General features: G+C 25.7%; 15 protein-coding genes and 1 non-coding gene across 39 annotated transcripts; 7 read left to right on the forward strand and 9 right to left on the reverse strand.

Moving 5' to 3' along the window:
• Positions 1-7,967: 7,967 nt before the first annotated feature.
• Positions 7,968-237,909, reverse strand: LOC132918000 (hemicentin-1-like). Its single transcript, XM_060979039.1, has 9 exons — positions 237,194-237,909; positions 192,166-192,268; positions 98,953-99,087; positions 78,504-78,715; positions 70,665-70,826; positions 67,729-67,863; positions 49,828-50,065; positions 21,777-21,929; positions 7,968-8,973 (listed from the first exon to the last, which is right to left on the reverse strand). Exons 2-8 carry the CDS (start codon positions 192,263-192,265, stop codon positions 21,808-21,810), a joined length of 1,104 nt encoding a protein of 367 aa, XP_060835022.1. The 5' UTR covers positions 192,266-192,268; positions 237,194-237,909; the 3' UTR covers positions 7,968-8,973; positions 21,777-21,807.
• Trnal-cag (transfer RNA leucine (anticodon CAG)) lies at positions 118,496-118,578 on the forward strand. Its single transcript has one exon. It is a non-coding gene; the product is annotated as a tRNA-Leu (tRNA).
• Positions 237,910-310,601: 72,692 nt separating the features above from the next.
• Positions 310,602-323,506, reverse strand: LOC132926331 (cAMP-dependent protein kinase type II regulatory subunit). Of its 3 annotated transcripts, none has more exons than XM_060990682.1 (9): positions 322,891-323,506; positions 322,284-322,515; positions 320,906-320,997; positions 320,764-320,847; positions 319,256-319,362; positions 318,911-319,169; positions 318,681-318,839; positions 318,331-318,433; positions 310,602-312,680 (listed from the first exon to the last, which is right to left on the reverse strand). In XM_060990682.1, the coding sequence occupies exons 2-9, from the start codon at positions 322,501-322,503 to the stop codon at positions 312,550-312,552; spliced, it is 1,155 nt and encodes a 384-aa protein (XP_060846665.1). In that variant the 5' UTR covers positions 322,504-322,515; positions 322,891-323,506; the 3' UTR covers positions 310,602-312,549. The 3 variants fall into 3 exon arrangements, with proteins under 3 accessions (XP_060846665.1, XP_060846673.1, XP_060846680.1); XM_060990690.1 differs by lacking the exon at positions 322,891-323,506 and adding an exon at positions 322,801-322,825; XM_060990697.1 differs by lacking the exon at positions 322,891-323,506 and adding an exon at positions 322,693-322,814.
• Positions 323,507-340,206: 16,700 nt separating this feature from the next.
• On the forward strand, positions 340,207-365,955 carry LOC132923734 (guanine nucleotide-binding protein G(o) subunit alpha). 2 transcript variants are annotated; one of them, XM_060987694.1, is made up of 9 exons: positions 340,207-341,051; positions 343,309-343,351; positions 347,247-347,397; positions 355,707-355,867; positions 358,277-358,405; positions 358,479-358,608; positions 363,570-363,723; positions 364,615-364,844; positions 365,650-365,955. In XM_060987694.1, exons 1-8 carry the CDS (start codon positions 340,934-340,936, stop codon positions 364,800-364,802), a joined length of 1,074 nt encoding a protein of 357 aa, XP_060843677.1. In that variant the 5' UTR covers positions 340,207-340,933; the 3' UTR covers positions 364,803-364,844; positions 365,650-365,955. The 2 variants fall into 2 exon arrangements, with proteins under 2 accessions (XP_060843677.1, XP_060843684.1); XM_060987701.1 differs by having other exon boundaries at positions 340,215-341,051; positions 347,247-347,388.
• Positions 365,956-370,890: 4,935 nt separating this feature from the next.
• On the forward strand, positions 370,891-439,323 carry LOC132931620 (pikachurin). Its single transcript, XM_060997504.1, has 14 exons — positions 370,891-371,492; positions 387,044-387,160; positions 392,346-392,597; positions 403,208-403,409; positions 403,480-403,624; positions 407,661-407,850; positions 410,651-410,787; positions 425,614-425,837; positions 428,229-428,328; positions 428,789-428,917; positions 433,113-433,348; positions 434,619-434,849; positions 435,264-435,367; positions 437,599-439,323. Exons 1-14 carry the CDS (start codon positions 371,345-371,347, stop codon positions 437,739-437,741), a joined length of 2,358 nt encoding a protein of 785 aa, XP_060853487.1. The 5' UTR covers positions 370,891-371,344; the 3' UTR covers positions 437,742-439,323.
• Positions 439,324-443,451: 4,128 nt separating this feature from the next.
• On the reverse strand, positions 443,452-450,107 carry LOC132928620 (GPI ethanolamine phosphate transferase 2). The gene is made up of 14 exons (XM_060993429.1): positions 449,864-450,107; positions 449,504-449,793; positions 448,663-448,861; positions 448,385-448,594; positions 448,132-448,314; positions 447,353-447,504; positions 447,075-447,271; positions 446,196-446,392; positions 445,863-446,093; positions 445,473-445,794; positions 445,215-445,389; positions 444,819-445,110; positions 443,970-444,118; positions 443,452-443,896 (listed from the first exon to the last, which is right to left on the reverse strand). The coding sequence occupies exons 2-14, from the start codon at positions 449,677-449,679 to the stop codon at positions 443,674-443,676; spliced, it is 2,706 nt and encodes a 901-aa protein (XP_060849412.1). The 5' UTR covers positions 449,680-449,793; positions 449,864-450,107; the 3' UTR covers positions 443,452-443,673.
• Positions 450,108-451,374: 1,267 nt separating this feature from the next.
• On the forward strand, positions 451,375-453,045 carry LOC132928629 (ubiquitin-conjugating enzyme E2 N). Its single transcript, XM_060993439.1, has 2 exons — positions 451,375-451,978; positions 452,163-453,045. Exons 1-2 carry the CDS (start codon positions 451,881-451,883, stop codon positions 452,518-452,520), a joined length of 456 nt encoding a protein of 151 aa, XP_060849422.1. The 5' UTR covers positions 451,375-451,880; the 3' UTR covers positions 452,521-453,045.
• A 2,016-nt stretch (positions 453,046-455,061) lies between these two features.
• LOC132924676 (uncharacterized) lies at positions 455,062-471,144 on the reverse strand. 14 transcript variants are annotated; one of them, XM_060989115.1, is made up of 25 exons: positions 471,038-471,144; positions 470,840-470,976; positions 467,562-467,758; positions 467,063-467,371; positions 466,842-466,979; positions 466,625-466,725; positions 466,416-466,564; positions 466,126-466,338; positions 465,907-466,056; positions 465,037-465,201; positions 464,760-464,972; positions 464,550-464,700; positions 463,741-463,978; positions 463,574-463,611; positions 463,422-463,504; positions 463,031-463,180; positions 461,772-461,811; positions 459,274-459,294; positions 458,062-458,204; positions 457,580-457,882; positions 456,937-457,119; positions 456,663-456,875; positions 456,466-456,585; positions 456,244-456,384; positions 455,062-456,061 (listed from the first exon to the last, which is right to left on the reverse strand). In XM_060989115.1, exons 3-25 carry the CDS (start codon positions 467,720-467,722, stop codon positions 455,990-455,992), a joined length of 3,495 nt encoding a protein of 1,164 aa, XP_060845098.1. In that variant the 5' UTR covers positions 467,723-467,758; positions 470,840-470,976; positions 471,038-471,144; the 3' UTR covers positions 455,062-455,989. The 14 variants fall into 14 exon arrangements, with proteins under 14 accessions (XP_060845098.1, XP_060845122.1, XP_060845115.1 ...); XM_060989139.1 differs by having other exon boundaries at positions 466,416-466,558; positions 470,840-471,134; XM_060989132.1 differs by having other exon boundaries at positions 463,422-463,501; positions 470,840-471,134.
• Positions 471,145-475,508: 4,364 nt separating this feature from the next.
• Positions 475,509-476,357, forward strand: LOC132924782 (NADH dehydrogenase [ubiquinone] 1 alpha subcomplex subunit 5). Its single transcript, XM_060989230.1, has 3 exons — positions 475,509-475,666; positions 475,858-476,019; positions 476,079-476,357. The coding sequence occupies exons 1-3, from the start codon at positions 475,643-475,645 to the stop codon at positions 476,250-476,252; spliced, it is 360 nt and encodes a 119-aa protein (XP_060845213.1). The 5' UTR covers positions 475,509-475,642; the 3' UTR covers positions 476,253-476,357.
• A 76-nt stretch (positions 476,358-476,433) lies between these two features.
• Positions 476,434-481,637, reverse strand: LOC132924750 (mitogen-activated protein kinase p38b-like). 5 transcript variants are annotated; one of them, XM_060989217.1, is made up of 13 exons: positions 481,577-481,624; positions 481,403-481,513; positions 481,164-481,276; positions 480,522-480,658; positions 480,315-480,444; positions 479,151-479,209; positions 478,950-479,091; positions 478,717-478,879; positions 478,040-478,111; positions 477,868-477,947; positions 477,557-477,635; positions 477,325-477,498; positions 476,434-476,810 (listed from the first exon to the last, which is right to left on the reverse strand). In XM_060989217.1, the coding sequence occupies exons 3-13, from the start codon at positions 481,164-481,166 to the stop codon at positions 476,752-476,754; spliced, it is 1,098 nt and encodes a 365-aa protein (XP_060845200.1). In that variant the 5' UTR covers positions 481,167-481,276; positions 481,403-481,513; positions 481,577-481,624; the 3' UTR covers positions 476,434-476,751. The 5 variants fall into 5 exon arrangements, with proteins under 5 accessions (XP_060845200.1, XP_060845189.1, XP_060845183.1 ...); XM_060989206.1 differs by lacking the exon at positions 477,868-477,947 and adding an exon at positions 477,728-477,807 and having other exon boundaries at positions 481,403-481,637; XM_060989200.1 differs by having other exon boundaries at positions 481,403-481,637.
• Positions 481,638-485,186: 3,549 nt separating this feature from the next.
• Positions 485,187-493,448, forward strand: LOC132924670 (trafficking protein particle complex subunit 8). Its single transcript, XM_060989101.1, has 17 exons — positions 485,187-485,700; positions 485,770-485,931; positions 485,994-486,107; positions 486,184-486,349; positions 486,875-487,274; positions 487,335-487,435; positions 487,501-487,755; positions 487,824-488,103; positions 488,782-488,967; positions 489,025-489,289; positions 489,387-489,541; positions 489,608-489,790; positions 491,189-491,620; positions 491,688-492,020; positions 492,082-492,380; positions 492,487-492,579; positions 493,076-493,448. The coding sequence occupies exons 1-17, from the start codon at positions 485,553-485,555 to the stop codon at positions 493,326-493,328; spliced, it is 3,825 nt and encodes a 1,274-aa protein (XP_060845084.1). The 5' UTR covers positions 485,187-485,552; the 3' UTR covers positions 493,329-493,448.
• LOC132924741 (tyrosine-protein kinase receptor torso-like) lies at positions 493,344-505,358 on the reverse strand. The gene is made up of 8 exons (XM_060989192.1): positions 505,221-505,358; positions 501,141-501,177; positions 500,373-500,521; positions 500,086-500,314; positions 498,604-498,864; positions 496,102-496,985; positions 494,933-495,154; positions 493,344-493,925 (listed from the first exon to the last, which is right to left on the reverse strand). The coding sequence occupies exons 1-8, from the start codon at positions 505,356-505,358 to the stop codon at positions 493,464-493,466; spliced, it is 2,382 nt and encodes a 793-aa protein (XP_060845175.1). The 3' UTR covers positions 493,344-493,463.
• A 5,154-nt stretch (positions 505,359-510,512) lies between these two features.
• LOC132932086 (histone-lysine N-methyltransferase, H3 lysine-79 specific) lies at positions 510,513-530,956 on the reverse strand. 4 transcript variants are annotated; one of them, XM_060998295.1, is made up of 17 exons: positions 530,411-530,954; positions 529,498-529,538; positions 520,509-520,583; positions 520,345-520,408; positions 518,906-519,040; positions 518,645-518,830; positions 518,301-518,568; positions 518,131-518,237; positions 517,140-517,187; positions 516,731-516,950; positions 516,148-516,662; positions 515,865-516,074; positions 515,149-515,778; positions 514,729-515,072; positions 514,453-514,655; positions 511,710-512,102; positions 510,513-511,449 (listed from the first exon to the last, which is right to left on the reverse strand). In XM_060998295.1, the coding sequence occupies exons 1-16, from the start codon at positions 530,486-530,488 to the stop codon at positions 511,711-511,713; spliced, it is 3,516 nt and encodes a 1,171-aa protein (XP_060854278.1). In that variant the 5' UTR covers positions 530,489-530,954; the 3' UTR covers positions 510,513-511,449; position 511,710. The 4 variants fall into 4 exon arrangements, 3 of the variants coding, with proteins under 3 accessions (XP_060854278.1, XP_060854277.1, XP_060854280.1); XR_009662810.1 differs by lacking the exon at positions 510,513-511,449 and adding an exon at positions 513,449-513,555 and having other exon boundaries at positions 511,965-512,102; positions 530,411-530,956; XM_060998294.1 differs by lacking the exon at positions 510,513-511,449 and having other exon boundaries at positions 511,703-512,102.
• Positions 530,957-531,196: 240 nt separating this feature from the next.
• On the forward strand, positions 531,197-533,572 carry LOC132932088 (protein mago nashi homolog). Its single transcript, XM_060998299.1, has 2 exons — positions 531,197-531,454; positions 532,343-533,572. Exons 1-2 carry the CDS (start codon positions 531,412-531,414, stop codon positions 532,741-532,743), a joined length of 444 nt encoding a protein of 147 aa, XP_060854282.1. The 5' UTR covers positions 531,197-531,411; the 3' UTR covers positions 532,744-533,572.
• A 4,082-nt stretch (positions 533,573-537,654) lies between these two features.
• Positions 537,655-549,687, reverse strand: LOC132932087 (heme transporter FLVCR2-like). The gene is made up of 9 exons (XM_060998298.1): positions 549,407-549,687; positions 549,185-549,313; positions 540,118-540,455; positions 539,527-539,751; positions 539,224-539,365; positions 538,560-538,771; positions 538,327-538,430; positions 538,135-538,245; positions 537,655-538,041 (listed from the first exon to the last, which is right to left on the reverse strand). Exons 3-9 carry the CDS (start codon positions 540,394-540,396, stop codon positions 537,762-537,764), a joined length of 1,353 nt encoding a protein of 450 aa, XP_060854281.1. The 5' UTR covers positions 540,397-540,455; positions 549,185-549,313; positions 549,407-549,687; the 3' UTR covers positions 537,655-537,761.
• A 7,722-nt stretch (positions 549,688-557,409) lies between these two features.
• LOC132917435 (heme transporter FLVCR2-like) lies at positions 557,410-569,765 on the reverse strand. Its single transcript, XM_060978173.1, has 7 exons — positions 569,356-569,765; positions 566,382-566,606; positions 562,500-562,641; positions 562,144-562,364; positions 561,983-562,086; positions 560,032-560,145; positions 557,410-558,049 (listed from the first exon to the last, which is right to left on the reverse strand). Exons 1-7 carry the CDS (start codon positions 569,641-569,643, stop codon positions 557,752-557,754), a joined length of 1,392 nt encoding a protein of 463 aa, XP_060834156.1. The 5' UTR covers positions 569,644-569,765; the 3' UTR covers positions 557,410-557,751.
• Between the last annotated feature and the right edge of the window lie 6,951 nt (positions 569,766-576,716).

Below are 576,716 nucleotides of genomic sequence, written 5' to 3' on the forward strand. Positions count from 1 at the left end.
TTTTTCATTTAATTGATGAAGGTTTTTTGTTTAAACGTTGAACTTTAAATTTATTTAAATATTATTTTTGCGATAGCTAATAAGTCAAACGATCGTTAGCTTAAAATCTCGTACACGAGCATTTACACAATGATTTAAATCGTTTGACTTTTGTTTTCATTTTTAAAAATGTCGAGACATTACATGTTTTAATTATTTTGTAATTTATGGATAATAGATACTTAATGATGGTAGTCAAAATTTGGTATGTAGTAGCTTGAACGACACGGTCCATTTCATAAAAATACAACAATAACACTAACGATTAGAGTAATCGTATTCGGAGACTCTTTATTAAAAAAATTGAGCTACGGCCATTAAAAAGCATTTAAAATTTAAATGTTGTGCAATTAAAAATAATGTCCTTGAATGAAGCACACGCGTGTCTCTCGGCTGCAGCATAAAAGCAAACGCATTATTAATAACATTAGCTATTCAAACATGAATTTACATTACTTTTATTTTGCGGCGAGTGTTTGATTTAGATTTATACTCGGTATTTTTAGTTTTAATCCAATAATATTAAACGAAATAATTTTAAATTTTCTGTATATTTAGGGTCATTTCGAGAAAAAAAAATCGATAACGATAAGAAGTGTTTTAAATATATCGTTTGAAACGGAATACAAGGACTTTCTCTGAACACAAAACTTTTTTCACGTAAACATTTGTATTATATTTTTACTTAAACGATTATTATAGTTCTCCGAAAACACGTAAGACAATTAAAACTGATACTTGAACTCATTCGCGTGTTTTCAGGATTGCGACTGTTTAATGCATAATATTATACGTATCAAACTATAATAATTGAGAAGTTAGTCAAAGTATAATAATCGTGGGTTATCTAATAATATTTCGTATCACAAGTTTGATCTATGCTATTAAAGTTGAATTAAGTATATTTTAACTAACAACTATTATACAATCCCTGATCTTGTTGTAATAAAATTAAAATTACAAAATATTTTATGCAATACCTATTGTGTTATTTATAATTGTGTAATGTTTTAAACACGATAATGAAATATCAATTATTGAAGTTCGTGTAATATTTTCGTGGATTAAAAAATTTCGATTACATTTTTGAATAAAATCTATGGTTTTATATTTGTTCAAAATTAAGAAAGTAAAATATTATTCTTACCAAAAGAATAAAAAATGCGTCGAGAAAAATGCAATGCCCTCGGTGTTATTAATAACAACTACTGATGAATGTGTAATAAATGCACATAAATCCTTATTAGTTGTTGGAGAAATATGCATTTCCCGGTTTTGATTCATATAATATTTTATGAACATTTTTTTTTAAAAAGATCTTATTAAAATTAAGTTTAAAAAAAATAATAAATTATTCCGATAGAATAAAGTAATGAACTATATGACGTGTCAGGTCGACGGTCTATATTAACATTTCTCAAAAAATAAACGTCCGGCGTATCGTAATATCGTATTACGTTTTTACCTACGATATCGTCACTATGAATTTTTTGAAAACAATAATATGATTTTAATTGCTCTCGTTTTTTTTTTTTTTTTTTTTTTTGTCACTACCGCGTCAATTACTATTCACGACGATGGCCGTATAAAGTGTTGAACGCCATCATCCCGATCAGACGACGGTTGACGTTACACCATTATTTCCGTCATTTCCGCGCAGACATTTGAACTGTACACTATCCTGCGAAATCGTATTATGACGTGTTCAATTCAGCCCGATGTTCAACCGACTATTAGTTGCGCCGCCACCGAGTGTATGAGAGTCGTGTAATATTTTTTGATGGCTTGATGTAATAACCGTAAGGTATTTTATCTTATTCCGCATGACATTTAGCCTCTAACCGTCGTATAAGTCGTGCTAAAATGCCGTTTCCCGTTAGTGTTTCAGTATAAAACGGTTAATTATCCGACGTTATGTTATAAATATAATATTATATATATATCGATTTCTCGTTTTTGGTTCGTGTAACTGAATCCTTAAGAAAACACGCTTCCTTATTATTATTGTTTGTATCAATTTAATGTTTTCTTATTCTTTGAAAACGCAGATATATCTACTGTGTCTGTATGACAAGTTATTTCGTGTGCGTTTAACTCATCGATAAATCATCTACTTATTTATCTTCGATTCGATTACTCCTCATAAGTGGATCATTATTATTTATGAATGTGCGATATGATATTAATTCCTTACAGTATATTGTTTTGATGTCTTTCCACTGAAGCTGATGTCTTTAAAAAGTTTCAATAAAACGTTCCTCCCCCCTCCCAAAAAAAGTAAAACTAATTAATACATGATTTTTTTAACGAAGTTTTCTAGCTAACGAAGATTTTAAACATAATTATAAAACAATGCGTGCAACTATACCTACAAGTTTAAGGCCGCTTTGTACGTTTAAACAGATATAATCAAACGATTTTATCGTAACATTGTAAATAGTTGTTTGAGTAATTGGTATTTTTTTTATACATATTTTACTCTTCTCACGTTTAACTTTATTTCCATACATGGATAGGTTCTAGCCAGGTAATCAATCAGGAAATATTCAAGCGTACATATTATTATCTCTTATATACGTTCTTATTTAATTTATAATACCTTTATCATAACCCGAGAGTAGTTTATAGAACAGCATTGTTCAAATAACTTATCACTACATCCTATGAAATTAAATTGGAAAATAACCTCGGAAATTTTAGGAATGACTGCTGTATTCAAATATTTCATTAATTCTGTTTACACTAAGTGTGAAACATTGTTAAAAGGAAAATAGACATCTTTGAAATTAATTTATTGGATCTTTGAATAAGTCTGTTTAATTTAATTGAATATAAAAGTAGATAAGACGTCTTTATATTAAATTGCTTTAAATAGAATACAACTCGAGCACACTTTTCCAACATATAAAATGGTTTATGTTTTCTAATGTCATAGTGAATTTTCTATAACTAACCGTATTCAGCTATAAATATAATTGCAACACAACCCAATTAATACACTATTACCTAAGAACTTATATAATATTTATTTTCAAATAATAGTTATTGATATGTAGTATACCATTATGGCCAATTGCATTAAAAATTTTTTACTAAACGCATAACTCTTTATGATGTAAATTAACTTGATTACAGAAAAATGATAAGAAAAGACAAAAGGTAAGTTATAAGAGACATATTCTCAATTTGTTGTTAATAGTTTGGGCTTTTGGTCCAGTTGATGTCATATATAAATTCGGTAGATTTGAAAAAAGCTATTTATTTCGTTAATCATTTGTCGTTGATCCATAAGCCCAAGATTTATAGCTCTCGTAATCCTTTATTGTCGTGGCTGAGGTCTTATTTGTTAAGTCGCTCTCAACAATGTACTTGTAAAAAATGTTTTTTTTTTTTTTTTTTTGATGATCGAATAGAAATGGCATCCTGAATACCTATAGTAAAACAGACACTTATCTCTGTCACTCACTTTTTTAGATTGAACACGTTACACTCACAAAAGACGTACGGTTTCTTTATGACGTTTAGACAAATTTGATTATGTCTAAAGGAGTTAATATTCTATTCGAATTTAACTTGATTATCTAAAACTTTTAGATAACATAAATTGGCTAAGTCTCTGGTAAGTGGTAGCCGATTAAATGGCACTCTAATAAATGTTTTTATTTGTTATTTTCTGGGTTTAAACCAATTTGCATATTATTTATAATTGTATAATGTTCAATATTGTTTAAGTTAAAAATACAAATATATTTTATTTTATTCTTAGTTTTTCCTTTTGGAATACTATTGTATAATAGTCACATTAATTACAGGATTTAATTTTTAAAATAAATAATAATTAAAATTTACCAAATTTAATTTGTTTAAAACTTTTCGTAGAGGTTGCAAACGATTAGTGGATAATTAAATTGTGAAAAAACCTGATTGAACGAGTTGGACATCAGTACTCGAGACACGCATTAGTTTTAAAAGGGAAAATTATATATTCTATGTTGTATAAATTAAAAGTATGGTAACTATCGTAAACATCCTTTTTACCGGTGTACTACTGCATACATTTGAAAAATTAAAAAAAAACCAACCGGTTTCAGTTAAGTTTTAAATTTTCATTAAGATTACTTCACTATTTCCTTCAATCCTTAACAACCAATAATTAATCGTTTTTAGATTAAAGCAGAGCAAAGTAATGTTACTATTTCTTACTACAAGAGAAAAAAAGTAAACATTAAATATATACGTACTGAAACCTTTTATTAAAATTAAACAATCACATAATTAAAGTACACTTATTCGTGTCAGATCATCGGTTACCCACGTACGTCTGACAACTGACCCATTTTAGAATGTACGCATCCTTTCAACGTGTCATTAGCGCTTTATTACAATAATCGTTTTGTGGTATCGGCATAATATTTGCTATATTAGGCTGGCTTAACTAATAACCTTTTATTTTTACTGAAATATGATTTTTCTATACTGTCTATGTTTTTTAAAATATTTTTAAAGTACTGTCTACAGAATGTAGTCATTCACTGTTTACATCACCAAATATTTCATAATTTGAATATTTATTCATTAGAATCTTTAATATTAAATTCATAATATAATATATATTATGTGATTATAAATATATACAACAGTCATATAGATTAATACAGTTTTTGTCCTTGTTAATAGCATAATACTTTACTAACTGTTTATTGTTTAAATTTATTAAACCTACAATGTAATTTATAATAGGTATATATATACGTATATGTATACATTTTATATTTACAATTGTTAAATTATTATAACAATAATATTTAATGTTACTAAATAAGTCTGCAAAGTGTATAAAGGAAATATAATAACAACTAAAAATTAAACAAAACTGTTAGTTTATATGACATTAAAATTGTTATTTCCAAAATAAAATTGTACCCTATAAATCATACTTTTATTTTTAATCTCTGTATTTTTTATATTATTATGTATAGTATTCCGTAAAATTGTTTTATCAAGAACCATGTATTCATTTTTTAAGCTTTACCTTTTAAAATTAAAAGTTTCAACTGCAAAATATTATTTGTGATTTTTTTTATGTTTTTAACAACTGTTTTTAATTTTTTAACTTTAAGAGCTTATAACAAAAATGTGATTGTTTTTTCGATATTGATATAAAAGCAATTTGTATTAAATTTTCAATATTATTTTGCTTATAAACAAAGGTTTTTAAAAAAGGCTATAAATGTTATTTTTTATAAAAAATTATAATACAATTATTTTGTAACATCTATATTCTATAACATCTATTGATATTAGTAAATAGGTAGAAAAAATTTCCCCGTGCGTATTTGTTAAACCTATTCATTGATCTATCCGCTTAGAATTTAATAATTAACAAATCTAGTAATATTATGTATATGATAAACTTAGTTTGAATAGTAAAAAATGTATTTAATACGACTCTTAAGTAATAATAAGCTGTGCCTGGTTAAATAAATTAAAATTTGTAATCTAATTAGTAAGCATATTATTCAAAACTATAGCTTTCTTATACAATAATTAATTAGTCATTACCATGTCTCTTGAAAATAATACTAAACTTGTGTTTCTACACTCGAGCGTAGTAATTTTGCCTACATGATGCGCCGTCTTATGTGTGAGAAAACAACATTTTAATACTGTATTTTTTTTATTATTATTATTATTATTAATAAAATATTAGCAAAAACCATAAAAATTACTATAAATTAATAACATTGTACAATATAACGTGTCATATTTCATTAATTTCACAAAAAATATTGGTTATAACTCCATATAATATTATATTATATCCATATTTTTTCCATATAAAACTGTAAAAATATTGATTTGTGCTCAGAATTTTCTTTAACACGTATTTAATCATTATGCATGTATATTATTAGAATTTAAATAAAATCACCTTTATAAGACAGGATAAAAAGCTTCCAGTTCGAAGTTGAGTTTGTTGGGCTAACAAGTCATGGTGATCTAAAACATAAAGATACTTATACGTATATATTTTAGATTTAGAAATCTTTACGGAGAATGCAATGAAAAATGTAATTAATTAGTTTAACATTATTAGAAAAACAAGTAACATATTGTATGTTACTTGAAAGGAGGCCATGTGTTGTCTCTGTCTTACTAACGTAAAACATAACAAATCTTTGTTTAGCAGAACAAATGTTTTGATCTTAGCTTTAATTAATAAAATAAGAGTAAATTTACCTATCATCAAATTTAAAAGTAAGAATTTTATCTAGAAAATGACATAATATGCATCATTGATATTATAATACATTTTAAAGTGAGTACCTATGTATACCTATGTAAAATATTAAAACATTAAAATGCCCATAATTCACTTTAAAATGATAATATGAATAAAACCATATGTCATTTTTTTAGATAATATTTTTACCTTTAAACTTGATAATAGCTAAATTTACTCTAGTATTAAAGCTAACATTATAAAATATGTTATGCTAAACGCTAATTCGTTATGATTTACGTTAGTTTGACAGAGACAGTACATGTGTGTATGGCGTCCTTTTAAGAATAATAATATTATATTTATAATAAATAATTAAAAATGTCTTAAATCATTTTTTCTTATAACCAATTTAATGCCACTTTTTTACCCTTCCCTCAAACAAAATTCGATTTAAATAAATTTATAATTTGTTTTTACATACCTAGTTTTATATAAATGTGTATAATATATTACAGAATAATTTAATATTTTTAATCATCGATATATTTATATTATAATATTATAATAATGGTAATAAAATACACTGTATAAATTAAAAACCATGCACCTATTTTATTAGTCTAAAGTGAAATCTTTAAATACTCATGTTTATATTATCTAATATTTATCATAATTTTGAAGTGATTGTATCACTAACAATACGATATTATTTGCTTTGAATTAATTTTAATTATTAACTGTTGAAATTTAAGGCTCCTATTAATCTAGTCTAATCTAAGTATATTATTACTTGTTGTAATTATATATTTTACAAAAAAAAAAAACTTATCTCAAACCACTGATTTTAATTTTAAGTATTCTGTTTTTTTTTTTAAGTTTCGTAATCGAATCATGTCTGTACTTCTTACATTGATTGGCACATTTATAATATATTAATATAATATTGGAACCATTTAATAATTAAAAAAATTGAAGACAATAAAATATTTAATCGACATGGTAGTTGCTCGGACACAATTATTACTTCATAGCTCCAGAGATTACCGATAAAAATCATTTTTAGGAAAACAAACAAATAGGTTACTTTTGGATTTTGCATGCAAAAATTAAATAAAAAACGGACTCATGATAATTTCTGTTATTAGTGGCACGTTTGTCATATACTTCGAATGCCTCAATAATTAGATACAGACAACTCTCAGAGTATATCGTGTCCATTGATACTTGTCGACGATTCATTATCGGTTTATGAAACTATGTAGAGTTGGCCTGATCAAACGAATGAGTACTGTAGGTACCTAATATGGTTCAATCTGGCTACACATCACTAATTTCCTTCATTAGTTCCGTGTAACATTAATTTATCCAGTTATACCTTTTGGACGAATGATTTTTCATTCACGATATTTGCATTTGGGTCGTTGATAAGATTACTAGAAAATTATGTGTTATTATATTTTATAAAGTATGATAACTTACCTTCGTCGTCCCGAGGTCATAAATTTGTTTTATTTTTTAATTAAACCGATTATTGAAGCACTAAATACGTAGAATATACATTAACTATAATAACTTATAAGTAATAAAATAATTACTTTTTTTTCAAGAGATGTGCATACTGCAAAACTAATGCAAATTTATACACGTTGGAACGTTTTAAAACCTGAAATTTAACGAAATAATATAATTATATACACAATGGTTATTCATCTGTTCAACGTTATATTATTAAATTCAAAACAACATTCAAGTTTTGAAAACTAATTATTTACAACACTAGACATTAATCGAGTGGCCGGCTTCATGCCATAGAAGTCACACTGATTTTTAACATTTTTAACATTTTCATTGATAAATAAAACAAATTAATTATATTATATTATTATATACATTAAATTATAAGAAAGATACACGGGTAAATAAAGTATAACATTTTTTTCTGGGAAAATATACTATGACAATATTCATAGATACATTTGGACGTAAAACCATACACATTTTTTTGTTTACCTATTTTCTGTGTATTATTATATAGCGTAAGAAAGTAATGGTGATATTTTTTCATAACAGCATAGTCAGCTTATAACATGGTTCAAACAATAACAATAACGGATTTTAATTATACATTTTTAGTTAACTAAGCTATAGTAAACTATTTAAAACAATTGTATTGTAATAATGATAACAAAAACTTAGTACAATTTTTAAAAATACTTAATATAAACATAAATTATATAATCAATAATATAATATATATAAAAAAAACCATTTATGTTAGGAATCACAATATTTAGCTTTGTCTAATTAAAACATAATATAAATTTTATATGGTGAATTGGATAACAAAATTCTTAACTTTATAGAAAGATAATTTATATTGAAGATATTCTCATTTCATTTGGAACCATGTTTATCCTTTTCTTTTACATTCTCATTTCTCCGGTATACTACAATATAGAATTTAGTAAATATTTCATTTTAAACCGATAAATTATTATAATTTACATTAATATATTTATATATTTTTATAAAAAAAAAAAAACTTAAATACTGAAATTTATAGCATGAATATTTAATTAACACTTATGTTTATAAATATATTCACGATAACTCAAAAACTGTAATTCAGCAAAAGAGTAATGTTAAACAATTCATCATTATTGTACGACTTCGCAGCTATTTTATAAATGATGTTTGTTCCATATCAGCTGAAAATAAAAAGCATAATAACATGTTAGATTATACTCTACTTAATAAAATAATATAAATGTAATTAGCGTTCTTTTAGCATATTATTCAGTATAATTTATAACAATGTTACTCTAAATTTATAAGTCTACTAATTAAAGTTCATAAATATATTTGAAAACGCAGTTTGATATTTTTAAGAACTTAAAGAAATTCTTATAGTCTTATAAGATATACTATTTGTTTAAAGTTGTTATTATTAACATAGCATTAATTGTATAATTTATAATATTTATTTTTACTCAACCATATTTTATATCTATATAAAATGTATGTATGTTAAGTTTTAATTAGTTGTAAAATAGTTAAATCAAAAAAATAGTTGTTTTTATTTGACCGAATAAGGTCGTAAAACTATAATTTGCGTGTAATAAAAATATTATAATTTTCGCTCTACTGGCTTGCACACTTGCAACATAATATCTCTGCAGGTTGCATCAATATCATTATTTTTTTATCGTGAATTATTTTTAAATTTAATTTTATGTGTGAAAACTATTATACTTTTAATCGTATTGTCTCGATAACCAACCCGTTCTTTATGTTTGTGTTGCCATGATTATCTAGACAGTATATTTATAATGGATTCTTTATGTTTTTTAAATATATCAACGTATAATTACGTTAAGCTGTAATTAATTAAAAAAAAAAAATGTACCATTTTAATTAAGTGTTAATTAAATAAAGTGTTAATTTTTTACAATTGCTTGTATTTAATAACACGTCTTAAATATTTACAAATTTAGTCATTGACCACCGTAGAAAGTATATAATTATTAAGTTAATAGGCGTTTTTAAAATATATCATTAAACATTTTTAAAGATAGTACGTTAATACTGGATAATATTATATTTGAATTTAACTACCAATCTTGACACGCCTTTTCGATAATACAGACAATGAATGTTAATTAAACATGTCGGTATACGAGATTTTTAGACAAAAGGCACTGACTTAATGATAACACCTATAATAATATACTAAATAATAATTGTTACTATAATATCGTATGTCGCCCCTTTACAATAATTTTATTTTGTTGAGCTAAATCAAGTGAAAATAAACAATATTATTTTCTATAAAATATACAATGTCTATAAAATATTTTAAAAAAAAAAGAATTAAAATTGTAAACTTTAAATACATACACATTTATCATGTATTTTTAAAAATAATTTAAAAAATTTTCTAATATAGCATGTCAGTATAGACTTTGATTGCATTTAGTTCATGAAATTCGTAGTAAAACGTGTTCTCGAAATATTATTCATCGGTTGTTGTTTTATTAGTACAGTCGTAAATAAGTAATATATTTTTATTGGTTAGAAAGAAAATAATTTTATTTATTTGGTGTTCTATTTTGTGTTTCACAACTCATATTATTTATGTTTAAAATTATCACGTTTTCAGTTGAAAATAAAATAATACACATACATATACACAAGTATGATAAAAAAAAATATATAAAAACATAAAGAAATTTCACATTATTCTTCCGAAAATAAAACGACGTGTACCTTTTACCAACGTCTTAAGACCATTGTACCTACCTTAAAAGTTACAATCGACGCAATTAGGAATAATGTTTTTACAGATTTATTTAGTTACTTTTCTAGTGCATAATTTTATTAAAGTATAGATTATACAATTTGATTGAAATTTAACGTTTTTTTTCTTTTTCGTGCATATCACTACGTGGCGTGACTTTAAAATAAATACATGTTTGTATGATATAAAATTCAATAGTAAGTTTTTTTGCAGAACTGAACTTATAATAACTATAATAACTTTTTTTTAGGAATTTTACATTTTAATTTAATTTTAAAAAGTTTGTAAAACATATGGTTCATTTCGAAGTATAATAATAAGCATTGCCACGAAATATGTGTTAAAAATCGTACTGGTACGTATATTAATATATTACACACACAAATATTTTATTTCCACGACGTTCGCCTACAGATGTCACGTGCAGAATAATTTTAGAATCATTTCAAATTACGCAAAAGCTTTCACCAACAAAGACATTGCTGTAATATTGGACCTGGATATACCTATCTGATGTCGGGGTTATGTACATTTCCACAAGTAATAATACATCATAATCAGAGTACCCATATATGCAATATCAATAGGACAGTATGTTGATGAAGATCTTGAGATGCCCTCAAGGTATTCTGAATACATCGTGGAGTCGTATACACGTATAATATTACATTATATACGACTATTAGAAGCGTACATAGAATGTACTCATACAACTAATGAATTAAAAAAAAATGTTGTGTACCGTTATGCAAATCCAATGTTGAGCTGTAAATATTATACTGCAGATGAAATTATTAATGATTATAACGTAAAAAACTATATGCACCGTAATCCATTTTAAATAGATTATTCTCAAACTATCAACACATATTTTTATACTGTAAAAAGTAATAATAATCAGTCAATTGACAACACATAATATGTGATAGATTATTTGGAAAAACGTGAGAACCGTTCGATTTGGCACTGCTACAAACAATAGGTATAAAAAATAAAAATAAAAAAAATCGAAAAAAAGTAACCGAATAAAAATAAAAATGTGCTTATATAATTCATAAATATATATAATTGAAAATAAAACCTATAACAGAATCTCTAAAAAATTAGTTGACTGAATTATTTTTTTTGCATGGTACCTATCTCATAATAATTCTTTCGATATCATATCAGGAGAATATTATAATATAAGATTTTATGAAGAGCGTGGTATAATAAATAACATATTTGAATTTTGAATAATAGTATCAATAATAAAGTGGGGATGAAAAAAAATACGAAATCAATAAATCATCATTATGAAGATTTTCAACGAGATAGATGACATTGCATTTGCCCGATTACGTGATAGACATAATATAATTTTCACGTTTCGTACTTTTTTTTTCGACATAAAATATCCTCAGTAACGAAGCTTAAATAGCATTCACGTTTGAATTCAACGTTGATTTTCAAAACGAAACCAAATTTCATATTCCCAAACATTATTTCTGTGTCAGAACATTACTCTTGTAGTCTTGGTAAAGAAATAAGGTCAAAGTTAAATATTTAGCCGTAGAGTATATTTCAATAAATTAAAATGCATTACACCGGAGAGATGAACATTTCCGTATAATAATACCAACTTACCGGAGATCTCTTAGGCATTTGAAACTCACTACGATTGGTTTTTGTTATTAATTTATACGCATGTTCTCTATTCATTCGTGTTTATTTAATATTATCATGATCATAATACGTCATAATAAATTCTGTTTTTATATTTTGTGGTAAAAATATTTCATTGTAACACGATCATTTTATGAATTATTGTAGCATAAGATTCGAGTATTATAATATTAATATTAATCTTTTTCTCTCGTCCGTTTATTACAATATTATGTAAGGGAGAATTGTAAAATCCATTATACCCAATTACTTTGTGTATTTGTAGTAATGCAAATATATAGACATAGAATACAACGGCATGCAATAAAAAAAAGTATTAAATGATTATAAAAGAAATTTAAAATAAAGTATTTTATAACAATAATATTTATATATATATAATATATACAAAGTTATTCACCAAGAATGATCACATTTTTTTTAAGTTATACATTTATTCAATTTTTTTTCTGATTTTAAGAATTTTTTATACACTTGTATAAAGTCTATATTTTTTCTATAACATCATACTGGATTATTTTTATGATTTAAATTTTATATAATTTATAAAGTTCCTTATAAGGTATATAATTCCTTTTTTTAATGTAAATTCGAAAAAAAAATATATTTTTTTGAAAATTGTAAACTTTAGCAAATTTGAAATATTTATGTTAATATTATATTTTAATCAATTATTCAAAAAAATGGCCAGCAAAACTAGATTAAAGAATCATTAAAATTAAAAAAAAAATCATGGGAGCCGATTTGAAGGTTATACTGGAGATAATTTGAATGTATCTCATTTAAAACTATATTATATCTATTTACTGGTTGAAATATTCTTCAATTAGGTACTAAGCAAGTGACGCAGCATTATATTTTTGTCGTAATTCAACATTTACGAAATGCTATAAATTTGAATTATGATGATAACTATTTTATATAAGTTTAAAATAAAGATATATCGATGAAAAATAGATGTTTGGTTAATGGTAAATAACTATGATTTATTTGAAATAAACATAGTAAATATCAATAGTTAAAATAGTACCGTATTAAAAAAATGTGGGTCAATTTAAAATTCTGTTGATTGTAAATTGTTATTTATAATCTTTTTTTTTATTATTTACAATAAAATTACATTTCATAGTTATAATAAAAAACAAAAAAAATATTGAATATTATTATATAATTTATTTTTATAAAATTTAATGACTTCTAATCAAATATGAATATGTTTTTAATTGGATGGCTAGATATATTTTTGATTTGAAAATAAAATAAATTAAGTACATACGTTCTACGTTAAATGTATTTGAGTAACAAAATATGCATATTTAGTATTTACTAACACGCTTACATTGGAAATATTGCTTGGAAACTCATCTTTATTTTATTTTATTTTTGGTATTTCATAATATTTTAATAAATAAATTATAAATTTTCTGTGAATTGAATACAGATAAACACATATGTTAAACAGTTACGTATAATTTTCGTAAGACTGTTTTTTTTTTCGATCGTTAAAATAACAAATTACAACACTTGGCAAATATTTAATCATTTGCACGTCATAAATAAATACTATTTATAAATTCAAATTATTTCAATTTTTTTTTTTATTACGTCTGATTTGAACAATTCAAATGGAGTGTATTTTTAAATCTCCATGAGCAAAAAAAAAATAATTCTAATGACGCATTAGTGACGGGACATATTGATCCGGTGAAATTTTGATCCAGGGATTAAAATCTCACCTCACTGGTGCAGGTAAAATCCATGTTTTTTTGACTATTGCTCTTTGTTGCTCTTAGACATATAGTTAGTTGAATGAAAATTACACACACTTAATTTACACTTTATTTCACGTCGAGATTTTATGAATGATCAAACACTAAACTTTTCATATTAAAACCTAAACATGACATACATAAAATACTACGATAGATCGCAATATTTTTTTCAGTTTAAATAAAATTCATAATTATAACTAACAAAAAAAAAATCCGAAATTTTATTTAACTAACGTCTTAACATGATTATAACTTTTAAAAATATAATATAATTAGTTCAACAAAATACGAAGAAATTATAGATCTTATGGTATGTAATAATCTGTAAGGTGTGTAGTGCAACATGACTTACGTTATTCAAAAATTAATAACTTAAACTGATGTTTATTTAAATAATACTGAAAGTCATTACATTTTTTGGAACTTATAAAATGTAATGAACACAAAGAAATTAAAAATTTCTTAATAAAATGTCGACTGTAATATTTTGTATTTAACACATTTAACATAAATTACTAGTAATTTATTTTCCTACAACTAGTAATATAACAGATTGAACTTTTTTTTTCAAAAAAAAAAAATATTAAAAACGATATTCTATCATATATTCTTTATATTAACTTATTAGTAAAACAGAGAATTTATAGTATTTGCATACTTGGTTTGCACAATTATATAAAGAATATTTTTTTTTATTTTATGAGAATATCTTTCTTTTTTATTACAGTAGCTGCATGTCGATTGAATATTAAAGTATAAACTCTTATACTGACTTAGGTATTGTCCATATCTTATTTAAAATTTGTCTTATCTAATATTTCATTATTTTCAATATTTATTTATTAAGTCACAAAGAAAACTTTCAGTGAAAATTTTGAGTGTGCATAATTTAAGGTTTTTTAGTAAAGAAGTGTTTGCATATTTTATATTTTTTTAGGGTTATGTGGGTATATATTAGTATACTAGGGTGTTCTTTGCCCAAGTTATAAGTCAATACCAATGTACCGTATAATGACGTTAATAAGTTCATGATATAAATAAATTAAAATAATATTTTGAATAGTTAAAAATTTCTACGATAAATAGTTTTTTAATTAAAACTTAGGCACTGAAATAAATAATATTAATTATCAAAATAAAAATCGTTATTTTTAAGTTAAATATTCAGTTTTATCAATAATTAAAACTTAAATGTTTTCGAAAAAGCACACATATACATTTTTTTTCTATTTCAAAATTCTTACTTTAAGAATAATTTATAAGAAACAGTGAATTACATTTTTAAACTTTTTAACTTAAAAAATAATTTTATTAATGTACTTTCTATTTTTTTTATAATAAATGTCTAAAATTATATCATGCTTATAAAACATTTATAAAAATATTTTATGAAACTATTAAGCACCTGCGGTTATTTAATTTTTAATTACAACAAAAATACGAATATAAAATCGATTTAGTCAAAAAACAATATTGCGTAAATATTTTTATTTTTTTGTTTTTCTTTGTTATTTTGAAAAGTAATGCTTAAAAGTAATACTTATAATATGATCTTTTAAAATATCAATTTTCTCAATTATTTAGGTACACACATTTGAAATTGAAACCTCATTTAATATTTAATACTCACATTATGTTCCATGTAAGTTGAACAGACAAATATTATTGTCGTCAACACTGCAAATGATTTTATTTAAACTATTTTGTGAGCATCTGTTTTATATTGTTATTTAAATTAACTGAAAAATTACATATTTCATACCATTAAATCATATTATTATGAATATATAAATAATCATGAGCCTTAATTATATTCTACTTATGGGAATTTGTGACTAGGAGAACTTAACTTCATAAAATATTGCCTATAGCTTTGAAGTTTACTTTGAATTTTAGTATTCGTACTTTAGAGTTCGTATTCGTTAGGTCAAAAGTCGTCCTAATTCAAATATCAGTATAATATTCTTCCGTGAAACAAATCATTTTATGTTCATATTTAAATATTAAAGTAAACTCAAAGTATATAAATCCCGTATTATCAATAAGTTACGGTGTCCTTGACCTTGTTGTACGAGGTAAAGTGCGACAACGCGCTGTGTCTGGTTACCACATCATACACTTAAGTTATTGTGTACATTTCATAAATCCCTCTCATAATCAATTTACCCGTCGACTTAAGTTCTGACCAACTTACCGTTTATAAAACAAATAATATAGCATTATATAATCTAAGTAGTATTATCGTTCATCGAATCCAATGCCACAATATAGACAGATATTTCTCAAATTACAAATAACTATTTACAGTGAAGAAGGAAAAAATATAAGCATTCTATTCATCAAAACGTATATATATATATATATATATATGTACGAAACACGATTTACCTACGATACTTGGTACTATATACTCGTATTATTTTGTACGGTTATATTTTATATTATATTTAATATGTATTTATTGCAGTAGAAGCAGCTTATTAAGAACACTTTTGGACCAAAATGAAATGTGTTAATTAACCGATTGTTTTTATAATAAGCGATTGGTTTATTTAGGTACTTATGAAAAAAATGTAATCTATCTAATTTAATAAAATATATCTACTACGAACAAAAAAAAAATTATGTATCTTTTATGCAAAATATGTATCGATATCTGTTTTTTTTAGTCTAGTAACTTGATGACCATGCTTTCATACGAATAATTTTTCTGAAGCCAAAACACTAATTGTATCGTACGCACGCCGAAACTGAACTTAAACGATAACAGTAAATAGTATAGTAGATACTGTACTTACGACACAGAATACAAAGAACAGTAAAAAATAAACGAAATTAATTAGACAAGTGGAATTCAGTATTGACACGTATCAACATTAACGATACAATTATGTAGTACCTTAGTAGTATTATAATATTTATATACCTTGTCTCTAATTGTTAAATATGTTTTAGTATACCTACGGCCGGACTATCACTAAGCATTTTGTTTCAATAACACCATTGTATCAATTATCCGTGTTTTTAATAAAAGGCTTCTTCTGTATTTATGTTTAATCTTAAAAAAAACTATATTAAAAATAGTACCTATACTCAGTGGCAGTGCGAACAATTCTAATTCGTGGGACACGTCGGTGTTTTAATACTAATGTGAAATAATACTACTAAATCTATTAACATATTATATAATTAATAATATAAATATATATAAATCAGGTATAATTAATCCAGTTCCATTGAAAAAATGAAACCTGCCATTTTGACATTTTCCAACTACCCACCTACCCACCAAATTTTTGTCTGGGACACTTGTCCCAATAAAACACAGTCGCGCCGCCATTATACTTACTGTGATCTATTAAAATAATTATAGTTACTGCGGTTTTGCCTAACTTATATTTAACACAAGTATTAATATTAATATTAATATTTGTGTTTTTACCTATAGTTCTACTTTCGAATTTTACACGTAATAGTTATTATACGCTTAGTGTATAATGTAGACGCGCACTCGCGTAATATAATTCGGTACATATCATTCGTATATTAACAATAAATCACTTCACGTTATACAAGTATAGAAGAATAAAATAATATAAATCAAATAACCTGTACTAGCCAAGAAGTCATCGTTTAATCAGATTTCCATCTTTCCATAACGTAATAACCATAAAAAAAAAAAAAAACAATAAAAAAAAGTCAAACACTTTCAGTGAAAATATAATAAAATAACTACGTACCTATTACATCTCAGTTAAAACCCTCATATTTTACCTAAATAAATTATTTTAACCTACCGCATATACTTTGTGTTACTACCTTACTATAATACCCGTGGATAAAAACTATAAAATAATGTAATATATTTTCCAAGTTTAAGTTTAATCCTCAATATCCATGACTGTATGTTGTGTAAGTTCGACAATCTTTTGTTTTATTTTCTTACGTACGAAAAATCGTTTTTTAGATAGATAGCTATTATAAAAATGTAATGATATTTACTTTTTAAATATAATATAATTACATGAACTCTTAAAATACGACCAAACATTAATTTGTAATAAATACATCATTTTATAAACCACATAAATCCATGAGGATGTATTGTACATTGATTCTGTGCACAAATACTAGACATATAAAATCTAATATAAAGCTTGTTAGTAAAGTTATTGCTAATTTATGAAGTTTCTTAAATAAAAGTATCAACCGGTTGTTTATTTATCGTTAAAATAATACACTTTCATTGTTTTTTGTTTTTGTTTTTTATAACTCTACGTTTTGAACATCGCATTTACACAACACACAAGTATAATACTATAAAGTATAAAGTAAAATAAAAAATATTATTTAAATGAAAAACTGACCCGATGTAGTTATATTTAGTAATAATCATTAAACTGTTACCATGATTCCCAAGCAATATTAAAAATCCAAACAACAATAATCTTGAATTGTTATGAAAAATAATAAATTAGTTTCAAAATTTAATATCGTCTGCCCCACATGGTGCCGGCCTCCAATCGATTAGTTTTCGTCGTGTAGTTTGGACCGAAAAACATATACATATATAATATAGCCATATAATAATATACAGATATTTAACACGGGATAAAATTATTTGGCATGTTTCCATGCACGAGGCTTTCTAACGAATTCGGTAAAAGGATAACTTTTTTTTATCACGATTTTCCTACCCACTTAACTGAAAAATTAAAAAAAAAAATTCACAGAAAACTATCGATATTCGACTTCAGGATACAAACCGCCCGACATTGTGCTGAAAAACGTAATGCTGAAATCGTGGAATAATGGATACAAAACATATTTTTAACGATTTTATGCAATATTATTTGAATACAATTATTGGCATGTGAACTACAGTTCAGTCATAAGTACGCCATTATGACGGCAAGTTGATATAATTTTGTTGGCGACATTTGTTGCAATAATAAATGATAACTTATTGAAATATACGTCATTATACATTTCATCTCTCGCCTATTTAAAGTTGAACAACGACACAATTGCGAACATCGATAATGAGTGTTATTAATGCACAACGGAGACTAACTAGATTTAGTCCTAAAACGTATTTTGTTCAGAACGAGAACAATTCTGACAAAGTTCGAAACGAAAACGAAAACGATGGTTTATCGTAATAATTTTACCAAAATAATATATATAAATATATTATATGTTTACATGCTGAATCGCTTTATTTAAATATTCTCTGCCCGCGAGGACAACTCTATCATTGTGCTGCGTGAGGCGTTTAGACGATTCAGAATTTTAATATTATATACTCGACTCAAAATGGTAACAAATATTTGTTACTAAAAATGAATTGACTTCATAGACATAAATTCAATAATCTGATATATACTGTTTCAGTGTTTCGTCAGAGTATTGTAAATTCTAAAACTATTTCTATTTTATTTCGTTTTAATAAATTACACATATGCCCAGTGAAAATTCGTAAACATTAAAAACATAATTTAAAAAAAAGTATACATTACAATAATACATGGATATTTTGCAATTATAGGTTTTATAGAGATTTTAATTTAATTTCAGACATAAATTACCTTACTATTGGTTTACTATAATATATTCTTGTATAATGAAAACTACATAAGTTACGTTTATAAATTAAAAGTGTACAATATAATATATTATATTAATATTATATATTATATGAAACATAATATGTATAAATCGATATATTAATATTAGAGTAACTTTTTTATGGTATAATTTTAAGATTAAAATGATAATATTTGACTGAAATTGTTGATATTTATAAATTATTATTTTTAATAATCAAAACAATTCAAAGTTTAGATTAGAGAAAGTACAAAGTATAATCAAACAGCATAGTTTTAATAAATCTTTAATAATAAAGATAATACAGAATGATATATCTAGCATCGTCACCCCTTTTTATTCTTTAACAATGTCATTAATAAAAATAGAATTTTTGGAAATTTTAAGTATAATTAAAGAGCCCATTATCAAATTCAAATGCTTGATATTTGTGCACTACTTAAGAAATATCTGCGGAAATATAAATTTATATTTTCAAATAAGAACCACCATATTCTACTAACAATCATTATGCCGTTATTTTTTTTGAAATTTCTATCGTATCAAAATCAAAATTTTAACGACTCGTTTTTAAGTTATTTTATTTTTTTAAACAGAGATAAAAAAAAAATAAAACATTGTTTAAAGATTTATTTTATAAAGACCAATAATCATTTTGATGAAAAATATTTTAAGTTCACTTCTACTAATACATTTTAAAATTGAAATCATGTCACTAAAGATATAAAATAATAATTTTTTTAATGTAATAAAAAAATCAGGTAACGTGATATCCATTATCCATATTATTGAAAGGTATAATATTCGTGCGTGTAAATGATCCACAGTTAAGTCCATTGCACTTATACTTTTAAAATTTGGTACATATGTAACCTTATATTCGATAATGTGCACCTTAAAACCAATTTATGAATTTTGCATTTTAAAGAGGATCTCGCATGGGAATTTATTGGTCTCACGAAAAACTTACATTATTTTATTTATATTAGACTGCCATTGTTTATACAAAATAATTAAATTATTATAATATAATATATTTTATTGTACACCTATATTTTATATTTTCCGAAAACCACACTAATGACCATGCTAAGAATTTATATAGTTAACATTTAACGTCAGGATAAATCTTTTGGCATTATTTAATTGTTCACGACAACGATGTTCAGATTCAGTTAGTAATAAACTATGATAAAAACATTTATTCTTAAGCTTCAAGATTAATTGAAAGTTAATTTAAATACGGTAATAACTAATAATACATTATTAAATCTCTTTTTTTAGATATTTTACCTACATATATTTTTTCATTAAATAAACATTTTTTTAAATATAAGTTATTTATTTATGTTTATATATATTTTTTTAATTAATAATTATCATGAAATAATTGTGAGTAGTTAAATTTAAGTTTGGAAATAAAAATTAAATGTTTAAACTTTAAAAGTAAATATTTAAATAACCATTGATGAGATAAAGCTATCCTAATACGGATATATCTCACCGGTAACCTGGTCCCTTACAAGATTTAATCTGTGAAACAAATGCTGTTTACCTGCAACGGTTTGAAAATAATACTATGTACTTTAAATACAATATTTTATAAAATATTTTTATAAACTTAATATATTTTATGAAAATGAATTTATATAAAACAATCTAAATCGATAAGTTGTTAATATTGGATAATGTCAAGATATCATGAGTAGTTAAAAAATTCGAATCGTTTATTATAGTTAAAAATTACATTAAAATATAATATATTTTTGCACCAAAATTATAAGAATTATAATTAATACAAATTATTGCAATGCATTTCGTATTTATTTTTTAATGATCTTAATTATTTTATCTTAGTATATTTTATTAATTTTACATTTTCTAGTAGTTTTATAATAATGCTTGAGATTCGGCTATTGATTATTATGTGTGGTATATAGTAAGTTATGTCAACATGTTGTTAGTATCATAACACTATACATTTCTTTAAGAAATGGAAATTTGCTATACTTATTTATAGCAGATTTAAAAAGACCAGAGGAACTAATTTAGGAGCTGAATTTATTTGTATTAGATTTATTTATTATAACTCAAACTATTGTCAGACTCTCCTTAGTTTCCTTTGCATATTTATAAGAAAAATATTAATTTAATATATTTATATACTTACATTAATATGATTATGTACATAATTATTCATTTCAAATGAATTTTACAATCCTCTGTAATACAACTATCATCGGGAATACAATGTGTATTATAAAAACACAAGAGGCACTCGATGAAGTTCCGTGTCTTTGAATTGCAGCGATATTGTCTCCTTCTAAAACAACAAAATTAATAAAAACATTAGTATATTGTCTAAATTAGATTCAAGTTATTATTTTTAAAATAAAAGAATTACTAATCATAAAAATGTTTAACATATTAATATAAAAAAGGATTTCATTATATATTTTTTTAAGAATATACGTCATTTCAACGCGGTGATTTCGGCACATATCAAATGAACATATATGGTCATTTAGACCAATAACAATTATTGAGCGTAAACGACGTTTCAAATTATTACATTTTGACGTCACTAAATTTAGGGACGTGATAATTTCGATGAAAAAAATAAAAATAATATATTATATACGTTTTTTTCATGGATATATTACAATTATATATAAAAATAACGTTTGAATATGTCTGATAATAATTGTGATACATTCTGTATATAAAGTCAATATTGGTCATATGTCATTACTTTTGACGAAAAAAAAAATAGAGTATCTATATAATATTATAGTTATACATAACTTCAAAACCCACGAAGTACTTCATGGCATGTTTTTAAATTTTAAAAATAGTATGATAGTACACTTATATAAAACAAATTGTGTTTTATATTATAAATTTCACTGTATTTACCTATTTTTTCATTTATTTATTAATAATTATACATCTTTAATGTTGGGTTCAGAAAGCAGTTTTTTTACAATCATAGAAAATAAAATAAAAATACATGATAACATAATATGCTTGTCTTAACATTAAGTCAGTGTTTTTAATCTTGTTAAGTTACCGTGGAAAAAATTAAAAGTATTTATTGAGTTGCCTGAAATTAACATACTTTTGATCAGTGCGAATAAATAAAAAATGTTACGGTAAGTTTATGTATTAAACTATATTACACACTAGTACTGGGTTAAGGGTGTTTAGCTAAGGAATTCAAGAAATATAATTAAAGATTTTATATTATTTTGCGTCGAAATTGACTTGTCTAAATTTAGTGGCGTCAACATTACACGAGTTAAAATATCACTCAATTGTCGTTTGTTAAAATTACTGCGTCCATTTTAAATTGGAAATTACTCTGCCGAAATGACGAAATTCCCTTTTTACTTATGATCATTTAATTTCATTAACTTGTCAAAAATATCAAATGGTTACAAGAGTATAGTTTAAAAACTATTTATTTTCAAAATATGTTTCGAATGTCATTTCTGCTGGTTTCTATTAAAAGTTGAGATCTGAAGAAACGCTTACGGATCACTTGTTTTGAGGTGTTGGAATAAACGAAAAAAACATAACACACGTCTAGAATTTTATGGATACAATCAAACTATCCTCTGAACCGTATAAGGCAGATTTATTTTCGCAGTAAATGTTCTGAAAATTCATAGCTTAACACTCAGGTCTGCTAGCGATGTGGAATATTTATATTAGATTTAGAGGTATTGCGGTTCAGAAAAGGATTTCAAAGGGAATATGTTTGCACATCATGATTGTGTTAAAAGTCATAAACACGATTTACAGTTTTCTGATAAATTTGATTTTAAACTGTAACTGAGTTTCATAATATATCAATTTTCACGTGATATATATGTTTTTGTTTTTAATTTACTAATAATTATTCTAAATATTGATGAAACTCGCTTCAATAATAAAATATGATTGTTAATATTAAATTATTTATCGTGGAAACATGAATATTCATGATAATAATTTATAAATGTTTTATTGAATAAAACAAAATGTTGTGTTTGTGTAAACCAAATTATACGGTTGTGTATTATTTTTATAAATTGGAACGTTGCCAGTTAGGAACGGAAAAGACGTAAGATAAAATGATATCAATACTGAAAGGAAACCGATCTAGCTACTTCTCGATTCATTCGCCTTGTGGTTGTATAAAGCTCTGTATAAGAGCTTTCTATTTTTGACCGATAAACAGATTCATTTAACTTGTTTTGAAACTCCTCAGGAAATAAGTATCTATTGAAATTTAAGCATATTATACAATACTAAAAGAAAAGGTATCAATGATGTTATTCATATATCTAAGTTGTCAAAAAAAATTATAGCTAATACAACTATCAAAAGATTGAATTACAGTTAATATAAAATAAAAAATAAAAATTACTAAGAATTTATAAAAAAAAAAAATAGAATTTCAACTTAAGTTAATATGAACTTTTTAATAGTTATTAGTGTTTTAATTTATTTTGACTTCGTGTACATTTAATTAAAATAATATAACAAACTAATTTTAAATCAGAAATAATATATTTTTATGTTCATAATTTTATTTATTGTATCTATATTCGAAATAAAATATATAATATTGTTTATTTTAGACTTTTTTAATTTATAAATATGTTTTTTTCATTAATTGTTAAATTATCACTAAGATAATAAAAATAAAATAATTAGAATACGAACAGATTATTTCTAAATAAATGTTAAGCAATTTTTTTTTTTTTGTATAGCTATAATTTTTTTCAAGTTAGAAAAGTGTATTAATAATGTAACAATGTTTTAAAACTTTGATAGATTTAATGTTCTAGTTGGATTACCGCAAGTAAAGCCAAGTAAATCACTAAAGAAAAACGTGGAAAATGTTAAAATAAATTTGTTTTAAACTATGAATTCAACTATTTAAAATGTCTGGCATGTCATACCTTATGCCTATACTTATTTAAAATAATTAAACATAATAACATTAAAAAAAAAAAAAAAAACAATCATTTACCTACCAACAGTTATACAGATAGTTAATATATTTAATTAGTGTGTAATTTAAATACATTTTTCACAATATTATGTTGTAAATCTTATAACTTTAAATATAAAATTTTAAAATAAGTTATATTATAACTTATAAGTAATAATGTTATTATTATTTAATATATTTTTTAATACTGTGATTAATAGGAATTCTTAAAAAAATATATTTTTTTTTTGGATCCATGTTAAAGATAATATAAAATGGTATAAATAATGGATGGTTTTATCTTCTTTGACATGAAAAAAAATAATAAATAAATTACTAAAAGAAAAAAAATATACTCCAGCTATATTATACTGCAAACTAAACTTAGTAACTTATATGATATAGTAGAAATTTAAACGAAATCATTCATTAATAAAATAATTGTTACGATGTAATATATTGCATACTTTAATAAATGGTAATATTTTCTTAAACATATTATGAATATCAAACATTCAAGTTATTTAATACGTCATTTTATTAATAGATTTTTTTTTTTTTTTTAATATACTAATGCCGAGTAACATTAAAAAGTGTATTCGTTTAATGGTTCACCAAAATTCAATGAACTAATAATGGGCTACTAAATCATGTTTAGGGACCATTAACTCACTATTGATTCATTAAATGTTTAGTGATTGTTTATGCAACCACGCAATAATAAATCTATATATATATATATATATACATATTATACATAATATGTAAAAATATATTTAAGGAATTATGTATACTCAATATATTTCAATATTATAAACATATCACATAGGCTAAATTGATCAGTTTTCATTCCATCGAACCAATTAATCTAATGATTCGATTTTAATATTAAAAACGGGTTGGGCATCTTAATATTAGTTTATTTTTGCTTGTTAGATATTACAAACAAAATTATTCACTATAACGATAGAAACTTAAAAAACGTAATTTAGTGTTGATTAATTTGTAAATTTTTAATGTTAAAAGTAAAATTTGATAAGGTTATTAAGCCAATATTTTTTAAAAATTGTTTATTGGATCTAAAGTACATAAAAAAGAAATACTTTATAACGTAATAAAAAAAAAAAAAATAGGTCTTATAAAAAAACTATTTATTTTGAATCCCTGTAAGTCGTGTATGGTAAATAATGTTTAGATACATACAAAAATACAAAATACATAAATCATATAGATATCATCAAATTAAAAAATATTTTCTATTGACAAAAAAAAAAAAAAAATAAAAACCTAAAAGAAAATAATGAATTATTCTATAATAACGTATCGACATCAAATTGAATTTAAATAGTATTAGTTTATTATTTATTATTATTATAAAATGCAGTTAAGATTAAAAATAAATACGTCATTTACCAATCTCTGGTAGGTATATTATATATTCATTGATTTGCTAACTAAATTTAAAAAAATATATATATTTTGAATTTCTAAAATATAAAATGAATAAGGAAGCAAAACAAGCAATAATAAATAATCATATTAAATTGTAAAATAATCATACATGTAATGGATTATTTAATTATATAATGGTGCTCTTGATTTATCAAAATATGTATTTAACTGGAAATGTTTATATCTATAATACATTTTAATCATATAATTTATATTCAATTACAAAAAAAAAATAGAAATATGTAAGATTGTATCTTATAATTTTGATGGAATAGATAAAGATGACTATATAAATAATAAATTAATATAACTACATTTTTAGATTACCATTTTTTATTTCTGAAATAAAATGTAATAGTAAGCCATCAGTCTGCTATTACTTTGCGCTATATATGAAAATAGTCAGAACTCAGAATCATATTTTCTAATACAACTTTTAATGGAAATACAATTTTAGTACAAAATATTCAAATTCATACAGCGCAATTTTATATAAGTATATAGGGTATCCTTTCTTAAATAATGAAACAATATTTATACAAATATTTTAATTATGAAAATATTAAAATCATATATTTTAAGATATTTTATTAAAAGACAGATTCTAGTATTATTTAAAATAAAAAAATCACACTCTGGATAACGGTACATGTTATTACGATATCATTTTTTATGACATTATATTATGATTACATTTTTCTACAGTTTATAATAAATAAATCTTTTTAATATGCAATGTTGTCTATAGCGTATCCTAATACAAAATTAAAATTAATGTCAAGCAAGAATGTTCATTATTTTCATAACTATATCGTGCTCATGGGTTTTATTTTTAATATCTATTCAAAATATATCGATTTTATTGAATTCTGTGTTATATAATTTCTTTAAAAAATGTATTTTATTTTGAAGAGCTTAACCTTTACAACCTAAACACTAAAAAAACAAAACATTGGATCTTGTTTGTATGAAAGGATAGTTTTTTTAAAAAATAACAATTTTATTATTTATAGTCAGTGCTGTGATTTAGATTTTAGAGAACTGAAATATGAATTAAGGCTAAGTTTATATCTAATTTAATCAGTTATAAAACATAATACACCTTGTAAATTAAAACAGAAAATTATGTGTGTACATATCCTGTCATAATAATAATATTTATAACTTCCATATGAGCTTTAAATGTACCAGAAGGGTTCTTATACTATATCTATATACATTTAGAATGTTCTACGTCACCGTGTGAACTTTTTACATTATAGGTTAACTTCATTTTCATAGTATCTAGTATCTACCGTTTTATAACTAGCTCTAACATATTTTACTATTCGTTTGCTTTAGTGGTCCATTTTTAATTATTGATTAATATTTATTCACTTGAACATAAGTATAAAAATTCAAACATATTTTATGTGGTAGCATTTATTTGTTTTTAACTTCAATTACGTTTTTAGTGGATAATCACATTTTAACTTTGGAAATAAAACATAAAAAAATTATCACACACAAATTATAAAATATAGTATTAAGTAGATCATCGTAAATACAATGGTCAATGGAATACATAATGCTAAATTGAGTATTGTTTTGAAATATTATTAGGCTTTGTCGTTTATAAATCATATATGCTATTGAATTATTATTAATTATTTTAAGACTATACAAAGATCATAATTAAAATGACTAAAAAAGACGATTAAAAAATAGATATAACATTAAACAATGCACAATAGATTTATTTTATATCAATATATAGCAAAGTTTCCACGTTTTTAAAGATAATAAAACTTTAATAAACCGATTTAAAAGTAAACAGTGATAAAAACAAGAACAATTTATAGACAACCACATTCGATTGAAAAAAATCAGAATAAACTGTGCCCATTTCTTAATGTTTATACCTTTGATTCTCGAAATATAAAATCACAAACATATAAAAACAAATGTAGAAATAGTAGGTTTAAATCAACTGTAACATTTATAACTTTCCGTTATACGAGGGAGTAGTTTCGAAGAATTCAAAATACATAAAATATTAGTGGTAATAATAATGTTCACAATAATAACAATAACAATAGTTATATAAATGTAATAATACTAAGCACAGAGGTCAGAAAACTAAACTTGAAATAATAAATTATTATTAATTGTTGTTATTAGTATTATTTAATAAATTGAAAGTACTATTTATTTTATCCGTATAATTTGTAAATAATATTTTATATTATTTTATTTATAACATTTATCCCCGTAATTATAAATTTAATAAAATAAAGAATTATGCACGAATAATAATACTATTATAACTGTGTGTTATGATATATAATTGAATACAAACATTTTTGTTACGTTAAGGTACCTATGATTATTAAAGTTACATTTAAATGGGATAATTTTTGTAAGTAACTTGTACTTTGCAAAAAAATCACATAAATTATACTAAAACATGCTAAAGATGTAACCACAAGTGAAAATCACAATATTAATGATTGGATAAAGATTTAATCGCCGGAATTTAAGTAATAATAGTATACAGTTTTCGATAATTGTTTGTCATTGTGTGGCTTTCTAACAAAGTAGGTACAGTCTCAAGAGAGAATTGCATGAGTGCTCGAAGATATGGCGATTTAAATAGGTAGCTTAATATTAGTGAGATTACAGTATAGAATTCGTTAAATGGTCCATCAGTGGCGATAACAACCAACAGGCTCAGAATGTATTTAGTATATCTTATATATAGATATAGTTATAGTCCATTAAATAGTTATTTCGATTTATTTGAAGTTTTTAACAAAAATAATATTATGCTTAAAAACATTACATTTACAGATTTATATTTTTCTATATGAATATGTACCTTTAAAATATTTAAAAAAATATTTTAGTTGGAAATATAAAACGAAATATAGATATTACAATTTGAAATTATTTTAAATTAATACTTATAATGATGATGAGTGATAAATTATAATTCAACAATTATCAATAAAAATGAATACAATCAATAGCTGCAGTGACATAAAATAAATAAATATTATTATTGGTAGGTCATGCACGACGTGTCTTATTTTCACAATTTTGTACCTAAAAGGATTCAAATTTTAATATTTATATTCCATTTACAAAAATAATTTTTAATATTTTTAAAGTACCAGAAAAAAAAATTATTTTATTAATCAATTGTATATTATACTCGTACGTATTAAACTTTTAAATACTTTAATTACAACATTTTTATAATGATGCTAACATATCGTGCATGACCTACCAATAATAATATAGGTACTTTTATTTTATGTCATTACTATTGATAATCGTATTAATTTTAATTTTTTCAAACTGAGCTTATCACCATTAAGTTGAAACTCTAAATAAGAGAATTGTATTCATATTTATGTGGTTAGTTATAATAAAAATGCTCAACATGGTTTCATAAGAATATATTTAATATAAAAATCAATAAATATAGAGTAAAATTAGTAAGATTATAGATACTTTTTAAACACAATTATAATATGACAAGACAGTATATTTAATAAAACTTCGTCAATAACTATATTTTAAATATTTCTAATAACTAATATTAAATTAAACATTAAATCCCAATAAAAACTGTTTAAACATAAAATAATAAAATTTCAGTCAAAGGAAAAACATAGGTATGCGTTCCTTTAATCGTATTTATTATTACAAAGGAACTACTCAGTAATTTGTTCTAAACTTCTAAAGCAACAATATTTCTGACTAAAATTACAAACAATACCACAGTTTGATCTATGGATCTAAATTTTAATAATACACATCTAAGTTATACGTTATCGACGTTATCGTATATGTAAGATAGCACTATTAACATTTCTCATAAGATTACCTTTTAATAAATACTCACTCAATTCTTTAAACATAAATAATTCATTTTAAGTATCTTAAAACCCAAATAGTAATTATTTGTTTGGAGAAAAATATATACACCTACGCCAAAATTAAATAGATAATATGTATTTATGCATATTACTTTCATCGGTAATGAATATTATACAGGATAATTTTCTCAATTTAACTAAAAATATCTGCCTTCTGACTTTTTAACAGTTGTTTGGAAAAATTAATTTAAACTGATCGTGCACTGTTTATGAAAGTGAGAATATTTTAATATTAATAAGTAATAATTTAATTATATGAATAATATTCGCAGTGTCTGGTATTTATCAAATATAATCAAGTTATTTAATATACAGGTATAAAAAGTGTATTAAATTATTTTATTCTATAAAATTGCATTGATGCCAGTTAAAATGTTAAATATTATTTGATAATACTATATATAAATATAATATTAAATATTTTCGAGAAAACTGTGAAATCCATTCAATCATTAGAATACTTTAAAACACATCAAAATGAGATGGCATAAAAACAAAATGAGATACCAAGATACAGCAAAAAATACATTTTCAAACTACTCTACATTAACTTCCTGTACACGTTCAATAAAACAAAGTTTCTTAGGAACTCCATTTCCATCACATATCTCTTTCTTCGAAACTCCGTGTAGTATATATATATATATATATTATGCAGAGATAACACAATCCCAAATAGCAATTAAATATACATTAAAAACCAAATATACACTTCGGGGTGTATTTTGTCTATTTTTATATTTTATGGACGTAAGTCGTAGAAAACATAAACTTTATCACTAAGTACCTATATTCAGATTGTTTTAGGTACTAAAAAAAAATGCATATCGAAAACATATAATACAAACCATAAAATAATAAAATAAACAATATTTTGAATTTACGATCATAAATACAGTCGGAAGTATTGTCATTAACAGAGTAAATGTACTATGCAGATAAATTACATTAAGAAATCGTATATTTTCAACAAAACTTTTGATATTGTGATTAATGACATACATATTTCCAGATCAAAAAATAAAAACTCCTTTTCAACGTATAAATCTATGAAGGTAGTAAACTTACGTAGCTGTTTACGTCATCTTTTTACATGCATTAAGAAAAAATTATAAAATTTAAATTATGGACTGTGCATAAAAAAATCAAAATTGAACCTCGTATAAATTAATATATGAAGTGCAATAATACGTTAGGTATATTTATACGTAGTGGTCACTTTATTATGTATCATATAATATACATTTAAACATTACATATTATCTAAGGTGAAAAATGAACATGCATGAAAACATATAAAAATAAATGTATTTATTAAACATATAAAATGGATAATTAAAATACAATTTCTTATACGTATGAGGCTATTTATATTTATTATAATATAAAACCTACAACATAGAACTTGCTTGGAAAATATATCCAGTTTCAGAGTACCTAAATGTCGTTTTTAATTAGGTAATTATAAATTATTACTCACAATGGTGTAATAAATTCAAATTCTTTTAAATATCATTTTTCTTAAATATCAGCTGTACTTTAACTGCTAATGTCCTTTCTTGGAAAAAACTGACAGTTACGATGGTAAAGTAACCATACTAGCATGACCTCGGATATGTTGGGCATAGGAATAGTATATTTTGAGAGAAGGTTTTATTCTGAACTAATAATAGTCCCGTCGACAATGGGCTATCAGTACGTGAAGTAATACTAATTTTATAGTCTGCTTTTTGTATTCGCAATAGGATTGAACCTTCTTTAAATTAAGATTCTGATACAGTTCTCATGAATACTATTACTATTCAGTGTCAATAAAATAAATATCGAGTAGACAAAATAGTAGTAATAGTAATCTAATAACATCCCGCACCGATCCGGAAGTATACTGATTATATTGAACTCATGAGTGGTGATTTCATTAAAAAAAAAGCAGATGAGATTATAGTGAATGTGGTATGTTGACTATTGCATGGACTCAAAACTAAGAACATAGTAAATATTACAAGTTAAAAATGATCATTTTAGTTTAAAAATTAAAATATCTATAAAAGAAAAGTCAACGGTTAAGTATTATTACTTAACTTTATTAGGTACATATTATGATGTTCTTACCGTTAACTTTAATAATAATTCAATTTACTCTAATATTAAAACTAACAACACACAATTAGTTCCTACTTTACGCGCTTTTCCTGTGTTGTATGTTTGTAAGACGAAGACAAGACATGTAAGTGTAGCGTCCTCTTAACCCGAATAGAGTAGCTATAGATGTATAACCCGTCTTTACCCGGGTAAAAATAAACAAATATAAAATACGGTGCTATTAGGTGTAATCTTAGTTCACTGGTAAATTGACGTCAGTGTGCCCGTGCTTTGTGAACTATTCTGACTGAGATGGGTAATCCGCCTGTGGTGGGTTAGTCATGTCACTAAGTATCTTTTTGAACTTAGTTCAAATTACTCGATAAATTTAATGTTCCTGATGTTTCTAAAAACAATCACTGGAACCTTTGTCAAAATTGGTGGATTAGTTCTTAGTAATATTTATATTATATAAAAGTCTCTTTTATTTCTATAACCCTAAATATAAACAAAAAGTGCGCCAATTTACAACCATTTAAATATTATGTAGATATATAGATAAATTATATGAATCAAAACAAAAAAGTGTCATGAAGATTCAAAACTGGTTTCAAGTTTCAATTGAGAAACTAATATTTCAAACTTAACATAATATTTATGAAGTGATAAAAAAATGAATCAAAATATTATATTCTAGTATTAAACAAAATAGGCAAATTTTCGAAATTAATTATTAAGTTATGATAATAATATACATATTATACCCATTCTTAACTTGTATATTAATATTATTTGTTTTTAAGCCACTATAATGAAAAAAATATTTTTTTTTTACAAGCAGCTTGCTATTTATATTATATTAAACCTATAAATTTATGATAATAATATGATACGATGTCATTCTGTCACCAATTTATGTACATAACAATTGTTAACCATTGTTGTTTTTTATTGGTAATTCATATTATTCACTTTACCTAGGTTTTCCGTGTTAGTTATTCACATTCATCTTTTTCTGAGATCTCAAAATCTAAGTTTAGATTTACGTTTATTCATATAATATTTATATATCACGATTTTCTATATATTTTTTTGATTGTAATAATGTGTTATTTGATTCCCAATATTTCAATAATAATGTTTGTGAGATATGTTGTAATTGCATTTATAATGCCTATTTGATCGTATAGGTCCAACTATAGGGTTAATGAAATAACAAAAAAATAAAACAATACTAACTTTCCAATTCATTTAAATAAGTCAAATTTATTGTACTCCTTTGTTTATTTCCATCCAAACTCTTCTTAAGGACCTACGAGTATATACTGAGATTTTTGATTACTTAACAAAATCTCTCTTAAATCCACTAGCATCACATCATACTCCATCACAATTCGTGAAAATGTTGCTTCGTTTATCTTAAAGTATGCTGGTCCTAATATTTGTCTTAATCTTGCACCAATTTAAAAAATATAAACACTGATTAAGTTGATATTAATGTGAAAAACCTTCTTTATTATTGTTATCCTGCGTCAACAGGGGCCAATAATAATTCAATATGTTATCAGTTATTTTTTTTATTACCTACTATTTATGTAAAGATTGTAGGTAAATATTATTTTATAATTTACAAAAAAAATTTAAAAAATATGTACCTATAATTGTTGTGATCAGTAATAAAAGTCAGTTTGATAGTTTATCTAAAAAGGTTTAATAATAAAAATTAAAAATTAAAAATAATAATAATTTCCTTGTCAACTTATGAAATCAATTTTCTGCAGTTATAGAGTTGTATAAACGGTAAACATGTTGTAGCACAACTGTCTATATTAATTTAATAATAATTATTATTATTATATTATTAATTCGTGTGTATAGTTTGATTAAACCAAGTTGTACTAATGAATTCAACGAAATTATCGAATCAATTATATTTATTAATAATCAAAATATTTCATCACACATTATTAATACCATAATATCGTCATCATAAATTCATAAACAATTGTCTGTAACCAAACGTTAGTGGTTAATGGTCAAAAGTCTAAGGTTAAACACCACCCATTTTAAGAACGCATGAATTGATTTAGTCAAAGAAAACAAAAAGGGACACGGGGGGGGGATTAGGTGTACAATATACATCATTATACGTAAAACAACACGAAACAGGTAAACACCTACACGCGAACGCAGTATAATAATATGACGTGATGTGTAAAATATAATATAGACTTCATCAGCGAGTACTTTATACGTGCGAGTTAATAATATTATCGGGTTCGCTTCATAATATCGTTGCTACTCGGCCAAACGTTATACTATGCAATCATACGAGAAGCTTGAGTTAATTTTACAGAGCATATTATTATTATTATTATTATTATGCGTTCGTTGAACGGATGCGGTAATTTTTTTTTTTTATATCATACATAACCCACGATAAGGCGTCGGCGGCGGAGGCTGCAGGGGTGGTAGATGGTAATAACAATATGATGTGTAGGTATTTATGCACGTCCTATATCACACGGTGCGATGCAATAAGGCGAGCCCGAACAAGAGGAAATCACGGGGGCGGGCGTGTATTAATGAAAGCGTTTCATTATTTACCGGTACGAGCGATTCGATCGAGGCGCGCGGCTAATGCGCCGTAATAAATTTAATAATGAATTCAAAAGAGATGGTGACGGCCCAAAAATGGCCTCGCGGAATCCACTTTGATGTGGATTTTAGACGGTCGATTTAACTTAGTGTGGGATTCCAGTGCGGTACTTGTGCCCAAAATTCCTTTGTGCGTCATTAACAAACGGTTTAATAATAATAATAATAATAATAATAATTATTATTATTATTATTATAATTATAATATTATGTGAAATGCACATATCATATTCACATTTTCTCATATTATTCCGTCTCCAACCGTCGCCGTAATAACGATTAGGTTTTCGTTATTCGTATTTCGTGTGTTTAGCGCACACAACGCGCCGCCGTTTCGTTTGGCGATACGATTTCACGACGATAATAATGAGCGGACTCGAGCAGTCGATGCGGAAACTCGAAAGTTGGAAGCCGCATAGGTAGGCACCTCTATTACGCGATTTAGATATATAACGCCCGTAGAGGCGGGCGATAAATAAACTCGGCCTATAAAAGAAATATCGCGTCCAATTATTACGGGGATGTGACATATTTTCGGACAGAATCGATAATAATATATCACTTTGAGTTATTGATTTTACTACAACGGCGGTAAGTATAATAAGTGATAACGTTAATAAACACCGCGAATTTCCCTACGTCGTGGCCACGTAAATTGCCTCCAAGACAACTCTTTGGGTCCGGCATTATGGCGACAGCGATTAATGGATCAATCAGAAAATATATTTTAATTGACTGTTATTAAACTGCGTCCGATCAGATTTACTCATTTAGGATTTTTAGTGCGAATCATGTATAATAGAACCTCATCGTTATTTATAGATTTTTATAGGACATAATTATTATTATTATTATATATCATAAAACACGATTCATTGTATTACATCAAAGGAAAATGCAGGTGATACCAATCCCGTAACAACTTTGGTACATTTAACAAAACATAAATAAAAATAAAATATTTAAACCAACTATGAAAAATAAAAATAAATAATTACATTTAAGACATCTAACCTACATTAGGTACACCTAAATATTTTGTTTAAAAACAATAATTAGTATACATTTACATATCGTGTTTATGTTATGCAGTATATAAGTATAATATTAAAATTAAATCATGAATAAATAAATAAATACAAAAAACTTATCATTAAAAAATGTATTATACTTAATTATATTTAATACGGAACGACGCGTCTTAGGGAAACAAACTATTTAATATATTTGTTTGCATTCGGAAAATGTATAGTGTATATTCTGTACTTCACAACAAATTTATAGCTCACATTACTTGTGTTATCAACTAGTAAATTATAACTAAATATTTACAGTTGCAATATTATATAAGCAAAAACATTTTGTTTGAAAAAGGTACCTATTTATATAATTATCTAATGGGTACATAGATTATTTAAATTTATAGGTACCTGTTTAATCACTAGGTATAAATATTATAATGAGATATTTTAAAAATGTTAAAAAAATAATACTGAAAAAATTAAAACTTATTTCCTCATTTACATTTGGTTTGAAGAATTTGTTATAGTCTTAAAACTATCAAAGTTTAAACTTTAAATTATTTTAATTACTATTTTTAATTAAGCACAAATAGTTTACTTATTATTGATACTTTCCCTTTATATAAATATACTTCAAAAAATCTTAAAGAGATTAAACTAAGTTCACATTAAATAACATTAACACGTATTTTATAGTTGACCTATTATAATCCTTCCTCTTTTAATTGTTTTTAAATCTTAAATTTCATCGTCCGCTTATTGCCAGTTATTATTTTCCAATAGCAATAATGTTTTGGTTTTTATATTTTGTATAATAATACTATGTATTTCAATATTTGAATCATATAATGATATGATACCATTTTTTTTCTTCAAACAATTGAAAAAGGTACATTCAGATATTTTAAGTTTTGAATTTAATTTTAAAATTGCATATATTTTTTTAAATTATTTTAAAATTGCAGTTCATACTTTGATATTATTCTCTATATCTTATAATAATATATTATTAATAATAAGGGTCTGGAACTTGATGACCTAAAAATTACTTATAAACATCACAAAATAACCACAAATGACTTCATAATAACTTAAAATTTTTAAAAAATTATGTCTTACAAAATATACGTTTTGAACAATTAATTTATCATAAATCGTAATTATTATTAATTCAGTTTTAATAAACGTTTGCATCAGGCTTAAAAATATTATTTGCCTATAGTTTATTAAATAATTCTAGATCACGACAAGCTAATGAAAACTGAATGTGTTACAAAATAAAATGTAAAATTCAACAAAAAAATACAAATATATGTAAAAAAAAAAAGGAATAAAATGCACCAAATATACAAAAAATGACCGTAAAGCATAAAATTCCCTATAAATGCAAAATAAAAATTGTACCATTAAATTCTACACTTCACAAATCAAATTTCTCTAAAATCGAGCCTCGAATGTGAACATTAGAAAATAAGATGCAAATGCATTAAATTCCAGGCTCTAATTATTATCTACGTATAATGAGATAATATAATATAATTACGTATACAAATGTGTATACTAAGTTCATAGACAAGTTTAACATTTATGTTAAAAAATATATGCCTAATAAGTATGTATAATTTAAATTATATCAAGTTTATTAAACAAAATATAATTTTTCCGAAATTGTGTGCTTAATTTGTTCTGAATTGGACTTGAAAATAATATTGTGCCGATGTAATTAATCAAGAATTTTTAAACCACACTTTAAATTTAATAACAAATGATACTCCAACGGTTACTGTTTTGGAAAGTGTTACTCAAAAGTGTAACACTTTACCCAGATTTGCATTCAAAAGCATGTGAATTAACCCCATAAAATATTATCCCAAAAACACTTCAGAGAGAGTATAATGTATGTTATTTTTTTACTGTTATGTGCTTGAATGGATGTACGACTGATAATAAATGTGATTATAATAAAGTTTGCTTTTAATTGTTCAATAAAATAATAATATACATACCTACTCATTGTTTTGTTATATACTAAATAGTAAATAATTTAACTAACAACTAATTATTATTATTTTTTAAATTGAACAAACTGTTTTTTAAACATAAAAAAATGCATTACGAAATAAAGAGACAAACAAATTAGAAATAAAAAAACAATTTATACTTTATATCATTCGATAGGAATCAGTGGTACAACGTAAATTTGTTGTGTAAGGATCCCGGTCTAATTAAAAAATATAACGTAATTTTATTTTATATTTTTTTTTTATTATTAAAATGCATTTAAAATATCATAATATAAATATTATATATATACGAATACATATTAATCATAATATATAACCTAAATTGGTAAAATGAAAAATTTTATTTATATTATTTTATTAACAATTCACTAGGCTGTGACAATTATGGCCGGGGTGTTAGGAACCAGAGTCCATCCCCTTAGATTCACCATTGATAAGAACTATTATACAACAGGAATATTCATAGAGCTTAAAACTATACTACTCCTTATTTAGCTTTTATCTGAAAAAATCTTTAATTAATGTTTAGTATTTGAAATTCAGAATAAAACGAAAAAGCTGATAGTTTTCTGTATATATAAATATTTGTTAAAAAAAAAAGAAAAAGTATTTAATCATTTGTCTGAAAACGTTTTCAAAGTAATAGCTTATAAATATATTATGTCAACCCTATCTTCTAGCCCAATAAAATAAAACAAAATTGGATTTCTTAGTAGGTGCCTTAGAATTTAGAGTAACTTGATTAATGAAACAAAATCTTCATTCATTTTTCTAACAAAAACAATTATCTTTGATGAATAAATTTGAAAAAAACAATAGTTTAAAATGTACACTTTTAATTATGGTTTAAAATAATCTTATGCTTGTATTGAATGTAATTTATTGATTATTATAATGTGTATTCCATGTATTCATGTATAATATTATACGAATATATCATATTTCCAATAAATATATATTTTTTTCAGAATGTTCATATAAAATAACATTTACGTATAAATATGTTATGCATTATTTATTTTATTATATTTATTTATATTAACTATAGATTGTTTTGATAAATATTTTCTTAGGTAAAGAAATAACTCGGTAATTATCTAATTGCGGCTTAACAATATTTTTGTAAACATCATTGAATAAAAAAAAATATCAAATTTTAAAACATAATAGGTGCATAAGGGATTATAATTTACATCTTATTAATTTAAGAAGGGTATTGTATAGAATTATGACATGAAAAAAAAAATATTTTTTTTTCACAAAATTTTAAAGCGTTTTAGTATAGAATTTATGTACATATATTAAACAGAGTACAAATAATAATTACTAATTATTTATTTACAATTGCTCGATTAAACCTATTTTAAGTTAAATTAGTCCAGTAAGTTAACATTCAATATAATTAAATTAAATCAAATTAAATATTAAATACATATATTTTATTATAATAAGATGCAAAATTGTTTTTGTTATATTGTGCAAGCGGTTTATATGTGTATACCAAATCAAGTTTAAATTAAATAATACAGTATCTATATAGTTTATATGTTTATAGTAACGTCAGTTCTTCTAAAAACACAGCAGTATGCATATTTTTAAATCTAGTGTACTTAAAAAAGATAAACTTAAATATACCTAAAATTTTAATCATAATTTATTAATTTGAAATTATAAAGACAATTTAAAAAGTTGTGTACATATTGTTATTATTTAAAGTTACTAATATACTTTTTATATAAAGTATTAATATTTAGAATTATATAATACATAAGTAGACTTTCAAACAACTATAATACAAAAAGAAAACAGAAAATATTTGATATAATTTATTATTTCAAAATACTTAATATTTAGTTAGTAAGAAAAAAATATAATAACAGTTAGTACTTTAAAAATAGTCATACATTTAAATTACATAATATATTTTATGAATGGAATTTTAAAGGGAAAATATGTTATAAGTGTCAACTGAACTAGAATGTTATGTTAAATTTGTTTGTTAATATAATATTATAATACAAGTATGGATACATTTTATATATTATTTCGTTTATAAATTTATAATTGAAACAAATAAGAGTAAACATTATTCAGAGTAAATTATAAAATTATTATGTATTTACTCGTACATATATTATATGTTTTAGACATATATATGAATATATCTGAAATAGGGTTTAAAAAATGACTATACCTAGTAAGTTGATTACAATTTAGAATTGATGATTCGTTGTCTTTATCCATCATATATTCATACGTTCACATCATTAAACATTAAATATAAGTTCATAATAAATGGAGTTAGATGGTGAATACAGGTTTGAACATTTTACATTGATACATTTAAATGTTCTAAAAATCCTTATCACATCACAATAAACCTAGTTTGGTATAATATAAAATGAAACCAGCGGAAATATTAACTTGACTTTTTTTATTCTATTTGAACTAATCTACTTATATGCACATACATATATATTATTATTAACATATTATATTAATATTATTATTTGAATATTTTATCTTAATATACAACTAATTTTCTTTTCACGAATAACGTTACTATTGTATTTTAAGAAATGCACAGCAATAAAGTAATACCAGCAGAATAACTAAAGATTCAATTAATTAAAATCTATGTAAGCAACTTTTTAATTGGATAAAATTAAGTTACACGTAAGTTAATAATTACTGGAGTTTACATAATTTCACACAGAATTATATCACTATTTAATAATTTTATTAATAAAATAATATTTAGATGGTTTTAAAATTGTGATAATTTATTATACATATGATACCAAAGTGTGGAAAATGTACCTATTTGAAACTATAATTTTAATTCAAGCTTTTTTACTAAAATAAGCAAGTAATATTTATTACTTATATGACTTGATTTAGATTATACAAATAAAAGTTTATAAAAATATTATATAATAAATTGAATAAGAGTGTATTTATAATATTAATCTCAAAATAAACCTTATAAATGAATATATATAGATGTATAATGTGTATAATAATGTTTATGTCTATTACTGTAAGTTATAATTAACTAATATATGACAAAATTAAGTATGTAAGTAACGTCGCATTGATAAAAATTCTAATAAATAAAATATAGAATGAATACTTTTCATTTCACACTAATAATTTATAAGAAATAAATAGTTATAGATAAAAAGTATCTGATTATAATTTTTTTTAAATCAAAAATCTAACGTATATTAAAACATTTCTTTTCCAAATGATCTATAGTATATATTATATAATAATAGTATATAATAGTAATATTATTGATACTATATCAATATTATATAATATTATATATTAATTGATCTACATTAAATATCGGTATCTGGATTATCTTCTAGGAAATGTATATAAGAACTAGTAAAAAGTATAATATAGATATACGTAAAACAGTTATGTACGAGTATATACCAACTATGTTGATCACTACATGATATTATATATGATATAGATTATAGGTGATTAAAAATTATGATACCTTCTTAAAAAAAATTGTCAAATCTAACAATGCATATATAAGTATATTACAGAAACCATTAATAACTTTGTGCGAAGCAATGTTCATAAAACAAATACCGATAAACTTTAATCTTGAATCATGAACAATTCATTATAAGTACGCATACATGGAATATAAGCAAAAATATTATAAATAAAATAAAAATAAGCCAATTAAAGCTATTTCATATCAATTATTATTTTACCAGTCTACAAATAAACTTAAACAGACAACAAAAAATGTGTTTAAAATTACAGTAAATATTACATTTTATATTAACGTTAATTAAATCAATATTTTAAAATTTCATTATAACGAGAAACAATATTTTACCTCTACATATTACAAACATAAACATGAAAGTTGAACTTTAAATTTATATGGTATAATTAAATTATATAACAAAACTTATACTTATTGTTAGATATCAAGTTTTATCACTTAATTTAAACTTGACTCCATGAGGATACTATCTATACTAATTTTAAATTATACATTGTTTTTTAAATTAACTAAATAAATGTTTACATTTTTAATATAAATATATATAATTGTACGAGTATAATTTACAAAATGTTTAATAGTTTGGCATTTGAGTAAGTAGTTGTCCTCTATGACTCTACTATAGTTACTCCTCATATTCAAACATAAATAAGTTTTATTAATAAACTTTAACATTGTATTATAATTTATCATACTACAAATATATAATTTATTTCATGAATAACTCTTAAGTATGTTTTGAAATTCTATGTACCAAACACTTTTTCATTCATTGTAAAAATAATCTAATTACGATTAAGTAAAGCATCATTTTTTTGTTTTGACTTTTTTAAACTGTATGACTTTAACTTAAATCGTTAGACATAATTTAGATTAAAATGTAAAATTTGTATAATTTATATTTAAAGTAAGATATTTTCATTAAAAATTAATTTCTTTGATTAAATTTGTTGCAAGATACACTCAAAGGATCACAGTCTGTTGAAATATAATGTTAGTTATTTCCAAGAAAATTATCCTCTACCCTTTAAAAGGTTAAATTAGTATATCATTAAATAATAACTACAATTTCCTTTTACTTATTTGGTTCATCTATGAACAATCAGATAATTATTGAAAAAGGACTCAAGATTTATACGCAGGTATTCGTATTACATTTCAATTAAAATGTATAATAATTATGATCATCGTTACATTGAAATGAATTCTGCTAAATCAATAATAACGCTAATAAATTAGTTATACAGTGTATTGATATTATGAAAATCGATGTTGAAGTTTGAATTAAGTACAACAGAATACATATTGTAATACACTTTTTGTTAGCTGAATTCATCTCGATAGAAATATATGGGTAATACTATATCATTAATTAAAATTAATGATAAATTTAGTATTTTTATAATATATTCCTGAACAAATTTCTGATTACTTGTATGCATTATTATTTTATTCATAAATATTAAAAATTTATTTAATGAAGGCATTAATATAAAAACTTGATAGCAATATTTTAGACTAGCCATTCACATTATCTTCGGATTATCATAGATATATAACTATGTATATACCCTAAAATTAAATTATGCTATCCTTGGTGAAGTCAAAATGTCTTAATATATTTACCAAATAAAATTATTTATAAATATCTAAGGTAGAAATTACTACATTAGAATTATAAATTATATTTATTTTGTTTTGTATTTTATGCATACATATATGATATATATATAATAAAAAATACAATAAATATGATTAAAACATTATATCATAGACTTGTACATATTTTTATGATTGTTACAATGATATATTTTTACACTAAAAGTTAGAATTTGTTTTGAATGTTGAAATATTTTTTAGAGTTTTTGATAAATGTAAAGTATTGTAATATATTTTTATATGGTTTTATGTTTATTATTAATAATAAAAGTTGAATAACAATGTCAGTTTTTTCGTTTCCAAAAGTTTGTGGTGGATTGGAATGTTGACTCATCATCGTTACAACAAGTTTATTTAAATTTTTAGTCGTACAATTATTTTCGTATGCGAATTTTTACGAGTGAAAAATCAGACAGTTATTTTAAGTTTGAATACATCTGAAATGTGTATACAGGCCATAATAGACTAGTATATATTTATTTAACTGAAAAAAAAAACGTAATATATTAAATTTTTAAATGAGAACGGATGAAATTATAATAAATAAATTTATAAAGTATAAAGTAAGTTCATAATAACTGAAAACTTCAGAAAAAAAATTGTTCGAAACCTAACTATATAGCTATAAACATATTATAAATATAGTTGCACAATGTACGTAAATCAACGTTTTAAATTTTAAACATGTGTGATTGTAGACAATAATTTTATACGTTTAATCTAAATATAGAAAATATTTATAGTACTTATAATCAAAAAAGTATAATTTAATATTCCGAGTATTTATAAATATGATGTCATATTATATACTCAATAAAGTATTTAGATTAAATTAATTTGGTAAAATAAATTAAATTGTTTATTCACAATGTATTAATGTTACCTAATATATGCTATAATGTATTGTCTTCTATATAAAAAATAAAAAAAATAATTATTTTAATAATGTATAATAAGTTTGCTCATTTCGCACGTATAATGTATGTACGAAGTATTTGAATAAACATGAATATGCATATATAATTTTAATACCTTTAAAAATACCTAACGTGTGTAATATAACATTTAATGCGTGTTTGTAAAATGAATAAAATGAATAAAATATTATGATATTTTATCATATGTTCTATTAAACTTCAAAAAAGTAATTATTTTTCATTATTTCATTGTTTTTCAATAAAATGAATTATTTATGATACAAATAGTTTTAACAAGCTATATAAAGAAAGAATTTATTAATTGTATAATGTCATTCTATAAAATAAAAAAATGTGTTAAAGGTATTTCAATTTATAAAGTAAGTAAATAGTTCCATGCAAATGCATTTCAATAATATAATTTTGAAATAATTCTTACACAATATATAATATTGAATTGTAAATTGTATAAATTCAATATATTATAATATAAAAAAGACACTAAATCTGCAATTTTGTGTGAAAAAACACAAAATATATTGGATACTGTAAAACTGTAATGATTTATGCATCTATTAATATATGTATATATTTAAATTAAACATTCTATGTAATAATAGCACTATATTAACATGAGTGCTAATTGAATAATAAATGGCATGGACATTTGTAGAAGAAACTATTCAGTGATAGAACTTCGGCAGATTTGTATATTTTATGAATATATATTAGGTACCGCCAAGGATGTAATACAAGTAATAATGTTAAATACCTATTCAGTAGCATTAATATGTAAACATTTAAAAAAAGGCATCATAGAATATATTATACAATTTAAATATTTTGTTAATACATTTACAATTCCATTTATATCTCTTACTGGAAGACAATTTTGATAATTTTGTTTAAAAAAATAATTAAATTTAGTTAGGAATTTAAAATAACGATGTGCATCACAAATATTATAGAAAATAAGTTGCCAATTATTGCGATTTAAATTGTATATCTACTATAATATAATATGTATGATATACGACTATTTTTTTACTTAATACTGTACGATCGTTGATATATAATTGAGCCCGAAAATGTGTTATTTTTAATAGTGATTAGATAAATCGATTTTGTAGCGTAAGTCCATTTCTAATTGAATAAACATGTTTATCAATTGTTGCTGAAAAAGGACTGCGTTATCGTTGTTCTAGGGAATTTCGATATATTATTAATTTATACATCATTGCCTGAAAATTATGAACGTTAGGTACATTAATGATAATATTTAGTAGTTAATATCGTATGCAGTCTTATTTGATTGGAAACATTATTATTTACGTTAATAAAATTATAGAAAAACCAGAATTGCAGGTAATTGTTTTATATATTTTTTTACACGAAGCAAAATATAAACCTCTTAATAGGTACCACGAGGATAATTTTATTTATCACTTGAGGCGTAAACAAGTTCTTCACTCTAAGTCATAACTTGAGAACTTTCGAAGCATTTAATATTTACTCAGTTTTTACAGTTAATGTTTGTTTGCGTTATTTTCCCTTAACTAAGATATTTTTTGGGTCAATACGGATGTGGTTTATAAATAATTTTTTTCCCTGTATATTTTTATCCTAATATTTAATATAAATTCTATAATTACTTATAGACCTAAACCATGTTCGAGTTAAAATTGAATGTAAACAATATTTTAATATTTATAGTAAGAAGAAGAAGTTGTATTAGTTAAATATATATATATATTTAATTAGTAAATTGTATTTTTAGTATTATTCATTTGAGATATATTAACAATTAACTTTGGAATCTATAAATATTCTAAATCGTGAAACAGTTATAATTATTTATTCAACTATTGGTGTATTACAGCAGGAGACACCTAAATAATTTATAATTTGAACTAAATTTATAGTGGTCTCTGGTCTTTCGAAAAAGCATAAAATACATAAATTATATTTTTAATGTTTAAAATTTAAATTATTTAAACTGAATTTGTGGCTATATACAATTATTTAAATAAATATACGAATAGTTAAATCAAAAATAGCAGTTATATAATTGCAATATATTCCCATTTTTAAAAGGTTTCAAATTAAATATTTGCTATTGTCATGTTAGATTCTGAGTGAAGCGATTATACAAGGACATTTTTGTATGTACGTACACAATTTATAGTAGAAAAAATGATTTAATCATCAACAGTATTGGTGGTTTTTGGTAGTAAATTGGATCTAATTTATATTTTTGAGAGGTAAAAATGTAAAATGAATTATATTAAATGAAAAGTATTTTTTAATTTAATCGGGGGAAAAAAAATAAGAAAAAACTGAAAATTTTACGCAAAACCAGTCTTTGACAAAATCGATTTTCTTTTTTTAGAATAATACAAAGACAATAACTTAAATGTCACCAAATATTTATGTTTACAAACATACATTTTTTAAGCACAATAAAATTATATTATAAATATTACAAAATATTTTGACAGTAAAGATTTATTTTCAAAAAAATTAATTTTACTATAAACATTTTTTTTAAGTAAATTATGTACAAAACATATAATTTGTACACTTTGATGAGCTAATGATTCCAGTAATCCTATACTAATTTAAACTATAAATCATGGGTACTTTTATGGAAGATTTTAACATATGTTATCATACATTTGTATTCACACAATGACATTTTAAAATATTACAATATTTTTGGTAAAAATTAATTTAACTTAATGGTATTATTAATTGTATAATAAAATGCTATAATAGGAATATTAGTGTATATCATAAAATATACTTAATACTATAGGCTTACAGACCATCTCTACCTATGCTGAATTGTTGTACGTATAAAATGATTTATTAATTCAAATTAAATACACCCGAATTCGAGGAGTGATCTATTCATTATCTCAATGAAAAAGTACTGTGGTTACTGTAGAACTATAATAGCTAGGTTTTTCCACTTTTTCATACTGTTTAAAGAACTTTACATTCCAAATTTATATTTTTAAAATTACATTTCTCACATGTAGAGTTGTAGAATATATACGTTATATATTTTTTTTCATTTATAACATAATAAATTGTTATTTGGAATTACTATTTTACTAATTCGATGTTAGAAACAGATCTACATTCTATAATATGCAAATATTTAATTTTAGATTTTTGTGAAGTCATTTTTTTTTAAACAATCAGTATATTTTATATTAAAGGGTATTGATAAATTAAAGTATAATCATTTAATCTATAAGATATTTAAATTTGGTGTAACGTCCTTTAATTTATCTTCTGCTTTATATGAAATACTTAACCAATCGGATTATGTGGACATGGTGATGTAGTGATTCCCTTGATTAAATGACGTTTGATTACTTTCCAAGTGAAGGTATTCCATAATTAATTAATTAATTTTGGGTATAGGTCTTGAGTAACTGATGAGTTATGGTGAAATTTAAATAAAAATAACATTTGGTTTATTAAAAAAAAAAAAAAATACCTAATTAATATTTTGAAGATAAATAAATAAAATTCTACAATTAAATTGAATTATACATTTCTAAGAAAATAATTATAAAAATTTAAGTTTAAAAGTTGTTTGTACATATTATATATATGTATAAATGTATAATATAGGTATAAAATATATACTAGTCATCATCGTCATATTTTACGTAGTTATATTGATATAAAATAAATGATTATAAAAATGTTTATTTATTATATTGTAGCAGGTATTCAAATATAAAATTATGAAACAAATATATAGATTTACGTAAATAAAATAAACTATTGGTACTCGTTAACTATAAAATAATATAACAGTGTATTTGTATTATAACATGACTATAAATTGTCATTAATTATTACAATTATAAATCTTACTCACGAGTATGGTGTAGGTATGCATGTATAATGATTATAAATTATTATATTGTATTTCAATGTTTGTTCAACAATACTACTCCAAAAAATGGCATGTAAATAATGAGCTACCTATAATATATTATATATTTATTAAATAACTATGTTATCTTAAATAATAAACTATTAATGGATGAATACGTATAACAGAATCAGAAAATTATCTTTTAATTTTTAATATTTAAAATGTAAGAGGACAGTGTTAATATAAGTTCTAATTAAAATTACAACAATCAACAATTTTATAATTTCAAATATTTTGTAAATATGGAATATACTTACAACTTATTTTAGAGAAATACTAATTATGAATGTACTTTTAATCGAAACATTCACTAATTAATAAATATTAATTAAAAAGCTATATCTTTCAGTTTGAATAATTAACCTACAAATTAAAATGTGAATACAACATAAACAATATTAATTTAAAAGTATAAACTAGTTCATACGTATAGTATCTATTTTTAAGCCTTTTAATTAAAGTACGTAAAAAAGTTATATTTGAATGCATCAAGGATTATTTTAATGATGGGTTCTGTGTTATACGTATATTTATGTCTAGTAATATAATATGCTGATTGCATTAATCATTGATATATTTATTGATTAAAAATAGATTATTTTGTTTATTTTGTCTGAAATTATATTACATTTTACCGAACGAAGCAAAAATATTGGTGTTAATGTAGTGTTCTCTTTTTAAAATCATATATTTTTCTATAAATACTTTTTCAGGCAAAATTTATTCAGAACAAATTATTTGTATACTTTGTAATTCGTAGTTAATAGTCAAAAATTCATAAAAACTATTGAGGTAGTACTTTTGACGATATTTTACATTAATTTTTTAATCAAACCTAACCACGAAGAAAATCTACATTAAAATTGTTTTGAACAAATTTAATCTATATCACAAGAGCGGTTTAAGCCAACCCAACTTGAAACCGTTTTTCGATAATTTAAAGATTGCATTTAATTTTTAGTGACGTATCCTATAAATTAATATTGGATATTATTATTAGAATAATAATATTTTGTTTTCAATGAAATACTTATTATATCATGGTTATTGTATGTATAGATTGTAAAAATATTGAATTAAAATAAAAAATACTCAAAAGCAATAAAATTAAATAAATAATAATATTTTAATATAATATCTACAATCTACTAGGTTTTTCTCCAAATGGACTATCAAAAAAGATGTATAAAATAACTCAATATATAAACAACTTAAGTTATTAAAAAAAGTATAATATTATACGAATATCTATGAAATAACTATAATTTTATTTATGAAGTTATTTTGAATCCTTGAAGGTTTTAAATTTGTATTTATAGTATAGCTTTTTGACAAACAGGCAACAGCAAACACATAAAAGGAAAGTACTATATCAGTAAAATCGAATAAATATGTAAAAGTTAAAATGGAAAAATACAAAATATAGTAATATTAATAGATAATAATATGGTATTGTGTATGTACAGTATATATATAAATATTAAAAAAATGTTCACTACACGTTTTAGAAAAATATAGATTGTATTCAAAACCGTTTTTAAATTACAATTGATTCTTTTCAAAATATTATCTATTAACTCGAAATATTTATAAATGTATGCAATTACATTTCGAAATATGCAGATTAATTTTAGGATATTACTTATTTATATCAAGAATCTATTTACATTATTTCACAGTAAGCTGATTTTAAAACAAAAGTTAATAACAATAATATTATATGGTATAAATATTATATATAATATATTTTATTTTAATAATATAATAGAAAATTGAATCAACCTAATAGTAAAATAAATATTACTTTGATGACAATATAAAAAGCACATCATGAAATGTACTTAGTGATATAGGCTGACAGATCGTTTTCCCTCAGAATCGTTTTTCGTATATTATGAATATATCATTGAATTTAAATTTAACATATCCATTACAATGACCCACTCTACACCTACTATACAGCGGAGCGATACTCGCTTGCCCAAATTTTTTTTTTTTTAAATATCTTACCTTCGCTCACGTAAACATTGACCGTGTCAGGTTCGGTGTATGGCGCTGTGCATGTGTAATTTCCCAAAGCTGACGGAGATGCCCCTCGAATAAATAACCTACTCTGAATGGTATTGTCAGGTTGTATGACTTCAGTAGTTACCAAAATTGGACTAGGATCATCTTTCTTGTTATTTTTAATATTATATATAGGAATTCCATTATGAACCCAAACGACATTTCTTGTTGACGAGGATCCCTGAAAAAAAAATCAATAATATTAATAATCAGTGAGATAATTTATTATTGTAAACAATATTTTCAAGATTTTGTTTAGCAATATTCCTACTTTGTATAATTTAAGTGGTGAAATAATATATGTTTTTATTTTCAATCATTTAAAACAAATTTATTTTTATGAATTTATATACTTAATTTGATTTATAATGATAGCACTTATTTTTTCAAAGAAACAACTTGAAAATTATAATACACGATTCGTCATATTATACGAGTACTACAAGTAATTCAAATATATCAAAAGTACTAAATTACTTTTTTTTGTGAGTTTTGAAGTTAAATGTTTGAAAAAAAACTATCCTAATCGTGAAAAATACAAATTATTTTGCATACACATTTTAATTTTAATAACTCTTACTTAATAGTTTGAACATAAGTTATTTTTAACAAAATTTATAAAAAAGTTTAGCATTTATATTTAATGTTTATTTTTTTAATAACTCGACGACAACTAAAAAATTTGGAATTCTAAATAAGCCAATATTTGTTAGTATGTTACTAATCTATGTTTTGGAGTTTTCCCTGAATGTCAAAGTGCCAAAGTTTAATGACCGTATAACACATAGGAAAATAAATTCCTAATTTTTCTAAATATCAGTTATACGATTTTCTTAGAAATATATTCGAAACCTTCTAGATAACAGAATGTGTTTCTTGGTTTTTGTATAAATATAATCCTTAGAATCTGGGTCATCGACAAACAAATGTTTACTAATTACTCTTATATTAACATTTTTTCATACTTATTATAGTTAAAAATATAAATGTACTTATTTTTGTTATTTAAATTCTTTATAATATACATATTTTAAATGCTAAAAATACATAATATGGTGTTTCAAATTATTTTACATCATTAAATTGTTTCATAAAATAAAATTTATTTGTTTGATTATCAACATACGTTCACATGTTTCACGTTGTGAGAGTAATTCATGGTAGTTATTAGTAACGGTTCACTGGATAATCTTTGTTAAAGAGAATGTGTTAGACAAGAATTTGGTAAAAGTTTACTGGAAGTCTTAGAAAGGATTTTGTGTTAAGAATGCATCGTGTGTATCATATTGATGTAACTTTGATACTCAATACTATAATGTTCAGTTATATTTGCAATTTGATATTTATACATCTTTTTTTTTTTTTTTGTTACTTATTATTAGACTATTGGTAGAGAACGAATGCATATTTGTATTTTATTAGACGTAATATTAGAAACCGTTTTTAAATACATATTTATTTAATTTTAATCTTCAAAAAGATACTAACATGTTCATTTTCAGGCCTAAAAGTTCACATTTTAAATTATAAATTTAAAAAAAAAATAACATAATTAATTAAAAAAAAAATTATAATAATTTTTTTTGTACAAATAACAAAAAAATTATTATAATTAAATACCTATATATTTTTTATTATTCATATAATATAATTTAACATTAATACGCACGCGATTGTACAGAAATAAATGATACAATATAAAACTATACAACTGTCAATATTTACTAAAACAATCACCTGTTATAATAATTCAATACTTCTGTAAACCTCTCAAATAACTATATTTTATTCTTGCAAAAGCCGGTTTAATTTATTTTCAAGAATTTTAAATGAATATCTATATTTAATTTCGTATTTTAGTTACTTTAAATAATAAATTGTTGGACTAAATATATAAATACGTCGACTGTGTTTATATTTTATGCATGGTTAGTATTTTTATGAAGTAGGAAAAAGGATACTAAAAATAATTATATATTTTGATTTTTGACATTTAAAAAAACCAAGATAATATTAAAAGATTCTACAATATCATATTCAAAATATTTTTACTGTGAATAAAAACAATACATTTATATGATAAAAAATGTTACACTATATTATATGTTTATAAATATTTTTACAATTCTACTGGTCTTGAGAAAGAAAAACATTTTAAATCGAATCAAACAATCGTTTAAGGACAATACAAACACTCAACAATATAATGCGATTGTAGTGCAAAGAAAGATAAAAAACCAAATGTTTTTATTTTTTACAACATTTGAACGTTTTAATATAGTATGTGTTATTTGTAAACTTTTACAATTCGACAATTCAATACTTTAAATTTATTACAGCAATATTGTAAAATATTTCCGTGGCCTATTTTTTTGTTAAGCGTATCAACTAGTGATTTAAAGATCAGACAGTGGCCGATAAGACAGTAACCTAACCTATTAACTCCGGAAGCTATTGATCTCATCAAACCTTAAATCTAATATTATTATAATGCATAATTAATTAAAATTATAAGCAATTTAAGTGTTAAAAATTAGTTTATTGTATAATGCTTTAAATCGAGTCTGCACTATGTGACAGACATTTTTTATCAAACATTTTTGTACAAAATATTGCGTTTCTTAACCATGCGTAACACGTAAAATTTTCGCTCAAATGCGACAATTGAACAAAAATAATTGAGTGAGTAAGCAACAAATTCAGTGTGAACATGTTTGTCAACAAATTAATCATAAATATTACAATACTCATGTTAATCAGTAACCATAATGAGTGAAATGTAGTGATAACTACAATATACAGATGAGTGCACCAAAGACCAGTATAGTCCTGCCAAATGTGCTCTCTGCACCAAAGACTAGGGATATCTGAAAGGGGCACCCAGCATTCCAGTCAGCTCATAGTCAGAACAAAACCCACTCAAAAGTTACTATTAGATAGCCTAAATTTCATACCTACTTAATCTAAAACTAAATCATAGGTACTCAGTATAGTCCCGTGTATTTCATTATAACCAATCATTTTTATATTCTATTTTAAATATATTATTTGGGATGTAACTAAGATTTTTTTAGTTTTTGTATTTCGTTATTACTATCATTTTGTATTCTACATGGAAATTAATTACAAAACGTGTTTAAAATCTAAACATTTCTATAAATGATTACAGAGAATCAGATATGGTTTTAAGGGTAGGTGGAGTTTGGGTTGTATATCCATCCTCAGGCACTGAGTTCAATATTCGATATTTATAAAGGTTCATCTCTAGTTTTAAAGTATTTATGCATCTATATTAATATGAAAATTAACGTGTGCGCGTGAAAAACTTACTATGGTGTTTTTAAAATATAAATTAGTGGATTAATGATTATAGTAGATTATCGATTAATCAATAAAATATTTAATATTCATCTGTAACCCTTAGAATTTAAACGTGTAATTTTCTAGAATGATTTGTTAAGATTTAGTTGATGGCACGATTTCATACTTGATTATTGCTTGATTTATTGAAAAATATTTTGTTTATTAGAAGAAATAACTTTTTTAACAAATTAATAAAACAATAATTATTATTGATTAATAATTTATTATATTTGACTAAAATTTAAAACAAAACCAGTATCCAGTAGTATTTTGAATTGTTGTAACTTAATAAATTAATATAAATATTTTATTATTATTTATTGTTATGTTTTTTATTTTGAAATCAGTATGTACAATTTTAAAAATATATTTTTAAATTTTTGTGTAAAGTTATTGGTGTATTTTTACATGGTAGTAATGGTAATTCCAGATTGCCAATAATTGGTCAGTTTACAGGTACGTTGTTTTAAGTGTCGTATCAAAAAGTTAAGTTTGACTCATCTAGTGGTGGATCATGGTTCGTGAATGACACCATGATCATTGATCACAATGATCAATGAAAATACGATACAAGGAATACAATAGATGGCAAAAGCTGTTAATCCGATTTAACACATTTTTTTTAAAAAAAAAACCTAGTATTTTATCTGTTTCCATCTTACTGATAATCAAAATTTTTTTTTAAGTGATTATTATTGCTTAACCGGTAATATGAAATCTTGAATAACGTTGATAGCAGTAACTAATAATTTTAATAACGTATTCAAATATATATATATTAATATTAGTAAATATCAGATAATACTGTAGAAATACATTGTTAATAAGTTAATAATTTATTAATTATTATTACTACCAATTTACAACCGAATAATTAAAAATAAATAAATTATAATAATTAAGCAAAATAATTTAGACTTTTCCCAATACGTTAAAAAAAGAACTATCATATACATAGACATATAGTCAAAGTGATGGATACAAGAAATAAAATAATGATTATTATTTAAATTATATAAAATACTCTCATTATATGTGTATGTTGTATACCACATGGTTTTAAACAAAATTAAAAATGTATGTGTTAAAAAGTAAAAAGTAACCTATGACACTACAGTTATTGATGAACACATTGACAAAAATAAGAGCCATCTGTTTAGTGATTATATATAGTAGATATATTTATGAATTATAGCAGATCTTGCACGGCGTTTAGGTAAGAAATTAATATTATGACAATCTTACATAATCTGTAATACACTATATATTTTAAGTTTCGAATAAAAATAAAATTCATCGAATTACATAATTAATGATACATCATATCGCCAGTCTTCAGATAATTTAAGAGGTACAATTGAAGAAAACAATAACAAACTAAAATCATTGATATAAGTATAATACTACTTCTTGGAAAATAAAGGTATATAATTATGTATACCTCATAATTATAGAGGAAAAACAGAATAAGCTATTTTTTATGTAATATGTATACAATTTTCACTTAATAAAAAATCTGAATAACGCTATTTATAAACTACATACTTAATGTTTAACGCATAGTTGATTTAATACACACATTGTTTGGAAAAAAAAACTTTTAAAAATTATTGGTCTAACAAACTATATTGGATATCATTTTTTTGTTTAATATTATATTTCTTTTATTTTGCGCAATATTCAATATTGAATGAAATGCTACCTATCATGATATTGTAAACAAATAGTGAACATTTTGCGTATCATCGATTTTAATCATCGCCTTTGAAACGTCTTTACCACTAGCTTTACCCAAAACAGTTTCAATATTCCGTTTGAATTTGCATAGCTTATGTTCTGTCGAACTACATTTATAACAGACCTCAGATTTACGACGCCTGGATCGGAACAATTAATTGCAAATAGCATCCACCAAAAAGCTACATCAATTAAAGCAATGTTTAACACGTTATTATGCATATATACGACGCACGTTTTGCAAATTTTTGTTTTTAACAGATTCGAATCGAGTTGAAAAAATATTACAGTATTATATAAGTTAGAGTAATTGTTGAATTGAAAACGCCATTTTCAGGTGAATTATATATAATAATATAATGTTCGAGATATAATCCTGAACTTCGTCAACATTCGTATCCAAATTATTTTTGGAAATATATGTGTTCATGCAATAGTATCTCCTTATTACATTAAACAGGTAACATACATTAAAACAAAGACGCGTATATTTCCGTGTAGTTGAATAAAAGTAATTTTATAGAAGATTTCTATGAAACTAAAGTTTCTAAATTTCTATTGACAATGCAGCATAGTATAGAAATGACTAATTGATGATTCTATAAACTGTTTTTGAAATTTGACCATTGGACGTAAATTGTCTATTTTTGAATTATTGATTGGATTGCTCACAAGCATCAACCCACGCTAAGTATATTCTTAAAATAATCAGACCAATTTGTTGGTCCATGCTATTCTAACAAAAGTTTTAACCAATCTCAAACTCTAAGTATACTAAAAGGATAAATAAAATAGTGATTTTATACCTGTTGTTAGTACCATATAATTTATAAGATTGGACATTATTGACTATTTTTTATCGAAAATGTTTCAAAATATAATTATTTGATTTTATATAACATATAATAATTTTTATTTATGTATACATTTTGCTACATACATTATTATTTTATTTTCAACAGTGTATAAAAATTAAAAATAATACCACCTAATAATAATATATATATATGTGATTTTTAAAATTTCAACAGTATACTTATATTAGAATACAATTATATACATAATTAAGTGAATATCGATTTATCATATTGAATTCAAGATTAATTATAATAAAAATAATATTATCGTGACAAAATATATCCAAATATTTAAGTATCATGTGTACTAATCACAAAAAAGTAAAATTTATTTTGATTAGTTTTATAGACATGATTTAGTAGATGATAATAATTATAATCAGAGACAAAAAACAATAAAAAAAGACTGTAAAAAAATTAATAAAAACACAAACAATATTTTAAATTGAAATGATTCTTGAATAATAATAAAAATACAAAAGTTTGTAACATAATATATATATTTGTTATCAAATGTACATTCTTATCTTATTTTGTCATTTAAGTTGTAATATATCGAATTTAATTGAAAAAAAAAATATTACTTTTAATTAATATTAATAATATAAGGTTTTTATAAATTATAGATTAGTATTGAAAATAATTTTAAAATTGTAAACATAATATTATGTCATGTCTGATGTCAAAACTATGAAATTTGTTTTTAACAATTTAACCATTTATTTGTAAACAATTTGGTTTATCTTCCTTCTATAAACGATGCATGTGTTAAAGGTAGACAATTATTTTCTAATGATATATAAATTAAATAAATTTACAAAAATATAAATAAAGACCAAAAACAAAATAATTTCATAATTTTTATTCAGGTAAACAAAATTTGATTAACTATAATAATCAATAATAACTCAAGTTTTAGCATGGGAAATTAATTTATTTTTTATTTACTTTTGATAATAAATAAAATGATTGTTAAAAAATTTAATCACTATAGGTAAATTTGTTAAGCCAACAATGTATACTTTAAGAAAATGTTCATCATAATATTATAATTTAATAATTGTTATACAATATGCAATTGTATAATAATTTCACCTTAACCTTTTTTAGAATAAAATATTTAAATATGTTTAAAATACCTAAAATACAATCACCATTATTTTTTTTTTTAAATTCATTATACATCGGTATGTTGATAAAACGTAACATACGATAATGCATAAACCTACATCTCGGGTGGACATCGATCGGGTTTATACTCAATGGTGTAAGTGGAGTTTAAACTCAAATACAATTTAACTGATAAGAAGTTTCACAATTTCACTTTAACTTGAATTTAAATTTCATTAAAGCAGAAAAAGTATTTTATTTATAAAAAAAAAAAAAACAACTATTTAATATTGATGTCCTGTGTGACCACCAATAAACCATATTATGTTTTATGCCTTATGAATTATGGGCAACTTGTTATAACTTATAACACAGAAAATTCTATCAGTATTTAGGTCACCAATTTGTTTAACATAAAAACTATTTAAGAATCTCGCGATAAATTATGTTTTATGTTTAAGAAAAGAAATACAGTTATTATAAATATATTACCCATGACCAATGTAGTATTATGACTATTATTTATTAAAGAAAATTCGTATGCTATGCGCATAAAATTGGGTTCAGTATGGAAAAAAATAAATTTAATATTCAATTAATTAAAACCTCCAATATTTTTTTAAATTATATTTTCATAATTTGAAAATACGTATATTGTCGGTATTCGTTACCTATTAAATCATAACATATAATATACACGGTCACGGTGCACACACTGTTGATGGTGTAACGGGTAATGGGTCACAAACCCCGCCTGACATGTCTTTCTTCGTGAAAATGTATTTCTACAGAATAATCTTCGCCCCTAATATCAGCAGCATATAATTCGGAGAAAATTACTATTAGCACAATCCCCTACTGTATTCCTGTGTGCGCGGCTAAAATACTGACATAGAATAGATAGTACCCATATCACACAGTTGTAGGCGTATTTATACAATTGCATTAAACGTGTGAATACAATAGAAACAATATATAGCTAATTGGTAAACGCCGATGTTCCATTATTATTTATTTATCAGAGGAATTTTTCGAAAGAATTATTATTGGACTTATTGCTGAATATATTATTCATACTGTTGACATGTGCACGCATAATGAGGTGTACCTCATGTGCACGCATAATGAGGTGTAGCCTCATGTGCGTAATACTATTTAATATCACGGCAATTTCTAGAATCCAAGACATGTAATACGTCCACATAACAATATAACGTTGTATTATTGGTTCATAGTACGTTCAACGACAACTGTCAATATTATCGTATTCAATTAAGACGCTCACACTATTAATAATTAATATATTGTTCGTAATATAATAAAATTCATTCAGTCGTAGTGCTGGGGATAGGCAAATAATTTGGAAATCTTAGTGCATCACCACATTCATGGCTTAAAACCATAGACAAAATATTAATGTAATATGATAAACTTATTGTCTCTTGCAGGTGATGTTCGGACAGTTTTTCATAAGCGTCAATCACCAAAAATATATTTCGTAAAAATGTTTATGTATATAGGTCAAATTTCATCATTATGCAGTTCGTCAAAAAACACTTGTTTTTAGTTTATTTTGAAATCCTAACATTTTTGAAAATAGACTGTCTGTGCATATAATATAGCATAAAGTGTATGCTATATTTTTCTTATAAAATTTATTTTTTATTTTTAAATTTCTCTCTCTTTTGCCTTCTCCCTCAAATCAAAATTATTTAATAATCAGTTGAGAGATGATTTACTGATGTGAATTGGCACAGCGACGGATTTGGTGAAAGTGAAAATAACAACTATTAGGTATAATACAAATAATATATAAAACAATGATGTACGTATTATAAAAGTAATAAGTAGTAAAATATAAACTCGAGCTAAGTTAACAAGAAAAAATATAGATTAATTAATTACTAAATTTATAATTCTTTCTTTGAATAAATAGTAAAATTTAATTTTAAATATTTCATAAAAAGTTTCACTAAAATATTTCATTTTTCTATATATTGACATTTTAACTCTAAATGAGGTATATTTGATGCAAATAATTTTGAGATTATTTGCATTTTCCGACACACATTGCTTAACATTGTGCTTTTTACTTATTTAAATTTCTGAATTGAGTCAAAAATAGTGCATGTAAACGGAATAATATTTTTTCTCATATATTCACCATTAAACGGCCTTAAAAAAGAGAGAAAATCCATTATAAATTTTGCTGACGGTGTTTAGCTGTCATTTTGATTTTCATAGTATAAAGTGTTAAAATGACATTATAGTTTATAATATTTGACACGTTTAACATTTCATTTGACGTATTCTTAATAAATTCAAATCATACTAACATTTGTTCTTTTATACTTTAAATTTCATTTATTTATTTACTCATTTCCTAATCTATTTCATGATAATGATGTTTAAATATTCTGATTATATTTCGGACAAAACTTTTGCCAAGATTTTGTATTTTTTTTTCATTATTTCAGCGATAATCCAAAAAAAATAGTTTTATCGAATCGTCGGATTTTATGAATCATGAAAAGACGAGAGAACTTGTAAGAAAACCGCCGCCCAAGGGATTTCATAACGTTATTTAGTTTACTGTAAACCAATCACAGGCATTTTCGATGCGAAATTAATTGTCTGGAAATAAGGCGTTATTTCGTGCATACTGGAAATCTGTATCTGTGTTCGATGTGTTTTATGACCGAACTTCTCTAATATTAATTATCGAAACCATTTTTTCTCGTTTTGTTATGATTAGATTATTTTTTAATAATATCACTTAAAATTATTTTATAAAATGTTACTCTTTGTGAGTATTTTTGTGATTCCAATAAAATTTGTTTATGTATAGTCAATGATATTTAATATAATTTGACCACTTTGGAAATCTGATTTAATTTTATATACAACTTTGGAACTGCATAAGTTGTAACCTGTTGTGTATGAGTTATATACTTATATTAGTTTTACATATTAAATCTACTTCCAAAACATTTATTTCCAACATGTTGAGAATAATTTACAATAGTTGAGCAATTGTAATATTTCTAACAGCTTAGTTTAATTTACTACACAAAAACTTAGATCCTAAATAACAAAGTTAAATTAATTATTCCTAGTATGAATTATGTACGAACAGAATTATAAACATTTAATAATTAAGTAAAAAAATAAAATATATTTTTAAAATTAATTTTAGGATTGACAGAGTAAAGATAAAGTTTAATCAAATTTCTACAAAATTTTAATTTGAAAGTAAATATCGTATAAATGATTTGCTTTGTAATAATGTATACCTATATAATGTATATCTATTAGACAATAGTAAAGTGTTAAAATAATTTATGATTATAACGATAATGATTATAAAGTTGGTATATTATGTAGTATTTTATACTCATCTACTATATAGTTTTTTTTTTTTAAATTGTACTGCTCTTGTGATAAATAAAATCAATAGAGTGTTGTTGTTAACTTAAGCAACGTCCAGAGCAGTATACATTTGTCACTAACATTCAATTACGTTACCACTTAGAAAGGTACATCAGAAATATTGTCGGAAACATATAATCTTATTTCTGACAAATGTGGTCTTTATCTGGAATTGGTTTAACGCTGAATATCTTTTTTTTTTTAATAAAAACTATTTAGATTTAGTTTTAATATAATCTCAATTAAATGCCCATATTCCGACTAATAATAACTTTAAACTTGATTCGTAATCGTTAAAAAAATATGATTCATATTAATTATACAAATATAGATTCTATCTATACCTATTTTCTATAAAACTTAAACATATCATAGTTTTAAATTTAGTATTTATTATGTAAATTATAAATTACGGTTTAAATAATATATTTTAATTAGAAGTATGCAAAATATGCATGTATAGTCTGATGCATTATATTATATTTTTTTAAGTATTACGAATTTTGTGTAGATACTCAAAAAAAAAAATACCTAAACAGACTGTTGAATTTTTTTAGAATGAATGACGTTTACACAAATATGCTTTGATAGCTTCGAATAGTTTTAAAATGAAATAATATGTAGTTACCTATTCTGAAAACAGACGTTTGAATTTTATTGAAAGTTGTTTTATCATAAAATTAAATAGGTAACTAAAGTTAAAAATATTTTCATTTCATCTATCACCATTTTACCTATTTATTTTTTTCAGTTTTTAAGTGTATGCATAAATATAACAAAAGACTCTTGATGTTATCGGGTTTAAAAGTACTTTAAAAATATTAAAATATGTATCTAATCCATCCGTATTTAAAAATAACTTTGTATAGTTCCGTGTTATACAGTTTTTTATACAATTTATATCAAATAGAGCATAGAAAATTATGAGTCAGTAAAAATAAGATAATAGCAAGATTATAAAAATAATAATAATGCAATCATGAAATAAAGAATAATGTTAAATTAATTATGAGTTTTTAAAATGTTTTCCCTTAATGGCTAATACAAATATTATGTTATAAAGCTATATCTGCAGTATATTTATATACCTATGGACTAATTTTAATTTTATTAGAATTTCTTGAAGTAATACCAATTGAATATGAATTACTTGTAAATAAATAATTTAAAGTATAGAATAAAATATTACCGTTTGGACATATTTCTAGTAAAAAAAAAATAAGAAAATAATAATAATAGAAATATACCTATTAATACTTTAAATATATGAATGATGCAAGTATTGGCCGACATTGGGTAGGTAATATTAATATAAATAATATATATATAATTTTAAATCTCTACGCTTTACTATTTGTCTTCAGTTGCTTATCAAATGATGTTTGTTAAACAATTAGAAAATACCAGGGAACTGTTATTGTTTATTATTGTAAACAAAAGTAACTTAGTTACTTTTCTGATTGAAAATTAAAGTACCTACCTAATTTGGAAGTTTCCCGAGTGCATTCCGAAATAAGATATCATCTGATTTTGTCCTAAGAAAAAAAATCATATTTTTGATATAGCCCTAGTGCGTCCCAGTTAATTTAGAAGTACTTAATTATTATTGAAGTTAAAATAAAATGCAATTTCCCCATAATTTCAAGTGCTTCAAATCATAACTGTAAAAATTAAGCACCTGTAAATCATTATAGTTGTAGATTTGAATAGATATTGACCAATTGCTTCTAAAACAAAGTTTCATCTTAAACAACTTAAACACTAAAATGCTTTAAAATTAAAAACATATTTATCAATCAATTGGTTAATCGTTAAAGTAACTGGTTAAATATATTTTATAACAATATTGGGAATTTTATGAAACGTTATTATTATTACGCAAGTAAAGTTACTTATTGAATTTGAAGAAAAATAATATTTATATATTATATTTAATATAATTTTTCAATAAGACCGCGGATACACTCGGTCTATGAAAAAGGTAAAAATTAAAAACGAGTCGCACTTGGAATATCCCTCCAAATTTAATTATAAATTTATTTAAATAAAAAGTAAAGTAACCTAATTACTTTTAACCTAAAACTATTAGGCTAGGTTAGGTATTGTAAATAGCTGATATATATTAATATTTTTAACATTAGGCAGGTATATCATATAATTTTATTATTATATAGAATACCGATGAAACCATTTTGATTGTATAAAATTAATTAATTAATATATATGAAAAAAATCGATTATTTATTTTAGAATAAATAAATAAAATTAGTATATAAAAAGAATAAAAAGGATATTATGCATGTTTATTGTCTGAAATTTGTTATTATTTTTTTTTTTGTTAAATAAGTAAAATATATTATTACTTATTTTATACAATGTAACTCTTCAACGTGTTAGTATTATATTACTAGAAATGAGATGTATTCGCAATTTATGCATAAAGAGAAAATTATTTATGTGTAATATGAAATTACTGATATGCATTTACTATTAGATACATTTTAGCTTACATCACGATATTATAAATATGAGTGTTTCAACAAAAGTAAATATTATTTGAATAATTGTTCACTTTACCAAAAAATAGTATAAAGATTTTTTTTATCAAAATATGAATATTTAAATTTGAAAAAAAATTGTGTTTGTATACATACACAATTTGTAAAATATATACGTTTGAATATATTTGAATTAAATAAACATCATCCCAACAACTAAATATGGTTTTATACCAGTTCAAAAAAATTAAAATTTATATTAATGTTTTAAAATATTTAAAAAAAAAATTATATTCCTGTTTTCTAATGATGTATATACTAGATCTAGGTGTTAGAATTGAATTATTAATATAAAAATAATGAATATTATTACTATAATAAAATACACCTAACATTATTTTTATTAAAAAAAAAAATAAACATTTCAAGGGTATTAAATGATAAATTGATTGTTATTTTCTAGAATAAAATTATTAATAATAATAATTATATTGTAAATAAATTTATAATTGTCTTTAATTTTTTCGCGATGTATAATTAGAATGTACAATTGATATATTAAATTATACTTCAATATTTGCTTGTATACTATATAATTATTAGTGCATAAAAAACTGATCTTTAGGTATGATTATACTTATTTATACCATATTAGTATCATCGTTTAAACGTACAGCTAGTTGAAAACTAAAATGTAAAATTAATTTCATTAATTATTAAGTGAATATGTCTATGCTATTTGTGTATAAAATATAGGTTATTTATTAGAAGTTTTTATAACGATTTAAATTATAGAATTCTTTTAACCATATAAATAAATTTTCCGAATAAAATTTACTTAAAATTAATAATATTGATAATATTAACAACAATAACATAATAACGTTGTACAGCTAAAACAAATGTTGCTTTATATACTCCTATTTTAATATAAGAATTTTATTTAAAATATAAGTTGTGTGGTTCTTATTAACGTAGACAATGAAGTTTTTTTTTAAGGGGAATAATAATATCATTGCTTATACGTGTATGGTGTATAAGCTTATAGGATACTTAAGGTTTAAGGTTTTCTGAAAAAAAAAATGTGAAATGTAAAATATTATTTCAAGATAAAATTCACCAGTTATCCTATGTATTATACTAAGAAAATAATACAAAATATCTAGCAAGCATAAAATAAATAGAACGATTCACTATAGAAAGCTCACCCCCATTTTTTCATTTAACAATGAATTTATTTAAATTAAAATAGTTTGAAGTTCTTAATATACTTAAAACCCATACACTAAAATGATTGAGACTTTTTTACTAGATATTTAATGATTGTTTTGTGATAATACATATTTTTTTTATTAAATTATGAATGTATTGACTATAGATAACAAGTCCATATGTATACTTAAGCAAATCGTAAATGGTGTAAAATTTATTTTCCATAATATACTACATTTATGTAAATATAATAAATAACTCTTATCTACTCGTAGATGTACTTTTATTTTAATATTGATATTTCAAATGTTGAATACTCTGAACAAAATCAAATATAATCTTTAAAAACAGTTGCGTCGTAAATGATTAATTAGTGTCAGCATTAATCAGATATACAAGAACCTAATCTAACTTAATAGTATATAAACAGTGCCATTTACCATTACTAGTAATAATTTTACTATTTGAATAAGTATTTACGATTTATTAAAATATAATCTTAAGAAAATGAACTTATTTAAGGTGTTAATTCGTGTATAGTACTTGATGTTACCTAAAACTTTTACTAACACAAAATTATGGGATGTGTTAAAATAAACTGTTTGTTTTCTACTTATACATTTAGAATACGTGTAGCTTTTCAACTAAAGTTCTAAACCAGAATATAAAGTGACAACTAACAATTAGTATTAAAGTACTGTAAAACATAATCTTTGTTTATAATTCATGGTAAATAGGTATTTTAAAATCAGCTTAAAAATTATTTAATTTTTTTTAATCAATAATTTTGTTCAAATTCAACTTGTAACTAGTATAAATAAATTTAACTACCTAACTAATAAATACATGTATACAAAAATAATGGGTGGGGGTCAACTGTCCGAAAATCATATTTTCGAAAGTCATGTGTTCGAAAATGTGTGTTCGAAAGTTCATGTCATCGAAAAATTGTATCTTAGAAAAACCATGTGTTCAATAAGTCATGTGCTTGAAAGGTAATTTGTTCGAATAGTTATGTTACAATTGTCAGACTAACCTAAAATTACATTAATATGTATTTTATAAAATATAATAAAACAAAGAAAAAATACAATTTTTGTCAATATAATGTTCATTGTTTTCACAAAAGGTCCGAATTTTCGCACCACATTGTTTTACACAAGTCCAATAAAAAATATGTTTATCGTCTATTTTTCTTATGTAGTCTTTATTTTTTATGTATAAATAATTATTAATACTTAAAACTACACCACCATGAATACTATTTAAAATTTCTATGTTCATTTTTAAAAGCACGTTATTTTCAGCAACAAAAACCAATTGCGTATATCCGATGTCGTACTGTACTGGCTATGTTCCTGTCAACTATAACGTATTCTAGATAAAATTTGTTGCATAACGCATATTGTTACCTGTACTTATCGATTACTTATCGATTACTCACGCAATACGAAAAACCTTTTTTCTGTGTGAGGTATATCGGATCACGTTTTAAAACCAATTAGTTTAGCAGTTTTTTTTTTAAATTTTAACAAATAATCTTTCAAACAAATGATTTTTCGAACACATGGCTTTTCTAAGATACAATTTTTCGATGACATGAACTTTCGAACACACATTTTCGAACGCATGGCTTTCGAACACATGACCGTCGAACAGGTAACCGGCACCCAAAAATAATATGACTACTAAAAAGTTACATTATAATATTTATATTTAAATAAATTTATATAAATGTATTAATAATATGTTTAACGTTGAATAATATTTTTAATGATTTTATTGTGATATTTCATATTTTTTTTTTTTTTTTTTTGTAACAGTATTTACTTATATCTCCTAAATTACCTATTTATACTAATAACTGATCTTGAATTTGCTATATTTAACATGAATAACAAATTAAAGAAAAAAATATGATTAAAACTTATTATTTTTAATTTACTAAAAATTTTATTAAAAAGGCTCCTCTCCATCGCCACCAATGCTAATATCATCCCACACACACAATTTGGGTTCAGAGCCCATCATTCAACCATTCACCAACTACACCGCACTGTCGATCACATCTCCAGCGCTCTGGAAAAAAAAGAATTCTGCCCCACCGTTTTTCTCGACGTCTCTCAGGCCTTTGACCGGGTCTGGCACGACGGACTCCTCTACAAATTAAAAAAGTTCCTTCCAGCCCCGTATTTTCTACTATTAAAATCCTACCTATCAGACCGCTTCTTCACTGTTCGTCTTAAAAACAGCTACTCAATATGCCACCCTATTAAAGCAGGTGTCCCACAAGGAAGCGACATCGCCCCTTTCCTATACTCTGTTTTCACCCATGATATCCCAAAGACTCATTACACATTCATTGGCACATACGCTGATGATACTCTAATTTCGGCGTCACATTGCGATCCAGAAATTGCTAGCTCAAGGATTCAAAATCACCTCAATATGATCAACTTATGGGCAAACCGTTGGAAAATAAAAATAAACGAAACCAAATCAACTCACGTAACATTCACTTTACGAAACTCTGACTGCCCCCCAGTTATGCTCAACAACAAAGTCCTTCCAACAGCAAATGAAGTTAAGTACTTAGGGCTCACATTTGACAAACGTCTTACGTGGGGCCCTCACCTGAAACTAAAGCGTAAACAAGTCAACTCCAGGCTGCACCTCCTTAGACCTCTTTTAAAATCCAAACTATCCCTAACAAACAAGGTGACAATATATAAAGTGATAATCCGTCCGGTCTGGCTCTATGGCATCCAGTTATGGGGGTCTTCAAAGCCTTCAAACACTAGAACACTACAAGCACTTCAATCAATATGCTTACGCCTAATCACCTCCTCCCCCTGGTACGTAACAAATAAAAATCTCCACAAAGATTTAAAACTACCCACTCTTAACGAATTGGCCAAGTCCCATTATACCAAATTCTTTTCTAAGCTACACTCTCATTATAATCCTTTAATCCAAAAATTATCCTCTGCAACACACGTCCCTAAAAGACTAAAAAGGCTGTGGCCCCGAGACTTGCTCAAAGCATAAAATTATAATGATACGAGTCATAACTTATGACCTAACTAAACAATAACTTAATGTAATCTCTGGTCAGGTGACACTACTGAGGGTTTTCCTATTCGAATATTTTATAATGTTATATAAACTTTGTCATCATACTTACTGATTATTGTAAAATAGATTGTAAATATATTTTTCTTAATAAAAAAAAAAAAAAAAAAAAAAAAAATTTACTAAATATCAAAATATTAGTCAAACGTATACTTGTAACTTGTAAGTTAAATAAAGTATCTATAGATTCTTTATTAATCTCTATTAAGAACTAATATTTATATTAACCTATAATATTATACACTATTTCTATTATAGTATTTTAATTATTTTTTTAGTATTGTTTAATGTAAACATAATACTTTATATTATTCCTAGAAATGTTTTAAAATATTTTTAATCTTAAATATGAGTTTAATAATTATATTCAACAATGCATTTATATTTATTATTTATTATTTAATTAATCAGATTAATTTTAGATCATTCTATTAATTATGAATTGAAGTTCTTAAAAAAATCGATACTTGAAATTATTTAAATACAATATAATAAACAAAACTTACATTTTCTATGACACATATGAGATTAATTGTGCTTCCTTTTCCAATATGATACTCTTCTCTTCCTAGAATTCGAGCCGTTGGTACAATCACTTCCAAGTTATAGTAATGCGAAGCAATACCCGTTCCCATTGCCACCTCGAAAATAAATTCATCATAATATATTATTAATTAATATTTATCAAAATATACTTGGTTATAATTTAAAAAACAACGTCTGTATGAAAATATAATAATTATATGCATTTATAAATATAATTATCATTATATCAAATATGAAATAATCGTTAAGAATGTACTTATATAAATATAACTAATTCAGCTGTTAAATTGATTTATGCATATTTAATAAGCTGACTATTAAATTATTGTGAGTATATTATGCAAGCAAGAATATTTGGATGACGAGTAACCTCATTAAAACTCTTTATATTGCGTCTCTCTAACAGGGTTCAAGTTGTTAGACAAAATTATTTCTTTGGTAAAATAAATTCTGTGATTTGTGATTCTTTCTGAGGCATATTATTTAATTATATACATTATACATAAAATACACTTATCAAGCTAAAATTATAATAAATTATAACTTAAATACCTAATTTTATTTCAATGTCATATTGAAATAAAATAAAATAACGGATCTTGTCTTTAACTTATTAAATAATAAATATTATTAATCAAATATAATAAATCTTCTAAGATATTGCTAAAATTTTTAACGTGAGGGATATTTAATTATATTTTATATATCATACTATCAGCTAATATGCTAATATATTCTAAATATTTTATTGTATTATATTTTAAGCTCTTAGTGTCAAATCAGCGTCAGAATCATTTGATTCGTACGAATCTAATTTAAACTATCATTCTTTCAACATCTCAATGTACCTACATATCTATCAGTTTTTTTCGTTTTAATGACTAAAAATAAGTCTGAAATATTTATCCTATATATATGTTACCTAAAAAATTTATCTTAAATATTCAACCTGAGAAATCCTTGAAATCCAAAGAACAATTATAATTATTTCGTCAATGATAATAAATTATAAAAAAATATTTATTTGATTAAAAACTCATTGACTATTATAATATCTTTCGATATGTATTATACAAATATTGTGCATTTAAGTAACTCGTATAAATGTATTATATATACATATTGTTTAAATCTTCCACACTTCAGCTTACTATACTAACTTTGAACATTGTTGCAAACTAATAATATCAGACAATCACTGTTTGTTAATACAATAAGTAGTATTCGTCGAAATCTTGCTTGTTTACAGTGATTTACTAATCTTATATAGACACTCATGGGAAATTTAAATTAGTCTGCTATACAAATCAGTTCACAACATTGGGATAGTAAAATACTGACATTTATATCAAAGAATCCTTCTTTCTGGTGAGTAAAAATGAAAGCACCATCAACATTATTTTAGTGTTGTGTATATTATGTACGTGCGTGCTGCATAAGTATGACTAAAGTACTAGACCATCATAAGGACATAATTTAATTTATAAATATAATATATATTCTTATAGTCTTCAAAGTCCAGACTATGGTTATAATAAGTTTCATTTTTTTCATTTTTCAAAAAATCGTGACCCGAGTACTAATATTCTAAATTTAAGGTAAAACAATGTTGCCATATTAGCATATAGATCTATTATGAAAAATTGACTGAAATTTTATAGTTTTATATCAAATACGATGGATTGTTATAGATTGTTAAAAAATGTGTTATTACCAATAACCGATAATCAATAACATATGACATTAAATTCTGGGTGGAGTATTTTGAATTTATAATTATTTTTTTTTTCATTTCTAGCTGAAAAAAGCTACAATCTAACTTATAAGGGTAGTTTTAAGTAAATAATTAGATAAAGTTGATATTTAGCAGGTTGAAATTCTCAGTATTTATATAAATAAAAAAAACTAAATCTATTTACAAATATTTAAAAAGTAATATATTTTTAAGTATTTTTGATTCAGGTACAGCGAAGTGATCAAATGTTGGTTTCTAAATCAAAATGCCTGAAAAATTGACCCTTCGAGGTCACTGTTTTTATAAAAATTTTTTATATTTGTTTTTTTTTTTATAAATGTCGATAAAAATAAATATTTTAAATAAAAATGACTTGAAACTTTGATACAAAATCAGACAAAAGTGTGATTACTATAATAAAAAAAAAATAATAATTATAATTATAATTCCACAAGTATTTATTTATGAGTGTCCAAAGTTCAAATTTTGACAACATTTTGTAAAAATCACGAATATTTGAAAATAAATATTGAATATAATGTCATAAAATATAATATTTAGTAATATAATATAAGCTGAAAAGTCGCCTTGGTTCAGCATATTTTTTATAATATACTTAATGATTTATCATTTAATTCAAAATTAAACATAACAGTGACTTACTGAATGTATAGCTTATGTATAGCAGATAGGTTAACTACTTTTCTACTTTTTAATTATATATTTTGAAGCAGAATACTTTTCTTACCATTTTTATATACACATAAAAGACATTAAAACAAACATAAGATGTGTTATTGATGAGAATAATGATGATGGAACAATTATTATTTTGATATGTACAAGTTTCAATGCCACTTTTATTTGAATATTTGTCTAATATTCTATATTTAAATAAAAAGTTGTGAAAATAAATAAGTTTAAAATTCAAAACTTTAAATCTTTTTTAAAAAATATATATTTAAATGAATTATTTAATCTTTTAAAATCAATTAAAATCCTTTGAAATCTTTTAAAAGCTTTAATTTGTTAATGGTATATAATATTTATTTATTTTTAAGATAGTAAAACATTACTAATATTTTTTATATATTCTCTAATCTTAATATTTTAATTTATAGTTTACTTAATATTTTTTTATATTTATGAAAACTATTATACTTGGCATTCATATGAACCAGCATCTCTCTTTTGTACATATTTGATCTGTAAATCCCAATTATCTGCGTTGTCTGCATGCATCACATGAAATCTGTCATCATTTGTGTACATAAAAACACCGGAGCTTAGTATATGCCAATCTCGACGACGAACCCATGATACCTGAAAAAAAAATATTGTTGTTGCTATAAATTTAAATACTAGTAGAACTGGGATTGTAGTTCACTAGTGTCCCGTAAAATCTTTAAAAATATGCAATTCAAAATATAATATACCAATCATTTCAATAATTTATTATAATTTTTTATTCTATAAAAATATTGTTATTTTGTGAAAACATTAAACTTAAATTATTTCAAATTTTAACATTAAATACTGTAAAATTCTAAAATATTGCAAAAATTATAACTATTAGGAACATTAAAATTAGAGGTTATCGAAAAAATGCAAAATCATTTTTTATTTTCATTCAGAAATGTATAATGTATAAAATGCTTTTGTAATAAAACCAACATTGCATAGATAGTTTTAAAGTTTACATTAATAGCCTTTATTTGGTTTCTGTATTTGACAATTGACATTATTGTATCGTCTATTATTATTACCTTTTCAAAAATTATTTATATATTATTATCTTTAGATAGATGATTTTCCCGATTTACTACATAAACTAATTAATAGAACAGTTACTTGGTCACCATACTATAATATGTTATTATATAAAATATTTCTATAACGATTGTGATAACTATAGGATATATTATGATATTCAAAATTAATCAATATGACTATTATAACTTATGAACATAGTAACTTTAGATTCGATCAAGTATAGTCAATATTAGTCGATAATAGATGGCTCATGAATATTTTCCAACAGTCAATTGTTTAATAGTAACAATATACCAGTTTATCGTACAAGAAATTTTTAATTTAAATTTTATTCTATTGCGTGTCTAAGAGAATTGTAAACAATTTCATACCACAGAATATCACTTATTCAAAACTGGACAAAGATTTTAATCTATAAGCAAGAAACTTGAGATAATTGTATAGATTCATATAATGTCTGTCTGTACAAAACCTCTTAAAATAATAGAGACTGAGGATTATATTGTGTTACTAAATGTATTAATTTTAAGTTTAATTAATATTATTGTAGAATACAAGTACCCGTAAACAATACCAAATAAATTTACCAAATGATATTGATCCCTACTCTAGACACTAATAAATATAAATAAAACAAACATAATTTAATAAAAATGTTCACTAGATTGTAGACCAAAGACATTTATGAATAATTAACTTAAATAAACATATCATTAAGTAATTCTATCTATAATAATATATTGAGATCGTTATTGTAAATAATATGAAATAATATGTTGGAAAGTGCACTGGTTTAGGTTTTCGTTTTTAAATAAATTAAAGCTCAATAATATGGATATTAAACAATAACATAACTTACTCCTATATATATATATATATATAAAAAAAAATACAAAATAAGTATTCAAGTCATACAATGTTTATATGGCAAGTTGTAACCATAATCCATAATAATATAGACTATACTCCCAAACTTAACTATACTTCCTATACACAAGATTAATACTTGATAATTACATTAACGTCACATAGACATAATGACATAGACGTATAGCATTATGTCAAAACTATTATACATCAAACTCACGTAGGCACGTCGATTATATTATATACTTAAGAAAAAAACTTTCGAGGGATTATTTATTTAATTATTACGTCCCGGCAGTAATCGCGTCCAACGGCTTCAAGTGTGTTTCACACTGTGCGCGATAACTTATTACTTCGGTTAACACGAACCGAATGAACTTAAGTCGTAAAGTTATTGTTAGTACGATTACTTTAAAGCAAAACATTTAGTGCACGACGAGCTGCAGCGAAGTTTTAGTCCACCAATAATACCTGCGCTTAGTACGCAATACAGCTAGCATTATTGAAATGACACGAACAATATTCCCACTCGAACACGTCGCCATCCAAAATTATATCGAATCAGCGCGGCAGTGATGCAGCGCACATTAAAATATTATGATCAAGACGATGGCGTCCTAAACAGTTTACCGAAAATAATAATTGTCTCTTCTCGAACTGCCACACCGTGACATTATGAAGTGATCGCACGCGATGCCGATGAAGACACGGTTTGTCCGACGTCAAACCGCGTTCAGTCCGCTCAAGTGCGTTAGTTCGCAAAATAATAATTGATGTAATTACGACGGTTCAGCAAGTTGTAGCTTGTAGGACACGTCTTGGATGATTTATATTTTATCAAAAGACGACTTATTGTTATTTAAGTCTGGATTTGTATAAGTTATGTGTTTTTTACAATATAATTTTTACGGAGTGTAAGAGAACGCGGGGCTGAACGGGTGAGCTCAAGTATCAGAAGCTAAAATTTAATCGAAAATTGTGACTAGGAATTTTAAACTTGAACCGATTGTCGATCTTATTCGAGAAATGGTTATTAATAGTATGTTAAATATCAGCATATACCTGAAGAAAAATATTGTCGATAATAACCGTTAGATCTTATGTCGTATTGCATAGTGATGTAATAATTATTAAGAACCCGCACGACCAACCGTCACTCTTTTCTTCACAAGTAACAACCAACTAGGTATTCACATTAAAAAAAAAAATTGTTACTACGAATTTTAATATTTTAAAACTAATTTAATAACGACTTATGATGCAAATTCTTGTATTTAATTGACAAGCTTTATTATGTTTTAAAAATTTAAATTAGTTTTTAATCTCCATTATTTTTACGACCTAACTTGACTTTAAATAAATAAAAATATATCGTGTAACTAAATTTTTGTAAGAACAACTTGTAAAAAAATTCTTTTAAAATAAGAAACTTTTTGACAAAAACAATCATTTCATCAACACAAATTAAATTTAAAAGAAAAAAAACAAAAAAAATGTATAACTTTCAAATATATTTAATACTTATTAACTATAATGTTATTTGATTGTATAATTGTGAGGAAGATCGACAATGGAAACAATTTTTTCAGGGTAGTTTTTATAAATTTATATTTTTGAGATAAGGGTATCTTCTAACGATTATTTAAGTATTAGAATATATTTTTAATAAACATGAGTTAAGAAAATTGTATTTTATTCTTATATTTATCAATTACATATTTCTTATTTTAGAATAAAAATACAAAAATATGTGGAATGTATAAACAATTTGCCTGTTTGTTATGTTTTGAGAAAAAATCATTAAATTTCAACTATTATTTTTGCATTTAATTTAATTCATAAAATTATTATAAAACATAACGGGTAAATCAATTTAACCAAAAATAGTTTGAAATTAATTATATTTTAACTTCTAATCTAATGAATGAAAAATATTAATCTATTTAAACAACCGGATTAAAACAATACATTCTATATATTTATTATTTACGAAAATAACTGTCTATGAGATTTATTTATTTTTAGTTTTTAAGATAATTTTTTAAGGTTTTTTTGTAAATAATATTTTAATTATTTTAGCATTTTTAAAATAAAAATAAAAAAAGAACTTTTAAATCACGTACTGTCGTTCTTAAATAAAAAGGATTGTTTACTTATAAATTAACGTTGCTTAAAAATAATTTTAATAATTTTAAAATTTTAAAATATATAAGATATATATTATATTATAAACGTTCTTTATTAACTTATATGAGTTCTATAAGATAATATAAGATTGTAAATATCTTTTTATTTTTTTAATACATTTAATATAATAATGTACTTACATATTTATGAATAGCTGTAGGTTTTGATTTGTTTTGAAAGTAGGTTAAATTCAACATTTTATAGTAAATAATATATTCTTTTAAATCCATGTATAATTTACTAACATATTTGCAATAGTAGAGCAATTGTATTTTATTTGAAATACAATGAATGTGTTAGACATTTTAAGTTTTTATATTTCTAATATTCTAGTAGGTGCTTATAGAGGAAAATATAGGAAGTCAATTAATACTCCTGTATACCACATGAGAATTATTCATCAAAATGTCTAATGTACTATAAATAAAAAATAATAATTTGTTTATTGGTTTCATATTTTTACGAGTTTCTTTTTTAAACATTAAAATATCTTAGAGGTTTATGGATGTCAAAAAAAAAAAAAGTACAATGTTCGGATTCGGTGCTACAGTAAGAAGTTATTTATTATAAATTTAAATATAATTGTATAGTTGCGAGTACTTGGATATTATTTTTATGCAATTTACTTAAGACAAACAATTGGAAAATAATTTTTGTGTGAATAGATAGAGATGCTATAAAATGTTGTTTTTGTAATTATGGATGTTTTACAGAAGAGTAATAATAATCCTGTATAGTTATCTAGAGAATACAATTTTAGGAATGGTATTGAAATGGTAGGATATAATATAATATTTTATGATGGTAGGTAATAATACATAAGATTGTATGTCATGATCAGGTTTCACACACGAGAAACAATCAGAAATCTATATTTTTACATCGTATTTTTTTTTAGATTTTCAAATTGTTTAGGAAAGTTGTGAAATTGTGCGTCAGTTAAATCAAATGGTATACATACTAAGACAAATCTTGAATTTGAAGAATTTCTATTTTATGCAAACTGATCTTTGAATATATCACACTTGTTTTAGAACAGAGAATTTTTTTTTAGGTAGTAGTAGGTTTAAACACAAATAATTATCTTATTATGAAAACTAAATAAGCATTTTAGCAACATTAACTACTAAACACTACTTGCATGTACAAATCCTAGTCTGATTAACAGCCAGATAAATCAATTGAAATTAATGACGCTAGTAACAGTGCAGTTTTTAGGGGTCCACACAACACCATATAAAATATGCCTGAGACAAAAAAATCATGACACAACTGTTTAACAACAAACAATTTTAAAACCACTTCCTTTCATTTCTATACAAATTAACACTGTGCAGTTTTAGAATCACAACTTTCCGTGCACTATTAGGGAAGCTACTTAAATAGACAACAATTGAGTTTATGCCAATATCATATTTGAGTAACCATCTAAATTGTCGAATTATTGGATATTAAAACCAAATTTTTGAAAAATTTAAAATCATTGTCAATAAAATATATAGTTAATGAATCACATTATTGTAAATAATTATAATAATATAATATCCGCGTCAAATAAACGTTTAAATTCAACTACTTCAGATAATATATCTTATTTTATATATATGAAAAAAATTAATTAATAAGAATGATTAGCGTGTATCTACCTTTATTATAACTAAATATTAAGCATTATAATTCATTGTGAAATTATTCATTCTTTTTGTCTTTAATTGAGTTTATTGTTATTTAGTACCCATATTAATCAAAACAATAATATTTATTATCATTTAAAATATCAAATCTTGTATCACGTTTTACTCATAATACTTTTGCTTGACTTGAGGAAAAAATACACATTACATGTTAGTAAAGAATTAAATATGGGCATTTATTTAAGTGGTAATTTGTAGTAATTAACAACAATCCATGTGCATTTGTTTATGTAGAGTGAACGAAATTGATTACAAAAATGTATAATGTATGGACATGATTTTGACATTTTGTCTACAGAGAACGGAAAAAATAATGAAAAAAAAATCATTGTCACCATAATGTATAACGTTTAAATTAAAATATAATTGTTTTCACTAGCTAAACTTTTCAGTACACGCCACGCCATATAACCAGTTTTATCTTGTACGAGGTACGACATACTGTACTACATAAGTACATTGGTTTAACTATTTTTCGTCATTTAAAAAAAATATTAGAGAAAATATACAAGGTTGACACGAATATTATTATTAACAAACAGCGACTCAATCATAAATTAACAAACAAAAGTAAATAAAACCTCACAATATTGGACATTTTAAGTTATAATAAATTTCTTTTTCAATTTCCGCCCATACACAGATTCTCATGATAACCTTTTATAATTATCTTTAATTATTTACAAAACTCTGAATATTTTGGCGAAAAGTAGCTGATTATAATTAAATAATAAAATCCATTATATTAAACACTAAATGCTTTTGTAGGTATAACTGCCGTGATATACATTAGAAAAAAATTTAAATTGAAGTATTGTTTATTATATTATGTTTTATATAATTCAAAATATGATATTCATATTTTTTAATATTTTTTTCGTATTTATTACCTAAATTAGTAAGAATTGAGTAATATTTGTACACACATATTATGCTTTAAACTGTTTAAAGAAGAAACAGTAACTTTAGATTTATGAATGTATAATCAATTATTATTAATATTAAGGTAACTATTTATACAATTAATTAGTCTTAGTTTATATTTGGTAAAAAAAAAAAATGAAATAAGAAAAAATAATAAGAACATTTAGTTATATTTAATTATTTATTTAGTATCCAACTGAACAACTTTTTGAGACGACATTATTATGTATATTCGTTATTATTACTAATACCTGCATTATTGTAATATTTTATAAAATTATGTTCACTTGTTGTAATTGAATTATTCGCATAGTATTAATTATAAATGTTTAATATAATGTTTCAGTTTATTTATTTGTATTAACCCTTCAAACTAAATACTTAGTTTTTATTACTTATGTATTAAAATATAATAGGTATAATGGTATATATGATATATAAAACTATAATTTATTATGTGGGTAATTGAGATTTATTCCTGGAGTTTATAGAATATTATAAATAATGGCTTTGGTTGATGATATAAAATATAAAGGTTCAAAATCATAATATATATATATATATATATATATATATATATATCGTATGTATAGTGTATACATAAATAAGTTATATTTAGAGTCTTAGATTTTCTTTAAATAAAATACATCAATAAATGTACATACATTTTATAGTTTTCATATAAGCATAATTTAAGTATACATTTAATACCGATATATAATTTTGAATATGATTATTGTTATTATTATTATTGCTCTACGATTTTATTAGTAAATTTATTTTTGATTATAGGTACATATACATTCCAATTATGTATAATATTGTATTTATTTATTTTTTAATTGAACCATCAATAATCAATTATATATAACGTATTATAATTTATATTACATATAATATATGGTAATTTAATAAAAAGTTTGTATTAAAAAGTATAAAACGTAAGAAAAATATTGTTAATAAAAAAATACATAATGATGTTTAGGACTTTTGGCAAGTAGTTAAATAAAGTAAACGATATTGATAATAGACAGATCGATATTAATCTGATAAGAAAAATAATAAAATTTGATTTATTGGAAAGTTAAACGAATGGTTATTATGAAAAGTGGAAACGAATAATTGAATCTGGTTTAGTGGCCTGAATTCTGAATATCAGGGAGGATAATAACTCATTAGGACAGTTTACTTAGCCTGACGAAATTGTGTATAGAAATTAAAAAGTAAAAATCAAGTAATTGTTGTTTTTTTTTTTTAATTTAATGTTTTAGTACGTTGGTTAATAACTTATATTACCAATATTGATATATTTTTTAAAATTCCGAGCCAAAGAACACGAGTATTTCCTATTAACATAAATAACAAATAATATACGATAGTTAAAAAATTATTGTTATAATCTTATAATCTTATAATAATAATTAATAAAAGCCATTTTGTATGCATTTTATTAATATTGTATTATTTGATTGATAAACATTAATTTTCTTTCAATATAATCATAACGTCTTATAAATATAATTTAAACAAAATAGACAATAAGCGATTCACATACCGGTCTCTGTTTCAGGTTTTGGACTGTGCAGTACAGAAACGTGCTTTCGCCCAATCTAGCTGTCACATTAGATATTGCTGGACCCTCAAATACTGGAGGCGATATTGGTTGTTGAGTTTTAGTGGAGTTTCTCCGTCTTGTATGTGGAGATGTTTTTATTTTTGGCACAGTAGATGTTGTTGGTTGGACTAATTCAGGATCCAACACAGTCTCTATAACACACAAAAAAAATATATGTAAAATAAAATTCTAAAATATTAATGAACATTTTACAAGTGTGAGTAATGAGTATTCATATTACAACATAAGTTTTTAGAGTACCTATTAAACTTATATTAAACGATTGAGATACCTGTAATTTATTAGAATAGAAGGCAAGACACTCAATTTTGTAGAAATCTAAATTATTACATTTTCGGTTTAAATTATCATTTTATATTATTAAATAACCTAAAATATTAACGCATTTGTATTTTTATACTAAAATAGTGTTATACTTATTTGTTTTCATAAGTGTTATTAAATATAGCTACCTAATTATTTAAGATTACTACTAAATGATAAATTAATAATTTCTAATAGAACAATATATTATACGATCCAAGGCATCACTTTAGAAGTGCAAAAAAGGCATGCATTTGAATCCCATTTAAGATGTTATTTATATTTAACAGATTATTTTTTTTTTTAATCTAAATTAAAAGACTTTTTGACACAAAAATATCTCATGCAATATTCTGAAAGAAATCCACTAAGATATTATTGTACAGCCACACAGGTATTATAATATGAATAGTTATAGAGCGGTATTCAGGTGTTCTGATGCTGATTGGGCATCTTTTGTCAATTACATTAAATTATATACATACGAGATATCAAAAGACCGTCAAAAGTTTGAAAGAGAAACTTTTAAAAGAACAACTTCTTTGAGTAAAACTACATGATGTTTATATTTGCTTGAAATGTAAAATATGAACCAATAAAATCAAAATGTAAAAAGTTAGGTAGGTACTGAATTATTGAATTTATAAATACGATTATATGGTATTTTTTATTCATTATATTCATTTATGTATTACCTATAATGAATATTTACACAGACTTGAATATTTCACAATATATGAAATGAAAAAATGTTTAAAAATGATGTTCCTATAAAATTAAGAAAAAAAATAATGATTATAAAACGTCAAATTTTAGATATCCTATAATATAATTTCTATCTTAAATAATATACTATATTTATTTAAAAATAATTGAATACTAATATTGTTGTCTATAATAGATTTAATATTTCGATTAAGTTAGATAATTAAATTGTGTTTGTTTCATTGTTTGGATTTGGACCTAGACCTGTTTCAATCAGGTGGCTTATATTGAGTTCCTCTCTTTTAATAAGATAATATTATTGAGACTAAATTTGTATATTTTTTGGTGTAGATTTATTAATTAATTAATTTACAAATGCCATCGTGAAAAAATATTATATTAATGTAATTGTGCATACAAATGATAAAAAAAGGTATAAATTACCTACCTGTCATCAACATAAGATAAATTTTAAATCATACAATATCAATGTAATACCTAAGAGAAATTAAAACAGAAATAAATTGGAGATGTTATAAGTTTTCAAATAAAAACTAGTTTTCCAGTGCCATATAAAATATCCAAAAACTGATGAAGTGATAATTTTAATTTATTAACTATGACTACACAAATACACAATACACATTGTCCATGTTCGTGTTATTTTGTATTCTACATTATATCATATTGCATTACATAATACTGCTTAATGTTTACAGTATCTATCTTTTTATATTTAAAGGCGTTTATATTTGCTTACCTACTCTACAACTTTATGTATAAGATTATATAAATGTATAAAAAACTATTTTTTAAACTCAGGTTAAAATCATATTATCATAGAACATTAGAACAATACATACATGGTATCTATTATTATAACAACAAACTTTTGTACTGAGCTGAAGAATTCTCGTCAAACTTGATAACAAACTTTGTGTAGGTATTCAGAAACCTTTGAGAAATTGTAACAATATAGATAAACGAAAACAGAAAATAAATGTCTTATAGTCTTATACTATAAAACATATAAAAACTAAAAACTAAAAATATATAATACTATCATACTCATACATATTATATGCGAGTGTAGTAGATTATTATAAAATTTATATTATAAGTATTTTTTAAATGCAATGGCATAAATAGGTAACTATTTGTCTATTGATCAATTTAAATTAATTTGTATTACGTGCAAGACTTGTTGAATATCAAAACAATGGTGGATTTAAAATAGTTAAATTATACATAGATAAAATTCTTATTCTAATTTCTAATAATTAACACCCAATGTGTTCCAATCACTAGTAACAATTACGTTCATTATTTTTAAACCTTTATCATATCTTTGATTATTTATTAAATAGTAATATTATACTATTATATTTGTTTTATTATTATCAATCAAATAATTAAAAATATTATATAATTTCGTTAAATTAGTGAAGTAAATACTATTATTTATTCAATAATTTTTAAAATTATTTTATTTCGATTCGAGCTCATTGTAAATTTTCCTATTAAAATATACATATATATATATATATATACAGGATGATTCTTTTATCATAAAACACTTATTATTTCAAAAAGTATTCATGTTTTTGAAAATATTTTTTTAAATATTTTTTATCCTTATATTTTTTTTAAGTTTTTTTTTTTTTTGAATGACAACATAGTGTTTTAATTTCTTATTCCAAAGCGGAATAATTTTCTGAGTATTTTGATACATAAAATTTGAATTTAGGGTGAGTAGTTTATGAGTTATACTTATTTTAAGTTTATTTGCGCGGAGGAGTGGTACGGGGTTACCCCGCAAAATGTTTGTCCACTACTCCTATTGTCAAAACTTAAAATAAGTATAACTCATGAACTACTCACCCTAAATTCAAATTTTATGTATCAAAATACTCAGAAAATTATTCTGCTTTGGAATATGAAATTAAAACACTATGTTGTCATTCAAAAAAATAAAAAACTTAAAAAAATATAAGGATAAAAAATATTTAAAAATATAATTTTTTAATAAAAACGTTGGTTTTTTAACAATTTGAAACTATGTAAAAAAATATTTTCAAAAATATTAATACTTTTTGAAATAATGAGTGTTGTTTGATAAAAAAAATCATCCTGTATATACATAGTCAATATTAAAAGATATTTTTATTGTTATAACATGAATATTTAGTATTTTTTTATTACACTTTTACACTCGTATTACGGTTAATTATTATGTAAAACAAATTAAAAATAAAGTGGAATAAAAATACAATAAAAATATAGTGAAAAGGAGCAATGAGAAGTTGTGTGTCGTTTGTAATAGAACAGAAACACAAATAATTTAAAAAAGAAAGCTTACATTATTAGTATGGGCATATATTATGTGTAAGATTATTTTATTACTATATTATGTTTTATGCTTATCATGTATATTTTAAAGTTATGTAAATATGTTTTAATTCTATTACCTTACTCATAGTCTATATATTTCAATGTTTGTGATTGATGTGTAGTAAAAAATGTCTTAGAGTTGTGGTGTTCGATGCTCGCATCACTACGTTGTGTTTTTACGAGATTGTATAAACAAAAATAATAAGTTTGTTGTTAGAGTTTTAGAGTTATAAGTTATAAGTACTGTATGTTATACTGTATAGATTTGATGCGTCAAATATCATTTAAATGTGTATTCAATATAGTTAAATGGATAAGGAAAAATAATGCGATTTATTTTTGCTGCGACAAATGACAATGAAAATGGCAATGTAATTTAATATTGGAGTCCTAATGAAGTTGGCTGAGAAAGACCTCAAAGATATTGTTTTCGATTAGGTATTCCAACTATGTTTTAGAAATCAAATATTATAAGTACACAATGTTGGAAAGGAAATTTTGAACTAATGAAATTTAATGTCGGAGTCTTTAAGAAGCTAGCTAAGAGAGCTCAGAGATGATTCTGATCAACTATTTCAACTATGTTTTGGAAATCCAACATTGCAAATACACAAATGTTGGAAAAGAGCTTTTGAGCAAATGCAATTGAATTTTAGAATCCTTCAGAAGCAAGCTAAGAGAGCTCCTTGCTCAGAGATATGGTCTCTGATTAGGTAATTCAACTATACACCATTACAAATGCACAAGTTTTAGATAATTTATTGTGGAATATTTCTTAGATCTAGCATTCGGACGTATAATAGATATATAAATAAAATTGGTTCAGAATTATTCAGGCAATTTAATAAATAAGATAAAGTTTTTAGTTCACGTGTACCTATCTCATAACTCATACATTCACGTGGATTTGCTTAGTGACTCGTCATAAAGCGTATTGTGAATTTTTTCGTTTATTTCACATACTTTGTATGAAAAGAAGTATTTTTTATAATGATGTTTTACGCTTCCCTGTGGTGTTATTGTTGTTGCCTTTGTATAATAGTTTGGCAACTTAATTTCCATTGGTTTGTATATGTTATTGAAATGTTGAACATAATATATAAGTTATGTTTTATATGCGTTTTAATTGTGTGTATTGGTTATGTAAGGTGTTTACAACATACACGTCTTGTATGTTGAATATATAATGTTATTAAGTCTGTATGTTTATGTATAGTTTATAAAATATATTTCGTATATACAGGCTCAGGCTGTTGTATATTTCACATATGGTACATGAAACAGATTTTTGGTATTTAAATGACGGATGAATGATTTTTTCAAAATAATTTGTTTATTTTTTATTCTACATTAACTAATTATCGTAAGTACACATCCATATATATATATATATATATATATATGTATATTAAAATTGTTAATACAATTTAAATCATAAGCTATAACTAAATGCATTGGATTAGATTTTTTTATGTTATTAGGTAATAGATATCGAATTTAAAATTGAAAACATTTACAGATTATACATTAATCAATTTTAATTGAAATAAACTCGTGATTAAATATCAATCAAGTATGAAGTTTATATTTACAACAATAATAATCACTTTTAAATACAACATAATAACCACCAAATATCCGTGTTATCTATTCAATAGAGAACTTATTATACTATGAGTTCTAAATATATAATTATATCATAAGAGCATCATAAACAAGCTATAAATAAAAAATCACTTCGAAAGTTTAATTTAAATTATTTAATATCAACTAAAAAATAATCGTAATTAGTAATCCATAAACTATTTTTAAACTTTCTCCATAATTTTTAAAAGTTTGAATCATAATACTTTATAAATATAAAACCATTATGATGAACTGAATTTGTTTTTATAAATATATTAAATAAAATAATATTTTATTTATATATAAAATATAGATTATCATAGTGATAATCAAAATATGTTTTGGATAAAAATATTTTAAAATAATATCGCCACATTATAGGATAAAATGAAAACGCAGACCAAGAAACACTTAAAGCAATATCAGAATAGATATATTTATAATTTATATGTAAAAAACGAAATAAATTCATATTCAATTACCAAATAGAATTACTTCTGGCACTATTTTAATACTAAAATTAAAACGATAAAAAAAAAAATATAATACTTAAATGTGATTAACCAACTTCGAATAAGTCATACTCGCCTAATACACTGTTATTTCATGACCAAAGAAGAGTTTTAACATATGACACATATGGTGTCCTGATGTTGATAAACCACATATTCATACAATTTCAACAATTCGAAATTTACCACAAACTCCACATTTCTAAGCAAATTAATGAAATTTCAAGATCTAACCATCAAAATATTACAAGTTTAATTTAATTTATCAAAAAATTTGGACTGTATAATTTAATTTAAAAACATGTTATATATTCTATAAATTGACTTTCTAATACTGTTCAAGTTTTCTAAATATTTAAAATCGATAAAAAGAAAAATATATAGTATTATACAACGCAAAATTACCTATACAGTACAATATTTTAATTATTAATATTACGTACCAAATAATATGTATATTATATTAAATCGTATGCGTTTTAGCTATTAATAAATAAATATATTATACGTATACCTCTCTTTATTCATTAAATAATAAAATATAACATAATACATTACAGTTTGTATTCAATTTTAATTGTTCATAGCATTTGTAGCATCTGTTTAATTTAAATTTTATAATATCTTAAAAATATATAATATTAACTACAATTAGTCCTAATAATAATAATAAATATAAAGAAGCACAACTTTTTATTAGTATTAACATTTTATACAACAGAATAATAAGTTAATTTTCATTTATGTTATTTTTGGCAAAACTTAACACCAAAATATTTGTGATTATAAAATATATACTTGAATTAAACTGTAAATAGATTCATAAAGTGAGAATTATATTTTAAAAGCATATATATATATATATTGTAATATTATAACCAAAAAATATTTATATTAATCAAAAGTTATTTGATGCTCGTATTGCTTTGATTGTACACTGATCATACGATCATAGATCATGCTTAAAAAAAATTGTTAAGTATTGTAAAAAAGTGATAATAATCCAAAACATTGACCATCTTACAAAAATGTATATTGTTGAAACCTAAATGCGACACATAATGAAACATTTTGAATTGACTGCATTGCGGGTAATCCTAATAACATTATTTTATAGATCCAATTTATTTTGCCGCAATTGAAATTTGTTTTTACTTTACGGCAAAACTGCATTGGCTGTAATTCCGGGAAAGAAAAATTTGTTTAAATCAAGTTTCATTACAAGACACTTCTATTATTATGAACACTAACACACTGTATAACTTCTTGTCCCTCAGAAATATTACCATTCACATATCATAGTGGAATCTCAGTAACATGCTCACACTCTACTCTTTCAAAAATACACGTTGTACCTACCCTTTTGAGAACGGTGAACGTTCTCGAATATGTTTTCTCGTATTTCAATTACCACAAGGATTTTACGCGTTTTTCCCCTTTATTTCTTGTGAGCACAACTGTTATACGCCATCAACTAATTCATTTTTCTATGCATTCAGAAGAGATCTTACACCGAAATCCAATCCTCCAGAGAGGCAACAAGTGCTTGTAAGTAATCCAAAAGCAAAACATTATATATATAAAAAAACTAAGTGGTTTTCAGATTTTTCCGTTTTCAAATGATAGAAATGCTCGACGTCCGTGTCGATATAATATCAGATTCCATTAGAGAACAACCTTTCAATTGCTGGTACTGCTTCTAATCTTATTCCTATAACCGGTCACGTAGCCGACGCATTGCTTTTCGATAAATCCTATATCAATACATACTATACCGTCAAAATAATCCAATTTCAGCAACGATTTCCGGGACACGCAATGGTCTTGAATACGTTAATTATTCATCAGTAAATGCGTTTCACATTAAATAATATTAAAAATAACGAAAGTTTTAACATTATTTAAAAATACTTACTCACTTAAATAGATTGATCAGAAGCTTAAACGTGCACATCGTTTTTAAATTAAATAGGTAGGCAGGTGGGTATCACTCTGCTGTACAATAGACATCGAGTAGTCACTATTATAATTGTATTAAATTTGAATTTTATGATATATCATAGTTGTATACAAAAAGCAATTCTAAGTTAAAACGATATATCAGTCTAAGTCACAAAGTGGTATATTATTTTGATATAACTATTAGTAATTTATTTTACTTTTAGTATTACGGTATAAGTTGATTTCATTTTTACTAAAAGTATTGCGTTTATAATTTTATCAGTATTTAATTTATTATTTTAATAATATATTATATTTATATCATATTTTATCAACTTATTTTATAACTTAAAATATAATAACATATTTTTGTAAATACCTCAACATAGTAAAAGCTCTATCCGTAGTATAAATAGATAATACTCGTATCTTAAAATAAACAAAAAAATGCATTGCCTATAGTAAAATTCAGAATAATATTATGTATAATGTAAATAATAAATTATAAAAAAATTATATTACTAAATTAAACCAAAATAATAACCATTGTTATTTATCGTTTAAATGAATAATTTTGACCAAATTTAAACTTAAAATATTTATTAAGTATAATAATTGTCTTTATATATTTTTTATTTTTTTTTAGTTTCAATATCAACCACTTATTTCTAAATAATGTAATACATTCTGTATTACATTTTCAAAACTTAGAAATAAAAAGAAAAGTTCTTATGAATTTTTAACTATGAAATAGTTTTATTATTTTTTTTTTTTTTTTGATGAAATTTTAACTTAATATGCATATAAAAAAATTGTGCTTGTTTTTTAATATTTTTACACAGATACAAAAATAATTTTTTAGAATTTAGTATTAAATTTTGAAAAATTTAAAAAACTTTGTAAATATTTTTTCATCGACGTCAACTAAAAACAATTTTAAATGGCTCAAACTTATAAATAACTTTAACAGAATTAAAAAATGTTGAAAATTTCATCGTAAATATAAAATGATAATTTTACCATTTAATCATTTCAAGTATTTACGGTTGTTCATTTTTGAATTATATAAAAAAACAAAACAGCTAAATTTTGTAATTAAAGTTCTGTAAAAATTTCTAATTTTTTGAATTTTTATCCTGATCATAAAAAGTACTTTATATTATACTTTTTTATTTTGACCCCTCAAAGAACCTACTAAATTTAAATTTCTAACAGAAACTATCCCCATTTTTATTTTTCTCAAAATGTTTTAATCGTCAGAAAAAAACACATCATTGTAAATACAATACATTCATCGCTCCGTTCGGAATTTAAAATATAAAAATGAGGTTTTTAATGTTTTTATGAATAATTAACTGATAACTATATTTTGAAATAATATAAAAAGTTTTTCTAATTTATTACAAATCACAAACCGCAAATAGATCTTTTTCATGAAAAATTATAATGTGACAATTTATAAAAAAATTTAAAATAGTTTTATACTAAAATAAACAACGAAGAAATTTTAAATATTGATTATTTTTAAGATGATTACAAAAATCTGCAAACCTAATTGTATTTTTATTAAGTTCAAAAGCTTCAGAATGGATCAAGTGAATCTAATTTTTAAGCATAATATTAATATATATATATATATAATAAATTTTAAAATAATGTAAAAGATATTAAATATTAAAATACACAAATTACATAACCAATTTCTTCAGTTTATCATACAATTTGAAGTGTATAACTTTATAATAATATACAAATTTATATTTTTAATAGTTATTATAAAATATTCAATGTTATTTTATAAATTTAGTATTTGATAATTTGTGAAATTTTCAGTGTGCAACGTTAACTTTATTAAATTATATCAAAATGTATGTCTTGCACTGAATATTAAATTAAAATCACAAAGGAAAATTAGTAAGAATAATTAATAAACAATGAACTATAGTAATATATTATTGGAAACGATGAGCTTTTGAAATAAATTATATTTTTAGAGTCAATAAAAATTATACTGTGTTCTTATAAAAATAAAAACATAAAATATGAATCACCCCATGATTGTGCGATAATAAAAATTTAAAAAAGTACTGGCTGTGAATACTTTAATTAAAATGGTGATTCTATTACTATTATCAATTCAATTTGAAATCAATAAATCATTTCATTCAAAAATAATTTAAAGCAAAGCTTAAATTATTATAGAGTTGGGAGTTGTATTTTAAATTTAGCGCGTAACGATGATTTATTGATTTTACAGTGATGCATGTTTTATTTTTTATTTATGCGTCAGTTATCACCTTTTTAAACAGCGAAATTGCTTTGTTTTTCAATTTTGGTAGTGGTTTCTAGTTAAAAATATAATGTAGTTAATACTTTTGAAGGTAAAAAACAAAAACTGTCCATTTTTTAAATACCAGTTATATTATTTTAAAAATTTTAAAAAAAAATTAAAGAAAAATATAAATTGTTAATAAATAAACAAAATTTTAAACATGATTGATTTTGATTTTTAGAGTGACTTAATGACAAATAATTATACATATTTTAAAGTTATCTAAAATTTAATTGTATAAAAATTTCTATATAGTATAATTTTAAAATGATGACTCTTTTACAAGTGATGAAACTAATAATATGTGTAAAATTGTTATTAATAAAAACAACTTATCGTAATAATCTGTTATAATAATTATAATAATTATGCATTCTAGGAAACTTAAGCTAAATTTATATTGTAAATTATCAATAAAAATTAAAAAAAAAAAAAATTAATGGTGGAAATCAACTCTGCTAGTGCTATTATTTGTGATTTATGCAAAATTAATGAAAACATTATTAAATTGAGACAACAAGGATTAAAAGGCTTATAAAAAGCTGCAAAAAAATATTTTAAAGTTAAAAAATATGTGTTAAATACTTTACTTAAAATTATTATAAAATAGTATGAGTTTCATCATTTACAGATAAATAACCTTAAGGTTACTCAATTTAAAATCGAAGATTGTGTTGTAAACTTGTAGCTCCAGTTCCTAAGGTGAAAAGAGGTTCAACAGACCCGGAGAATATAATTGACATAGTTACAGAAAAAAAAATATGATTTAAATTGTCTTGGAACCAAACACGAATTAATTAAGGGATGGTTCAATTCTTTAACTCTTTAACCATACCTACATCTAATTTTGTTAACATATCAGAGGTCAATAAAATAAAAGAGTTAAGTCTAAGAGAAATAGTGGCATTAATAACAGGAGGGCAAGGTTTTTATAATTGTAATTGTAGGGAAAAATGTGAAACTATAAATGCACCTGCTTTAAATCAAATCCAAAATGTAATAGCCGTTACCATAATACTACCCTATGTTTAAACAATTATAATTTTTTTTGATTATTTACAATATAGATTTACCTAAAGTTTCCTATAACGCATAATTATTATAATAATTATAACAGGTTATTATGATAAGTTGTTTTTATTAATAAAAATTATACACGTATTATTAGTTTTATCGTGTGTATGTACAGACTACGGAACAAGTTCCGTACTGCTAAAAACCCGTATCCCTTTCGTGAAAAGTTATCCATGTAGTATAATTATACGCGGTGTGTTAAAAAAGAAGTTCCGTTTCGTGAACTGGATGAAATTTCTATCCAATTCACAAAACGGGTCAGAACACAAAATGGATGTGACTATATATATATATATATATATACGTGCAGTATTTATGAACAATGATTAAAATAGAAATATTATTTATGCAGATTTAAAACTTTTTTTTAAATAATTATATTTTATATAAAGAATGACACTTTAAAATACAATTTTTTGGCAAAATTGAACTCAACTTATCGTTTTACTAATAGTAAAATAAATTAGTTGAATAGCAATATATATATATGTGTATATATATATCATAATATATTCATAATAATGTAAGCTGACAGGTTGCCTTCGTTCAGAATCGGTTTTGCACGCAATGATTTATTATTAAATTCAAATTTAACAGATATATTACAGTGACTTTCTCAATGACGAAGTACGCTCAAAATCAACTGTATACTAAAGTGGTTAGCTACTTTACCACCTTTTCAACTTGGAGTACTAAAAATAAATTATGGAGAAGTATATTTTAAATAATACCTCATATGTATGAATATAACACGAAATCGTGTGCTTAAATTGAGAACCAATAAAATATATCAAACTATAAATTGTGATTAAATTAAACTTAAAAAATGTGTTATCAATGAAAGAAAAAATAATCTTGAAATTAATACCGACACGAAATTGATAAATTGTAAGTATATTTACAAACTACGTTTAGAATTTAATAAGATTTGTTTTGTTTAATGAAAGTATTATAAATGTATTTCCATATAATATTTTGTAATTTGTATTACATAATATTAATATATTAATTTAAAAGTTACAGATTATTTTTAAATTATTAAAATAAATACAAAATATTATTTTTATTATTGGTAGATATATTCCATTTTATAAAAGGTAGTATATACACACAAATTAAGCGTTTATAATAAATACAATCAATTCAATGTCAATTGTTTTCGATGAAAAATGAATATTTAAAAAAATTTTAAATTTTATTTAGTACCTATATAACCAAGTCATTACTATTGACTGAATATAGAAAAACATAATATACTTGTAGTAAAATATTAATATGTGTTAGTAAAATGGTAAGTCTTCAAAATTAAATTAAAAATAATGAACTAACACAGTTAGTGAAAAATAGTAGTACAGTGTATAATCAGTATATTTTGTACTAGGTTATCAACTTTACAATAACAAGGCATAAAAACATACTCTACTTCATTGAAAATATTTGTTTTTAAATTCATAGTATACTTTAATAAAATAAATAATCGTTTCGCAAACTAAACTCTTAAAATAAATTAATGAGATATTAATTAAGTTTAGAAAATAATGCAATAAATATTTATAAATTATAGGAAAATATTTAACGTATGGAAACAATTGTTAAAAGAATTTTTTTAGTAAAACAACTATTATAAGCTCTTTGTTATATTCGTTTATATATAATATATATATATATAATTAATCATAAAGATCGATATATACTATTTTTCTACAACTAATTGATACAAATGCATGTATACAAGCAAATAAACATTTTAACAATCCAACCTCTATTAATATGAAGTCGTATTGCCGTCAAAAACACTCTAATTTTGTAGAAAATTCTTTTTTTTTCCAAGTAATGTGATAAAAAGTAATTCTCATACATAAATGTATTTTGAATCATTCTGATTACATCAAGGTAAACTTATTAATTTTTTACTTTTTCCCTCATCATCTGATCTTTACAAACTTCCAAGATTTTCACAAAAATGTCTCTTATTTCTATAATTGTATTATATTCAACAATAATATTACTGTAAGAAATAACTTAAAAGTGAAATTGTTTAAATAAAATAGATAAAAAGATGGTTTAGACTTTAGAGTGTATTAAATATATAAGTACAAGTGTATTACGGTATTATAGTTCCCAATTGGTTGAGTATAAAATGCAAATAATACAGCAACATTTATGCTATATATAATTTGTTTATTATCTTACTACCTATATGATTTTTAATTTTTTAATTTTTTTTATTGATTCCTTATTTTCATCTTCTTGCACATTTTTTCTCTCATAAATTTAATAGATGGTTTTTATTTTTTGCCAATTATAAATACATTTTTAACAACTTATTTTGCTACACAATCCTAATTTAACTTATTAGTCATTATACTTAAAACGACGTCACGATCTGTGACCTAGATTTTTCAAATTAATTACAGTGTTTTATTATTATGTATAATAATGAAAATATCCATTGTAATATTTGTAATCGAAAACATTAATAGACTCTATATAAGTTAAATCGCAGTGTATATTACTGTACAATCGTATAAATTCTACATATTATTATATCCTGAAAGGAAACGAAAAGACAAAAAGAGGACGGTACCAAATTGTTTTACTATGTGATATATATTTTTTTATTTTATTATAAGAACTTTTTTGAGTAATAAAAATTTTTAGAGCTTGGTTTATAGTTCAGAAATCGTATTTATATGGTACCCATTTTTTAACAATTAAAATAATACCTAAATGACAACAATTATAAGAAAAAAATATTGATACGTAGAGTTGTAACTGATTTTTACTCAAATTGTTTTTCTAACTTAATAATTTATAATGAATATTACTTTTAAGTAAATAATGCAATTACCAAACTATCTTATAACGAAGTAAGTACAATTATATAAATGTTGTCATATCGTACAAATTTCAAACACCGCTCTAAAATATATCAACGAAAGATTGTTCCAATAATTTACTTAAGCTCATTTAATGGTTAATACAACTTTTTTAAAAGGTTTCTAAAATAAAGGAATAACATGAAATTTATTATAATGAAATAAAAACTGCATTCGACAGGTTATAATAACAATGTATTTAAAATTTAAAAATAAATACATTTTAAAATTTAGTTACAATAGTTTGAAAAGGCATAATCTATACAACTTTAGAAACCATATACCTTACGTAAGGCACTTATAATTTAAATAAAATAATAAAACATAATAACAACAAATTAAAATGTTATTATTATTAAAATAGGTGTCAACTTTTGCTCATCATTAAAAAATTAAAATTCAATAATTACATAACAAACGAAAAACTTTTTTGATCAGATTCTTTGAATAGCAGATATATAAGGTGCAATGTAACAAGACTATTTAACAAACTTCCATTACAAATGTTACTATATTTATTAAATAGTTCTGGTACACTCTGTGTTATTAAATATTTATATCTTACCAAATAATTAAATTGTCTAATAGGTAAACGGAAGCCAGTAGATAGAATTAATTTTTGCTAAAGACATCGGATTTATGGTATTATTAATAACTTCTATAATATTATACTATATTAAAACAAGATGATATTAGTGTTATTACTGTTATTATAATATATTAATTTTTAAATCAATACCAACGCACCATAAAATGGAGTGAATACGTAGAATGGTATAAATACCATAAATTAATCAAAATATTTTGAACATTTAATGCATAGCAATTAAAACTATACGTAGTAGAAAAACATTTTATATTTTACTAATAATAGGTATTTATGAAATAACAACAAAATTAACATAGTATATTATATTGTTTAAATATCCAATTTTATTGAACATACAACTTAGAATATCTAAAAGAAAAATTATCAATATAAATTTTTGTAAATTTTAAGTTACGGTATAAAATACTTTTGAATAAATTTACAATATTTAGCTATTAAAATATAAATTGTATACATTTTTAGTTATGCAATTATTTAGGCATTTTTATCATTTTAACAATTTTGTCAAAACAACAAATATTTTTATATCTTCAAACTTATATGAGAATAACTTACGAGGAAACGTGTATTATTTTATCAACACAAAAAAAAATTGTATATATTTTTGATTTTGTTTAATATGCTGTAAGAAAACTTATGAAAAATGAATTAATACATTTTCAAGTTTTTATACTTGCTATCAATAATCAATGTTATCATATATAAATCAAAAATATTTAATATTAAGAACAAACTATTTTGTCCATATCTAAATAATGTGAAAATAATTAATATTTGATGACAAATTCAAGTCTCTATATTAATTAATTAAATTACAATTGAAAATGAATCTATTTTTCCCCTCAATTATTTTGAAAATTGATGATCGTGGTCTTACTTTAAACTCTTTAAAACGAAAATTATATTATTTCTATTAATTCAAAGGTGATGATAAACACAAAAATAAAATTAAAAACATACTCGTATTATTGTAATACCAATACTATCGCTCCACTTAGAATCTAAAAATATTAAGTTGATACAATATATTTAAAATATTTGTATTCAAATTAATTAGATGTATATGTTAATACTTAAAAGCTGTTTTATATTATTATACATTATAATACGCATATTCTAAATAGACAGAATTTTAACACAATAAAAATATTCTACATAAAAAAACTGATTGTTTAGTATCTGATTGTTATAAGATAAATTAAAAATTTGGATTTTATTATTGAACTCGTATTAAATATTTAAAGTGACTTTTTTTTTTACTTTCATTACATCCTAATTAAAATAATGAGCAAACAAAAAAATACTGAAAAATTATTAATATACATAACACCCTTAGATGTTTTATTATTGAATAATATTACGTATTATTTTATTATTATTTGATTAAATAAGTGTTCATTTAATTGTGATTTAGCTAGAAGATTTTAAATTTAATTGTAGCTATTTTCCTTCGTAAAATAAAACGAGATATTTAATTATTTATAAATTATAAAATCGGATAATGTTTGATATGGGATTGAAATATCAAACGTTTTTTTGCTTAGATATAATAATAAAAAGGTAAGTAAGTGGGTACTGCTCTATTGTAAATTAGGCGTCGAGTGGGTCACTATTATGGATGTGTAAATCTGAATTCAATGATATATCATTGTACAAGAAAAATGATTTTGAGTAGAGATATGGTATATCAACCTAAATCACAGTGGAATGTTTATTTGATATAGCTATAAGTCTTTTATTTTACTCTCAGTACTATAGTAAGTTGATTTAATTTTTACTAAATGTACTGCGTTTAATATATTATTAGTATTTAATTATTATATCAATGTATATAACTCAAAATATAATAACATCTTTCTGTAAATATCGTAAAATAGTAAAAGTAGGTTAATAGTGAAGTAAATAAATCAAAAATAGCATTGAGTGATTTGAAAAAAAAGTTATGAAGAATTATTATGTGTTGGGTTTTTTGACCTTAGTATAAATCACAAAAATATTATGAATTTTCAACTTCAAACTCCTTGCAAATTTTCGCGATTTTGACATATTCCGTTAACATTTGAACTTTAAATGCTTATAAATAATAATTTTGACTTACAATTTATGTATTTTTTTTTTTTTTTACTACAATAAGTACAGTTTATAAAACACCTTGTATTAAATTTTAAAGGTTTTTTTGGAGAGCAAATATTTTTTATAGGCATTTCAAAAAAAAACTTAGAATAATCAAAAATTTAAATTGTCTTTATAGCTTAAAAAAAGTCAAAATATTTTCAAAATTTAATCATGAATAGATAACGCCAATATAAATATTTTGTGAAAATTTAAAGTATTTACAATCACTCGTTTTTGAGTTATAACAAAATAAAAAAAATCAATTTTGTCAAAAACTGGTTATGCGTAAATATTCCCGTTTTCCGTTACCTTTTTAGTGTTTTTCCTGACGCTTTTGAAAACTACTAAAATTTTTACTTTTACCGTCTAATGTACCAACTAGATTCATTTTCCTTTTCAAAGAGGGACTGAGTCAAAAATAAAAGCACTATTACTTCTCCAAAACGTGATGGCAGACAGATTAAAAAAAATTTAAAAGAATCACATATCGACATATCATTGTAAAATCAACACATTCATCACTCCGTTCAGAATCTAATACTTATATGAAACCTTAACTATAAAAATTATAGATTTTATAAATACTTTACTAAAAACTATTGTTATAGTTTGTAATTGTCATGATTACGACAAATTATTACAAAATTTAAACCTAAAATGCATATAAAAAATAATTGGGCCTATTTATTTTTAATAATTTCATACAGATATAAGAAAAACATATGTGGGGTCTTATAAAAAATGTTAAAGCATTTTTACCCATTTTGAAAATTATATTTTGTATGTAAAATGATTATATAACTTACTATTTTATGATAATTTCAAGTTTCTACGATTATTCATTTTTGAGATAAACCTAAAAACAAAATCAATTCATCGAATACCGGATTTATATAAAGATTCTAGTTTTTCCTTAAACTTTTGTTTGTTTTTCTAGATTATTTTTAAAATATTTTAAAAATTATTTTTTAATTTGTATTTCTTAAATATAAACTATATTAAATTGTTTATCCAAAACCATCCTCAAATTAAATGTTGACAAAAAAAACCACATATCATTGTAAAATTGAATATATTCATCGCTCCACTCGTAGTTAAAATAAAGATACAAATGATGTAAAAATTTTTAATGTGATACGAAGTATAAAAATTGAGTTAACTATTCTAAATAAAACAAAAAATAGTTTTAAAGAAGTCCATCCAATTCTCATTATATTTGATTCAATATGAAGTAAAAAAGTTACGGGTTTAACGATGATGTGTTATTTCTTTTAAACTTCAAACCCAATAAAGCAGTAAATTTACTTTAAATCATTAAAAATATAGGTAGCGCATTCAGTACATCATATACTTAATGTACTAACTATAATAAACTAACTTTAAGGATACAAAATACTAATAAATTCAGTATTTTTCTATAAATATATATATATGTATATATATGTATATAAATTATACGTAAAATTAAATATATATATTATATTATATCGATTCCATAAAATTAACTTGCATTTATAATTATTTATTTTATTTTATTATTATTGTATATATGAATAAACAGGTTATTATAAGAACCAAGATAACAAAATAATGTGAGTGCATGTTTCATCTTAACTTAATTTAGAACAATTATTTTTTTATCCGTATGTTATTTTATTCAAACATAATTAATCACTTGAATAACAACTGATCTTAGATCACACAAGTCATAGCTTAAGTGTTAAGTAATATCGCAATATACATTTTCTAACTCCATCCAATTTATCGTCTTCGCGACAATTAGGGCTTGAAGTCAGACTGCAATAAAATACGAGGACTTAAAAAACGTGATAGATAATCTAGTGTAACGGTTTTTAATATATTAACTGTAATGAGTTCCGAGTAGGGTAGATAGTTTCAATAATTTGAATTATATCCTTTTGGATACTCCAGTAGTCATAACATACATTTTCCAAATCAGTGCATTTTTGTGCATTTTCGTAGAAATCTTTTTAATATATTAAAAGATAAGTAGATCCTAGGGTTATTTTTAAACAGGTTTGTTAGTTGACTCTAAATATGGGTTAATTTTTATTAAAAGCCATAATTAAATAGCTAGTGTTTGTTTAAATTTTATATTTCTTGTTAAAATTTGTATTTGATTATTTTTTTTTTTATATATATATATATTTTAATAATATTATGAAGTGAAATCTTGTTGATAGCTGTATTCAATTTTTATAATAGAGATATAGAAGTATATAGTAACCAGGGTATTCGGCTAGAACTGATGGTGACACTTTCTTATTATTTTTATCTGCTAACTGGTTAATTGATGTAATTTTTTTTTACGCATTAAATTTAGAATCTCTAATCAGCAAAGTTTATCCGAAGTAATTTTATTTATATTATAAGATTATTTTATTGAGTCTATTTTTTCAATTTTCTTTTAAAATTATATGTATTGTTCATTTTTACATAAATAACATGTTAAATATTATTAAATAAATCGTTTTCATCGAATTTAATTAATACTGAACCAGGCATTTTATCGTTATCATCAGGTTGTATAAGTCAGCGTTGTCTGTGATGAAGGCATATAAGGTGTATTGGTATTTTATTACTTATCAGGCCCATATAGGCCATAATACAAAATCATATCCGTCGACAAGATTGTGTGTCGTTATACTGCTGACGGAAGCTATTTAAATGCGATAAGTAATGAATACGAAAGCTAAAAACTTTTTAATACTTTAATATCGTATATTAATATTTCTAAAAACTCAGGCCTAACCAATAAACTTGCTATTTCTTTTTTGGAAGCAAATTGTTTGTTATTGTCCATATTCATGAAATTATGTATACAATTATTAAAATTAAATACTACGTCACGTCTCACAATATCTATATAAACTATGAAAAATGTTAATAAATACTAATTACTTCTTGGTATTGTTTCGAGTCATTCGAATTTTGCCCTAACTACCAAAAAGTATTATACCTATGAAATATAAATAGAGTTTGAGAACACACAGAAAAGTTGTATTCATACAGTACTTGTAACTACATGATTATGTTCGGACTTTAATACATTTATAATTTTATGATGTATAATGTGTATAATTTATGACGTGACATATTATCATCAATGCAATTATAATTACAACGGAAATCACACAACTGTCACATTTGAATGTATTATATTTTACATACAAAATTCAGTTGTTATGGTAGTTTCACCATTCACGTCCTTGTTTTACTTTTACGGCGTAATCAAATGATCCACTGATAATTTATAAAACCATTAGATAAAAAATTTGATATATTCATAGATTATATACGTAAAAAACGTATATCTTACCGGAACCTAGTTTTCTTCCTTCATTGTGGGCAGAATTTTCTGCTACCATTATACAAAATAATAAAAGTCATGAATTCTATAAGGCTGTAAGGCTGTATAAAAACGGGAAGGAAAACATTTTTTATTTAAATATATATGAATAGGTGTTTTACTTAATATATTATATAATTTAATTAGAATATAATGTTTACGCATTAAAAAAAAAAAAATCCATGACGCAACTCATATGTAAAAAACCCCGGTATGCAATTCGCACTGAAGGATTTTTTTCTAGTGAAACACTACCATTGTCCAATCAACATAACAATAAAAAAAAATTAACAAATAAAATCATTATCATTATTCCTGATTGTAAATATTTATTACTTTTATTGTAGTTCGATTTTAACTTTAAAAATAAATAATTTAATAATAAACTATAATAATTAATATTGGTACATTTTGCGTATAATTGTCGAATCCACCATAAGTAAAAGAAAACTTTTTAAAATTAAAATAAAATCATCGACATAAGTAAATTAGGTGAAAAAATAATCTTACCAATAAAACGTTGATGATCAAACTGTTCATATTTTGTCAAGTCAACGGTGTCATTAAACGACCAAAATGGACTGATTTTTTCCGTCTCTTCTTCTGCATCTGTAATCGTGTTACCGTTATAACTTGTAGTATTTTCTGAAAAAAAAAAGGAATTTGTTTTATTAAAAAATAATTATAAATTTTTTTATGGATTATTTTTTTAACATGAATGACCATTAGAATCAATTATGTAGTATCGAAATCGGATGTAACAGAATTTAATACACTTATAAGGAATATTTTACTAGTTTTTAGAGTTGGTTATTCTTATACTCTATAAAATAATGTCTTTTTTAAGACATTAATTTTTTTCCAAAATTGGATAATAATAATATACACAATATACTCATTTTAATTAAAGTACAAATTAGACTTGGATTTCTTTACCTATTTCATATATTTATTTAAAATTGTAACTAAAAATAGATATTAAATAATTATTTTACAAATTGTTCTTGAAAAATTGTTGTTATTATATATAATTTAATAAAATTAATTTTAAGAATAACTATAAAATTAAATTATTTTTATTATACGTATATACGTTAAATAATTTTTCTAAAAAGCATTATTTTTTTTTTGATCATCCAAAGCATTAGATTTTTCAATTTATGATTTAAACATTTCAATATATATGATTCAACTTCAACAATACAATTTATAACAACGAAAAGACACAATACACAAAGTTATTATTGAATAAAACATATCGACAGATAAAAAAGGCAAAACAAAGTTAAAAAACAAACAAATGAATCATATTCTTACAAAAGCCACATATTCTTATCAGTTAACCACCTCGATAAATTCTATCGTCAATAATTTCATAATGTAGATACATATTTTATTATTTTATTTAAATAAACCATGTTTTAATATATTTAAATTTTACATTTAATCTTAGATCACGGTATCACGGTGCATATAGTTTTATTTTATTCACTTAACAATACATATAGTTTATAATACATATTTTTTCAATGAAATTTTATTTTTCATCCGATACTTACCCTGCCACTCTGAAACATATTTATTATTTTTTTTAGCTATTGTTGTCCTAAAATTTAAATTACAAAATAATAAAACTTGTTTCTCATGTTTTGTTGCTATATGATTAGCTACATAACTGAATATACGAGCAACTATAAAACACTCGAAGATACATTCGATACTTCATACCACTGTGAAAGTTTTTATTCAAAAAACGATCTATATAAGATCTATATATTATATATGTATATATAAGTGTTCCAGGAATTTCTACCTAGAACTTGAACATTATTATACCAATCATATTATATTTTAATAATTGCAACGTACATTTTTACAGCAGTTTTTTTTCAAGCACCAAAAGTGGAATAACATCGACAAAAATGTTTCAAATTTTTTTCTTGTTAAAGCGCAGACTTGCATGTATAGTATTCTATGTTAATATTACAATAAATACCTAAAAACTACAAAGAAATTTGGGCATACAATTTATCGACTTATAATATATCTACTATAGATTATGGATAAGATTACAAATAACGATTCAAAGTCATTCTTTCGTGTTCATAAAATCGGCGCATTTACTGTACAGATAATATAGGTATATTTACACACGTGTTATATTAGCTGTAACAGACAACGGTATTATATTATATATTCATATTTTACAATATTATGATATCACATAGCGCCGTTATCCGATTTCTTTATCCTTCGTCGCCATTCTACCCAGTATATGTCATAACATCAACTATATATGCACCCATTAAATTCCCGAACGACCAACACAGTGGCGGTGGTGAAAAATTGAACTTTTATTGGACGCTCGTTGAAAAAGTACCTATACGGAATTCGTCTTATTAACTGGCGCGCAGAGAGCTATCGGGCGAAATACGAGCTATATAATAGAGAGGACGGTGGTGACGAATAGCGTTGACATATTTTCCTACCAAAGTCACATTTCTCTTTTTTTCGGATTTAAGAAAAAAGTTTCAAAGATACAACGACACTTTATATTGTGATTCCGTGCTGTTTCTTTTTTTACGTCTCGTCCCTCATGACGGTCTTTTGACAAAACACATGCGCGCACATTCTCTCGGCCGATCCCTCAGATACCCCCGGACACGACCTCTCGCATCCCTTGTTATCTTTATATGTATGTTTATTTATGATCTTTTTATTCCTTTTCGGGGCTGTTTTAGATTGTGCCTGCATTAGCCTATCAAGAAGTTCTCAATGCAGAGCGCTTTACTAAAATAGATTTTCTTCCCCCCTCTCACTCAACCACCAAACAAATCGGAATGTTTGATACAATAAAATAGTAAATGTCTTTTGTTTACATAAAGACACAATTCAATACACATTAAAAAAAAAACACACTAACAAGAACTCACCCCATTATTGATGTATACATAATAATCATAAATAAATGCAGATAGTATTAAGATGTATTAACAATATCTATCAATACTTGCCATAAATATCATGATAAAATTGAATAATATCTTATTACTTATTAGTAATATATATTATACTTAAAATTCTAATATAATAATAATATACTTTATACTAAGTAATATAAATAATGTATATTTTATTCAATTATTGTCTAGTTATAATCAATAGATTAACTTTTTTTTTTTTACATATTTACATATGTCAAGCATTGGCGCATATTTATAATTAACCAATAAAGTGTATTAAGATTTTTATAAGTAAGTAAATATAATTACCCAAGATAACTTCAAAGTATTGTTAATACATAAATATTGATGGAGTATTCGAAAATAGTGCTATTATTTACTCTTATTCTGATCAAATTTCGCATACATATTGTTTAGCTTAAACGCTTTAAATAATAATAATATAATATGTATAATAAAGATTAACTTAATTCCTCTAAAAGTAGAAGTAAAAAGATTAAGTATAAATTTAAGTATAAGTTTAATTTATTATTTGCATGTATGCATATAAAAAATAAATGAAAATATAATTTAATTTAAATACTTACCAAGAAAAACCTGTTATAAAAGTCAGTCTGGTAAAAAACTATTGTTATTATCAGTAGTACATTTTAAATTTGTTATTATTAGGGATGCGAAGAAATTGCATTATAATATGAAGAATTATTTTCATGTTATTTGGAGTGACGTTTAAAGGACCACCTTTGAAGTATTTTATAAGGAAATTATTTTAATACTTACAAAACACTGATTGATAATAACTAAAAATACGTAAGATACTTAAAATAGGGGAAAACTCGATTTCTGTATTTACACATTTTCTAACCTGTACATGACATGCGAATCCAGTTGGATAAGATGCTAACGATTTCCACTATCTCTCATTCACCCACTCTCACTCTTGTATTTTATCAATCTATCTACACTCACTTCCGTTCACTATAAACTCTGTTCTACGTTCGTTGTCCATGTGTCATTAACATTTTATAAAAGCTTGGAGTTAGTTCAAAAGTTTTTAGTACACTCTGTGCCTAGTTGGTAGTTATTTTGACATACTGCAGAATCACAGTACAAAGAAAAAAGTGATAATACCTACCAAATATCGATACCACCTACATTTTTATAACATGTTAATGATACGGATACCAGACATAATCTATTATAATATAATTCATTTATAATATTTTACTAAACATATTAAAGCATTCATGTAAGTAATGAAATAAATTTTAAAACTATAATAAGTAATATAAGGCTTGGTATTTGTATCATTTTATAAAACAACTTTTTTTATACCCGAATAATTATTTTTAAAATAATATTCTTATCATTAAAATAAATACAATATATATTTCATCAATTTTTTTGTATATCATCGTGAAAAGTTTTTCTTTTGATAAAAAAAATATAGATAAAACCGACAGTCTACCTCTTAATAGTATCACCAATTACCAATGTTCAATATATTTTAATTTATTAAGTATCTATATAGAATATGAAAGTTTCAAAAAAATAAATTTTCACATTACTCAAAAAGTCAAAACTTAGACATTTTCAGATTTCTACATTTTAACAAAAATTAAAAGCTTATTGAGATCTAATTTCATCTCATTACATATATTGGTACATATTATAAGCGATTTAAAGTGGAGTGATATACAATAAATTCAATCAATTATCACATATTTAAAATAGGGTTAAATTCACACTTGGTATCATATCTTCGTTTTTAAAATACTTCTTGGTAATTTTTCTTTACACTTTGAACTAACCTAACTAATTGAGAAAATATTAAATAATTAACTTAATAAAGAAGGAATTTTGAAACGTAATTTCCGCTATCTATATTTGAGTTAACAAAAAATTGTACGTATCATGAGTTCTTCGAATTTTTAATTAAAAAATAAACGATAGATTAAATCAACAAAAAACAAATTTATATTATTCTAAAAGAAATAAAGTGATTATTAATTTCAATCAGTTTTTAATAAATATTTTTTAAATATTATGATACATTTTATATATTGGACTATCATTTTATTTCAATGTTTCTTATACGTAAACAATAACTTTGTTACATAATAATTTATAATTTTCTTCACATAAATTTATTTTATATAGTAAGTTTATCTCTTTTCAAAAAAAAAAAAAAACAGTAAGCTGTTAATACCTTTTGGCAATCCCAATAAAATATTGTATTCCTTAACAAATAATTTGTATTAAAAATGTTTCATCTTTTATATAAATAAAACCAAATTTTTAAGATCATAAAATACTTTACCTATAATATTGTTTTTTAGCGTAAATTTAAATTTAATAGCAGTAATCACATGTGAATTAATTTGTATTAAATATTAGCCATAATTATGTATGAAAAATCAATTTGAAAAAAATGTTTGTCTTATTAATTTTATATTAGTTTTATAGAAAATACATAAAAATAATTTTCTTGTTTTAAACATTAGTTTTCTAATTAAAAATACTAGGTATAGATATTATTGTTAAAATTGATTTTTTTTCAATTTCATGACTTAAATAACTAAATGATTTCAGCTACATAATTACATAGGTACCTACTAGGTATGCTTAATAATAATTTTACAAATAAGAGTACTTTGAATGGTTAAAACTTTTAATTGTACATTAATTAATGTATTTTTTTTTTTTACACAACTTGTAATAATTACAACTTTCCATTATAGTTTTGTAAATATTTGGAGAATGTAAATTAAATTTAAATTTCAAATAACTATTAGAACATTTTTAAGTAAATATGAATAAATATATAAAATTGATTTTTATCTTATTTGTGTTTTTTTATGCTAAATAAAATCAATTTTTCTTTTTATAACGACAATTTTAGATTCGGTATTTTTAGATTCTGAACGAAAAAATGAATGTATTGATTTTCGTGTGTGTGTGATTTTTTCATGTGTCAGTCTTTTCTTTTTGAGGCAATAAAAATACCAGAATTTTAAACTTTGTGGTTGATATTTGGTAGTAAATAGGATCTAGCTGCTATTTTGTGGAACTAATAATAAAATTATCTAGTACTTATTTTAAATAATTAAGAAAAAAAAACTGCAATTATTACCCTAAATAAGTTTTTCACAAAATTGAATTCTTTATTTTGTTATAATTAAAAACAACTAACCATAACAACTTGAAACTTTCACAGTGTTTAAATTATAATTTTCAAAATATTTTGACTCCTTTTGAGCTGTATATATATATATATGTATAATGTATATATATTTATGTTACGGTCCAAGTGGATAAATGGTCATTGTATGTACAATGCCCGGTTATTGTATACAATGTCTAAGATGTTTGGGCAAAGTAAATAATACGTATGTAAGTCCCATATGGCCATATAGACTATAGTCATTGTACACGATAGCCAATACTAAAAGTATCAAGTGAACAAAATATATATATTATTGACGTATATCACTTTATTTTATTTGATTAGTAGAAGAAGAATATTTTATTTATATTAATTTTTATTGAATATTGAAACTACTTATTTTTACAAGTATTACAATTGTGATATTTAGAGTTGCATAAAATTCTTATTGTTTTACATTTCTGGTTACAAGTTCAGCGGTCATACTCAGTAGCGGCGCCAGGATTTTTTCTGGGTAGGGCCAATGGGAGGCGAACAATTATAAGGTAGTGCCTCAAAAAATTAAAAATGAGTTTTTCACATTGCTCAGACCAGTATTAGCATTGTTTACTACGAGATTGTATACAGTGACTACAGTCTATATTGGAATTACATACCTATGAATTATTTACTTTTTCCAAACATCTTAGACATTGTATACAATGTCTGAGCATTGTAGTACATTACTGATTTATCCACTTGAACTGTTTAAATTTCAATAAAAAAAACTATTCATTATATCAGAATTTCTGACGTTTAAAACAAAATGTCACATAATTTATTCTTAAATCTGTATAAAAAAACTTAAAAATATATTTACACGTTTATTTTTGATGGAAATTTGAAGTTCAGACTTGGAAAAAATCACATATTTAAACAAAGAATAATGATGTTTATTTTTTTGTTATTTAAAAACATTATCTGTAAACTTAATACGTTTACATATATTATACATTTTACTATATGCAACGAAATGTTTAAAACATGTAGATTCATTTTAATATATTTGTTATACCTAGTTATACCATGATCCTATTCATTTAGTTATAAGGTGAGGGATATTATTGAATCAAAAGTTTTTATTACTAATGTAATTCATTAATTTGATATAAATTATATTTATTATTATTATACAATAAATTCAATGTTTTCAGAAAAATTAAATCTACATACCGTAACACTATAATATAAATTACTTTAATATCAATATCAAAAAATATAATATCATTAAATGTACTTAGTGATTAGGCTGACAGACTGTCTCCGCTCAAAATCGTTTTTCATAAACAATGATATATCATTGAATTCAAATTTGACACATTCATTACAGTAAACCACTCCACGCCTACTGTACAGCAGATCGGTTATGTACCCACTTTCCAGTTTCCACCTTTGTAATCGATGAACTTAATTATTTTCATTGTACGTTGCATTAAAATAAAATTATTAAATAACGTTTGAAATAAATTTGTATACACGGCCAATGAGTTTATATTTTATTTACAATCTCGTAAGCAAATAGAAAATATAATTACTTACTATTTTTTATTAATAATATTCTTGTTGAACTATCAACAAATTTAAACTGTAATATAATCGTTTCATTTATTTCTTCATATATAATTTCTTCAAAAACTATTTGGAACTATATAGATTATTTAAAAAAATTAACCTCTTGTATAATCGATTTTGAACACTTGAAATATGTTATACTCGGGCTAAAACATGTTTCGTAAGTATTCATATTATTTATTACAATTAACGGACGCAGTTTCGAACTTGTTCAATGTGTATCTGATCATATTGTATAAAATGATGCCAAGTAATTACTAAATTCTCAGTTATCAAACGAATCAAACAGAAAAAAGAAATGCGGATACAGTTGGTAGAAGTAAATATATTAGAGATATATTACGTGATTTTAAAGCCTATCCCTAAATACAGAAGGAAGGAGTTAAATAAAAACTTAGATTTTTAATAAAAGACGGAGAGGGGTTGTCAAGGGAATTTGAATTTCCTTAGATAACGTATAACGTTTTTTGGAGATTGTCAGTTTAGTAACTTTGTTTAGATTGAGATAAAGATGAACGTGCTGAGTCCAAGTAAAGAGGGTACAAAGTGCTGCATATATTAATAAAAAATCAACGTGTGAATCTATTTTACTAAATATTTTAATGTCATCCGTAAATAAAATGTAAAAGAAAATTTTGAATAAATATTCATATACGGTATAATAAATTATATTATTATACATAATGAATATTATGCTCTATTAATACAACAGAGTTATGAAAAACATTATCATTCTAAGGAGTGATAACAAAATATATTTACAAATAAACAAAATTTCTAAATCAAATAAAATAACTACGCCATAGACGTAATTAGTCCTTTAAGTTAAGGAGATAATAATCCATAATAATTCTTTGTTTTACTTGAATTTCATAAAAATTCAAAATGTATATTATACCAAATATAATAATTAATAATATTATGCAACATCAAAAACCGTAGGTATTTGCAGTACATGGTAGGTATACTTCTTTAATTTGACATTTTTAAACATAAATCGTAACTTTTAATTTTCATAAAGAAAAGTATAGAGCTTTAAGAAATTCTAGGAGGGACTGAAATCATAAACGATCATACATCACAATGACATTTTACAATTTTTCTCTATATAAACATTATAAACGATATTAAATAGCAAAAGGGCATATTTTAATATAGGTTTTTTGTTTATATCATTTACACATATAGATATTTTCATTTACTAATTAAGGTCTTATAGGAAATAAATAATTCAAATATTATATTGTAAATATTTTTGCAACACAACCCAAAAATGTCCATTTAAACTTTAAAGTATGTATTTTTTTTTATATAAAAAGGGTAATTTAAACACTTAGTGAAAATGTCAAGTTTCCATAATTATTCGATTTTTATAGTTATAACAAAATAAAGATATCAATTTTGACGAAAACCGATTTAGCGTAAAAATGTCTGTTTTTCTTAAGTTTGTTTTGTTTTTTCTGATTATTAATATAAGTACCAGAGAATTTGGCTCATCAAAATGGCAACATAATCCAATCTGCTACCAAAAATTACCACTAAAGTTTGAAATTGAAGCATTTTTACTATGCTAAAAGTCTTTAGTAAAAGATGATAACAGATACACCATTGTAAAATCAATAGATTCATCTTCCGCCTAAAATATAAAATTAATTAGATATTTCATGAATTTCTGAATTTATATTACTTGAAATCTATTGTATTATTTCCTTGAAAGAACACCAACTGGATAAATTTTGATAAGAAAATTCATTCGATTGACATACGACTATACGAGTACTTATTACTTAATATATCATATTGAATTATATTACTTAATTTGGAATGGTTAGAATTTCCAGGACGATATTTTCTATATCACAAGACATATTTACCATTATTGAATTATTATAATTAATGTCAATTTATTACAGAACACCCTGAAAGTTTATATTATATTAAATGTTTTCTATTAATTACAAAATGAAATAAAATAAATAATTTTTAATTTTATCCTTGCGAATTATTAATAAAATAACCTTGCTGAAAAACCAAGTTATTATATATACATTAAGAAATCTTAGAATTATTATCCAATATTCCAATGCCTATTAGCTTATTAGTTATAAGTTAAGGAGTTTTTTAAAAAATACATTTTTTTTGACTAGTTTATGTCAAACTCTAATTATTAAAGTATTCAATTAAGGTAATAACCTTGACATTATTATACTATTACGTACCCACCGAGATCTTAGTGGTAGTAGATTCAAGAATAGATCAGACAAGCACTTTCCCTATTTTAGTCTACTACCAATAGTTTAACAAGGCAAATATATGTTCTCAAAAAAGAAAAAGCAGGTAAAAGTTACTGATAAGTTCCTATATGAAAAAACCATCCATTGGTATGTATACTTAATTACCCTACACGAATAATAAAAACTTAAAATATGTTGTTTCTAACATCCAATAAATATATCTCCCTTTAGGAAAATGACAACATTTCAATACCATCTATAGTAGTTGAAATTTCTTGAATACGAGTACAGTGCGGTTAAATAATTTTTATTTTTAATTATATTTATTGCATAAAAAACTTTTTTAACCCAATTTCTAATAATCAATGAGTACTGATTTCAACAAAATTAATTTAGCTTCAATACAATTTTGTATCATTGCTAATAAATATACGCCCAGACGATAGTAGATACCTATCCGTTAAGATTATATTATAATGTTATTTTTTATTATATTATAATTATTATATTTATACAGTAAAAAAGTAATAATGCATTGAATTATATCTCCATGTATTATAAATGTATATATGTATTTGTGTATTTTTGTTCGTGTAGTTCGAGTATTTGTTTCTGTATAGACACTTGCATAATATTATACATATATAACTGTTTACTACTGTATTCCGTGTAGGAATTTATCAAAACTTGATAATAAACTAAATAATTGTTAAATAGTTATGAGTGTTATAACTTATAACATACAGCTTCCGAGTATATTGGACTTTGATAGTGATTACACCTTTTTTGAGAACAAAGATGGAAGAAAATCGATTTACTGATCGCATTTTATTAAAATGTCATTGTAAAATTAACGTAAATTCAGAACGGCTACCTAATAGATTAATTAATTCCTAAATAATATTGTAATATATTACATGGAATTAAAATAGTTGGTAATATTATTATAATACCCTTCACACACACGTCACACACACAAAAAGGAATAGGCTATTAATCATTTTTTTATACAACTTCATCGACCGACTGATATCAAAATATTGTTAAGTGTGGAAGTGTAATATTATCTCTATAATCGTAGTCATATCATAATATCATTGTAATATCACCGTAATACAACCCTTGTTCAAAATTAATTTTCATATTCGATGATTAAAACATGTTACTATAGGCTATAGTCTATTCCGATTATTCGTTATAACGATATCTATTCTACACTTGTGTTGGCAATGGACCGGAATTTTACCTGCATACTAAGTAGCTCGTTTAATCAATATTTACATGGTAATTGGTAATAGTTCCTGTGTTTTATGGTATACAATATGTCAATATGTTTTTAATGTATATTATATTACTAATTAAAATGATTAGTGAGTGTATTATGATAATTTCTTGGTTAAACGTATCGTTTTAGTTGAGAGATTCTATCAACAGATACCCTCTGTAATAATGCCATTCCGTTTTTATTATTATATATTTATGGTTAATAATATTATTTACTTTCCGTATTTCTAAATATAGACTATAAGATTTCATAATAATAGTATAGGTAGTTATTGTTTAAAACTTAAATAAATTATTATTTTATACTTTTATAGTTCTAATGGACATTTATCGATCATTGTTAGTCATATAACTATCTTTTTCCGCCAGTTAAATATACTTGTAAAATGCAATTAAAATATATAATATTATTGTATACTCAAACTAATTATTGCAACACTTGGTAACCAGTAACCACTAACCAGTTATAGTTTCATACTATAGACCATTGGTTGTGCAAGGAACGGCATATTATGTGTATTTGTGTATTAAATGTCCAATAGAGTAGCCGCAGTTTAACTACTATGGTCCAAGGTGAGCAAAACATCATGAAAATGCACTTTCAACCTTTAATTTCATTTTCATGTAGACAATCGTTACTAATAATTATATTAACTAAATGAAAATGCTATACATAATATATAGTGAAAGCAATAGTATCTAACGTCTTATCTATGTTTCTATTGTAAAATATATTATTGCCCGATGTTTATTTTGATTAAAATAAAAATATATGTTTATTTTTTATTGTTTTCTTGATTTATTATAATTAAAATATTCAATAAAAAAAGGTTGAATAGGGTTTTTAATAAAACACTTCTCAAATGTTTAATTTTGTTTCAAGAGCGACAGAAGTCTGTGATCGTAGTTGGACGATATTATTCTATGAAAGAAATGTTCAACACTTATTCAGCTGCTCAACGACAAGAAATCCGTCCGTGTCGTTTGAAAAACTATATATTTTATCATCTCAAAGCGAGACTTTAAATGTACTTCAATGACAAATATTAAAGTAAGAAACTAATATAATCATGACGGTCACTATTTTATTTTTTAGGTTCTATAAGAATTAACGATATATCACGGTTACTACAAAAAGATAAATATTAAATTTATAATAAAATAACAAGTATCTAATTTTATTAAACTATTGAGTGACTGGTTTTTATAGAATAAAACACTTTATCTTTACGGTAAATTAGTATCTGAACAATTTTTTTTTTCTATACTTTTCTAAATCTACGTGAAAAATTATAGAGAATGGTATTTTTTTTTTTTTTTTTATTTTGGATTTTTATGGATATACTGGCTTTCGAAATGTCGCGGGCGGCTGTAGTATGGAATAAGTAGGCGTGTCTATTCCGTGACGTCACTCCGCATGACGACTGCCGCGGCACCGCGGCGAGGCGTTGTTTACTCGACAATCCGGCAAAGCAATTTGCTTGTTTAAGCAACCTAAGCCCAGTTAGGTGCTAGGATGTCACTTTTATACGATTATTATATTATTCTACTGCATATAAATTCAGTGGCGAATCCAGGAATATTTTTTGATGGGGCTGATTAGTTACATAATATAACATAACAAAAAAAACCCTTAATAATAACAAAATTAGTGTTTATGGACTGCATTATTATATAAGATGTAGATGTGTTTAACTATTTATTCATAACTTAAAGTAGGTATTTTAAATATACACCTATATATTATAATAATATAATATTAGGTATAAAACAAATAATATTAAATTTATTAGGAGTAGTGTCGCAATGACCATGGCAAATAGAAATACAAATAGTAATAGTAATAATAATACAATAGACGAGTAAGTATTCAGGGCCGGTGCTAGCTTTTGCGAGTCCTTGAGCAAAATATACTACGAGGCCCTTTTATATTAAAAAAAGTACATGGTTTGAGCTGCGAGGCCACGGGCAAAGGCCCTGCTAGCCTCACCACTCACCACCACGTCAACACTATTAGTATTACAATGATTTTAAAAATAGATTCCTACTTGAAATTCCGTATGATGATTAAACGTTTAAAATAATTATTGATGTTTTGTTTTAATGTGTGGCAGTGATAAAATATTGTTTTTCTATATAACATTAAATCTTTATTTTTTTTTGAACAATTCATTATGGTATAAAAGAGTTATTTTCTATCTTAAAAATTATAATGTCAACTAAACTGTTTGATAAAGCTTGTGCTAGTAATATACCCAAAATAAATATATACATGGTTAATGATTATATAAAAAACAGTGATTGTTTTAATGATCCTGAGCTTAGAGGATCAAAAGCCCAAAGGTAAGTTTGCTATACACTTATAACATTTTCAATAGGTAATACCTTCCTTACTACTTGTGGCTATATTTCAATATTGTACAAAACTCAAATTAAGTACCTACTTAATTGTATATAGATCAACACGAGAAAGCTATGGTGATTCAGCTATTGGATATGTCAAACTATTGCGCCAAGGAAATATTTGTTTAGTTAAAGGACAAATATGTCCAGAACATAGAGTAAGATAGAAAAACTATAAAGTAGCTTTAACTGAGGATGAAGAGGAAGAGAAAATTGTGGATGTTAATTGTGATGACTGTGCAGCTTCATTAGGTAAAAAACATATTTTATATTAATAAATACTAATTATACCTAATTATTTAAAAGTATACATTTTAAGTATTATGGTTAAAGTACATATTTATGTAAAATTATACCTAGTTTTTAAAATTATTCTTTCTTATTAAACTTTTAGGTGGATGTAAACATAGCTTAGCATTTCTTATGTATTTACATAGAAAAAGTGAAGAGTCATCAGTAACGTCAGTTGATTGTTATTGGAAAAAACCAAAGCTATCTGGTATAGTACTTACACTTGTGTTTTTACAAAGTGGAACAAAGCAGTATTTATAAACGCTATTTTTAAGTTTGTTTGTTTCCATTGTGTAGAATTATTAAAATAAATATCAAATGACAAAAATTAAATTGTTAAAAAATAAAGTGTTTAAATTAAAGCACATTCAAAGTCGGAGATGTTGATGAATCATGAAAACAACAGTCTACAAATAACAATATTGAGCGCGAATGCATGACCGCACGGCGCACGGGTGATATAGAACATGCGGAGTGACGTCACAATTAAATGGCGGGAAACCCGCCGCTTTTAAAAATACATGATATCGACCCTATTCCACAATACTCCTAATAGTGGTCAAAATGATTTTTTTTTTTTTGCATCTTCAAAATCTTATTTTGAATATTAAACCAAGCAGTTTACATACTATTTTACTAAATATTTAAGTACTAGTTCAGATGCTAATTCCTAAATTGGCCCTAGCCCCTGATAATTAGCACTGAATATTAAATAATTAAATAATACTATTATAGTACCTATTATCTTAATTAGTTCTTAGTAGTTTATTAACCGATTTTTCGTGGAACACAAATATCCGTATGTGTGCCATACTGTAGTGTTCGTGGTACATGCGAAGGTATAGTATTATCAGTATTAGTTAAAAGTAGATAGGTATATTAATTGTAAATGTGTATAAAATTAGTCTAGAATAAATTTAATTGGGTATAGACAATTTTAATTTATTTAAATAATAATTAAATGTTAGCTTATAATGCATATTTTTTTAATTTTATAAATAATATACACTTATAATTTGTTAAAATTGTAATAAAATAAACATTCAACAAAGTTTTAAAAAAAAGAATAAATTTTATAAATCTTAGTAGGGTGAATCAACGATTATTTTTAGTTAAGTGAAATAACCTATTTATTATTGTAGGTATATCGTATATCATATTATAATATTATCTAATTAACATTATTTGTTGAATGTGCACATGTACATGTACTAGTCGGTTTAATATTATTCTAGCAGTGAGATTTAGACTACTTGTGATAAATATTAATATGACATATTTAAACTATGAACAAAAAAAAAACGTATTGAAGTTAATAAAAATAGAATATATACGATTATAAATTAATATAGTTTATACAGTAGGTATATCACATTTTACAGAAACCCAATTTTCTAAAAAAAAAAGATATATACCTAACTATCTACATCTACAAAAATAATGGTTCCATTAAGATTGTACTCGTAATAATCAAATTTTATTTTATATGTAAATGCAACCGCTTCAGTGTCCAATTCATCGTATAAATAGTACCTACCAACCCTTTACGTGCAAAGAATACCATTTTTAAATTGATACTTGATTAAAATAATAAAACTACATGAGCGACGCGCGACGGGCGTAATATGCATGGGGAATATTATGTGAGCTACAGCTCCCACAGAAACTTTTGTAGCCCCCTCATGGTGTTTACTTTCAATTAAAACATTTTATCCGAAATTAGTTAAAAATTGTTTTATAATTTACCCTGAAATTCATCAAGGCTTCAAATATTAACAGTGTAATATATTTTTATTGAAAATATTATTGTACTTACATAGGTACATATACATTACACATATTTAATTATATCATAAACATGTCTATTTATAGATCAACGTCGTATTAATAATCTTTGAATTTACCCTATGCTGTCGTCGGGTCGTGCATTTTCGGCTTTCGCGTCGTCCATTGATAATATTATGACGTCGTCATAATGACGATACCGGACAATAACAATTGTATAGAACTGAGAACATATACGTAATAGTTATTTATTTATTTCAGCATTTCTCTCGAAACTGAGCTCTGTTAATCTGTTGTTTGCTCGTGTACTGCGAATCACACACGTCTGTCTTTTTTCTTCTTAAAATCATATTTCATACATTTTTAATTAATTTTACTTTCTTTGTTTCTTGTTTTTCTTGTTTTTTCTTTTAAAAATGTTCATTATATTGAATAGTAGGAAAAATTCTAACAAGAAAATATTAAAACCAACTAAAGACAACGGAGATTTTGCAGTGAATGATCCAAATACAATAAATAGTAAATTTAAAATTAATAATTCGTCAATACACTCAATACCAGATGATATTAACAATATTCAACCCGAGCATTCTGAAATTGCATTAATTGACTTTTATGTATTGTAAAATAAATTGTTAGGTTAAGAAGAAGTCAGACATAAGTTGTTTTTTCTGAAAACTGTACTCTTTACTTTTAATTGAAGTTTTGTAAGTGTTAGGGAGTTTTTGGAATATTTTTTTTCTATATTATAGCCCCCAAAAGATAATTATACCTAACTACGCCCATGTAAAACTAACTTTGTTAATATTATGTCCAATAAAACCATTTAAAATGCATAATACATTTTTTTTTATTATTCAAACATTAAATGTACCTATTGATTTTATATTTATTTAATTTTCTTTATGTACTATATGCGAACAATAAGTAATATTATTTGATATAGTTTACAGTACATAAAAAATCATGTAAAATAAAGTGAAATAAAATTTCACTATGATATACATAATATAAATATTGTTATTATTATTTTTTTTTTTTTTTTTTTTTTTAGTACGTAGTGTTCTAAAAAGTTCTTACTCGCCATTTTTAATTGATGCTAAATTACTAAAAAATAATAAATTAATTGTTTTTTTTAACGCATAGCAGTTTTAAAATAACTGAACAAAAACTATATAAACTTTTCTGTCTCAAATATAATTAATACAATATAATTTTAAATGTATAATATATTATATTATTTGCATGATATTGTTAATACATTTTAAATGATAAAACATGATTGTTTTTTGTTTTTATTGTTTTATAATACATTTTATTTGAAGATTCTCATGTTTATCTTCAAAAATGATACCTATAGGTAATACACTCGTACGTGGTAATTATGGTATTAATAATGCTAATATGATATATTATATTAAAAAGAGAAATGATCAAAGAACATAGACTAAAAAGAAAATAAATACCTTTAATAATCAAAAGGATCTACCAGGATTACAAAGAAACGTATCTACAAAAAGGTTGCAGTACGTTCAAACGAGCTGGTTAATGGTGGGTCAAATAAGGAAGAAAATAAAATCTAAGAAAATACACGGCGGATAAGGCAGGTATACAACAGGAAACGGCTATAAGTGTAAGTATTCTTAAGAAGTATCGACGTACAGTAGTACAGATTGTTCGCCAATTTCGATTCAACTTTGAGTATTTTCATGTACAATAACAATTCTACATTTTACTCAAAAGAAAATTAAATGAAAGAATACAAAAGTGTAGATACATGCTTTACTTTACGACTTTAAAATATTCATTGTGGGTAGGAAAGTATAATGAACTGGAATGCTGGATTATTTAGCCTTGACATTATTAATAAATTAATATCAATCATTCTACTAACAATAATTATTTTTGTTTAATGTTAACTAAACAGTATAAAACATATTGCATTATGTAGTTATATAATATTATGTAGATATGTACTCAAAACAAAAAGTAATAATAAAATACAAATATTTAAAACTTCAAGAAAAAAACATAGCACATAAACAAGTCAAATATTGGGTTTGAATAAAAAAAAAATGTATACATAATAATACATTACTTATAAATATTTTAATCTATATCGTACATCATATACTATGGATATGTCTATAGTGATTTTTAATACTACATAATATATTATATTATATGCTACTATGCTGATTAATAATTAATTGTATGCATAGGTTATACTTATACATTTATTCAAGTTCTGATTTTTATCATTTTTAAGTAGGTATCTGGTATACACGAGATCAAAATATTTTTCTACATTTTAAGGGCTGGAGGATAATGGGACCAGTTTATTCTTTATAAACCTTTTAATTGGATTTTATACATATATGTACCTATAGGTATCTACATACTATATTCAGTGAAACTACAATAAGTAAAATCTTATGTTCATAGAGGTGTTCTAGTACGAGATATTTTTGAATAATATATAGTTATAAACATATTATATGTCTTGGTGACTAATGTGAGTCTTACCTTGACGCATCACTCGGCGCATAATCCTTAGAAAACAGGCGACGCGTTTGTCGGACCAAAAGTAAAAGGGCTCGCATATAATATAGGCATGCTCTACAAGACTGATATCATCATCGTATACTACACGTCTGTAGGTACATTACTATATTATTATTATTGAGTGGTATTTAAGTTCACTGTAATATTTCACGATATATTATTGAGTTTTAGAATTATGTATTCGTGGACGACGACAAAAATGGTTTGATCCAGAACCGAACAGCGGAGGAAAATTTCGGTGAAAATATTGCGGTTACATATAATTATTTAGTCATACGTACAACTCAACTTGTTTGTAATGTGTTACCAACATTTTGTTACCCACACCTGTTAAATATGCGGAACGCAACACAACTCGGTGTAATGGAAATTCGGCTTTAAACATATTTATTGACGGCGGTTATCTCTACCGTAGACCGTGGTTCAAAATGTATAGGTACCGTGGTTTAAAATAGATAGTTACCGTGGTAGCGTGGTTTACCTATACTTGACATCACTTGCTAGCGAGTCACCGTGTTATTTTTCATCGTCGTAACTTACATACACGTCTTCGTGTCTCTATTTATAAATATATTCCATTATTACAACTACCTATTATTTGACCAATTTATCTTTGTAAGTTGTAACAATAATGTCTCATTCGAAGTACACAATAATATAATACTTCCTAGAAATATGATAAAAATAGACAGGCTTTTTTTCACAAATAATGGTACAACAGGTAAACAGCAACAACAGGACACCGGCCTATCAAGATAATTTTAAAATCAGACGGGGGACAAATGACCACCTTGCCGCCCCACCAGACCTAATGACGACACTGTAGAATGTGCGTATTAATAGAAACAATAGTGGACAGTGGTCTGAACTCTGAAGACGTATAGTGCCACAACATTATGTTTGTCATGTTAAGTTTACGATGAAATGTAGTCTTGTAAATTAGTAAATTTACGAGCTTCATCCGACGAAACGTGTTGTCCGTTTCCTGCGAATTACGATCTAAATTCTGAGCCGAAGACCGAAGTTATAAGCCTTCAGGTACAGGTTCCTTATTGAGATATGCACATTGGCACATTGCGCAATTGTCAGATATTCACACGCTTCAATAAGGTCGTATGCGCATACCGCGCGCACTCGAATAAAAATTAATAAATACCTAGGTGTACACAATTCAAAATATAAAGCACTTTATTGAAACAGTGTTTTACTGGTGTTCTATGCGGTGACCGTATAGAATGATGGCTGCTAAAAAACTGTTTTTCGTCTTGTCTTCTTAAATTATATAGGTACCTCTGTAATCATATGCGTAACTAGTCCTTTAAGTTAAAGGAGGCTAAATCCCTAAAAATGTTTATGTCAAATATTTTTTTGATTTGATTATTATTTATTGTTTCTATTGGTGTTTACATACAACTGATTTGCTGAAGCCCACCCCCCTTAGTTACGCCAATGTCTGTAATCATACCTTAGTTTTTTACGTACCTACATAATGCATTATATTATTACCTAATACCTACCTACAACAATTGATGATATTTATTGTATTTATTCATATTATCATATTATTGTTGTATTTAAATATTCAAATGTGTGTTTTAAATGTTTTAATACTTAGATAAATGTATAAAGATCATGTTAAACCTTGGTGTAATAGACCCGTCATTTATTTATTATTAGACAACTAATTTTATGTTGAAATTAATTATAAGTGATATAGTTAAATGACGACAATAAATAAAGACTACAACATCGTCAGGATGGCCGAGTGGTCTAAGGCGCTGCGTTCAGGTCGCAGTCCACTCTGTGGGCGTGGGTTCGAATCCCACTTCTGACATCTAAATTTTTGCATTTTTTTCACATTCATAAATATTATTCACAATATTGTTTTAAAATATAACAACTCCATAATATCATATAAAAATTATTACAATTATTATTGTTTTCAATCCTAACAATTTGAAAACAATTCGATAAAAATAACATTTTATCAGATTCTCGTTAACAATTTCCTAAACATAACGACTTATACCTAAATGTTAACAATTTTATTCATAAGGTAGTATTGTACCTTAGGTCAATTTTAAGAATTTTTTAGTAATAACAAACATTTTATCATTGATATATTTACAAATAGCTTACATAGATTGAAAAACTCAATAAAATTCAAATATCTTTAAATGGCGCATTAAGAGCCACAATATTTTGAAAGTTATAATAGCTAATAAGATTTTTTTTTTTTAAATAAATAAATAAATAACCATTTATTACAATTTATAATCAAACAAACATACAATTCCTATGGTTTATCTACCTTCTTAGAGCAAAGCTTGTGTTGGAGGTAGAGAGTTATTAAATTAGATAATAAAAAGATAATATTTAACTACAGTTAATATGAATATTTAGTAAATATTTGAAATTTCTACAATATACAAACAATTACTACTAGAACGCATTTTACATAATTATTATATAATTTTTATTAATTGATTATAATATTTTAATAAACAATATTTAATCATTTTTATAACCAAAACATAGTTTTTATAAGTTATAATTAAATGATTTCAACAATCAGCATCCACAAATTGCATCTCTAGTTGCATTAACAATAGGTTTAAAAACTGTATGTTTTTTTTTAGGGGTCTTCGGCAGAGAAATACAAATGACAATAAGAAAGAGAGAACGAAAAAAAAGGTTACCTTTAATGTAGTTGTGCGAGGACTAGCTAATATTGGGGTTGAGAATAACGATAAATTATAATTATTTTATTATAATATACTCAGATCTCGATGCACATTGTGTTATGTCGGGTTTTCCATATAATTGAAAAAAAAAATAATAAACAATAGTGATAATAGTAATAATAAAAAATGAACATTCGCAAACAAGACAACCATCGTTTTTTTTTGTTCTTTTAGATTAGGTTTGTTTTTTCTCATTTTTTTCATCGAGCCTTCTGATGAGGTTAACTCAGAGCTCGTTACAAAATCCTGCGATGTTTAATAGTCTTGGCAGCGGATCAACTATACGACTTAGCCAAAATAACGTTAACGCATTGTAGTATTTTTACCAACCCTCCTATATTCTTGTTATACCCGCATCTGCAATGTTTAATACGTTCATGTACACATACACGCACACATATACTCGCATATTAGATACATTATTATGAATCTAAAGAAATGGCAGGATGAACCTACAAAGAGTTAACGAGACGACAAACCTTTAGACTATATGATAGTACATTTAATTAGTTTTTCCATCAACGAAATTTTAGGTAGTAAATAAAATAGAAAAAAGAGAAAATTACACTCTTATAATCTAGTATACTTAGTATACCTATATATATTGTTGGTATAACCTCTAATTCAAGCCGAGTGATTACCGTTCTATAGCTATGTATAGATGGTTCGTTTCATTAAAGACTATATAAAAAAAATACCATTTTCTAACAGAATATAATTTATAGGTACTTTTATTTTCACATTAGTATTGAAATGGATGTGGAAAATTGTTGACTCTTTAGTAATTAGTTTGTGACAGATTTTAAATGTGTCCAAAATTAATTACAATAAATGGTAATAAATTATTCACTAGTTGGATACAAACACAATAGACACATAAACTCTACTGTTTTTAAATACATTTTTTTATTTTATATTCAGGCATACCCACAAATATTTAATTTTATCAGATACTTAAACGATGTTAATTTATCATGCTAAATACTAAATAGTATATTTATACATTTATAAATGCCTAAATTCATTGATTATATAGGTGGTATTGACAAAAACGACGAATTATAAATCCTTAAAAAGTTAAAAATATTAAACTAATGTGTACAGAAAAAAATATGATAAATCATAAATTTCAAACTTTCTACAAACTACTTGATTTTAACAACGGTTTTAGTAAAATAAAAGAAATAGTAAAAATAAATTTAAAAACAATTACTGATTTCAGATAAATTTTTCTAACTTTAATATTATATATATCACAAGAGATTTATTTCATGTCATAATTCAAAAATATTTTGTTTCATCTTGTTTACTTTTTCCAAAGTGTTTTGAATTATTTACATATTTTTCGACTTTCTGTAAGAGAGTAGAATACAGAGTAGGCTTCTTGAATAAGAAAACAAGGTCAGTCGTTGTTGGATACATTTTGAAAATTTCCACTTTTCAATGGATCCCAAAAGAATAATTTGGTAAGATATATTTTCAAAAGTTTAACTTAAAACTAAATTGTATTATATACTTATAATTTTATAGATACCTAATAACTAATAATATTAATATAATGCAACACCTTCCTACTCTACTCAAGCATTATAAAGGTTTTATAAAATTTTACATTTGAACATATCATAACTCGCACTACAATAGTTGATTAGGATATACGTGTAAATCTATTGGAATTTAAATAAAAAATAACGATTTTCCCTCCAACAATTTTAGTTATATTGATACAATTCAAAAATATAAATAGTAAAGACTAAATTTTTAAATACGAACTTTTTAAAATACATAGACTAATTTTATTTTAAACTAATTCTACCACAAACCTATTCACAGTATTTCACACCATTACGCGGAATGTCACTATTGAATTATAACTAAGTAAATAACATTTATATATTACAGTCAACTCGCGATATAACGAATTTCAAGGGACCGAGGGAAAAGTCGGTAAATCGAAAGCTTTTTACATCGAAATCTATTATATGAAGAGCATAAACCAACAAAATTCGTTTTAACGAAATTTAAAAGAAAATTCAAAATATAAATCAACACACTACAAATACATATTCATTTTCATTTAATAACATATGTTCTTTTAGTATTATAATTATTCTTTTCCTGACAGAAATTGACAAACACTCGTTTTAAACTCATATGCTTATAAAACGTGACGTGCGAAATTTCGAGCGTGCGATCGGTTTTGACATAACAACGAAATTAAGCTAAAACGATAACGTAGAGGTTTCAATAACGTTATAGAGTCATTATTTATCGACATGAATTTTATCTTATCGTATAATAATCGCTGAACCAAATGCCGCAATAGCAAGCTATTTTTATTTTCGTAGTCATTATATACCAGCAGATGTAAATCTCATATTAATAAAAATTAAAAATTCGTAACATCATGTTCCATAATTGTAAACATTTTTTACATCAAGGGGTTAAAAGTACATTTAATTTTTTATTATATTGCAAGTTGACTATAATATTATAATAATAAAATATATGCGATGTGTTTGTTAAAAAATAATTTAACCTACCGTACTTATTACTAATAGAAAATTAAATAACTAATAGTAATATTACTGATAAATTTATGTAATTATTTACATATATTAAATAATGATAATATAAGTAAATGATAAAATATTGTAAAAAAAAACAGAGGCTGCCCAATTGCACACCGTATATGCTCTGAATACCTAAATTTTTTATGCTATGGTAATTGATTATCATTGAATTGAAGTTTAACTTATCTATACTTACAATAAACAACTAGATGACGAGATGATAAGCTTCAAATCTACCATACGACAGAGCAACTTCCCTATTCTTTTATTTTACAACTATTATTATTAGTTTAAATTTGCAGATACGCTTATAAAATTATACAACTTATAAGTCTAATAGTATCATTGTCCAATAAGAACAATTTGTTATTACATATGTTCAAATTGTTCGTGTTACTTCTTTTAGTTAATATAATCAAGCTATTTAAGTATAATAATGTGAATGGCTGGAGGGAAAATACAATATTTACACACCAAATAACCTACCCTATATGGAGTTATATACAGTATAAAAAAGGTCTAAATAAACATACACCACACGTTTCCACTGAACTACTGAAGTATGTAATAATTCCCATCCTTGTGACAGAGAAAAGATTTAAAAATTTAAAACGGGTATTATCTGTATTTCATATTTTTTATAATATTACATTAGATTTTACATTTTGGAATAATATGCGTATCTTTACCATATGCATATTTTGGTTTTAGTTGTATTACAATACAAAGTATACGCAAAGAATCATTTGTTTTTTTCTAACTTTATGTTAATAATATAGTATCTACATAAATTATAAAATGTAATTTATCCATAAATCTTAAGGTTTTTTTTTTGAATTTTTTTTCACATAGGTACCTATTTATAATTTAGACGATCGTGATATTCTAATAGCCATTTATTTTTATAAAAATGTACATTTAAAAATAGTATTAGTCATTATTATAGTTGTTGTTATACTTAGGACTTAGGTATTAGTATGTATAGCATGGTTTTAGAATAATTTGAATTTATTATACATTTGAAAATGAGATCAAAAAAATATAAAAAATTATTTACAGTACAATATATATATATATATACTTTTTAATTTATCTAATTTTTATATTGCTTTTATAAATAATTGATAAAAATGTAAAGTTTCTACCATTGATACTTTTTGAATTATATCAATAAAACTAAAATTTGTTTTAATTAAAAATGAGTATTTCAAAAATTGGATAATTTTTCAACAGTTTTTTTTTTGTTGTGAAAAGTGAGAAAATAAAATAATGACCCATTAAAAGTTATTTGATCAATATAAAATTTTCTACCATAAAATATATGATAACTAATAAGAATAATGTGGAAATAGAATAATTTAAGAATAAATCTAATACAATTTTTCGAAAGAAACAACTAAAAATTCTTGTTATTCTTTATGGACATATTACTAAGAAGTTTTAATTGTAAATTACGCATCAATTATTAGTTGTATACTACTGCAATATTTTTGATGAAAAAAAAATCAAAAATTGTTCATGCTGAGTTTTATGATCCTGACATTAGTCCCTAGAAACCAATGTCTACTTAACTTGAAGTCAACTTACTATAGGGTACACACCAAGTTTATAACAAGTAACCTGATCTAACTATTAACCAATACACAATTTAAATGTATTTATCTTAAACAAATAAGTATTATTGTAATGATCTAATCAATATTACACATATCATATTAAATAGTAAAATAAAAATAAAAAATGATTACAGCAAGTGTTAAATACATATTATTGATGTATATTATGCAATATATTATAACATACATTTTGTATTTATAACATAATTTATTCTCGTAATACTTCATATTTGAAAATGTTATCTATAAAATTAGTTTTTACTATAACATAAAGTTATTGTTTGGATAATATATATAAATATTGCATATTGAACATAAATGCAGATTATAATATGTGATTTATAAAAAGTTATAGTTGTTATCATAATAATATTTTATAATTTAAGAAGTAGAAATACACCAAAACATTTTTAATTAAAATAATTTTGTTTTATTATTATTATTAATTTGTTGATATTTTATTGTTATGCGTTATAAATAATAAGCATCTCGACTGTGATTAGAAAATGTATCTGGACAAAAAGTAGTGTTAGTGTATCGTATGACATAAGACATTGAAGTGGAAGCATATTATACAGTTTTGCATTGTAGGACGCACATCTAGCGATTGGAGGTGCATCACAGGATTTACACCGTCAATAATTAGTCTTGTTTCAGTCTTGTCCTGATCTCCTGTACGTGATAAGTTGTCCAGCCATGTTTCAACGTTATAATATATTATAAGTCATAATATTATAAATTCAAAACCTTGCTTTGTCACGTTAAATATACAAAAAGTATGACAATTTTGTTAAAGGTAATAATAATTTATTTATTACATTATGATATTTTTTTACATACCTAGCCCTGAATCACATATTCTCATGCATGATTTATTTTTAAATTTCTGTCAGATTTTGAGTAAAGTGAGGAATTTTTTACAATGGTGCAGTTAAATTTTATAGTATATAATTTTGTAGTGTAGTTTTCTTTAAACAAAAAAAGTATTCTGAAAGTTTCGAACAGCCATAATGAATATCATTAATTAATTAATATTTAATAGTACACTAGACTACATAGTTAAAAATAACTATTTTCATTTTTTTATGATAATTAAAATTTTATTTATATTATCAAACAACTAATATACAATTTTAAATACAAACAATTTTGATTATATTTTTTATAAGCAACAATAACTTAAAAAAATTAAATTTTAATATGAAAACTAGTAACCATTTTCTAATTGAATTATATTATGCACAGTGAATTATATTTGAATAAGAACTATAAATTGTTTAATTAAGGCGTCAAGGTATTATGTTAATTAATTTTGATCGAAAAAAGGAAATATGGAACTATAAATAATACACACTGGGAATAAATTGAAAATAAGTATAAAAACGAGTTTTCATAGAATACAAATTTCAAATGTGAAGTAATCATATTTTAACCATTTCGGAGTTACAATAATTGAATAATACAAACCATGCTATTGTATAATAACGTAGTGACAAGGTTCTTTTCTTTATAAATATATACTTTAAGTCTGTAAAGTCTGTAGCTAACAGGTCTTCTGATTGTACTAAGTTATAACGAAATTTATTTAACCGTGAAAAATAAATTAAAATAAGCAAACGGCGTGTTTTGTGTAGGGGGTAAGGGGACTGAGATGGGGTGTAATTAAATTTGTCTGTAAAGTAATCTGAGAAATGTTACCTAATGTCAGGGATGTCGTATTACGTTTAAACTGGGACTTAATAGGAAAGTCGTCAATGAATAAAGTTTAAAAAAAAAACCATCAACTCGTGTGACACACGCCTGAGCAGATTAATTATTAATTAATTGTATTGAGACTTCCACTGAAACAATATCCATATACTGTTTGGATATTTGTATACATGTAATATGTAAAGCGTAATAAATGTGCGGTTTATATATTATGGGGGCAATAACGAGTTGGAATTTTTGGCTATGTCGGCATTGCCAGAGATAAATCAATTTCGGCGGAGAGGGCTTCGCGCAACCGGCGATATACCCTGATAGGGGTCTCATAAATTGTCCGGAAGGGTCGTTTTTGGTGTCAACTTCATGTTCAATTGCACACCCCCCCCTTTACTTCGTGCGTTCAGCATGCACTGATTTTTCGGGTTTCATGCGTACTATATTAAATTAATGTCGATTGAACGAATGTCAAACGTCGGCACTGACCGTCGCGATTGTATATAATATTATAGCATATATCAGCAAGAATTATTAAACCATAAAAGACCACTAATAGTATTGTATAAAATACGTTATAGTTAAGTTACGGAGTATTAGTTAGCACTATCATATCAATACCAAAGAAAGACAAGCATAATACCATAGTGACCGAGTGTTAGACATTTATCTCGTTTTAGTTACTTTGACGAATGCTGGTGATTTCAGGCGTGTTATGATATAAATATTAAACCAAAAATAAATCAACATATTAAATTACAGTTCTAATTAGCACTTAATAAAAATAGTATTCCTTTAAATATATTGAACGGTTATCTATTAGAAATACCTGCAATAATACTAAAATTCTGATCCTTAAATATGTGCCATTTTTAAGACCTTATTTTATCCAAAATAATGTTTTACGAAAAAAAAAAATATTGAAAAACTCAAAAATAAATAAGTTCTTTGCTTTCCAAAGAATCTATGAGGAAATTAGGGACATACTAAAGCATACCAAATAATATAATGAAATCTTTGATCCCCGGGAAGAAGGGCTAGAGTTAATTTTGTATAGTTTTCAATACAAACAGATCAAATTTTACAAATTTCTATAAATGAAACTTAAATATTTATATTAACATCTTAAATATTTCAATATTAAATTCGTATTATTAGTTTTCATGTAAAATAATTGTGTGGTAATAAAATTATGTAAATATTAAGTAGTTACAAGATAATAATTGCACTTACAACATTTATATTTTATACATTTTGACTTATTTCTTTATGAATATAAGTTATGCCTTTAAGATTCTATATTTCGACTTAATTTCAATTCATTTATGAACTTGTCATGGCAAAATATAAAAATAAGTATAATTTTTTTATTTATTTTTGTATAGATAGAATTATTAACATTAGATAAAACAATTAATTAATATAGCCATAAAATACAACATTATTTAAAATATTTTAGTCCTTACTCATACTATATAGAAATATTTATAAAATAATTTGTATAGTTTAAACTTGCTTAAATTAGAATTAATAAACAAAATAATAATAATCTATATATTAGTATCACGTCGTTAATAATTTTGTTTTACTTAGTATTTATTCATTCATTCAACTGAATTTAATCTTATTTTATACAAATAAACCATGTTTAAATATAATAAACAATAAAAAAAATATAAAATTATTAGCTAATCAAAATTTTTATTAGTTTCATTGAAATCTGTTTAATATGTCATATAAGTTCGGTTCTTAGTGTTATCGTAGACCAAATTCTTGTAAAAAACATAGTAAATATTTGGTATTAATTTTAGCAGTTATTATGAGTCATTTTTTGCTTTATATTTATAAAGCAATGGAGTACCTATCATCAATTGTTTACAATGTGTAATAATTATCAATATGACACCTTATTTTCAGATTTAGTTCTTTAAACATTTAGTTTTTGGATTAACTTAATTTGTAATATAAAAAGTCAATATTACTACTTGTTAATTACAATCAGACAACGTTATTTTAAATTAATTAATTTCCATAATCATTTTTTTAGGGTATTAGCAAAAATTCTTTCAAAAATGGTTCAAATATATATATAAAAAAAAACTAATTCATCTTGTACACATATAAAGGTAATTTTTTTTATTTATACAGCTATTTGGGTTATCAGTTATTTTGGAATGTAAAATTAATAGTATAACGTTATTTTCGGTTTTTCTATAAGCAAGTTGAGATACATATATGAGTTTGACTAGGAATACCTATTAGCTACTATATTATTATATTATGACGTTGTATAATACAAATACCTTTTCAATAAAGTAGAAATAATATCTCATAACAAGCAAAAATACAATATTTGGTAGATATATTTAAAAGACTTAAGCCGACATAAGCCAAAATACATCAATATTTGGGAAAATAAAATATTGGTTATAAAAGGATTAAGTAATATTACAAACTTTACTTTTTTTGCGAAACGAAAATAGCGGATATACATATTTTAATTTTCAGTTTAAAATTCGTAGAATACACATACATTTATGCCATTTACACCAAAAAAAAGCAATAAAAATTACGTAAGACAAAATTATATATATATATACCTACATATAAAATGCTAAAAACTGACTTAGTTCTTTAAATAATTAATTTCCTTTCTTTCCAAGAAGCAAGGAAATATTTTGTATTCATATAATTATATTATATATATTTTCTTATATAGAATTTAGACATATAAATTATTATGACTATATAAATGAATTATATTAATGTTTTTTTAATCTCTTAATATTTTCATATTTAAGGTGGTACGAAATTCACTATTATCATTTAAGTATTTCAAATGAAATACAATTCTGTTTCAGTATTAATGCGTACATCAATACCAGTAGGTATAGGTATGGAATTATGATAATGGTCTTAACATTTTAATTGGCGAAATTGAGTATATATTATTAAAGCACTAATGCATTTAAACGATATGCAAGGAATTATTATTCAACGATAGTTGTTGTATTGTAATTTATGATAAGTCCATATTTGTTGATGAACGAATATTTACAATTATATCGCTATATCAATGTCAAACCTAAGTCTTTTAAGGTTCTTCAGTTGTTAAAAGAAATTAAAATTGACAAAATAATTATCATCTCAAATTTTTATAATTCAATTATTTTTTAAATAATAATCCTTCGCACCGACAGTAGCGTACGCAGGATTTTAGTTCAGTTAGGGTTTTCACTATGAAATGATCAGAGGCCCATGGGGTCTACGCCTCACACTCTCTCTACTCTATAAATAAATTAGTAAATATCAACAACATTTTATAACACTAAATAATTCTTTCAAATTTCTATTTTTGTATATTAATTTTCTTCTCTTATTCTCTTAATGAAATATTTTATAATAACATATTATTTAATTTAATTAGTATGTATATTATAAACAAAATAATAAAATAACTAAACAATGTTCATTTTTTTTCAAAAAAATACTAAATATTGAGACATATTTTCTTTTAGCACTCGCATTATTTGTAAATGGTAGCTGAATGCCAAACTATAACTATATAACTTGGTAGTTTAAACTTTATAGTCATAAGTTGTAACTTGTAAATGTTAAGTCAACATTCAAGTACTTTGATAAAAATTAAGTTCATTCAAAGTTACTATAATTTGTAAAAATCATTTTGTAAATAACTCCAACATTTTATAACTCAAAATAGTTATAATCTCGGTGACAACCACAAACAAAAAAAAAAAAATGTAATAGGTCTATCGTCTATGCCTCTATGGTGTAAACCCCGGTTGTAGGCATAGACTTTCATTTAAAACCGTGGTGTAAACATTGCCAGTGGCACAAATGGTGGCCGTACTTCAGATTTCAGTGATAATGTCGAGTCAGCAGGTTCAGCGATGCTCACTAATCACTATCTTAATAATTTCATGGTTTAGCTAGTTTTTTATTCAAAAGACCATAATCTATAAACAATATACATATTATTTAACATATTAAAAACATCTTGAGAGGAGGAAGAAATTTCAGGGAGGGTTAAACCATAGAACCCTACCCCTGCGTACGCCACTGCATACCGACAATGATAATGGATTTCAGAGGATCTAAAAAAATATCAGTTAAGAGAACGTCATATCCACATACTATATAATATTATGTTGTATCCGTCTAACTGATACATAACATACGAATATTTAGGTTCAGCAGTTCCAATGCTTTATTATTACCTCAGAATATATTAGACCAAACCGACTGATTATCAAACTTAAAGTTTTAGAACATTATATGTTCTTTTGTTGGTTTCTCATAATAATTAAACTTTTAAGCAAATTATGAGTATAAAATATTAAAATGGGGCAATGTTCATAACACGCTAAAAAAATAAAATATAGTAAAATCCAACGAGAGAACATATTATAATAATGTTCTTACCTTTAAGAGACTTATTTGGCGTTAATATTTATGGTAACAATACAAAATTGGAACTGCTGAACCAAAAATATATTTGTATAGGTAATCGGTAAAAAAGACCAAGGAACAAAAGAACAATTTTTAAAAATTTTAAATATATTAATTGATTACGAAAATTAAAAAAATGATTACTTACACACATTTACATGACTCGCATGTACACACATAGAAATTATACAAAAATAATTATCCACAAAAAATTGTTTGTAAATATCAAATTATTATTTTTAATTATTTACTTATCAATTAATTATAATATCATATTATCACAAGCGTAATAAATATATAATAGAAAAACATTTAGCATTTTGCTGGAACATTTGTTTAATTGGTTATAAAAAAATTAAAATAATTATAATGTACATTGTTGTAATAAAAATGTGTTTATAGTATATAATCTATATTATACTAAATTAATATATAAATATATTCTAGGTTAGTACCTATATAAAGATGAAGAATGAAAGATACATTATTTTTTAACATAATTTTATGTTATAAGAAAACAACATTAAAAATAAATATATTTTTTATATTTCAATATTTAAAAAACAAAATATAAAATATTATTCATTTTTCTTGAGAAGATTAGATACCAACCGTTTTTAAGGAGTTCAATGTAGACGGGCCATGTAAATGTGTGCGTAGTAAGTGATATTTTTTTAATTTTCATATTCAATTAATATATTTAATATTTTAAATAATTGTTCTTTTTTCCTGAATTCATTGATATAATTTTATGTATTAGTAATAAGACAGAGATGATCCATACGGGTGCGTAAAATGTTTAGTAAATGTTGTCATCATTTAAATTATTTAATTAATTTAATTTACTTTAAATATTTATTTATATATTCAAATGGCAATAATATTTTATGCTGCATGAGTCAAATTTAAATATCTTCAAAGTAATAAGTTTATTAATTTTACGTAACGATGAAAAAAAAAATCGGACAGGATATTAGTTTAACTTGCTCAGTTTCACCTCGGTGCACGATAGTAGAATGCTTTGATAACCTTTGATAACAAATGAAAAAAAATAATAAATTTACTCCATAAAGTGCTTACAGAAAAAGATAAAAATAATAAATAAAATAAAACATTGTAAAACCAAAAAATTATTTGTTTTACTCGGAATCTAAAATGCAAAGATTTTTTTCAGAGTGAAAAGTGTAGGTACTGTGATTAATGATTATATAATAATATAAAAATATGTATTATAATGCGAATACGATATATACGATTATTTATGCCGTTTCAGTGAACGTTTATTTTTATCTGACTTACATCAGTATATATACATAAATATAAAATAATGATTTAAGAATATTTTAATAAAATCAATTATTTACATTTAATTTTTTTAAAAGTTATGCAGTTAATTTATAAGTAAATATCATACATTTTGTTATCAAGATTTTTAATGTTACTTTGCTTTTGCGTTAAGAATGATATAATATTGTAAGTTTATAACGTTATTGTATTATTCTATTTTTCGTTTTATATCGTATACATTTTTTTTTGCCACACCATTTTTACTTTTAAATTTATTCATAGTATTAGTTCACTGATTAGAAATTGAAAATCACTTTTTTTTCTACATTATCGAAAAATATGGTCTAGATGACTATAATTTAATAAGTGCTTAATATTTATTATTTATAAACAATTAAATTATAGAATGAAATATGGCAGTAAGAGATGAATGTAAAACACATATATAATTTCAATTGTATCAACATTATTTTGACCTGGCATCTACAATTCATAAATAATAAAATCAATCGGTTTATGAATAAATATAATAGTCTTACTTTAATTTAAGAAAAATACATTCAAAACTCGTTAATGTTGCTAATAATACATATAATGTATTACACAAACACTACAAATTTCATTTTAAAATTTGTCAGAAATATCGCTGTATAATAGTTTATATAAAAAAAAATATTAGAAATATAAAATACAGTTGTGTATGATAGGATGCTAGACAAAAAGTTACTATATACTCATTTGATTAATTACTAATGAACACGGTTTTGGACTCGATGAGTCTTCGGACGAAGAGAAATTGAGAAAGCCGGTATACACGGTCGATTTGTTTCTATTATCGGTGTGTTTATAAAGAGCCAACGATGTTGCAGAGACGGATCCTTCGTAATGTGTACTATTACGTATATTTATTTACACGCCCAGCGTTTCGTGCCACACGAAATACGCTATTATATAGTTAAAAATATAATAAACTAGATTGTTATCGTCCAATGTTCACAGATGAATCCGCATCTGCGGCCACCATGTTGTTTCGGACTACGATCTCTTGACGAATCACAGTACACGAAATTACTGATAAATGATAATATCATATATATATATATATTTGTTGCGCAATTTACACATACAATGGCCGAATTTTAACTTCACATCTTATTAGAAGTTCAAAATCTAGTTTATTTTATACTATAATTTACTTGTGTACGCCGCATTGACTTAAAATTATTGTAGACAATATGTTCGTAGATAATATAAACAGGTAATCTATTCATTTATAAAGGATTTAATTCAAAAATATATAAGGTTAGATCATATAGAAATTAATAGAGTTATAGTAAACTTGAGTCATTATTAAAATAAAAAGACTAAAAATAAGTCCCCTTTAATTTAATAAAACTAATTTGGCGTCGTCTGGGCAATGACTATGCAGGGGGAAGGGTGCTGATACTTAAGCGCACCTAAGTATAAGATAATCACCTCTTCAAAAAATCCACACCTCAATCAAATATTTATTTAATTTTTAAATTTAAAATATTATTCTTCTGTCGGTTATTGTATTAATAAATTGTCCACGTGAATAATACAGCGATAACATTCTTGCTCAAAATGTTTCATTTCGGTTTACACTTTTCTATCTTATTATCTATGATTGAATTTTATTATGCTTATATTGTATTTGATAATAAAATGTAAAAATATAATACGTTTAAAAAAATAATCGTTACTGTGAGAAAATAATTTTAAATTTATAGGTACTCACGCATGCATTGTCCACAGTGTACCTAATCGTAATTATATTGTTGAAATTTATTTGAAAAGTAACACATCAATAAGATGTATTTACCTGGAAAATGGATCAATAATGAATTCAATGTAAGTATAAAGAAAAGAAAACTCGTGTTGAAACGTTAATTGAAAATTATATAGTATTTATTCACTATATGATAATATAATATTAGATGAAAATAGATTTGAAAAATTAGCTTAAGTTAAAGTTAAGTTAAATTTAAAAAGATGCAATCCAATTTAAATGAATTTTGGTAAGTGTGCAAATCTGTTTAGCTGTTAAACAGTTTATACATATGATATTATATTCTAATGTTTACGTTTTTCGTGATTATTAATAAACGTCAAAATACAATGTCGTGAGAGCAAATTTCCGCGTTTCTTATTATATTTGTAAAGGTCCAGAAATCAATACTAATATTATAATAATATTGCAGGTAAAAAAAATAATAGATACCTATTATACTTTTATATTCAGTCTAGGTAGGTAGTGTATTGTGTGTGTACAATTATTTCAATTTTACAATGGAGAACTATTGGCCAGTATACGCTCCACTGCAATCATTGTTAAGCTGTTGATACTTATCTGTAATTTTACCTTTCTTTCTGCGTTGTTGGAAGTTATTTGATTTATTATTATCTCACTGTCATAACCAGAAATACATAGCTATAATTTGTAATCATTATTTTTTTTTATCTGTTGAGTCAAAAGTTCTGGTATATATATATACAATTAAAACTATATTATATTTTGTATTTTTCTTAATTAAGTAAAATCTTCTTTCCAATTCCTGAATACCATTTTATTTCATAGTTATGTTGTTATACACTTACACACACACACACACACACACACACAGTGTACACTCCATCTTGTCTGTCATCAATAGAACTCTTTTGTTGTCGGCGATCGTATTCACTTCTATTCAGTCACTATACATCATACATGCATTATGCATTTACAAAACGAACACACACTTGCATATACGTAATATACGAAGTATTAATACAGGACAAATCAGTGGTAATGCACGTGAAGTATTAATAATAGGTATAAAGGCGCGAGAAATACGGCTATTTTGTTCGTGGGCAGTATACTGCGTTAATTCAAAAACCACATGCATTGAATTCGTGCAAGAAAAAAAAAAAAATAAGGAAATTGCCTCTGCGACAATAATAGTTTATTCTCATCGATACAACTACGCAACTTGACATCTCGCGCACATATTATTCATACATGTAGTTACCTGTTAGTACTTTTGAATAATATCGTTAATCTGTTTATTACAATCGTCTGAGTCAAACTTTTATGAAACCCGTTCATTCGTGCAGTCATACAGCTTTGTATAATACACGTTATAAAATATAATAATAAGTATAAGGTATAACTATATAATAAACGAAGTTACGGTAATTCACATTGAAATACTTCAAATTTAAATGGTGTTCTAAAAGTCATCATCTACCACGTTATGTGAATATTTAGCAAGTTCTGACATGGTTGTACAAAACGTATCTACTGCAAGTCATAACATACCTACAACGTAACTGTATTAAAAAACAATATTATGTTCTAATAACGCAAATAATGGTAGTTCATATTAGGGTTAAGAAGTGTATTAATTAGTATACGTCTATCTCTGTACGAGGAACTTGTGAATAATATAGGTGACATGATGATGTATTGATGTAGGTATAGGTACCTATTACGTCTATCCTTGATCGAGAACCAAAGAGCATGGCGGATGCGGTGAAAAATTCCGGAAACAACCGCACCGCGTTTTCCTCGAACCGAATAGCCGTCGACCGACAACGTAAATCATCGCGGTTAATATGCACTTATATGTGCAATGTGGACTGTGGTCACTTAATATATAGGTCGGGGCATCTGATCCTATAAGGTTTACGTGGTTCACATTCGTAATTGTATTTCGTATAGTATACGTAGTATAACGTCAAGGTATCAAAATTTTGCTGGTAACACGTTACTTATATAAGCTGAATAGTTAATTAAAATACGAGATCACAGCTAAGTATGTCGTCTGGCGTGTCACGTGTACTCTGATTGGCTGATGTAATCACGAAATCATCTCCTAAACATAATCTGCTGAAAAATTTCTCGAATGGTCTCGAACTAAACTTTTAGACACAACACAACAGACGTTGTAATCCCGCCAGAAATTAATTCTGTACATGATATGGTGTAGTGTGAAGTCGGTTTCACGGTATTATTATTTAGCAGCCCGAATAGGTAATATTGATGCACACCTGTTCGATATTCGATCAAACCGTTTTCGCGTTGTCGTCTGTGAGTTTATAAATTAGTGTTGTATAGTGCCACGATACGCGATGCAAAGATTGTGATATACCGTATACGCATATTTTCCAGTATGGAATATAATAATATGTCCATATGTTTTCCCAGTACGCCAAGTATAAGATGTCCATCAGTCTCCTATATGTATCTATTGTACGAGTTCAATTATGTATGTTATTCGCAGACTCCGCGTTGCCACATACGTATTTACGACTGTTGTTCAAATTGGTCGTGGTTGTAAAATTCATACTGATAATCAGAGTTGATTAAGCGTTTGCGCGGGATCAAAACAAATATATTATGCGGTATGGAAACTGGTACCATATACGAGTGTAACAAAAGAACGAGTACTATTATTCGCGGCGGTCTGCCGTAAGTTATGATCATATTAAGTGTACGTTGCAGTGACGTCATTTCAGTTTTCAATAGAGAGGGGAAAAAGTTTTAACCTATTCAAATAGTTGAATTAAAAAAAAAAAAAAACAATAAGCATCATATTAATATGATAAAAACCCTAACAGCCGTCTGCGCTAGGCTTATAACCACGAACTAAGAATTATCTTATGATGAAAAGTTAGTCTGAAAACTAATTTAATAACTTATTATACATACGCATACATATCATAATATAGTAACCTCTATTATCTTTTTTCAATATTTTATTGAGATTATATACGCTTAAAATAATGATATTCCAAAAATAAAAATTTTAACGTTATAATAACGGTATAACAATAATTTAGACTTAGTACATTTTAATACGAATGATACATAAATTATACTAAAAGTAATTTAAATAATAATACTAATATCATTAATAAGTTTAAATTGTCTATAAACTATATATTATTATGTATATATCTATATGCATTAACAGTTTGATGTTAAAAATAAAATAAAATATAATATATCAATGTATTTTACCGCAACTATATAAATATTGTTTGGTATTATATTATATTGTACACATAAAAATAAAATATATTTAACTATGCCTAAAGGTCTCTTTAAAAGTACATTTTGACTGACATAAAAGAAGAGAATCGCTGACAAATAACAACACAGAAAATAACGATTAACAAACGTTTACAAACGTTTAATATTTTTTCAACAATTTGTAAAAAAAAAATTTAAAATAGATAAGAATGCCTTAGTTTAAAATAAGCACGGACCTTACATACAACGCTATAGAAATGGTATAAATATATGTAAAAATAAAAATGTTTTTACTAAATTAACGATATCAGAACTAAATATAACAAATTCATCTAACAGGTACAATGTACATTCGATATATTTAAGTAAGTAATATTATTCAACAAAAATTGTTTAAGAAAAAAAAAACTATATTATCATTTTTCTAACTCAACAATAAAATTATATCAGGATGAAATATTTTTGGATTCTCGTACACCATTTTTTCAAAAACAGATTAATGTTGATTACAATTTATCCAATGTATTCATTGTTAAGTGACAGAAATATTAACTAATGTGTACTTCCATTTTCCATCTACTGTAATACCCCGAACTCACTGTTATAGTTACATTTAGTACGTGCGGATAATGCAGACTATAATACGATATCCACGGAAGCAGCTAGTTAGCTTACCTATTAAAGATACCAGATATTATTGAGTACATAGTAGTTTTACGAGGTCATGTAGAAGTACCTATCTTACAGTATACTGCAATGTAAGTTGCAATCATATATCCGTGAAATCGAATACCTACTGGAAGTCTTATAGAAGAAACAAAAAAATAATTTTGCTAACAAGTTTTAAACGTCCGTATTAGAACTTTTTAAAAACTTACAATAAAAAAAAAAAATATATATAACGTTTAGATGATATTGCCGATTGATGCTTTAGAAGCATCACTGAGTCATAAAGATATAGTAATATATAGGTATCGACTATATTAATTGCACGTAATCTCGTTTAATATTCTATTATTTATTTTTTTTTTTTTTTTTACTTATACTCGGAGTCAGCGCTTCTACGTCTAATGACAAATCCTATTATATCGATATGTAGCAATGAGAGATGTTTAATTCCAAATGAACTCATTCAGTTATTTTTTTTTTAAGTCTTTTTTTTTTTAATCTTCATGAGAAATGTATTTGCTATTTATTTAATGATCATCATTGAACAGACAGACAAAAGAAAATTTCTAAATATCGAAGTTAGGTTAGGGTACCTAACATAAGGTATCTTATATTAATTGTTTACGCCTATGTTACAAAAAAATAAAAATAAACATTTTATACATTATTAATTACAAAATTATTTGTAAATATTCGTGATAATTGTGAATTTTATTAAAAATTTAACTTAAAATACTTATAATAAAAAATCATGTATATATATATATATATATATATATATATCTTTGATATTTTTAAAAATCTTTATCATCAACTTTATGAGCAACATTTTATTAAATTTATAAACTTTTTGATGATGGAAATTTTTATATCGACAAATATTGAAAAAAAAAACTTAAAATACTAAGAACTTGAGAAATCTACAGTCTACAAATAGTTCAAAAGACTCATAATATTTTTTTAAATTATTCATGTATAAAAATTCCGTATATAATTATATTTTCTAATTATTCAGTGAAATTGTTAATCTACGCTTAATTGTTTTTTAATCAGAAACAAATAAGAAAGATAGATTTTGTCGAGTATTGATTTTGCGTATACAAATTTCCGTTTTTCACTAATTTAATTTTTATTTTTCCCAATTATTAAAATTACCGAATAGTGAACAGTACTTGGATTTTTTTACTTTGTATACTAGTTAAGATACTGAAATTGAAAATCTAAGCATGTTTACTGCTCTAAAACGTGACAACAAACACAAAAAATAAAAACACACATCATTGTTAAATAAATAATGACAATAATAAATTCATTATTTTGTTTAGAATCTAAAATAACTTATTATTACAACAACTTTATTTTATAGAAATAAAATATTGATAAAAAAACCGTTATAGAACTTAATTTAGTAGTCTAAAATTTATATAAAATAAGGTTGAGATTAATAGGTTACTATTTATTCTTTTATATTTTAACACAGCAGATCAATGGATAATTGAATAAATTCTAAGTGATTTATCTATTTATCAACTTTACTGTAAATAGACAATTGATAAATTATTATTTTATTAATATTTTTATACATTTTTATATATGTACAATATTTTCGAAACTAAGATACTTGAGTAAATAAACTTTTTAAATTTAAATCCATGTACTCAAGTTCACATAAACACAATATATACATTATTTTTGAATTTTTTTATTGCCCCGAAAATTGTTTTTGGAGATAACCCATAAAGGAATCATCGTTTATCCAATTGCTTCCTATATTCATTAAAAATCAAAACCAATATATAATTTAATGGCCACTGATATTTGTTTTAACCGAAAAACACATTTCACCAAATATAATATAGAAAATGTATAGTTACATTTTTTGTATATTAAATTAATCTGTTTACCAGTTTCTTGTACTAATAACAATTTATTATTTTTAATATCAGCGATAGTACACTTTTTCATAGGAATATAGACAAAATTTAGTAACAAAATTTTCAAAAAAATTATGAATTCAGAATGTAATTTCGTCGGTAACTTCAATATATTATATATTATACCTATAGATGTAATATCTTAGTTCATGCGGAAATTTGATGTAATAACATTATAATTTCAATATTATATTATGTGCGTTGATAAATAAATTATTAATTATGTCCAGAATTAAAGTTTAAAACAAAATCTTTTAACGTCACTAAAAATTAAAATGTGTCCATACTGTTATATTTAACGGTATATTTTTTTTATGTATTTTTTCATTAAAACATTCTTACATTTTAAGCATTAATTATACCATTATATTTTTTCGTCTATTATTGTTTTCTTAAACAATATTCCAAGCTTCTTTTAAATTGTTTTTCGTTTTAATTACGTTTCAAATTTCAATCATTGTTTTCAAAATATAATCTTAATACCCACTGTAACATCTTTGAGCCCTACTATGGTTTAAAATACCTATCCATTATATTATGTAAAATTATGATGAACACATTACGTTTATAAATTATAAGTTATAATAATGTAAAAAAAATAATGAACTACAGTAATGCCTCAATACAATTAAACTGTATAAAGGTTAAAATATACAGGATACATAAATGAGGAAATTAGTAGCTCTCGTTCTCATCATTTTCAAGTTTAATGATGTATTATTATTATACATTTGAAATAAATTAATAATATATAACACAGAAGATAATTACTTTTGAGTTAAAATCGACTAAAGAACAATTATTGATTTAATTTCATCCAAGTTTATTGCAGTTTATAGTTTGTTCTTAAAGCTTTGTAAAACAACAACAACAATAATAATACAAATAAAAATAAATATTGAGTCTAAAATAACAAAAATAAATATTGATGAAAATATTAGATTATATGCACATGTATTTTCGTTAGATTCTTTACTTTGTTATGTATATACAATTATACACGAGATAATTCACCAAGCATGCTAACTTTTAAAATCTGATTTTTAAAATTTCTAAATATTCTTGAACATCACAGTTTAAAATTATTGAGTTTTTTAAGGAGTGTCCCGTGGAGATACTAACTTCTGTTTTTCTAATTATAACTTCTCTTTTCTTTTGATTTGTAGTAATTATTTATATTAAGCATATCATTTTTATGAAATGATGATATTGTATAAAAATCAAAAACAAAACAAGCATTGTTTGAGTTATTTGACATTGAATACTTAGGATAAAAGATTCATGATAATGAGTCAATAATAATATGAAGGCTATGATGATATTTGAAAATTTTAGATATCAACATTAATATTAATCTATCTAAACAAATAATAATTGGTAAACCTTGTCCAAAATACTTTAGATTTTATATTACATCTATTTTACATTTTTGTAAAACCATTTTTATTGCTCTTACTGAAAATATTTTATTTTCTGATTAGATGCATCACAGTATTTAATTAATACTCTACAATAAAAAAAGGTTATCATTTGAAATTTTGAAAAACACAAGATTTTGTCACCGTTGGACAATATTTAACACTTAAATTTCACAAAAAAAAATAAATATATTTGAAAATAGTAGTGTCTTTGATATCATATATTATGTAATATATAATATTTATACTTTATGCTTTAATAAATAATTGAATAAATATTTCCAATACAACCATTATATTTAGCTGTTGAAAAACAACGAAATTAAGAAAAAACGTTAAGATATGCAACTGACATTCTTTCCCTTGTACATCATCATCACTCATCATGTAATAAACTATAACACATACAAAAAACTGTTTCATGTATCACATGTGAAATATATACAACAGCCTGGATATTATACGAAATATATTTCATATGCCATAACATAATATATAAACATATACAGACTTAATAACATTATATATTCAACGTACAATACGCATATTATGCACAACCTTACATAACCAATACACACAATTAAAACGCATATAAAATATAACTTATATATTATTATGCTCAACACTTCAATACCATACACATAATCAATGGAAATGAAATTACCAAACTATTATACGAATGCAACAACAATTACACCATAGTGAAGCGTAATCTTATAAAAAAATCATACAAAAAAAACACTTTTTTTCGTGCAAATTATGCGAAATAAACTACGGCATTTGTGATACACGAGTTATGAGACAAACTCTCTCGTAATATCACTCTTATTCGGACAGCCAGCTCATTCTTAATCAGACTCACTTATTCTCAATCAGACGTCTCACTCAATCGGATGCCGGACTCGGACACGGATCCAACACGGCATCATTGACGGCAACCCCTTCCACTCTTTTTTTTCCAACGAAGCGTATTCTACTCCATTTATACAAACACCGGACGTGATTTTATATTGGTATATTTATCCTATTTTAAAAACTACAAACTTTATTTTATTTAATAAACTACCTAAATAATCATGAACCAATTTTATTCATTTACATACCTGTGTGATAGATCTAAGAAATATTCTACAATAAATTATCTACGACTTGTGCATTTGTAATACTGGACTTCCAAAACACGGTTGAATTACTTAATCAGAGACAATATGTCTGAGCAAGGAGTTCTCAGCTAGCTTCTTAAGGATTCCGAAATTCAATTGCATTAGCTCAAAAGCTCCTTTCCAACACCTATGTATTCGTAATATTGGACTTCCGAAGTTTGGTTGGATTACCTAGTCAGGGATAACATCTCTAGACAGGAGACACTCTTAGCGGGCTTCTGAAGGATTCCGAAATTAAGTTAAATCAGTTTAAAGTTACCTGTTGCATCAAAACAAAGAGAGCACTGTCTTTCCTTACTCGTTCAATCATATTGAATTGGCACCAATATAAACATTACTCGACACATCAAAACTATAATTAACATAACACAACATACATTATTTACATCTAATTACACACTTGTTGTATTACTCGTATACCTTATACTTGTATACCTCACCACACAACGTCACAGCTTAGTGACATGAGCATTGAACACCATAACTCAAAGATATTTTTAGGTTCACACCAACCACATAAATTTAACAATACCAATTATCAACATGGTAAACGAATCAAAATATATTTACATAACTTAAACATACATTGTTTAACCTCAAAATATAATATAGTAGAATTATTTTACATACATCAACATACTAAGAATGTAACCACACTTTTATTTTTTTAATATTATTTATATCTCTGTTCTACTACAGGTCATAACCAGGTAGCTATACCCAATGTCCCCCTTTTTTTATTATTTTTATAATAATTATATTTGTATTCTACAACATTAAAAATATATTTAAAATTTTCAAAAAGGTAGGTAAGACAATACCGCTCTGCTGTATATTGAGTTTCAAGTGGGTCATTAATAATTGGTATGTTATATTTGAGTTTAATGTTGTATGTGAAAAATGATTTCGGAAACAGTCTGTCAGCTTATATCCACAATTTATATGTTTATTTGATAAAGCTATTAAAGTAATTTATTTTATTTTTAATATTTTAGTAGATTGATATAATTTTATCCGAAGGTATTGCATTTATTATATTATTAGTATTTTATTATTTTAATAATTTACATAATAAACATATATATATAATATTTTATATTAAATTAAATAACTCAAAATTTTGTGACATCTTTCTATAAATACCATAAGACATTAAACCAGATTCATATAACTATATCTAACTAGATACGATATTAAAATAAATCAAAAATATTATCACGTGAAGTAAAATTAATAATAATATAAAAATTTAAGTTGCCGTGAATAACATTTTTAAATTATAATAAAATAATTATCATATTGTGATTTATTGCTTAAATAAGTAATTTCGTCAAAATCTAATACTAAAATGTCTACAAAAAATAATTTTCTTTTTATATTTTTTATATTTTATTGTTTAGTATAAACTATACTTATGAAAATTCTGGTATACAATATTAAAAATTTAGAAATAAAAAAAAAGTTTTAATGACTTTTCAACTACAAAATGCTTTGCAATTTTTTGCAATTTGACGAAATTTGTCAAAATTCTAACTTCAAATTCACACAAAAAAAGTTGTGAAAATGTATTTTTAATCTTTTTATATCTTTTTTGGTGTTTTGCATTAAATTTTCAACAATTTTTACCTAGTGAAAAACTTTTTATCAAAATTTATAGGAAAAAAAACTGAAATTAGAAATCATGATTATGAAAAGTACCTATATAAAATGACAACGTATCTCTAATGTTTTTAGTACATACTAAAAACGATACATGCATTAAATTAATTACAAATATCGATGCTGTCTCATAAATTACTATATTATTTACGGTGATGTAAGTTGAATGTAAATATATAATTTTATTGAAGTTATTTTACTTTGAAACCTAATAACATAACCTCTTAACTTTAAAGCCAATCGATTGTCAATGAACCGTGTATTATAACACTCATGAAGCGTAAATGTAAACTATGGATAACTACTTATTACCAACACAACTATTGTGAAAGTGCATAACCTATATGTATTTATTTATAGTAATTATATGGGCACATTATAAGTATTCTTTAGTTTTATTTATGATCTTTATAACACTCATTTCAAGTATGTGATAAATATAACACGATGCTTGATGTATAGTATTGGGTTGTTAGTATTTAAATTTCTTTTAAATGTGTGCACATAATATTAAGATGTATACATTGAACAACATTGTTCAAATTCAAAAGCATCTGAAGTTTTGCATTGAAAATAAATCTACAATATATGAATGCATTTTCTATATCCTCGGAAGAATTAAAGAATTAATAGGTATATGCGCATGAAAAATAAAATATAAATCATCAAACAAATTCCGTATACTGTTTAATGATTTATAGTATCGGACAAATGTGTATAGTATGATATGGTCTTTGTAAATAATATGGTAATAAATAATGAAGTTACTGAAGTATTTATGTGTATATAATATATATATATATATTTAAACTAAGGTGTTATGAATTATTATTGAATCAAATTAGTGGGATATGGTAAAGACGGCTTAACGAGGAGATACTAAAACCTGGTATTATTACGATTGTCAAAAACAGAACATAGTGGGTTGAACATGCGTGCAGAAAGGATGTATATGTGAAAACAATTTTGAAAGGAGTACCTAAAGCGTAAAAGAAGGTAGTTTGCTGACTCTGGTAAGATAATACCCAAGCTCAAAAAAAAAATTAATTTAAAACAAACGATTTATTAATGAATGGTTAATTATAAAAAAAGAAATACAATTTTTTAAACTTATGTCAAAATAGTTTTACTTTAGTATAAATTTAAAAATATTTATTTAACATTATTTATTATTATTACAGTGAAAAACACAAATTGCATTTAACATTATTTCAAGAGGTGTGTTTTAATAAATATTTAAAAAAAATATAACTTTTATTATTTTGAATTAACTCTTACCTATATTATACCTAGTCATAATCATAATATTATAATATATTGGAAAATGTTGTCAGCATATTATGAAAAATTATATTACATTTTCGGTGCTACACTATATTTATTATTACCTACTTTTTTTTAGATGCAAAAACAACTTTTCTTTCCTATAATTTGTAACTGAAAAAAATTGAACATAATTAAACATTATTGAATAATTATTTATTTATTGGAAAAGGGCCGAGTTTTGTGGTATAAAGTTGTAAAACTATCTGTGCCTAATGTATGCATATATTAAAGTATTAATAAAAGTTTTATATTAAAATATCATTATATTTATTAGTCGTTTGTGAATATTTGAAAAGTTGGGTATTTAATATAGCTATTTTAATAAAATTAAAATGTTATTAAAAAATTAAGATTTAAACTAAAGTACATAATATTAAAAAAAATATAAAAAAATATATATTCATTCACAGCATTTTATATTTGTTGATATTTTTATATAATTATATATTATATTATGTTTGATTGCATTCATTTATCATACACATTTCATGTTTTGTTATTTTGAATACAGAAAAATGTGTTTATTAATCAAAAATGATACATAAATGTATACTATTATACAATAAGTACTTATAAATATGTTATCATATTCTTTTATTTTTTTATTTGAACAAAATATTTTTTATTAGTATATTCTGCGGATGTTTTGATTAACTGAATGTATATTTTTAATTAATTGGTCTAAGAGAAAACTTCTGGCAAGACTGAAATCCTATAAAAAAATTAATTTTTCCCCTCCCACGAGAAAAGGTATTTTTTTTCTTTCATTATGATAAAACAGTGCAAGTTTTTTTCATTTTCGTGTCGGTGACGTAAAAGAACAAAGAAAATTAGATTAAACTCTCCATTGTAATCAACGGTTTTGGCGAATATTTAATTTTTCGCTCAGACAGTATACAACCCCTATTATTTACTTATATAGTAATGCGATGAAATTTTAAGTAAATCACACACACGTCACATACAATCATTTTGATTTCTAAGCACCATACTCATACGTTTTTTACGAAAAAAAAAGAAAACTTAAGTAAAAAAAAAATGCTATAGCATTTTAATAACAATAGAAAGACAGTAAAAAAAATCACACTGATGGATAATAGAAATAAAAAAAAAAATAAAAAAAACAAGATACTAATAATTTAATAAAAATAATTCAATAAAATTATGGTTTATCCTAAACCCATTTAATCCTTTCAATGTATTTAAAATGAACACAGACCAAAACAATTAGACTCTCTTTATCCATTATTTGCACTTAAGCAATAAATAACTAATAAAATCTAACCAAAATATTATTCAATATAAAATATTTATTTCAATGCAATAAGCTTCTGATATTGAATGCATTATGTTGTAACATAATCGTATTTTATTTATTTTTTTTGTTAATACCTATCTTTAATTTAAAATTATAACATAACTGATCATATATTTTGTATGTACATTTTAGTATTTACAGTATAGGTACTCTATATTCTCTACGTCAAAGTTTTCAAAATACAGTTCTGTAACGGTTGTTTTTTTAACTCAGTTATTCTTCCCTTATAATCCAATTCCTCATATTTTATTTATTTTTTAGTTAGCTTGGATTTTGTGAAAGTAGTATTTAAGATGGTGTATCTTAAGGTATTTAGATAATACATAAACATCCGTCACTAAGACGATTTATAGAATTATTGATAAAAATAACAATAGTATAATACCCAATCACCAACAACATGGATTTATATAAAATCGAGTATCTATTGCACACCAAAATTGTTGTCGAAAAGCCCCATCCACGTAAAGGCCCACCTCAATGCCATCGTTGTCTGTCTTACGGGCACACTCAGGGTTACTGCAACCACATTCCACGATGCATCAGATGTGGCGAAGAACACAGATCTGACGTATGCACTATGTCACCAGAATCTCCGGCCAGGTGTGCTTTATGCCAAGGTAGCCACTCTGCCAATTACAAAGGCTGTCCCGTTTATGAAAAACTTAATTACAGACCACCTCGTCGTAAACATTTCATATCTACTCCCAAATCTCATACAAACTTCCTTAAATCCACCTTAAATTCCAATACCGATAAACCATCATATGCCGAAGCCACTTCCTCCAATCATAACCATTCCCACCTATCTCCTAATATAGAAACTTTATTTACATCTTTTATTACCGAATTCAGTGCAATCATAAAACCCCTCCTGTCTCTCCTAACGGCTTTATTAAATAAAGGTAATTTGTAATTCCATATACCGTTATACGTCCACCATAATATATTGTATCATTTCATTTTATATTGTTATCTAATCACCAAATTATCTAAATTATGCTATAATTAAGATTCTATTTATTGTAAATCTTTTATACATATATTATATATTGTAATAACTGTCGAACTATAATAGTTATATACTGAAAGTTCTAAATAAAAAAAAAAATAAAAAAAAAAAAAAAAAAAAAAAAAATACCCAATACTATAACTATCCTATACTTAAATTTAATTTTTATAGATTTATGATTTAACCTTGCACCTATAGTCTTGAAGAACATTATAAGTAATATTAAGTTTCAATTTTTTTAAATAGGTAAAATAGTCAAATTTTAGTCCTAAATTTATTGTTGTTGTTTTCAGTTTTAAAGAGTGAAATTATTTTAAATAATATATACAATTAGGTATAAATACAGTGTATATAATTACTAAAATATACAGAATAAAATAAGCACATTTAGGAGTTTTAGACTAATTCAATATTGGACAAAATTCGTCATTTTGAATGATCCTAGTAATGTTAGACACAATATTATTCTTTTTTTAAAGAAAATAATTGTACATTCGTGTATCATGAAAATTATGATTTAATTTATTTATTTAATTAATTTTTCATATCAAGGAAACTTATACAGATTGTAATCATTTTTGAAATTAAATTATGTTCGTAAATTTATTTAGTTATTAAAAAAATATTAAATAGTATTATCTAAAAGTGCAAAACATTAGTGAAAAGTATTTAAAAGTAATACAATTAGTAGAAGACTTAAGAAGTATATAGAGACTAGATAGTATACTAAAGTTTTATGCAGAGCAAAGTCAACTTGTATAATATATTATATATTTTATTTAAGATTTTGCATTCCAATATCAAATTGAAAAATATATACAATATAATAATTATGTAAGAAAGCAATACATGTAAAAAATTAAAACACAACACAATCATATAGATTTTAGTACAATTTGTACTACATATTTATATCATAAATTTAGTTTTATATTATTAGTATGATGATCTTAAATTTATTTCGTATTCAATGAAAATATAATATCGATTGAAAATAAAAATACAATTTTAGAATAATTTGTGTATTCACTTATGTAAGGTTAAAAATGAGAAAGTCAATCAATGTTTATGATAGACTGCAGGGATTGGTGTATTATAGAAATGTGTTGAAATATTACAACTGACGGTGATTAATCATCAGCGCTGTAAAAACAATTTTAAACGTTGCTAATTAAACTAATAAATAAATCATATAAATGTGTACAACATTAAATATAAAAAATAAATAATAATAATTCTGCATATCAATTTTAACCAAATTTAAAATATAACTCGTGTATTATTCTAATAGGTAAATAATTTAATTTTTAGTTCCTATTTGTTCGTATATAAAAAAAAAACAATCACAAACTTATGAAATATTAAACAAGTAAAACGATAATTTATTTCCTTTTATGAAACTTTTAATAATAATATGTCAATTCATGATTTCATATTTCTAAATCTTATACGTAGAGTTTTTGAAGACAACAACATAGACGTTAAAAATTACAATAATAATGAAAATTATTTAAATTTCATAATAAAAAAATATTAATAAATAAAGAAAAAATTAGGTTTTAAATGTTGGTCACCTTCTTTAAGATATTTATGGGTAAACAAAATACTGTTATACATTACTTCGTACATCATTTTTACTATTAGTTTAATTAACTTATACTTAAACTCTAACATCCAATCTGTTTCAAATTAAATTAGCATATTATTAAATTTATACTCTATTGAAAACAATACATAAGTATGTTTTATACATTATACAGCCGTAATAAATAAATGGTAATGCCTTACCGTGAGTGATTTTATTGAATTTGATAGTCATTATATTTACCTGAAAAAAAAATAATAGAAAATTAGTTATAAGGGACATTTTTCTGTATTATATATTACTGATATGTATCCTTAATAATTATCATAGTATATTTATGATGTGTAGATAATTTTTCAAACATTAACTTTACCATAAAATGTGGCACTCATCGTGTTCAATCTTTAACTTTTATATTTTACGTTAAATTCATTTGGATTAGTAAATAGTTTATTGTAAATATTTTAATTGTTGCTTCTAAATTAAAATATAATTGACGTAATATACCTACCTAAAATTTGTATTTTAAATATTAGAGATACAGATAAATCATAATTTATACATATATGTGTAAGTCATACAACATAAGAGTTGATTTAAAATTAAAACGGTATAATTAATTGTTCTCGAGTTACAAAATCCTGTGAAACATAAGCCCCAAGTTATGTTTATTATTTTATGAGTACAAGAGTTACACGTTTTTATAGTCTTAAAGTGTTTTGCACTAAAAGTCAACAATTAATTACTACAACAGTTTTTTTTTCACTCCCTAGGTGTAAAATTTGTTATAAAACCAACTTATGAATAATTGTTCCATAAATTATAATAGTTTTATCGTGTATATAGTGGTAAAATTACAAGAGAACGGTAATATAACATTTCTGCCTATAGTTTCAAATATTAATATATAAAATATCTATATATATATATTGTATAGAACGAAGAACATAATTGTATATTATGTAAATACGTTTAAAGTGTAAAATATAATGTGGTAAAATGTTTTAATTGATACATTTAAATAACAAATAATTATAATGTAATAATTAATAATATATTAAAAGTTTGTGTAAAAGTAGAAAAAGACTAGACGGGGAAATTAATAATTATAAGTTTGAATAAAGTCAATATGAGGTACGTTATTTTATTAAATATATATATATATATATACCTTATAGCATAATACCCCCTTGATCACTAATTACGCATTTACGCCACAGTAAATTTAAAATATTACTATTTAAACATGAATTATTTTAATTACTTTTCATCTTTATTTTCCAAATAAATAATTTTTTTTGTTAAACGAAAACTGTTATTTTAATATAATTCTATCGTTGTGATAAAAAATTTAAATACATATATTATTAAAATTACTCAATCCCAAACGTATAAACATACAATATACAAATAAAGTAGTACTTACTAAGTTAAATATTCATAAACTCTATTCGTTTCAATGTTATAAGTTATTATTATTATTATATCATTGTTAAAAGTTGAATTGCACGTGTTGTTCTCAAGTTCTCTGCCAGTGTATAAATAAATTTGCTGGTTAAAATGACATGAATTGTAGGACATTTATGACATTTATGACAGGCATGTTAAGTCTGAGGCGGAAATTGGAAACCACGAAAAAAAAATCCCATCATCAAAAATCAAATCAAATATTGCTCAGGTCATAGAGCATAATATTGAATATCGATCAACTTGGCCAAGTATTACTTTAACGATAAATAATATCCTTATATAACTATAACATATTATATTTCCTGCCAAAGTTCGTTGAAAATTTTTTTTTTAATTTTACTCGGATTATTGAAACCATTATTACCTTAGTATGTTCTTTACCGTAAATAAATGGTCGATTATACTTTCCTAACGTATCAATGAAGTACAACTAAATTGGCCTTATAACTTATAAATATTTATGTAGATGGTCACTAATAAGTAATAAGAATAACTATTGCCCATGCATGTACAACTAGTGCAACAATCGGTATAGCAAGCATTATTATTATTGTATCATACTATTATAAGGTAAATTATAAAAATATAATTAAATAATGATAAATAAATAAACATGCTTAAATGTATAAAGTTGTAATATTTGGGTAAAAATATTACTCTTAATAAGGGTAATAACACTTTCTAGTCACTAAATGTTTAACGTATGAAATGTGTTTTAATAAATAATCATTAAAAATATTATCAATTTGTTGTTAATATATTGTAATTTGAATCAAATCATTAATATTATATTGAGTTTTTTAAATATCATTAAAAAGTTTAAAAATATAAAATAATGGTATGGTTAAAAAATAAAATAAAAGATAATTAAGTTTAAAAATAAAAATGAAAAATGACTGGTTTGCTTGAATACAAACACAGTGTATGTATATTATGATGTAAGTCACGTCGCCTTTAAAAATGTGGTAAGTTTATTATTTAAATATTCTATATTATATATTTTTTTAAATACCCTTCATAATTTATATTTTAATATGTACCATCAAGAGTAAAATATCAATTTTTTTATAATTATAATCTAATGATTATCTTAAATTTAGATTTTATTTAGAGCGATGATGATGTTTGTGTGTGTGTATATGTTTGTTTTGTGTCTGCGGAACAGTAAAAAACTTAGATAATATTCAACTTCAATATATTTTCGGATAGGCAAGTTAATCTAGTTAGAACTTTGGATAGTAAAAAATGTTCAGTATTTTTCTTTATAATTAGGGAAAAAAAATTAAAAATAGTTATTTTTACTAAAAACCAATTTAAAAAAAAAAAATACAGGAGAATAACTTATTAACTATATTAGAATTTGTTTTAACTCTTTTTTTTTATAAACGTTACAAGTTTAAATTTAACAAAAAAAAAATACGAACATTTAATACTTCTCACTAAATACCAAAAATCTAATAAATTAGTAAATTTTTTTTTTTACATACATTTGATTTTTCAATAGTTTTTTTTAATTGGACATTTTTAAACAAAGATAATGAATTCAGTTATTATTTTAGAATAAAATTATCAAATACTTATTTTCATATATATTATATTTTACTCAAAAGTTAGTAATATTATATAAATATTCAACATATAGTAGGTATAACAATAATTAAATATAATAAACGGAATGTTTTCAGCAAATATTAATTCAACCTATTTATTCAAACCTTTTAGTAACGTATTACTAAAAGTAAAATAAATTACTTGAATAACAATAAAAATATAGGATAGTTTATACTTTTCTTATCATTTAGTAATATAGTCTGGCAGATCTTCTTTGCTTAGAATAGTTTTTCATATGCAATGGTTTATCATTGAATTCAAATTTGACATACCATTGAAGTAACCTCTTTTCCCTTTTTTAATACTTAAAATTACAGTTTTAAAAGTAAAATGTCTTTTGAAAATAATAAATTATTTTGATATAATATGTTATGGAATCACAATTAAATAAAAAGGACAGGAGACAATATTTAAATGTTTAAATGTGTCAAAATTTGAGTGAGAATCGATGATTACTGATCGCAAGAAAACAATAGCTGTACTAACTAAACGAATTTTAAAAAATGTGTTTTTAAAAAATATTTGATTTTAATTGTACATATATATCAGCGTCTATTTTTATTTTTTATACTCTATTAATATGAAACAAAAATATTTAGGTTATCGTATTTAATCATCTTATTTTGTTGTAGAATTCAATAAAAGTGATCACGATTGACCTTTGGAGTATATACGGATATTTATACAGATGTGACAGAAACAATAGATGGGCTGGATAGAAATGTATTTAATGCAATACAATTAAATGTAGCAGTTGTATAAATTTAAATGACTTAATGTTGTAAGGTTGTAAGGAAAATTACAAAATCGTATAGATATGATATTTTTTTAAACAAAACAAAGAAGGTAATACAAGATATGAATGATATTGCAAAAAAACAGAACTATTAGAACACCAACTTGTATGCATTTTTACAACTTACAAGTGAGTATATTTTTTTATTTAATTAAGTAGTTCAATAAAATTAAAATAATATAAAATTGTATTCTATACCAGGGACGGGAAACTCAATGCTGCTACTAGAGGGTCAATGTTTTGAAATTGAAAATCTAGCGGGCCAGAGAACAGAAAGCAAAAACAAAAAATAGGTCAATACAATTTACCGTTTATATTTTTAGTTCAATACTAGATCAATACGTTTTACTATAAAAATTATGTCCTTTTTATAAATATAATAAAATAAAATACAAAAATATCCTAACATTTTATATTTTTATAAATTAGGTGATTTGAAATGTAGCATGAGCCACCGGGCCAGATAAATTGCCCATTCCGGTTCTATACTATTTTTTCTATTGTAATACAATTATTATATCAAAGTGCATTAACACTACTTACATATGATGACGATTCACCTCGGCTAATAGGGTTATTACGTTGTGTGTTTATCGCAACTCATTATTTCCGTTTATTTAAAACATTTTTATAATTAAATGTTCCGATAGATTCTGGTTTAAAAAATAGTTGATTTTAAACACACTGCAATAAATGCTGTGAAAATAACATTCATGCAAAATGCATTAAAATGTTAATTTTTTATTTTTATCAATCTACGTTTAACATGCACAAGACACCACACTTTCTGTCAAGTACCAAGAAAATTCCGAATTCACGTTAAATATTTAAATTTAAAATTCTAAATACAGTTTCCCGAGTTCGTTATCGTCGTATTCGAAAAATTCTTAGAAACTGAATTATATGACGTAAAAAACGAAGTGACCTATTCTTGATTACTTTAAAGCATGGATACTTGTGGATGAAGTTGGTTGTATTCTTGTACCTAATACAAAATTTAAAAACTGAACATTTCTTATATAGTTATGGAAAAATTATTTACTGTTACGATTTGAATAAAAATAATTTACTAAGGACGAACAACTACTCAGAAGGTTGGAATTACTCATTGAAATAATTTTAAAATGGTATTCGTTTTATTTGGTAATTAATTGAAATTTTAAGAAAAAGGGAAGACAAATTAAACCGAATAAAAAAATCATATATGTATTGTATGGAACGAGTTACAGTATTAATGATAAACAATAATAGTTATAACCAATTTTAATGTAACAATAAATAAGTGTATTTTTCTTTGTTTTTAAATTATTGCCCAAAATATTTAATTAGTAATATGTGATTTATCATTTAGGTAGTACCTGTAAAATCGTTATGTAATCTTATGACCTATTATGGTGTAATTATTTGTGTTAGTGAGCGAAGCGACCAAGGGACAGAACCACTTAATTATTTAATATTGTTAATTAGTTTATTTAAAACTAACACTGTACGTTGTATTCTATAACAATAATTATTATTATGGAGCTAAAAATTTAAGAGCTTAATTTTCCTCGGGTTCAATAGTTTAAACTCAATTGTTCCACGTTTATTAATTGTTTGTACTTAATTGTTGTAGATTCACTCTTGATATACAAATTATCATTGACGGACAAAGAATAAAAGTACATTTTGCATAAAAAAGCATTTAAAAGCCAATATTTCCACAGGCTTTTTTTTTTTATATAAACTACTCGACATCGTCACATACATCTGTTGTATAAAATACTATCGATACCATAAAAATGTGTTCGTTATTCTGTGAAAAAAAAAATCATTAATGGTGTAAAGTCATAATGCTTATAATAATATAATTATACAACGATTTGCATTGTATAGTTAAAAACCAGAAAATGTAATAAAATACAAAAAAAAAAAAATACCAGTAGCTGATAATAATAGTCAACTATTATTCGATGGTTAAATGTAATGGAGATTGCGGTGTTCCGAAGAAGATACCGATAACTAAATAAGATAACTTATAATGTTGCAACACATAATTGAAGTGAGATAATGATCAAACACGGTTCGTAAACACTATAGGCCTAACAATAATAGAATAATAATACGGGAAGGAGTCACAGTTCATAATATACTCATCCTTATATTATTATCATAAACCACACGATATATTGTTATTATAATTTCTGTTCGATAACAATAAGTCGTAAGTCTACAATAATAATTTACCATTTAAGATCAACCGTGATAACATTTTCGAGGAAACGCCGACAATGGTTGCGGTTTTATCAGCTTACCCGTGAGCACTGGGCATAGGAAATTCGACATCCGTGCGGTATAGAGGAGTGTGCGTGAACCTTGGTAACACGACGGCGGACATAGTTTTACAAAAAGGGATTTGACCAAATAGTGAGGAAAGGATACTCGATATAGGCTTTATTCCAGAGCTACAGCGAGCACCTTCGCGCCAGTCCGTACCAATGGTTGTAATATTGTTGGACTTAGAATTTTAAATTTTCATTAAATTTAACAAAACACTTAGATATATTTTAAATTATTTCAATCTAAAAGTTACGTGTCACCAGTACGTGAGCCGCTACAACATCGTATAATAGTACACGTTGTACGTAGTTATACGTCGCAATTATAAGTTTCGACCCTTCAATTATATACTTGACAAGTTAATGTTTGAATTAATTTGTTTACATTATTACGATAGTAAATATAATATACAATAAAATTCCATTTTTATTTGATATATTTCTACATTCCTGGACTCGTGTCCTGTATTTACACACGGGCTATTATCATAAATTCGGCAGCATTTCCTATAAGCAGTTTTGTAAGTTCCATACTATACTCGCGTTATTCTCCTCCTATTCTACAGAACTGCTACAGTATAGTATATTATTGTTCATCTTTTAATTATAATTTATTCCTTTGCTCTTCAAATATTCCCAACCGTCACGATCGTCAATTCTTGTTAAAACTATTCGATCGCTCCAAATCCTTTTAAGTCATACCTACATTTATTTTTTTTTTTCCCATTATTATCCGTTATCTGATTGTAAGGTAAACTTTTTGTCACTGTCCCGTACAATTATTGTGTCTCTTGAGTCATATGTGATCATCGAATAAAATGAAAAAGAGAATTCCACTGCTAAAGCTTGAATGCACGTACAATTGAGAACTACAGCTAATAAAATTCCTTTTTTGACTTAATATCGTAATTCTAAAGGACCACACACGGGTGGCATCACGGACACAGTGAACGGTTTATTTTTCTCCAGATAAATGTTACAAATCCGTCTATCTTATCATTCGTCGCGTTTCTTGGTTCCTAGATAATTCCAGTGTATACCAGTGGATTCTATTAAAGAATTCTATCGAAGAAAAATCATAGTACATCTACCCTGAAGTGAACAAATAATTCCATATTTTTACCTCACAATACTTAACAATATTTATTTGTACTGGTTTGGGGAGGGGGTAAATATATTTTGGTAAGACTTATGTTTTTACGAATCTGTATTTCTACAGTGGCTTGATATTATGTTCAAATTATTATTGCGGTGTCTCAACACGTTTAAAATATAAGCTTGTTGTTTCTTACAAAATACCGAGTAGTTTATTAAATTATAATAATAAAAAAAAAAATAAACAAATATAATAGGTATGTAGTATTATACATTATACGATTGTACTTAAAACAAAAAGACTGAAAGATAATTTATCTGTTATTTCCAGAATGAAACTTATGCATAGAGAGAGCAATGTTGAGTGGCTTTCAGTTAATAAAAAAAAATACGAAAACTCACGGTGGAATTACATATAAATTAGAATTGAATCCAGAACCTATACATATTGGTGTGATACGACGCTGTTAACGGTATTTATCTGGAAGTCGAGTATATCGGTAAATACGGTCGCCGGATAAAACAGAGGAAATAGGGTTTCGAGTGGTCAGATATTGTGAAGTTAAATGTTACTATCGGAATTAGAACTGATGAGAATGGTTGTTGTGCGTATTTTACTAGCGGCTACTTTATATATACCTGTTTTAATTTACGTCGAATTTTAAGAGAAACGTAGGTAGGTTTTAAGTTAATTTATTAATGATTTTATTTAGATAATTGGGGTACAGTTATTTAATCAAATGTTTAATAAATTATTTTCGGGAGTCTATTGAGGAAATTGGAATTAATTAGTAAGCGACGTCATACATATAACGTGACCTGGTTGCTTTCTATTGAGACGGTGCAGGTTATTCTTAATGATAACTCGTATTTGTATTTTGTAGGTATTATGTTATTCCATTGTATTATTTAATTAATCTTAAATTCTTAGTTATATATAATGTTTAATACAAACGCTTTGATAAAAACAAAAAAAAAATCATTAATTTAAAAAAAAAAAAAATAGTAATACGTATTTGGTATACACAATTTTATCAATTAATCATTATTAAATATACAGATTAAAATACATTTTCGCTATAAAAATATCGTTATTGAAAAAGAAAAAGAAAAATATTATAGTCAAAATTATGTTTTTCATATTAACAACGTATGTTGTATTATGTTACATACAATGTAGACAACTATGTGGGTTTTATAATCAGTTAGTACTTATGTAGGATAAATAATTTCCAAAAGCATTTTAAGTTTTGAATAAGAACAATTAAAAACTGTACAATGTCAACAAAATATTTATCAGATTATACATTATTATATATTATACAACGTAGTATATTATATTATATTATATTTTAACCGTAGTCTATCACTATGTAGACGATTACGAGTAAATCAAACAGCTTTGGAAAAATATAATAAGCATAATATAAACAACGTATATTTAATTATACTCATGTATCTAGTTAAGTAATCACTTTTAATGTACCTGTAAGTTAAAAATAAATAAATTAAATGGTTCATTTTACCAAAAGTGTAAGATGTAAATTGCATTCGTAAGGCAGATGGTCAATTGGTACATACAAATATAATATATTTTAATATATTATGACAATATAATCTGTTTTTCACCAACAATAATATGGGTTATATAAAATCATTTTTATTTTTAAATTATCTTTGTTGAAAAACATACTCAGTTAAATAATACAAATCTAGATGGTTTTATTAGAATAATAATAATATTATACCATATTAACAATATACTGAATAATTAATCTGACAATTTTTTGGATGCCGAACGTTTTTAAGGAGTTATCAATATTGGCACACTTCCAAATGCGTTCGTGCTTGGCTTGCTAGTTAGTGGTTAGTATAAATTATCATTAGTGTAAATTACACTTATCACTACAACTTTAAACGCATACACGTACAATTCACCAACGCACGTTTTCTAACACTGACAAGTATATTATGTTTCACTTTAATCACATGATTTTTTGTAAATTGTACTATTATACTAATACTATTGACATTGCAAAATCATAAACTAAACAACTTAATTTCGCAAACATTTAAAAATCGAGTATCAGAAGTCATATTGCGTTAAAAATTGGGTATATTTTATTTTTTAAATACGTTCGTAATCCAGTCTTCTTAATATTCCAATAGGACCTAATAAAAGCAATTTCAAGTCAGCAGACTAATTAAAATAACAAGAAAAGTGAAACAACTGCAGCTTACATTAGACACCTTCCGTAACTATTGGATAGAATAAATATTATATTTGCAATTTCGGATGTTTTTTATGCTGAATATTGTTATTAAACGCATCATAACGATTAAATATCATATATTAAGAACGCGTATAATATACTCGTAATTTATTTCCGAGTAGGTTATGATTAAAAATAACTTGTTTTGTCGAGTATGTAAGTTCTTGACTTCATAACAAACGAAATAAAAGTGTTAATACTATCACAGTACTATTACATACACGTTTAATATATATTATACCACCCGTTTAAGCAATTAGACCAAGAAAGAAATAAAAACTCGACGTAAAATAATATTGTACAACGTTTTGAATGCACATAATTTTTTTTCAGGTTTCAAGTCTACAATTGGGGGGATTTTAAAACGTATATTGTTTAACGTTATGTAGGTACGATTTAATTTCAAGTTTTTATTTTACGATATTTCAAACTCCAATAACAGTATAATAGTGTATACATTGCATACATTGCAAGTAAAAATATTAAATTGACATAATAAGAGTATTATGAAATATTTTGGAAAATAAATATATAACAAATTCTTTCAGTTTTACCCAATATATTTTGTATGCGAGACAGCAATGTTGGTTTTGTCCTAAGTAATGTACTAGTGAATTGCGCTTCAACCCATACTCTTCAATTTACACAAGAATAGAAGATTATCTTGAACTACAACAAAACGGAAGGCAAACCTGCAAGTATTAAAAGCATCCGGGATTATATTCAGCCCATTTCCAGTTGGAGGTATACCTCATACACACGACCACTTGAAAATCATTTCCTTTTCCAGTCGTCACAGTTACAATAGCTATTCAGAGTGCAAAACATATAATTTTCTTTAAACAATAATAAAAAATAAAAATTCATTAAAACTTTTCTGTTTCAGTTTTTTAGCCTACGGAAAAAGTAGAAACTAATGATTCTACATTTTGTTTTTGAATTCTTTTTTTATGAAAATTATATATATTTTATATAGAATGCTTAAATTTAGCGTAAAAACAACTTTAAATATAAACGATAGTTGACTTTTGAATGTTATATTCATATTATATGGTACCTAACAAAAAACCTGTGAAGTGCTATAAAAATATATAAATCATTTTTAGATTGCATGTAAATGTATGTCCGACATAAATTGGTAAATGTAAATTCAAACAAAGCGAACATTATTATTATTATTTTAATTCTACAGATCTATATATTACATGTATTTATTTTAATTAATATTTTCATAATCATTCAAATATGTAACTAAAATATTTGTTTTAATAATGTATTTATTTTAAACTATCGTGAACATTATTTTTTAAATTTTAAATAAGTACTTATATTATGATTGTAACTTTTGAAATTCAGTAGGTAAACAAAATGATATGATAAATATGTACAGAAAAACTTATCGGTAATATTTTCTCTATAAAATAGTCATTAATTGTTTAATATCATTATAAAAATGACTAAAATTAACTAAAATTAACTAAAAATAATAATACTACTAAATAATAATAATAAGAAAAAAATTATAAAAAGCTACTAAATAATAGATTACTAAGATTTGACTAATGAAAACAGAGTAGGTAATTTTATTTTTATTCATTTTAGTGTACAAATTTGATGTAGCGGAATATAATAACAAGCAATTAAAAATACATGAAATTCTTCGCATATTAGGTTAATTACCTATGACAGTTAGGTGTCCAATTTGGACAAGACCCTTCAACGTGTTTTGTTTCTCAATATTTCTAAATAATTACCATCGTGTCGTTATAGGTAAAAATGATTTAAAAATTTAAATAAAAACGCGGAAATATATTTAAAATTTAGTAGCCAGTAAGTAGATAACTTAATAGACATCATATCAATACATTGTAAGATTAGTATTTTAGACAGTTATAAAGTGCATTAGTACAAATGCAGTATAGAATACAGAGATCGACTGTTAAGTAATGAGCACTTAATTCTGTTCGCTCGTCTTCTCACACTATAGTGTATTGTATTATAATATTAAACAAACATAATACGTATAATATAAATGATAAATCTTCGTAACGAACAAAATGGTTTTAAGAAAACCTTAATTATTTAAAGTAAGACGACCACGTATATTGGTATTTTTTCTAGAATATTTTAAAGTTATCAGTGTTATTTTCAATAAATACTTAAAAACCTAAAAATTACATCCTTAAAATACTGACCATCCTTGATTTATGAACTTACGAATGTTGTAAGTTCGACCATTTTCAGAAGAAATATCATAAAAGAAAAACAATTATTAATATTCTTCGTGCTGTTCAAAATAATATAAAAGCAAATCGTAAATATAACTATGATTTTTTTTAACAACTGAACCATCTGGAAAAATAATGTTCTAGAAATTACTACAAATTACAAAGTATATATAATAAATGGATTTTTAATTCAGATTGTATAATGCAACTCAATGACACACTTAAGTATGAATAATAGAGGAGACATATTAAATTCTTGTATGATGTATTTAATTGAATTATGATTGAATACAACTACTACTATTATTTCATAAACAAGTATGGAAAATAACTAGTAAGTGGTTACCGAACCAGTATTTTTGTGTACGAATTTTTTTACGTACCTAGCTAGGGACAGTAACGTCGATATTTCTATTGCAGTTTATAATAAGCATATTGTATAATAACTAGGAATAAATTAAATAAAACTTATAAATATTTATCAAAATCTCATTTTAATTGTATGATAGTTTTATGAGAAATTTTTCGAAGAATCTATATATCATGTATATCCATTTTAATTAGCGCATGTTGAATCTCATAGAAATTATTAGAAACATTAAATATTTGCAAGAACATATAATTACTTTTAAGGTAGACGCGTTAAAATGTAGTATTATAGATGCGTTATATTAAATTTTTAAACGATACTGTTGTTTTAACTTAAATGTGAATTTCAAATCCAGGTATTAATAAATAAATGTATAAATAATTATTATAACGTACTAAAAACATGAGTAATCAAAGCGCATAGATTTAAGAATTAATGCCTGCATTTTACATGAATTAATAATATGATATGCTAATTTGTTCTTTTGGAAAATTCTATTAAACATTACTAGTAACTATAATAGCTATTCTAAAAAATGTATTTTACTTCAAATTAATTAAAAACTTTATTTTTTAAATGAAATCAATATAAACTATAAACAAGATATATAAATCCTTAGAAAACCATACAGGAAGGCGTATAGAATTTACTTAACGGGTAGAACATTATGGCTGTAATCAAACTTTTTGTAAGCAAATACTGGATAAATTGTGTCAAGTATTTACGAGGTAAATTATTTGAAATATAATATTCCTTAACTATTTTTATAATAATATGTAATATTTAATTAAATACTCACAGAATGGTACTTATAGTTGATAAACGTGACTTAATTCGTTAGCTATGTTAATATGTTGATTAATATACATCAACTACCAAGGCACTTACTATTATACCATTCACAGTAAAAACTAAGACATTTATTATGTCATAATATTAAAATACATTATTTAAAGTAAAAATTAACCTCGTCATATGTTCCACTGCGGCTACAATTATCAGTTACAGTCAAGCAAATGCCTTTAATCATTTCACGTGGGTCGAATAATATAATGATATTATTACACATTGTAATGCTGATTACAAAGTCAACAAAAACATTCCTTTGAGAATTAATTATATATATATTTTATTGTTAACATGCTTAGATGCGACAACATAGCGCATTCATTCGTAAAATCTTTTCACCATCCTGTCATCTACAATCCCCCCCCGTCCCTCCCGACTATTGCCAAACCGTTGTACTTAATGTTTTACACTCCAGTCATCCTGGTTGTTCCTACAAAAAAAAAAGAAAAGAAAAATGTTTTCGTATTCTTTTAATATACTTTTTTCTTCGTTCTTTTTGCAATGTTACGTTTGAAAAAAAGAAATTATTACGTTTGCAACGTTATATTTTACGTCCAATACCGTTTCAGTAAAGGCAATTACCGCAACGTAAATACTTTGCATTTAATTTCAAATATTTCTCGAGGGGGAAATTAAGCACAAGGGCAAGATTGGGCCAACGAATTCTACACTTTTATCCTTTAAAAATTTTAGATTAATTACAACACTTTTTAGGAACATTCCCTTATATATATATATAACATTGCATTATCCATTATAACTTATGAATCATTAATATTCATTAAATAAACATTTATATTCGCACAATATTATCAAAATAAAAATTGTAAAATTATAACGATATGGCTAAATGAATGGTTTTTATTTTTTATTTTTTCTGCAAAACAGTAATAATGACATTAAAAAAAACATATTTATAACTAAATAAATGTCATGGTTACAAAAAAGTATTGGTAATTTTATAAAATCTAATAAAATTATAGCATTTATATATAATATACTTTAAAAATAATTTTGAAACTAAATAATACAATTATTGGTATCTGTTAAAAAAGTAAAATAATTATTATATTGAGTTAATGTTATTAGAATAGTTAGTAAACAGTGATATTTTATGTTATATATATTACCGATAATATTATAACAATTAAAAAAACGTACATCATTAATGTATCCTCACGTAGTATAAAATATAAATTGCAGGTTACATAATAAAAAAAACTGTCGGTATATATATACATATGTGGAAAAAACAGTAACATGTTATATTATAGAGAACATTAATTGTGATAAAAAAAAATGTACTCTATTTTGAGTCAATTTTATATTGTTTTTAGCTGGATAGTAATTGTTTAAGGAATATATTATGACCAATATACACTGTAGCTCATAATTAAACAAACATACATACAAATCAATATTAATATTTTATAAAATAAATCATTTTTATATTTGCTTTTACTCGTTTATTAGAATCATATTTTTTTATACCTTAAAAACGTTGATATATTGTAATATTATGTAGTATAATATACATTTTTATGATACGAGTTAAATGTTGATGTATATGATCCAAATTCCTATAGAAACCTGTAAATCTATTACTTTCATAAAGTACGCATTTCTATACATGGTTATATATTAAAATAATAATAAATAGCAATAAATAGTCAATAAATATTTTTCCGAAATCAATTTATATTCTTATTTTCAATAAAAAAATTTTTTCATAACTTTTGTAATATTATTAAATTATTAAAGTCAAGTTTAAAGAGTATAAATCAAACCAACAATATTATTGGCAATAAAAATTCATAAATTGTTATTTTGTATACCTTTATTTGTTTATATTATAGATAACGTTTATGAAAAATAAAAAACATGTTTTAAAATGCTATAAAAATAAATATAATTTTTGGGTTAATTTATATTTAAATACCTAAATACCTATGTGACTTACACGATGGAAAATAAATATTGTTTTTATTATCACATAAAATGCGAGTAACTGGTAATAACTTTATACATATCTGTCCGTCTCACAGTTTTAATAATTATTTAAATGTGTACAATTGTTCAGAGCAAATGGTGTTATTGTTGATCTCTTTTTCAAACCATTAATATCGCTAATAATACAAATAAATAAATAATAATACATACAATAATAATATTGTGCTTATGTGTTCCTGTTGATATCTGCGTTAAATAGAAAAAAAAATATCTATTTATATTGGTTACAACGGTTTAGTTATATGTATTATCATTAATTCATTAACTTGCACCGGTCAATATTGACATTTGTTACCGTAGACACATTTTTATTGCTAGCTGATTACCGTCGATTGGGTACTTAGGTAGGTAATTAACTGAAGTTACCCAATCGCTTACTCAACGGTATAGACCTGCTGTAACATTATAGAGTCGGTGCCCCGTAAATTGGTACTGTCAAATTGATCGCGAAAAATAGAAACGTCTCAGTCAAATGGCCTCAAATAAAAAATGGTCATGTGGGTTATTTCAATGCAAACCATTTATTTATTTTTATTTCAGTTATATTTTTCTAGATATAATTATTGTTATTCAAAATACTATAGAAATTAAAATAAATAATAATATGATGCGAAATTATTAATTATCTACAGAAGCGACTAAAACATGCATATTTTAAATTAACGGTTATTTTTTGTGGTTACCATAAAAAGAAACAAGATCAATCGATAACCAATAATGAGGCATTTTATGGTCTGAATTAAATATTGACATATCCGTAAAATGTATAAATGCATATCAATGCGATGAGAAAAAATACTATTAAATCGATCTAAAGCGTAACAAGTTAAAGCTTATTATTCACCACAAAAAAAAAGAAAGAAAGAAAACTCGTTGGAAGATTCAAACTATTCGATTACAGAAGTAGAATTTAATACATTTTGATACATTTGATCGTCAAGAGTGTAGTTTATACGGAATTACTACTCGGGAATCAGTTTCGCAATTTCATTGCAATTGGTATAATGTTGCGTTTGATAGTAATTTACTTTTTGCAAATTTAATTTAGGCAAGACGACCTAAATATCGATGTACATGATATTATATTATATATTTTTTTGACCACGACCGTCTTTTATTCGCCACGACTGCGTATAATGCCGTGACCAATTTACACGGGTCTATAATATGGGGACAATACACTTTAATACTATAGGTGTGTACGAGATCATGTTAGATACACACCTCCTCTCGCTGTACGAGCTAATCACCCGCATTCTTCGTATAGTAAGTTAATCTAAGCAAAATAACCCTTGTAGAATTATTTGGCTTATAGAGCGGCGAACACCGAACACTGTTTTATCGGCAACGTCAAAATGTACAATAGCGTTCACGTAAAAACGTTTATTGGTCTTTCGTTCGCATAGTATAATAACAAAAAAAAAAAAATCACGATTTTGGCGCACTGCTATGCATTTATAATCGTCGTCAAATATTTGTTCACGTTGGTATTGCAATCGATGTGCATTTATTACCAATTATAATATACTTATACCGTGTGTTCTAAGTTTCTTAAACTTTTGAAATGTATTCCGGTACAAAGCCATAGAGCAATTAGTATAAAATTAATGAATTAATTTTTTTAATTACATTTTGTATCATAATTAATAATTAATACCTTAACCATATTCATAAATTGTATTAAAAGTGCATATTACTAAAATAGTTTTTCACTCAATGTATTTTATATAACTGTTATAATACTTGTTTAAGTATAAATTATGTTATACATAAAAATAAAGTTATATAATATTCTATTAAATAACAATAGTTACCTAACAGACCAATAATTATCGTAATTTATTATTTTTGGAATTTGATTATTGTTAATTTCTATATACGTCGAAACAATTTTTTTTTATCTTAATAGTGTTAGTATTATTACATATTGGCTTAGAATTTGTCAATTCAGTAATTAGTGAGCTGTATTCTATGTGTCCAGAACATAGAAAACCACAACATTGCCAATTTCAAGGATCTGCAGAAATGGCCTATGAAATGGCTAACTTAGACGATGAAGATATGCTCGCAAAGGAGATAACACAAAATAAATGGAAATATTGGCCTTTGTGGTTAAAATGTATACTGTTTTACTATTAATGAGCACAGTGTATTGTAATAAGGTATTACTATTATTGTTTAATAATTGTTCTTTTATTACAAATGATTAAACAATATTAAATGTATTTGAAGATTTTCTTATGGGGCAATGTTTAGGCCCAAAGCAAGAGTTGAGTTAGCATTAATTGGCATTTCAGTTAATGACATTTTTAATTCAAGTAGGTGCGGAAGAAGATATTTGAAAAATAATGTAATGGTCTGAGAACAATGAAATATGTGAAGATAGTTTGATCACATCACATGAACACGGTCAGAATGAGAAATCTTTTGGTTTGTTGATTGTATACGTTACTTTTATTAATTTAGATTTTTCGCTCTCGTCTATTTATAGATTTATTTTTCATAAAACTTCGATATATTTTCTGTGCACAACTGTCAACGACTTTAGAATATTATGATTTTAGTTTATTTTGTTGTAATTTGAAAAATAATATTTGTATTTCAACCACAATACAATTTTTTTAAGCGTAAAATTTTATTTTAGTTAATGAAAAACGTCAGGAAAATATCATAATATATGCAAAAATGAAAGAAATAATTTTATCTAATGTTACATCGAGAGAACGATGACACAATCAAATACAAAATATCGAGAGTCGGAAGTCAGAACAACTGTTTGTGTTTCTATACCTGATGTTGACAGAGCCTGCAGATCTCTACACAATTTATTAGTAGGTTTTTGCTTTTATAAATTATGTAGGCAAAATAAAATACAAAATTTAAATGTATATTGTATTGATATATTTATATTTAAATTAGGTACCGAATCTCAACTTGTACAATACAAAAATGTTTTGTTCAAGTTTGTATGAGTAAAATTAATCTTAAATCATCTAGAGAAAGAGATAAAACTTCGAAAAACAGCAGATTGTAATAGTTTTATGGGTATACAAGGTCATTAGTGTAAGATGATGAATAAATTTATCTATTGAGTAGTTGGGAAATCATGCAATTTTAAATGATTCAGTTCTTTGTAATTTGAAAATAAATAATATTATAATACAATGATTATCATACTTAACTAATATTGTTTGGAATTAACCTAAATCTTTAGTATAAATAACGTTAAACCTTCCAAATCATTCATTATTATAATAATTTATTAATGATCATTATTGGATAATAACGTTAAAAGTATACATTTAACGTCTTTTACTGTAACATTACTATTACCAGCAGTTACTGAGAATCCATTTTAAGTTGTCAAAGTTAAAAGCGTTAAAAATAATTTAGCAAACTGTCCACATAAATTATAAAAGCAATAACTGCTAAAACTTTTACCATTTATAATTTGATTTATTAATAATTATACTATCCAAAAATTATCTGCAGGATAAAAAAAAAATATATTAAAATATTGTGTTTATTTTTAAAATCAAAACCAGGGTTAATTGAATGCCAAATTAAAATATTATTTCCTTAAGTATTCACTTAAGCATTTGTTTGTAGTATTTCCAGAAAAAATATTGATGAAGTATAAAATTAAAATATTAAATGGGTATTCATCAAATATAACAACCAATGTATTTTATATGAACACAAAGTACAGTATTACAAGACTATAGTGTTCACTTATATCGCACGGTAAAAATAATAATTTATATATTTTTGAACACATTTATTTGTATCATAATTCGAATGATAATAATTATTTTCAGTCCTTAGGAATCTGTACCTAAACGATCATACTTCTGAACATAACGTCACTATTTCTATTGCAACAATAGTTGTCACATAGATACAAAATAACAATGGAATAACAATGACAGTTCTTGGATAGGTAACAATTTAATAGTCACTAGTTATATTAATTCAAAGCATTGTGGCTACGGCTGCCAAACACATAAGTATTTTCTTAACTATATTGAATAAATCTTAATTTTATTATAAACGTTTGGATGGTTAAAATGCCAAAATATTAACTCACTGTACCCACAATAACCATAACATCGTATTCTCTGGTCAACTGTATTTTTCATTTCTAATTCGTAAATCGCTTAAACATTTCTCTATTAATAAACACAATCACATAAATCACATTATTATGCAAAAGTACTTCAATCTAAAAATAATTTATTAATCCCCAGTAAACGATATACATAGGTATACTTCCAAGAAGAAGATCGATATAATCCTGTTCTTCTTCTCTGAATCAGCATTTACTACTATTTATCTTAATCTCCATTCTCATATGTGCATGCATGAAACTGAAAAACATTTTGTACTTCTGCAAGGGATTAATGGCAAAACACTCATCAGGAAACGTCAGAATAACACTACATCAACCGCACTTAAAGTGATTCCTGACAAAATGTAGTAGCGAATAATGCACAATTTATATAACTCACTTTTCATTCGAGATAGCTAAATATGGAAAGCCACAAAAATAGAACTAAGTACAAATCCTAATGTTTACACCGACTGTTGTGTAAAAGAAAATCAAAGAATTCGGGGAATCATATTTTACTTAAATCTATACACTATTGCACGGTTTTACTAATTATTAAATTTAAAATTTAACTAAAATGTTTTAATTCATATTATTTTAGCTGAAAAGATTTATGTAAGTATTAATTTAGGATTTTACCTCTTGAATTTAAATTTAAACATTGTAGATAATGTGAAATTTTATAATATTAAACAATTTTGTGTTTTAATAATTTTAAATGCACTCCATTAAATTTAATAATTATGTAGTCTGTTTATACATAATATTATATTATTAATTCATTGTTTGGTTAAAGATAAATGCTGAAATGGAAAGAGGTGGTATTATCGCTGCATGTGCATGGACAAATACTTAAAATGAATATATTATTTTACTTTTTAAATTTCGAGTAACCTATGAAACATTATTAACAGTGAAATAATTTATTGGAAACAATAGAATAATGCATTATACAACTAAAGGTAATCAAAGGTTTTTTTACACCATAGATAATTAAATGATTTTATTGTTTTTTCACTGTTTAAAAATGTTCATGTTCAAATTATAATATACGATATAGCACAATTCTTGTATAATATTATTTATGAACTATAATAAAAAATGAAAAAAAAATTAATTTTTATTAGCGATACACATTTCAATAATATATTAATGTAAACATTTATTTTTAAAATAATATTGCAAATGAATCCACTCTTGAATGTCGAAAGTCGTGAAAAGAAAAAGAAACTCCGAAAATTGTATTGATTATGGTCGCAGATACTCGGTTAAATTCCCTCCTGCAATAATAATGCAAGATAACTTTTAATGTTGAACTTTCGACCAACATATTTTTCCATCCCAGAGCCCACGTCGTCGCACGTTCACTATAAGAACCAGTAATAGAAATAAGTTTTGTGTATAAGTCTACCCATATAGTATAATGAATTTGACCACAACGTTGTGCCTCTTACTTCGAAAAGTGTAATATTCGTACAGAAAACTATATATTGTGTATCGGTGAACGATATAATTCATAACGCATAGGCAAAATTACAATTTATTATATCACGGCAGTTGTAGAGAGTCGTTTGCACTATATATAAAGTCTTTCGAACGCCTAAATTATAATAGACATATTGCGCGTATTGCATATATCTGCAAATTTATCGAAAATACTAATTATATAATAGTGTATCATTGGTAACTATATATTAAACTAAGTACTTAACTATATAACAATTAGTATATATTCATTAATTGAAGCTTACAAATTATTTTCACAATGATTGTCATCTTTTACAAATGGTGATGTATTTAAAATTACTTAATTTATTTTTAACTTAACGCGAGGCATTTATAATTGAATAATTTAAATAAAACGCTGATTTTCAGGTTGACAATTAAATTTCTACTCGTCCTTTTTTGTGTCTTAATCGTTTAATATTAAAATAAATGACACTAAGTTATTATTTATAGCATTATTGGTTATTACTCATTCATCATTAAACATTGTAAATTTAGAGAAATAAAAATACATTCTTACATATCACAACTAACATTTTTATCTTGGTTGTGCCACTATAAATACTCAAAACGTTTTTTTTTTTTTTTTAAAAAATAGCTATAGGTACTGTTTTTAAACTGAATACAAAAGAGAATGATCACTATGATCATCGTTTCATGCAATTTTATTTTAAAAATCTTTTTATCGTAATATATTTGATTTTAGTTTATAAACATTTATTTGACATGTATAATATATAATAACTATTAATTTTCTTAAAACCTTTCTTTGTAAACAACCGTAACTATATAACAATAGTAAATATTGGTATTTGGTATTATTTATTTTTCTTCTACTACAATAGACACATATGATAAATTTCTGTAAAAGTAAAATGATAATATTTTAATTTATAAAAATAATACTAATAAAAATCGAAAATTGCATTATTAATATTAACATACAGAAATAGGTACTTAATATTTAATAAACAATAAATAACAATAATCAATAAGAGTGAAGTTTTTAAATAAACCTAAATATTGTGTAATGGTAATTGTATATTATATTATGTTAAACATTGGTTATATACTTATATATGTTAAAGGAGGATGTGATAGACATGCACTTTAAAAGGTTAACGTTGAGTAAGAAATAATTTAATTTGGAAGTTTTATACTATTTAGAAGAAGCCCGAAGAACATTACACCTGTTCTCTGTTTTTGAAAATAAATTATAAGAGATAAACAGTACTTAAGTTCCTGTAAAGTTTATTTTATAATGTCATTGTGCACACACATCGAATGTTGAAGTGGACCATATTTGGTATTTTGATCATGATTCACGTAACTTTAATATAATGAATTCATCTGATAATTATTTATTTGATAGTTTGAACATTTAAATAATGTGAAAATAATAATAGGATATTGAAAGGTCAAAAAATAGTAAAATTAATTTTGAATAATGTTCACGTATGAGAACTTTTAAGTTTTGATTTTATCCAATTACATTCTAATAATAGTATCTTTATATTTTGAAAATAATTTGTAACAGTTCACAAAAATGTTGGCAGTGGTTTGGTCTCTATCGTTCAAAATGTTCGAACAGCGACATTAACTTGGCAACCCAAAACTATGTTTGTTTCTTGCAACTTGGCCACTTTTTAATTTTGTTGCAATTTTTTTTTTTTACCAGTATTACAAATTGTTGCAAATTATTCACAAAATAATGGCAAAAATATTGTGCTTTTTAATGAACAGATTTATTTGATATGAACTGGACCAAGTCTGTGTGCCAAGTTTACGAATTTATAATTTGATTCATTTGATAAAATTCGATAATTTTAGGTAACCACTGTTAACGGATGTAGATAATATGAAAATTGTCTTTTGTTTTTAATCGTCGTAGACTGAAGAAAAAGTGATCGATGATACGATTAGCTTAATAGTAGAAACACAATCAGTCGTTTATTATACTGGATAGTTTTGATTAAATAGTATGCGTATCGGTGGAACTTTGTCCGACATTATCGCAGAAATGTGGATCACAAACAAAGATAATAAGAAAATGAGATTTGTGATTGCGATTATGATACGCGTTAGATGTCCATTATAGGGCTAGTCCACATCGAAACTGTTTTATAAAATGCATAATAATATAATAGCAATTAAGTTATTGATTGATATAAAACAATTTTTCCATAAAACGAAACATTGTTTTTTATTTTTTTAGTTTAACACACAATTATTATTAAATGTTTCCGGAAAAAATATGAAATTTTAATGGTATTTTTTCATTCAAACTCAACAGTAACGTATAAAAAAAAAATAAATCTCGCTGGTAACCTGAAGAATGCCTTTGACATATGAACACACATTAAAATATTATTTTCTTTTTCATCCTCAAACACATCACTACTGCCTAGAACACTGAAAGTGTCAGTGAGATAAAATTACATTTTTACCATTAATTTATAAGATGTCAATATTATATGCATAATATTTAGCGTGTATAAAAATCTGCCGCATTATTAAAATCCAACACATGAGGTATAACTCGTTTATAATTTAATTTGAATATTATACACGATCAATACGTTCGAACATGGCACAATGATTTATTAAAACAATAGTATGCTAAATTTTGCTTAAATAAAATAAATATGAAATAGTTATACCAGTTGTACCAGTAATTAAATGAAAATATTATAATGTAATGCATTCTATTGTCTTAATAATATTATAATCATTGATGTATATCTTTTCTTTTATATTTTTATTACTAAAAATCTTTTATAAAAACAACAGTGACATGAGTTTGTATTATTTAACAAAGATTTTTTTCCCTTGTGTTTTCTGCTCTGTGCTTATATTGTTCAGTATATTTTATTAATTTTATTGTTTCATAGCAACTAATAAATATTTGAAGAATAAAGAAAATAATGAAAAGAAATAAATAACGAAGATTCTATTATTTAATGAACAAACGAAAGTTTGGTGTAACAATTCCATGTGATATTTCTCTATATCTATAAAGTTGAGATTAAATGTTTTATTACACGACCTTAATAAATTATCAATGCTTACATTTATTATTGGTATTTTCAAACATGCGTGTTACATTTTAATATAATGTTTTGCTGTACAAAATTATTATAAGTTAAGAATTAGTATTACTAAACTTTACACTAGTCTTTTCACGATTTGCACACAATTTTAATTTTATTAGAAGAGCTAAATTGATATTATAATGATAAGTTTTCTTTTTTTTAGGAAATCTAATTTTAAAGTTGAGTTTTTATGGCATGTATAGAATAATATTTAGTTGATTATAAATGAATAAAATACACCAAAGATATATTTAATTTACATAAATGAAAATACTAAACATTTGCAAGAAATTGTGCAGTATGAAAAACTTAATTAAATCAGAAGTTTTTGCCATAATCCACTAAATCATACTAAAATATTTTTATTTGTACTTAATTTTCTTGATTATACACGATTTACCGATAATCTATAAATTAATAAAAATATGACGAGATTAGATTTGTATTATTTTTTGTTTATTTTCGATTATTTTTACGGCCATTATAGATGAATTATAAATGGGTTATACGTTAATTAGAAATGCACAATAATTCAAATGTGTATTGTACTATGCAATTTTTCTCAACTAGAATTTTTTATTTTATTATTATTAAGTTAAAGCAGAACGTACAATACAACATGCATATCTCAAGATAACGAAAATGGTATAACTATTATAAAAATACCCAATTTTACTGATGGTGAAAAATTTAAAAAATAACACTATAAAAAAAAGTTCAGATTAAGCTTTGAAATGTTCTAACTATAAAAGAGCAACAGTAATAGGTATGGTTTATTAAAATATTCGAGTTAATAACGTGTATAAAGTCGATACTATTTCTTTGTACTACAGACTTTGAACTTAAGCAAATGTTTTGTTAAAATTTTATAAACTTATTTTCAAAACATTTACTTGAGTTTTAAGTGTATAATATAAACTGGTAGTCCCAACTTTACGCACGCGATTTGGTGTGGTATAAGGATGTACCTAGTTCCGGTGCATTTGACTGAAGCTTGAACTAAGAAACAACTTTTCTGTGGTCAACTAGTGTAAATAATGCAGGGATTTTGTTGTCGATTGTTTTCCTCAACGCAATAGATTCGATGGCAATTTATGGTTGTACCGTAGAAACGGACTAATCACTTTTGCGGAGAAGATAAATCGTGTAACAAACATAGTTCGTGATCAAAGAGCTCAAAATGAAGCTAAAACCCCTGAGAATTGAAAACCAATGAAAAAAAAATCAAATGACGTATGTCGCTTAGTTACAGATTCCGTGGTTATGTTAGGTTCTAAGAAAAAATAAAATTGTAGTGGGTTTGCAGAGTTGAACTTTTTTCCGATATTATAATATTCAAATTATATATAATTTTTGTGTAGCAAAATATCGCTTTGAAAATGTCGTGTGGCCTTTTTAATATATCAATAAGAAATTTAAGTTATTTATATTTCGGTCAGAACATATTTATTTTATTTCGATTTCTGTATTAGTTTTTCTAGACTCGAGTATAAAAACCATCCGAAGAAAATGTATAAATTTAAGGCGATCTAGAAATTAATGTAATACGCGTTTTTAGTATCTCAAGTATTTTATCGTAAATTGTTCAAATCCCGGAATTTAATTATAATTGATAATATTATCACTTGATTAATTAGATTAATTATTTACTAATCATGTCCGTCATGTATTATTTTATATGCATTTTCGAAAACTTAAATACGCGTATTTCACGAGTTTCTATACGCCATGTTTATTTCAAATGTATTGTGTATTTTAATGTATAAATCTAAAACAACTGCATTCAAATGTACAATAATAAAATATACCGATAACAAAATAAATGCACGGTGTGTGTATTGAGCATTTGAGCAACGGTCGTCATGTCGAGCGAGACAAAACGAACGCTCAACGCACAAATGTTTTTGTATCCTGTCGGTAGTCCATCTTCTCCTTTTTTTTTTTTCGTTTTGTTTATGTTGGCGCCACGATGTATTTTTCGAATGGCGGTTTTTATTGTCAAATTGTACGTGATGGAAAAACCTTTTTACCAATTATATACATTCGAGTGGGAAACACTGTTCACGGCGGTCACCGGCAGTGGGGAGCGTATAATTATATTATTGTGTGTCACGCTAATTGAACGGCGCTAGTTTTCTCATAACACTGTGAACCGTTTAGCGGACATGATTTCGACTAACTCCGCAGCACGCGCCGCGACTAGAGTGTGTTCAACGTGTTTATGTTTGACGTATATACAGTTAAAAGAGATATGGTTTAGAACTAAATCGACCGTCCCTGTTACTCGATTTCAGACGGTCGGCAGAACGTTTCACGACGACATTTCAGGCTTTAGATACAGCGTGTAATATTGTTATTATGACCGGTTTTTTTTTTATGATATTATTAAAAAAAAAATAGACGTTCCATTTACATATATCAGATTTGAGTCGAAAATAAATACACAATACATAACATTCAGCTTACACAAACAAAAAGCAACGATGATTTATTAAAATGTATATTTTTTTTGTATTAGATGAGATGAAAAACCGTTGATACGGACTAAGTGCATATTTGGTTAATTCATTTTGAAATGTCCTCATTTATATTTGTTTTTATTGTACACTATATAGTCTGAAGTAAATTTAGAGTAGAAAAAAATACTAGACAATTTAAATCAGGTAATCATGCAATCAAAACTATGCGGATAATAATAAAACAAATACATAAATATAATATACGTATATGAAATCTGTATAAGACTTATTTAAATTTTAGTTTTTAAAGATTTAAATCAGTTTATGTAACTGTATTGTACACGAATTCATATTATTTACTATGTGATCAACTATTGCAATCAATTTTATTTTTATTGCTTATAATCATAGAATTAAGCCGCAAACAATTATTAATAACGCACGCGATTCGGCTCGTTTAGTCTAAATCCATTCATTGTCAAAACGGTTGGAGGGTTCTAATCATTATATTGCATAAATGGTATTGTAAATCAGTGGATAATTGTATAGGTCCATTGTAGTATTGTTATTGGTCGATTCGTATTTATTGTGTTTCGAATGTTATCAATTTACATTTTAGGCAATCAGCTGTTGTGTTTTAATTTTGTTTCAATACACAACTTATTTATTTTAGCCACTATTTGCGTGCTAATATCGTAGTATTATAAAAACAGGAATTTTATTATTTTAGCTCAAAAACTTTCTTTGGAAAAAAATGGCATCGACAGCCAAGTGGATGATAGTCGACTGAATACTATGTACTGCGTACAGTTAAATAGTGTATGCACCCGCCGTTTATTAAAATATTTTAAGCTTGGGTTTGTCAACATTGAACTGTTGTATGTATTTTTTTGCCTTTGATCCGAGTTTATAATTATAATATATGTATATATATATATATTTACGCGTAGTTTCTGCGACAATACCAATGCTTATTTTTGAATCAGCGTTTGAGTAATGAAATACATTATTATAATTATTTTTTTGTACATTTGTTTATGAATTTATGATGTATACAGTGACGGGATCAGAAGCATTAGAATTTACTTTTTTATTAGTATTATATTTTTTGAATTGTAAAAATATATATTCTAATTGGTACTATAGATTTGGTGGGTACCTAAACCAGAATAACATATCATTTCAATTAGCATATATAATAATCATCATAGTCGACAATTATAAACGATCGAATTTCAATTATAGTTTTAACACACACACACACATATACATACTGTCAAACCTTTTAGTTGTTGATTATATACATCAATAATGGTTTCAAAATAATAATGCGATTAGTAGTGACTGCAATATTGCAGCATACCGAATTAAAGCTCAAAAAGTATACTTGATATATATTATAAAAATGTCTGCTCTCAGTTCAGTTCAAATAAATATGTTTTTGTTTAATATTTACGTAATATATCAAACTGTTTAACTTCAGTTATGTTTAAGATGTCCTTCTCTAAACGGTAATGCATTCCTCAACTTGTTTTGTTTTGGTTAATTATGCGTGTATTTAAATAAACTCACTATAATGGTTTAATACGATGTTAAAACGGAGTTTTCGAAACACAACATTAAAATTATGGCTTTCACAGCGAATTATTTACTCTTACAAATACATCCAGTAAAATATTACGAAATACTAAAATGTGATTAAACGTTATGAAAAATAAAAAAAAACTTAAAATCATACGTTACACAATCATACTAAATACTAATACTATGGTTATATTAATATATTTCAGTATGTAAATTACTAACTATGTTTATATTTGATAGTTCAATACCATGAATCACTTTTATAATACATAAAAAAAAATGCTTTAATTACCTTTATTTATACATATGTCGTTATTTATGTGATAGTGAAGTAAACTGAAGTCAAATACCGTTATTGTTCAAATTATTGTTAATATATTGTAAAAGTAATAGTATAAATTATAACGTGGGCAAATTTTGGAGAAATTATAATCCTTCTACTTACCACAATACTTAATAAAAGTTAACATTGAAACACCTCGCACGTGTGTTATTCTATAAATAAGTCATTTCATTTAGTTGTTGAAAAAATTATATCATATATGATAATGTACTCGTTTTGTTTCTTTTGACTGATATTACCCGTACATAACTAAATTATTTGTACAAATTATCCAAATAGGTATTGTGTATAGGTATCTTCGTGCTTTCAAAATAAATTATGTATTCGTTTAATGGAAGAATTAGTTATTGTAATTTTATTGAATAATAAAACAGATATTTTCCTGAAAATTCCGATCATATTGTTGTAATAACATGGTTTGAGGATCTCAATCATTGAAAAATAATTCCACGTAAACGAAATTGACCGTCGATATATTTATGAAATGATAACCTTTATTCTTAGGACTTATAATAATTTATATTTTCCCACAAATCGATACAAATTATTTTTATATTTTTCTATCCTATCTCGTATTGTTTACTAAAATATAAATATGTTTTATTATTTTCACGTTGTTTTGACTACAACAGTACAACAAAGATATATTTATAAGACTTAAGTACTTAAATATCAAATGTCAGAACATTATTGTTATTATGCTTATACTGTTGTCTCATACCTACTTGTTTATATATTATATAAAAATGATATATCCACCATAAATGTATTGTAATATAATGAACTTCTATTATAGTGGTCTATTACTTATAGATTGAAAATATTATTTTACTACCATCATACTAAGATGGACGAGTATCTAAAAATAAATATTATAGCAATTAATCAATTATATTTTAGAAACATAACTTAACTGGATAAATAAATAAACCATTGTTTTAAATACACCTTTAAGTGAACTTTACATTTTATTTTAATAGGATTACAAAAATACATTACACAATATTACTGAATGTTTGTACTCATGTTCAGCTTCAGGCTAAAAGAAGCTAAGTGTATAACTATAAACTTTTCTCTATAGTCAACTTGATCTGTTCTTTATATATTTTTTTTTTTTTTTGTTCAGACGTTTGTTGTAAATACTGTGTAATTTTTTTACAGACCGTTAAATACAAAAAGTCTCTGCTTTTTAATATTGCACGTAGTAATTCCTCCCTCCATTTCCCTGGTATTCATTTTATTTATCCGATATACCTCGACTGGCTAGTGTCTAATATCGTAACGTTTGGTTCATTTGCTCTTGCTATAAGCTGCATCCCACACAAAGCCAACCACAACAATGTAACCGGAAACGGATTCAATGGCAGCATTGATTTATTTTTGAGACCTAACATTGTTTTTAACCTTGATTTTTTTTTTTTTTTTAGATTTTAATTCGAGTTATGTTGTAAACCTTAAATACAAAGATTGATGATTAATAATAAAAAATTCACTGATTTTAATATAAGACACTCTAACAATAGCAAAAAACGGTATGAAAAAATGTATGTTCCATATATATATGACGTATTATACATCGATTAGTATTTTTATTATTGTTCTAGTTGTTGGACTAGTGGTATTTTCAATGATTTAAAACGAAATATAAATGTTGATGATACTGAAACATATTTTTATACTATGAAAAACAAACATTTTTAAAAATCAAAAGTTGTTTTAGTTATTTGAATTCATTTTTCTAGGTCCCTTTTATTGGATAAAATACATTATAATTCAATCTAGAGAACGTTCTTTAATTAAAATATACTATTTACCCACATATTAATACTTATAGTAAAAATATTTTATTAAATAATGAAAAAAAAACTGTTTAATTTTATAATGTTATTATGTCTCATACCTACGCAATAACGAACATAAAATAGAACATTAAAAGGCACCTACGTATGTGTAGAATATTATTATTATAAACTTCGAAAGTAAATGAAAATATTATAAGAAAAAAAAAATTACTTAAAATTTGAATTTTAATTAATTTTGTGCGTGAATTAGAAGAGAGAAGTTTTATATTTATTCCATTACATTTTCAATACTTATCGACAATAAAATAAGTTTTATTTTTTATATCTATATGAAACAAAAATACATTTTAAAGTTCTCATTTATAAACTAGTAAGTTTGTGATCTAATTAATAACCTTTATGGTAGTCACTTCGTATTATAATAGGTACACAATAGTGATAGTGTCAGTCAATCAGGAGATAATAAATTCAATACTAATATAACAATAATGTAAGTTCATAATCATACTTATTACTTCCAATTAATAAAGTATTTGTAAAAGTATTTATTCATAGTTGATTTTTTTCTTGAAAATTTAATAGTGTATACTAATAAATAATAAATAATTAAAAGATAAATTAAATCAGCTATTTTCAACACTCTTAATAGAGTTAAATTTTGTATATACATTTTTTAATCGTTATTTAAAATATAGTGGAACCTCAATAAGTTGAATTTAAAGGAAATATAGGTTTTTTCGACTTATCGAGGTTTTCGATTTATTAATGTTTTCTAATTTTCTAGATTTAAGAGTTTTTAAAATGTAAGTACATTAATAATATAGTTTTTAATTAATATATAGTTATAGTATATACATAATATGATTGCAGTGTGTATTGTTATAATTTTAAAATTATTACTAAAACATTATGATTAAAGATGTGATTAAAATGATTAAATAATTAATATTTTTTACATTCGATACCACTGTACATGAGTAACCAATCGATCGTGTTTAACAATACCGAATGTAGTGAAAATAAACCGAATGAAAAATACAATAATAAACATAACAAACGCGAGGTTAGGTTAAATTATTGGAACGCACATGAGACAACTTATAATAAGGATGTTCGTTTATTATGTGTCTATATTCGGAACTTAGAATGTTCGAGTTATCTATAGTTTTTTTTTTTCGAGTAATCGAGGTTTTTGCAAGGAAATGACATTTATTTTGACTTATCAAGGCTTTCGACTTATCGATGTTTCACTGTATTTAATACATAACTGTTTTGCACCATGGTAAATTAAATTCAAATGAATTCCTTTATTAATATAATCTATATTGCCTGTTCATACACCTCAGTTCCAAGAAAAGTAATCAAAGTTTAATTTTTATATTACAATAATAAACTCTAAATTTTATAAATTATATGAATAATAATAACGGAACAACCGTTAAAAAAATCTATACCACAGTATTCGGGTAAATTGAGCTTTGTTAAGTATAATTTTTCAAGCGTAATGATTTATCATAACGACATAGCATTAAAATTTAAAGATTCGCAGTACAATTATCACATTTAACTATTGTATCTTATTTTTTTAAATATTTTTTTTTCAGTAACTTTGTATTTATAACGTTTCTTACAGTTCCTGTTATGAATGAAAAATAGTTCAAATTGGGTGTATTTTGAGAGCTTACTAAATACTTATGATAAAATCTCAAGTTATAACTGTATTAATGGGTCACATGGGGTTCAAATACAAGACGAGAAAGTTATACAATGAAAATATTATAAAATATACAATGTTAAATTTATCATGATTGTGTTTTCTATGAGCATAGAATTCTACAATTGCAATGCACTAACATCTCAACGCAAAACTGGTATTTACCAGTTATCACCATTTGGTGATTCCAACACCGCTTATGACGATGACGTCTTCGTGAATCAATTGTTTAACAACTCTATTACAATGTATACTATCAAACAAATTATGTAGTTACTACTATCACTATTTTATCACACATAGTAGAACTAAACCATTTAATAATATTTTATCATCCCTAGATCTACAAATATGGCAAGTTGAGAACGAATTATTATTGTATAAAAATGATTTAAATTTTTCATATTATCCAATTCGCCATGAGTTTTGATACTTTAATATAAATAAAATAGTTTTTGAGTATAAAAGTTTTTAAATATTATGAATAAATCAAGTGATAGTTTTTGATAACATTTATTTTTATTTTTAATTTCAGTTTTATAAATTATTATTTAAAAAATACAATATCGGTTTAAAATAAATATAGCAAATATATTTTTATAAATTTTGTTATACATAATTAATAAAATGTCTTTTCAATTACCTATCTATATATTTTGTTTGCGACTAAATTCAAACGAAACTATTTTTCTACACCTTTTTTCTTCATTTGACCCAGTTTCCCAATTTTAGGGTTTTGTGCTGTCTCTACTATTCAGTGAATTAAGCTGTCACTGTAGATTTTAGGTTTTTTTTTTTTTGTCAACTCAATTTCTTCCATACGTCCAACGTTTTTATTTTTTATTCGAAATTGTTCATTTTCAGTATGGTTTAATTCACCTATCACTCATACTTCTAGGTATATTTGTTTTTCTTACCACTAGCGTAAAAAACTACCAGTAATTTATTATGAACTAATAATTATTGTATAACTTTAAACAAAAATAATGAAATGTTCATAACATTAAATAATACATACTTTTTTAATATATTGATATTATCTTATTTATGGGTTTAAATCTTAGTATAACAAAACAATAATTTATCTCTTCAAGCATTTGTTAAATATAGTTGAACCGTAGATAAAATTAACCATGACTTTCATATAATGATTAATATTAAATTAATAGCTCATAGCTATATATTATAGGTACATATTAAACTATAGTATAGTTTTAAAATTAATAATTGGTTTATAAATAATAAAATATAGTCAAACTTCGAATGAACAAAATTTTCCGTATAACGAAATGTTTTCAAGAAGTAAACCAAATTAGAACCTTTTTTTTATTCTATTTAATCGAGTTTCTTTATAACATAATTTTGTTTTTTTGGTTCCCATGAGATTTCTTAATATAGAAGTTTCACTATTTAGTATTTTTATATTTCAGTTAATATTTTCTTAACAGAGGTAGTATAAATTATGTAAGTACTCGTATATTAATATTATTTGAATAACTTCATTCGGTGGATTTAAAATACTAATTTAAGAATAATGTAATTTAAAACTAGATTAAAATCTGAAAAAGTGAAACATCTTACGTACTAGAATATTTGAATGCACTTTCTTAAACATACCCACGAGTAAAAATATTTTATAAATGAGAATATTTAAAATGTAAATATGAACTGACACAAATTTAGTTACGAAAACTTGAGGGAATAAAAAAATTGACAATTGATAAAATATACAAATATAAAAAGCCGAGTTGTAGACAGAAAACCTAAGTGTTGATCACTCGACCAGCTTTGCTAATATTAGCATAGGAAAGTGGTTACTTGGTTAGTGTTGTGTTCTGATACTAAGTTTTAAAATACATAAATAAATTACCAGTATTCAAAACGCTGTAGTACGTTAGTAATTTTTTTTTTACGCTTTGATAAACTATTAAGAATATTAAAAATATATACCTTTACAAAGTAGCGTGAAATCTAGATGTTCAATTTTAAAGGTAATACCTGAAACTTTTTGAGTACAGCTCCTAGCCAAGAAAATGTTTGCAGATGAGATAATACAATTAAAAAACAAAATAAAATATAAACAAGATAGTTACGCTAATAAATTATTTGCTCTGCTCACAAAATTTAAAATGTATAAAGTTGTGTTATAAATATTTTATAATTTGTTGTTCTTGATAATGTCATATTGATTACAAGTATTATATTTAAAAATAGCTTAGTGAATAGAATGTTCAATGGATGTGGAATGCAAATACTTTTTTAGTTCCAGCAGGATATGGTAAAATAAGAATTTTTATTAAAGTGATCGTCGTCGGTTAGATACTTGAGCAGAAAAAAAATATTTAATGTCTTCTATATGTCTGGCATACTATAATATCTTGTTTGCATAGGTTATTAATATATTATTTTACAATTGGATATTTTATAATTTAACCTGCAGAATTTATAATCAAAATACTATTGGTAGTTGTCAAATTTAAATAGTGAACTTACCTGCTGCTAATATACCTCAATAATTGTGATAATAAGTCACCGCCACATATAAAGTATAATCTTACAAAGGCTACGTATAAGTCATTAAAAAGTATACGAATACAAAAAAAAAAACGATAAAATAATGTCAGACGACAAACACTTTTTTAACGCGAATAGACAATATTATTATATCAGTTTAAATTGGACAGAAATATACAATTGTTCAGTAAAGTTATTCTGGTTTAGAATAAAAAATAACAATAATTTATTTTTTATTATACTGGTGGCCTACCGATGGCTAAAAATTGGCCACGGGCGGTTGAACGAAGGTCTGTTTTGATAATGTAATATTTCTGAGACACGTTTATTTATTTTTTTCAGAATAGTTCTGACACCTTAATACAATATAGTAAAATTATGAATGTTGTAGAGAGGTAAATAGAAAATGTAAAAAAAAAAAATCTTATTTACATTATTCGCAATGCAAGAAGCTGAAAATAATAATATTGCGTATATCACCCAAATATGATGGTCAAACAACAATGTTGCTTGTATATAATAGCATGCATTTACACGAGGTTTGGCACTGACGTGATTGATGTCTGCACTTTTTCAAGATAAAAAAAAAAATTGTATCTTCATGAAAATATAATATGCAGAAATAAATCACAATAACATTTCAATTCCTAAAAAAAACTGCCGAGTGTACCTCATAATGACGACGATGAACTCAATGGAATAGGTCACTGTAATGGATTATGTGTTAAATTTGAGTTCAAAAATAAATCATTGCATGCATAATATTATGATGGATAACGGTTTTCACTGAAGACGGTTTGTGACTATATTTCTAAATATGTTTTATTATGTATTATGTTTAATTATTTATTTTTTCTGTTAGTAGTAAGACCGATTGAATTAATTTTTGCCAAAAAACAAATATATTATTTATCATAATATAATTTCAAATAATATTACTGGCTATTATAAATTTCTAAGTAAATACAATATAATGGTGTGATAATATAGGTTAATGGTATTGATAAATTGATATTAATCTAAACATTTTGATATATATATTATATTTCTATGGATAACTGCATACGAGGGCAACTGCGAAACAGATTATTGAGAACTCGTAAGACATTAGGCGCCTCAGACGCTTAACGCCATTCAATTTAGTTTAAGTGACTTCGACTAAGGAAAACGGCTTCGATGTAGGTATTATAGACTCAAACACATAATTGTATACGTATATAATATATATGTATACATGAATGTATATGTGTGTGTAACAATTATATTATATTATGTATTTATAGACACTAAAGACATCTGGTCGTTTAAATAAAAATGTCTTAGAACGGTTAAAAAATGTAAATAAGCAAGTTCGATTTATTATGACTAGATGTGTACAATTTTAAAGCATTTGTAATAGTGAAAAAATATTTTATCGTACATAAATCTAAAATATTAAATAAAAAAACCATACATGAAAAATATGTAAATTATACAGAAAAAAACACACATATCCTTGTAAAACCAATATACTAATCGCTTCGTTCTGAATTTTAAAAATATTTAAATATTTAAATATTTTTTTTTTTTTTGTAAAACCAGATTTAAAGCCGTTATATATTTAACAATAAAAGCTTTGATAAATATGCATGACTAAATCTAAATTATTGAGGTGCTGAAATTGTTAATAAATTGTTAATTGTTATTTAATATTAACTACAAAACGTTGTTTTCATATTATATAGGTGATATTTTATTCACCGCTGTGCTGTGTTTTTCTTTAAACTCCGATCACTTATTTTTTGCTATCGTTTTAGTTAACTCGATTATAGAAGATAAACATTATTTAAATATGGCTATTTGTTTAAATATATTTCCTTCTAATAGCATTTAAATAGCTCGAAATAATGAGAGCACTAACGATTCCTATATAAGCGATCTTAAAAAGTCCGTTTAATCAAAAATATACATATATGTAAATGAAACAGTTGATTGATTATATGAAACCTATGATTAAATAGTTTTAAAATCTTGTTGAAATTATTTTGATGTTTTTAAGTGCCCCTAAAAACAGTAAAAACACATTTGGAATTAAACAATGACGCGCTTTATTTTACAATTAATTGAATTGCTAATTTAAATTTCGATTGCTGATTCGGAAAAAATATACAAATGGTTGAAATAAATTTTGAAAATAAACCATAGAAAGCGCACTGCAGCAGTACATAGTAGATGTCGAGTGCACTCTTGTCAATCGTCATTCAGTATTTCATTGCAATGGCTGAGTTAAATTTGCATTCGATAATAAATCATTATACTCGTAAGTACCAACACACAAAACAATTCCGTTTATTAAGAATATCTTATCATACAGATATTTGAATATTTCGTGTTTATACTGCAATAAGAAATTAATTTTTCTTGTAATAATAATACGTACGTTAGATTGAACTAATTTTTGAAAAAAAAATCGCGCAACTCTATGCTATTATTAATTATTATAATATCACCCTTATCATAAATTATTTGTATTAACATATTATATATATATATATATATCAATACTGATGAACCATAAAACGCTGTGAATAAATCTGTGCTATAAAATATATCTTATGACTAAATAAAATATTTTTTTATAAATATTTTTGTGTATAGTTAAAAAATTATATACCATATGAATCGTATGACAAAAAGTGTTATGTCTCTGTGCATAATATTCTTAAATATTACAATAATAGAATAACAAAATTCGTCTCGAGAAAAATTGTCATATTCTTACGTTTGAATATCCAATTACGTCAAAACTCGAGTTCAAACGCTTATAAAAAAATTATATCAATGTAAATTTACTATTTTTAAATTTTTTATACAAACGACTTATAAGATAACTTATAAATTAAATTGGCTAAACTTGTTTGCTAAAAAATAATACTCTTATCAATATAAAAATAAATAAACCTAAACAATTTAATATGTCTATAAAAAGCTCAAAAGATTCAAAATAATTTTAAAAGTATATCGTTTCTAGTAAATACTTGTTGGAATATTAGCTATCAATTTTAAATATGTATTTTTTTTCTTTCTTATAGTTTTAACAAAATATATTTTGTAGAAATTGTTTTTTTTGTAAATGTTTCTTTTTTATCGCTGTTTCTTTTAAATTTTTCTCAAGTCTTAGGAAAAGTACTTAGGAAGAGTATTTTATACTTGTACTCATAGTTCCGACAAGATCAAATTTTCTTACTAAAACTATCATTATTGTAGAAGTTAAAATAATTTTTTCCACTAAAAAAATTTTGAAAGACGTACAAAAAACAACACAAATCATCACTTACTCTGCTTAGCGTCTAAAAGAAATACAACTTTTTTAGTATGTAACTTTATTTTAAAATGCATACTATTATATTTGTAGTTTTGAAATCAATTAATAAAATTATTTCTAAAATTGTTCATGAAAGTGATGTATAGTGCATTTGCTTCATGGGTTAATAAATAAATCTTTAATAGTTTAAACACTATTAATTTTCAAAGAAGTTATGGTGCTTAATTAAATATAAGGTAATATATACTGTGGTAAAATAGGAGCCTAGTGTAAATATTAATTATAATTAGTAGTTTGTAAGTGCTGAAACGTGTGATGGTGGGGGGGGCGGGGGTGGAAGAAGTCACTATTCTACCTAAATAGATCATGACGTAATATAGGTATATATTTTTTATATGATTAAGTACTCCTATTGTTTCTACTACTTCTATAATACCACTTTATTAGTTTGTAATAGCCATTATATTTAGCGATGATGATGATCGATCTAGCACTGTTTACTTTATTTACATTTATAACAAAATTTATGGATAATAAACATTTTATCGTGATGATAAGTACTCCAACAGGTAATGCATTTTTATTGTTTAATTATGAATTACCTATATGAAGTGTGATAAATTATCGTTATCACTGATAATAATTTAGTTTAAAGTATATAATAATTATCATATTACCTATGTTTAGTAGGTACTTACTTGTACAATTAATAAATAATTAACCAATAACCATGTTTGATATTTAAATGGTTTATATACTAGTAGGTATTATTATCAATTGAAAGAATAACTTAATATGGTATATAAATTATCACGTTTTTATTAAAAATACCAATGTATTATTGTTTTAAAATTTTTCTCAGTGTAATTGCAACATTCAAATATTAATTAAATAGTGATAAAAAAAAATATCAAATATAACTTGGAAAACTGAATGAGACAAGAAATTTAAATTTGTATTCATATATTATTATCTATTTTAGAGTTGTGAAAACGCATGGAAATAAATTAACAATACTTTATTGCAAAAGCGGGTGGTTGAAATCGTAATTTATAGCAAAACTTCTAACTTTTTAAAGTCTGTTTTTTAGTACCTGAAAAAATTATTTTTTTGTTATTTATGTCGTAAAAATCAAATATTCGACCACCCGTGAATATTTTTTAATAACGTTTATACCAAGTTCGTAAATTTTACTAAAGTTTTGGCTTCTTAAATACAAAAAAATATATATCTGGAATAATACATTTTAAAAAATGACATATTTTTCAATTAAAATGTGTCATTATGTTTCGAGTGCTGTACAAAATGGGCCTACACTGATGTCTTTTTTTCTTTTAATCTCTTTATTTAAAAGAGATCCTATGATGCCTCATAAAAATAGACCCTCCAAAAATTATATTTTTGAAGAGGTTATTATTTTTAAGTGTTAAAGAAATATTGTGAAACCTAATGAAAACAGAATACCAACATTTAACATCGATCACTGTAACTATCGGAGTAAGCATTATAATTTTTATACAATATTTCTCAACTGAAAGCTTGAAAACAATTAATTCAATTATTTGCTTAAAATATTTTATTAACGTTCGATGGTAGATTTTTAGATTATTAAATTAAACGTATTGTTTGGTTATTAGACCGCATTTTATTAGTAAAAGGTTAATACTTGAATACCTAAATTTAAATGATCTAAAAATTGTTGACATTAAAAGCATAATCGGTTAACATTTTAAATATAATAAAGTTTTTTTTAGATTTGAGTGAAATCCGCGTTAAATCAATCATGTATTAGATTTACAATGATAGTGATTCTGTTAAAGCTAAGAAATAAAACTATATTGATTTTAAAATAGTATTATTTTTTTTTTCAAAATCGTATTTACAATCATTTTCTGTTAGTCACTTTTGCAAAAGGAAGAAATACAAAAAAAAAATGTCTATATATATTTGGATCTGAAATAAACGGTACTTGAAATAGAAACATTATTATTTGATTTTATCAACTATTTCTATAAGCACAATAGAAAAATACAAATTATTGATTTTAAATTTAATATCACATCCAACAATACTATTTAGTGACTTAGTGTACACCGTATATATGTAAACTATGCAAGGCGAATGCCTAACAAAGGTTTCTGTATGCTGTTGAGACGGTTTTTGTTATTATTGTTATTGATTTTCTATTTATTGATTTATAACTTATAAATAAAAATCTAATTTCTTAAAATCTTGTTCTACGATATTAATACCAAGATGAGAAGTATAGTTCATTAATAATTCAAAACTTATGAAATATAATTATACCTAAGCAAAATTGTTATTTTGGCACAATACAATTTTTTTTTTTTTATTTATTGAAATAGAATTGATAGAGGTTGAATGTTGATCCATGGAAAATCATCGGGATTCAGTAGTCGTTCATAATACCTCTGCACGTCATCTTCGTTCGTTAGTCATCCCGCGGTGCAGCGTAGACCCGTTAATCGTTATAATATCGTCGTTGTGTATTGTTATTTTTATGAATATAATGGCATGATATCGGAATTGTATCGATGTCAGAGACTTATGATTTATTAGTATTAAATCTATACATCAATATGCGTATCTTCATTAATTCTATACATTTAATAATAATAATAATATTTAAAAAAAATTAAATTGTTTATAATTATATTTTACGTAAATTTAAAATACAAAATGTTTCTTAAGATTTTAATATTAAATACATATTCGTGTAAGTACTGCGATTTAAAATTTATTAAGTTTTTAATAATGAAAATACCTAAAGGTTATGAACGTATTTTTTCTCAATGTTACTGTGTTTAAAAATATAATAAACATATTAGTTCAATGCTAGAAACGCTGTTAGATTAGTTTATAATATATGATAACAGATATTTTTTTATTTTATAAAATATATTTCTTTTTGTTCTAATTTCAATTTTCAAAAAAGAGATTAAAATTAAAAATTATCAATAATTGTTGACATAATAGTAAAGCTATTTTAGGATCTCATTAAAATTAAAATTAAAAAAAAAACAATGTCATATATACAATATTTTGTTTATTTTTACTATCTATTTTTACGATGACATATTTTAAGGCATTATCCGAAATTAAGAAAATTATTTTTAAAAAAAATATGAGTTTGACAATCAATATTCTCGTAAGTAATTTTATCATCTATAAATATAATATTATAATTAAATTCCATGTCATCCATAACGAAAATAACTATATCAATAATTAAAAACAAAAAATATTATATACTACATAATTTATACGTCATTATGTGTATTGTGTAAATAATATTAATTTTACACTGGAAATTAATGTCTATTAATAATTTAGTACTCAATAATATCTATTCTAAACCGTTAAAATGAGGTCTCGTGTTTTTCCTATTATACGACAGCACTGGTTACAAAATAATTAACTTCAAGTATTGCGGTGAAAACTTTAAAACAAATTTCTTATTTCATTATAGGCTTTATCAGTTTGAGTTTAAAGTTAGCAACGTGCCAAAAAAAAAAAAAACTTTTCTGATTAATTAACTATATTTATATCTCCATTTTGTTACCTTATTAGCCAAAAGCAATATATTGGTTGAAAATATTTGTATTTATGAAACAACCATTGTTATATATTTCTATAATAATATATTTACTAGACGAATAATTTTTTATTATTATATATTGTAGCGACAATTAATCGTGTTCACTAAAGTAAAGTATTCATAAGTCTTATATAGTCTAGACCATGTGAGCTATAAAAGTGCAATTATTTTAATCTACAGAATAAATATAAAATTATAAAATACTGATTGATTAGTAATATTTACTTATTTACTATCATATTAAAATAATCGTTACTTCACCACATATAATCAGTAGTCACTGTATATTATAACCATAAGCATATTATTAGATACCATTATACTTAGTATACAAAGTTGTATAGACAAAAATCTTTAAACTTGAATTTTAATCTAAATACCAAGGTACATCAACATTTAAAAAAAAAGTAATTTACTTTAAAATTTCTAAGAAAAAAAATGTGATTATTATTATTATTATTATTAAAAAAAAATAGGTTTGTATAATGCATCTCAAATGGTATTAATTAAAATATTTTAAAAATGATCCTTTAGTATAGGTACTTAAAAATTCCAATATCAGAACTTCAATAAATGTATTATTAAATGAAAAAAATTAGGCGAGCATGCTTGATGAATCGCAGTATCGAATATACAGTAAGTAGCAATAAACATATTTACTTTATTACATATTCATAATATGCATAATATAATTGTTATAACTTATGTAATATTTATATTTATATATGTATATTTTTAAATTTTTAAATTTAAATTTAAATGTTCAAATTAAAGTTGCTTAAAATAAGAATAATTGTAATAAATGTATTAATTATTTATGATGAACTATATTGATATACATAATATTTATACATACATTATATCTAATTTAAAACTGTTCAAAATTGAATTCACTTATTCTGCTAATTAATTTCGTTAACATAAATATTTTTGTCATAATTAATATATTTATTTTAACAAAATTCATAAAAATCAATAAAATAAGTAAAGTATTTTTTGTTTTAGCAATCAAATTTAAAAAGTAATACAGAGTTCTTTAAAAATTGTTCGACATATGAAATGAAAACAGAATTCTACCGAAAAGCCAAATCAATTGTTTATGAGCATTTCATTTCAAGTTCAAATGATAACAAAATTTGATATTCACCGGAAAAATAATTATTTCTTCTCAAATATATTTTAAAACTTTTATTGTATTTCAAAAAAAAAAAAAAAAAAATAGTAAGTTTAACTAAATATTAAAATTATCATTTTTATTATACGATACCATTTTCAAAATGTCTCAACTCTTGTTGGTATAAGAAATTTTAATTTTTTTTTGTGTTTTTTTTCTATAAATATTTATAAAAAATTATTAATAGGGACTAAAATTCTTGAAAATATGTATAGTAAGGAACTCCACGACAGTTATTCTTATGTATGTTTAAAAATATTAAAAATACTTAGACACAATAGAGACCCACTCAACATCCAATGTACAGCAGAGCGGTACCCACTTAGTTATCTTTTATTTTTAATATATAAAGTTTTAGTACTTATTTTAGCACAGTACAAATTAAAAAAAATTATATTATTTATACTAAACTCGTAAAAAAAATAAATTTCGAAGGCATTATAAAAATCATTACTTTTGTTATTATTACTGGTGCACTTACGTTTTAATAATTGTATGTAAGGAACTGCTTAATGTATATTTAAAACAAAAACAATGTTTGTGAGAATTAATATTATTATTAAATACTTTCACAAATAGTTATTCTGACTTATTCTGCGAATGTTTATATTGTACATAATATATTATACTCGTATCAACTAGCCTAAATAAGAAATATTGTATAATATTTTGAAAAATGTTCTTATCAAATAAATATTTAATAATTTATTAGTCTAAATAATTCATATTAAAATTATATGATAGAATTTAAAATTTTAGAATCTAATTAAATTCTCACCTTATGGAAAATAGTAAAATATTATCGACCTTGTTTTTGTATTAAGTTTATAACAACTTTATAATCAGTTAAATAACAACCGTTTATTAAACTTATTATTTATAATTATTAACAACGTGCAATAATTTGAATTCGTAACATAGCTTTGAATGTGAAATAGAATGAAGCAGGATTAGTTATTTTAGGATAGGACAACTATAAACTGATAATTTCTTGTTCTTCAGCTAGAAGACAATTCAAAATAGAACTAACAATAAGCTATGAAAACGTTTAGAATAACGAGAAATGCACAATATAGGACGACACTTTGTTATTGTTAAACATACATTTTAATGTTTTTATTATTCATAAAGTTATAGTTGATATTATAATATTATATTATACTAGGTTGAAATTAGAATAGTTAAATAAATAATATAGAACCAGTGAAATTCGTTGTTATACAATATTATAATTATTTAAGACTAAAGTTAATAAATTGTAAGTAAACAAATAATTCTAAATTAAATATTATCATATCAATTACTTATTTTATTCTAATTATAATGATTTTCTTTATTTTTTGTTTGTGGTCAAATATTTTACTCACTGAAACTTAATTTCTACTTTATTTTGTACAGCCAAATATTTTTCCAAAATAAAGTATAAATGATTATAAATAAATATTAAACTATTGAGTAATATGAAAAATATAATCGTACAATTTTTAATAACAAAACATTTTTACCTCATATTTTCAAATTAACTAATCAAAAAAATAATAAATTATTCAACATAAAGAAGTATATTACTTGATTCTGATAAAAAAAAAAAAAAAATGTATTTGTTTAATTTTTTTTTCAAACTAGAATTATACCGATTAAATAATAAATATAAATGTTATTAGATTACCGTTTCGAATAGATGATGTTTGAACTATGATGAAATAGCTAGATAGCAATATTCCTGCTGCCATATGAAGCCGATTGTGTACACCAAATATTGTTCCCATATTCTAAAAAAAAAAAACAAAAAAAAAAATGTTTTACTATTTAATATTGATTCGATGAACAATTAATGATTTATAATCTGTTTAAAATTCACTTTTATAATAACTCATTAAGTCACAGGTCATTAGTTAACTCGACTAATAGGTAGACACTATGTTTAAAGTTTCATAAAGTTTTACCAGACCTTACAACTCTACCATATAATTGTATCTGCTATAATTAACCGTGTAAAAAAAAAACGTTTAAATTAGATTAAATAATATATATCCAGTAACATTCAAGAATGGTATTAAATTTATTATGTTGACTAAAACCCAAAAGCCATTAAAAAAAAAAAAAAAAAAAACCATACCTATTTCTATCTAAAAAGGTTCATTTTAAGATAATATATTGAGATGGTTTTAGTTTATATAAAGGAAGGTTAGTCATTTATTAAATTACCACTCCGCTAATTATAATGTATTTGCTTGTCGTATTTATTTAGCTATATCATAATATATGGTAAATATTATAAAAATGTTATACTTAGCTTCAGTCAAAAAAAATACTATAATAATTTTATATTCTTTCAAATACATTGGTTGGCGTGCAATTTGGCGTATCACATTTGGTAAATATAATATGTTTCATTGTTAAATTCACGCAATGTACAGTTTATGGATTCATATTGTTACACATTAAGAAGTACCTGTGGGTTAAGCAGGTGTTGCCAATCACACACGTTTTAATGAAACACCTAAAATTAATAAATTTCACTCTCAGATTATTTAATATTTAACTCAACCATATGAAACTTAATTACATTGTACTAAATATGTTAAATTGTTAAAAGATGTATTTAGTAACTGTGTTTTTTAACATTATTATGTTAAAGTGAACATATTTGTTATCATCCGACAAAACAATATTATTACCTTGATTCTTCCTTTTTTTTTTTTTTTTTTTAAATGTAAAGCTTTTGGGAATAAATGTATAAATATCAGCTCTTCAATACCAATGTGACCTAAATAGATTATTATTAGTATAGAACGTAGAGCAAGAACTCAGGGTAGTTATGTGTTTTCTTTTTCCTCCCTCTCAATCCTACAACAGAAAAAGGACAAAAAAAAAAAACGGTCCTTTGTCAATAGTGGTTTTATATTTTGAACCTTATGTACATCCATATATACCACCATTATAATAATATTAAAAACACAAATAATACCATATAGTACATTTTTACGAAATAATATTTTTAATTAATTTAGATTGTTTTTAAAATATAATTTTGAGATACACAATTTGAATTCTTTGTGAGCGTTACATTTGTATGTATATCGTTCAAAGACTTCAAATTTAATATTTAAAAAATTTACAAATACAATATTAACAACATAGCATCACTATGGCAACAAAATAAAATACATCATTTTCGACGGTAAATACTAAATATATGTATAATAATTATTATAGGATATATAGTTATTAGTTATATAACAACACTAAAACATTTAAATAATAATCAATTTTAAATTTAAGTTATTTAACTATAAATTATATCCATTATATTCATTTTGAATTATACATTAACTTAAAATGCATATTTTGCAATTTTATAAAAATAAGGTACCAAACGTCTAAACAGGTTATGTTTTAACTTATATACATATATATATATATATATATATTATATTATTCGTCTGTGGACACGTTTTTTGGCAATGAATAAGCTACGAACAGGTCATGATTGAAAATCGAGTCTAGTTGGTACTTTGAAAGGTTTTTATATTTTTCTCAGTATTTTCTCTGAGCGTAGAAAGGAATAACTACCGACGCAATCGTCAAAAAATGTTAAAGAAATCTCAGCAAGCATCACCCCGTTTCAACTGGGCTCTGCTCAATCGTTTTTCGAATTCGATGATTTATCATTGCTTTCAAACTATTATCATTATACAATTTATACAACATTATTTTGACAGCCGAAACGAAACGAATGACCTACACCCTGCATTTATGTATTCTGTAGTTTGACTTTTTAATATTAAATCTGCACATATGTTTTTGTTGCAATTGATTGCAATTAGAATTTCAGATAAATAGATTAACTAGTTTAGAGAATGAAACATAATTGTATAAATCACCAAAAAAATAAAGTACAATGCATTTAAAATGTTATTAATTTTGTAAAATTTATGAAAACTGTTTTTTAAAATAAAATTAATCATAAAAATATTCGTTAATATTTAAAATTGAATAAAATTAATTTAAAAATATTTGTGAACTCGAGTGTAATTTAGAAGAAATTTGATGATTTCAGAATATAATTTATAAAATCATAGCATGATATGAATCAAGCTATTTCGAACACAAGACGTACCAATATTTTAGAACACAAAAGCTAAAAAATATATTTTAAATTATAACAATTTGTGCAAAAAAGTTATGTTAGCTATTTTTACGATTTTTAAATGTATTATTTAACATAGATTATAATAATATTAGTGGTTATTATTTATGTGCATGACTTCATTATATTTTTTACGATTTTCAATATTTTTTATTAAACAAGTTTTTTCATTATAATATTTAAAATGTATTGTATTAAATTTCTTAATTAATTTACTACAACATTTTTATTTGATTAAAAATCGTTAAAGTTTTATTATTCAATACCACAAGTCCACAAGGTTTAACTTAGTAAATTAACAACTATGCATTTAATACAAATATACTCGAAATCGAGTAAAAACGAACGAAAAACCACATACTATGTAAATAATTTACCCAACATTTTAACAAATAATTAGCTGCAAAATTAAATATTTTAATAATATTGATTATCTTGAGGTTTTACTTAGAAAATTTGGCACTTATTATGAACACTGCTCATAGTAAATATCACTTTAAGAAGAAAAAATACTCGGTCACTAAATTAGTTAAATATTAAAAACAAAAAAATGATACCTGAAAATACAATGTAAATAATGTGATGTTGTTATTTATTACTAATTTAGTAAGAAATTATAAGCAAATATTGTAAATCACTAAATAATAAATATTACGATGTGCATTAACGCTTTACTAACAAAAAAAGTCAAATAATCGAATAATATTATTTTTTGAATCAAAGTAATATTTTAATTAAATTTATTACCAATTCAGTTTTCATTCTTACTTACACTCATACCCACAAATAATCTTTGTGTATTGTTAAAGGACAAACGAGTCTAAACGAACCTATTGCTCTGTGAGTAAAATTGGGATGGAAAAGGCTGTTGGCTTTTAATGCATGTAAAAACCCCTCGGGTCATGTTTACACTAAAAACATACAAAAGATAACACGCGGGAAACGCGTTACCGTGATTTATTTCTTTTGTGGTAACAACAATAGACTAGTGCTGCACAATTTTTAGTATAAAAGAAGAGCACAGTTCCGTGGACCACATACAATTAGAAGTTACGTCTGACGCCAATCTTGTCTCGCTAGCCAATCATCAGTTCACCAAAATGGTAAGATTATGATATCGAATTTGCACAGTCGTTCCGTTATAATAATACCTAGTAAATAACTAAGTGTAGTAAAATAAATTTAATTAATCAATTTCAATAACTATAATTTTTTAATAATAAAATAAATATAATTAAATGTTTTAGTATAGTTTTCTGATGGCCGATGACCGAAATTGATGACGATGTTCTTAGTAAAAAAAAATTAATGAAAATGAATTTAATTTTCAATTATAATACTATGTTCTTATATAATTAATAGTCTAATTAAATTTGAATTTCAGCAAATTATGCAATTAAACAATAAAAAAAAACAGTTATAAAATCCTCTTTACAATTTATATATCCATCAAGTCACTGTTGAACATAAAAACAATCTCCCCGATACTTGAGAAATAATAACAGTTCAAATGTTATAATTTTTTTTTTTTAATTTTATTTATGTTAGTTAGGGTTACCAGAACTTTGCCCCGGCCGTCACTCATTTTTATATGGTCAGGATTTTTGTTTAAATCTATATGATAAAAGTCAAGGTTTGTTTATTCTTTTGCTATTTTTATAGCGGATATCGATTAATATAACTGCGTGTAATTAATAACGAAAAATAACTTTTCGGTCATTTATCCTTATTTAATTATTATTTTATTAGTTCATTTTGTCTTAAGCACTTAATCAATAATAGGTCAGACGAAACGCAATGGGAGTAGAATATGTTCAAGACCTGAAAGATATTAAGTGAACACGAAGAACAATTTTTAAAATAATTAACACTGAGAATTTTATGTCTAGAACACAACTTTTTTTTATAAAATGATACGAAAAAATATGATATAAAAGTCATGTTTACATGTGCGAACATTCATTATATTATATATATATATATTATATCTATGATCAAGACGTTCGTCGTTAAGAATAGTCAACACAAACTGATAATTGTGTTTACCCCATTCCATCATCGCTAGCAAAACGATTGTAAATTATATTTAATTTTGTTTTAAGAAGATGATAATTTACTTTACTAGTATTGTTTGCTTACGTATTTTAGTTTCTTAACAGGGACAATTCTAATGAATACATTTTAGCCATTGAAATGTTTGGATAGTCATTCTGAATTATATATTGAAATAAGTCTACTCGGGGATTATATTTTGGTAAAATTATTTTTGGAAATTGGTGCTATAAAAAAACCGCATATAACAATAAAAAAGCGATAAAAGAATTTAAAAACATACTTTCTGTTTAAATCTACACCGTTTTTTAGTAAACCAAGTTTTTCCCATAAATTATTTTCTGAGCGATGATTTATTTCTGCTTTAAAATTTAAAGAAGTTACCTACCTACGTTCAAGATGTAACATGTTTTTCTTTATTACCGGTAAATTGGTACGGTTGATCCTCTATAGTGTTTAATATGTTATAAATGTTATAATGTTGAGTCTATTTTAAATTATAACATTGTAATAAATAATAATTTATTTTATAAAGAAACATCAACAGTTATGTATTATTTTATTTTTACTTGATCTATACACAGATATACAAAAAAATCGATGTAAATGAATGAGTATATAATATATATATATATATAAATGTAATATTTAACGATTAGTGTAAAATGGTGAAAATAAAATTCTCAAAATTTAATACACTTTGATCTTATTTCTTCATTATTTTTAATTTTATAAATATTGGTTGACCATATTACGTCCAATAATTATTATTTTAGGTTTTAATTTACGAACCCCGATAACCCATAACCGTAATTACGTGATTAGATACAGAATATAGTCAGTACCTTAATTATTATATTTAAGGCAGTAGAGAATATCGAAAATCAATATTTTTTAATCAAAAATAGTCTTTACACATCAAAAACGATATCATTAATATAAATTGAAATTAAACTATAGTTAAAAAATAAAAGACATTGTTTATTTTATTTATATTATGTCTTAAACATTAAAGCCTTTAGGTACTGCAATAAATTTAAATATTGAATACATTCCAGTATGCAGCACAAAAAATTATTTTTTTTTTAAAACAATTATCCAGGATATTATACTTTGACTTCATACCATAAAACTCATATAGAAGTATAATATCACACTTTAAAACATGTGGCACTATATCTCGATTTTATTCATCGCGTTACATAAAAACATAACATAAATATATAATCGTAAAAATATTGTATATTATTATTATTATTTATTATCAAACAATGCATTATTCTTTGTTAATGTGGATTTAACTGTTATTCCTCACAATTTAGTTTACTCACCTTGTCCTATAAACCTACCTAGAAATAAAATAAAATATTGACGCGTTGTTTAATTTCTAACATAATCGTATATTTATACATTATATTTTTAATAAATAGTATGCAAGTTATTAAGTGTCATATCAAAAATTGCAGATATGACATAAAACACAGTTTAGAATATAACTATATCACGAGTAATCAAATTTATGATTAAGTCATTAGTCAGTAAGTATTAATAGGCCAATAAAAATTATGTTTAAAAGAAGACAGAAAATTGTTCTTCAGTGATGATTGCTTTAGTTTAGTTGCTGTATATAATACCATATAATACCGTATTGAGTCAATAAAGTTCTTATATATTTTTAAATGTGTGCATTTTGATTTATTAGTAAACGTTGGAAGTATTGGAGTATGCGGCGGAAACTCGAGTTAAAAAATAGCATGCGTTCGAGAATAATATTATTCAAAGAACCTTAAGAGTGAATTATTGTAATTAAATACTGAAATTAAAATATTCACAATAACATAAAAACTTATTATATTGATCGGTTTTCAAAAAATAAAATGTTCTCGTTCAAAAATGGACGCAAAATAATAATAATAATAATATAGGATTAAATGATAGAATTGTATAAAATACAGTAACAATAATCTGGTGTCGTAAGGGATGGTGTGTTTAAATTACATTCATCCTGTCCTCCTTGATCTAGAGTTAATTTCCCGAAAACTACGAGATGGTCGCCGAGGGTTTTCCGGCTAACACGCATAACGTGATTTAAAACGCAGCCATGGCTAGACGCAGCGGTTTTCTCTAAATTACACCACAGTGTTGGGTGTTGGCTTTGTAATGATACTTTAAATTCGGAGTCAAGAATTTCAGCAGACAATTACAATCTAATTACTAAATGTTAAAATAATAATATTATTTTTTTATTTTTTTATTGTCTTAAGGATGTATTTTTTTTTCTTTTATTAAAGTCACCTTACTTATCACTTAGTTAAAGTTAATATAAATTATCGTTCAACAAGTCTTAATCCGTATATTATAGCGGATTGTGTGTAATTAAATAAACTTAAAATAAAACATTATGCAAAAAAAAAAAAGATTTAAATATACATAGTTGTGCATGTAAACTTATTTATATGAGGTACATGGTGTATAATTATAATAAGTTATCAGTATTACTTAATAATATCATACTGATTTAACATACTTAATTTTATTTAAAACTGGTTATGTCGGTATTGTTGTTCAGTGTTTGATTCTTTCAGACAATAATAGTCTATTACAAATAACTCTGTTATCGTCTTAACTTTATAATTATATTATATTTGATTCTTTAACATTAACTTATTAAACATTTTTAATTAAGTTATTAACATAAAATTTTGAATATGGTATTTATCGATAATAACATTATAATCCAATTATTTTAAATTAATAGTTTATTTAAAAAGTTAAATAATTTCAAAATTAATGCATTATATAAGTATTGAATATATTATTCAATGTAATATAAATTTAATTTAATTGCGTGTATCATAATAATTCTAATTATTAGTGAACATATAGAAATACGAGAAATATTATAATATTTAAACTACGTGCGTATGTCATTAACGTGTCATGTCATTAATAATAAATTAATTAAACTAAATATAAACGTATATTCTTCAAATAGTATAAATAAATTATAATTACAATAATTAAACAGTATATTTCATAAATATAATTAAAGTTTTAAAACTTAATATTATTTAAAATAACTACGAAAAAATTTTAAATCGATTTTGAATTTTAAGTGTACCTAACCAATATTATTGAATATAAGTAAACCGCTGTTATACACTTATACTTTATAGTTTGTTGAATTTATTTTACTACAAAATACGTCACATACAGCTGTTTTTAAAAACAACAAAACCAATCAACGTTTACTTTATACAAGGTGATTCTTTTATCACGAACCACTCATTATTTAAAAACTATTATCATTTTTGAAAATATTTCTTTTATATAGCTTGCAATCAAAATAAAACAAAATTTTAAAGAAACATATGGTATTTTTTAATATTTTTATCGTTAAAATTTTTAAAGTTTTTTGCTTTAAAAAATATTGTGAAAAAATATAATGTCAAATAAAAAAGTTGGATATACTATGTAAAAGTATATTTGTGCCCGAGAGAAGTATTTCCGTGATTAAAAGATTCTTCGAAATCATCCATAAACGAATATTGTGTAACTTTAAATTATATTCCATTTATGTACGGAACCGAAGCATATGGTCACAGTATAAAAATATAATCTATTGTGCAGATATATAAAATAATATATTACTTATATTTTATAGTAGTTAAGGACGTATTCAATTATTTAAAATTGTAATATTTTATTTTTATTTTATTTTACAATTCTAAACATACATTTTCTTATCGTTGATTAAATTTTTTAAACGGTAATATTTCATTAAACCGTATAATATAAAACACTACTACAAATTATTATAAATTGTTTACATTATGAATGGGAGTAGTTATGTAATTATTAATTGTATTTATAGGATAATTGAGGACAATAAATTGAGGTGAATCTAAACGTTTGCCTAACGTATAATTTAATTTTATTATTATTGAAAACGCGTCTGTAATAAATTATAATTAGATACATAACTCATTAACGAAAAGTTGTGTTTAAGTTTTGCAGACAATAGTCATAATTTGATTCGTGTAGTGTTATACTCGTATATTACATTATTATTATTATTATATTTTCTACACGGCCGTGTATAAATTAAATGTTGAAATTCTAGTGTATTATATGAAATGTTTTCAATGGGGATTAATTTATTTATTTTCCAAAAAACATCAGTTACATTAAATCCCGGACTAGAAAAAGCGTTTGCTCGCACGGCGAAATAGCATAAAGTCAGTCATCCCTAGAGGCTGGGAGGATAAAGCAAAACACGAGGTACCTACCTAAAGGAATAACTAGTAACAAATGTGTGCTTAAGATTAAATTTAAAGTTCCGTCGTACTTGTCGAAATATAACCGAAGCGCACATTACACTATATATTACTAAATAATGCTGTTCATTATATGACTGCAGAGACAGTTGTATTTTCTAGGCCAAATAACGGCGTGGTAATACAGTGGTTTTATACATTATACGAATATAATAGAGTCATCAATCTTTTTTACGTTTTTTTGATCCGTTGCATTATTATTATTGTATTTTTTTTTTTCAATTCGTTCATAATGCAGTGAATTATTGTACTGCCACTACCAATCAACATATTTTGTCATATGGTACGTTTACATAAATCCGTATTACTTTAAGTATTCACAGAAATACAAATTATTTTATTTATTTAATAAATATGTTTCACATTAAGTGGATTCTATGAAAAAATCGTCATACGTCATCAATTAATTATTATATTAATTTTATAAAATATAAATGTGACTTAAAATTTCTATAGTATAAAACTATCTGGAAATTTGCGTAAAATGTTTTTATTTTTATTTTTTCAAATATATTGATTTCAGTTGAAATCAACACGCCGTAGTGTTTGTACCTATTTAACATTTTTAATGTTTATAATTATATTTAATCATATTAAAGTAATATAATGATCTCATACTTTAGCCAGATGACAATAACTCGAATTCAATCTTATTCACAGGTGGTACTTATACCGCATTAGTCTGAAGTAGTTTTTGGTTTATTATTTAATTTTATAATTGACATAACTGATTTGAGCACTAGTTTGGGTATTGTTTAGGTGTGTGGGAGTTTAACCGTCCAAACTTGTTGATCTATATACTCTATGAATGATTGATTATCCCATGTAGGTCGTTAAACCATATACTTGTCTAGTAATCCCTTTTCAAATATATAACTTAGGCACTTGGTAACTACTATAAGTTTTTTTATTCGATTTGAGTTATATTAATATTTAGTTACTAAAGTGAACATTTGACAATAAATACTTCTCAGAATACTGTCGTTCATATATCAAATAAATTGTATCTTAAAAGATTATTTCTGAACACTCCTGTCTGATGTATGTATTATGAAAGTGTTAATCTTACAATTGTATTTTCGTTGATTAATAAAATTCATAAAAAACTAGTAAAATTACATTTCATCGACATTGTTCTTAAAAATATACATATAATTTAGCAAAGTTTGATTTGAAAATACTATTAAAACAGAATATTGCATTGTCAATACTTATCTGAGTTTTGATAATATGTTTTAATTAATATGAAATAAATATTAACTGTTATATAAACGTATTCAAATTATCAAGATTGGATTAATTTCATTACTTACATATTCTTTATTAAGGAAAAAAAATATTTTTTTCAGAGTATTTCAGCATTTGTATATATATAGATTAAAATAAATATGTATAAAATACACTAATCACAAATTGTTTAACATCTTATGGAATTTTCAAGGGTAATGCCAACGGGTATTTTTCCTCGGACATTTTATTTATATTAATTATTATATTTTCACAACACAGTACATATTTTGTCATACTTGTGTTGTACAGTGTAATGATTTTTAATTTAATATATTTATATATATATATATATATATATATATATATATATATATTGAATCTTAAATTCATTTATTGTGTACTAATAATAGTGTTTAAACTGTGACAAAATGTTATTTAAATATTTCTTAAATAATAAAATTTTCATTAATCGTATAATGTTTTAGAGAATCGCCTACTTGACGTTTAAAGTTTTTTTGATTATTGAATAAAAAAAATGGCAAACAATATGTTAGCCCCTTTTTATAAGATCCCTTTCATTATTATAATTTATATTAATTTACATTTTTATTTTGCATTATTTTTATATACATACGTATTAATATATTTAATGTAGATTTAAAATCATCTCCGGAATAACTTCAATTCTTCATATTTATTATAATATTAACAAATTAAAATTATGACCTAAACAATTATTTTATGATAACATTATTTTATTTTAGACTCTGAGTGGAGTCATTATTGCATTGGTTTAACTACATACATTATATATTTTTCTCTGACATCAGTTTTTGGAGTAGTGAAGATGCTTCAATCTTCAACTAACAGGTTAGTTTTTGACAGAAAATTGTACTTATTTGGTACTTTGGGATAAATTGCATATAACTTCATATTACTTTTCAAAACAAACAGGAAAAAAAAATTATGGACAAAATAAAATTTACAAAATATTTGTTAAATATTAAAAAAAAAATGTTTTTAAGTTAAAAACTTGAAAATGTAATATTAGAATCCTGATAAAAGTTCATACAAAAATTAAGTCTGTCAAAAATATTTTATGAGCACAGTTTGTAGCATTTCGAGCTGATAAGGTGTGGGCATTTAACGTTGACATCTTAATATAATAATGTATATATTATACTTAATTAAATATTTGGTACTTGTATTGTGTTCGTTGTAAACTTCATTCAATATACGCTCAATATTTTTTTTTTTTATCTAAGTACGGCCATAAAGTTAATAGTCAATATAATTTTGTTCTTCCAAATATGATTTTAATAGAGGTCGACATTTACAGGCGATTCAATTTGGTTCAGGCGTTAATCATTTATTACGCCTTTTCTATCATATCTCTTTAATACAGACTTAACCATCATAATTTATGGTGTCAAATTTAATATTATATAACTCATACTAAATAGATTTGCTCTTCTGAATTGTCATCGAACTGATTTAATTTATCGGTATTTTATTTTATTTTGACAGATATTCTGAGAACCAGGGTGAATATTATAAAAACTTAAGATTGGGGATCAAAAATTAAATTGTCTGAACATAAATTTTAGTTTAAGATTCTATACTCTCGTATTTGGCTTCAGTTATTCGTAAGTACTTTAAGTAAGTTTCTATACATTTAATATTTGTATAAATTCGTTTATTAATTTAACTTTAGAATGTCTATATGAAGTAAACAATTAAGATTCTGAGTAAAACAATGAATGTATTGGTCTTACATTGGCATTATGATTTATTTTTCCTGCCATCACCTTTTGGAACAATATATAAATGAGTCAATATCATTAACATTAATTGTAGTTTCTGTTATCCAATGGTATCTAGTTAAAATTAGAAAATGTAGGTACTTTTCAAAATAATCTGTAAAAACTTACAAACAAAGGTGAAAAATGTATTGAAAAAAAAATAACATACAGAGTTCTTCATATTATGACGTACTTAGAATACTTAAAAAAATATATGTTTCTATATATTATGTAATATTATTTAATTACTATACCAAAATAAAATATATATTACGAACACTTTTCAAACTATTCTACGGACCATTGGTATCGCCCTAAACCAATAACAATAATACATACGATATTAATATAATATTAAAATTATGATTATTTAATATGTGTAAAATCAATTAGTTCGACCAACCATATAACTAATTAATTGAAAAATACGTTTCTTAATGCACCCTATACAAGTAAATTATAAAATATCCTAAAAAAACGTTATTTAATACGCTATCCTCTCTAGAAGGGTTATTCATATGCAATGTTTTATAATTTAATTCAAATTTAACACACTCTGTACAGTAATCTTTACCATTCAAATTATGAGATATTTTTGAAATCTATTTTAGAGCGACCTACTTTTCGGTTTTTTGTCATTGAGATTTATTAATAATAGCTTAATATAAAATATACATAACCCTCTAACATTATATAATGTATATTTATACTAAATGTATGTTCTGTTGAGTTGAACCTATTTATAATATGCAAATATGTATGAATAAGTAATGGCAGAATAATAGTATGTAAAAATAGGTAAATACATTTTTCTATATTTCAAATGAATATTTTGAGTTACACATTTTTAAATAATATGACAACATAAATAGAATGCTAAAATTAATAATTATACATAAGCCATTCTAATTAAAAACTTTATGTATTTTAGGTATTGTCCACTTTGAAAATTATAATCCATCCAACAAAATGTTCTGTTTTAAAACATAATTTTAGAAGCCAAAACCAAATTTATCTAATCATATTTAACAAATCTCTTTATAAAAGTATAATATTTATTTTTGTTGCCCATTAGGCTTCATAATATGAAGTTTCACTGTTTATAAATAATTCAAATATTTAAATAAATAAAATTTAGAAAGAATATGAACCATTAATTATCCAATTTTGTGTTGTGATAAAACAACCTTTAGTATAATTATAATTACCTATCTAATAAATTTATGCTCATTGCTGTATTATGTATAGAAATAACATAAACCTGATGTTTTATGTTTGTATTCATAATTTATGCCTTTATACAACTATAGCTAATCATTATAAAAAAATATTAATTTGTACAATACTAAATTATTATTTAATATAGTTACGTAATAACTCTTAATAACATTAGCAATTCATAGACGTTTAAAATTTTTATGTTGAAAGTTTAAACTACTTAGTCTAAAAAAAACATGAAAACTTATTACTTAACTTAAGACGATGTTTTCAATTGAGAACTCAATTTTACGAACTATCAGTTATAATACTGAATGATGATATTAATTATTAATTTATACGTCAGTTACGATAAGTCCGGGCTAATAAGAAAATATCGATTTTCGCAGATAAGAGAATGGACTTTTACTATTTCATATGGTATGAAAAAATAAAAACAGTATGATAGCCGTTCGCTACTATAAAGTTGGTTTCGCGGCATGGTTATTATGATCATTTCTTTCTCTAAGTAAATAATTTACGAAGTAACGAACTAGATAATGGAAGTGGTCACAGTGTTAGTGATAAAGTTGCATCGTATACTTCTGTTTTGTCATAGGCCAATAACAATAAGTACAGTAATAAAAAGTAGTAAAAGTAACACCCCGAAATGTAAGATTCTGGTATAGCAATAGCTGTATTAAATAAAATTGGAATGTATGTCAGACTACAAATGCAAGTATTCCTATAATTTAATTCGAAATTTAGTGTATGTTGATAAAAAATAACGTTATGACAACTCATATTTAAATATGTACTTTTAAATTATATTTTTCATTCGTATTTTTTTACACATTATTTTTGTATAAATTATTCAAAAACTGAGTTGAATAATATGCATTTAAATATGAACTATTATGTTTTTATTATTATAGAGCATTTTTCAATTAAATATGGTATACACTCAATATACATTGGTATAGTCCATAACGAACATTATTCTATTATAATTTTATATTATACCATCATCTATACTCTAGCTGCATTACCATCCAACTTTGTTTTGTAGGCCAAAAAAAAAATATTATTATTATACGAAATATTACAACTTTTCTAAAATTCCTTTATATTTATCAATACAATGATAATGTCTACAATAACGAACCTTGTGTTGAACTTGATTTTAATAAGAACGATTATAAGTCCGTGTACAATTTTCAAATTTAAATTAATTGCTCTTGCCTATGTATTGAGCACTGATAGTAGCATGTTATAACTGTAAACCACATCTGTCTAAAGCAGTGTAAAAACTAATTATTGAGTAAAATTAAATTCATTTAAACTCTACCAGAAAATAAAATCAGAAAACAATATAAAATTAATACATATAATATATTTTTATAAATTCAATAATAGTTAGGTATGCGTAATATTCCAAAAAATATACAAAGATTAAAAATAAAAATAATAATTTTCTGAACAAATCAAATCAATGACAAATATTGTAATGGCCAATGGGTATAGTTATTAAACATGTAGGTCATGTTATAATATTTTGAACTATGAACTAAAAAGTTGTGATACAATTTATAGATATTCTGAGTTTAATATTTATTCATTATTATAACTTATTATAGTGTTTTCAAACATAATCATTTTTTTTTTTTTTTTTTTAGTTTATTTAATTGAGACATACATACTGTTAAGTTTTACATATCAACTTTAAAAAATTCAAAGTATGTCATCGCAACGAATGTTAACGTATTTAATGTGGGAAGACCTTAAACACTGGCGAAGTTACCTATTACAGGTAAGAATAAAAATATGGTGAAGTTTAAAATCGCCAATACATGTATGTCCCAAGTAAAACAAGAATACTAATAATAGGTAAGGTTTTTATTGTATTAATTTTAAGCACGTACAATATAATAATGACTTTAAAAACTCATAAAAATATTTCGATTTTATTTTACACGTATATAATTAATTCCTCGATATTTATTAAATACTTGTGATGAGAGAATAGTGATAATATTATATAAGACATTTTTGAATACAGCATTATTAACACTATGTTATTAATTTTCCATTCATATTTATATAACCAGACATATATTTTAGATAATTTTATGACGGTACCATTTACCATTTACAGTTAATGAAGTCTGAAAGGTTTTCGGTGATGTATGGACTGACTGATTGGTTTTCAACGAGAGGAATCTGATGGGACATTAGTCAGTTATAAAATCTTTTATAAAAACATTAGACTTTTTCCAAAAGAGTTTTTAATTTGAAGTCTGAATGGATCGAGTATAGTTAGAGACATATAGAAAGGCTTTTATTTTTCTTATCTCAATGTATTAGGAAATTTTAAATTTGATTTATTAAATTTCCGTTTCCCAAAAACTCAATACAATGTATTGTCTATATCAGTTTGATTGGAAATGTCTAATATATAATACTATATAAACATTAAAACATCAATCATATTAGTATTTTATAATAATTATTTCAAATGATATAATATTATGATTTTAGAATACGTTACCACGATTTTAAGAAATACAAATAAAATAAGTATCGTACATAGAAACTTTATATTGAAACTAAAAATCTATTTTATTATGTAGTATAAAATATTCAATTAATGATTTTTTTTTTGAAACGTTTATCTATCTAAATCAAGATTCTAATAACTAATTTTTGTGTGTTTTTTGTATTATATCCTATAAATAATAGTATTTTTTTATATATATATTATATTATATAATATACTATATATTATATAGTATTGGTTTTACCGATCTAAAATATATTATTCTTGGGTATTTTTACAAATTATAAAAGATTGATAGATTTATATTAATTACTGAAGTTCTAAGATCATCATAGCCTCCATATATTCCAAACTAATTGTCGGATAGCTGCCCTTAGTACACAGAGTTGAATAACTTTAAACTACTCATTTAATTTCCGAGAAGAGTAGAGAAAATGTTCGCCAAGAAAATTAATTTAATACAAAATAATAAATGATATTTATAATAAATATTGTATTTTATACTTCAATTTTACTTTACAATAATTAAATTATTAATGAAATGCTATTTTTCGCAGTAATATACATTTTTAACATATTTCAATATATTAAGTTGGTATATTATTAGCTTTTGATTTATAATTTTTATTTTTAAAATAAATCTATTGCAAAATAATATTATAGTAAATGAATTATCATTCCATAAAAATTTTAAATTGTTAAATTGTATTTAAAATACTGATATTAGTTGGTAGAGTATTTAAAAATTTAGTTGAACGTGTAGATAGCGTATAGGAATTTAGATTATGCTATTAATAATGTACATTTTAATTAATAAAAATAGGTATAGGTAATTAAATAAGTGGTATATTTTAAATGTATATGTTGTAAACTAAACGAATATAATATTTAAAAGGATTAAATTAATAACACTAATCCATGCAAATTATTAGCTTAAATATATTTTATTTATTAGGTACTCAACTAAAACATACGATAAATATAGATACGTTAAATTATAAGAAAATAAGAAATATTAATAATTTTTTTCTGAGAACAAACATCAAACGTCTTTTAAATTTCCAGTAAAATGAAATTATAAAATAGTGTTTTTTTAAATTTCTATTTGATTCATTTTTGTGGAAAAAGAGGTTTTAAAAATTACATGTAAAAATTATTTAAATTAATAAACAATCGTTAAAGTGGTAATTTTTCGTATTTTCCGAAGTCTGGCAAACAACAGAAAAAACTTTCAATATTTTTTGAAAAACATTTAACATTTTTTAAGTATTAAATGTCCCATTTACAACAATATTACATATTTTTTTAATGCAATAATTTATGGTTGTTTTTATATTTGATTTCACAAGTCACAATAAACTAACATGTAGTGAGTTTCTTTTATTAGTTATTTTTATATTATAAAAGTAATAAAATATTTGAACAGCACGCAGAATAATATACAAATATATTATTTGTATTAATTCTTTATTTGCCAAGGAAAAAATATAATAAATATGGTTGTTTGGAGTCCAATGGCATTATATCTGCTTGAACTAATTCTGTAATATATTAGATGTATAAACGTAATTTGTAATAAAATAGATAACTTCTTGATGATAATATTTTTTTTTATATGTTTTAATTTCAAATTAAGTATACAATTCAAATAGTCAGTGTATGGAAAATGGCGAAATGAATAAAATTATTATTTTTATTAAATGTAGGAAATTCTCATTGATAAGCTAACTTTCGTATCAGTATTTTCAGCTTACATCCAAAATAAATGTAAATTTTTTACTGTCTCATTTCTTCCACTCCTGATTACTTCACTTAACCCAGTATTATTGAAATAAATTGTAAATACACTGCAACAATAACCCCATATTGCTGCTGAAGTAGTAAAAGATCATTAAAAATACGTCTATACGTCAAATATTTTGATCTGTAAGGGCACTTTTTGATTTAAACTGTTACTTTGTTCTTTGATAATATAATCTACTTATGTCAATGACGAAAATATGAAAAATAAAATAATTCTTAACAGAAACTAGTTCTTTTGTTAATGCGATTATTTGTCACTCTATATAATATATATACTAATAATAGCTATGCGCAAATATTCTCATTATTTATTCAAAATTATTATCACACGCTGTCACCATTGTTCTTTGTTTGTACGGGAGATGAACTGTTAATATTTTTCATTTTACAAGACTTTTAAAGTAATAACCGTAGTTAAATAGATTGCAAGTGCATTAAATTGAATTCAAATATGAAAAACCAACCGATTGGAAAGTATTTTTATCATTCACCGATGTTATTAATTTATTTGTGACTGTGCAATGTGTTATACATATAATAATATGTACATAGCTATTATAGCTTTAATGTAACATTCGGTTTTAGCAGGTATACGATTACGGTTTTCTATAATTTGACATTATTTAAACAGCACAATAGGATGTTCACAACACTAACATTATGACAATTTACGATGCGTACTTGTACAATATTCTGGTTGTCCGTAACAATTATGGTGGTATAACCTATTGTGGTCGAAATAAAATATGTTCTGTACTGTGTATTTAAGCAAATATATTGATAGTCGGTATAACAATAACCATTGGCGACACCTGCTTTAATTTTGTAATCTGTTGGAACTATTTAAAACCATTAAAATTCAAATATACTTGCACGCTAGTTTTATTCGTACAATTTTCGATTTGCAAAAGCTTTAGTGCAATAATTAATGACCATTAGCACAATGTACTAAGTGTTACAATATTCAACTATAAATTATAAACCGATTGGAAATGGAAATCAATACATTTAGTACTAAGTTTTATTTGAGCGCCAGCTGTAATAAAATGTACAAAGATAATGATTTAGAAAATAAAAGTTAGGTTATTAAAATCAGTCTGTTAAAAAAAAAATATTTTTAAAAAATATTTTTACCATGGATTTATTTAAAACTATGTTGATACATGTTTAAAGTATACAATTTATATTCATGTTATCACGTCATATTCGCTCAAACTCGGCGAAGTATAAAAAAAATACAATTTTTTTTGTATACATTTATGAATTTATTACACAATTTTACACGTGTTCTGTTCATAATCTTTGTTAAATATATACTAATGAGCTTAATATTATTAACAGTTTACATTGCTTAACAAAATACGTTTGGTGTGTATTTTTTGCGGAACAATCTTCTTTGAATACATTTAGTTATGAAACGCACTGTGCCGTGAATACAATTAACACATCACACGATTAAAGGTAATCATCACGATGCTCAATCGATTTGATCATACTTGCGAAATGCATAATATTATACAATTTCAAGAGGACAGTGGGATAAACCACGTCTAATGATACTCGAATAAGTGCGAGGTCAATAATAGGTCCTGAAATATTGTCTGCCAGATTTGGTATTTACAATTAGTGCGGTTTCGGGGTTTGTGTAATATTTATTGACGGGGCGAATTTAATGTCGAAGTTACCGCTTAGATAAGTGGCTGATTTTTACACACAGTGATCTCTCGGATGACTGACTCAAATAAGTGAGGTCGGATCGGGGCTTAGGTAATTGTCTCAAAAAGGCCGTTTTACGTATCGATTTTGGAATAATCGCCATCGCGGTGTATAGTCTGGATAACGACTGTTTTCGGCTTGTGACTCAGCGATTGGTTTGGATGTGTAGTGGATTCGGGTACAAGACCACGCCTTCGCCCGGTGTACGTATCTGGTCATTCGCCGAAGTATTGTTATCAGCGAGCGGTGGCACAGTCGGATAAGTAACACTTGCCGCGCTGGAGGTATGCAGCGGACTGCAGGTCAACGTTATACGTTACACATTTTATTCGTCCGTTGTCGATCACGTTCTCATATTCGATTCTTTGGTTTTCTATATTAAAGTGTTTCAATGTGTTATTGCAGTTGTTTGACGAAGTAACTATACTGGTAACGTGGAATGTGCTCGTATATACGCGTATTCTCCTTGACTCGGACCGGTGTCGTTGGCCGTAGCCCAATAGTGTAGAAAATCCTCCCCGAACAATCGGTGGTGGCCGATGGGATTTCCCTAGGGTGTGGTCGGTCATATGAGTAAAATTAGTTTCGATGGTTTCCTTCATTCTGCCGAGCCGGGGTAACTTATTATGTCTTGGTGGTCCCGAAAAGGACCGCTTTCGTCGTTATAACCGCAACAAATCGATGAATTCATTCATATGACCGACTAATCTTAAAGCATTTCATTATTTTCATAACCGACGGCAAAAACAAATGGTATTTTTATTATAATATCAGCTACGGCTTTCAACCGATAATATTTTAAAATGTGCTTCTGCCCCCAAATCAAAGTATTTTTTGTTCCCGGACAAACTTGTTGATCGAATAAAGGCTTTTCTATATCAAATACTTAAAAACCATTTTTTTTTTATTAAAAATCATATTTATGGTAATATTACTTCAATACAATTGATGTATTATTTAAATAAATATAACGTACAATTCTTGTAGTAAATTAGACGAATAACAAAAATTGAATTATTGATCGATAAAAAGTCCATGTTTCCCAAAACAAAAATACAATACAATAAAGTCACGTGGTGATGTTATTTCGAGTTTCAAAAAAACAAAACAAAACAAATACATTTTGTCGAATTTCAGTTGTTATTTTATTGCTTTTAGTGTAAATACAAAGTTTAAAATTTGTTATAGCTTGCTTTACTGTTTGTTGCAAACAAAGAAAAATTTTCATCGTTTTTATTTTACTTTTTATTGTATCTGCATAGTGCAAACCAAGCTTAACGGCAAATCGGAGGATAAAATATGTTTCTTCTATATTATTATGCAAGATCGTCAATTTTAAAATTGTAATATTTTCTATTCAAAAACTGAAAATACCCAATATGTCGTTAATCGGTATGATTAATTAAACGACCGACAAAGTTGGTTCCATAATAAATGTGTAATTTGAGTGTAAGATTATCTGTTTCTCAAAATTATTTTCAAAAAGTGTCAATCGTGTTAATCATTATGAAATAATGACTAGGTTTAATTCGACAATTAAGTGTAACGTTTGTTAATGTTCGAATGAGAACATATATTAGGATAATTAAAAACTTTCGATACGTTTCCACTATGGTTTGATATAGTGGATGCACATCAGTTGAAATACACTTAGTTGTAATTTTGTTATTATTAAAAATAAGTAAAATACTATGAAAAAAAAAATAACGTAAAACTTTTTTATAATTAATATGCATTCCTTATAATATTAAAACTGTATGGCATAGTGTAGGAGATAACATTTGAAATAGAAACATGAAAATATAATGTTGAATTAAAACAGAAAATTAAAAGCTAAGACATAATTTTTGTAGTAATTTTCGTTAAATGTATCTAGTACGAGTATGCCCTTGTAAATGTATACTGTCCCCGGCAATTAAAACGCAAACAGTCAGACGACAGTATGAACCGGCATGAAACCAACTCATATTATTAAAATTAGTATACTTAAAACTGTTGATATACAGCAGTGTGTGCTGTGTAATTTGGATTTGTAAATATGATTATTATCAGATTATTACGTTTATAGACGGCACACCGGTGCAGTGTATCAATATACATAATATTATTATGCTGAATATGTAAATATATATATATATATTATACATACTCATATTGTATAACAGATAAAGTATTTGGTATTTAAACAAAACGCTAAAAGGAATTGTTAATTAGTTTTTACCAAATGAGATTTCCATACATAATGTTCAACTACTAAATGATACATTTTTCGAAAACCCATCTGCCGTCACTGCGCATAAAAAAATCAAATAGTTTAATAATAATAATAATAATAATTTATTCAATTGAACAGACCAGACTGAAGTCCGATAGTAGAGATAGTTCATAAACTAGAACAATATGCACTTTGTATTCAATAAACGTATCATAGTAGCAATTTAATAGAATCTTAAGTATAATTGCTCTATACAAAAAATAATACGCATACGAATTATTATTATTATTATTATTACAGTATATATTTAATTTTAAAAACCGTATATATTTTTTTATATAAAAGTTTTTATCAACTATCAATATTATCTAATATTTCTTCCATAACCATATTTTAATAATCTATATTAATACGAAAAAATGTAAACACAAGACTGCTTTTCAATCTTTTTATACTTGTAAGTTGTAATTGTAATATATTTATAGTCAGAAATTGTTTTCAATTACATAAATGTAGTTATTCACTAAAACTTTACCAGCTTTCAAAAACTTATTTTCCTTTATGAGAAGATAGGTGCTTAAGTTTTTCGTAACAGTAGTTTGTCTTTGTTTAGGTGACATATACTTGCACGGTGTACACCAATGTGCCAAATTTTTAGAGCTCTTAATACTATTTGGATTCTTCTACATCGAGCATGCATAATAAAAACCAAGAGAATACACACGCACACCGTGTACAAACTATGACACTAAATAAAATTAATGTCTTGTCATTTTTCAGTTATAATGAAATAACTATTATTTCTCACATGAAAAAATCTTAGGCTGCGTGTCTGCAGTTATTTACTATACTTGAAATCCATAACGAAGACAATAGTAAGTTATCTTGTATCAGAGTGCCCGAACAAGCGTGAATGTTTATGATTTTTGATTAAATTCAATATTTCTATTCTACATACATTTTAATAAGCTACACTTTATTCATCATTATATTGTATGTTTGGAAAAAAAATTGTTTTAGTGGAAATTGTATTTTCTGTACTTTAACGTATACCTATAGAGATAATTGTCGTACACTTATTTATTAATATTTTTATAAGAGGCTTAATTGAGGTTAACAATTAAGTTTAGCTTAGTGTTTTAAGCGGAGTAAAAGCCTGAGTTATGATTATATAGTTAAGTTGGACAGGGATATGATTATAACCACTACTTATTTTTTAGGCTTTAAAAGAATTAGAGACATTATTTTGTTAAATTGTTTGCAAGAATGTTAAAAGACGATAAACTGTTGAATCGACTTTGCCAATAACTTTAATAGTTTAATGCGTAATATGTTTTGCCTTTTTTCATATGTTATAAAAATGTATAATATTTTTAAAAAACCGTAAAAAAATTAAAAAAATAAGGTAAATATTTTGGTATTTCTATTTGTATTTTGTTGAACACGTTTGATAGGCATTTATTATTTGTAATACATAAACTATGTGTTTTTTTAAATTATTAGTAATTCCATAATGACTATTTAAATAAATAATAATACAATTATCATAATGAATAAAACTGTAGCATAGTATTATTCTAATAATAGAAAACAAATAGATAAAAATAAGTGACGTCCATCAAAATTGTTATAATGGCCGCTCAATAGCTGCAGTATACTTAATGGTTTAATTTTAGAATTCATTATAAAGTCATATTATTCTGTTTTTTCTGGATGTACTTAATTAGTTGATATTTAATATCATCAAATTCGTATATTGAGTAAACAATTTAACAAAGGTTGCATGTTTTAGATAATTTATATATACATTTTTTTTTTAATTTGACGCTAACACACATCATATAAATATACCAGTATAATAGAGGTCTGTAAGAAATAAGATGTTTTTGTTGATGATAATAAAATAGTTTGAAAATATGTAAGTAACTTAAATCTAAAAAATTTTACCTATCTAAAGATAACAGCTATATTCGATTTCCAATAATAGCATAATATTATACTACAAGTGTTGAAGCTCGTTTACAACCAAAAAAGTAGGTACTTTATTTGGAAAAAAGCATACTACTTAACCAACAATAGTATAGTTTCCGCTACACTCGAAATGTAAAATCAATAAGACATCAGAATTTCACGAATTGTCATCCAGTAAATGTCTGGTTTGCACTGACGGTTCGAAAACTTAAGTGATTTAAAGCATAAATCAGTCAAACATAACAGTGGACATATTATTCAAAAAATGATTTCCATTGCAGAGTATACACAATATTGTGATTTATTATTCAATATTAGCGGCAGTAAAAATGTTTTCATTGCACAAAATGTGCTCTAACTATAGCCGCTACAGACCTTTTTTTTTTTTTTTCATCGTTAAATAAATTGTACGGACTAAAGTCTTTGTGGGATACGGGTTGGTATCGCAGACTTATTATAAGAATGTAAATAAGACGATATACCGATGGTTACGACCGCATTTGGTACTACGAATAATAGAAATAAAATTTCAGTGGTTTTTTTCTTTCAATAGAACCAGATGTGAAATGAAGACCACTATTACGCGGCAGGTAACAATTAAAAGGTTGTTTATCTGTTGTAATACGGCATAACAATAATAGATGAATACCAAACGGGGGAAATACGAGAGAATTTATATTATAATATGTTAATAGTATTAAACTCAGTTGTACTTAGTGCAGTTTAACGTATATTGAAATTAAATGTTAACAATATTATATATTTTCCTTTACTGTTGACCTGGTAGCAACAAACGGAACAAGCGATAAAACGAGACTGCTTCGGCTCACAAATATGTAGCAGACCGAACAATTAAAGTATTATTATTATCATACATTTTGTTAAGTAAATACGTATCGTTAATACCCATATGGCGAGATTCCATGTATTAATACAGAATTAATGTAAGAACGAATGTGTCTAGCAATCTATGATATATTTATATATATATATATATATATATATGTATGTTTGTATGTTATAAATTATAATAGTGAAATATAAAATAAATACTGTAATGACGTGAAAACACCATTAGGCCACATTAAGTAAATTGGGTTTACTTTGAAAAAGAATAAAATTAGATATATGTATTACATTATATTATATTAACACGTATGCAAAAACATGGTGAATGTGATACAAATAAAAGCTAACCTGCCTTTGGTGCAATACAATTTTGAAGTCTATTGTACGAAGTTGTAACGATCCTGTATTTTATTCATCGGATAACTTTAACAAATATGCAGTATGTATGCAAAATATATTAGCTCATAGAGTTTGTTCCACTGCAGAATAACGACAACGTTGTAAATTGTTTCTCTGGAATTCTGAGACAAATATAGACGTTAGGTAAGTTTAAGAAGTTTTCGTATTTTCATAATATAAAAGATTGTATAACTATTTTACAGATAATTATATTGGTTTTAAAAATAAGCTATTTTTTTCATATCAATAAAAAAAAAAATTTTTTTAAATTTGTAGGAAAGTCACATACATTTAGTGGGTTTTGATGAAAATACTAGAAATCATTACTTATAAAATGTTTAATTTATTTTATAATACTATAAATGAATTACACGCATTAAACACAGATCTTTAACTAAGCTCTAAATTTTATTTTAATATCACAAAATAAATAAATAGCTTATCAGAGATTGGGAATGAAATAGTTGTATAATTAGTAACTAATAATTACCGTTAAAAATACGTTCATTTTATATCCAACTTAAAAAATATAAAATTTTACTAAACAGGTATTTCATTTTTCCGCAAAAAACATACTATCGTCAATAAATTATTATATATCAAACACTAAAGTTTCCAACTATTATTTATTTTATATGTACTTTAAAAAAATTGTTTGTAACTATTACAATGCAGTTTTGCTTTTTTGCTTTAAAATCTTAATTAATTATGTTGTATAAGTTATACACAAAGTTTGTACATTCCACTTGGTAGTTGGTTTTGAGTTGTTGAAATATTCGTGCGTACTAGACATGAATACAAAACGAACGGCTTCATAGCAATTCGTAGTAATACTTGGATCTACAACAAAGGATGATTTTGAAAAATTATAAACACAACGGTGTCTTTTGCAAAGAAATGTATCAGAAGATATAAAATGAAAAAAAATACTAGCATTTGAACGAGATAAGCTTGATGTTTCGTGTTCAAGGGTTTGTGCTAACAAGAAAAGTGGTCTTTATTGGCTAAATGGAGATGGTAGAAATACTTGATTCTTTTCCCTTACCTCTTCGTGGAGTTAGTGAAAACATGACTGTAATACTGATGATGGTTTTTAAATTTTTTTCTATGTTATGAGAATAGCAAGTGAAAAGTAACAACGACTTTAAGAATTCAAAAAGAAAATTACATAGTATCTATGTATAGGTCTTCAAAAATGAAATGTCTGGACTCTATTTTGCTAAAATTGACTTAGTCAGAAATCATAAATTTTAATCAGAATAGTAATTATTTATGACGTATATTTTAATTCTAAATTTATTTTCCTCTGATTTGCATCATAATAATTAATATAAAACATAAAATACCAGTTCAATGTTGAACATACATAATTAAATATTTAATTTTTTTTTTTTTTTCAAAAAAATATTCAAATCCGTATCAACATTATAATCAGTCATATCATTTTAAATTTTAACAATAATGAAATAGGGGCAAACATTTTGACCAGCTCATATAATACAAAATTCGCTTGAAAGCTACTTTATATTTACATTTTTATCTCAATACAATTCCCATTAATTGTGTATGTTTTATCATAGGCTACAATAACTGATTTAATTATAAAATAAGCTTACATAATACATAAAGTACCCGTACCTGATTTAGTGAACAGTGACGTTTTAAATTTTTCTAAAGAGATAGAAAAAATGTGATCACATTATTTTAAACACAACTGTTAAAATTTAACTGAAAAATTGAAAATAAATAAAGAATATCAAAATTTTTTTAGAAACTATGGACACATTTTAAAACAGATATTTTGTTTTTAATGTGCGTTAGAATAAAAAAAAAATGTATTTTTAGAAATAACATTAAAAAAGATTATAATATAATAATTGTTATTTTACATGCCATACAAATCGATTTAAAAAATAAAAAGTCAATTGAGTTTTAATTAAAAATGATCATTTCAATATTTTCATTATCATACATTAATATATTTAAGTTCATAAACTCAGTATGATATTTTATATCAAAATATTCATTTCTAAGTCTTGAAATATATATAATATAAATGATTCACAGTATCAAGTAAATATAATTTATAATTAAATAAATAAATAATTAATGAAATTATTTATTCAAAACTATGTAAAATTATATAAAATACATTTTTTTTCAATAAGTTTAAATAAAGAATATTTAAATTTAAATTAAGCCATTTATGCTAGTCTAACAAAAGAGCAGTTGATTCGTTATCAAGTTATATAAACGTAATTAGTGTATTATCTATATGCATACTATTAATATTGTATAATTGTTCGAAAATTATTAATTAACTAAATACTGAGTGATTTATTAAAAAATAATCAGAGATAATATAACAATATTACATTATAATATGGATATTTTTTAAATATAAGTTTCACGCTAATAAAGCGTATAAAAATCGAGAATACAGACTTTTATAGCTAACCGTTTTTATAGATCTAAAATCGTATATTTCCAGTTAATTACCAGTCAGAATTTTGGAGTATTGATAATTCAAAAAATTTATCTTTGCTGAAATATGTTATTATCAAAATTATATAAGTGCAATTTATTCAATTATTCAATTTGAACTCACAGTTGAATTATTTTCTAAAATACATATTGATGTAGGATTTAAAAATATATCAGCATAATCATTGAATTAGTCTTAAATCCCTTCTGATTAAAACTTTAAGTCTGAGATTTTAAAGTAACTAAATTTACATAAAATAAAACAAACGCACTGAACTTCAACATTTTAAAATCTCAAAAAAAAAAACACGAAACATAAAACAATCAAAATGTATGTCTATTTAAACAAAAACATTCCCAAATATGAATATTATATTATACATTAATACAAAAAGAATGGCCATGTTGACTTTATCAGCCGTAATAAAGCCTACATTTATTTGAACAAAATTGAATTTATTACTTTCACTTTCATATATTATAAAATAAAACAAAAATAATAAATCCAAACATTATTACCTACCTACCTTTTTTTATGAAAACATTGAACACATACCTATACATTTTACCATAAATATCATAGTTGTTTTGGCATTTGTTTATAACATTTTTGGGGAATTTATAATGGATATATTATTGTAATATTGCAAACTTTGAACATCATTTCAATGTTTAATCTAATTTCCGGTCAATTTCATATGGCATATGAAGTATTTGTATTAAATTCTTTGACCATTAACCAACTACCTATAGAAATGTTATTTTTGTTATTTTGTAATTGACTCATACGTGACTACACGAGTATTAAGAATAATGTTTGTTATTGATCTTATATAAGCTTCAATTAAAGTGATTTTGAACTATAATTACTACTTATATTTGTATGTAAATATTAAATTGTTTATTACAGTGGTATATTAAATCTAGATAATTTTACATAAATATAGTTTGTTAAAAAAAAGCATATGAATTTGTTTGTACTACAATTAGTAACTAATAATTATATTTATGGTCCCAGAATTGCATGTAGTTTGTTGGGTATAGTATTTTATTTTCTGTATTTATTGATGACGTTTAATATATATATATATATACATGCTGATATATGTTTTATTGTTAATTCTACTAAACGAACTCGACACAAAAAAATACAAATAATTATAAAATCAGCAGTTTTCCACTGTTTATCCTACTTAAAATACCCTAACTTTCATATATTGACAACTGTTGTTATTTATTTCATATTAAAAAATGATGGACTTACGATTTATTGTAAATTATATAAAATACAATGACTATGAATTTCTAGTGAAGTAAAAATTCCTTTTATAGTTATTTAAAAATACTTAAAATTTGTAACATCAAGTTGTCTAAAAATGATTTTTACCTTACAATTTCCGAAATTCAACATGATATCTTTCAATGGTGTTATAATTTATTTATAAACTCTATGTAAAAAAAAACAACAACAATTTCCAGTGTTTATAAACATTGTTTTCTAATTTAAAATAAAAAGTATTTTATTTTTCACAATTCACAAGAATTAGACATATTATGTATAAACACATATATATGCATACTTACATACATTGTATACATTTGCAATAAAATACATTTTTTAACTCATCACGAACGAAAAAAACAAATCGAGTTAAATATTGTTCAATAATAAATCTTTACACTGGCACACTCAGTTAATGTGGTACATTCGTTTATGCATCTAAACGTCAACATTTAAATATTAGACAATAATAATATTATGTTTGCAAATATCGTTTTTTTTTTAATCGAATGTAATATTTAAGTATCGTGGTGGTATAAATTACAATCGAATAATATATAAAATAATTAAATTTAGATACTGAAAGTGTTGTCTGATCCATTTTCGTAGTATTTAGAAGTACGATGAAATTATTATTTTAAAATTATATAAAATATGTAAATACGAAGAATGATCTCACGGCGTCTTGGATATGCAATTTGGGTACATTACAGTCATGGGATCGGTTTCCCCAGTATAAGCAAATAATATTATATTATTAAATAATACATGTTGTAAGTAAAATGTATAATTGAAGGGAAATAAAATACGTAAATAATTATGTATTTATTAATGATCGTGTGGAATATCACCGTAATTTAAATAGCCACTACCAGTTGCAGATAATTTTTTTGTCATGCTTTTAGAATTGAATATAATTATAAAATCGTAATTGTTATTGTATTTAAATAGAAAGTAATACCTATTGCTAGAGCGTTTATATTCTACTAATTTAGTATTAAACGTATGTTTCTAAAGTATCTATAATGAATCGTGATATTTAACAATCATTAATAATAATGGTTTCATCATATTCCCAGTGGATCATTATTCAACTATAACATAATTAAATTTAATAAATACAACAGTGAAATATCAAAGATGAAATAGGCAAAGTTTATTCTTCAAAATATATCAAATTTTTTATTTATACTTTACATATTATCATAAGGTAATACTAAAATGTTAAGTACCACTACCGTAATATTGTTCAAAGAACAAATCTAAAGATAATTAAAGTGTAGTTATTAAATGTTGGTTATTAAAATCGAAATGTTAATGCTAATGTAAGATTATTCATAACTTTATTGATTACCATGGTATTTATATTAACATTTTAAACTTATGGCACGGTCATTTTAAGACTACGAAAATCCTAAACTATTTTTTAGTTGGCCCGAACACTATATCACGCGATGCATAAATTATGTATATGTATTTTAATTTTGATAAGTTTTACTTTCTTTATGAGTAATTTATTTACCTATTATGTTAAAATAATTTTTTTTCAACTGTATTATAAGCTGTTGTTGGCTTCAATTAAACTCAAATTTACAAAACAAATGAATCTTCTTATCATGATTTATTTTGTTTTGAAAGCATATGTCAAAAACATATAAATAACTATAAAAAATATATATATATACTATATTTTTAAAATTAAAACCCTATTTCTAAAATATGGATACAGAAGATTCATTTTGATTTTGATTTTATTGTTGTATACGAGGAAGCTGTAGAAAAAGTAACTTAAAAGTGTCAAAATAGATTATAGACAACTTGGGTATATTATTATAAGATACAAAGCGTCGAAAAAAATATATATCAACACGTGTAAAGCTTTGTTCAACGCCCTTTCATGTAATTAGTTTAAATTTCAAGTCAATAATAAAACAAACCAATGTACTTAAAAATCGATTTTTATGATTTACAACAGTTTATGTATACGTTTAGTGAATACTGTAGTTATATACCTAATATTTCGTGTTTATAACTAATATTTGAATAACTGATTTTCTAGATTTATTTCCATATTTAAATTTAGTTAAAAAATGTTACAAGTTATTATTTGAATAATATTTATGGTAATTATAAATTGTATTAAATTCATCGGAAAAATGTATATTTTTATTGTGCCTTAATTATTTAACATTTTTGTCCTAATCAAAAACGTAAGTAATAATATATTTTTCAATGCTACATTTAATTTAAATTAATTTTATTTTAAATGTATTACTCATATTTTTGTAGACATTAAATAAATTATAATGAAATAATATGATAATTTGACATGAACATTTTTATATTTTCATTTTTTTTTTAAATTTGTGAAAATGCTTGAGATATGAAATACTTAATATGCATCTCATGATTTATACCGTTATTATATTATTATAATGTGACATAATGATAAAATATTTTTATATTCGTGTTCTCTATAAAGTTACTTATTCAAAAGAATCATCTTAATATTTTATTGTTTTTAAAAACACCCTTATATAAATTTCTACTATATAATCGTCAATAATTAACATTACACTTATAATTAATCGATTACTTTTATATTGTATTTAATCGATTTTACCAAATTATAAATCATAAACGCGTATAGACTGATTGAAAAAAAACATAAGTCATAAACAGTTACTGTTTAAACTGTATTTTAAATAATATTATAATAAATTTATTTTATTAGGATAAGTGTGATATCAACAAGAAAAAGAAAAGTTATTCAGAAAACCTATTTTAAATATTATTTACCAATATTTTGGTAATAACCGTAAACCAAAAAAGGTTGTCAAGTCTTATAAAATATTGGCAATAACTAAATAAGTTATTAATATAACCTAGGCCGTCCAGGGTAAGAATTTCAATGCAAATTAAATTTTGTTCTGAATGTACTAAAACAATGCTCTTCAAGCACAACATTTGTTTCATATATCAAAGAATTAAAAAATGAGACTTTTATTTTGCATTTTTATTACTTAGAGCATTCTTAAATCATTTTTACGTTTTGATGGTATTTTTTCTTACTTAATAATGTTGTTGAAAATTCGGTTTAAGATATTTTGATTTCTTCCTAAATAAAATACATATTTCTAGTTTTTAATTGTAGTAGTGCCATGCATAACTGATTCCTAAATGACTTTTGTAATTTTGATCGGTGTAATTTATTATTTTATTATTTTTTAAAAGGCCTAAAGCAAAGCTTCAGATGTCTTTATAGATTCAAGAATTTGGGGAAGCAATTTTTTTGACTAATAAAAGTGTACGAATTTATAAAATTTAAGTGATAAAAATAGCAGCCAAAAAAAAATTTACACAATGGGACACAACCTGTGAGTTGTGAAAAATATTTACGTGCACTAGAAATTATAAAAAAAAAGAAAAAGTGGAATATCTTGGGAAATTATTAAATAATATACTAAAACATATTTTTTTTTTTCAAATTATAGGTACTGATCAAAATATTCTAAAGAAATCAATGACACGAAAAAACTATGTGATTGTTATAATAATACAATTAATTTTACAAGAGCTTATGTTGAAAATAAAAAATTGTTGGTGAGTTAGATGAAATAGAAAGCTGATATGTTGCTAATGTCATTATTGGTTTATTGGTACTTCTGAAATGGATGCCCGGAAAAACTTTTTTATTCAATTCCATAGTTTTAGAAAAAGCAAATAACAGTACTATTGCTAAATTATTTGACAAATCTGTGTGCTCGTTATGGCCGAAGTGTATTAAACACAATCATGTACTCTTATTTCTCAGAAATGCAGCCCCTTATATGGTTCAGAAAAAGAAAAATCTTAAAGCGTTTTACTCAAAAATGGAACATGTTACATGTTTGGCACATTCTCTACACATTATGAATGAAGAAATACGTAAATATTTTCCAAAAATACATGTTTTAAAATCATGAGTATAAAAATTCAAAGAAATAATACCAGGGATACCGATGCCCCAGATATAACTAGGTGAGATAAATGGTTATTGACGCTATGCGTACTGCTGCGAAATCTGTTGTGATGGAGTTTTACAAAGATGATGTTGTTGCAATTGAAAATACACAAAAATTAATCAACGATACTAATTTGGAATTAGACATTATAAACATCAAAGCTAATTATAAACATTTACCAAAATATATTATTATATTAGAAACATTTAGATTATCATTGGCTCATTAATTATATTACTCAAGTATCAAATTAAATTGAAGCAGATAATAGAAGTATCGGAATATTCATTAAAAAATATATATATATATATATATATATATAGGATTTAAAACAATTATAAATATTTCTAATATTTTGGAAGAATATACAATTTCACGAGATAATGCATTCACCAATAACTAATTACTGATCAATATAGGTCATATGAAATTTGCACCTATAGTTATGATTTCAGTTGGATGTGGATAGAATTTTTCTCAAGACACAAAAGACAATTGGCCGATAATTTACGAATATTTAAATTTAAAAATATTAAACCACATCTGATTATATTCAGTGCTATAATGAAGCACCAGTAAATATATAATGGATGTAATTGTCTAAATTGTTTATTAATCTTTTACAAAAAAATTTACGGGTAGAAAGAAGATAAGAGAAGAAAAATATTTATCAATCATTAAAAACGTATATAAAAAAAAAGTTTTTTTTTATAATGTTTAAAATCATTTTCAAAGACATTTTTCTTTATTTTAGATCATTCAAATCTACTTATTTTTCATTAATAAGTTATAATCCAATAAATACAAAACATTAAAATGTAAATGAAAGAATATAATATTTCTGGCTTATGTCGGTATTATTATAATCGAGATAGTAATATAATTTATCAGATGTTTACAATTAAATTTTTAATAATTCTACCAAATAAAAACCGAAAGTCTTAATTTATGATGTATAAATTATAATATTTTTGAAGTACAATTAATCCAAATGTATTTAGTTAAACATGACTTTGTCAAAGGTATGATGAAAATGAATGGGTATTCTTGAAATTTATAAATATTTCAAAATAAGATAAATTACTTAAATTACTTAAAAACTTAAATAACATACATACCTACTCCTATACATATATAATTTCTTGGAAACCTAAATTAATTAAGTAAGTTTATTAATTTTCAATAAATAATTCAAACTTAATGTATTCTAGAAAGAAATATTTGAACCGAACTGACAGATTTAGAATATTAATAGAATACTTATATATTCCTGACATTTTAATTCCTATTCTCCGCTTTGCAGGTGGTTTATTTATTAAGACAAAAATGCGAGATTATTTTTATAGTATCTCTTTTTTTATTATAATATATTTTTTTTATATGAAATCTACATACAATTTAAATATAAATAACATTACTTGCTAGACATTCATACTATTAATTTTATGTTCATTTTTATTTTTTTAAATTTCAACTATAATATATCTTTTAATAAGTTTAAAAATAACTACGGGCTTTTTAACAATTTTGTTTAAATAGTTATTGAATCGATCAAAAATTTAAGGAAATAGAAACGTATTGATTTGATTTTTATGTTTATATGTATCTATGCTATCAAATTTCACATTTATATTTAGAATGATTTATAATATCAAATTTGATCTAGTTGGTTCATTGAAGAAGCACTTTCCATAATAATATGAAAAAACAAGCTGGGAAACGGGAATATTTACGTAAAACTAGATTTATTATTATTATTATTTTTTTTTTTTGATATTTGAAGATACTTTAAAAAAATATGTTTTTGGTTATTCACATTCAATTTTTAAGTTTTTTTGCTGTTTTTAATTACATTTATAAAAAGCTATTTTATTTCTCTTAAAAGCTTGGAAATAATAATATATGACGTTGCTCGTTATTCATATGTTTATCTTACAACAGTTCAAAAATATCGAAATACATAGAAATTAAAATACAAAAATATACAAATCATTTATTAGCTAAAAAATCATCACATCTAAGGATTATGAATTTAATAAAGGTTCAATCCTATGTTAGTTTAGATTTTTAGTTAATATCGATAATAAATGACATGATATTATAATATATAAAATTATATAATTAATATAATGTTTTTTATCAAAAATTAAGCCAACCTACTGATTTACTACTAGAAAAATAAATAATCTATTGTGATATAAATATATAGTAAAATAGCTTGATAAACAGAAGTTGACACATCGTCTTCACTCAAAAGCATTTTCGTATACAATGATTTATCACATCTAACATATCCATTATAGTGACTTACACTTAAAACCTACCACACAGCAGAGTGGATTACTAGATTTTTTTTTAATAGTTTTTAGAATTTATTTATTAGTATTATAAAAATGTTATAATATAAACTTGCTCTATTATGTAATGTTACTTAAGGGTGACCAATGCTGAACATACGTGGAACATTAAAAACAGAATTGTCCTTTTTTTGACCATCGTGTCCCTTTGTTCCGACATACTTCGAATGAGATGCTTTTTGTCCCGTTTTTAGAAGATGATATCATTAAATAAATATCGTAACATGAATATCGTTTAATAAAATAAATATCAACAAAAATAATTCAGCTTAATGTATTCTATAATATTACGTACATAGAAACTCGAATGACAATGCAATAGTGTATGTACAGTCTGATTCATTACTGATACGGTCAGTGGTCCTATCTGACAGCTCTTTTATTTTGTTTTTTTGTCACAAGAACAAAAATAAAAACAAACTTTATAGGTATATCCATTAATATCGTAAAATTACGTTAAAATATAATATACAAATATTATTAAAAACAATTGTGTGATATTTTTTTTTACTGTAAACCAAAATTGTGTTTCTATTATTTTTTTTTTTCGATGTAAAATAATATGATCGTCAGATGATTTATATTATTATTATGCATATTAAATATCAACTAAACTAAATTTTTATCGTCGTTAATTAACACGTCATACTGTAGTAATTTTTCATATATTTTAAATTGAAATTCCCGATTCTACTTGATAGACCTTATTTTAGACCTTATCTTATCTACTATTTATGTCCATATTAAAACTTGAAAATTAGCATTATATATTAATTTGTTATAAGTAGATGATTTCTTCATTTTCGGTTACGGATACTGATAGAATTGAGAACTGTATGATAGACAAACATCGAATTTGGTCTTTTAAAACGAGAATAATTCACATCCAAGTGAGTGGTTTTTAACATTTGAAAAAGCAAATTTTTTCATGCGTGCGTCTTATCACAAGAAATCAAGATAATTGTTACTAATGTACACGTACTATTTAATGTAGCGTAAGTAATTTATTAACGGGTATAAAATAAATAATTCGTCTCGTCTGTATCCGTCACCGTGTATATGAAGAGTAAATCAGGTGGTATAAGTTTGTGAATCAATATCACAACGATAAAATCAAATAATTATTATTTTGAGTTTTTTTCCGTGAATATATTAGTAGTCACGTTTTAAAAATGTATTTTCTCAATTTATAGTACAGAACGAAACGTTAATATGGATCGTAATGATAAAATAATTGTATTTTTACATTTTTAAATAAAACCAAACCTTCTTTTCAATCTAAACATAATTTGATTCATAACCAGTATAAATAAAATCGTAAAAGTCTTAAACTTTTTTTTCAAAATTTAAGTTACAGCACTCTATATGCCGGTCATATTCTTGTTAGAGGTTTGGCCTTTGAGTCAATTGTATTAAAAAGTTTTAGCATGTTCCAATTCCCTTAAATTTATTATTAAATAAATCATATAAAATTGTAATATCCAATTACAAGAGATACGTTGGTTAGATAACTTCATACTCTTGTTTAATGAACATTCCGTACAATCAAGTGATAAATCTTCGATTTTTTTTTAATATCATGCACAGATAATAAATTTTCAGAAAAATTATCGTAGTATATAGATGATAGCAAGACAGTTTTAAAACACGCTTTTCAAATAGTAGGCCAACAATTAAATAAATAATACAAGGAACAATAAAATACTCAAATAATAAAACTCGCTATATGCCATATTGCAATAGATAAAATATTATACAGTGACAAATTAAATTAGAATGGAATTTAAATTGCGAACATAAATATAAAGTGGAAGCTTGTACTGTTGTATTGTGTCCATTTAACTAATCTACAGAAGTACGGAACATAAATAATTTTAAATGCACAAACTACTTTATTATTACTTATTAGTTAGCTACTACCTACTATGTTAATGTATAATGATTATTAATTATATTTTGAATAAGCATAATATAATTCGACATATAACGATTCCGACTATAAAGTGTATGTCTGTACATTAACATTTTATTTAATATATTTTTTATTTGCTGGTATAATATATACATATTACATATCAATTTTCTATTATATTGTAATAGTAACTCTAACAATTTACAACAGGAGTAATATTATAATAATTTTTTAATGGTTAAAAACTCTAGTGCAATATATTATATTATTATTATTTTTAATGTGTAATTTATAAAAATGAAAAATAATCAGTATGAGTAAAAACGATTGAAAAATATTATTAATAAAATAAAATTAACAACATAGAATATATTCTCTATGTGTATTATATAATAATTGATATATTTTTTTTATAAATTTAAAATGCATTCTAAAATAATATATTATTTTAAAACATAGTTTTTTTTTCTACCTTAATTGTTTTTTTAAAAAAAAAGCTATTAATAGGCGATAGCTCTGCTGGCCAGTACATTTCGAGTGTACCTCGTCGTTGAGTAGGCACAGTGGATGTATTTAATTGTAATTCAATAATGAACCGTTATATACCTAATATGAATAAGGATTCTGAGCGAATACAATTTACCATTTTGGTTACCAATGTTACCAAACAATTATTTTAATAAAAGGTAATATTAAAATGTTAACAAAAGTTCATATGTTACTTCCCTATCCCTTTGGTTTTTTTTTTAAATACTTGATTTTTTTTTTCACTTCCTAAAGACTAACAGTACGAGCTAGATCCACTTGTTATCCACTAACTGCTTCTAGAAACAATAGAAACCTCCATCAAAGTTAATAATCAGGCGATTTTTTTTCTTCTAGAAAATGTATTATCGGCCTCGAAAGTAAAAAAAACACATATCATTGAAAAATCAATATATTCGTTGCTTGCCTCACAATAAAAAATATTGAGTTCTCCAAAAAAACATTGATATTTTATGTGTAATAATCAAAAGTATTTTATAAATAACCACGCACACACATGAATATATCCACAAAAGTATAAACTGTAATTTTTATTTTTTAATAATTATTATAATTTTTAATTACATCGTACTTAATAAAATATATTATATTATAATTTAGGTGGGAAGGTTTAACAATTTTTATATCACTTCTTATATTAAAAATTAAACGATAGGTATTATGAAATTAACTTTTTTATTTTTAATTAATATCGAATAATAATAATATGTACCATTAATAATATATTGTATATTATTGAAATATTACATTTATAACTTACTCCTCGTAAAATTCGTATACATACATAATATTACTTAAAAGTTAAAAATAATTTTGGTATTGTGTTAAATATAGACAGAATTATAATAATGACCGTATAATATTGGGTTTTTAATACAATTTTTTTGTAAATGAAATAACACGGGACAAACTACATTAAAGGTATTTTAAAATAATGTATGTAAGCCACGAATGACTTAACAGTGTAAAAATATTTATTTTGAATAGGTATTTATTTAAAAAAAAAATTAAATTAATCTAAAAAGAAAATAATACCTAAAAACATGATTATATTATATAACAAAATTACGTTTATAAAATAATAATAAACTTAATATCTACATTCCACAGAAAAATCATTATTATTTTTATTCACCTGTAATAAAATTCATTGATTTTTATTATTAAATATTTAAGAAAGATTTCATATAATTTAATTTCGATACTCTTACTAAACGCAATGACGATACCTTAAAAAATATTATTTTATATCATGTACATTTTATAAATTATACTATTGGTAGAAAATCATTTACATTCTGCTACACATTTGAACAGTAAAAACAATTTTTCTCAACTAATAGGTGTAATAGTAGGTACCAATTTGTTTAAGTTTATAGTTATAATAAATCTTTGTCTATTCATTCCACTTGGGATTATGGTTTCCTACATACACAATGTTTATAATATGAATGTATCTTAAGCTTTACTAAAAACCACTGTCTTTTTTAAAACGAAAAAAACAAACAAAAACAAAGTACATATTCTATATTTTAAAACATCTATTATAATAAAAAATGTATAAACAAGTAATATTTAATGGCCTAGTTTTGGGTCATGTGTGCTTTTTGAATTGGGTCATAAGTCACGATATACTTTTAATAATTAAAATAGATATATTATATTAAAAATGTATTTGATTGAAATATATTATGCAAATAAAATTTATTTAATAATAATTATACCTAAATTATTTAAAAATTGGTTTGTTTTTATATACTTTTATAGATTTATACTTATATAAAAAAAAATATATTAATTGAGCCATGTTGTGTGTCCAATATTAACTATTACATTACACAATTATGGTAAATTGGTGGAATATAGGTGTTTAGCTAAAATTAATAATGTTGAAAATCTATCTACTTAAAAAATAGTCAAGTTGTATAATAGACAACACACAAACAGTTTACAGTACTAAAAGTCATAGGTGTTCTCCAATAGTATAATACGATTCACAACGTAGTATGAAATTAATATTATAAATTTTAATAATTTTAGTATTTATAAATGTTTTTTAATACAAATATTATAATCATGTAAAATTATAGATACTAATCGTTATATATTACCTTATTTTACAAATATTTAGAAATGTAATAATAATCACGTATAAAGGTGGCTGATTCAAGTCAAGTCACCACGTTATTGTGAACATTATATGTAGTATTAAAGTTCAAATTAGCAGATATAATTCTTGAAGAAATTACTAACTTTAAAAATATGAGGTCTTTACTAAGTTTTTTTAATATGATAATTCATTTGAGTTTACATCACAATCACGTGCCAAGAAGAATGTTTGCAAAAGTAAGAAGCAAAAGATTGCTCAATACTCAGTCTATTTAGTATCTCCGTTAATTCCTTTCCGATTTCTTATTTAAATAAATTATCATTTCCGTATAAATAATTAAATTTAAGTAAAAGTACCACTTAAAATATTAAATCAACATAAATCATAAAAATTCATAAAATATGCATTCAAAAGTCAAACAAATTTCGTATTTAACATGTTGAAAGAAACGAATTCGTATCTGACGCGGATCATTTTAAAAGTGCCAAAGAGAATACATAAATATTAGATAATGTACTACAAGTATTGGGCCCTGTTGAAAACATTTTATTCAAATATAAATCAAAATAATGCCATAACGGTATTACAGTAGATGTAATGATAATTTTTTTATCGTGAGTATTCAATTTTTCAAACTTTTCAAAATCAAATCAAGTTAGTATGTTTTAATATGAGTGATAGCGTTTATAAGAATTAATAAATATAATTTTATTAATGGAGTAAATTATTATAGACAATTTTTTTTATCGAAAAATAACGTGATTATCCACTTTCGAGTAATGTTAACATCAATATCGCGAACGGTGGTCTGCTTTTAAACCGCGGTTTAAGTTTAGCGGGCGTGGTCCGCGCAGTGTATACGGTACATTGACAAGCGAGTAACAAAGATGATTTCCATCGTCTGTCAGTCAGTCTGAAAAAATGAAAAGTCGTTACCGGTATTATTCTCCGCATCTGCCGTGCCGTGATCAAAACGCCTCAGATACGTCGTCTACGAGTACGTATTATACTCTGTTGGCGTGCGTTACGACGAGATTCTGACAGAACGAGTGTTGTACGTATTTTACCTATATTATTCTCGAGCATCATCATTTCTGGTCTGACGAAATGCGTCTTCCGTTCCACAAGGATTATACCAGCCACGAGCGGCACGTCAAGTTAACTGTTAAGACGTTTTACATCATGTCACTTATACCATTCACGGGTTCCTCGTGACAGGAGACAGTTGTATCACATAACTCGTATGCTTCGACTATTTTAATAATTGACGTATATACTCGTGTGCAGACACAATCGGTGGGGTAGTTGTAGATATTGACGTTTTAATACACAATTTATGTTATTTATGTTATTTATATTACCACTATTCAGGGCAAGAGGGCAAGGGCAATATATATATATATATATATATATATATATATATTTTTAATCGGTTTCATTAAAATGTAATTTAATGATTAAATATCTATATTACCGCCAATTGCACAAATTAACCAAAAATCATTATCTGAATCAAATGACCTATACAATAAATCACATAAAAAAAATAAATAACCTTTGACATTATTTATAAATTAGCAATTATTATGAAAATATAACACTGGAAAATTAGTTATCTGTAGTCATTGTATCCTCTGATCACACTCTATACCAAGGATATAATAGGTATATAATAATTTATAACTGGAATATTTTTGTCAAATCAAACATAAACAGTTAATTTAGTATACGAAATAAACAACTAAAAACTTTTATTATTATTAAACAATATAATTGTGTACAATAATATAGTAAACATATAAGAAACAAAGTTCACTGTAAAGTATTCATCCAACACTCAATAATACTGACTAAGCAATGCGCATGCTTTTGTCAAACACATAAACAACATAGGAATTTAGATGTGTTTTATTTCCAGCAAGCCGATTGATCTAGTAAAGCAATAAGAATTCTAAAAAAATATTTAAATTTTTCCTCATTTCTATTTGAGATTGACGCTAGGACTTTCTTTATTTTTCTCGAAAACAGCTTTTATCAAATATATAGGTATTTAAGTAGTTAACCCGATAAAACCAAAATTTGGAAAATTTGATCTTACGTAAATATGTTACACGTGTGTTAGAAAAAGACAGATAATCAACGGATTTAATCGTCTTATTGTGAATGAACACAAATCATTTTCATCAAAATTAAAATATTCTGTTTTTATTACCTAACTATAAATAGTTGAGGTCGGCGGAACACCATAATATGTGATTTCTTTTTCGAGACATCGCAGACAATATTATAATATTCTCGATTCGGTTTCGATTAACCATCATCTGTTCGTTATTTCGGTCGGGTTAACATAACCTTTGCAGTAGTATGGTGTAAAATATGTAAATAGGTATTTCAGTACACCTGCAGTAAAGCGTCGTGTGTGAACAAAGTCGCTCGGGATGTAGCCCGCGGTATAGCTCATGGAGTTTTACTAGTAAACGAAGGTATAATAATATTATGTTGCATCCTATACTCACGGACCGTGGTACCGGTTACCGTATTTTGCGCCATTCCGTGTCGCATACTACATTGGTTTCGATTTCGTTCGGTCGTATCGTTTGAAATCGATTTTACAACTCCAAGAACCCGCAAGTCACATCCCCCATTGGCGTAAAGTGTAGCTGTGCAATAATATGCAATAATATTATAATCTCAAGTTAAAAACAAATGATAAAAACTCATTGTCAACGACCTGTATGATTTAAGCGTATAGCGCCTAATGGAAACAAAATCCGGTAATAAAATGGTTATCAATGTGCGATGAAAATATTATAACCAACCGGTAATATTATTTACATTACCTATTTCCATAAACGTATCACAACAACATTTACGTTTGATGTAGACATGTAGTAGTCGATGGTAATAATATAAAGTGTCAGTGTGGTATCGCAACTATAAAATTGTTTTGACGATATTTCAGATTTTATCATATACAAATACTTTTTTGAACATAATAATATTTAATTTTTACGTTTTAGCAAAATTATGTATTTTAAAAATAAATCGTTCTCAATAATTTCTGTAACATGAATAGTTTTTTACTAGTTTCCAACTGCATGAGCAACACCAAATATGTTTTGTGCTAAACGTTGATCAATTAAAGATATTTAGACACATACTTGTGCATTTGGACTTCAAAACTATATTTGAGGTACTAAATAGTAAATAATGTATGTAATTTTAAGTTGCCAATAACTAATAAACATTATAGATTATACATATTCTATATATATATGTATATATATATATTGTGTTTCGCCGCTAAACTTGTATGATATTATATACCGTATACCTACAACTAATAATATTATATAAACTGAAAATGTTGAAAAGTTTACCATACATAAATAAAAGTAGAGCATATAAACTGATATCATATTAAGTAGATACCTGGTTATTATCCAAATATACATAAACTATAACTATTAAGGTTTATGACTGGTTGATGAAAAGATAAAAGTTTCAATGACAATTAATTATAAAGTGAATTCACAATTCGATTATCCAATGTCACTATTTAAATGAATAATAATACCATTTTTAACTTTTTAAAGTATAACGATCCATAAGTATAATATAATAAATCTGACCTATAAAAATAACAACATTTATCTAAATTTTAATAAGTCTTTAATTATTTATTATTTTTACACATTTTATTTTATGATGTTTGTAATAGTATGTAAGCTGATGACCCGTTGAAAAAATAATTGTATAATGATTGATCTTAAAGTCAAATATTATTATTTATAATATGTATAATAATAATAGTAATAGTTCACGTGAACGTCAAAGTGAGTAATAAAAACAGTACGATTATATTGAAAAAACAGTTAGAGTTCATTTTAATTATATTAATATAAATTTAATATTTATGTATTAGGACTTTAATACAGTCAGTATTATAAAAATAGCTTGTAGTTATAACTATAGATTTTAAATCAAAAATATAGACTATAATTATTTCCCTTTGAGTGATTTTTTTCAATATTTTTATTTCTACTAAAATAAAAAATTAAGTTTTCTTAAATAATTATTAACCTATAGTCTTTGATTGAAGACTAAAATGCAATATCGTCATTTTATATACTTATTAAGATAAAACATTCCATTACTCTTCATTTAGTCATAATAGTTTTGTTGATAAGTAAATCATTCCCTAAAAGTAAAATACATAGATGAAAATATTTTTTTTTTGCAGATATCGAATTGGTTAAATTCTTAACATGCCTACAAATGTAAACAATTCAATCCCTTCCAAAATTGTGCAATATGTATACGAATCACTAGCATAATATTCAATTTAATCGAATCAAAGAGACCTATATATATATATATGACCTATATATTATTAAGTATTAACTACTTATAAGTAAGATTGCATAAAAATAATATTGAATTTAAAGCTATTGAGTTTGATTTAGATATAAGATAAATAGATGTTAAAAATATATATATATTTACATAAGAACAGATTATTAATATATCATTGTGTTGTCATTTGATTATATTTTATGAGTATATATTTTACTTTAATATAATATATTATGTAAAAAATAATAATATAGAAAATTATTTAAAGACAATGTTATATTCATAACCAATAAATTAACCATGTATTATGATTTTTTAAATGTAGGTTTTCTTTAGTAATTATATTTCTAAAAAATGATATAAATATGTTTAATACATCAAAAAATCAACGACTTACATTTATGTCTATGAAATAAATTATGAGGATTACCAGCGGTATAAGTTTGAGTCTCCGAAAAAAAAAACTATCTTTTTTAAAGTACCTACAGACAGTAATCCCACATCGGAGTGGGTCCGACTTATTTTAAAACATATTTTATATTTCATTATTTTACTGAAATATTGCTAAAACTACATTTTATAATGTATATAATAAATAAATAATTCCTTTAAAAGTTGGTAAAAAATATGTATGTCTACACTTCACTATGAATAGATCCAACCGTAACACGTATACGTAGGACTAAGGAGTAAGAATGTTTAAAAAAATAAAAATTGTGTTAAGACGTTTGAACAAAACATGGTTTAATTATTATTAATATGTTTTTAAGTAACACAAAAGACAAATTGTCAATGGAAAGTAATGAACAAAAATGTTTAAATGAATCCAATCGCAATATTATATTCTTCGTCCGTCATCTAAGGAATTTTTTTCAAATTCTATTGTATACATTATATTATTATTATTATTACTATGAAGTCTAACAACAAAAGTTAATAAAAAAAAAAACTTTGTTGATAAAGACGGCTCACTTTTTCGTTTTTATTGTACTATATCTGAAAAGGTTTTCATAATCTCTGTGATAATTGTCATGATATTATATTATTATATTTTTATCCGATCCTTTTGTCTTTATCGCGACTCCCAACAGAATCGCGTCCGTAAATCCGTCCGACGACCGTTATAATATTATATTATTATTATTATATTATTATTATTATTATTATTATTATTATTATTATTATTATCGTTATTATTAACAATATTATATTGAACCCTTCGCTGCAGACAATGATACGGCGATAATATTATTAACGTTATCGCAACGTTCCGCGGACAAGAATACGCCCCTCCTCCCCAAAAATTCCGACATTTTTTTTGTTTTTGTCATACACACACGTCAAACGTATTATGTCGTCACTCACCTGCGTTGTCGATGCGACGGCGATTGCTCCGCGTGCCTTTATTATACCACCACTATCGGTTTACCAACGAACGGTCCCTTGTTCAAGCCCTCGGCATCATAATAATTACGATGATATCGCCGTCGTCGTCGTCGGTCACTACTCCGTCGGCGAAGATTTCACCACCGTCCCGCGGGCGGTCGCCGACGAGACGCAAAACGCGCGATCGGCGACTTAACGATATTATAATAAATTATTATGCTCGGCGGACCGCGACAGTCCACTATACACTATCGGACGCACCCGGGCCCGTACGGCGGCCAACTACCGTCGACGACGACGACAACAATAATATTATTCGGCGACCCTTTACCGCGAAACCGTGAACGCCGCGAAGACGCGCGGTCGCCTCGGGGTTCGGTCGAGGAAAAAGTGTTTTTTTTTTTTTTTTGAAACGAAAATCGAAAAAACCCGACGGGGCCAAACCGAATGAAAATATGTACTACGAGACCGACTCGGACGGGCGACGGGTGTTACGACGACGAATAGCGGAAATCGCGCGGAGTGCGATATATCGTCATCGGCGATTATTACACATATATATATATATATATATATATATATATATATATATGACGACGCGATATCGGCACCGAAATAGACGCGATCGGCGGCGGCGGCGGCGGCGAAGAGCGAAAGCCGTGCGCGCGTGCCAGAGGGCGATATTCACTCTGGTTTTGAACGGTCGCGCCAATTGCGCCAAAGCCCCGCGCGGGGGCCCGGCGTGTGGTGGACGCGACGCAAGCGTGAACGCGACCGCCGCGAAAAACGACGGCGGCGGCGGAGTCGTGTATCGTGTGTCGTGTGTAACGGCTGACGACCACAACTTGTGTTTCGTATAATAACACACCAAACCGTTTGTGACAATAATATTATAATTTCGTGTTATTTTTCACTGTTTTTCGTCGCGTCGTATAATTCCCAACAACATAATAATAATATTATCTCGTAACCCGTGCGTATAACGCGCACAGGTTTGTACCTTATGCGCATGTGCAGTGATCCGATCGCAGACGACTGCAAGCCACACGCGTCGATATCATACCGATATCCGTTTATCTAAAAACATATTTTTTTTATATATATATATACGCAGAGTTTGAAGCACAAGTCATAACGTTCTACAGATGTTTTCGAGAAAAAAAATATAATTTTATTACGTGTTTTCGTCATCGCGGTGTTTGAGTTTCTTTAGTACATAATATATAATATTATACGGACATTTCGACGTTTTCCGAAAAAGTTTATTTTCGGTTTTTGATACTTATATAATAGAACCGTTTAAATATAAATGGTTATTAATGTACACAAACTGAAAAAAAAAAACAAAAACACGATTTTGCTAAAAAACATAAAATAAAACATTTAAACGTTAAATAATACACGTCCCGTAAATACGTAAATGTAAGAGCACTTATGAAAATATGATGTTCCGTGAATACTACAGTAATGACTTCTAGTCGAACAAGTATAATGTATAAGAACATTTTTTTTTTCTTCAAGAAATCGATTTATAGAAATTGTCTAGCCGTGTAAATAAATCACTGTGTATATCAAACTAATATGATATTAAATGTTCATGTCGTCGCTATTTTATATCAAAGTATATGCAGTGCTATAATATTGCATTCCGGGTAGTAGTTACTCAACGAAAGATCAATAGTACTGTGCACTAGTGGTGATTTAAACGAAGAAACAGTGACACAAAGTAAACCTTAACAGGCTAATCATACTTCTAATAAGATAGAAAAGAATGTCTTAAATTTATATAAATTGAAATGTCAACTAAAAGATATCCACTATATTTTTTTATAAGAGGTGGTGCCTAAATTTTGCGTTACCACGAAGGGAGGGGACGACAAAATGCATAAGACGAGGATAGAGACGAGACCCGACGATCCGCGAGTCACTTCGGTTTCATAACGAGTCAAGTATTATATTCTTTTTTTTTTTGTTTCCTTGGTTGTTTTAGGGCATTACTCACGAGGGATCAAGAAAGATTTTTTATCAGTGACTATGTTTTTTCTCGGAAATTGAGTTTTGCGAAAAACGTCCGTGGTACACCGTGCGTAAATAACATCTTAGGTATAGCTATAATAATTACACATATTATTACACTGGCTGCATGCATGATGTTTGTCGAAGAAAAATGAGATTTCTCACATTCTCCTTACTTGTTACCCCTTTTAAAAATATTACATACATTTTTTTTTATTTTTAATACAACATAATCCTAGTAGGTAACCGTTATTTAGATAACGTATTGATATGACTTTAATAATAAATAATTGAAATTCCTCGTGTTTAGTAAAAGGTAATATTATGTCAACAGCTACGTGTAGTCCCGACGTTTCAAATATTATGCTATTCCAAGGTATGTGATGGAATATTTTAAATTATAACATTATTATGGCTAGTTTGACAATATCAAGCGAAATTCATAATACTTGTGTAATCTTATGTATACGATATTTATACGATTACAAATAATAAAAAAATTAAGTTCAATGTTCAAGAGTAGGTACTTCCGAATTACTAAACTACTGAGTATCGTTAGAAAATGAATATAATGTTGTAGTCAGTTGGAAAACTACCACACTTTCTCAAAAGTCAAAACGTATAAATTACTTATATTAATGACACCGTATTATGGTTTATACATTATACTACAACAATATTAAGTTGTCAATAGACAGACAGATGTGACCAAATCTAAACCAGAAATGAGAAAAAAACTTGACCACCAAAAATATTTAACTTTAATGCTGGCCGCTGGATAGACAGACTTTTAAATTATGGGCTGAAGATACAATGTTTATGTTTCTAAATTGAGGATGGTTTTCAAATCTAGTTTGTAATTAAAACGGGTCAAATTTAAAAACTCCCAGTACTTATATTTATAGTCAGAAAAACAATTAAAAAACTAAAGAAAAACGGGAAAGTTAACGCAAATCTAATTTTCAACAAAATCGTGTTTTTAATGTAATTTGAAAAAAATAACCGTAGATACTTGACATTGTCACCAAATATTTCAACTATTTGTGAGCTATTTATAGGAATTATACATTTTTTTTTTAGTACTTTTTTTTTTTTATAAATGTTGATTTGCTAAATAGAAACTAGCAAAAACTATTAAAAATTTAATATAAAGCTTGTCAGAAGTTATTGATTTCTCAATTAAAAATTTCAAAATTGTATAGTCTCAATATTTTTTTTAAAGTATTTAAAGTTAAATTGTTGATAAAATACATGAAAATTACGAAAATTAGTAAATTACGTTATAGTTAGAAATGCATTACGATTTTCGTTTTATACATAAGATTTTAAATTTTAAAACATGTTTATCTATTATTTTTTCAAACTATATATACCAAAATTCTATCGAAAAGCTTAATCAATTTTTTATGAGCATTTCAACTTCAAATGTTTATTACATGAAAAAAATTCAACCGTAAAATAATTGTTTTTCTTCAAACAATTTTAATATTTTATTGTAGGTATTTCAAAAGAAAAAATAATTTATAGATACTTGAAATTTTAACCAATATTGTGTTACTATAATTTTTATATACGACAGTATTTTAAAATGTTTTAACTCTTTTTGAGTTATTTAGATTTTTATCTGGGCATGAGACATTTTAAATACCGATAAAAATAATTCACTAGGTTAAAATTTTTGAAAAATTTAATCTGTATAAAAATATTAAAAATGCATATAACAATTTTTTTTTACATAAATTTGAAATTATAATTTTGACAAATTATGTAAACTATTTTGTATTTAAAAAATTATAAAAACTAAATTATAAGTTTTGAAAACGTTATATAAGGTTTTTATAAATAGGTTTAAAAATCTAAAAAATGTGTAAAAACAATTATTTTTATGACATTTTAATTTTAAATTTGTATGAAACTACTTATTTAAACGATAAATAATGATAGGTATGTTAATTATTTTGTTATAATTTAAAAACATTATAAGTAGAAACTTTTATATAATTATATTATTATAAATTTTATTATACGCAATAAGATTTTTGATTTATTTTAAAATATTATCTATTTATAGGTTATTTTTACTGTTTTACAGTATTTACAGAAATATTTTATTACATTTTAAGTTATTTAAGTTGATATATTAAGATAAATATACGTATATTATTATTATAATAAAATAAATGCAATATTTTCGGAAAAAATTATATCAGTCTACTATAATAATACTAAAAGTAAAATAAATAACTTTAATAGCTATATAAAAAAAACATATCATTTGGTGTACTTATAGGCAGTTTCTGGTCAGAATCATTTTTTGCATACAATCCTATATCATTGAATTCAAATTTGACACACTTATAATAGTGACCCACTCGGCACTCGACACCCAATTTACAACAGAGTGGGTACCACTTACTTATATTTTTTGTTATTTGTCTTTCAATAGACTTAAAATAATAAGCTAACCGCTTGACACGTATTGAAATTTTCTTCATCGTTATAAAGTTGTACAAAATATTATTTTTTTTCCTGGACCTTGACAATTTATTTTTCAAATCAACCGGATCTCCTTGGAAATTAATTTCCAACTCTTGTATTTATATATCATTAGTTGTTTGAATTGAATATTTTCAAACTGAATTTATTTCCTGCAATAAGTTTATAAAAACAATGACTTATGTTATTCAATGATGTAAATCGTAAAGAATAATAGATAAACCTTTTAACCTTTAGCAGGTGTTATAACTTGCAGTTTAAAATTATAAGTATTAACGAACCTTAGCAACATCAACGTTTAAAAAATAATAAGATATTAATAAGATCATTGACGATGGTACACTTAAATACAAGTAAGTACAATTGCAGTTAATAAAACAAAAGCATTAATGTGGAAGCGTAAAAACAGGAAAAAAATTTGCCAGATTTATTTTTAAACAAGAATATTTTCTTTACTCGTCTTGGCTATTATTTGGGGATAAAGCGAATTGGTTGAGGTAAAACTTATAGTTCATAGATAATATTCAATAGACGGTACATGATATTTTAAAGGTAACATTTGATTCAATATTCTTTATGTGTGTATTTTTTAGAATAGGTATCTATAAGTGAAATATATTTTACTTTTGAGATGTTAAATATTTTTACCATGTTATAGCCAGCAAACGACTGGGTTTTCGGGGTGAAAATAATAAGAAAAAAAACTATTGCATTTTATTTTATTGCCACATAGAAATTTATTTATGTCCAGGATTTTTGTTGTAGCACGATGAAAAAATACTGTTCGTAACCTGAAAACCCGTTAGGAATGAAAAACGTGTGTAATGTACACCTGCAATGTAAACAAAAAGAGATTTAATACATAACACAGTTGACTAAACTGCCCGTTTATTACATTAAATACCTACTATTCACGTTGTATAATTTTAAATTTTGTTTTAAAATAAAATTCAAACCAGCATTATTTTTAAATACTACCAAGATATATTAAATTATAAATATTAATTTAAAATGTATATAATAAAAATAAAAAACGTCCACAAATTGTTTAAAATTATTTTATAAACAAACAGTATAACCAAATAATCATAGTATTTATCTCTATAATTCCGATATGTGATTCGTAAAATATATAATTATGTTGTTTATTTAAATATATGTCTAATAACATCTTGAAATAAATAATATTATTAATTGCAAATTAGATTTTAAGCAAAGCAAGATTAGTTACAGTGAAAGATGTTTTTTTTTCGTAACTGACTTCAGTTTTCGGAGCAATAAAAATGCTTCAATTCTTAAATTTGGAAGTGGTTTGGTGAAAAAATGGGAACGATATGATACTTTGGGAAAGAAGAAGGTCAAAAGAAATAATTTACAAATATTATTTTAAAAATCAGCAAAAAATTAAGAATAAACAAGAATTTTACATAAGCCCAGTTTTCCGCAAAACCGGTATTGTTTTTTTTTTTGGTATAGGTAATTCAAAAACGAATAATTTTAGATATTTTAAGCATTTTAAATTACATTTAGCCGATGTGACGTGTTTCAATGATGAATAACAATGTTAATTATTTTTTCATAATTCGTGGGGACATAAAACTTTTATGTTTATAACGAATTTTACTATACGTAATGACATATTTAAAATATTAAGTAAATTAATTTTAAGATATTACTTACTTACACCTATTTACGCTGTTTTATAATTAGACGGTGTTAACTCATAATTTAATAACAGTTATATAGTTTAGTATAAATAGTAAATATTTATATATAATTATATAATTATAATAATTTAATATTAATAATATAATGAACGTAATGTTTTCAGTAAAAATGAAATCAACGTAAATACTAATAGTAAAATAAATCACTTTGATAGCAATATTATGAAATATACTATTTAGTATCCGCTCAGAATCGTTTTTTGTATACAATAATATTTTATCATTAAATTCAAATTTAACACATATATTACAGTAGTCTACTTGAAATGTACATCATAGCGGTAACTATTAGACAATCTTTTTTTTTTTTAATGTATTAAAATTATTATATTATTAATAAAATAATATTTTTTATAATTTAATATAATTAAAGCGTTTGATACATTATTGTTTTTTCTATTACCGTACGGTTATATTATACACTTAAATCTAATAATAATTATGATGTACAACATTCACTCATATTCGTACTATTCTTATTAATTGTGGCTCAATTGTGTATGATATATTAAAAATATAAGATGTATGAAATATTTTATCAATTAAAACGGACTAAGTTGATTGTTTAATCAACATATACTGACAATAAATGTTACAATATTATAAGGAAACCGTACAAAGACGCATTTTACTCTCTATATTGGCAGTGTTCGTGTACATTGTTATTAAAGGTTCTAAGACCCGTTATTATTAAATACCTTTAACGGTCTCGTTGATCCACGGATCAATATTACGAGATCAATAATATTTATAACCCAAATGTATTCTTTGTGCAGTCTATTCAGGTTTTAGTTACTTTGAATTGGTTACTTTAAAGTGAAATATTATCATTATTATTATTATTAATAACCATAAACTTGTGCGTCTTCATATTTTGTTCTCTCGATCCGACGTTTACCCTTCAGTGCTTATTATTAAAGGTATTTTGTACTTAAACTTAAAACTTCCCGTATACAAAATTGTTTTTTATTAATTATTGTTATTAAAACAAAACAAAAAACATAATGGTTTTAGTGTTCAAGTAGGTTTACATTTCATTAACATGTATGTTTATCTAACATATCCTACTGTTCATTATAACTTAATCAAAATATATTAAGATTTCTAACAAGTATGTTGGTAATTGGTATATGTATTTCAATATATTCATATCCTCTTAAAAATAATAACATAAAACAAATAATTTATAATGTGCATAACACAAAAGTTTTAATGTATATCTAGTACAGTCGTATAGTATTTATAATAAATAACTTTTTTAGTCTTTCACTCTCATATTTTATTGTTTATTTATTTAAATATAATTAATGGTATTCAAAATATATATTATTATGATTACGTGATAATTTACCGAGTTGAAAACTTATAAAATAAGCGTTTGGTAAAAACTAATATATCAACATAGTATACCTTTAAAATGTATTTAGGTATATGAATATACATTAACTATAAATTAAATTATTTATTTGTCTTATTTAGAAATAAATATAATTAAACCATTTAAAATGTGGTGTATTTTTTATTTATAGTGAAGCATATATTTAATGAAAATATTTGTGTTAATTAATAATAAGTGATTAATGTTTTCTGTTGAATTTTTTTTTTTCGTATCAATATTTCGCTTAACATTTTATTAAATGTTATTTTGAATTTCTATACTGAAAACAGAGTCGAGAGACAATCTTATTTATCACATCTAGCACTAGTGGATAAAAAAAAAAGCTTTCAGAAAATTACCCACATGACCACATACGTTCAGTTTGTTTGTGACGCGTCATTGACTATAATTAGGAGTCAATCGACTCACCACTTATAGTCATATAGACTTATATACGAACTATAAAACTATGTGTAAAGGTCAGATGCCGAATAATTGACGTACGATAGGCACCACTCTTCTAACAAAAAAATAAATATAATAATTTCAAAGCCAAAAATTACTAAAATATATAACTCCTCCGTTTATATTCTGGAGCGATTAGATAAAACTTAACGTAGACAGTTTGTAATGAAACCTCAAAGCTCATCAGTATATTATATTTATTCTTAGTATACATCAGTGATGCCCAACATTCCATGGATAAAGCATCACTATTATATATTACATTATATACGTTAATGTTTTTAGTTTTTTAGCGATCGAATTAAATTAAGGCAATTGGTTAAATATATTATTTATAGATATTTATTATAGAACACTACTAACTACCAAATAAAAATATTTCCATGTTTTTTTTTTATTATTAGCATTATTAATTATTTTAAATTATCTATTTTAAATAGCATTTTGTTTTTTACCGTTCAAAATATTTTAATTTATACATCAATAGTGTTTTTGAATATGCATTGATAAATTTTTACTTACTTGGTTATCGATAATTAAACAGCAATACTAAAAATAAAAATAAATACTTAATGAGTAAATTTAAATGTTTTCCAAATGATATTTAATATAACTTCATTCATACTTAATTTATAATTGAGTTTTGAATATAATTGAATTTTTAACAAACATACTAAAAATAAATAATCTAAATAATACAGGTAAGTACTATACTTTGCACAAAAGTTTATATTACTAACTCATAAACAAATATTTTAATGTGTATAGTGTATACTTATACATTTATACTTTAAAAAACTTCAAAATAAACTATACTCTAGGGTAGTGTTTCCAGATGTTTTTTGATATTCGTTTAACCCATAAACCACGTCTAGTTATATTGTAAATATTATTATAATTTACAATAGTTTCTTGAAAAAATATTGTGTAATTTAATCTTATAATAATATGATTGTTCTCCATCAAAAAATGTGTTACCCATAGTTGGAGAAACAATTGCACTGGAGCCAGCTATAGTTTATTTATAAATAAATTTTGTATAAATACAGACGACAAATAAAAAAACAGTTATATATATTTAACATAAAACCACGTTTAACAATGTATCAAATCTTTTGACTTTCATATAAGTGCTGTATTTATGAATACATTAATGACTTACAAATAAGTTAACTCGTTTATAAATATCAAAATATAGCGTCAGAGAATAAAGATTTCTATTGTTAAAAATGTTAAGTCGATAAAATATTTCATTATTTGATAAAAATTCATGATATCTTTTAGTTATTAAATACAAAATATAAATACAAAATATTTTACTTCGCCAAATTAAATAAAACACAACATTAGAAATTGAGCCTTCGCCATTAATACTTTCAGGAAATTTAAAGATATCATATCAAGGCTCAGAGTTGACCACACACAAATCGCTCATATCTTCCTCGTATCTAAGGAAAAACCCCCAATTTTGGAAATCATGTAATGTCCAAGTCACTATTAAATATATTATTACCGTGAACCGAATGTACTTCAACATAAAATTCACAATTATCCCCAGTTAATCTTAAACATTATCGATTTCATCACTGCCACAAAAATCCAAAACAAAATTTAAAACATTTAACAAATAAAATATATTATATATAATGTATTTCGATGTAATCTATAAAACATGTTAATGTTTAACTGTAAATTTATAAAAAAAAAACCTTCATACACTCAGTATATCCAATGACCAATGTCATACATATATATATATAAACAACCTATTGTTTAAACTTTATTTTTTTCAAAGCAAACATTAAGCTCATTCAGTTTGTAATTATTTATTATTAAGTGGAATAACTAAAACATGATAATTTACTGCTTTCTAATAAATAAAAATAATTATAAACTTTATATACCTATATATTATGAACAATATTTATAGAAATTATCGACATTTTTTTAAGTTTATTAAAACAGTAATTTATTTATAATTTTCAAAATATTAAGTATCACAAATTACATAATAGATAGGTAATAAAATACATGTTTTTTTAGTTTATATATTATATATTATATATTATTGTCACCAGACACTGGTAGAAAAAAAGTTTCTTTTCGACTGTTTTTTCCTTATGTCTCCTGCAGCTACAACTGGACAATGTGTTGGGAATAATAAAATACTTTTAATTTAAAGGAATAGAGAAATAAGTTGATTTTCTTTTTGTATAATATAAATCGTGATCTATATAATAAGCACGTGTGTTCAACCATGGATAACATATACAACAACGAGTCACATTCCAAGAATTTGTTGGATATTATAGGCGACCACGCATTTTTGGAGAATGAGGGACGATCAAACTTCTTGTGAATCCTATAGGGTCTCAAGTCCTTTAATACAAAAATTTATAAATATTGTTTTTTTTTTTAATAATGATTGTTTTTATTTTTAAATTTTTATAAATTTATTTAATATTATACATATACAAATATTTTAAATAGTTTCACGGTTTCTCTGAAGTAATAATAAAAAATACTACATTTGCAATTTAGGTACGAGTCGAAGAGTTGACGATGTGCAAAAAAAAAACGGATATCTGATTTTTTTGGTTTCCTCGTTCATCAATATTCTTTAAGTAGCGTGTTCGTTATAATATCCACGACGGTATTTATTGAACCACATCAACCAAACGATAAACGATAAATAATAAATGTTTTATGCGGATAGATACGCGACAACGTCCATAGTACGTCAGGACGTGTAATCAGAATAGGAAAATGAAATTTCGTGTACTTAAATTAATAATCATATGTGCTATTAGGGTATCGTTGGCATTTAATTATTGTACATTATAACGTGTAGTAGCATAATGGACGGAAATACGGTTGGTATAGTTAGTGCAACAAAATGTGCACCAATACGCATCACAATATTATTTCGATTCATCAGCAGCGGTAGATTTTCATCGAAAATATAATGTGATAAACGGTATTGAATTGCACAACACACATCCCTAGAAAAAATAGGAATAAATTGACAGTGTAGTATAATAGGTACATTTCGATTTACTCTATCGTATTATCTTGTTCAATACTTGACGATTCTGTTATCACCTGTGTGTCATATGTATAATGATTTAATCGTATGTTAAACGCGTTTATAATATTTTTTTTTTTTATTATTGATTAAAAATTATAGGAATTGTACACTAGATTCTTTTTTTAATTTTTTTTTTTGTATTTTTTTTTTTTTTTGATTTATGATGGTAATGGCCATTCACCTACACTCGTCGTAAGAATACAAATTGTAATACTTGAATTAATTATTTTAAAATACTACCGTTTTGTTCCAACGAAGTAATTAAGGAATAATGATAATATCTTTATGACAAATGTCGTTCTAAGTCACACGACAACATAATATCTGAACAACAAAAAAAATAAATAATAACAAGCATGTGAATAAGTGTTACCAAGCCATGTGTTTATGACCTATATTTGGGGAGACGTTGTGCTCCGCTGCTTTTCTAGCACTCAAATTATTAGAGCTTTAGATCTTTTAGATATTTATTCTCAATGACTAACTCGTATTTACATTCCTCCTAAAATAAACTTTCTTCCGTGTTCTCTCGCTACTGTCATTTTGTTTATTCAACATTCGGCCTATCAACCCAACTCCTCCATAGAAATCTTTAGTCTTTTGGGTGTTTTTTAATGGTAATTATTCCAACGTGGTTTTCTTTTTATATACATTTTCAAATACTGGCAATTTTAACTTAATTTCAGACTAATAATCTACTTTTTAAACTCATCCGTCATCATCTTCAACCACTCAAAAGTCTAAACTTATCTCGTCCTATCAGCTATCTTGTCTTACATACAATATATAAAATTAAGCGTGTTATATATTCGTTTAAAATATTGGTTTTATCATTGGGTTTTATTGAATAAATGACCTAGACGCATCACTACGTTTAAAATGTTTTTCTGTAGCCTATAAATACTTATATTATTTAATTTATTTATATACTGTCTATTATCAATTTAATATTCTTTTATTTTTATTTACGAAAAGCAAGTAAATCTTAAGTACTTGCTACTCAATGTAACAATAGAAGTGTAACATCCTTTTAGAAATAAACTACAAATAAAAATGAACGTTTTACAGCTTTAATGCTTTTATAAATACATATATGTAATTTCCAATCAATTGACTATACATATAATAGGATTGGAGTGCGTTAACGGCTTTTACAAATATTAGAAAAAAATAACAATAAAATACACTTCATTGTAAAACCGTAAAAATATAAAATTCCTAAACTTTCTCAATAAAATCTTTATGTCAAATCAATCACAGTAGTATAAAAAAAAGCTATTAAAAATATTAAACTACAATATCGTAAATTCTATCAAATGGAATAATCTGTAGGTATAACATTTTTAAAAACTATAAAATTAAAAAAAAATTAAATAATGACATGTTACGTTTTAATAATAAATATGAAACTATTGTAATAAATGTTTTAACTAATTTCATATGGTAAATATTAATAATAATAATAATAGAATAATTATTTATTCGACACAATTAAATAATCTTCTTTTTAAAAATGAATTTGTTTATAATCATTAAAACAATAATTATGTTATATTATTCGATTATACAAGACAAACATATAACATTAAACATTTAAAAAAAATATCAAATTGAACTACTTTTTATTCTAACATATTATTCTGTATTTTATAAGTTATATATTCTTTTATAAAAGGAATTTTAAATTGACTTTTTTATCCTGCTTAAAATACCTATTTTCATTTTAACAGTACGATCGATGTCTTAAGTTCTTTACACGACAAGAATTTTAAAAACAAATTTTGAAATTTAATTTCCTCGTCTTGTCTTCTTCAGACCATACAAGCAACTTTATTAATTTTGTACTTACACTTATCAACAATTGACTATTAAATTGTACAAAATTACATTTTCGCTTAAATAAAAAAACAGAACAATTTTTCATATGATCCAAAGTTAACGTGCTCTGACGCTCAAACCCACTTTTAATATCAAAACCGCATCATCACTACATCGATCGATACGATAAAATACAAATATTATTAATTTAACCAATATATAGTATATTAATTATTTTTTATACAATAAAATATAATATATTTTAACTAAGTTTATACAGAACTCATTATAAACGGTAAATTTATAATTCTTTAATGGTTGCAAATTTGACACAAATCCATAATAATAAGAAAACTAATATAAAAATAAATTGGTATCGGTGTATTATAGGTAAATATATTCTTTTTAATAACGTGTATTTATCATGAACTTGTAAATCATATCCTATTATATAGTACTTACCATTAAAATAGGTCTTATTTTCTTTTTGTCCTATTTTGAGTCAACTACAAGGGGAACTGTTTAATCATTCCAACTCTACTGTAAGATATGGATTCACCCTTAAGGTATTTTACCGACTGTAAATTTATTCTCGAAAAAGTATATTTTATTTGTTTTTTTATCGTCAATAGTATCCTCTGGGTCCACAAAAGCATTATTCTGAGAATATTTTATTAGCTAAAATTTATAAAAATAAAATAAAAAATACACACTGTGCACTGTGACATTGTAAGTTTTTGTTCGTATCGGCAAATAAAAAGAATTTTAAGCATTATACTACATTGGACTATAAAACTCACTACTGAAAAGAAAGAAAAATAATAATGAATTGTTTCCACATCCGCTTGTAACGTTCTATTAAAGTGGTCGACACTAACCCTTTCATCGCATAATAATATAATATATCTATACAAAATATAATATGTTACTTATACATTAAACGTTTTTTAACTATAATACCCAAATAAATTATAATTTTAATTGTTGTGTCCTTGTTTTTAAATACTTTATTTAGATAAAATTCAAGTGTATTCTTGAGGTTAAATAAGTAAAACGATCATATTTAAAATTTAAAAATAAATATTGGTTTTTAACAGTTAGACATTATTATATATAATTGGTTGATTAACTGTACAATTTAAATCACGCAATTCAAATATATAATTGAAAAGAATTGATACGTCCAATAGATTAACTGTTCATTAAAATAATTATAAAATTAATGAAAAATAGTAACATTTACTATTTACACACAATTCCATATAAATTAAATATACCATAAATATTATTACAGTAAAGTTATTTAAATCAAAATTTTTCATTCTATAATTAATTTATTATGCAAAATAAATAGTTTATATAATGTTATACATATATCACAACTCATCAGATAATAATTTATAATATATACATATATATATAAAAATTGTAACAATTTCTGGCTTAATAAAATATAATAAACATGTATATCTATTGTATATGTAAAATAAATAATATAATTATAATAATAGTATAAACAATTATTTTATAATTAAATTGATTTTTGGTTTTTTTCTTTTATTTACAGTAAACCACTATGATAGTGTAGCAGCTTATATTATTCTATTATTGAGGTTGATGAAGTATGATATATAAGATACATTTTATGTATAATAGACAGAAAATCTTCTTATTAGAAGATAATTTTGCACAACTATAATTTTTTTTTTATCGTTTATTTGTCTTATACAATTTATACAATGTTTATTGTTTAGTATAATAAGCATAATATATAGTTAGAAAGAGAAAACAAAATATAACAGAAGGACTTGAGTGGAGAAGCCGCCCACTGGCGACACTCTGGCTAAGCACGTCTATAAATAAATTATAAATGATTAATCTTCAGAATATTTACTATTGAAACTTATTTAAAATAATAATAAAAGTAATACAAATTCTAAAAATATTTATTTTATTTTATTATGATGTCGATAAACAAGCTATCCCGAATGCAATGTCTAAAATACAGCAGTAATTCTAAAATGCAAAAAAATATATATAAATAAAAATGAAAACATATGCGTATAGAATCAATGTTTTTCAGTTCATTTTTGCAGTTAATTTAACGCATATCAATTAACATTTATAATCAGTCACAAATTTCACTATTATCAATATTTACTCATTTACTAGTTCTACAGTATAAATAAAACTTAAAGGGTGTTTGAGCGTAAAACTATTTTCGTTGGAACTTATTAGCACTTAAAACAAACAATTAATAACTTATTACTATTTCCAATACATCAATATGCATATATTATATAAATATAAATATATATATATATTTATATATATTATATTAACCTTTGAGTAATATATTTTTAAATTTTAAAGCACTTACCTATATAACAAATTACTAATTTATGACTCGGATGGGTACGTTTATTTATTAATATTATTAAATAATCTATAGCTATAAGTAGTCATATAACTATTTAGTTTAAATTTAAACATAAATTAAGTGTAAAATATATATGATCATACGAGCAGAATATTTTAAGTATTTACTTATTTACAGAAAAAAAATCTTAAAAAAAAAATATGATATTAATTCTAAAATGTAAATATAAAATACAAAAAATATAACTAATATATTTTTAAATACAATTACTATGCCATATCACTGGAATATTTTTTTATTAAAAAAAAAAAATTAAAACATATATTTTAAGAAGAAGAAGCTGATTGTATATAATTAGCTAAGTATAAATTCTTTCATGTTGTTGCTTACAAAATAAGTTTAATTAACTAGAAGTTTTATTTAAGTTTATATAATGTCTGTGCTTAAAATGGAACTTATTATTATATAAATGTCTTGACTGTAGTTTTCTACATAATCGATGTTCTGGAATTTTGTACAAAACCCTCATCTGTGTGTTTCTTTGTTTAATTCCTGAGCATATTAGTGTTTTCGTAATATATTATCATATAAATAATCAGGTTCAATTTGAATTTTGAAATTATCTAAGAGAAGATCTTAAGAGAATTAACATTCAACCGCGCAAAATTTTTTACTTACTATAAAAAAAAAAAATTATAAATTAATAATTTAAGTTTCCATGGTATGTAAAATAATAATAATAATCAATAATCCAGTAAATTAAAAATATATTTTGATTACATAAAAATAAGCTACATATTTAGTTAGAATAATTTATAGCGTTAATAAACGTAACAATAAACGTTAACAGCTAACCAATAAATGGCAAAAAAAGAAAATGTATGACACAGCCGTTACCCAACAACATAAATGTCGTATAATAATAAACGTATACATACAATATATTATTTTTCTATTTTTACTTTAGGACAATAACACAGAACCTTAATTGTTGAAATCTTAGTTTTCAATAAACAAAACTACCTACATAGGTATATAATTATATAAAAAAAGTGTAAACTTTAAACTATTAATACTATTAAAAAATTATATCCTATATATTTGAAATTTAAATGTATTTTACAATATTATGAACGAATATTGTATAAAATCCTGCAATATCATGTACTTATAGATCACGAATAATTTTTATTCCATCAATATAGATCATTCAAATATGTCCATATGTCCCATAGTCCTTAATACTGAAAGAAGAACTAACATAATTTCTAACCTGTAGTGAATCTCTTACATTGAAGCAGTTTCTTGTTTGCAGTTGAAAACACGTGGAAACCAGAAGAAGCCCAAACATTCCAAAAAACTTAACCTGACCTTAAATCTCTGAGCCAATTTAAAGATAACAGTAATAAAATCAGCTTATTTCTCAAATATATTGATACGTGTAACTCAATATAGAAAAATCAATTTATTTATTCATACTATGTAGATTTAATATTAAATGTCTTTGTGAGCTAATAACGTAATATATCATTGCAAGTTATTAAAGGCACCAAGAATAAAAATATATAAATATATATACAATATACATGAATTTACACTTATTTATATATATATAATTAAGGTTAAATAAGGTGCTAATATTACTGTATTGGCTAATTATTTAATTAACATAATTTATGTAGATGAATAATTAAATTGTAACTTAATTGTTTCGGTGGCATATCATCAATAGTTCAATTACCCAAAATCCTCAAAAAATTGTAAATATTCTGAATATTTAAATATTGTTCTTTTATTCATTAACACTAATGAATGTGCTCAATTTCCTTTACACGACTTTATTATTTACAATTATTTTATTGACAACCAATACCTTGAATCTGCTTCTTCCGTTAAAGATTTAGGTATTATGTTATCCCCTAATCTTTCTTTTTTTGAATATATTTCATCTATTTGCAACAAAACGATCGCATGCTACGGTTGATTAGACGTATATGTTATGATTTAAAAATATACAATGTCTTAAAAGTTAAAACTTTATATTGTTCCTTGGTACGTTTGAATCTAAAAAAAGGATCTATGATTTGGAACCCATCTCAACTTAATCAAATAAACAGTTTAAACAAAGTACAGTCGTACTTCTTAAGATATATTTTATCTTATGAAATTGCTTTAAATTATCTCACTAAGGAAACCGCATCGAAACTAGACCTACACATACTTCTTGAAAGACGTATATTTAATGATGTGTCATTTATTTTTAACATTTTAAACAATAATATCCACTGTCCTAAGATCACACTAGGTCTAAAGTCTTTTTTTATGAGTCCCACGCTCAATCATATAGTTATAAATTAATATAATGAACCTATAAGTCGTATACTTTGGTTCTGTAACAATCTCAATGAGTTCGACTTCAATTATGATTATGAATCTTAACTTCGGCATCTATGTTTGGATTTTAAACTATAATTAATTATATTTTTATATTTGTCACCTTGTCTCATTAATTGATTATCACATTATACTACAAACTCTACTTTTATTGATATTTGTATACAAAATAATATTAAGTTAAATGATTTATAAGAAATCTTGTGCCTACACTAATGTCCCCGGGCATCAAATAAATAAAAATAAATAAATATTACTACGTACAAAATAAATGTGTAGGCCAAATCATGGACAAACTAAAGAAAGGGGTTCTAGTCGGGATGTTAGCCCCGAGCTCTTGCAAGTTCTTAAATTATAGAGAACCATTTAAAGTAGAGTATTTAAAATTCTTTGTTAAAGGGGCGCATTTGAAACTACAGCCCCGGGGCGCAATAGGTACTTAATCCGGCCTAGATATGTACTATAGGTGGCACAATGGCATAACTAACTCATTTATATTAATTAAATTGTTTTATTTATGTACGACAAACAATTAATTATTTTAAATATCATATTTTAATGGTTTTTACTATATTATGTAAATCGATATATAATTATGTTGTTTAAGAATATATCTAAGTTCGTCAAAACCAAAAATTAACTACTATAAAAATTTAAACACAAAAACACCTAATTATTTTCAGTATTAATAGTAGATATGTTACAAATATACTATTTTAAATTTAAGATTATTTTTAGAACACCTATATTTAGTAGTAAAAAGGTCACTTAAATATGATTTTTTTTCTTGAAAACAAGTTTCTTTTCAAACAAATCAATACATAAACCACCGCAGTACTTTTAGACCTTTGATTATACTTGTCTAACATATATATATAAAGAGTGTTATCCGAGATGAATTTAAATGTAAACCTCTCAACAATTTGTGTCAATCGTTATTGACCACTTTTATAGGCTATAATGTGTACTTAAATGTAATAAACCATTTTAGTTTAATACAGATTTATCATACTTCAGCTAATTATTTTTACAATTAAACCTAACCGTTAAAAAGAAAAAATTCCAAATCAAATGTATCAATCTGAAATTAAAATATATATTCAATAAATTAAGAAAAAATAAAGGTACTTACAGAATAAGCTAAAACAATAATATCTTAAAAAAGTATTATATTTCTGAAAGCCATTATTAATTATATTAAATAACAATAACAATTTTGATTATTAAAGTTCAACTAAGAAGAAGTATGTAAAAATTATAAATACACTTATTTTGAAGCAGAAAAAAAAAATTTAACACAAAAATACCTTTTGATTTAATTAATAATAATTAAAAACACAGTTTATCAGCGGGTTAGGGTTTTACATGGTTGAAAAGAATCAAGTAATTAAAAATTTGACGTACTTTACAATTGCAAGAGTGAAAATATTATTTTTTTTTAAAGCAATAATAAGTTTATAATTTTTTATCAATAGTTATTAAATACATTAAATAAAGATTAAACCAATAAGCATATTTGTATTGCTATTTTAAATAATAAATCAAACAATTTTTTTTTTAGGAATAAGTACCTACAACTGTTTTTTTTTCATTCCATACAATATATAATTTATTAGTACCTGTAGTTATTTACAAATAATAAATTATGATTAAATTCAAAATATTTCATTCTGTATGTCAGTCTTAATTTGAAAAATATGTTATACACTATTATTATTTGAGCAATATGTAGTTAAACTCGACATAAGGTTAAGACAGGATCAAAGTTAGAACGTAAAAAACTCTAACTACGGAACTTTTCTTAGTACCAGCAAACTTATTTAATTGCAGGATACCTAGTTACTGAGATTAACTCAAACTTTTCAAAAGTTGTCATAACCATGTTGATTTCAATATCAAAAATTATGTTTAAAAACATATTAAAGTTCTCATAGGTATTAGGTACATTCAAGTCAGTAACTAGAAAAAACATTTAAGATGATGGGGTTAAACTTGTTTTAATTTAGAATTGGAAAATTACGTCATATAATACTTAGACAATAAATCACAAATTATTTAATACAAAAATAATATTTAATTAATAGAAAAACGAGAAATTTTACGCTAAAATAGTTTTCGAATTCTTTGCTTAATACATTTCCATTTCAAAAATGAATAACAATCTATAATGTGGCAATTTCTACTTATAATTAAAATATTCACCAATTATTTATTTCAGAACTTATTAGACATAATATTGTATGTAAATAAACTATATTTAAAAAAAAAAAAAAACTTCATCAGTTATGTTTAAAGATATTTGAAATGCTTGGTATAATGTTGACTTATTTTTATTTGTGTATAATAAAAATTAAAAAAATATTCGATGTTCATCATTAGATATTCGAAAATGGTAGTAGTAACAGCGAATAAAAAATATTAAAAATATAAATGGATATTTGTTATGGAAATCTCCAGATTCAGTTAAAATGTAATTTATTTTTATTTATCCCACAGACATAAATGTATAAGAAGTAATTTATTAGATTTTTGTTTATATAACCTAAATTGTACATAAATTTAAGTGAAGATAAATAATGAATTTATAAAAATACACATATTTAGAATTGAGTATTATAGTTATTTATTTTTTTTGCTGTAGAATAATTGTTCTCTAGTTTTATAACAATCAATTGTTTTTGATATTGTATTTCTAATGAAAATGATGCTTTATATAATGCCGAATCCATAAACAAACATTAACTATCCATGAACATTTAACATTTATAATCTCTACCTATATAAAAAAAAAGGTAGTTATTGTTTCAAGTAAAATGGTTAAAATTATTTTTTAAAACAATTTATAATTAATAATATTTCATTATTTATTTTTATAATACCTTCCTAGCTACACGCGACGGGTTACCCTACCCTATTAAGGACACTCATACAGGTATTTATTTTATTAAAGATTAATATATCTACTTAAAAACTTTTGAAAAACTGTATTCCATCAATTATATAAATTGCTAAGGTAATAAAAAATAAAAAATAAATCTTTTAACGGCACAGTGCATACAATGCATTAATACTTTTTTTTTGACAAATGAGTTTTAAATGAAAAAAAAAACTATAAAATATACACACATATAATAAATGTCAATTTTTTTACAATTGAATTAAAAAGTGAAGTTAAATATTTTATTAGTAAATTTGATTTGAAAAAATTAAGCAAAAACCTAAAGTATATTTATTTGATATTTAATATGATTATACATAATCATTTATATTTAGTTATGGTTATTGTATAAAAAAACTAAAATAGTAAATAGTAATTGGGGTGTGGTCCATTTTATTTTAGATAATACTATCCTCATAAAATAATAAATTAATTCATCCAAACCCCACACCTAGAATTTATAATTGACATTAGTAACATTTTAAGATTTATTCTGTGAATAAATCAGTATGATAATTGTAAAATTTACCTCTGTTACATCTCTTGGGTTAGGTGTATCTTACTTTGAGTGTAAGGCGTGTCAAAATTTTTGGTGAGTTGAGCATAGGTGTGAACATTGTTTGATTTGCTTTTGAAATTTTAAATATCATACAACGAATAAATAATAAATTATTGTACCTATTATTATAATTCAAACCTAATGAAAAGAAACTATATATTATGTAACGCAACGCGTCTCATTGTTGGGTCAATATTTTTGTAAAAATAAAATTGATATGTCATAGCGTTTAAATCATGTAGATAATCGGTATAACACACATATTTCCTAAATTGGATTTTATTATGTACATAGATCGTATAGGATATAAATATGTAATATTTATAGAACGAACAGTAATTCAATATTCGGTAAGCCAGTGAAACGCACACGCACTATCAAAAATACACACATAATATAAATTCAAAAATATTGTGGAGGACATATCTCTGTTGGTTAGTGAATTACCTACGAGAGTCGTTTCTTTGTGCGGATTTTTAAGTCTTTTGTAACGTGTTTACCGAAGTTTACAACCTTTGTCAAATCGCCTACACTAGTATACCAGTGTCATTGTGATATCCTTTTAATATGGGATCCTCTAACTCGAACAGATAAATTACAGCTTATTAGGTTCCTACTTCCGAGCGCTATTCATATATATATATATATATATATTTAAATTCTTATTGATGAAAAAGTAAAATTTTATTTATGAAGTTTGTCAACCGTATAATTCGTGTCATAACTTGCTTGAATTTTCCGTTAGAATTATTATCACTTGTAGATACCATAAGCTATCAAACCTCTTCTTTTCCCTCTAAACTGTCTATTTGTACTGTTATAGACATGCAGACCACGTTTGTCTGTATGTTAAATCTACACGATAATTTCAACAAGATATATTTATCTAATAAATGTATATACTTTTATATTTAGTATATCTTAAAACGGTAATTTAATGTTTCACACTGCAAAAAAACTAGTGCACTTAACCAAACCTATTTGTGTTAGCTTTATAGTGTTAAAAGTGACTAAACCACTAACATTTTGACGTAAGACCATCGCTATAATCGGAGGTCTGGATCTCGTTGTGTTGTGCATGTGTATTTTTTTCTATAATCGTTTACTCATTTTATCATTTCATATATAATATAATATTACCTCAATACTGTCCATATATTATACATGCGTATATACTCATTTCATTTATACAAAATAATTATAAAATTTGCTGTGCTATTTCCCCGTAATAATTGTATTAGTTCATATCAATCTAGATATTTATTAAGCTACCTATCTATTAATCTAATAATTATCTAAATAGTATTTTTGCTATCTGAACTCAACACTGGTAATGAACTCGAGAACTTATATTCGAAAACGAGAAGGGTGGTCATATTAAGTGTTTGCGTTTTACAAAAATATATTCAAATTATTTGTATTTAAATATACGAAAGTGAGCAAATCGCATATCGAAACATCGATGTAAGCTAACTTTTAGAATTTAGTCATTTTCATTGAATTTTAAAATTAATTTATGATCATAAATTGTAATCCAATAATATACCATATTATGTATATTGCTAAAAAAATAAAATATATTATAACAAAATATATTCCTCCATATCCCAAATATAGTTTATAATTAAAATTGTATCATACTAGCCACAATATCGATATTTAAGCACCTCAAAACTCAAAAGATAATAATCGGTATGATGGAATAGTGATCTATACAATTATAAGGTTCACTTAAAACGTTTATACAGCACAGCGACTTCTATGGTTTTTTTTTTTAAAAAAATCTACATTTTTAATTTAATATAAGTAAAATATTTTTATAAAAATTATTAACTAATAACATTGATTATAAATACTATAGTGTTTATAATCAATGCTAATAGTCAATTAACTATAACTTCTAAGTATCTAAAACATAAATGAGCAAAATAGAGTGTGTCGCAATGTGTCAGAGATCAGAGGTACACTGCTAAATGCCAAAATAATGGTCCAAATTTACTCCGCACATTAAATTTTAAATACTCATCACTAATTAATTGTTCGTTCAGCGTTCAAACGAATATAAATTTTAATTATACTCGTACATTAAAGCTCTTAGAAAAATATCTGCTTACAAATAAAAATAAAAATGTATTCTATCATTATAAAATCAATTAACTCAAAAACAGATAGGTAACGACAACATTTTGTTTTGAAATAGCTAGTGACTTCGAATAATATAAAAAATATATTTCCAAAAGCATAAATACTTTTTAAGAAATTTAAAGTTAACCTTCAAAATAATTATCTTATATATCTATCTATATAATAGGTGCATAGGTGTATACTGTATATATGATATTATATTATATTGGTACTGCATATGTCGTGTATAATACAAATTTAATAATATAAACTTTAATTATTGTATTATATTTATTTATTTTTTCAAAATGAGTTATAAAAGCTATCAAAGTCGAACGCTGCAAGGTTAAGTTAGGTTAGGTTGTTGTGTTGGCGATAGTCATAAAATTTTTAACTAGCTGTTGAATGTTGTTTTCGATGTATATATAATACCTATATTTACTGTTAAACTGCAGTCGCGTTGAAATTGCGTGATACCAGAATAGCACGACATTTAATGATTAAGATTCGGGCATTATAACGTAGGTAATATTAATTGTAATAATACAAATACCCAATTTTTTCATGAAAATTTAAAATTTATCACAGTCGTTACGTAATACATATAATATAACGCACATAATATTATGTATATTACGTATGAATCAGATCTACATCTATGACCGTTTATTTTCAAAAACGTCAGTTGCATTTTGTGGAAGGGGGGAATAACAAGTTACAAGGGGGCATTATGGGTCATCTGCATTTGTCATATTAAAATAATGATTTTTTGTGCGATATTATAATATACGAGTATATCATAATATAAGCGTGGACGCAATCGTCACTTGTTATATTATTATTATGTAATACATCGTTAGTCGTTATTTAGGGTTGCTTGATCGATTTTCGTTACCAATATTGTTGATATTACAAATGTTATCATACACACGTGCACTTTTAATATTTATATCGATTAGGTTATATTGTAAATCAACATTATTGTTATTATAATGATGAACAAATCGTGAAAATGATTATGCATCGCCACCAGTCGTCTACCTTTATTATGTAAAGAAATTGCTATTTAAGAGTAATACTTTTACCAGATCATTTTTGCATTATAAATATAATGAGATATAATGAAATAAATTATTTGTACGGTAAGACTGTAGATGCTACCTGTCACCTGGTACCTGATGATGTACTATATTTTTTTTTTATTATTATTATTAATCTAATAAATCCGGTTTCTATGGCCATTAGTTACAATATAACAATTTTTACATAAATATTTAAATTTAATACCTACTCAAGACTAAATAGAATATTATAATATTAATTAGGGTTCTAAGTTTGAAATATTTCAAAATTGAAAATTTCACTCTTTTTGAAATATTAAAAAATATTTTTTCTTTTTTTAAATGTGTTCGGTTATAATTGATTAGAAATAATATATTGATAGTAAATATGCAAAAATATGCGCTATACATTTTTGATATTTATCACTTGTATTATTAATTGGATCCTTATTAGTTATTATTATTATTATTATTATTATTTATTATACATATTTTCTTTGTTTCACACAATAAACCAACTTTTGAAAATTTTCACTTGCAAGTTGACGTGTTTATAAACTTTAAGATATAATAATTTATATTTTATTTTTCATTGCAATGAAATATTTCGTGAAATATTTCAAGAAAATAAATTTCATGAAATTTTAAATCTCTAATATTAATTATAGTTAAGGTATTTACTATATTAACATACAGGTAGTGGGATTATAATATAATATATAATATATTACTTTAACATTTAAACGATGTTGATATTATTTAATTAAACTGTATAATTTTGTTGCTATTAATAAGTCGATCATCTATAGGTTGTTATCGTCTCTGGGTACCAGTGCTGAATCAAGAGTATCGTGTTCTATATATATATATTATATACCCATTGCAGACAAAACATCTTAATAAATTGTTATTTTAGCTAAAACTCAGCAACAAAGGACATTTGTTACATAATTTTATTATCTTACATGCTATTTAAATTTCCTAAAAGATTATCATAAATATCAATAATACATATTACCCGATAGTATATACTTTTCGAAGCAATTGAATAATTCATCAATTGGTCAGAGCGACTAATATTAGTGTTAGTTGGTCTTTAGACCTAAATCCGAATCACCTATAGATGCCGATCCAACAGCTTGAATATTCCAACACAGTACGATTTTAGCATAAATATTTAAAACGACGTCACTACATTCAGTCATTCCAAAATCAGTTAACAACAAGATTGAGAATAAAGTCGCGGCGGCAGCCGAGGAGACGACCGATGTTTGTTTCTCCGCGACAATCGCGCTTTGGAAACCGTAATATCGTCACTTCTTGTGCATAAACATAGAAATTTAGAATGTTAATTAATTATTTAATATTAAATTCTAAAAATATCGACAGCTACTGGAGTATTAATAAGCAAACAATTTTAAAATGTTATAGGTAACTAATGAATTATCAATATCGACCAGCTAAAGATTTACTGATTCCGTTTTAAAAAAAATTAAATAGTATTATATATATATATATATATATATATATATATATATATACCATCTGTCCTTTCTTTTGTATCTGGTGGACCGATTGCACAGCAGTAACATCGCAGTTTATTTTGTGTCGAGTATTAGAGATTTTCTTTCGTTTCTTATTCCAATTTTTATACGCCAACAAATTTAGTCGGGTCGAAAAAAAAATTATTTTATGCTCTGCAATCGTATTACAGAAAAACGGTAGAAAGAATTCATGATTTTTTTTTCGAACACACAATAATATTTAAAAATAAAATAAGACTTCACATAAATCACATAATTTTAGTTCAATTTTAAACATTTTAAATTGATTTAAAAATGTCATAAGTTTATTATTTAATATTTATATTTTGATGTAAATTAATAAAAAAATTATAAAAGTTAAACTTACAAATGAATTCAACAGCATTATTAATTGTATATACTCATAAATTACTACGTAATTTAGTGCTAACATCAAATACATTTTTAATTAATATTTAATGATATTTTGTTTTATTTTAATATCATGTTGGAAAAAACGAATGGATAAATTTATAAATACAAAAAACTAAAATTCCATTGAATTAAAACGTTCGTAATAATTTTTTAATCTTGCGTGGAACTAAATACTACCATTTCAAGACTGTTAAACATATACGCTTTGGCGTACCTTTTTATTGTAATCTATATTATAATATCGAGTAAAAGTAAAAGTAAAGATTTTATAAATTATAAATTACAATAAAACGAATTTCAGTAATTTATTGTCGACAATATTATATACATAGTACTTAACCTCTGCAACATCACTCATTTTATATTATGAAAATACATTGTTGACATAATATGTTATGTATATTGTATAATATAATATTATGTTAGGTACCTACATCGATTTAAAAATGTGGTAATTTCGTATCAAAATCCCTTAAAGGCTTAAACATAAATCATTATTCCCTTGAGATTTGAATTTCCCTATAGTACACCTACTCAAACTTTAGCGTTCAAACACGTTGACATCGATGATACTGTTGAGGGTAACACACATATGGCGCAAACAAAATATCATACATAGGAATAATGCTACGAAACAGAATTATAATTTATAACCTTTGTGCAGTGCTATTTAATTTATATTAATTAGTTTAATTAGTTTAATTGGTACAGCAGATGAGCGGTGTTGTTAATCCAACACAAATATATAGAATACATAGATAGGTTACGTACCTACAATAGACCATAGATAGAGAAAACACTATAACGCACTTGTGTAGTTTTAACATTATTATTATTATTAGCTGAAATATCCGTAATCAAATCAAATAGATCTATATAACAATATATTGTTATTATTGTCTAAAATGTATATAAAACTGCTTCGAATATTTATAGCACTTCAGATGTGTTTTATTTCAAAATAACAATAATTTTATGAGTAATAATGTTTTAACTTTTTTTATTATTATTTTAGCTTGATTATGAAATGCAAAATAAACACATAACAACTGTAAAAAATTATTCATTATTTAAAATATGTATTATTTTATTTTTACGATAACATTATTGATGATTTTAATGTAACTATATCTTCATCATTACCCTTAAAATACGCAAACACAATTTTGTGAAATCAATATGATTATTAATTATACTATAGCAAATTCAAGCTTATTATAAGCCCTTTCAATGATAACCTAAAACAACATAATACAAAGTTTCACTATCAAAATTTTTGCAGTAGGGATTTATAATTTCAATAAGTTTTTAATTTTTTTTTCTCATTCGTCATTAGAGAGGAAATTTTTTATTCGATATTGTATTTTAATAGTTGTATATTATAATATAATAAAAAATGTATTTTATAATTACAAGAGATTTAGTCTAAGTATGAGTAACAACAAAAAGGTAGAGAAGTGGATACCACTCTGCTACACATTTAATATGTCCGGTGAGTCAATATTATGGGTGTGTTAAATTTTAATTTAAAAATATATCATTATACCTATAAAAAAAATCTATTCTATTTTTAATACATCTATTAAAGTCATTTTACTTTTCATATTACAATTAGTTGATAAAATTCTTTCTGAAAATATTGAATTTATTATATTATTATAATAATATATATATTCATACCATATTATTTCAACTAATTTAACTCAAAATTTCTTCGAATTTTAAAACAATAAAAATATAAACATAGTACAACAATATATAATGATATCTTAAAAGAAATCAAAAATGTCATTGCGTCATTGCATATTGTAAAATTCATAATAATATAAAATACATAAAAGTCAAAAATATAAATAAAAATAATTAATATATCCTTATTTATCGTTTAAATATTAGTAAATTTTAATAATTGTGGTTCACTGTTTAATTTTAAATTTAAATTTTTTATATAATATATTATTTTTTTTTTTAAATATGAAATAAAGTAACAAATAGTGATGACGAAAGAAATTATTTTCATAAAAATTGCGAGTAAAACTCGAAGTAGTAAAATATATAAAACACAGAAAAGTATTTTTTTTTTTTTTACTTGTTCACGTTGGAGGTTACGGCTGATCTGTAAGTTAAAAACGAAGATTACGACTAAACGTAACCAACCGTACTGTAGTATAGTGTGGTTTTATTTTTTTTTATTTCAATTGTATTATATTTTTATAAAACCGTATATCACCGTATTATTGTGATGGTCGCAAATGGAGTTTTAAATAAGCATATTTGGGATAATCCACAACTACATAAGTATCTGTACGTACACAATATATTATATTTTATTGAACACAATTGGTTTTATTTCCGACTTATAAGGTATCCCCAAACGGGAGATGATCGATGTAGCAATATTTTCCAGAGTCCGTAAAATTACTTATTGAGCATTACTTAGGTACCTGAGTCGCGGAATCGACGGTGTGTAAAATCCATATCGTTTATTTTAAAATATACGTTGCTCTTCGGAATCTGAGAACCAAAAAAAGCTTCTATAGGTATAATATTTATTTTTACAAATCCCTCAAACAGAAATGCTGGAATAATATTGATACTTGGTTAGCAAAAACTTTTCTAAAAACCAAAACTGTGGACCGTATGACATATAGGCACTATATATTATAACATATGTACATAACACGTAACACTCATAAAACTGTAATGGAATAATTGAAACAGATTTCGAGTGCTTTATTTTCAATTCTTCCATTCCCGATGTAATGTGCTGTTAATACATTGATGAATAGTATACATTTTTTAAATGCTATACGAAGAGCCAGAATATTAAAGTGAGATTTCAGTGGGTATTGAATTCGGTAGGTATATATGTTTTAAAAAATATGTATAGGTATAAAACTTGTTTTCATTAAACAAACAGTTATTATTATAATCAAATATTAATTAATCAAAGTTTCTTAGATATTTCATTTCGTTTTTATAAAAATTTCAAAATCCCATTATTTTGTAACAAAATAATGGGAAATGCAAAATATTTCGTTATTATTATACTGTTTATAACTTGTTTGTAATTTTATAATGCACACTGCGATAATCATACTTAACATTTTGGGCTAAAAGTTCTTTTTACCGTTTTTATAAGTAATTCGATTTTTATAAAACTTGAAGTATAATATTTTAATATTTACAAACTTTTAATCTTAATATTTATAACAATCAAATTTATGATTAATAAGATTACAATTTAATTACTTTATTCCTTAATATAATAAATTATATTATTAAGCTTAATACGTATAAAAAATAATTTTAATTGACAGTATCATAATATTTGAATTACCGTAATAGTCGTTCGCCCTCTTAAACAGATAAATCAATATTATCAATATACCATTCTATACTTAACGATAAACAGCTTTAACATGGAAGGCACTTAGATATACATTTTCATTTTTTACCTTATTATTGGCTGAATTAATACCTCTTCCATATTTTGTACTATTTCTAAACGCCAGCCCAGCCATTATTATGACATTTTAAAATTAAGATTTTAATTTAATTCAGCTTGGAACCTTTAGTAAATGAAATAAATTTATTATTTATTTTTAAATTTTTTAATACGTAAAAGTTGGAATTATTTTTATTAAAATACAAAAATGTGTAACATATTTATGTTACTAAATAAAATACCTACCACTAGTTGTAATTTTGTGAATTATGATTGTTATATCAAATTTAATTAATACTTGAGTATTATTTAAAAATAAACATACATTTTTTTTTCTATATAGAATGTAATTGTATCACTTTGAAATTATTACCGAACTATATAGTTTTTAATCAAATATACTTACTAGACTTCAATCAATAATAGCATTACAATTTTCATTAAAATTTTAAAAATGTAAATTCTGCATATACATAAAATTTACCTGGACATTATTATAACTATAACTACACAAATTAAGTAATATTGAACACTTAAAAATAAATTATCATAGTTTAACCCAAACTGGTTGTCTTCTATGACATTACTTACATATTTAATACATTTTTAAAATCTCTTAAGTTATTTCTGTTTCCAAGAAGATTTCAAAAACATCTAGGTATTTATATATTTAATGATAATTTTTTTGAAAATAATAGATATTACAATATTGTGTCTAGATATAACACAATCTTTCATTTATGCGTAGACAACATCCCGTCAAATATTTTTACTATAAGTACAGTAATTTATTATACTTTATCGTCTACAAACTATCTAAAATGTTAAGATTGATATCAATAGTTTGTTTTACTGGATGAATAATTGATGGCGATCGGTTGGTTATCCCTTGGGAACATGCGCACAAGTCTATAGGCTTCTTTATTATTAATTAGTACTAGTAAATATAAGCTAATATCAGTTTTCAGATTAATCATTATAAGACCATAATTAAGGCATTTCTGTAGTGTGCGTATTTGATAATTGGTTATTTTCTATTTAATATAATTTATACGATCTTATTCCGTGAATTATCGATTTAATTTGTATTTATAATATTGTATTAATAATCAATTTTAACATTATATACGTTCAATTTATAACGAGTAAGTCTATCAATACACGATTTCCGATTTATAATAGTATTATTATTGTAAATGTAAACAACTAAAACACAACTAATATAATAATCTAATAGAATCATCCATTTAGTTATTTTAAATTTTATTGTGTTTTTATAACGGTACAGACGATTTGAGTCTCTGATTATTTACGATGGGCCATGCTTTTTTCACTTTTAAAAGTATCGACGAATGCCGACCTACTCTAAAACGAATTAACAACTAAGACATAACACTTTATGCAATCCCATTATAAACATTAACACAATTAAGCACCTTTCTAAAATTCTTGGACTTCGGCGTGCCAAATAATATTCCCTTCGTTTTCACTAATTGCTTTAAAATAAAAACATTGATTTGTACTTAAAGAACATTTTGTCTAGTAATATAAACTACTATGGCTAAAGTTTTTATGTATTTACATTTTTTTTTTCTAATAGTCCGAAATAATAGATTGCTAGTCTTTTCCACAATTTGGCTCATTCTCAAATAAATAGAATAATTTTTTTATTTTCATATTTATTTATAACTTTGCATCGTATTTTTTTTTATCTATAACAAAATATGTAGTTAGAAAAAATGTTTAATTTAGAAATATTATTTTAATTTTATTTTCTTAGTTATTATTCAATGAAATATAATACTTTTTCAGTTAAAAATTGGAATCTACTGTTCCTTTTATCTAACAAACGAAAAAAAAAAATTGAATGTTTATTTTTTTCTAATATACAGTTTCATTCTAAATATTAATTACTGGAATTTATCCTAAGCATAAAATAAAATATAAAATTTCCAATAATACAACAACCTTGAAAACGGAACAATAGTCCAAATTATATATTTCTTAATCGTTATCGTCCTAGTTCACCAATAAACTTTAAACTACATTTACGATGCAAGTTTATATTCTATACGTTAGTATACTTCACTACTTTTTGGTGATAAAATAAAATAATATTGTCGGGGGCAAGTATATTGTTATTATTATTGTTATTGTTATCACTGTTCCCACCTAATATACTAAAAACGAAACATGTTCAAGATATGTCAATGTTCAAATTTCTCTCACAACTACAAACTACGTGATCGTGAACTCTATATTGAAACTAAAAATTATTTTATGAATTACTACACCAATGATGGTTTTATGTAGACGCGTGCTTATTAAATATTTTTTTAATAAAGCAACATCTGAAAAATAACCATAAATAAACATAATAAAATAAATAAAATCTGCCACTCATCCAATTAAGCTTGTGTGCATTTAATTAGAAAGCTCTTCGAAGATTACTCGTCGATTTATAAAAATGACACCAAAACAAATTTTATTTTACTGAATACATTATGTATCAAAATAAGTGCTTAATTAAATATTAGTATATTACTCAATGCAATCGACTGAATATTAAATAGATACTATATGCTAATAATATTATGTTTTAAGAATATTATTTATGTACAGATATTTTTCAAAAATATAGTATACATAATTTTAAAATTAAAAAAAAATTGAGGTTGGACATTTGAAATGATCGTATAGAAGGAATATAAGTGGCTCACTAACCGGGATATTGCCGGATGTCCTGAGTTGCTTAAATAATGAGTAGCCATTTATGCTGATAAATTGAGTGCTGGATTTTATGATTGATAAATCATATTTTAAAAAATAAATAATTTAATATTTACAATCTTCTTAAAATAGAATGGATGGAGAATACTCGTATAGTATGTGTGATTATTTTATTCGAAAACACTATATTGGATTAGTTTACTAGAAACATAGACTTGTTAACATATCGATTGTGCGTTTCCCATATACTGAAATAAGCTGTCAAATAACAGACATTGTTAGATAGAGATAATAAATACCTGTACATATTATGATGGTGTCTAAATATAGTGTATAATATCTTATTCTAAAAACGTTGTTATCTTTGTTGTTAAACTTCTCTCTCTCTCTCTCACACACACACAGCACACATTAATGGGAGTAAATGGATTCAATTGTATAATATATTTTTCAATATTGACTTCCGGAGATTTCTTTCTAATATCAGAAAATGTATTTATAGACCTACGAACAGAAACTTCATCTAATCAATTAGTGTACTAGATAGTAAAAATTATTAAAAATTTAAAAATAAACTTCCTAGTTATGCTCGTTTAATGTAGGTACGGCAACACAAATCGTAGTTTTTATATAGATGTTTTATATTATATTAATATTAATTTTATTTAAAGTTAGAAATATTTTATTTTTATATGAACATATTTATATTTTTAATATTTATCACAAACACGTTTAAAAGCCCGGATTAAAGGGGGCCGGGGAGGCATGGCCCCGGGCCCACAACGGATATCAAATTATCAAACAATATTAAGCCTCTGGCGAATAGTACGTTTTTTTTTTTTATTAAATCAGAAATATTTGGATATAATAATAGGAGTATATTTCATGTATCAAAAGAAACATGTAAAATTATTTAGACGAAAAATATTTTTATTTTTGTATTTAAAAAAGTAAGAAATAAATTTATAAATATAATTTTTTTTTTGTCTGAAATATTATTATTTGTGAGTCACCAATATTTTGACTATGGTTATGGGCCCCTAAAATTGTTTAGCCCCGGGCCAAAAATTATCTTAATCCGGGCTTGCACATTTATATTTATAATTAAACTGATTTACAATTTGAAGAGAGCGATAAATGTACCCATTGCTTTTTCAGTGATGTTTTTTTATGAATTAATTATTTTTTTTGTTTACTTCGTGTTATTTCATCTATAACAGCAATCAATATGTTTCAATTTTGAAATTCAAGGGTGGATTTTGTTTAATTAATTTAATTTAACTAAATTTTGATAAATCTACCCACAATTTATAATTTATTATAACTGTATTATTATTTTTGAATGTTCGATCATTTTAAACATGAATAATAAGTATATTTAAAAATAAAACATTTAGACCCACAACAGATATTACACATTTTTAAGCCAAACATTTAGTTGTACCTATCATTGAAGAGCGTTAAATTTTAATTTATAAATTGAAACAGTTTCTTAGTGAAACATTTTTATCAAATTTTAATGTAAACGACCAATTATTTATAAACCACATTTTTCTTTGATGCATAACGTGTTTCAAATGATTTGACTTCTGGATTGAAAGATCTCAAAGTGATAAAATATTTCAAATAAAAAACATACATAACATACTTTATGCATGAATTTAAATTATGACGTGAATTCTATACAAGGATTATTTTCTTTGAAATATTCAAGTATACTGCAATATTATATACTGATTATATACTATAATCATCGTACATAATATATGAACTAAAATCCCTATTCAATGATATAATATATCACTAGTCGTTAAAACTTATACTTACTAATTGGTCTTGATATAATGTAATTCTGTAGGTAGGTATCTTTTTCTCTATAGGCACCTGTACAATATAATTTTACATAAAAAATAGCATGCATGTTCATTATATCCAATTTATATATAGCACATAGGTATCTGTATCTCTAACAGTCATTAAAAATAAATGGCCATAATAAAGTTTGAAGCACTGTTTGGATTTTTGTGCAGTCCGTTAACTGTTTGAAAATGTTAAACGTTAAACCTTTGTAAATAATACCACTTATTATCAGTATTGCGGCCAGGGACGTAGGTAATTCAAAATAGTGATGTAATGAATAAATAACCTGATCCTACCAATCTCGATTTAAATCTTTTATACAGAATTGTAATACATATAAGTACACTTTTCTTTGGTTTTAAATCTATACTAGGTAAGCCTTGTGATGAACACGTTATGATAATGCTTTATAAAAATAAAATATATATGTTGTTTTTCTTTTGTTAAAAAAAATTAAGGATAAAATTAGTTACAATAAATGGAAAATTGATGAAAGGCAATTTAAACCAAATCCCTATAATAGCTAGGGCTTCGAAAACTAAGTGCGTACCATAAAATAAGCTTCTATCATTCACCAATCTCGACATTCTATAAAAAAAAAAAAAAATTATAAAAGCCGTGTAGAGTATTATTTTAAATCTTTTATTAGATTCACCTGAGGCGCGGAAGTTTAGGCACTTCAATATTATCGATATTCAGTGATTCGATAAATCGAAAACTTCATAGAAATATTTTGTATTAATTTTATAATGCATTCGAGTGTCAATTTATTTTAATGTACATGATATTTCATAATATGTGGATAAAAATATTCATCAATGATTAAAAAAATATGTAAGTAAGGTTGATAATTTTTTTTAAACATTTATTTTTTTTACTATTTATATTAACTATGGAAATTAATAATACATTATTAATAATATTTAAATTTATATAATAATTAAGAATTATAAATAGGTACGCTAATTTTTAGGTGAATATCAGTTACATAAAATACAAAAACAATAGTTCAAATAATATGAAATCATTTATATTAATCTATGTAATATGTAGATATTTTTGAAAAATAAACTTTTTATTTGAATTGTATTTATTATAAGTAATAAGTATTGATTTATTTAAAATATATACCCCATAATATATACATGTTTATTTGTTTTACAAAATAGTATTATATTTTTATAGCATACCTACGTAAGTATCTAGTCAAATACGTTATTAATACATCAACACGATTGATATTATCCTTTACCTCAATGATTTATTAATACATTTTTCAAATTCCGTATTTTTTTATTTAATTATTATATGATATTATAATTTAATTTATATTGTTATTAATAAATTAACAAAATCATGGATAACTAATCAATTATCATGGTAACTAAAACTTGCATGCAAAGTTTTATACAAAAAAGTTCTGCTTTTACTGATTTAAATATTTTTAACTGAAATATGAAATTAATAAAATTAAGACACATATTTAATAAAAACTAATTAAACAAACAAAAGTACAATTCATATCTCATAGACCATAGTACATAAACTAGGCTTAAACAATAAATATTTCAATGGCTACATTCTTATTAAAAATATATTATTTTTAAATGTAAAGACTAACTTCATAGTACGCTTTAGATAAATAGCCAATGAGTATCGTGAATCGTGATGCATATTATTTGTATAAGAAATCACTTTTAGTCGGGTTTTTGATTAACATAAAATTAAGGTGATACCAAATACCACCAAATCATATATTGGTTAAGTATAGTATACATAAATATTATTCTTAAACCTTAATGTTACCTAATGTCATACTATTATATTTCATGCAATCACTTGAAATGTTGAATTATTACTACATACGAGTACTTCAGTAATTTATATAAGTTACTAGTGTTAAGTGGAATAACCAACGAATAACGTTATTTTTCGTTCGATATAATTTATTTAATACACATATTTATATATTATAAAAATAGAAAATTAAAATTCCTAGGTTTCGTTAAATGTAGGTAACACCAAAATGTCTTAACCAGTCAACTTTTTCCGTTCTGAAACCACATACTAATTTCAGCAACTTTTAAATGTTATTTAGATGGATATTAAAAAACTATCCTCTTTCGTAAAAAAAAAACATCTGTTTAATATTATACTTAATAACAAAATAATAAGTCTGACTAATTAATTTTCTATAAAGTTAAAAAAAAGGGGAAATATATAACTGTTCTAATGTATAACAGGAGTCGAATGTATCTCGTCGTTGATTATGGATTACTGTAATCATTACAGTACAATGGATGTGTTAAATTTGAATTCAATGATCAATCATGACATGCAAAAAAACAATTTTTAGCGGAAACGGAAACGGAACTGTCTGTCATCTCATATTATTAACTGTACTAAGCATATATTGAAATATTCAAAAATAAAATTGCGCATAGTATGTAATGCTTGTATTTTTTAATATTCATGATAAAAACTCGTATTAAATTTTTAAATTTTTGACTGAACAAAAACATTTTATTGTAATTTATAGAAAAAAGAACAAATTGCAAAATTGAAAATGTACATAAATATCCCAAAAATAATCTTAATAATAGTATATTATATGCTAATATTATGATAATTTTTAACTATCTACGGATTATATATTTTATAAAATCAATGAAATTTCCAAATACAATATGTTCGACAAAAATTAATTCAATCTTCTGTTTAATTAATAATAAAATAAATAACTATAGCAATATAAATACGTAATATGTTCAGTAATATAGGCGGACGGACCATATTTGCTCAGAATCGTTTTTCGTTTGCAATGACAGTATCTGAAATAACTAGATCGAAATATATAATAAATAAATCTGAAAGGAATGTTTATATATTTGGTATTTTAAATAGAAAAATAAAATAATGCGGGCAACGTTTAAAAAAAAAGCGTTAAATTCTAACTGGAATAAAATGTGGACGCGAATTTTTAGGGATGTTGACAGGGCATGCTAAACACTAAGTCGTAGAAACGGCGGTTATATAGTAGGACAGGCAAAGAAACTTGGAAAACAAGACCAACGTCTTTGTTAAAATTCTCGTAAACTGTTTTTAAATGTATTTTATTATCTCGAAATGTTATTATTCCAACAAACTTGTTTTTAGCAAACACTGCCGTTTGTTAACATGTCTAACGTGTTTACTATATGACGGTGGCATCGCGATATAATAGGTATACCTCATAACAGTAATCGGAAACTCGGAACTACACGTAAACTTTGAATAGATTCAGTAGAAATTATTAACATTATATCACAAAAATAACATCCATTCAAATTATGTGTAAACAAATTAGACGCCTTCTGCGGCTTTCCTCCGCCGAAGAACAGAATAAAATATTGTGAAGGTATTACGATGTTATAGCCATTTTTGCATGTCGGTAAGTCGTAAGGGATCGAACGCATTTGAAACTCGAGTAAACGGAGAACGAGAAGCGTCAAAGCACTATCCGGCAAACATCGATATTTTTCTATATACACGACCTAGACCGATAGCAATTTCATATTTTATTAAATAATATTTCCGATTAATATCATCAACGAAAACATTGAATTATAAACGTTATTATATATGATTATATGTTTAATACATATATTTGTTTTAGGTTCTAAGCAGAGCGATAAATGTATTGGTTTTACAATAATGTACATTTTGTGTGTGTGTGTTTCTGTAATCACCTTTTGTAGCAGTAAAAATACTTAGATTTTAACTTTGAAGGTGATCTCTGTTAGTAAATTGGATCTAATTTGTGCTTTTGGAAATCAAAAGTAAAAACTGTTATCTACAAGAATCGGTTTTCTTATTTTGTTTTAATTCAAAACAAATTACCATAATATCATCTTTGAATTCAATTATTTAACACGATAACACTTAATATGTTACAGTGACTTAAATCGATTACGAGGTATATTCGAAATCTACTGTATTGCAGCAAAGCAAGGTCGGGTAGGTACCTACCCTACCGATTTTTATATTTAAATTATATTTATATAGGTAGTAATAATTTAACGTTTTAACTTTTTAATATAATTTTAATTGTTAACCCGCACTAATGTTTGAATGAAATCATAATTTTTGTTCACCGATATTAACATTATTAGCTGATTATAATAATATAACGTCGTTTTATCGCGATACTAATGTAAATGGGTAAACTTAACCTGTGATAGTATTAGAGCTATATCGGGAACTATTATATAGGTAATAAAAGATAAAAAATGGCAATCGACTCGAATGGTACAGTCGAGATAACGGAATAGTATCGAGCCTGCGGTCACGGCATCGGGCGGTAGACAGTTGTCGAGATAACGAAAAACTACCTCGGTACTTACCAGATTTCGAATAAAGGGTTTCGCGGTCAGAGAGCAACCGATAGAACGGAAAAACGCGTCACAGTTAAACGTCCGGACAACGAACAGAAGGCGAACGCTGCGTATAAAAATATATGTCACAATATAATATAATAAGGATGATGATGATGATGACGACGACGACGACGACGACAATAATAGTTATCTATGTCTGTACCACGATTCTGGTCATCTGCGGCAGTCGCGGACCGGTAAAAAACGACGATAATACTCGCCAAAGCGCGAAAATATTATACGCACTACGTGCTGTGTACGCGCCGTCGTTGATATAACGCTCTGTGCACGACCGGACTAAAATAATAATAACAGCGACAGTAATATCATTTTCGGGGTGTTTTAGGTGCGCCACTGAGAGGATTTATTTCAAACGGTCCCGTTACCGTTATGCTTCTTCTTCTTCTTCTTCTTATTCTTTATATCACATTATAGTCTGTTATGTACAGGTTTGATATATTTGAGCAGAAACGTTCCGATATTATTATTATTATTGTTATTATTATACCTATTTATTGTCGTTCTAACGTTTTCCGTCGGAGCTAAGTTTGTGTTTCTCGCCATAGTGTTCCTGGAAAATGAATGTTTTGTGCAACTATACTCTATTACCCAGTAATGCTGTATATTTTAATGTGACTATTATATTTGCTGATCATGAGCGTATCGTCGATATTCGACTGTCCCACTCCCCGACCCCACAGACTATAGTGTTATAATAACAACACCCTGTTTTGGTTATTATTTAAAGCTGAATGTTTAGTCGATGAAAAAAGAAGTGAAATAAAAACGTATAAAAAAAAATATATTATGTGTATTATTCCTGGTACGTACGACAACGAAATACCTATAAATATTAGGATATATTCGTTTATTCGGTATTCTGCCGAACTTTAATAATATATAGAACGATTGAATGCTGATCGTTTGTTTTATTTAAAATATTTTTACAGGTGGTTGTATTCCGAGAAAAATATAACAAAAACCATCATGAATTCATAAAAAGAATACCCGTATTCTAGTACTCGGACACATTTATGAACCAAATGGGATAGCCGCGGGGTTTAAAAACAAAATCCTTGTAAACATTTGTTTCTTAATTATTTTTTCTTCCGGAACAAGTTTTTTTTTTAATGTCGACTATAAAAATGGTAAATTCAAAACAAAACAAAAACAGGAAAAAAATAAATTTAAAAATCAAAAATATGATTGAACTTAATTTATTTAAATTATTAAAATTAAGAAAATCAATTTGTACATGTCAACAAAATCAACTAATTAAAGTAATGCATAATTAGATTGTTGTACTGTATAAAATGTATAAAATTACCTAATTCTAGAATTGAGGAACAAAAAAAATTTAAAACACCTAAAAGTTCTGAACAAATTACAAATTAATTTAGAATTATTGACTAACATATTTTTAACATTTTCTACGTATTTAATATGGGAATTTGGAAACCAAAAACTTAAACTGTATTCATACTTAAATCTGGCTTACGACACAATTAGTGTTTTTAACGCATTATAATATTTATAAGTTCTACTAGTGAAGTATAGTATTAAAAAAAAATTTGTTGGTGAAATATTTAATGCTTAACCTAGGAAGTTTTTATTAAAAAACTATTCGATTCGAATATTACACATATACCACAGAAATGATAAACGTGAAATACCGGGAAATTATCATTTTTGTAATTATAGTGTGTGTGTGTGTACTCGTATTATGTGCATGAAGAATGTAATAACTTTATTTATTCCCAAATGTATTAATTTTGCATAATTTTACAAAAATATCTAAATCTTCTTTTTTATTTTTAATAAAAAAATAACTTGTTCGACTGCATAATAATATTTATACTTGCCTAGATTTGTTTAATATGTACTAAAATACCACAAATATTTTAGAAAAACCTGATTATCAAGAGTATCTTCAACTGTACAACTCGTGACTTCAATATTTTCATAAAATCTTTTTTCGGTAAGGAATTGTACGATGTTAAAGTTAATTTTCCATAATCTAATTGTTATCCAGGATATGAATAAGGCATACTTCAACCTTTTTTTTATTATAGTACGAGATTAAACATTTGCTTTACATACTAACCTTTTATGGATTTTCCAGGAAGAAGTCTGAACGATAAATGAAGTCTCGTGTTAACGAATATCCTGCGGGCAGATTTTATAATGACGTTACATATAGTGTTTCTTCTACCTATCCCAAAAAAAAAAAAATTATAATAACCACATTGTAATAATTAATAATCTTTTATTTATTCATAATACAGTTGAGTCGTGAAAACTGGAAGTTGAATGAAGATAAAAATTCGCCTCGAGATATGTATTATTCGAGATATCTAACTTGAATTTATATTAATTTATACATCATTTATATTTCTAGGCGAATAAAAAAAAACTCGAGTTGTCAAGCTTTCGAGTTATCGCGACTCGACGTCTATACAATTTATCTTCTATGATTTCGAATATCTTGTAACGTGGTCGGGGAACCTTGTTACAATATTAGTTATCCATCCAGAAAAGGTTTTCTATTCTTTATGGATACGTTTTCCATATCTGGAGGTTAAACACTGTGCATGAGGTATTTATTAATAATAAGAAATGTTTGGTGGTATATCTATAATAATGATATATTTACAATATACTTTACAGTTTGGTAAATAGTTGTAAGTTGCTAAGTTCGGTCGCGTTAATAGTCAGTGTCGAACTGGTGCCGTGTGACATTTTAATATAATATTAAGTAATAACTATAATAATTCGGATGTGTAATAAGTGTTGAGTGTGTGTATTTTATGTTAGTCGATCAAATAGTGTGTAACGAATGTTACATTACTCCCCAAAGCATTTTTTAGCAATAATAGTCCAGCTGAGATGTTTAAGGAACTTTGTCGTAGTACAATTTTTATTCCACATGAATTAATACATGATAAGTTATTAATATTGAATTTCAGTACCTAGTAAGAATGATCAATGACTGGTGAAAATATCTCTAATTAAAAGTCTTCTGAAATAAATTATCCCCGATCAAAAATACCTTATCTTTTTTTATGAAAAAAAAAAATAATAATAAAATACTGTAATATTTATAGGCATTACTTTTTTATATGCAGAACTTGGACAAGTGAACTTGAACTTTACAGAAATTTAATGAAAATTACACATGCTTACAACGAAGGTAGAATATAAATATACAATTTACCTGACCAAAATAATCAATCACTTATTTAAGTGACGACTATTTAGTCATATTGATCGATTATTAAATCTGTATCGATATTACATTTATGGTCTATATTATGTACGTACAATAATTTTTAGTTATAGTGTAACATTTCTTTGTTAATATACAGAATGCTCAATTTACTCTGTATAATGATAATTGTATTTTTATTTTTTAATTGCGATCGATATTATATTATATAAGAAAAGATTTTTTTTTTTTATTAGGTGTATTGCCCGGAAGTTTTTTTTGTTGATAAAATATACATTATTTGCTTAAAATATTTTTACCAAAACCAATGTATAATTATAATCTCGAATCCAACTACCTAAGTTACACTTTACCTCGGAAGTTTGAGATTAGATCAAGTCCGATTCTAAAATACTAGCCAACTGTATAAAACACCACGCACTGAGCGTGTGTTCATTAGATCGACATTCACCTTAATTTCAACCCCAACATTATATATACCTTCGTGAAACAAACTACTACGCCACGCGCCGTAATTGAATATTAATAACAAACAAGGTTTTCATTACCTACATGTGGTTTGTAAAGTGTATATCAATAAGTTACGATGCCCGATATTCGGCTAAACGAGATCTAAGCACGAAATCGTATGGTGTTAAAATATCGTAGCCGCCCACGCGTGTATGTATCCATTGTTTACGTCTCGCACCTCTTTTTAAAACAATTTAAAGCGTCAGCGCGAGCTCAGTCTACAAAACCTATTATACTGAAATAATACGCGTAGAAAAGTAGCGATTGTATCGGTCTTCGAACTCGCTCGACCCGACATCAATACCCTTCAAAAACAGAGACAATTATATACAATAGACATACACGTAACAACATAATAGTAACAGCGAGTATTATAGACGAACAACATATTATAAGAACATGATAATATGATATACAGAAACGTATAGTGTCATAGGCACTTGCATTACATTTTAAGAATACATTTTTTATTTTTTAATACCGAAAATAAAAAACTTAAAAGTTGATTAAAAAAATTTCCAAAAATATTCAAAATATCCAATTTGTAAATCCAATTTAAATAAAGTGGCTGATTTTTAAAAAAAAATTTAAATATCAATATTATCGTTGGATAAATTACGATCTAGTTTATGTTAGAAACATTTTAATTTCAAAAAATATTTTATAATATGAACATTTTTAAATAGGTGCATGTTAAAATCTAACTATTTTTTTATTGTTTTATATAAACTAGATCGTAATTTACTGAACGAGAATATTGATATTTAAAAAAATGTAAAAAAATCAGCCACTTGACTTAAATAAATGTTTTACCATCTAATTTTTTTTTTAATTAGATTCACAAATTGGCAATTTTGAATATTTTGGAAATTTTTCTTATCAATTTTTAGTTTTTTATTTTCTATATTAAAAAATAAAAATGTAAACTAAAAATGTAGCGCAAGTGACTATGAATTATATTTAAAACAATTTTTTTTTAAATATTGATTAGAACAAAAGTTTTTCATTTGTCAGATCTTCGTGAGACACCCCGTATATCACTGTAAAAGTTGTAAGTTCAGACATTATTAAAAATGACTAGTAAAATACCTAAGTACATTATTCGTTTTTTCTTGTGAATATTTACAGCTCTGACTTGATAACTCAAACATTGTTCTTCTCTGATACATTAATATTAGCTAATCACTATGAAATTTTCGATTTTCGTAGAGACAATGTTATGTGTTATTGATCCTCGATTTTAGATTATTATATTTTGGTAAGACAACGAATGTCCATTTACTACGGTGTTATAGGGTCTCGAGGATTCCAACGATGCTGCACTGCAAAATTAAATGCAAATCTAATAAATGTACTTGTCGTTCAGCTAAGCGGCTTTGCACATCAAAATTCTACACCAGTTTCGGTACTGTGTGTGATCATAAATTATGTCCAAATAAATTATAATATAAAGTAAATAATAATATGAATTCTTCTAAGATTAAAATTATACATTATTTATAGAGTCCGTTGTCTTTAAATTATAATATTTATCACGTATTATTTTTGTTATTAAAGGTACCTATAATTACTAATAAGTTATTACAGTCCTGTTCATATAGTCTTCGATTACATGGTCATGGTCAATAACAATAACGCCTAGTCAACTAAAAAGATTATTATTATTATTTACGTGTTTATGACATTGTCTATACCTAAATTAGACATTCACTAAAACAACTATTATAGTCTATAGCCAATAATATCAATATCTACAGAAAATTTCAAAGTTACCATAAACACTAACAATTTTTAATAATGTATAAATATCATAATTGATGGTAACACATATATAATATTATATATATATATATTACTAACAGATAACATTAGGTACCTATGTTGTATATGTAAAATACGAGGTAAAATAAACAAACATACACCTCCACACGTCATACCATTAAAAATCGGACCCTATGCTATTTATAGGTAAAGACTTGGAGAATACGACGGAAATGACGTTTGACATTCGGCCTCTTAATAATACGTCCAAATACTATAAATATACTACAGTTGACTTATAATTATTATATTAAACAGAATTAAAAATCACCTCATCTCTTTTAAACGCAATTTTTTCGTACAAAAAATAATTATAATCTCATTGAACATTGGTCGCCTTTTAAACCCATAATAGTGTATATATACAGATTATTTTCAACATTTCCACCGGTCCGAACCATTTTTATCTTTAAAAAAAATAATTGTAATCTCCGTACATCTAATTCTTCTTTAATTTAATTATTTTTATTCAGCTCTACAGTAATGTCATTAGTTTGTGACAAAATTCAACTCTTGTAGGTTTAATTTTGTTAACGTTCTTATTGCAGAAAAACAAAAATACGGATAAAATATTTCCTTATTTTAAAAAGAAAAAAATTATATACAATATGTTTTTGAACTGTGTACGGATATATTTTTTTCTAACCAATTTTGCGTAACGCTAAATTTCACGAAAAGTGATTTTCTACTCCAGCGTTCTCTAGCTGTGGCAATTTTTTTTAATTAAAAATTATCAAACAAAACCAAAATGACCGATTTTGTGTATAAATAATTCGTTGATCATACGGATGGCTGCAGTGGCGGACGCTTCTGACACGGTATTGCTACGACGTGATCACGTAGCCCGTGTGGAAGACGACGGCGGTTACGGACAGATGCAGCGGCGATGTAGACGGCGGCGTAAGCTTATACAGTATTAAAAGTACGCAATAATCCATGATCTCGCTAGCGAAAGAATATTATCGGTGGTGAATTTAACGTCAAGCAAAGTAGACAGTTGCCTAGGGCAGCAAATTTATTCAAAAAAACGGCGATAAATAATATTTTAATAAATATTGTATTGGTACACTATTTTATTGATTAGAACAGTTTATGAACATATCCAATAATTATTGTTTAGTATCAGTCTTTATGATTAATTTTTTTAGTAGTTATGTTAAATAAATATTTAAAAATACATTTTCTCGTTGATAAGTTTAATGGGGCGGCAATTGTGTAAATCCGTCTCCGAATATTATTATTATTACTGTAGTGGTATGAGTGCATTGTAACACGTTTTACGTTTTACCTCAAAAATGTCTTTAATATATTATTTTTTGATACTTTAGGTAAACACGAACATCGCATTAGTACATTAGTATAAAATGAATATTTTGTTTTCTACAGTTTTTTTTTTTGTATTTAATCATTATTTATTTACAAAAAAAAAATTGGATTCTTTACCTAAAGACATATAATTTAATTAGATGTAATATTTAAATATTTTGAGAGTAAACAATTTTTCCATCTAAAATAGTAAGACACTAAAATATAAAAGTGGGTCTATCACCTCTCACGTATAATTATATTATATAAATTATAAAAATGTCAATACATGAATTATAACAAACACTCTAGTTCAAAAATATATATATATATCTTATAAATTTAATAATACACAAAATGTTGGTCTACAATAATCTAAGAAGTGGTAGTTAATCAAATATAATAATTTAATTTTCTGTACACATCATTCTTTTAAAATTTCTATGGTTATAGGTGCTTTTGAATTTGAGATAGATAGAAATATATTATATTAGAGATATATTTTAGTATAGATAGGTTGAATAACCTTTTCTTTTCTTATTTTTTGTTAATATAGAAAGAAAAAAACCATAATATTTTTATAAAAGAACACAAACAAACCTCTCGTGTTAACAGTTTTTTCAGTGCATCAGTGAGTTACGTATATTTGTTTTATGTAGATTTTAGTTTTTAAAAGAACACTAATAACATTAAGGAATGATAGAAACCCGAGCCAAAATCTGAAATATACGAAATAGGTACTCTATAATACTGTTCTAAATTCTCTGTTGAAATATAATATTCGATATAAAAATAATAAGCATCTTAACATTTATTAGGTACGCGTATAAAATATATTACAACATATTTCTTTATTTTATACGTTTCATAATATATTTTAAGTACAATACATCTATACAAATACCTATTTGAAATAAATATTACTTATTAATGATTTTATATTTAAAAACGGTACAGGTGACATGATATTTTTTTATCAAAATGTTTATTTATCGATAATCCAAAGATAAATTACCTTAATCCTGTTTAGAATCTAAAATATAGAATACTTAAAAATACCTTAGACACGTTAATTTTTATATAAAAAAAAATTATTTTAACAAATTCCGGTGTTATTAAGCTCTATTTGTCGGTCAGTTTCCATTTCACCGAATTTTCTTTTTAACTTCCTAATAAACTAAATTATTAATAATACAAAATAGCTTTTAGTCAACAAAATACAATATAAAATTGTATACATAAAGTAATTATAACAAAATCATAGATAAAAACAATTCAAAATATAATTTATAATAAACTAGATTAATTCAAATTTGTTTATTCATATAAATAGCAGTTTTGCATTAGTATAAATTACTATTGTAAAAAACTATTCTTTTGTATTTGATAAACACAATTTTAACAAGAAAAAAGTTTTTCTTTTTCCAAGTATACCTATGTATTTTATTTGAATATTTATTTACTATTTCGTACGAGTATATTATATTATATTTCAATGAATTCCGTGACATAGAACAATTTTTTTTATTAATATAAATGAAAACACAGTCACAAGTAATTATTATTTATACACTATTATTCGAGAAAATTAATTTAAAAAAATATATCATAATAATTTTGATGACCATGATTTTTTTTAAATTATTTTCAAAGTGCAAGGTAGTGGGTACGAGTTTAATTCAATACGTCTATATTCGTTTCGTTGGCCGTTATTCGCATTATTGTTGTACCGTTGGGATATTTGTTCGCTGGCAAATTAATATTACTGTTCTAACAAAAAAAAAAAAAATAAAAAAAATACAAATACAAACATATTCAATATACCTTCATATACGCACCACATTAATATTAATAATTCACGGAGACATATTATAACGACTGGTGTTTTATTCAATTGGCCAAACGTATAGTTAATCGGTACGTATCTACCTACACGTTACAACATATTACAAGGATCGTACATTATTATTTATTATTATTATTATTATAACGTAATGTAAATATTTTCGGATCAGCCGCGGTGTTTCCTGTAGAGTATCGCTTTAGTACCCTACCCTCATAGTTTCACTAATGTATAATGCTCGTGGTACTATATTAATATAAAGTATTTAAGTTTTCCACAATATTCATTAGACGGAAACCTGTAGACGTTTTCTACGCGACACGAAAACATTAAGTTATAATATAAGCCGCTATATAAGTTTGACAAATTAAGAGTGTACACTGTACAGTCCCGGCCAATAAATTATTTTAAACATTTACTGTTTTTAAAGTACCTGTAATCTTATGTGCTATAGTCTTCGATATATATATATATATCAAATCTTAATCGAAACGGAATCTATACATATCGAAAAGGGTGTACATATTAGTTATAGTTTGAAAAAATAAAAATAAAACACTACCTACATTTGTATATTATACAGTATACTTCATAGGTATTCAATTAAAATATTATTGACAATTATTATTATTATATGTGACCGTCCGTGGTTGTGTCTGTATGAGCTTGGATTACGCATAAACGTATAAATTAAAAATAATTTGAGATGTACGCTTGTACAATACAAACACAAATAGAGTGATTCATCAAGAGCCTACTCAACATTATATTTTTCTTCCACAAAACAATTTTCATTTAAATTCTAATTTTGTATGTTTAATACACTAAAAGCCCTTATTTTTATTTATTTATCATATTCATTTTTATTTTTCATATAATTTAAGAAATGTCTTGTAGCGATACTACTTCTTTTTAAAAATTAGAATTTCCCCTTTTTTGTAAACTGTTATGTAGATGAGTTTTGAAAATGTATGTATTTAATATATATTTAGATAAGTAAATAACTTTGTGTACCTACCTACTAAGAATAATAGGTAAATGATAATTTATATAGGTTTGGAAGATATAAAGGTGCTATTATGGTTTTTTAAATGAAAGCAATTCATATTAATTTAATCTATCAACATTTTATGATATTATGTTCTAATTTATTTTCCTAGTACAGTACCTATATTAGATTTAAGATTTATTAACTCAGTAACTAATTGTTCGAATTTCGATACAGGTGTATCCACATTTTCAAAAATATTATCTGCTTAACAATTTACAGTAAACAAGTTGGTTCTCATTTATATCACCACTCTTTAATTCAAAAATAAAATTTAGTAAATTAAAATATGGTCCATACCTATATTATCTTTACATACATAATTATTTTGTATATGTGTATGTCACTAAAATCCTTATAAACGGCTGAACCGATTTTTATGACATTTTTCGGCGGGCTATATCAGAAAATATTTTAGCCGAAAATAAATGGGTAGAAAATATTTTAGTCAAAAAATATTCCATCCGAACTGCCGAAAAATGTACCGTCTTATTTTTTATGTGTGAGTGGATCCATGAATGATTTAGATTCACAATTGTACCCGGTAAGTGGCGCTGTAATTGTGTTCTATGAAATTTTGACATGGACATGTCTTAGAAAACGCATCTGTGAATCTTAAACGCCAATGATCTCGGGAACCACTCATCCGATCATCATGCGGTTTTTTCAAATGAAAGAACACACTAAGAAACATTTTTTCAGCATAGTTATATGAATTCAACACCCATCAACGGAATATTGAGCACTAAAATATGAATATATCAGTGGCGCCATTTGTCTAGGAAAATAAAATTTAAATTGAATGCAAAAAATAGTAAAACTTAATTTATACAACTAGAATAATTGTCAATATTGTATTAATTTAAATAATGATTAAAAAATCTATTAAATAAGTTAACGATTTGTCAGTGAACTGATAGGTGCATTAAAATCAAAATACAATGATGTAGCTTGATGTACGTTCATTCAGGTGATGAAGACGTTTTCAAAGGAGTTCCCGATTCTATAAGTTAATTAACAATCAAGTTATTCATTTTTAAAACAATCGTCAAATACGTACGTCGTATATAAAGGTATAAAAAGGAACGCCGTGTTGTCTGTGAACGACAAAAATGAATGACGATTTGAACGAAATTTGAATCTCATAAGAGCCGTAATTTTAATGGGCAACGACGTGCACGAGAATAACTGCTATATTGCTTGCTGTTGTGTAAGCTCAGAAAACAATTTATACATCTATATGCCCATGATCATAAAAACGAATAATAAGTTTACAAAGAAATATTAAAAATCAATAGAAACTTTGAAGAACACTTTTGAAAAAATATTTAGTCTAACGCCGGCCAACCGAGCAAAAGATAATCTTAAAAAAATACTGCTTTTAAATATTCAAAAAAATTGGAACGGACAACGCCGTGCGGGACAGCAATATAAAGTTGAATTTCGGAACTATCATCTATACACCAAATCAGAAAACTAAAAATATTATTTATTCATTGATTTAATACGAATGCATTTTGTATGGTCAACAAAGTGCACAAGGAGTATACTTTAAAATTTCAAGTATCATAATTTGAATAAATTCATTATTAAAAGAAAAACTGGAAGGTGAATGACCCTATATATATAAATAGACATATATGTGTGTGTGTGTGTGTGTGTGTGTGTGTGTGTGTGTGTGTGTGTGTGTGTGTGTAATTATACCTTGTAATTTGCATACCTGGCGTTATTTTCCATATCACCTACACAAGTACTACAAAAACGGTCTAAATTCTAAAATATTCAGTAAACAGATGTATATTAAGGTCCCTAAAATATTATGTTCATTATAACAAACTCAAATAATTATTAGCATAATACATTTAGCAATTTTATAAAACATAATAGCTTTTAAATTGAAACTATAGACACAATAATATCGTATAATATAGCCCATAGCCAGTTCTAATTATTATACGAGTACACGAGCAAAAATGTACCCACCGGTCACCTGGTTACTATTATTGATGTAATAATGAGATATTTTGTTGAATTCCTCCTTTGTTTTGAATTTTAACATTGTATTTAGTATGGAAATATAGTACCTATATTGTGCCAAGTATTAAGTAATCAGTATGCTTGTAGTTCGGACGTTTGGAATGAATATCAATTTTATCAATCGCTAAAAACTACTGGGAACACGAAAACATTTTGAAAAAGAAATTCGATCCTATTCCGAAATATTTATTGAAATGTTAACGATCCACTTGAATTCTTATCTGAAATATTACACAGCGGATGAAAACGTATAAGCCTCGTTAGGGAAATAATGGCAACAATAATATTTTACAGTATAAATATAAAGATGCTAATTTGAAATTTAAGTATTTGAACACACGTGTTCAGAACTGCCTTACGGTAAGAACAATGAATTTAAAATATGACGGTTCATTAATCAGCGTAAGCAACTATGAAACATAAATTATGGTCTTATATTAAATCACCAATTTTTAAAGTCTTATATACGTGCTCTAATCATAGCCTAATTATCTTAGATTTTCCAGTGAATTACATTATTTTCAATTCTTAGCGGAGCGGTAAATGTATTGGTTTTACAACGACAATATATCTTGTGTGTTTTACAGGTTCTAAACGGAGTGATTTTACAACGATGCAAGTTTTTTTTATTTATTTATATATTTATTATTGGTTATTTAATATTCGCAGATATTTTTTATAGAAGAAAAAAATGTTGGATCTTCAATTACAAAGATGGTTTCTCGTTTAGCGAATTCGATCTAGTTGCTACTTTGCGGGATCAAAAGTAAAAAAGTTCAATACTTTTCAAAATAGTCGAATAAAAATCTATTTTGGTCAAAAATTACTAATTAGTTTAACCTACATTGGTAATACCAATATAAAAATAAATAAATAATTGCAATAATAATATACATAGGTATAATAAAATATCTCATAAAATAAAGGCTGATCAGAGTGATTTTCCAACGTGTGTACTGTGTATAATATACGATTTATCATTCAAATTTACCTCATCCATTACAATGACCTACTCAGTTACATTAAACACTTGACAGCAGAACGGTTTTCCCGATTTTTATATGTATATTTTACTTATTTAAACGTCTACATAATAATAAAAGTGACAGGTGCATTGAATAGCGCGTACTAAAAATTATATTTTATAGCTATATTTGAAACTTTAAAAGCTCAACTAGCTCAAGTAAAATTTGGAATTGAGTTAACGATTTAAATTCTACACAAATTCCAAAGTCATGCACAATATCCCCTGAAAAAAACAATGAAGAGGATAATACAGTCAAATCACGATTTTTGCGGACATAAAAACCCAAACGGCTATTAAATAAAATTGCAGATAAAAATATTCTTATCTTAATTTTGTGATCAATAGTAAATTGTTTTTACTACTCGAGTAGTATAAAGATACGTAATATTTGTGATTTTAGTTTAATATGAAAACAAAGAATTTTTAAACATATTATGATCTTAATAATTTTATAATATACATATTAATTCAGTGTTTTAATAATTCGGTAGTTTTTTAAATTACTATTTCATATATTATGTAATATAACAGTTTAAAAATAGGTACACATTTAAATATTTAAATATCGTAAAATATTGACTCAAAAATACATATAACGGTCTTACCACTCTTACCTTTAAGTTTCATAAGTGCATAACATATCAAATCACTCTAATATTTAAGTTAATTACACAAAATTAATTCTGATGAACGAAAATTTGCCATGTTTTATTTATTGTGTGATCATAATTAATTAATTAATTAAATTATTTAGCCGTAATAACTTTTCTCAGTGGTTGATATAATAATACCTAGTTATTAATTAATATTCGTAATTATTAACACATTTATGGTTTCCGAATTTTCTACATTTATATTTTTACTGTTTATGTAAATATTTTACAAATTATTTATTGTATATGAAGAATAAAGAAGCCAAATGAGATTAAATCCTTTGGGTTTGCCTAGATACTTTTAATTTAGGTAGGTGTTTCTTGACATGTATCCTTCTGTTCTGGTGTGGGTTTGGCATTAAATGAGGGGTGGCATCGTGATTCGAAGTAGTAAAATACTAAAATACGTATAGTCTTACCTCACCGAGAAGTTTTGGCAAAAACGTAACAATGAAATGATCGTTTCCGTAAAACTTAAACGTCAGGTGTAATAAACTCTGAGACGAGCCCCTTGTACCCATTTCCAACCAACGCCGATCAATCGGCACCCTCTCTGTCCGAGCGAAGAAAACTTAAGATATAATAATTACTTACGTCAGTTCATGCAACATTTTCACGTAACACGGTAACGAACGTTAATTAAGCGCATATTTTTTTTCATTCTAACTGCGTGTTGTTTGGGATTCTAAATATAACGGTACTCAGACCAATGACGCCATTTTTAGGGATAGCAGGATGTGCAACGGTTCCTTTATTCTGTCCTTTAGTTTGTTAGCTGGCCATAAATTTAAGATTTGGTCGATAATCACATAAGCGGTCTTCGCAAAGTCTTTTATCAAAAACTTATGTTACGGATGCCGCCGCTACACTGCAAGTCTGCAACATGTATATTAAACTGTCATAATATATAATATTATCGTGTAGTGCTTTTGTATTAATTCAACCACACCGCGTACAGTTATGAAAATAATTATTTAGCCACAAATTTTAAATGCTTATAACCATTGATAGCTATATATTCAAGCCACTTTTTATGTGGCTGTGAACTGCACATGCCTATATTATATAATATATTATATATAACGCATTGAATGCATTTTATATTATAATAAACCGGCGATTCTCTATTGGTAGAATAATAAATAATAATCTCCGATACTTTTTCAATTATTAGAAATCAAATATTGTTCTAAATCATTTCAATCTGGAGTTTATTAAATTTTCAGACTAGTCGGGTGTTATTTAATATTCTATAGACGCATACATTGTATGAATATTTAATTCATATCTTATGGACGTATTTTACCCTACCCCCCCCCCCCGCCGCCATAGAAATTTCATAATTCAGCCAATATTAAGAATACAATTCGTACGGATTTATATGACCATTTTCTAAATTTGAATGACTTATTTTTTTTGCACAAACAAGAAACTTGGATGGTTTTAAAGAAACGCTTTCCACCATACGGCTTGAACCAATATTGTTATAGTGGATTTTTTGGTCACATAATTTAGTCAAATTATTGACAAAAAATGGTCACTTTACAAACATACAAACATAATATATAGTCATAGGTACTTACCTAAAAGGCAAAGAGTATATATATATGAAAATAGTTCCCAAATAATGCGTACAGACTATAAAAGAATGGAATGCTGGTATTTTATAATATAGGTAAAGACGAAATGAATATAAAATAATCCATAGTCCACATAAAATCTATCCACCTGACCACCCTTATCACACCTACCACTTATCTAATAGCCATTAAATATTCATGATCTAGATACGTCACAAACAATATTATAACTATAAAAATTATGTTATTTTATAAAAATAAGTAAAAGCATTAAATTTCCAATAAAAATAATTCAACTCTAACGTATAAACTCGAGATTACTCTGTCTTGCTTAAATTTATAAGAAAAATAGCCAATTAAATTAAAATATGATCTACACTGTGTCGTACTCGAATCGCGTGTATACTGTAAATTCTACAGTATACACGATTATTGAATTCGTATTTAAACCGGTCGTATAAATATAATATAAATATGTAATATTACCTACTATTCTATCCTTATTAATTACTCATAAAAAACGCTCAACGACTTGCTCAACGCTATGTGATTATACCATATTAATGTATTGAATTACTACGAAACGAATAACGTGAAAACATTTAAATAGTATTAGGTTATGTGGCATTCTGAAGAAGTACATACTGGAATGAAACTATGGATAATGATTTCGGTTTCGGCGGGAATTGCACGAGCGGTTTTTCGACTATGTTGAGTTAGAGTTTCTTCCGAACTGCAGATGCAAAGTAATATAATATATGAAACAGAATGAATTACGCTAGTCGAATAGAAACGGATAAACAAACGCATAAAAATACGCGCATTTGCGAGTCGAAAAATTGAAGCGCAAACTTTTCTCGTATAACAACGATACCAAATATTCACAGATTTCTCAAATACGTGCGATAATATTATAGCTACACGCTGTGATGATATGTGAAAACAACCCATTTCCGAGGCAGTCCACGAAAATTGGTAATACCTGCACCTGCAGAACGCACGCGTAACCGGAATATATATATATATAGCAATCACACAATAATGGCGTGTTCGGCGGTGGCTGCAGTAGGAAAACGAGCGAGAAAGCGAAATAAGCAAACGCAGAAAGAAACAGAGAGAGAGAGAGAGAGAGACAAAGAGAACTCTGACAGAGAATATAGAATGCAATTTACGGGCCAAGAAGCGTGTAAAACAAAGGTTGTTGCTATAACATTTTAACTCTTGAGATGAAATATTCAACGGGACATCGTTTTCAATCTAATCTGCGGCGAAGGGATACAGGCCGACCACGGGGACTTGAGATGATTTTACGAAAATTGTATATAAAAAAAAAAAACACACTAAAAATATTATAACCAATCATCGTAATAACAAGCCGAACACCGCCACGCCTATATCTATGCTAATGATATATTATTATATCTCTCCGCCGCGTTATTATACCATTAGTCGGAAGAGATGGGAAAAAAAATTTCATACACTTGAGATGCACAATTTATAAGCAATAATATATTATGTATATATTAACGATGATTTTTTTCGCACTCCATATTTCTTATTTAATTCGTTTTGTAAATAATTGTTTAAAATACATCAGTCGGATCCACGAGGAAAATAAAATGTATTATCATGACTATATATTTGAATGTAAAATATGTAAAATATTACAAAAAATATGTAATATGTAATTTAGGCAATACAAACAAAATATAAATATTTTAATATTTATGGAAATTTTTACTTGTTTTAATAACGTATAAAATATTATTAAATTCAATTTATAAAAGGGTAACAGGTTGCGAGTTATTCAAATTCTTATTTCTTATTATTGTTTTATTATTATTATTATTTTTCATTAAAATTCACTTTCCACTCTATCCTGTAATTGTATTGTTATTGCAATGTATATATTTTTTTTTATATGTTTCTTTTATCGCAAAGTACAATATTACAAGTATATATTATGACTAGAACGTCTAATAATATTACAATTTTTCTCTCGTAATGGCCGAATGAACAATTTTATGTTTGTGTACACATCTACTGTTGAGTATCAATAAATTACATTATATAGTTTAGATTAAATCAGTAGTGTAGTTTTAGTGTAATAATTTTATTACCTATACCATGGTATTATTAGTATAGGTATATATAAGTCAGTGCTGTAGCATGGGGAGGGGCACTGAGGAAACGCTCCTCCTCTAATCTTTTTTTTTTTTTTTTTGGTTGGCTGTTGTAGTATATTGTATAGAAATTTTTTATAAGTTATATCATTAGTATATATATTTATATAATTCAAGGTAAATCCGTGATAACGATAAATTATTTATAATTTCTATTCAAAATTCCAAATAATAGTATGATAAGTATGGATTTTAGATAAGAAATACCTACAAATGGATCTCCTTTTTGTTGTGAACACGATTCTAATTTAATTATTATGTATATCATTTAAATGGGTTTAGATGCTACATCATAATCTCCATTATTTTTAACTATCCCAGTGTAAAGTCAGCTACGGCATGTATTTTATTATACCTTTAATACATAACAATTAAAAGTTATGATTTGGTATTCTTGTTAATAAATAGTAATAATATTCGAACAAAAAATTAAATTTTGTGTTATCAACACATATTGATATAATGATATTAATTTATTAATTTATCTATGGCTTACACAAATACATTGTTATGTTAAATGTATATTTACATATTTCAAAAATCATGTAAGCCCCACCCCAAAAAAAAAAAAATTATTACTATGGCGCTGATATAACTACTTACCATTTTATCGCAAAACTAAAAAGGTAATAATTCTAATTATATAATTTAAGATATGTTTGAAAGTTTATTCTCAACACATACAACATATTATGTCCTATAGGGATAGTAAAGGAGACAATATTAAAGTTGCTAAACTTGTTAAAGCATTAATAATTAGACAGTTAGTGAGCAAGTATAGGTAACACACAATATGCAACACTCCTGGAACACGTACATTTTTTCGTTTTAAGATGTCTAAGTCATTATAGGTGATAATACACCAAGATAATATTTATTAAATTATAAGTTAATATAATTTTTTCAGGGAGGGCAAGCACTCCAACCCCCCCAAAAAAGGACACACATGGGTTGGATTAAGAAACTTTTCCGTGGGGCCAGTATTTTACCAAATATTGATAACCATACACAATATTAAACTGCTAGGTAATAAAATATATTGTTCTCATACAGAGTAAATATTTTTGGTTCATTCCAATAGTTTATAATAGTTGATAATATATAATAATATATTAAAATACTGCAAAATTTCAAAAACTTAAAAAAAAAAACTTGGTAGATTTTCCCTTCCGCCCACTCTTAAAACCGTACCTGACTAATGATACAAAAAAAAAAACTATTACGTCAAAATGCCAACGTCCGTACACGGAAACGAGACTATCACCGCGCCCACTGCGACAATTCACCGACTCATTAAATTATAATTACGTAAAAACCCGGATGACTTTTTCGCATATCGAACCCACCAAATACTAAGTGTTTTAGTATTCGTCCCGATGTCAGAGAAGATTGTGAACATTTTTTTCTGAAAATGAGTATACCCGCGGTGTAGTGAATTTAATATTCCTGTCTGCCACGTCTGGCAATGGGAGAGACTCGATTACAGCGTAAATACCTAAGTAGTTGAGTATATGACGTATTTGTTCCTTTTGGCTCAATTTCCATTTCTTTTGCGTGGTAAGCACACCATATCATATTCTGTTCAAAATATTTACAGCTTATATCATTCCGAGTAAATCACAGTTTCTGACTGTCAATTTGTCACTCACACAACAATATTTACCACATACTAAAGTGCAAAACTTTTGATTTTTTTTAACTTTTTATATATTACCTTATTTGGACCTTTAAATTTATATATTAAACTAAAAACATTTGTTTTACCCGCCAAACTGTGTGTTCTAATATAAATTGAAAATTTATTTCAGACTATGTTAAAAAAAAAAAAATGTTTTAAAAATTAAAAGTTTTGATTACCCTGAAATATCATACGGTAAATGTTAATAGAGTGAAGTATTTCCAGAATGGAAGTAAGAAATTAAAATTAAATCCCCTCCCTCCCCCTTACAGTAAAAGTTTAATTTACATCTAATTCTGTGTATTGGATTCTGTAATGTGTATCAATTTTTTTTCTTTAGTAATCACTACAGCAGTACTAAGAATTGTTATTAATCTGAATAAACATCCTAACATAGTAGCATGTACTATGTTAATATTAATATTATTATTTTTTTTAATTTGCTTTGATTTTTCAAAGATTTTAGAAGCTTCTAAAAATAACATTAACTAACTTAACTAACAATTATTTTCTATTTATCTTTTATTATTGTAGTTTATTTAATGCAGTGTCTGGATAAGTGATAATAATTTTATTATTAATAATTTTAAACATTAAACATAACCAGTATAGGTATACTAGAAACGTGGATTTAATGTATTTAATGTGTTACGAAAAAAGGCAAAAATCACGTCAAAAGCGTGCACTACAAGTATACCTACCTAAATCGGATGTCATGAATATAACAAAAATCAACTTATTCTCAACGGGCATTAAACGAATATATTATGAATTTAATAACAGTGCAATATGTGAATATACGACTAATATAATATGTTCAAACAAAACATCAGCAAAAAATATTTTCATACATAATAACTATTTTTAAACGAAAAAATTATAAATAATTAAACTGACCTGGACCCAGAAATACACCATGACTTCCACATAAAATTAACATTATTGTAATACTCATTAAACACGACGATACGTTGATTTTTATTATAAGCAATTTTAATATTGTTGAATGTTATTATTTTAATTAATCTAAAACAATTTATGATGAATATACTAAAATAGTTAAATGGTATATTGTTGATTTACATACATAATAATATACTTGTAAAACACCACTACATTTTATTTTCAATAAATCCCTGAACCTGAGTTATTTTCGGATTCTTGGAAAAAATCGTTTGTGACCTCGATTCATAAAGCCAGGGGAATGGGGATACCTAGATATAATATTACTAATTATAGACCATTATCTGAAATGTCTATTATTCCCAAAATATTTTAAGCAATAATAACTAAACAATTTTCCATAATTGTTTCTCTTCACATATGTAAAAACCAACATGGTGTCAGACCAAAAATGTCAATCTTCACTAATATTCTACTTTACCAGACAAAAATACCTTAAATGATCGTGTTCAACTAGATTCAATCTATAATGACTTTCAAAAAACTTTTGATAAGGTTAAATATCACTTACTTCTTAAAAAAAATAACTACATTTGGAATTCATAGACGTTTTTTTAAATTGGTATGGTCTTATTTAAATTGTCGAACTCAAGCAGTAAAAGTGTCACATTGTATCTCCGCCTACTTCTCAGTTAGTTCTGGTATATCACAGGGTTCCCGTTTAGGTTCCCTTTTATTCATAAAATATTTATCAATGATTTACCCTCAATTTTTGATAACTCGGTCGATATACTAACCGTATTTGATGATGACGCAAAAATTTTTTCTACGATTTATTCTCCATCAAATGCTTTAAAATTGTAAGCAAACTTAGATACATTTCTAATATAGTTTATCATTAAATATCAACCAATGTAATGTTATTACTTTTTCACGCATCGATAATCCCATTAGTCTTAGTTACAAAATTGATACATGTTTCGTCACAAGACTTACTTCAACTAAAGACCTATGATTACAATTTGTCTTTTACTTCTCACATAAATCCTATAACTAAAAAAGCCTTCAAGATGCTTAGCTTTATCAATCGAAATACAGTTAATTTTAAAAATATTAATGCCTTGAAAACTTTAATTTTTGCGCTTGTTAGATGTCATCTTGATTTTGGTTCAATAATCTGGTCACCTAATTGTATCACATTTATTGGTCTTAATGACAATGTATAACATAAATTCTTAAAACTATTATGTTATAAACTAAATGTTCCATTTATTTCAAATAACTTGTATAATATGCAAATTAGTGAATTGGGCTTTATATCTTGTGAGAAAAGAAGAAAGGTTGCAGATATTATGTTTATTTATGAATTTGTTGAATGGTCATGTATTTTCCCCAGATTTGCTTTCTATGATTGAGTTTAATATAACAAATCACGGTTTAAGAAATTCAGACTTATTTCATGTACCGTTCCATAAAAATGATTATAGCTCCACTTCCTTTTTCCCTAGAGCACTAAAACTAGCAAATCGTATTACTGATCATGTAGATTTTTTCTTCATGTCACGTATTGTCTTTAATAGAAATATAAATTTAACCTTAAACTCATTTGTAAGTTAATAACCATTATTATGTTATTATTGATTTAGTGTTTGTTTCTTTGTAACTTTTTTCATTTATCGTTGTCAAATTATTATTATTTTGTATATGTATTTTCATTATTATTGTATAATACTTAAAAAGTGTAAACCTGATATTGCTCACAAAAATAAGGGTTATTACCCGTTTATTATATATAAATAAATAAATAAAATTATACATATTGTTACGACTTTATGAGTATAGACTATGTGACATTATGATTATATCATGTACGTGACGCTATTGATATTCCATTAGTGTCCACTGACTGCTGAACATTTTTTCAATAGCATCGCTAAAAACATATTTTTATTTAAGATTTTCACTTCTAACTGTGGTGCGTTTTATATAGGCTACATCATAGCCACCGAGGGATAGTTGCAGCATGTGCACCGTATTATAATATAGTTGTCCCTGGGCGCCCGAAAATGTTACGTACTTACTTGCACAATTGCAGGTGCGCCGTCATGGTCGTCAACGACGACTCGTAAACACTTCGTGACACGTGTGATATGAGAGGTCTTCGAGTTATAAACGATTTACCGGAACGTATCTGCGGACAACGGTGGAGGGGGGAAAATCTATCCCTCGTTATGGGTGCAAAAATATCCTTGGCAGTTGGTGCCAAAATGATTCACGCAGACCGTTTAGTTAGGTACACGCCTCTGAAGGGTATTCCCAATATTATTGGATTATGCATTGGATGGAAACCTCAAACTATAAAATAAAACATAATTCTATGTAAAATACGAAAATATATTATATTTTTGTGTCTGTCATTACCAATTGGTTAAATAAAAATGCTCTGTGGTTTTCAAACTTCTGTATATTTTCTGGCAAAAAAATGAATCTAGTTAGGTAGTACTTAAAAAGAGGTCAAAAGTAAAAAAAAATTATAATAATTTTCTTAATAATTGGAAAAACAAAATAAAAAGGTTTAGAGTTAAGGATTGAAAATGTAGGACGATTTTCCTCCTTAGTAGAAACTGGAACACAAAAATCTAATAAATATATAAAAACAATTTTTTATAGAAATTTCAATAATTTGAAATATTTACGAAATTGAATATTGAAACAAAGACTGACGATTTTAATTATTTATTGAAATTTTAAAACATTTGTAGAGACTTGAAATGTTTACATCTATCTATTAAAATAATATTTACTAAGCGCAATGACATTTTCAAAATATTTAGATTAATTTTCATCCATTGCCAATTTATAATAATTTATACTATTAATACATAATTATATAAATATATAACAATATTGACAATACACACCTATTACCTAGTATAGTAAATAATATAGGAGGATAGACCATCTCAGCTAAAAATTGTTTTTCGTAAGTAATGATGACCATTCAATTCAACTTTAACACATCCAATACAGACTACAGTAGTCTATACAGTCAACTCCTGCACTGCGAAACAGAGCGGTTACTTACTTTCCCCCTTTTTAAATATTTTTTTTTCTCAAGACATTTTATAAAAACCATTAAATACCATATCAATCGGATATGGAATTATAATTGTTTACACTTATTATTTCTAATATATCAACCAACATTTATACAAATAAAAATAATAATTTCTTTTTTCATACACAAGTTTTACAACATAGAAAATAGTTTTGAAAAATTAATATAGCCATTTAAAAATATTATAATGAATGGGGACGTTGTTATAAAAATATTTATATAACCGCTACTGATATCTTTTGATCACTGTATAGCTTAAATTGTTCTCGCCTCTAAAAAAATTGAACATCCAATGCATTCCCACCAGTCAGGCAGTTAACTTGTCTACTTATTGTGTATTACTTTATATGTATTTTTACAAATTACAAATGATTAATTACTAATCATCACCAAATATCAAGGTATATTAATTGTTTATGCAAACCAAAAAACTGGTATAATTTATTTTGAAGGTATTTTGTTTTTTTATGAGGCCATTATCTAAATGATAATTTTTGTTATGATTATTATTAACATAAGTTGTCTTGAATAATAAAATATTCGTATATTAACTATTTTATTAAAAGTAATCTCATCTCCGCATATCTGTTATTTATTTAGGTACCTATTTCTTCTTTAAGGAGATAACGAGATCCATTTTGTTATGTTTTTTAATTTAACAGAGAGTAATTTAAATTTAATTATTAAACACCATTATACTGATCATACTTTACATTTGTTTTTGACTTATAAAAATATAAGTTATCCCATTTATTTTTATATGATGTATTTTGGCTTCAGCGTTTTGTTATATTAACACTAATTAATGCAGAAGAGTGTCTTTCGCGTAAGTTGATAATAAGCGTGGCCCACGCTATGTCATAGTAGTGTATAAAAAAAAAAAGATACAATTTTAATCTCTTTTCAACCATTTTATCATAAGTATAATAAAAAGCTATGTATTGGAATAATAAAAGATTCCGTCTAGAGTTTATAGTAGCATTTCACCAATCAACAATGCACGTGTACTGTGTATGTATAATATGAAAACGTAGAAGCTGCGCAAAAGAAAAAAACTAATAAATAACTATAAGCATCAAAAGAGTAAAATAATATTTTGAAATACTTGAAAATATTATATATATATATATTATATTATATCACTCTATTAAACAAAAATCAATAAATACTTTCAGGATTTCAGAATTTAGATGTAGCTAGATTCATCTGCTGGTTGCCCAATTTTTTTTTTAAAAAAATCATTATCCATCATAACTTTGTCTGATCTCACAATTATTTTAGTTATTTCCCAGATCTGCAGAAATCTAATAAATTATTATACAAACTTAAGTTCAATTGTTTCAGATTCTATCAATAACTTCAGCAGTAAGCAGACTTACTATGTATTAATAAATGTGTGTATTCATCATAAATACATAAATTAAATTTTATTCTGTACCTGTGACAAATATTAAATCATTATTATTTGATAAATAAGAACCGAAATAAATACTATTAAAATTTGCAAATCATATATTCTATCGTGAATTTTGTAAACCTTGTGCTAATTATATATTATTATTTATAATTAAATATGTTATTTATATTATTATTAATATTATTATTATTATTACCGATTTTTATCATAGTATTTTGTCCCCAGTGGCCCTGTACCTATGGGTGTACATACACAAAGATATACAATCTTGCGCCACTCTATTCAATTGAAGATGTGCCAACAATTGACCATTTGACCATTGTAGTCGACCGGTACCGCACACCCGAAATCATAATTAATTTCAATATTAATTATAAATGTTCGGTCTGTAGAATGTCGAAATTAATATTATTCTCATCGTTCGATCGTAAATGCAACTCTCTCTGATAGACCCTTTATAATTCCCTAATAAAATAATAAATATCTGCGCTTATATACAGCGTAGAGGACTGAAACACTAATTGACTAAAATATTTATTATTTGTTGGTATTTATTTAATATACTTAAAAGTAATTCTATAGTCCTACGACTTTAATAGTCAAAATATATTTCGATTCGAATAATCATACAATTTATTATTTTATTCATATTCGCAAACATGAAAATCCTTTATAGTTTATATATATTTTTTTAGCAAGTAATTTTATTTAAATAATATTTAAATAAAATATCTACCACCTTTAAGCACATACTTGTGGTGGTAGTAGAGAGTTATATAACCTATTGTGAACAATTTAATTATAAGTCGAAAAAGCCGACAAGAATTGAGTAATATAAAGAATAAACTTAATACATAAAATACAAGAAATTTAAAAAAAAAATAGAATAAAATAAAAGTAGTAATACATATAATTTGAATACTTATAAGTTATAGCTAATAATAATTACAACACTTATATATATATTATATATAGGTACATAAAATCTCTTTTCTTTATATGTTACGTGAAGAAGTATTCAGAATATCGGCAACTAAAGCTCTTTTTAGCCAGAAAAACTGCGCGACTTTGATTGTGAGTGCCTATTATATTGCGTTACCGACCTTTTATATGTATTTTACTATTTATATTCTATAATATTGTACTGGTGGAACAAAGAGTCGTATCGTTATTAGGTACTGTTGAGCATTTATATATAGTTAAGGTTATTATATCAATATCATTATATTATTTGTTTGTGAATTACGTACATGACTATTATAGTGCAAGCAACACACGACGCCTACACGGGTACCAAAAATACAATTTTATTCCCATTTTTAATAGATTATAAGAAAATGCATATAATACCATTAGTATTATTAGTTCAGTAATCTCGAGTGCTGACCACCCGAATTAAATACATTGTAATATTAGTGTAAACAATGCATTTAGTTCAGTTCTTACATATACTACTGGCCCACTATAATACACACATAACATAAAATATTCATAATACGGTCGCTCGGTCGCAACATATTGGGACGTACCGAGTAAAAGGTTAACTACCGTACCTACGCTCGTATTAATATTTTATTGCACTCCCGGGCGGTACATTTTGATTTAGATTTTAAAAGGACGTCACACTCGCATAAGCACGTGTGTTGACTCCGTCTTATGGAATAAGATTATTAAATGTACAACTGAAAATTTGCCTTCAGCTTTTGCAAATTTCAAATTTTGCGTTACCTTAATAATCTTAATATTCCAATACAATCAAGAGAGTTTGCTCAGAATGATATACATTTTGCAATTAATTCGTTTGACCGTGACAAAATATGTATTATTATATCTTAACTTTTTTTTCGGACCGGCAGCCGACAAACTACTGAAAATCCGTAGAACGACGCACACGAATCGAAGCATATGTTTATGTTCGTTTATTTATGTGACTATATGTTTGTATGACGTGTATATTATTTAACACTGTTACGCGACGGTGATTTAATTTTAATAAAGCCGGGTTCACGGCCTCGTCATCTGTCGTGTCGTGTACAAGAGTTGAGCTCAGCCAACCCTGGAAATTTCTAGGTAGATCATGGTTAGCGAACGATACCACGATTACAACAGCCAACCACGATATAATACAACTGCACGAGGCACATAATACGACGGACGAAGTAGTCGCAAAGGTAAATCCGGACTTAGTATGCACTGCATCCCAATGTCCGATCGTGTGAAATGACGTGTGCGAAGGGGATGTAAACGCCGATGACCGACAAAGATGACGGGCATCGGTATATAATATACTGACCCAACAATCAGTCACTCGTGTAGTGACTCAAAATCCAACTCTTTTGCACGAGTGAAATTGTATTTTACATTTATGTATATCAAGTATCAATAAAAACTCATATAGTCATACTTGTCATATTTTATAACTATTAGAGTGCGTAAAACATAATATATTAAAAAATATAAACACTACCACAACTGGTTTTGTGTGTATACTATTGTCATCTATTAAAAACAAGAACAATAATATTGTATTTTTGGTATGTGTTGCTGTACGGCCATAATCGATATGACAATACACAATTCTCAAATAAATTCATATGATACTAAAATAAGAACCTTAACCCTCTACTCTCTATAGGCTCAACAATAAAACGGGCAATATGACTCTCCAGTACAATATAATATAAATTATATAAAAGCGGTAGCACTGCAGAGTCATTCGCAAACAATGTCAGTGTGCTGCAGTTTTATAGCCAAATATTCGCTACACTCATCACAAAACCATAGAATACAGATACGACAAATAAAATATTAACAATATAGCCATATATAGATAGGTACACTACTTGTGCATAAACAAAATAATATATATATATTTTTTACGACTATTCGAGCCGAACTAAAATGGCTGTTTTTGACTATTACAGTCGTAACTCGTGGAAGTAGAATAACTGCTATAATAGTGTTACCGTTAAAATATAAACACAAAAAGAACAGATATTACTGATAATTAGAGCCGCTACACTAGGCGCACACAGGTATTAATTGTATTTATTGCACGCGCAATTATAAACAGACTATTAGTGTCACGTTCACGATTGAACGACGGAATTAATATTAATATCGACAATATAATATACGTACGGACTGGATATTTACAAAATATATTGAAATAAATTATAATCGTGGGTGTGTTGTGTGTACCAGTCGACGACAGCCACGGCCGACGGGAGAGTAAATAGGCTGCAGCTGTCCCATATTCCACTCTATAGAGAGACGACGCAGCGTTGTATTGACGGAGAGAACAATATTAAATTACAAATCGCACACTGATAATCATAATGATAATATAAATTATAAATTATAATTGCCGGCGCAAACACTTCAGGCTTGCGGAGTTCAAGTGGGCAACGTATAATAATACCATGTGTGATACGTATATATTTTAATCATATTATGATTTTAAAGTTTTAATATTGCATAAATCCGTGTATTAAATAATTACACTTAAATATTATGTATCTACTATTTATCGTACTGAATAGAATGAAAAAGTAATTAATGTTATTTATAAATTTAAATGAATCACCTTCCCTCAAAGTTAATCAGTTGTTCTGAAGCTGGAGTTATTAGTAGATAGCAGATACCTACTCATACAATACGAACGTTCTCAATATTATGTAATTCAAGTTTACATATAGTATACATAGTATTCATCAAATCTAATAGCCATCTAGGAACATGTATTTTTTTTTTAAACAGAAAAGTCGTTCTACTGTAGGTATAGGTAGTTTTTAGATTTTGAGTGTACCTGCGGTCATTAGCAGAATTGTAACTTATCAGAGAACATAGGCACGACTACATTGACTGCATTGTAATGGAAATGTTAAATTTGAATTCAACATCATTAACCATTACATACAAAAAACGATTTTGAGCGGAAATACCGTGCCAAGCCTTTATTCCTATATCAATATAATATTTAAATGAATCGTTTAAATCGAACTAGTATTTGCCAAAAATATCGCGCATATTATGTAACAGCTTTATCGTATTATATCATCATATAATAAGCTATTTCAGGAAATATTTCAATATTGTTTATTGATTTTTTTTCTGGAGGGGTGAGGAGTGGCTAAATCAGAATGTAATTAGACAACTAAAACTTCTACAAAGAAAAATGATTAGGCTCTACTCAAGCAAAAATACTTTAATAGGTTCAACGAAAGAAAACTTCAAGTTATTTGATGTGTTATACGTAGTTGAATGTGTATATAAGAAAATAATTATTTTATTTATTATTAAAAACTTTAAATCCTTCCTGTATGTGAAAAATAAAAGAGAGAAAAGAGAAAATAGAGCGTTTGATGTTAGAATAGCTTATTCTAAAAAATCATTTGGTCAAAAATTCATGAACTATCTAAGTCCCAAAAACTAAAACTTCATGTCTAAACATATAAAAAAACACATATTCTATACATACGACTTGAAAACATATATAATTAAAAGCACGAAAAATACAGATGTCTATTTACTTGAATAAGAATAAAAAAAAAATGTTTTTTTTCTTTTATATATATATATTATATATATAGTAGATAATATATAGACTATTATTTGTTTCTATATCTTACAGGTAGTTAAATTGCTTATGTTATTTAAACTCTCTACCACCACAATCATGTGCTTATAATACCTACTTGTAGGTAGGTATTTTTATTTTAATTTTAAATATTAGAATACATATATATATATATATATTGTTGATATTATTGGTATCTTTATTTCAATACCGAGTACCCTACACATCTTAAACAGGGGCAGATCCAGACGACGATATATTAGCATTCATTTAAATTTTACGCAACACAAATATTTATCTTTCGTCTTTTTAAATATTATATATTAAGTACTATATTCATCGATTGCGTTTATTTTTAAATCATCATTTAAAATATATATTACAATAAACATATATACATTATAATATACATTACATATAAAAATGATAAAATAACAAACAAATATTAAAGTATCACCATAGTTTTAAAATTTTCTTATTTATATGTATAATTTATTCATTAAAAAATCGCAGGATTCAATAGCAATAAGTACCGAAATGTTGATTATGTTATTTTTGTTTTCATTTTTTAAATATATTTTATCACTAATAAGATTAAATAATACTTTAAAAAATGTAAACTATGTGTGTGTTCGAAATGAGCTCTGCGGGGGCCTTAGCCCATTGCTCCCCCCCCCCCTCGGGATCAGTCCTTGAGCTTAGAACGGCGTGATAAGATCGTGGTTTAAATAGCTTAAAATTAATCTAAATGTTTTGAAAATGTTATTGTGTATAAAGATTAGTATACACTATACATGATTGCGAAAAGTTTCAATTACAACATAAAATAACACGATGAACTGATGACGAGCACAAACAATAAACACACATCATTACATATTCCAATGATCCGCTCTCGAGATTTAAAATTGTGTTTATTTTTCAGGAAATCATTATACCTAACATAAGTACGTACCTGTAGAAAACGTACTTTTTAAAGACATTTTAGCAACCTTTTTTTTTTCATTATTAATATAGTAACTAATTAAATTCCACTTAGAATATCAGTATAAAAAAAATGTAGGTAGGTATATTTGAAAAGTTGTCATACAAACTTTTATTGAAATTAAATTTATGAAAATAACAATTAAATTGCAATAAAATATTATATTAATTATTTTTGCGTGAATTTGTATTGACACAAGTAATTCGCTGAAAAAAAAAATGAAAAGTTAATAAATGAGATCTGCCTAGCAATACGTTTTAGTAATATGATACGCAAAAATGAGCTTTCGGAGGAACAAAACTAGTCGAAAAGTAAGTTATTGACGGTGAAAAACACCACCGTTGGGACTCGCACTTCGGCAGCAGTACTGCGCAATAGGTATAATAGTACTATATTATGTTGTTCTCAGTTCGTATCGAATATCAGTCGATTGATCTTTAACGTCGATACACCATCATATTATTATTATAATATGCACATGTATACGTAGCTATTTTCGAGAATTCGGAGCAATCAAAAAATATAACAATAATATTCGCAAGTCGCAACATACATTTTTAACTGTATACCTATAATATTGTACGACGATACTGTAACTATATAATAATACATATATAGTTGATAAAAAAAAAATAATAATAATAAATAAATTCACAACACCCTCGTTGTAACGTATGCAATAAGTAATAACAATCGTTATTATTTATTTTTATTTTTTTATTACAAGACTCGGTATTTATTCATTTTTTTTTCATTTTCCCTCTATACGCAACAAAAAGAAATATATGCGTTTCTGTGCGCTATTCGTTTTGTCCTATCCTGAAACTATGTCCAAATAATATGATACGTTCATGATGCCCCATTCAGCATTGCATCGTGTACATCCAATAATATAATAGTAGGTAGGTGCATGACAATTAACAGTAATGTTGTAACCTACAACCCGCTAAGCCACCGACAAGTTCGTTTTAAATAATTATTCAACTTTTATAATTTACCTACATTTCTATAATATATTAATACGTAGAAACTAACAAATAAATAAGTATATAATGCATACTAAGAAGTGTTTAATTATAATGATTCATTATTATAATATAACGCTAAAATATTATACATTATTAATGACCTTTTAGATCATCATTATAGGTAAATCGGTTATTTTATTTTTTATTTTTTTTAATGCAATATACAAGCAAATTTTGAGGATATTGTTTTTATACCCTGTTAGTTTTATTGATATAACCATAACTAAAATTACAACTCAATGAAACATAGATATATTTTATTAGAATATTATAATTAATTACAATTATACGATAAATAGATACTTACAGATAATAATGTATTATTAGTAGTATTTTTGCTTTCTAATTTATTTATTTTTAATTTTTATTAGTTTAAGTATTTTTAATAAATTATTGATGTTTATTGTAAATATTTTTTGTTGCACACATTTATAGTTAGGAGTCTCAAAAATTATTTTGAATACTACTCATCACTCATCATTATTATTTTTTATGAAAATTACTTTAAAAAAATAAGCATACAAATAATTGCTATAAAAATAATATAAAATTAATAGTCTTACTGCGCGTACGTCTTCTAAGAGAGTTACAAATTTGATTTTGCCGAGAAATTTAATGACACCTAAAAACGTGATTATAAATTATTGTATAATATTTATTAATAATATATGTATATAGGAATCATATGTTATTATTGATTAATAATGCTATTACTATTATACCGTATATAATATTATAAAAGTATATAATATATATTTATATTTGTTCACTTACAGTCTACACATACATATAGATTTACACACTCAAAACGGTTACTTATACTTTATCGTCGTTTAAACATCTCTATTACGACGACGAAGACAGTGGTAGTGGCGGAGGTGGCACTGTAAAAGGTTTGGGCTTTCTTTTCACACAAGAAATTACAAACGGAAACTTTCGAGGCGGTATATGTGACACGCGATACTAGTGCCTGCGAAATTAAAGAGAACATCACTCGAAAGTCAAAACATCGTAAAACTCGCACAGCGGAAAACATTATCGCATGCATAAATGCATAATATAATAATATATAGGATCATTTTTTTTATTCTATAACAAGCAATATAAAAAACCTCACGATATACAATTTTTTTTTTTTTAATTGTTTCCAAACTATTTTTATTTATTTAAACACATTATTTTACGCATTTTTATGATTATCAGTACTTACCTATCACGTATACGTGATTGTTCCCGGAATTCAAAAAGAAAAAATATACATATTTTACATAAATTGCAATATGTTCAAGATACGACCGATTGACGATGAAATAATCACCTACGTTTCACCCTGTATAACAAATAAAGGTGGTGCAATTGCAATTACTCGGTCCTGTATACGTATTTATACAACTGCAGTACCACGTCAAACGACTACGCTCTGTACGATAACATCACGCCCGAAAAAATATGCCGTTTTAATATCATCGTTGTCCGCCCTCCAACAACCTACTATATATAATATATATTATACTACAATAAAACCGTACACGTTGCGTTTCGTTTTTGGCGCTCACGCCGGACGACGCCATTGGTCCGGCGTTGGAAAATTTTATTTAAAATATAAGGACGTTTATTAAAATAGTATGCTGCGTAGGGCACTTGGCCTCGGCGGCAAATTCCGCAAAAACATCACCGGGAATATTGTTGTTATTGCGGATTTGAAGGCGTCGTCGGCGAGCAACCGGCCGTTTTCGGACTACAATAAACGACGATGGGTCGAGGTGTATACAAGTGTTACGGCTTAAACCTACGCAATATTATAATAACTAATAAGGTAGGTAGATACTTACGCGACGAGCAGTGTAGGTATAGGTACTTATGTAAGTGTATATTGAGTAGCGTAGGTACCTATTCAAGAGAAGTGGTGTCCTAGGGTTTTTTTTTCAGGACGTTGATTAGTTGAAGTTTATACAACGACGTCGCAATGTATATAATGTTAACAATTAATATTATCCTGACGCCTCTACTGTTTTCAAAGGAAATTTTTTTTTTTAATAAACGGTATTTTAAGAATGACTATTTTATCGCTTTTTACGCCGCCAGACAGTTATAAAAAGCAATCACGATTAATGTGCCGTAAATATTTTTACTTCTTAGCTTTTTATTTGCCCAATCGTCTACATTGTTTTTATTCGTCACCAACTCAAAAGTGTATAATAAACACTAAACAAATGCCTTTTGATGGAAAATGTATCAAGGTAATTTTTATTTTTTCCGTCATTTTATCACTGAATTTCAAACCCTATATATATTGTATGTAAGTTATTCATGTTTAATAATATCATTATGGATGGCCACTAAACTAAAATTAAGTACAAAGTAATATAATATCATAAGTTCTAAAATAGTAAAAATAAATAAAATTGAAATGCATCCACTAGAACTGCAGTTTTGCAGTTTTATCAAGACTACGTATAAGCGCTCTACTATTTTTTTTTTTTTTTTTTTTTTGGTCACCTTCATACAAATATTGTATAGATAATTTTAGTGGCCGAATTAACCAAAATTATAATAATAATATAATGCATACTATTCGTCAATCATTATTCAATCACTATAGTCTACTATATACTCCATTTATCTAAAAAGTTAATTTTAGAATATTTTTTTAACATTCGATAATTGTACGCTCAAATGCATAGAATAATATGTCTTCAAATTATCAAATATAAAATATTACTTTAAGTTCTAAATACTTAAAAAAAAAGATTTTTTTTGCAAAATCTTGAACCACAAGCATGGAAAATTAGTGCGGAGCAGCTCATAAATGGAAACTCTGTATGCATTCGCTACATAATAATATAGCGGCGATTACCTGTTGTCGTGAACCTACCTACATCCTTGGAGGGTACAAGACGTGGCAAAGAGGTAGAGTGTAACCGTATGGGGAAATGTGTACGTAATGGATTAAAAATTAATAATTGAATACGAAGGACGCTCTATATGTTTATACGCGTCTTTATACGTTTACAGTGTAAACTTCGGCAAGCATAAACAACATAACATTATTCCAATGGGGTAATTTTTTTTTCATTCCATAGGGGTGTGTACCTAACTTAACCTAACGAATACACACACACACACACAATTAATAATTGTTATCGACAACGACGAAGGACACACGGACATCCCCTCTCCACTCCGGTGCGTTGGGGTAAACAGTAGCCCTGATAGGTATATAATATGAACTAGGGCAAGTAAATATATACATATTATATTGCTTAATACTTAATATATATACTAGAAGTGTAGAATTTATCAATATAGGTTAACGTCGGACTGAAACACGTTCACTATTCTTCCCTATTAATAAATCTACAATATTCTGCGTAGGTATATAATTATTATTATGATTATCCGAAGGGAGACGAATAATATATTGACAAAATATATACATTGTACATTATTGTAATATTGTATATTATAATAATACATACTATAGGTATACATTATCATCACGCAGTACGCATAATAATATTATGTTGTATTTGAGAAGGATTACTTAGGAGGATTTCGTACAATTACGGGGAAACATGAAACGACCAACAGTTGTGCAGTTTTCAATATTATATTTAATTATTACTTAAAAAATGGTAAATACAATTTTATTATTATTAAATATTATTTATCGTACTGGAATAGCCTATAATAAACTTTGCGTTTTAATAATATTCACTAAAACAAAATAAAAATAAAAATAAACACATGGTAATAATACTCTAGGAAGGATAAAAAGGCTCACATAATAACATAATAATTAATCGCAACCACCAAACAAAAAAAAAATAAACAATATATATATATATATATAAATAAACAAAACTTTATGATTAAATCATTGACTACAATATTATTTCACTAATACGATAGAAAAAAAACAATTACTACGATACAATATTTTACGTGCCTAATACGATGGGTGTGTTAAATAACAACTAGAGTAAGACAAAATAAAAACAAACAAAAAACACAAAACAAAAACAAAATTATTGGGTTACCTATAAATAATAATGTATAGATAAATGTAAAACCTATACATTTATTGCACCCGGATATTATATATTATATAAAACATTATTATTATATTATAATTATTAATCATAATAATTGTGACTCTAACATTATGAATTAAACATCTAAATTAAGTCTTCATAGGTATATATATATATTATTATTATATGGCTATTTTTGTTAAATTTTTATCACCTACCGCCTAAATAAAATAATATTATTGGGGTTAGTTGATTATGGCCTAGAGGTGTTTTGGTACACGGTTATAATTTTTAAAACGGCATTTTATCTCTAACAGGGTTATTACAGGGCAGTCATATCTTGGAATCATTCCGTCACCGAATGTTTTATAATATTAAAAAGAAAAAAGCGAGGCATACATGTTTATAATTAAATTACACAAAATCCGTTTAAGGTGGTGGAGTAGCACAAAGATTAATGTCGTGGCGTTACATATAGGTACGTATTTCTCATACAATGTGAAATTACGTTCGGGAGCGTGTTTCACGAGTTTTTGTGGTTCGTTACTAGCAAGAGATAAATAAAAACAAATTGAAAAATTTTGAACATCGCGACAAACATTTGGGGTTAAAAAAAAAGGTAACTTTAATGTCAGTGGAAAATTACATTTAAACATGTAGTCTGTCTGAGAGCTGTGGCTCGCCCCAAATCCCAAAGTTATTTTAACTACTCAGCGCACGATCAATCGGATACGGCATACAATTTTTATTGTGTAATATAAAAGAGAAACGATTCGGCAACGTATGTGTTGTTCTTATATTGAATGACCTAACAATTAAATGAAGTTCACCTTAAATAAAGTTTATTGGTCGAGATGAGATAGAATCTGCTTAAATTCTAATAATCAAATACTCTCGTACTGCATTGTAATTATTATTATATTATATAAAGAATAGAAAACTTTACCCCAGATAGACATTTGAACAAAGTAAATTGAAAAACCAAATTGTGTTCATCATTCCTCGTGATTATAATAACACCGCGAAGTAACAATAGTATTTATCATAGTATTATATCGTTTTGAAACCTAAAATGTACGACTAAAAATACAGCTCTTGTAGATATATTAGTATTAATCATCTTTGTATTATATAATATACATGTCATCACGCAACTAACATTCATATCAAAGCGCACAATAAAATTGAAGTAATACAGTCGTTTATATCTTAGGTTATGATGTAGTTGTTCAAAAAGATTATCATATCAATATAATTATTATATATTATATTATATACACGTTATGTATACAAAAAGGGATGTCAATTTGTTTGATTGTAATTGTTTGTATTATGAAACTGTATCTAAAGTTTAAATTATATTCATATATAATATTTTCTAATGGTAAATTAAGAAAAATAATAAATAATGATTTACCAAACATCGTTAGGATAAGAAAAAATACAACTACAAATGGTCAATGGATGTACAACACAATCGTAGCGACCGGTCAAACGTTAACCATTCATCGGACATCAGTCATATTTTGCTTGGAGCCAAAGATTTTCACCAGTTGATTTTCGTAGTCCTCAATATTCCTTTGCATTATGTTCATACATGGACCCAGCAAACGTTCAAATGCATCAACGTCCAAAACTGAACAAAAATAAAAAAATAAATACGTAAAATACAATGCTCAACAATAATATTTATTTTATATTATAAAACATGGCATTTGTCCAAAAAATTGCGCTCTTATCGGGCTTTCCATGAATATTGTTGGCACAATTGTTTCACCCCGATTATTTTCAGACCTTATAACACGTTAAAACCTAATTTTCTAGATATAACAACAACTTTACATACAAAAATGAAACTTCCAAGAGTAAGTTATTTTATCATAATGAATTCAAACAAGAAATTAATTAGGTAAACAATCTTGTTATAGTTTCTAGTGTAAAAAATACAATAAATGTGAACATAAATTATAAGGATAAAAAAAATACACATATTTTAAATGTTATATATTCAAGAAATCCTTATCATCAATTCCATATTTTGTCAGTTGTCAGAACTGATCAATATACCCGAGAGCATTACTGCTGCAGTATAGTTGGATCACGTTTTAATAAATTCTAAAGAACATTTAATAAACAACACCTTTTGAATTCGAACGTCAGCTATATTATATTATTATTGTTTTACTATGTTAGTCATAAATTATCAGCAAGAGAATACAGGTATGATAAACTTACAGAGGGGACTATTTTACGAACTCGCATACCCATGTTCGAAATCTATTCGGCGATCATGAAAGAATATTATATATTTAATATTTAATAGATATAATTTTAATAGTATGTATATTAGACAATAACTACTTCGATTTTTACCCTAAACAGTATTGGAAAGAAGAGAAACAAACAGCATTTTTTCAAGTTATTTTAAAATATTTTAGTATATTAAATTAAACTTAACAATTGTGTTGACATTTATAAAATCCGTTTAATAAAATTAAAAATATGAAAAGAGTATGGCTCAGCTATTATTTCTTAAATTGTATAAAAAAATAAGAGGTATAATATTTAGTATAATATTTTTTCAGAATTTAAATCAGAATAGTTGTAAGTTTGTAACGTACTTTTGGAAATAAAACGTTAAGTTATTGATGAAAGATTGATGCAACTAATAGAAAGAAAAACATAATTATCTCCAAGTTCATTTAATTTTTATAAGAAACTGAAATTAATAGGCATTTTATGGTGGCTGATGGTGTTTGACAACAAATATAATACAGCCCTTTATGGCTTTATTTATTATTTAAACAATAATATAGCAAAACAAGAACTCAATCAACTGAAAACAATAATAAAGTCACCCGAATTTAGTTAAATTCCAAGTTATATTCTGTAAACGTGTTTATTATTTACGAGATTTTCTTAGGACATTGTTAAGTATAAAAATCAATTAAAACACATTATTAAAATCCGGTTCCTCCAACATACACCACTACTTCAACCACTAACAGTGGGAAAAAAAACATTGATTAACAACTCAAGAGGTTTGCCTTGTCACGATGTTTTAATTTATATTGTGTTCGGTCAGGGAAAATATATTATACTTTTATTTTGTATTCTCGTAAAAGGGTTTATTTAAACAATCTGTTTATTACAGAAAACAACCCTCTCGTTTAATAATGTCCCAGTTTCTTAACTTTCACTCGAACAGTAACACAACAAAAATATCATTTTATGACCCCCTCTGGCACAGCTCGGCTACTGTTTAATGTATGAATGGGTAGGATTCAAGAGTCCTGTTGACGAGATTATTATAACATTCCTGCAGCATTCGACGCAGTTAAAGAAATTTAGGTTGTTCCAGACGGTTTAAAATGAAATTCTTTGGTGTAAATTCACGTAAGCAACATTTAAAAGGATGTAGGGTAGGAAATAGGAACAGATAATATCGGTCGGCACCATAAAGCAATACGGGATCGTACTACTTTAATATTGTTCATTTTAAATTCTCAAATCCAGATGCATATTCATATACCTAATAAAATAAAACATCTATATTAGTTTAGTGACTGATTTTCTTAGTTGAATAAACCGTTAAAAATGAACCGCTGAACTCTAATTATTCAATATACATATTGCATGATATCGATAAATGCTGATAGCACTTCTTCGAATATGCATTATAACTTTATATGATCCAAGTTGATTAGAAGGCTAAGAAATGTGTTATCGTATGAAATCAAAAGTGCATTTTATCGCAATTTAAAAATGATTATCAAAATAATTTAAATGTAATATAACCTAACTATATTATGGCCAAATAAATATTAAATCAAAGATGCTCATGGTATAAATATGCGAAAAAGTTCCGTTTTGAGAACACGTCATATTTCCAGTATTAAAAAAAAAAAAGTAAAACTGTGAAGAAAAGGAACAAAACAATCTTCAATGCATTTTAATTACTATCAATACAATGAGTAGGTATGAAAATTACTTTGTAAGAGGAAATTAAACGTCTATAGTTTGTTTAATTGTTAGAAATCATTTCTAGCAGAAAAGAACCACTTAGTCTTAGGTTATAGACGGTATAAAAAATAAATTACCATTAAAAAAAGAAAATTTTATGCAATATCACTTTCCTTTTTTATAAAACTGAAATCAAAGAAATATAAACGAGTACCGAGTGTAAAGCACTAGGTACAGCGATCGTTGATGCGCATAAAAATAAGTTAATTCGAAAATTAGGATAGTTGGAACATATAATTTATGTATTAGGCTTGCGTTGGGGGTATTAATATAACAATTAATGAAATTGAATCAACTCTAATAATTATAAACGACCCCCTATAAACGTGATTTTTAGACAGTATTTTAATTTTATGGTGAATTGTGATAATAATTGATTTCTTAACAATAATTGTTGGTGCTTTTGCCTTTATCTATTCCAGCCATTCGATTATATTCCAAGCGAATCAGTTTGATGTTACTTTGAGTTAGTATTTAAATTTAAGTATATTTATGATTTTAAATTTTAATCTATTTTATAAATTGCCACAATTTTATAATTTGATATACAAATTTGAGAAAACTTTCCAAATTACAATTTGAAATTAAGAAAGTGGTACAGGCATTTTCAAGGGGCTTAATATAATCAACTTCCTAAGCGTGAGGATAAATGTACTCGTAAATGATTATTTGTGTGTAAAAAAGATATAAAATGTGTCACGCCGTCACAAATGTTCAACAAATATTATTTATTTATTTATTTTTTTTTTGTCTTAATGACTTAATGTATTATAGGGATTCAAAAGTAACACATTTTCAGCACTTTTCTTAATAATTGTGAAAAACACGAACTTTAAGACATTAGGCGTTTTTAGAGTATAAATAGTATAGTATTATTATCAGTTTAAAATTCTCTACATTTAAAATTGTTGCTGAGTTGAAATTCAAATAGTTTTTCAAAATTTGTATCTGATTACAAGGATAAACTGTCAATTTGTATAAAATGTGTGTATACTATATTTTTGTAGAAGATACAGTCAGAATCTTACTCATACCTATTATACTATATAATATTATACAGTATACATCCATCAATACCATATAGTATAGTTAAGCCATAAAAACTATAATAGTAGACAACATTAGGAATTCAAAACTAATAATTTTTAAATGTGTATATTAAATTTAAGTAAAGTTAAGAACTATAGTCTACAAGAATAAATATTGAATTTATATTTTAAAAATGGATACTTAATCATATATATTATTAAGGGAGTTAGAAAAAATTGTTTTTTTAATATTCTGTTTAGAATTTAGACCAATACATACACTGAAGTATAAGAAAAATACTTGCATCAACTTGATTTTAATATTTATGCCTTTTTCCTATGTTTAATCAGAAATTAATTTAAATTTTTCATTTTTGTGGCCATTTAAAATACAAATCAAATGTGTTTTGAAAAAATAAATAATCATAATATTCATTATAGAATATTTACTAAAAGTATAACTTGAAATTTTTTTTAGAGCAAACCAAGAAAACAGTCCAACCTACTTAATATGTTTTCAAAATTAATGTCAGACAATCAAACAAGTGGAATTTCTTTAACTCTTTTTGTAATGTTTATAATTGTGAGCGAACAAGAATATTTTTTTTTCTTGTTAAGTGACATATGCACATGCAGTAGACGGTAGTAGCAAAATGCTGAAAACATACATTAATGTTCGTTTTATACTCACACAACAACAGTATAAGACTACAAACCTAAAAACATATTGAATAAATCCTACTTCTAAATAGAGACATACCTTGAGAGTATGTAGAGCAGTGGCAAGAGGTCAATGTGTATGTGAATAAAAAAAAAGTTGAGAAACTCTGATCAAGATGATAGTAATTTAAAACCAAGTATCTAATTTATAAGCTGATAATCGTTGGGTGGATAAACTATATTTAAACAGTACCCACCCAGCATAATTTATTTAGAAATCTGATCTGCACTTTATCAACTCATTGTCTATCACCTTAAGTATATGGTGACCACACAATAGTGCCATACTCTGATACCGCATGTACACAATATAGCACAGAGAGATATTTAAGAGAGTTAAATATTAAGGAGTGTTATCTAATAAAACCAAGTACACTCATAGCTTTAACGATGTAATCAATATGAAGTAGAAATTTTCACGATAGAACATAAATAAACTCCAAATCATTAATTTGATTAACATGGTCAAGATGCAAACCACTGAGACAATAATCAAACATTATCATTTCTTGAGTCGATAGAATGACATAACTTTACATTTCTCAATTAATTAATTAAAGCTATTTATACCATGGCCTACTTGTAACTTTCTACAACATATTAGTATTTGATTTATTAGTTAATAGTAAAATACATTTAAACCACCAATGGAAGGTTTTAAATAAAAATCGGTTAAATCTTCTGAATTAATCATAAACTTTATAAATATGACATAACATAAACTGCCTTTAACTATAGATACTGAAGTTGCCTTTACTCAAAACTCTCACACAATTTATCATTGAATTAAAATTTAATACATCCATTGTGGTTTGTGACATATTCAATTACGAGATAAATTCTAAACCCGTTATACAACAAAAGAAAGTTTTTAATTATAATATATTCCTTAGTAATATTTATGTTTGTTGCTAAAAATGAATAGATTAAATTATTTTTATTTTTGTATATTTTGGAAACAACTAGTGATATACTAATATCAATCTGTATTATATTATTTAATAGATTAATGCCTTATGTCCGATAACAATAAAAAAACTTATGCTATCCTACTATAAATCATAATATAAAAGAATTTATTTTTTCTAAATAAGTTATTAAAAAAAAAAAAAAAAAAAAAATGTCAATTTAATAGTTTACGATTAACCACCAGATCCTATAATACCAATATGTTGCTTATTGCCTACTGTTGATTCAATAATTCAAAATTAATCTAATAAAATACACATAATACATACTTCTCAATTGACCTAAATCAGATTTAGATATACTTAACCTATATCACATTTAATTCACCACAACACATTGAACACATTATTTCCTAATAACAAATACCATGTTTAAAAAAAAAAAAAATAGATAGAAACTAAACAATATTTACAACTATTTTAGACATTTTACCCAATGTATGTCATATTTTATGAGCAATTTCCAACATATTATAGGCAATATATAAAAAATATTTATCAAGCTTCCATGATATTTGTATCTATTAAAATATAATAAAATACATACATGCTAGTTTGACTTTGCCTTCAGCAAACACTGACGCAGCACGACCTTTATGAGTGACAAGAGCCAATTCACCAAAATAACCACCTTTTTCTATTTGATTAACCTATTGAAAATGAATAAATAAAATAAATTAAGTACAAAAACATAATTCATATCTATTTTAAAATAAGGATGTGCCAAAAATTCAGTTTTCATAAGTTCAACATTTTTCTTAAACTTCAATATTCTCAAAATATTTAAACTGATTGGATTCAAACTTAAATTTGTATCCAATTTCAAACTGTTTGAATTTCTTAAAGTTTGAAGTGTTAAAGGGTTTGAAAAGAACCCACCAATAATTTTAAACAAACCTTAATTTGTTCACCAGTTTCACTGGTTACTAATACATTAACAATGCCTTCCTCTACAAAATACATGCCATCACCCGGATCACCTTGATTTATAATGCAATCTTTGTCTTGGTAGTATTTAGGGACTAGAGCGTCAGCCAAATTCATGCGCTCATATGACTGAAAATGTAAAACAAAAATTATAGTTTAAATTAATACTTATAATATACAATTTCATGATTGTTAATTACTTGTAATGTTTTTAACATAGGAACCACTTCAATGAGCTCTTCATACATTTTACGTTTTTTAAATGCACTCTTCAATACAATACGTCTAAATATCTGACGATCCATAGCCCACAGAAGGCCATCTGACTTTGCTTTAATAGTTGCTGCTCGAGGCATGTTATAAAGTAATGCAAGTTCTCCAAAACTACCTTTATGTTCATATGTATGCACCAAACGGTCATTTCCATCTGCATCCGTGACATAAGCTTCAAATGTACCTCTAAAAATGTTATTATTATAATAATTAATACTGTTCTTTATTTTTTTTTCTTCGTCAGGAAACTCAGTATGATATTTAAATATTACCTGTCGATAACATAAAAGTTATCACCATCATCACCCTGTTTAATAATATCATCTCCAGCATGCACCTCACGATCAAACATTGCATCAATCACATTGTTCATTTGTTCCTAAAATAAAATAAATAATATTAAAGAAAACAAAATTACAATATGTACAATTAATATCTACTTAACAAAATTATAGAAAAAAAACAATATTTATAGTATTATTAATATTTATAGAAATCTTTTTAAATTAACATTTCAAAATACAATACAAAACTTAACTTGTTTCAACTATATGTACTTTTTAATTAAGTACAATAAAAATGACAGAATGTTATGTATAATAATTTTAAAGATTCAAAATTTGTTTTACTAATTTCGATAAACTTTTTTTATTATTATTATTATACATTATTGCAGCATTTTTAAATGTTCTTTTTATAAATAAAAGCTACATAAACCCTAAATGTAAATTATAAACAATTAATTTTTATGTAATAATTAGGTATTACAAAACAATATTGTGATTACAAAGTGTCATATGTTTTTTCACTACACTTAATATATTACTAAATTGATTTATTTGGATGTTAAAATAATGATTTTGAATACTATTGTAAAAATTAAGAACAAAATATGAGTGGTTTTTATTGAAATATTTTGAAAAATTAACATAAAGAAAGAAGTGTTTTTCAATGTGTTATCAACAAAACCATTAAAAATATATGATGTGTATGAAATAAAACCATAGCCGAACTTATGATACTATATAGAAACAAACTTAAATTTAAGTATTGTATTACTAAAGAATTAGTATTTTTCTAATTTTACAATTTGAAGAAAGTGAACAGATCAGTTATTGTCATGTGTTACAAAGAAACAATAAATAGAAACAAAACATAAAAGTATCTAAGGAATATTAAAATCTATACAACATAGAAAAAATGTAAATTTTATTCATTTATAATATTGTACTATACAATATATCATTTATAAGCACTGTCAGCATATTGCCAAAAAATTTCCCAAATATAGGTTAAATTTAATGATAAAAGAAAATGTTCATAGTGACATTAATGATAATTACACAATAATAATATTAAATATAGTATATCACTTCAGTTAACTTCTTTATCATGAAAAAGGTAAATACAAACCAAAACAATAAATTTAATTCAAATTGCCCAAATGGTCTATCGTTATAAATAATAATAAAAAAAATTATTCCACCAAAATTATTAAATTGTTTTAAGTATAAAAAATAAAAATTTATTTATTTACCTTTTATTAATTGCATTTTTTTTTAACACAAAACACCTTTTCATTAATTAACAATGTTGTAAGACATATTATTAGAAAAGTTTCAAATATTTTCAAAAATTATTATCACTTAAAAAATGTATATACAACCTAACTGTCAAATTCTTTTGACCAGTACTTCAAAAGTTTGTGCCTTTTTTGCTATTCAAAATTAAAAATATTCTTAAAATTATGGTGATTAAACTAATGAACTTTCAGACTTACAGGATCCAAGGCCCTGAATATGAATATATTTTTAACACTAGCTGCAAGTGCTTGACGTTGATCATCAGATTTAGGAAATACAACCTAAAAAAAATATTTATTTTAATAAACTAAATTAAATAAGCAAATTTTCATTTAATACATTTGGTCCCTCTTCTTCTTCATCTTCTTCTGGATTATATGTTTCTGCAAAAACTGATTTACGTCTAGAACTATAACGTGTTGGTGGAGCTTCTACATGAAAAAAAAAAAGATAAAATTAATTAAACAAAATTAAATGGTAGTCATATTTAATTAAATAAATATATATATATGAACATAATAAATAAAATTACTCATTAAATGATTACCTATGTTTAATGACCAAGGTCCTAAAAAAGAGTCATTAGGTTTGAATTTGAGTTTAAAAGACGACATTTTTAAACATTTAGTAGTTTCGACAAAATGATCTTCAACTTGAAATATATACTGATCATTTTGAGCATTAATTAAGTTATAACAACCTTTTTTGTTTAATCTAAATATCTTCATACAACTCATGGTGAAAACTTATAAATGAATGACACAAAGAGTAAAGAAAAAGTATGAAAAATGAATTTTAATACATGACGTGTATTGAGAGAATGGGTACTTTATGTATAAATGAAAATTATGTTATTTTAATGATGAATTTTATTACTTATTGTGTAATAATATCTACTGATACTGAAATGTTCAATACAAATCCATTCAGAAAATGTTTAGGTAAGTATAAATATTATATTAAATAAATAAACAAATACTATTGAAAATAATATTAAACACTGTGTATGTTAAATCAATTGACTCGTAATCAGATTTACATATTATATTCAAGGAAAAAATTGCCATTGTATCTACCACCAACTAATAAAGTAAAATTGTTTTAATAAAGAATGTATAATCCTTTATAACTTGTGCTATACATTTATTACAAGTTGTAAGACTATTGTAACATGGATTTTGTGTTCATAAGTATGCATTGTAGGTAGGTATTGTTATTTGATAGTAATAATATAAAATACATTATAGACCATATAAAACCAAATTCCACCAATGCAAGATTACATTTTTATCTGCAATAATAAAACTAGAGTACCTATAAACAAATATTAATGTGTGGGTATATTTTGGTATTATGTCAACCTGAATGCTAATGTTTGTATATAGTTCTTTTTGGTAAGCTAAAACGCATTAAGTCCTGAGCTCTGATCATTATATTTATTTGAGAAATAAAAATCATTCCCATCACGAGAAGGATTGTCAAAGAGGTTTTTCAAAACAAGAAGTGTTTTAATATGTGTTCAAATCGTATAAGGGTGATTAAAAAAAAATTATATTTAAATAATATGGCTAATTTTTTAAAAACTAGTATAGTACTAGTATGAGTTATATATGCAGAGCAGTTATACAGGCTAATCTGTTCACAAGGTAACGAGAAGATAAGGTTACTCTTATCAAATGAAATAAAAACTATAAAAGCAAAACGAGATACAACATACCTATGTCTGAAGCGTCGTCTTCGTCGCTAAAATCTCCAGCGGTCTGCTGCTTTATGCTGGAGGACGACTTGGTGTTCTTGAGTTTTTCGAAGAACTCTATGCCATAGTCGATGAGATTGTTGGGCTGCTCGAGCAAGTAACCGATCGTGAAGTCGAGCAGCAACTCTCTCAACTCATCGGGCACGTTCAGCCTAGCGGCGTTATCGCTGTTGGTACTCATCCTTATTCGTTCCTGCAAAAAAACAACGCAGTCAGATGGCGGTCACTGGTCGCCGGTCAGTCGGTCGGTCAGGACGGCGGTCGTCGTCGGTGGACAAGAAGTGCACCGACGGTCCCCGAAAAATCAACGACCGTTTTGCAGTTTTGCACGACAGTAGGAGGTAAGTCCCGAGTGAAAACAATAACGTACACACACGCGCGCGGATCGTGTGGCGAGCCGCGAGCATTCGTCGTGTCCTTGGCTGTGTATAATATTGTTATTGCAATAACGAAAACGATAATATTTTTTTAATACTACCTAAATAATAATAATTAGGTATGATAATCAGCAGCGTCGGTACACGCCGTCGCCGCGTCGGCCTTCGACACCCACCTACGACATACTCACCACGACACGATGTGACAACAATTAATGTCGTCGGTCGGTTCGACGGATCTCCTGGTCGGGTCGACCGTTCGGCGGCGTTGGCGGAGGCGGCGATGCGATCGCTGGGCCCGCAGCTACAATATTACGACACTAACGGCACACGGAAGATAACGCGCACACACACACACACACACACACACTCACGCACGCACACACACACACACGCACACGCACTACTAAATATACGCGCGCACACACGGGCAGGCGCGCGCACACACAATCACACTCACACACACACACACACACACACACGCGCGCGCTGTGCGGCGGTCGGGCGGCGCGAGCTATCAGTGACGGCCGAGATCCGCGCGATCGTGCGAAAACAGACGGCGGCGTTCGTCTTGATCGCGAACCATCGCGGCGCGCGCGCGACTCGTCGTCTGATGTGCGCCGCGGAACAGAACGTTATCCGTCACCGGCAGGCGACGACCGATAATATTATAATATGTTATGTCGTACAATGTAATAATATCGTTTTGTTATAATAATAAAAATTATAATATTATTATTATTATTATTGTTAGTGTGTTTTCGTACTATCGATATCCTTATTTTTTTTAATTCGATGGTGGCGGCGGACGGAGCGACAGACACCGTTCTCTATTATCAAGCGGACGTATGGTGAGAGAGCTCCGCGGCCGTCCGCAACGTTGCCGAGCAACTCACCGCCGGCAGTGGCCGACCGACGCGCCGCCCGACGGCCGAGACCCGTGCGCGTATTTACATTTTACACGCACCAACTCCCACGTCCCGATTGGGTGCCACATATATTATTATTATTATTATTATGTACTATATATTTTTAATATAATAATTTCTATAATACACCGCGTGTAATAATAACAACATGCCTAGTCAGTAGGTACGCTTATGTTTCATACTCCACCCCCGTAGCCGCCCCCGCCTGCAGCTGCGACGGCGTAATAATAATTTAATACTTACAAATATGATATTGTGTTACTCTTACAGTACGTATTAATTACCGTGCTCGTTATACCCATTTCGCTAATTGCCAATTGTCGGTAAAATGTTTAATAAAAGCCGCCGGAAAACGTACCTATACATGGCCATAATATTATACAATTTTTGTATAAGTATAAGTATACAGTAACGAGTTTTAAAGTTTTGAGAAAGGTACAAGTTCAGTGGTGCCGTACCCAAGTAGGTACGGGTACACCTATCAAAGAGATAACCCCCAGGACTTGTTCGAATGGTCGGGTGGATTGTGGGGTGGTGTATTTGGTATATGTGGATGTAACATTGCCATTTGTTAATATAGGCACCTAATAAAGTTATGTAAATGTTGTAAAAGTCATTAAAAATATCATTTTAAAAGTTTCAAACTACTAACCGTTTTAATGATGCGACATAGTGATAATTGGTACGTTACATCTACTACTATATTGTGGACTCCACTATTATGTACAATTGGTTAAATAGTTGTGCATTAAAAATCGTTTAGAAATAATGATTTGGCAATAAAAGTTTAAATAATTTAATAAAAGTTGATACAAATAATATTTTAAAGATACATAATTAATTAACTTCTTAATTTTTATAACAACTTATATTTTTTTATAACATATATACTAAGTTTTAGAGAATTTGTTAGGATTGTCCACGTAATATATTATTTCTACAAAACTAATTTTGTACGTTGTATATACCTATTACACCGCATTATAACTATTAGTATTACTATGAGTTATGACTTATGACGTACAGAATTCAGGAAACAAAGATAATATATGTATATGTAATATGTATAGAATATTTTTTTATCTAACATGATCTCAAACTTAACTCTTAAGCTTTAACAAAATGGTAATTTTTTTCCTATTATAATAAATATTTATGAAGTTTATTTTTCATTATTTCCTGGAAACACTATAGCTATTCCTCCGCACGCAGTCTTAGAGTCCACACGTGTAATAGGATAAATCTCGTTTACTAATTGTCTATTAGGTTTTGACAATACTCTACCGGGCAATAATGACTATATAGAATATAAATCCAAGCAGTACATTATAATAATATATTATGTTATATTAGTTACATACTTATAGAGTTATATATTTCAGCCGAGTATAGATTTTGAGTTTTCAATGAACAAAAGAAAACGATTTTAAGCACGAATGATGAAAAAATTAATTCTTAGTTATTTCGATTTTTGTATTTATTCATGAGTAAAAAATAAAAATAAAAATAAAAGTACAAAATAAACAGTACTTATATTGTGTTAGTATATAATAAGTAGCACTTCTAAAAGTTAAAATGCTGGTAAATTTATCTTAGTATAAAATCAAACAAAGTTGGAACTTGGTGACGGTACCTATAAATAGAATAATTTATAACTGTTATGACATGAGATTTCCAAGTATAATCTAATACAAATAATATTGTAATTATTATATAACAATATAATATATTTATATTCTGTCTATTTGGCAATGGCTATGGTGACGCAACAGTTTGATTCGAGCAATGTATATAGGTTTTACGAAGAGTGAAAAGAAAAAAGGAAACAGAATTTTTTTATAACAGGTCCACCGCTGACGCTAGCTTACGTCAGGAGCCAGGAGGGTCCCTATTCTCCAGCAGCGTCGTTGGCGGCGACCAGATCCCGGAAAAACTATTGATTTCCATTTTATTCAATAAAACACCGCGTGACACCCTGTCACGTGCTGCCACCTATAAAGCTTGTCGCCCGTCAAAATTCATCTTTTCGTGATTATTACACATTTTTGTTTCTTTTACCTGTCGTTACTTCTATATGGTAGGCATAATTCAATAATTATTTTATGTTTAATGTATATTATGTATATAGATATTTATCCTAAAATTAAAGTTAAATTGTTAAATATATATAATGTAGGTACATAATGATTTTTATATTACAAACTATTCAATAATTGTTATATATAATCTAATTCAGAAATTAGACAATATATTTTCATAGGTTCTGAACAGAGCGAAATTAAAATATTTGGATTGAACGAAAGTTATAGTTCAAAAGTATAATATAATATATGCCCTAATTCAAAAGCTTTTGAATAAAAAAAAAAGTTGATCGTATATTAAATTAATAATATATTTGGCCTGGATAAAAAACAATTGTCTTGTTGAAGATAAAAACTCACCATGTGAATTTAAATCAAAACCTATGAAAATGTCTATAGCCTCAGGGGAACACCCAATACATCAATCAAAATATACAAAATATTTCAAATAAACAACCACGGAACTTTGTGGACGGTCGTTTTTTTGTTACATAAAGATTGTTTTTTTATTACTAAATAGATAGGTTTTTATATTATGTTACATTGTGGTGTAAATATTCATAAATAATAAATACATATTAACTAAAGTAATTAGTTAAGCTATACAACCTACATTAATGCAATAATGCTGCAGTACATTTTTGCTCACGGTTCATTTAATTTATTCTAATCACTTTTTACGTAAAATTATTCAACTAAAGATTTTTAAAGTATAAATCTGTGAATTATTTCCAAAAAATCCTCGTTTAACTCTATACATATAATTGTTCATTACAGGACTTAATAACGATATAAACTGTATATTAGGATAATACCTAATACTATAATATATTTATATAGTTACGGTATACATATACTACGATATATCATCTATACATAGAATATGTGCATCGTCCGTGTTCAATGTAGGTACATTATACACCTATTACCTATTCAGTATTCACTATTCGTGACAGAATATGTACGGATTTTGTTGTTATTTTAGTTGTTTTATTTGGACAATTGGAAAAGTATTGATATAGTCTCCATGTTCATTTAAAAAAGACGGGGTTTGCGACATAATTTTGCTTTTTTCAAATCCATACTGTTTAGCAAGAATATTGTATAACAAAAAAGAATATATTTTCAATAATATGGTATTTGAACTTTGAATATCAATGAAGAATATATTTTAACATCGGCTCTGGAACGCTTTTGATTCAAGTATTGAAATATTTCGTAAAAAATAAATTGTATCTTACATTGTTTCCAAAAACAAATTGTTAATATTATAAATTATTATATTATTTTACATTTTACTAACTGTTATTAACATTAGGATCTAAAAATCCGCAGAAGTTATTCTGTTGTATAGTAGGTTTCAACTGTTTGAAGTAGTTATAGTATAGTGTAACCTCCTCTTCGTCATGTAGTAGTTTTTTCTGTAGTGAATGTGTTAAATTATTGCATACTAAAAGTTATCCCTCTCAGTCCGTTTCATAAATAAATTGAAAATATTTGATATATAACTTTATTTAAATTAATTTCATCCAAAATTAAACTTAGTTAATATTTTTTTAGATTTGTTTTTGGCTCAATATACCTACTTATGAATTATGACTCTTATGGGAAGTATTGAATTTAATTTTCAAGTCTTAGCTATTAAAATCCAACACTTTATATAAATACAAAACTACAAAATAATTTAAAAATTTTCGTGAATTTGACGAATTTTGTTATGGTTTGAACTTCAAATTCTTATAACAAAAAATTATGATAATGTATATATTTAATATTTGTAAATAGTTATAATAACATCGTATTTAAAGAACCTTATATTAAATTTTCAAGTTTCTTTGCCTAACAAAAATTTTTCATTAAAAATAAAAAAAAATATTATGTGTTCATGTGATACAATTTGAGAACTACGATTTATTAGAGTACAGTGACGTAATATGGAATTGGTTCTGGCCTTCTGGGGTGGGATTGGGATATAAGTTTATATTATCGTTCTAATGGGGTTATGGCCCCCCACACCCCCTTTAACTAATAAATCTCATAGATCACAATATCATATTAATTTATTATTATAAATTAAATGAGGTAAATGGTATAATAATGGTTTTAATAGACAATATAGTAAACAATTAAATTAAATTAAATATATTTTTCATAAATTATAATATCAAGTCAATTTTCCTTTTTGTTTTTTTCGCAAAAATATCTAGTACGTCATCGGTGTTCAACTTAATATCCCGATGCACTGATAATATCGTAAGTCCATTCAAGCATTCCTATTAAGTATTTTAGTTAGTAAAAGTTCATAATTATTATGTAATTTACAAAAATAATGATTATTACTCGTTTTATTATAATAGACATTAGACATTTGTGTTGCACTGTTGCTCAAGGTTTACAGTATATTTTCGAAAAATAGTTAATACCTCATACCATCACAGAATAAATAATAATTTACCTATTATGTTTTTATTAATTACCAGTTTATACCACGTTCATATTATTTAATTTTGTAAAAAGTTTTAGTTAAAAATAATAACAATACAGTCGTAAGTTGTAGATTTGATCAGTGTTTTCTTTTAACTATGAGCTATACAATTTTCTTGTCATATATTGTAATTGTCGAGCTATCGTAGTTTTATATTAGTACAATAAAATTAAAATGTCAACTATGATAATATCCATGAGTTCTTATTTCTTATTTTAAAATATTTCTGATCTTAAATTTTTTTTAACTAAATGTTTACGGGAATTTATTTATGGTTATTCTAAAAAAAAGCGTCTGGGGGGATATTCGATGGCTTAAAAGCCAAATATAATATGGCTATTTTTTCCAAAATTGGTTTTATTTTTCCAATCAAGAAAACTTTATGCTCTTTATTACGATTCTGCCAATTATCAAGTGTCCAGAATTATTAGAAGTGCGTTATTTTTACATAATAATATTTGTCATTTTACGAGCTGATCATATTTTTGAATGCACAAAAATTTTAAGTCCAAAAAAAAGTGACATACAATTATTTTAAGTAGATATATTAACATTGTTGATTATTTTAAGCGAACAAATGTAACATGTCCGGACATACACTATTTGGGAAAACTGATAAATGCAATTTTGAAATAATTTAATTAATAATTAATAATATTATGTCCATAAAATACTTGTATGTCCGTAGCAAGATATAATAACAATTGTCATTAGTCATAATTCCATTCTAGTCCCACAAAAAAATTACTTAAAATAAATATAGAGTTTTAGTAGAGTTAAACTAGCAAATTAATGTTATACAGTAAATATAACACCATATCAAGTCTACACATAAGTTAAAACTTACATTTAAAAAAAACTATATAGGTATTTGAAAAATAATAAAACTTTAAATGGCTCTCCTGAACATTTTGGTATTTGTGACATATTATATTTGGCTTTTAAGCTATCGACATCCCCATATCCCCCCCCCCCATAATTACGCCACTGAAATAGTATAATATTATATACTACTATTATTTATTTTTGTGCCTCTATAATCCATATTGCCTAAAAATATTTTAAAGCATGTTGTATATTAAATATAAATATAATACCTAAGTTATTGGTATACTATACTATCTATAATTTTACATTAGATGTTTATAATTCATAAATAAACAGGTGAAGACGTGAATTAAAGACAGAATATGAAATAAGAATAGAGAATTTTATTTATAATTCTAAGCACATAAGAATTCTCTATTATTCTAATAAAATAGACATGATTTTTTTTATGTTGTTGGTATTGTAAATAATAATGTCCTCAAATCATATTTGTATGACTTTTTTAAAAAACAAGTATTAACTAGAAAATATACTATCTTCACACAAAAAAAGAATCACCTTGTTTAAATATTTTGAACAGCTTAATTATTATACTCGAAATATAATATGTGAATACATTAGATATAAGTATTAAAGTATAAACTGTATAAGAACTATATTGTAATTTATAGATATACATTTAAAGTATATAACATGTTTATTTTATACATATGAAATTACTAAACACGTTTGTTACTTCAAGAGTACGCAATTTGACCATGGATCTACAACAAGTTGATAAAATTGATATTATATTAAGTTTATTAAATTTATATGTAATATACAACAATAATTAACAAACATCAATACATTTTCATAGTGTTATGAATAGAACAATTCTTTTCTCTCCAGTATAAGTACCTATACATTAAACTTTACCTATATATATGAATAGGTACCTCATACCTAATATAGGAAAGTGTCTAGTATCTATGTATGTATATGTAATACGTTATATGTATACATATTTAAAACATTTATTATTATTATTATCTTTTAAAACGTAAAGTAGAGTTATGAACTTTAAAACTTTTATATACACGAAAGAAACATTTTATAAAATAAAAAAAACATTTAGTATTATTATTATTATTATTATTATTACTCATAAAACATATTACTATTTTATTAATATAACTTATAAAATATTGTACGTATATTAAAAATTGATATTAATTTTACTATTTTTAGTCATTAAAAAGTAATAGAACTTAAATTAATTATTCATAAAAATTAAATTTAAATTTTAAGATTATATCAATCTATTTTTAAACAATTTAAATATTTGCATTTAAATGTTTTTAAAAAGTGGTTACACAGTTTTTATAACTAAAAATTTAGAAAATAAAAAAATATTAATTAAGCAGGTATAGTTTATATAGAAATATATTAAACTATTACAGTATTTTTTTTTTTAATATTGTACTTATCGACTAATGCGTTTTTACTTTTTAGTTATAATATAATACATATATGTATATATATATACATAATACATATATATGTGTGAGTGTACCTAATAAAAATTAAAAAATAATAACTACATATTAATATATTATTTTATAATTTAATCTATTATATACTTACTCCCGAAATCGCATTGACAAAGGTGTAAAAGAAGCCGAGTTTGATAATCAATCTATACAGTATTATTATATTCATGTTATTTTTTTTATATACATATAAGTGTTATAAAAATTATTGTAGTAAAAAAAAAAAACTTACCTTAAAAGTTAAAATCGTTTTTCGAATGCAATGCAATTTTTTCATAATGTATGACAATTAAAACACCACTTTCCTGCAATAATTATGGAGATATAAATAAAGGGAAACGATACTTATCCTAAAAAACTCGTATATCAGCTTAAGCCTTATATGATAATACATTAATACGAGATATTGTTTTAAGCTTTTAACACTATTGGCTTTACATCTATACAATACTAACGCTTATTATTATAAATATAATTAATTTTGTATTGAGAAGTATCATTTTAACTATACGTGGACCATTATTATTAGACTGTATAGATGATGCAGAATATATATATATCCAAAATATGCATATATAGATCACATTTAACTACAAGAAATACATATTTCATGGGTTCGTCAGTCTACCACATCTATACCTAAATGCTTTTTTTTTTATATGCAATTAATTCGATAATTTAACACTTCAACCGGACCACTTTTAAGCTATATTTATGTATATGTGGGTGAATAATGAATTATTATTATCACTGAGTATATTTGATAAGATATCGTTTAATCGTTTACATGCACACAAATACACAATAACCAGTACCATGTATTCTAAGTTTAAATAATGCACTGCGATGTCGAAGGTTCAATTTCTACTTTCAAACTTGTTTTGGACAAATAGTGCCGTGACATAAGTGCTTAACAATGAATCACTAGGAGCGACGCTCCTGGTAATAATAAAGTGATGGACTGATTCCTGATATTGGGTGTATAGGTTTGCTATCAATCATCAGAACTATGATTATAGTTGTATTTGAGCAATGTTAACTTCTTGTATACCAATATTTATTGCTTACAAAGCTCATTTTTTATTTACCTAATTAATATTTTTTGGCAAATACTACTTTTATATACACAAATCATAATTTTATTAAACTATCTATCAAAATTGGTTTTTTTTAAATATAATTTTTGGAGCATATTTTAATAATATCTTAGTTTATTTTAGGCTTTTATGCTGTATATTTGCATACCTGTTATAATGAAGTTTTTACAGAACATAATTTGTTGTATAAATTTCTGATTATTATCGTATTAGGTCATCAGTAAAACAGGATGTAAATATATGATACACAATGTTATTGGTTTTAACTTATGACTAATATTGTGATTTACTTTATAGTAATCACTAATCATTATTCACTAATCAGTTATATTACCACCGCTATATGCTAGTTCAATACGACATTAGTAACTATATATAGTAAGAGTTTATATTATAATAGTCACTACAGTATGAGTATGATGTTCATAGACTTGGGTAGATATATCCTATATACAGCCATAAGTACCATACAGGAGAAATATGTAGATATGATGGGTAAAATATTCAAATATGATTATTTTGGCATTAGCTATATTATTTGTATAGATAGTATATAGCATTTTAAAGTTTCGATAAATAATTATTAATCTATCGATCATTGAGACCTCGAATTTTTTGAAATCTTAAACTTTTTTCTCTTTAAATTGAGATTTTATGTAACAAGAGATTATATTGTAAATTGTAATAGTATTTTATTTATTCAATAGATTAGATTATTTTTTTTCAAAAACATAGCATTTAATTGTTATGTTAATAATACCAAAAGTGTTGACTATATATATTCGATATTTTTAATTATATAAAACACAAATTATGAAGAACCTTTTATTTAATTATTATTTTTTTTTATCTGGAAATTGTAATATTAAAATAAATACCAAAAAGTAGAAAATTGCAAATATCAATTAATAGCTCAATATTTAAATAATATCATATAATATTTAGAAAATGCCATTAGAAATATTTGATAAAAAATTAATTTCATTTTTGTCAAAAATTGTTGCATATACATATTTTAATTTTCTTTCTGTTTTTGTTATTAATTTTCCTTTAGTTATTAAAAACATACCTCTTATAAATGTTAGGTTAGGAAACCAACCAGATAAAATTTTCTCACAAAAGCGAAGGATTTAAATTAAATTGTCTACTTAAAAACATGATGACACACATAAAAAAAACATGTTTGCTGACATTATAAGAATTTAAATGGCGAAAAGATATTACAAGTATATATATTACCTTTATTTTATATAAATATATACTAGAATGTCTCAAATATTATTATCTGTATATAGTGGCATAAATATTAAAAATTCTCAAATGGGTCAAAGGCCACCAAGGCCCTAAAAATGTAATCGAATCACCTCACGAGATTCTTAAAGATTTATTTGCATATTATATTAATATATTATATTATATACACAAAATATAATATTAAAACATAATATACCTATTTATTATAAGTAGAATATTTTTTACCTAATTATATTTTTTTTGCAGGAGCTTACAACACTTCCGATAAGGCTTACAATATCGTAATATAATAATATTCAATAAGCAATTTATTATCTTTAAATGTAATGTATAATATATTAAATTACTTTTAACAATTTCTTTAATACTAAATAATACCCATTTGGAATTTAACATTTTCATTTTATTCTTTTCATTATTTTCAATTATACGTTTTACGCGTAAATAATGTAGGAATGCTGCCGTAATTATATTATTTATATAATATATAATATTATACTTATAGCTAAAGACCACAAAACTTAAGAAGACGCTATACCCGCATGTGTTGTCTCTGTCTTATACACGCGTAACATAGTTAAAAACTGTTTTGTGCGAGACAACTTTACTCCCTCGATATTTTAATCAAAACCACCAAAATTATAAATCCTATTGGGAAGAACTTTACCTGTGTCGTAGCGGTTTAATTTTTTTGATAACACGAAAGCAATTAAAGTTATCGATTTGAGAACTTTAAGTTTTTTTCATTTAATTATTAAAAATTATTGGTTACCACTATCGGCACTATCAAAAAAATTAAAACGCTACAACACAGGTAAAGTTCTTCTCAATGCAATTTAAAATTTTGGTAATTTTGATATAAATATCGAGGGAGTAAAGTTGTCCCGCGCAAAACAGTTTTTAACTATGTTACGCGTGTTTAAGAAAGAGACAACACATGCGGGTATAGCGTCCTCTTAAGTAGTGTCAATAAGACAATTAGTGATCACTGATCAGTAATAAATAAAACGGATATAGTGTAGACCATAGACGGTAGTGGTAATATTATGAAGCTCTACAAAAAGTTGTCTATTTGAATCATTTTTTTCTTTTCTACAGTGATTGTATTGTAAAATATAAAAATTATAAAAAAAAATGTCACCGTCTGCAGGTATTTCTATTATTATAACGACATTCGGACACTATCGTATTAATCATTCTTGTAGTTTGTGGATGTGAACACTGAACGACTGAAATATAAAGTAACTAAACTGGTTATCACACTGACATTATGAGTACGAATTTACGACTGTAGTTATAGCACACAATATTCTGCGCTTATAGAATATATAGAATATAGATATAGGTCCATATTACATAATATATTATATTGTGTGTAGCATATGTACGAAATAATAATATTGGTTCATATAGTAAAGATTAAAGAATGAAGAATAATCAATTTCTAAAAACGGTAAAAGAAGTACTCATTCACATGTCACTTTCTGGATGATTTTTAGTCAAGTGCAATACCTACACCTATCGTATTGTAATAGGTATTAGGTGTATAATATTATATAATAATATGCGTTCGTTGTCCAATGTCCCCCCTCATATATTTACGCACTATGAATTGTTCCAGGATGCTTTATATCATTTTTGATTTATTACTTAAAAGTTAATATACATTAGACATTGAGAGTTGTGTTATGAGTATTATTATTATACTAGTTATTATTTTTTCAATCGGACGAAATAATTCAAGAAGGTACATCAGTGCGCGTTGTGTAGCAATATTTTACCGGCAGTAGATGGCAAATAACACAACATGCCATCTGTCCGATGAACTAAGCGTTACTTTAACGCCATCCCTGAAAGTTGAGCTCACAGAAAATATTTATATTATTTTATACGTATGCGCTGTGCTAGTATAATAAAATCTAATTTAACTAAAGACATATTTCAAACCTGAGACGACGTCGGCACGTTTTTTATAGTATTATAGTATTATAATTAAAATTCAATGTTGCAATGTTGTAGTCATAATATTAGGTGCCTGTCTGGACTAAAAATACTAACAATATATCGTCTAATTTGTACAGGCTTAATAAGTACTAAGCCAAACGTTTAGGATCTTTGAGATTGACCACTGACCAGTCAGACTGTGTCTCACTATAAGAAAAAAAGTTTTAATACAAGTTTATTATAAAATGCTAATTGTTATTAAATCTATAACGTATATTCTATAAAATTAATAAACCTTTTATAAAAATGCCAATTATATTTTTTGTACAATGTACGCACAAGTTTCGCTGTAAACCATGAAAAATATTTTCAACTTTATAACCACTAATAAAAATTACCAAAGAAATATTACTGGAGATGATACACTCCAGTAGACCTAAAAAATAACCATTAATTAAGTATCTAGGATTTTTGTTTAAGGGGGTGGGAAGAGAAACTTACACATTTTGTAGAGTGATCAAAATGTAGTTATATTTATAGACTATATAGTGGGATTCTGTGGTAATACAGAATGAATGTAAGATGACACAAGCGTCTAGCCGACATTTTTTGTTAATCCTTATAATTTACAGAATATAATATATATATACAATACAATAAGTTATTTACAAGATTATCTATCTTTTTAAGCAATTTAGCTTGTGTTGAGATAATGAGATAGAGAGTATTACATTTTAATAAAATAAGTGACAAAAATATGTGATAAATATAATGAAAGATAATTTAAACATTAAGATGATATATATAATCATATATGTTTATGATAATATATATATATATATATTTTAATAGTAAAATATAAATAGTACAATTTAACTTTTATAACATCAATAAATGACAGAAATAATTATTATTTTTACCATTGTTATGGATCAGGCTACAGTCCACTATTGTTCGACAAGAACTAGCCATCACTCATCAGGGTATATAATAATCATATAAATCTCAAAATAATCGACCAGTTTGATACAAACCTTATCAGTTATCATGTACATCTATTCTAGTAATAATGTAATATGTTTATGTGTTTCTTCATCACCGAGTGTGCCACTGGGCACTAACTCTATCAATAAATAATGGTTGAATAGGATATAATATATGATTTTATTAAAATTTAAAAGTGAAAACATTTAATTTATAATATATCATGATGGATTTTTGATGATAATAATATAATTATTGAGTACCCATATTCAATATCGGTATTTAGTGATTGTATATGCCATATGGATATTAAAATGTATACGTCAACATCAAACACTGTAATAATTAAATTTTAAATTTTCTACTTCAGTTTATCAAAGTATCATACAAACAAACAAAAACTTATATACGATCGAAGAAAATATAAATATAACAAATTACCTAAATTTATTATAGTAATAAAGGACTAAAAATAATAACTATAAAAGTACTAATAATAATATACATACTATAAATTACTGAAAAAAATATTGATTCCAAATTATAAGGTTACTGCAGATATTTGTAACGTTGAAGTATTACAATTATATTTAAATTCTATTCAAATTTATCTAAACCTAAACGGTTAAATACATACATTAATTTCACAACACCTGTATATATACCAACACGCATACACAAATGAAAAATGTATAATTTATAATATATATATATTAACATGTTGGTATAGGAACGGTGACAGCAATGTCACCATTAAAATAATATAAATACCTCTATTTTAATTATTCCAAAATATTAAAATGCAAACGTATGAATTAAATTAAATCAGTATAGGTACCTACAAAATCTAAAGGTTTACATAACTAATCACTTCATTATTTGTGTTATTCACAGTAAAAAAATGAATAATGGGTTAGAAATAAATTAAAAAATTCGGGGTATTCACTCTGTTATATAGTAAATAGGTGTCGAATGTACTTCCGATATCGTCATTGAGTAGGTCACTGACCACTGTATTATTGAAATGTATGTATTAAAATTGAATTCAAAAATAAACTTATGCATATTAAAAACAGTTTTGAGCGGAGAGAGCATACCAACTTTTATTATATTGAGTATATTTATTTTTATTACTTACTCATATTAATTTATTTTACTTTTAGTAATACAGTAGGTAGAATTAATTTTTGACAAACCATTATACAATTTATTATAAGTTATTTTAATAATATATCTGTATATCTAATAAATTGCGTAATTATCTTTTGAGCCAATACGTCCGCATCATGAACAATTGATCTATATTAAATAAAATGATAACACTATTTGTATAGCTACATAATATTATTATATAATACAAAATTAAAAAAAAATTATTTCCATCGATGTTTTCTTAGTATTTTACGAACATTTCCATGTATGATTACTATGATTAGATGATTACTCTAGAAAATTTAAAATTGAATTATTATATTTATATAATTATTCATAAATTATTAAGTACTCATATTATATTTCATCGAGGATACCCGCAGAAATATAAAGTAGTTAGCATGGTAGACAAATAAAAACACATCATACAATAATAATTAAAATTTCCATAACCTAGTATGAAGTTAAAACTAAAAAAATACTTATGTAAATTAACATCTCTTATAATACATCTCTCATTTATAGGTAATAAAAATGTATACTATATATTATAATTATACGATACATATGATAAGGATTCTGAAATTAGCTATAACGCTTATTTAACCTTTATCTTTATAGTATTGTATACATATATGTAGGTATATCCTAATTATACAAATGTATACTCATTTTTAATCCAAATAAAATACTAACTATAAAAAATATAAGTATATGGAATATTAAAAGTAAAATATAATTATTATATATTTTTAGCCTTGTTAAAGCCATTTTTAAATTATTATAACATACTATTTATAAATACTTAAAAAAGAAAAACCAAATAATATTTATTTTATGAAGATTGGATTGTATTAAATTTATACTTTAATTTTAACAGTAAGTTAGGTAGAATCTTGACGAAGTGTCATCAGTGGGTGGCTTCTTCACTCAAGATTTTCCTCCTGTAATATTATAGCCTATATTCTTATTGTGCCTTGTGTACAGATTGTATATATATTAATAAAGAAAAAAAAAAAAAAAAAAGTTAGGTAGAACTTATAAGTTTTAATTTGTGAAATAAAACAATTAATGAAGTATACATTTGTAATAAATATTAATTGATCTTTAGTTAATATATTTTTTTTATCCCATCCGACCACCCAAAGGATTTTTTATTTTAATAATTAATGACCAATGATCTTTAACAATACATTCCAAAGGTGTACATAAATATTATTGGTAGATATATATAAAACATGTTTTGGGTTATTACTCTCAGTGGAGAGGTTCCGCTTTAATTAATAAATGAAACAATTTGAAGAAAGAAAGAAATGCTTAATCCATAGATCACAATTCCAAATATTATAGGCATTATTATATTATTATTTTTAATTGATAAAAATGAAAATAAAAATAATTTTATAATTTATAATTTGTTGCAGACATTTTAAAAATCTAAATAAAAATACCTGGAATATTACTCATTTTTTTAATACAAGTGAAATTTTCAAGTTTGATGTATTTTAATACCCTACATGGTTGTTATAATAAATAATAATATTACAACTAAGAGTATCAGACTGACGCGTTTAAGTACAAAATAAACTCGCTTAAACAGTGCATTCAGTGTAGAAAAAACTCTCACGTCTCATGAAATAGTCAGATTAAAATATTTTTTTTTTATTTAAACGATGAAGCCTTTATAATATATAACCACGCCACCAGTTTTGGAAAGCACAACACAATGTTTATTGTATACAGTATATACACCTAGCACAATTGTTTTTTTTCCAGCGTAATCAAGTCAAATAAAGCAGCCGCATTTATATTGGAATTTCAAACCTCTTTTTTTTTCCTTTTTTCTGATCGTAAATGGTATCGATATTTATGATTTCATTACTTTATCAAATATTTTATTGTAAACAATTAATTTAACTTATATAAAAAAAAATATTAAAAATCGAAAAGTAAAAATATTCAAAACATGATTTTATTGTTAAAATAATAAATTCAACAGTTTTTTTTGTGTAGTTGAAAATTCAATTGACAAAAAAATGCCACTAATTGAAAATCTTTAACTCCTGTATTTATTAATAGAAGGTATAGAAGCTAATGAATAAAGTGATGAACCACCAGAATTTTCTTTTACATGTAGTTTAAACCTCTATTGGCTCTATTTATAGAACACCATTTAATATTGAAATAAAATACTATGGTCTATGGATGATTACAAAAAAATTGTCAATAAGTAATAATATAATATAGCGCAGTACTCCAGTAGCAAAATTAAAATATTATTTTAATGAGAATAAAAATATAAAAATATGTGGGCTTCAAATCCTGTCTAGAATTTATCTGTTTTTCATTCTATAACCAATTTAATTGGTGGGCTAAACCATAATAATATTGGATTTTAAGCACGCAAATGTATACCTTGCATGGTCCAAATGACATTAATGATGTGTAGTGATTAAATCAGGATAAATTATATTATGAACCAGAAAACATATTCGATGAGTATCGACTGATAAAGTGATAAGTATACTATATATATATAGTAATATTATTAGTTATGATTGATTTATTTTAATATTATCCATCACCAACGAATTTTTTCTACAAAAATAACACTAAACTCGTATGTCATATATTTTGAAAATTTATCAACAATAGGGGTTGTAATAAATTAGTACGAAAACTAAAAAGCGATCAACTATTCTTTGGTAATATATCCCTTCGTCTCGTTATAGCCGTTTACCCGTCGGATAACCGAAACAAGGTAGGTAGCTGGGTAGATAGATTTTCTATAGTTTGGCGTACATCATAGACAACCGGAAAACGTAATGCGCATGACCGGTGGCGGGGGCGGCGGGCGTAATAATAATAATAATAATAATAATATAAAGACAGCGTAAAACGACGGCCGACGGGATGACGAATAAAAAGCGAAAACGACGGTGACGGTCGCCAGGACGCCGCCAGCAGCTATAGCTGGAACGTCTGAGCAGCAGCAGCCGCCGCAGCCGACGGCCACCCGTCCACCCATTGGGCCCGGCCGTCCACGGGTCGCCGCTGAAAGCCCGTGTGGGTGTTGCGCCGAAACGAAATCGAGCGGATCCCTGCCACCGGCAGTTGTGCCACCACGGTGGCGCGCACCAGGCCGTCAAGTTGGTCACACCCGGAGCCAGGCGGTCAGCTGCCGGTCTCCGCGCACGCCGCACGAGCACGCAACTCACACACACACGGACGCGGTACACGCGCGCACGTACGCACACACGCTCGCCCGATTACTCGATAGTCGATACCGCGCGCGCGCACACGGACGGGCGTCAGTTCGCGGTCTGCGCTTGCTCTGTAACCGCTCTCGTAGTCGCAATTCGCAAGCGCGCAGCGGTCCCCCACCCGAATAACCACTGTAGCCTCCGGTTCGATATTATTATTTGTTGTAATTTGCCGCGAGCGCGCGCGCCAGTTCGGTGTTTATATTAATCCGTCGCCGGTCGTGTCATTATCGCCGTTGTCGTAGGTTCTTCGGACACACGGTATCCCATACAAAGTACCTGGATTACTTTTCGTCTCCCTCTCCCCCCCTAAGGAGTCGTATTTTCCACAGTGCGCGAGTTTTTTTTTTGGCGTTTATCGGCGAGTGCGTGCGAAAAGGTTTCACCGGCGCACACGGTGTGTAAGGGTTCGCGTCCGAAAGTTTGCGGCCGACGGCCTGTCCACCGGGTGCGGTAGCCCGCGAGTCATCGCCGCCGTCGTCGTCGTCTTAACAGACACCTGCAGCCTCAAGATATTTACCACAATATGCGTTACTCCGCGCACTGCAGAAGATGGTATCGATGACCGGCACAATACCGGTACGGCACCGTTGCGGTTAACGGCGGTCGGTGGTGCGATTCCGTCCCGGCGCGTATAATAGCCGCGCGCATTAAGATTTCAGCCCTAGCGAAAGTCGGCCGGAAGATGGGCTGCGCTATGTCGGCGGAGGAACGGGCCGCCCTGGCCCGGAGCAGGCAGATCGAGAGGAACCTCAGGGAGGACGGCCTGCAGGCGGCCAAAGACATAAAACTGCTGTTGTTAGGTGAGCAAACATCATACTCCGCCCTAGCGGCGACGTTCCTTTCGCAGGAAAATCCCCTTCACCGATGGAGATGACGACGCGGACGTCTTGTCGACGGCGGCGTGCGTACGTCTTATTCTGAATTTTTCATTTTTATTTTTCGCGCTTAAATAATATTATTATTTTTTTTTTATATATATATATATACTTATTAGCTGTTTAAACATGCGAAATGCACTTTTCCGATCGAATGCATTATTATTATGACTGTCATACTTTCGTCGCATGAACACAGCCACACAGGACCACACACATACACGCACACATACTACACAATCGGTGCTATTCGTCACTCTGGGTCGCATGCATGGGGACTAGACCGAGAGAGGCTTTTTGGCAAGGTACCCACCCAATGCCCGTCCCTGTGCGTGTGTGTGATTATTTTGGTGTTCCGACGGAAACCCGACGAGTATCTGTGCCGTCGTGTGTCCCTTTGGGTCGTGTGTCTGGTGTGACGTTCTTAAATTTTTTTATTATTTATTTCTGGCAAGTGTCTGAAGGTCGGACGTTGTCGAGTTCGTGTTTCCCCGTTTTAACACATTGCGGTTGTAACGTCCTTTCGGCACCGGGTGGTGGAGCTTTTTTAACGTCGTCGTTATGTACCTGAAAACGACTATGACGATTATGCACGCTCCGCCGTCGCCACAAGTGCACACTTGACGTCGTTTTTTTCGCTCTGCACTTTCCCGCCAGCCGTGGTCCGGTCGTTGAATCCTCTTGGCGATGCGCGAGGGTTCAGATCATGTCTGTTGTTGTGTCGAGACTCGAGAGTGGTTTGTGTTGGTGTCGAACGAGAGAAGATGATGGCGAGGGAGATCAAAAACAAACCACTAATAACCTATCATTCTCATCGAGAGAGCATAGTATATAATACTGTAATGTATAGATATAGGTACCTTGCGCGCGTGTACGTATATTTATAATATTATAATTATATATAATATTAAGGATGTGTTGGACGGACGGTTTCTGTCAGAAGTGGCACTCCCGTGTCGTTCATCCCCTCCCAGTAGTCGACCGCCACGCGCGAGAAATCGATTTTCCGCCACCGCCGCCACCGACCCTTTGGCGCACACCGCGGATAATAGTAACATCTATATGTATAGGTACATGTGAGTGTGAGTGTGTGTGTGATATTAAACGCGTACTAGATTTTTTAACGTTCGAGTTTCTCGTAAACATTGAAGTTTTTTATGGCCGGGATGGAGCGGGAATTGGTCACCGAAAACGAAAAATATGCTTAAAACCATCGGGTCGTGTATATATTTTTTATAATTCGAGATAAACGTTTATGGGTAGTACTATGCACACGCCCGTTTTCGAAGTATAAATATTATAATAATATAAATCGTATCGTTGCACACTCTTCGGTTATTTTAATTTTCGTTACTTCCATGTAATAAACCATGTTAATGTTATCAAAAGTAAAAAAAAAAAAACTAGAACACAATCTTGGTGTGGCCCAAAATGTGTACGTTTTTATGACGCTTCTTCTATAGCCGTTGTAAATACTTGTAATTGTTTCAAAGACCAACCAGATAAAAAATATGCCGAACGCGCGTCAGTTTGGAAATGTATAGATAAACATAATTATAATATACTCTATGGACGTTACATCACAAAGTACCAGAAAAATGTTATACGTTGGGCAAAGCGATATGTATATAAAATTATACGATATTCTCTAACAATAATAACAATAATAATAATACCATCTAATAATAGTAATAATGTTTCGTTGCATGATGGCTACTGACGCTACTGTGTTGTAATTATACGTTGCACTAGCTCTGACAACCGGTTGTCGCTGTTTAAAATTGTATACAATTAGTAATTGATTTGGTCATTATATTATGATGATGATGTCATCGTATAGAACCGAATTACAAATTATTATTTCTGAGATTTACAATGAAACCTTCTTTTTTTATCATATTTAGGATCGATTACAACAATAACTTACTACCTATAGTTGACTATAGAAGAATATCTGAATTAAAAGTTTATTGAAGGTTAAACATTCTACATGGGTTAAACACCATTATATACTTGGTGGACCATCGTTTTTTTTCTAGTTTACTATGCATTAATCTTATAGAAAAACACGGTGACCTATTCTATGAGTATACGAGGGACAATCGTTTTTTGTTTAATCAAGCTTAACATGTACTCATAAAATCTTAAACCAACAAATGGATAATTAATGTTATTATTTCAGGTGCTGGAGAATCAGGGAAAAGTACAATAGTCAAACAGATGAAGTGAGTTTCATATTTAATTAAATATTGTTATTAATTCATTTAAATTATTATTTATATAAAAAATCACGTATAATGAATACAATTTCCAATAATATTAATGGTATATGTATTCATAGTAGATTTCTATTTTAATAACTATAATTATAGGTACGTAATGTTTTACTAATTGAATATGATTTTACAAGTGGTATTTAGCATTTTAGCATAAACAAATACTCGAGTAGAGTATCATTTAGTTGTAGCTCATTGGTATTTGTAGGTGAGATGAATTTTATTAAGTCCAATTTTAAATAGTCTATGAAATGTTTTCGATGCTTTACCTGTATCATTTATGTATAATCATATTTAGATATTTTAATTACATTTTCTTATTACCTACTTTAATACACTAAACTAAATTTAAATGAAATAAACATCTACCTATATATTATCAGCAATTTTTAAACCGTAGATCACAAAAGCAAAGCTTAAGAGCGTTTACATATCGTCAATAAATAAAGAAGTAATTAGATTGAACGAAGCAGAAAATAACATATAAACCAAAATTATAATTGTTACATTCGTGTAATAACAAGCAAAATTGCATTTGAAAAAAATTCATAATATGACGAGCGAGGTTACTTGTGTAAAACGGTTTATTTCCAAATACATTTTAAAGAGATAATATTGCGTCGTCATTTATCGTTTGCTAAGATTAATCTCATGGTTAATATTGATCTTGTTAAAAGTGTAAATTGATTTATTTAGTTTGGTAAAATGTACATATGAATATGAGAAATTCAAAATTATATGATGGACTTTGAAAAAATGTTTAGCAAGTATAATTTGTATTGTGTTATAAATTTATAATAATATTTTTTTTGAGCAAATAATTAATAGATACATGTGTAATGTTTTAAATAAAATATAAAGTTTTTACAATATAAATATATAATATGGTACTTCTGTATTTGTTTAGTATTATTTAAAATAATTTGATAAACTGGGTAAGGTTTAAAGTATAATCGATTACAGATTAGTTGTATTTGTAATGATAATAACATAAGTAATGAGTAACAAGGCTTTTGAACAACTGGGAGTACTTCCGTTTGCTAATTTTTTTTTTTTTAATGTCTAATAATTATAATCAAAAATTATTATCTTTAAAATGTAATTAAAACAAACTATATTCAAAATTTGTATTATACTATGGCAATAGGCAGGTATGATTTATGGATTTATTATTTTTGTATAAATGATTTAAGAATACTCATTTTTTAATTTATAATAAACATATATATTTTCCAGAATTAAGTGTATAATATCTATAAATATATCTATATTTATAAATCTTGAATAACATTAAAATTTAAAAACAAATTAAAAAAATATTTGTGATCCTGGATTTGTATTTAAACTTTAAAGGATAATTAATAATTTTAAAACCATTTATGAATTAAAATACATAAATAAACATAAATAGCGGGTTGTTTTTATTCACGCGGAAGTTATGTTTCATAGTTTTTTATTTTCAGAATATAATGTGTCAATTGTGTTTAAAAACCTTCAATATTATCTAAAATGTTTATTAATTAGTTATTTATCAATGATATGAATAATTAATAATCATAAAAATTAATAAATGCATAATATAATATTAAGTTAATTTTAACAATAATAATTATAAATAAACTGATAATGTCGTTACTTTCATCAAATTTCTGAACAAATTACAATTTACGTTTTTAGAATAATTAAATGTGAGTAGGTAATCATTGTAGAAAACACGATTGTATATTATGCAATGGAACGTTTTTCCGTAAATTATAATAAATGTGCGATGTTTGCAAAAATACAAATTTCCGCAACTATATAGGTACGGCGAGACCGACCACGCCCCAGTATTAAAAGCAACGATGTTAATGTGTACCACAAAACATGGTTTGATGACTCCTCGGCGTCGGTGGCCGTGCAGGATCGATACTCCCACGCGCACCCGTCTCGCTGGGCACGCAAACGCCACCGGCAGCCGCCACTATACCGGCACATCAATGACCAGTCCTATGGTTTGGAACATGGCTTTTTCCGAAAAGCTTACGACAATGTTGTATTTATAGATGCCGGAAATTGCTCTCACATTGGAAATATTGTAATGCCATATGTTTCCTTGCAGACGGATCGACATAAAATACTAAAATGTTTTTAAAATATATATACATTGATATTTACGATCTCCAATATATACACTGCAGTGTATGCAATGGAATGCAAATGTTATAGTAGTTAATGGCGAGTTTTTTTTAAATATATATTTAACAAGAAAATACCAGCAATTAAAAATATAATATATATATATACCTATTGCACATGATTTATATTATATTATTATTTATTACATTACTAAACATAATTCTAATTCATAAAAACTGCCATTAAAAATGAAAAACAATAATTGTTTTTATAATATGTAATAATAATAATAATCATAGTTTAAATTAAACTTATAGAAATTGTGAATTGATATAGTTCGACAGGGTCGTTGGGGTTCTATCATTTCGTCAACGAGGAAAATATCTATTTTAATATTTTATCAACTTCCAAACAATTTTAACAACAATAATATTATGTTTTGCCGTTTTCGTTAATAATTTAAAGCTATGCCATATAATGGTCGGTTTTAAAAAGTACCATGGTAAATAATAGGGGTCTAAGCACCATTACAAGTTATAATTATTGTAGTATATCTATTATGCAAAATGTCAATATTATTACCGAAAAGCGGTCATTGCACTTTTGACGATTTTTTTGAAAGATATAATATTATGTCGCAACGTATTAATTTTTTTATAAATCCAATTTATGATGGTAAAATATCTCCAAATTTTACACTGCGAAAAAACAAAAATATAAAAAAATTCATGACACTTCCTATTATATTTTATGTATTTCAAATTTATTCATATAAATTCTTTATTCAATCTATGCTACAAACTATTTTAATATTTATAATCACAAATATATAATTTAACTATAGATAGCTGCAGATTTGGCTCTGAAGTTGGTAAAATGGTTGACCGTTCTACTATTAAAAAGATCCGAGTTAATAATTTATTTAAATTGAGTTTTATTATTTTATTTTTATTTAATTAATTTGAAATTTAAAATGTGATATGACAAAATAAATTAATAAATTGGATTATACCTATATGTACTGCTATTAGGTTCTTATCAATGGCGAAATTGTAAGGAAGTATGTACCTATTTGATAAGTAAAGTTTGCTATTTAACGGGCCTCAAAACATTACTTAGCGGGTATATATAGGGTATCGACTATTTAATTACCTTTTATAATTTATATCAAGAATCCATTATCTGCAATTATATTCTAAAAAATATTTCAAATATTTTTTTATTTTTTATATAAATTTAATAACTTACAGCCTACAGGTATGCATACCATATAAGAATACATAAAATGTTACAAACAATGTTTTATATATATTATTTATAAAAATTATAATATTTTAAAAGCTAGCAATACAAACAGCATAATATGAAAGATTGACTAATTGAAACATGTTTAAACTGTCATCTTTTGTACTTATTTGTGTCAGTGAAAATCGTATTATTATTAATTATTTTTTACATTTGTGTTACTTACGTGCAACTGAATATTTTTAGAAAAATAGTAAATAAACATATAATTTAAAACATGTTAATCTTATCGATATAGCGTTTTACTATATAGTCATACCTAATCCCTTCATCATGAAATTATATAATTTAGATTGATATAGCGTTTATTCTATACTATTGTTATAATTCTCTGTCATGCAATTATATACATTATATATATTTTAGATTTTTATTTTATTTTATTAAAATATAATTTTTTAACTAACTTGTGTTTTTTCAGAATTATTCACGAGAGCGGTTTTACGTCAGAAGACTTCAAACAATACAGGCCTGTGGTATTCAGCAACACGGTTCAATCATTGGTTGCCATATTGAGAGCAATGCCAAATCTTGGAATTGGATTCGGCACCAACGAACGGGAGGTAAGAAAAGCAAGTATTTTCTTTTAAACGATTTGTTAATTCAAGTACGTTTCTGTAATTTCTATTTGAGCTCAAATAGTTGAAAAAATAATCATATCCTATCCTATCATAATAATCGTCCATATAATTTAATACCAGATTAATAAAACAATAACTAATATTATGTAAAATATTAATTAATATCATACAAGAAAGCGAAAATTAACCAAACGATGTTTGAACATCTGTTATTTCACATTGTTCATCAAAGAATTCACTGTTTATAACACAAAATAGTGTTCTCCATCATTGTAAACCACTCGACGGCGCAGTCGTTAGACAACATGTAATTATCTTTCTAATCCCATCGTTATCTTTCATTATCAACAAGACGGTGTTTTCAAGTACATACCATGTAACCGCTACCTGGCAAATTAAATAATATGTTCATTTTATCGTACTTATATTATATGTAAACTTGGATGGTTTTAAAAGTTGTTTAATTTAATTTTGGGTTTTTTTTTCAAATTGTATCGTACAATTTAGGAAAAATAACTAGAAAAGAACGTTTATACCAACTTGTTTTACACAAATTAAAATAGAATTAGTACTTATAATACTACCACTATTATACTTAGGTACGAACTTTAATAACGTTAATTATAATAATACGTTTTGGACTTTGGTTATAACACGCGATCATATTGTGGAACGCACGCAAATCGTAGGTAAAAAAGGTAATACTTAGAATTTAATTTATTTTACTAACTGTATTGAGATAGCCTTATACTTTTATGTGGCGCCACAATATCTAAAATCTTCAAATTTATAGTTAATTCAGTTCAATAACATTTTTCAAACATACCTATCTTACATATCGCTGCTTAATCAATTTGAACGGTCCTAAATAGTTTTAGTTTTATCGTTCACTGTGCATATAATGATAATGGTTTCCAAAGTTTATAATTTTTTATTTAAATAAATAATTATGTGACGCACCAATACTAATGAGTACATAATATATGTGATATGATTTATAGTGATATACCTATACTAATTTTTCCCTTATGACTTTTGATACGTAATAAAAGATCTAAATTATAATATGAAAAGCGAAAAGAGTTGAATAATATCCGGTAACGGACTATTATTATTGATTTTTTTGGGCTCCTTGTGAGCTAATCATTATACAATATGATATTACCTAAACATTATATTATAATATTTATAATAGGTATATTGTATACTGGATTATTATTTTGTTAAAATATATATTATGTTTATACACGACCAGGGCGAATTAAAATTCGAGGTTCAAAGTTTTCCCACAGGGAAATTAACGTATCGACGTGATTACTACAATGTTGGATGTATATTGTATATATATATATATATATATACGCGCACACGCACACACACTTACATATCGTATATGACATAATATATATATATATATATACATATAAATGTACGTTGTACACCCACGTAATACAGCGAATTAATTTGACCTACGATCAGCGACAGTTGCTGGCGGTGGCAATCTCGGAAATGAATTGAATTGGGTGTGTAGCGCGCGCGCGCGATATTGCATGACGGGGGGGAGTGTATATAGGGCCCGATAGTAGCGACAATGTTATAGCTATATAGGTAGTATATACTGTATATAATAATGTAGTGTCCTAATTTTGGTTATCATAATTCACACGCAATCGGAAAGCACGAATAATATTGTCGCTTATTTTTTTTTTAATAATCCAGAAGTATAATATAGTATATACGGGTTGAAACGGCTGTAGAATAAAAATAGAATAATGAAGGCAAATACGAATTAATTGGTGAATGGTGTAATTCATAATACTTACAACTTATAAGTTATAATCTATATTCTATATTATAATGATTAAAATAAAAATTTAAAATGTAGATACTTAATATTAGGCCTTACATTAATTTTTTCCTCCACTTGTTTATGAAACACTACAAATTTATGTTAATGTCGTTAATTAATTAACCGACAATGAAAACTAAATATTAGGTATCTATGTGACTATGTACCGATATTTAATATTATAATATATTCCAATTTCCAGGTAATTATTTTAACAATAAACACTGATTATTTCGAAAATTTTAGTTACCTATTTTAATCGATGTTATCTTTAAAACGTTTACTATTTTGAATAATAGCATATATTTTCAATTTCAAGTTTCGAAGTAAAATATTTATCTAAAAATAACTATATCTAAATTTTTAATTAAAAATTATGTAGGTAGTAGTTAATTAGTATTTAATTAGATTCAATGTATTTAATATTAAAAGCTTAGATAAATGAAGTAGTGACTAACATTTTTGAGGTATACTCCTGTGCCACTGTTCTTTACCGCTCATCTAAACATTAATACTTTTAATACTAATTTAAATACTTCATCAAAGTTCAATTTTTAAACGTCGAAATCTTCAGAAAAAATATTATGCAGTTTCGAAAATAAATATAGCTTTTCAATAAAAATTATGTAAAAAATATTTTTTTCAAAAACGCTTTTATTTTCGATATAATGAGTCATGCATTATACATTTTTTTAAAGTTTAATTTTAGAAGAAATCATATCAATCGCGGTTACTGATCACTATAGTATATACGTAGACAACGTAGTGTATAGTATAATAGCGTAAGTATATACATGATATGTCTATACATTATATATTATACTGCATTTCAATTGTTTTACATTTTTTTTAGTAGTAAAGTATATATATATATATTAATCCATAATCAATGATATTTCAAATGTGGAGAGTAGCTTAAATAAATATAAATAAAGGAAATATTTTTCAATAGAATATATTAAAATTATTAATTGAATGTATATATTGATGTATATCATGTATATTCATGATAGAAGTTCTGTGCTCTTATCTACAAGATTTCATGATACAAATGAAAACTTGTTTACTGACAATATAAAAACAAAATGACCAAATGTATTTATCCATTTTTATTTTGTGTATAGTTTAAAATTCTAATAATATGTCACCGCGTATATTCAGTTTGTTATACGATAAGAAATTTACATAGTTGTGAATAACAATAAAAATATCATAATATGAATGCTACATGGTTGATAGTTGATGACGTCATAATTCACGGCATAAGGGCTTCACTAGATCACCACATTCACGCAATGTGTCTATGATGTAATTAGAACGACAATTTTTTAATTACTTCCAAGCGTACCTATCTGAAAAAAAATTAAGTTATGGTTTTTTTTTAAATTTTAACATACTTTAGCTTGTGTGGATGTATTACAATTGATTATATATTCCAATATGATATTAACACAATGCATATTAATATTTTAGTTTTAGATACTATATTTTTTACCTAGTAAATACAAATTTGATTTTCATAACATAATTTGAAATTTAAGTTACATTCACAAAACACAATAAAAAATGTATGTCTTAATTATTATTTATTAGATATATTACAAAAAGTACGATTCATAAACTATCGAATTTACAATGAAAAAGTAAAAGTAGATATTAATAGATCATTATTATTTAATACAGCTATCTTATTTGACCATAACTAAGAAAACAATCCTTTATATAGGTTTACAGTTGCATCTGCTTTCCTTTTTCTTGTTTATACTATATATAAATCGCTAGTGTATTATAAAATATGAATCAATAACCATATTTACACAAATAAGTATATTTGTTATAAATTATAATGAAATCATAGTATTTTAATCTGTTATAAAATTGTGTGTAGTGTAATAATTTTTTTTATATATGATTATTGAAATATGATTTTAACGCATTTTTGAAGATTTGTCTATCTTGACTAGACTATGCTTTAATCATTAAATTTAAACTGATTTAAACATTACAAATACATAAGCAAAAAGGCAATGATATCCTTCCAAAAATGTTAATATAACAATCCGATATATAGATATAAGTAAAGAATAAGGGTTACGTTTTACCTATATCTTAAAAAAATAAGAATATAACGGTATATAACTTTGCTAAAATAATAAATTAAACTAATTATAATATATTTCTAATAAAACATCAAATGTCATAACATTTTTAGTTTTATTTTTATATTTTTTAATTCTTTATTTCAATGACGAATACATTAAATTTAAATTTATTAAACTAAAACTTTTAATTCCAAATATTATTAATATTATAATCAAACAATTACTGAGTTATAAAAGAAATATTATTTTGAATAATTATTTTTATTATCATATTCATTTTTTATGAATTATGAATATACATCGATTTAAAAATGTTTATCTTACAATTTGTAAAATAAAATTAGATACGTTATTGAATTAAATGTTTCTATTATAAAATGTATGTATTAGTAACTAATAAAATCAATAATATAAGATAAGATTCATGTTATCTAAATTCACTATTTTATATTGAACTTATTAAAAACACTAAATACGATTTCATAGGAATTATTCAAATCACTATATATTTCAAAATGTATATTCATCTAGACTATTTTAATTTTGTATTTATTAATAAAGTTTTTTACATTTATATTATTTCCTATATTAACGGAATGTTGAAATTAGAAGTATCTTAAAAGTTAAAATTAATCATCTAATTTTGAATTTTGAAATAAATATCATCTAGTCTATGATTATGAATAAGTAGGGTACCGGGGGGTGTATAAATGCTTGTTAAACACTAGTCATAAACAATTTTTTTTTTTTTTGGTTTTCTTCATAAAATATTTTTATTTATTTTTGTGATACCCAATCAGAATTCAGATAACATAGAGACCTTTAGCGTATGACGAACACAAGTATATAACAAAAGTAAATTAAATACTTTAACGTTATATGTAATTTATATTATTAAATAAGTTTGCCTTATTAGTAATAAATATTTTTTTGCACAAAATTCTATATAAAATATTAACAACCCAATAAATGCATGAAAAATTAGTATATGATCGATAAAAACAAAATATTATAATCCTATCGATGTTTTCTACGGCAGTATTCTCACATAAATAGTCAATATAATATTAAATTTACAAGTATTGTTATTTACTAGACTACAAACAACAGTTTTCAGTGTGTGTAAAATCTCTTTAATCGTACAACACTAATTACTGCTGAATACATACGGTTAAAATGAAAGTATAATTATGTTTTACTTGTAATAGAAAATATGTTTGGGAACTAACTATTGAACTGAACACCATAATATTAATAATTACTTATATGACATTACTTATATATAATATATAAGTACATAATACTATTTTTCGGGTTATTTAGTAACTACCATTGATATTTTTTTTTTAAACTGTGTACATTACCAAGTTCGATTACATTATTTATCACCTAATAAATTAATATTTAATTCAATGCCAAAACAGCCATAGTATTAGTAGGTTTTTGTTAAATTACCTAACATTATAATAGTTACTAATTTTGTGACTTTTTCGTTTGTTTTTACTAAAAATATATTGTATGTCTAGTTGATAAGTGTAAAAAGAATTAGACACTCATTAATAAAATATAAAGATAACTTAATATTATAAATGTATACAATTTATATAGTGATAAATGTCTTAAAAGTTGTATTAATTATTGATAATTAATAAATAATAATAGTAATAAAAATGTATATAGGCAGTTACATCATATAAATTATAATATTTATTTTATGAAATAAATAGATTAAAAAAAATTAAAAACCGTCCTGTTAGAGACTCCTGGTTTAAATACTTGTCTTCCTTAACTTATTTAATATAAGATATCTCATATATTTAATCGTTATATTTCATTTAATTTCTAATAGAACAGTTAAAATAATTCCTAGTGAATTTCGGTTACTTATAAATAGTAAATATTTGAGATTGCTAATTTGTGTTGGCCATTTATTGCTGTTTAATAAACTATTGAGAATTAAAAAACCTACAAAAAATAAAATGTGTTTACAGTTTCTAATTCATAAAGATGATTTTTACCATCCTAAATATTGATCTCTGAAAAAAATCCATCGTAATTTTTAAGTTATCTTGTTTACGAGAATGATCTAAACCTATGTTATTTGTATAAATATTAAAGACTATTATAATTGGTTAAAATATTGTTTGTTTGTCCGCATTATTAGAAATGGAAAAATTAATTATTTTTTTTATCAACTAGTTTATCTACTAATTATTAGAGTTAATTTTTTATGCATTTAGGGTTCTAAGCTGGTTTTGAAGTACATAATATTTCCAACTTCTCATAATTATTTTTTCTAACTTTTTGAATATTGTTTAATTTTCAGAACAAATTTGTCTTAATTTGTTTATAGCCTAGACACTAATGTAAGTCTTACTAAAAGTTGTTTATATTTGCATAAATAGCAGAAACTAAATAGCATTATATGATAACCTATTTAAGTATTTGATTATAAAATGCTTTATTAATAATTAGTAAAAGCTAATAATGATATTCAAAAAAATTTAAATATTTTTTAATATATAATATTTTATTGTAAAATTTAATATAATTTTATGATATATATTTATAAATACAATATAATACTATATATAAAAGCCTTTGGTACATAAATAAAAAAAACAACATTAAAAAATGAATATATCTATATCTATCTAAATTAATTATAAAATATGATTTTATATAGTACCAACATTATAATAGACGTATAGACATAATGTATTTTAAATATTGAAGCTATTCAGTTTTATAACTGTGATAAGTATTTTTAATATTTAAACAAATTAATATATATATATTCGTTTTAAATCAACAAATTAACTTTACGATATTTGGTTATGGTTATTAGCAATATTATTATGTAATTGAAACATAAAAATGATATTTAATTTTAAAGTGTATAATATATAATGTGTGTATAGCTTACACTGTATATTGTATAGTATAAATCCTTATGAATATATTATATAACATGTTTCTGTTAAAACAAATATATTTGTTTGTTTTTTATTTTATACATTTATTGTTAGTATTTTTGCTTACCATCTTTTTTATTAGGTAGGTATATGTAACTATCAATATTTAATCGTTTTAAACCTTGAATGACCCCCATTATTTATTCGATAACTTTGATAATTTCAACGATCAGAAAATAACTTGAATCTTAAAATACATCCTTGTAAAACAATAATAATCATTATTATAATAATGAATTAGTAGTTGAAAAATTAAAATACTAATACATTTAAATTATAACTAATAATACGAATATATCTATTTTGAAACTAAATTTTTCTAATTCATGTTTGTATCTTAATTTGTTATATTAGTTATTTACATTAGTTGACTATTTATATAGTTAGTATATTTTATTATATTTGTTGACAGAACTTAGTTTGGTATTGCCTCACCTTACCACGTCATAAAAATTATATAGCCCCGTCTTCAATCAATCAAATGTTGGTAGTTTTAAATATAAAAATTTTACGTTATTATGGCCAATTTTTCTTTGTGACCTTTATGTTTAAGAAAATTGAAAAAATTGTAATTAAAATGTTGTATTGTATTATCATTTTACTATGTCGTCGGTTCGTCATTATAAGTGTAATGTAGAGCTATACAAAATATTTTAAAATATCGTTAAAATGTATTTAAGAGTTTTCACCGTGACATTTAATATTTGAATAAATTTTACAGCAAAATTATTTCATTAAAATAAATACAATGTGTGAATTTTAGGATAATAAAGGCTCTTAAGTAAATTATATTATTTTTTTTGTTTATTCACGTATAATTTTGAAATATCAATGATTAGTAATTAATAATTCTGCTACAAAATTGTTAAAAACAAATTATTAATATTTACTTTTATTTGAAAGATTTATTTCGGACACCAAAATTTGAATACGATGGGTGGTCGCCAGGCAATTAATTCAGGTTAAAAAAAAATTAAAGTACAATTTATATTTGATGATAATTTTATAAGGAATTGCATAAAATGTATTGAACTTTTTATTCTCTTATAGTGTAGAACTTAAAACAAGTTATGCAACACATTTTAACATAAATTAAAAAAAAAATTCATTAAAAAACTCAATTAAAACTTATATTACCTACTGAGAAAGATCAACTCCCTCCTTTATATGGATGAGTTCTCTAACATTTCTGCTACTAGGTAAAGAATAGGCAAGCATTAAGTTCCATACAAAAATAAAAAATTACAAAACCAAAATTATATTAAATTACTTAGAATAACGAGCAATCCCTTGATCGTATTCTGTACTAATATTTATAAATAACATAATTCTGTAATTCATAAATATTCATTAATTGTCTTTATTTTTTGGCAGACTGATGCGAAAATGGTGTTGGATGTAATACAAAGGATGGAAGACACTGAACCATTTTCGGAAGAATTGTTGACTGCTATGAAGAGACTGTGGGCCGATCCTGGCGTGCAAATGTGCTTTTCTCGGTCAAATGAATATCAGCTCAACGATTCTGCTAAATAGTAAATTGATACATTTTTTTAAATTATTTTACTAAATATAGTTGGTACATGTTATTTTAAGATCGATCTTTAAAACTCAGAATTTAAAAAAAAATAAATAAATAAACATTCAAAATATTTTTTTAGATATAAGATGTATTAAGATTATAATTTTCCCAATATTCATTAAGTTATATTTACTTAAATAAATATTTAATGAATACTTATTTACATAAATTAAATATACTAATTTTTTTATAAAATACATTTATGATAAAATCATACTAAATAATCATTTCTGTACTAATGTTTGGCCAAGCCCTGTAGAAGGGCCGTATTTTATACGTTGAATGTTGATATTAATCAAAGTTATATGAATTTATTAAAATAATCAGTGTTAATAAATACATAATCATATTTTATTAGTTAACTTACAAAAATATTACTGACATTTCAGTTAAAATTGTCATCCTATCAGTATTTAAAACATTTCAGACCAAAACAGTGTTATAGAATTTATTGTATTTTAAAAATTCAAAAAATTTATTTTAGAAGACTTTTTAATTGAAAATTGTTTTTTATTCTGTTGTTACATTTGTATATATACAAAATCATAATGTTATTTATATTGGGAATGATTTAACTCTAAATTTAAGTTTGATTTTAATTTAAATTCGACATGTAGTAGTAATATTTTTTTATTCTACCGCACTACGTAATTTGTAAGGAATTAATTGATATTTTTATAGCCTATAGTACCACGCGTCAAAATACCAAAAAGAGTTTATTTTTTACAGTTCAATATTTATTTATAATATAAAAAAATATAGACACCATATAATAATATTTATCAATTTGATAAATCATTTGAATAACAATATATTATTATAAAAGTATAATCGTATAATTCAAAAGAAATAATTTGCCTATTAATTAATTATTATTATAGTAATAAGTAGTGTTATAGAAATATAGACTATTTCAAATAGAAATACGAATGAATAAAATCCAACTAGAAATAATTTGCATTGAATTCAAAATATTTAATTCGTGTAGAATATTTAACTTCAAATATTTATTTTCTGGTGTATTATTATATTAATTATAGTAAATCTCTATTGGTTTTTGCCCACATATACATTTTTCAATTTTCATCATATGTATATACTCAGACTTTGCTGACTTCTAATTTTCATTCGAAATTAATGGACGTTTATACCATTCCTTTAGAAAGCTAAAGATTTCAGATTTTATTTGTTTACTTTGTAAAACGTTAACGTGATTCTTTCGAGGGTCCACAGCACAGCAGCTGCCGTTCTGTTTGAGCACTTTGAGCTCAATATTGGATATAGGGGTGCACGGTTAGTTTAGTTGCTAGTCGGGCGTGGTCCTCGATGACGTCAGTGGATCGATACCACCACCACCGCCGCCGTGTTACTGTGGGAAACGGAATAGGTGTACGAACGAAAAAAACCATTACCGTACTTACCTGTTTCAGATAACATCTATTTTTACGTAATTTTAAAAATATACATGCATAAACCACAATATTTTTACAGTGCACTCAGTAAAAAATGTATTATTTTCGCAGAGAAAAATTAACGTACAGTCAGGCTAGGTTAACTTGGCTTAACCTAACTGTATAGTAACATAAATCCATATAATCTTGGTCATTGATACCATGCATTATTACATAAGTTAGATTATATTATTTTAATAGAATACACAGTCGATTATTTAAAAAAAAAAGAATCCAAAAATGATAAAGTTATTATACTGTGTTTCAAAAAAGTTAATTTTACAATGTTAGACATAGTTAGATCAATGGATAAAATATACCTTATTAAATTTATATACCTATTATCAATTATTTGGGGGATATAAATGTGTACTACAATAAACATGTTTATTATCTTTTAGACGCACATATTATTAAAAAGTCTGATTGCCTAACATCTGTGCTAAGCATAGTGTCCAATGATAGTAAAGTTTTAAAATACAAACATTTTATAAAATAACGTTTTCCAAATGGAATTGATATATTATTGTTTATTCATATTAAACGAAAGCAATTCGTAATATATTATGATAACTGATGAATATTTTGTTTTACTTGGTATGTTAAACTTATAAAATATTTAATAATAATCAATCTAAAATCTGTTTATTTTGCTTTATAATTTTATTAAAATTGGTTATACTATTTGATAAATAATTACGCTTAACACAATAACAAAAGTACACTAATTAAAAATAAAAATAACCTATATTTTAATTTATTTAATACAATATTTGGTAGTAGATTAATCAGGGGTCATAATGATCATAGGTGTTAGTTATTCTATTTAGTATTTAATATGAGAGTAGGTATTTATATTTATATTATGATTGTAGTATATTATATTACAAATAATTGTAATTTTTGTTTAGTTTTCTGGACGATCTGGATAGGTTAGGGTCCAAAGATTACCAGCCCACAGAACAGGATATATTGCGTACCAGAGTAAAAACCACTGGTATTGTAGAAGTGCATTTTTCGTTTAAAAACCTTAATTTCAAGTGAGTTTAGTTTTTGATAAAAGCTAGTATTTGAAATATTTAAAATAATAATTTTAATTTCATATTATCACAGATTGTTTGACGTTGGTGGTCAGCGATCAGAAAGGAAAAAATGGATTCATTGCTTCGAAGATGTCACGGCGATCATATTTTGTGTTGCCATGTCAGAGTACGATCAAGTGCTCCACGAAGACGAAACAACGGTAAATACTAAATATCCAAAATGTTATAATCTATATTTTCTTATTGATATCGATTCGGACTGATGAAAAAAAAAATAGAGACAATGGCACACACGCATACAAACATAAACGAGATCATTAATAAATTGTCACATTTAATAGTAATCGTGTGATGGCTACATTGACACTAATTGAACTTTGACCCCTCGTTGTTTGTTGCGTTCATCGTAGTCTACCCAAAGATATTTTAGGCCAATTAAAATTAAAACCGTTATAGTTATAGATCTATCCCACCTGATGTCGATATTACTTAAATTATCGGTCTATCCGTTACCTCATTGTATATTTTACCTTTGATTTAGGGTCTTAAATTCAGGATCATATAGATAAATTATAATATAGTGGTATGCCTATTTAATTAAGGATATTTAAGATGATATGTTTTATAGAAACTGTTTATACTGGATGCAGATGACGAACTGAGTATTTTGTTATAGCGATTTGTTATACTAATGAACAAAATTCTATTCCATACACTATATTTTATATATTTTGATTGGACTAGGCAAGAGATTTATAGAGGTTTCTCGGCGTCATTTACAATCGTATAAATGTTTGTAAAGTTTGTACAAAATAAAGGTCAAGTGCCTTAAATGTTAACAGACCAACCATCGATGAAATATAAATTTGTTATACTCAATGTATAATAATTATGCCAATGGGAAATAAGATTTGATATCTGTAATAGTTTCTTGGACTTTGTAAAAACTTATAAATATAATTTGCTTTTTATAACACATGCCATTACTACGAAACGTTTTTTTTCTTTTAAAATATATTCTATAATACTTATTGTTTTTCATTTTAAAATTAAAACCATAAATAAAATATACACAAACTAGTTTTTTGATGTACGCATAATATAATCTTCGTCACTCGTGACTAATTATATATTACTTAAAACCATTTAAATAATACCAATGTATCACCTACATCGGAATCTGTATACATGTGCTCAGTCACCCAGATATTGTATATGCATGAAATTGTATATATGTGCGTGCGTACACATAAATATATTTATCTTCATACAATATATATATATATATATTTATATTGTATGAAGATCTTATCTCCGACTCTGGCGCTGGTCGTCGTCAAGGCAACACTACACCCGATCGATACAACCTCTCTCCGATACCCACACCGTCCCTACACAAACGGTCAACCTTTGAACTATACATACATAACTACTATATAGTGCTTAATTCAAATACTTATAATATAGTATTTAATATACTTTTACAAAAACAATCATATACATCATTAGAAAATTTTCATAAATCATATTTATTTTTATTTTTAACTCATTTTATAATAGTGTATAAGTAGGTACTAAGATATCAATAATAATTTATAAAATAATATAATGCTTTAGAATTATATCTATCATGATATATAAGTATTATTTTGGAAATTTTATTTTAGTTTTTATTTTTAATTTATACAATATTACTAATGGTAATAATCGGCATAATAAGTAATAATGCGAACTTTAAAGATGGAAGCAACATTATGTTCTTAAAATTATGGTTACACCTATAAATAGGTAAATAAATTACACATCAATTATTAAGATTATTTAAAAATGAAAGAATCAATAAAAATATTTTTATTTTTTACTAAGCACAATTTACAACTTGGTAATTACAACAAGATACAATATTATAATAGTAACCATATTCAATATATTATTTATTAAATTATAATATTATTTATATTTAAATTTATGTATTTTTCTATTAATAACAAGATAATAGGCCTATATGTATTACTGAAAATATATTTTTTTAAATGTTACTGTGATCAACAACATTTTAATAGTTAATCAAAAAAAACTTATAGGGCTGAGAATTTCGAAATACTCAATTAAAATTGTTTTCTCTATTATATATAAATATATGATAATATAAATCCTTAGTTATTAATAAAAAATAAAAACACTAAACGAATATCGTGGATTTCTAACAAAGTAGTTGTATATATCTATGTTAATGATTGAATATAATTTGTATATTGTGTATATTTATATGATTGTTATAAATAATTAAGTTTTTGAGTAGAATTTGATTAAAATTATTTATAAATATTCAATAAAAACGGAAACTGGTTATAAATCACTTAACTACATCAAATCGTCCGACTGGAAAAATAATTTGATTTATTTTACAATATCTGTAGCAATAATAAAAATATAAAACTAATAAAATATATAATGGATACAAATACCAATTTCATTACCTTGTATATCTTTCTACGATATAGCAACAACAATATAAGTTTAAGTACTGACCTATAAACACGAAGTAAATAAAATGATGGAGCAGTGCGCTGTTTTTACTGTCAAAAATGACGTCCTAAGCGGCTCAAATAATCACCATTAAAAAGAATATTATTGCAACTGTTGGAGCTTCTCCAAATATTGTATTACAACAAAGTTCTTTATAAATTAAAAATGTTATAATGGATTTTTGTCCAAAATAACGTATCAACAAGTAGGTATTAAAGCATTTTAATAGTGCGTGTAGATTGCTTATTTTAACTTAACATGATCATGACATGCTAATGCTGATATTTTTAATAAATTAAAATAAAACAACAAACCTGAATTATTGCATAAACTTAAAAACTGTTAAAGTCATTAGCATTTTTAATTTCAATATTTTTTGCTATATATTTTCTCATTCATTAAATTATATATTATACATTGTACATTTTAAAATCTACACACGTTTATTGACAACGTAATATCATGAAATTTAAATTGTTTACCTATTATTGCTTCTAATTTGGACACAATTTTGAGTACATATTATATTGTTTATTAAATTTATTAATCAAGTATTAGTTATTTCTGTGTCTGAGTTGCGTGTTTACGTGCGAATAAAATTTTTATTACTGATTCTGATCTGGAGAATGTATATATAAATTATATCTCCTAGCTATTATTGATTTGAAAATTAAAAACATTAAGGTATAATTTATATATTTATATTAGTCGAAATAAATAAGTATAAATGACAAAATGGTCTTTAAAAGTTTATCACCAGAGTCAATGTATGACTTATTTTTATTTAATAAATTTAAATGTTGTTATATAAGTCTTAAAAACCTTATTAGTAATTTTTACTAATGTTATTGTACATATTATTTAATATTTTGTAAAAAAAAAAAACTCTTAGTGCCTTTCGTTAAAAATTTAAAGTATGTTCGTTAAACGAGATAATAAAAATAATATAAATACTATTTAGAGATTCAGTTTATAATAATACATATTATTGAATTTAGAATTAAAGTGATTTACGGTTATGTGTGACAATGGTGCATTGTTTGACTAAGTAATACGTATAACTAATGTATTTTAAAAATTTACCAATTTCAGAATTTTTATTCGGGTACCTACCGTAAACAATTGGATATTTATAGATCTAGTATCTTTTACTAGCTACTATGATTAGCCAACATAGATTCGACTGTTTTTGGTCAAGCTATAATAATGATGTTATTGCATCAGGATGTATGGTTTAGTTCAAATTCTGTGTAAATAGTTTGTGATGAAAATTATAATTGAATCCTTATCTCATATTTGACTGCTAAACATTTAAAAGCTTGTCATAAGTACTTGTTATTTTGTCCGGCGTAATAAAAAGAAAATTAGTGTCTAAAGAAATTGTTGTTTGAAGCTCTATCAAAGCTCTATCGAATTAAATATATTAATTATTTTAGTCATATGTAAAAACTTTTCACTATATAATTACATAAAAACCAATAATTTAATAGGTAATTAAAGTTTTTAACAATGTATTTATCCGAATTCTAATTTTTGGAATTTTTAAATATGCTTAAAGACTGACTATATTTTTTTTAAATTATTAATATTTTTTTAGTACTTTAGAAGTAAAATAATACAAACTTCTGTTTATTAAACGAGAATCACTTTTTTTACTGTAAATTATTTGGTGAATAATTTTTTTCTTATTTGTATATACGACCTAATTTAAAATTTGAACAAGTAGTTTCTCGGTTACTTAAATGTTTATACTACAAAACTAGTCCAAAAATTATTTCTCATAAAGATACGGTAGATTAAATAATTTGATTTAGTATTTAATATTGTAATCAAGTAATAATCCATATGATTGGACCAATTTTGAAAATTATAACTATTGATTGATTAATATTAATTAATAACATTTATAAATCACCATTGTTTCCACGTCTTCCAGACCAATTATCATGGACCTATATTGTCTTGAGTAGATAATAATAAACTACTTAAAAACTACTCTTTCAAATTTTGATTTTGATGTATTAAAATTTAAAAAAAAATTATCTGATAAATATTCAATAGAAAAGAAAGTTTTTGTTTGAAAACAGATGTCATGTATTTTCACAGTACTTTTATTGAATAGTAAAGATTTTGAATAACTGCTTTTTGAAGAAAAAGGGGGTGACCATGCTTGATGAATCACCATATATACCATAAATATATACAATAAATAATAAAGAAATCAAAATTTCATTTTATTTTTATTATCCATATTGTATTTTATAAAAATAATTTCTACTAATTGTATACAGGTTACCGCATCTAAATTTGTCATACCAGGTCTTAAAATTTAGATATATTTCTGAAGAAAGTTGACTAAACAACAGAACAAGAGCTGTGATTAACCCGAAAACTATTTAGGCGTTTTGACACTTGTATGGCTTTAATGTGTAATAGGGTAACCATTTGTAATGTATAATCTTGACTGATAGGTTAAAACTATGTACGATAAATAATAATAAAATTGGAAACGGAAATAGGATATCAATTTTAAATGCTGGGACAAAACTACATATATATATATATAATACTGTCGTTTTCAGCTGCACAATATGATATTCCTCTAAGCTTAATAATCAACCTTATTTTATAGAACCGGATGCAAGAGAGTTTAAAGCTTTTTGATTCAATCTGCAACAATAAATGGTTTACCGATACGTCTATCATATTGTTCCTGAACAAAAAAGACTTGTTCGAAGAGAAAATCAAGAAATCACCGCTCACAATATGTTTCCCAGAATACGCAGGTACATTAAACTATGTATAGTAATTACTAATTAGCAATGATATCATAGATGACCATCACAAATTATTAACATTTATACATTTCAGTATAATGTTACTGTTGTGTGTTAACAGCTAGATATTGATTGAAAAAAACCTTTACTATAATTTCCATTATATATTTTCCGGCACGATCAACACATTTTACCAATTTTCTTTTATTGATCAAATAAACTATAAGATACCAGTGTTTAAATAAATTTGAAAAATATTTTTGTATTTTTTTCAAATTGACTTGGTAAGCGCTGTATAATTTATAAAGAACGTTAATCTGCTATCCTCCAGAGTCGTATTCCATAGTTACTACCCTAAATAATGAACCATTTTCCTGTATGGCCTTGAATTTTGAATTTTACGTTTCTAGTTTTTATAGGTGCATTAGTTGATCAGATTTTTCCAGAGAAAACATAATTGAAAAATCAGTGTCAAACTTTGTGGTTGAGAGAATATTTACGTATAATTTATTATTTGTTTGTATTTAAAAATCATTTGAATTATGTTAAAAGTTATAGTAAAAATTATTTTCTACCAATCAAAATTCTATTTTAAATGTATATTTAACCTATACAAAAATGCAATGAAATATACAGGTGTATTTAAAACCAAATAATAAACTTCATATTTTAATATAAAAATATATTACTCTTTAAATATAAATTATATTTTAAATCAAGAATAATATTAATTATCTACAAAGTTTTGACATTGCCTACTTTATCTTCTTCTACACCCCGCAGCACATTCTACCTCTGTCCGCTAAAATGTCTGCTGATGTACCTCAACATAATATAATTATATAAAAGTGTTACCGCCAAATGTACTAATTCCAATTTCCAATTTTTCATGTGATCCAGGTGCCCAGGAGTATGGAGAAGCCGCTGCCTATATCCAGGCTCAGTTCGAAGCCAAGAACAAATCCACCACCAAAGAGATCTACTGTCACATGACATGTGCGACAGACACCAATAACATACAGTTCGTGTTCGACGCCGTTACAGACGTCATCATTGCCAACAACCTAAGAGGATGCGGACTGTATTAGATCACACCGCAGCGCCGTATAAGCAGTTTACACGCGTAAAAGGTCCGTCTACCGGTTATTGTGGTAGCCGTTGTTAATGCATTAACCGTTTAGCTTTTACTATACCTATCAAACGTTGCTGGCGTGTCTGTCGCATCTGATCCATAATAAAAACTTACAACTTCTCAATTAATGCGAGTATAAATACCATAAAACTACTTGCTTACTTACCTTTATTATCGGAGCTAATACCAGTTATCAACTGATTAATAATACACATATTAGTCGTTTCATAACGAGCCGTTTAACTGTTATTATCTGCCAAAAACATTGAACGTATAAACACCTATATATATACACAATTATAAAGTGAAATTTTTGTTTTTTAAGTTTAAGAAATTAAACCCTAAAGGTCTGAAATACACTGAATATATTATGTGTCTTTATTTCGAAAGAACAGTACAAATCTCATTAGTAAAATTTCAATCGTACACTTATAATCAAATATTGGCAATATCGCTCTATTGTAATTATTAGTATTATTTCTTAAATCATTAATACAACCAATTTGTTTTCAACTAATACTAATTAATTTTTAAATATTTAAATTGTTCAATTCATTATTTAGGTATCCATATATATTTTTTAGATTAGTATAATTTTTTACATTAAGCAATTTAATAATTTTAATTTTAAATAAAGTTATATTACATTATAAATTCTTAAATCAATAATAATCATTACTTGTTATATACACTATCATTGGGCCAACTTTATTACATGTTTATATTAATCAATAATCAATAATAAATTAAATATTGTCTTAATTGTTTCATTTAGCATAACTTAATAGTTTTTATGTTTACAGGTTTGATTTTAAATACATGAAATTCAATGCACACATTTCCAAAATGGCCAGTTTCGGTGTTCATGTTAATTTAAGGAGACGCATCGTACAATATGAAATACACATACGCACACATATTACCTAAAAAAAAAATGTACCATAAACGTGTTACCTATCCTTTTTATTTTATTTTAAGTTTTGAACCAATTTTAAAATTAGCTTAAAAATATATTCGTATATTATATTTAAAAAAGAATAGGTATAATGTTATATAAAGTTTTCATTTCAATAATTTTATAAAATAAACAATATTGAATATTATCTATATATTATAATTTTTTTTTTATCAGAACAAATTTGTATCAATTGAGAAGATGGGTATAAAAAAATCATGTATATGATAAACCAATTCATATGCTTAATATTGCACAGTAGTTTACTTAACAATTTTAACAATTTTAAATTCAAATAAGTATATACCTACTTAAATAATATACGTGAGGACCAAACGTAAACAAATTAAATTTTGACTAACGAACAAAATCAGACTTTAAAAAAATCTTAAAACAATTTGCGCACAATTTTCTATTGTCAATATATTAATCAAATATTATAATCAAACCAGCATATCGATAAACCGCTATGATTCATGAGTATTTAATGAAAATTCTTCAGTGCCTATTATTATTTAATTATAATAATTCAAAAATAAATGAAAATTGTTGTAAAAATTTAATTAAATAGCCATAATATTCTAGCATTGAAATTCTATACATTATATAGACAAATTTTGTTTTCTGTGTAAATATAAAAAAAAATTGTAGACTAGATTTGTTTAGCTTTTAATCACTTAAATTTAATTATATACGAAACTTAATTTAGGGCAGTAAATGTGAATACAAAATTTACACATTATAATTATTATTACTATAACTAATTGTACTACGGCACAGTGATTTTTATTCAATGTTTTATTCAAACCAATTTTTTTAAATTGTTTACATTAAAAATAATTAAGAATAAAAAATAAAATGAAAATACATTGTTATTAAGGCTTGACAGAAATAATTAAAAATGAAGCCCACTTTTTATGTAAGTGTAAATATAATTTTTTTGGAGTTTAACAAAAATAAAAATAAAAAACCATGAGTATAATCACTTTTTCCCATTTTGTACAAATCTTGTTTCCTCTACCTAAAAACAAATAGAGCGAGGAACTAATGATCGTATTATATTGTTTCACATTGAAGTTGTTGGTTCTTATTGAGTGCAAAATTACATAAAATTATGTTTAGGTATTTATTTACCCATTTTTGTTTTTATGTATTTATAATTTTTTTTTTTTATTATTATTATTTATTTTAGTATTATATAATAGGTTTATTTTGTACAAATGTTTAAAAAGAAAATCCTTGTAAACAAATTCTGTTCTAGTCATAGACATTTATATTTACAAAATTATTACTAAATATTATAAAATAATAATAATAATTACTACTTATATTAATAATAATAAAATTGTCTCCGTACAAGGTTGGACATCGTTATCTTTATAATTTATTATAATGTGTTTGATTGAATTATTATTAAAAAACAAAAAAAAAACAAAGTTAGTTTTGACTAGATTATTGCGTTCATATTTCCATTTCAAAAATTTAGATTAAAAGTTTTTCCAATCAAGGTTTTTTTTATTGAAATGGTCAAATATATAATAGTTACAAATTTAAATATAATGGATACTAATTATGAAGAATATTATAATGTATCATCAGTGATAGTAATGAAAACATAAAGCATAAAGATATTTTGAATTTATTTTAAACTACATGTAGTATCTAGATTATAGATGCCATAATGGTAGCTTGACAATTAATAGTGGCCACCATGGTCTACGTTTTATAAATTATATATATACCTATATGTATTTTATATAATTATTATTCATTAATTATTTCTTACAGATTAGTCATAAGGGTTTAGAATACTTAATTTAAAATTAACGGCACTTTTAAGCTACCTGAAATCGCAATACAATTTAAATAGCTTTGTTGGATGCTCTAATTCGATAAATTTACTGTTAAATTTGGATAAGTTTAAGGTTCTATAATGCTTTAAAGTGCGATCATTTTTAATTTATAAATATTCAATATTTGGTTTTGATATTGTACTACGAATTATAAATTGACCTTCGTTTTAAACTTAATCACAGTCTGAAGTCTAGGCATCATATAGAAATGGTAAGTTGTAGAATTTTGAAAGTTCTTGAATTTATTAAGAAATTGATGGAGAATTTTAACCAAGAAAAAACCAATTACTATTATATTGTGCATTAGTATACTCTATTCATGAATATAAGTATATGACTGTAGTATATGATCTCCATACAGAAGATTATTAAAATTAAATTAAATTAAAATCTTTTCAACATACATTGTTAAGATTAACTGAACCCTTACTAAATATTTTTCATTCACTTGATGATAAGGTACCTACCTAAACTTTTGTACCTAATTAAGAGGCTAAGGGCTGTATTGATTGATGGAACATCAATATGTTTTAAGTATACAACTTTTGAATAATTTATTGTCTGGTAATGTAGATTATTTTACTCGACTCTCATTAATTATAACTTCAATTCTCCGCAGCTTACTTAATAGTTAATACACGTTTACAAGTTCACTTCTATACTCTTCTATGCAACACAAATGATCTACAAACCTATAAAACAAAGGCGATTGATAATTATTGCTAGTATAAATAGGAGGTTTGTCTATTATGAAATACAATTTTATTTTTGCATATTTATGGTTATAATAGTAATTAATTTAAAATATATTTAACCAGGGATTATTTTAAACATATTTATCAACTACGCACTTTGTTTAAATAAGCCTATCAAAATACAACTATGATCTCGAAATATAATATCAAATTATAGTTAAAAATTATAACATTTTTAGCTTTTAGGTGGAATAATTTAAAATTTAACCTATTAATAAGAAATAAAATAATAAATATTCGCGTTTAAATTATTTTATTTTAATTTATGTCCACTTTATTTTTTTCGTAATTTACATAACACATTAATTTAACAAAACACAATGTTAGAACGTTCTTTTTTAAATTTTTTTTCAGTTCGATCTTTTTCAGATTGTCTTTTTATTGCGTTCATAAAAATCTAAAAAATCCCATTAAACCATTCTTGTTCTTTAGCTTTAGTAGGTGAATCTTTGATGTGGCATTTATTTTGGTTTAACCAGCGGCGTCATTTGCGTACCTGAAATTCTAAATTGTAAATTTTGGCCCACAAGGCACATCCACATGGCCCGCTCGGCCACCTCACAATAATTTCAAATATGTCGAAAAAAAAATAAATAGTGCCCGGCTCAATATTTATGCGTACCAAAAAAAAAATTGAAATGACGCCCCTGGGTTTAACCAAGTACTCAGTATTCTAATGTTTATTATTATTATAAGGTATATTACGATTAAAATTGCCGTTAATTTAATAATATAAAAGTAAAAACATTTTATATATTTTATATAGTCATCTGTATTCAATTATTTCCAACAATTGTTTAAGTTAATTATATGATTTATTACCCATGGTTATTAATTCGTATTAAGCATTACGCTATGCCACTACCAATAAAAAACTTAAAATAATAGTAAACGGTACATCGGTATTTAAAATAAATAAAAGTTTAAATATTATATAAAAGTCCGTATTATCGATAAGTTACTTACATCTGTACCCATGGACATAACTAGGATTAATAGTTACAGGGGCTAGAGACCTAGAAAACTAAATTTAAAAATAATTTGAAGGCTAATTGAGGCTAAAAAGTAAAATCTTATATAGAGGCTAAGCTCCGCTAGATCCCCCACTAGTTACGCCAATATCTGTACCTATATCGTATATATCTATATTTTAATTTAATAATGGATTTTTAGAAGCATATGTAGAGAGACAAAAGAATGCTATTTGATATAGGTAAAAGATAGAACTGTATAAAAAATATTAGATGTAATCAAAAATAATATTAAGATAAGCTGATGGCCATCTATTCTGGTTATTGGCGTGGACGCATGGTTATTAAACAGAAGAATTAGAAAAGGCTGGTTTCAATCACCTAACAGTTAATCACACATACAATTTTTAAGATTCGACAACAGGTGTTCAACAACAGAATATTGAATGGTTGTAGGGATTAGCTAATTGGCGAAACAAAAAACATAGGGAAACATTTTTCATCAGCATCTCAATAGCTATTTTATTTTTTGTTTTACAGTGTATGTGGCATCAAGTTCTTCAATGGATAATCCTTTTGTTGAAATACTATCACAACATTTTCTACCTCGTGTGAATTATTAATTTTATATTTTATTTTATCATTATATAAAATGCTTTATATTTAAAATTTAAATCAATATAATATTATTATGTGTTTGAGTTTGACTATCGTTGGTAGACGCGAATACTTGCGATAACTAAAAAGTACCTTTCAAGCATACACATATATACAGACTAATATTATATTATCAATAACAAAAGTATGAATTATATAGGTACTCAAAACATATTTTTCAAGAGTGCATCAAGCTTTTTCAGCTATTCAAAATATACTCAATTTATGTGCTTTGTAATGAGCCCTGGGAGTCTCTACTCCATACGATATCTATAGTGTAAATTATAATGGAAAACTTTTTTATAATATTGTAATCGACAAAATATAGTAAGGTTAAAAGGAAAATTTAAAAATGTTCTTCGTTTTCAAAATTGTTAAAGTCTTAGGGTGTTATATTATGATCTACTGAATATTAACCACATAAGGTACCTATAACCAAACAAAGTTTGCGCGTCTTTACCGCCGGACTTTCGCGTTGACGTATTTATATATATAAAATGTTACGTTATATTATCGATTATTCTCTATAGTATTATATAATAAAGTGGTAGTCTAGTAGACGTAGACATAATATTATTAGAAATTTATTACAGTAGGCAGAAAGATATTTTTACATTATAATGTAATTTTATCACAATTTAGCAACACTTGCCGCCGAACCGAAGCGTTCGCAGCGTCTTTGACTCGGTCTCAAAAACGTCCGGACGCACAGGCGCGATGACCGTTACACCTCAGCACATAGATGGCGCAATGCTCGAACACGCGATTTCTAACCACCAGGGGTGGGTGCGTTCGACAGCGGTCAAAAATAATAATAATATTAATAATGATAATACGCCTCTCGCGCTCGAGGACCGAGGATTCCACACACAGTTGCCAAACGTCCGTAGCACCGTGACGAGAGTAACGTCGTTTTCGTTATCGTAGTCGTTGTCGTCGTCGTCGTCGTCGTCGTCGTCGTCGCCGCCGCCGTTCCACCCGACGGGGTAGTTTTTTTCTCGGGTTTTTGTTTTACGTCTCGCCGACGAAACAATATCACAAGTACAATAATTGCAATTCGTCGTGGTGCGTTCGCGATGAGTTAATAATATAATCATAGCGTTATAAACGGTGTCGTATCTGTCTGTCCTCCTGTCCTCGTGGGTGTGTGTGCGAGTGCGTATTAAAGGTAGTGTTTGAAAAATTAAAATAAACCGCGGTCAACGATGACGAGACGTGATGCCGAAAAAAAGCGAAAAGGGCGACGACCATCGGCCGTGTGAATGTTTGACAGAAAATAGAGTGACCCCTCACCTCCAACTGAGTCTATGCCGGTGCAGTGTACAGTGAATAGTATGTACGACTTTCGGTTGTCGTCGGTGTTGTTGGCGACGGTCGTTGTCGCGGTCGGCGCAATGATCGGCGGCGAGTTGTCGGCCGTCGAAAAATCGTTACAGTTTGAAGCGGCGTTTCAAGGTAAGTTTTTCAAATATAACATTTGATAATGGTTTTAATGGGGGAAAAACCAAAAGCTCCAGAAGCACCAGAATAGCTTATCGCTTATCCCATAATTTTGTTTTAGAAACCGTTATAAAATAATATATTTTTAAATCAAATTTGTCGAACGTTCTAAAATGATTGTGCGCACATAATTTTTTCTAACACTAGGAGTTAAATACTCAATTTTGTTTTTATTTTAAGATAATATTGGTTTATGAATTAGGCGGTTCTAACGTTATATGATCTAATAACATATAAATATCGATTACTGTAATTTTAGTGAGTTGAATAAGAAGTATGAAAAACCCGTTAATAGCGGATTAACTTACAGTATTAATACGTACAATTGTCGTTGATTTATATTGAAACGTTGAAGGTGTTACAAGACTGAAGTTTTTTTAAAACATGTCTTTCCGTTGTTTAGTTCAATTTTTTGAATTAGTCACTCGCGTGCCAACAAGTACGATTATTATTAAATATTGATCTAGAAACGAATAACTTACATCATATTGATAGATTAGGTACAATACAACTATCGCAAACGTTGGCCAACACGGAGTATGGTCGTTTTGCGATACAGCCGTAGAGTGTTAAACATTTGAAAATAATAATTCTCTTTAAATTTTAGTGTTAATGTGTCTCACAAATTGTAACGAGTGTTATATTTAACACTATTTAAAAACATTTAAATTATTAAAAACTGGGAAAGTATCTCCCATTAGGTACCTACATTATTAAGTCATAATTGCTCCAATTTTTAAAGCATCTATTAATAATGGTAGTTAATCTTGCAGGTACATGTGCAGAGCGTGGTATTTAAATACTTATTGCTCAGTTCTTAAATAGACTGACTTAATAATATTTAAAAATTATAATCATAATCTTTGGAAACATACACAAAGCGTCAATAGATATCGTAGCACAAAAAATATATATAGAATCCAATATATACCTATAACATTAATAGGATTATTATATTTTTGTTATGCTCAGAATTTAAAACAATTACTTTATTGTAAAAAATATTGCTTTATAAAATGAAAAAAAAAATTAGTAATAATTTAAAGATATTAAAGTTAACACAAAAAATGTATGACCTTAAGATAACAAAATGTTTGTAATGCCTATGAAATTAATTGTATCATAAAGAAACTAGATTATTTTACGTGAGTTATATATTATTTAGTCGCAATGTAAAATGTTTACACAAGGCGTGTTGTGTATGCAAAATTAATACATGCTTGTATTGCTAATAATGTAATGAGGTTCGTAATATTATTAATATATTATGTTATTATGTTTTTAAATACTCCTAATTTATTATTATCTATTTAGTAGTTTAGGTAGATATTTAATAGTTAGGTTTCTAAATAAACTATAAGGTGAGATATTATTAAGAATACTATGAAACAAATTTGAAAGATTTAGTAAATTATTTTAGTAAATCGTTGTATTGTCATAAAATAAAGTAGATATTATATTAAATTCTCATGCATCTTCAGCGAACATTACTTGTAATTTATTTTTACAATTCGAAGTTCTGAGGAAAATTTGAAAACCTCATTTAAACATATAGTTTATGTATAAAGTAGATTTAACACTAAAAATGACAGTAAAATAAAACACGTATGTTAGGGGAAAAATTGATAGCACTTAACACAAAGAAAATATATTAATATATGTTTATATATAATATGATATTGAAACAAGTTATTATGTTAATCAAATAATGAATGCTGTATGATGTACATGCTATAGCCACAATTTTAGTATATATAGGTAGAAGCTTTATCTGTGACCCTATACGCGTGTTAGTCATTTTATGGTAGACACTAGAGAACAACCCCCAACTATAGAAACCCATTGATTATTAATTTGATTTAACAGTTCGTTCAACAGATTTATTTTTAGTCACCTGTGTACTAATAAACATCACTCTCGCTTATGAATTTATGACGAATACTAGAATAGTAAAAAGGGTATTTTAATTGAATTTGTCGGGGGTATTGCAATAATTAGCAATTCAGTTTGTTTTATGAATCCCAGACTGAACACAAGTAATCAACTATAAAAATATATTAACAAATTAATTAAATTAAAAAAAAACAATATGCCTAATCGTACGTCTAGTGTTTTTATATTTTATATATTTTAAATTAAATTTCAATTCATTTTTACTAAAATATATGGATATGTTAATTATAATACATATTGCATTTACACTGTTACAATGTACTGTATAACTTTAAAATCACCTCATTGAAATTAATACAGCATTTAATTTAATAAATCTTAAATTGAATATTATTTTTGTTATACTTATTCCAAGTATTTACATATACTTACATTTTAAATTATTTTGTTAAGGCAATCGTTAAACTTAACAATTTCGTTTTCGTATTTATAAGTTATTAGTTAAGTAAAAAAAAAAACAACAACACTTAAATATTATATTATAATATGTACGATAACAATCATTCCTATTGTAACTTTGAATACATGTGTTATTTTTAAATCCTTTTCATATTTTAAAATGTATACAACGAAAATCGAAATTTAAGTTAGAAAGTTCAAAATGTATGTGACTATTACAATGTGATATTATGTAAAAATGTAACATACAAAAATATTCTATTCACTGTATAATAATCAATACACATCACGCACAAACATAATATGATAATGGTTTTCAGTGGAACGAACACCATAGAGTACCTTCTACCTATTGAACCTTTTAGTGTTTAAATACTAAATAGATAGCTATTCGTGTTTTACTATTTACTTCATACGTACATAAGATAATAATTATTAGAAATTAATATTTTTATGAGCACATATGATTTTTTTTTTAATTTTTCATTATATTTTTTTAAATGAAAATTAATACAAAATATTTTACGAAGAAACATGATTTAGTTTAAGAAAATATTCATTTTTTTTTATTTTTTCCTCGTGTTAAGATTTATATCGATACAACAAAATAATATTGAATACAGAGAATTTTTTACTAAGTGTTGAATAATAATTTAAAAAAATACAATAGTGGATTATATGTATAATATATATATATGAACTTGCCTCATGATGGAATATAATTGCCTCTTTCAGTTATATTGTTAAATAGTTTAATTTAAAAAACCTACTAAAAATAACTTTTAGTAAAAATTTAAAAAAAATAGAGGTTAAATTAAATGGATTTTATGTATAAAAAAAAGAAAAGAATTTTGAAGAGGAAAATCTTTAATCCGGAAGAACTGTATTTAAATCAATATAATTTGACAAAGTTTATTAGTTTTATTTTTACGATTTTTCTTCAGTTTAAATATTTTATGTGGTTATGAAACGTATATCAAAACATGATAATCATTTTTTTGTATTTATGGTGCTAAAATTAATATTATAACTTATAATTATTTTTATATATTGTTTGATATTTCATACATATAAAAAGATGATTGGCATTTATATCTTTAAATAAATAAATATATAAAATAAAATTGAGTAGAATATAAACATTATAAACGAGAAGTGCAATTTTACTATCTAGAATTTTAAGAAGTGATTAAAGTTTAATTCTTTGAGTGGATATTATTATCTTAATATTATGTTATGACTCTTATTATGTCCCATACTTTGATTATTGACACCTAATGACTCGAAGTTTGATTTTGTTTTGTAAAAAAACATAATTATAATTATTTATAAGCTAAACAAATCCACTTTCAGAAACTTTTCAAAAGGATTAAAAAAACAATTTTATAGTTCGAATTTTTTTTTATAAAATTATACTTACTTACAATTTTGAATTCTATATTTCTATTGAAGATATTGGACATATATGAACACCACTGTTGGTTCGTTTATATTCTAAATACATTTTATAAAAATGTAATAAATTTGGCCATATATTTCTGCGTTTTTCCTGGAATTATTGTTTTTATTTTCGTGAATAAAATATATTATATTATTTTAAATATAACTAATCAACTAAGTTATACTTTACATAAACCAATTTATAAAATGTATGCATACTACTTAAATTTACTCATTATGCTAAAATATAACTATTATATGTATCAAAAATTAAACAAGTCCAGACTTATCTGATTATTGTATTAAAAAAAAAACCAGATAAGTCCATTTTATACATGAACTTACTATTCGTTATATATATATATATATATATATATAACGAATTAATCTGGTTGTCACACCAACACATCAACTTGTAAGAAATTCTTATTTTTATTTTATTTCGTGGAAAAGCACATTTTCTAAAAAAACTGGACTTATCTGATTTTAGCAGCAAGCCCTTTACCGTTACATACAATTTTGTATTAACTATTAAAACTGTATTACAATTTATCATGAAATAAAAGTTTATTTAATTTTATTTCAAAGTTTATTTTAATCTATTAAATAAATTATAAAACCAATCTGTCTAATATACTTGTTCATTAATTTTTGTATAAATATTTGTATTAGAAAAATATAATAAGATACTCGTTAGAATTTTATTTTTATATAACATTTATAATAATTCATTTTTGTATAATCATCTTATAATATATTATTACAACAGTATTTTAAGTTATTTTATTTTTATAATAATTTATATGAAAAGAATTTATTTGAATTATATTCAATATTTTACACATAACTTTATAATAAGTCTGCTAATAAATGAATACCTAAATTTTTATAGTTTATTACAAAGTAATAAGTATTATGTAATAAAACGTTTTAAAGTGTGTTAGATATCTGGATAATGAGCATTTTTAATTAGTGTAATACTATATTAAATAACTTCACATCCTCTGAGAAATTTAATTGCTAGAAAATAATTATCATAAATATGTGAATAACTCATTTTAATACATTTCATTGGACTCATATTTCGAGAAGGAAGTTTTCTCAAACTCATCAATTTACCATCATTATAATTATTGTGCATTAATTGTGTATTTAATATCGGTACTTGCTATACTTAGGTACCTAAATATATTAAGTATGGTAATTGTTTTCAAAGACAATATTTTATTCAAAAATGCGTAAATTTAATTTAAAATTAAATAATTATAATTTACATGGTACATCGCTATATTATCTAAAATTGAATAAAAATACTATGATATTCAACTAACTTTTAAAACCTTCGAATAAATTATTCTTTTAAAACAAATACATAACTAAAATAAATATTGATATAATATTATATTGAATTATTTATTATAAAGCAAAACTTTTTATTATTTTGAATTTGTAACTACTACTTTGTCATATTATTTTATTATTAATAATATTCGTACTATATAAATAGAAACCATAACGCATTATATTATTATATTGAATTAGCTATATAAATTATTTGATTTTAGATATTATTACGGATAAATATATAATTTAATATTATTAATACAACTAATAATCTTACTTAAAAATTAAAATATCATAAAAATAAAAGTATAAACTAAGACAAAATTCTTGACTTTGGGTTGAAAATGAATCAATTCAAATTTGTAAACCTAATAACATCAATTTTATTCTGCTAATAAAAAAAATGGGTTTCATATATTTATTTTGTAACTAAAAAATTAAAATATCTTTTAAAAAATAACTTGATTTCATATGGTTATCATCACTTAATAATTTGTATCATAATATTACAAAATCAGATTTATTCAACGATTTTTATTTAAAGTAAAAAATAAATTTTTCATTAACATTATTTGAATCCATTATACTACCATTAATTCTACAATTGGTTAATGGTCAGAATGTGTTATTTAATGACCGTTAGGTTCAATACATTTAAATTATAATAGAAATGATTTATGAGAGGGCTCTTAAAGTTTTTTTCAACGAAATAGTTATGGGTGGGTAATTCATTATATACAAAAGTATTATTACGTTAGTTTGTTTATTCTTTTTAAAATTTAACAATGCTATTTAATAACAGTCTACGTAATACTAGTTATATACATTTTAAATAATTCATACGGATTTACTTTTAAATTTTATACTTAGATATGAGTATTTAACTACCAAAGTACCGGGTACTCAAATACCTGACGTAAATTCTATTTAAACCATCTAAACAAAATATTTATTATCTGAAATCATTGGATAACCATGAGATATTAATTGACGAATGTTTGAACAATAAAATAAATCACCTGGAATGTGCATATATAGTTTAAAATATACTGTAGTATTTTCTGATTTGCTTTTATATTTAAGGTGATATTAATATTTAATGTCAAATATTTGAGCATAGGTATAAATATTCTAAATTCCTTAAATGTTTAAGATCAAATTATTTTATAATATATTCTTATTTTTTATTATAAAAAATATTTTATTTTTGTTAGGAATCCAATATATTTTATAAACATATGTAGTTAACTCATTTTTTCTTGATGTTTTTCTTTCGTACTTTATATAAATATACGAGTATAATGTGTAGAATTGTAGAATTAGTTGGATAATATGATGGTTATACGCTGCGAACTCTGAATCTATTTCTGGGAACATAAGGATAGGGAAAAGTTGTGTGTCCGGATAAAACGCTACGTTTGTGCAACAGGTCCGTATAAATTATACACATCTAAAAAATTTGTAGGTGGTGAACAAGATAAGAGTATTGTTGCAGTAGGGGGTTACAGAAAATATGCCCTTAGAGGCGGCAGTAATACACGACTCGGGCAGAAGGTCGCCTGCAAACTCAGTGGTGTGTACTCAACGTAATATATATACAGATATTTGACACCCTTCTGCAGTTTCGTGGATACTATCAACAGCGGTAAAGCGATGGTGGTGGGTGACAGAGGGCGGCGGCGGCGGCAGCGGCAACTTGTGTATTGATTAACAACAATTGCTCAACGGCGCGGCGGCCGTAGAACGCTCCGAACACATCTATACACAGTTACGGTCTCCACCTTGGTCACACTTATGCCTATCTTTGTAGCCTATAGTTGCATGTGAAATATTACTTAATATATTATATGCATATTTAATAATATTGTGTACGTCATATTTTTGTTTCGAAAATTTATCTTGAAATTACAAGGAAAAATATAACACAATAATATTGATATAAAACACAGTACTACCAGTCGATATACGACATATACCGATTTATAGGGAACGATATGATACCGATTTACAGAGAACGACGCCGTACCCGTTTAAGATTAGGGGGAGGGGGATGAGGAATAATTGAATTCGATTGGTTACTGACAACGGTAGTAGCGGTAGATGGAACGCGATAAAGAAGATATATAAGTTAGAAATTTTGGCCGAGGCTGGGAACAAAGAGGTATTAATGAAAATGGATTTGGTCCAAAAGCGTTTAATTTCCGTCATCATTGCCGCCACCACCGTTATTTTACGATCTTTCAATTTGAACTCATTTGTTTGTACGAGTTAAAGACTTGTGCCAAGACACACGTTTTGTCGTCAATTGAATTATTTAAAACTCACAAAGAATAAATCTCCATGTTTCAATTTTTGGAAAAAACAATCTACTATTTTCTGTTTTTTTTAAACCTTTCTTTAAAATATATTTCTCGTTTAATTTTACGATTTCAACTCAATAACACGTTTCTACTTTCAATTTACATATTTTATTTTTATTATTGTGTGTTTTCCTATAGAACTATAAGAGCCAGAGAAATTAAATATGTAAAAAATATTTGAATGGAATATCGTAAACCTGCTTAGTTTGTTCAGGTATTCTCATTTCTTCTACATAAACTCATTATCCTAATTAGGAAGAGTACAATTTACACAATTAAATAAACTCTATATAGTTACTCTATCCTTGTTTACTAATTTGTAATTTAACTATCTTTGAATTACATTTATAATACTCAAAATTACACATGAAATTATTTATTTGGTATAAATACTTTGATTTACTAGATGTATTATAATTCTTAACCTAACTTAATGGCCAACTTAAATTTCAGTATAAATATACGCTCGCAGTGGTTCTACCAGGACTTATGAGGTCAGGTTTAGTGTAAATGTTACTATAAATGATTATTTTTTTTAAACTAAAATCATCATCTTCATAATGTAAATAGTATGTACAATACAATGTTATAATATGACGAATAACAATTGTACAGTTATTATCTGTATACATTTAAAATAATTTTTCTAATTAAGTTTTGTAAGATTAATAAAATAGTATCTAAATATTTTTTAGGAAAAATTGTTTTGAATACATTAGTTTTACTATTTGGTGTATTATAGACTTCCGCCCGTAAAACGATCAACATTTAGTATAGGAACGCTATGTATTCTGAATTTATTTAGGTAGGTATAGTTTTAGTCAAGGATTCCCGGTATTAAGATAACAATATATTATAAAATAATTTTGTATTTTTTGTTTGATATTCTGAGTAAAATTTGTAAAAAGTTTTCAAGTATTTATTTTGAATACTCACTCTCAAACAGTATTTTACTTATTTATATCCAAGTTTATTCTTATCTAGAGAAAATGAGATATGCTAATATTTAGATATATTATTTTGCGCGAATATTAAAACGTTCTCAAAAATCCATTTGGTTTCTGAACTGAGTTTGCATTGTCTAAACATTGTCACAATGAATTCTTGCACTATTAATCATGTTAGGCACATAATTTATCATAATTTAATATTATTATGTTATTTGAGTATTCAATAAATTTACTATCATAGAGTAATAAATTAATAAAACACAGTTTTCAGATTATCGTAATACACACTGAGCTATTTATGTATATAAACTGTACAGTGTATATAATTATTTTGGAAAACAAAATAAATTACCTATTTATACTATCTTTTTATAAGTTATAAATAGTTATTATTTTAGAAATATCATTTTTATTCATACTCTATCTTACGGTAGGGAATAAAATAATACTGAATAAGTTAACGACTAAAAAATAAATAAGGTTTAAATTCCGGATTGAACACGTATCTTATTTAATAACCTACATATTTAAAATTAAAAATTAAATATGGACAAAATACCTAGCAAAGAGTAAAAGCGTTCAATTTTACTCAATTATATAAATACGATATAATATATCGTATGATATGTATTAGTATGTATTACTAGTTACTATTATACATTTTAATGCAATTTTATTCAAATCATATTGTTTGAAAGAACAATGGAGTAGAGCTCGTTATTTATTATTCTGTTTATGAAGCATTTTTAGAACATAAAGTAATCGTAAAAAAATGTATAGAAATATTAAAAAAATAAAATTATATATTGACTATAGTAAAGAATATGATATGAGTGAATGTATATATTAAAATTATAATCTACTAAAATTAGAAAAAAAAACTACAAATGTTTATGTATTTAATATGCATACCTATAAGACGATGGCATATGAGAAATCTATATTGAAAACATGAATTTTTATTTTAACAACAAATTATATCGTTTTTTCTATGTTCGTAAGAAATTAATTGACCCCCTTCGATAATCACATGACCTACACATGATGATGTCCTCTTAATCAAAAATATTAAAAAATGTTTATAAAAATCATAAATTCTTATTATATTTATATATGTGTGATTAATATAATAATATGATTATTTATTCATAAATTACAACAAAATTATCAAGATCAAGTAAGTAGGAACTTACGACTGGTTAAATACTATACATCTTTTATCAATAATTTTACAATATTATAAACTAAACTACACATTTGTAAAAAAAAAAACTCCTTCTACCTACTATTTGAGTTAAATTTATAATTTATATTTACAAATATGTAGCATATAAGTACAGCTATTGAAACTTTTCTTCTAAATTAAAAATTGATGGACAAAAAATTCCAAATAATAATCTATTATCAGAAAACCAATGTTATGCTTTATGCATTATACAATATTTGCTTTAGTCAGAATCAACAATTGTAATCTATTTATCCATATAAATCTTTTGTTGACAATGGAATTAAACATCTAGTATACCTAATATTACATATTTTGTCTTTGATAACCGATTATATTAGTTCGTGTAAATTATTATCATTGTGGGTAACTACTAACTACTATGCTTACAATAAATAATGTATTGTTTAATAGTTGGTACATCAATTATTACCCTTTGAAACTATTGTAAACTCACGGTTTTAATTTTACCCTTGGGCCCAGATAACTGTATACATTTATTAAATACCAAATCTATGATACACTGCTAAAAAAATGAATGAATCAAATTATTATTATCAGTATTTACATACGTTAATATTAATAATACTATAGTATAAATATGAAAACAAATATAACATGTTTTAATATCGATCAATATGTATGTGTATAATAAATAATAACTATTAAATTATAATATTGGTATTCGATATCATAGAAATTAATCTTAAAGATACAATTACTAGGTATTAGACACTCGTTTCTTTTCATTAATACTATTAGTTAGTCGAAATTGGTAAGAACGAGCTTAAGTAAATTTTTCAGATCATAAAAATTAATGAAGAATTTATTCGACCTTTCTTATTTCTATCGACTTAAAATAAAATGTATAACCAAAATTATTATAATCACATAAAATTTCGGAGCACTCTTTATACTAGAAAAAAATTATAATACCTAGGTACAATTTAAAAAATGCATCATTGTAACACCAATTATCACTTTGCTCAAAATCAACCTGGAAAATGATCTGAAAATAAATGAACTTATTACTTTTAACTTCAATATTTTATGTAATATCTAAGTCATTATTCAAATACAAAATTTTACATTTATTTATATGGAATTAGTCTAATGTAAATTCTAATCTAATTAAATTAAATGTATACTTTTATTTATTTACGTATATATTTGGATAAAACGATTTACAACATTTTTATATAAGTTTAAGTGATGTTAGAGTTACCTTAAAGTTAATTAAGACGTTAAAGTTATCTTTAGGAGTGACAAATTTAGGGGTAACTTTAATTTATGTGATGAAGGATAATCGGGTGATTTGCTAAAGGTTTTAATATAACTATTTCAATTCAAACTTCCTTTGTAACAAAAATATGATAGATGAATTTTTATATTAAATGCAATAATTAACTATTTTTCTCGGACGACGTTTGGTGACTTGTTATAATATCGAATTCAAGAAACTTTCTTTTGTAGTATATAAAAATGTTTGACTTCAACCGTAAAAATGTTTTGGAGATAGTTAAATGAATATTAATAAATATTTTAAATTTGATAATTCGTATATCTGCGTGATATCATATTTAGTTCGAAAATGTTTATAATCTATACTGTTATTAGATATTTTTAATCATTATTAAAACACTTTTATTAACTGTTACCAAAATACGCTAAAAATATTAATTTTCATAATTATTTAACTGTATAGATTAAAGTGATTGCATGATAACTAATAGTTTTACTTAGATGGCCGTAAAATAAAAAATGTATATTAAATATTACTTTGAATTAAAAAATTGTCCATGTCGTGTAGAGAAATATTAAAAAACATTAACGTATAAGATGTGTAGAAATGTTTTTATTAAGTAAATATAATTTTAAAGGTAGATGTAACAATAATAATAATTTAAATAAAATTATTTATTTTGAAATTTTAATAAATAAAATAAATAAATAAGGAATTATAATAATTGTAAATATAAACTGTATTATTGTAATTTAAATAATGTAAAATATTAATTTTACTTTAAGTTAATTTTACTTAATAATCAAAGTGATAAATATAAATAATAAATTGTAATAGTAATAATACTAGATAATAAATGTATTATTTATTAGATTCGTGTTTTCATCTCATGTTTCAAGACTACAAATAAATTGCGTATGAGTGACTATGCTATACGTTGGCAATACATTAACGTCCGGATATATGACCATTGGTGGACGAGCAGTAGAATATTCTTCCACCCCTATAGTTATATCACTATTTTTTTCAAATATAATTAAAGGAATGAAACCTCCATTCAATTTAAACAGTAATATTTCATAAGTCAAAGACTTGAACTTGTTGGCCAACAAAATAAATGTAAGCTGAATCTATTTTTGACTTTATTTTTCTTTGGTCATATTACGATGCGAAGGACGATACATTATTTTTATATACTTGTAAGTGGATCGATCGTCCATGCGGGTAAGCGCTTAGTACACTCCCAATGACATGTTAACCGTCAGGGCGTGTAGATAGTAAGTATTATACAACACTTTAGGTATAAAATTCAAATTTTATCTGTATCAATTATATTCAATAATACTTCACTGAATAAAACAAACAGTTTTTATCGCATATTATAATACCTTTGTATGTTAATTTTAAATAATGAGTGGAGCGATGAATGGATTAATAATTTAACAATGAGGTGTGTTTTTTGCAACAAACCAATTATTGCGTCCCAAGATTCCTTTTTCATACGAATTGGGTCCCGATAATATTTAACAACTAAATTAATTGCAAAATTATGTTTCAATTTTTAACTTCGAAGATGACTTCTAGTAAAAAATAGAATCTTGCTTGTACCTACTTTTGAGAGGTAAAAAAAAAAAATTCTGTATTGGTTGAGAGAGAAAGTTTAAATCTGAAAATTCTCCATTGCATATCCTATTGTATTGTAAAATACTCAAATTTAAAAATGTATCAAAGATTTAAAATTTAAATGATAATAAAACACTGTTGACAATATTGTTTTCGATTGTGTATTTACTAAAAAAAAATAGTCCAAAGGGAAGATATTATCGCATCCCCATGATTATGCCACTGATATAAGTATATGCTATTTAAATAATTCATAATATAATAAATGCTATGTTTAGAGCAATAACTAATTCAATCTAACATACCTACTTATTACTTATAATAAAATAAATAGCTATAATAAAATATACTTAGTAATATAAACTAACAGATCATCTCTGCTCAGAAATGTTTTCATATACAATGATTTATCATTGAATTAAAATTTAACAAAATCATTTCAGTGACAAAGTAACTTGTCATAATGACGAAGTACACTCTATACTTACTGTATAGTAGAGCGTATACCTACTTGTTTGATATTAGGTATTTACTATTTATGTTTTGGTTTTAAAATTATAAATATAAAAAAAATAACTTATTCAACGAAGACGATTTATTTTAAATAGATTAATATATTAAGTTAGTTTAATCATAATAAACTACTTCATAAAATATATAAGTTGATTATATTTTCCATGTAGTTAAAAAAAATCTGGAGTTTTAAACATAAATTTTTATTTTAAATATTTTTTTGGAGGATTATAATTTAAATACACAATTCACCTATATGAATCTAATGCTTTTTGTTTACGTAAAAATAATACTTAATCCTGAAGGGGAAAGGCTTATCCCACTAGATTTAAAACAAAAAAAAAAAGAATTAAAAAAAGCAGTATAAAGGGTTACACACATTAACTGAAATGTGTGTGATCTTTTTGAGATTTTCGTTAAATAACTGTAGGTATATAAATTGATATATTTTTTAAAATTCGTTTTACATTTTTTTATAAAAATGTACGTATATAAATTAGTTATGCGATTCTATCTGAATTTTGTATTCTTATACTGCAAGAATGCTGTTATAATTTATAATCCAAACAAAATATAATTACATTTCTTTATTATTCAGTTAGCTATATGCATGTTACATCAACCAAGTGTACATTTAACTTAGGTACATCATAAATTTATAACGTCTATATTGCCGTATATTTTTAGTTAAAAATGAAGTTTTAAAAAATATGTGTTAAATTTCAAACAGCCATAATTTATAATTGTTTACTAAAAAAAAAACTACGACAGAGAGTCTTAAGTACATTATGTATCTCTATGTAATACTTTTAAACTTTCTCATTTTTATTTTTTTTTTTATTTCAAATATTCATGGCTTTTGCTTCGCATATATTACCAGATAAAAAATATATAAAAATGAATTTCTTTATTTATGGTTCAATGTTGATTATATTTTAACGTAATAATAAAGTTCATATTTTTATCGATTTGGTAAGCTTTAAAAACGTATATAAATTCTAGAATAAAAAGAAAATATGAATAATGAAGGGTATTTAATAGCCGAGTTTTTATTATTTGTCATACATTTGAAAATATATATATTAATTAGAATAACATATTATTTTAAGGCAATTATAAATGATTCAATAGATACAATAGGTGCGCCTATACTCGTTTAATGTTAAACTAACAATGGTTATACTTTCCAAATTTTAAATTTTAAAATTTGATTAATTTATTAAAGGATTCAACTGATTTAATCAATAGTAGCATATTTAATGGGTAGTATGATAAAATAAAATAATAAAATAAACTTAGGTAACCAATTTATCAGTATTATATTTTTAGAAAATTGTATACTTGCCTATATTTGTTTGATTTCTTGAGGTTTTTATTTTGTGATTGAAATACAGTTATCATGTGAAAATAACTATATGATCAATAAATATATATATATTATTTATGAGATAACGCGAACATTATCATATTGTAAATAATGTTTTTAATGAAATATTGTATTAAAATATACTATGTATGTTTAATTGTATTGATTGAATAAATAATTACATACATTTTTATTTTTATTCAAAATTTATAGTTTCTGTTGGTTCAATGAAATTAAGGATATAATTTGGTTTACAAACATACGTTTTCATTCAACTTCTACTGTATAAAATCTAAAAATATAGCAATTGGCTTGTGAAGATATTCATTTAAAATAAATAACTGTTATTTGTAAACTTTATAATTGTATAAAACTTGAACCAGAAATATAATTATTATTATTTTATTTAAATATTAACAATAGTTATTCACTTATTATATGAATAATATTTTATTTTAATCATATTATTTTTTAAATTGTATTTTAGATTCATAGTACAGTATTTTTTTTCAGTTTATTCTTTTATTTCACATATTCCTTTATGAACTCGTTTGATTATTTTTAGGTAAGCAAAACTATAAGCTTGGAAAAGTTTTTTTTTTCTAAATCTGATTTATAGTTTTTCAAATATGATGACACCCACCTCAATAGCGTGTGTTTGATTCCCGAATTTCATATTTTTATATTAGAAAACTTAATAAGTAATTAAGTGTATTTTTTTTCTTAACAAAAAGATATTGGTTTGTTTCTATTTTGTATTTTAATGAATAAACTCAAACAAAATTCTATCTTAATTATCTAAATTTATACTTCAAAAAAATAATTAATAATATTTACTTTTTACATAGGTACCAACTCAATTATTTTTTCAGGAAATGAGTACAAATTAAAGATTATTAGCAACTTTAAAATTATTTTATACTAGTATTATATGCATATAACATAAAGTTAATGTAAATCGCTATTTATATATTATTATTATATCAAATTTTTTATTTGACGATTAATCATTTTATAATGTAATATATATATATTATTTATGTAAATAAACTAAAATCACTGTATAAAATATAATTATTTTTGTTTTTAGGACGTTGTGGCCACGATAGTCCATGTCAACAGCTATGCTACGAGCTTCACGACGGCATGTTCGAATGTGATTGTAAAACAGGATTTGCATTACACGAAGATGGTTATACTTGCACAAGTATGCTTAATTAGTTTAATATACAATAAATAGCTTAATCGTGGTAATTAATATTATTTAATAATCTAAACTACAACTTTTTTTCTCGCACAATAGATAATATTATAGTCTATATATTATGCAGTAACCTAGATCCAAACAAAATGTATCACCATGTTTTTATCTTACAAGTACATACCTACATACATGCTTGCCTAATATATATTATATATATATTACTCTAAATCAGATTTTTGGATGTATTTAAAAACTTATTAAACTATTTGAATTTAAATAAGTAATTCAACATTTAAAATATTTAAATAAACTAATTATTATAAATATGTATCTACTTTAATTTGATACGTCAGTTATCATGGATTTTTAAGAAAGAAATAAATATTTTAATAAAACTGAAACTACAATAAACTATAATTAAGTAGAGCAATAACTATCCAAAATTAGGTATGTCTAATACACTGACTAATTACAAAAAAGTTAACTTTAAAGACAATAATTATGAGACACTGTTTTCAACCTTTAATTAATAACTTCTTTTGATAATATACATTTAAAAATCAGATAATTATTTACTTACAAAAAGGTACTTAAATACTATTAGATAATATATTTTGTAATATAACTTAAAATCATATTTATTGTAAATATCTATATTCATCAAAATAAAGATTACATTCTGTGTCATATTTCATCAAACATGATGTTGTTCATATTCGTGAGCTTAGAGTTTTATTTTACGAGGAACCTTAAGAGAAAAAAATCTCTTGTTATTAATGTTTAACGTCTGTAACAAAAAGTATTTCCGGACACAAAAACATGGTACTCTGAAAAAAAATCGTTATCTACCTTAGCAACAACGAAATACTTTCTTTAAAAAAAAAATAAAAAAAAAAACAATTGTCGTTGAAATAAAATTGTTTTCTGAAGAAAAAATCATATTAACACTTTCTATACAACCTGTTTTATTTATTTTCAATCAAATACAATTTTTTGAATTTATAATATTACTTAACTAAAACATTATTTTAGTAGAAACCAACGTTTAATTATGAAACCAATATTATTTACTCATTTTGATCATAAAATGTAATATTAGTAATATTTTCAATATTTTTATTTTTTTAGATTTGAAATATCTTATTTATTTTTATTATAATTTTAAATGTTTATATTCGTTATTTTATATTGTATTATGTCAATTTATCTCTCGAAATTCACTTATCATATTATTCAACTGTCTGATTTGAATGTTTATTTTTTTATAATAATATACTTTTTCCTTCGGTGATTATTTTATTATAAATTTCCTTTAGCTCTGTATATTTAATTTGAAAATTATCAACAAAACAGTGATTAATAACCTCTTCGTCAAATGCTTCTCTCTTCTTATAAGCACGTTCTAATATTATCTAAAAGAAGAAATTTGTAAATTTATTGCTTTTAATAGTTTTATGTAAAAATGTAAATTCAAAAGATTCTAAAGTATTAAATTATTTAAAATGTGAATATTATTCAAATTAGGCCTTATCAGAATTTTCTCTTTGTCTCATAATTAAATAATGGACTAAAAATGATTTTATTTTCAAATTAATTAAGAAAAAATAAACTTAACTTCACGTTTGAAGTAATGAATACGTGGTGAGTTTGATAATATACACAATCAATTTCACAAAAAATTATATATACATATAATATATTATATAATATCAACAACTATAAAAGTGCTTATAAACCTACTTGAATTGTTACTTGATTGTTATAAGGCCATTTAAGTTAGTTATATTTTAAATCATTAAAAAAAAAAATCTGTATTTTAATAATAAATTCTTAGTCAAACATGGGTTTTAAAAGAATGGTCAAGTTTTTGGAAAAATTGAGATTGCTTACATTTCTTAAATTGCAATTGCTTTACGATCATTACTTATGCTTTTAAAACAAGTATAAAAAATAAAAGAAAGATAGACATTTGATACTTCTAATTAAAACTATGTTACCCTCAGAGATAGTATGTAAATTAAATAAAATATAATAATAACTATTCAACATACAAATTTAAATTAAATTTATCTTATCAAAAATCTATTTAGATAGAAAAAAATAGTATATTTAATTAACAAAAATTATTGTCTTGTTTTAGATTTCTATTAAATTACAAACCAACTTAATCTTACTTATATATAATATTTATACTGAATTGAGCTATTATTTTCTACTTTCAAAATTACATTAATTTATTTATTTAAGAATAATGTTTGGTAAAATAATATATAGTATTTATTTAAATTTTTAAATTAATTACCTACAACACAATAAAGTCTATTGCGTATAATAATATATATATTTACTTATTTTACACTTTATAACGTTATTTTGTTATTTATAATATTGATATAAATAATTATAATAATTTGTTATATTTGTTCAATACAAAATTAGTATAATTAAATTTTTAATAATAGATTGTCGTAATTTATTACAAATATTTATTTTTTTATAAACTGTCTAAAGATATGTAATGTATACTCATGCTATAGACTTAAATAAAATAAGTTATGTACTCAATTCTTCAATTTATTAATTAAGTATATTGATAAATATAAGCTGAATGTGAAAATGATATATAATTTCGATAAGACTGGTATCACAGTAAATCCAAAAGGACATTCGAAAGTGTTAGCTACCTACTAAGGGGAAAAGGCAGGTTACCGTTTTATTTTTCGCTGTATGTTGAGAAACGGTTACTACAATAATATGCTTTTTGGAAAATGGTACATACATATAGGTATGTCCCTCCAATGTTAATTTTCCCTAGAAAAATAAATCAATCCCATTATTCTACTAGACTTCCTCTTGGATTGTGGGATGAATGTTATGAAACAGGATGATTACTTCTAAACTGTTTTTAAAATGATGAATTAAATTTATTGAATTTTCGAAGGTAAAAAAGAGAAGAGCCAATTCTATTAATTGTTGATGGTCATTCTTCACACATTAAAAATCTACCCGTAATTGATGTAGCTAGAGAAAATAGAGTTATTTTACTATATTCTCCATCCCACTGTACACTTTATGTACTTTATGCATAAGCATATTATAACGATTTTTTCTTGAAACCATTAAACATATATTATAAAGATTAAATTACAAAATGGCTCCATTGTAATCCAAGAAACATTGTTACTTTAGGAAATATATCATTGTTATTTAGTGCAGCTTTCAAACATACGGTAAATATGAAAACAGCAATGAAAGGTTTTGAAGCACCTGAATATAAATTTGTTGCCATCGATTGTAATTTACATTATACCAAGTACTTCTTCAGTTGAAAAAGATACTAAAGTAAATAAAAAAGTAACTGATCAACATTTGAATGCGGAAACACAGAAGCACAAGCTACAGTTGTTTGAATGAGTCACAATATTCCTGGTCGCTTCATAATCAACCAAATACATTTTCAATTGAATCACCTGAAAATATATTACCTATTCTAAAATGAAACAAACAGAAAAAAGAAATTCATAAAAGAAAAAAAAGTAAAAGAGCAATTTTAACGGAATAGTTCTATAAGAATGAATTGTAAACGTCTTTGAAAATAGCACGAAAATAAAATGAAGTAAAAGGAAAGAAAATCGAAAAAACAAAACAACAAAGAGACAGCTATTTAACACCGCGTCAAAAAATTAAAGTTTACAGTTATAAAAAAATCGAGAAAAGATTCGACCTTCAGTGAAGATGATTCGGATGCTAAGTTTCTGTACTGTAGAGAATTATACACAAAGTCCACTCAAAGATGGATTAGTTGTTTGGAATGTAGAAAGCGAACATATATGACTCCTATGCAGGAGTTGAAAGTGTTGATGAAGAATTGCATGCATGTGTAAATATTCTTCAAAAAATAATTAATAAATAAAAATAGAAAAATTCTATTTCAAAATTATAACATGTTTAAATGTTAATATGCATATTCATACCCCATTCTATACCAAAGTTGAGGTAGAATGGGTCAAATCATTTTTTATTTTTTGTATAAAAAGTAAAATATACATGAGTTATTTATTTGATCAAATAAATAAATTACTATTTATATTTTTAAGCATTTATTTACTGAGAATTGTGAACTTTACAATTAATGTTGAACATCAAGTTCACCATTCTATCCTTAGTTCCATTTTATATCTTCCACGAAACATTTAACATAATTTATATACCTACTATTCTATTAAACATAGATCCTGACTACTTTTAAATGTATATATTGTACATTATTTAAATACTTTCAGAGTAACATAACACATATTAAATTGATAATAAGACTTAAACTTATATTCACCATGCATGTTCCCTATCTTTTAATTTAATAATTTATTTATTCAAATTCTAATTTTTGTAATTTTGAGTTATACTAAAATACCATATTTTCAGTTTTTTAGAATGTTTGTATTACTTAAGGTCTGCCCTGTTGTAAATTTTCGTTTTTAAAATGATAGTCCTTTCCCTATTTTTACTTTAAATTATTTAGAATTAATTATTTTTAAAAATACTTATGTTTCTAATTTAGAAATTTTAGCGAGTAAATTTTTAGTTATTAAAATGTTGATAACATTTATATCATGTTTAAATAAATGCCTTTAAAATAGTTTTAAATCATATAAAATAATTATTATATTAACTCTGATATTAATTATTACGAGTATATTTTGACCATTTTTATAAATAATAAATATTAATAGATAAGTAAAGAATTTTTATAAATTACTTAAATATTTAAAGTATAATAGTTTTTAACTCTTAATATCTCTACATATTATTAATATTATTTCTTATAGTACAAACATTTAAGCTATCCATTCATATTTTGATTTTAATACGTCAAAATGTTCAAAAATAAAATGTGTTTAATAATTTTCTGTGTAAAAAAGGGTTTATTAAAAAAAAAACACAAAGTTTGTATCTCCACAGGACACTTCTTTAGTAGTACAAAAAAAAATCTTAAGAGTTTTGTGTATTAGGTTATAAATATTATAGGTGGGTGTATAAGTACCTATATTTAAAAATTCAAATATCAAATTTTAAATAACTGCGTTATTGAAAATGAAAAATGAAGCATGCTTGATGAATCATTCTATTATAATATCCGTTCTATATTGTCACGTATTATTATATTATATTTATATGTATTTCATAGGAAACGATTCAGTAACGGATAAGATCAAAGAGTTCGAAAGAGATATCGGACTGACGTTTGTCGATTCCAATGAAGTGGATTCCGAAGATAGCGTACGGTTTGTAAAACATGTCGAAACTCAGACATCCGCTGCGACAGGCTCCCCGGCTTTGTGCGTTCGAAAATGCGGCGAAGGCACATGCGTATTCGACAGCCGAAACAAACAGACTTGCCAATGTCCGTTTGGTAAAACTGGATCCAGCTGCCAGATCAGTAAGTATTAAAAAACTAAATATTATATATTAAAAAAAGGTATGCTAGTAAGTACCACCAAATCGTACGTATTGCATTCAAAAAAAAAAAAGATTACATATGAACTTCGTTTGAGTCACTAACTATCGCAACCGTGACTATATACATTTCTTTACCTACCTACTGGTAAATAGTGTTTTTTGGTTTTTTGATATATTCCACACAACTATTTTAAAATGTTATGAAAAAATAAAGTGAAATCGTTTGGGAATATTTTCGTAATAATGTATTAAACTTTCAGGTTAACTAAATTAAAATTAAAAATGTAACAAAAAAAAAAAAATCATTTTCATAATAATTTATTATATGAATAGAGTACAAACGGACAGGCATAGTTAATCAATATATTTTTAAATTAACATAAAAATTAAAATAATAAATTTTTACTATTGGAAATAGGAGTATAAAGTTTTTAATATTCCAAAAAAATCGAAAAATTATATAGTTAAAAACGTGTTAAATTTTATAATGTCACGGTCGTGCTTAAATTCCTATAGTTTTATTTTAATTTATTTTCAAATATATATTGAATAATTTGACTGATAATATAATGCTGTATTAAATTCTTCGGAGCATTTTTGCTACTTAAATAAATTCATAAATAAAAGTAATTTGATTGGAAAACTTTTACTTTCACATTCTAGTTATAAAATTACTATAAATTGATTTTTTTTTTTTTGTAAAATCTGATTTTTGAAAGTTCTATACAACGTTTTTCCTTACTACTTAATTTCTTCAATAGAATCATATTACATGACAAATTATCACATAACTGATGAAAATAGACACATTAAAACATAGTATATCACAGAAATCTTAAAATATTGTTAATACTAATCAAACTAATGAATGGGAGATAATAATAAATATTTTTTATTAATCCTTAAAAAATATCGACCTATTTTATCATAGTTATATTTTTAATATAATATTCCAGTATTAAATAAGATAAATAAAATATACAAAATATGTATTAAAATATGTAATTTTTTTATTATAATTTAATAACGTTGTATAACTTACTATTTATAAACATTAAATGGGAATTTGATACCCCACAATATATATATATATACTATATTCACTTTACCATACTTTGTAAATATTATCATAATGAATAGGTTAACTTTCATAAATTATAATACTTTGAAAATGCGTTTTTATAAATATACATTAATTGTTAAGAGTTATGTGACTTAATAAATTTTCAATACGTATTCTTATAGAAAATTTATACTTGAAATTAAAAAAAAAAAGTGGTTTTGAAAGCCTTTTTTAAAAGATACGTAATATTTATTTGTTCAATTACACATTTCGTATTCGTATTACGTATTAAAATTCAGTACAATTGAATAATTTACTATTGATTCTTATGGTAGTTTTTTCATCTGTAACTATATTTTAGAAGCTTTTTTTACGATTTTTTTTTATTTAAGCTATACATTGTTTTATCATTAAAAATATTAAATTAAATAAATGATTTTAGATGAGTTAATTGTTATATCATTATTTATATTTTAAATTAAAATTTTAAATCGAATTTAGTTAATCATAAATTAATTAATCATTAGAGAAAATGCGATGTTATAATATGCTACGAAATTATCATATTTCGTTTCCAAATTTGTCCACCATTAAATAATGCTACAAGACTTATTTAATACTAGAGTGATAAAGTTATTTTTATGATATACATATTATATATTCATTATTCTTAAATAACATGATTATTAACAAAATAAATCTATTTTAATTACAATATTATGTTTATAAAAATACCTACTTACATTTTTAAAATTATTTTAAAATTTAAAAGTGAAATCCCTAAATATTCAATATTTTATTTTATTAGAATTCCAAACGGCTTTTTACAATATAGCATTATATGTTTAATATTTAAATACAATATAAAAGAAAATAATAATTGTTTAACTTAAGACTATTAAGACTAAATTTAATCAACTTGAATGATAATAAAAATAAAATATATTACATTCTTTGTTGTAAGGATGGGAGAAATAGAATCTCCTTAAGTAATAATATTAAAATAAGTTAGCATTGCGCATCATTTTTGAAAGTGGGGCATCCTTGGAGAAGTTAGATTTATTAATAGAGAGGTAAAAAAAAAACCTTAAACTTAGTATCACTAGGAATACGAAAATAGAGAAATTCAAGAAACCTAGAAGCATCGCTCGACCCTTAAGAACACGAATGAAATTGAAACCGAATTTATCACGCCTAACTTAAAGGGAATTGAGTTTTAGAGCTTAACTAATAGGCTTATATTCGTGATTTGGGTGAAGGTTATTGAAAAAAACGTATGTTGATCAAATTATAAAGTTGATAAAAAAGTGCACTCGAGTTTTTTTAAGTACAATAAACTCAAATAACTTACCAAGGAAAAGTAGGCCGTAGATGGGTCTGTAATTGGAAACATCGGTCGGATTTCCATACTTTGAGATAGGCGTAACACGACTAGTTTTCCAGGCAGAAGGGAAGACACCTTCAACAAATGACTTATTTAAAATTAAAATGACTAGTATGGTAATCCGTGATTGGCACCGCAGCGGTACAGTAGAAGGTTAAAAATTCTACCCGAGCCAAAACCACAAGTATTTGATAGAGAGTTTAAAGCTTCGTTAGATATGGATAGAATTGATGAAAGGAAAGAAAATTTCTGATTTATGTATAACCACCTAGTCTTTTAAATAATTTATGAGTTTGGATTTTCTTTGCGAAAATGTCTTTTAGACTGCTTTATACCCATTGAGGGTAAGTGGAGTTGCGGAAGGTACGTAATGGAACCCACTTCTGAATACTATCAAGTAGTGTTTTCTGAAGAAAAACAGCGAATCGATCAGTCGATCTAGAGTTAAAGGCGTAATACCAATAACCGATGTTCTCTAAATTATAAATAATTCTCTCGTAGTTAGCATTTTTAAAGTCATAATAGGTGTGTTGGGTATCAAGCATAAAGATGACTGAAAGATAAGATTAGGAGATAGTAAGGGCTGAGTGGTATATGTCACATGGAACTGAGGTGTCAACAGCCTGAAAGTCTTGAGTAGATTCTCTATTGGTGAAAATCAAGTCAAGAAGGGACGCAGTACTATAGGAAATTTGATTCTTTTGCATGAAGCGAAGAAGACTAAGCTAATCAACAATAATTCGGACTTCATCAGTAATGTTATCAATATAGATGAGGCTCGAATCACATCGGTCTAATTTATATCAGACATGTTGAAGTCACCATAAACAAAACTAAGATTAAATTCATTAGACAGCGAGGCTTGGTCAATAAACTTCACATGACTCTCATAAGTCATAAGCATAGCATTTTTGGTAACATTATCTGCCACTTAGTTAAGTCTGAAATACTATTTTGGAGTTCCTTATGACTGGATAGTGAAGAGTTATTTAATAGCTTTCATAATATTCTCACGAGAAGAAATTTTGAGTATTTGTTACCGCGTATTTACAGCCATAATAGTAGGTGTTGAGGACATAATAATAAGATGCAATTAAATAATTGAATATATAATATATAATGCGAATCCTTTAATATGGAGAATACAATATAAAATGCAACAACAAGATAATTCACATACGGTCACTAGTCATGTAAATGGCAAGTTTTAGATGGCAATAAATAGCATCAATAAAAAATTACGATCATCTTAATTTACAAGATATAAATAGGGCTTTAAAATAAGCGTACAATTATATAACCATTGCCCAAATAAGCAAAATTAAAGAATTCTCTTCTCAAAAGAACGTTGACAATTAGATTTAGCATTATACCTATAAAAATATTATACGATATTAAATTATATTATTAATAAATAATACAATAAAGAGTGAACGCATTCGAGAAAAGTTTTTAAGTTATACTTGCTACAAATATTATCAAGTTTTGACTGAGAGTTTTCTGATGATACTTAACTGTTATTCTTACGTTAACATTAAAAAATAACTTTTCTAAACTCCTTTTGCTAACATCTGTGTTATCAATTTCTACTTAAGAGTTGTCCTATATATAACTGTTATTAAAAACTTTAACTGTCATAAAAATTTTGGTTAGAAAAAAAAAATAAGACTAATTCCTCCCTTGCTTTATTCAAAATGTAATCGATACTATTTTAATATGAAATGATGAAAACGTTCAACAGTAATAAGCTATGACTATCATTTATGTATATCTTTCTCGAACAGTAGTAACATTAACATTCATAGATATTAAGTCTATTAAATGCCATCAGATATATAAATATGTAGTGTAATAGTATATAATAGTATCTATATAATATAGCATATGTATATTCTATATAGGTACATATGTATAATATTATTATTATTCCAAATTAATCTATTGAAACACGCATTCTTATGAATACGCCTACACTTCACAAAAGTTATACTATGTTATTATTTTGTTGTTAACATAATAGCTTTTCTTTTTCTTTTTTTCTGTCTTTCTCTCGTAATTTTTCTTATGTACAATATGCAAAAATGTATTCCAAACAGTCAAATGTCATCTAAATTACATATAAATTATCATATAACATAAAATAATAAACCTATTAATTGTTATGATTGTAACATAACATTCGGTATTTAGAGTGTATATTATGTAAGTATATACAATTATGACTAGCTGGTTAGAATGTTTTTATCCTTTTTATTTTTTACTTCAGTCGTTTTCATTCTAAACTATTTTATTATCAGTTTTTATTATTGCAAGTAATTTTTTTTTTTAATTTTAATGTTATACATAAGAGGCCATTTTTCTTAAATTTTAAACTTAAAAGGGCAATTTTAAAAATATTTTATTTATATTTTATAATATTTTATAAGCTTTCAGTATATACGTGTTCGTTAATGAAACATGAGCCTCGAGTATACTATACGTGTTTTTATAGTCATAAATAAAATATAATACATGCATTAATTATATATGTATACTGATATTTTTTTTGGTGTCACAACTTCTGCAAACGCGCCAACATGAAACTCAAAATATTTTGTATTTATATAATATCAAAAATTAAAAATATATAGTATAATATATTAAATAAATAATAAATAATATACATTTATTATAATATCGTATTTGGTTGTTTAAAGGCATACTTTAATAAAGTATGTATCTTTAGAATTTTTTAAGTCATAAACATCCTAACCTTAATTTTATTATAGCATAATACAATATAAAAATTATGGTGGATTTTTTTTTATAGTTAACTGATTTAAAATTATTGCTTTTAGATAATTTATCATTTTATGTATGTACTTAACGATTTATTATGTCTTTAATCTTTTCGTTTACATAATTTTGAGTTGTTAATGTATAAGTGAAAACAAATATCTTAATAACATTTTATATTTTTAATAGAAAGCTATTTAGTTATAGGAATTTTATTCAACGACTAAATCTAAACAAAGAATATTTAATAACTGCCTACATCTATTTCGTATTTAAATCAATTCATACAAAATCTTCAATAATATACAAATCTCTACTAAGACTTATTTGAATTTACGGTATGTAAATCTAGAGGTGCGCTAAATTGTCTTAAATCCGTATTATCCGATTTGTTTAGTCCGTAATTTATCCTCTTGTCTTAAATCATCAATCTCTTGGAATTTAACCACTATTACAAAAAGATTTAAAAATAAAACTGTTGAGCCAAAAATTACTGTAATATATAAAATATAGTTCATAAGACGTATGCTTAATAATACTGAAAATCAAAATTTGAATATTAGTTTTATTTTGTATAATAAAAGATGGACGCCTATATTATTGTGATTCACCTAATTTTAAAGGGGTATATGTTGTACCACAATATTAATATATTAATCAAATGTATGTATATCGTGCAATATATAATATTAATAAAATGCATAATTATTGCCGTGTATTTTTCTTTATTTTCTTTATTATTATTATTTTTGACTGACCTAGTTTATTATTTCATGACAAAATAATTATATTACTTATTTTATAATATTATCACAGAATAATTCTGTGATATTATGATCTTCATATAAGTCTCGTTTTTTACACAATTAGGAATATACGTTTAGCTTATAATAATATTAATTATGCGTAAAAATAATTTGTCTTTAAAATTTTGAAATAATATTTATTGGCATATAATGGAAAATATCAAATTTAATGTTTTAAAATATAAGAATTTTTGATCAAATTATAAATTCTCTTTAATCTAGCTCGTTAAACGAAACCGAAAAATCGTAACATATAGTTATTGTAAATATCATAATAAATCTTGGTGAGATAAAAAAGATACTAAACAAAACAGATCTGGTTAATCCATGTATTTAGTTTATAAAAGCCTCTTTAAAGGCCAAAATTATTTAAGTGAAGAAAAATGAGAATTTAATCCCATTGATGTCCAGCTTAGTAAACCAATGCAATTTAAAAAAAAGATTTACATAAAAACTGCAGTAGTGCATTATTATTATGTGAAAAAAAATTACATAGTGTGTATGGCGTGGGTATGGTTCAATAATGCTAAAGTTTAATGGATCAGTTTGACGTATTATCATTTTTCATGAATTTTAGTTTAGAAAAACGACGACAGTTAAATAAAATTTAAATTTAAAATATGATATTTATATAAAATCTAACTAAGGGTATCAAAAATATTTATTTATGTTATATATATATTATTTTTTTAATCGTAATAATAATGACAATTTTAACAATATTGTAGAATAATTATACAATATTATATTATTATTTAATATTATAGGTACACCATGATATTTTACTCTGTTTTTTTTTTTTACATAACTTGTAGTTTAATACAATGTTATTAATTTTAAAATTTTCTTAGTCCTTATATTAGAATAATTTAAACTAGAAATACTTTGATATATATTATTAGTGCCGGATTTAGTATATTTATTACCCAGGGAAAAGTATAAAATTAGTTCCCTCTCTATTATGTCACTGTTATACTTATGTACCAGCTATCCTCTAAAAAAAAAAATAACGATTATCGTTTGCGATCATTGCTAATGTAACTATATTGAATTATTAAAACTATTCAATTTGTAAATACTTGTGTAGTAATAAACAAACAACAAAAGATTAAACTTGTTTTGAAAAAGATTAAAATGTAATGAAAAATTATTAGTTTAAAATTTGAAATATTCGCCCTTCTATGATTAGCGCCCGGATCAGCCCCCCTTCTTAAATCTGGTACTACATATATTATTCACGTATAAATATCTAATATACCTAGAAATATTCCCTACTTTTCTTATATATATTTAATAAATTATGAATTAGGATGAATTTTAATCGAAGGTAACACGTTAGTACTACAGTCTACAACTATCATGTTATTAACGTATTAAATTATTTAGGGTTTAGGGTTGAACTCCGTTAAAAACTATTTCATTGAATATGCACTGTAATAAATACGTCAAATATATAATTTAACATTTGGGCGCCGCTTAGTCGTATCATTCACACGAGTAAATACACCTGAACACTTGAAACTTCTTACCTTCGTACGCTCTAAGACTATGGCCATATCTGAAAACAGTTCAGCCCGCACTGTCATCTTATAATGAGGCACAATGAAATACTTTTATTATTTACAAAGAGTCTTTTATAACTTATAACCATATGATATATTTATCCCTCTGCTATAAGAACTTTTAAAGGTAAAGACGCCGAAAAATTAACAACAGTATAACATATTACATAAAACATAGTTGTCGGAAACTCTTTTATTATGAAACAAACAAATACAAATTTATATTAGTTAATATTTAAGCCACGAAAATGACACACTCGCGTACTATCGAGACTCCTGCGTTTAACCTAACGGCGTACACACAACAACGAGGGACTCTCCATGACTGCGCGCGTGTGCGCCGTGTGGTTGTCTTAAATGGTAAATGTGTTGCCATATCAGCACATCTTACTTCATCAGTTCGACCATTCGATTTGTTTTAATTACTTATTAATCTAAAATATATTTTTATATACAATAATATAGATTTCATAAAATATTTTTAAAGACTCTGTATGTATATATATATAAATATATACGAAAAAGCCACAAAGTACTATTGCTCACAATTTAGCTCTAGTTGTATCTTGGACAGCTTTTAAAAATAATTTACATTTCACAACCGTTATAGTAATTTTTATAGAAAATGTACGATAATCGCACGATTTAGGTAGTCAGCTTTAACTTGCAACATTATTGAAATTGATGGAATATAACAAAGACGTGATACGGAAGAAGCTTGTAGGTGCGTGTATTTGTTATAATAATGTGATACCTATATATATACGTCATAAAAACAACGGGTTGTCTTGTACGTTAAATGTAATATTATATTCAAAGCCTTGTAATTTGTATTCTGTCATATGCATTGTTTTAACTACGTAGTAAAAATCTCAAGATTATGTCTTAATTTATAAAAGCTGCACATGATAATTTATTATGTTATATATATAAAGCCCTCTTAGCGTACATAGTTTAACAAAAATTATTGTGATTATTATTAATTATATTTAAAAAAATAAAAGAATTTTAATAGCTGAACAGAAAAAAACCTATATTATATATACTCGTAAACTTATAACAGAATTTTTAAGTCGGTCACATTTTTAGTTTTTTTTTCAAACAGTTCATATACTCTATATACCTACTTTTAATTTTAAATATTTTCTTATCGTCACTGTACAGTTGTATACTGTGTATTTTGTTTACATAAAATAATACACGCATATTATTTACACTCAACGTTACTAGTTCTATGTTTTAAATGTATTTGCATTTAAAAATATACAATATAAATCATTAATAACTAACCACGTATTAAACAATCTTACGCAGGATAACAAGTGCGTATACCCTAGTACCTATACATATGTATTATGTATATATGTATTGCTATTTCGTCCATTCAGTTGGGGGCGTGCACTATATGCTAATAACAACTGCAGGTAACGTTTTGGATGCGTGTCAAATATTTTTTTGGCTTGCTAGGGGTTCGCGTGACCATCTTACTGGATTGTTGCGTGACCGCGCCCAATAATTCGCCCCGGATGTTTGTGTCGACCGCACCGGTGACCGGACAAAGGCGCTTTGCGAAAATAAACCCATTAGGGCTTACTGATATTTTATATGTGTGCTACCCGTCCTACACACATAGGCAGGTGGATGGGCAATCTATAGTTATTCATGAATCGATAATAAGTAATAACAGCGTACCTTTTTACGTGTAAAGAAAACAGTAAAATCGATGTTGTTTTGTAGATTTTTCATTAAAATTTGAATATTCATAATAATAACTATTTTGGCAAAATAAAAACAGTATTAATTATAACTTAAACTATAGATACATTTAAATTGTATTATACCTTATATTGTAATAAATATCTATAACAATTTATAATTTATAACATATAGAATATGTATGTATATCATTAACGTAATATTAATATATTTATATCCTGAATAACGGCTATTTTTTGAGAAAGATTAAAAATAATCTAATCACTATTTAACGACTAATATTTAGTTTTATACCAATTAATATTGCCTGTCTCGGTATCTCGTAAGATATACTAATTAATCGTTACTATCTAATGAAATTGATGAAACGCTTTAATTAAAGAAAACAGTTTTAAATATAATCGAAAATATTAAATAACACTACTAAATAGTCAATTATAACTTAAATTTAAATTAAAGTTAATTATTTATTTTAGTAATTTTTTAATCATATAATTTAAAATATCCTACTAAATAGTAATCAGTTGCTAACCGGTTCAAAAAAATGTCCTCACTATACAGTAAATACTACGTCTTATTCATTTATAAATACAAATAATATTTTTTTTCAGTCGTTTATTTAAAGTTATTTTTAATATACGAGTATAAATACTAGCGTAGCGTGCACAATGAGTAAATTTGATACGAGATAATGATGCAATTAAACTATCGGGCATGAATGGAGAAACTGTTCATCAACAGCACTTCCTATTTTAAATATTGTATGTTATAGTTTATTATTATTATTAATATTAATGAGCGGATACTTCAAATAATCTATTCGGTGGATTAATATTACTTGATTTAGTATATTATTTGATAAGAGAGAGTGTGGGTAAATATTAGTTTATATTTTTAGTAATATTTTGATGATAAGCGGTAAAAATGAGTTTAGCGAATTTATAAGAATTTTAAAACCATTTAGGTTTATGAAGAAGCTCATTTAGTATAATACAATATTTTCGTTTTGTTCGTTCTGGAATTCATTATGATTTTAAACGCAAATAAATATAAAATATTTTATTTTTAATTTAAAGATTAAATAATACGATTTTGTGATTAAATGAGTAGGTATTAATAATTCAATGTGTAAAATATTAATATAATAATACTTACTTATATCATGCTTAGTTTAATATAATATTTTTATAAGAAATAAAATTAATTATTTTAATTTACATTAAAATTGATATGCATACTTTTTACAATATCATAATAATAATCTATTTTTTATTTTCTTATAAGCAAATCCAATTAGATATCCAAGATTCAATGGACGTAGTTGGTTAGCATTTCCACCACTACGAGGAGCTTACAAACACGTGCAAATAAGTTTAGAATTCAGACCAGAAAGCTGGGATGGTATATTGTTTTTAGCTGCTGAAAGAGAAGATTTAGTTGGAGATTTCATGGCTATTCTGCTTCACAATGGCTTTTTGGAATTTAGGTAATTCAAAATTAAGCCAATAACAATGTGGTTGTAACATTATAAATAAAAGCGAAATGTTTCTTTACAGGTTTGATTGTGGGTCTGGTTTAGGAGTAGTTAAATCTGAAGAAACAGTTATTTTAAATCAATGGAACACGCTGTCTGTGTATAGACATAGATGGGATGCGTGGATCCAATTAAATCGTGGAAAACGCATTGCTGGGAGATCAAAAGTAAGTACATTTATACATTTTAATTAAAGTAAAATTACAAATATTGTAATGATTGTTATTTGAATTCGCGTTTACCTTTTCCTGTAAAAACAAACTAAAGAAAATAGTTTAAATACATTTTTTTAAATTGGTCGTTTCGAAAAGGTTAAAATATATTTTTAATTTTACTTTCAAGTAAAATAAAATGTAATGAACTATAAATACATCAATTATTTGATTACCGAGTCGGCATGTCATTGTTATACTCTATTGAATAACATTCTCCATTCGTTTAACAATTTAATTATAATTTATTTATAAATGTAATATACTAGTTTTATAAGCTAATAATACCTTAAATATTTTAAATATATGCAATAAACATATATATCTTATTGTGCCTAAATAATCCGGATTAAACATTTGTGGATCCATAGGAAGTTGAAATGTTGGGGCCTACAAGAAAAATATACGTCTTTAATTCTTATACAACCTAATAATTAAGATACATAATCAGTTTGTGTTGTGTATTTAAAGATGTCAATCTCCCAAAGGGTTGTAAATTTTCAACTTAGTTTTCATTTAAAAATATAGAAATACTAATTTACACGAAATATTCATAGGATTGTGAATTAAAAATTTATTTTAATTTAATTTATTTTTAAGCAAAATTACAACGTATTATATAATATTTAATATGCTTAACTCCATAAATATGTAGTATATAGTAATGTACCTCAATAAATAATTTATCTTTTAATTATTTTCTATCAAAATCAGAGCTTCAAATAAATTATCCAAAATTTTAAATCGACTAAAAATATATAAGAAAACTTTAAGTTTATGTTTACCAGGAATATTTTCTTTAGAAGTAGTATAAAGTAAAATTGATTATTTTAAACTTTAGAGTTTTAATTAATATGTAAACAACGTCAAAAATTGTATTTACCTAAATTAGGCAAAATATTTATTGTAAAAATTACTTTTTTATAAACTGATTATTGTCTTAAACAAAGGTACTTATATTATAAAGTAGAATAATTTATCAACTATTCATCAGTGTAGAAATATGCATTTTATTTAATATAAATATACAAAACCTAATAAAGATTAATTGAGATTTAATTAATTTTAATACTCGTTAGTTATCGTAACTACCTGTCGTAAAATATTTGGCACCTAATTAATACATACAAAAATAAGAAAATATATATAATAATTAAAATTAATACATGCCTTTATTACCTAATTGTTAGCTTTTTTTGTAAATCATGATAATTCAATAATATATTTATTTGTATTGTAAATCAATAAATATAAAATCTAAACTATAGCTAAACTGTTGAAAAATACAATTTTTAACAACATTTTAGATTTCAAGCGTAGCGATGATGTGTTGATTTTACATTGATAACATATATTTCTGTTGTTTTTATTTTATTTTTTGTGTCGAAAGCTTTTTTTATAAAAATTGCTATCATCAACTTTGATGGAGATTTTTTGTAAAAAAGTGGATCTAGTTGGTACTTTAAGAAGTAAAAATTTAAAATTCTCAGTACTTTTTGAAATAATCGGGAACCCCTAAAAAAAGATATATGAACATCAGTTAAAATTTTAATTTTATTATTAAAATAACTGCTTTGTAACTTTGGTTACCGAAAAGTTAAGCCATCTTCACAATTATTATCCGTTGAATGTCATCCATTATAGTGCCTACTCAATAAAGAGATATACATTTTCAGGACAGCAGAGTATTAATCTATTTTCAACCCTTTTTTAAAAAAAAACTACCAAGATTTATCTAAATATAATTATTTATTTAAACTGTATTTAAAACAAGAACCAGAAAAAAAACTAAAATCAATTAAGGAAATTTTTTTATTTTTTGTTTAAGTTCCTATTCAATTTCGTCAATATATTATTTTCAAATAAACTTTTAAAAAGAATTGTGACTATATATTTTCGATATTTTTAAATTGCTTTAAGAAAAACTTATGAGGTACCTTCTATAAAAACCTTCTATTACATTTTTTACCTAGAAATGAACAAATCGAAAATAAACTAAAAAACAAATATCAAAACAATTCAAATAAAGGCAAAATATTTTGAAAATTTTATGATACCTAGAATATGCTTATACAAATACATCATCTAATAATTCAAAATCAGATCTTGATCGGTTTCATCAAATTGTCTATTCTTAAGCTTTATAACAAATAAACAAATATCTATCGTACTTCGTTGTACAAATTGATATTCTTTAATCAACTCCACAAAGAATCTAATATTAATATTAGGTACCTATTTTATAAAATATATTATTACCTAATTTAATTACAATGAAACACAACGAATAAAACAAATAATTTTCTTTTTTATTTACTTATTTAACTTGGTTAATAGCCAAAAAATAATGGTTATCTACATTAAAAATATTTGTAAAATACTAAATACAAGAATTCTTATTCAAAGCTATAAATTAAGAGTTGAATACTTAAGCATTATAAATTTATAAGTTAGAACAATGCACATCTTTATGTTTTATTTTTCGTTTAATGGTATTCAAATTATTTAAAGTTATTATGTCCTTTTAGGGAATCTGTAATATCATAAATTATAGAGTATAAAATAATGTAAAGTGGTATTTGACTGGCAGTAAATTTCAAGTATTTGTCAACAAAATAATATAAGGTGTTTTTTTTATCTTATATATTTGTTATATTAATAATATTAATGTTTAATTGTTCACATAATCTTATAGATATAAATTTCACACAACACTTCAAAAGTATCCTTTTTTATTTAATGAACCTATTAGTGGTTGGTCGATATGGATAGATATTAATATAAATGCAATTAAAATATTATTATAATAATATTATTATTGGTACTTTTATGTTTTGTAATTTTGTAATGTTTAATTACAGACCATAATTTGTTGTAAGAAATATAAATATTATAACTCGTGTGTAATAAATATTGGCTGGACCGGATTAGCGATAAGGCGCCATAAGTACCAAATTAATTACTTAGAACGTCAAATATTTTTGTCTTTCGACTATAATATTCTCAATCAAAACATCATACTTTCTTCTTTTTTTTGTTATCTTTAATAATAACAAGTGGATTAAATATAGAGTTCCTAAGTATGATTACAGATTACTTATATTAATGTGTCACGTATTATATGTTATGTACCTAGTACCTACATTTTATAAATTATTAGTTATTACTATTCTTCTTCTTCTTATTATTATTATTATTATTATTATTGTATACAAACCACAGACGAATTATTATGGTGGTAATGTAAATACATTAACAGTAATTCTATTTTTTCCTTTGACTTCACGAAAAATGTGGGTACTGGAACGCAGATAAAATCATTGCCTTTAGGCGCATTTCTCCTTATTCTGGTCTTGAATAGAAATTTAATATTTAAATATTAAAATAATTTCACTTGTTTTATACATTGAAACATATAATATTAAATAAGATATAATATAAGTACAAAATTGGTTTTTAAAATAGCATTTTATATTTTAAAATGCTATCAAGATAATAAACTTTTAGTTCGTGCAATTTATCCGTATTAGTAAGTATTTACTAATAACTTATTATTATTTAGATATTTAACTTATTACTTACAATTATCTATAACCATGTTATCGGTTTCTATACACAATTAAATCAACTTTAAATTATAGCTATTATATAATGCAAATTTCAAAATAATTATCTAGTTTACACTTATACAAACACCGTACAATACATTTTTTTTAATTATTTGATTCAAATACACCTTCCTCGAGCTTCTACAAAACTCTTAAAATAATAAACAATTCTCCCAAGTTAAAAATATTTCAATGATATATTATTTACATTTATTTACATGAGACGAACCCAACTGAAATTGTATTTACAATTTTCAAAGACATTAATAACATTACAAACGTTTTACATATATTAAAAATGAATACAAAATTAATTTAAATGTAGTTAAAAATGATAAGCCTAATTTCATCTTTCTAATAATATATTTTATTTGTAAACTTAGGGTTTATTCTCGAGAATTACGTTTCGAGAGCCTGTCTTTATCGGCGGTCGAGGTAACACATCTGGATTGGCTGAACGGTTTCCAACAGACCGTGGATTTGTTGGTTGTGTTCGGCTCTTACAAGCCAATGATCACAGATACGATTTTGGTGAAACACCTGCTGGTGATACAGTCAAATCCCAAGAAGTTGGTAAGTGTTAGCTACACATTTAGCTTTCTTAGACTACCTCTCAACCACCTTCAAAAAACATAATATGAAAAATATCGATCCATTCATAACCGTCGACAAAATATTTATTTATTTTTTTATTTATTGGTATTAAAAACGCAATTTTATATATTCAAAACGACGTCGGAAAACGTGACCGAACTTTCGAAATCCAACGATGAAAAAAAACATATAGATGTTCTCTTTTTAGCAGCTCTAAATATAAATAAAGGAAATAATATAATGGGAAAGGTCCTCTAACAAAACTTTAAACAAACTGCCAAAACTGTTTAATTTGTGGACAGTGAAAACTTTTCATTCTCCTTAATCTACGTCTTCTTGTTCACTAACTTCGCAAATTATACCGGATAAAACATATGGGTAGTGCTGATGTCATTAATTATTTTTGTTCGTATAAAATAACAGCTTATAATTTTTTTAATGTATGGCAAAATAAAAAAATCAGTTTTGAGTAAACCAGTTTAAGCTATTATTGTAATCACGAACGTTAAAATTGATAAATGATATAGATTTTATTGAAAATTATAATTATACGTATTTAGATCTAAATATCATATTATAAAAATGTCTTCGGGAATTTATTGCTGAATTTAACAACAAGGTGAACATTTTATTTAAATTTTGAACGAGAACATATTTATTTATTTTTTTTTTTAATATAACCTTAAAAATATGTAATGGATACATTACGGCGCTATAATTTTTTTTATTTATATAATACATTAATGTGTATTCAGTATTGTCTTAAACATTATAAAAATCTTATTATTAAAATATATTTGGTAAATATAAAATAATTAATATTAATCTCAATGCTAATCATATATAGGTATCATATAAATAATTATAAAATTTCAAATTTTATATTTTATTTATCCTGGTAGAATCACGCGAATATGTGACTTATTTGATCAGTTAATTTTACAGTAAAACTTAATTATATATAACTTAAGGAATAATGTATATTAAATGACATACACATTATTGCAATTTAGTTATCGCTTGTGAGGTGCGAGTATATTATAGTTAAGAGCTTTACTCTTAAACCTATAATTCTGGTTTCTTAAAAAATATTTTAATTTAATGGTCTTTTAATAAAATTTGAAGTTGTAAAATAAAGAATATGAGATTTAATGAAATATATGTGTACTTGAAATATAGACGGTTGATGAAAAACGAAATATGATTAGATCAAATGTCGTGTAGTACATGTTTATTAATGTATACAGTTAATATTAAACTAAAAGCGACAACAATAAAAGAAAGGGAAAAAAGCTACTAAAACTCTTTGAGTAAACATTAGATAGAAGCTTTTGAGGTGAAAGTCGAGGACAGCAGTGTACTCCCACCTTTCTTTTAATGCAACCGCGTTAATTAATTTTCTAGTCAACCGCTTCACCGTCGAGTTGCTCGATGTTGGTTCGTGTCTTATTATAAATTTAATCGGCTGGGAGGCATGGCAAATGACGAAAAAAGGCATAATTCACTTCCTCTTTTTTAATCTTTTTAAAAATTCTAAGAGAAAATGCTTGATATTTTATTTTATTAATTACTTAACGAGAATAATTTTAATATTACATTTTTATTTTTGTTTTGATTATTTCGAATTGCAATATTGATTATAATTGAGTTAATTTTTTATGACACTAAGAAAAATGTAAATAATATTAGTATACCTAATATTATAAATCATCCAATAAATATATTCATAGGGCAACAAATATTCTCTATGAGTTTTTTGTATAGATTACATTATAATAAATTATATGCAACCCATAGGATATTGGGTAAAGATGCTTGTCAAAGTTTCAAATTCCCATTAATTTGCGATAAGGGAAAAAATGGCTATATTTATAGTCATAACACGACTAACTCCGATCTCCGTAAATTGTGTTATTCAATAGTTCTAGTTGATACAAACTTTTGTTGTATGTTTGCGGTATTTCCATAAATCTAAGTCCTAGTAAGTCAAACGAAATGATAACCGCTATTAACACTTAAATTATACCGGAACATTTTTTAATAACATATTATATAATATTTAAAAATTAAAAATAATGGTTTTTATTTTTACAAATCGCATTAAATTTAAATTATAATAATTATACGATTTCATCATCATTATTAAAATTAAAAATTATTTTTACGCTCGTTTAGCATACCATAGTACCATACCATTAACATAATATTTTATCTTACAGTTTGTATATTCATTATTCGTATAATTTAAAAATAGCATAAGCATTTTAATTTAATTTTGCATGGGCTATAAACTACATGAAACATAATAATTATGTCAGTGATTAAATAAAAATTATTGTTTTTAATAATAATTTTATTAAACACGCTGTTTTAAATGTATTATGATAATTGTATATAATAATTGTAATACTTTTCATCTAAACAAAGTGTACAACTTTTAAGTCTAGCAATGTTACTTTTTTTGAAATCAGATCGATTAACCTCGGGCAGAGCACTGTTCTTACGATAGCTACATGTATCTTGAACAATGACATTGAAGTATTGGTTTCTGATCGAAAACCTCGCCTTGTAATTTGTCTTTGATAAATGGCACTGTAATTTAGTACACATGGGACTGGCCGAGACGCAGTAGGGTTGCATTTTCTCAAATAGAATACAACCAAATAAAAAAATATTGATTTTCTGAACTTGTTTTATTTAAACTTTATAACTCATATCACTTAGCCAGAAATATATATGAGTACAACTAAACAATTTCAATAATAATTTGATTTTACAGAGGAATGCTCTACGGACAAGTGTACAAGATCTCCTTGTCAACACGGTGGCAAGTGCGTAACAACTACCAATTCATCACTATGTCTATGCCCTCTTGGTTACACTGGAGATTTATGTGAAACAATATTAGACTTACAGGTAAATATCACAAAAATAATACCACGTGTGTTCATTATATATTATATATATTATATATATAACTATATCCGATTGTATATGTACATCGTACATGTAATTTTGTTTACAATATTAAGTTTTTTTCTCTCATATCTACAACATGTTAAAAATATAAATATTGTTTAATTAAAATAATATAAATGTATGTAGAGCTTATGAGTTATTAATAATTCTTCGAAGTAAAAAAGTCTACATACTACAATAATGTACTAGTAACTACAAACTAGGAATGTACAAATTAATATTATTGATTAATATTTATTTTTAGTTACAAGATTTTCTGTATCTAAAGTATACTATTTATGAGCGATATCAGTTAATTGGATATACAAGTTTTCGTATTTAATTACAAAGTCCAAAAAAAAAAGTTACGAAACCTAAATAAATTAATAATAAAAATAATTTAAATTTATCCATACACTTCAATCGAATACTTTGAAAAAATCAAATTATTTAATAGATAGTAAAATCTAAGTATATTATTACGAGTTTACACTAAATTATTTTAATAATCTATATATTACAGTTTACAACTCTAAATATTTTTAACTTACATCATGATTTCAACATACCAACAATACCCACATTTGTTTGCTACCACTATAATAAATTTCACAAAAACTTCAACCACGCAAATCCACTCATATCCAAAACTCATCTCACGCATTATTTTAAAACTATCTATTTTTCAAATCTAAGGCCACAAGACATATTAAATAGTCTATATTAATTTACTCTCCCTAAGTTTACAATTTGGAAGTAGTATCAATGGATGTTCCCTTCCCCGCATTTTCAAGTCTAGTTCACTAATTGTTAACTTATTTAATTATTGTGTTATTTTGTGTATACTGAAAATTGTAAATTTCTTTTATAAATAAAAAAAAAATATTTCAAAAAAAATATTTAATAAAATATTATAATAATGAATTATGCATCGTAGAACATTTTAAAACATATGACTTATTATAATATAACATTATTATCAGTATTATACACCAATAGTGACAAGCGAGTGTAATTGAAACCGTGATGCTCTTGTTATTAGCATAGAGAGAGAAAATGAAGGCATATACAAATTAAGCATTTGGATTTTATAGATTTAAAGATTGAACAATTGAATTGTAACCCAGTTTTAATCCTTCTTAATAATTTTATGTGGGGTAGTATGGAAATCAAAAGCTTACTCGTCTGAAAAGGGTTACCAAATAGATTGAAAGAACATAAGAAGCTTACAAAATTGCCTATGCAATGTGATATGCCATATTGTATTTTGGTCTTATTTATGGCAATCGTAGTGAATTTTATGCAATTCAACACATTCCTTTTCCAATAGACTTCAACATGAACAATAAATTATATATCTAGTCGTGGTGAGGTTAGGTTCGTTAGTTGTGTTATAGTTAGTACTTTGTTATATATTATTACAATATAGGTAAGTAATATTGTTATGCAACTCTATGGTCACCAATATCCTAACAGCCTACCAATAAATGTTATTTAATAAAAATTTCGATTTACATATTAAATTTATAATGCAAATAAAAGCAAGGTAAATTCATTATCTTACAAAATTCTTGATGAGATATTTATGCTATAAGACGCATGAGCTGCAATATTTAGCCAACTTAAAGAAGAAAAAAATCTTTATTGAACATAAATCACAAAAAAACATTTCTAAGATTTTTTTGTACAAAAGATAAAGCCTAACAAGAAATCTTTTGTGGATATGAGAATTTCATGAGTTTCTCCATTTCGTAGTTTCCGGTCTCAAATGAATACGAATATTATTTACGCACCATCGTTATTGTCCAAACCGTATATCAAAACGCCATCCCAATTTTTAATGTTTATGATTTACAAATTGTAAAGATTATTTATTTATTTTGCATTTTTACATAATTGAAATATTTAATAGTTATACCTATACTAGAATATTATTACTTTATGACTATAAAAGTATATTACATTAAAATAACGCATAATTTTTGATTATTTGACATTAAATATTATAAATGTATATGTTTTTTTAGTAATCACTGGTATAACTACTTTCATATAGTGGACTTCACAAATATTTAATTTTAGCACAGGAAATATATTATTTTTATACAAGAGTTCAAAATATTTAAAAATGCGTTTTTAATAAAAAGTATTTCATAAACTCTTACTCTTAAAAATACTTTATAAAATGCCTATTTATTAATGAATATAAAATATACTTTATTTTAAATTTTATTTAAGCCATATAATATAGATTTATTATATAAAATAATCATTGGTCTAATTTTTAGACTAAAATAATATAAATATATTTTCAAAGTGCTGTTTGCTAACATATTCTCACAATTTATTTATAATTAAAATTTTTTAACTTCTACATAATCGATAATAATATAATACATAATCTAAATAACCTTAAACGACTTAAACATACATAAATATATTTATGTAGAGTGATCCTTTTATCATTAAACACTCAGTATTTCAAAAAATGTTGACTTTTCAAAATTTTAAGTTTCAAGCTTTTCTAAAACTATAGGTAACATTTTTATTTTTTCACCCTTATAATAAAGTAAAATCACTATCAACTTTTGATTTTCAAACGGTAACCAATATTTAAAATGTACTAAATTAATAGGGCTATTTTTTTTTTATAAAGTTTAACGTTAGCATTATTATTATTCATTTAACTCTTAGTGAGTTATAACTGCTCAAAGTTGGGTGATTTGAGGTTTTTAGGTGTTTTTCCTACAGGTTATTACGGCTGTAAGGCGTCAACAATTAGAGGTAAAAAATTCATCACTGCGTCGATAGCCGATAACGAGTTTATTACATATAATATGAGATATGAAACAAGAAGTATTATAAAAACCGAAAACCGCCCAAATTTGAAAAGCTATATCTTGTTAAAAAATTAACAAAAAATGATAATTTAAACGTTAAAATTCAAAAAAAAAAATAGCCCTATTAATTTAGTACATTTTAAATATTGGTTACCGTTTTAAAATCAAAAGTTGATAGTAATTTCACTATTAAATACTCGTAAAAGGTGTGAACAAATAAAAATTTCTTATAGTTTGAAAAAAGCATGAAACAAAATATTTTGAAAAAAATAATGAAAAAAAGTCAATACTCGACGAAATAATAAGTGTTTAATGATAAAAGAATCACACTGTATAAATATATAATTAAATAGCAAACATTTCAATTGGAGAATATAACATGATGGTACATAATGTGTTATTTACTATATACTACCTTCGGTAATGTAATATTTACAATAAATATACTTGTTTTATCAATTGTAGATTTAAAAATAACATAGTATGTATAAATATAGATGTATAGGGTGTAGTCCCTATAGGTATTATTGTATAATAATATAATATACAATCGACATTTACACAACCACTATTGTGTTTAAATTGAAAATTGATTTTAAATATGATTTTTAATTTATATAATAGCGAGTGAAACAGCAAAAACGCTATTCGGGCACTATGGCTTAATTAATACCAAATGACTATTAAATTACATTATTGTCATTTAACGACCGGTGGGGCATGAAATGGCAGCATATAACATTAGGATATTCTAACGAGTGAAAAGGGGCCGGTTATACCACGCACGCACGTATAGTCCTCGTATGCTATTACATAACCAAATTGCCTATCAAAGACGCCGTTGCACGTAAATCTGCATTGGACATATTATTATATAACCGTATAAATGCAATCCCGAAACCGCATTTATACCCCACGTAACTCCTATTATTGTCATTAACCCTTTTATACTATATTAAAGGGTACCGATAGAAAAAATACTTATAAAAATTTATTTTTAACTAATTGTCGGGTCTGGAAAAAATGTTGAATATAAATTAATACTACAAAATAATTTTCTAGTATTTCTAAACTTTGACAAATAATAAAGCATGATATTATGGTGTAAATAAGACATACCATTATTCGTTTATTCAGTGTACAAAATATATTTGTTGGAATCATTTCTTTATCTAATAATAAATAAGAAACTTTTAAACAACAAAACTTCTTATTTCCGTACCTCCAAAATATTATAATATCACGAATTTCACATTTTTAATACATTGAAAAAGTATGATGACATTTTTAAATATTATGATTAAGAACTCATTCTGGCTATACTCTAATATATCTATATTTTATATATAAGTTTATGTTTGTAAAAATTTTTATATGTTAAAAATTGGTGTTATATCTAAAAAAAAATAGTTATAAAATATATAATTTTATATTTAAACAAAAAAATATTATAACCAGTATCAATACATATTCTAGTGAATTGTTAATAAATTATTTAACCAAGCATAAAATAAACAAATAAACATAAAACATCAATAGATAAGTGAGGCATACCAAAGTTCAGATTTTATAGATACAAGTTAAATATTTTGATTTTCAATGAAAACGTTAACTTAATGTTTGATTTATACAAACACAAAAGATTAACCCATCTCGTCTAAATAGGTCTCCATGGGAACACATAATATATATGATTTATCGTGTAAAGGATTTACACGACCTTTAACCCCACCCACTGCCAACAACCATCATACATTTTATATTTCCATGGAAACACTTTAAATTACGTCGAAATCTCATCGCACGAAACTCAATTTTTGTGGGGAAAAAATTTAATTAAGGGCCACCACGCTAATGACACATCAAATCAGTAACGTTTTTAACGAGTATATATCTTGCACTTCCTCGAAATACTATAACATATTGAAGGGCGTCAAAGGAAAAAAAATATAACCTATCTTAGGTGCTAGGTAGGTATATCATCTCATACGGGGATAGCTTTAACAATGTAAAACGTATAGCATGGAAGAATATAAACTAGATAGGTATAAGTATATTGTAATATAAAAAAAATAATAATATCCTTTAGATGTCGAAAATCTTTGACGTCAAACACTATACAGTATGACTAATCAAGCATGCTCTCAATTTAATAACACATTTTTCAAATTCTGATTTTTAGTATTTTTAACTTTTTAAGTAGGTATACTTAAGGATCGTATTTTTAAATATTTAGATATTTTCTGCAATTTACTAATTATCATAGGGCGATACAAATTTCTTTTTTTCAAATAAATTATGGAGGATCATCATATTAAATGTATATTATTAACTTTTAATTTATAACTTTGATGTACCATAGAATTGTGTGAATAGGTTAGTGGTTAGTGGTATAACGTAAAAATAACTTAAATTTAGAATAAATATTTTTTTTTAATTTAATAGTGTATTATAATATATTATTTATGTAATAGCATATAATATACGAAGATAGTTTTATACATTTTTAATTTAACTACAAAATAAAATTTGTATATTTTTATGAACTTAGTATTATACTTTTAAGAAAAACATAGTTTGAGAAACAATTTTATAAAGTTTTTAGTTTATGTGACGAAAATTATATTAACATAAAACGAAAAATAATTTACGAGTAATTGCTCATTCTCGTATGTTGATGATTAAATTATAGGCAGTCTGAATATTATATTAATTAATGCAAAATAAAATACGTATTTCTATATAAAACATTTCTTGGCTGATATTTTTTTTTATTATTTGATTATTTTAAAAATGTGTTTATCATGTAAAACGATTGATACATCATAGAATACATTGAATAATGTATTGCAAAAATCATGCATTTGTCACAAAAAAGTTTGTCTAATTCAAGAAATCAGCAAATAAATTTCACCAATTTGTCAAGTTGTTAACCGAATTGCCGATTTCACGTATTCAGCAATGATGTTATTTATTTCATGAATCCATCATAAAATATATTATTATATACGAACACGATGTCCATATGACCGTATACCCAGAGCACTGCACTCAGTTCACAAAACGAATATGGTTTGTCACTAGAAAAATACGTAATTTACACGAAAAAATGAGTACAGAGAAATACAAAAATCATCAAAGTCTCAAACGTCTATTAGTTTACTCATATTATTGCGAAAAAATAATGTAGTAGCACCTACTGCTACACATATGAAAGCGTAAAAAGTTTTATATATAACTAAGTCTTTTAATATTAAAGACTTCGTAGTTTTTTCGTTGATTTTCTCGCATGTCTTTACATTTTTCCGATACGCTATCGTAGAGATTCAAACTGAACAAAAAACAAATAAAACAAAGTTTATATACAGCAGCAGTATATATTTGTTATTTAAACAGGAAGCGGTTCATCTGTATGTACAAATAGACTAGTGACGTTTGAAAACGTTCGTTTACCGTCACCTCTAAATAGTGTATAAAATACTATATGCCTACTTTTAATATAGGTATAAAACTTTAAATCTTGAACCGAAATTCCTACTACAAATATTGACGATTTATCGTCCCTATGCATGTATTATATACAATAATATTTAATTATCCCACAGATTTTTGAAGAGGTTTGAAGATAAAAAGTTTTTCATCTTTGTCTGTGTAATATAAACGTCGTCTAGTGGAATGTCGACAAGTCACTAATTTTTTATTATTGTGTTCACCGACCATGAGAATATCGAATCACTTTTGTTGATTTTCTGAAGAGTACCTACGAAACGTCGACATTCTACACTATTTCATAATCTTTGACAACCAACATACAAACGAAACCTACGCGGTGCTGTATTAAATGGTGAGGTGGGAGCATCTCCAGGGGCCCAATATTTTAAATTTTAGTGGTGGAATAGTATTATTACATAGGTAAAGAGATATACCAACTACCTAGGTACTTATTTTAGATTCTGAGCGAAGTGATTTTACTTTTTATTAATTTTATATTTTTTTTTCTTTATCAGCAGCATATTTTTGAACAGTAAAAATGCTTAGATTTTTAACTTCAATATCTTTTTTACAAGAAAGTGTTTCTAACTAGTTATTTGGGAGTAGGGGGTCAAAAACAAAAACTTCTAAGTACTTTTTTTAATAATTGAGAAAACTTGAAAAATGAGAATTTTTACACAAAACAAATTTTTGACAAAATCGATTTGTTTTTTTTTTAGTATCATAATAATTCAAAAACAAACAAGTGTATATACTTGGTATTTTTACCAAACGTTCATAATATTAACATTTTCTAATAGATGATATAGTTTTATGATAATTCAGATTTTAGCTGCCATGGCGATAACTATAAAATATATAAAATATTTAAATTATAATATTTATTTATTTATTTATTGGTTTTCATGACCACGGTTTCATTGGTCATTTATAAACACTAAATAATATTTTTAAAACTTTATTTTATAGAGAACTAAGTATATTAACTATAACCACTTTATTTAAATTATTTTTATAAATGGTTTCAGGTAAATAAAAGTGAAACGTTAGAAATGAGCTATTCCTAAAGAAGGTAACATTTTTTTGAACAGTTCATGCTATATGTCACATTTTACTGAAAATGACTTCAAACCTTTGCCGTGTATATTAAAGTTTTGGTCATATCTCTTAACTGATATATGTTTTTGACATGAAAACGTTTCTACGAACATACATATTAATCTGGTTCTAACAAAAATTCTCAAAACATTAATACTTATTTAAAATACAATGCAAATAATGTTCATGTCTATTAATACATACCATGAATTTACAAAAACTGAAAAACAAAATCTTCAGATATTGAGCAAACGTTACTCCACCTCCCTCCAACCCCCACCACCACACAACCGAAAAATGTTAAGTCCAAACTGATGTCAAACAAATTCTTAATATGAGTGAACAAATTCAAGCTTATTGCATACTAAATATTCTCAAAAAATAATTTGGAAAAACTTATTGGCGGGACAAGTTGGAGAAAAAAACGTTTATTAAAGGTCGATTTCAAATGATGCTGCGCTGTCTCTTGCAAAAGTTACCGTCAGACTACACAATTAGCCGCAAATCGTTTACTGTGTAAGGCACATACTAGACGATGCTATAATATAGTAATAATTGAATGTAATTTTTTAATACTACAAACGTATTCAATTTCAAATTTGTACAGCCACTTCTTAATCAACTTTGATAATGAGCTTGGATCTTACAAACTCACATTGTACGTAAACGAGTCATAAGGGTGTCCTAATACATAATTTTTCGAATGACCGACGAGTTTAATACTTCGAAACATCGCCCTTGAGAAATGGGTGGCGCGTTTCATCGGACTGAAAAGATATTGATACTCGCAAACGTACGCACACACGTGTTCAAACTTCAAATCTCACTTGCTGATATGTCTGGTTAGTGTTAAACACCATAACACTTCATAAAGTATTTCAAATTTAACATTTTCAATCGACGCCACGAAAACTGTTTAAACGCACTATTTCTGAAACTGGCTAAACAACGAACGAAATTAACACGGTTACCCATCCCTTGTGAATATAATAAACTGTGTACAATATTATATTTTCTATTTGGATAGTAGATAATAGCTACACAACTCGACGTGTCGTGTCAAAATAGAAATGTTATTTTTTTTTTAGATGGGGTTCTCGCAAATAGTAGTGTTGTATAGTAACATGTATTACAACACGATCACTATTATTATTTTTTTTTTTCATATAATGAATATTAAATTCCTAATAATTAATCAGTATCTTAACGGTTTTAAACAGTATGTTACTATACACAATTAAAAGTTAAATATATTCAACTAGGTATATATAGTTATTATATATTATATTATCATGGTCACGTTTATTTGTCATGGACACGATCAAATTATACTACTGTGTTTAAATAAGCCAATCATAAAAGAGTATTTTATACGATACGACACGCGAGTATTGTGAACTATTCGTTGGAAATAGGACGGTGTGGTGACGCGTATACAACCGTTTTACATATGGTTTTCTAACAGTTATTAACGTATTCTATTGTATATAACTTAATAGTATTTTAAGATCTAAATTAAACTTGTTGGAATAAGTGTGTAAAGCATTGAAAATAAGTGTCATATAAATATAATTTAATAAATGTATAATTCAAGTATAAGAAGGATTTGAACATGTTAAAAAATAACTGTGAATGTGATTATAAAAATGCCATCATTGGAACCTTATAGAGTACGTTTAAATAAAGGTATACCTAATGTGACCCCAGTAATATCTATTGTTAGGCAAAACGATACAGTGTAATATTTAACATGCCGTATATTATATAAATTATACGTGCTTATAGGTTATTATAATATAATATAATAAAATCAGCTAGTATATTAAACAAAAAACCACCGAATGGATACTGTTTTTGACACAGCTTTGCCTCTTATTAATTTTACGTGACAATGAAAATTCTGTTTTTTTGGGACCACAGTATAGATTTCATTGTCTGGCGGTAATCCATAGTGGACTGTTTTTACTGTCTACAAATACTAAGTATATTTCAATAATATGTACGTCGTACACTTTTACCTAATGTAATTATACAAAAATCTGCATATACGTTTGAGTGTTTAAATTTTAAAAATTAAAGAGACGACAATATCAAATGCAATATTTTTGAAAACATCAATATTTATCTGTTTATATATGTATACATTATATTATGAAGAATAGCTATGAATCAAATTGCGTTAAGTTATGTTAGATTTTTCTAAAACGTACTTTTCGAGTTGCCTGTTGTAACTTTAGTTACACAAAGTTTCATGACAAACGCAAACATATTTTGCTTTCAACAAAATATCATATCAAAATAACAAGTTATATCATAACACACTATTTACGATGCTATTGTGGAGTGAATAACAAAAATATCGATTAAATAATAAATTATAATTTCCAAAAAATCTTAGTATTTTCATAATTTGATTTGTCGTAATCGTGTATAGGTTACACCGCGGTGGGGACTCTGGAGAAAGGCGAAATACAACTTGTCATGTTGTCGTCACCAGCACGACAAAATTATTAACATAACTTTTAGAAATTCAATAAGTTTTTTTTTTTTTTACTCGATGAGAGCTTTTGCTCGCCGTCGCAATGTGTTGTAGAGAGGTATAGATTACTCAAAAACCCGTCGCGTCCTCGTGGAGATTAACGATGCCCGCAGAAGACGACGACCGTGATGACGTGCCCGCGGTTTAGACTTTTCCTATTATGACACAGACCCATTTTAGTGCCGACGTGCTGCCCAAACAAGTCGCAGCTGCAGCCGTTGTGCTATCAACGAAAAGCACACAATTTTCCGAGTTCGAGATCAGTAATGCCTAACACGTAGTCCGCAAACGCCTCGTAGAGTGTACATCTGTATTTTAAGTAAATATCAGTATTGTACAACGAAGTAAGCGAAAAATATTAAATTGAATTCAATACGCAAGTATTACACCATATTTATTTTTAATTTAAAAATACTTAGTATAATTTATTTGTTTTACTACAGATTAAAACAATATTGTTTGAAAAAGAATACAAATATAATAAAATCTGTGGTTGAGTTATGTTTACCTATGATACTAAGTTAGGCGTTGCGCTCTACACAATTTATTTTCTTTTTTATTAACTGTTTTTACAAAACGGAAGAATCTTCTAGTGTGATAATTTGAATAAAATATTATTATTATACATAATATTAAGTTTGAGATGAACAACCGTATATTTTTCATCGGTACCTATTGAATAAATTTTCTTAACACACAAAGTGGTTTTGCAAACATCAGAAAAACGAGACAAATGATGCTTTTACTATATCTTTTGTGCAGTATTTCAATAAAACAGTTTTTTGTACCCACAAACTTTGCTTTTTCTTAATTTGTGATGGAAATATTAAAAAAAACTAAAATCATTAAATATTGATAAGATTATGTGCATATTTTATAACAATGTATAATAAGTCCTGAAATTTTACTCATCAAATTTTGTGGATACCTATGTGGTATTTCCTGGTTACTTAAATTGTAGCATTGCGACCATCGTAGGTCAATATGTTATTTTACAATAATTTTGAAACGATGCAAAATAATACAAATAATTCTGTCCAATAGGCATCAAAGAAGCGTAAAGCATAAATATTATCAACAAGATACCAATACACCAATTCCTAACACCCATCATGTTTACTTGTTGCTACACAATTTTATGTTACATTCTCAAAATATATGTTTCCGAAGTATAATTTGATTAGGAGGCCAAACACGCAAACGTGTTACATCGGTAAAATAACATAAATTCAACTTTTGAATAAAGGTCACGGAAACTTTTTGTAAATTTCAGATTTCCGTGATAAAAATTAAGATTGAAAAGATAAATTGCACAAATTTTTAGTTCCTATGTGTATATTATGTAGTAAATAATATTGCATCCGAAATAATTATATTTTCGAGTCACCAGTATTATACACTTAGGTAAATCATATCCAACAAACATTTTCCGTACTGTGTCGCAGTTAATCGTTGTATATACATGTCTGCACAAGGACGGAAATGCCACGGCACCAGTATAGGTACGCATATAATACCTGCACGTTTGTATTTTATTATAATATATGACAACAATAAATAACATTGGTGCTGGTGGCATCGCGGTTACGCGGCAGAGGTCAGTGGGCGTTTGGTGGAAAGGGCGGCTATGGAGCCATGCGGTCTGGTGTATTTTCGCGAATTTTCCCCAAGTCTGCCAACTATAGCGGGGTGTATAGCGGTCCCGTTCGATCCTAACTCGCGAGAATCCTCTCCGCTTGCTCACGCGCTATTTCCTGATATTATTATAATATAACACAGATTCATAATATTTTACACAATTATATACTAATTTTCGTATGCGCCGATATAATAAATTATAATATTCACCAAAATACCATGTCATATTATATTGTGATGAATTTTTTGTTTTTACTAGATCAGTCTTATTTTATATTATTTTTTCAAAATTCTGACATCTTTGAAAAAAATATGAATAACGTTTATTGGTAATTATCCAATTCTTAAAACACATTTAAGAAACGTCTTTTAATATTGTGAATTCACTGAATCAAAATTGTTTTAAAAAATGTCGATATTTAAATTTTAAATACTGAAATACTGAAATATTAATAATAATAAAAACTTGAATAGAAAATCAATACTTATCACCGAAACGAATAATAATAAAATTATAACATGCGAAAATTTATAATGCAAACTTAAAAAAATAGTAAATACGACTTTTTCTAAATCACTAGTCCTTCAAAAAAGAGATTGCCTTACGTTGTGAAAAAAGATCAATTTAAATATTACCTATTATTCGTGATTACACGATACGAATTTGCGCCTCGAAAGTGCCACATATTTATTAGTCTCCGGGCGTAAATTCACGAAGTATACCGACAACTGTTTTCGTTGTAAATTGTTTCTTCTCTCCCGCACGATCGGCGTACAACCACTCAACGATTTAAAATAAATGTATATAAACGCGTTCCTTCTGCAACCGCGACTGATGCATATTTCCCAGAGTATACAGATATGATAATGTTATATCGCCATGTCTCGAGGCAAGTGGCCGTCTCTGCGTGCAGAATTTATATATTATCATGATATATTGTAATACCGTTTTACTATTGTTATTTTATTATTATTACTCGTTTTTCGTTTGTCTAACCGTACAACTCAATAATGCGTTTCAATACATAACCGTAAAATATAAGATAATAATAAACTGTACGAGCGTGCGTGTGTGTGTATCACATGACAACACCGCACCGTGAGAAAGAAAGGCCAAATGAAAAGTTTAAGATGAAAACCTCAATTCTATAAAAAAAATACTTTCGAGTGTACAAATATTTATATTGAATATACATTAAACACTAACTATTTACTATAATTTATAGCTGTATCTTAAATGTTTTTTTATTTTTTTTATTTATTTTGATCTATCGATCTGAATAACATGACCAAAGTCTATTATATTGTCACATTCCGGTTAAAGTACTGAATCAATATTACATGATACTGACTGTAAAACAAACAAAATTTACCCAGTTCTCGGTAGTGGGTAGTGACTACAATACATGGCATAGCTATAGCATAGCTATAATAACTTCACTTTATATAATTCTTCGGTTGTAACTAGGTTTTATACACAACCGAGTAAATTTTAATTAACTGCAATAATTATATTCTTGGTATTTACTTTACTAACCTTTTTGACTAGAAAAGCGACGAATACTTTAGGTTTAAAAAGCAAATAGTTAACAAAATATTTGAAGTATGTATAGTAGAAGGTTAATACTTAAATTTTTCATCTTGTATGCAATGTATACTATGCATATAATATAAATATTATTGCACCTTATTCTGCTTCAATAAACACTAAACAGTATTCATATTGTAACCGAGAATATGTAGATACGTATTTTTATTTATTTTGTTCATCAATACTTTGAAACTTAAGTTAAATAAAGTTACTATTTATACTAATCCACTATCAAGTTCTCAAAATATTTGGTCGTTAAAATATTCTAAAACTTATATCATACTGAAAAATTCTTCATATTATAATCAACTATTTCGCGAACAGTGCACATAAAACTTTTTGATTTACTTTGATTTTCTTTGACTTTTATTGATTCTGAGGATCAGAATTATAATTCAATAATTTTTGAACTAGCAACAAATCATCATCAGACTCGCAAGACTCACAAGATTACGAACACATTATTGGCAGGGCAAGCATAAATTAAATATTTATCCAACTTTAAACTTAAATTGTATTACAACTATAAGGGAGGAACCGAAGTATAATACAGTTTTTTTACCAATATTCATTTATTATTACAATTCACTAACCACTCTTTCTATCAAACATCAAACGTTAGTGGTTAATTTAATAAGTAAATTATATGCATTACATATTGATGTATTTATTTATTTATATATTATTATACATATAAAATATCATTACTCAATGAGAGTAATAAAAACGTAATAATCATAAGCATATATAATCGTTTACGCATAAAACAAAAATTCAACAAGTAGTCAATAACCTAAATGACAATTCAACAATTTTGATTTCAATTGTAATTTTGTTAATTGCTAAATTTAATAAAACTATCTAGTATTATTGATATAATGTAACATAATCAATTGGAGTGTCTAATACTATAATCTAGAACTGTATGATAATATATATTGTGTATGTCCATCTCTATAATATAATGAAGTATGTTGTTTTAATTAATTTTAGAATACATGAAAACTACGTACAGGATAGGAAAACAATTTCAAAAAGAGTACCTATTGATAGTAATCATTAATCAAGAATGATAGAATTTGTTGGGTTCTTATAGTTAGCAATTCATCCTGTTAATAGAAACCAAGTAATGTTTACTTTATAGTGGCGTGATTATGAAAAGAGATAATGAAATTTTTCCTTCAGAGGTTATTTTTTGCCCCATTATGAATTACCATTATAAATAATTATTAATTAAAAATGTTACTATCTATGAATGCCGTAATATTATTAATAACAATAAACCTTATATGACAATTAATCGATATTACATGTTGTTATGGCATTACCTGTATTGATATCCTTAAAAATATAAATATGATTTATATATTATATACCCACAGAATATTCCAAACAAATACATAACGTAAAAACAAAACAAAAAACATAATATTACTATGTTTTTAAATAATATATTAACATTAACGATAACTAGGATGAAAAAATTAAAAGTAGGTATATTATTATTTAAAAAAAAAAAAATACTCAACTGTATTAGTAGGTAACAAAAATATGACAATTCATATTTAACTCTGTCAATGTTTCAGGTACCATCATTTAATGGTTCCAGTTACTTGAGACATCCCGCTTTGGGTGACTCTGCTCTGTCATGGTTGGATTTAGACATTGTTTTCAAAACTCAATCAATAGACGGACTAATACTCTATGAAGGGTACCAAAAGTATGGTTCTGCTGATTTTATAAGTGTTTATATGATTGATGGTCATGTAGAGTTTACATTCGATCTCGGCACGGGAACAGCATCATTAAGGTATAGTATAAATTACAATTTATTAGAGTTTATACATTTATTAATCTACAGTAAGAAGTATTCAATGTAAAATTTAAAACAATATTAAAAAAAAAATAAAAGTAATATAAGTGTACCAACACAGCAATGTAGTCAAATAGCCTATCTATTACGCCGTGTAATCATTAAAACATTTTTTATGGTATTTATGGTATATTATAAAATAATATTTTGTATGATATAAATTTAAAGTGATAAGCAATAAATTATTTATTTCCAAATACAGCTCTTAAACATAAATCAGTTATTTTCATTACACTCGAATTAATTTAAAAAAAAAATTATTTTCCAAGTATCTAACTTGCATTATTATAACATTTCAGAAGAAATCAAGGGTAATAATAAACTATAATTTACTCGAGCATATCAATATAATTATATATAATGACCATCGGTTTGATAATTACATAGATATTTTGGGATTAATTTTATAAAAACGAAATTGCCCACAAATTAATAAAATAAAAATTAATCGGAAAGTATGATAAAATATCATTAACAATTTATTTTTATTACTATTAGATACTACAATTTTTACACAATATGTAATTGATAATATTTTAATGGAATACATAAAAGCTTAACTGATTTTTGATTAGCGTAAATAACGTAAAGAGAAAGTTTATTATAATTTACTTGTTACATAATTATGTTTTGATTATTAATATTTACATTTTGTTACTCAATAGATTTAAACGTAAATAATATCCCATAATTGTATATTATATTGTTATACAAACACCACACAATGACAAGACTTTATATAATAAGATATTATATTTGTATTGTATTAAACTATGTCACTAAAGAACCCTGCTTAAACATCCTTCAATAGTTTTTTTTAAAGGTAAAAGTTTCAAAACTTGAATTATTGAATGTTTTTTAAAACATTAAGTTTGGATAGTTAAATAGTTTCCTATAGTTATAGATTTTATAAAAACATAATAGGGTTTTTAATTATATTATACAAGACATTATATTATTTTTATTTTTTTTGTTTTTTTTTGGAAAGAATAGAAATGTTTAATTTATTTACTAAAGAGTAAACAATAAAATAATCATATTATTCAACTATCAAATAATGTTATGAACTCCAATTACTAAAACTCATAAACACTTAGCTATATGATATTATTTAATAGAATAGAAAATGTTATTCCCTAAAAATTTTTAGTATTTAAAAATGCTCATTCATATACAACAAACTATCAGTTAATACATGTGTTTATTAACACTATTTTCCATTGATACTTTGTGATGAGCTTTCTTTTTTATCATTGAGTACATTATGCTAATATAATTCTAATAACAAAAGTATAAAAAATTATGATTGAAAAAAAAATAAGTTAAAATAAAATTTAAGTTTTTGTACAACTTGTTATTTTATGATAATTAAATTTTAATATCGCAAAATCTCTTTACACATTTATAACTATATTATAAGCTTTGATTTAATTATTATTTTATATTTTGATCGTGCCAAACATATTTTCTAAAACAAAAAAATGTATTATTTATGTGTGTGTACATACATTTTGAGAAGGTACACAAATGCTTTGGAATTAATATTTTAATTGAATAGAATTAATATATTTTTTATAAAACATATATGTATACATCATAGTTGGTTCGTCGAAGTATTAAGTTTATATGACTATATTTATCTATAGTATAATCTTTAGAAATGTTTGTTCATGCATATATTTGGGTGGCTAACTAACTGAACGGATTATAAACATAAACCGTAATAACATAAACTATATTACATACTCACTGTTTTACACAAACAACCTTAATTATTTATACAGGACAGGATCTACATTGATTTAAACTATATTATTTCAGTTCATAATGCATCATAAAACATAAATTTGACAAAATTTTAATTTTAGATAGGGTTTCAAATTTTTATATACTAAAATATGTAAGACCATGCGTCTAATTTGTAGGTTATTTTTTAAAATAATTCATAGAAGTTAATATTTTCTTCATTTAAAATATATTGTTAATATACGAATTTTATATAGTATAATATAGTAGGTATATTATGTTATTATAATATTATACACTATCAAACGTCCATGAGATTTTTAATGAATTTGAGAATCTTGAGTCTTATTTATAATTATTTTTCACTAATGACTTTTTTGGGGATATTATAAATACCCTAAAGGACCTATTTTTATACATGGATTTATGATTTCTTAACCACGGATAGGGAATTAATATTGTCATGTACGATATTTACCACTAGTTAGAACTCAGAAAGACGAAATAAAATATACACTATTATTAAATTGATTACTATTTCAAAGAATAAAAATGACTAATTTAATTGTATGCTTTGAACAGGAGTCCATGGAGTGTTTCTTTAGGAGAATGGCATAGACTATGGATATCACGAACAGGAAAATTAGCAGTTATGCGTGTGGACAATCAACCAGAAGTTCAAGTAAGAACTTCTTGAATATTTATAAGCTTATAAATATATGGTTATTAAATATAAATACGGAAACTTAAAAGTATGGATGTTGTATAAAGAGCATAAAAAACTTTAGATTGAAATTTAAACACTAAATAGCAGGTGTTTTCAAATTCAATTGTCCGTGGTATTTATATATACAAGAAGTAATTTATTTTTATTATCTATTCGACAATTTGGGTTTAATAAAAAAAAGTTATACAATCACCACGAGTGTTCTCTTCATAAAACAGCAATAAATAAATATATACATAAAAAATACTGTGAAATATTCATCAAAAAATTCATAGGCATATATTATTATAAATGGACAATCAATTATTCAAACATAAATAAAACAAACAAAAAAATACACATTACTATAATTTAAAATACAAATATTTTAATAGATTCATACCTAAACCGATATTAATTTATTATTTTTATTCAGATATTATCACCAGGAGCATTTACGCAACTGTCATTACCGTTAAGTATGTATATTGGAGGTGTACCCGACTTCGATACAGTACCTATACAAAACAAGATTCGGACGTCGTTCAGAGGCTGCATACAAAAAGTTTGTACTTTTTCGACAAAAATATTTTTATTTATTAGTATATTATTATAATATTCACACAACTAGTAACCTTAAGAATTTATTAAAAATACATTACAAACATGACAATATAAAAATGTATATGGTAAATTTGTATGTATTATAATATTATCATGCATATAGACTGTAAATGTATCTCATCAAAATGAAAGTCTGACACATATTATAAATACATCTTTTAGATCTAATTACATGATTTAAAGTAAAAATTATTTGAATAACTGTATAGTTTAAAATTTTATTATTTAACAAATAACTCACTAAGTTTTAGTAACAGTATCACGATAATGATGTTATTACATTTTCTATTTTATTTAAAGATTCATTGATGAATAACGTACGTCGTAGACTTTAACAAAGCACATTTTTTAAGTCCACTATTATTTGTTGTAGGTATATTAAAATTATACGCCCAACCCTTAAATTTAAACAGAATTATCCATTAGTAAAGATGAAATGTTTCACGCACCAATAATACGGATATAATTTATAATTTACAATTTAACAAAATAATTTCCTTTCGGCTTTCAACCCGACTTTCTTTTGCCAAAAAACGAATTTCAAAATATTCACAAGCGTTAGCAACGTATAGAGTATTGTATACTAGTACTTACTGATGTAAAAATGCAATACTAAAATATATTACAATTAGTTAATTTTAAACTCAGAAATTGTATTTATTACATACCATTATGGTAAAATTACATATGATTTAAATCGTTGTATATTGTAAACAGACGTCAATATTATTTTATAATACTTATAATAAAGGTATAAGCAATACGATAAAATATAAAGATCATATTATAATAAGTACAATAAAATAAGTTATAAATTAATCATAATATTTTCCAATATAATATGACTTTGCTGTATAACACAGGTAAACGTTACACTTTCTACAGTAATGCAGCATAATAAGGTGTTTTTATATTCTTTCATATTTGTACCCCGCAGACTCTTTCCTTGTGTTATACTGATGCATCTATCCAAAAGTCTAATATTTTAAGGCTATGACGGAAAAATATTTATTTTGAGCAGCTAGAGATGATGAACTTGATGGATATCCTTTTTATTTTTTTTAAGTAAAGTTTTTAATACTTTTTTCGTAAAACTTAACTCTGAAGCTAATGTCATGAGAAAACTTAAATATTCGTGGTTTTTTTTTTTGTACAAATTCTTACCGTTTTTGTATCTTTAAAAATTCCAATTGTTACATATTGCAATATCAAACACAAAACATACCACGCGCAATATCCACTTACTTTTTATAAAATATCAATAAAATCTAACAATGCCGATAATGTTTATAAACTCCTCGTATAAACTTCATATCATTGTCAATCTTACACCATAAAAATAGATGCCAAATTTTGGGCTTATTATATTATTATACCACTTAACAAAATCATTAGTATGTATGAAGTATCAGAGACTAACTTTGAACTAGCATTAAAACGTTGTTCTTTTTCACAGTCTTTCCTTTGCTAATCAAAAATATGAATGCATAACAAATTATTGATTAAATTACGTATGATATGTTTAAAATATCAACTATTTTTCTATATTAATATTTATACCATTACATTTGTTTTTATTTAAAACAAAACTGTAGACAAAATAAATGCTAATTATTTCCGTAATTTTAGTGCACAAATGGTTCTTGTGGTTTATGCTTGATTTAAAATTGAATTCGTATTGGCCATAAATAAATAATAATGTATTATATAATACGGTCGGTCACATGATTTTGGTTTATTTTCGTTTTGTGAATTGTATAATTTTCTAGTAGGTATACTTCAAATAATGTAATTCCAGATGTTACCGCAGACCATTTTGTCATTTTGAAGCGATTGATAGATGAAATATTTATATTAATAAAATATATTAAATTGAATCAATTTACATTTAAACAAGTACCGTAAATTAAAACCAAATATAATTTTATCTCGTGTTACATATATAGTGTTACAGAAAAGGTATCAGGTAAATAATTGCTGAATTATTTTTCGTATTACTGGTTACTTATGGATTCTATCATATCAATATAAATATGTTTATTTTATAATGACTTATGTATTTTTATATTTTTTAATTATTCACACGATCAGTGTTAAGCATTATTAACCGAGTATTCAATAGAATATTTAATTATACAGAATAAACATATACATTCGATTTATTATGCATAGGATACTTTAAAAATAATTTTATTTTCAGTTTACTGCTACCTACTTCAATAAATTGTATTTGTTTTATTATATAATTTTGAGCTCTGTGAATTTAATATCATAATATTATTTTACTGTTTAAAAAATATACACGACTAGTAGTATAAATTGTGTACTAATTTTTAATTAGATAAATTAACTTACTGGATCAATAATTTACAAAAGTTAGAGTTTACAATCATTTAAAAAGTACTCTTACATTATTTTCTGAATATCTTATCACTTTAATTTATAGCAAATGACTACATAACTAAATTAAAATCTTAATTAGGTATTATAATCAATAATGTTTTTTTTCTTTTGTGAGTATATAAATTCATTTACAAATAATTAACAATAGAATTTTTCTATGAAAATAAAAATGTTATGAATTATGTAACATGTAATTATTTAATTATATTTTTGATTATGTAACTTATTTTATACTTTGATTTATAAAAGTTCTATTACACAAGAACGATAATTTTTATTCGCAATAATTAATTAACGTCTGTTTTAATTGTTTTCAACATTATATTTTTTTTATTTTTTTTTTTTTATATAAACGAATCACAACACCACTATCTTTTTAAACCTATTTTGGAATTTCTTTTAACGTTTCGTAATATGATGAGGAAAGTGTTAGGGGAGTATCATTTTTATTATTTTTAGATATTTAAGAAATAACAATGGTCAGAATAGAGCGAGTAGAGGATCAATTATTATAGATTTAAATTTGTTTAAAAATATTATTTTATTTACGAGTATGTTGACTAAAAGTGCATCAGCTGTCTTATCCTATGAGTATATTTTTGTAGTGTACGCAGTATTTTCTGGTTGACAATTGGACTAGGCCTGGAAGTGTTGAAACTATTGTTTATGTTGCATGTGGGCATGTTTATAACTATAATAGTATAGTATACTATACTATAGTAAAATACTAAAATGTCAAAGTCTCGTTGTTAGTTATTTATCTACAATATAATACCCTATGGTTTACTGCATAAAGGTTACTTTTGCATACTACGCAAATAACACGAGACTCACATGAATTTATACATGTTGTTGTGAGATGTCTTTCACTATATTTGATACAGAAACTAGTATATAGTGTGAGATGTATAATATTATTATCAAGAGCTTTTGGTGTGACCATGAGATTGCTATTTTTTTAAGTACAAAATAATTTAACATTTTTTATGTAGTTCTTCAATTTTGATTTTCGTGTAAAATAAGGATTTTATACAAAAAATTACATTATTCTTCCATCAGGCCAATAGTGATTAGTGGTATTGGATTTTTGGTTTCGTGATGTTTAATATTAGTTACCTGTTTAACAAAATGATCTATTTTCTCTATTGCTAATAAAATATTCGAATTTAAGAGTCGATAGATAAAAGTTTTTTGATAACTTCTCTTAATGAAAAAAGTCAGTGATTTCACTTTAAATCATTACAAATTATAGGTATGTTTACTCGATGAACGACCGTTCCCTCCAAAGGTGTAAACACTGAGGCAATTAATTTTTTTCTAAAAATTGAACAGGTTATAGCCCCTCTTTATATTTTGTATTAATTAATAAAATATTATGATAAACGACATCCAAATAATTACAATATTTTAAACAATTAAACATAGAAAAATGTTACACTTTGTATATTTCTTCATTTTCTCTTTTCTTGTAAATTGTTTAGCAGATGAGTTTGTGAAAATATTAATATATATAAATTAAAATTCAAACAAGTAACTTTTGAATTTTAATAAGTAATTACTTTATGTAAGTACTAAAATAATAATAGGTTTGGTCAAGTTAGGTAAGTTAACTACCTGCCTACAACAATATTATATTGTCTATAATAATAATAATCGCTCGCCCGCTTGTAAATCGTGACAACGTTTTCATTGTTGTAGTAATTTGTAATAATTTCGAATTTGTATCGACGCAGGTGACCGTCAATGATAAACCGTTGCAAATCGTCCGCGGAGCTTTGTCTGGAGCAAACGTAGCCAACTGCCCGCATCCGTGCGTGGCCAAACCATGCGGCGACGACGTGCAGTGCGTACCGATATTTGACAAGTACAAGTGTGTATGCGACAGACGATGCAACTCGTCCGACGGCGATCAGGTGTCGTTCGATGGCACGTCTTTCGTACATTACACCGGTCACGAAGTACAACAGAGGTAATTCATAAAACATTTTCATTATTATGATAAAATATAACAATATTATCATTTATCGCATTTCTCAAGCCGTGATAATAGTAAAGGTTGGGAGCACATTGCAAGATGTGTATTTTAATAGTGTGGTATTTATATACATAGCTTACAACATTTTAAGAAAATACCTGAAAATATAAATATTTTCATATTCCATATATTTATTTGTTGTAATAACATGCCATATTTAATAAAAATCAATTATTTTAATTTTTAATTTAAATGGCTAAAAAATATTTTGTTAACTGTGTGATTACAACTTAATTTTAACTACAGACAAGAGGAATGAAATTACGACACTATAAAATAAATACCTAACCTGGGGAAATTCCAGATAGATAATTTGTTTACTTTGCATAGTTGTATAAGTAACACACTTCAAATACAAATTTACCTCAATAATGTCAACAGCTTCTAAAAGTAACATTAGGTGTACGGTGTACCATACCTATATACGATGACAATATGTAAGATATGTAGTAGTAATACCATTTGAGTTTCATATGCGCTGTGCGCACTTGACAATTACTATACCTACGACCATGTATTATACTTATATACCATTTAAGTCATTTAACGTCTAAAATAAAAAAAAAACATACACACCCAAATTATAATGAATCATATTACCATTAAATATAAGTATTATTGATTAATTATATTGTTAATTAAATAACTTATGATTGTATTTTTATACTCAATGGTATGTATAGAATATTATCAATTTTTAAACCTAACAACAATTAATGACTTAATGAGCCTAATTTTTGTCAATAATTTGCTTTTAATAATTCATATTATTAAATACTATTCCACCTAGATTTGTTTAAGGACGGACATGCCTAAAATCCTCTTAATGGAAAACTACGCACTGTGTATCCTATAGATATTAAATATTATTAATCAAATTAAAATTAAAAACATAGATCACACTTAATGTTACATTCAACATTTTAGATGGATCATATTATTATAAAGTTTAAAAATGTAAAACTAAAACACGACCAACCTATGGCATGATGATAAATTAGTATTATAATAGTAAAACTATCATTATTAATTTTTAAGTACTCTCGTAAGATTAAAAAATAAATATAAATTCATTATCCATACAAAATAATATATCATTTGTGCATTTTTTTTTTATGTCTGAGAATATTATCTCTTTACTTAATTCTAAAATACATTTATTATTATTCGTGGACATGGATTTATTTGTATATATTATTTTTAGGATCACTGACGGACATTTGGATATTAATATGCGATTTCGAACCACTGCACTCACCGGACTTATATTATGGACCGGGCGGACAGACAGGTCCGCTGACTTTTTAGCATTGGGATTACAAGATGGTCGTATTGAAGTGACTTACGATTTAGGGAGTGGTGAAACGGTACTTAGATATAATACTACTGGATTACCTATAAACGACGGACACTGGCACAGAATGAAGTTTACTAGGTTTGTAGAAATATTTTTAAATACATACATCATACATGTCACCTAATAAAAATATAGAATAAATAAGTGATTTATTTTCATCTATAAGTAATTAAACAAAACTTTCCTCTACTTATAACTATAATTATAAATAAAAAGTACGCACACTATAAATTATAAAATAATTATTTTAAATATATATTCATTTATATACATATTTTTTTTTTTTGTGGATACTTAATATTCAATATTAATAATAATAATATAAAATTGATTAACTGCAGCATTTTTTTTTTTTTAATCGAAATAAAACTTCAAAATAAATTAATGCATAATTAAAAGCAAATTAAGTGTATATTATATCCACATTTTCAGAATACTCATTTAAAAATTAATATCATAAATAATGTAATAAAATACAATACTTTTTTTTAGAGATGAGAGATTGAGCGCTTTGACTATAGATAATGGTACGAAAATGATAACAATTTCAACAGGACGACTAAAACAACTCAACACAAATACAGGATTGTATTTAGGTAAGTCTTGTTTTATTCAATATCATTTTAAAAATAAATTGACTAAAATTTGTCGTGTAGGTACTGAATTAATAATTTAATATAAATAACCTAAATAAATTACTGAAATAATATTACATTTTGTAATAAGCTAATTGAATTTTGCACTAAATATTACAGTGTTAGTCACAGTTTTAGACCTTGCCAGCCTTATCTGTATAACATTATTCATATATTCAGATAAAATATATTCAATAGCAATATTATACTATTAAAATTACTCTGTAAAGAATCTATAAAAATATTTCTACGATATTGTCCTATTATTAAGTTTTCATTCTTCATTTATCACAATACTCTGCTATTCGTTTGAAATATTGTGAAATCATACATAGTTACATAATTGTAATATAATATAATTACGAATTAGTTTTAATTTATAAATATTCCAACAACTCCAGTGATATCATGCAATTTAGACCCTTATTCGAAATCTCTATACAGACCTTCAGCGAATGCTTATTTTTTATCAAGACACTTTCAAGAAAACTCTTGATTTACTTTACCGATAAAATATTTTGAATGTTGGGCCACAATATCATTGCAGTGTCAGCGTATTATATACATTTAAGTTGCATGTAAAAACCACACACTTTATCGGCTCACTGTGTAACAAAATTCTACACATTATTTTTAATCTATAATCTTCACTCTACAAACTAGATTTATTCCGAACATCAAAAACTTTTACTAAGTTAACCAAAAAGTTTGGTAGAAACACTAAATTTTGTTTTAAATTGTGATATTTTTATTTCTTACCACTCGAAATAAAAAAATTGATTTACATTTACAAAAAAGATAAAATAGTTATTGTTACATGTAAAAAAAAATATATAAAATATTATTGTAATTATTGTGATGAGTACTTAGTACCATCTTAGACGATAATTTCTTTTATATTATTTATAAAAAAAACTATACATTTTATATTTAGAAATATAAACGTTTTAAAATTTTCAACATTTGGATACAATTACCTTAAAAAAGGGTGTATTTTTCCTTTATTTTATCTGGAGTGTACAATGTTTGGATTCAACAACATTTTACATTATTAAATTAATTTAATTTTCTTCAAAACGAATTACTATTTACTTTTTAGGACACATAATTTATCTATTTAATTAATTAATAAAATATATGTTATGACTTATAAAACAGAGACTATATTGTAGTATTTACTATTTAAAATATAGGTTAAATGTAGTAGATATAGACATATAGTAGAAGACTTTTTTCACATTTACAATTTTTCATCACTATAATAATAATTTTCTTTTACAATTCAAAAATTATTACTTATTACAATAAAAGATTGTCTTATAAATATATTATGTATAACTCAAAACTCCCATTATATAAAATATAACGAATAAAAAATACTTCAAAGTATATATAGGTACATAAAATATAATTTAAATTTTTATTAGTGTCGAAAACCCAAAAGTTTTCTCTTTTATCTGTGTGCAATAATTATAATTTAGTGTTAATATTTAAATATATTTGTTCAAATAAAAATTCTAGTCTTTTTTTTATTATACTAAAACAAACATAAAATGAAAGCTGTTAACTTAATATTCAAATCAGAAGTTTTGCAAAAATAATTAATTAGGTACGTAATTTCAATTCGTGTTATTGTTTGTTCTTAAACTTTCTTCAAATTCTAATAACTTTTTAGCACCACTTTTTTCTAACAATTAATTGGTTAGGAAGGTAGTGGTGTTTTAATGATATTGTAAATTTCTTGACAACCATCTTCATGCCAAAAACAAAAAAAAAATAATCATTGACACAAAACACGCGTATAACATATAATAATATATTTAAAATGTACAAACTTTTAGTTGAAAAAAATAAAACTAATAGTATTTTCCTTAGTATAGCCATTTCAATAAAATTAAAAAATATATGTAAATACGTATGTATACCTAATGTTTGTTATATAATAGATGCAATATATATAGATAGATATTGGTATTTTATATTATAATATCACATAAGAGATATAACTAACATTAATTTATAAAGTATTTATTTTATAATATTATAACAATATATTATAATTGTTGATAAATAAAATTGGCTATAAAAAAATAAAAATAAAAAACAACTCAACTTATACGATATGTTATACATATATATGTTAAAAATGCATTGTAACAGTTGTAACGTTTGTGATTTATTCGAATTCGTAGGAGGTACGGAAGACGTGGAGAAGTCTACGGGAAAGAGATACAGAAAAGGATTTGTTGGTTGTATTTCGGACTTTATCCTGAACACGGACTACCAAGTGAAACTATCTTGGTCCACTGGCAGAGAACGTGTTTGCATATCATAGAGCGTGAGCGTCGTACGCAATTATTTCCTTCCTCCAGCACTCGTGCGCGCGTGTACACACTGAGCTTACGTATAAACGTGTAAAAATGACAACAAAACATAAACAAAAAAACTTTAATACCTATCGCAGTTTTCAACTGAAGTAAAAAATATTAACTATAATGTGTTTTCCTAACGTTTGATATCTAGTCTTGTATTGTAGTTAAAGGAAATTCTGTTTTAGATTATCATCATTATTATTATTATTATTAATATTATTATTGTTATTTGTAATACGAGTTAAATTGAAGAACCACTATTTGACTAGCTTCGAAAGTTCGAATGTTCGGTCTTAAAACATAATACTTATCATAATCGTTTTAATAACACGGGTAATTATTATGCAGGCATCTTTATTACCTATGTATCGATGTTTATCGAAAAGACCGATATATTCCGTGTAGGCTAAACTCACCTACCTACCGCCCGCACGCGAATTGTTTCGCATCGTTTGACTCGAGTAACTGCATAATAATTATAATTGATATTATCATATTATGTTTTGAAACAAACACGAACAATATTATTCGTAATCATCATTCGAACGCTCCTTCGCATTTTCTGTTCACTGATACCTACACTTTAAAGCTTACTATTGTAAATAATACTGTATATCGAGAACAATATCAGCCAATATAGAATTTCTGGGCAAAAACAATGAAATTCCGTAGAACATTTCTGGAAAAAGAATTTTTTCTATACGAAAAATTATTCAATGTTTAATATAATATGTTTTTAAATCGTACAGCTAGTGATAATATTTATTATTTAATAATTAATATTATTGTTATTATTTTTTTTTTTTTTTAACAATTTTGGACGATGAAATTTTTAAAATATTTTTCTACACCGGTGTAACGCCACTAATATATCTATCGACGACTTTTTAGTAGGTATCCATTTTCCTATCTTCGTACATCATACACAACATCACCGTTGCGTGCGTTGCATATATTTTAGATATTTCAAAAATATAAATTACAAGGTTTTTACGTACATATCTTAAAATTAGAAAATAAAAATTGTAGACAATAACCCTTAAAATCATATTGGTGTTTTTTTTTATATAGAATCGTGCAATTATAATATAAAAATATTTATGATTATTAGTAAAATATTGTATTCAATTTGCTAAGACATCGAACAAAATAATTTTTAAAATAAAAAACACTGTTTTAATTTTTTAACTGTGTATTAAATAAAATTGGCACTTGTTAACAATAATTATATATATTACTATACTTTGTACAAAACTAAAAAAAAATCAACATGTTATATGTTAAAAAACAAGTAACTCGTACAATATATGAACACAAACGTACTTGTCAATTAAAATGTCCAAAAAATATTAAATAATTTGTGAATTAGAAATATATGTAGGGAAAAATTCTACGTGTTAATTTGAAAATATCACATAATCTATTATTTAGCAAAAGATTAATATTGATAAGAACTTCTTGTGTATCTGATTATCACCGTGTACATTATTTATTTATTAGCGACTGAATAATTGAAATAAACTTTCCACAAAATGTTAAATATTATATATTATAGTAATGTATATACCTACGTTTTATTTCACGCACTTAAGATCAGTGTGACAGTGTATATTGGACATAACAATATCAGTAATATATACGTACATAAGGGTAACCTTTATGAGCTTTACCCAACATTTTTTGGTACCTACCTAATTAACACTAATTCAAATGTATATAATATATAAAGCAGTTTAAATTAAAAATAGTAAGATGCGTACTTTGAGAAAAGACAAATTGTTAACAATGTGACACCTAGACTTAGACATTAACGGGTTTACGTATAACACTACTGACCTATTAAACAGTCTATACCAGTGGTGTCCAACATGAATAGGTTTGCGGGCCACATGATTAAATACAATTATACCAAAAGCAAAAATGTTTATAGATACATTTTATATAATTTGATAATTTTTTATAAATATTTACCTAAAAAATTAATTCTTTATAATAATATAAGTATATTGTTTTATAAATGAGACGACAGACCCGGGGCCTCCACAATAGTGACTTCAGAAAAAAAAATCTTTCAAATTACAAATGCACTGTCGTCCGGCCGTCCCGTCGAAAGTGGTCAATAGGATAAAAATAAATTTAACTCTGATTGCCGGTGGGTAATTCCGTGAAATTTTATGTCATTTTCAAATATGAAGATTATAAAAAATAGGTTTCAAACCATGATGAGACAAAACCGTCTATCAAAACTTTCTCTCCTGAGCATTGGAAGCGATTTACTTCGGGAACTGGATTTCAGCGAACTTATCAACGATTTTTCGGCAAAAAAACTCGAAAGCTTCCGTTTATTAACACTTAAATTTAATTTCTTGTTTCCGATTATAATTATAAATATGTTTATTAAATACTAATAAAAGAAAAAGCATCTACTTTGAAAAAAAATTGTTCATTTTATTTGGAAAATAATTTGGAGCCACTCCTTTGATGCCCCGAGGCCTCCCACTCCTCTAAATCCGGCCCTGCGAGAGCCACATCTGACAATGACAAGAGCCACAAGTTGGTCTATACGTATACGTCCTACTGATTAGGTACTATAATAGTCAATAGGCACTGCTGTTATTAGCCTTTGCTGCCGAGCTGTTATTAAGATCAATAAAAAAAAATTTAAAAAAAGTACTGCTTTGTGACGTTGCTATACAGCCGCCACTAGAGCATTATTGCAGATAATAAAATGCTATAACGTCTAGAATTTAATATTTATAATTAATGGTATAATATCATAATAATTTAGTGAATTCGGAAAAAGATTAATAACCAGTATACAGTACTATTATTACATATTTATCTATAAATTTAGGTAATACATATTTTTACAATATTAGACATAATAATGAATAATATTGTGACGATAAACCGTCAAATTACAATATTATATACTGCATTATTCTCAAAGATCAATAACATAATATTCAATGTAATTTAACGAGTTATATAATATAATACCTATATTAGTTAGATCAATCATTTTTGGAATTCGAATTAGCAATCATTATATTATGGTACTCATAACTCATATTATGCGAAAAAAGGACAATGATGTTTTTTTTAAGTTGCCAACGGCATAATTATTTTTACAGACATATCTATAGGTATTTTATTTTTATTTTAACAGTAGGTATTTAGGTAGTAATTGCCTATTTAAAAATAATGAGAAAATCATTTATTCGCCAAAGATATGTTGGTCTGACTATACGAGTTCCACAATATAAAAGGTTAGCAATATATAAGCATACTATACTCGCTGACACTCGTCAATACCTAACTAAAAACTAGAAACGTTATATGCGAGTTATAATATGTTAAAAATTAAAATACTATTGTATAATATGTTCTTTATAATTAATAATTAGTAGGTATAGGTCGTAGGTAGGTACCTAAGTAGTAATTATACACTTCATTAGGTATATTATATTATATTTTTATATATTATATGTACCTGCTACCAAAGTACCAATACTAAATTACCTATTATTAGGTAGGTACCTAAGTAGTGAGGAGTAGGAATGTTTAGGAAACGTTCAAGAGGAATTCCAAGAATATTCGTGTGTCACCGTATGAGGTAAGTACTTTTATTTTATCACTATACCACTCATCTAACATATAACCAAGTTCGATAACCTTTTTTTAGTGTAAGTTCTATGTTTTTACTATACCTAAATAGTTATACTTATTACTTATCTATTCACTAACATTATACTAGTACTTCTGTACTTGAATAATATTTTTCGTAATAGTATTAAATATTACAGTACCTAATATTAGTAACAAAGCGTTCCCACATATTACCTATAAGTAAAAAATAAACCCAATTATAATTATAATGGTATTTTATTTTGAATTAAATGAGAGTAATAATATTTCATTGGTTAATATTATATATGGTGAATAGTTGTGGTATTATTGTTATTTTTTCTCAGTAGGTAGTGAGTAATGACTAGTTGAACAATAAACATTTAAGTTTAATTAAGTATAAATCAGATTATACCTACGTTCTTTAAATCTCCATAATCTAGACTTATTTCTTTATTATTAGGTTTTTTCAACATTTTTATAGTCGTTACTTGTTCTATTCATTGATTTTATTTTATTTTTTTAATTTCTTCTATTCATCTAGTGAAATTTCTTTGAAACAAACTTCCATTTGACAATAGTTTTTGTTTAACAAAATATTTTTGAGAACTACAAAATTTATTTAATTCTATTTTTCTACGAGTATAATACTCGTACAAATTTATTTCATTACCCATTGAAACTTGTAATATGAGAATTTCATTGTATATTTAGCCAGGGGGGGGTTGTCAGGTCACAACCCCCCCATGAGTTTTTGAAAACCCCTAAAAACATTCGTGTAAAAAAATGTCTGCTACATGGAGTAATGCTAAGCTTTTAGGAATTTATATAAATATAGGTAAGTTAACCAACAAATTTTGGCAACCCCCCCCCCCCATGAGAAAACCCTGGCTACGCCCCTGACTATATGTATAATTACTGTTGGACATTGGCTATAAAAAATACTATACTGATGATTTATGTACTCAAAACCCTGTATAACATAAGCGCAATTTGAGGGGAGCTAAGCAAAATCAATCATAGCCCCCCTCCCCAAAAAATGGTTTATTATACAGTAATTAATAAGTGATTAGGTAATGTAAATATCAACAAGTTGCTCAGAAATTATATACTTTACAATTAAAATGTATTCTCAATATAAATGTACTATTATTATTTATATATATAATAAGTTTGTATACATTAAATTATTTTTCTGAGAAAATGTAATGTAATTAAACTGTACATCATCTTTATTATAAATTTATCATAATAATCTTACTAAATTGTTTCCTATGCATTTTTCTTAAAAATACTATAAAATCAAATTCAGTTATTTTTAATGATTTGATTTATAATTTTAATGTACCTACCCAATAATATTAATAGATGATTTTTAAAATGTTTACAAAAATATTGAAATATGATAGATAGGTATTACTACCATGTTTAGGATACTAGGATATTTTTAAGATAATTTAGAAAAATACATTTTTTTTTTTTATAATCCACCATTGTCTTCAATGAGATTTTCATAGAAAAAAGTGTCAAAGGGTAACAAAATTAATTTACACTATAAAGAAATTTGTTAAATATAATTAAATAAATTTAGTTCAAATTTGATTATGGTTCTTAAAAACATTTCTTCAAACAGAAAATGTATCTAGTTAAATAAGTTTATTATGTGAAAGTTTCACTGTAAATAGTAATATTTTTTCTCATATTGTTTTGAAATGATCACATAACAAATGAATAATATTGTTACAATGTAACATTCATATTTAGTATTTTAATAAGTTATTAACTAATACAAATAAAATAATGATTACATTTATAAAATCAAAAGAAAAATAATACACACAAGATTTAAAAAAAAACATATTTAATAAATATTACATAATAATAAACAACCAAATTTTATTATAATAGATGAATATTGAATAACACTAGATAGTTCTTAGGAATGTTTTAATAATGTAACAGTCAATTTAACATATTTAAAATTGTCAATAAATAATTATATATATATTAATAATCCTAGACAGTGTAATAGGTACTTTAATTGAAGACAAATGTGGTATAAAAAGTAATTATAATAAAGTATAATATTATATTGGTAGTCTTACAATTTTAATATGCAATGCTTTTAGAATGATTTAACAACAATAAAATTCATTAAAATATAATTTATAATTAGCATTTTGAGCCATCAATCATAATTAGAATAATACACATAGTTATAAATAATAAAATATAACAAGTAATAAAGTATCTCACAAATGCACAAATTTAAATTACTAATTCTTTTTTTGTAGAAGTTCTACATAAAGTTAATAGAATAACAATGAGTGCAGAAAAAATGTATGTTGTAGATGTAGATATTATAATATACAAAAGTTTTGGAGAAAATACTGACCATATAAATAAATGATTACGAAATAATAAAATAACAAGGTTGTATACACATGATTGAGTAACGTTAAGCATACAAAGTTTCTGAAGTCCTGAAAACCTAATTTGAAAAAAATCTAATTAGTTTAAAATTTAAACATATGATTATAATAAAAATATTATGAAAGTTTTACTTTTGATCAAGAACAAGAAATAAGTAAACCAGTATTGGAAACCCATACGTATGGGTAAAAATATGGATTCCTGCAACAACAGGATCATAAGTGGTTTGACCAATGTAACCGGGTACTATGTCTAATGTCCCAACGCTGTTTGAATTACCCTATAAATTATCAAATGTATTTATTATTCATAAGGCATAAGTGATGTTTTAGTGCTTACACTAGCCATATTGTACATATTACAGTACATATACATATAATATATAATAATATAATATTTATAACTAATTATTTAAATGAAAAGTTATATGAGTAAGCTTTTAAGATCAACCTATCATTTAAACGACTTAGTACATTTAATTAACTTAACTGAACTTATTGAACGTAGAATTTGAAAATAAAAATATGTTAAATTTTATTAAAATTAAAATTTGAAACTATAGTTATGATAAAAACTGAAAGAAAGAAAAGCACAACAGTCTATAACTACTAACACACACTTATAGCAATATACAACAATACGTACAAGACTTAAACATGGGATGGAGAATTTCAATTAATACTGAAGATCTAATAATGCTCTACCAAAAATGTTATGCAAATTCTGTATAATAAAAGAATGAAAGTAAGCACATAGTGCCAAAATGAAAGATCAACAGTGTATTTTTAATCAAAAGTTCATGAATAATCTTCTCTGAAGCATCAATAGATAAACATAAGTTATTTTTCTTACAGACACAAGGGAAAGTGAATTTACATATATAATATTTTAAAAGCTACACAATGTGGAACATTAAATAGTTCTGAAGTATTTTAAAATACTTTCTATTTAATAATAGTTCTTAATCACAAATGATTTACCTGATAAAAAAAAAACATTAACGACAACCAATAATAAAGTATAGTTGTAGTTAAAGTATTCCAGCTTTTAAATTGAAGGATTTTACATGTATATACTAAGACTGCTGGTATCAAAATATTATGAGGTCTTAGTAATAGTGACAAACGTAGCATTAACAAGATTATCATTGAACACACAGCACTATTAAACTTGTTGCTATTTCGATTAGTTTGTTTGATAACAAGAAAAATATGGCATCCAATCAATAAATACCATGCTATAGTCCACAAATGCAAACAAAATAATAACTTTCTAAAAAAAAAAAATAATATATTAATGATATGTATAGTAATTTATTGTTTTAATAATATATTAATATATAAATTATTAATATAATACATTATAATGATCCTTACAATATATTATATCCATATGGTGCAGAAACTTCTTTAGTTTCAACTCTATACATATAAACACTGCATAAAGTCCAAAAATATAAAACTAAAATAATTGCACTTAATCTATGAAATCGCTTATTGTTTTTAGCAACTCGGTAAATATTGATACAAGCATAGAATATACTGCAGAGACCTGAAATTTTTTCAAAGATAATAATTTTAAATAAATTTTCTTAATTTTGATATAATATTATAAAAATAGTCTATACAACTTACCTACAACCATTAGAGTTGTCAAATAAATTTTATTTTGGGACTCATGGAACCAATCTCCTAAACTATAAACACCTGACCATTGATTACCAATAGTATTAAGATTTTTACAAAATCGATGCAAAATCATAGATACTATCCATTTAGCAGATGTTGTATAACTATGTGTTACAAAAGTTTTGAATACTTGGATAGCAGAAAAACCGGTCCAAAGGTGATACAACAATTGATGCTCTTCTTCGATATAACTTGATGAAAATAGACTTAATAAATGTATTAATATACCCGGCAAAACATAAAATAAATTATTATCAAAATTACTCATCTGAAAACAGTAATGGTTTTTTTATTAAGATAGTCTAAAATGAAAAAAATAATAAAAATATTCAGTACCTCTAATCTATGAAATGTAGAAAGTGGCCAATCAAAACTACCAAGGTTTATAATAAACATTGTAATTATAACACAGACCAATAAATTAAATGTGGCGGTAAATTCACAAAGTACACTATCACATTGTAACCATACACAAACAGCCCAACGAATTAGCATTAAGTACACTAAACGGCTGACTTTAATATACTTGATGTTTACAGCGTCAAAGTCTATGAGCAACAACCATACCTTAAATTATTAAATATTAATCATTAAAATAAAACTTGTCATTTAAGAATAGTAAGAATAAAAAACTTATGAACTTAGTTAAAACAAATATTTCTTGTTTACCTGTAGAGATAATACAATTGAGACAATAATGAGAAATATGTCAAATTTAGCTATTGATCCAATTACAAAGTTACTCATACCACTCAATGCAGATTCATATAATGAAATAATACGGTGTGCCTGATTGATTGAAGCGGTTTCTCTCTTTAACCAATCATAATAATAGAGTATAGCATGATCATAATCCTTCATAAATGCTAAATGATAAAAAATTATAGATATATAATACCTATATATTTGTACAAAAAATTATTTCTCATAAAATGACTTTTATTCATTCATAATAGTACAAAGCATATAGCAAGAGTTAATAATCAGCTCATTAGTACGGCTAAAATTTATATACAATATCAATAATAAAATATATATTTTATTTTGATATATTATGCAATAAATATAATATATTAAATTATTGAATTCACCAATAATTTTTATACTAAAAAGAATCTTTTAATTTTAAACAATTTGAATTAAATTACTCTTAAAAAAAACTTAATCATTACTTTTAGTCTACTTTTTAAATAAATCTAAAGTACTTTCAATATATTTTTTATCAAAGATAAATGAACTAATTTTTTCTCATTTAAATATACCATAAATTTGCATTTTTTTTTTTGTTATAGTTGAAATATACAAAAATTAAGTTATTTATGGACACTGTAAAAAATATAACGCATATAAACCTTAACCCTACTCAGTTATGTACTATTAGTATGTTTACGTGATAGGAAATAGGTCCACAGATACTTGGTTTATAACTACTAACAAAATAACAAAAAAAATCAGTAAGAAAGCAAGTATCCGTTGATCTCAACCGTTTTAATGCCATCATATAAATAATATAAACATAGTTATAATAAGAAGTCTAATAAAAAATACCTTTATTCATTAATCCTTTTTTTGAAATGTAATTTGTATACATTTGCTGTGAGTTATAATGATATGCAAAGAGAATTTCATTAATATTAAGAATTTGCAAAATTTTATTTATAAGTTTTCCTGTGCTGCTTGAAGGTATTGGTAGTCCCATAATGACAGAAATTGATGGAACAAAATCTGTTTGCATTATTTCTTCTCTAGTTATTTTTAAAGGGTATTATTTATAGATTAGAAAATTATATATTTCCAAAAAATAATTTTTTTAAGATTGAACTTACTTTATAGATCCGCCACATATCTTGTTTTTAAAATAAACAAATAAAGGAACCATTACTTCGCCAGTTGAAGAACCACCATGGCCACCATTGTCACGCATTCCATGATCACCACAAACAATTAAAACAGATGGCAATTCAGAATTTTCAGAATCCTAGTTATTTGTTCAGAAATAGTTAATATAAGACCAACTTTATATATTTTTTTGGATATCGAAATAAAATCAAACGCTACGAAAAAAAATCCCCAAAAATATTTTGATAAACAACATAAAATAAAACTATGAAATAATTAATAATAGTCAATAAATTAATTTTGCTTAAATTTGCTTTTAAATATACCTCCTAATAATTATTCTATTTATTAATTATTACAATTTATAAAAAAATAACAACTCAATTTCATTCCGTAAACAGAATTATACTCGTACATATAGTAATATAAAACAAAATATTAGTTGATATTTGAAAATTATAATAAACATAAAAGTAAATTATAACATATTTAATATTAATTTTAAACATTAAATATAGCTTGATTTTTTTAATTTAATCATTTTTTAATGCTTAAATTTTAATTTTTAGTAATTTATTATTAATATAATTTTTAAACACGATATATTCATTAAATAATAATTACTTATACCTAATTAAATATTAATAATGTTGTAAACATTTAAAAAAATATTTATTCAATAATTTTCATTAAAAAATGCTGAGGGTATTCTGGAGATTTTTATTCAGCAATTCACTCTTTCATTTAATTATTACAATTAATTTACCATGTGATTTACAATACGCTGAATAATATTATCCATCTCAGCTAATTTATTCGGCATCAATGTACTTCGAGGTCCATCCGTATGGCCAATATGATCAAGACCTAAATAATGAAGTATCATAATATCCCAATCGGCTGTTGGTTTCAATTCATTTTCTAGATGACGAGTGACATTATTATCAACCTATAGAAAACATATCACTTAGTATGTTTACATTTCTCTAATAAAATTAAGCTACAGAAAATAGAATTACTTCAGTGTAATCAGATATGTAAAAGGATGTAGTTCCATCATGTCTGACAAATGAATTTGGAAATAATTTTAACCATGTATCATCTCCATAAAATATAACTCGTTTATTGGCTGCACGGGCTTGATAAATAATACTGTCTTGTTGCACAGCTGAACTATCTAGATTTAGCACGAGATCAATAAAATTTGGCACTGTACCTGTAGTTAAGGCCTGATAATAAAACATGTACGGGCTTATTTAAAATTTTTCTATAAATCACTACTTAACTATAACTATACTTTTATACGTGGCATTGTAACTGTAGGTGCGTTCACTCTGGTACGAAATAAACAACTTCGGTTTTGCTTTATGAGATCAGTAGAAAATGGCATGTATACATTATATTCACTTTCCGTGAAAAAATCATAACGAATACCATCAATCACCATCAACACAACTTTATTCACTGACTTGTGATACAAGCGCCGAGTGTCAAAACTAAAAAAATGTCCATATTATTAAAAATAATATAATTAACTTTAAATATTTTTTCTCATATTTCTTTTTTTTTGAAGCACTAAAAGAGATGAAAAATTCCACCGAAAAATATCAATACTATCTTAATTAAAACAATATAATTTAGGTCACAATCACTGTCCACTGATTATTATTAAATATTAATTATTAGTTTTCATTTAAGTTATCTAACTATTGCATTAAATTTACCAAAATATATTACTGGGTATTATAAAAATCTTAGTATAATACTGGTAAAGTGGTACTCAAGTACTCTCCTATTTTAAACTCAATTTTGTGGGAGACTATAGATGGTAAGTTTTTAGGTTTTCATGTCAATCTCAATAATTTAAAACAAGAAATTCAAGAAAGGACTAACAAACCGGAAATGTGTTATAACTAAGAAAGTGCACATTTTTGGAACGAAATGATAATCGGTGGTTGTGTAAAAATAGACAAGATTGTACTCAAAACAAATTTTCAAGGGAGTTAAGAAATATTATGAAAAAATGTTTAAAAACTATTTATTTCTAAATTGCTCAATTCGGGAAAATTTTGGGAAATGGTGGATTCTTAAATCCTCATAGGCACGGCCTTGGTAGTTGGTAATTGTAGTGTAATTACCGCCAAGGCTCCGAGTCATTTTTGTTCGCCCATATAGTCGACGGGATATCATTTGGCGTTGACGTACGGCTGTCGTTGTAGCCAAACGAAAAGAACCCATAGAGGAACAGCAAATTGGCAAAAATTATGCACGACGATAGATATAGCAGAGTGACAGACTGCTTTGTCAGCCGCATAATGTGACCGGAAACCGAACAGGTTAATCGTTGTTTGTAACCATTTTTCTATCAATCTCAGATTCTCACAAGACTTGTGGCAGCGACGGCGGCGAATATGAACACCAATTGTTGCTACAATATATTTTAGTAAAGTGTAATGATTTCAGTTCATCCAAAATTTACGTTCGCCGAACACTCATACCATAGTTTTCTTTATTCTACGCATCGATCATCCACACCAAAAAATAATAGCTATGCACCACAGCTGCAGCGCTCAGCAGCCGGCACGTAAAATTCAAAAAAACTTCACATATGTCACAACGACTGCAAATTTCAAAACCGCAGCCGCCAGCCGGGCGAGTCAAAAAGTGCAAAAAAGTATAAATGCACTATGCCAAGTGTAGACAAAGCAAAACATAAAGTGAAAACAAAAATTATTTACATAACCTGAAAACAGTGAAAACTACACCGGCCACAGATTACTGCCATGAAGTTAGATACGCCATACGTAACCGTTGATGGATTTAAGAATAAGATTGAATAGTGAATACTATTTATATTGTTATAGCCTTATAGGCCTGAGGGCCTGTAAAAAAATCTTATGAGGTTTGAGACCAAAATTGAAAATATTTGTCTGTTGATCTCACAATATTAAATATATATATTATTAATATATTATATTTTATAATTTATAGTCATGACTCATGGGTCAGACTATCACGCAACCGATTACTAGTCGACTGTCATCCCTTAAAAAGTAAAAAGTTGACATATTTTACGCTCTAAAGTCCAGTACTCCAATCTACTGTCAACAGTCAAGACTCCCGAGTCAGTGAGTCCTGACCGACCAAAGTACTAGGACCAAGAGAATCGCATATCCTAGGCGCTAGCAGTACTACAACTACACACTACGTTCACGTATACATCTATTCAGACATTTAGTTAAAGTTCTAATACAAAACATTAATATACCGTATATATCGTATTTAGCGCTAGTATTGGGGGTGGCCGTGGCTGGGTACCTCTACTAATTTTTTACATACACTAGCGTACCCCTTCTTCCTAGGATGAACCTCCCGCGGTTATGTGAGTTGTATTAAAATTCTAGAGACGCTAGAGTACCTCTACTCTCTAGTCCTCGACTACATTTTTTCCAAATAAAGCACTGAACATATGGTTTTATATTTTATCGCCAAACAAACATCACACGCAAAATGGTTTAGGAACCAATTTTACACGCACGCGCCATTTTGGTACAATTTTTCTTTTTCCTCTTGCGGGATTCGACTGATTCGAGAATTTGTGATTTTTCGATTCGCTGACAACAAAAGTATTAATTTCCTAACTAAAGTTGCGATTAAACTAGTAAACTAGTAACTACCGAATCGCAGGCCACGAAATAATCGTCTTAACGTTTAATCGCTTAACGCCGCAGACCGCAGTATAGTTAATAAGTAGTTCGGTACGGTACTACTGTACTAGTCGCCAGTGGTCATTTGGTACTCGCTAATATAAACTAAAGTACACGCCAGTCTTCAAGTGTATTAATAACGTCGTATATTTATTATTTTATTGGTGTACTTTTTCTCTCTTTATTATCATTTATCACGCGTGTGTGTACACGACACACGTTCCGCACTTCTACCGGTGCACTGTGCAGCTCTCTCTACACTATAAAAAAAAAAAATATATAGTAATTTCATTATTATTATTATTATTATTACTATTATTACCATCGTCGACGCGGTATTAAACATTGAACACTCGTATGCGAGATGTACGTCGTGGTATCCCATCAACCCCGCCGACATGTTTTCATTTCGTGATAATAATATTCTCTAGCTGTTGTATACTGAATAGTGAGTTGTGATTATTCGTGAATAATAGCAACCAGCAGTATAGACGTATAGTCGACTATAGTGCATTAGTGCAGTTACTGCAGTCGTAGTCGTCTATAACACCTACCAACACACGCGACTTTATTGATAATAATAATTTAAAAATACTATTATACAACAAACACACGTCATACACACACGCGCGCATCGCAACCGGTAAGGAAAGAAAATAATAGTGCATTATTATTACACGGAACTACAGAAGGTTGTGCTACCTGTGTACAGCTACAACAAGTCGACGCCGCCGATTCCACATTTTGTACGGTTACAGTACGGTATATACATACTCGATCATCACTCATATTTTAGCGCAATATTATTATGTCTGTGTTACCGCGGAGAATACTCAAGGAGACGCAACGTCTGATGCAGGAACCTGTGCCCGGCATAAGTGCCAAGCCGGACGAAGGCAATGCTAGGTGAGACATGTTTTCCTCTCGTAGTCTATTAAAAATTGTCCATGTACTATTATTGTGTATGTAAACGTGCGCGTTTTTCTTTTTTATTGTTATAATGTTACGACAGATTGTCCATCGACGCGAACAAAATGTATCGCGATAGCACATAAATTGTTATTTTTATATTTTCTCTTTGATGTCGTAGGTATTTTCACGTCAAAGTCACGGGACCGGAAGACTCTCCGTTTGAAGGAGGTCTATTCAAGTTGGAACTATTTTTGCCCGAAGACTATCCAATGTCAGCGCCAAAGGTCCGTTTCATCACTAAAATTTACCATCCAAATATTGACAGACTTGGAAGAATATGTTTGGACATCCTTAAGGACAAATGGTCACCAGCATTGCAGATACGTACCGTTCTTTTGTCCATACAAGCGTTGTTGAGCGCACCAAATCCAGACGATCCATTAGCAAACGACGTAGCTGAACTATGGAAAGTTAATGAAATCGAAGCCATACGTAATGCTAAGGAATGGACACGCATGTATGCCACAGAAAACTAAACAGTACGCTTTAAGTGAGGAGTATAATAATAAAGTTAAAAGTTAATAATTATAATAATATAAAATACTCTGAATGAAAACCATTCTAAATCGAGCAATATACTATACATTTTTTTTCCAACAGTTGTCTTTTAACTAATGGAAATTTATTAAGAATTATAGAAAATGGTAATGATGGAATATAATTGTTAACATATTGTTGTTCCCTCAAATTGTATTATTATGCCTTTGGTATGTAATTACAATGATAACTTAAAAGGGTAGGAAGTTTTACTAGCCTATTCTACTGAATGAAATATAGAACTGTTAAGTCATCAGTGAATACTAGTAATATACTTATATATATATAATATATATGTAAAACATGTATTTTCATTTTAATGTTGTAATGCTTTTCATCAGTTATATCTTAATTTAAACTTGTTCATAATCTTTTACTATTCAATTTTTTTTTATGATTATTATTATTATTATATTGCTGAGATTCATCATTCTTGTGTGAATAAAACATTTATTTAAGACTTATTTAGCCTTTGAGTAAACTATTATGCACCCAATGAAATGTTTAAATCACTATCCTAAACACTAGTTTTTTTTTACCGTTAAAAATATATTTTTGTTTGTCCTTCAAATATAATATTTTTTTTCGTTAACCTTACATTTGCTCATTTTTTCTAGAATAAAATAAAATTGATAAATTGGATGTATTAAATCTTTATTAACTACAATGACTAAGCAAATCTAACAGTCTTATCATTATAAGAGGATATCAGTAAAATAATTTTATTGTTAGAATATATAAATAATTGGTTTTAGATTGTAAGACGCAATTTTTATATCATTGGTTTTGCTGAACAATACATTGTTATTTATTATGATTTAAGCCTACAAGAATTAATAACATCCACTTCACTTTGTTTGAGTCTAAATTATTCAAATTAAAATTTATATAGTATTTGTAATACCTTGTGGTTTTAAAATTACAATTAATTAATAGTTCACAATACTTATGTTTTAAATATATTTTATGTAAACCTGATTTAAGTTAAAATCTTGTCAGTGAAAATGTTTACATATTGCTTGTACTACAATTGTTGTATACTTAAAACATACCTGTATACAATTAAAATATATATATATTTGTGAAATATAAGAAAAAAAACTTAAAAAAACTCATCATGATTCTTAAACCAGAACTTAAAAAATATAATTAACTCATTTATCAAGTTTTAACAATGACTAGAATAGACTACATAATTACTGAAATAAACCTATAATAGAAGAATTTAGCTTTTGAATAATAACCTATTCATGTGTTCCACGTTTATAATATTTTAATGTTAAAGGTGGTCTCACCCTGCACAACACTATACTCTGCCTAGTGAAAGAACATGGCGGTTCTGAGTATTTTCTTGTGAAGCCTTGCCATCAAGACCCATATCATGTGAGTTTAGGATGAACTGACTAAAATTATAATCTGATTTTTTGAGTTACGACTCATAATGTTTTAATTTACATATTAATTCTAAGTGAGGAGATAGGTGGATTTATAGACATGTTCAAAGAAATTAGTTCTTTTTTCATATGAATGAATGTATTGGAATTAAGTTTATTAATTATTCTAAAGACAGAGAATTTAAATAATTTAGTCAATAACGAGTTATAAAAGAACCTATGCAATACAGCATACAATAATACAAAATATCAAGTCAGTTGCTGTATATCGTTGACATTGTTATTGACTGGAAAAATCATTTAATGGTTCAGGTATGTGTTACTTAAATTAATTTTTTTTTTAGTCATTAATTTTTATTTTCAACTACCAGTAATGAGAATTGAATTAAATTTTCTGACACAAAAGAAAAATGCATAAATACTGTATATATTAGCCCCGTTCATTACATATAATTTAGACTATACTTTTTCTGATTTAATTTAAATAAATAGCCAAGTATCCAAGTATAAATATTCTATTTTAATTTCATATATTATAATGAATCTAATATCAATTCAAAATAGTTGCTATTGGAGTTTACACAGCTGTGATGAAAGTGCAATTACATGTAGTGAGAAGGATAACCCCTCTATAGCAGAATTTTATGATAGCTTAATGTATAATAATTGTAGTAATATGTTTAACTGCACTTACCTATATTAGTATTTTTTATGAATTTAATTTTAAAATTTGATTACATCATATCAAACAAATCGAAATCTTAATTTAATACTTTTTTAAGTTTTCATAATATCTTAGGAACAAATAACAATTTACAGTTAAATTGTGATTTTTTTTTATTATTATTCTCACGTTCTATCTGTCTTAAGATTGCACCGTGCCCAAGTCAATATTAATAGATGATTTTTTATAATTATTATATATTATTAACTTTATATATTTGAATGCTTGCAAAATTAAAACACTAAAAAAAAAACTGTGATAAACTAACCATCAAGCCTAAAATGTATATACATACTTTAGATTTAAACCGATAGAAACACATTTTATAAACATTATACATATAATACTTCATTATGTATATATATAATTTAAATATTCATTTTATTTTTATTATAATACATAATATTTAAGTCTAATGACCACAATAAATATTAGGATTAAAAATTACATCATAACATGTTCATTCACGACAATGACTAGAATAATTAGGAATTAGAATTGTCACAGCTAATGCATCCGTAGACACATTTTATGTATTATACATAAATTTGAGTTGTTCAAATGACGACAATGCTGTTGTGCTTACAATGTTGTTGGTCAAAGTATAAATTAATACAATGCTACAGCAATGTCATATACATTAGCAATAAGATAATTATCACAAATAAAATAACAATAACAACATTAAAAAAATAATAATAAAAAATGCCAAATAAAAGTATATAAAAAAAAACAAACATAATGTATGAAAAAATAAAAATTAGGGCCTTAATTAGATTGATTAGACTTAGAAAAACAATTCAATGTATAGTACAATAATATAATATTTTTTTGTGATATGGCAATATTTGATAAATTGTGTTTTAAATGTGTATGCAACGTATATTAAAATCATCATGTAGATGTTATCTCTTATTATTTAGAGTTTTTGAATATCAAGATGCTCAAAATTATAACAGAAAACATAAGTTGAAAATTAAAATTAAATAATGCTTGGAAAATTGTTATTTCCATATTTAATTCTTTCATTTTTTCAATCTCTGATAATATTATGATAAAAAGGAAATGGGAGGAGAAGATACCTGTGAAATTGTGCAAAAACCCTTAACTAATCCACAAACTGACCAGGCTTAGTATCGATTGTTCAGTGTGATACAAGACCTAATGTGTACATTATATTTAGTTATACTGCAACATCTCACAAATATACTTTTCCTCTCAAAGTTTAAATTAAACTCATAATGGCAAATTATTTTTACATTCATTGTATAGACTATTCATGTTTTAAGACTAGATGAATACAGGTGTCTCTTGACCAGTCAGAAGACGAAACATTGATGTTGGCATTGTTTTCATCAAAATCTGTAAAATAAAAACATAATATAATATATTTAATCAATGTTGAAATTATTATTTTATATATTTTCATAAAATACAATTGTAGTTATAATATTAATAATATTTTCAGAAATCAATTTCATAAGCATATTATTAATTTCTAAAAATATTAAATTTGTAATAATTATTAAACATTATCTAATTACTTCTCCAACTGAAGTTGCCAACAGGTTCACAATTTTTTCATGCGGTACTGCTACCACACTTTGATTGTTTATTTCAATAATTCTATGACCAACTCGCACACCCCCACGTTCTGCAATTCCACCACGAAGTAGACTGCATATCTATAACATAAAATAAAATATACTTAATAATTTAATTAAAATAAAATACAAATAATAAGATTAATAACTTTTATCACTTACCACGCCGTTTTGAACACTAAAACCAAGTTGATATTTTGTATCTGGTCTTTTTATTTTCACTTCAACTACAGGAGCACATGGGACAACAGTTAATTTGATCACTGTTTGAGGTTTGGAATTCTTTAGAAATAAAAGAAAGAAAAACAGTTTATTAAAATTAAGTTGCAAGCCAGTATGATAAATAAATTCAGCAGTACCTTAATATAATTTTGGCAGGTTGACAATGGTAGACCAACTAGTGATACACCATTAATAGCAATAATTTGATCACCAATATTTAACTGGCCACAGCGTGCAGCTGCTCCAGCTGGAGCCAAGTTGGCTATCACAACCGTAGGTAACATGGAACCCCAACCGGACTCCACAATCACAACACCGAGTATTTCACCTTTAGATTTTGGCACTACAACCTGACAGAAAAATAAAAACAAAATTAGTAAACTGATATTAATCAAACAAATTATAACATACTTCTTTTTGCAACTCTTTTTTTGCAAACATTTGTAATTCATCACCAAATATTTCTTGTGAATTCAACACTTCTTGATAGTCCATTTCTTTGACAAAACTGTGGTCCTCTATACCATTTGCTTTTAAGAATTCCATGTATGCCACTTGAAAGGCCTGGCCAATAGATTGGGCAATAAATTGTGCCTATACATAATAAATATAATTTAATAAGTACCGATCTAAAATAACATGTTTACTAACTCAATATATCATTTCAATTATTAGTGAAAATTGTTAGAAATACATTTAAAATGTCCATATAGGTATAAGTAAAGAAATTTATTAATATGTATTAAATATTTTTGAATATACATACATATTTATAGATACAAAAATTGAACGTCTACACATACACCATTAAAATCATAAAAATATTCAGTAGAATATAATATGCTTATTTAATACAACAATAATTATGAAATGATGTCTTAAATATTTTTGAAAACTACATAGTTAATATCAATAGTACATAACAAGTGTCAGTCAATTTACACTTGAATAAATAAAAAAAAAACTGCCGAAAAATGATTGGTAAATTTCATTATCACTAGTATTATATCAATTTTTAGTTATAATTATAATTTAGGTATATTAGATATCTTACTTCATCACTTTCAAAAACGTGGCATATCATTTTGGGAGTTCTGTTGTTGGCTGTTTTGTCAACGCCATTTATACTTGAAGGCACTAATGCAGTTTCTGTGGTGGACTCAGATGGTTGGTGTGTAAGAAAACAACGTCTTCGGGCCATTAACACAACCAGTTCACCAATATCAGCTATATATGAAATTGTTCTAAGAGCATGGTCCATCATGATTTCTTTCAAGTCAGTGTTAAGAACCATAATTTTTTCAGTTGATATGAAAAGATCCACTTCTGTACTTGGTTGAGTTTCACCATCAGGAGCCTGTCAAAACAAATTACATTTTTTATTTCAATACTAATATTTTATTAATACAACACAGATGATTTATTTTACTCATCCAACTTACCAAAGCCTATTTTATAATCCAAATGTAAGGAAGCGGAATAAGATAAATTGAATAGATAAAAGATTTAAAAAAAAAATATTATTTATTATATTACTTTTATTCTAGACACCGCTTCTTCAGCTTGCATCATCCTGGTACTTTTTGTTGGTTGTCCTTCACAAGCCAACTGCGTAGAACCCAAGTAACGTGCTCGAAATAAAACACCTTCAATTAACACTGCAGGTTCGTGAATCATAACTAAATACCAAGTAAAAATTTAAAAATATATGAGAACAAATTTTAGATACTTATACCTTAAGTATTTTTTGAATGTTGTAAATTTAATTTCACATTCATACAATTTCAAACACTAGTCTTTTAAGGTTTTAATATAGGGTAATATAACGTTAAAATATAATAACTTTAAACATTTTTAATGTAAAATTAGATATTACTATTTTGTTCTAATATTTTGCATGTATATATTATAATTAAAATTTAATCGCTGACAATTTCACAACGATAACATATTTAAAGCAAGTGTTTATTGAATATAAAAGTTGTGTGTTTCATTGGACTTACCGTGCAATCAAGTGCAATATTGTGTTAATTCCATGTTGTGCAGTTGATAAAAAAAAAGCAAAATTGTTAGTGTTAGAATGATGAAATAAAAAAAAACAAAAGAACAAAATGGAAATAATTTTTTTTTTAATATACGGTACATTCTAGGTCACAAAAATTGAACAACAATTATTAATTTCTTTTTTAGTAGTAAGTATTAACAATTGTTAATTTTATTTTTAACACAACTATACAGATCTAAGAACTAAAATATATACTATATTCATTCACAATATTATAGTTTAAATAATATGTATTAATTACTCAACACACAACTTCACAGTTATAATGCTATCATATTAAACATGCACTCATAGTAGTAAAAATAAATAAATTAAATAGATAAATCCAAATCTATCTCAAGACAAAAATTGAACATAATTGCACAGTAAACTAAATGGTATGTTGTATAATAACAGAAAAAAAATTATTTAAGAGTGAAATAGTAAGATCTTTAAATTAAAAGCAGAACAATTATTGGCCAAAGAAGTGTTTAAAATGTAAATATTAAAATCAATAATAATATAACTTTATAAAAATGAAAGAGTATAAAAATTTTAAAAGAAATTAATTTAATATTAGTCATAATAATAATGTATACAGGTATATCATATACATGTTAACTTTAGTGTGAAATGTTGTTAAAACCGTGCAGATAAAATTATAACTTATAAGAAAATAATTATACATTCTTATCAAAGCATACCTGTTTGGTGTTGAGGTATTCCTAACGGAATAAAAAAAACAAAACAAAGCTGTTAAGATACATACATAATATATTATAGTATATTTACACACAATTAAAAGTGTTCTGATGTGATATTGGGTATTTTAGGAATTTGTCTTGCTTCACTCATTTTGACTATGAATAAATCTTCAATGTCGTATTAAATATTTTTTATAAAAAAAGAATATTTAAAAATGATACTGAATGAATTTTTGTATGTTACATGTAATTGTATTTTTTTTATTATTTAATTTCTGTATAAAAATATAAGTGAAACATTTTAAGCCATTTATTGAATATTTTACTTTAAAATATTCATTAGTTAAAAGTTATCATATTTTATATAAAAAGATTTTTACTATAAATTCTAATTTTGGGAATCGAATTTTATAAAACAAAATATTAATTGATTCTTCTGTTATTATATTATTTACTATAGTTAGGATACAATATGAGATTACTAATATTTTAGATGTTTATATTTTCAAAATTAAAATGATACATTTTATAAAAGTACATTTCTAAAATTATTATCAAAATAAAGAAGTATTTTTAAATATTTTATCCTGTATATAAACACTGAAATAAATAATCAGTGGAAATAATTAAGAGGACGTCTCATCCGCATGTGTTGTCTTTGTTTTACACACATGAGACATAGTAAATTTTCATTTACCAGTTTTAATATGAAAGTGAATTAATTGAGCTATTATTAAACTTTTAGGTAAGAACATTATCTATGTTCTCTTGTTGGCATTTTCAATTATTTAATATTTTCAATATTATACGTGTGTAAGACTTAGACAACACATGCGGGTGCAACGTCCTCTTAATCTCAAGGATTAAAATAATGTGTAATATCAAATGAGATAAGTGAGATACTCAATGCACAAGTTTAATTTTATCTGATTACTATATTAATATATTGATATTTATAACCTCAGTAAATAAATTAATGATTATAATATTTATTATAAGAAAAAATACCAGAAATATACTAGTGGCTAACATATATATTTCAATTCATGAGGCAAATGTACAAAATTGTATTTGTCAAACTACCAAATTATATACATAGAATAAAATTATGACTTATAATAAAAAATGACAGTACTTTTAACATTTAATTTTTCAATTATGCACCATTTTATCTATTTTAGACCATTTAAAAACAGTCTTAATCAAAATTTAAAATATTTCCATTGTGGGGGCATGTGAAACACATCATTATGCACTTTTCCACGTAGATTGATTAATTTTCTCTATTACTCTGTCTTGTGGGAAAAGTGAATAATTAATCAATTATATTAGAGAATTACAAAAAAAGTAATTTTTAATAATATACCATAAATAAAATACAAATAAAATAACATATATTTACTCAATTTAGAAGAGCAAGTTTCTTAAAAAATACTTATCTAAAAATTAATCAATGTATATAATACAATGTAACTTTTAGTTAAATCATATTTTTCTATTGTACATGGGGTAAACAGATAATTAAAGAGAAAACCAGGACAAATAAAATATGTTTCATAAAGAAAAAATTATTTTGAATAAAACAAATATATGATTTAGATAAGTATTTTGATTAACAATATGAATTATGTAATTTTAGGATATATAATATTTTTAAATTTATTGTTAATCGTATTTGGAATTTGATTTTACAACTTACCATAAAAGTTATATAAATTTTAACATAATGTAATACAAATTCATATTAACGCATTAATCCGGGAAATATCATAAAAAATATATTTTAAAGGTTTACGGGACGACGAAAGAAACTTTTAAAAACTAGGACATCTGAACACCCTAATTGTACAGAACTTGATAAGCCTTACTTATAGCCAATAAGGAATCTATCTTTAATTGCATTATTTTTGACTACATATTTAATTGAAAAGTAGAATTTTTATAATCTCATAAGAATTACTAAGGATTTCAACAGTTGTCTTAGAAAGATAACAAATTTTTAAATGTATAAATAAGTAAGATAAAACTTTTTAAGTAGTTTTTCTATCCACAAAATTGTTAATATATATTTATAATTAATTGAATAACTAATATACTGCATCTAGTTTCACTCAGAAACTAAAAATAATTATTATATAATTAAGTTTACAATTTGACGATAGTTATAATGTTTGTATAATACAAGATATTTGTAAAGGCTTTAACTAATTAACTCAAAGTACTTTGCTGCTGACAGGCAAGCTGATAGCAAGTGTAAAAAGCATCATTATTCATAACCTCAAGTTTAGTTAATTTTTTAGTTAAGCATAATTATTGTTTAAATAATATTGTATTGCCTTTTAAGTGTTGACTAGCAATAAAAGCATTGAAACAAAATCATTATTGAATATTGCTGAAAATTGCTTCTCAATTTTCCATGCGGCATAATATATTAGCGGTTATTCATTGTTTTTTACAATTTATTAAAAATATTATTAAATCATTTCAATTTTACTGACCTTCTTTATTTCGTGCTTTTTTCTTAGTTCCATCTTTCTCCTATGAAAAAAATGTATTTTTTATCATTAAAATCAATAACTCATATAATTTTACTTTGAAATTTGAACAATCCAGCATAAATTTAATTTAATAACATTCATTCAATACATAAAAATAATACTACATAAATAATTAAAGGATTACAACATTTGTAAAGCATTTATTCATATGGAATTAAGCAGATACTATAAAAATAAAAATCCCAACAACAAGTGATTATAAAATTGAGTTTATGATATTAATTTTAAATATGAATAATTTATATTAGAATGCATATAAAAATAATTCATTTGTATATAAAATACATATTTTGAAATTTGGTTTAAATATTTCAAATGTATAACAATGCGTATTTATTCTAGAACTTTCAAAAATTTACCCTTTCCTGTAGCCATAATAAAATAAACTGATCTATGTTGAAGTATAGAGTATCTCTATGTTTGTAAAACAATAAAATATTGATCAACAAAAATGATAAAGCAAATTATGAATTGTCCAATTAACAACATAACATTTAGATATTATTTTTAAGATATTGCATAATAGTTTATTTTCTTTTTTTGAATAAATTTAATAAAAAAAAATCATACATCAAAATATGAATCTGTCATTCTGTCATAAACATTTGAAATATACTTAAAGCTGAAAAAATAATAAAGTATTTCAAATTAATTTAACAAAAGTTAAAATGTAAAATATACTTAATAAAATTGAGATGATAATTTCTAGAAACTAAAAAAAAATTGCTTAAATAGGTACTTTTCTTTACTTTTAGCAACAGTTTATAAGGATTAATTTCAATGATTTTTTAACGTCACTTCAAAAGTAGTTAAATAAAAAAAACAACTAGTAACACAAGAGTAGAACTTTAAATAGTTACAATAATATAAATGATAATACTTATTATCATAATTCTAAGATATTAACTAGTTACAGTGATTTCAAAAGAAGAAATATTTGAAATAATTAATGAAATTCAAAATTAATTGTATGTAATCAGCAATAGAGAGTTCTAGTATCTAGCTCATACTGTAAAAACATCACCTGTTGTAAGAAATATAGATACTAACTAAAAGCCAAAATAAAAACTGTGTAATGCAAATAAAAAACCATCATAGTGTCTTACATAGTATCTAACAGAGAACTATGATCAAAAAATTAATTAAATCAATAAACTATTAAAATGTCTAAAATTGAAGTCGAAAGCACATAGGCAAACCTTTTTTGCAGGATTAAGGGTTTGGGTTACGATGAATGGTTTTTCAATTATAGCAGCCGGTTCTACGGGTGTAGGATGTGTGGACGTATTGCTTGATGATGTCGTCAAACTAAACGGTAATAAAGACCGTGTTTTTGACTTCTTCCAGTCCTGTGGTGATATTTTATACAAAACTAATTTGTTTTCTTTTAATTTTTTGTAACTTAAATGCTTATTTATTTAATTATTTTTTAAAAATTAAAATTAAAAATTAAAATAATTGACCGACTGGGTTAGTAACACATGTCACAATTGCTCAAACAATATACGCCACTTGAGTAAATACTATAAAACCACTAGGGGTTATCAAAGTGTTAGGGAAATAAATTTTATAGTTTATTTAAAAACTTACAGTTTTTTCATCAAAGAATCCAGTGTCATCAGTTCTTTGCTGTCCTAAAAGTCTATCAGTTTCTAAGTCTGTATCAGCTTCTTCTAGTAATTAAAAATGTTTAAATAAAACTAAAAATAATGATCCAAAGAAAATAATAAATAGATAAATACCTTCGTCGCCACTAGGTCCAGATCCAGTACCTCTATGCCTTAAAAAAAAAAAAGTGTGTAATCAGTAAATTATTTTAAATCTTAAAGAAATGTTATTGATATTTCACAGCAATAGTCAATTTTATTTGGAATCATTGATAACAAATATTAGTAAATTATAATTTTACCTTGGTACCCAGATAGGTAAATCTTCAGTTTTAGCAGTATTAGAGTTCGTACTATCTTTACTAGGACTGCATCCTGGAGATATATCATCATCCACATTAGTAGTCTTTAATGGTTTTGTTTGTCTAAGACTAGATCTTATTTCATGAATAGCAGCCTCAACTAAATCAGCAGATTCATTGGCACTACGATGTGCTGTTGGTGCTGGTGGAGGAGGTGTTCTACTCTCATCAGGTCTTACTAAAACCAAAAATATGCTTTTACTAATTTATTTGTTTTTATAACAAAGGGATATATTCCAAAAAACAATTGATTATTTTGTGTGTATTATATGATTATTAGGGGTGGAATCTCAAACTCTTTGAACTCCTCTGACAGATTAATATAATATTTTATAATATTTATAATCATTTCAAATAATTTTAATAGTTCAAGCATAATTAAGCTTGAAATATTCAAATATGACAGAAATTAAATTTAAATTATTTTTGTTATGTGTTAACACTGTTTTACTATTATTAAAGTTCACATATTGTTTAAACTTATAAAATTTGACAGTTCAAAAAAAAAGAATTAATTATTAATATTCAAGTTCAAATAGTTTGAGTTTAAACATCAGTTGACCCATACCTTATTATTAAGTTACAACCTTGGTGTAATTGTTGTTTTTTGTATTTCTTATATTATCATATTGGTATTTTATTTTCAATAACTTAAATTAGGTGCAACCCCACATCATAAAACTTAAATTTGTCTTGGAAATATCAAAATGCTAGTATATTAATTTTATAAGATTATTTGAAAAACAAACCTAGTGAATCTAATAACTGAATTCCAGTTTCTTGGCTATTGGAATGTACCTCACTTGCATTTGCATCAATGCTATCACATTTACTGGCTCTATTTGTACGTTCTATTATTTCTCTTTCAATCTCACTAATTTGTCTTTTCATTAACAATACCTGAGTACATAAACAATATATGTTATTAATCAATAAAACATAAAATATATATTACATACAGTTGGATTGTTATTATCTGTATCACTAGTATGACCACTAGACAATCCATCTTCTAAGACTGGCATGGTGATACACGTTACACCACATAATGGAATTAAGTGTTGACCATCTACCATAGAAGATGATTCTCCATCACTACCCATACCAGCATCTTCACAGTCTGTTACTTCAGGTGATAAAGTCACATTACGACTATACCTTCCAACACAGCTCTAAAGAAATATTAATCATACAACATATTATTTACAAACTCGGTCATTTAATAATTATACATACTTGATGAACTCCAGCTAAACATCGAGAACCATCTGATGACGAATCATGTTTATGTGGGGATAACTGTGAATTTTTGTGTACATCTTCATTTGATAGATGCATACCAACATATGTATTACCTTGTTCAGAAACTGGTATTCTTCGTCGCAATTCATACTCCAAATCCTAGATAAGAAATATATCAAGTTAACATAAAATCATTACATGAATATAATATTATCAATAATTAACAATAAGTATACAAATAAATCTTAATTATTAAGAATTAAGTCTGTTAAGTATTATTTACTACTCTCATTGACGTAATTTCAATAAAAAAAAACTGAGGGTGCTTAAGCTCTTCATTTTTCGTACATTGTGTTGAATCACTGCTGAATGTGATATTATAAAAAAGTATTTGAAGATGCTAAATATACCCTAAGCGCCCCTCTAATTGTGCCTATGACTATGCTAAATGTTTTTATCAGTCCTTGTATATACTTTAATTTCATAAATGTACAGTCAATATGATTCCAGTATGAGCATTTATTGCCTCCCATTTGTACCTTAGACCTAATACTATATTCCAAGACACTATTATAAATAATTATATAGTAATAGGAGAGGGATGAGGGTCAAGTCACTAATGTGTTTACAACTGGGAATGTGAACATAAACATATCAACAACTAGAGTAAATATACTTAATAATTCCAAAAATTTAAATTTAGAAAATTCATTATTGAATCAAATTTTTAGAAAAAAATGGGAGTGAGCATAATTTGTGAATCACCCAAAATAATTTAACTTTTTCAACAAAAATTAAATATAAACTCAAGTTAAAAACATTATAATTTATATCATAAAAATATATTTATATATTATTATATACCTGGAATTGTAACTGTTGATTATCTTGATTTTCAGCTCCAGATTTGAAGAATTCTTCTAAAACTTTTCTAGTCTCTGAAAATTCATACAAATAATCGAAATTCATTGTTGGAGATGGACTGGAAGACCTAGAATCATCTTGAATCACTCTCTAAGAAAAATTAAAATTATTAGGATTATAAACACAATAATATTAATACTATGTATACTACAAATATACTTGAGGAAATCCTGGTCGAGGCATATAAAGTGTAGGAGATGATAATAAAGATGGCATTGATTGTTCTTCCTCCCTGTATTGTTTTGGTGATCCATTAAAATCATTAGCCTGAATTTCACATTGAGACCTAACTAATCCATCAGTGTTTTCAGTGCTTGATATTTCTGATCGATTACTATTTGCAATCATATTTATATCACCATTTTGACTAGTCTATAAAAAATATATAAAAAATATATAGCAATTAATATTAATCATCATTAAAATTTAAAGAAAAAATCCATACATACTTTATAATTTAAATGATGTTGACATGGATCAATAGTTTGGTACGTATTTTTATGATGATGCATCCCATAGTGCCCAATCGAAGCATCATGTTGAACTTTATCCCACATATCATTATGTATATCATCAAACAAAACTGGATCATCTAATTCTAAATAAATAGTAAATAAAAATAATAAAATACATTTTATTCTTACAGTTATTTACATACCTAAGGATAATGGTCGTTGATGTTTGGTAGGTTTAACATCAGTAGAAAATACGGCTTCAGAAATTTCCCGTGAAGATTCAGTACTTGAAACATCGAGTCCCCTACAAAATACAATTAATTATTAAGTTAAAAATAAAAATAATAATATTTAACTATAAATAATAAAGTAAGGTACCATAAAATCTTCATCAAAAACCAAATTAAATCTATAACTCACCTATTGCGAAGTTCCCAAACCCGGCCAGGTGATTTGATCCAATCGACTTCTGTAGGCAAAGGTAATTGACGGGTTTTCCGTCCAGGTTTACTTCGGCTTTGACTATAGACTTCTCGACCTCCAGCTATTTCTATAATTCTGTAAGTTAACCACAAATATGAATAAATATAGCTCAAACCACATAAATTTTCAGAAAGTTTACTAAAATAATATCAACAAACCTTGAATCTCTCAATTTATAAGTAGATTGATGTGATGCTGAGTTGAGTTTATTTGAGTTTCTTGTTCGGTTAGCAGCCCCAATGTCAACATTACACATGCCTCCAGATTCACTGGATGCATTTTTGATATCAGATTCATCATCTTCGTCTTCATCCATGTTTTCATTAATTTCTTCCTCATCGTCTTCAATACTAGTTTCTAATGATGAATCTTGACTAGCATCACTATCACTTCTTCTGCGAGTTCGAAATTTTCTTATTCCACGGATGCTACGTTTTCTAGTACCATTTCCACGTATGTTATCACACCTATTGAATAATGCAGGGTTATTTATAATTGACCTTAAAATTTAAGTACAGTATAATTAATTTAAAACAATATCCAAGGGTATAATTAAAAAATGTGTTAAACTGGACATTTTACATCAAGAAACTCAGGAAAAGATGGAGTATTAAGTATAAAATCTATTGAGCTTATTTGTATATTCATAATTAGTACCTATTTCTTTGCCGTTCATTTGACTGAGTCAAATCCATATCATGGTCTGTGTCGTCGTCACAAAGGGGATTTAAATTTAAGTCTGTAGATCGTACAGTAGATGGGCGACACTTAGGGAAAATCTTTGATAAATCATCATTGTCCAGTTTCAAGCCTATCATAGCTTTTCAAAATACGGGTCCCACCGTTTCTGAAATCTAAAACAAAACAAAAAACATATACATATAATTTAGTTTACAAAATAATAAACCATTGTCAGCACTTGAATAATAAATTATTATAATGTACTCAAATATAAAACAACTACCTATGAATTTTACTGGAGTTAAATAAATATTACCTAGAATATTTGAAAACAATACTGGGTGGATGTTAAAATTTATTTTTCTTACAAAAACAGCCATTATTAGAAACATATGCAATTTGGCTACATTGTAGTTGTTATGGCAACTAACAACTAACATTAGAAGTTCAAGAAAAGATCAATTAGTAATTCGTTTATACGGCAAACCCAACAGACACTATTGTGTTTCAATATTTTTAGTCAAATACTGTATACATTAGAGTACATGTTTGGAGTACAAAATAAGTATTGTAAATGGAAATATTTCACTACTGGACCAATAGTATTGATCTAATTTCAATAACAATATTAGTTTATGTTATATATATATATATATATATATATATATATATATATAATCTAACTACAACTATATCCAAGACCTAGGTACACTTATTAATTTAACAGAAATACCATTAAATAAATAATATTTTCTGTTTTAATAAATTACCATTCTAACTATAGGTATAACCATTGTTTTTTTTTTTATAGTTATTGTTTACAATAAGCGTATAAATATATTTTACAGTATATAACTTAAAAAATATGAATTAAAATAGCCATTTAAAGGCAAAACTTTAATTTTATTTCTACATTTTATTTTTAGTTAGATATTGAACTGTATTTTTTATATTCGTTATAAGAAAAGTATGATAAGACAGAAATATTTCATGAAGAAAATTAAATTCTCGTGTATGATATAGCCATATAGGTGCATTAATAAGCATATGCACATGCATACCCATTATACCTATGTTTATTTATAATTCTTCTATTCATAAAATTATACGGATTGTTTAAATAATAAAATTGCTATAACACTAGTTAGTTTTAACTATGTAGAATGTAGATTACACCTATTAATTATTATGAAAAACAGATTATAATGTGTACAATGTATAATAATTGATATGGGCTAAAAGTTAATTATTGAATTATGAAATATTCAATATGGTTGAATGTTCACACCAATATATCATAACATAAGCATTAAAAAATATTTATATTCATATTTAATATTGGTCTACAAAACAATTATACCTAACATTAAATATTATCTTTACAAATAATTATACAACAAAATACTTAATATACTTTGGCAGTAATTACTGATAAATTGTTGGACAAACGAATAGCTATTGAAAAATGGTATGCTATCGATAAGAAATAGTGATGAATATGCTATAAAATGACACCTCACATTTTTAAATAAGTCCAAAAATGTTTCAACAATTAGGGTAGGTAGGAGTACACTACATGTGTCAGAAGTAACAACATTATAACATTCTTACAAGAGACATCCAATGTCGTTGATCATGCTTCAAACGTAAAATGCATCAAAAGGATTGAAATGTATCAGTTGTTTAACGTTAAAAACAATTTTAAAAATATCAAACTCAAAGAATACCATAAAGTCTACTGTGTCGAATAAAAAATTGAACAATACTTTTCGACTAGATGGTTACAACAGAAATGGTTAACGTGACCGGCCACCACGGCGACTCGACAGACGACACTGGCGATACGAGAGCTGCTGGAAACGTGAGGTTCAGACGGACACCAACAACGGTGACAGCAGGACAGAGAATTGAGGCCAGAGCGGCTGTCCAGCGTCGTCCACCGTCTGGTGACCCGGTAGTCGAAGAATAATAAGAGGAAGAAGCGGCAGCAGCAGTGGCAGTCCGTCGTCACCGGACACGCACGCGACTGCCGCCGGCGAGAGCTAAACGACGGGACACGGACGCGGCGTGTGTGCGCTAACAGAAATCTATGAGTGGCTCACCTTCCGAAACAGATGGATTTATATTTTGCCGACATTAAATGTAAATGGCAAACGCGGTGGAGACGGCCGATGGCGCTGCCGTTGACGGACTACAACTGGCACGGCGAGTCCGGCCCGGCGGCGGTGACGGGCAGCAGCGGAAATCGGAGCAGCAGACGCCGCCGTTGCGCGCGTTCGTGGCCGTCGTCGGGTCGTCGTCGAGCGACAGTCGTACCGCCAGCACCGAAGTACACAACCAGTGAAACGACCAGCGAGCACGGCATACGCGTGTACGCGACACTACAGAACGTGCGTGTATGTGTGTTTGCGTGTACTGCTCGTCAACGGGCGCCGCGCGCGCGCTCGCGTGTATATGTGTGTGTGAGAGCGCCGTGTGTTGTACCGCTCTGCTTGTGATAAGGTTATTGATTGTCCGTCACTCGCGCGCCGCGGAACGAGGGAAAACGTGACTCACGGGTACGTCGTCGTCGTCGTCGCCGCCGCCGCCGCGATCGTCGGTGGGGACGGCGGCGCAGTGGTCGGACACGGCAGACGGACGTCGCGCGACAGACGGACAGCGCGCGTCACGTCGTCCCGGCGCGGCAACGGGACCGCGGACGCTGTACGAATCGATCTAATGATTGGGGGTGGAGTGGTGGAGAGGGAGGACCACGCCTGCAGGGATCGTCGGTCGCGCGCGTCCGTGATATTATTATTATTATTATATTATTATTTATTACACGCGTCACGCCGGGTAAACGGTCTCCGCGGGACGAGGCCGGAGAGGGCCAACACTGCCGTACAATAAATAATAAACATATACATAGATATACCCTATGGGACGGTGTACCTCGCGGTATTGGGCCCCCGCCGTCCGGTGCATAATATATTATAATAGCTCATCGGAAAGGCAATCGCGTATATAGTGGCCGTTGTTTGTATATAATATACGGCGCGATTATGACGTATACAATAATATTTTTATCGTTTACACACGCACGATAATATTATGATATTATATAATATAATACCTACTGCGCGTATGCAAATTAACGTTTTGACGTTATGTGTAGTAGTAGGCCTATATGTACAATATGTCGTGTTTATAATAATATAAATACAAGTGTGCGTGCGTGTATACAGTATATTATATAATTTATTATAGGTATGTACCGCGTCTTAGACGTGTTGACGCGTTGACGTGTTGCGATGTGATGGTATTCCGCGCGTAGTGAGTCGTCTGCAGGAGGCGGCGTTGTCGGCGGTGGCGTGTCGTTATAACGTTATTACGTACGACCATAATATTGTCACTAAAACCGAATAAAACGTACGTCATGTGTTATTACTTATTATATTTAAATGATGTAGTACTCATGTGTACACGGAACAACGCCACGTCGCGCGACGCCGTTCGGAGAGATCGCTGTCCGCGTTATTATACATGATGTAATGCATTACGCTATTTATATATTCGCGTTACATATTATATATGTGCATGTAAAGCGTGCGTGCGTGTGCGTGTGGTGTTGTTGACTCCGGTGGGGCGCATGTGCGAGACAAATTTTTGTGATTATCGGATGCTGCGGCGGCGTACCGAGAGGGTCAACAGCGGCAGCCGCGCTGAGAGGGATGATGACGCTGTCTCGCGGTCTTCGCGCTAACCGGCCGTGTGTACGTATCATCATCTGTGAGAGCGTATATTATATTGCAGTGCGCGCGCACAGAGAGATCGCCCCAAGGTCCGACTACGTATATATATTTCCCAGGAAGTTTGTTTCGCACAAACGGCGAAACGCAAAAGGCACTATAAATCGCACAATATATGTATCTATATATATATAGGTACAGTAGATTCTCGTTATGTCGAATCTCAAGGGGAACGGGAAAAAGTTGAGATATCGAGTTTTATTAGAATTTTTTAAAAAAAATTGATGAAATCGATGAATCATTATTTGAATCCAGACATATATCAACGAAATACGTTAGGTAATGAACATATAAACGATAATATAATCATGTCTTTTTTCCAATTTGTAAGCCAACCACTATATACTAACTCTAAAATTAGTGTGTCCTAGTTGTTGTGCATATATTCGTTTTTTTTTCAAGCAAAATTATTCAATTTTTTATAATGGTATATTTTTATCTCAACACTGAATAAACCATTTTAATAAACATTTATCGATGTCCAAATCCTCATTTTTTTCATATTTTCACAAGTTGAACTTCAAAATGTTATCTTTATTCTGTTCAAGTTAACGATAATGTATTTGGTGGACTATTGAATTTTTTGGCGATTTCACATTTTATAGTCTCCCTTTTCAACTAACTATATTAAACGAATTTTTTTCCGACATTGTAAGGACATTTTATTTTCACTTATTCTCTATTTCACTATTTATTATACGAACGACTACAATTAATATTGATTACCAACGAGCCAAATCACAATCACTACTGAATATACTACACAATTTTTGTATTTTATAATAGAAGCAGTGGTCTAATTACCGCGAACACCTTCTAATAATTTTTTTTCACAATTTATATAATTATATTTTATATGCATATATTGTAAGACATCACACAGTAGGTAAACGAGGATGCGGATGATGAAGGTTTTTTAGCGTTCTTATTTACAAAAACTTTCGATTTTTTTATTGTTGCTGTTGTCATAAGTATTAACCATAATAAAAACACATATAGATGCGCAGATTATACTTATTTCGTATTGCCGGTATAGGTATAATAGAAATATAGAACCTATATTATACTTATATATTTTAGGTAGATAACATATGTCAATAATTTTACCAACTTAATATTTAGTCTAAGTTTATATTTGTTTTTATAAGAATTTAATTCTTCTTAAAGTTTTTAAGTCTTTAAGACAAGCTGAACTAGCTGGGCGCGGTATTACCTATACTGTATCAGCGTACTGCATATTTATCGTAAAAAAGGCCTATACTCATGCCAATGATATACAATATTTCCTTATGGTAAATTAGTAAATATTTAGAATAAAAAAAAATCATCAAACGTAAGTGACAGTCGGCAATTACTTAATATTTTTTTTAATTTATTTATATAATATGTCTGGGGTTCTGTTAATGAATGGTATCCTCTTCATGTGATTCACGTTTTTTTCTTGTTACCCATATTACTTATTGTTTTATTTTATTAAAAAAATGGAATATATTTAAATAAATAAAAAAAAATTATTATTAAAATATACATTTTTTATAGTAAAAAAATACTTGCATAAACAGACTGAAATAATATTGTATATATATGCCATACGGGGACATGGAAAAAAAGTAACCCAAACACTTTAATGAGTCATCAATGAGCTATGGGACAGCAGTTTCAAACGCGGTGCGAAATGCATCTCCCTTGGGGATGCGTGGAGTAAATATAATATAGTATATTCACATGTCTAATTTAAAAATACAATGACTAAAGACTTATTTTGTGATCCCTAATGAGTTTTTGAAACATAATAGTATTAAATGGGAAATCTGTATGGGTGTGTGTATCTGTAAATGATTAATGAAGCTCGAGTTATGTATAAATGTTAAAATGTATAATAGCTATATTAAATGATCAATATGTGAACTCAAGGTTTTAATTCAGTAAAAAACCCCATAAATTAATTGGACCCAATGCCTTATTCGTTGATAGACGATAGTCTTTAGTATAGAATATAACTTTTCTTTTATTTGCGATAGTGATAACTGATAGGTATTTATTTTTATGGTTCTATAATCTGTTTGCGTTTCATAAGAAAATAAGTACCTAAGCTAATTGAGTGTCGAATTAGTTAAAAAATTTTGGATTGTAGACGATCGAGAACAGTTGTGAGGAAAGATAATAAATAGTACTCATATGGATTTATTATGGCTTTAAACCCTTTTAAAATGTGTTTGCAAGTATAATTGTATTTGTATAATTGTATAGTATATATACGAATTATCTTTATTATGTGTATAATATATTAATATGCGCGTGAAGTTGGTAGGAACTTTGGATATTAAACGTAGTTTAAGCATACAATAAGTTCTCCTTCTAATAATTACAGTGAGGTAATTAATGTATTATTGTAGGCTGAAATAGGCTACTGCATGGCTATATTCTATATATTATATAAATATGGTATTATATTTATTTCATATTATCTTACACATTATTTACTTTTTATTTCTGATTTTCATTGTCATTTTTATATTATATACCTATTTATTGAATGTATAAAGATGTTAAATGTGTTTGTATAAATTTGGCAATCATTTAAATGCAGATTCCTTAATTGGACTTAATGCAATTATTTTGCATTAATTAGTGTACCTATTTGTAACAGTATTACACTAAATAATTCATCCTAAAATGTGTATCTATATATATAACTATTAACATTTAACAATTAACTATACCAATATATATATATATATATAAAAGTTAAAATTAAAGTAACGTTATAACGTTATGTACTCTAACTCGTCTAACCTTGTAGGCTGTAGTTGTATCATAAATGAAATATAAGTACTTAATATACAAAATTGAAAATATTAAGTAGATATTTAGTACATACTATTTAAGTACACGATGTTCTATTTGTACACGTACAATATTTGAAAAAAATTATAAAGTATTTTATAAAATTTAAACTTCAAACCCTTATAAAAAAGTATGTGGCTCTAAGTATATTATTTTTAAATTCCAGCAATACAAACATACATTTTTACTTAAATTTTAAATGAAAAATCCAGTAAAAAAAAATACCAAAAATATTTGAATAGGTATGTTTTATTAGTTTATTACTGAAAACGAATTGAATTTACAATAGTAGTAAAGTCTTAATCGTCCAATTGGTAGTGATCTTTGGTCCAAATGGTTCATAATATTAAATAATAAGTACAACTGTACAAGTCGGACGAAAGACTTTTTAAACGATATAAAACTTTTAAAAATAACTTATAAATATAATTACATATATTTACAACACGGACTAGTAGTCCGTGATTTACAAATAGTTAAAATAGGATTAAATCTATAAGCTAATTGTTGATATTAAAATCAGAGAAAATTACGTATTAATGCCGATAAATTTATTATAATTGGCAGGTTGTGATAAATATATTAATTATTAATTATGGTCAAAGCCTATGCTTTGTAGTTAAATCCTTAAGTCCCAAACGGCCGAACGATATTATGACGAATACAATTTATTTAACATTTTGCTGGTTGCAAGATGGATCTATTTAGGATAGATTTATCAATCAATTTAATTATACTCGTTACGATAAGCGGCGAGATATGATTTATGTAATAATTTAATAATTATATTATTTATGAACAATTTAGTAAGATTACTTTAACCATTTATATTAAACATAATTAAATAATTTTTAATAACAAGCAAAATATCAATGATTTTATATGAATCTTGAATCTTGAACAATATGAATTATGAAATTATGCAAAAATGTGCAGATAAAATAACTAATAAGTAAAGAGTGAAGAACGTTATAAATAATATTAATCAAGCCAATTTATTAATTAATATGCCAATTAATTATTAATAGCTAATTAATTAATATGTCATCTTACGTTAGGTATATACTATATAGTATATCTTAAATCGTATCTACACTTTACATAAGTCATAAGTTATAAACTTATAACTTAACCACACCATAGAGTAATAATTATTAATTACTTTTAAAAACCACACTTTAAACGTGGTAGTTTTTACTGGTTACTATCAGGATTAATAATAATGATAATAGCATATTATTGAAATTTGAAATAACAGCTGATTCTCTAGGTCTTCTAGTTTTTTTTTATCAGTTTTTAGAAATTGATAAGTGATAATACTAATCACTAATTTACTTGTTTTTTTTTTACTCTTATAAAGTGTTAACTGTTAAGGTAAATTGTAAGACTAACTCGTTGAAAATTTTTTCATTGTCCTTCAAAATGTCTTATAAATACTTAAAAAAGGTAAGCGTTTAAATTGTTTTTAAAAACAATTGCGTTTTAATAATTGTTAGCATTCAAACCTGTTTTAAATTGATTTATAAAAATATGTTATAATACAATTATTAATAATGCTATTATGGCCATATCAGCAATGTGCCCATGTAGATTAGTCGTATTTCATGTTATTAATGAATGTCAATATTTTTTTTTAGACAACCGGTCTCACGAGACTTAATGTAGCAAAAAGTCCACACTATACTCTGGGAGTGTTATACGGTAAGATTCTGCGAACTTTGCGTAAGATGCCAGAGGATGCGGCGTATCGAAAATATACTGAGCAAATAATCAGCAATAGAGCCAAAATCGTTCAAGAAGTATTACGATTATTGCATGGTTGTAAATACAGTTTATAACTTACTCATTTTTCATTTAGACTGTAGCAGTAGAAGATTTTGAAAAGAAAATTGACTGTGGACAAGCTGAAGAACTTATTTTACAGGCTGAAAATGAATTGGTTTTGTCTAGACAGATGTTGGCATTTAAACCATGGGAATCGTTAATTGTCAAACCAAATGCTGACCAATGGACCTGGCCTCCATCAAAGTGATTTGTTTAAATATTGTAAAATAGTTTGATTTCAATTTGTTAGATACTTTAAATATGTATTCTGCGAAATTTTGAATTTTTATTAATAAAGTGAAACATAAAGTAATGCTTTTTATTTAAATAATTAGTAAATAACCTATGTGTATTGTGTAAAGTGTACTTAAATATATTTAACAATATAATGTGAAATAAAAAACATGTATTATTTAAAAAATGAAAACAAAAATATAATTATTGCATAGAATAAAACAATGCGTGTTAAAAATATGTTAGAAAATATTTTATATATAAAATATAATTAATGGTAAATAATTACATACTAAACTATCTTAATTAAATTCATATACATATGAATTTATTTAACAATAACAATAATCAAAATATTAATCTACAAATATAATTATTATAAACATTAATAAAACTTTAATAAAGCTGAGCATTCTTTTCACAATAGTTTGCAAAAATAATTATACAAGACATCAAAATTGTGCTGAAGTGACTTATGTTGATTCTAATTGTGTGGACGGAACATAACTTACAACTTCTTCCCAAACAAGTTCTATAACATAAATATTAAAACATTTATTTATTTTATTGATCTGAAATATAATTTTTGTGAAGATCTTTCAATAGGCAAATTTAAATGAGTGTACATGTTCAGGTATACACAAAAATGTCATTCATAAATTAACATTTAATAATTAAAGTTAAAAAAATAATATGTATAAACTAAAAGCTAATAAAGGAATGATAGGAATTTCAGGTTATGCAATAAAAAAAAATTAATTAAAATGTGTAGAGAGATGTATAAGGTATATAATAACTTTTGATGACCATTAAATTATCTAATTCATACACCTTATTCTTAGAATATAGGTTAGTACATATTATATTATTTTAATTACAAAATCAATAGGTATGTATATACATTTATAAAATAAAATAATTAATCATTTTTATTGAAAATCTGTATTTTTTAGTTGTATCAATGTCAGTACGATAAAATTAATAATTTTGTATTTAAATAAACTCAAATAATGAATAATATAAAATATTTAGAATTAATACTTCACCTTTCCATTTTTCTACATTTAATTCCATATCTTCAAAGCTTTGATCATATGGAGGTGAATTTGGTTCATCAGTTGGATCAGCATATTGTGCCAGGTATGGGTGTGCAAGTGCTTTTTCAGCAGTCATTCTTTTATCAGCGTCCAATTCCAACATTTCTTCTAACAATTTAATTGCTGTCCGCAAAGTAATTTATTAAGAATTTGTACAATAGTTTTTAAATAAAAATTTTACCTAATGGATTAGCTCCTTTGAATACTTCAGCAAAATCTTTTTTCAGCATTACTGGTAAAGACTGTATATATTTTTTTGCCTAAAATACCATATAAAAACTTACAATACAACATATTGATTTAAACAAACATTACCACAACCAAATAAATGACAAATATAAGACACACAAACCTCAGAGCTTTTAATTTTATTTAAATATTCAAGGGACGGTGTTCCACACAAAACTAATACACGTGTTAAATGATCCACATCTAATTTTAAATGCTGTTAAGGATTATAAGCTTATTTATATGATATTGTGTGACACTTACCGATTCACTGGATATCTTTTGCATCAGTTCATTTGATGGGGTGCCTAATATTTCCAAAATCAAATTTAATTGTTGTATGTCTTTAATATCTTATAAGAAAAATATATTCTATGTTAGATTTTCTTTAATAGTAAATTAGTAAAGAAGATTTAAACTTATTTAAAAAGGATACGATCTGTACCAGGAAATAATGTCCTTCCTGTTAAAAGTTCAGCCATAATACAGCCTACTGACCAAATATCAACTAAAATTAAAAATAAACAATTTTGTGAAATTAATAATTTATACAAGGAGCATAAATATTTATTTTTAAAAATGAATTATGTTTGCACTTTTGTATGGCTTATTAGTATCAAGAAAAACTTATTAAATTGATTAACACGATAATGTGTTTATATATCTTTATCATATAATATCATTGTTATTATTATAATTAAAAGGACGTCATGTGTTGTCTCCGTCTAGGCGTCTAACAAACGTAAAACATAGCAAATTTGCGTTCAGTAAAATTAATTTTATGCTGTTAGCTTTAATATTAGTCAATTTACCTATTATCAAACTTAAAGGTAATAATATTATCTAGGGCATCCCATAGGCTTTTATTGATATTTTAATTTTCAAGTGAGTTATAGTCATGTAAAATATTAAAACTTTAAAATGCTTCTAACTCGCTTAAAAATTAGACAACACATTTGGGTATGACGTCCTCTTTTTCCCCAAAATTATATGCATTTGCATACAAGACATACATAGCTTAATAAGTTGATAATACATATTATAATTATGTGCTTTAATATATAATATATATATATATATATTATATATAGTATATATGTATATAAATTTAACCTGTCTGATTGTAATGCATCCAATTTAACATTATCTCAGGTGCTCTGTACCATCTGGTAGCCACATATCCAGTCATTTCACTTTCAGTTGGTCTTGCTAATCCAAAATCTAATATTTTTAGTTCGCAATCTTCATTTACACCAATATTTGATGGTTTTAAATCCTAAATAAATTTTATACTATCAGTAATGATATAACCAATTTTATAAAATACATGAATCGATTTTACATACTCTATGGATTATTCCAGCAGAATGGATGTACTTCAAACCTCGTAAAATTTGGTAAACAAGAAATTGAACATGATCATCAGACAATTTTTGCGTACGTATGATATTGTTCAAGTCAGCTCCCATTAAATGAGTGACCATATACCTATAAGAAAAAAATGAAATATTAAGAATACATACATTTTAAATTACACATAAACTTACAATTGATTAAAATTATTTATAGTATTTGCAGGTGTGAAAACATCTAATAATCCAATTACCTAAACATTAAGAATATACAATTAATTTTAATATTTTGGTTAAATATTTTTTTAATGACATAATATTCCCTTACTAATAAACAGAGTTCAGGACTTAAAGCACCTAAAATAATCAAAGTAAGTGTTTAAAAAAGTACATAAAAACTTCATCATAAGCACTCTAAAAAAGAATTTTTAAATATGAAGATAAGAAAAACAAGCAAATTCAAAATCTTTCTTTTTATCCTTATAAATTACTTCAGATATGTAACTTTTAAAAACTGCATTTCCAGATAATTCAACTTTTCTGATTATGAATATGAACACAAATAACGGAACAAACAATGAGACATGAATTGACTAATCTATGTTATTGTATTCATTACATTGACATTAAAGCTCAAAATCATTAATATACTATAAATCCCTTATAGTTTTTGTTAGAAATGATGAATACTTTTATTGTTCCATAAGCAGACAAAACAGAGCAAAATTAACTAAAGTAACTAGATACAATTTACTACCAGAAACCACTCATAACATTGAGTTTTACTATAAGTGATTACAGGCATAAAAAAAACTAAAAAAAAAACATTGTTGTACAATCAAAGCTTTTTTTTTTTTAAATACCAAAATAAGCAAAAAAAGATTTTATATTTGAAATTATAATAAGATGACATAACTTTTACGGCATTCTACTAAAAGCAAAAAAAAAAAAAGCAAATGCTTTAAATCCCAAATCCTGCTGGAAAAAAAAGCTTGTTTTTATAATTAATATTAAATACTTGGTGTTCCAGTTAAATATTGGGTGTCTCAAGATAATAGTTACAAAAAAACATTAAATATTTAAACTATGTAATAAAGTTATCCAATTGTATAGTATTTTAAAGTTATAATACTCAATCAATATACTTGACAACAAATGCATAGTGTATAAAATAATAATAACGAAATCATAAGCAGATATCGGGGTAAACTGGTTACTAAAATAATCAAAGCATGGTTCTTTATAATAATACATTTCAAGTCCCATGCCCTGAAATCAAAAAAATTGCCTATGACTTAAGTATATTTACGTTAAATATAATCTTAACAATTTATTAATTAATATTAAAAAAGGACATACATTTTCATGGTTCATATGTTTTAACATGCGAAGCTCTCGATAGGTACGTTTAGCATGAACCGCTGACTGGAATGGTCTGGCAAGCTTTTTGATGGCAACTTTCAACCCAGTCTGATTGTCAACAGCTGAGCTAAAAAATACAAGTAAAAAAAAAAGATCATGTGGTTTGTTGAAAATTAGAAAAAAAAAATTGGTGATATTCAATACCAAACTTGTCCGTAGGCACCAAGACCAACAGGAGTGAGCATTTGGTATCTATCGGGTACTTCCCATTCGGTCTTGTTAATTTCGATTTTGTAATATTTCATCGTGAAACGCTGGTTTGTAGTCTGAGATGGACCTGACTATAAATTATAATATTATAACATAATATAATAAGTGTACCGAAATAATATTTTAGCGTACTACTGAATTTCGAAGCTTATCAAATAACGTGACTCTCAAGATACGAATGAATATTATTGAATCATCTTTGTTTATTTTGAGTTGTAAAATGGAGAGCTTCGGGAGTGCGGACTGCTTCTGCAATTCTGTGCCGCCTAAACACCTACCTATTTAGTTAATAGCTAGTGGGTCTAATAATTTTTTATTCGAAAAAAGAAAAGTTCAAGATTATGTTTCTGAATTGTCGACTGTGATTGGTGCACAACGCAGTTTGAATGTGGGCTTTCGCTTCGCTACTAATATCAAGATATATATTTACAACCTAAGACCGTGATTTACAATATAACATTATGATAAATTGATAACCTGCAGCTGATAACGCGCGTTATGTCCACAAAATAATATCAGAAAACGATAATATTATTAATTAATAATAATTACTACCTAATTAGTAATTGCAATTACCATAACACTTGAGAGTCTTGACTTCTTCAGGCTTCGCTCTTGTTTTGACGAATTGACGTGGGACCCGTGGACGGCATGGACAGTGAAGTGAGTTGTGGTATATTATCTGACATCTACAGCAAATTGAAAAATTTCTAAAACGCCATTTACAATTTATTTCATAAAACAGGGTCGTTAAGACAAATGATACATCATAAACACGTGTGATTAAATAAGTACTATAATTAATTTGTAATTACCAATAATCGTTAATCAATAGCTATAATATTGAGTAGGTGGGTATCGTAGGTACAACAACTCTCGGCGACTATAGGATATTGCGGAAATATAGTACTATCTTTGTAAAATACCTGTTATTACAGTGTTTGAGTGTTACTAGTGTTGGTGTGCAACTTATTTTAATTTGTCCTTACTCGGGTTATAACAGTACGTATGTCGAAATACGTCAGTATCTATATTAGACGAGTATACATAACCACGATTGAACTATTGAAGATATTATATTATCTCTGTTTTTTAATCGTGTACACAACCAACGTTATCAGCTATCACCAATTTCGAAGGTCAATTATCATTATTATTACTCGCAGACTTCAATACTGCTATGGAAAAGTCTGTGGTTTTACTGTTATTACAAAGTTTATTACTAAAATTAGTCTATATTTATTATTCGAAAACCGTCAACTGATATATCGTTATCGTCTAAAATCTGTGAAAAACTATATTATATATAATAATAACGTCGTATCGTCGTTACACACGCTCTAAATTACCTATGCAGTACGTAAAAATACAGAACAAATGAAATTTCGATGACTACACCGTTGAACATACACACTTTGTCGAGTACACCCACTTTGCATACATGTTTAAACCTTATTTAGTTAAATACTACTTAAAAAGAATAAAAAATACTAAACAGTCAATTTTTTGTGTTAGGTAGACGTTACAATTGAATTGGTTTATTCTATTGAACATCGATTTTATGTTGGATAATATTGCCGATATTGGCACTATCAGTGAGTGGTAACTGTTGCCGTTACCCCTCGACTAGTTTCGGTCGTGTAGTAAATCTTATCCATTGTTTAAGGCAAACATTTTGTTTCCTTTGCATGTTTAAATTATTAAATCATTGATTGGGTTTTGGATAAAACTTTTATATTTTAGTAGTACCTGCTAATACAGCACTACAACACTACAATTTTTTACACTACTACTATTACTGCCAATTTAAAATTTCAATAGATTGTAAAATGTATAATTGTGTTGATTTTTCAAGTTTTTCATAGTTCTGTAACAATTTAAAAATTATTGGTATTTTATAATATATTATATATTATGTTTCCATCTTAAATAAAATAATTTTTTACTAATCTATACCTTGATACCTAGTGAATATGAATTAGGTACATTAATAATAATGACTTCACCGGAAAAATTAACAGATCTTTTAGTGTTACTGGATTTTGATAACCAAATTTTTATTTGAAAGATGACTTCTATAGCTTACATTAAACAACAAATTTTTAATTTATTAAATAATGGTATAAATTAATATTTCGTAAAAAAGCTCAAAATTGTCTTTTTTAAAGACGTATAAATGCATATATTATGCAATTTTCTAAATGTGCTCGTGTAAATATGCACTTTTAGTGTTTGGCAAAATGCTCAGAAACTCAAACACTTAGTCAGTGACCATTAGTATGTGTGTGCGCCGTGCGCGATTCAGACGATTTAGTGATTGTACAAAAAAGAAATATAGCGCCATAGTGAAGTACTCTATAGCAGGGGTGTTCAACTTTAATAGACTTGCGATCGACCTCCGAGATTTTCTAAGTTGTCGCGATCGACCAAAAAAAAAAAAAAGGTTGTCAATGTGTGTTACAGTTCTTTTATTCGATATCTGTGTATAATCTCGTTTTATTTATTGCTTTTTTCTAAATATGATTTTTATATTCCTGGGATATACAAAAATATACAATTTTACAAAAAAAAATAATATTTTAATTGTTTTCTGAAAAAAATTCAAAATTTTATGAAAATGGGAAAAGGTGTCGCGATCGACTCAAATTCATCTCGTGATCGACCAGTCGATCGCGATCGACTGGTTGGCCACCCCTGCTCTATAGTAGTCAGCGCGTCTAAGAAAAAAAACATCAAATGCATTTTACTTCAAAATTCCAAATATTAGTTTAAGTATAAGTACTAAAGTATATTTTTACTTATATTATAAGTAAAAAAGAAAATAAGTAAATAATAATAAAAATAAATCATAGATATCGAATAGTAAAAGCTATTGCTATTAAAAAAATTGATAAATTAATCTCTTTCCCCAATCAAATATTTAAAATATAAATACCTATATATATAATATAAATTCAGCATATATTTTTGTTTTATTTTTTTTTTCGTAATATACCCAGTGAACATCTTGCGATTACATTTTAACGATACAATTTAGTTTATCGCAACCCACAGGTATGATTGTATTAATAAATACAACTTAAAATTTAAATATTATTATTTATTACTTATTTAACATGACAAATGACAAAATACATGTATTTTGTCATTTTATTTAATATAGGTATTAACTATTAACATCACTGTCATCACTAAATCAAAACTTAAAGTGCGAAAAATTATACAAATATAAAGTGTGTTTTCGAATTTCTATATAGATATAAAATTTAAAAATGATTTTATTTATGACGGCAATTTTATTATTTCAATAACTTTTTATCAAAATTAACGTTTTTTCCGTATCGTTTTATACCGATTAGTGATTACCGTTAATAACACAGTAAATGACTTATTGATTGTTATTGTTTCGTTTTTTAGTATTAGTCTTAAGTCTTTATCAAGATATCAGTCTTTTGCCCATTGTATTAACTAGCCAGTAGTCTATATTTATCCGATACAATTTCTGAAAACATATTTTAATTTGTTTTAAAATTTACTTGAAAATGAATTTTTTACATTTCTAATTTAGGTATTTTATATCATAATATTCATAACCATAACTGATGGTTCATAAGCATTTTAAAATTCTTAATATTCAAAATAAATAAATCTAAGTTTGCATAAGGTTCAAGAATTCTATTTTAAAAATAGTGCTCTCCAACTAAATTCAACAAAATTCAAATTCTTGAGAATATGTCTAGCGTCCAGTCTAAAAGCCATTGTTGCTCCATTGTTCATGAGGAATATAGACAAATTCATGATACAGGAATTCTTCTAATTTGAGACCGGATAAAAATCCAATTCAAAAATTGTCCCGCAAATCTTTACACATCCAATGGCTTACGGTTCTACAACCTGGGTAACAAGACAAAAAATCGGCGTCAAAAATTGTAATTAGTAGTTAATCAAACTTGTAATAGCATGAAATATGCTGAAACATTTTAATTTTAATAAATAATAAAAAAAAAAAAAAAACAGTGGAAAAAGTTGTTTTCAAGTAAACTTTTAGACAAATTCAATTATCTTTTCGGGAGTTTAACTGATAGTTAAGATAGTCGGTACAATTGACATAAGGCAGACAATTTTGGTAGAATACACAGACAGGATCGTGAGGATCGAATCGCATTTTAAAATATACAGGGGAATTAATGTTGCCCTACATTAATTTAGTGAGTACCAACTACCAAGTATCAATACAGAATTACGAAAACGATGACAAATTTGTTTTATCGTGTACTGTGCACTGTGCAGCGTGCATAAATTGTAAGTTAATAATCGAAATGTGGCCAGAGGGCAGAGGTGATTTTTAAAATTGTAAATAATAATTATAATAGTATGCCCGGTATATATTTGTAACATAAGTAATAAGTATATAGGTCAGAGCAGCAGCTTAATAATCATCTATTGGCATTAATAATAATAATAAGTAAATAAAATAAATAAATAAATATATTCTAACAATAATAGTAAGATGATAATGTGTGGTTGCCACTGATTGGAACCATGGTTGTAGATAATATACGATTGAGTATCATATGTTTTATGAATTCTACTACGGTATCTGCAACCGTGATTAGGATATCCATAACTGCATATGACGTCACACCGTGGATCTATATCACAATAATATTGAATAATGTCAGTGGCTAAGCTTAATATTATCCTTATCCATTAGCCGTCACCGGATCGTTTCTCATCGCGATCTCCGATATGGCATTGTGTTAACTGTTTTGGCTTACCGAACTGCCGATGCAGTCGAAATCCTCTACTCTTGAGTAGTTGAGTCGACTGAATCGTGAGTTTGAAGTTTAACACTGTGAAGCCCGGGTGGTGGCAAAATCAGTGACCGGTATAATTCTATCAAATTTTATGTGGACACATTTGGTGTGTCTCAACTTTTGATTTACGTCGACCAATCCTGTAAAAATGGCTTGTGACGATGACAACGATTTTGTTCGTGGCATATTTTGTCCACACATAGCAGTCTTGTGTTCGGACAAAGCTCAAGAAATGTGTCGCAAAAACAATCTGAGCTTTAGTGATCTGCTCAATCCATTTGCTCGGCTAACAGACGGTAAGTACATCCAGGAAATACCCACACATACTTCCACTTAGGTACCTACTTAAAATATTGTGCTTATAGTTAATTTCAAAGACGCCAACGGTAGTACAATAAACGTCCCAAATCTTCAAATAAAGTTTTCAAACATGAACAGTCAACCCTTGTCGGTCACCAAAGAAAGAAGTCGCTTACACGATTCTGTTAATGTAACAACTGAACCGAGTAACATTGCTGTTAAAATTGGTAAAGACTGATACATTAAGTATTATTGTAATCTACTACATATTTAAAAACTTATTTGACAGGTGGACGAGAAATCACAATACCTGAAAACACGCCGTGGTTTACTAAGTGGAGAAGGACATTTTTACAAATTCAAAATGTCTCAGACCATGAATATACTAAACATTTCTTAGGATGTATCCTTTACAGAATTTAGTTAATGTTAATTCCTTACATTTTTGATCAAATAATTTCTTAACTAATATAAATCAGGTGTTATAGTAATAAGCTCTTCTGATGAAGAACAAGTATCAATATTGACACAGCAAGTTCAACAATCAATTTTACCAAATCAAAATCAATCACCTAAATGGTTTCACACCACTATATTAAGATATTATGTTGTTTTACATGAAAGTCTTAATCCTGATTTGACCATGTAAGTTATTATACATAAGAATCAGCACAGATACAGACAAAAAATGGGGGGCGGGTTTCATAAAAATATGTATATAATTAATAAATAAATATTTTTATTGTAAATTTTTAAATTAAAAATTAAATTGTATGTACATTTATTTTGTAATATATTATTTACAAATGTATGCATAGTATATAAATTAATTTTAAATAGCTATGAAAAAAAAAAAAATTGCATGGTGGGGCCGAGTTCTCATACTCGTGTATAATCAGCAGATCACTGTATAGTGTATACTTTATAATAATAATAGTTAAAAACCTTTTGTTTTTGCACATTTTTTGTTGATATTCAAAGATAATTTTTTTTTAAAGCAGTGAAATAAATTTCTTAGTTTTGCTTTGCATATTTACATGTATTTATCAAACATTTTTAGTGATATTTATATTCTGAACTGGTAGTATCAATAACTTTAAGGAAATTTCATTTGATGTAATTTATTGACACTTTTGAAAATAAGATTAATATTTATCATTTTTATTTCAGAGCTAATAAAATTATTGAAACATTACAGTCAGCATATGGCCACAGTAGTTGCCATCTTCTTAGATTAAACTCGTGTAAATATCCTAAAACTGAGTTAACTGAAGGAATATGGGATTACTTGAATAATTCATTTAATTTAAATGATAGTATAGAGTCTCAAGATCAGAGTGGAGAATTTGAAAACAGTTTGAATTCTGTAGATAATTCTTTAATACATCCATTAAGTCCACAAGAATATAACAAAAGTTTGAATGGTGAATCAAAAACGCACATTCAAAAAATATATGGTGCTTATTTAGATGAAAATGATCATAACAATATACGAGATTTGACTAAACATTTTGTTTCAAGATCACTAATACCTTACATTGAATCTCAAATACAATCTTTAAATGAATCGGTATACAAAAATATTTTTGATCCAATATGATAATTATTATATTTATTTTTATTTGCATAGGTAACAAACAAAAAAGGTGTTAGTCGATCACTTTTGAGTGCTACTAAACGATGGTTTAGCACAAATAAACCTACTGCAGCAGCTGTACCAGCTACAGTTATGTCAGTAAAACACAACTTGACATATTTTACCATAATAATATTTTAATGTGTTATTATTTATTTAGCTACACTAATGATTCACCAGAGCTTCAAACACGACGTTTAGCAGATTTATATATGATTTTGGGTGCCTGGTCTCTTGCTTTTCCATTATACCAGGCTGCCAAAAGAGATTTTAGTGCAGATAACGCTTGGATGTTGTATAGTGGTGCCATTGAAATGGCTGCTGTTTGTGCTTTGATGTGCCCTAGTGTATGTGACAATCGAAAAGCCATAGAATATGCCAATGAGAGTGTATTAACATATTTGAACACTTGCAGGTCTAAAGTATAATAAAAAGTTTTGTTTATGTACTTTTAATAATTAATTGGTCATTTATACAAAACAGGGTTCCACAATTTGCAACAAGAGCTACAATACTATTTTGTGAATTACTAGTCAGACGGGAAATGTATGGAGAAGCTGCCAAAATGTTTATTCAGATGACAAATGAAGACTCAGATTTACGTAGTGCTCTACTTTTAGAACAGGCGGCATATGCTTTCCTTAAATCACAAAAACCTCCAATGTTGAGAAAGTATGCTTTTCATATGGTTCTGGCTGGACACCGATATTCAAAAGCAGCACAAAGAAAACAGTCACTAAGCTGTTACCAACAAGCTTATCAGGTAGATTTTAATTATAAATTAATATAATCATTTCATAATTAGATTATAGGTACATTTTATCTTCATTGATTAATCATTGCACACAAAAAGATTCTGAGCGGAGACATGGTGCCTGTCTATATTTTTCTTTATAACAGATAAAGTAGGTTGAAGCTATTTTCATCAAAAAATGTTGCATAAGTTATATACAAGTCAAAACTGATGTATAGAGAATAGTGTAAATAAGATCATGGAATAAATAAACGAAAATTTGTCTAAATATTATAATGTCATGTATAAAAAATATTAAATAATAACATATTGTATCCTTGCATAAAGATTCAAGTCTTTACATTTAATATTTTTTGAATTACAAAATGAGGCGCTAACAAAAAATTAATAGTTTCATTGTAATACTGAGTAAATATATAATGTTTAGCATTTGTGAACAATGTTAAATAATGCCATTTAGTGTCATACACCGTGAATATGTAAAGAAAAGCATGTGGGTATTTGACCCATTAAAGTACCTTTAGATCTAATTTGTTACCAATAACCACCCTCAAAGTTGAAGATTGAAGCATTTTTGTAAAACAATTTCATTCAACAGCTTAAAATCTAATATATATGTGTATATAATTTTAATTTAAATTGTTTATTTTTTCTGTGGAGTATTAATCATTGTTATATATTGTATAGGTCTTTGAAGATACACATTGGATATTAGCCGAAGACCATATACAAACAGCAATTGGTAGACAAGCCACGTTTTTAAAACATATGAAACAAGCTTCTGAAGCATATTCCAAATTGCTGGCAAGAGCTTCAAGTCAACCACCAGAACAACAGTCCACCATTCTTAGAGATTATTTGAACATCAAATTGGTATAATAATTGGTATTTTCCACTTATACATTATCTCAGATGGATTAACCTTTATAGGAATATGCAGCAGAGAAAAATGACTCGTCGGTCATTGATTTAGCCCTACCTCTCATTGATCAGAAAAAAATCAAAATATTGTTGAATGCTGACAGTATAATAACTAAAGAACATAGTTTTGATGAAGACTTGTTGGACACTAGGTGGCATAAAATGGAAGAAGATTTAATTACAGAAGCTCGTGGAATACCACCATTAATATTTAAGCCAACTTTTGCTTTCTATGGTAGCAATGATACGTTAAGACAATTATTATACGTGGATGGTAAGATAATTTTTCTTTTTTATTGAGTTAAAGATGGTAATTTGATAAATTGGATTTAACTTATATTATAATGTACAATGTATATTTGTATCAACAGAATTAGTGCAAGTACAAATGACATTATCAAATCCATTAAACATATCCTTATGCATTGAAAACTTATCATTGACATATTCTTTTGATAAAGAGTTAAATTTGGTAGAACCTCAAGTGCTAGATGAACTACTTTTAGCACCTTCCAGCACAACACAAGTAGCTTACACTTACAAATAAAAAGTGTTAAATGACATTCTTAAACATTTTCTTATGTATTATCAGGTTATTCTTGGACTGAAAACTAAAAGTACTGGAATTCTAACTATAACTGGTGTCCAGTTTAGCTTATTGATTCCATCAATTATGAGTGATGACATAGTCAAGAGAGTAATAAATGGTTGGCAACGTTTTGAGATGTTGAGTCCTATACAGTTCAATGTTCAACCACAAACTTCTTTAATGAAGGTAGATTATAAATAAACTGTTTGTTATAAATTAGTTATAACCAGGGCTTTGAACTTTATGTGCTCTATAAACTTTTAAAAATCTAAAATATGTGTTTATTTTTGATTATTCATATTGAAGTAGTCAATAAATGTATAAAAATACACATTTTACTAGGAACATATTTCAAAAATGAGAAATAATATATTAAATATTATTGTTTTATGGGCATGGCTAATACACAAATATAAAATGTGATGCCCCAAAAACAGTTGATTTATAATTATTAAAAAGAGGAAGAAGAGGAGCAAAGTTAAAAATTATAATAATGACAAATTTTTAGTAAATGTATATGTACAATTCAGAATAATTTTTCAATTATATTTAAAAATGTTGAATTGTTAAATTTTCCAATTTTTTGTACAAATATTAACTTTCAAGTTATGATAATTATTTATTCATTTATTTATTTAGAAAAAATGTTTTTGAGTGCCTGACCTGAAACCCTGTTAATATCTATGATTATACGTTTTTGAAGCATAAATATGTGCATATTTTAAATATTTTTTATATACATATCAAGACCCAGTTATTACTTTAAACCTTTTATAATCAAGTTAAGCAAGTAGATAATTCTTCTTTTGTTTTCAAAGTTTGAAATAATAAACAGATCGAGATTTCTTATTATTCTAGGCACTAAGTTATAAATATCAGTATTAATGAATAATTGAGTTATTTACATTATGGTTGTCTGTTCTTAAAATTTTTTAAGTTTATAAATAAAATAAAATTATACACAAAATAAGCCACTATGTTGTGATCTTATAATAATAAAAAAACAATTGTGGGGTAAATATTTATTCTATGCATGTAAATGTGACTAAACAGTGCATGTTTAGATGGTTAAGTATTCTACTTAATAAGTAATATTTTGTTTAGTTTTATAAATAAGACAAATGTTGTTTAAAATCATTCACATTCAAACGTTGTTCTTTATCAAAGGTGGCCAACACACAACTTAATTTGGATAATTTTATGGCCCAGGACATTTATCAAACTTTTACAAAATATATTTGTTTTAATTTGTTTGTATTGGGCCCAAATCTAATATAGGAATATGTAAGGCATATGCATATATATATAGGCAGCCCATGAGATTATAATTAATTTCCAAAGAATGATTGCGAGATCATTTGGGTCGATTATCCCTGTACTACTCTAATATAATTTTATGGCTACCATAAAATTAAATAAATATGTCTATTAATCTTTCAGTATTTATTAAATTATTGATTAAATACAATCAATGTTATAAATCCAAATTATTAATCAATGTTCAAAACAAAGCTGTTATAAGTATATTATATAGTGTTAAAATTAAATTTCATTTAATAGTGTAAGGTATATTTTTTTTTTTAGGTTGATTTTATTGGAAATCAAATTAACACGTTAATTGGTGAAATTAATATAATACGATTAACATTAGAAAATGCTGGTGTAGTACCATTGCACAAAATTTATGTATCAACTTCAATTGAAGATTCATTTTTCTCAGAATCAAATCAGTCTTGCAAAAACAAAAAAATTCGAAGCTTATCAATTCAAATTCCTCCAAATTCAAAAAAATCTGTTGAATTCTGCTTCAATAGTCCAGATACAGAAAAATTTAGCCTCGACTTGTTATTTTATTATGAATCTCAAATCGAAACTAAAAAGCAAGAGTACAAATTATGCAGGGCCAGCTGGTTTATGACGGCAAAACCTTGTGTTAGGTTATCTGCTTCAGCATTACTTGCAAACCAAAACAGTGAAACACTTAATCTAAAAACAATTGTTCATAATTTGTATAAGGTATTTTTTTTTAATTATTTTTTTGTCTTTCAATTGAACTTAGGTTTTTATTTAACCATAATTTCAGGGAAATGAAGTGGAACAGGTAAAACTAAAACAAGTATTCTTGTGCAGTCCAGAATGGACACTATCTAAAAAAGTATATCCTCAAGGAAGTATAAAAGATTTGGATCAACAACAGTCATGTCATTTATTCTTACAAGCTTGTCGAACAAATAAAAGTGGTATCTCTAAAATTAATTTTGATAATGAACAATTTCCGCACAATGATATGTGTGAAAAATTTGTCTCAATAACAAAATCATTATCAAAAGAAATCAAAATGCCAAAGTTTGATAGACATAAAGTTCAGACAGAGGTGTTGAAATGTATTGATCTCGTATTGGCCATTTTATGGCAGGTAATGTGATAGTTTTATTTTTATTATGTTCCATTTTTTTTATTGATTATTCTATTCTTAGGTAATAATCAAAGATCATTCAAATCAATTGAGAATAATATGTGGCATTCACAGGGTTTCTTTGACAAAATTAAATTTAAGTGTTGCATGGCCTGAATTTGGATGTTTAGATGCATCAAAAAATATTGCCAAGCCAATAGGGAGATTAAAAATATTTGGACCTGATCGGAATATACATCCATATGATGGGACACCTCTACCTAATGATGTAACAGGATTGTTAGAGTCACCCATGAATCGGTTGCTCAATATTGCTTTTTCACATCCTAGTACTGTTTTACATTCCTTTATTGACAAAAAGTAAGTTTTTCGTATTTAATTTATTTTATTACTTATAAAGTTATAACTTTTAATTAATAATGTTAAGTCATAACAATTTATTCAAATTATCTTTTTATTATTTTAGAATGTGTATTGTACCTGTACTTATAATACTTAAGAACTGTGTTGAACATACAATTGAAGTTAAAATTGATACTAATACAGCTAGTTATTCAAAGTAAGTGATAAAAATATTTGTTATTTTTTCTTAAATATTTATAAATTTTTCAAATAAAATAAAAATATCAAATTTGTTAGGTTAATTCACAAATCTCTTGACTTGTAAATTTATTATAACTTTAGTATCATAAAATTTAAATAAAAATATAAATTATAGATGTTGTTTTTGAAAAATTGGTGATGTGATGGTATTTTTTTTTTTTAATGATTATAAGTATCAAAATCGATGCATAATTTAATTTATCTATTAAATATTTAAATGTGTTTCTTAAAAAATGATAATATAATTTTAATGTGAAATTTACATTTACAACAAGTTAAATAATAAATAATCATAATGTTAAACAATGTTCATCAAGATAGACAGCAGTTTGGGGTATAATAATAAAGAAAAAATATAGGTTCTTATTTTTATTGTTGACATTTTAATATTGTTGTTTTTGTCATTTTAATGGAATTATTCATATCTAATTCATTTTTTTCTTTGTTTTCAGGTCAGATATCGATGATGAACATTTCTGTTGGATCGGAGTTATTAACCCAAAGCCGTTTTTATTGCCAGTATCAGCGACTCACTCTATTTGCTTATATGCTGCAGTTGCTTCTCAAGGTTGTTTTAAAATGACATCAAAACTTGATATACTGGCACGACCATATCCACCCGCTCAACACGCATTCCTATCCCAAATTGTTTCGTCTTCTTCTTTATTAGTTATTAAAGACCCTAAATCTGAGGTAACGAGTTAATTGTTACTACTTCACTTAGGTCTTAATCTATATGTTATATTTTTAAAAAAAGTTATAATAAAAAAAAATCATATATTATATAATATAAAAATAAAAAAAAAATTAAAAGTTGGTAAAAAATGTGTGATTATGACTTTATGAGCATTGATTTTCTATTATACCGTCGATTTTGTCTTTGATCGCACCGAATTTCGGCCGGTTGGCAGGGTTGGAATGCCAGCACGCTATCATAACTTCGTACAAACTGTAACAGCATAAAGTGGGTCTAGGCATACGGTATCCCCTACGCAATACTTCGTATATCCTGGACGAACTTATCGTCGGGTATGGAGACCCTCCCAACATCATAATTTCCCAGAGAAGTACGCCAAAAGACCACACGTCACTCTGTGTGGTGTACAGCTGATATTTGAGTGACTCCAGGGCCATCCACTTTACTGGTAATGGGTCGCCACGGTTTGATTTCTGGTAAAGGTTCTGTTCGTATACGTCTCGGCTAAGGCCGAAATCGCAAATTTTTATTGTGCGGTGGTCGCTAAGTAATACGTTCCGGGCGGCCAAGTCCCTGTGTACTACCCGGTTATTTTCCAAAAACATCTAGAAATCGCATTAAAATATTACTCCGTGATTATAATTATCTATAATATATTTAGATTGAACGTTAGCCGTTAGATGTTAGTATTTTTGGGATTAATCACGATGATCGCGTTTCACCGTTTCGTGACCTTACTTACCACCATCATGTACAACGTATATTTTGTTGCTTGGTTTACAATGTTACCGTTTATATTTTACTGAACTCAATAATCACTAATAATTAATATGTAATAAAGTAGAATATCGATGGATTTATGAACGACGTTTATTATCTAGCCGTCTAGGTTCTGTTTAAGAATTTCACGGATGTTGGTTAATAGAAGATTTTATGAAATCTGTATATCAAATATATATATACCTATTACCTAGTATGAAGTGATGATAACAATTTTGAAATGAGTAATTAGCAATTAAGTGGTTAGTTAGGACAGTTTAGTACGTATAATTTGGTGGTTGGGTAGTTAGAAAAATTAAAAATAAACTTTATCTATAGGTACACAATGAATCAGTATTAATAAACTAGATATCTACTAAACTATGGTATGGTGTAAACTGTATACACGTGCAGGAGACAGAGAAAGAGAGATACTGTGATGGTTATTAAATAAAGACATTTTATTCTTACAGTTTCTGTCGTTTCTCATCTCGCAAATGGTAGGTACGTACCTAATATTGTTACATGGACGCAAATTGTGAAAAGTTACCTCCCCACAGAAGAAAAACTTGAAGATTTTACCGGTTTAATACCTTTTCTTTAGGGATCTTTAGGTTTTATATTGCCAAATAAAAAGCCTCATAAGAGTTTGGTATAGACTTGAGCTTTAACCGCCTCAAATTACGAACACTACGCCTATACTCGTACAATAGTATTGTAGATAGTATTATATTAAATGCCTGTCTACGAGTAAAGTGTGCTGTAAAAATAACGTTGTAGTAGGTATCGTCGAAACGACACAAATAATAATAAATAGGTACCTACATTATTATAATAGAAACTGATTCCTTACCATGCCGTTGGCCGCTTGGCTGGCGAAACGTAACAAGTCGTCGACCGTGAGGAATACGTTTTCGTCGCCGTGATACAAGTAACAATTGTTGAAGACCATCGGCGGCGGACCTGACACGTCCTGCAGCGATTCGACTCCCTTGCTGTTTGACACAGCGGTCAGCTCTGACGGATCCGTCCGACCAACGTAAAAGTCGTTGGCGTACCAGGATTTAATACTGACCTACGGATGATAGTACCCAAAATACTTATTATAATAATAATGCTTAAAAATTTTGGTAATTGGATAGGTACCGTTCTACTGTACAGTGGGAGTGGGGCGGTGGATCATTATAATTTATATTGAATGAATGAAGTATTATAATGAATAAATTAATTTCGTATTCGTTTACGAAAAACGATTCAGAGAGGAACTATTTAATAGCCTAAAATATTTTACATTGAAATTGTTATTGATATATTTTGTAATTTATTATATGTATATTGTATACTAATTACCAACCACCTATATAAACATAATGTAGGTTAATTGAACTTATGCCGTAAACATTGCATTTATTAAATTTTTAATACTTAATTATTATATTAGTATTACATATGTGTATATTATTGTTAATTTTCGTAGAACGTAAGAAAGTTCATGGTATAAATATTAGAAAATGTCATTGTGTTTAAAATAAAATTATATAGGCTCTTAAAGTATTGAAAGTTTAAATTCCCATTTAAATTTCAACATTATAATTAAAATTGTTATTCTTCGTTTAAATATCTATATTAAGAATATATTTTATCTATTATTTTAAAAATACGTGCCTATGTACTTTTAAAAACAACTTGTGAGGAACGCTATATTACATTTTTTAATCCTATAGGTAGGTATAAATATTATTTCATTTTGAAATTCGTTAAAATCCTAACCTTAATAAAAAGTTCAAACACACATTTTTGTTTAATGTCTTAATGAAATCGAAAATTTCAGTATCAATAAATAAGTCAAGCAGATTTAAACTATTTTGAAATTGTTGTCAGTCGATTCAGTTCACATTCTGGCTCCTCGTGCAGTACGTATACTATATTATACCTATCCATCCTAAATCCTAACGATGACGGCAATATTATTCGCTGGCGGATGGTGTGCGTTTGCGATGCGCGTCGTGCGTATAATCTCACCTTTCTCAGATAAGTCTGCAAATCGCCCAGCGGACAGTATTCGACGACCAGCATACACCGCTTGTTGGCGTCCAGACAACATCCGATCATGGACACGATGTTCGGATGCTTGCCGACCTTCTGCATGAGCAGTATCTCGCGCAGGAACTCGTCCAGGTCCCGGCCGCTGGGTCGGTCCCGCAGCGACTTGACGGCCACCGAGCACACCCGACCGTCGGCCATCTTCAGCGCGCCCTTCTTGACCACGCCAAAGTGGCCGTGTCCCAGGAACACGTCGGACACGGTGACCGCGTCGTCGTCCAGCAGCACGTCCACGTCGTCCAGCACCTTGAGCACGGCCAAGTCGTAACCTTCCGCCGACGCGCCGCCCTTATCGCCGCCCGTGTCCGAACCGGCCGCCGCACGCCGGTGCAACACCTGGCCAACGGCCAGCGCCGCGCACAACGCCAACGAGGCGAACAGCGCCACGGCCATCCACGGCGGATAGTGTGATTGGTGTAGCTCGGTGGCCGCGTTGTCGGCGCGCGGCCGCCGCTCCACGGTCGTCTCGCTGCTGTTGCCGAACCGCGAAAACGCTTGCACGCTAGCGAAGTACCGGTCGCTCAGCGACACGTTCTCGAACGACGCCACGTACACCTCGGCGCCCGACGACGACGACGACACGTTCTTCGCCTCGTCCTCGTTGTTTTGCTGCTCGAGTGCCGCCACGTAGTCCTTGCCCGACACTTTCTTCACCTCCTTGTCCAACTTCACCACGAAGTAGTCCACTCCCCGGCCGTCCGTGTTCGGGCTCTTCCAATGCACTCGCACGTCGTATCTGCCCTCGTAAACGCTGCCCGTCGATAGCGCCTCTGACAGCTTTATGTCATACGGTTTCCCCGGGGCTATATATACAATATAGGTACGATAACGATATTATAATATTATATATTATTATGCGTAGTCAGGGGCGTCATTTCACATTTTTTCATGGGATGCAAAACCAATATATTGAAAATCTATTCAATCTATTATCATAATAGTATATAATAATATATAGTAATACCAGTCACTCGCATGGTAGAGTCATTCCATGAATTCTTTTCAACACACTTTTTGTGTAAATGTAGATCATTTTATTGAAATTTTAGTATAAAACAAATAACAATAATTTTGTACACCCTTGCATCCCACAAATGACGCCATTGTGCGTAGTGCGTACGCGCGAACGGTCTTTATCAGTATCGATGCATAACTGTAATTTGTGTAATATATGTAATGAAATAGGTACCAATATAATAATCAGGGCTCGGGACTTAAAGCATTTTCTTAGTTTTATGGATTGACTTTGGCTTTTTTCATCGATTTTTTAAAAAAGGTGCTTATTTCCAGTTTTTCTGATTATTTTTGCTTTTTTGACCAATTTTTTCTACTTCATATGGGTTTTTCTGCAGAAAATCCTTCGGAAAATCTACAAACAATAGGCAGAATGTCTCGAAAGTGAAGTTTAATTTTTTTATAATATAAAGATTTATTTTGATTTTTTTAGTTAGAAATTTTTCCTAATCATTTTGTTTCAATATTTTTTGTAATCTTTAATTATATTATTTTTAGCACTGCAGTTACAAATTATGTCCAGTACCTATTTTAATACTTAGTATGTAAAAAGATAGTTTTTTTTTATTAAATATTTTGCTCGAATTTAAATTTTTTAATTGCTTATTTGAGTGCTTATAATGATGTTTTTAAGCGCTTATTTTAATGATTTTAAGTGCTATAAGTCCTGAGTCCTGATAATAATATGTAGTGATATGATGTTATAGCAGTTGTCAGCTGCAACCTTTTTGGACTAACGGGTCACATTCACGAATATTAAAAAGAGTTCGCGGGCCGAACAAAAATAAACAATTTTATATATTCTTAAATTATTAAAAAAAATAATACTGTCTAAAACTTTAAAATAATGAAAACTATATCGTCGCTCTAAAATTTAAAGTTTTATTATACGATACTAGGATAGTACGATTTTTTAGTCTCGAACCGAAAGTTTTTTTTTTTTAATTGACTACTTGGCAAGTTTTTATTCTAATCTAGAATAATTATTCAATATATACAGTATACACAGTGGTGGTTCGTGAGATCACTGAGATGACACCAGACTGCGGTGATTATATAACATTGCGGAGATGAAAATCCTAATACGTACCTATATAATATATATATTATAGCTATGGACCGAGTATATTTTGTTCCAAAATTGAGCTTTGTGTCCGCTACTGATTAACATAGTAATTAGTAACCTAATAGTTTTAATGTCAAAAACTGCAAAATAAAAATTGGTCGTCTATCGATTTCGGTACCATATTATATAATATTATGTGCTGCTATTGTTGTGCTGCAATGAAACATATTTTTAGACAGCAAAGTGCATCGTCACGAGAAATCGTCCTGTATTTTATGTTGTGTAAATCCATGAATTACTATAATTACTTTTCTAATACATAATTGTATCTATATACTTACGGCACAAGTCCAACAAATTCAAGTTGAATTGGTTGATTTCCGGGCATGACGGCGTCGTGAATTTGAATTCCACAGGATCACCGGTGATGATCAACGACTTGTTTCTGTAGTACGACTGTACTGCGATCGTGTACTCCCTGTCCGGAATCAAACCGCTTAAGTTTACAGAATTCGGCCCTCTGATGACGTCCACATAATGAGTTTTCAATCCTTCTTCTATACGGCCCGCGTGGTAAACGATTTTGTAGCGACAATTCATATCTATAATTTTTCAATAATACCTAACTCGTATATAAACATTTATGATGCATATTTATGAAATTTAACATTTACTGCAAAAATGTATTTTTATATTTTTTTGCTCGAGGGCCGAGTTTGGTAAAATATCCGTCATTTGGGTATACTTTTATAATTGTTAATAGAACACGAAAGAAAAGGAAACTATGCGAGGTTCAGGAGTCAGGTACCTATTTCATTAACTTATATTTATAAAGGAATATCTGAATAGTGAATGTAGACAACAATAATTGTTTCTCCGGAAAATATTGTCTTTTTATTATTATAATAGTTGTTACCACTTTTTATTGTATCAAAGTGACAATGTTTATATGACATTATATTAGAAATTATACTTGTAGATGAAATTTTTCGACTATAACCTAATAACCTATTGTCTATATATTTTAGATTATATAATATATAGCCAGATACTACATAGGTACCTAAATACCTGTTACTATATTATTTTTTTTATGTAATAAATAAAACAAAGCTTTATTCTTATGTTCAGAAAAATCTCGGAAACTACCGGACAAATTCGAACGAAGATTTTTTTTAATTTGAAGAATATACAGATTATTGAGATTACCTATCAGCATAATTTTATTGTTATAACTTCTATTTCTGGAATATTGAACGATGAAATAGGAATACACTAGTGACGCTATCTAAAGTTTCACTGGTGAAGTTGGGTAGTACAAATACACCTATAGACAATTTGTAAATATGTATTCAATTTTTCAGTTAATTTCAAAACATTTCTAAAAAATGTATAACACTGTATACAGTGCAGAGTATAAAACGGAAAAAAAATATGTTAACATTACTTTAAATCCGGGACAAATCACGTCATTTAAATATGCTCCAACAACATTGTGTGATGGAGAAAGGAGTTTCAGCTAATATAAATCTTAGATTTAAACGCCGGTTGTTCACATTTGAAAATTTAAAAAATCATATATAATTAATAATAGCATGTTTTAAATTTTAATATTAACTAATATTTTTGTAAATAAAATGTATATTGTACAATTTTTTACTGCGTAAATCCTAGTCCTACTAATAACTACTATTAGATATTATACTCGTGGACCGTAGCTATTATTAGGTCTCGCAGTAAGTTTTTGTACATATAAGATATAACCTGTATATAGTTTAAATATTAGGCGTGTTCAATGTATTTATGTAGTGCATAATATATACCATTCGATGGCGTCCAGGTGAGTGACGTGTTTAGTGAAGAATTGGCCGCCACGGTAAAATTGGAAATGTTAATCTTGTGCACCAAGCCTAAAGTTTGTTCTTTATCCAACGTCTTGCAGATTGGCATATCTATTATATGATATGTAGTACCGTTGACCAACTTCCGGAATCTAGCAGCGTATTCGGTGTTTGGCTTTAGATTGTTAAGACGAATGTACGACGAATTCACCTAGTAAATGCATTTTATTGAACTCAAAAGTTAAAAAACTTAATCGTTTTTAAAATACCTCTATAAAATGCATGTCCAGTTTATCGTGTGATATCAATTCCACAACTATTTGTGTACCGTCAATTTTATTCTTCGACATCCAAATGTAGGTTAGTGAATCAAATTCACGGCACAAAAATTGCACATTGTCTAACATATTTATGTCATCTAAAAATTGAAATATAATACATTTTATATTATAGTTATATAAAATATTAAACATAGTCGGAGCAGTGGCATATATAAGGGGAGGGTAGGAGGAAAACACCCACCTCCGAAATTAATTCCTATAAATGCCACTGAGTTGGAGTGGTTATTTTAAAATAGTAAACACTCTTTATTTCAAGAAATATTACATTTTTATGAACTTTCCCTTTCAAAAAATTTAATATACGTAAATATACAATTCTAACTAATTTTTTTTACAATAATAATAAACCATAAGATATTTTTAGTGAAATTGCGTGCTACGTACTATAATATAAAATAAACTTTTTAATGGTAACCTAATTTTTCATGATCTGAATCATAATAGGTACCTAAGTAAATAAAATGTATGTATATCTATATGTGTTAAAGGTATAGGACACAGGTTTATTATAAGCATTGTATATTAACGATTAACGAATAGTTGAGAATTATAGTAAAGTGAAGAGTAACGGGATAATTTGCAAAACTTGTGTTCCACTGCTTTATTTGTCTGAACTTTGAATGATTAAATCTGCTTAAGTATTATAATTAAGTTCATACATTTTATCAACTTAAATTTATTAATTAATATAAATACCTCTTATTGGCTGTGTATCATTACATGTGATATTTGCCTGAAAAAAAGAAATAAAATACCTTTTGCATTATATTTTTATTTTCCACAATAGTCTATAAATACCTAGCTGTCATAATATTCATAAATTTTAATTACATGGTATACCGGTGTAAATAATTAAAATCTATCTATTTTATTTTATTTACTTTGCATTTAAATTATTTTATATATAATATTATTAGGTATATTACATAAAAATCATAAAATAAAAAATAATACATGTATTTATAGACTATAGTGTAATATACGAGTGGTAGGTAATTAAATACTATAATAATCTTGGAAAAACGAGTCTTAACCTCAATTTTTTAATTATACTTTATGAATTAACGGTATTTTTATATGCATAGATAATATATTTTTTTTAAACAACAAAAATCTATTTGTTAATTGTTTGTTCTTGCATAATAAACATTTAAAACGAAACTTTAATGTCCGCTATAAAAAAAAAAAAAAAAAAAGCCGACTAACGTTGAGCAGAAGTTAGTGCTGCATGACATGCATTTTTTGACATTCCGAATAAATAAATAATAACATATCGATTTTTTCCGAATGATTCACATTTGTCACGGAATATCAAAAGTTCATGTTTGAAAGATGGAAAATATCGAAATGTTTAGTCTTCATTAATTTTATCGTAATCTATTTTGTATCGATTTGTCATACAGTTATATCTTTTATGTTAACTTAAATAAGGTAGATACCTAATGTTTAATTTTATAAATCCCGATAAATAACGGTTTAAAGTTACTATATAATAGTATTAGATTATGTTTCTATATACCAATTTAAAATAGCATAAGTTCATTTGGACAACAATTTGATCAATTCATATATGTTAAATTAATTATAACTAAATAAACAATATATCGTTTAATATCGGTTAATCATTTCAATGGTCTAAGAAAAAATACAAAATATTGTAGACTTTATGAGATATTTATTTATTATGCATTGAATATATCTACAATGTGAAGATAAATGTGTCAGTGAATTAATTCTATTATGAATTTATAAATATATTGATTAGATAGATATATAATACCTATATTAATATGTGATTTATTGATGACTGATGTATAGATAAACAGTACCTACACCAAACACACTATTACCTAATCTTGCTTATATAATGTTAAATATTTGGTTTAATTTTTTTTATATTACAATAAGCGTATGTCAACAAGGTATGTTGTGTAATATAAATATAAATTTTAAATTTATTTATTTGAAATTCAAATTTAGTAAGAGCCAACTCAAAGAAAATTCGATTAACATTATACTTTTTAGTATAATATATATTATACATAATATACTTATATATTATAAGCTACGATAAGCTATAGAGTACGCAGGTATACATGTATTATATAATATATAACTTATAAGTATACATAAAACTATTTGTAAAAAAATGATAATGTAGATATAAACATAATATTATGTCTTTAAATAAGTGAACAGTTTTCCTACGCCAAGCAGTATAGGCATAGGCATAGTTATAAAAGCTAAAGCGTATATAAATACGTCAAGGAGCAATATTGTTTTCTATACTTTGAAGTTCGAGGCCAACTGATAGCATGCCAATTTTTCCAATAATAAAATACCTACTCATAAAAGCGTGTAAATAAATATAATAAGCGAACGTATATTTACGCGTATACCAGTATAACCATGTATAATATATGCACGGCCTGGTGCACGTACCAAACGTACAGTATAACTATCTACACAATATATAAAAATACAGAGACATACAGTGTATTTGTATTTAGTGTATACACTATAATCTTTATGATGGGATACATATTACATTCAATATTGAGGATTTGGTAATTTTTTAATAAATTAAAAACAATTATTAAAATATATCTATAGGTTTTCGTATTAATGTTGTGAGACGAGCAACAGTTAAACATAAAAATTATTAATAATATTTATGTTTTATGAAAGTATACTTAATATATTATAATATATGTTTATATTAAATCATTATAAATTATATTAAAAAATATTTTTACAAATAACATAAATGACAAATTGGTAAATTTGTCGTTATTTTCCATAAAAATGATTATAAATTATGAACAAATAATAATAAGTTCTTTTTAACTATAATTTATAAGGTATTTCTTTCAAATATTCATCAAAATATTTATAAGTAGTGATGTTGCAATATGCACTTATAGTTATAAATGTATACTGTATAATAATATCATTGTATATTTTGTATTTGTACATGCCGTTCTTAAACAATATTATGACGACGAAAAGCCTTGCAACGTACCTATCAACTTAAAGTATAATATATAATATATACATGCAGAGTACTTAGCTTCCTACGAGGGTACGACTAATAATTTATGCTACAACCATGAAACCATTGTTAACTCTACACTATCTAAAGGTAGTAGCTATGTACGCTATAAAGTCGAGTTCTCAGCTATTTTATTTGTTGACTATTGTATCGTGGCCAAAAGTTAAGTTCGACTCAACACTTAATCAACTCTAGAAATTTTCTGGTAGATAATTAATAAATGATACCGAATTACATGTTCTTCATTTTAAATAAACATTTACAACCCTATACCGCATCATGTATTACATTTTATATTTATATACGAAGCTGGTGACGACTATAAATTATAATATGATGCCTCGTGCCTGGTACCTTAGTACCTATATAGCTGATAATTGAATTGGACATCGTGGGTCGTGGAAATCTGACACTTGCGATCCATTTTTTGTAGAAATATAGGTACCTAGCTAGGTTGTGCAACAATTGAAGTGTAATGTAGAAAAACATCATATTTACAGCATTAGTAACAACAGAGCGGTTTAATCGGGATTATACTTAGGGAAGGTCTACTTTTTGGCCAGTAGTTTTCTTTAAAATTTACAATTTTACCTATAACAATAACTGAACTTGACAATTTTATATTTAATTAAAATTATTACATACAATTGTGGGAAAACTATGCCTTCAAAAATATGTTAAAAATTAATAACTATACGATATTTGTTTGACAAATTTTGTCTGAAAAAATAATAAATAATAATAATTTGAAATAAAATGTTTTAGGTAATATATTATACCTTAGTCAAATTAAAAACAAATTTATAGTCTTTAATGCAATAAGTTTAATTTCGTTTATAGTTGGTTTTTTATGAAAATAAAGATAAACCAAAGTTGTTATTAGTTTGGTATAATATTAATTTAAAATTAAATATAAATATTTTCAAGTTTATTTGTTATTATTGTTGTAAATTTGAAAGAAGTGAAAAGGAACTGTAAGTTTTGGTCGGAAAGAGAAGGGTACATTTTGGCCTAAACTGATAATATTAATTGATTTTATTCAATTTATAATAGATATTAATAAATATTAATGGAACGAATATTAAGTTATGTAGAAGACATTTGACTAATATTTAGAAAATTTGTCTATATAATTGCTATAATGTTTTGTATTATTTTTAATTTTAAATGAATCTTTTAAGTTCACTTATTAATTGTGTAATTAAAATAGTCATTCCGTGTACTTGCTATTATCTTGATGGGACAACAGTACTATTATAGACTCCATTTATTTTGCATGTTTTAAGATTTTTAAAAAACATAATAATATATTAGGTGGAATATATGAAAATAAGTTTGTTGGTGTATAATTCATATTTTAAGCGTTTTAAAATATTAACATAAGGATTCTAGTAAAATAGTTTTACAAATAATTACATTTATAATAAAATACGTGTACTTACGAGTTATACTATATAGTTCATATAATAATTAATAATATTTATAAAAATAGCATTTAAATTCTTGCATACAATAATTGTACTTTTAATAAATTAAATAATTGCAATAATGTATTTATAAGCATTTACATATAGTAGGTACCTATAATTAAGTATTATTAAATTGGGTGATTATAACGATATAGGTACTTATTATTTACTATGGTTATTAGTGTTATTACTTATCTAATACATTGGTCATAAAAATGTTAATTATAAATTATAATTCATAGGATAGGTACTTACAATTTTAATGACACGTTTATTATCGATGTATTTTGTATTCAGATTTTGACAAAATTCATCTTCGTTCCAAAAATGTTGGATTGCAGTAGCCGCAGGTAGGGCTACGCAATATAAGTATAGACACATCAAAGCATACATACCGAATGGAAAAATCTGACATTAAAAATCCTAAACTATGCTGCTGATCTCTCATATTATGTAAATTAAGCGATATTCAAATATCTACGCGAGTGTATCTACACAATAATGAAATACGACAATGCACACAAGAATTTATTTAAAATAATGGATACATAATAAGGGTAATGTTTTTAGATTATGGAAATAAAAAACTCTTGTAGATCTATACATTATAATGTTATATATAGGTATACTCAAATACAGTATGTACATAATAATTTATTTGATTTTCATAATTTAACAAGTATAGCCATATAGGTATAAATATAGTCAACTAGTCAACATAATAGGTATATAATATGTATTGTGCTTCTTTTCTTTGTCTTATAAGTGCAAACAATTTTTGGGTAGATATATTTACATTATACATTTATACGGTGATTCACCAAGCATGCTCAGCTTTTTTTTTATATAATAATATTTTTTAATTTTTTTATGCCATAATATTGAGTACAATAAAATATTACTTATTTTTGGCAGGGTGGGCTAAGTCAATAAATATTAAGAAACCTGAATTTTGATGGAAGAAACAATTAAATTTTACATATACTTTAATTTACCTACTCATAATCACCCACTATTTAAGGCATAAATCATTCATACGATTAAAAACAGATACATATTTTTTTTAATTAAATAAGAAATATTGTAATTGCCAACACAGTTTAATACAATTTCGCAATCTGTAATGGTAATATGACATAATATGTTATCAATTTTATTTTTAAAGATATTTAATTTATTATTATTGTGTATCAGTTATTTTTCACCTACCTATTTTGAAAAATCAAAAATCGTTATGTTTAGAACATGTATTACTATATATAAAAATGTTGGTACGGCTCGCAGGGTGTGCCACGGCCCTCTCGACCCCCCCCTTGTGCGCACGCTTATGATTATTATATTATATTTATGTGTTTACTTATTTAGTTATTTTATATTTCCTTTAAAAATATTGTATTATCAATTTACGAGTATGAGATATAAAATACCTACGCATTAATATCTGAAAACAACTGATTTAATGCTATGATAAGTTTAGGTAGCTAGTTATTAGTTGTTAATTTGTTATAATTTAGCTATATTATTATTTATTTTATATAGCTATATAATTTTTTTTTATTAGTTTTGTTAAAATTAACCGCATAATAACATTGCAGTGAATTCAGAATTTATGACGAATACAAATATATGTTCAAAAATTTTACTTGTTAAATCTAGATCATTATCTTTAAATTTAACTCATTTACATACTTATTTATTGTAATAACTATATACAATTTAGATTGGACATCTTAAATTAAACCCAGAATTAGGCTCAATTCGCCGAAGCTCGGTAAAAAATTAAAAATAATAATAATTAAAATAAAAATAATAATAATTTTCAACATTATTACAAAAAGAAAATTGTTGATATTTCACATCTGCCAGGCGTCCCGCAACGGCTCAGTTTTGATTTTTTTATTATTATTATTATTAAGATACACCTATATCACAATATTCAATATTGATTATTATATTATTACAGACTGTAATACATAAATCATAAAGTAATAATTAATAATCATTATTATTAATAAAACTCTATGGTTTAACTACACTTCAACAACTTAATAGAAAAATATATATTACTGCCTATTTATGCTATAAATAAATAATAAGTAACACAAATTATAACAATTAATAACATAAAACACACGTAGAGATTAATCAGCAACAAATCCCTATTTTTTATATTTTATTTTGTAAGTTTTCTAACCCTTACTAATACTTTTAATCGGCGAGGAATATTTTGTGAACATGTGAGGAAGAACATATTTTTTTTTTTTTAAGTGTGGTTGAATTATTTAAAATGAAATTTTTTGTACCAGTTACTTTTAACAAATTACTTTACCGTTTATTATAAAGGGCTATATTTTTTGATTAACGGAAACCTGGTACAGTAATTATAATCATGAAATACTGGTATGATCTACAACAATCAATGTCTTTCAGAGTAAAAAATTAAATACATTAGTTAGAAGTATCAAGTAATATACAAAATTTCAATGAAGTACAGTGAGTAGTGAATTCGAACGGTGGGAAGCTCTTACAATTTTTAAATCTATTAAACTTTCTTTCTGAGATAACATTATTAAATATAATGCTGGCGCGCGGGAGAGTTTACATGTTATTAAAATTGGGAGTTTACAATTTTATTGTTCGTGAATTTAACAAAAAAAAGATACCGAAAGTCTACATAGTAGATAGTTAAGATTATAATATTATTATGTTACGATAAAATAATAAATATCTTTAAACATATATTCCTATATGTGATTATTTTACATTTTGGCATTTAGAATTTCTGTGGTGGATGGAATAGTTATTTCAATAAACTTGTAGGAACAAATAATCAATCATTTTAGTAGTTAGGTAATTAAGTATAAACAAGATGAATCGAAAAAGTGGATTGAAAAAATATGTTTTAAATACACGATATTCTAATGTTTTAAAGTTAAAAAAAAAATATGATACGACATTATGTACAAAACATATTACACAAAGAATGTACGATATAAATAAAAAAATTATAATAGACCAGTTTTGAAATAATATAGAAAAATGTATGAAATAGTTATTTGTTTATAAATATTATAAACCTAAATATAATTATAATTTATCATCTATATACTATTCGCGGCATCTGAGGCCATTGGACCCAATTATAATTTATTGTACATATATAGTATACCTAATACCAGCTATTTTTTATTCATTTTGATTGCTATTATTATTTAAAGTTATACGGAGCCTTCAAAATTAAATACCATATAGTAAATATGTTACAGTAAATAATGTGATACATCAAAATAACGTTATTTTCTAGTAAATAACAAGTTACCTAACAAACTAGTAATTATCGTGGTTTATTATTTTTTGGGTTTGATCATCAATATCTCTATATGCGATGGAAAATGTTGTTAAAAATTAAAATGTCATCTTAATGGTATAAGAAAGCATTAAAGCCGCAGTAGACAGAACCACGGACTAAGATATCTAATATTTACTATAAGTTAGTCTTGTGTCTGTAACTACAACCACTTAGTTATTGGGCACCTTATGGGCTCACAAGGCTATCAAAGATGTCACTGTAAGCCTAAGTGTAAAATTAATTAATGCACCTGTCAAGTGTTTGGGAAATTATGCAATTCGAAATTTTCATTATCATGTGAAAATAAATAACTATAACACAAAAATACAAATATAATTAATATAATTGACTAATATTGTTTAGAATTAACATAAATCCTAAGTAATTAACATTATAAACCTAGCAAAATATTCATTATTATCTATTAATGTTAATTGTTGGTTAATAACGTTAATATAAATTTAACATATTTTACTGTAACATAATATTATATTATTTATATTATATTTATTATATGTATTATGTCATACTGCTATGCTAGTGTAATGATTGAATTAAATATAAGTAATTTATTATCAAGATTTGTGTAAGTATATAGGCTAGCTAAATCAGGGCCTAAAAAACATCTAATTACACACTTCACTTATTAATTTAACTATTACCTTTGGGCATTGACAGATTTCTATAGCAAAAAAAATCTGGAGGTTAAAACTCCCAAAATCTCTCCGCTTTTATGTACCATTTAGGTATCTGTCACATCAATATTATTTATATGATGCTGGACTAAAAAAATAAAAATAAATACAACAATAAGTTCAAAATATTTTAAACTGTATTTAAATTCCTAAATATATGTTATTACTTATTTCTGTAATCAAAACTAAAAACGTTATAAAACTTGGGACACACATTTGTCATTCAGTGGACTCACTTTGATTTTGAGGGGACACAGTATTTTAGGCCCTGGGCTAAAGTATATGGAAAGGAGGAAAACTAAAAAAAAAAGAAAATATTAAAACCAAAAATAGGTAAAACCATAATTTTGTATTCAAAAAACTTAACCAGGTCATAGAGTTAATTTAATATATTAACAGGTAAGTGATATTATGACTATAAATAAATACAATTCTCAAAGTCAATGTACGACAAAATTGAGTAAATTTGTTGGCGTATTAGAAGATATAGAATTCTAAAAGAAAACCTTCTCAATTGAGCATAAACAATTCAAAAATGTTGCCATTTACTATGTGAATTCTGAAATAAATTATACAAAAAGTATAATATTGAAGACCTTTTGATAATAATCTTACATAATCCAGCTAGGTCACTGCCTATCTAGGCAGTTTAAAATTCAGTACTAAATTATTTATATAATAATTTGGGAATTACTTAAGAGTTAAATTTTAACAATTTTAGTTATAAATGGTCATCGCAAATGTTTGACCAGCGCTATACATTTAAATGAGTTTGTTGCGGTTATAACGTTCAGTAATATCACAGAATTATATAATTATATTTTTATATAATTTGTGATAGTATCATAAGTAAAACTAATATTTTGATCATTTCTAACAGCTTCTATTACAGAACCACTTTTTGATTAATTTTTTATTAATAATTTATTAACCGATAACTGCACTATGCTGTGTACATAACATATATACTGTGTAATAATTCTTTAAAGGTGGTAAATTCGCTCAGTCATTTCCTGAATGAAATGAAAACAATCAAATTAAAAATGTTATTTAATTTACAAAATTAAACTTTAAAAATTATTTTGATAGATAGTGCGTATAGTTTATATAATATATATATTTTATCAGTGCAACAAATTACAATATGTCTTGTAATTTTTGCGAAGGTCAAAGAATAACTGATCACCATGTAGCGCTTAAATTTTGGGGGATGCGGGAAGAACCAAGTTTCTCTTCTTTTTAATAAATATTTATGCGTGCCCCTTCTAGTTATACAGCAATAAGACATTTAAATATTCGAGTATGCACATTGTTTTTTACACTTTTGCATTCCACTTATAATTTTTTCAAGTACTAAGTAAAGTTCTATAATCAAAACGATTTAAGAACTACTGTATTAAGGATATTTTTTTCACTTATAGGAATATAAAAATTATACATTAAATTTAATTTAAGGAATATATATAAATTATGTGATAGAACAAACTAAAAAACAAAAATATGTACCATCAAAACAATATAATATTTAACATGTATTTACAATACTTTATTAGTATGTAACATAATTTTGTACTTCAAGTACAATATTCTTAATAATATTATAAAAAGAAATAAATAACATCTGTCAAAAAGTCCACTAAAATATTCTGTACAAAATTGGAGAACTATATAATAACTTAGGAACAAAACATTATGCAAATTGCAATAAATAAAAAAAGAAATGGTTTACAATTTAAATTTGAACACTTTTAACGAGTGGCAGTTTGAAAAATTGATTATAAAAAGATGTCTGAAAAAAGTCTAAGTTCCCCCATTTACAAAAAAAAAAAAATAAATTGTTTATACTAATTGTTAATTTATAGAACTATAGGTACATATTTATAAATATGGGGGCCTCCATATAAAGGCAGTGATGAGCTATACGGACGAAAAAAAAAAATAATAAAAAATAAATAAATAAATAAAATAGAGGAGACACAGATTATGACAAAAAATATATTTATAAGTACCTATACTAATAACAATATTAAAAAAAAAAAAAAATTAAAATAAACAATAAAGAACACATTATTTCTATGGTATTGGGATGCCTAATTAATATTTTATTTACTGTACACATTTTTAAATTATTTACAATGTTAAGTACTTAATTTCTATTCAGAATATTTATTTTGAATAGATTATTTATTTGATTAATTATTATTCTAAAATCAGTATAGGATAACAAAAAAAAAAAAAAAAAAGAAAAGAAAAGAATAAATAATAATATTAATAAATACTAGTTAATGATATCAAACAATCGGTAAACAAATCAAACTATAAGGCAGTTAAAAATATTGCTTAAACATAAATTCATTAAAAGTATAATTATTATAATTATAATTTATTAACTTTTCTTCAATAAAAATGTGTACTGTTGAAAAATACAATAACAAGGAACCTGTATTAAAAAAAATCTAGATTCAAGTCAAGAATATTAATTATATGGAGTGAATGATAAATAACATTGTCCCACTTGTATTAAAAAAAAGAAAATTATCACATAATTCGGATTTTTAATTTTTTTAATTGATGAACTAATAATATTAGATTAATTGAAATTTGTTACTGGTGAGAAAAAGTTATTTTAACAATTTTTAATCATTTAAATTTGAACTAATAGGGTTATGAAAAAGGAATTTTAGTAAAATAAATACTTGCATTAAAAAAAATTGCTTGTGCTTTGAATTTCAGCATCCATCCATTTGGCAGCCCAAGTTTTTGCTTTAGGTCCAGTGGACCGATATTTATCACGAAAAGATTTCTTTTTGTGGTTAGTATGTCGTTGATATCTTAATGGTATGTTTGGAGCAGTCACTGCAGGAGCAGGTACAGGGCTGTATGGTCCATCTAAAGGAGCTGGTGAAAATGGGGGTGAAGGTGATGGTGGCGGCTGTAAGGCAGGTGGTGGATCACCATGACCAATACCACTATCGGGACTGGTATTAGCGGCAGCAGCATCTGAACTATTACGACGCCGTTTATCCAACTCTAGTGATGCAAATGTTACCAAGCTATCAAATCTTTCACGAATGCGATCATTCCATTTTTCATCTAAAAGTAGACATATTTTTAGTAAAATAAAGGTTAAACAATAAAGTAAAAACCAAAAGTTACATTATTGTGATTAAAATATTCAGATTATTGATTTATCCAGGCAAATAATTAGTTGTTTTAATAATTTTAAATTAATATTGTTAAATATGGTAAGTTTAATGGTTTTTATAAATAAATAGAAAATATTATAGATGGAAAGTTTAGATAGATTTTAGCCAGAGGCATGCAATAATACTAAACACTAGACATTTATTGATTCACAAATAAACAAATATGTTGTTTTATTACAGGAATAAATACAAATATTAAATCATATTAATACAAATTTGTAAAAAGTATTGTTTTTTTTTTTCTAAATCAATTTGTTAAGAAAACAAATTATACATATATAACTTAAAATATGGTTGTATAGTAGATACAAATTTAAGAGGTACTGTTTTTGAAAATATTTAATCTGTTTTTAAATTTAATTTATATAGCATAAACTAACTGAGCTTTCAACAAATTAAAATTTAATTTAAAAAAATCAAATTGCTCCTTAACTGATTTTATAATTTTGTATTTATGTATACTAAATATTGTATGTTGAAAGTGTCAGTATAAAAATAAATATAAGGTATTTTGTTCTGTATACATTTGAAAAATGGATATGCAAGTAAAATAAAATAAGAAAATTGTGTTCACAAAATGTCTTAAAATGTGTTGAACAAAATATTGTGATTTTAAACAATTAATTAACTACTAATTAAAAACCATTGAAAGTTATTTGTTAAAAAAAAAAACAAACAAACAAACTTCAAAATTATAAAATATTATTTATATTTAAGAGGACATCATATTTGCATTTATTATCTAAGTCTTACAAGTGCATCAATAATTTACATTCAGTTGCTAGTTATAATATTATTGTAAATTGATATCTTCAAAATTTAAGATACCAAACATTTTCAGTATTTTTACAATATTTAATTTTCAAGCAAAATGGGCAATAAATTGAAATATTTTTCATTGATAACTCGTTTAAAAATTCAATTATTATGAAAATGTATATTCAAATAATATATATATATATATGTTTTTACCTAAGTTTAATAATAGGTAAATTCACACTAATGTTAAAACTAATGAAGCTTAAGGAAAATTGTTGTTACGCACTTGTAAAACAAAAAAAATGCCGATGTACCTTAAAAAAAAAAATATTTTTATTGTAATATTTTACGTGCACCAAACCAAAAAAAAAAAAAAAAAGAATAAGATTTTATAAAACAATTACTTTGTACAAACAACATAAACATGCCAAAATATAATATTGTGTATTGTACAACGCAATGCAGTGCACTCACCTTAATATTTTACTATGTAATCCAATTCCATTAGGCCAGCTAAAGTCTCTATTTATACAGCTAAATAATACTTCTTGCAGCATACTTTAGAGTACGAGTATTAAGTCCTAAAATAGAAATTAATAAGCGTGACAAGCAACAAAAAACCAGCAAAACATGCAATGAGTGTAAATAAATTACTCCATAAGAATCATTAGTATTTGGTTGAACATTTGTTTTCTTTGTATTGATAATAGTAAAAAAAAAAAGTAAAATTAATTTAATAAAATATTTTAGTTACAATCATTGTAGCAGTAAGAATGATCAAAAGTAATTTTTAAATAATACATTATATAATAGACTACATATATTTGGGAGTATTAAAAACAAGAGGATAATGAGTTTTTAAAAGTTTGGCTCTTGAGCACTTGAGATAAAACTATTGAAATGATATAGATTTTAAGTTTATTCTATAAATAACATCAATGATAATAATAACAGTAGCTGCAGTAGTTTAATAGTAGTAGTAGTAGTAGTAGTAGTAGTAGTAGTAGTAGTAGTAGTAGTAGTAGTAGTAGTAGTAGTAGTAGTAGTAATAATAATAACAATAACTATAAAATATTCATAATAGTAACAATAATCACAATAATAGTAATAATAATAATAATTATAAAAATAATATTGATAATATAATAATAATAAAAAAAATAGTAGTAGATAAAATTATAAATATCTTATTTTCTCATATAAAAATTATTTATATAATTGCACATGGCCACCACCACTGTTTAATATTTTTAAATTATTAAAACAAATACAGTTTACAAGACTATAAATATTATGTCTGTGAAAATGTTTAAGTGTAGGTTAAGCCAAGCTAAATAATACAACATTAAAACAATCAGGTGATTGTCTGATAGAAAAATAAAACATCTATTTGGAAGTTGAATGTGAAAACGAATTCAAATTACACGCCAAAACCAAAATCTAAAACAAGTTTGGATGAAATACTTAAAATCAAATACCTTCTTCAGAGGGAAGTCTTTCAGACATAGGTGTCATTTTTTTAGCATTCAATGGGCCAGGTGATTCAGAACTGCGTTTGAGTGTTCTATGTGGTGATTGAGTGTCGGATTCAGTCTTTTCTTCTTTAAATGACAAGCCTTCATCACCATTACTATCATCTCCATCATTATCTAATAGTCGATCGTGTAATGATGCAGCCAGTCTAATAAACAAAATATAATTTTTAGAAAATATCACTAAAATAGTTTATTTTAATTGACATTTAACACAATTACCCTTCAACAGGTTCCTCTTTGAGAATGGTTAAATGAGGAGGAGGGGTATCATCACTAAATAAAGATTCTTGGTATGGTTTAAGTTCAGCTTTTGGTAATGGTATGTACATAAATGAACGTTTTTCTGAAGGTAAAGTCTGATTTATAGCTTGGGTGGTATCATTGTTTCTATTATGCATGGATAATGGTACAACAGCATTAATTATAGACTGATTGCTTATTTCTAGTGTTCGATTATGTCTGTCCATTTCCAAACATCTTTCAATTTCATTATTTAGTACATCACCAATTGTTCTTGTTATGACATTTTGTTGTTGTATTGGAGAACTAGGTGAAATTTTTTCCTAAAAATAATATTACAGATTAGTTGTAAATATACAATTTAACATGGCACATAATATTATAATTGTTTTACTTTACCTGTGATAGATGCCTCCGTAAAGCAACTTTAGCAGGTGATACAGTAGAATAGTCTGGTGCTTTAGATGATGGTTCATTTAAAGCATTTGTAATGAGATCTTTGACATGTTCATCATAAAAAGGCACTTGAAGTGGGGTATCTGATGAATTTCTATTAAAGATTTTATTTGAGCGTTGATACCGTGTCGATAATTCAACTTGTCTGCCATTTTCAATTATTTTTCTGGCTTCAATTTGTCTACCAGTTTCTAATATTTTTTGTGCCAGAATTTCTGGATTTTTTTCATCAATTCTAGCTATATCTGGCACTTCTGGCCAGTCTTGGGAGCGAATTCTTGATTTTTTGTTGTTACACATTTGATTCACTAAAGAATTATTGAACTTACTTGTTGTGTTTTGTTTTTCTAAGTTATCAATCTCAGTTTTGACTCCTTCAATATTTGTAGACAAAGCATGCTTTCTTTTACGATTGACCATAAGTTCTGTCATTAATAAACGTTGGGTGTTTATTTCTTGATCTGATGAGTTCTCAGTTTGATGTAGTAATAAATGTCCAGGAGTACCAACAGCATTCACCTCAGCAGCTCTTTTACAGTAATAGTCCCAATGTTGATTCTCCAATACATTTGTCTATAAAATAAGTATTGTATAAATTATTTTACTTTTTTTTTTTTTTTTTTTTAATAGGCTTAGATAGTTTTAAAATTCCAACTTACTTCATTTTTAATTTTAGCCACTTTAGTTTGTAGATCTTTATGGCGCAATACAATTACTTTAGCTGCTGTCAAAACATCGCCTGTGGTATTAGTAGGATAAATATCAAGTTCCTTCATACGGGTTTTTAATAGACTACAGCTATCTTTAATTAGATGGTCAATTTGTTTTTTTATTTGATTTATTTTCATGTTTGAATTTTGTTTTTTTTCCTAAAATAATAATTGATTTGTAAGTGTATTTGTATATATATTATAATAATAATAAATGTTTTATTTTTCTTACCCTTTCAGCCTTTATTTGTGCTTCAACATCTTCACGGAATTTCTGGGTCTTAAACATATTAATCATGTTCATAAATCCTTCTTTATAATCATCTAAAAGCAATTGTAATGAGTATGGAATATCTCCAGTGGGTGGAGGAAGTTCAGTATGAGTAGCTGCATATCCAGCTCCCACTCCCGTAATTGAAGTCAAAGTGTGGTCAACACAACCTTTTGGAGGTTCCTTGATACTCATCGATACTTCTGGTGTGGTACTTAATACTGTCTCACTATGTAATAAATTTAAAGATGCTGATATTTTAACATTACGTTTTGGTGGCTTTCGTTTAGCCTTTTGTTTGCGATTAGTAGAAACAACTCGTTTTCCTTTTGCAATTTTTTCTACAGTCTTTTTTTCAGGAACAGTTGTCTCAGAATGTGATCTGTTTAAATACGTAGTAGGAGCAATTTTGAAACTACGACTCCGCCGTGGTGTGTTACGCTTCATTACTTTACGAGTAGTTCTACTATGATTGTCTGTAAACATGAGTTAAATTCATTAAAGATATGCAATTATGTTTTTGATTATACCACAAAAGAAGTACCTGTGTTATTCTCATTTTCTTCCTCACTATTTTGTCCACCTACATCTGACCATGTGCATTGTCCATTGTTGTTTGTTATAGTTTTATCCGATGTCAATCCATTGGTAGCGCTTCCATCTACACTATCACCATTTAAAGTACTAAACAATGAGTCTGTATCATCAGATGAACAATTATTAACAGAAATGGTAGTTGTTAATTTTTGTTTATCTCCATTCACCTAAAATTAATAATACTTTAGAAATATAAAAAAATAAAACTGCATGTCCTTTCGATAAATGCTGTTCGTGAGTGGACAATACTGCAGATTGAAAAAATAAAAAGATGAATGAGTAAAATAAATGTTTCTTAAGTCTATTAAAAATATAAGCATTAATTGTAATCAATAGACATTTTGTTGTTTAATTACCCTTGATTTTGGAACGGGAGGCTTATTTTGAGTAAAATACCGCTCGAGCTGTTGACATTAAAAAACAAAAAAGAACTTTATACAAACAACTAAATACCATTAAAAAAAAAAAAAAAAAAAAAAAAATGAAATAAATCATTGGTAAACTTTGAAATAATAAACAAACTAAAAATAAATAATGAAAATATTCACCACCTAGTTAAATATAAGAATAATACAGTTTTAAGTAAAGATTAAATATCATTAAAATTAGATTAATACATATTTAATATACATAAACAAATATATATTTTATACAACTGATGAAATATTTATCATTAATTAAAGTTTATCAAAACAATAGTTTACTAATGCCTTACTAGTCAAAACATGTAGTGTATAGTAAAATTTAAGCATTAATATAATACAATTTACTATAATATTAAAACTTTAAAAAGGGATCAAATTAATTAAATGGAGAAAAAATGATTTTATCAAGATATAAATAAAATTTATCTTAGACTATAAAACTTAGTTGGATGGATTTCTTCAAATATCATTAAATTAATTATTTATCATCTGATAATATTTATAAAAATTTGTAAAAAGTTAGTAAAATTGGTATTGATATCAACAAGTATTTTTCTATAAGTTCTCTTCAGCTGAATTAAAGTTTTTTGAATAAACAAATTATTTAAGTACATATTTAAGATTAAGGTTTCATCTTTCAAATGTGCATATTATTATTTACGGTATTAAATGAAATCTATAAACACAAGTATTGTATAAAATTCATATCAGTTTAACACAACATGAACTATAGTAATAAAAACAGTTATGAAATAAATATGAACTATATAAAATAGTATTAGTTTTATAGGATCAAAAATAGTATAGCTTGTTGGAGTGCGAGTATAACATCAATGTATGGTTATATTATATTCATGGTTAATATTGAGTATAAAATTATTAAAGCATAGATAACAATGTGAAAATTAAAAATATTAATTACCTTTGTTCGATCAATAACATGTAAATAATACTTTACAGGGTTACAAGTCCAAGAAACTGAACCAGTTATAGGCTCCATTGCTGATACATGCATTATGGTCCCAATATCTTATAAAATAACAAGTATGAATTAATAATAAAAAAAGTTTTTTTTTATTTTTATTTATTTACCACTTAAATTGCGTTCAGACATTCTAAAATTAAGTGGACAAAACGATCTTGAAGAAACTATTCTGGCTCCATCTTTAAGATCAGCAAATCTTTGTTTTAACATATGGTCTACTTGTGGCCCAAATGCATAATTATTCACAAATACAATTGTTGCATTTGTTATCTTTTCTCTATGTTCTTCACTCAAAAAGTCGCCCTTCACAAGTTGATATTGACCACATTCTTTGCCATACCAAGACATCCATTTTTGAAAATTTAAATGCATAAACTAATAAGAAACACATAATCAACACAATTAATTTAAAAACTAATAATATAAGAAAAATTTAATGGTATATCATTACTTTTGAGTATGATGAAGGGACATCAGCTTTTTCAACACCCCAGCAGATTTTACATTGAGTGGCTGCTGCCATTTGTAAAACAATTTGCCCCACACCAGATCCAAGGTCTATAAATATATCATCTTCCGTAATGTTAATCAGATCAATCATTTGACAAATGAGATCAAAGGATGTTTCTCCATATACCTAAAGGGTAAACAATTAGGAATATTAAACAAAGTTAAACATTAAGAGATTAATATTAACATGTATTATACATACTTCAGGTGAAAATGGTTCATATTGATTTAGTTTATCAGGGTCAGAGACAGAAACATTATAAACTTGTTGAATTATGTGTCTGAGAAGATTTCTAGATGCTTTTTTACTGAATTTTTGTAAAGAAGTTCCTTTATTCTGAAAAAATGATATGATTTTGATCAAGATTTAATTATTTTAACATTGATTATAAATTTATAAATATTAATATTAATAATTATTGATGTTAAAAATATTAACTGGGAAGCATTAACATTTTAAGTTGAAAAAAAAATGATAGAAAGTTAGAGGACTTTACTCTGAATATTTCATTTACAAATTCTCTAGATTTTACATAAAAGTGAATTATTTTTACATTGTTTACTCCCCTCAGTCTTATAAAATAATTTTTTTTTTTTTATAAATACTAAATGCTTTTATAACAGATTTTAATAGTTAGTAATTACTGATTTTTAATATCTCATTTTAAAGAATTTATGAGCCTTTTTTAATTATATTAGTATTTTTTAACACAAGCTATAATGATCATAAAAAATATTTAATTAAGTGATGTAGTAATGAAGTTAGTTATTATTTTTTAGTTATACATAGTATAGGCTACCATATTTTTATTTTCCAAAATAGCTTATATTAAAAAAAGGAAAAAACATTGGTAATTGTTAAGTGTACTCTCTTAACAACTGTAATCCAAGTGTATAACACACAAATAGAAAATCGCATTTTAATATTACTTACATTCTAGAAAAAATTTAAAATATAATATTTTATAAGCCAACAATCTACATATTATTATTATATTGTGTATACTTTTACAGCAAAATATACAATAAGGAGAAATATAAATACCATAGCCTAACATACATCTGGCAAGGCAGGTGGGGCTGCCAAATACGCAGGTTGTAAATTACGTTACAATGTAATGTAGGGATTGCTGGGACTACCAGACGAAATAGAAGGGAACAGCTGCTTGCTGTTGCCGTTCATGATCACTATCTATTATATTAATTTTATATAAAATATTTTGTCGTCGATTAAAACTGTATAGGAAGAAGTTGGGTCTCGTAATAACCAGTGAATAATTACTAGAACTATTAAAATGAAGTGGCTTAGGTTACTTAGGAATAGCAAATATTACATCTGTTACGTTTTTTTAAATATTTTATTATTTTCTTTTTCGAAATCAGACCAATATGTAGTTTGATTTTTCCCTCAAATTTGGTAACACTGTAAAAACACGCTATAAATGTATTATAGTTAGGTATTGTGGAACACCAGCATCGCTTATTATTAAAAGGATAAGGTCACGTAGGCATTGCATTTTCGATGAATACGAACACCCTACATTTTTGTCACCCCACAACAAATGGCGCCCATTTAAAATACAACCCTTTGAATACAAATCGCAGGGAAAAAAATCGATATTTTTTCAATTTTCTATTTACCATTTGAACCATGCTGTCAATAGCCTTGTTGAACCTGTCGCACAAAGACTTCATGCTGTCATATCTACAACAAGAAAATACATAAATAAATGATTCGTTTTGGATAATTGACACAATGACATTAATTGTTATGGTTATAAATACAAGATGACTCAATAACTTACGATTTTGTGTCGTAGTTGCAAAGTATGTTGTTTTCTAGAGGAATCTTCATGTCAGGGAAATCATCAGACACCAATCTATAAGAAAAAATAATAATAAATAAATTATAGGATTAAGTTATCACAGAAGCAAAGTAAACTTCTCCAAAATAACAAATTTTTACAAAGGACATCGATTTCATACTTCGACAATTATTAATTCAATAAGCAGAAAGCAATTTTCATATTTCTTAAATTTTGTATGTATTTTATTTTTATGAATGATGACAAACTATTTTCCATTCATATTTGAAGCTATTGTAAATCCTCAAACATGCTTATTATAAAATGATGTATAGAATGTATGTAATATAATTAAAGTTAAAAAATAAATAAAAATATTTGAAGCAGAATAGTTTTTTTGTGAGCTTCGATAAATAAAAATAAAATTTCAAATTAGTAGTTAATTGGTTATTTAGTATTTAGAGTATAAATACAATCATCGAAGAAAGAAAAATCATGTCAAAAACTATTACTATAAAGTAATTATTTTTAACTTGTTATATTATATTTATGTACAAATTATTTTCAATAAATGTAGAAAATAATAAAAATATAGTTTTTATTTTTAAATTTTTGATTTGTGATTATGACTAAGATTATAGAAACAATTATCATGCACTTGAATATTCTTCAAAATATTGTGTCTATTGTTAAACAAGCCTGTATTATTTTCATTAATGTATGAATAAACATATTGTGATAACAGTACAATATTATGGTAATTGTTATTTTTGCTTATAATTTACTGCAGTTTGTGAACTTGGTGCACAAAATGCATAATAATAATATGGAATCGAGGCCAAGGTTAATATGAGGTTTTTTCCTCTTTCCATAGTATTATTATTGGTGACTATTACGACGCTGATAACGTTAAGTTGTCCTTGCAAAGTTGCAACAGTGATTTGCGCAGTATATTTTGAAAAAAATGTTATCACCAATAAACCGCAAAATAGTAAAAAATACTTTTTCCAACCGTGTCACATCATGGTCATTAAAATTATTTTTAGAATATTCTAATAAAACAAATACAAGTTTCAAATAACTAGTAAACGAATCTTGATATATTTATTGACTAGTGTCTTGTGTTACGTAAAGTATTCAAAATATGACGTTTATGGTGATTAAAATTAATACACTAAACTGTAAGTATCCATCATTTATGCATATATCAAAAATTATAGCTACAAGGACGCTCTATATAAAATATTAAAATACGGTCTGTACAAGATGATAATTTTGAAAACACGAATTCAGCAAATAATTTTCTGAAACATAATTCCTATTCACGAGAATTGTACCCAGCTATATACCACAGCAACAGGTGCGTTACATGTGACATTGAACAAAATAAAATATATTAAAAACCCGGAAGGCAAGTAACTACTAAATATATCTAATTAACTTGCTATACACACTATCGAGACACGTGGTACGTTTTAATGTTTAGTTAAATAAAATAATTTCGTCGGTGAGCTATTATTTCATTATGTAATTAAACTTAATGTGACTAAAATATTTAGAAGGAATACAATGCATTATATTATGATGTGCACAAAGTATCAATACTAAATAGTACACAGGTCATAGGTTTTTGAGTTAGTGTGGGTCACACGAAATAGTTTTTAGTAGATAATTTGTAATTGTCATTGTCACCCTCCATTCATCACATCGAAAAGCAGTTGAAAAAAATCTTGCATAGCAATTATAATAAGTAATAACATACATGATTAAAACTTTGTTTTTAATACATCATTATTAAATTATAAGTTATTGTAATAAGTATAGAATGATAACCCTGAATATAAAATAGAGATAAAAACGTAAATATTTATTTTTACATTTCAACCAGGAAATTCGTTTTAAAAATATACTGTAATCTTTAATTCTTATATAAAAGTTTCCATAACGAAAAAATAGGATATTTAAATTAATAACATTTTAAAGTTTAAAGTTTATAATGTTTGTACACTGTACACAAGATCTTCTTAAGAATTCTAGCTAATTCACCAGTAAAAACTGGTGTATTTCAAAATGTATAGGAATACTTTTGTGATAAGAATAAGTTTAATAAATACCCTAACAAAAAAACATGAAACAGTTAACACTAGCTACTAGGCAATAATAATAGTCTTATATTATAATTTATAATGTTCTTTTCGCGTTAATGTGAAAATGGATACTTTAAATTATCCATAAAACAATATTATCAATTATTCTACTATACGAAAACAGTTTTAAGCGTAATATAAAATCTAATTATGATATTAGTATTAGATACGTATTATAATTAATTAATAGTGATTAGCGAATAAAGATAATATGGAGTTTTAAGCGATAATCAATGAACGGGTTTTATTCATCGTTTACACGAATCAATATTGATCGTGCTGTCTTGATATGCACTGCGTGTCTGCGTTAAAGTATAGGCGCATACATACAACATTGTCGACGGGATAGTTTACAATAAACGTAATGCAGTTAATGCAGGGGAAGCGCAGGCGCTGGAAATCACAAGGATCTCTTCTTTGCCATCTGTCGTCAATAAAATACGATCAGTGTGGAGGGTTAGGGTTAGATTATTTAGAACGAATTCGTCTAGAAATATAATAATTATAATAAACGACCGAAAATTTCTACTTGGAAAATACACAAAACGCATAAAAACAACAAAATGTTACTTCCCTTATACAAGACGAAAATACTCGGGTGATCACCGAAATGGAGCACCACCACGCTCGCGCCCCGACTAAACGAACAATCACGTAGTAAGAGGGTTGGAGGCAGGAGGGGAATTTTAACCCTCGCCGACAGAATGGCATACACTTTCGTGACGTCACTCGAGAATGCGGCCACGGTATTGTCGTTGTACACACTCGCAACCGTCCGGGGTTGTTGGCGGCAGTCCGCAGACACTTCCGAGCGCCGAGGTCGAGGGCCTCGCCGCCGATCGATAATGTAAAATAACATACAAATATATGCGTAATCGGGCTGCTGCCGGTGGTGGTGTGCCAGTGCTCATCCCGCGACTACGGCCCCGCGGGCTCGGCGCGTGACCTCGTGATTTCCTTTCTCTCGGCCGGCCAGCGCACAATTCAACGGTTTCACTGTTTCCTGCCTGGCCGGGCAGGTAATGATACTGGTGAACGTCGACCATCCGCATGCATTGTTTAATATCAATATTATAAAATAATTATGATAAATCGATTCATATACGTCATAATATTTCAATTCGTATACGGTTTGAGATGACGACGCAGTGGAACGACCCAGGATGCTTGCGACGTCGATATGTTATTATTGATAATAAATAAGAGTATTGTTGTAATCATCGAAACTGTGGTAATCGCTGTCCGCAGTGGTGGTGGTGGATAATACCTGTCGCTGATGCGGACAAGTATAATATATATATAATTATCAGTATTACTAGTATTAATACCATAATAACTACCATTATTATTATACATATATATTGTTAGTTGTGACCACGAACCGTTATGTAACGAAACATAGAAAACCGGTTCGAACTACGCATAGTGCCTTAGCCACCACCACCATTAGCACAGGTGCCACTGCACTCTCTTCTATATAGTAATAATGCGTTCATTGCACGAAAAAAAAAAGAAAAAACCGTTATAAACCGCGACGTTGGAGAGAAGTTTTCTAGGACATTTCACCGACGACGACGAAGAAAACAACAACAATAATAATTCGCAACAGTGAACGCAGTTAGCTTACAATGATAAAAATAATATCATATTGTTCACAAAATGAAAACGTATGGCAATAATGCAACCTTTTTTTTATTACGCGGAAAACACCGTAATATTATCGACGGCTTCCACGGGGTTTGAAGATAATTGTCCAACTTAAAACTAGTTTTATTTTAAAAACGTCTATTAACAATCGTAATAATATGTAATATTTGGTTCAAAAAACTGCAAGACTAGTGCACGTGGTTAATATATAATTGTATATCATAAATTCATTACTAAATTTAAGAAAATATTAATTAAATCATTGGTATATTCACGTTATTATATTTATTTAATAATATTTATTATATTACGAAACGTTTAATACACTTAGTTGAAAATACTCGTTTTTTATAACTGAATGTGAGCCGACACTAAACACGTTTAACAGTAAACGACATTCAATGTTATTTGATAACATAATACTAATATTCTTATATTTTGTTAAAAACCATACGAGACGAAGAAAAATTAACTATACACAATGTCTTTTGCTGTTAAAAAAAAAAGATTTCACCTTTCATAGACCTTTATTTCATTAAATTTACATATGTAATATCTGTAATATCCTAATGGTATGGTGATATTTTATAATCTAAAAGTGCACTGGTAATAATTATAGGTATACTTGATAAAAAATAAATAATGATTTAAATACTTACCTATAAATAAATATGAAACATAAGATTATAATATCAAGTAATTTTATTAGGTAATCTTTCCTTGCCTAGCCCAAATCATAGTATATACGTGAATTGTATACATATGAAATAATAATAGTTTATCTTTTCATTATTTTAAATATACATACATATTTATCAATTGACCTAGATTTACAATTGTTGACGTGATAAAGAATATTATAGTTTAGCAAAAAAGGAATACAAATGTATTCATTTAATTTGAATACGAAGACTAGACTAGTAAAAGTTATAGATAGGTATCTACATAAAATTACTAAATTATTGAAAGTATCAAGACAAAATTGGTTAATGTAAAAACGTGTTCAAATTAAATATACAGTTTTTTAGAAATGTTCTTGGTTTCAACTAACAAATTCTATATATTTATACTTTATTTGCTTTAAACAACCTAATCAAAAGAAAACAAAAAAAGAAAATAATAAATAATATATAAAATACATAAATTACAAAATTTCAAATTTTTAAAATGCACATTAAATATTATGAAAAATGTCAATATGTTCTGTGTGTACCAACTATACACTTTTACCTTTGTTTTAAATCTAAAATTACATTAGAAAATTAAAAAAAAATTTAACTAAACATACAAAATGATAAGCTTTTATAGTACATTTAAAAGTTTTTATACAACACTCGTGTTTATTTTAAACTATAGGTATTAATTTATATTTCTTATATTTTTTTTATTTTTATAATAACTGGTATTAAGTTATAAATCATTATCAGTAATTGTATTAAACAAAAAAGTAATTAAATACAATAGCATTATTGTTCAAATAATTATGTTTTTAGGAATTGCCTAGAAAAATAAACAAATAAACTATTAATTTACATGAATGTAAAAGGTTTAATTTTGTTAATTACTAATTACATTCTTATTACTATGCTGAATTGTTAGAAAATCTTGAATAATATGTGATGTTTGAAGTTTGAATGTTATAAATTGAATATTATACAATTTCAAAGCGGAAACATATAAACAAATAATAATAAAATAAATTGACGAAAGCATCAATTTTTATCTAGTCACATTCAGCTACACTCGAAATGAGATTCATTGCAAATAGTATGGTATCAAACTTTTAAGTTGTTAGTTTTATAATATAATTTACAATAATCTTTAGCTAATATAGGTCATAGTAATAAAACAAATATATGTGGGATTAAATTAACTTAAGTTTTTGAAAAGCACCTATTTATTATTGGAAATTATACTATTGTCTATTTAAAGCAACAGTTCTAAGTTAGAATGAAAATTTAATCAAATAGAATGATAACTACTATTTTTATAAATCAGTTAAGGGTTATAAAATACTAAATTGAATAGACGTTCAAGATAAATTATTTTGTATAGTTTTGACTTAACATTATAATAAACTTCCTATATTTTATGTTTTAATTAGTTACAATTAATTGTATGTTATTTTATTTTTTTTAAATAATTATATTGTAAAGTTATTAATTTATTATAAAAGAAAACTGTACATAGTAATTTGATAGGCAATAATAAATCAATGCATCTATGTTATACATTATATATACCTAAATGAAGAATTTATTATTTTTTTTAAAAACATTTTTGCAACAAGAAAACAAGTTGATCAACGTGAATATACGACAAACCTTAAGATAACTAATATTTTAATAAATAATTTATTTATTATAATTATAAATATTTTGTTATACAGTTATTTAATATAAAATAAATAAGTATTTTATGAACTTCATTAATATTCATTCTTGTATTCATTGAATATTTAATTTTCCAAATAAAATAAGAATAAACCTAATAAAGTAAAACTGCACGTGACGACTGTTGAGCACGTAGGTGTACGAGGTTATTCGTAATAATTACGTCTGAGGAAGTATTATTATCTAGTTCGTTTCGTGTAGAATGTTTAGTTTATAATTGTATACATTTTAGCCAGGTTCTTCGTCATACGTTTATTTGAAACGACGTTCGTTATTATTTTTCAAATAGTTATTTCATTAACGCAATAGTTATTTTAATAACAATTTGGTTAATGAAATAGTAAATAATTCCAACAGGTCAAAAATAATAACAAAACAAAAATTACACCGGCTACCTGCTACGTTCATGAGACAATCGTATAGTCGTAGCGAAAATGATATAATTTGAACGCAGACGAAAAATACGTAAAAGCACGCGGGACGAACTCTTCTGGTATAAAGTGCGCCCGTCAAAACAAAAAACCAGTCAAAATGCAAAACCACCCACTGTAATATAATAATATATATAAGGATAATTTTTTTTTTTGTCGACCAGACAATAAGAATCTTGTATTTTTATTCACGAATCCGGTTGATCAGGGGGGTTACCGCCAAACCGTGTCCTTGAAAGATGCCAGCAGTGTTATTGGCCCCGAGCAACCACGGTCATCGCTCTCCTGCCCGGCCGGCCGGCAAAACGATTGAACGATGTGCGCCAAGAAGGAAACACGAACGCGCGCGCGACGACGACGAAAAAACGTCTGTCGTATGCTCCGAAAAACGGGAGGCAAAAAATAACATAGTACATACAATTTCGTTGTACCAGTTAAAAAGTGAACGGGGCGGAGTAAAATAATATCAAAATGCAACAGCACCGGTTGTTTCCGACCAAGGTTTCTTCTTCGTTTTGAATTTTTTTTTGGTCTTCTTCCTCTTTTGTTATACCGAATAATGTACGCGCTGTGCTATTGTTGTGCCTTGTGCGTCTTTCTCCTTTTTCACCCACAGCGTGTCCAGCGACCAGCATGTAATTTTTGTTCGTACCTTGTATATTATTATATATTTTATAACATAATATAGCCCCACATACGTGTTCAATAGTATAATCTTTTTCCACAGTATATATATTGTAGTATTTGTAGTAGATATTAGGTAAACATACAATAATTGGAATGCGAATTGTTATAGATATAGTTGATAGAAACGACTCTGACTAGGGGTCCAGGTAAAGGGTCGTAAATATTACAAAATGTTGACCCCCCAACCGGTCACAGAAGAAAATGAAAAAAAAATTGTAGTGTCCTAAAGAAATTCCAAAATGGCATATAATATTATGTTACCTACACTAATATCAACAATTGTCAATTACGTATCTATACATACATACATTTGTTATTAGTTTATTACGGTTAGGAACATATGATAAAAATAATTAATATATTATAATATTTTAACGATGGTGATCAGCGAAAATATAAATGCAATCACCACATGAGATAGATCATAATAGCAATAGCTATGGCAGAGTTCGTTAAACCGATGATACAACCGGTTTGTGGCCTCCTAAACTGCTAGTCTGTGTCTATAATAAATCGGTAATGATCTCCTTCTTCATACAATTCCTATACAGACAATTACACGCAGTGGCCGGGGACATGGGAAAAATTATTATCCTTGTAAGCATAATTTTTCAAAATTTTACAAATCACACGAAAAGTATTCGACAGGAAGTACGATTACACAAAAACTATTTTTAGAGTGTACAAAAATCATGCCCAAGGTCAACGTATCGGAAATCTGTGAATAACCCGTTCCCGCGTTTATGACCATCAATTAAAATAATTATACAATCCAATAAACGCGCGTCTAAAATCGACGGTTTTTCCTGGTTTTTATTTTTTCAACAGCTTTGGTAGGCAATGTATCAAAGTAGTTAAATACAATAGATAATACATGATTCTTAGTAAAATCAATATACTCAAAATTACGTGATAATTTTAATATAACAACAATATAATAACTATTTGTTTTTATTAAATATCGCGACGAAGAAAATTGTGAAAATATTACAGCAGAAATGGGTATGTATATAAGTGACAATAATTATGACTTATGAGAAACTGCACGTACCAAATATAGCAGATAATGTAGATAATAATATTCTGTAGTACATTGCTAAATGATGCATTGTTAATAAAATGTCTAGAACAGTCAATATTAGACATCTTTTCATATTTAAATTACTTGAACCAGTAAATATTTAATCTGTTGTATAAATATAGCCTTGAGTGGGTTGTATTCATAGGCCTTAGCCTTAGTGTATTATAGTTGTAATAAATACACAATATAATTTGGAAATATTATCATTTATCATTATTAATTTTATAATATAGATATTTAAATATTTAAATAAATGATAAACGATAGTTATTAATGAGTAATAAATAAATTAAGATGGAAATAAACTTCAAAATAAGATATAGATGATTAGTATTTGAACCAAAATCACATATTTAAAATTTAAAAATAATACATTGATCATTTTATAATTAAAAGGGGAACATTTTAGTGAAATACTGTATAAATAATTCTATTACTCTATTGCAAAAATAAATGATTTAATCATGACGGTAATCAAATCGTTTAGCAGTGGTCGTATGCTTACTATTAAAAATATCAAACAGTTGAAAATATGTTTACTCACGTATGCAATTAAAATCGCAAGTTATATAGGTAAAAATGAATTGTTACTTTGTTACTCACTTTATTGTTTCTATAATTCCCAGTGCACCATCGTGTTTGTCCTAAAACATAAAATAATACCATCGTTAATATTCGATAGTAATAATACCTATTAATACACTATTGGTTTCTGAAATCATAATGACAAACTTACAGAAGCCAGATATCCTCCCCCTACAAAAATATAAAAACCCATTCATACACGAATTGTTATGCTAACATTAAGTTCTAACGATCCGTGATTTAACAAATAACGCCAAAAAGGTCATACCTATTACGTTACGATAATATTATTTAGAATGTAGTATTAATAATGATCAAGCTGACCAAAAATAGTCATTATAATCAATAATTGTTATCGTTGGATACCTTCATGTGCGTTTCGACAGTAGAATCGTTCACAATACCCACCTAGTACCTATCACGGTTAGCGTTACTAATTATTATCCCCAAAAGTTATCTCGTTAGCGGAAGTTTTTCACAACTAACAATATTATATTGCTCTAAACACACAACGTCAAAATCGATTTGAAAAAAATCAAATATCGAATACCTCAAACAATATTCGAACGGACGATTATGATGCTATCATATCGAATAGAAAATTACATATATATATACATACACACACACACACACAATACAGCAGAGCTGTTCTATCGGGACGTGTGCGACAGAGTTCATTGAACCGCCATCACAACACAATACACAAAATTACATTATCACGGATCGGTCGTGTCTTCATCATTACGGCGTATCGCTGACACCACAAATATTGATGTTTGGAAAACGACAACGGTTATCATTTTGCGTACCCTCCCTCATGACGAGTGGTTAACTTGTCATTTATCCGTCTGCGGCATAGCCCCGCCGTCCCAGAAGAGCGTTACACCATCATCATACCGCGCGCAATGTTATCACAATCGTTACTTACCGATCCTCTGCCTATGATCATAGGCCATTTGTAGACGACGGGATCGGCGCCCACAGGGCTGTGCAGCCGGAGTTCCATGTTGGCCCTGCTCGAAGATACTGGTACACGAAACGCGCACCAAAACTGCCACCACTAATAACCGCACTAAAACTGCACCAACGACGGACACGGTCGCACTAGGCTAGCGCGCGCCACAACACACCGCGACGACCGACGGCCGATGATATATTAAAATCGCGACGCTCTCTACCGAACCGACGATCGGAACGGAGATGATCGGAACACGGACGGCAGCGATCGCGACATTTTTCGGTGGGAGGACGAATAAAACGAACGGTAAATGATTAAAAACGACTACGACACAACAAACAACGCGCGACGAGCAAGACTGTGTCGTAGAGATGCGACCGTGATGGTTGATGGTGCACCGACTGGCCCGAAGACGATTTTACGCTACTTTCCCGAACGCTTCCGCCACCATCACGCTGACCGTATCCGTCACGTACGTCGGCCCAACACAAATAAACGCACTTTGGCCATAAGATGGCGTTTCGGTCTGACGGTGTGCGTCTCGATGTGTAGTCATGTGTTTGTGTGTGTGTACATGTGCGTGAGTGTGCGAGCCTGTTTTTACGGTGCCACCAATGGTCGGCCGTGTGCTGGCATGGAGGAAACACGAGCCCGCCGTATTGATCACTCCGTGCGGGACGTTATATCGTTGCGCGGGCGAATGGCGCCGTGGGAAATCAAGCGTTTTATCGGCCGGCAGCACTGCTTGCCTCCATATCTCTACGGCCGCTTTATTTACGGTTTACCTCGTTTACGGCATACGGATCTTATTATTCAACAGTCCGACTGGCGATACATTACCGATTATATCAAACAAATACTACCTAGATGAAGACATAATCTCGTGTTTAAATCTTTCCACTTTTATGCGAGGAGTGCTGAAGACCTGAAGAACTTGTAGAACCCAAACTTTAACGTCCCCAGCGCTAAGAATGGCAGGAGAATTCTACTTGCGTTATTACATAGGACATAAAGGTATGTTAAGACTACTCCGCATTTTTGTCGGCAGACTTCTTAGAGAAATACTGATATCGAAAAAATAATGATCGTGTTCGGTTGGTTATTATTATATATTGTGGTATAATTTGTTTATCTTAATTTCTTCATTGTCGTAAAGCGACTTGTCTTGAATTTATACTAATCAATTATGCTGTTTGGGTCTCAGATCGAATATGTTATAATGTTTTACCAATTCTTTTTGTGAAAAAAGGTTGGCCTGTTAGTAAATAGTGGAATGTTAATAGTTCACATGATGATAATACGACTACAATAAAACTGTTATAAATGTGTGGGTATTTTTTTTTTAATCTGATGTTTGATACCCATGCATTCAATTGTATGTAGACATGTAGTGATAGATTAAAAACGATTATAACATTGTTCATAAAATTATAACTTCATTAAACATTATACTTTTGCATTTTATGAGTGTGTACTAATAATTTAATGGCCATGTAAAATATGTGTAAGTTCTAATATGTTCGTAAATTGTCGGTACATACTAAATACTTTTCTACAAAGGTATGAATTAATAATAAAATAATTATTTTTTTAAGAAAAACATTGGTTTTTAAAATAGTTGTATTTATTCATATTGTTTTTCTATAAGTTTCATAATAATTCTTGCCTTGTGTATTTTGAAAATGTATGCGACGTAAAATATAGTACCTATTTTTCTATACATTTACATTTATTAACTTGAATTGTTACTTTTTAATTATATAATTGTATTTAATACACTGGCACTTGACAAATAAAATAATTAAGTTATAGAAAAAGTGTTAGAATTATTATTACGTATATTATTTTCTAATAACCGATATTATAGTTTTATATAAGTAAATCAATATTTTAATTTTCTAGGAAAGTTTGGTCATGAATTTTTGGAGTTTGAGTTCCGTCCCGATGGCAAACTAAGATATGCCAACAATTCTAATTACAAAAATGACACAATGATCCGTAAAGAAGTATTTGTTCACCAACCAGTAATTGATGAGCTCAAACGGATTGTATCCGACTCTGAGATAATGCATGAAGATGATGCACTTTGGCCACCACCAGATAGAGTTGGCAGACAAGAGTTGGAGATTGTTATTGACGATGAACATATATCATTTACCACTTCTAAAACTGGATCATTATTAGATGTAAACACATCCAAGGATCCAGAAGGCCTTAGAACATTTTACTATTTAGTTCAAGATCTAAAATGTTTCGTATTTTCGTTAATATCATTGCATTTCAAGATTAAACCAATTTCATAAAGCAATTTTTTGATAAATAAATTAAATATTTAACTTAATACTTCACAACAAAACAGAAAAATCTAAATGTTCTTAAAAAATATGACCTAATTTTCAGTTTAATTATAGTATAAGTTTTAATTGTTTAGCCTTTTTCAACTTTTATATATTCATTATTTTAAGTTTTTGAAACTGTTAACAAATTAAAGAAATCACAACACTAGGAATCATTTATACTGATTTAATAGTTTATATATTATTATTTAAAAAAATGCTTGTAATCTAAGTTGACTTGTAAGTTATTATTTATAAATACTGACTTATTTTGATATATTTTCCATTTTATATTCACTACAAATTAAATAAAACAACAATTTTAAAACAGAATAAAAATCTTAATTTTTATGATTACCTATCAACATAATATTATACATATTTGACATTGTCAGATTTGTAGGTTGTAAAGTTTTAAGTATTGAAATACAAAAATAGTATTAGCACTATTTATTATATTATTTATACATACACTAGCCAAATATTGTTTGATCATATTTAAAAACATAAATTGTAACTGGTTTTTAATTAATTTTAAATTAACAATCAGCAAATAGTGATTTGAAAAAAGTATAAAATATTTGGTTAATAGCTAGGAACTTAATATAAAAAATAAATTATGTATGTATTTGACTAAAATTTGTATTCAATATATTGGCAATATTGTACCTATGTTCTATCGTTTAAGTAAACGTCTGTACAGTCAGTGTACATAGCAAGTATATGTTAAAAAAATCATATTGAGATAACATATATATATTTTAATATAATAATATAAAATTATCTCTGTTAATTATTTTTATTTATTCTTTGATTAATATACCTTTATTTTGCCTCGCCCAAAACAACTAATTTATAACAACTATTAAAAATATATATTGAAGATTTTTCTAAAAATTGTATTGTAATTGTACGTTATACCTGCATAATATGTTCTTTGTATCTACTAATGTACATCATAGAACATTTGTGTTCAGCAGAACACATTTTATGTTAGATTTATTGGAGTCAATTTATTTATTATTAAATTTAAAGGTAAGAATATCATCTATGACATATTGTTATATTATGCTTTTATTGATATTATCATTTAAGAGTGAGTTATAACTATGTAAAATATTCATAATTCACTTTAAATTTTAAAACGATAATATCAATAAAAATTAAAAGCATAATATAACATGTTCTAGATAATATTTTTATCTTTAAGTTTGATAGCAGGTAAATTGAATCTAATATTGAAGCTGACAACTTAAAATGAGTTCTACAAAACACAAATTTACTATGATGTATGTTAGTAAGACAAAGACAACACATGCAGGTATAATATCCTCTTAAAGTAAATAAGCCTCAAACCACATTAAAGTTCTACAATAGTTTGTATTTATTTAGCTAATTTATTCTTTTATAATTTTACATATTATATCTTATAAAAGTTAAGTTAGGTATTAAAAAAAAAATATTTTTTATTTGACAATAAAATAGCCATTTCAGGCTTGACCTACTCATAAGTAAGAAAACTTAAATATAGTTTTCACCTTAATTAATAATGATGACCTAAATAATGTATTACAAATAATCCTTAATATACAATTTCTTTACAAATAATGTTATTCACAAAATTTAAATGCAAATGTATAGAATTTATCACTGCTTGAGCATGAAAAAAAAGAAATTGGATTGAAAGAATTCAAAATCTTAATAATTATTTGAACACAATATTAAATTTTGAAAATGCTTGAAAATGTCTCATCTATATTATAGTCTATTTTCTAGTGATTGTGATTAAAAAAAAAACATTTTTCGACTTGTTGGAATTTTTCAATAATATGTTATGAATGCTCAATTAATCTTATTTCAATATTTTAGGCTCACAAATTATAATACTTAATTTTGGGTACCTATCTGTTTAGTTATTAATGTTACATTTTGAGATTTAAAATATAATTGTATAAATTTGACATTTTGAGTTTATAATTTAATGTGCTGCCTGGGCTCAACCCTACAGTAATACAAACCATTCTACATATTATATTATGTAATAATCTTTGTAATTTGTTCTTCAACCCATTCCAATGTGGCTAAATAATCTTAAAGTGCATTTATTAATTTGTAAAAGTTTAAGTAGTATAAGCTAGTAATTAGTTTAATTATAAATTATAATTCTAAATTCTAAATCTGCATTGCATACTTGAAAGTTAATTTAATTCATTTATTTTGTTTTTCTAATAGTGATGAATATAATGTTTTACTTAAATACTTAATAAATTAATTTCAAAATATAGTTTTATTATTATGTATCCAATTTAGTATGTGGATAAGGATATCCACATGCTATATATTATTATATATATTTATATAATATATGCTATTTATATTTGCTAAATATATGTTTATATATTTAAAATAAAATTCAAATGAGTGGTTTTTGAGTTATTTAACTTATGTACTTGCTGAATATATAATAAGTGGAAAATTTGCTATTAGGGTGCTATGATGATAGACTAGTCTATAATTTATATTATCCTTATTAATACATAAATATAATTATGTAGGTCCTTATTTCTTAGCCCTTAGGTACTCATTTAAATTTTGATGTAGGTACCTACCTAACTAGAAACATGAACATTTTTTAAAAATCAATTGATTTACAAATTTATTATTTGCATTAAAACAGATTGTTCTTTTAGCTTTGATAAAATTAAGGAAGTGCCTTATATTAAATTATATTTTTAAAATTTTAATCAAGTGAATTTTTTTTATCAATATTATATTAAAAATCGAAAAAGGTTAAAAAAAACAATCTATATTGTAAAAAAAAACTTATACTTCATTCTTTCATTCTTTATCTTCTACAGACTAAAACTATTGTAGTATTGGACCTTTTTCAATTAAAGTTATATTAATAGATTGTTTGAGACTTTTTGTAGCTTCGTTTTTAGCTCATTTACATCGCTCTATAGGGTGGCTCTCATACATGAATTTGTTTCAGCCAACGAAAATCGAATATTTGTTTTGCTTAAATAAAACGTTGCCATTGATTATAGACAATAAAAAATTACTTGGACAAAATCAGTAATTTGGACTGCATACAAAATAAGATTAATATGTGTTTTTAATTGCTTAGAAATCTCACCTAAAATATATCCATTCTTATTTATACATAGATTTTCTGGGAAACGGTTCACGGAAAACGGAATAATTTAAAAACTACTATGTGCCTATATATATATATATAAACATCTAATTAAAAATAATTACAATAATTGATATAAAATGTTCAATTGTGTTTATATTTTGACCTATATATGTATACGATATACTGAAATATATTAGTTACTGCCAGGCAGCTAAAAAAAAAAAAAATAGTATAATATATATATTATTATTTTATTATATTATATTATTATATATTATATATTATATAATTTTTTATAAAAAAAATCACATCTATCTACTGGAAATAAAAGTCATTAACGCTGCTATCAATGTAAAATAAATATATCATACTATTATTAGTTCATTGTTATACTCATTATTTATCTTTGCTGTATATTGTTGAAGTATAGCCACTGATTATATATACATTGTTGTTGTCAGTGCCGCAACTACTGTCGGCTTTTATCTTACACATTTAAAATATATATACCTAATAAACAACAAGAATAGTATATTTTAATTTATAAACATTGTGCATTTCATAAATATATTCGATCAATCCTATAATATTATTATTATTAGGTAAATATATAATCATACTACGTTAGAATTTATAAATTGTATGAATATAGTTTGGTAAAAATTAAAATTAATTTGTACACAAAATCATAGCAGAATATCTGTCCTTTCCCGATATTAAGTTTTGGCACTCGTAATTATACATTAAATTTCAATTAAAAGGCGTAAATAAGAAAAATAGCTTTTGTTTTGCAACTATAAGAAAAGGCAAGAAAAATTCCTGATTGACTTAAATTTGTTCATTATTAATAGTTTAAAATTTTTATTCTTCATAGTAATATTATGTCAGATGTTAGTATTAAAAAAAAATGTGTTTATATTTATTAACTTCGTGTTAGCATAAATTTCCATAAAATATGATTATAAAGTTAATTATTTATTTTTTCTTTTTATTATAGTGATACCTAGTTTTAATTTAAATATAGGCACCTTAAAAATTTTATAAATATTTTTAACTATCTATAATTTTCCTTAATTGTATAGCCAGTACAGCCAAAAGTACAAATAAAAATAATTTTTTTTTATGAATCCACAAAAAAATTTAAATTACATTTATTAATATTGATTAGGTAATATTTTATGGGAGGTTATATTTTACAGTTAGCCAAATTCAATTCATGCTTATACATATCAACTCTAAAATATTCAAGTCCTCAAAATTGTAATTTTGGCTCTAAATATGTCAGACTGTTAAACTACCTAATTTACTTAACATCAATAAATAATAATATGTCTGAGTGGTGTAACATTTGTTTTCGGAGACTTAAGACTGGAAGTTACATCCTTCAATAATCAGGCTGACTTAATATAGAGTCTGACTATGACATATTGTCATATTGAGAACTACCTACCTATGCCATTCTGTTCGTAGGTAAAAAAGTTATATTTTAATTTAAAAACATTTTTTTATAAATACGGTAAAATTTTAAGAGGTATACATTTTTAATTATTACAATGATAAATAACATTACAATATAATAAGTAATAATAGTAGTTCTATAATATTTAAAAAATTCAATAATGAAAAATAAATACTTTATATTTTAATAAAATACGGAATCTTTATAGGTTTAAACCTTAAACTTTAATTCCTTTCTAGGCGAAAATGGAATATCATCAGATCCTTAAAATATATCAATATAACATACTTAAATACTTTATATTTATAATATATTGGTGTGGTATTAATAAATTACAAATACTTGAGCCAAATTATATATTACTTATGATTGTAAAATTATCATTAATTAATTAACCAAAGATTTTTTTTGTTGAGCTGCTTGTCGCCGCAAGTCCGACGGTATCAAGGCTGTGAGAAATGTTCCTACGACTAGTGTTCCGGACAAAAATAAATTGGCTCTCTTGTCTCCAACTGCGTTAAATATCCATCCATAAAGACACGTGAAAATTATGCCAAATACTTGCACCACTGCATTTAACATTCCACTCGATGTGCCTTCGGACTCTGGGTAGGTTAGTTCGGCCGCTAATTCGTATCCGACCGCTAAATAACCGTTCATAAAAAACCTGAGAATGTATAAACACGAAGTTATAGTTTGTTATTTGTTTACACATTAATAATAAAAATATGATGAATATTTATTTTTTTCACTCATGTACCCGAGTAAGGTTGCTGACAGATACACAACTGATATGTGTCCGCAAGACAGTGTGAATGTGTAGACTATCATGCCGAACAACGAACAAGCATACACCACCAAAGTCGTTTCTCTAAATGTTTAGAATATTTTATATTAGCATGATTACATAGCGATATCATAGGTAAAGAAATAAACGTCTTTATAAATTTACTTGAAAAGATGAGTTCTGTCCAAAACAAAACCACACAATACTGAACCCAACATTCCTGCAAGGACGATCGTTAGACCTATCCTGCCGGCGTCCACCGCATTGTCCTACAACAGGATAATAATTATTTGTTACACACATACATATCTTATAATAAGTATATATCGAATTGATAATATTAATAATCGATAATTATTTCGTAAGCGAAATCGAACAAAAGTGTCTTGAATACTTACAGGAAAATGTTCTAATATAATTTGATTGAGCAGAGTGGAAATGGCATAAAATGAACCGACGTTCATGCCGTACGACAGTAATAATAAAAGGAATCCATAGTTGTATACTAGTCTCCACAAAGACTTAATGAAGTTTTTTGGGTCGTTATTGTTAGTTGCCCTCTGATTCGCTTGTGCCAAACTTGGTGGTAATGGGGGTGACGGCTTGACGACTGTCAACAGATGAGATGATTATATGAGATATTATGCTGGTGCTAATGAAAATATTTTGCTACAGTGATAATAGCTAATTGTTAGGTAATATATGGTATAATGGTGCCAAATAGGGTTTTAGAAAATTAACGACCTACTAAAAAGTGGCTAAATTTTTTTTTTTTTTAATTAAAAATTGTATTTTTTCTTATTATCTGGGTTTAAAATAAGCGAAAGTACAATAAATTGTCACGTTTCTTTGATTCGCGCCATGTGTAGACAATGACATTATGTCATATTATAATATAATATTTATAAATACTCACACTGTCCACACCAGTACAAAGTAACATAATAATATTTTGTAAAATATAATAACGAATTAAAGTTTAAAAACAATGCGAAAAAACCGTTTAAAAAGGACGGCGGATTGAGACGTAATAAATATTATCAATCGTTTTTTTATACTTACACAAGTATATTAATAAAAATACAAGTGTCGAAATTATAGCCGTAGCGTAAAACATTTTTGACAAGCCCGAAGATATCTCGTACAAATCATCGTTATCTTCAACCAGCAGTGGTGGTAGCAAGAAGCCCAGAGCTATGCCGAACTGAAAAAAAAAAATTACGTGTTTATTAATCAACAATTACGGTGTACATAACATAGGTACATCGTCTTTTACGTTTACAGAATTACAGTTGTTAAATGGTACTAGGTATATAAACTAAGACTTATTGGCTGTACTTAATATTACATAATTTAGGCGTTTACCTGATTTCCAAACACTCCGATTGAACACGCCGTAGACACTTCAGATGGGCCAAACCACACTGCTGCCAGGCGTGCTGGCAAGTTCAATATGAAAACTTGCGAACTAGCCGCAATCGTTTGACCGATCATGGTCATATAAAATCTGTCTGGACTGGAAGACGCGACTTTAAACCAGGCACCGATCATCGTGCCGAATGAACCGGCCACCATAGCCACACGAAGGCCCTATACAACGCAGACATAATAATATTAGAAAATTAATTATATCAAGTCAAAACGCGTTTAAAAATGCTTGTCGAATGAAAGAAAAAACACAAAACAGATAAACATATGGTATACAAAGTCAAATTTTATTTTTTTAATTTCAACCAACTCCCATCCTGGTAAGTGATAAAATCCGCCAAGTTAAGCAAATAGTGAGTAAAAAAATGCAAGACTCTGTATCTTGTCCAGATTCTTCGATAATAAGTGGTAAAAGTTTTTAAAAATTTTAAATGTTTTAAGGATGTACTCATTATTATTAATACCAATGAATCATTAGCGTTGATTAAATTATCAATTACACTTAAAATAATTATAGATTATATTTACCATTTTTTCTAGTATCCACGATGCCGGGAATATGAGTGGTATGTAGGTAACCATGTATATAATGGATGTGAAATCCACAGCAAAACTTGACACATTATAAAATTTAATAATCACGTTAGATATGATGCTGTACTGTATCCATTGTACAGCATTGATCATCGAACAGAGGACAAATAGCATCAACATTAGCCATCGTCTTTTGTAAAGTTTACATTCTGTGATTATTGGCTGTATGTTATTATTTCCGGTGACACCGGAATCCATCGTGCCGCCGGACATGATTTCTGTTCTTTAAAACCGTTCACCTCGATGTCATAATTTGATTACAATATGTATTACTGTTAACAAATTTAAAAAAATTATGTTTTAGATATTTTGTAATTGACATTATATAGTGATCTACTTGTATATATCAGGTGCGTACTGCGTATACATAAACATTTTTTTTGGAGGGGGGCGAAGAGGGGATCAAAGACGTAGATTTTCATACTTACATAACAAAAAGTTCATTGAAAGAAACCACTTTTTATCCTATAAAAATATAAATAATAATTTCCCAAAAAATTTTGAGAGAGGGAGCCGGGGAGGGTTGACATGTCTCTCACTCTATGTATTACAATTTACAACATTACTTTTTGTCAACATTATAGAAATTACTTTTTCACTGTAATTATTTGACTTTCGTTTATTTTAAAAATTGGTTCAATGTTTATATTATATGAATATTTTGAGTATGAATATAGAGATTAATAAATTGTTTAAGCGTATTTTACCGTTATATATTAAATTAATAAGATGTAATAAAAATCAAATATATAATTAACAATTTAATATGATATAATATATAACCTTATAAACCATGAGTCGTATATATATATATTTATAAGCTATATTATTTTATTTTATAATTATATTTTTAAACTTATTTAATATGTCAATAAAAAATAAAAATAATAATTATACCTTATATTGTTATATTAATGCGGGTATTCTTAGAACTGAGTTTGTGCGTTACTCAAAACTATATTATATTATTATTATTTTTAATTATTTTATTATATTTAAATATATATTTTTTTTTAATAAATAAATGAAGTTTGTATTAACACTGTATTAGTTTATGAGTATTATATTACTCGGTTAACTAAATTTTATTTCATATTATTGTTTTTAATTAGGATTGTGATTAAAAACATTCATTATTTTACAATAGGCACAGAGATTACTGTTATTTTGTCTGATCGAAGAAAGTCACTCAGTGAAGCGCTTTTTTAATGTAAAAAAAATAACCCTTCTTTTCAATCGATTTTTGTAGATATTTCAAAATAATAATATTGATATCCACAATATTACTTTATTATTGAATATTAAAGTTAAATTGAGAAACCTCATAAGAAACAGACAAGACCAACCAAAAGTCACGAACACAATCATAATATAATATACAGTCGACTCTCGATAATTCAAACCTTCAATAATTTGAAGTCCCTTGAAAATCACGCGGTAACTCGAACACAAACAATGTATTTAAGTACATTCAGTAATTCGAAATTAAATTTTGGGAAAATTGGCCACTAACACTTGAAAATTCGAAGTATCATTCGTTCGACGCACGGAAATTCGAAGTATATATTCAAAAATGAAACTAAATTCAATGAAGCAGAAAACCATTACAGATTTCTTCAAAAAATAATAATCTTTTATAATAATAATTAAATTTATATAGTTTAATTTAAAATTTAAAAACAATTAATAACTCTAATATGTACCACCTAATTTACTGAAATAATTAATATGTACAATAATAAAAAACAAAATTTTTTTCTTAACTATATAATTTGAATTTTTTTGTTCTCTCGTTATTTCGAACTACTCAACAATTCGAACTCTCGGTAATTCGAAGTTTTTCTACAGTCCCGTCAACTTCGATTTATCGAGAGTCGACTGTATATCCTCTGTCAATCAGCAAAATTAATCACAATTTACAATAGCCCTGCCAAATATGCCATCTGCGCTAATGAGCACACATTCAATTTTAAAGGATATCCAGTATTCAAATCAATTCTCTACCTGAAAAATAATTAATTCCACTGTCACAAACATATCCCTAATCCAAAAAAAAAACATTTCCTAGTGTATTCTTAAATACTCCTTATATCAGACCCAGACGCGGAGTTTAAGGGAGCACATGGGCCATGTCCCCCCCACTAGAGTCTAGACACATAAGTGGGTAAGAAGTTGAAAGTAGATAGTTTTTAGACCAAAAGAAAATTGCCCCCCCCCCCCTAGAACACAAATCAAATCTGCTACTGGTCAGACCAATCCGTTTCTTTTAATCTTTAAGACGAATACCTAGTTTACCTATAAATCCGATCATCGAATTAGTATTATCAAAATTCCTTTCTGACCTAATATCTAAAACATACGTATATTATTCAAACCACTTTCACAACTGTATTTAGTACTCAAATTATTCCACAGTCACCAATAACTTTCTTATGTAACAACTAACATTGTATAATTAGCTTATCTTTCTACTCCATTTATTATGTTAATTATAATCTGTAAGTATTAAGCTAAACTTGCTTTATTATTTATATTTTATTTTCATCACGTAACTGCTGAGCTATGTATTAGAATAACTTTTGTTAAAAAAAATTATATACGATATTTACAAATTACGAATAATTAATAATTAGAATGAAGATATTAGGTTTACGGTTTTAGTATCGTTAGTTTAAATATAATACTTATTAACAATATGTATAATATATTCTATATTCATTATGAATATTTTAGAAAATGCCAAAACAAATACTAAGTAGTAAGTTATTAATTTATTTCTAAAATATCGTTTTGTATTGAAAATCAGCAGGTGTATCTCTAATAAAAAATTAATTGCAATGAAAAGAATAAAAACGAAATATTTAAAAAAGAAATTAATAATATTAAATAAGAAACTGATTGAATCGATTAAAGTAAACCAATTTAAAGTTAAAACTGCAAAAACATAATAACATTAATAACAAACCTACATATTATAATATTATACGTGCCTGATGCTGCCTGCATGTTTTATGTTAGCATTATTGTTTCGTAAACGTTTTTATTATTAAGGATACGAACATGTGAGATTTAATACACAGATTTTATTATTAAATTGCTTGTTAAATCCTCGATTATATCTTTATATAAATTACAATAAATTAATAGAACTATAGAAGAGGGCATTTTGCAGATTTTCGACCACAATGGTTGAAACTTGAAAGTGTTAAACTTATGAGTTATGACCAATATTATACATATAATATTATTTATTCTGTTATCATAATCATTGTAAACAGAGAATCAGCCAATAAAATAATTTTTCTATTTACGATTAACAATAATACTTCACAAAATTTAATAATAAAGGTGTAAAGTGCTAATTGGATAGCAATAGCCGCCTTGGCGATACAGTGAAAACCAATATCATCTTATACCCCTAATATTGTGTTGCACTGTTTTCGTTTATTTATAATACTAATAATAAAATAGAGCAAAGAACAATATTTTTATAGAAGAAGTACTTTACAAGTTTTTAATTAGTTTTTTTAGATAAAATATATAATAATATTATATAGATATACTTTAGAAAAAACCATACAATCTAAACGTTTTATAATAATAAAAATAATGTATGTATTCAAGTATGTACATATACGACTTATAAGAGTATATATATTTGTGTGATAAATAAAAAAATAACAAATTGAGAGTTGAGACATACATTCGTGAAACAAAACGAGTGAAGAAAATCAACCATTGACGGTACTAAAAAAAAATGTAACTAAAGGGAAAAATCAGTAAGTTTCTATTTATTTTTAGAGACTAGCAAGAAAATATTAAGACTTTAGTAGACTTAATAAATTTTTTCTAAGTAGTTTAGTATTTACTGGTTTTAAGATGATGCCGAATTTAAATATATTTATTTTTTAATATAACAATATTGTTGGCAGTTTCAAAACATGTTTTATTTACTTTTTATTTTTCTAAAGTAGTTAATTAGCTGGAAAATGTATACGTATCAATCGTATTTTTATTAAAGACATATAAGTTATTATAGTCTATGAGTATTCAAATACGTACCACTTTTGATACAACGATGCATAATATTGATTAAATGATTTAATTGATTTATACAATACTGTGTGGTTTGCACTTCTATAAAGCTTATCCAGTTTTTTTTTTATATTTATCGCTTATAGAATATGTTAAAAAGAAGATATTTGGTGATGTTTTCTTTTCTTGGTATAAAGAAAATATATCTAAAACTCGTATATGCCTACCAGACATACCAGTTATTGATAATACTAGATTTTAAAATATAAAAATTAGCATTGGAATTAGGAAGTTTTATAATATAAATATATATATATGTGTATATTGATACAAATCATTAATAATGTTTTTGTTTAACTTTTATGTTTGAATAATTTAAAAAAATCGAAACCATTAATTATATTGAATTAATGTTAATTTTTAGTCAGGCTTATAGCTGAAAGGTAGTTGGAGCTATTTTCAGTTTATAATATACATTTTATATTCTATGACTAAATTTTTATAGCTTTCATAATAGGCATCAATCACTGATTTAAATTTGTATAACAAAGGACAACATACTACATATTATCTATTAATTGCTTGGAAAAAAAAAATATATTAAGTGCATTTTATGTAAGTACTTAAGTCTCAATACTTAATGATATAATATTTTAATGTATAATAATAATATATTGCACACGTACATGCGCTACATCACGCGCATTGTACAACTCGTCAACTTTATGCACACATACATTTAACATTTTTAACCATCATTGAAATAATTTATACGTAACCTGAATAGGTATTTTTATTTTTTATTCAATGTAAAATTTAGGTTCTTTAAATGTTTAATACCTTATTTATAATTTTATAAGTGCGTATAGAGAATAAATACATTTAGATAATCTAGTGCAATGTTGAAACATACATAATTGAGCCAATTGCAACGGACAACGGCCACTTGTAAACAAAACCTTTGAGCGATGGATGACTCCTATAATTTTCAATTTTAAGCTGTTGACCTCGAAGTTCAAATCCATAGTGAGATTACTTTATTGACTTATAAGAATTAGCGTCTTTCAGTTAATGTTATGTGTGATGTTTAGGCGTTTAGCTGATAATATTTAGTTGTTTGTACATGGTACATCATGTATTTTGATATATTGGAGTGCATAATATACTTCAACATTTAGAGTAGTTCATTTAATTAATTTTAAAAGTACGTTTCATCTCCTCTGTCGTCTTAATTTCTAACAAATTTATAAATGAAATAACTTTTCAATTAAAAGAAAAAAAAATTATTAAGTATAGTATTTAATAAATAATTAAAAATAGGTTCGAAAAATATACATGACTGATTGCAATGAGTAGTAGGCATATATATAGCTCTGACAAACTATAAAAAGCAATTTATGTTTTCAAAGGATGTATATATTATTTTATTTTTCAAATAGACGGAAATACGGTCAACACTCGTATGTCGAGTTGAAAATTTTAAATTGAAATTGAAATTTTGACGGATGCAAACACTTCAAATTTGAATGTGGGTTATGGTAAAACGTGGACAATTTATGAATTATTATCATACACATTATAAAAAAGACCTTCATCTAATTCAATTTTTATGGGAGGAGTTTCCGTGCAGTTAATTTGCAATACCATTTATTATTTACTGTAAAATTATCAGGATGAATAATCAGGAGACTAAACCATGAACTTCCAATTATTAAATTAATATTAATTTCTAGTATATGCACATAATGCGTGAAATAAAAATTGTAATATTTAATAATTTTTACGAAACATATTATAAATAAATATTTACATACATTGATAATGATTTTGAATGAATTTGGATAGTACATAGATATACAACTGCACAAGTAGTATTTAAAGTTGATATGATCTAAGCACATCAATTAAAATTCTAATAGATTTAGTATAAAATAGTAAATTAGTAATAAAATTTATACTTAATGAAAAATAAAAAATTATATATTTTGTTTATAATGTTTATATATCAAATATATACTTGAAAAATATTTAAAACTACATATTTATTATTTACTAAGATCAAAAAGCGGGTTTATGGTCACATATAGTAGGTATACGAAATGTATTAAATGTCTCGTATATTAAATAGATGATTAAAAATTAAAATAAATAAAAAACTATCATTTAGATAATGCACGTAACTACGATGTAGATAAATCTCCATGACTATTATATTGTGCACGAAACAAAATATTATATTCCATCACATGATTCTATAATCTCATGTGTTTATGAGTGACCTGTTGTATATCTAATCATCTAAATATTTTCAGTTTTAAGTTTTGACGGGTTTCTTTTCAAATTGGCTCTGTGAATTATTCTAAATTTATAACTTTTGTAGTAAACATACATGTAATTAATTTAAATTTTCAACTATTAACCTACAATAATTACATGGAATATTGTGATGACAGTAATCTATTAAATATTGTTGTATTATTATATTGAAAACTATAATTTAAATATATAGTTATTTTTTTATTTGCATACCTTAGACATTACATATATATGTATAAGATCATACGATTTTGAAGAAGTAGGCTGTGAAGTCAGTGTACACTGTAGTACTGTACATAGACTATTAGAAACAGAAAATTTTCTGTTATAAATAATAGCATTTAAAAATTAAAAATAACATTTTTCATGATAATTATGAACAAATTGTTCATTTTGCGATTCATTATTAGTATTATAAATTATAGTTAAAAGGGTTGTTGTCGACATAAATTTATAAATTATAGTTCATTGTTCATTAAATATCACTATATTGATTTAATAATATAAAATATGAAATAAAATGATTGTCGTAATGTATATACATATTGTTCAAAAATATTTGAATAACCAATAAAATAATATTATATATATAGACAATAACAGTGAAACTTTTGATAAAATATAAATTATTTAATATTTTATTCTTTAAAATGAATTACATTTATTAATACATTTTTATAATATGATGAGGACTGAATTTATTAGTTGTACACCATTATCTTGGAGAGAATGAAAAAACGAGTTAAATAATAATTTATATTATCTTTTATTTAATTACCACGTCCAGTACTATTATACGTGGAAGATAAATTATTAGTAAATCATACTATATAGGAATTTCATTTTTATAGATAATAAATTGAATTGAATAGTGTAAAAATATGTTATTCGTTTATGTTTTGTGGCTTGTTGATCTTGTCATCCCAATAGATAAGCTTTATATTTTATTGATAACAATATTATACATATAATATATTTATATATATATATAATATACGCATATTTATTATAAAAAGTATTTTTTGTCCCGCGATAATTTAAAATCAAAAGAAAACCTGCATATCAATGAAGTTTATTTCTTGGTTTTCTATTTACCTACGGAAAACAATTCAAAATCCAAAGGATTATGGAAACGATAGTCAAATAATTTTCATAATCAAAACATTCAAAACCATTGAAGAAATGTAATACTCAACAAATTACTTACGAAGATCAACATTAATATTAATATCATGTACCACCGCCATCACCGTAAAACGCTGAACGACTATCGTTAAATGTATAGTATAATATACTGTACGAGATTCAAATTTAAAATATATAATCAAACTACCAATAATTAAAATACGCGAGTCATAGGTAAAACCTACTATTACATATAATCGTGTCTAATCATCATAATATATTATGTTTTTAGAGGCCAGTAAGTTGATGTATAATATAAGATACGAATGATACGATCGTTTTACGTTCATAAAGTAATAATTTATTAGATTTTTTTCGTGTTATTAATACGAACTTTTTTTTAAGAAGTAATTTTTTTTTTCAATTATTCATCAAAGGGTAGTAGGTATGACACTGGTGGCGATGAAAGACGTCGTCCACTGAGCCCTTCGTGTTGTTATGCAGTATCACAACTGTGTTCGATTTGTAAATAGTTTATACAGTTAATCTTTCGGCGGGAAATAAAATTTGAATATTTCGCACGTAAAACAAGCACATTCACGGACTATAGACAACGATGGAAGACGAAAATTACGCTAGTAATTTACAGCACTTTCATCGCGACAAGCAGATAACAGACATCAATATTTATAAAACCGTTGAAAATTACAATATATCGTTATTATAATATTAGAGGTATAAGGAGCACGATTGCACGAATATAATGTTAATGTTGAGACGGATACATATTTTAGACAAAAATTCTCGTGGCGTTTCAAAAATCTCCGTGCGTGCGCACTGCGAACAAAATAATATCATACACAAGCATAACAATATATTATATTATTATGCCCACCGAGAGCAGTGCGGTGGCGTTGTAGGTATATGACACAGTAAGTCGTACTCGAAGCGCTAAAAATAATTACGCGCCCGCTGCACGGCACAGCGTCTCGCCCGAAATCTGTGGCTGCCACAATCAAGCAAGCATTATAGCTATTTTGTATATTTACTGTTGATAATTCATTATCATCGCATCTATACAATCACGTGTTCTTTTTAAACACCAAATACGTTACCTATTTGTTACAATTAATCGTTTGTTTATCGAATAGTTACCTACTGCGGTACGCAATACACTAGAATTATAATTTTTTAAACGTAAGTACATAATAATAATATATATAATAATAATATACAGTGTGTACTAAGTTCGGTGTCGTGATAAAAACGGATTTTCATCGTTAACCCATAAACAATGTATGCTATTAGTATTGAAAATTTAAATTGTTATAGATCGTTGACGAATAGAAAATAATAAAATTTACCAATAAAATATTATATTATTGAAACGTAACTCACAGTTGTGGTATAACATTTAAGGCGATGATATGTAGGGGACATATAGGGGTATAGAAGGTACTGTTTATAATATTATGTACACAAGAATGAAAATAATTTAAGGTGTTAGTTTTAAATATTTGTTTACCTCGTTAAAATTAAACACCTATGTGCTGTATGTGTCTATAGTCCAGGTCCCGGTGGCGTACAGGTGTGTGCGACGGAATACTGAATAGGTGGTAGTCAATAGACGAACGACCGGCGTAATGCACGCGGACTATATCATTGTGATATAATAACAACAATAATATTAATATTATATAATATATTATTATTATTATTAAAAATTATAATATTATAAAAAAAATACCGGTTCTTCGTTGCACTCCGCGGACGCTGCAGCAAGACCAGACCTGCAGTGGTTGTGGTTGTGATTGTGGCGGCGGCGGCGGCGACGACGTGACCGATACGGGCTGAAGGTGCTCCACTAGCGGCGTGCGTTTGCCGACTCCCGGGCTCCGGCGACGGCGGCGACACTGAAACCGGTTCGGCGGCGGCGGCGGCGGCGTGGCGGCAGAATCGATGACGTCGCGCGTCTGCCGATCGGCACCGCGTCTCGGGATTGGACAGACTTCGGCGGGATGCGCGCGCTACTCGACGGCCGCGGGTCGTTCAGGTAGACAGTCGACTCGCCCGGCAGCGATTTACTCGCCACTGACGCCACTCGGTGCACTGCACTCGTTCTCGTAATCGCACGACTTGTTGATTAAAATAGATAACAATATTAAAAAACGTACCGCGGGTATACACGTTACAATCGTTGTTAACATTGTATCGTAATTCACGGGGAATATTACTATATATGTTGTCATCAGTCATCGAGCTTTGAAAAAATTGGATTATTTTATTATATGAATATGTATTTGGAAAATATCGGGAAAACTATTACGACCCATCACTAATGAATAATGATGATAGACGGTAGTTGTAAGTGTACCAACTCGTACGGTGTACGCTGCAATGCAATCAAATGTGTATTATAACAGTTACGTACTTACGTCAATGAATTGATATAACATAATATTAATATGTAGAAATCAGAATCACAGAACCGACCAAAAACGATGCTATGACATACTCTATTATATTATATTATACGGAAATACTGAATGCACACCGCATTTCGTTTCGTCCGTTCTTCGATAGTTTCACGACACGGAGGGGTAGAAAAGAACTACATGATGTATTATAAAAAGACACGTTTTCGTGGTGTCTGAGCAGCTATAGGTTATAAATTGAATGAATTTTATTCTTTTATGGCAATATATAAATATATATATATTATTAAGTAACAATAAAGATAATAATAATAATATAACGTCATACACTCATACCATTATAATATCTGTATATCATTATGTTTCTACCTACGCAGTACGCACTGCGACTGCTGTGCAGGGGTTCGTGTCCCACACGGACGCAGTTCCGATGCCCGTTTCGAAATCACGTTGTTGGGTAATGTTACCCACGCGATACGCATTTTCGTGTTATGAAATTATATTATATTTCATTCGATGCGTAGTGGAGATTCACAGCTATACATGGTTATGCGAGTACACATGACCATAGCACGCCATCACTACAGTGTATCTGTTCCGTAAACTGTACTTCACTACTTATATTTTATAAATAAGTAAGTATGTTATAACTTATAAGTTATAAGATTGTGTACTTTATTCGTCTGGTCTGGTGCCAGACGTCCGAGGGCAGGTTCATTACACGCGCGACAATTCCTGTCCTACAATGATAAGTGAAACCTGCAGGCTGCGTTCATACTTAGATCTATTTACAGAAATAGAGGTGGTCCTGTTCACTTTTTACTTTAGGGTCTTTTTCACAGAGAAGATAGGTAAAAATTAAAAATAGGGAAACATTTAAAAAAAATTATTTTAGGTAGTTTACTACCAAATACAAGTTTTATTCGTAAATCGCGATGATTTTTTCAAAATAATTAAAATACGTATTTTTCTTGGGTGACCGGTCAATATATATATATAACGTTTATTATTAATATTTTGTGCAAAGTATTAAAACGTATTTTTTGTTGTTGTAAGGGAACCTTTGACATTTTGGGTCTGTATGCTCATACATTCGCGTATAAATCAGGTCCTGCCTAAATAGACGCATCTTACCCATCAATAACTCATATATATATATATATATATATTTGTTTGTATTTTACTATATACACGGACTCAACTTTTGCTGATAATTGAAATAATATTAGCGTTTATACATTATACATAGGCTCAAAATTAAAACTGATTTTATGGCACTAAGTAGCTTAACTTTGTCCGTCTCATATTAGATTCACGATTATATTATATATTATTATATTATTACTAGGGCTGGGATTTGTATGTAAATACATATTTTTACTAAAACATGATAAATTAAGTATTGCAAATGATAAATTCATTTCACGTGATTTGCAATAAAATAAAACATATTTTATTTTACATGTTTTCACATATTTCGTTATAAATACCTACATATTTTAACATTATTTGTAAAATGTCTACATTTTTTTAATATTTCGTAAATTTTGACAATTTCGGTGGTTTATTAGTATAATACATTCATACTTCGATAATATTACTCGTAAAAATTGTAAGTGTATAATAGCACATAGGAAATAATAATATATGGAAGTATTAGTTGAATATACTATATTACTATACTATACTAATGGTACTATAACTTGATTATAGTTTATCTTATTTGTTTTTGTTCGATAACTATACATTAATGATCTTAGATTATACTTTTTATTCAACATTTATTAGAAAAAATATATTTACGAATTTTTAACAGTGAAACTATACTTGCGTTCGCGTTGTATTGAAAATATCTTTATATTTTATGTATTTTTAAATTAATTTGATTAGAAATTAAAAACAATTAATTGCATATTATTCAATAATTATTTAGAATTTTATTTTAATTTTACTCGTTAACATAATTTAAAATTTTTCTTATTACATATTTTTTATTTTATACTATATATTTTGGTAATTTGAATTACATATATATGTACATATTTTTGGTTTTTTATTACATATAAATCCCAGCCCTAATTATGACTATATAACAAACGACATCATAAAGTGCAGTATAAGTGTATAACGATTTAAAATAGTCTACATGTACGTGTTATTTTATTCCTGAGGTAAATATAGAGGAATCTAAGAACAAAGAAATGCCACGTCAAAAAAAAAATGTAATTTAAATGTACGAATCATATCCGATGATGATAGAAACACACAGTGAACCGTGAGGTATGATATTGATAAATCTCAGTTTAAAGTTTTACGATAATATGGTTATTTATACATCATATCACTATCACACGTTTTATTACTGTGGTCTGTGGATCAAGCAGAACTTTAATAATTATTAATTGTAAGCGCTTGCTAAATAACGCACGTAATATATAAATAAGATAATAACAATTATTTTTCGCTGTAAAAATGATTGTGTATTAATTTAGTAGGTATACGGTATCCTGCAATAATTCAATAAGTTTGAAAAAATAGACTAAATAATAATAAATAATAAATAAATAAACACATTTCAACACTGGACTAATAACACAATTTTAATATTTATCATCTAATTTTTAACTATATTAATAGAAATTTTAATAAAATGTGTGTATAGTATATATACTTTTAATTATAGCATAATATCGCGATTTTGTGCATACATTTTTGACACTGGATTGATCTTAATTATACCTATTATTAAATTCATGCCATATGTAGAATATTTTAATTTTATTATTTGATGAAAAATTCAAGTTTCTATATAGTTATTCATTTTTTAATAACAACAAAAAAACAAAATCAGTATTAACAAAAAATGATTTTGCGTAAACATTTTTTTCTTATACACAGATCGGATTAATGATTGTATTTATTTTACAATATTTTTTAAAATTTTTATTTGTTCATCTTATTGCTTTTTGTAGCAATAAAAAACTTAGATTTTCCACTTTAATATATGTTTTGGCATGAAAGTGAATCAAATTGGTATTTTGTGGTGTCAAAGGTTAAACATTTTTAGTACTTTTTCAACAGTTGGGAAAAATAAAAAAAATTAACTTAGGAAAATACTGAAATTTTTACACAAAATATACATGATGGGGGCTTTAAACTTCAACATATTATATTTTACTGTACTTAATCATATTTAAAAAATATTATTTAAATTAATGTTTAGCCTATTTATATTATAAACTTGACGCCTACCATATTGCTTATAGTAAAATAAATTATTATAATAACATTAAAAATACATAATAAAATATAGTTTTCTTGTTTTTTTACAATGTAAAAAGCATCTATTCTAACAATTGTATGAATTGTAGAGTTGTATGTAATATTTGTAATTATATAGAGATATACTCGTAGATATTTACTTAGTGATCATTTTTGATTAACATCAGCTTAAAAAAAAAGTGAAATATAGCATGGTTCACGACTTTAATGCTATTTGTTCAATATGCAGTTATTATTATGCATTTATGCAGTAGCAGTAATTGTCTAATTATCATTAATCACTAATCAGTATAATATCTATACATGCACTAACCTGTACTCATATAACATTAATTGTATGTATAGTATTTGTTGTGGTGTATATTTTATAATTGATAATACGTGATTATTACTTATAGAATTAGAATCTTATAATTTATAACAAATAATTCAAACAAATCCTATTAAATTGTGATTTATGAATTTTGGGTACTTTATATATCGTCTTTATCTATATATTAAACAAATTACGTTATTTTTGATGATTACGACACTATAGCTAGGTATTAGGTACAATATATAATAGGTACCTATTATATATAGTGTATAAAATACAAGTTGCCAAAACCTCAAGAATTTTATCGTTTTTTAAACTAGTGGTTTAAACAACGGATGAATTAAAATAGAATGCTGATATGCTACTACAAAAACATATTAACAAATTGGCAGTTTGGCAGCCATTAAAAAAAATCGATTTTTAAGAACAACTATTTATATAAACTGTCATCATTTTTATTGCATTATTGCATTAAAGAATTTTATGATAATAATGAGAATGAAATAACTCAATTGCTAAGGAACTTTTTTGCTTTCTGAACAAAATATTACAAAATAATCATTATTATGTTTATAAAACTGACCTTTAAATTAATGGAATTGTTTTAATTGATATATGTAAAATACCACTAAATTCGTTTTTACTTTATACGTAAGTACAATGTAAAAGTTATAAAAAGGAATTAGAAAAAATATTAGTGGATATGTTGCCGTCAATGATGATAATTAAGCATTATTCTTGAAAATTGCTGGTCTATGTTAACTGACTATTTTTCATATAAGCATTGATATTATTGCGGTTAGTTATTTTAGAGAATGCTTAACTAAGACAGACAATAATGAAAACAATCTAAAAGTAATACATAATTTTTATGATTGGGAAGAAATTATCATTATTGATTAATAAGACTATGTAGCCAATGAAAATTTAGTCAATAAAAAACTAACAGGGTTGTGATAAAACATATATTTACTAGGTATATAGAAATAATCAATACAAGAAGATATCAAATTAATTTATTATTCAATTATTTAAATAATTAATTTGAATTATAAAGTGGAACTCTGAGTTTGGCTCATTGTTGACTATTTCAAGAAGATTAAGAATATTTTCAATATCTTCTTGTTTTAAATTTTAGCGATTTCATGAAATAAAAAATAAAGAAATAATGCAATAAGCGGAAATTCAACTGACTGGAATACCAATTCTTACAGAACACCGAAAATTCAAAAATGTAAAAAGGCAAATGATACCTAAATGTCCTAAATTACATAAAAATCAGCACTCTAACGTCTCTAATTATAAGTTAATATTTAATAGTTAAAAGTTAAAAACATTATTAATGTTACAATCTACTTATATATTTTAACTATAAAAATTTTAAATTAATATGGGGACATACTATATATTTTATTATAAATAATTATTACTAAGGATTTTTTAAATATAGCTTAAGTTATTTAACTTAGTTAAAGCCCAATTTTTCTATTTTTAAATTATTTTCATACAACATTTAATTTACATTTTTCAATAATTAATTTCACAAATTGAATGAAAAGCCCGATTTTTTATAAATTAAACAAATTTTATTCCTGATGGCAAGTTTTTAGAATTATTTACAGCCATCGATGTTGTCAAAATGTCTTTAAAATCGCGATTCACTCGTTCTACTGACTCCCTTGGTTTTGGCTGTGCCTTGGTTTGCTGGTGCACTTTTTGACTTGAAGATAATGTTTACTACAAGGCAGGTACCTAATCTTTATGTGAATATTAAAACCATAAAAGATAACATTATTGGCTACAAAACGATCGGAAATGTTATAATGACTAGCCAATCTATCAAATTATAACACAATCTGATCTATAAAGTCAATGTCATAAATATATTATGTTCACTATAGATAATGGCTAACTTGCCCAGGGATTATATGAATTGACTAGTGAATATCATCATTACCCAAATTTACTACATTGGCCACATATACATACAATAAGAATAAGTTATTAAAAAATATAGTATAAAAAAATATTCATACCTAGTGAACTTGTATACTAATTAAATTATAGACATCCAGATTTCAGATAAAATAATGCTTTTGAGTTTTGACACAAAATTCGTAAAATATCTATAAATTAAGTAATATTAAATATTGATGTACTTTACATGCGCCAATAATTTTTTTTGAAAATATTTGATAAATTTAGAAATAAGAATTTTTTTTTAATAGTTATTAGTTCTTAAAATGCCATATTTTCAAATGTATCATTAATTGTTTCTTCTGACAATACTTAATCGTAGAATTATTATTTATTGGGTATAATAAACATCGAAACTTGAAATACTTTTTACTTTTTATGTAGGTATAATATTTTGTTGCAGAATTGTTGTGATCCAGTTGTGGAGCACGGTTGACAAAGTACGGATCAAATGAATTAACATGCTGTTTAACTAACTATATTATTGAACGTTTACTAACGCAGATTAGTATTTAACATTCTTAAACACTCAGAGTAATGTAACAATTTAAGACAATTATTTCCAGCATCCAGCATGAGTACTGTCAACTAGTCATCATACAGATACAGTGTATTATTTGGGTCGCGGGACTTTCCAAACTCTGGAGTTCCGTGGAAGGGCCATAAGGGTTCCACGTTCCGTCCAAGAACTAAATAAAACTGTTTTTTTTTTTAAATCAAACATAAAAATATAAATACTATAATGTAATCATTTTTTGTTATCAAACTAGGGTTCCGCTAGGAAATATAATCAATTATAGAGTTCCGTGACAAAAAAAAAAAATCGGGAATTTCTGTATTAAACAACAACCGGATCATATTGTCTTTTACAAAGTCTCATTTAAGTATTCACTTTAGTACTTTGCTTATTTTAGAAACCAACTTTTCTTTTTGATACTTATTGATAGCTACTGAAACACGCGCATTCAATGTGTAATACATATCTGTCTGTGTGGTCTTACACTTTGTAGCTATTGCAACAGAATATGCTAAAAAAATATTTATAAAATAAATATGCATTAATTAATAATTATAAAAAATAAATGTACAATTTATTGCTTAATTATTAATAAATATGTATATAAAGTAAATATTTTATTCTTTATAAACATTTACAATGTATTATATATTTTAATCTGTACTTTAGATAAATTAAGTTGTGCATTAAAAATACAACTATCTTATTATTTTACATCTCTCATTTCTAAATTTTAATAATTATCAATAATTATTATAGTAAGATACTACTTATATTTTATTACATAATTAGGTACACTTAAATTAGTTACTATTACATATGATATAGGTAGGTAATATATAATAGCATAGTATTAGTATAAACCTATACTTGTAGAATAATATGTGTATCTATTGACCTATTGTGTAACATTTAAAATCAATAGCCGTGTTAGTAAACTATTCAGATTTGTATATAAATACTATACAAATAATATTATAAGTATTATTTGATTTCTAAAACACCTAGTTTTATTTTTTCAACTAAAAAAAAATCTTAACCCTCTGATCGGGTTATCCAAAACATGTTTGAAGATTAAAAACGTTAACAATTCGAAGAATTTCAGTAATTTTTGGATTTAGAGGTCGTACAAACGAGTAGTGTGTAGGACGATAAAGAGTGAAGGGAAGGGAGCAACCGAAAATGAAACGATACCTATAGTGCCACGGATAGTGGATACCAGCTTTGTATAAAATAATATATTTATTGATTTAAACATCGACGTTTGTATTCTATATATTATAATATAATATCTGCTCGATGAATTCGGTGCAGGAAACCGTGATGGTTGTCCGCGATCGCGAGCACGTTTGTATGCACATGTTTATTTGTCATAAATTTATAACAATAATATATCATATATGTACACAGTATTATAATATATAATAATAAAATAATTAAAAATAAATAGAATACATCAATAAATTGAACCGGTAACAATAGAAGAAACAACGGAGACCGTAATAAATAAATATTTTACGTATGATATAATAATATATACCTAATATAATAAAACATTAAATTATTCAAAGTCCAAATCCCAATTTTTGTTTGTCTTCGATCGCTTTGTGTGCGGCCTGCCTCTTCAGGTCAGTCGGTATGAATATGGTCAACAAGAACCCGAACGTCAGTAATCCGACGATCATCATGTTGGCCGCCAAATCGCCCATGGTGCTGAACACCCAGCTATAAATCGATGTCAGGATGAATCCAATCAGTTGAGTACCTCCGTTCAATAGGCCGCTGGACGTGCCTTCGGGAATTGGGTACGTCAACTCGATGGCCAACTCGTACCCAACGGGTAGATATCCAGTCATAAACAACCTATATATCGTGAACGGTCAAAAATGTTATACTTATATTTACATTGTACAATGTACGTACTTAGGTAGGTATATATATATTATATTATAGAAAGATTTGATTTTATATAGGTAATAGTAAAATTGTCATTTATAATATGATTTTAAACGGATAGTCTAATGTTTTGCACTTTTAAACTTACAAGTGGGGTTTGTATTTAAAGACAATATAAACAATAGAAAAAGCGTTTAAAATGTGAAAAAGGCAAAATAATCATTTAATATTATATAAAAAAGCAATTAAAAAATGTACTAACAAATTTAATATGCTTCCGCAAAATGAACTAATTTGTATAAAAAAGTTTAAGCGTATATTTAAATAAACTGCCTTCGGAAACCATTGACAGTTTCGACTTTTTATTTTTATTTTCTATTTTTATTCATAGAAAATTATCTTTTGACGTTAATCGAATTTATTGGTACGTATTTTATACATAATTTTTGATATAAAATATAATTTTTTAAATCATCATCGATTGCTGTTTCTCTAATTAAAATCATGATGATTTTTTTGATATTTTCCTATTCTTAATCTAAACGATAATATAAAAAATATGGTAAAAACTAAAAGAACTAAACCGTGTTTGACGAATGTGGCCTAATAAGCAATTTTAAATCTACGGCCTAACCACCAAGAACACATTTTAATCTATAAGTAGTGTAGGTACTTTGATAAATGCTAAATTAACTTTGTTGAATACATTTACAGCAATAATAAAGGAAATTTTAAGCATATTTTGACGTATACTAAACAAGCTTTTATCAATTTGTATCAAAAATATGTATAAAACTATTAAAAAAAAAAACAAAAACAGGATTTATAGGAAAATAAAAGCAAAATTAATGTTACATTGGAAATTAAATGAAATACATTTTTATTTAAGACTTGTTTTTTATCATTGTTAAAAAAGAAAGAAAATAAATCATTTCCCTTTGAATCCGAACCCTACTTATAAGTAGTGATGTTATGAGCTTTGGTTATTGAAGATGAACAGACATATTCAAATTTTAAATCAAACCTAAATGTCCTTAACTATAAAACTTATAAAATTCTAAAAACCATAAAAAATATTATGAACATAAAATGATGGAAAATATACAATTATATTGAATTTTTGATTTTGTTACAGGTAGTTCTAACTTCAATCAAACGTTTAGATGTATCATTTTAATAAATTTTAAATAAGAGTATAAAATATTAAGTTAAATGCTACATCAAAATCCATGAGACCACGTGGTGTTTATCACGACGGTAATACCACTGAGTAATATACCATGAAACAATGTTATAATGTTTTATACTTGTAGCTATTTCCTATCGTACAAATTAAAATACGTATAGATAAGACCTCATACATGCTTTGGACCGAATTCCTTACCTATTAACAAACGAATGAATGAACATTAATAATAATTCAATAATATTACTATATAACATTCAAACATTTGAACAATCACATTTACATGGTTTACCTAGCTATTGATTAATATTTATTTCTGGTATCAGATACCTTTGCTCCATAAAGCAATATTAAAAAATAAATAAATAATTTTAACTTAATATTGTTAAGTAGATACTTCCATACTCATTTTAAGAAGAAAAATTATACCAATGTTTCAATTTTTAGTATTCTCCGAAAACAATTTTGCTCTTTAGCATTAAATATCATATTTTATTATTTTTTTTTAATGATACGCATTATTTTGTATTTTTATAAAAACACCATAACCCAATCAAATATAATACATATTACTTATTAAAATAGATATTAGATAATATTTTAATTGAAAAATAAAAACTTGCAGGGAAGTTCTGATCACTATATCACTCTCTGATATGTCATATGTGTCACCTATGACACGATAATATTTTTACTGTTGTACTTGATTGTTTAAGATACAACACAATCATAGCGAAATATTATCTTTGGCATCCAAACTCACCCTAATAATGAAGCCGTAATGTATATTATCCAAATAGATTGACCATGTGACAGACTGAACGTATAGATCAACATAGAGATCAAAGTACTGCCATAAACCACCAGGGTCGTCTCTCTGTAAACACGAATCGTAGATTAAAATGTTTTATTTTTTAGTTATTATATAGAGTTAAAATATACTGCGCAATTAATAAAATGTAAAGGTAACATCTATGTTGGATTAGCGATGTTAAGATGAGGTATGCAGTGTGCGCTAGATAATATCTATATAAGACATATTATGTCAATTATGCCAGATATACTATGGCGCCAAACATCTATAAATAAAAACCACAAAAGTCAAAGATAAGAGATTTAAAAAAGAATATTACATTGAATATATTATTGTTTTACTTATAGGTTACTTAGGTGAACATTTTAATAAGTCGTTTGAGTGATTATTTGACAAATATTTATCGCAAAAATGTAAAATATTCTTTAATTCGTTGATGTGTGAGAAGTATACATAATTGCTCACGAGTTACTGATAAATACATATTTAATTATAGCTTTTGTTTATATTTGAGTAAATAAAATATTTTAAAATACAATTGTTATGATAGTTTATATTAACGATAATTTATTAATATTAAATTAAAAAGGTACCAATCAAATATCAATGCGAGTACATCGATTTATTTAATTTATTCTGTTAATCGTTTGAGTAACAGTTGAATATATTGAAATTGGTCTGTCTTCTTAAATAAAATCTGTGAAAATTGAATAATGATATAATAATATAGACATGTATTATAGTACCTATAGGACATAGGTACAATATAAAAGTATACTATGGGTACTGGGGTACTCTTCAAAAAAATAATCATGGTTATTAAAAATTAAAAAATATAAATTAATGGTACCTTTACTATTATTTCATAGTTAAAATTTTAAAAATATTACGCAAAGAACTTTGAATTAAATTTTCATTTTGTAAGTAAAAATGTACAATAAGTAATTTTACGTTTTAAATTTTGAATATTATTTAGTTTATGTAACACAAAACCGATATATTCAAAACAGATTAAATGTTATTCAATTTAAAGGTACAAGATAAAAGTGGCAATAATAAGTGCTTATTAAAAATATGTGATAATAATAGGTAAGTACTTTAAGATTATGAGTGAAGTGAAGAATGTAAATTGTAATGTATTGGTTTTACAATGATATTTTTTTTTGTGTCTTTTTTGAGTAGTGACTACTTAAGAAATTTATTTTTATTATTATTATTATAAATTTATTATAACTATATAACACTATTATTTATTATTTTTTATTATTAATACATTTTACATTATTACAATGTATTAAATTCAATTTTTTTTTCAAATTTATCACTTACCTGTTTGTACATATCACTTACCATCAGTGGCGGTGATCTAATGAATATATTATATATTATATATGTTTTAGGATAATGTAGACCAACATTTAATGTTGAAATTAATCTTCTATCAACATCAAACAGATAACCAGGTGAAAAAATAGAAGAGTAAATTAATTTAATAAAATTACTAATTAATTTATATAGTTTTGATTTTATATAATTATTAAAAAACCATGCAATTTATGTATAATAAGTTTTCTATTGCTTGTTAAAACGAGTTCTTTTTAAGCATTATTTATTATTCAAAGGCGGTCGTTATACAATTATAAATAATTAATTATAATAACTAATTATTTTTAATATTTTGATTTCTCAGGAGTTGTTGATTTTTAATGATAAATTATCATGACGTGAGGTTAGGACATGTACACTGTACAGAGGTTAATTTATGATTAAATGTTATCGAGTAATTATTATACTAGGTACCTACATAATATTATTAATTGTAAATATTATAGTCTTAGAATACGATATAAATATGTTAGATAAAATGTTACCTATATTAGTTTATATAATAAGTACTTACTTATAGAGATGTGTTTTATCTAGAATGTAGCCACATATAATCGAACCGCCTAGGCCACATAACACTAACGTGAGGCCAATTCGTCCAACATCTTCTTCGTGACCCTTAAATCAAATAATAAATGCATCATATGATTTGTTTTTTAATTTTAGTTTACTTACCGGAAAATAGAGTAAAATGAATTGGTTGAGCAAAGTTGATATAGCAAAAAACGCACCAACATTAATACCATACGATATAAGTAATAAAATGTAACCATTGTTTTTTAACAATTCTTTAACCGAGCTCATGAATACGTCTTGTAATATTGCTGGGTCGTCTCTTTTTTTCCTTTGTACAACTTGGGCATTACTTGGTGCTATTTGTGGTTCGGCTTGTATGACTGAATAATATAACGATTGTATCAGGCGTAAGACAATATCAATAAATTATTCAATTTGAAAACGTTTACTCAACAATAGTCAATAATTATTTTTTTTTAGTTTTAAATTCACACATATCAGTGTATAATACTTACTCCAAATAACTAAAAAGAATACTACAGTATTCAAAATAGCGAAAGATATAAACATTTTCCATAAATCATATCCTATTTCATCTAAGTTATCGCTATCCTGCACTATCATTGGTGGAATTAGGAATCCTAGAGCTGCTCCTAGCTAAAAAAAAAATATGGAATAGATTAAATTCTGACCAATAAGTTTAGTTACTTAGTTATTATTATATTATAAAACTATATATACACACAAGTTGTAGGTAGTTTATAATATTACCTACATTATATTTTATTTATATTAAAACTTGTATGTACCTAAATAGCTTTCAAATAGCTGAATTACATACATAGAAATAACAATAATTGTTAATTAATTAATGTTCGTCTATACATACAGTTTTATCAAATTTCAATTTCAAATGTGTTTAAAAGGAAAATGTACGTATGGATTTCCAGTATATTTTGTGAACGGCAGTAAGAACAATATATGATTAAATTATATAAATACATTTGTAATATTGTATATTTTTCATATTTTCCATCATATACATAAATGAGCAAATTACAAAGAATCTCGAATTAAATTTTACTTATACAAAAAAAAATGTCATCACACATAAATCGAAAAAAAAAATAGCTGTACATTTAAAATTTCTATAAAATATAGCACAAAAATAATCAGAATATTTTGTGAAAAATCTTTATTGTTATTTATTTTTGAATGATAACAATAAAACTAAATATGGTTTTGCGTTAAATTTTTTTTTCACCCCTGTTCACTTTGAAATAAACTTACGCACGAGTAATTGTTGTTTAATTAAACATATCTATTATATATTAATCAATAATGTAATAAAAACTTTTAAAAGTTGATTTTTTATTGGTTGTTCTTTTACGCGCGATTTACAAGATTTGAACCTATAGTCGGTTTAATGATGAATATAAATAAATCAAAGGTCTATGAGATCAACTTTAACTTATCCATAGAAAAGTTGAAATCTTATGTCATATAAAAATTAATATGCTACAGGTATAAATAAATAAAACAGTTAAAAAATATTTTGAATTTCTTTAATTTAATGATATTTTCATATTATAATTCTAAGTCGATGACAAAATTAAATATTAATAGGCAACCACACATGCATTTAATACAAATGTATTGCTTTTCACATTTTATGGTTTTGTTATTGATATACGGTAGTGCGGCTTAGGTGCTCCTATTATAGCTATGTGGACCCATTTCTATAAACTGTCCCCCTATTCATGGCTTAATATAAATGGACCTAATTTAACCAGATATACATTACCGTTACGAGGGCAATGTCGTTAACACAAATTATGGATATTGGTAACATCCTGTCAAAGGTTCCTTTATACAAATATAACTACATAATGGTACTGGAAGATAATGTAGTAAAGTCAAGAAATAATGTAAGTAGCAAATGGTACCTTTACTTTCAATTTGTTATAATTTGTAGTGTAATTAATCAAATATTTACTAGATTAGATAAACAGGATGTTATTTTGCTTGTGCTCGCTCGCAGCATAATATTTGTGTACATGTCAAAGGTCTACAATAACAGAGTAACTAAATATTTTATCTTTATTTCATTGAATTTTTATACTCTGTAATACATATTAATTAAAAATAAATAACCTAGACGATTAAATTACACGCGTGTTATAATTATAAAGAAGTATAATTAGTTAATTTAAATCAAGAAAGGTTACTAATTAGTTACTAATTTTATTTAGCCATTTGAATGACAACGGATAATTCATTTTTTTCACAATCTACGAATATAATTCTCATTTGAATAATTGATAAATAACTTATTTTTATAATATGGAATTTTTTAAGTAAACAATCAATTAAATTGAAATGCAATTTATATTCAATTAAAAAAAGTTGGATCACTGGTCCATTGATTTGTAAACTATACAAAAGCAAGAACTACTAGATAGGTACTAGTTTTAGTTGTTGAAATGTTGAATTAAAATTAAAATAATTAGCTTGACAAAATTAAAATCGAGACCATCAGAAATTTTGGATCTAGTAAGTTCTATAAATTTAAAATTAAATTAAATTATTTATTATTTAATATATTATATGAATGTTTTTTTAAAATTAATTTAATATAATAGGAATAAAATAAAAATGTATCATCGTTTACAGTGATTCTTCATTGAATTCGAATTTAACGTATCCATTACGGTAAACTTTTGTAAAAACTGTTTATTGTTTGATTTGCATATCACAGACACTTTGTACGGTAAAAATAATTTGATAATAATTGATAGCGGACACTTGTTTTGTACGTAAAAATAAGCCAGGAAAACTTTTTTACAAGATGAGATAAGATTAAATTGTTCAAAACTTTATCCTATAAATATTACTATTTATACATGACTTGAAATTGATAGTGAATATTTCAAAAATACACAAAGCCTGTACATAGCACAAAAATAAAACTATTACAAAACTTAGTGCATACTCAAGTTTATATGATTCACAGTTTTATTGTTCACACAAACTCATCATTTTTAAAAACCAATAATTTTAAGTATTTATAATATGTATATATATATATATTATTATCTTATGATATTAATAACTATTTATTTATTTCTGTTAGAAATCTACAATAACACTATATGGTTACCTATCTACTTAAATGTGTAATAATAAATTATGTAAAATGCATTTATTTTTTTCTACCTGAAAACTAAAAAACTTAAAATAGTATAAATTGACCGCTACGTTGATTGTTGTGTTACTACCTATAATAATACAATATGTCTGAGGTTTTCATTTTTTCTATGTGATCGTACTGCAGTGTCCTACAAGGCTACAACCATCCATTACAGTGACCTACTCAATGAAGAGGTACACTCGATATTTATAACTACACAGCAGTACAACTTCCCCGACTTTTTTTATGAACAGATAGAATATTTTTTATATTGTGAATGAAATTAATGATTTTTTTATTACTTGTCAAACTAAACTGAGCCAAATATTGCTTCACAACGTTATGAATAGTTCCGACTAAGTGGTGGTATTATAATTGTTGAAATTAACCATTATTGGTAATATTATTAATTATGACTTTAGATATATTTTGTATCCAATTCAAAGAATAGTGGACATTTTAAAAATAAAAAAAAATTAAGAAGTACATTTTTAAAATATAATTCTTGCAGGATAGGTATTGGTTATTATATACTATACTCAAAAATTTTATTTGTTGAATTATAGATTAATAATAAATATAAAATTAATTAATCTATGGCCTTGTCATTTTATCATGTAATATTATTTTGATATATTTCGTAGATATTTAGTCCGTTTATATGTAGAAAAGGTTATTGATCCCGACGAAATAATCGAATATTTATAGGTGTAATATTAATGGCACATTTTTGTTGAGCATACGAGGTAACTATGTGTCTATGTTATTTCCCATATAATTGTTATACGAATATAGTACCTACTTAATACAATACTTAATATTTATAGAGTGTGTGTTACTGTATTTTTCACCTTGTTTCTAAATATTATCAAGTTCACTAAAAACACGACGACCCATACCACCCTGTATTTATGAATATTTGACAAGTCAAGAGTGATTGATGTGCGGTACTGTAGTATGATTACACCACAACAACTACGACTATAAATATTTATCTAAGCTGTCAGTATTCTAAACTGTTTTTACCATTATTTGTTTAGTTTATAATAGAATTACCATCCATAATACTACGAAAAATAATATTCTTTATTATAAAATAAAATAATTTAGTTTTGAGTATCATACATTTTATACGTGGGTTTTTATTAATATAATAATGTATCTTACAAATGCATACCTGTCTCGAAAGAGATTAAGACACATTTACCTGGTTGCCGAAAACTCCTAAAGAACAAGCGGTGGAAACTTCGGTTGATCCAAACCAAACCGCTGCTAATCTGGAAGGTAAACTCAATATGAATGCTTGTGAACACGCCACCAAACCTTGTCCAAGCAGCGTTATCAAAAATCGACCTGGCACAGCAGAAAGAACTTTAATCCACGCGCCCAGACATGTGCCAGCGGCTCCCATCACCATCGTCACTTTGAGACCCTAAAATATAATTACAACTTACAAGCACATGTGTAACAATACAGTCTATTTGTATATATATAACATCCGTTTTAGGTTTATTTGTTATTGGAAAAACTATTTTATAACTTTGAAATACTTTCAATTTTTTAGATTTCTACTAAATATAATTTCTGGTGTAAAATACATAACCTAACAGCAAGTACCTAAGTGAAATTTGTATTGATTTTTGTCTTTTTGAACATTTAATGTATAATTAATATATTATAACAATATAAGTATTAAATATGAATCGAAATTGGAATTTAGAAACTTTTATATCCATAGGAATATAAGATTATTTAAATAATTACACAGCAATATAACAATAATATACTTAACTTAAATTATTTTTGAGCTGAAAATATACATATAAAGAAAACATTTATCAAACAATAGCTATAATTAAATTAGTGTTTGTAATTTAATAATTATATTGTGTAGTCAATTGATAATCCTGACAAAATTTAATTAATTCATTTAAAAAGTTTGTTTGTCCTTGTGCAATTTGGACTATAGTCTCATTTACATGATGGTACGTGCCACGAGCCACGTGTTATCACATAGTTTCTGATTCTATTTAATATGCGTTTTTCAATATTTTAATGTTTTTCTACGAATGCGACCATTAAAAAGGGTTTAAAGTCAAATATTTCCTACTAGAAAACGCACAACTATTAAACAATAATTATTTATTTTATTATAATAGTTGATATTTTGCATATTTGGAGGTTATTATATATATTAAGAATTATACTATATGGTACCATATTAGTATAAATTAACGATATTTTTCAAAATTTATGAATGTTTGTAACGAATAAATTGTCAAAAGTGTAAAAATTTAAATTTAAATTTACTGTTTAGGCATCAGTTATTAAATTTAAAGTTCAGTTTGAACGTAGCAAAAATAACTTTTTGACAGAGAAAGCTACTTTTATGTACGAGTATAATATAATATTATAATACATCATATCTAATATATAATTTAAAAAATCTTAGTTAAAATTAATAACGCTGGAACAATCTGTCAACCAGAAATTTTGGTCCAGTTCAATCAAAATATTAGGTACCTACTTAAAGCACTCAAATTTAATGCCATCTTTAACTGCATCTACTGTCCACCATGTACTTTATTATAAGCCACCGTCAAAAGACACAACGTAAAATTAAAATGTATCCTCACATGCAAAATCTCCAATATTTATATTACACAAGGGCGGATACAGTGGTCCTAAACGGGGGGGGGGGGGGCAATTTGTTAGTTATCAACTAAAAAAAGGTCATTATCTTAAACTTTGTTGGAATATATAATACTTTTTTGTGAACGGGGGGGGGGATTTCCTCCCTTGTATCCGCCCTCGAGACTACACTCCTATAAATACTAATACCAATCTCGACAATCAATCCAGAAACTGAGTCAGTTTTTATTTATACATCTAAGACTTTGAAAATATACTAACAAGGAAGATATATTAAAAATGTATACCGGACTCTTCAAAATCGAAAGTAATGTGGAAATCGCTATTGTAAATAATGAGGAAGTTATATATACAAGCTTAGACCAAAATTACACATAGCTATATTATATTGCCGTGTATGCTGAATCAACTGCTGTTATACAACTCTTTGAACATGTACTTCAAAATCGAGAAGATAACGTATCATCCTAAGCGACTCCTCGAGCACAATCACAAGTACTGCGGTTAACACGCATAAACCTAACGAGTAATAATGTAGTAAAGCAAATTATTCATCGTAATTACATCAAACGAGGCTTGATAACATTAATAATATCGCGGTACCATATGTTACTCGCCGATTAAAGGTATAGAAAAGGCCAAACTAGGTAGACACCAAGAATAAAGCAATCGGTACAGATGCACTGTCGTAGAAATATTACACTTATCATCTTTCACGATATTAAAATAATGTCAAAACTAAAATCCAAGTTATTAAACGAAATAAATCTCAATATACTCTTTACAAATACTACTATTCCCTATAACGACCATTCGCACGCGTGTTCTTCTGCGGGAGAATAACAGATATCACATACTTTACTCGCCCACTGCACGGATACACCTGCTATGTCTCGCGAAGAGCCTCCACTACAGAAGATATGTTGCCCACCATATACAACATACTCAGAAAACGTGAACATTTATGCCGTAGTATCGTGAATCAAGAGACATATCCAACGAATTATTCGAAAACATATTATTTGAAACACTGGAGTCGAACCTTCCAATTATTGCCAACTTACTCTTTAAACTGGAACTGAATAACCGATTAAGTAATTTAGTGTGAAGTACTGCAACGTTTACATTTATTTGTTTATTTTAAAAAATGTGTAATTTCCTATGGCGACGGTGTCGAGGGTTGTTCTAAAAATGATTATATTAATTATGTCACATCGCTCGGATCTGCCGGCTAATAAAATGTGTATAATTATTATATCAACGGGTTTTACGGGGCGCGTTTAATTGCAGATTCACCCTCTCCCCCCCCCCCCCACAAGGTCCAAAACCAACTTATGGGAGGGGGTGGAAACGTCGTCAGCGTGGTCTACGATCGCAATCGATCGTCAGATTTCTATCGACATACTATTGTACAATGACTGGTGCACTGTCGTAAGCACACGGACGGAAGTGTGACAAAGTTTCGGATTCCGGTGTTCAATAGTCGTCATCGACGGCTGCAGTATGTCAACGCAATACAACGCACTAACCAGTCGGTCAAGAATCCAGGACGCCGGTACGACCAGGGGCACGTACACGATCATGTATATGGTGGACGTGGTGTCTATGGCGAAGTTTGACACGCCGTAGAACTTCACCATGATGTTGGATATGATGCTGTACTGTATCCAGTGCACGGCGTTGGCCATGGAGTACAGCATGTACACGACCAGTATTATCCACCGGGCCTTGTACAGCCTCAGGTCGTCCAGCTGGAGGCTCGTCGGCCCCGGCCCCGGCTTATCAACTTTTTGCATAACCGAAGCGAAATCGGCCATCGCTGTACGTGCGTCTGACTGGATGCTCCGTCGTATCGCATCAATGCGAACGGGCACGGATAATATTCGCGACTGCGGCGGGATCGTCTCGCGATCGTGTCCGTATATAACCGTTTTAAACGGTCACAATCACGGTCGGTTATCGCAGTACCAATTTATAATCCACACACCGCGTGGAGGGGGGAGGGGATTCGGCTGATTTCATCTAACCGGACAAAAAAAAAAAAAATAAAAAATTCATTTGGGATGTATTAATAATAATTACAAGACCGATATTAGGTGCGGATATATCAAGTCACAAAATAAAACGTTCGTATATATATATACCTATAATTGTTGGGCCATGTTTTGACGCGGATAATGTGGCATATCTGTATAGCGTAAGACAGTATGATGCAGTAAGAAATTAGACAAATATTATAATATTGAGGTAATGAGGTTTATAGCGAACTTTTAGAGATTATAGATAATAATATGTACGAGCTACATTCAAAAATCATAAAAAAATTTATGGAAATATATAACATTTTGTGCAATTTTTTCAATGATATTATTATGATAAAATCACGTGTTTAACATGTATGAAGTTCTATTTCAACGATCAGCGCTTGTTAATATCTATTAATCGTTTATAATAAAAAATAATTATTGACGATTACTGTTCTAGTATTTTATGTGTAGTAAAATAAATGTTAAAAAATTAATTAATACTAGAAAATAATCGGTAGGATAGAAAATGTAAAATTATGTAATATGTACAATGTAGTAATACATTCTGATGAATAACATTAATAACAAAAACAATTTAATAGGTTTAAAAAGAAATTAAATTGAAGTTTGCATATTTTAATCCTAGAAGTATAAATATAGGCAAACAAATAAACATAATATAAAAAAAGTAAATTGGTATTAACCGTTAACAGATAGCGCCACATAAATTTATTTTAAGTGAACTAAGACTCCCGGTCGTTGATAATAATATTATTTTATTATAATCTTACAAAGTGTCTTCACTGGAAGGCTTCTTAAATCTGTCCTTTCCTCAAGCCACTTATTCAATTATCTATTTTACTTATTGTTCATTTTATGTAACAGATTGTAAATAAAAAATTAAATAAATAAAAAAAAAAAAAAATTATAATCTACCGATGAAAAGCAAAAAGTAGGTATACGAAGACTAATAATATTTTTGTACACTCGTCTCACTTTGGTTATTCGACACAGGATAGTAGTTTATTTCATTATGAATCAAAACACGATATTATGATGATAAATTGATAAGTTATAAATTTGAAAAAATCAGCAGATTTAGTTTTATTATAGTTAGGGTACGGACTTAGATGCGAGTCATTCCTTCGCATTATTCTCATATAGCCATATTATGATAAAGGTAATGTTTATATTATTACTACTACTAAAAAACGTGAGGCGTTTATAAAATTAATTATGTTTATACATTTTAAATACTTATTGAATACCTAACTCCTTTATTCAAATTTAAAAAGCAAATAATAAATTTGATTAGAGTTTGAAATTACCTAAACTTTTTTTAAATTATTATGATAACTGGTTAGTGGTTAGCATAATATTATGATTAAAGTAATAACTAATATTCCTTAACTGTGGTAACTTACCACTGGTAAGGGACACCATTTGCATAAATTTGTTGTCCACCGCTTTTGTCATACAACATACACGTTTCAAAGGCTCATTAATAATAATAAGAAAATTAAAGAAACAATTATTAATATAATATGATTAATTTTAAATCTAATATCACAAAATAAATTATTATTATTTATTAATTATTGTGCTGCACAGTTTTATTATAAAATAATAATTTTTTTGTTTTTATTGTATTGTTTTTATTTGTTTTGTTTGTATTTTATTGTTGTTTAATTCATACAAATTATATTATAGAATAATTTAATTTGCATCGATAATGGACAATGGCGCATGATAAATAATAATTAATAATGTTATTATAAGTTATAATATTATAAGCTATTTACCTTTTTTTAAATCAAAATGAAAACTATCGACTTACACAATATTGCCAAACTAATCACTAATAATTAAATTTAAAAAAATCGTATTGTTTTTTAATAAATTTCATGCTTATATAATCAATTAAAAGGGGTGTACTGGCAGCTAGTGGAACCACTTGTTAACATCTTTATTCTTAATTTGTCGGAAAAATTACCTGTTGAAGACCCTTTAAATTTTTGAAGTCAGTAATGGCCATTTTTTTATTAATGTAAAATCGAATTTTTTAATTATTTTAAATATTCATAGTTTTTAATAAGTTAAAAACCTAAGCACACGCGCGCGCGTGCACGCACAAAATACACAATTGACAATGTACTAAACAATTGAACGACATTTAATATTTTAAATTTTTTTTTCTGGTTGAGCTATATAATAGTTTATAGAATATAGACGTCTAAAGAAGTATACTTTCATTATGATGAACGCGTGCGATAAGGACCTGCACGAATTATTATTTATTATATTAGTTTTAGTCAATAGTAAGGACATTTTTTTTTTTTTTTAAAGAAGTTGTCTGTGAGTGTCTTAAACACGTATAAGTACAGCATTTTCTGAGCGTACTGCCGTGCATGCAAATATCGTCTAACCACGGTTGTAGTCCTCTCTCACACACATACACACACATATATTTTATAAAGTTGTCTGCTATTATACACATATATATGTACACGTAGAGTACGTCTGAAGGCAACGGAGTTTGATTAAACGATGTGTGTCGTCGTCCGTATAGGTGGCAATAAAATGCGCAATATATGATGTGTATTATATCCAAAGTTCGGTTTCGCGAACACATGCGCCCCACTAATACCTATATAATATATATATATATATATATATATTATTATATTTGCGAGTTATTCAAACATTCTGGAGATTCTTGGACCGAAACGATTTTAATATATCACCTTTGGACGGTAAGGAATATATAATATATGTATATAAAGTGTGTGCATGTATATATATATACATATATTATGCGTGTATTATATACGCACATACACCGCAGTCGCGTGCATATATCCGGAATCCTATTCGTCTTTCACTCTACGTCCGGACTATTCCCCGCATATACTTATACCTATATCCCCATATATATATATCAATCTATATTATATTATTATACATACACGTATAATATGCGCTCGTGTGACTTCCAACGGAACAAACGGCACATCGGCAAACCATCAGCATCACAATATACTATATTATAATATTATAAGTATACCGCGCATGGCAACGCATTTGAACGTTATAGTTTTATTATTTATTTTCGTATAATAGTAGGTACTGTATTACTAGTATATACACATTATATGCATTAAACACGCGCATTAAAATATACAATAAATTAATAAAATAATATACAATAAATAATACAATGTGTATACAGTGGATTTCGTCTAATGTGGGCACCGGTTAATACGGGCAAAATTGTTTGGTCCTAATTCCAATGTATATTAACGAAGTTAAAAAAAAAACCGCATAATATGTGCACTCAGCTAGGTTTATGTAAGCAATATTTATTTATTATAGCGTAAGAATATATATTCTATATTATGTATTTAAAATCGATTAATATAATTGAGTAATTGAGTTTCGTCGTATCTTTATGAGATTGTGTTTATTAAAAGTAATAAAAATCATTTGTTTACCTCAATCCAACCTTTAGATATAGGTATCATCAACAACTTTAAGGGGGGGTATAGAATAAAGCTGGTTAATTTTATTCTTGAAAAGATTGAGGAGAAAATATTTGATTCATCTAAAACAGATGACACTGTTAACAAAATAAGAGGCAATATAAATATACTCCTGCAAGCTGTATAACTGCAACTGTGAGAAGTTAGCTGCTCAACGACGATGAATTATTGTTTTGCTCTTTGTGAATTTTTTAATTTTTATTTTGGTCCACAGCCGAGTTTACTTCAGAATTGAATGAACAATAATTTTATCTGTTCAAAACCATAACGAGTTCAAAAATATTGATGAAAATGTTTCTTGCTTTGATGTAGTAATGAAGACGTTTGGAAACTTGTAATATAAAACGATTTTTAAAAAGGTTAGATTTCGAATGGCGTGTTTTATAATATTCTCGCAAACATCAAATTTCAAAAAAATCAATTTTTACTATTGATGAGGGGCTGGCGAGACCTGTTGCTGACCGTTTTCATGTACCTATTTATATTCTATTCTACGTAATTTTATAGGGGAAGAACTGTTATATGAATATCAAAACTTAGCTAGTATGTTCACGGACACGATTTATATTCACAGAGAAAACAATTTGAAAAAGTTAATTTTTAAAATCAATATGGGGTCTGTCAAGACCTGTTGATAGTCGTTTCCGTGTACATATTTTTCATTTTACATAATTTTATGGGGAAATGATTGTCATCTTGCATATTTAAAAACTTAGGTTACACGTAAGCGCACATTACATTTGTAAAGATAAAAAATGTCGATGATTTTAATTTTCGCTAGAAAAGGGCTGAAAATATGCATTTCTGGCCGCCGATTCATATAATTTTGATTTTGTCTGGGATGGAGGCATTAATTAGTACGCAATAACAACTCTAATATAAAAATTATAAATTACGTAAAGAAGAAAAATATACATATAATCGAAGAGGTTATAACTCATCCTAATCTTCCTTTGCGGGGCACACCACTGCGTGGAGACAGCGTCAACGACGAAAATAATACCGCGAGCAAATATAATACATTGTATACGTCTGATCATCCGGATAAAATGTGTACTTATAATAAATTATACTACGGTCGCGGTTGTGCGTGTGGACAATCGTAATTCACGTCTATCAGTCATCCAGTCCGACAAAAACGCGGTTTTCTCGTACTTTTAAACGGTTTTCGTGAGAGTGTGCAACGTTAAGTCGACGTGTTGTGCGGTACTACGAAATCCCGGTGAATCGAGTTTTGAATACGTTTGCGACTTAGCGAGTACCATTTCTGGTCCGACGAAAAGCGTCATCTGCAGTTTCTCGAGGGCGAAGTTCCGACGAATAATATCAATATTCATCGTCTCGTCGTTTTACGATCGCGGCTGTCTAATTTAATTGCACATTTGGGCCGAGGTCGCCCAATAGTCATTTAAAGCGATCGTATTCGAAATCAAACGCAATACGCATATTATACTATATGTGGTACGAAATTATAAAGTACCTAATTATTATAATTTTTATTATGTATAGTGCCGCTTTTTTGTTTGCAGACATAGCGGTATACGTGGCTTACAGCAGTTGTGCGTTGAGTCGGCGCTGCAGTACCGTTTAAAATCGACGTTCCGCAAGCACAGACTACCGCCAAGTCGGGTACGTCGTTTAGCGTTTTTGATTGTCGGCTGTTGCTCATAATAACTTCAGGACTTCAGCATAATATTTTCGGCAAACAGCGTGTTTAAACTAAAATGATATACAAATGACAGTTACTGTATAATAATATTATTGTGTCTACATTTTTGTAGTATTTGTCCTGACCGCGATAATACACGTTATATCGGGCTGTAATGGTGCGTTTTGTTTTACGAATTCATGTATAAATCGATTTTTTTTTATCAAACTAATAATTACTTTTGAAATATATACTTATTTTTGAGTTTTTTTTTTAAAAGAGTTAGTATATTTCTATAGTTTATGTATTTTTAAACGTATATACGATATATGAAATCCGAGGAAATAAAAGTACAGAAATTTTAGGCGCATCAGGCAGTATGCAGTATGTCATTGCACCTGCGGAAATGCGGCACTGATAGGCAAACGTATATTATATATATAGTATAATGAGGAACCTATTAATCCATTATTCGTGCACATCGTTGTATGGCATTCGAATTTTGGTGCACTACAGTTTGCACGGCGATTTCGCAGTTGTATATGTAATGACCCAAAGTTGTTTGAAAGGGGTTGGTATATTTTATGATTTGGTCCGCGAGGGGATAGATCCGACCAATGAACGGCAACAAAATGGAGAACGTTACAGTGTAACGTTATTCGAAAGGAAGGCGCGTGCGGCTCGCACAAGCGCACACGGCGGCGTTTTCATACAATACAATAACGGTTACAAAGTATAATGTATGCGATGCGAACCTGAGTTGCGCATAGTCATAATATCCGAATGCGGATATTTTTTTTACTGTAATACATTATTCACTGGTTAATAATGGATAATATTATATTTGTATTTCGTTGGTATCAGTATAATATAAATGTCTGCGTTCAAGTTGAAATTATTGTAAGTAGAGATGCCGAATAATATCGTAAATAAACCGGATACCGTGAATAATGAATAAAAATACAGCGAAAGTGAATGCATACATTCTTATAAGATAAAAAACAGTTTTTACAGAGTACAGAGCTTATAAAACCATATAAATAAAAATAGCAAAAATATACTCTTAAATCGTATAGTTGAACTTCAATAAGTAAAATAAAAATAAATAGAAGATATTTATAGTCTATCAGCTATAGTAGTATCATATTTAATTTTCTTTTTTTACACTCTAAATAGATTATTTTTACAACTACGTAAGTCGTTCACAATAGTGGGCTATAATTAGAAATTTTAATTTATAATCTAAACTTTTCTCTGATTAAGTTCTGTAGAAATTTTATAAAATATGTAAAATGTAAATATCTGTATAGACCTACTGTGAACTATTTTATTTCAAATTTTTACTACTCGTTGAAAATGCAAATTAAATTAAGATATAAAATTATTTAAAATAATTATTTAGTCATGTACAAAATATGTAAAAATAATAGTTATTTTATCACTTCGCTCGCATTGTATAATTATCAAAGAACTTTATTTGACGTGGAAAAAAGTAGATTATTAATTTGTTTGTTATTTATTATATTTTTGTAATCGCCATGAATAATACTTAGTTTAAAATAATTTACCCTGGACATTTTTTTTTTAAACGTACCTGTTAAGATATATCGTATAATGGTATTTTCACTTCAAAGTTGAATTTATTGTTTATCTTTGTACAGAATAAGAATGCTATA

Source organism: Rhopalosiphum padi, chromosome 1 (genome assembly GCF_020882245.1).
Source record: "Rhopalosiphum padi isolate XX-2018 chromosome 1, ASM2088224v1, whole genome shotgun sequence".
NCBI lineage: Eukaryota > Metazoa > Arthropoda > Insecta > Hemiptera > Aphididae > Rhopalosiphum > Rhopalosiphum padi.

Coding starts and splice junctions, on each gene's coding strand:
- LOC132918000 (XM_060979039.1), bottom strand. CDS start 192,265: ATGGGAACAATATTTGGTGTACACAATCGGCTTCATATGGCAGCAGGA. Junction 50,066..67,728: donor TCATATGTGTCATAGAAAAT/GTAAGTTTTGTT, acceptor TTTTTTTTTCAG/GGATCCTCGTCAACAAGAAA. Junction 21,930..49,827: donor CAATGTTTACGTGAGCGAAG/GTAAGATATTTA, acceptor TTGTTGTTTTAG/AAGGAGACAATATCGCTGCA.
- LOC132926331 (XM_060990682.1), bottom strand. CDS start 322,503: ATGAGTACCAACAGCGATAACGCCGCTAGGCTGAACGTGCCCGATGAG. Junction 320,848..320,905: donor AAGAAGAAGAGGGACCAAAT/GTATTAAATGAA, acceptor TATTTTTTTTAG/GTTGTATTTCCTAAATCTGA. Junction 319,170..319,255: donor AACTTTTATGTTATCGACAG/GTAATATTTAAA, acceptor TAACATTTTTAG/AGGTACATTTGAAGCTTATG.
- LOC132923734 (XM_060987694.1), top strand. CDS start 340,934: ATGGGCTGCGCTATGTCGGCGGAGGAACGGGCCGCCCTGGCCCGGAGC. Junction 341,052..343,308: donor CATAAAACTGCTGTTGTTAG/GTGAGCAAACAT, acceptor TTATTATTTCAG/GTGCTGGAGAATCAGGGAAA. Junction 343,352..347,246: donor ACAATAGTCAAACAGATGAA/GTGAGTTTCATA, acceptor GTGTTTTTTCAG/AATTATTCACGAGAGCGGTT.
- LOC132931620 (XM_060997504.1), top strand. CDS start 371,345: ATGCCGGTGCAGTGTACAGTGAATAGTATGTACGACTTTCGGTTGTCG. Junction 407,851..410,650: donor AGTCAAATCCCAAGAAGTTG/GTAAGTGTTAGC, acceptor TTGATTTTACAG/AGGAATGCTCTACGGACAAG. Junction 428,918..433,112: donor TCAGAGGCTGCATACAAAAA/GTTTGTACTTTT, acceptor GTATCGACGCAG/GTGACCGTCAATGATAAACC.
- LOC132928620 (XM_060993429.1), bottom strand. CDS start 449,679: ATGCGGCTGACAAAGCAGTCTGTCACTCTGCTATATCTATCGTCGTGC. Junction 448,595..448,662: donor TTACAATGCCACGTATAAAA/GTATAGTTATAG, acceptor TTTTATTATCAG/GCCTTAACTACAGGTACAGT. Junction 445,111..445,214: donor CCATATGGATATAATATATT/GTAAGGATCATT, acceptor TTTTTTTTTTAG/AAAGTTATTATTTTGTTTGC.
- LOC132928629 (XM_060993439.1), top strand. CDS start 451,881: ATGTCTGTGTTACCGCGGAGAATACTCAAGGAGACGCAACGTCTGATG. Junction 451,979..452,162: donor CCGGACGAAGGCAATGCTAG/GTGAGACATGTT, acceptor TTGATGTCGTAG/GTATTTTCACGTCAAAGTCA.
- LOC132924676 (XM_060989115.1), bottom strand. CDS start 467,722: ATGATAGGCTTGAAACTGGACAATGATGATTTATCAAAGATTTTCCCT. Junction 466,339..466,415: donor AACATCATTTAAATTATAAA/GTATGTATGGAT, acceptor TATTTTTTATAG/ACTAGTCAAAATGGTGATAT. Junction 463,505..463,573: donor TGGACCTAGTGGCGACGAAG/GTATTTATCTAT, acceptor TTTAATTACTAG/AAGAAGCTGATACAGACTTA.
- LOC132924782 (XM_060989230.1), top strand. CDS start 475,643: ATGTCTTATAAATACTTAAAAAAG. Junction 475,667..475,857: donor CTTATAAATACTTAAAAAAG/GTAAGCGTTTAA, acceptor ATTTTTTTTTAG/ACAACCGGTCTCACGAGACT. Junction 476,020..476,078: donor GAGCCAAAATCGTTCAAGAA/GTATTACGATTA, acceptor TTTTTCATTTAG/ACTGTAGCAGTAGAAGATTT.
- LOC132924750 (XM_060989206.1), bottom strand. Junction 478,880..478,949: donor CTGCTGGAATAATCCATAGA/GTATGTAAAATC, acceptor AAATTTATTTAG/GATTTAAAACCATCAAATAT. Junction 477,499..477,556: donor CAAAGGAGCTAATCCATTAG/GTAAAATTTTTA, acceptor CTTTGCGGACAG/CAATTAAATTGTTAGAAGAA.
- LOC132924670 (XM_060989101.1), top strand. CDS start 485,553: ATGGCTTGTGACGATGACAACGATTTTGTTCGTGGCATATTTTGTCCA. Junction 485,701..485,769: donor ATTTGCTCGGCTAACAGACG/GTAAGTACATCC, acceptor TTGTGCTTATAG/TTAATTTCAAAGACGCCAAC. Junction 488,968..489,024: donor ATTATTTGAACATCAAATTG/GTATAATAATTG, acceptor TAACCTTTATAG/GAATATGCAGCAGAGAAAAA.
- LOC132924741 (XM_060989192.1), bottom strand. CDS start 505,358: ATGTATGCTTTGATGTGTCTATACTTATATTGCGTAGCCCTACCTGCG. Junction 501,178..505,220: donor ATAAACGTGTCATTAAAATT/GTAAGTACCTAT, acceptor TCTTTTTTTCAG/GCAAATATCACATGTAATGA. Junction 495,155..496,101: donor TGCAGACTTATCTGAGAAAG/GTGAGATTATAC, acceptor TATCATCCGTAG/GTCAGTATTAAATCCTGGTA.
- LOC132932086 (XM_060998295.1), bottom strand. CDS start 530,488: ATGGAACTCCGGCTGCACAGCCCTGTGGGCGCCGATCCCGTCGTCTAC. Junction 520,409..520,508: donor TGCAACTACGACACAAAATC/GTAAGTTATTGA, acceptor TTCTTGTTGTAG/ATATGACAGCATGAAGTCTT. Junction 516,951..517,139: donor CTCCCGTTCCAAAATCAAGG/GTAATTAAACAA, acceptor TATTAATTTTAG/GTGAATGGAGATAAACAAAA.
- LOC132932088 (XM_060998299.1), top strand. CDS start 531,412: ATGGCAGGAGAATTCTACTTGCGTTATTACATAGGACATAAAG. Junction 531,455..532,342: donor TTATTACATAGGACATAAAG/GTATGTTAAGAC, acceptor TTAATTTTCTAG/GAAAGTTTGGTCATGAATTT.
- LOC132932087 (XM_060998298.1), bottom strand. CDS start 540,396: ATGTCCGGCGGCACGATGGATTCCGGTGTCACCGGAAATAATAACATA. Junction 538,772..539,223: donor ATTTTTATTAATATACTTGT/GTAAGTATAAAA, acceptor ATCTGTTGACAG/TCGTCAAGCCGTCACCCCCA. Junction 538,042..538,134: donor CTGTCAGCAACCTTACTCGG/GTACATGAGTGA, acceptor ATACATTCTCAG/GTTTTTTATGAACGGTTATT.
- LOC132917435 (XM_060978173.1), bottom strand. CDS start 569,643: ATGGCCGATTTCGCTTCGGTTATGCAAAAAGTTGATAAGCCGGGGCCG. Junction 562,087..562,143: donor TCATTTTACTCTATTTTCCG/GTAAGTAAACTA, acceptor ATTTGATTTAAG/GGTCACGAAGAAGATGTTGG. Junction 558,050..560,031: donor ATTACGGCTTCATTATTAGG/GTGAGTTTGGAT, acceptor CACGATATATAG/GTTGTTTATGACTGGATATC.